At 44.6% G+C, this 576716-nt stretch overlaps 1 protein-coding gene across 1 annotated transcript; it reads right to left on the bottom strand.

Annotated features, from left to right (window-relative positions):
- Window positions 1-197574: 197574 nt before the first annotated feature.
- On the bottom strand, window positions 197575-572516 carry SLC35D2 (solute carrier family 35 member D2). The gene is made up of 12 exons (XM_086961173.1): window positions 572231-572516; window positions 495160-495193; window positions 419025-419111; window positions 370565-370632; window positions 300896-300967; window positions 299894-299962; window positions 269936-270038; window positions 233727-233819; window positions 227800-227867; window positions 225635-225713; window positions 210781-210863; window positions 197575-198252 (listed from the first exon to the last, which is right to left on the bottom strand). Exons 1-12 carry the CDS (start codon window positions 572353-572355, stop codon window positions 198141-198143), a joined length of 993 nt encoding a protein of 330 aa, XP_086817299.1. The 5' UTR covers window positions 572356-572516; the 3' UTR covers window positions 197575-198140.
- Window positions 572517-576716: the final 4200 nt, after the last annotated feature.

Below are 576716 nucleotides of genomic sequence, written 5' to 3'. Positions count from 1 at the left end.
CTGTTTTGTGTATACAAACTTTTTTAGCATGTAACTATATCGTTTCTTGGCCCCATCTTTAGTTCAATTAGAGTTTGCTCTAATTTTGTTTACGGTAAAATATTTTTATATACTCAGATGCAGATTCACACACAGGAACGCACATTTGGACACTACCACTGATTCAGACAAACATTCACATGCTCATAGACGCACACTCAGTGACACCCATTATCACTCCACCACTGGCTCATAAACACACACTTGCGTACTCATAGATGGAGACTCACACACAGAGGCACATATAAGGAAACACATTCCCACACCCTTAACAAATGATACACACACTCATGTGCACATTGATGCAGACTCACATGCAGATGCACATATAAGGACACACTTTTGCACACAGGAGTGAGACACACACTCAGGTACTCTTCAATGCAGACATACACACATAAGAACTCACATTTGCACACCACCACTGAGACACACACTCAATTACTCATAAATGCAAAATCACACACAGAGGCTTGCCCAGGGACAAGCATTTCTATACTGCTTTTGACCCAGACACACACTCATATACTCATAGACACAGACTCACCACATACGCACATACCTTTGCATACAACCATTAATTCAGACATATACTCAAGTACGCATTGTTGCACAAAAACACACATAGGGAGCATATTTGCTAGAAAAACACATGAACAGGCATCTATCTAATTTTCTCGAAAACAACCAGTGTCTGCACCCCACCCAGATGGGCTTCCGAGCACAACAAAGTACGGAATCAGCACTTCCGGTGGTGGTTCAAGAACTTAGGCAAACTCTAGACATGGGGAAATCAGCGGTGCTTCTCCTTCTGGATTTGAGTGTCGCCTTCGAAACGGTGGATCACTGTATACTGGGTAAAAGGCTAGCCAATATTGGGATACAGGGTAATGCTCTCAAATGGTTGTAATCTTTCCTGAACAAAAAAACCTTCCAAGTTAAAAAAAACTCCACCCACTCGGAAATCATGAACCTAGAGTGTGGGGTGCCCCACCGATCGGCCTTGAGTCCGACTCTTTTTAATGTTTATATGGAACCCTTTGCAGAAATTGTACAAGAGTTTAACATATCTATGACCTCCTACGCCGATGATACCCAATTAGTGATATCATTAGGCCTAAAAAACAACTCAGACGGAGAGAAGCTGTCACCTTGCTTGTTAAAAGTCAAAGAGTGGATGACAAAAAGCTGCATAAAGCTAAATGGTGAAAAAACTGAGATTTTATATCTAGGGAACAAACTAACACCCAGCCCAAGGTTAGGATGGCCTGAGAGCTTAGGTAAATTACCTTTGGCAGAAGATACTATTAAAAGCCTAGGCTTCTGGTTAGAATCCGATCTATCTATGAGGACTCAAGCCACTAAGGTAGCGGCTTTATGCTTTGGCCTATTAAGAAGCATCAGGAAAATCCTGGACAGAGTGCCAATTTACTTAAGGAAGACAGTGATCCATTCTCTAGTCACCTCCCGCCTGGATTATGGAAATTCACTGTTCCTTGGTGCACCAAAAGAGGTCACGCGAAAGCTGCAGACAGTACAACACTCAGCGGCTAGACTACTTTGTAACATCCCCAATCGGGAGCCGGTAAAAAAATACCTAGTTAAGTTACATTGGCTCCCAATAGAGGCAAGAATAAAATTTAAAACGCTTATCATCACACACATAGCACGTCATGACAAAGGTCTAGGTAAAATCAAGAAGCTTATTCTGCCATACATACCACCCAGACAGCTGCGGTCCAGCACAGCAGATCGCCGGATACAAACAAAGGTCAAAAGAGAAAGAAGGGGGTAGAGCTTTTTCACATCTAGCTCCCAAACTTGGAACTCCATTCCATCAGAATATAGAAAGATCGACAATGAATTGCAATTTCGGAAGCAAATTAAAACTTAGCTGTTCGAGCAATGTCTGTGAACTCCCCACTCTAAGCTTGTAACTGATCATTAGCCCTGGGAAGCCCGGGGGCAGCCATGCGCTCTGTAAATCCGCCATAATAATAATAATAATATTAATAATAATAATTTGCACATCGCCACTGACTGAGACACACACACTCCTGTCATCCCAGATGCCGACTCATTTAAAGAGGCACATATAAGAACATGGATTGGCCCATCACTACTTACTCAGACACATACTCATGAACTCATAACAACCGAGTCACACTCATAGTCTATCACAGGGACACTCTTTTTCACAGTGCTACGTGCTCACACACAAACTCATAATCAATGCACTCACTGCTTCATGATTCCATACCCTGCAGATGTTGAGGAAGATTTTCAAATGGTTCCCAATCAGCACCTGGAAAACCATCACGTACACACTGGTCATGAGCAAAATTACAGGAACAACCTCTATGCCAGGATCAATAAAAAATCAACAGAAGGCTGCAGACCATTCAGAACTAGGCAGCCAGAATCACTCTCAGCCTCTCACACCGCAGGCACATCACACCACACCTGAAGGAGCTCTACTGGCTCTCCATTCACAAACAGCCCAATTCAACCTCCTCACCCACACTTTCAAGGCACTACATAACACTGGCCCAGCATACCTCAACAATCGCAACTGCTTTCACTAACCTTCCAGAAGCATCCACTCGTCCAGACTCTTACTTGCACAAATTCCACGCATATGGAAAACCAGCTCCAGTGGTCGAGACTTCTCTTGCAGTGCTCATAAATCATGGAATAATCTGCCACTACACATAAGAGCCTCCTCCTCCCTTCTTTAATTTTTGCAAGAAACTGAAGACCTGGCTTTTTGAGTAGTCCCACCATGCCCTAGATGTGCTAGACTCACACCTGCTCAGGTCCCGGATGCCCTCCAGGGTGATAGTGCGCTCTACAATTCAGTCACATGCTCACACACACATAGACATAAACTCACACAAAGGCCATAATCAGGGACACATATCTGTGTACCGCCACCACTAAGACATACCCATGTACCTTTGGAGGCACACTCACATACAGAGGCTTACACAGGAACATGCATTCACACACACTGGTGTACTCCTAGATGCAGATTCACAGACAAAGGCACACAGAGTGACACACATTTGCGCACTGCCAGTGACTCAAACACACACACATCCATACTCATAGATACAGTCTAACATGCAAAGACACATTCACCCACTCAGACGGACTCAGACACCCACTCATGTACTCCTAGACGCAGACTCACACACAGATGCACACGTAAGAACACTCATTCAAATGTCACTATTGAGTGAGACATGCACTCACCTACATATAGATGCAGAATCACACAAAGACGTTTGCATGGGGACCTGCATTCACACTTACATACTCAAAGTCACAGACTCACACACAATGAGACACATTTGCACACAACCACTTACTCAGACACACACTCAGGAACTCATAGGCATAGACTCACACACATTAGTGGGCAGAGGGGAATACATTTGCACACTGGCACTGAAGAAGACGCACACTCGCGTGCTCATAGACATGGATCCACACACAGGGATACACACAAGGATACATATTTACACACTGCTATTGAGTCAGACATTCCTAGGTCCTATTAGGTGCTCACTCATGCACAGAGGCTTACACAAGGACATGCATTCACACACCGCCACTGACTCAAACACACACTTGTGTATTGTTGCCAGGTGGAATATTAGGTAGTATGGCTAGGTGGCCTTACCAAACAATATTCTCACAATGCACAGAGATGGACCAGAGATTTAACAACAATAACCCTTATCTCAGTCCTAGTAGAGTGCCAAAGAGCTGTCAGGCATTACTGGAGAAACATGTGTTAAGCATTTAACGGTACCATGATGGTGCATAAGTAATTGAGACAAGTTGAAAGAAATCTGACACCAACTCATGAAAATAAAGCTTATTGTTACATAAATATACACATCAAAATGAGCTTTGCATCATACATACAGCTGGAGGTGTAGATTTTCAAAGTGTTAAAAAATAAATGAAGTAAATCTTTCCCACTGGTCCCATTTAAGTCATTTTGGGGACACTCGGTCACTTGCAGGGTGAATGCAAGTTAACCCTCTTGTGGATTAGGTCATTTGGGTCCCTACACCAAGTTGCGAAAGTGGTTACTTTGTTACTTTGCCCAGGAAGTCCGGGTGCAGAGGTGACTTGACTGTCCTTGGTACTAATCGAGACCTGCGGGAGCTGTCAAACTTGCAGCACTTGACAAAAGCACACTTGGAGAGGGAATTCCACTCTACCCATGGAGAGTAGAGCCTTTGTGATCCTAGGACTTGGGATCAGCAGCTGCCTTTCTTCTACCTTGCTTGGCGGCTCCGGATGAGAGGTAGCTGGTAGCTGTCAATCACCAGGGCAGGTCGCACTAAGATGCTTTACCACACACTCAATGACTCCAACTTTAGGACGCAGGAACACAGCAGAGAGGTCATTGCTGATGTTGGTTGCTGTCGCTGTGAGTTGCTCTCGGGCTGGAGATGTCACTTAAGGGGTCGATCAACTAACTGGCTATCACCATGCCTTGGCTATGGCAAATGTAGTCAATGGTTACTTTGGTAGCTGGAGGTCGATAGGATTTGAGTAGCAGCTTGAAACTTGGTGAAAGCTTAGCTACTACTCCGGGCTTTCCGACACCAATTCTCTTTAGGCTCAGTCTTGACAGGCCCAGCAGGTTTCAATTCTTCTCATGCAGCACATTGATTTTCTTGAAGCTTGCTGGGGACTGGTTCCACCAAGTCAAGGGAGTTTGCTTCGGTTTCTGGTGAAATTAAATGAAATGCAGTATTTAATAAAGCGCAGAGCTACTCAAGCGAGAGTGTCCAGGTGCATAGACAACAGAGAGAAACGGAGTGGAAGGAGCACAATTATTGGTTAAAAAGCCATGTTCTTAGATTTGTTCTAAAAGAAAGTATATCTGTGTAAAGTCTCAGGAAATCTGGCATGCTGTTCCAAAGTTCGGCATTCAAATAGTTTGAGTTTTGGGCACAATTACCAGATTAGCATTAGAGCCTAGAGGAACGCAAAGGTCTTGAGGTAAGGTAGTGGTTTACTCGTTTGTTTAAGTACCCCGCTCCTACCCTATGAAAGGCTTTAAAGAAGATGGTCATGGCTTTAAAGTTGATTAGCTCTTTAATACAAAGCCAGTGAAGGGATTTCAGAATCGGGGTCATCCTAGCTCTAGGTCTTGATCTCACAATGACTCTGGCTGCCGCATTTTGAACCACTTGCAGGCGCTGTGTTAAGGATTTAGGAAGACCAAGGTACAGGCAGTTGACATAGTTGAGTTTCGATGTCACAAGAGCATGCACAACAGTTCTTCTGCTCTCCAATGGCAAGAGCGGTAAAAAAAAAATTGTATACGAAGTATGGCGAAGCATGCACCTGAAAGATGTTGGATCTGAGAGCGCATCAACAGTGTTTTGTCTATAATTATACACAGATTTTTTTTCTTTCTCTTTATCAGCGGCGGGGGCAGAAGATCCTTTGGCCACCAGGCCCTCCATTCAGGTGTTTCTAGTTTCTCGAAGAAAACCACTTCCGTCTTATCCAGATTACACTTAAGTTGATTGACCCTCAGCCAATTGAAAACCTTCATGAGACAGGAGTTGATCATTACCCCTTTAAAATCAGAGCCTCTGTCACACGAGAAAATAAGCTGAGTGTCATCAGCGTAAGAGATGATCTTAGCGCCTGCTTCCTCAACCAAAAGGCCAATGGAGAAAGACAAATATTAAAGAGAGTAGGGCTGGGAATTGAGCCCCGGAGGACACCAACAGTGATGGCAGGGACTGGGGAGGAAAACCAAATGTCCTGGGACCTGCTTTCCAGATAGGAGGACATCCAAGAGAGGGCAGTCCCACCCAGGCCAATATTTTTAAGTCTGTTTAAGAGCCTCTCGTGTGGAACCGTATCAAAGGCTGCTGATTAATCTAGTAATATCTTTGTTGTTGTTGTAAAGCTTTATTCAAGATATATACTCATAAAAGCACAAGCATACATTTAAAAAATACATATTAGTTAAAATCAGTATTTCATACATGTAGGTACATTTAAAACAGTTGTGCAAGCTTTAACAATAAAAAGGTTGTTTAAACTTTAAAACAAATATCAGATTGTATTAACAGATATTGCCCTCCGCCTAATGGACCATGCCCACCCCAAATACTTTGCTGTTCCCAGAACAATAGGGATGTCAGTAGAAGTACAGATGATTCTTAGCCCCTCAACGCCATTAGATGCCCCAAGGTTTCGACAAACTGGGGCCAGCCATACTCTCCTCAGGATAGCATAGGCCTCGCACAAGAATAAAAAGTGGCCTATGCTTTCATTAGTTGCACCACACACCGGGCAGCATGAGGTATTCGAGCTCCGCCATCTACCCGTCAAGGATCTCAGGGGAAGGGAACCAGACCTTAACTGGAAAAATAATAACTTCCTGTCCATTGGGACGGTGATACTGTCCCAATATTGTTCTAATACAGGTCTCATTTTAATTTCCAGAAATCTCCCCCCCATTGTATCAAATTTTGTACTTCTCCAGAGTCTTCCGTCTATGTAATCCCAATACAGGGTCTTAATGGTGTTTTTACTTGGGAATACTTCCCCAGATGGATTATTCCAGAGATTAGGGAGGCCGAGCTCACCCAAAACAACCCTGAGTTTCTTCAACCACGGTATTTTGTGAAAGGTGTCAGCTTTAATTAGGGCTAGAAATCCGTCGGCATAATGCCGAATCTCTGGGGTGGTCCAAAGGTGTCTCCAATAGAGAATAGGCCTTAGTCGAGCTCAGTCGCTAACAGATCTCCTCCCTAGATCCAGACCGAGCGGCAGTAATGGCGCACTCTGGGGAAGACCCGTGATACCTCTTAGAAACCTATTCTCTGATGTTTGCAAGGGAAGAAGCCTCTCAAAACCCCACACTTCTGCCCCATATAGGGCTGACCCTATAGCTTTGGCATCGTACACGAGAAGAACCGGTTTTATAGGCTTGGTTTTTGATTTTGTTTGCTCCACCCGAAGTGCCCCTGAGATCTGCTGATGCCTCAGGACCGCCTTTTCTATATGGTGAGACCAACCTGGCTTACTAGATATCTCAACCCCAAGATAGGTAAAAGCACTAACTACCTCGAGCTCACTGTTGTTCAGAAATATCCTTGGTCGAAGTCTACGCCTTTGGGAAAAAGCCATCAGCTTGGTCTTGCCAACATTAACTTCAAGGCCATGCTCCCCACAGAAAACATCAAATATATTTAGAGCACGCTGCAGTCCAGCCGGAGTTTTGGACACAATTAAAGTATCGTCAGCGAACATCAGGATCGGGAACCTGAGGCCCGCTAGCGAAGGTGCATCTACACTTGCGTCCAGCATCCTATCCACAATTCCATTAATAAATAGGGAAAAGAGCAAGGGTGCCATTGCACATCCCTGTCGTACCCCCCGTTCGACCGGGAAGTCGACAGAGGATTCCCCATTCAGCCCCCACTGGACTTTGGCAAAGTTGCACTCGTGCAACCTCATGATCAAGTGAGCAACTCGGGTGGGACCCCCATTCTGTTCAGAACTGTCCAGAGCTTGCTCTTTGGGACCAGGTCGAAGGCAGCCCGCAAGTCGACAAAGGCGACATATAGCCTGCCTTCGCCAAGCAACACCGTCCCCCACCGCAACATTGTGAAACGGAATACTTGGTCTATCGTGCTTGTCGCCCGCCGGAAACCTGCCTGGTAGGGGGACAGAGCATTGTTCTCCTCTACCCAGGCCATCAGTTTGTTTACCACCATCTTCCCTACCACTTTTTGGACAATGGCAATTGGCCGGGAGTGACCGATTACCTTTCTTATAGATGGGTATGATTATTGCTCCCTTCCATGTTTCTGGGATTGCAGCCCCTTTTGCAATGGCATTTCCCAATAGGGTCACATACCTGGCCCACCGTACTTTATTGTTTTTAAATACATCGGAGGGTATCCCATCTAAACCCGGTGCCCTACCCCCTTGTAAGGAACAAATTACTAATTCTACTTCTTTAGGGGAAAACAAACTTTCGGTACAAAATACAACTGGAATTGCTTCTGCAGCCAGGACCTCCTTAATCTCTGCGTACTGGGGTTTAAAGTACTCCACCCAGGCCGCCTCATCAACATTATTATCTGGTTTATTTGGGGTGCCACCTCTACCCCACTTCACAATTTTCCAGAATAGCCTGGAATCCTTGGCTCCTGAGGCCTCCAGCAATTCTTCCCAATACTCCTCATCCCATTTTTTCTTAGCCAGACGAACACTAACATTGTAGTGCTTCCTGGCTGCACCAATTGCAACCCTATCCCTACTTCTAATTGCTCTACCTAAAGCTAATCTGGCTGCCCTACACTGCTTATTGAACCACCTAGCCGGTTTGGGTAGGGCTTTCCTATTTGTCTTAGTAGGTCTCATGAAATGTGGCTTTAAAAGGGAAAAAAACTTGTTGTGTATGTCTGTGGTTACACTGGACCCAGGAATTATGAGGCTTGCTGTCTCCATAGCGGCGATTGCAGTATCCACCTCTGAACTTATATAGTCCATAGATTCTGCATTCGCCAGCACACTTGGCCATTTAAGTCTACGCATATCAATAGCCATAACAGGTAGTACTCCATCACGAGGTTGCGGATTGCCTGACATGGGCGTCCACCAATTGTGGGTGACACAGAGGGGATTGTGATCACTTTCCAATCTACTCTCTATTTCCATATCGCATACCCCCTGCCATAAATTAAGGCTACAAATAACATAGTCTATTCTACTTTTGTTAAGGCCGTTATCAAATGTACAAACACCTTTCTGGTCACCCTTATTCCTTCCATTTAGGGCCCTCAGCCCATATTCCAGGCACATTGCATTTAATCGCAATATATCCTTTGTCCACCGTTTAACCGGAACCAGGTTTAGAGTCGGAACACCCCATTGGATGTCTTCCTCTTGCCCTAATGGATTTTCCGTGTTATCCAACGGTTCGAAGGTCCTATTGAGATCACCAGCCACTACCACTCTGTTTCCCAGGGACTGTGATTCGAGGAAAGTGGACAGGGCCTCTAGGGTGGGGGAACTCCCAGTGTTGGTACCCCTAGCATAAATGTTATATATGTCTACCTCGCCCCACTTATCCGATGCCATTCTTAGCAATTGGATATCCTTGCAACCCAGGTCCAACACTTTCACTTTAATTTGTAGACCTTGCTTTACCCAAACTGTTAAGCCTCCCATAGGTCGACCCCTGGCACTTCTGTTCTCTGGAATGAAAAATTTAAGTAGCCTGGGAAAAAAATAGGATCGCAAGCCCATGTCTTCTGGAATAGACACACTTCAAACCCATTGACAAAATCTATCCAGTTTTGGGACAATAGCCTACTACTTAGCCCCGCAATATTCCACGAGAAAAACTTCCCTGGGCTAGGGCCATCTCTAATTCCCATCTCAAGAGCTAACGTGGAGGAAAGATTAATTGGGCTCTCAGTATTCCCTTCCTGATCTACAACAATGTCCACAAAATTAGCGTCCGTTTCCTGGGTATCCGTAGTACTTGTTATGAACGATTCTTCACCCCCCAAACTTTGCATACACGTCCCACAATTTCCCCTCAAATTCACAATCTTCCCACCAGTGATCACTTCTTTTGGGTACACTGTTGTATCCAAGATAGACACAACAGAGTTCCCACATATGTCCCCCCTTGTCACACCTCCTTTCGTCAACAACCCCACCCCAAATTTTTCATCCCATCATGGGAATTGTGGGTTTGACTATTGTAGAAGTTTGGTCGTAACAGAGGCACAGTGAAGGGGGCGATCCCTGTCAGTGGTAAGTAACTAGAACTGCCTAGATCACTAATTACACCAAATTGGGCACCAATTGGTCTTGGGTAGAAAAAAGTAAGATCCACAATACCAATCCCACCACTGCTAGTGCCCCTGCCCAGCCTCGTGATCCAACCTACCACCCTTGGATCTTGAAAGTTAATTATAATACACTCCCCCCCAAAATTTTTGGAAGTACAACCTATCCAATTAGCCCTTCTCACCCCGATAATCAAACCATCAACTTCACCGGGCAATGGTCTATTAGCCCTTAACCAGTGCATGACCTTGTTTTTTAACATCTGGAAGGTTTCTCTTTGGCCTACCAATAAAGGTGGAACATTGGTAAGGACAGCCACATAAGGGTAAGAATCTGGGGTAAGATTTATGAGGGGTATCCTAGGGGGAGGCTTTGTCACAAGGAGTGTGGGGCGGCTTTTGTCTGGAACAGCAGGGCGGGATATTGGGACATTTTGTGGAGCCTGGGAAGCCTGGGAGTTATTCAATACAGCATTGCTTTGTCTGGAGCTGTTGTTACCACCAGCTACAAGACCAACATTTTTTGGAGCCAAGGAAGCCTGGGAGTTATTTGATACAGCATTACTTTTTCTGGAGCTGTTACTACCATCAGCTACAAGACTTGGACAGGGTTTCAGGGTGCTTGATGAATGTTGGGTACTATTACTTAGAGAGGTGACATTTTTGGGACACTCTTTACTACCTTTAACCACAGTGTCAGGGAGCTTAGTTTTCCCACCATTATTACTACCTAAGATGACTGGCAGTTCAGTGTTAGTCTTACAGCTTTGTCCCTTTCCCTGGGGCCCGATTACGGTGCTAACCACAGGAGAGTGGATTTCAACCGTGGGAACACATTCATCCTGCCCAACAGGTTGCTGGAGGTTGCTACTCTCTCCCGTCCTAAAATGGGACTTAATTAATGATTTTGTGGAGAAAAAGTTATCCAGACTGGCCTGTTCAAAATGATCTAACCGATCTGCTAGTTTTTTAACTCGTTCCTCTATAGGAGTCAGAAGGGACCGCATTAGTCTCTCCAACTCGAGGAACGGTGGCAGGATGGACGGTAGTGTCTCGGGCGACACTATCACTATGGGTCTGTACTTAATGGAACAACTTCCCCCTCTCCCGTCAGTGGCCCACTAGGACTACTCCCAGTAGGATCCTGGGGGCGTGTACATCTTCCCACTTTTCTAATTTTTTTCGGGGGTTTTGGGACATAACATTTCTTTGGAACTGCGCTTCTCTTCCTTTTAGGACAAGGTTTGGATTGTACTACGTGGGTTAAGACACTAGGTTGAGCCATACGTCGTTGATCAATAGGTGGATCAATAGGGGTACTAGGAGGGACTGCAGGCAGAGTAGAAATTTCGGATTCCAAAGACGAGACAACCGGTGGCTCTATAATTGGAGGAAAGGGGTAAGGGGTTTCCAATACAACTGGCAGTGTTATAGATGATAAAGGGGTAACCAATGCCGGAAAACTTTGTGAAGGACGTTTATCAACAGGGTTTTTCAGGAGTTCAATGGATAACCTACGTTCCGCACGTCTTTCCGCCAGGGCAATTTCCTTATCAATGTCTTGAGATATTCGTTTGAAGTATGTGTCCAGGGGACCCATGATGGCTGTCCCTGCCTCATTCAAGGGAGGCAACAAAGTGGGGGTGCTAGAAGAAGAGGACATAGTGTAAAACCTCCTACGCTTTTCAAGAAAACGAAGGAACACTTTAAATAACAAAACGACTTACAAAACACACTATTAATAAAGCGGAATACCAGTGCAGTAAATGTCAGCGGGGGGGCCCAGCCCGGCCTCCTTCGGCCCCTGACGGCCACAGACGGTCCCGCCCTTGTCCCGGGCTTCTCCCAGGCGCGCTACCGCGCAGCGGTAATGGCGTTCAGTGTTTTATAGAAGGGCTGCTAAAAGGGGCGTGTCCAACAGGGAGAGCGGCACCAGGTGATTGTGGTCAGGTCAGCAGCAGGGACTCTTGGGAACTGGAGTCCTGCAGCTGACGCGCTCGCAGCCCTGCTTTTAAGTGCCCACAACAGACTTTAGCAAAACCTGTTCCCCAGCGTCCTTTAAGAAGCAAAGCACTGCGCAGCGGAACCCGCAAAGCGGGTCCGGCAAGAGGTAGCGCTTTGTAAACAGAAAAGCGCTCAGGAGTTCATAGGCGCTAACAAGCTCCAACGACGGCGAGGGTCCAATCCCAGCATTCAATCGCAAAGGAAGTAAAATCCCACGAAGGTCTGAATCCAAGTTCTTTTTACACTGGAAGGGGGGCGTGTCCAACAGGGAGAGCGGCACCAGGTGATTGTGGTCAGGTCAGCAGCAGGGACTCTTGGGAACTGGAGTCCTGCAGCTGACGCGCTCGCAGCCCTGCTTTTAAGTGCCCACAAAAGACTTTAGCAAAACTTGTTCCCCAGCGTCCTTTAAGAAGCAAAGCACTGCGCAGCGGGACCCGCGCAGCGGGACCCGCGAAGCGGGTCCGGCAAGAGGTAGTGCTTTGTAAACACAAAAGCGCTCAGGAGTTCATAGGCGCTAACAAGCTCCAACGACGGCGAGGGTCCAATCCCAGCATTCAATCGCAAAGGAAGTAATATCAAAAAAGCCCTACCTCCCAAGTCTAATTTGCCTTTGATGAATTCTGTCACATCTAGCAGCGCAGACTCAATGCTCAAATTAGCCCTAAAGCCAGACTGGGAATCATGGAGGAGCTTCCTATCTTCAATATGAATTTGAATAGCTTTATTGACATGCTTCTCTAAGGCTTTTGAGAGAGCCGAAAGCAAAGAGATCGGCCTGTGTCCACTGGAGTCCCTGTTTCTGGAAGCAATGAGCTTCTGCCACGGACACACGTCGAACACATGGTTCCAGTATAAGGTCTCATCAGGACACTAAAGTGTCCTCTCTTTGAGCTGCAGCAGAGTCCAAAGTCCTGTTCCGGTGATGGCATCTTCTTTATACCTCTTCTCGGATTCAAAGTCAGAACTGAGTTTCTGAGTTAAGTGGAGCCCCTTAAATCCTAGTTTAGGGGGCGTTAAGGGTGTGAAGGACAGTCGCCAATGGGCTACAGGTCTCTGAGGCTAACCTGCTCCTTGGGTGACGGCATCCTGCGGGTGTATGTCACCTTTCTACCCAAAGTTCTCAAATGTAGGGTTTTCCAGCGTGACAGAACCCTTCCTTGTCTGTACAGACCTCCTATCCCATGCTAAAGGTGTGGCTATCCTTTTAGAGGTGTACACCTTCTGAATATCTTGTTTTACCACCTGTCGAGCTGGGTAATGCGGAAAGGGATTTGTCCTCAAGTGGGGGGGGACAAGAAATTACGTATCAAGAGCAGTGAAACCCTTTAAGTTTCACCGCTTTGATGACTGTAAAAACTAGCCATCTTGGCGGAAGGAGGTGTGCCCACCTTCCTGCCCAGGCCTTTGTCTCCATCCTGGGGAAGTATTAGCACATCCCACAAGGAGAGCAGACTTTTATTTTGGTGGCAAACGGCTGGGGGAAGCCCGCCAATAGATTGGGTCATTGTATCCTAGGGTGACACCAACTCAGTGTAGCACCCTAGTGCATGTCAGATCACCCTCTCTATACAAGTATTGTGTCTGGTGTTAAAAAGCACAGTGTATGACACCAAACATGACACAATTTGGTCGTTCCATAATGGAGCTGGCTATCTCAAGTTTCCTTGATAGCCAGGCCATATTACTCCATGAACCGCTGGTCACTTACAGTAAAACCTTGCTTTACAGGGTTACTGTTGAGATATATAGTATAAACATATATATCACGCCTTTAATATAGTACACTCTACCTCCTCTTAGGAAGACAATCTTAATAGTGACTTACTTACTGTAATTCTGTGGTGTGGTTCTGCAGCAAATGGTGTGTGCAGAGTCACTATCGAGCAGACAGGCTGCTTGTGCAGGGTTGCAATGGCAGACCTGCAGACACACTTTTATTTGGGTCACAGAGGGTGGCACAATATAGTGCTTCAGCCCTCGAAATCCCCTTGCCATGGGCACCACTGGTGCCCTATATTAGGGACTCATAAGGGGGAAATGATTTGCCATTTGGGTGTACCAATTCACATTACTTTTAGGGAAATGAGCACAGGCACTGGTTAGCAGGTCCCAGTGCACTATCAGACTCAGAAATCAGCATCTAGCAGTTCCAATGGGAGCAAAAAGTGGTGGGTCATCTGCGATGAAGCCCAGTTTCTAACATGTACTCATAGAAACAGACTCACACACAGAGCTGCAATACAGTGGCACACATTTACACACTGCCACTGACTCAGACACACACATACTTATAGACACAGGCTCACACACTGAGGAACACACCAAGAGACATTTGCCTTCGACCATTGACTTAGACACACAATTATGTATTTATAGGTGGAGACTCACACAAAGATACACATATTATCACACTTACTCTGAGAGAGGCACACACTAATGTACTCAGGCGCAGCCTCACCCATGAATATACACATAAGGACACATTCAAATCACCACTGAGTGAAACACGCACTCACCTACTTATAGACACAGACACACAAAGAAGCTTGCAAAGGAATGTGCATTCATACACTAACCTGGACACATACTCATAGACACAGACTCACCCACAGAGGCACACAAAAAGATATACATTCAGTCACTATCACTGACTCATACTCTCATGTCCTAACAGATGCAGACTCACACAAAAAGGCTCCCATAAAAATACACTTTTACACACCACCACTGACTCATGAATAGGTGTTCACGCATCTCTACAGTCTCAGATGCACAATCACATACTCATAAAACCAGACACACACAGAAATGCACACTTAACAACACACATTTGCATGCTGCCACACAGACTCGCACCTATGCATTTGAAGAAAATACCATGGTGTTGGAAGTTATCATCTTTTTAAGTGGTGTACCCCAGATATTTGCCTGAACTGTTTTTGCTGGCTCTAGAACTCTGTGCACTCTAACCCTGCTAACCAGTGGTAAAGTGCATGTTCTTCCCCTTTCAACAGGATGAACATGGCATAGGCCTATTGGCGTATTAACTTACCTACTAGTAAGGGGTAATCTTTATTGGGCCAATACATAGTATAGATATACAACTCCCATTATTACACAGCAAGAGTTAGAAATTAGAATGAATATACACATAAGGACACATTCAAATCACCACTGAATGAAACACGCACTCACCTACTTATAGACACAGACACACAAAGAAGCTTGCAAAGGAATGTGCATTCATACACTAACCTGGACACATACTCATAGACACAGACTCACCCACAGAGGCACACAAAATGATATACATTCAGTCACTATCACTGACTCATACTCTCATGTCCTAACAGATGCAGACTCACACAAAAAGGCTCCAAGAAAAATACACTTTTACACACCACCACTGACTCATGAATAGGTGTTCACGCATCTCTACAGTCTCAGATGCACATACACATACTCATAAAAGCAGACACACACTGAAATGCACACTTAGCAACACACATTTGCATGCTGCCACACAGACTCGCACCTATGCATTTGAAGAAAATACCATGGTGTTGGAAGTTATCATCTTTTTAAGTGGTGTACCCCAGATATTTGCCTGAACTGTTTTTGCTGGCTCTAGAACTCTGTGTACTCTAACCCTGCTAACCAGTGGTAAAGTGCATGTTCTTCCCCTTTCAACAGGATGAACATGGCAGGCCTATTGGCGTATTTAACTTACCTACTAGTAAGGGGTAATCTTTATTGGGCCAATACATAGTATAGATATACAACTCCAGTGTGTCCATTTTTAAACCTATTATTACACAGCAAGAGTTAGAAATTAGAATGCTAGAGAAGTCTTTAAGTGAAGGGTCAAATAAAGTTACCAAGTTGCCCTTTACTGAGGCTAAGAGGAGGCATAAATAACTAAGTTGCCTAAAAACTGAAAAGGTGGCTTAATCTTGGTAAGCTACCTAGTTTCTTGGAGGCCGGCAATGCTAGGTTGCAAACATGCAAGTTCATATTTAACTTTATATTGTTTTCTTTACCCGTTTAGCCCTTGAAGGTAGCAGTCCTTAAAACCGTAAACTTGAACATATATTTCATCAGATATAATCTCATCAGGCATTTGGTTGGCCTTTTTGCTTCTTTTTTATCCCTGACCCTCCTCTTGCCCACCTCCCCTCCCATTCTCATCCATCAAAATGCTTCCCTCTCCTTCCCTTCCCTTCCTTCATTTGTAATCAGAGAATAACCCCTTCCTTGTGGTGTAATACAAAAAAGCATCTAGAAGATGGGAATTGAAAAAATCTATTATGGCTTGAACGACCCCTATTGTAAACACTCAGTGGCAGATTTTTTTAACCCCATGGCTGCTAAGGCAATTCCCCTCCTGTGCTGGGAATCGCTGTATTCCTTTATTTCATGACGAGCTGGGCTCGTCATCAGTGTTTGAGGAGGCTACACCATGACGAGCCCAGCTCGTCATGAGTGTGGAAGGGGTTAAAAAGGTACGCAATGCAGCGCAGCCTCCAAAGAGGCTGCATTGCGTTGCGTGACGGGGGAGCAGGAGAGCGCCATATCTAGAGAGATATGGCACTTTCATCCCGTTTCCCTCGAGCTGGTGCTGATTTCAGCTGCCGTGCGCCACGCTCACACCGTAGTACCATAGAGCTAGGGTGTCTGCCTTAGTTTAGCATAGCTTTTGTACAGGATGGGTACCCTTCCTGTAACTATGCCTAGACAAGTTTCAACACTTTTCCCATTTTGTATGTGTGGAGCACAGTGAAGCATGCATGCAAAGTCGGAAAAGAAAGCAAAACATTTCTCCTGTTAGCACCTCTTTTGAAGTGGCGTTAACTTTTGGAGCTAAACCCTGTCTACAATTATTTGCAAATAGGGTTTAGCATCAAAAGGCATGGGTGGTAGCATGGGAACGCCCATGTACTACCCATGTAGCGCCCCCTTGGCGCTAAGTAATGCAAAGCAGTGCTTTGCGCTACTTTGTGTTACTTTCGGGAACAAGTTTTGCGCTGGAAAGTAAATTGGTAAAATCATTTTGTGCTGGTTAACGTCACTTTTGTAATGCTGTCCCAGTGTAAAACGTTTGAAAATCTACCCCTCTGTTTTCTTTGTTTTTTTTACATACAAGGACCTTTTATTTTGATATGAATGTGCGTTAGTCAAATAATTGAGAAATGCACAACCCTGATTTAATTAAATGCACATTTATAAGATATTGTTTGGTTCTTTAGTTGTTTCATGCATATATGATGATCAAGTGTATGTGAATACACTTGTTTTATTTAGTCATTTCTGTTGAAGCATATCATTGTTATCCATTATAAACAAACAAGAGCTTCTAACAGGTTAGTGCTTGCATGGCAGGTATTGTGTAATGAACACTGTTTAATAATTTGAAAAAGCTAGAAGACTTTGTCGCTACTTCTTATTGTTTCTTTTAACCCCTTCCACGCAGGGCTAATTCCCCCGTGGTGCAGGGGGGATGGGCCTCGCGCGCTGCCGTGGTGCTCATGACAAGTCCAGCTCATCATGCTGCACAGTGGAGCTTAGCTCATGATGAGCTGGACTCATCACGACTCCGCTCACTCCTTTAGAACGCCCGCACAGGCGGGGAATTAGCCGCACATGGGAGGTCCGCGGCAGTTATGATGAGATCAGCTCGTCATGAGCTCAGCTCCACTGTGCCTCATGATGAGCAGCTCATCATAAGCATGGAAGGGGTTGGTAAACGTGCCTCTGAGTGGTATAAGTATGCACACAGAGCTAGATGTTGGAAAAGCTATCTGCACACCAGCACTATGAAGACAAGACAGCCCCTTCAGCGCCCACTTTAGTCGAAGGTTGCAGCTGAGTGGCATGTGGCCTTCACTGGTGACCCGAGTGGCTGTAATTCTTCTGATACACACAGCTGTTTGGTGACGGAAATAGCAGGCTTGCTATTTCGACAGAACAATCACCCTGTTGTTCTGAACTAGGTATGAGAGTGTGCACCATCTTTGAAACTCAAGGTAGGTTGGTTCCTTACTAATCTACTAGAACAGTTGATAAGCCATAATAACCCGAAGTAGCAAATTAGGGTATTACTGCTGAAAATATAATAACCATGTTAGAATATTTCTTGCTGGTCACGTTTTTATTTACTGCTTTGTTGTATATATTACATGCGGTTACAATTTATATTGTATGTGATGGAGCGAGGTGGAAAAACACAAAACTGTGTGTACCCCTCGTGAAATTAATGTCCCATAACGTAACATTTACTAATAGTGTGATGTGTTTGATTAATCAACTTTAGAGTAATATGCATTCACAAACATATGTAGAGTATTAATCTTGTTGGCATGGAGTGAAATAATTAATTAATATATATGTTGTCATTGTGATGTGAATTAATGCGCAGCTTAATTTTAAATAAAACGCAATTTAATGTGCTTATTGTAAACGATTTGTGCTAAAAGGGTCGATTATGTAAGTATAAAAACGCATTTATGTGGCTTATTTGCTAGGTAACAACTAATGGGGAATATTAGAATGGTGGGAGGTAAACAGAATGGGTTTCATTACTATAATTAACATGGATTTTTGTTTGTTTCTATGATAATTCCAAATGTGGCCTGTGAGGCCTAGTGAGAAAATGGCCGCTCTGAGCCACTGCGAGTAGGTACTGGTCTGCGCAGGCGCGTCAAAGATTTCTGCCAGCACGAGTGAGCTGACTATGCTTGAGGGAGAGTTCAAGGCCACCTTACCCGGAACCTATGATGGGTGCCAAGCATGAACAATCTAATCCCCAAACCCTGGGAAAGAAGAGTGATGTTGCTAAAGTAGGATGCGCCTAGGCCACGAACTGTCTTAAACAAAGAACTTTTATATTTTCGCTGAATCATGTGAAAAACAAATGCTGTAATGGTGAGGAAGCACTCATCTACCCCAATGTGTCCAATCAGAGTTCGAATTGGAGATGTTAGTTACTTTTTAGATAGATTAAGTTAGGGATTTAGTGTATAAAAACCCCTGATTTTGGCTAGAAGGGGTCGCTTTTTCGATTTTCTCTGGTGATGCTGCCGGACTAAATATCGATTGCTTGGAACGTAAGAACTTTAACTTCTGACTGTTTGTTTTCCTTTGCAGGTCCGTTAGGATAAGATGAGGGTGTTAGCTAGGATGTTAGGAGAGAATGAACTTGGAACTATCTGTTCTTTGCTAAACTCAAGCTAAACTTTTAAATAAATGTCTATTTTCTGAGCTTTAAAATAAATGATCATTTTGAAAATAAAGTTAAAGAATTCTTCTTGAATAAATAAATAAATAAATGCGAAATGTGAGACATACTAAAGTTTGCCTTGAATAAAAATGAGATAAATGAAGAAATAAAAGCTGGTCTTTGATTCTTCCTACGCCTAATTTTCGTTCTAGCAGATCCATTGCCATTATGGTGGTGTGTCTGAATAAAATGGTGTTTAAAATAAAACCATGGTAAAATGCTTTACATTGTTGGTGTAAATTAAAATTAGTTTAATAGGTTTAGACATTCCGCCAATGTTATAGTAGGACTCCTGGGTTGTTGGCCAGATCTTTGAAGCTGAATTATATGAACAGAGTAAGTATGCAGTGTAATTGGCCCCACTGTTGAATGTTATGTGTGTTTCGGAAGTTTTAGAGAAATGGCCATGGCAATTTTAGAGTTTATTTCTGGAGTCCCGCTATAGCATATGCACTAGATTAGGCTTTTAAAATTAACGTTTTAAAATGCACATTATGTTTCTGGTGTTCCCTGAGTGTGTGATTTATTTATGAAACAGGATTTGTGTTTCTGCTAATTGTCAATGTCATATTTTATGGGATTGGCTGTTACCAGAAACAGATTTTACCAAAACATTGCTCAGTGGGTCCTGCATTGGCTGCAGTGAGACTGGTATTGTGAATCGGTTTGGTACATTAACTGAGTCCTTTGGTGTAAGAGGTTCAGAACATCGATTCCGGTGCTGTTGAAAGCTTTTGAAACTTACTGCTGTTCCCAAAAACAAAAAGTTCCTTCATTTCCTCTCACAAGCCATGTTACATTATGTATCACAGCCTTTTTAAAGGCTGCCTTATTGAGGAAAAAAACATTGAAGCTGGGCAGGGAGTAATGTACGTTTAGTTAAGAATGATATTCCTTTTCAGTCTATCCAGATCTAGCCTAGAAAACTGCCTTGCAGATGATGGAAATACTAAATTGGATTTCTGAATTATTTGTTCTTCCCATCCTTGCCATGTTGGTGGGTTGCTCGTCCTTTAAAATAATTTGGCAAAAACTCTTTCCCACATATTCGGAATATCAATAACTGAGACTTTATAGCTCAACGTCAATCAAAAATGAGTTTTTTTTACCCCACACAAATATTTCATTTTAACTATTATTTTCACAAAAAACTTGTAAAACAGTGTTATTTTGAGGACATGTATTCAAACAGACTCTTGTGCTGCTACAGAACACCATACATTTTGCAGGTAAGATAGGACTTTAGAGACAGGCTTGTCATTCAAAGATAGGACATAAGGAGATGGACACAGGGTCAGTAACACAGTGAGGAGCATGGGTTAGAAATGCCAACTGCATCCTTGGAGTACATTGCATCAAAGAGAGTGCCTCTTGCTGGGGCATCCGCCTTTGCTTCCATTTCCTGAATGCACCCTCTTCACAACCAGGTAAACAGATAAGAATCTGCCAGCCTTATTTCACGATTAATCTTCTGGAGTGTGTGGGGTAGAAGGATGAGAAAGGTAAGAGCTAGTCTAACACTTAAAATGCTAAAAAAGGGTCTGGCCATCAGGCTTCCCAGACGACTCCAAGTCCCAAAGACATCTGACATCTGTCACAGGGTGTGCTAAGGAGAAGTGTTACATTCTGGATATAGGACAGATGGCACAGATCCTATTATGGGCAGGTGAGAGAGACTCTGTATTAAGGACAGCTGGCAAAGTGTTTCTATAAGGGACAAGTGGCATTGTTTTTGGAATAAGACAGGTAATAAAGTATGTTTTAGGAACAGCTGGTGTAGTATGGGTATTAAACAGACCCCACATTTCTTACACTAAGGCCACGTGCCATAGGGTTTCTTATGGACAGAGATCACTGGGCAGATTTACAAAAAACTGACACATCTGTAGAGATGCGTCCCTGCCACAGCCTGCAATACCCTTGCAATACAGAAAACCCTGGCGCAAGGATTGGCAGATGCGTCAGAAATTCTGCTGCATCTGTTGGACCAAAAGTCACACATTGCTGGTGTTGTGTCGCAAGCACGATGCAACTCCAGCAATGCATGTTGAGGCCTATACTTATTGTACTGCATCACTCCTTACGCCTGCTTCAAGCAGGCATAAGGTTTTGACTCAGTGGCGTCCTAGAAGTGGCACAGTGAAATCTTGTAGATTTCACTGCATCACTTTTACGAGGCTTTCCTGCGTAGGATTGCCCACCCTGCATACGTTAAACCTGACACAGGTATAATGTGGTGCAGGGCTTTACACTGTGACGCATCTCCCTAGATGCATCACATTGTAAACTGGCCGTATTGTTTGTGCTGCCATTGCATCAAAAGAAGTGACACAATGGCGACACAAGGAGATACAAGGGGCTTGTAAATCTGCCCTCCATCTGTAATAAGCACTAATGATTCTCTCTGCGCTACAGAGAGGGGGGACAATCTAGGCATTAGATACCTGGGGGGTAATGTGGGTATTAAGGACAGGTGGCATCCTTCTGTATACAGGAAAGGAGGCACATTCTCTGTATTATGTTCAAGTGGTACAGTCTATTTTAAGAACCGGAGATGGAGCTTCGTATAAGTGACATGTGGCAATCTTTCTCTGTTAATAGACAAATTGTACAGTCTATCATATGACAAGTGGCCTGGTCTCTGTATTAAGACAGATGGCACAGAATGCATTTTAGATATGGCAGAACCTCTACATTAAGGACAGGTGCAGCCTGTGTAATAGGACTATACTATACTATACTATACTATACTATACTATACTATACTATACTATACTATACTATACCATATGTCATGTCCGTCGCATAGACCCCCTTAAAAGAAGAATACTACTCAAATAGATAATTCTTGAGATGTTTCCTAAAACTAAGTTCTTCCTTCATCTTTTTTAGTGGTGGTGGCAGAGTGTTCCAAAGTTTGGATGCCAGGTCTGTGAACGAACGTCCGTCACTCCTTGCTTTCTTGACCATGGACACTGTGAAAAGCCTCTAATCAGCAGCTCCTAGAGCACTTTTGGTGCTGTATGGGGCTTAGCAGGTGCTGTAATAGATATGGGCTTTTGTTGTGCATCACCCGATGGGCTATGCAGAGAGATTTGAATTGGATTCTCTTTGATACTGGCAGCCAGGGAAGGGATGCCAGGAGAGAGGTGACAGAATAGTGTTTTTGAGCTTTTAGCAGAATGCTTGCTGCAGCACTCTGTCTCACTTGGAGCACTTAACAACAAAAAGAGGACTGCCGAAGTATAGTGAGTTACCGTAGTCCAGGCGGGACAGCACAAGTCCCTGGACTACCGCTCTGCGGGAGGCAGAGGGAAGCCCACTAACAACCTTCCTAAGAGTCCTGACCAAAACGAAGTTTCCTCCTCTGAACCTCCATAGTGAGTTTACCATCGCTCCAGAAGCCAAGACTTTTTTTTCTGTGTTTTAAGGGGGAAGGTCTCCTTTCAATCAATCAATCATGACACTTGTATAGCGCGCTACTCACCCGGAAGGGTCACAAGGCGCTTGGAGAAGGGGTCCGCTACTGTTCGAACAGACAGGTTTTGAGTTGTCTCCTGAAGGCGAGGTGGTCCTGGGTCAGCCGAAGGTGGATGGGGAGGGAGTTCCATGTCTTGGCCGCCAGGTAGGAGAAGGATCTGCCTCCAGCGGTGGCTCTTGGGATGCGTGGTACTGTGGCAAGGGTGAGGCTGCCAGACCGTAGCTGGCGGGTGGGCGTGTGGAAGGTCAGGCGGTCGTTGAGGTATTTGGGGCCCAGGTCGTGGAGAGACTTGTGTGCGTGGGTGAGAAGCCTGAACGTGATCATCTTGTTGGCGGGGAGCCAATGCAGGTCCCTCAGGTGGCCGGAGATGTGGTTGCATCAGGGGATGTCCAGGATGAGTCGGGCGGAGGCATTCTGGATGCGTTGGAGTCTTTTCTGTAGTTTGGCTGTGGTTCCGGCATAGAGGGTGTTTCCGTAGTCCAGTCGGCTGGTGACGAGGGCCTGGGTGACCGTCTTCCTGATTTTGGTCGGGATCCATCGGAAGATCTTGCGGAGCATGCGGAGGGTGTGAAAGCATGAAGAGGAGTCCAGGATGAAGCCCAGGTTGCCTGCGTGGTCTGTAGGCTTGGGGGCGGTGCCCAGGGCTGGGGGCCACCAGGAGTCATCCCAGGCGGAGGGTGATGGTCCCATGATGAGGACTCCCATCTTGTCTGAGTTCAGTTTCAGGTGGCTGCTCTTCATCCACTCGGCGACGTCTTTCATCCCTTCGTGGAGGCTGGTTCCGGCGGTGTCGGGGTCTCTGGTGAGGGAGAGGATCAGCTGGGTGTCCTCGGCGTAGGAGATGATATTGAGGTTGTGTTGGCGTGCGATGGTGGCGAGAGGTCTCATGTAGACGTTGAAGAGGGTGGGGCTAAGTGATGATCCTTGCGGGACGCCGCAGATTACTTCGGTGGCCTCGGATCGAAACGGGGGAGGCGGACTCTCTGCGTTCTCCCGGTGAGGAACGAGATGATCCACTTCAGTGCCTTCTCTTGGATGCCGGTGTTGCTGAGGCGTTGGACTAGGGTGCGGTGGCAGACAGTGTCGAACGCTGCGGAGAGGTCCGGAGGATGAGTGCCGCTGTTTCCCCGTTGTTGAGAAGGGCTCGGATGTCGTCGGTGGCTTCGATGAGGGCGGTCTCGGTGCTGTGGTTGGCTCTGAAACTGGACTGCGAGGGGTCGAGGGATCCATTCATCTTGAGGAAGGCGGCAAGTTGTCTGTTGGCGATCTTCTCGATGACTTTGGCAGGAAAAGGGAGGACCGAGATGGGGCGGAAGTTTTTAAGGTCGGTGGGGTCCGCTGTTGGTTTCTTCAGTAGGGGGCTGAGCTCGGCGTGCTTCCAGCTCTCCGGGAACGTGGCGGTGTCGAAGGAGGTGTTGATGACGTCTCAGAGTTGGGGTGCGATGGTGGAGTCGGCCTTGTTGAAGACGTGGTGGGGGCAGTGGTCAGTCGGAGATCCGGAGTGGATGGTGTTCATCGCGCGGGCTGTGTCTTCGGTGGTCACCGTGGTCCAGGTGCGGAGGGTGGCGGTGGGGTGCGTTGGTTTGACGGTTGGGTGCATGGATGGTGCGCCGAAGCTGTTGTGGATGTCGGAAATCTTGCGTTGGAAGAATGAGGCGAGGGAGTCGCAGAGATCTTGTGAAGGGGTGATGTCGTTGTTGCCGGTGCTGGGGTTGGAGAACTCCTTGACGATGCTGAAGAGTTCCTTGCTGTTGTGGGCGTTGTTGTCCAGTGGATCCTTCAGTGATTTCTTCTTTGTGTAGCGGATGAGTTGGTGGTGCTTGCGGGTCGTGTGTTTGAGGGCGGTCATGTTGTCAGTGGTCCGGTCGAGGAGCCAGGCTTTCTCGAGGGTGCGGCAGGTCTTCTTGGAGTCCTTGAGTTCGTCGGTGAACCAGGGGGCCTTCTTGCTTCTGGGTTTGCTGGGAGGGTTCTTCAGTGGTGCAAGGTCGTCGGCGCAGGCGGTCAGCCACTGCATGAAGTTGCGGGCTGCTTCGTTGGGGTCCGGTGTGCTGGCAGGTGGGTTCTGGCTGAGGGAGGTGGTGAGCTGGTCGGTGATCTTGCTCCAGCTTCCAGACAGTTGTGCCAGCATAGTTCTGTCTAGCGATAAAGGTTATTGCCAACTACCAGTACCTTTTTTGTCTCCATTTAGTTTCAGACTGCTGTTTGACATCCAATGCACAACTTCCCTTTAACAGACAATTAGTTGATTAGAGAGTGCTGCATTGTCAAGAGTTGATGAGATGGTGATTTGTATGTCATCGGCATATGACATCATTGAGAATCTGTGCCCAGTTATTGTCCACCATAAGCGTGGAAGGGTATACTCAGACGTGAGTCCCTTGCTCATTGCACCATCAGGATTCAAGCAAGCCGGGCCGAAGACGGCTGAAATGCCAGAAACCGGTCCCCGGTAGCTTGTTTCCTTCCCAGTGAAAGAATTGGCTTGGTAGTTTGGTTTGCCCTGTTCCCATGATGCACTGGGCCAGGGACAGACTAATTTGCATATAGCCAGGTTCTGTAGCTGGGATGGTGCAGTGAGCTAAAAAACGGTGTTGGATTAAGCCCTGATCTCTTGACTGGGTGAGAGTATTCTGTTTAATTCAGAAACTCTGTCCATCACCACCCCCTGTTGTTTAATCAGTTATAATATCTGCCAGCTGGTGAACATGGACATTTCTATGAAGAGCCCTGTGGCACTCCAAAAAGTTTCCTCACAGACCTGGAAGCTACTATTGCTTAAAAATGAGGCAAACCATTTGAGAGCTGTACCCTTGATTCCTTCTTCTTCCAGCCAAGTGTTGAGTGGGACACAGTGTTGAAAGCAGCGCTTAAGTCCAAGAGTATAGGACCAGTAATAGCTGGCTTTAAAGAGGGCACCACAATCTTTGTGGTTAAGTCAGATGGAAGTGTTTTTACATTCAAGGCCTAGCATAGTCCACATGTTGAGCACAGGGGTGAATAGTATCTATTAGGCACCCGGTGTAACAGTCTTTGTATTAAGGACAGATGGAAGTCTGTGCCAAAGGCAGGTGGCACAGTCTTTGCATTAAGGACAAGTAGCTCACTCTGTGTAGCAAAGACTAATCTGCCACCAGTCGGTGTTAGGAACAGCAGCACAATGTTTGTTTTGTAATTGTGTGCAGTAAGGACAGTTGACTGTGTCTCTGCATTAGAGAAAGGTGGGTGGCCTCTGTGTTAGGGGCAGGTTGCACATGCCACTCTCCTGGGGCACCTCTTATAACCCTTAGTGTCCCAAGATGTCTCCCACTCCATAGTAGGGTGAACAACTGTCCGTAATTTTCACGGACCGTCCGTAATTTGGACCTCACGTGCGTTGTCCGTGAGGATCCCTTTTATGGATGCCTTTCGTCCATAATTTTGGGCATTTCAGGGAACAGCACTGTTCCTCTGCATGAAGCCACAACTCTTTGATGGAGCCGCCTCGCACTCCTCCTGGGAGAGTAAGAGCTGCTCCACTCTGCCCTTTGTCATTCTGTATGCGGCTGATTGCCGCATACAAAATGACAATGGACCAGTCTGGGCTGCAAAGTATGTGGTAGGCCTCCCTCAGCCTCTGTCTAGGGCAGTGTTTGTACACGCAACACTGGTCCCATGCATACAAGAAATTTGAAAGGAATAAAATATAGACAGAGTCAATCTATATTAGGAGTGACATGTCCAGCCGGACAGTGGTCTTCAAAATTTACTCAATTTACACTTCGTTATACCACAAGAAGTACCTTCCACAAGTCAGCCAGTGTGGAACACAAGCCTGTGCCCAGCACTTACAGAACGGGTACAGAAGGTGAGTATAGGGAGCAAGAAGGGCTTTTTAAGGCAAAGCATGTTTTTCTGTCATTAATGCAATTGTACAGAATACTTGAGCAAAGCACCATTAAAACACATAGTAATCACGTTTTTGGCATTTGGTGCTCAAAAAGTCGACGGCGTTTCGGACCCCCTAGTAAATCACGGGGACCATCATCAGGACATTTTAATGAAAGCCTTAACAATAATTTAGCCTCTAAATGCCGGTAATCCTCAATCGGAAACGGCGGTAGATTAATGTGGATTATGAGCGCCCACAATCAAGCGCATAGTCCCGCGGTACACAATGGTATCCGTCAGAGCCAGGGGAACCGGGTGAGTCGGTAGGCAGTAGTGCTCCCTGGCGTGCCTTGGGCAGGGCTTTCTGTCAGACGGAAGACATTTTTAAAAACGCCAATGCTGCTATATGAGAATCCAGTTAAAGAAATGAAGCTGGTGAAGGAAGTTAAAAAGGGGCTAGAGTTCTTTCACTGTCTTGTCATTTTAGAACTGATTGATTTTCAATAGTATATTCAAGAAAGCCATGATTGCTGCTTTTTTATTTTATGCAACTAACAACCATTGACAAAGCCAATAGTTCTGGCTTGTTGCAGGTGTAACGTTACTTGTTGTGTTATATATCGGGATACAATGACAGAAGAGGCAAAATACCAGTTGGGTGGTACACTATACTAAGCACAGATTTTTAGCTTAGGTGTTTTAAGCCAAGCCCTTAAATACATCGAACACCCCCTTTGGAGAGACCCCCCCCCCCCGTTTTTTCATCCCCCTTAAAGCCCTGGAAACAGCAACATGTCACAGTCACCTCATGGCCTGGCACTGTATGACTCATGAATTCCACTTTTTCAGGTTGCATATGTGCAAGGGCATAGTGAACCCTACCCCCACCCCACCCCTTGCTTTAGGAACTACATCAAGGGTGAAATTCTCGATCGGTCTCTTCTGTCTGCAACTCTGCAGACAAATGTTCAGCTCATAATTAATATGAAAAGGTGGGTGAGTGAGTACGTGAAGGAATGGGTGGATGGCTGGATAGATTAGTGAAAGGGTGGATGGATAATGAGAGAAAGGGCGGACGGATGAGTGAGTGGAAGGATGGATGAGAGAAAATGTAAATAGGTCGATGTAAGGGTAGAAGGGTAGATGGATGGGTAAAAGGGTGGATGTATGAGTGAAAGGATGGATGGATGAGTGAAACGGTGGATGATGGGTGAGGGAATGGGTGGATAGATGAGTGAAATGATGGATGGATTGATGAATTGATAAATGAAAGGGTGAATGGATGGACAGATGAGTAAAAGGGTGGATGTAAGGATGGATGAGTGAGTGAAAAGGAGGGTATATGGACAAAAGGATAGATAGATGAGTGAAGGAGTGAAAGGGTGGATGGATGAGAGAAAGGATGAAAGAGTGATAAGATCAATGGATGGATTCATGAGTAGATGGTTGTGTGGAAGGAAGGAAGGATGGATGGCTAAGTGAAAGGGTTAATGGAGAGAGAAATGCAGGATGGATGGATGACTGAAAGGGCGAATGGGTGGAAGTATGAGTGACTGGGTGGATGGATAAATCAGTGAAAGAAAGGATGGATGGGTGAAAGGCTAAAAGGCTGGATGGATGAGTGAATAGATGGATGGGTAGAAAAGTGGATGGATGAGTGTACCGATGGAAAGGGTGAAAGGGTGGATGGATGGATAATGGATGGATGAGTGAAATGATGGATGGAAGGATACATGATGGATAGGTTTCCAAATGGTTAAATATGTTTGGATATGGGTGGGCTTAATTATATACTATTGCGCGATCTCCTCTGATGTGTCTGTAAAACTTACCTTTTGTCCCAAAGTTTTGTTCTGAATTTTAACCTTCCATCCTGAATTTTTGTCCTGAATTTTTAGACTCACCATCTTGAATTTGCACCCATGCCAGTTGGTCACCCTACTCCATAGTCCTCTGTAAACAGAAGGTCCTCGGCCGCCCTGGTCGTCCATAGACCCGTATTCCCTCTAATAACTGCCTCAGCAACCCTCCACCTCCGAAACGTTCTTCCAGAGACCCTGTTACTTATATTTGCCCCTTTACAGCCGGCTTCCGTGTCCCCCATATCGACTGCGGCTGGGGCCCAGTAAGCTTTCAATATTCACAGCCACATTGAAAACTTCATGAGTGGCGCATAGTCACATCAATTGACACTGCTATTCAGATATTATTTACTTATCTCGTGAATCTCACAACAATCTGCCGACCCATCCTGAGAGGACTGTACTTTGAACCACCTGCCGCCTCGCCAGCAGAGGTTTGCAAGTAAGAGGGCCACTGTAGGTCCAGATCCGTGCAGTGCGGGCCTCTAGGGATGTAAATCCAAACTGCTGGTGGAATATAAATACAGAATGCGCAGGTTTGAATAAATTGTGTGCAAACCCATTGATGAGCTCACTGGGAGGTGGGAAAAGTGCCTCATGGGCTAATATTATTCCGGGCAAACCCCTGGGGTATACATTTTAAAAGCCACTTTTTGATTGGTTGTTGGGGCAATGCCCTCTATTTCTGGAAGTACTTTGAAAACGGGAAGGACGCGTGCTGGACACTTGGCAGGACCCTCTGTACACATTCCGGCAGTAAAGTTCACCATCCTGGCATACGCTCCTGCTGTCTTTGAAAACAGATGTAACAAGGAGAATGGCCTCGTCGCACGATGTAAAATCAATAAAACAGAACGTGCGGACATTCTGCCTCCGCATTGGTTAACTGACACCTGGCTGGCGGCAGCCGCCCCGCGCCCGTGGCATAGCAAGCCTGCTGAAGTGGAAAGGCGGCACAGCAATTCTTCCCTGCCAAGTCAACATGATTCTGTTTAAACTGCACAGACGTGTTATCCGGCTGTCCGTGCAATCTTATGACATGATCTGGCAGGATCACGGTATAATAATATCATTAAAACATAACACCTATTTGAAAAGTACTCCCATCCCAAAAGAGTATTTAATTAGGAAAGTACTCGAAAACCTGAAAGACTTTATTGTTTGGACAAAAAGGTACCGTATGAGGAGACCAGTGCTTTCATGACTCGTGTGTTTCAACGAGTCGGAGACTTGGCGACCATCTTCTGTACCTGTTCAACGACTCCTGCTAATGGCGCATCACTACTCTTGCTAATGGCACTTCACTGCATGTAACATTTGCTAGGCACGCAAGGTCGCAAAGTCTCATAGCAGGGCACATTTTTACAAAACCCTATAAAAACCGGAACATATTGCGATTGACAAAACTTCAAACCAAAGCTTCGAAAAAGATTATTTTTGTATTTAAACACTAGTTTAAAAAATACACCATTCAAAAGTATGAAAACGTGCATTTAGAAAGCCGACGTTTTCATTTTAACCACAAGAAAATGCGCATGTCTAGTACATCGTAATCGTGATAAAATGGTAACAACAAAGTCGGAGTAAAAAAAAAAAGGTTTGCTTTGCGCCTGTCATGTTGTTTCTAAGGTATCGGCCCTGAGCACAGGTCGGTATGGGTAAACAGAAGGTAGATAACACGGACAGAAAACGTGACAGCATGCAGCCAAACATAATTGGTCATGACCAGGGCTTTAAGTGGGATGAAAAAACTGGGGGGGGGTCTCTCAAAGGGGCGTGGGAGTGTATTTATGGGCGTGGCTTTAAAACACGCTAAAAATCTGTGTTTAGCATATTGCACCGCACGACATGTATTTTGCTGTTTTTGTCATTGTATCTAACAAGTAACATCATACCTACAACAAGGAAGGACTATTGGCTTTGTCAGCGATTATTAGTTGCATAAGATAAATGAGCTGCAACTATGGCATGTTACATATAATATTGAAAAAGCCTCCAATTGAAGCCCTGGTGACCCTACCACAAGGTTGCTGCTCTTGCGTTTCAGAAAGAGAAGGGAAATTCAGAAAGAAAATGACTCTTTAAAGGATTTCCCTTTCCCCACAACGCTCACCTGGCATGACGCCATGCCGTAACTTCTCCAATAGTGAGAAGTGAGCAGTGAGCAGTGTGAGCAACGCACATCGATGTGCCTGCTCTCTCGTAACGGGTCTCTATCGGGCTATTTTGCACTCCGGCACTTTTTTCCGGACTGCAGTCACAGCAGTCCAGAAAAAAAACGGACTGCCTGTGCCAGGGCTCAAAACAGAGCCCGATAGAGACCCGTTTCGAGGCCCCTTTTAAACAAGCACTGGCGTTGCCAATAGGTCTCGCAGTAGGAAAGTTTGAGCTATTGGTTGTGTAAATGACAAAGCCCTTTATGTATTCTAAATGATAACAACAGTGAAAGGCATTGTTATTTGCCATTGTAATAGTTCCACCTGTCGTACTGCACGATCAATTGGCAACGTGAGTGTTGTTCGTGTGTGAGTGGCGTTGCGTGTGTGAGTGGCGTTGCGTGTGTGAGTGGCGTTGCGTGTGTGGCGTTGCGTGTGTGAGTGGCGTTGCGTGTGTGAGTGGCATTGCGTGTGTGAGTGGCGTTGCGTGTGTGAGTGGCGTTGCGTGTGTGAGTGGCGTTGCGTGTGTGAGTGGCGTTGCGTGTGTGAGAGGTGTTGCCTGTGTGTGAGGCGTTGGCTGTGTGATTTGTGTTGCCTGTGTGAGTGGCGTTGCCTGTGTGAGTGGCGCCTGTGTGAGTGGCGTTGCATGTGTGAGTGGCGTTGCATGTGTGAGTGGCGTTGCATGTGGCAGTGGCGTTGCATGTGTGCGTAGTTGAGTGGTGTTGCGTTGTTTAGTGGCGTTGCATGTGTGAGTGGTGTTGCATGTGTGAGTGGCGTTGCATGTGTGAGTGTTGTTGCGTAGTTGAGTGTCGTTGCGTAGTTGAGTGTCGTTGCGTAGTTGAGTGGTGTTGCGTTGTTTAGTGGCGTTGCATGTGTGAGTGGTGTTGCATGTGTGAGTGTCGTTGCGTAGTTGAGTGGCGTTGCATAGTTGAGTGGCGTTGCATAGTTGAGTGGCATTGCGTAGTTGAGTGGCGTTGCGTAGTTGAGTGTCTTTTAGTAGATGAGTGGCGTTGCGTAGATGAGGGTGAGGTGTTGAGGGTGAGTAAGGATGAGTGAGAGTGAGGGTGAGTGAGGTGTTGAGGGTGAGTGAGGAGTTGAGGGTGAGTGAGGTGTTGAGGGTGAGTGATGGTGAGGTGTTGAGGGTGAGGTGTTGAGGGTGATTGAGGTGTTGAGGGTGAGTGCGGGTGAGGAGTTGAGGTGGAGGCGTTGAGGGTGAGTGAGGGTGAGTGTGAGGTATTGTCATTGATTGTGAGTGTGAGTGAGGGGGTGTGAGGGTGATGGGGTGTGATGGTGAGGGTGTGTGAGCGTGAGGGTGTGTGAGTCTGAGTGTGAGTTATTGTCATTGAGTGTGTGTGAGTGTGAGTGAGGGGGTGTGAGTGTGTGAGTGTGAGGGTGAGGAGTTGAGGGTGAGTGCGTGTGAGGGTGACTGTGGAGTTGAGGGTGAGTGAGGTGTTTGAGGGTGAGTGAGGTGTTGAGGGTGAGTGAGGTGTTGAGGGTGAGTGAGGTGTTGAGGGTGATTGAGGGGTTGAGGGTGAGTGAGAGTGAGTGAGCGTGAGGGTGAGTGAGTGTGAGTTTGGGTGAGGTGTTGAGGGTGGGTGAGGGTGAGGCGTTGAGGGTGAGTGAGGATGAGTGAGGAGTGAGTGTGAGTTAGGGTGAGGGGTTGAGGGTGGGTGAGGGTGAGGGGTTGAGGGTGAGTGAGGATGAGTGAGGATGAGTGAGGGTGAGTGAGGGTGAGTGAGGATGAGTGAGGATGAGTGAGGGTGAGTGAGGGTGAGTGAGGGGTTGAGGGTGCATGCTATTTAGAAAACAAAAATATGCTATTCCCTCAAAGTTATTACTAGCAAAATACTGGTAGTACGTGTGAGTGAAAACCGCAAGTGTAGTTTGCACAAAGCTCTAAAATAGCACTGGAAACAAAGAAAACAAGTGAAAGCAAGTTACGGTACCATAAAGTGGGTTTGAACTTTCATTTAATGTTCTTCCCGAAATGTGCTCCAGGCAACACGTTAATCTCTTTGTACGCCGTGTTTGTGCTGCACATTTGGAGGCTTAACAAAAACATGCTAGTTGGGGCAGAGCAACTCCATCGCTGCCGTACCAAAATGGTTAAAGGGACTGTAAGAAGGGGCGGTGCAAGGAAAACAAACTGCGACGTGCTGAAGGAAGGAGACTGTAAATAAAAAAAATTCTAATGAAAAGAAGCGGGACAGGTATAAATTACAACAAACTGTTGTCCAGCACCACAGCATTTATATTGGAAATACTGTGCTTCTGTCAGACGGTGGTCAGAGGGCGGAAACAGCAGGGGTCCCGGACAAAAAAACAAGCGTTAAGAGCGGCCGGGAAACTGAAAGCACGGCCGGCCAGCCATGATTAATTAGGGGAGGAGAAGCCGCTGAGCGCACGCTGGGCGAAGCCCTTTGATGTGCTGGTGGCAAGAAAGTGCATCATTTTCGAAGAACTGCCGCTTTAAATATGTGACTACATAAAGGATGAAGGCGGAAAAGAAAGTTCTCTCTTTCTGACTTCGGCTCCAGGTGGCGTTAGAGTCTTACACTTGTATATGCAACTGTTAAAGTAAATGGCAGAAATAAAACAATTACCTCGCAAGCGTTTTACGCTCTGTGAACTCCAGGTTATATAAAAGTTACCAGCATACACTGCGGTTTCTCAGGATAAACAAACACCAAAACTGTTGTCTGAACATCCAGACACTGTAGAACTCATGAATAAACCTCCCCTCGAAAGCCGCATATCTCAGACATACAACTATTCCAGACCTTTCCGTTAAAATGGAGGGGATTTGTTGAGACAAATATATCAGTAAACAACCTGGGAAGCCAAAACGAGCACTCGGACAGGAGAAACGCGACGTGCACCAGAAACAAACAAAAACAAGTTACGGTACCATAAAGTGGGTTTGAACTTTCATTTAATGTTCTTCCCGAAATGTGCTCCAGGCAACACGTTAATCTCTTTGTACGCCGTGTTTGTGCTGCACATTTGGAGGCTTAACAAAAACATGCTAGTTGGGGCAGAGCAACTCCATCGCTGCCGTACCAAAATGGTTAAAGGGACTGTAAGAAGGGGCGGTGCAAGGAAAACAAACTGCGACGTGCTGAAGGAAGGAGACTGTAAATAAAAAAAATTCTAATGAAAAGAAGCGGGACAGGTATAAATTACAACAAACTGTTGTCCAGCACCACAGCATTTATATTGGAAATACTGTGCTTCTGTCAGACGGTGGTCAGAGGGCGGAAACAGCAGGGGTCCCGGACAAAAAAACAAGCGTTAAGAGCGGCCGGGAAACTGAAAGCACGGCCGGCCAGCCATGATTAATTAGGGGAGGAGAAGCCGCTGAGCGCACGCTGGGCGAAGCCCTTTGATGTGCTGGTGGCAAGAAAGTGCATCATTTTCGAAGAACTGCCGCTTTAAATATGTGACTACATAAAGGATGAAGGCGGAAAAGAAAGTTCTCTCTTTCTGACTTCGGCTCCAGGTGGTGTTAGAGTCTTACACTTGTATATGCAACTGTTAAAGTAAATGGCAGAAATAAAACAATTACCTCGCAAGCGTTTTACGCTCTGTGAACTTCAGGTTATATAAAAGTTACCAGCATACACTGCGGTTTCTCAGGATAAACAAACACCAAAACTGTTGTCTGAACATCCAGACACTGTAGAACTCATGAATAAACCTCCCCTCGAAAGCCGCATATCTCAGACATACAACTATTCCAGACCTTTCCGTTAAAATGGAGGGGATTTGTTGAGACAAATATATCAGTAAACAACCTGGGAAGCCAAAACGAGCACTCGGACAGGAGAAACGCGACGTGCACCAGAAACAAACAAAAAAAAAATGAAACGCCGGATGGGGGCGGGAAAGCCTGGTGGGAGGCGTGAATGCGCGAGGGGAGCCAGGCGGATTGGGAGAGAAGCCTGATGGGGCGGGAGAGCCTGGTGGGTGGGCGTGAATGAGGGGAAGACTGGGCTGGGCTTGCATGCGGATTGGGAGAGAAGCCTGATGGGGGCGGGAGAGCCTGGTGGGTGGGCGTGAATGAGGGGAGGACTGGGCTGGGCTTGCATGCGGATTGGGAGAGAAGCCTGATGGGGGCGGGAGAGCCTGGTGGGTGGGCGTGAATGAGGGGAGGACTGGGCTGGGCTTGCATGCGATGCGCGTGCATGTTGACGGGCACTGCATGAAAACCGCGGGCTGAAAGCCCTTTGGTTTGACGAGAAAATAGCCGACTTGAATTCTCCCCATTTCCCATTCCTGCGGAATGGTAAAGGCTCGACCTAAAAACTGCCGGTGCTCAGACCCCTTGAAACCCGGCCTAGTTTAAGCCCTGGTCATGACCACCCAGAGCCCAGACCTATATATACTTTAAATTGGACAAGTAGATTGTGCTCTCATTTTTAAGACATCAGTCCACTTGAATTTTACTAACTTTGTAATCAAGATGTTTTGTTTATGTTTTTCGCACATGCAATATTTTACTACGCATGTTAAATACATAATTAAATCATTCACATAAAATCATAAAAGGAAACGATACAGAAAATGCATCTTTTGAGAGCTCTCAATCAAGCATTAAGCATAATGCAATGTATCTTCTACTTTTTCATTGGTATTTTCCGCCTTTAGGTTGCATTTCCATTGCAATTTCTATATCCCATATAAGACACACATGCTTTAAAAAGACTGGCTTTAGTGGGTAGCTTTGCCTACGACTTGGAGGCAATATCAGTGTATTCTCGGTGCTAGTGAAGGCACAGACTAACGAGGCGTGCCTGTGGTGAGATAGGTGTCACTTTATATCTGTGAAATGTGGTTATAACCATGAGCTACTCTCCCTTACAAAACATTACAACCAACTGCTGGTGATGTCCCTATCAATAAAGCCATAGTGTTCCAAAAAGGCAGACTTTGAGGGTGAACATGCCAAGGAAACATGTGAACTCTATATCTTCCACTGGTCATGTTAGTAATTAAGATCTTCGATGGCTGCTCTGGGGAGTTCTTTCTTTATTAGAATAAGTGAAATAGCTGGACCGGCTCGCATCTATCGCGAAAAATCATGACCTCACGTGGTGTCAAACAAGGATGCGTACTGGCCCCCGTTCTCTTTAACCTATTTATAGCCGACCTGTCAAGTACCCTAGATAAGGTAAACAGCCATCCACCTAAAATAGGAGGTGCGGCATTATGCAACCTTTTATATGCCGATGACCTGGCCCTGTTTAGCCTTACTAGAGTAGGGTTACAAAGGCTTCTTGATGCACTGTCGCAATACACGTTTGATAACCATCTAGAAATTAATATGGAGAAAACCCTGATAGTACCATTTGGTAAGAAACGCTACAGTGGCGGTGGCTGGTCAATCAATAAAACAAGTCTTACGATTGACCAATCATACAAATATTTAGGCGTTCACTTGGACTCCAGGGGCAACTTCACAAAGCAAAGCAGTGCGATCTCAGCCAAAACTACGGCTCTAGGGGTATCCCTGGCCAAACTATCAAAGAAACTCTCAGGCCCAACCCTTGCACCCTTACTAGAAGTCCTTAGAGCAAAGATTGGGCCAACACTCTCATACGGCATAGAGATCTTTAAAGGTAAAATGAATACTGCCCTAAACAAACACACCACTAAAATCTACAGAAAGGCACTTCACTTGCCGAGCACCGCCTCCCCGGCCCAGATTAGATTAGAGCTAGGACTAACTAACTATGAAGCCTCCAATGTCGGCACCTATCTTAAGCTGTGTCACAAACTAAGACAGGCCGATCAAGGTACACTAGAATCTTTAACCTGGAAAGAAATCAATGAGACCGACCCAGGGGGAACATTTGGCCGCCTCTTGAATGACTATATTCTCCAAATGTCAGTTGCCGAACTCTGGGCCCTTAACCCCAGTCAGACTGTTTTTAAAAATATAATCAAAAAATGCGTAAGAATGAAATCTCTGGCTGCAGACAAAGCTCTAGTCACAAAACGTAGTCACTCGTGGGCAGTAGTCAATTCCTACAAACGACTAACCCCTGCTGCCTACCTCTCCACGACATTTTCACTTCATCTAAAGCGCTCTCTGATTGCTCTAAGAATGGGAGATTGGCGCTTTCTTCAAAATCTACCCACTTGGCGCCGCACGAAGAAGGCCACAACATGCAGAGGATGCGGGTTAGCAAATGAAACAATTTTGCACGTGGTCTGCCTCTGCCCTACATTTAATTCTCAACGCAGGCGTCTTCTTAAGCCAGAATGGAACAGGCTGGGGGTTCGGTCCTGCAGGCATGCCATTACTGCTGCTCTGTCTTTAGATAATATTATTTTAAGCATAAATTTGGCCAAATTTAAGCATAAATTTGGCCAAATTTATTCAGCAAGTATACCGTAACCTAGATAAAATGGACACTGCTGAGGTCTCTGCTCATCGCTAAATCTGAATATGCATTCTAATAGAACTTGCAAAGACCGGAAGGGCTAATCTTCAATTTGTAACGTTTTAACTGGCCACATTTTATTGTTTGCTTCTCTTTTAATCATTCTTTTACTTCATAAAATTGTATATAATGTGATTTGTGCGACCTTTTAAAGATATGTTTTATATCTAAATAAAGGAATTATTATTATTAGCTGGACAGAAAATGGTTTGGTCGGTTGAGAAGTTCACTTTCCTCACAGGTTCTTGCGAGACCTCTCTTACAATTGGTGAGTTGGTTGGCTTTGTGAGGGTTTTATTTTTGGTGGCTACACATTGTCTCCTCGTCCATCTTCCTCTCCACAGTAATTACTAATGAGCATCCTGCTCCCACAGAAACTCCAAGCAAAAGTTAACTTACTAGTCTAACTATCCCTCCAATATGGCCCCCAGTGGCAACCGCCAATCACATAAAAGGATACAAGATCCACACCACAACCTGTTTTTTTGTTTCTGCACTACTCCGAGTGCTGTTCATGTTCCTGTTCTACACGTGAGCTGGGGGCGGCGGTCCGCTTTAGCAGACTCTTGGGCCCCATTCTGATGGGGAGGGTGGGGAGTTGGTTTTCACGCTTGTATTGCCTGTTTCACTCCCCCCTTGGTTGGCGCTTAGGGCGTTTCCCCCTGTCCTGCTCTAGCGGAGGCTGTGGATTGCTGTGCCGGTCTCTTTTGTTTGTGCTACCGGGTCCTGCTTTTGCGGACTCGGCGTATCTTCCCTGTTTTCGTGCCTCGGTGGGGGGGAGGGGTGGGGTGCTGGTGTGTCTCATGCGGGTTCCCTTCCTCCCACATACTTGTTTCTTTTTACTGTATTACCGAGTCCTGCTTTAGCGGACTCTGTGTTTTTTCACTGTTTTCATACCTATGCAAGAGGGGTGAGGGCTGGTGGTTCGCTCACCGGTTCCCTCCCTCCCACATGCATGTTTGGTTAGGCTGTACTGCTGTGTCCTGCTTTGGCGGACTCGGCGTGCCTTGCTTCTTTTCTTACTGTTGCAAGGGGGCTACCTCCTTCCTCTTGGTTGTCCGCTTCCATGTCTCCAGCGGCTGGCTCGGTGGGCTTGTTTGCCGGGCAGGGAGGGGGCGTGGCTTCATACTATCTTGCTGTGGTTTAGCGCGATGTATGCTGCGCGCCTTCTAGCAGTTAGTGGAGGTGTTGTGCTTGATAAGGTCACTTCTTGGCTTGCTTGTTCGTATGTGGGTATTTCCCCTCTAACGATTCGGAGGGTTGTCATCCTGCCTCTGGCTTCTGTCATGATTTTCATGGGCGTGCCGATGGCCGGCCTGGGACGTTTTCCTTATGGTACGTGCCTTGATGTAGGGGGGCGGCGGTCCTGCTTTAGCGGACTCTTGAGCTCCGTTTTGGGGGGATGCAGTGTCATTTGTTCTGTTTTAATCCCCCCTTGTTGGGCACTTTATGCATATTCCTAAGCATGGGCGAATTTTGCGAATTCGCGGTTCGCGAATTTGAGTATTCACGAATTCGCAATCTGCAAAATCCGCAAACTCTCGCAAATTTGCAGATTTAAAAATGTTTTTGTGTTCACAAGGGTTTCTGCTAGTTCACAAGGGTTTTGTACCAGTTCGCAAACGCAAACTTACTTGTCGGGTCGCAACGGTCGCGACTATGTTGTTTCTACGTCTGGTTCATCACAGCACCCTCTGTTTCACCACTACCACCCTCTGGTTCACCCATGCCACCCTCTGGTTCACCCATGCCACCCTCTGGTACATCACTGCCACCCTCTGGTTCATCACTGTAGATTATGGGGGGGAAAAGGCAGCACACCTGCCCTGCTTCAACTGACATGAATTAATTTGAGGTTGATTAATGTGTCACTGAGTCTGGCACCTGCTTCCTTATCTGTAATTGCTTTCTGTTGCAGTGCATTTTTTTTCACAGGACCTTTGTGGCCTACTTGTAGGTATTCTATGAGCCTGCTGTGAAGGTCAGAGCAGGGTCATAGAATAGTTGCAAGTAGGCAACTGAACTCAGGAAGCACTACAGGGAATGGTCACTAATGATGAGGTTGAACTTTTGCACCTGCTGAGTGCTTTCAGTTTTGCAAAAATAGTTTTTCTGCAATTTCGCGTAATTCGCAGGGCGCAAATTTGCGCGAGATCGAATTCGGAAGGTGCGAATTCGTGCGAATATGCGTTTTTTTTTGCGGCGTGTTAGTTCGCAAGGATTTGTGCATTTTGGCGAGCCGCTTGTAGCGCAACGGAGCGAAGTTGCCCTCACGGTCGTTCAAGGGCGCGGCCATTTTGTTTGCGTGACGTATTTCCGTTTCCGGGCGCTATGTGTAATCTGGCAAAGTGTGTGGCTCGCTAGTACAAGTTCGCGTGTGATCGCGAGGAAAATCTTGCGCGAACTTACCCACGCGGTCGTGGACGGGCGGGCCATCTTGTTTTTCATTCATTGCTATGGTTCTGGGCATGCTTTCTATATCCTCTGTCAATCTCTGCCATTCTTTGCTTGTTTGAAGTTTTTTTGGATCTATTTTACTTATTATCTATCCCTCTATTTTTCTAGCTCTATATTTTTGTGTTTTCTGCTACTTTTGGTTTATTTTTTAACTACTTTTTTTAACTCTTTTCTTTTCTTCTTCCCTATTCTATTTCTTCTTTAATATTTACCTTCCTTTCTGCCCAGACCATGGTAAAGGGAGCCGGGAAGCAGCCTGAGAAGGGGAAGGGTCCCGCACCCCGTGCCCGGCTCCCGTGCGGGCGTTTGAGGGGGGAGACAGTCACAGCCCGGGAGATCTTTAGCGCGGAGAAGGTGGCCGCACTAGTTTTTTATGTCCAGCGCCGCCTCCCCAGGACCATCATGGCAGGCGGCAAGATCGCTACCGGCTACGGGATCCCGGAGCGCCGGAAGCGGTGGGAGAAGGTGTGCCGGGCCATGTACCAACACTCTCAGGTCCGGCGCACCTACAACCAGGCCACCCACCGTTGGACGGATCTCCTGGACCGGGAACGCGACTTGAGCGACCTGCTCGGCCTCGAGATCCCCGGGCTTGGTGAGTAGTAGTAGCTAATTCTTCACTACTCTGTTTTCTCCTGCTCTGTGTGTTATTATATTGCAAATTTTTGTTATTTACCAAGAGCAATAATGCTGCTGCTTACATTGTAGGTAAATTATATTTCAAAATCTTCTGTGCATTTCAGGTGCACTGCTCTCCTTCTCAGTAGCGTTGCTACTATGCTTATTTGTTTTCGATTTTGTGTTAATTTCATTGGCCTGAGAAATTATGTATGAGTGTAGTTTAAAGAACTGCGTAATGCTAGACACTAAGGGTCAGATTTTTAATTACCGGTAAAGTAAAGTAGCAGGGATGCGCCGTAATTGTGCGCCACGCCACCACCATCTGTGGTGCGCCGTATTTACATTGCGCAACACCATGGGCCCAAAACGTCACCGAAGCGTTACGAATCTGTGCAGTAAAGGCGGCGCATTGCTGGAGTTGCGTCGCAACAATGGCGCAGCTCCAGCAATGCTCTGGGGTGCCCTATCTCCCCAATGCTGTGTCAAGCTGTACGTCTGCTTCAAGCAGGCGAAGGGTTTGAGTCACGCATCATTGTCCTAAAAGTGACTGATTGAAATCTTGTAGATTTCCCTCAGCCACTTTTAGGATGCGTTCCTGTGCAGGAACGCCCTCCCTTGCGCCGGAACACCCCCTGATGGCACAGGGCTTTACAACGTGATGCATCTCCCATATGCGTCACGTTGTTAATATATGCTGCACCATGGCGCCTCTTTTGTTCTGCCGCTGCGTCACAAAAGTCACGCAACAACGGAGCAAAAGAGCCGCAGGGGATTGTAAATCTCCCCCTACAGACTCAAGTCCAGTCCTTCCTTTGTACGCCTGGCAATAAGAAGAAATAGTGGTGGTGGATTGATAGTTTGAGTATTTAAATGACTGGTTAATGTAGTAGGAAACTTTTTAGTTTGTCTGTCACTTCGCGTGCTGCGGACTGCTGCCTGCCAGTCCTAGGCGAACCTTTTTAGTAGTTTGTTTAGTGAGTTACATAACTTTCCAATTCGACTGTCCACAAATCAAGCAATACTAATATCGTAGTAGACCACATGAGATAGGTCAATATATCCCGTGGAATAGTTGTCTATTTGCTATTTCACCAAAATATTTTGTTATTGTTCTTTTGTAATGTTTGATTTGGTTATCAACAATCATCCATGTTTTCGGGTCTTTCTTCCTTTCATGTTGTACATCAGCTCCCCCCAGGGGCAAGAGGACATTGGAGGAGGCTGCTGCTGCTGAACAAGGCCAGGATCGGTCAGGCGAGGGCTCCTTTGCTGGCCCCGGTAAGTTTTAATTTTAATATAGAGTACCTATTTTTTCCTAGCTTTCCTCATTCAATTTTTTCTAAATCGTCTTTGATCTTCTTGTAGACTGTATCTAAATTCTTATCCTGCCTCGACTATGACTCCCTGTGGTATTACTAGATTATTCTTATTAGTCTGTCTGTGTAGCTAACTAAGATTGCACATTTGGCAAAAGGTGTTAAACGAAAATTCCCATTCTAGTCAGCAATAGCTCTATGCACTGAGTGCAGTTTATTTATTTATTTATTTTACAGATTTGTAGAGCGCATGGCTGCCCGTGAGCGTCCCAGCGCTAATGACAAGAACCTAGTGGGGGCGAACCTCATGGGAATAGCCATGTTTTGAGTGCTCTGCGAAAAGAGAGAAGGCTGGGTTGGGCTCTGAGGTCTGTAGGAAGCGAGTTCCATTGTTTGGACGCTTTGTATGAGAACAGTCGGCCGCCAGAGCGGGCTTTCCTAATCCTAGGTACAGAGGCTAGATTGCAGTTAGAGGATCGGAGCGTTCTTGAGGTGGTGTGAGGTGAGATAAGGTTTTGGAGTATAGGGGGAGCCTTGCCGTGCAGAATTTTGTAGGTCGTGCAGAGAGCCTTAAATTGTATTCTCTCCTGAATGGGGAGCCAGTGTAGGGCCTTCAAGGAGGGTTTGGCTGAGCAGCGACGATGGGTTCCTGTAAGAATGCGGGCTGCGGCATTTTGAGCTGTTTGAAGTTTTGCCAGAACTTTTTTGGGGGCCGCCAGGTACAGGGCATTGCCATAGTCCAGGCGGGACAGTACAAGGCCGTGGATAAGAAGTTTGCGGGACTGTGCCGGAAGCAGGGGTAAGATTTTCCTTGCTGATCTAAGGAGGCCGTGACATGTTCCAGCCGTTTTCCGCGCCTGGGCTGAGAAGTTGAGCTCTTCGTCTAACCAAATGCCCAGGCTCTTAATTTCTTGTTTAGGAACAGGGGGAGGACCCATGGCTGAAGGCCATATGGATGAGGAGTGATATAGAGATTTGTTGCCCAAAATCATTATCTCTGTTTTATCGTTGTTTAGCTTGAGGTGGGAACTGTTCATCCACTTCGTTATTTCGATAAGACAGGTTTGGAGGTTGGGAAGGGAGTGGTCTTGCTGGCTTAAGGAGACCACCAGTTGAGTGTCGTCAGCATAGGTCAGTAGTTTAATTCCGAAAGGGGCGACGACTTTCTCGAGGGGGGACATATAAACATTAAAAAGGGTTGGGCTCAAAGATGAGCCCTGGGGTACCCCGCAGCTAATGGCTGTGGGTCTGGACGTAAAGGTGCCCTCGGCCACCTGGAAGGATCTGTTTTTGAGGAAGGATTTTAACCAAGCCAAAGCCGTTCCTGCAATTCCAAGATAGCTGAGTCTTTGGATCAGAATTGAGTGGTTGACGGTGTCGAAGGCAGCGCTGAGATCCAGGAGGATCACTGCCACTGATCCTCCTGAGTCCATGATTTTCCTTGCTTCTTCGACTACCGCCAATATTGCAGTCTTTGTGCTCTGGCCCAGCCTGAATCCCGTTTGAGAGGGTTACGGTAGTCTATTGGATTCGAGGTATTGGGAAAGATTGTGGTTGACGTGCTTCTCGGCTATTTTACTGATGCCTGGGAGTAGGGAGATTGGTCTGTAGTTGCCCAGTTCCAGCGGGTCAAGGTGAGGTTTTTTGAGCAATGCTTTCACCATTGCTCTTTTCCAGCTGGGAGGGACGATGCCTAGGGTAAGTGAGTTGTTGATTAGTTTGGTCAGATAGGGTAGAATAGTAGGTCCGACTAGTTTCAGAATGTTAAGTGGAGCAGAGTCAGTGGGGCTACCACTTTTGATGGAGTTGAGTATGAGAAGGGTAGTGTCAGTTGTAAGCGGCGTTGGAGGGGTGGGCGTGGCCAGCAGGGGTGGGCGTGTCCCGTGGCTCCTCGAGGCCGGTGATGGCGGCGTGAGAGCGATTCCTGCCCCTAACAGCGTTTAGATCGGCTGTTTAGGGAATGCAAAGTAAGTGCTGGGGGGTCGGTGCTAAGTGATTAAACACAATTTAACACAAGTTTTAAAAGCAATTTCCAATTTCTATAAGCAGCGTGACTCCCGGCTTTTCGCCTCAGGAGGTTCAAGTACAATGCGGCGCTAGTGGTCAGTGTACGCAGTTATACCTGGCGAGGGGTGGGCGTGGCCAGCAGGGGTGGGCGTGTCCCGTGGCTCCTCGAGGCCGGTGATGGCGGCGTGAGAGCGATTCCTGCCCCTAACAGCGTTTAGATCGGCTGTTTGCGGAATGCAAAGTAAGTGCTGGGGGGTCGGTGCTAAGTGATTAAAAACAATTTAACACAAGTTTTAAAAGTCCTCTGGGATTGTCCATAATGTATTTTCAAGTCTTCTAAATGTTTATGCTTTGACAATTACCAACAATAAAAAGGGGAATGACCACCAAGAAAGAATAAGATACTACTTTACTTTTGGTTTGGATAGGAGGAGAATCCATACTACTACTGTTGCAGGGACAAATCTGCACAAACAGAACCATGGACACTAAATAGTGCATTGTTTATCAATTATAATAGGCCCAGGTAGACTTTCCACATACCTCAGTGATATCAGTCTTTGAAGAACCCCCAATCTCCTTACTGACTAGATAGTGTGGCAGAGTCATTTAGCTCCCGAATTTATCGATGATTGATCCCCAATGATGATTATCCAACGCAGGACGGAGTCAGAGTCCAGAAGTGTCAGAGGCACGGACTCATGCTTGCAAATTGAAAAACCTTTTGCTCATTCACTCTTGACCAAAAACCACAGTCTATTTAAGTTTTAAAGCTTTATTAAAAGTAAAAATATTTATTAAAATCAAGCTTTTCATAAAACATAAACGGTTGATTAAAAATGGAAAAGTGCTTATAGTGATTTATTTCACACATTTATTGTGGGCGAGCCGAGCCCTCACCTGGTTTAAACTTTAATTTTTCTTTTTGGTGCTGAATCGTTGGTCCCTCTGTCCTAGTGGGGATGATGATTTGTTCTTAGAAGAGAAGCTTCTGTCTGTTATGATAAAAATGGTGCGTGTTAAAAAGCAAGCATTTGTCAGTTGTGCCAAAAAGTGCAGCAAGACAACACCCTTCCCTGGAAAAAGGGACATTTTTACTTTAGAGTAGGCAGTCACAAATTATTAGATTGGTTTATGTATTCACATTTCTTCATTCCTAGACAAAATACTAGTGAGTGGTGTATGTCTATGACATCTAACATTCTTAAATGTACTTTGTAGGTGGAACATCTGGTACTGGGCCCAGCTCGGAGGTGGGGGAGGAAAGCTCTAGGGAGGAGGCGGTGCAAGTGCCGGACCACACTGCTGTGTGGGTTGCCACGGTAGTGGAGGGCAGTGGTAAGCTCTTATATTCCTTACTTATTGAGATTGCAGACTGCATAGTGTGCTCCCCATGACAAAACGTAAGGTTTGTCCAGATGAGAGACATGAAGAAGAATGATTGACATATAGTTTGAATGGATGGATGCCTGGATCTTGGTACTATCTGACTCTTAGAGAGCATATCTATATCTAGTGAGAGTAGACGGTCACTGGATGAACTAAGTGTTACTTTGAAGAGCATGTAACACCGCACCCGCACGTCCGTTTCAGTGTAGGAAAGGCAAGGAAAAGAAGTTGTAATTTTGTCCGAATACGACCATGAATAGTAGCAGTATCTTGTATTGCAAGCACAGCATATATCCGGCTATTACGATGGCCACTCACTACCTCTGTTAATAAGTATAGTAGAACTCGGTCATTCATGTATGGATGTATCACTGTTCACTCAATAAAAAGCAAAGCACCTAAAGTCATCCCATATGTAAGCAAATACATACCATGTGCAGTGATAGATAATCAGATTATTTATCTTCTTCATTTTCCTTTTCTAGTATTCATTGGCACTGTAGAGTGAAAGTTAAATTAATTAAGCAGTAGCCCTTGTAACAGAGTATTCTCAGTGCCACCCATAATAGAAAAGTAAGAGCATCACCACCTGCATGTACTGGACTGGTACAGTAACGCAAGTCTGTCTCACTCATCATGGCGGGCGTCTGTTTTTCTCGGGTGCAAGTTGACTGCGCTGGCATTATGCCGGCTTGCAGAAGTTAACGTACCAATTTTGCTAAACAAGAGAGAAGAAGAAGAATAAGACTGGTGTACTGTCGTAGTCGACTCTAATGGAGTGAATCCATAGTGCTTGTAGTTACGGTAAGCATGGGCAAATTTTGCGAATCTGGCGTTCGAGAATTTGCATATTTGCGAACTCGCAATCCGCAAAATCCGCGAATTCTCCCGAATTTGCAAATTTTTTTTCTGTTCGCAATGGTTTCTGCCAGTTCGCGAGGGTTTTGTACCAGTTTGCAATTGCGAACTTACTTGTCGGCTCGCAACGGTCGCGACTATGTTGTTTCTACATCTGGTTCATCATCACAGGTTCCCAGCATCCTCTGTTTCACCACTGCCACCCTCTGTTTCACCCATGCCACCCTCTGGTACATCAATGCCACCCTCGGGTTTATCATCACTGTAGATTAAAGGGGGGGAGCAAGCACACCTGCCCTGCTTCAACTGACATGAATTAATTTGGGGTTGGTTTATTAATGTGTCACTGTTTTAAAATTCCAGTCTGGCACCTGCTTCCTGATCTGTAATTTGCTTTCTGTTGCAGTGCAATTTTTTTTCCAAGACCTTTGTGGCCTACTTGTAGCTATTCTATGAGCCTGCTGTGAGGGTCAGAGCAGGGTCATACAATTGTTGCAACTAGCAACTGAACTCTGGAGGGGCCCCAGTCAGGAAGCACTACAGGGAATGGTTACTAATGATGAGTTTGAACTTTTGTACCTGCTGATTGCTTTCAGTTTTGCAACACTTGTTTTTCTGCAATTTCGCGGCATTCGCGGGGCACGAACGTGCACGAGATCGAATTTGGAAGCCGCGAATTTGTGCGAATATGCGATTTGTTTTTTTGCAGCGTGTTAGTTCGCAAGGTTTTGTGCGTTTTAGCGAGCCGCTTGTAGCGCAATGGCGCGAAGTTACCCTCACGGTCGTTCACGGGCGTGGCCATCTTGTTTGCATGACGTATTCCCGTTTCCGGGCGCAATGTGTAATCTCGCAAAGTGTGCGGCTCGCTAGTCCAATTTTGTGTGTGTTCGCTAGGAAAATCTCGCGCGAACTTGCCCACGCGGTCGTAAATGGGCGTGGCCATCTTGTTTCTCATTCATTGCTATGGTTCTGGGCATGCTTTTCTATACTCTCTGAATCTCTGCCATCCTTTGCTTGTTTGAAGTTTTTTTTAATCTATTTTACTTATTATCTATCCCTCTATTTTTCTAGCTCTATATTTTTGTGTTTTCTGCTACTTTTGGTTAATTTTAAACTACTTTTTTAAACTCCTTTCTTTTCTTCTCTTCCCTATTCTATTTTCTTTATTATTTAGCTTCCTTTCTGCCCAGACCATGGTAAAGGGAGCCGGGAAGCATCGCGAGAAGGGGAAGGGTCCTGCACCCAGTGCCCGGCTCCCGTGCGGGCGTTTGAGGGGGGAGCAGGTCGCACCCCGGGAGATCATCAGCCCGGAGGAGGTGGCCGCACTAGTTTATTATGTTCAGCGCTGCCTCCCCAGGACCATCATGGCTGGCGGCAGGATCGCTAGCGGGTACGGGATCCAGGAGCGCCGGAAGCGGTGGGAGAAGGTGTGCTGGGCCATGTACCAACACTCTCGGGTCCGGCGCACCTACAACCAGGCCACCCACCGTTGGACGGATCTCCTGGACCGGGAACGCGATCTGCTCGACCTGCTCGGCCTTGAGATCCCCGGGCTTGGTGAGTAGTAGTAGCTATTTCTTTACTATGTTTTCTCCAGCTCTGTGTGTTAATATCTTGCAAATTTTTGTTTTTTACCAAGAGCAATAATGCTGCTGATTACATTGTAGGTAAATTATATTTCAAAATCTTCTGTGCATTTCAGGTGCACTGCTCTCCTTCTCAGTAGCGCTGCTACTATGCTTATTTGTTTTCGATTTGTGTTCATTTCATTGGCCTGTGAAATTATGCATGAGTGTAGTTTAAAGAACTGCCTAATGCTAGACACTAAGGGTCAGATTTTTAATTACCGGCGCATCCCTGCAAAGTAGCAGGGATGCGCCAGTAATTGTGCGCCACGCCACCACCACCCATGGTGTGCCGTATTTACAATGCGGCGCACCATGGGCCCAAAACGTCACCAAAGATTTACGCATCTGTGCCGTAAAGGCGGCGCATTGCTGGAGTTGCGTCGCAACGATGGCACAGCTCCAGCAATGCTCTGGGGTGCCCTATCTCCCCAATGCTGCATTAAGCCGTACGTCTGCTTCAAGCAGGCGCAGGGTTTGAGTCACGCATCATTGTCCTCAAAGTGACTGATTGAAATCTTGTAGATTTCCCTCAGCCACTTTTAGGATGCGTTCCTGCGCAGGAACGCCCTCCCTTGCGCCGGAACGCCCCCTGATGGCGCAGGGCTTTACAACGTGATGCATCTCCCATATGCGTCACGTTGTTAATGTACGCCGCACCATGGCGCCTCTTTTGTTCTGACGCTGCGTCACAAAAGTCACGCAACAATGGAGCAAAAGAGCCGCAAGGGGCTTCTAAATCAGTGCCTACAGACTCAAGTCCAGTCCTTCCTTTGTACACATGGCGATAAGAAGAAATAGTGGTGGTGGATTGATAGTTTGAGTATTTTAATGACTGGTTAATGTAGTAGGAAACTTTATTGTTGTCGCTGATCTGCAATCACGATGGACTTTGTCTGTCCCTTCGTGTGCTGCGGACTGCTGCCTGCCAGTCCTAGGCAAACCTTTTTAGTACTTTGTTTAGTGAGTTACATAAGAACTTTACAAGTCGACGGTCCGCAAATCAAGCAATACTAATAACGTAGTAGACCACATGAGATCGGTCAATATATCCAGTGGTATAGTTGTCTATTTGCTATTTCGCCAAAATATTTTGTTATTGTTCTTTTGAAATGTTTGATTTGGTTGACAAATATCATCCATGTTTTCTGGTCTTTCTTTCTTTCATGTTGTACATCAGCTCCCCCCAGGGGCAAGAGGACACAGGAGGAGGAGGCTGCTGTTCGCCAGGATGCAGGATAGGATCGGGCAGGCGAGGGCTCCTTTGCTGGCCCCGGTAAGTTTTATTTTTAATATAGAGTACCTATTTTTTCCTAGTGTTCCGCCTCATTCGATTTTTTCTAAATCGTCTGTGATCTTCTTGTAGACTGGATCTAAATTCTTATCCTGCCTCGAATATGACTCCCTGTGGTATTACTAGATTATTCTTATTAGTCTGTCTGTGTAGGTAACTAAGATTGCACATTTGGCAATTCCATTGGACTCCCATTCTAGTCAGCAATAGCTCTATGCACTGAGTGCAGTTCTCTGGGATTGTCCATACTGTCTTTTCAAGTCTTCTAACTGTTTATGCTTTGACAATTGCCAACAATAAAAAGGTGAATGACCACCAAGAAAGAATAAGATACTACTTTACTTTTGGTTTGGATAGGAGGACAATCCATTCTACTACTGTTGCAGGGACAAATCTGCACAAACAGAACTATGGACACTAAATAATGCATTGCTTAGCTTATCAATTATGATAGGCGCTGTTAGACTTTCCACATACCTCAGTGATAATAGACTTTGTAGTTGAACCCCCAATCTCCTTACTGACTAGATAGTGTGGCAGAGTCATTTAGCCCCCAAAGTCACCGATGATTGATCCCCAATGATGATTAGATTATCCAATGCAGGACAAGAGTACGGAGTCAGAGTCAAGAAGTGTCAGAGGCACGGACTCATGCTTGCAAAAATTCCAAAACCTTTAGCTCAGCCACTCTATTCTGGAGGACCAAAAACCACAGAGTCTATTTAAGTTTAAAGCTTTATTAAAAGTAAACACATTTATTAAAATCAAGTTTGTCATAAAAGTAAACGTTTAACTGAAAATGTAAAAGTGCTTAGTGCTGACGATTAATTGGACACATTTCTTGTGGTCGAGCCGAGCTCTCACCTGGTTTGAACTTGATCTTGCTCGTGTTCTTAGAAGTCAAGCTTCTGTCTGTTAGGAGAAAAAGTGGTGCATGTTAAAAATAAAAAGCAAGCATTCATCAGTTGTGCCAAAAAGTGCAGCAAGGCAACAGCCTTCCCTGGAAAAAGGGACATTTTTACTTTAGAGTAGACATCCACAAATTATTACATTGTTTGCTGTTTTTTTAACATTTCTTTATTCCTAGACCAAATACTATATAGTAGCGAGTGGTGTATTCTAACATTCATAAATGTTCTTTGTAGGTGGAACATCTGGTGGCGGGGCCAGCGCAGAGGTGGTGGTGGTGGATGAGGGGAACACTTCTGGGGAGGATGCGGTGCAAGTGCTGGACGACACCAGTGTGCCTGTGAGGGTTCACACAGTGGTGGCGGGCAGAGGTAAGCTATATATTCCTTACTTATTGAGATTGAAGACTGCAGAGTGTGCTATCTGGGGCTCTGGGAGGGGGAGGGGGTGCACCAGCAAGTGCAAGGAGCCTGCGCCCGCTATCTGCACGGGTGTGTTATAAATCAACCAGGTAGTAGCCTCCTGTAAATGTACTTCGAGTTAGCTGTGTAGTTTTTGGCGAGAAGAATACCAATCAGATCTGAGATGAACTTGATGGATGGGATGAACGAAAAGCGAAAGAAGGGTGTAAGTAAGTGTGGAAGGAGGAGAAATTTATTGATGACTGGCAAAGAAGAATGATATGTGTTTGCTTGGTCCCCGAGGTGGCTGGGAAGGAAAGAATATGGTATGGTGCATGGCTGGGTGAATGATGAAGCAAGGATGGGTGGAAGGAGAACAGCCTGGGTGGGTGAAACAGAAACTGTATGTGTGCATATACTTTGAATGGATGGATGCTTGGATCATGGTACTATCTGACTTTTAGATAGCATATACTCTTAGATAGCATATGTGTATCTAGAGAGAGTAGACGGTCACTGGATGAACTAAGTGTTACTTTGAAGAGCATGTAACACTGCACCCGCACGTCCGTTCCAGTGTATGAAAGGCAAGGAAAAGAAGTTGTAATTTTGTCCAAATACTACCATGAATAGTAGCAGTAGTTTGTATTGCAACTGCAAGCACAGCATATATCTGGTTCTTACGGTGGACACTCCCTACCTCTCTTAATAACTTTAGTTTAGTAGTAGTAAGTCATTCATGTGTGGGTGTATCACTGTTCACTCAATAATAAGCAAAGCACCTAAAGTCATCCCATATGTAATCAAATACATCCCATGTGAAGTGATAGATAATCAGATTATTTAGCTTCTTCATTTTCCTTTTCTAGTACTCATTTGCACTGTAGGGTGAAAGCTAAATTAATTAAGCAGTAGCCCTTTTAACAGAGTATTCTCAGTGCCACCCGTAATAGAAAAGTAAGAGCTTCACCACATGCATGTACTGGACCGGTACAGTAACGCAAGTCTGCCTCACTGATCATGGTGTGCGTCTGTTTTTCTCGGGTGCAAGTTCACTGCGCTGGCATTATGCCGGCTTGCATAAGATAACGTATAAATTTTCCTAAACAAGAGAGAAGAAGATGAATAAGACTGGTGTACTGTCATAGTGGACTGTAATGGAAGTCCATAGTACTCTTAGAATTTGTTCCTTAAACTCCCACTAATGTTAGAGCAAGGATGAAGAAGTGGGAGGTTAGATAGATACTGTCCTCAATAGTTATGTACTGTGCTTTCAATTTGCTACTTGTACTGTGACACAACTTTCTGCTCAATCATTTTGTGTTAATCTTAAGGAGCATTGGTTACAGACTATGTCTTTCTTTATTCATATAGTTGCTCCTTCCAAATCAAACAGACCATCAAGGAAGGAGCTGGCTCGAATGGCCTGGCAACGGAGGCTGGATGCCACTGTCGCCGAATATCGGCGGCTGGTGGCCCTGGAGGAGGAGGAAACGCAGTCTACCGGTACAATATCCACTGGGACAGCTGCATCCTCCTCCGTGCCCCCACGGGCTGCCAGCCAGCGCAGTGCTCCAGCGGTACGGAGCCGGGCTACCAAAGCCAACCGCCACCGCCGAGCAGCAAAGACAGCAGCTGCCCCCCACAGGAGTTGCAAGGCACGCCAGCACCGCTTATGCCTCAGAGTGTCCTACCTGGAGCCGGAGGTCCTAACGTATAAGACCTTGGTGGAGGGCCTCCGCTCCGACCATGCCACCCTCCGCAAGGAGTATGATGCCCTGGCAGCAAAAGTGAACAGCAGCCTGCCGTAGTGTCCCTTGCCCCTTTTTTAGAGACTTTTGGGGGTGGAAATTGGGAGTTGGGTTGTTTTTGGGACTTTTGAAGGACAGTCGTTGGGGTTAGGGAGGGTCTTGCGGGAGATTATTTTGTTAGGGCTACAAAAATATACTTTTTGAAACTTTATCTGAGCATACCTGATTTTACTGCTTTTGAGTCTGGTGGGTGGGGGTTTAACAGAAAGTTTGTGTTTCTGAAACTTAAGTCTGTGTCATTTTCTTCCTTTAAGTGTAAATGGCTAAATGTTTTCAACACTAAGTGCCTCTCACAGAGTAAGTGAATTCAAGAGTCCTAGGACTTTAGTAGTACTACCGTCAATCTCTCGTCTCTCCTAATACTCCATTATACTACCTCCCACCAAACGCTTATCTTACCTGTAATTTGTGTGCGAAAGTAGGGCTAGGCCCATGGCTGGCTCCACGGGAAATGGCGATTAAGGTTGGCAATCCTGGGCGGATGAAATGTCCTCCTCATTGCGGTGGTACTAGTGGTGTGACACAGTGGCAGTTGCATGCCTATGGAAAAAAAGAAAATGAAACCTGGTTTGTCCTTACTGTAGCATTATAACGATACGATAGGGAATATAGCAGGTGACAGTACACTAGAACAGTGCCACAATGTAGCCTAACAAATGGTAAAGTATTGAAAGTATAACTAGTACTTGCGTTGAATTTCTTTGACATTGGCTACTACTACAAGAAATAGTACTGAAGCTGAGTAAGTCTAGAATATATCCTCGGATTCCTTCACCAGCCTGTTGCTATGACCTTATCCTCCCCAGCAAGTGTGTGGAATTATTGATGTCATTTAGTCACACATCAATCAAAACCACACAGCCCGGGGGAAGAGGGTTAGGGTTTGGAAAATGGATGGGAATGGGGGTTTCTTTTTGGGTAGGTTTTGTTGAGAGAAGAAAAAAAAAGCACAGCATGAACAAACAATAATTGAAGATAAAGAAATCTTTGGGTACAAAGCTAACCATAAATCTTTTAAGTGAAATAAAGGAACTGCATGCATTGTTACTGAAAAGTAAGTAGTACTTTCGACAACCGTGAATGACAGAACGTGACAGTACAGGGCTACAGCGTTTTCACTTGCCTATCTCTGCACTCAGAGAAACACTTCTTACATTAAATTAGGTTTAAAAAATAGCCAAAGTAAAACCTATAGAATGGCTGTAATGATCAATTTAGAAGCAGAGAGAGATCCAAGAAATGCAGTCACACTCACAGAAGAAAACAATGGATACTGTATCTGTATGTTGTGTTGTAGTTGTCCTGTTGAATTGGATAAGTAAGTTGCATGCAACAAACAATTCCTCTTATTAGCGGCACTCCTCCATTCCAGCTGACGCTTCGTCCATCAATGTTGGTGACAAGAAGACACCCTTTCCACTGCCTGCCTGGCGGATGCTGAATTGCGGCTCGCTAATGTGAAGCCTGACTCCATCCTTTTTTCCCCATTGCACAGACTGAAACGCGGCCTGTAATTATTGAACGAAAAAAAAACAGGAAGTGATATTACAACACCACTAATAAATAAATATAAGGTATGTACGCTGTGTAGTGCAAAAAGTCACACTTTGAGTTTCCTAATAGACAGTACAATATTTTTGAAAGTGCGTACTCTGTCTGAGTCTCCTTTTGAAGGATAAATAAGTATGGGTAAATTAATTTAGAGGATCTTTCCCCTCAAGCTAGGTGTACTGTAAACTGTGTTTTAGAACAAAATTAGACCTTCCCAGCAGTGCTCCCACCGAGACCCTTACTAAAGCCAGTCGCAAAAATGTAGAAGACCCCCAATCAGATCTCAAAAAACGAGGCCTAGCAGAAAACTGGTGACAAAACGTACTTTGAAAGTAAAAGTAGGCCCAAATACCCCCTTACCCACCATGGATTATATTCAAACCACTAGCAAGCAAGCAAAAGTATCCATAGCCAGCATCGCTCCAAGACTCGAAAACCCCCCAACCCAAACACATGCAATAGAAATACTGCTAACCCTAACGAGCCCTAAGTTAAGAATAGTGGCAAAGGCTTTCTTTAACTATGCCAAATCCCCCCTTTCCCACCATGGATTTTCTTCAAATGACTTGCAACCAAAATAACACATTCCCACAAGTGCTCTAAGACCCCAGAACTCAGTTGCAAAAATCTAGAACACCCCGAAACACATGCAAACCTGCTGCTAGGGCTAACCCTAACAAACCCTAAGTTACAAAAAGTGCCAAAAGGCTTTTTCTTATGGATTTTGTCCAAACCACTTCTATCCGGTATTAGACCTTCCCAGCAATGCCCTAAGACCCGTCAACCCACCCGCAAAAAAGCACAACACCCCCAAACAGCCAAAAAGGAAAATCTCATATGTACAATATTTCTCGGCCTTCGGTCCAAACGCGCTGTGCAGCTAGGTCATAACTCCCGTTTTGCACCACGGATTTCCTGAAAAGCAAATGCAATCAAAATTAGACTGTCCCAGCAGTGCTCCCAGACCCCAAAACTCACCCACAAACACCCGGAACCCCCCCAAAGAGTACCTCAAAGGCAAGCAAGTCAGCAAAAACGCAAAAAAGATTTCGCCTCCGATTTGGTCCAAACCACTTGTATCCGGTATTAGAGCTTCCCAGCAATGCCCCAAGACCCGCCAACCCACCCGCAAAAAAGCACAACACCCCCAAACAGCCAAAGAGGAAAATCTCATACTTACAATATTTATCGGCCTTCGGTCCAAACGCGCTGTGCAGCTAGCTCATAACTCCCGTTTTCCACCACGGATTTCCTGAAAAGCAAATGCAATCAAAATTAGAGTGTCCCAGCAGTGCTCCCAGATCCCAAAACTCACCCACAAACACCCGGAACCCCACCAAAGATCACCTCAAAGGCAAGCAAGTCAGCAAAAACGCAAAACATTTTTCGCCTCCGATTTGGTCCAAGCCACTTGTATCCGGTATTAGAGCTTCCCAGCAATGGCCCCAGAGCCGTCAACCCAGGCAAAAACTAGTAGAAGACCCCCAAACAGCCAAAAAGCAAAAGTACAAAAATGGGGACTTAGTCATTTGATTGGCAATTTCCAAAATCACTCCGCGCGAGCTCTGCAGCTAGTCCCTAACTCCCCTCTGCCACCATGGATTTTCTTCAAACCTCTTGCAATCTAAAGTATCCGTAGCCAGCAGTGCTCCCAGACCCCGAAACCCACCCACAAACACCAGGAAGCCCCCAAACAGGCCCCCAAAAATGCTACATTGAGCAAAATGTCAGAAATAGCAAAATAAAATTCTGCATGGATTTTGTCCAAACCACTTCTATCCGGTATTAGACCTTCCCCGCAATGCCCCAAGACCCGCCAACCCACCCGCAAAAAAGCACACACCCCCAAACAGCCAAAAAGGAAAATCTCATACTTACAATATTTCTCGGCCTTCGGTCCAAACGCGCTGTGCAGCTAGCTCATAACTCCCGTTTTCCACCACAGATTTCCTGAAAAGCAAATGCAATCAAAATTAGAGTGTCCCAGCAGTGCTTCCAGACCCCCAAACTCACCCACAAACACCCGGAACCCCCCAAAAGATCACCTCGAAGGCAAGCAAGTCAGCAAAAATGCAAAAAACTGTTTGCCCCCGATTTGGTCCAAACCACTTGTATCTGGTATTAGAGCTTCCCAGCAATGGCCCCAGAGCCGTCAACCCAGGCGAAAACTAGTAGAAGACCCCCAAACAGCCAAAAAGCAAAAGTACAAAAATGGGGACTTAGTCATTTGATTGGCAATTTCCAAAATCACTCCGCGCGCGCTCTGCAGCTAGGCCCTAACTCCCCTTTGCCACCATGGATTTGCTTCAAACCTCTTGCAATCTAAAGTATCCATAGCCAGCAGTGCTCCCAGACCCCAAAACCCACCCACAAACACCAGGAAGCCCCCCAAACAAGCCCCCGAAAACACTACATTGAGCAAAATGTAAGAAATAGCAAAAATAAATTCTGCATGGATTTTGTCCAAACCACTTCTATCCGGTATTAGACCTTCCCAGCAATGGCCCAGAGCCGTCAACTCACCCGCAAAGAAGTAGAACACCCCCACAAGTGCAGAGTCTTTCTTCATTGGCGTAATCCAGCCCTCTGCTTTGAGGGAAATAGGAGTCTGGAGGAGGAGGATAGAGGAGCATGTTCTTGTAAACTTGTGAACCTGAGGAATGCAGACTGCGGCACCTTCAAAACAATAAACAAACAAGTGAAAGCAGTTCTGCTGATGGCCTTGTTTTTGTGATTAGGTGATTAAAGTTTGAATTATATTAACTGTGCACAACAAAGAAAGACAGACACACAAGAATAAAAGTGAATAAGGATGAAAAAGAAAGTTATTGATTCATTGTCTCATTTTCAGGGCTCGATGTCAGTGAATAAGAATAAGGCTTCGTCATCATACTCTGCGAATTCAGGCAGGGTGAAGTCAGTGTCACTTAACAGAGAAGAAATTCCCTCATCTACGTTGCTGTCCACCTCGTCTTCATCCGGCGTGCTTTCTCGTACTTTGTAATCTGGTGGTATGAGGTGCTGATTCATCTTGATCGTTGTTAACCTCTCCATATTTTTGGGCGAGAGGCGGCTCCGTTTGGAAGTTACAATGCCACCAGCAGCACTGAAAACACGTTCAGAAGACACACTTGCGAGTGGGCAAGACAAGTAGTTTATAGCCAGGTTGGAGAGCTGTGCCCACAATTCTTTTTTCCCATGCCAATACACCAATGGGTCAGCATTAACATAGACCTCTGTTGAGTCATTCAGATAGTCCTGCACCATCGACTCAAGGTCCTCCAAGGTTCCTCCACTTTGCTTACTTTTTGCTGTGACCTTTTGAGAACCAAACCCAAGCCAAGTTAGCCAATCCTCTTCTGCATCCAATGTTACTGTTGTGTCTGGTGCAGATGATCCGGTTGCCGGTGTCTTTAACGGCTGAGAGGTCACTTGTGCCACAGCCACAGGTGCAGAAGTGGATTCTTTTGACTTGGGATGGCCTTCTGATGCTGATGTACTGCCTTTTCCTTCAATTTGCTGCCGTTCTCTTTCAAACCTCTTGGCTGAGAGGGCTAGCCAACGTTTGTACTTTGTAACATCTTGATCACCAAAAGGAAAGAATGCTTGGCCTGCCAGCGCCTTTTTGTAGCGTGGATCCAGCATAGTAGCACAAATGTAATGCTGTTCTGAGTGGATCATTTTAAGACGTTCATCTCCAAGTAGGCGCTCTAATAATTTCTCCGCCAAAAGAAAAGCGTCTTTCTTTTCTTCATCTTTTTGAAACATAGAAGACACCGCCTTCAGTTGATGCTCCAGCATGTGCAACAATGGGATAGCTTTTCCCAAATTACAGTCCTCCTTGCTGACTGCACGCGTGAAGACCTCAAAAGGACGAAGCATGACTGTCAGGCTTTTAACTAGGTTCCATTGCGCCGCATCTAGCCTCAGGTCCTTCTGAGCTGTGCCCAGTGTTAAGAAATAGTGATCGAGTACCGTATACTGCTCATACAGACGCTCAAGCATGTAGAAGGTTGAGTTCCAACGTGTTGCCACCTCCTGGATGAGTCCTTTCACTGGCATTCGACGTTCATGTAGCAGGCTCCTCAGATGCTTCCGGGCCTTAAAAGAATGGCTGAAATGGTTGCACATTCTTCGGCAAGTGGCCACTAACTTGCACGCTGGACTGTCTTCATCACTCAAGAATTTTTTAACAACCAGGTTTATACAGTGCGCCAAACACAGCACTCTGAAATACTGACCCAGCTCCATGGCCTTAACTACATTGGCGCCATTATCTGTGGAAACATAACCAATCTGGCATTTTTTTGGGGACAGCCAGCGAAAGACCTTTGTGTTAAACTCATTCAAAAAAATTTCTGCTGTGTGACGTTTCTCCAAGCCAAACATGGCTAGTGTTGCATGTTTCCGAGCAGCTTTAAAAACTTGGTCCGGGTCAACAACTGCGTTTAGCTGTGCTTTAACCCCTGAAAAAGAGACCCAGTGTGCAGTGATGCACATGTAATCAGCGCCTGCGCCACTGGTCCACATGTCTGTTGTCAGATGGATAGTGTGAGCAGCACTCTTCTGCAAAGCTGCCCCAATCACCTCCAGCACATCTTCATGTAGTGCTGGAACCACAACTCTGGCAAAATAGAACCGGCTAGGAACCTTCCATTTAGGGCAGAGCGCTGCCACTAATTCTAGAAAATCAATCCCTTCTCCAAAAGAAAAAGGGAGAAGTTCCAGAGCTAGCATTTTAGCCAGCTTAGTGTTATACAGACGCGTCAGTGGGTGATTGCGTTCATATGGCGCTTCTGTAAACAACATGGTTCTAATGTTGCCCTGGACCAAGCATTTACGAGATGATGATGATGATGACTTCTTCGACCCAGTTATGCTCGCTGATGAACTTTTTCGCATTGGTGTCTCACTCTCTCCCACACTCTTACTGTGGCTCAAATGGGGTGTGCTGCTGACAGGGGTACTGGGTGTAAGTGAAGTGTTTGACACGTCCTCTTCCTCCTCGTCATCATCAGATGAAACATCAACATTTTCTTGACTTGCAATTTGGGCTTCCTTGATCTCCTTTAGGTGCGCAAACCATTGGACAGCGTGCTGTCTCTCAAGATGACCTCTCTGGCCTCCGGTACCATAGTTGGTACCAAACTTACCACGACTAACTGCATGCTTACAAATGCTACAAATGGCGAGGTTTTCCTTTTTTGGGCAAACACTAAAGAAGTCCCAAACTGTGGACTTGAAATGTCTTTGGGGGCCGGAGGAGGCGGCGATACTGGTGGTGGTGGTCCTGCTGCTAATGCCAGATGAAGTGGAGGATGTGGATTGCCGAACTTTAGTACGTTTTGCACTTTCACCACTACTAATTGAGGTCGAGGTGGATGGAGGACCCTTCTGGCGAGGAGGAAATATGGAAGCGGTACGTGTTGGTGTACTAGTTAACTCCAATGATTGTGGTGTTTCTTCCATTGCCTCCTCGTCGACAACATCATCACACTCAGCAGCTTCTCGGGCTAGGGTCAAAATGTCTGTTTGATGCATGCCCGCTGGGGCTGCAGTGACCTTTATGATGACTGGGTCGTCGTTGTGAGAGTCTTCATCAGCAGCAGTATCCGCCACTTCTTGTTGAGCCTCATCACACTCCATAACTATGAGACGTTGGACGAGCTTCCTTTTACGCTTAACTACCTTTGTCAGATAATGGTGTGCCTCACTCTCAGACGGCAGTGGTGCTGGTTCCCAATTTTGATCCATATCATCAGAAGGAGGTGTGCTTGAAGAAGATGTAGACACCACCTTTGATCTTTTCCTTGCTAGGGATGAGGAAGACAATGAATGATCAGGAGGAGTGGCTTCCTCAAATGATACCTCGGCTTGATTGTGATTTCCTGATGTGCCCCTACTTCTGGAGGAATAACTATTGTGGGTACTTGTGACCCTCCATGCACCTCTGCTTGCGCATCTCCTTGCGCTGCCTCTCCTTCCACAAGTACTTGGGCTTGTACTTGCACATGTGGTTGTTGTTGCGGCTGTGGTTGTTCAACACTCGTCAGATGAGTTACAACAACCTGTGTTGATTGAGGGACATTGCTGCTACTTTCTTGCGATGAGCCAACATCACTGGTCGATGGTGATTGAACAACTAGACTAAGTGCCTCTGCAGCACTCAAGGGCTTGGACTTAAGTTGGCGTGGTGGTGGTGGTGGCACTGAGCCCAATGGAGCGGGGGTGCTGCTCCCAGCTTGGTCCCCAGCAGATCCCACTGCTGCTGCAGGCGTACTTTTTTTTTACTCCCAAAAAATGTGGCGGGCGGCACACCAGTCTCCTTGGTAACTTGCTTCTTCTGCTCCTTACTGGCAACTTTCTTGCTAGAGGAGCTACAGGGAATTTTTTTGGGGGCCATCTTTTTCAGAGGTCAGAACAGCAGGCCGCAGTTGCACGAATTGCAGAGTTGTCTGTGGCCAGACGTGACGTCGCGTGACGTTATGCTGCACACACACACCGCTGCAGGACTTCTTCCTGGCACTGGTGGTTCTCTTGAGTCTTGTGCACCTAAAAGCAATGGAAGACAGAGGAACATCAGTTCAGTTATACACCCCAAAAAATCGAAAAACACAGAAAAATCAGCACAATCCCATGCCCTCCATGATGTTTAAATTCAAGACACCCCACAGAAAGACTAGGCCCATGCACCACTCACTACCCCTGGGCATAAAGGTTGAAAGCTAGGCAAAATGGTTGCAGACCTAAGAACACTGCCTGGATTCAAAATGGCCCCCTTCCTCCCAGCACATGGCCAGGGCCTGCCTGTAGCAGCACTCAAAATGGCTCCCACTCACATGGCCTGTCCCCATGAACACCCCAAAAAATCGAAAAACACACAAAAATCAGCACAATCCCAATCCATCCATGCCCTCCATGATGTTTAAATTCAAGACACCCCACAGAAAGACTAGGCCCATGCACCATTTACTACCCCTGGTGAAAAGGCCACAACAACAGCCCAAAAAATTCGAAAATCACAGAAAAATCAGCGCAATCCCAAGCCCTCCATGATGTTTAAATTCAAGACACCCCACAGAAAGACTAGGCCCATGCACCACTCACTACCCCTGGGCATAAAGGTTGAAAGCTAGGCAAAATCACAGAAAAATCAGCACAATCCCAAGCCATCCAGGCCCTCCTTGATGTTTTTATTAAAGAGACCCCATAGAAAGACTCAGTCCACCCACCACTGAGTACCCCTGGGCAAAAGGCCCCAACAACAGCCCAACAATCGAAAATTCCAAAATTGTAGTTGCAGCAACTGTAATGCCTCAAACAAACTTACTTGTGAAATTTCTAATCCAAAAGTGATCCAAAGAAAGTCAAAAAGGCCTCAAATCCAAATATCCAGCAGCATCCACAAAAAGTAATCCTTCCAGGTGAAGAATCCGAATGAAAGTGACCAGCACATGAAGAAAGCACTGGGAGGAGCCTCCTGGACAGAAACAGGAAGTTGGAGACTGTGGGGCACTTCCTTCCTCCCCCACCTTCCCCCCCCCCCCAAAATGGACTCCTTGCAAAAAAAAGTGCAGGCAAATGTCAACCTGAGGAGTTATTCTGATAAAAATCATCATTTCCAGAAGGTTTATGCTGCTTGCTGGTGGATTTCTTGTGCAGAATTGCAAATTTTGTATTTTCGCGAGTGCGAGATTGTTGCTGCCCGCCGCATCTACGTGTTCGCAATTGCGAACTCCCGCGATACGTGATCACGGCATACTCGCATTGACAAACTCTCGCTGTGCATGGTGGCAAGCCGCGATGACGTAATCGCGGTCGTCAAACTCCGGCGGGATCCCGCAGCAAGATCCAAAATGGCGCAGCACTCGCAAAATATCGAGAAAAACAACTCGGCAAATTCTGAATGACGGTAAGTGAATGCCGCGCGCCGCAAAATTGTATCACCAAGAAGAAAAAATCCGCTGCGTGCGAATTTGCGTATTTTCGGTAAATTTGCGATTGTTCGCGGATTGCGAATTTACCGAAAATCCGCAAAATCCGCAAGCGGAACGGATTTTCGCCCATGCTTACTCGTAGTATTGATTCCTTAAACTCCCACTAATGTTAGAGCAAGATTGAAGAAGTGGGAGGTTAGATAGATACTGGCCACAATAGTTATGTACTGCGCTTGCAAGTTGCTAGTTCTACTGTGACACAACTTTCTGCTGAATCATTTTGTGTTAATCTTAAAGAGCATATAGACTATGTCTTTCTTTCTTCATATAGCTGCTCCTTCCAAACCAACACGGAAGGAGTTGGCTAAAAGGGCCTGGCAACGGAGGCTGGAGGCCACTGTCGCCGAATATCGGCGGGTGGTGGCCCAGGAGGAGGAGGACACGCAGACTAGTACGTCAACAACATCCACGGCGACACCTGCATCCTCCTCTGCGCTCCCTGGGTCCGCCAGTCAGCGCAGCAGGTCTCCAGCGGTATGGAGCCGAGGTACCGCAGCCACCCGCCACCGCCGAGCAGCAAAGAAATCAGCTGGCCCCCACAGCAGTTGCAAAAAAAGGATGCACCGCCTTTCCCTGAGGGTTTCCTACCTCCTTCAGGAGCTCCTCAACACCCAAACCCTGCTCGAGACGCTCTGCAAGGAGCATGCCGACCTGGCCCAAAAACTCAACAGCAGCCAGCAGTAGGAGGAGACTGTCCCTTGCCCCTTTTTTAAAGACTTCTGGGAATTGGGAGTTGGGTTTTCTACTTTTTTTTGGACTTAGTTTTCAGGGACATTTGTTGGGGTTCGGGAGGGGGGGTGGGTTGGGTCTTGCGGGAGATTATTTATGTTAGGGATATATAAATATACTTTAAACTTTATCTTAGCATACATGTTTTTTACTGCTTTTGAGGCTGGTGGGTGGGGGTTTAACAGTCCAGAAACTTAAGTGGCATCTTGATTCAAGTTGTGTAAGTACTAATGGCCCAAATGTTTTCAAAACCAAGTGCTTCTCACAGAGTAAGTGAATTCAATAGTCCTAGGACCGTCAGTCTCTTGTCTCTCCTAATACTCCATTATACTACCTCCCCCCAAACCCTTATCTTACCTGTAATTTGTGTTTGGAAATAGGGCTAGGCACCGGGCTGGCTGCACGCAAAATGGCCATTAAGGTTGGCAATCCTGGGCGGATTAAATGTCATCATTGCGTTGGTACTTGTGGTGTTACACAGTGGCAGTTGCAGCATCTAAAAAAAAAGAAAATGAAACCTTGTTTGTCCTTATTGTAGCATTAGAACTGTACGATAGAGAATATAGCAGGTGACAGTACACTAGAACAGTGCCACAATGTAGCCTAACAAATGGTAAAGTATTGAAAGTATAACTAGTACTTGCGTTGAATTTCTTTGACATTGGCTACTACTACAAGAAATAGTACTGAAGGTGAAGGACACAGCAGCGTAATAATTTGCCACGTCTAGGAGGAGGATGTTCTTGATGACCAATCAAGTTGATGGCGCACATAAAAATCTGCTTTCATTTGCCAATAGTGACTGAGTGTCAAGCTGAGTAAGAATAGAATATATCCTCGGATTCCTTCACCAGCCTGTTGCTATGACCTTATCCTCCCCAGCAAGTGTGTGGAATTATTGCTGTCATTTAGTCACACATCAATCAAAACCACACAGCCCAGGGGAAGAGGGTTAGGGTTTGGAAAATGGATGGGAATGGGGGATTTTGGGAAAGTTTTGTTGAGAGAAGAAAAAAAAGCACAGCAATAATTGAAGATAAAGAAATCTTTGAGTACAAAGCTGACCATAAATCTTTTAAGTGACATAAAGGAAGTGCATGCACTACTGCATGCATGGTTACTGAAAAGTAAGTAGTACTTTCGACAACCATGAATGAAAGAATGCGACGAGAGTACAGGGCTGCAGTAATAATTATGCGTTTTCACTTGCCTATCTCTGCACTCAGAGAAACACTTCTTACATTAAATTAGGTTTAAAAAATAGCAGAAGTAAAACCTATAGAATGGCTGTAGGGATGAATTTAGAAGCAGAGATCAAAGAAATGCAGAGTCACACTCATAGAAGTTCACAGCAATAACATTACTTAAAAGATAATTAGAAAAGAACGGATACTGTATCTGTAGGTTGTTGTAGTTGTCCTGTTGAATTTGGTAAGTTGCATGCATCAAACCATTCCTCTTATTAGCGGGACTCCTCCATTCCAGCTGACGCACGGTCCATCAATGTTGGTGACCAGAAGACACCCTGTCCACTGCCTGCCTGGCGGATGCTGAATTGCGGCTCGCTAATGTGAAGCCTGACTTCATCCTTTTTTTCCCATTGCACAGACTGAAACCCGGCCTGTAATTATTGATGGAAAATCAGGAAGTGATATTAGAATACCACTGACAAACAAATATAAGGTATGTATGCTGTGTAGTGCAAAAAGTCACACTTTGAGTTTCCTAATAGACAGTACTATATTTTTGAAAGTGCGTACTCTGTCTGAGTCTCCTTTTGAAGGATAAATAAGTATGGGCGAATTAATTTAGCGGATCTTTCCCCTCAAGCTAGGTGTATTGTAAACTGTGTTTTAGAACAAAATTAGGCCTTCCAAGCAGTGCCCCCACACCCTTACTAAACCCAGTCGCAAAAATGTAGAAGACCCCCAATCAGATCTCAAAAAACGAGGCCTAGTATAAAAATGGTGACAAAACGTACTTTGAAAGTAAAGTAGGCCCAAATCCCCCCTTACCCACCGTGGATTGTATTCAAATCACTTGCAAGCAAGCAAAAGTATCCATACCCAGCATCACCCCAAGACTCACAAACCCCCCCACAAACAGCCCCCCGCCCAAACACATGCAATACAATACTGCTAATCCTAACGAGCCCTAAGTTAAGAATAGTGGCAAACGCTTTCTTTAACTAGGCAAAATCCCCCCTTTCCCACCATGTATTTTCTTCAAACCACTTGCAATCAAAAGTATCCATACCCAGCGTTGCTCCGAAACCCCAAAACCCACCCACAAACACCAGGAAGCCGCTCAAACAGGCCCCCAAAAACGCTAAAGTGAGCGAAATGTCAGAAAATGCAAAAACTTTTTCCCCATGGATCTCCAAACCACTTTTATCCGGTATTAGACCTTCCCAGCAATGGCCCCAGAGCCGTCAACCCTGGCGAAAACAAGTAGAAGACCCCCAAACAGCCAAAAAGCAAAACTTCAAAAAGGGGCACTTAGAAAGTTTCCCGCAAATTTCCAAAATCACTCCGCGTGCGCTCTGCAGCTAGGCTCTAACTCCCCTTTGCCACCATGGATTTGCTTCAAACCTCTTGCAATCAAAAGTATCCATACCCAGCAGTGCTCCCAGACCCCGAAACCCACCCACAAACACCAGGAAGCCCCCCAAACAGGCCCCTGAAAACATGATAGTGAGCAAAAAGGCAAACACTTTTTCAACTCTGATTTTCGCAAAACAACTTTTATCTGGTATTAGACATTCCAAGCAATGCCCCAAGACCCGCCAACCCACCCGCAAAAAAGCACCCCCAAACAGGCAAAGAGCAAAAATGGAAAATCTCATACTTACAATATTTTTCGGCCTTCTGTCCAAACGCGCTGTGCAGCTAGGTCATAACTCCACTTTTCCACCATGGATGTCCTGGAAAACAAATGCAATTAACATTAGACTGTGCCAGCAGTGCTCCCAGACCCCAAACACCAGGAACCCACCCAAACAGGCCCCCAAAAACGATAGTGAGCAAAAAGGCAAAAACTTTTTCAACTCTGATTTACTCCAAAACACTTTTATCCGGTATTAGACATTCTTAGCAAAGGCCCCAGAGTCGTCAACTCACCCGCAAAGAAGTAGAACACCCCCACAAGTGCAGAGTCTTTCTTCATTGGACGTAATCCAGCCATCTGCTTTGAGGGAAATAGGAGTCGGGAGGAGGAGGTTAGAGGAGCATGTTCTTGTGAACTTGTGAACCTGAGGAATGCAGACTGCGGCACCTTCAAATCAATAAGCAAATAAGTGAAGACAGTTCTGCTGATGGGCTTGTTTTTGTGATTAGGTGATTAAAGTTTTTTTTTATATAGATTTTGCAAAACAAAGAAAGACAGACACACAGGAATAAAAGTGAATAGGGTCGAAAAAGAAAGTTATTGATTCATTGGCTCATTTTCAGGGCTCGGTGTCAGGGAAGAAGAGTTTGTCCTCATACTCTGCGAATTCAGGCGGGAGTAGGTCACCTAACAGAGAAGAACTTCCCTCATCTAAGTTGGTGTCCTCCTCGTCTTCTGCCTGCGTGTATTCTCGTATTTTGTAATCTGGTGGTATTAGGTACTGATTCATCTTGATCATTGTTAACCTCTCCACATTTTTGGGCGAGAGGTGGGTCCTTTTGCAAGTTACAATGCCACCAGCAGCACTGAAAACACGTTCCCAAGACACGCTTGCGAGTGGGCAAGACAAGTAATTTAAAGCCAGGTTGGAGATCTCTGGCCACAATTCTTTTTTCCCATGCCAATACGCCAAAGGGTCATCATGAACATAGACCTCTGTTGAGTCATTCAGATAGTCCTGCACCATCGACTCAAGGTTCCCCACGGTTCCTCCACTTTGCTTACTTTTTGCTGGGACCTTTTGAGAAGCAAACCCAAGCTGAGTTAGCCAATCCTCTTCTTCACACAATATTACTGTTGTGTCTGGTGCAGATGATCCGGTTGCTGGTGTCTTTAAAGGCTGAGAGGGAAAATCACTCACTTCTGCCACAGCCACAGGTGCAGAAGTGGATTCTTTTGACTCCGGATGGCCTGCTGATGCTGATGTACTGCCTTTTCCTTCAATTTCCTGCCGTTCTCTTTCAAACCTCATGGCTGACACAGCTAGCCAACGTTTGTACTTTGAAACTTCTGCGTCATCAAAGGGAAAGAATACTCTGCCTGCCAGTGCCTTTTTGTTGTGTGGATCCAGAATAGTAGCACAGATGTAATGCTGTTCTTTGTGGATCTTTTGACGACGTTCATCGCAAAGTAGGCGTTCTAATAATTTCTCCGCCAAATCAAAAGCTTCTTGCTTTTTTTCATCTTTTTGAAACGTAGAAGACACTGCCTTCAGTTGGTGATCTAGCATGCGCAACAATGGGATAGCTTTTCCCAAATTACAGTCCTCCCTGCTGACTGCACGTGTGAAGACCTCAAAAGGACGAAGCATGTCTGTCAGACTTTGAACTAGCTTCCATTGCTCCGCATGTATCCTCAGGTCCTTCATAGCTGCACCTTGTGTACAGAAATACTGATCGACTTCCGCACACTGCTCAAACAGACGCTCAAGCATGTAGAAGGTTAAGCTCCAAATTGTTGCCACCTCCTGGATGAGTGCTTTCACTAGCAGTTTACGTTGATGTAGCAGGCCCTTCAGATGCTTCTGGGCCTTAAAAGAATGGCTGAAATGTGTGCACACTCTTCAGCAGGTGGTCAGTAACTCGCACACTGGACTTTCTTCACTCAAGAATTTTTTAACAACCAGGTTTATACAGTGCGCCAAACACGGCACTCTGAAATAGTTACCCATGTCCATGGCCTTAACTACATTGGCGCCATTATCCGTGGAAACATAACCAATCTTGCATTGTGTTGCATGTTTCCGAGCAGCTTTAAAAACGTTGTCCGGGTCAACACCTGCCCTTAGCTTTGCTGTAACCCCTGAAAAAGAGACCCAGTGTGCAGTGATGCACATGTAATCAGTGGCTGCGCAACTGGTCCACATGTCTGTTGTCAGATGTATAGTGTGAACAGCACTCTTCTGCAAAGCTGCCCCCAATCACCTCCAGCACATCTTCATGTAGTGCTGGAACCGCAACTCTGGCAAAATCGAACCGGCTAGGAACCTTCCATTTAGGGCAGAGCGGTGCCACTAATTCAAGAAAACCAACCCCTTCCACAAAAGAAATAGGGAGAAGGTCCAGAGCTAGCATTTTAGCCAGCTTAGTGTTATACAGACGCGTCATTGGGTGGTTGCATTCAAATGGCGCATCTGAAAACAACATGCTTCTAATGGTGGGCTGGACCGTGATTTTACGGGATGATGATGACTTCTTCGACCCAGTTACGCTCGGTGATGATGAACTTTTTCGCATTGGTGTCTCACTCTCTCCCACACTCTTAGTGTGGCTCACAGGGGGTGTGCTGCTGACAGGGGTACTGGGTGTAAGTGAAGTGTTTGACGCTTCTTCTTCCTCCTCGTCATCATCAGATGAAACATCAACGGATACAGTTTGTTGACTTGCAATTCGGGCTTCCTTGATCTCCTTTAGGTGCGCATGCCATTTGACAGTGTGCTGTCTCACAAGATAACCTCTCTGGCCTCCGGTACCATAGTTGGTACCAAGCTTACCACGACTAACTGCACGCTTACAAATGGTACAAATGGCTATGTTTTCCCTTGTTGTGCTAACACTAAAGAAGTCCCAAACTGCGGACTTCAAATGTCTGTGGGGGGCGGAGTAGGCAATACTGGTCATGCTAATGCCAGAAGAAGTGGAGGATGTGTGTTGCCGAACTTTACTACGTTGTGCACTCTCAGCACCACTAATTGAGGAAATGGAGGTCGAGGTGGATGGAGGTCCCTTCTGGCGAGAAAATATGGAAGTGGTAGGTGGTGGTGTACTAGTTAACTGCATTGGTGGTGGTCCCATTGCCTCATTGCCAACATCACGCTCAGCAGCTTTTCGGGCTAGGGTAAAATTGTCTGTTTGCTGCATGCCTGCTGGGGCTGCAGTGAAGTTTATGATGACTGCATCGTCGTCGTGAGAGTCTTCATCAGCAGGAGTATACGCCACTTTTTCTTCAGAGTCATCATCACACTCCATAAGTACGAGAGTTTCGAGGACCTTCCTTTTACGCTTAGCTACCTTTGTCAGATCATGGTGTGCCTCACTCTCAGACGACCGTGGTGGTTCCCAATTGTCATCCATATCATCAGAAGGAAGGGGGCTTGATGAAGATGTAGACACCATCCTTGATCTTCTTTTCCTTGCTAGGGATCTGGAAGACAATGAATGATCAGGAGGAGTGGCTTCCTCAAATGATACCTCGGCTTGAATGTTGATTTCCTGATGTGCCCCTACTTCGGGAGGAACAACTACTGTGGGCACTTGTGACGCTCCATGCAGCTCTGCTTGCGCATCTCCTTGCGCTGCCTCTCCTTCCACATGTGCTTGGGCTTGTACTTGCACATGTGGTTGTTGTTGCGGCAGTGGTTGTTGAACACTCGTCAGATGAGTTACAACAACCTGTGTTGATTGAGGGATGCTGCTACTTTCTTGCGATGAGTCAACATCACTGGTCGATGGTGGCTGAACAACTAGACTGGCTGCCTCTAAAGCACTCAAGGGCTTGGACTTAAGTTGGCGTGGTGGTGGTGGCACTGAGCTCAATGGAGCGGGGGTGCTGCTCTCAGCTTGGTCCCCAACAGATCCTGCTGCTGCTGCAGGCGTACTTTTTTTTTTATTCCCAAAAAATGTGGCGGGCGGCACAGCAGCCTCCTAAGTGGCGCCACTTGCTTCTTCTGCTCCTTACTGGCAACTTTCTTGCTAGAGGAGCTACGGGGAACATTTTTTGGGGCCATCTTCTTCAGATGTCAGAACAGCAGGCCGCAGTTGCACGAGTTGCAGAGTTGTCTTGTCTGTGGCCAAATGTCAGTTGACATTATGCTGCACACACCGCTGCAGGACATCTTCCTGGCACTGGTGGTTCTCTTGTGCACCTAAAAGCAATGGAAGACAGAGGAACATCAGTTATACACCCCAAAAAATCGAACAACACGCATAAATCACCACAATCCTATGCCACCCATGCCCTCCATGATCTTTAAATTCAAGACACCCCACAGAAAGACTAGGCCCATGCACCACTCACTAGTCACTACCCCTGGGCATAATGGATGAAAGCTAGGCAAAATGGGTGCAGGCCTGAGAACACTGCCTGCCTTCAAAATGGCCCCTTGCCCCCCAGCACATGGCCAGGGCCTGCCTGTACCAGCACTAAAAATGGCCCCCACCCACATGGCCAGTCCCCATCAACACCCCAAAAAATCGAACAACAAACAAAAATCACTATAATCCAATGCCATCCATGCCCTCCATGATGTTTACATTAAAGGGACCCCACAGAAAGACTCAGTCCATGCACCACTCACTACCCCTGGGCAAAAGGCCTCAACAGCAGCCAAAAAAATCGAAAAACACACAAAAATCAGAACAATCCCATGCCATCCATGCCCTCCATGATGTTTAAATTCAAGACACCCCACAGAAAGACTAGGCCCATGCACCACTCACTAGTCACTACCCCTGGGCATAATGGATGAAAGCTAGGCAAAATGGGTGCAGGCCTGAGAACACTGCCTGCCTTCAAAATGGCCCCTTGCCCCCAGCACATGGCCAGGGCCTGCCTGTACCAGCACTCAAAATGGCCCCCACCCACATGGCCAGTCCCCATCAACACCCCAAAAAATCGAAAAACACACAAAAATCACCACAATCCAATGCCATCCATGCCCTCAATGTTGTTTACATTAAAGAGACCCCACAGAAAGACTCAGTCCATGCACCACTCACTACCCCTGGGCAAAAAGCCCCAACAGCAGCCAAAAAAATCAAAAAACACACAAAAATCAGCACAATCCCATGCCATCCACGCCCTCCATGATGTTTAAAGTCAAGACACCCCACAGAAAGACTAGGCCCATGCACCACTCACTAGTGACTACCCCTGGGCATAATGGATGAAAGCTAGGCAAAATGGGTGCAGGCCTGAGAACACTGCCTGCCTTCAAAATGGCCCCTTGCTCCCCAGCACATGGCCAGGGCCTGCCTGTACCAGCACTCAAAATGGCCCCCACCCACATGGCCAGTCCCCATCAACACCCCAAAAAATCAAAAAACACTCAAAAATCACCACAATCCAATGCCATCCATTCCCTCCATGATGTTTACATTAAAGAGACCCCACAGAAAGACTCAGTCCATGCACCACTCACTACCCCTGGGCAAAAGGCCCCAACAGCAGCAACAAAAAAAAACATACAAAAATGAGCACAATCCCATGCCATCCATGCCCTCCATGATGTTTAAATTCAAGACACCCCACAGAAAGACTATGCCCATGCACCACTCACCACTCACTAGTCACTACCCCTGGGCATAATGGATGAAAGCTAGACAAAATGGGTGCAGGCCTGAGAACACTGCCTGCCTTCAAAATGGCCCTTTGCCCCCCAGCACATGGCCAGGGCCTGCCTGTACCAGCACTTAAAATGGCCCCCACCCACATGGCCAGTCCCTATCAACGCCCCAAAAAATCGAAAAACACACAAAAATCACCACAATCCAATGCCATCCATGCCCTCCATGATGTTTACATTAAAGAGACCCCACAGAAAGACTCAGTCCATGCACCACTCACTACCCCTGGGCAAAAGGCCCCAACAGCAGCCAAAAAAATCGAATAACACACAAAAATCAGCACAATCCCATGCCATCCATGCCCTCCATGATTTTTAAATTCAAGACACCCCACAGAAAGACTAGGCCCATGCACCACTCACTAGTCACTACTCCTGGGCATAATGGATGAAAGCTAGGCAAAATTAGTGCAGGCCTGAGAACACTGCCTGCCTTCAAAATGGCCCCTTGCCCCCCAGCACATGGCCAGGGCCTGCCTGTACCAGCACTGAAAATGGCCCCCACCCACATGGCCAGTCCCCATCAACACCCCAAAAAATCAAAAAATACCCAAAAATCACCACAATCCAATGCCATCCATGCCCTCCATGATGTTTACATTGGAGAGACCCCACAGAAAGACTCAGTCCATGCACCACTCACTACCCCTGGGCAAAAGGCCCCAACAGCAGCCAAAAAAATCGAAAAACACACAACAATCAGCACAATCCCATGCCATCCATGCCCTCCATGATGTTTAAATTCAATACACCCAACAGAAAGACTAGGCCCCTGCACCACTCACTAGTCACTACCCCTGGGCATAATGGAAGAAAGCTAGGCAAAATGGGTGCAGGCCTGAGAACACTGCCTGCCTTCAAAATGGTCCCTTGCCCCCAGCACATGGCCAGGGCCTGCCTGTACCAGCACTCAAAATGGCCCCCACCCACATGGCCAATCCCCACAAACACCCCAAAAATAAAAAAAACACACAACAATCACCACAATCCAATGCCATTCATGCCCTCCATGATGTTTACATGAAAGAGATCCCACAGAAAGACTCAGTCCATGCACCACTCACTACCCCTGGGCAAAAGGCCCCAACAGCAGCCAAAAAAATCAAAAAACACACAAAAATCAGCACAATCCCATGCCATCCATGCCCTCCATGATGTTTACATTAAAGAGACCCCACAGAAAGACTCAGTCCATCCACCACCGAGTACCCCTGGGCAAAGGCCCCAACAACAGCCCAAAAATCGAAAAATCCAAAATTGTAGTTGCAGCAACTGTAATGCCCCAAACAAACTTACTTGTGACATTTCTAATCCAAAAGTGATCCAAAGAAAGTCAAAAAGGACTCAAATCCAAATATCCAGCAGCATCCACAAAAAGTAATCCTTCCAGGTCAAGATCTAAATGAAAGTGCCCAGCACATGAAGAAAGCACTGGGAGGAGCCTGCTGGACAGGAACAGGAAGTTGGAGACTGTGGGGCACTTCCTTCCTCCCACCCCCCCCCCAAAATGGACTCCTTGCAAAAAAAGTGCAGGCAAATGTCAACCTGAGGAGTTACTCTGATAAAAATCATCATTTTCAGAAGGTTTAGGCTGCTTGCTGGTGGATTTCTTGTGCAGAATTACAAATTTTGCAATTTCGCGAGTGCGAGATTGTTGCTGCCCGCCACATCTACGTGTTTCCAATTGCGAGCTCTCGCAATTCATGCTGTGCAAGGTGGCAAGCCGCAATGACGTAATCGTGGTCGCCAAACTCCCACGGGATCCCGCAGCAAGATCCAAAATGGCGCAGCACACGCAAAATATGGAGAAAACCACTCGGCAAACGCTGAAAGACAGTAAGTGAACGCCGCGCACCGCAATATTGTATCACCAAGCAAAAAAATCCGCTGCGTGCGAATTTGCGAATTTTCGGCAAATTCGCGATAGTTCGCGGATTGCGAATTTGCCAAAAATCTGCAAATTCCGCGAGCGGAACGGATTTTACGCCCATGCTTACATATTCCCCCGTACTGCTTTAGCGGACTAGCGGGGTCTTGCTTTCAGTGCCGGTTCTGTTTCTGCTACTGACACCGAGTCTTACCTTTGCAGACTCGGCGTCTTATCTGGGGGCCTTATATTGTTTACTCATGTTGCCGAGTCCTGCTCTAGCGAACTCGGCATGTTTATTGGTGCCTCCTGATGCCGCCATTGTGCTTGTAGCAGTCCAGGCGTGTTTTCCGAGGTGCCTGCCCTCACGGACCAGGGTTTGACTCCTGCCTAATCTGTGAAGGTATCCCCAGGTGGTACTTTTTCGTAAGTCCCGTGTGCGTGTCCCTGCACGCCTTCCTGTTTGTGGCCACAGCATTTGGCTTCCTGCTGTTGGCCATTTTTTAAGGCGGGCAAGTGAGGGGGGCTGCTTTCGCTCGCAGTTTGTGTCCGCTTCTGATACTGCATGTATTTATGTAGCGCTTGCCTCGCGGGTGCTTGTAGGGTTTGGTGTTTCCCTCCACTTGTGCTTCTGCATACTCAGTATGTTATTGGCTTCCCTCTGGGTCACGCTGCTGGGTCACGTCCGTGTTCTCTTCTCCTGACTGCCCCTCTCATTTTGCATGTTACTGTGTCCTTCTTTAGCGGACTTGATGTTCCCTGCTTTCGGGCCTCCCTGTTTTGCTCGCAAGGGAGGGGGTTTGACTGTGGGTTTGTAGGTCCCTGGTTCTATCCCGGGTTTCCTCACAGTTTGGACTTCTGCTCTGTATGTCGCAGAGCTGTTTGATGTCGATCGTTTTGACGCTCTTGTTATCATATCCTTTAATTGCTGTGCTTCTTGGGATCATACGGTGACATGCCTGCAGCGTGCTGCTCCAGGATTGGGGCTCTTTTCCCTGGTTTCCATGGTGATGGTACGCTTTTGGGGTGCTCCTACTTGCCATGGTGATGCTGCTGTTCATTCTTTTTCTGCGGCCTCGGAGGGTTCTTCTGGTTCTCTGGACTCAGTCCCTTGCCTTGCGTTGTTTCAGCAGCTGTTGGGTCCTGCGGTGGCGGCTGCCTTGCATGTTCGGGAATCGCTTCCCCCTCCCTTGAGGGCCAGCTGTGTTCCAGGTCCTTCCCGTTTCACAGTGAGGGAGGAGGTTGTGGACCTGCATGGCCTTTTTATGCTTGGGTCGGATCTTGGGGTTATTCTTCGATGCATCCGTTCCTTCCTGTTGTTTCCCGAGTCCATGTTGGATTTCCCTGGTTTCTGATGTGGATGGTGGGATGTCTCACGGAGGCCTATGTCCGGTGATGGCTCTGGCTTGGTTGTATTGATGTTTTGGTTCCGTTACATGCCAGTTGGTGTCCTTGCAGGTGTTCCTGCCTCTGCTCATTCATTGGGCTTCTGCATTCCTTCGGTTTGCGGGATGCTTCTCTCCATGCCCCTGTCCTTTTGACCTCTCGTATTGGTTTGCCTTTTGGCCTGTGTTCCTCCTCTCGTGTCTTTGCTGCGGTTCTGGCACCTCTGGTTGGGCTTTTTCATGGGAGGGGGATTGTGTTCTTCCTTACCTGGTTGTTTGGTTGAATCTGCTTCTTTTTTCTCTGAGGCAATGCTCCATGTCTGTGATGGTTGCCTGGTCCTCGTGGGTCATGGTTTCTATTGCTTCCTGATTCCTTCTCTGGATCGGATGTACATTGGGGCTCACTTGGGACGCTGTTGGGTTTGGTGTTCGGGCATCATACACTGACTTTGCCTCTGGAGTCTGTTTTTGGTCCCTGGTGTCGGGGATTTGCCCTCCAGTGTGACTTTGGTTGGGGGTCCGGGTATTCTGTCTGCCTGCTTGCTGGTGAACGTGCCTTGGGCTCCTCTCCCTTTGTCTCGTGTGATGAGTTATCTTGTTTTTCTCATTGACGCCCCTATCGTCTGGATTTCGATCTGGGGGTTCCTGTGCCTGCCCTGGTGATTGTGGTTCTGTGTTGGTGGCTGGATGTCGGTCGTCTGTTCCAATGTCGTCCGTTTTCTGTTTTTTCCCTCTCGGATGGTCACTGCGCGTGTCTGTCTGTGGTCTTGGGGGCTTTTCTGGATGACTCTTTGATGCGGACTGGGGGTCGGTGGCTCTGCTTTCTTGTTCTCTGTTGCAGGGGGCTGAAGGCTGTTCATTTTGGTCGCTGGACGTTTACCAGCCTTGCTGGCGGTTCTCCATGTTGGTGTCCAGGCGGACTCTCATGTTGTCATATTTCTGCTTTTCTCTGTAGGGAGGGTTACGTTGTTCGTTCCCTCAGTTTCCTCTGTCGACTCCATTGCTCCAGGCCGGGGTCATGGTTGGCCTCACTGTCTGCGGTTTCTCTTCTGAACTGGGGGAGTGTGTTGACGGGCTGTCTGTGTGGGATATTCCCTCAGTGGGGTCTTTTTATCTGCTACAGATGATATTAGTGCCGTTGTTGTGGTGTTTTGAATATCGGATGGTGGACTTGTTTGCTTGTTCGGTCCTTGGCACGTTCCGCTGTTTCTCCTCTTTTATGCCTTTTCCATGGGCTTGGAGGTGGATGCGATATCCTTCCAGTGGCCGAGGGGCCTGTTGTCCGCCTTCCTCTGGTTCCCCTACTTCCGGTACTTGTGCTGGGGTTTGGGTGTGTTGGGGCTTTGGTGCCTCTGGTGGTTCCGGGTTGGCTTCGCCCCCGTGGTTTCCTCTGTTGTTGGTGGCGGCGTTGAGTCCGGGTTGGGCGTTTCCGTTCCTTTCATTTCCATTTGTTGGACCTTCCGGTTCATCTTTCAGTGTTCTGGTCCGTGTTCCTTCTGGGTTGGCTCTTGTGCAGTGTTCCTTGTTCCTGAATGATTGTTCATTTGGAGTTGTGGGGCTTGTTCCGCTGTGGGGGGCCCCTCTGCTTTGTTGTCTTTCGCTACGCTTTAGGTCTCCTTCGCTATTAGGGTCTGCACTATGATTTGGCTCCTGGTCGGGTCCTGGATATTTTTTGGGGGGGACGGTGTTGGTTGGGCTTGGCCCTTTCTACCCTCCATGTTTGGGGGGTGCTACCTTTAGAGCTTTTTCTTGGTCTCACTTTTGTGTCTGTGGGGCCTTTTGGAGGCTCGTCTTTCTTGTCTATGGCCCTTCTACCCCCTTGTCATAGGGTTATCTCCTCCCTGTGGGATTTTCCGTTGGTGTTGGTGCATTGCACGGGGTTCCATTGTCAGTTGGAGTACGGGGACTTGCTGTTTTTAACGTGTGGAAGGTTTTGGTGCTCTTGCATACTCTTCCTTCTTTTGTGCCTGCTTGTGCTCTTCTTAGTCTGTCGGCAGGGGTATTGCTTCCTGTTGACTCCTTTGCACATTTTTGGTTGTGTAGCGTGCCTTGATGTTTTCTTGCTATCGCACGGCTGCTTTTTCTGTGGTGGGCTCTTGTTTATCATTTTACCTGCTCCGTAGGGGTCTGGTGCCTGTTTCAGTCGGTGGTTCCCTCTTGTTCGTTTCGGGGGCATTCTTCTGGTTTGTTGCGGTTTCTTGGTCCGCCTTTCCAGTTGTTTCCATGGGTGTTTGGCTGGTCGACCACTTGGTCTTCCCCTCATGCCTTCTTTTCTCGTTTCCGGCTTGAGGTTGGTGCTTCTGTTGCCATTGCCTCTTTAGTTCTTTACTCAGTGGTTTCTTGAGGTGTATCTCTCTCCTTTGTTGTCGCTGACGTTGTTTGTTGTGCTGCCTTTTGTGTGTGGGCTGTATTTCCTATCCATGAAGCAGATAGTGCTTTGGTATCTGCTCATTAGTAGTTACTGTGGCGAGGAAGACAGACAAGGAGGTAATGCCCCGGTTACTTACCGGTAATCTTCATTACTCCGAGTCCTAGTCTTCCTTGCCACAGTATTGTTTCCCTTCCCTTTGTTGTGGCTTCATGTATACGGCTTTGGTTTACAGGTCGTGGTGTGGATCTTATATCCTTTTATGTGATTGGTGGTTGCCGCTGGGGGCCATATTGGAGGGATAGGGAGACTAGTAAATTAACTTTTGCTTGGAGTTTCTGTAGGGAGCAGGACGCTCATTAGTAATTACCGTGGCGAGGAAGACTAGGACTCGGAGTAATGTACATTACCGGTAAGTAACCGGGGCATGAGTGTAGATGGGCCCCATATGCCATAAAAGGGCTTAGGGATTTGGCTCTTGGTGGCAGGTGAGGTCTAGTCTTCCATTTTACCGATGCAAGGGCCAACAGACCTACAAAAAAAAGTAGCAGAAATATTGGAGTAATGGTTGGAGGGAGTTTCCTAAGCGCTTTTTCTAGAGGTCGTAGTAGGCCCACCATTGAGGAAAACATGTTCGCCACATTGAGCCATACAAAATAAATTTTTAGGTCGAAGCCTAACAGACAGCACACCTGACTGGTTGCAAAGCCATATTGGGGACATCCTGAAGGCTTATCTATGAATGGATTCCATGCATTGCTTATCATGAGGTTTTGGTTTTCTCACTAACAGTTGCTTTCTTTCTACTCACTGGCTTTATTGTTTTAACCCCTCCAGAACATCTTTGTTCCTCCCATGGAGTGTAGCTCCTTTACCATCTCTCTAATTGGCTTCCTAATTTCTTCCAGGAGTGCTTGCTTTTCAGGAACTCTTTTTCTGACATGGTAGTGCATATTTTGTCTAGCTGTCTCCCTGGATTGCTTTTCGCTATGCTTTGAGGCTTGCAAGACGATCACTCAGGATGCAAAAATGTCATTTTGCTAAATCTATTCAGGGTTTTTAACAGTGTGTGGCTATGAATGTTATCTGGGTTTAATGTAAACGTTGTGAGATACAGCTGTAAAACTATAATTTTTTAACCAAAAAGGGCATTATTCTTGAATAAAGTTCAAGCATGTGCTTCGCTTTATGTTTCAGTTTTGATGGTTTTCAAAGGAATGCTTTCACAGAATGACATTTGTTCAAATACATATCCTATGGTATGTTATAGAAATTATAAAAAAGTGAACTTGTATGGTAAAATGAATGTCTTTTTGGCTAATACAGCAAATGTATTTGTCAGATTGGACTTTTCAACATGAAGCAGAATAATATGTTCCTCCATATAGCACTTCGGCTGTGTCGATCAGTGGCATCTGCACAAGTTAATTTAAGGGCTTCCACATTGGACCAAAGAGAAAACTGATGGGGCCCTCTACAAAGGTTAATCGATAAGTCTGTGCGTGTGTGTGTGTATACAGATATGTGTGTATGTTTGCTTAAACTATTTAAATCTGACTTTGTACGCATCCTTAAATATATACAAACGAGGCTGGTCACAGTGAAATGCGTTCGATGTAGAACGACTAAATATATATATATATATATATATATATATATATATATATATATATATATATATCGACAGCCATAAGTCACAAAGGTAACTTACGAACGACCACTCCAATCAAGCTGTTTTTAGTTTCTTTTAATGGAGACAACATAGCATGCATGACGCGTTTCGCCTTCCATCAGGCTTATTCATATGCAGCATTTACAAGGGATGGGTTCGTTTGCTTCTAATATAACGTAGCTCTAAACATTGAAGAGGGACTAGTGCCCAACAGTTCAAATTTAAGGTGACAGCAAGGTTTTCATAGTTCTTTCTTTGGGGCACAGTGTCAGTGAGTACTCAAAGTTTACTTTTTGAATGGTTCACTTTTAGGATAGTTCCATTGGAATTAATAGTATTCCATCATACCTGTGTCCCGACACTGTTCAGATTTTCCACTGTGTCAATCGAACCACAGTGCCCAGAATGCACCATTGCTGCTTCTCTTCGTGAGTACTGGCCTCCAATGTTGTCCTTGGCCGAATTACTTCTCTGAATCAGCCTGCAGCCTTATACCAAATGCCTTTGTAAGGAAAAGTTCCATGTGTGGCTAGTATTTCCCGGCAGCGGCATACTTCAAAGGTAATCCCGCTACCATCCGCATTTCGTTTGTTTTCACAGTTCGTCTTCCAAGAGAACACACTCCTCAGCATGACGGGCTCGGAGATAATCTCCTTCGCCAATTCTGGCTGTGTCCGTATTCATTCCTCCAGTCGAGGCGAGCCCCTCATTGAGGCCACTTCCATTCTTCTGCAGTAGAATTTACTTCCACACTTGCCAACAGCTTAGGAAGCACTCCTCATCGTACCAAATTCAGGCAGCAACACCCTCACAACTCCCTGGAAATATCAGGATGCCAACGCGTTTCAGACATAGTGCGTCCTTCTTTACAGGCAGAGCGACCCCAAGTGAAAAGCAGAGACTGCTGCTCGGTATTTCAAACTAAATTTAATTGCCCAAAGGTGAAGGCTCATGCAGATAGAAAACATAGCATTCTGGGAGCAGCAGTTCGTAATGAGCCTTGTAGTTCTGATAAACAACCAAGTCACTCTCAAATAATATCTTTGTACAATACCGCCATTAGTGGGCTTCACCAGAGAGTGCAGGAAGTGTTGCCAATGCTATTATGCCAGCACGATGACCAAACAGGCTCCAACAACCAGAGCCGCCGGCCCGCAGTCCCGCGGTGGTGCATTCCCCGCGGCTTGGCTGCCGCGCATCCATTAAGTTCCACACTTGCCAACAGCTTAGGAAGCACTCCTCATCGTACCAAATTCAGGCAGCAACACCCTCACAACTCCCTGGAAATATCAGGGTGCCAACGCGTTTCAGACATAGTGCGTCCTTCTTCACAGGCAGAGCGACCTCAAGTGAAAGGCAGAGACTGCTGCTCGGTATTTCAAACCAAATTTAATTCCCCACAGGTGAAGGCTCATGCAGATAGAAAACATAGCATTCTGGGAGCATCAGTTCGTAATGAGCCTTGTAGTTCTGATAAACAGCCAGGTCACTCCCCAATAATGTCTTTCTACAATACCGCCATTAGTGGTCTTCACCAGAGAGTGCAGGAAGTGTTGCCAATGTTATTATGCCAGCACGATGACCAAACAGGCTCCAACAACCAGAGTCGCCGGCCCACAGTCCCCGCGGTGGTGCATTCCCTGCCGCTTGGCTGCTGCACATCCATTAAGTTCCACACTTGCGAACAGCTTAGGAAGCACTCTTCATCGTACCAAATTCAGGCAGCAACACCCTCACAACTCCCTGGAAATATCAGGGTGCCAACGCGTTTCAGACATAGTGCGTCCTTCTTCAAAGGCAGAGCGACCCCAAGTGAAAGGTAGAGACTGCTGCTCGGTATTTCAAACCAAATTTAATTGCCCACAGGTGAAGGCTCATGCAGATAGAAAACATAGCATTCTGGGAGCAGCAGTTCGTAATAAGCCTTGTAGTTCTGATAAACAACCAAGTCACTCTCAAATCATGTCTTTGTACAAAACCGCCATTAGTGGGCTTCACCAGAGAGTGCAGGAAGTGTTGCCAATGTTATTATGCCGATTTACAAAAGGGGGTGGTGATGAACAGAGTGTCTGAATTGAGCAGACCACTCTTACCCAGTCCAAAGATCAGGGCTTGATCCATCACCGTTATTTATCTCACTGCCCCATCCCAGCTCAGAACCTGGCTATATGCAAATCAGTCTGTCCCTGGCCCAGTGCATCATGGGAACAGGGCAGACTAAACTACCAAGCCAATTCTTTACCAGAAAGGAGACAAGCTACCGGGGACCGGTTTCTGGCATTTCAGCCTCTTCGGCCCGGCTTGCTTGAATCCTGATGGAGCAGTGAGAAAGGGACTCATGTCTGAGTATACCCTGCCACACCTATAGTGGCCAAAATCGATTTACAAAAGGGGGTGGTGATGAACAGAGTGAAACTGGGATGGTGCAGTGAGCTAAAAAACGGTGTTGGATCTAGCCCTGATCTCTTGACTGGGTGAGAGCTTTCTGCTTAATTCAGAGACTCTGTCCCTCACCACCCCTTGTTGTAAATATTTTGTCCACCCTAAGCGTGGAAGGGTATTCTCAGATGTGAGACCCTTGCTCATTGCACCATCAGGATTCAAGCAAACCGGGCCGAAGACGGCTGTAATGCCAGAAACCGGTCCCCGGGAGCTTGTTTCCTTCCCAGTGTAAGAATTGGCTTTTGTAGTTTGGTCTGCCCTGTTCCCATCATGCACTGGGACAGGAACAGACTAATTTGCATACAGCCAGGTTCTGAAACTGGGATGGTGCAGTGTGCTAAAAAACGGTGTTGGATCTAGCCCTGATCTCTTGACTGGGTGAGAGCTTTCTGCTTAATTCAGAGACTCTGTCCCTCACCACCCCTTGTTGTAAATATTATTGTCCACCCTAAGCGTGGAAGGGTATTCTCAGATGTGAGACCCTTGCTCATTGCACCATCAGGATTCAAGCAAACCGGGCCGAAGACGGCTGTAATGCCAGAAACCGGTCCCCGGGAGCTTGTTTCCTTCCCAGTGTAAGAATTGGCTTTTGTAGTTTGGTCTGCCCTGTTCCCATCATGCACTGGGACAGGAACAGACTAATTTGCATACAGCCAGGTTCTGAAACTGGGATGGTGCAGTGTGCTAAAAAACGGTGTTGGATCTAGCCCTGATCTCTTGACTGGGTGAGAGCTTTCTGCTTAATTCAGAGACTCTGTCCCTCACCACCCCTTGTTGTAAATGTTATTATGCCAGCACGATGACCAAACAGGCTCCAACAACCAGAGCCGCCGGCCCGCAGTCCCCGCGGTGGTGCATTTCTACGCGGCTTGGCTGCCGCACATCCATTAAGTTCCACATTTGCCAACAGCTTAGGAAGCACTCCTCATCGTACCAAATTCAGGCAGCAACACCCTCACAACTCCCTGGAAATATCAGGATGCCAACGCGTTTCAGACATAGTGCGTCCGTCTTCACAGGCAGAGCGACCTCAAGTGAAAGGCAGAGACTGCTGCTCGGTATTTCAAACCAAATTTAATTCCCCACAGGTGAAGGCTCATGCAGATGGAAAACATAGCATTCTGGGAGCATCAGTTCGTAATGAGCCTTGTAGTTCTGATAAACAGCCAAGTCACTCTCCAATAATGTCTTTCTACAATACCGCCATTAGTGGGCTTCACCAGAGAGTGCAGGAAGTGTTGCCAATGTTATTATGCCAGCACGATGACCAAACAAGCTCCAACAACCAGAGTCACCGGCCCGCAGTCCCCGCGGTGGTGTATTCCCCGCCGCTTGGCTGCCGCGCATCCATTAAGTTCCACACTTGCGAACAGCTTAGGAAGCACTCTTCATCATACCAAATTCATGCAGCAACACCCTCACAACTCCCTGGAAATATCAGGGTGCCAACGTATTTCAGACATAGTGCGTCCTTCTTCACAGGCAGAGCGACCCCAAGTGAAAGGCAGAGACTGCTGCACGGTATTTCAAACCAAATATAATTGCCCACAGGTGAAGGCTCATGCAGATAGAAAACATAGCATTCTGGGAGCAGCAGTTCGTAATGAGCCTTGTAGTTCTGATAAACAACCAAGTCACTCTCAAATAATGTATTTGTAAAATACCGCCATTAGTGGGCTTCACCAGAGAGTGCAGGAAGTGTTGCCAATGTTATTATGCCAGCACGATGACCAAACAGGCTCCAACAACCAGAGCCGCCGGCCCGCAGTCCCCGCGGTGGTGCATTCCCCGCGGCTTGGCTGCCGTGCATCCATTAAGTTCCACACTTGCCAACAGCTTAGGAAGCACTCCTCATCGTACCAAATTCAGGCAGCAACACCCTTACAACTCCCTGGAAATATCAGGGTGCCAACGTGTTTCAGACATAGTGCGTCCTTCTTCACAGACAGAGCGACCCCAAGTGAAAGGCAGAGACTGCTGCTCGGTATTTCAAACCAAATTTAATTGCCCACAGGTAAACGCTCATGCAGATAGAAAACATAGCATTCTGGTAGCAGCAGTTTGTTTAGATGACGGACAGTAAACAATTTGTTACGAGTTGGCCATTAGTTAGGACAACTCGTAACAAATTGTTTACTGTCCGTCATCTAAAACTGTTTCCTACATATTATATGGAGTAACAGATCAGTATTGGTATAAACTTCACCAATATTTACCCTAATTGAATTGCATAGACTAACTTTGCTAACTCAAAGCATATTGATAACTGTTGAAAATCAACGGAACACTGCAATTGCCTACGACACCCACAATGCATCGTAACTGGCCATGTGGGCGTTTTTGTATAAATTTGCAAAACAAACAAGAGACTACTGTTTGTATACCGTGATCAGGGACTGGTAAAGTCCGAAACGCGTAGGTGGGAGAAACCTACAAAAAATAAAGCATGTAAACCAACTTGAAGTAGTGTGCGGCGTCTTCTTTGATGAGGATCTTGATTCGAAAAGTATAGCGAGGCTGTCCCACTCCTCGCCGCCAGTGCCAGCTAGAGAACGCTCCCCCGCTTGTGGCATTTGCTTGTGGATCTTTATAAACACGGGGGAGAGCCCAGCATTTTTCCTTTGGATTGAACGTGGATGTGGTCCTTCGAACTTGGATTCTGCATCGTTAAAGCCCCTGACTACGCGGCGGATTCAAGCCAACCTCGGAATCAACGCCGCCGTCTTCTTGATTCTGCAGGTCTTTGCACGTATCGAGGATTTGAAACAGAAAACCAGGAGGCCAAACGGACCCGAGTGCAACCGGTCGAGCGCCGATTGAGAGTGTCGGAGGACACAAACAGTGACGGGAGTCTCCCGGTAAGTGAAAGCAACTTTGAATATTGGTGTCTAAAATAACCCCTGAACTGCATAATGCTGTAGCGAGTGCCTTTTGAACTCCGTGACATTGACAAACAATCGGGAGCTCTATTAATGCTTTAAATAGAAGCTCATGAAGCACTCACTTCATTTATGCGCAAATCTGAAATAAAGTGAAGATCTAAACCTTTATTTAAATAAACATTCAGACGCTCTCCCACAGAGTTCACGAACTAGTCAATTCGATTGAACCACACGCATACTGTGCAAGAGCTACCGACTGACATCAAATATAACCACGCTGCCTTTGTAATATCACCATTACGACTATGGAAAAATGAGCTGCTGATCGTTTGCAAAAAGCTGAAAACATGTTTACCAAACAAAAGACTATTCCGAATGGCACAAACAAAACAACCACAGGCAAAGCCAAAGATGCCACGATAAAACTATTATTTCAGCAATTGGAAAAACTTCTACGAAAAGAAATCTCACTTGGGTGGGAAATAATTACGTTGGAAAAGTACTCTGAACTAGGACTAGTGCCAAGAGGTTTGAGGATTTTCACCCTGCCCAACTATCCGGATACGAGCCCAGAAATGCTTGAGGAATGGGGACAAAACAATATGGAATGCTCAAGAAGGATGATTCACATCATAATTAAATATGCTAAAAAAAATGTGGATGAACTATTGATCAAAATAAGTGATTTGGAACAACAAATACAAGTTTCAGGAGAAAATGACTACACAATCAAAAATCTAAGAACAACAATGGGCAAAAACCTTGATAGGCACAATACCGAAATACAAGAGAGAAAGCAACGTAAATTCAGGCGTGACGAAGCTGATTTTGAAAATGGGACCATTTGGGGTTTTAAAAAACCAGAAACAAACAGCACCACAAACCTCAGATAGCACAACTTCACAAAGTGAGCCTGAATCGGAAGTGAGTGATGGTGAGCAAATGGCAGCAGGTTTCAGGAAGTTTTCTTTTTTAGAGGAGATGGAGATCCTCTACAAGGACCAGCAAACACCAAAAACAGCAGGAAGAGGCAGAGGAAATCAACCGACACGAGGAGGGGGAAGAGGACAAATGACGAGCACAAACCAAGGAGGAAAACCAGGAGAAGCAGGAAATCGAAGATATCCGCTGCGCAACAGGACAGCTTCCAAGAAATATTGAAAACAACAAGTAAAGCTGCAAAAATGAACCCCAAAGTAATTGTCAATCTATTGGATCATAAGTTGACTCAATTTGAAACAGCTGTCTTGAGTAAAGGATTATCTTTTTGTCCTGACAAACATCACGACGAAGTAGAAACTAGAATTGATGTATATAAATATATACGTAAACTCAAGTTGAAAAATTCTTCTTCAAGAAAAATAAAGAGGTAATTGAACCAAGCACACTACAGCCTGAAACATTCATGGTGGCTGATGCCACAAGCCTGGAGACAGCATACCAGCTAACACATCAAATAGATGATACAGATATGAGCAACACCCAAATGATAACTGACATGGGAATCCATATAGCATCACGTTCAAAAACCAACTTTAAAAGAAAATCCAAATTCTGCCCCATAATACATCCTGGAAATCGTATTGATGTATACCATGATTTAGTGATTGCAGAATTAGAAACAATGACGAATGTGAAAAATAAGAAAGAAAATGTAAGCAAAAAAGAACGAATAGCCCTGAAGGCGCTGAAATTAAACCCCCTCATTGAAATCAAATCAGCGGACAAGGGGGGAAACATAGTAATTCAGAAAAAAGTAGACTATGTAAAAGAAGCCGATCGACAACTAAGTGACCGAAACAACTACGAATTACTGCTGATAAATCAAGTTTCAATATGATGCTAACATTGCACAAGAAAATCAATGAATGGCATGATAAGGGCTTCCTAAGTAAGGAAGAAAAAGACTTCCTGACAGTTGTACACCCTACGACACCGACAATGTATTTCTTACCAAAGATCCATAAGACATTGCACATTCCGCCGGCTAGACCGATAATTTTAAGCTGTGGATCTTTATGTGAAAACGTTGCATCGTATGTTGATTATTTCTTGGCCCCTATTGTCCCCTCTTTAAGTTCATTTATTAAAGACACTGGTGATTTCCTCCGAAACATCATGAACACCCTTTGGCACAAGGAATACTGGCTGGCAACAATAGATGTTGTATCTTTGTATACGTCGATCCAACATGATATCGGACTACAAGCGATAAAATACTTTTTACAGCAGCGTCCAATCTCAGAAATAAGACACACAAATATGTTAATAGAGATGATAAAATTTTGCCTCACCAACAACATTTTCCTTTTCAACAAAAATCTCTACACCCAAGTGTGTGGATGTGCAATGGGTGTGTCATTTTCCCCCGGCTATACCAATATCACTATGGGATGGTGGGAGAAAAACATAGCTTGGGAAGAAATACATGAACAATATACCACGGACATTCACTGGATGGTGTCATCAGTGATGTCATGAGTGATGTCACTGACCATGTCATGAGTGATGTAATATGTGACGTCATCAGCAGTGCATTGCAGGCACGCAAGTTATAGTGAGTCCAACTAACTATAACGTGGGAATTTCAATGGTTTTATGTCAGTAAAATTTCACGGTAACTATAACTGGTGTAAAACCTATGGTTTTTTCAGTGAATTTAATAGGTTTTTAAAATGCTAATCCCTAACTATAACTGGTGTGAAACCTATGGTTTTTTCAGTGAATTTCAAATGTTTTTTAAATGCTAATTCCTTTCTATATCGAGTTTCTAACCTTTTTTTTTACAATTTGCTGTTTTGTGTAAATATTCATTTTTTTTTTTTTTTTATATAATTTTTTTCTTTTGCGCTCTGGGTGCGCGCTCCGGTAAGCTCTCCGGTAAGCTCTCCGGTAAGCTCACCGGAAAGCGCACCCAGAGCGCTACTTTCGTTCGTGAAAAAAAATATGAATGAAAAGTTAAGAATAATGCAAAACATTTCGTACCATACAAATAAAATCAGTTTTTTTATAAGGAAAATGATTATGCATTTCCGTAAAAGTTTGATGACGTCACTTCGGCGCGCAACGTAAGCGCCCTCGGAAGCGCCTACGTTCGCGCTGCATAAACGCACCCGGAAGCGCCTACGTTCGCGCCACGTATGCGCCCCAGAAGCGCCTACTTTCGCGCCGCGTTTGCGCACCCGGAAGCGCGCAGCGTAAGCGCGTCGGGTCATGTGACCTTAAAATAACACTTTTCATTGGTTGATAACAGTTTTTTTTACAAAGAATGAAATCCCCACCCATTTCCTTCACTTCTTTCACTTTTGTGACTGCAAGACCTGCCTTTTTGCTCCTGGATATTTGTTGGTTTTACAATGGCTACCAGACAATCCAGCAGTGAGGATGAACCAGAATTCATCAATGAAGAGGCTCCTCAACGAAATGTTAAGGAACATTTCATTTGGAAATTTTTTATAATCCCACCTGGACTAAAAAAGGTAAATGCTCCAAAAGTGCAGTGCAGGATCTGCAAAGAAGAGCTGTCACGAGGAAACCCTTTGAAAAAGTACTCTTTTGGGAACTTCACAATGATCCGGCATGTGGAGAGGAAGCGCCCCCAGAATTTTGCCCGGGAAAGTGTCAGGGCTCTGGCACAAGAGGTTCCCAGTGATGGGGCCTCTACATCAACCGGAGGAGCAACTTCTTCTGGGAGGGGGAGATCACAAGAGCTGGTTTCGAACATTCAACCTGCTTTTAACCATGGTGCCCTCAGATGCAGATACTGCAATCAACTGCTTACCTTTGGAGAACAAAGTGTACAGCTCATGGTTCGAGCATTAGAAAATCATCGCTGATCTTCCCACCCCTAATTTTTTTTGGTTTTTTTGCTCCTTTTGAGCAGTTTCCATTCCCTGTTTTTGTTCCTGTTTAGAAAAAAGAAGAAAACCAAAAGTTCTTTTCAGAACTACCTCCAATTCTCATCAAAGAGCTATATTCTTAAAAAAATGAAAAAGAGTAAGTGAAATAGAGTGCATTAATAATGGAAAGGAGAATGAGTAAGAAAGAACAGAAAGGTATGAGAGGAAAAAGGAAGTGAAGTAGGAGGACTGAAAGAAGGTGAGTGTTAGGAAAGAAAGTTATGAGAATAAGGGTGAATATGGGGAATTTTGATATTCAATGAAAATGTTGAAAAGGAACAGGGGTGTGGAAGGATAAGAAAAGATGCATTGCTGAACTTGAAAGCAGAAGGCCTCATTTATGAAGCCATGCGTCACTTTAACGCCACCAAAGCATCACTTTTTGTGACACAACAGTCCAATAAAAAATGCACCTTATTTATTCATATTTACAAAGTGGCGTTTCTAGGTAAATACGTCACTTTGTAAACCCCTGTGCCACATTATTCCTACGTCAGGTGTAATGTATGCAAAAGGGACGTAATGAACCAAGAAAGGGTCGTAGAGGTGACACAGTGAATAAACTAGAGGCCTCATTTCTGAAAAGTGACGCATCGCTACGTGAAAACAGCGATGCGTCACTTTTCTGGGCGCACTCCTTATGACATTCCAGATGTGTCATATTTAATTTATGACTAATCAATTCGCAAGGAGTTACAGATACGTCAGTATTTCTGACGTATCTGTAAACACAAAATTGACGCATTACTGGAGTGCGTCACAAAAGTGATGCAACTCCAGTAATGCGTCCTTTCATATGGGGAAAGCACCATGTGAAAGGTCTTGCGTCAGTCTTACACCTGCTGTGAGGCAGGCGCAAGATTTTGACGCAACAGCATCCTAAAAGTGAAGCAGTGAAATCTCATAGATTTCACTGCGTCACTATTACAAAGCTTTTTGCGGGTGAACGCCCCCCTCTGCATACATTATACCTGACGCAGGTATAATGTGGCGCAGGGTTTTAAAAAGTGACCCATCTACCTAGATGCGTCACTTTTTAAATATAGCGCAACGAGGCGCAAGTTTTTACACCGCTGGTGCGATGTGTCACTTTTCTGTGCGCACTCCTTACGACATTCCAGATGTGTCATATTTAATGTATGACGAATCATGTCGCAAGGAGTTACAGATACGTCAGTATTTCTGACGTATCTGTAAACACAAAAGTGACGCATTGCTGGAGTGCGTCACAAAAGTGACTCAACTCCAGTAAGGCGTCCTTTCACATGGGGAAAGCACCATGTGACAGGTCTTGCGTCAATCTTACACCTGCTGTGAGGCAGGCGCAAGATTTTGATGCAACAGCATCCTAAAAGTGACGCAGTGAAATCCCATAGATTTCACTGCGTCGCTATTACCAAGCTTTTTGCTGGGGAACGCCCCCTCTGCATACATTATACCTGACGCAGGTATAATGTGGCACAGGGTTTTAAAAAGTGACCCATCTACCTAGATGGGTCACTTTTTAAATATAGCGCAACGAGGCGCATTTTTTTACACCGCTGGTGCGATGCGTCACTTTTCTGTGCGCACTCCTTACGACATTCCAGATGTGTCATATTTAATATATGATGAATCATGTCGCAAGGAGTTACATATACGTCAGTATTTCTGAAGTATCTGTAAACACAAAAGTGACGCATTGCTGGAGTGCGTCACAAAAGTGACGCAACTCCAGTAATGCGTCCTTTCACATGGGGAAAGTACCATGTGAAAGGTCTTGCGTCAGTCTTACACCTGCTGTGAGGCAGGCGCAAGATTTTGACGCAACAGCATCCTAAAAGTGACGCAGTGAAATCTCATAGATTTCACTGCGTCGCCATTAACAAGCTTTTTGCGAGGGAACGCCCCCTCTGCATACATTATACCTGACGCAGGTATAATGTGGCGCAGGGTTTTAAAAAGTGACCCATCTACCTAGATGCGTCACTTTTTAAATATAGCGTAACAATGCGCATTTTTTTACACCGCTGGTGCGTCACAAAAAGTGACGCACAGGCGGCGCAAAACTGGCAGCGCAAGGCCTTCATAAATATGGTCCTGGATTTTCCCCTTACTTCGCTCACCGGTGCGCTTCCCGGTGTGCGTACCGGGCGCTCCCCCCGCGCAAATCGAAAAAAATATTTTTTTTTCAAATGCCCGGCGGGACCCTATTTTAGCCCCCACATTAAACCTAGGTTGTCAGGAGGGGGTCTACCCTGCCCCCTTATGGTAAATTCCCCCTTTGTTTTTGCCACCTCTTGTGTCTTGATTTTACCGAGACACAAGCTGGCGGCCGCTCCAGACTGTTTAGAATGTTTACAGACACCCCAGAGCCAATCAGCTGTCTGTGCGCAAGTTGCGTGGCGCGCCCGGTGCGTGTACCGCCTATAGATATATATATTTTTTTTAACCTAAATTACTCAAAATCCACTGGAGCACATATCTTGAGACATAGCAAAGGCATATCGGGCTACCAGTCCCTACAATTTTGCCAAGTTTGTGTAAATCCATTCAGCCGTTCGAGCTAAAAGTGAAATCGACCGCCCTATGGAAATTTACATGGGGAAAACGCGTTTTGGGACCCCCCTTTTATCTCGGCCCCCGCTTGACGAACCCCCCCTAAACTTTCAGGGAAAGACCGGAACTCGACGAGGCCATTTTGAGGAAATTTTCAAGCAGATTTGTCAACCGGTGCAAAAGTTATTCAAAATAGAATTTTGAGATTTAACATTGAAAAAAATCCTAACTATAACTACCTACTGGTGACCGCCAGTAGGTATATATATATATATATATATATATATATATATATATATATATATATATATATATATATATATATATATATATATATATATATATATATATATATATATATATATATATTACCTACTGGCGGTCGTCAGTAGGTAGTTATAGTTAGGATTTTTTTCAATGTTAAATCTCAAACTTCTATTTGGAATAACTTTGGCGCCGGTTGACGAATCTGCCTGAAAATTTTCTCAAAATTGCCTCGTCGAGCTCCGGTCCTTCCCTGAAAGTTTGGGGGGTATGCGTCAAGCGGAGGCCGAGATAAAAGGGGGGTCCCAAAACACATTTTCCCCATGTTAATTTCCATAGGGCAGTCGACCTCACTTTTAGCCCGAACGGCTGAATGGATTTCCACCAAATTTGGCAAAATTGTAGGGACTGGTAGCTCGATGTGCCTTTGCTATGTCTCAAGATATGTGCTCCAGTGGATTTTGAGTAATTTAGGTTAAAAAATATATATATTTATAAGCGCGCCCCGGTACGCGCACCGGGGTGCGCTACTCGAGTTTGCGAGCGGAAAGCTGATTGGCTCTCGGGTATCTGTCAACATTCCAAACAGTCTGGAGCAGCCGCCATCTTGTGTCTCGGTAAGATCGAGACACAAGAGGTGGCAAAAAGAAAAAGGGGGAAATGACCAAAGGGGGGCAGGGTAGACCCCCCTGACCCCCTAGGTTTGATGTGGGGGCCATAAAAGGGCCCGGCAGGTCAAAAAAGAAAAATTGGGGGGATTAGCGCGGGGGTAGCGCCCGGTACGCGCACCGCGGAGCGTACCGGGGAGCGTGCCATGGGGAAAAAAGAATCACAGAGTTTTTTAAAAATGTAGTATTTTTTTATAAATTGGAGGTAGTTCTAAAAAGAACTGTTTTTTTATTCTTTTTGTTGTTTTATATTTTTTAATTTTTTTCGAATTTTTTTACTTTTTTTGGCTTTTATGAACAATTTTATATATTTTTTGTAATTTTTATGGGGACAAATTGTAAACGGCTCAACTGGAGCAAAAAAAAACAGAAAAAAATTAAGGTTTCTTTTTACAGTTGTGGTTGTCTCCAGCACGGTTGATGAGTTTAATACGTTGCTCTCCATAGCAAATTGTAGTCCCGCAAAATTTACAAACTATTTTAAAATCTCCAAACTGGGGTTGGATGTTTGGGACCATCTCCCTTGTCTCTGGACCCGATGGAGTGGGTTGTTTACTTTGGGAGGTGCTGGGAGAAGATTGGGGAGGGTTTCTGGTCAGTTCTCTGACCTGTGCCACAGCATAGTTGTTTGGGTGCCGGCGTTGCATGTGGCGAATCATAGTGTTATTGCCAAAAGAATACTTTTTGGCTGGGTTCCCCCTGGAAAGTACAGTGCCACAGATCAGACAAGTAAACTTTGCGCATTAACTTTCTTGAGGCCCCTTGGGATTAAAAAAAACTCCCAGACAATGTGCTCCTTTGGCTTATGGGGGTAGTATCTTCAGGCAGGAACCGCCTCTCCTCCTCCTCCTCCTCCTCCTCCTCTTCTTCTTCTCCACCACTGTGGTGTTGTGGTGGTCCTTGTGGTGGTGGTGGTGGTGTTGAGATGCTAATAACATGAATGTGTGGAGGGTCAAGGGAATATTTAATGACCTGTCTGCTCGCACCCCTACTCTCAATATGTAACACATCAAGAGCAGACCAGGTCTATGAAGGCGTGTAGCTATGCTGGAGACCACGAAACAGTCTGGTGTATGTCTGTATACATGTTACTGAGTGTCAGATACTAGGACAATGGCTGGGACACGTCCCATCAGACCACCCTCATGGTGGAATGTCATCATGTGGGAGGTGGTAGTCACTCACAACCTCGTCCGACCATATAGTGCCGGGAATCAAAGCCGAAACTCTAGCCATGATGTTCATCAAAACAGTGAAAATGAAAAATGAAAATACAAATAAAAGTGCAGGGCAGAAGTAATCGTGATGGATAAAATTAACTACTAAGACTCAGGAAACGTTCAAATTGAAGTCTCGGTGTCAAAGATTAAAAACACGCGGAGTAGTTGAAGACTGAAACTACTCAATGGCGCTGTGCAAAAAAGGGTCGACATGTTTCAGCCTTTAGGGGAATTACCCCGGCTTTCTTCAGGACCTATAGTGTGGAATTGCTACTGCAACTAACCATGAATTGTGAACTCACAAGTAACATAACATGTACATATCTACCAGGAACTTGACACTCCAATGTTCACTGGAGAAAGAGACGTAACTTGTTCCCAGCTTTGTGTGGGTGAAGACCTCACCTCACCCGGCAACCGCTCGGGAGAATGAGGCCCGCTCTGTCCGTCGGTGCCCCTCGTTGTGACCAAGCGGAAGTGGAGGTGGTTGAGATGCTCCTGCTGCTGCTGCTACTGTAGCCATTTCTCATGGACTCACTTTTAGCTCGAACGGCAGAATGGATTTCTATGAAACTTGGCAAAATTGTAGAGACTGGTAGTCCGATGTGCCTTTGCTAGGTCTCAAGATATGTGCTCTAGTGGATTTGAGTAATTTAGGATCAAAAAATATATATATCTATAAGCGCGCCCCGGTACGCACACCGGAGAGCGCTCCGGGCGCGCTACGCGACTTGGCCTTTGGGTGTCTGTAAACATTCTAAACAGTCCGGAGCGGCCGCCATCTTGTGTCTCGGTAGGATCGAGACACAAGAGGTGGCCAAAACAAAGGGGAAATGACCATAAGGGGGCAGAGTATATCCTCCCTGACTCCCTAGGTTTGATGTGGGGGCTTTAAAAGGGCTCCGCGGGGCAAACATTTTTTTTTTTAAATTTGGTTTTTTTTGCGGGTGGAGCGCCCGGTACACGCACCGGGAAGCGGTCGGGGGAGCGTACTATGGGGAAAAAAGAATGATAGACTTATATTGTATGTTTATTGATTGTTCTTATTGTTGTTTTTTTTTTTTTTTTTTATTTAAGTAGCAACATGTAGGTACCAATGCATAGTCTAAAATTTAATATACACCGTCTCCTTTGTAGATATCTTGCATGTTGTTTCAGAAGTTATTGTGGTATTTGGAATTCATACCATAGTCTGTCAGGAGAGCAGAAACAATATGGAGGCAGGAGATGATAAAGAGATGTTAAATACACATTGCAGATAATATAGTTGGAGAAAGGAAGTAACTATGAGCAAACTTACTATGTCACACAAAAAAGTTGCACAGTATATTTGAAGTCTCACTTTATATTATATCTTTTTGGGTACTATTTCATAATTTTCATATAAAAAGAATAATGTCTCAAACAATTTTAACTTTTAAAATTTAAATTTATTGTTCTGATTTTTCAAAATCTAAAAGAATTTGTAACATTAATTCATCTGGTATGTCCTCCTTTTCATTCCATGATTCACATTCTTCAACACATTTAATTAATTCTTGGTCTACAGTGTCATCCAAAAAGTCTATTTCTTCTTTTTCTTCCGTAGGATTGTTTTCAATCTTAATTTGAATTGAAATAATATTTTCTTTTTGTTGTGCTTCCATTTTCTTGCTGTAAATTGCATAAAAAATAAATATATCAGTAGAGATAGGGCACTGTTGGGTTTAAGTTCAGACAGGTACTTGTGAGTTTTTAACAGTGAAGATATCTTTGGGCACTGTATGGTTTCAGGCAGGAAGTAGAACTATTAAAAAGTGCCTGTGATGAAGCCTAAGTAAATTCATAATTATACCACAGAGGCCTAACTCAATCAATAATTTAAATAATTAAGCCTTTCTCAATAACTAACTCTTATAGAGGAACAGTATATAACTATCTGAAAACGTTTTCCAAAATTAATTTAAAGTGCACACATACTTCAGTTTTAAAAATGACATCTTACCTTTCAAAAAGAAGTTTAAGTAGTCAGTGAAAATGCTCTTGAAACGTACTTCAGGAAGTAGTAGTCAAAATGGCTGTGTTTCTCTTTCTTTCTTTATATATATTCAGGTACATAACCAATCAAATGTCATGAAATAATAGTAGAAAATGAAAGTAACATTTTAATTGGTTGTCAATTCTAACACTTCATACTCTCTCATACAGTTAGTTATGCACCTACTAAATCCTTCATCCAGACACTTATACATCCACTCATTCTTCAATATGTAAAACATATTTAAACTTTACAGAAACACACAGTCACTGGATGATGTCATCAGTGATGTCATCAGTGATGTCAAATGAGATGTCATCAGTGATGTCATCAGTGATGTCATCGGTGATGTCACTGACCATGTCATGAATGATGTAATATGTGACATCATCAGCAGTGGATTGCGGGTGCGCGATATATAGGTAGTGCAACTAACTATATATGCGAATTTCAATGGTTTTGTGTAAGTAAAATAAGGTTTTGTAAATGCTAATCCCTAACTATATATAACCTATGGTTTTTTCAGTGAATATATATATATATATATATATAAATATATATATATATATATATATACATATATATATATATATATATATATATGTATGTATATATATATATATATATATATATATATATATATATATATATATATATATATATATATATATATATATATATATATATATATATATATATATTCATGAGGCTTGTCTCACCATCGACAGCAAGGAACTGCCTAGTTCTTAGTGACAAAGTCAGTCGACCCATAAAGTGCTGGTGCAAGGTGGTTTATTTTAGTGAAGTCAGCGCTGCTATATGTGTGTGTGTGTCACATCAGGATCCCAGCGATGCAACCTTCACAGGGAGTGGTGCAGTACCGGGAAACAGACTCCGCGGGCAAGATTTGTTAGTTAATGATGTTTATTTATTGCATCAAATGTCCAAACGGCGCGTTTCGGACGCCAGACATATGTCAAGGTTTGCTCTGCTTCTCGTTCCCAAATTGTTGGGACACCGCGAACACGGGCCACAATTTCGTGCAATTTTGTTTTATTTGGAACAGTCCACCATTACGTATTTTGGCCAAAAACATCCTTGATCACATACATATTGCCTACTGGTGGTCGCCAATAGGTAGTCATAGTTCAGACCTAGTTTCCGAGGAATAGTGTTATTTGTTTTGCCAAGAACTTTCGGGCTGCTTGATAAATCTTCACAAACTTTTCCAACTTGTTACAATGCTCATTTTAACTGCTACTTGAAAGTTGCGAGGTAATCCGTCAAGCGGGGGCCGAGAACCAGGGGGTGCTTAAAAGCACATTTTCCCCATGTTATTCCGATAGGACTTGTAGACAGGGCTACAGCCCGATCTGCTAGACGGAATTACACCAAATTTTGCAGGAAGGTAGATGTTAGTTCAAGGAAGTGCCATTTGTGATGTGGTGTAAATCTGTTCAGTAGTTGCGGAGAAATTTAAACATTTTAAAGCTAGACAACTGAGGCTGTGGTGGATTCGCTACCACTCCCCATCTCATGCCGCACATCTGTATGGCTGCCAAAACTTCAAACTAAGAAGTGTTTGCAGCCATCTTGTGACTCGATAGAACTGAGTCACAGAAAAAAGATTTAAAAAAAAGAAAAGGGGGCAGGGTAGAAACACTCTGACCCCCTAGGCCTCTTGAGTTTATACCACAGGGACACCTGAGGGCCAAAAAAGCGTTAAAAAAAATATTTGTGGGAGTCGCCCTGGAATCGCGACTCCTGCTGAAATATTAAAATAAAAGTGCAGGCCCCCACGTTTTGTTTGAAATTGGACCCCGGGTAGGCCAGGTCCTGGAGGCATGTGTATAGGATGAGGGTGCACTGGTCCCACAGGCATGCAGCCTCCCACACAGCCCCGGGGACAACCACCTCCCCAGGGCAACTCTATAAAATTGCTCACGGGAGCTGAGTGGCCCCCAAAGCCCTGGGGACCACCACGTCCCCGGGACTTAAATACATTGGAGGCTAGGTGCATGCTGCCCCTCTTGAAGCCGTGCATGGCCCAGGGGACCGCCACACCCCGGGACGGCTACAGCAATGTCCCAGGGTGACCGCCTCCCAGGAGAGAAGCAGCTTGGGGCAGCTCTATGGTGTGTACAGGATTGTACCATCCATTCCACAGCCCCTGAGGCAAAGTGCATGGCTGACCTCCCAGTTCTATGTAGTAATGTTCTCATGCAATATGTTCTATGGACAATTTTTTGTTGGATCAGGTGGTAACTTGCCTTTTTTGCGACCAATGCTGGAAAGCTTACCGCTGTCTGCCAGTACTCTTCGTCTAACTCTCCCATGTCTTGTTCCCATCTACTCTGCAGTCGAGTGAGAGGGGCCTGCGTGTTCCTCCTTATAGTGTCATGCGTCACAGAAACAAGTTTATTGCTGATACAGCCATCCAACAGTCTCTCCTCCAGAGGGGAGTCTTCCTGAGTTTTCTCATCCTTGGGCACGTACTCATGGAGTGCATGACACAGCTGGCCACAGCGGAACTATTGTGACTCCAACATCTGATATTTTTTCCTCAAGAAGTCAAACGGGAACACTAAGTTGGTGCCCTACTTGTCTTCCAAGGCGAAAAGACCAATGCTGTCCTAGTCCTGGAATCCCTTAATTGTCACCACTGGTTTCACTCTGGTCCCTTTCATTTTTGGGGTCTGTCTCCTGTCCCACTCCATCTCTCTGATCAGTTTCCTCAATGTGCCTACAACAGTCTTAGTTGCTGGGCTTACCCGAGGGTCCAGCAACCCCCATACAGTACATGCATATAGCTATGGGCACCCTTACCTAGCCTGTCCTGGTGAAAGGCAAGGTCCCTCCAGTCCACATGCACCCATATATTGGACTTCTTAAAACACAGCAGAGCCATACCCCAATTAAATTTGGACCTTTGGAAGACCTTCATTGCTATGATGGGTTGTCCCTCTGCCCATAGTAGCATCCTCACAAGTTCGTCCATCTTGGAAAACAGAGCATCAGGGACAATGTACAGGCTGTTCGGAACAATATATAGAAGTCAGGGAAGATCCATCAATTTAAACATTGCTGCCTTCCCCAGTAATGGGAGCAGCAATGTGTGCCAATGTTTCACATCCTGCTCTAGCCCCTGTATCATGGGCAGCAGGTTTGCCTCACATTGTGAGTGAGCCTTTCTAGATACCTAAACCTCCAGATATTTAAACCTGTGGGTCTCCACCCACAGAGGCATAGGCAGTGCACCCTCACGCACCTAGTCCCCCCCACTGGAAACAATATGGACTTTTCCCACTTTAAGGCAAAGCCAGTATACCTGCCGAATATATATGGAAGATATCCCACAACCGGGCTAACGTCTGGTCCCATTTTGTCAACTATAACAGAATGTCATCTGCATGTAATGATATATGCGCTTCCCATCCAGTAACACCTGGCCAACCCCAGATCTGGGCATAAATACGTATCCACTAGGCCTGGGTGCTGCACTCCGCTCCATTCGTGAAGTTTATGAAAACTTCCACACCCTGTGGAGCACGCAGAGTTTTTTCCTTACTCGCGCTCATCAATGTTATGTTGGCCCACGAGGAAAGTCCAACTCTAGACCACCTCCCAGTGAGATTTCTCAATGGGGATGGTCACGATGGTGACGACCGCTCACATTGATTAAATATAAATATATATATATATATATATATATATTACCTACTGGCGGTCGTCAGTAGGTAGTTATAGTTAGGATTTTTTTTAATGTTAAATCTCAAAATTCTATTTGGAATAAGTTTGGCGCCGGTTGTCGAATCTGCCTGAAAATTTTCTCAAAATTGCCTCGTCGAGCTCCGGTCCTTCCTTGAAAGTTTGGGGGGTATGCGTCAAGCGGAGGCCGAGATGAAAGGGGGGTCTTAAAACACATTTTCCCCATGTTAATTTCCATAGGGCGGTCGACCTCACTTTTAGCCCGAACGGCTGAATGGATTTCCACCAAATTTGGCAAAATTTTAGGGACTGGTAGCCCGATGTGCCTTTGCTATGTCTCAAGATATGTGCTCCAGTGGATTTTGAGTAATTTAGGTTAAAAAATATATATATTTATAAGCGCGCCCCAGTACGCGCACCGGGGTGCGCTACTCGAGTTTGCGAGCGGAAAGCTGATTGGCTCTCGGGTATCTGTCAACATTCCAAACAGTCTGGAGCAGCCGCCATCTTGTGTCTCGGTAGGATCGAGACACAAGAGGTGGCAAAAAGAAAAAGGGGGAAATGACCAAAGGGGGGCAGGGTAGACCCCCCTGACCCCCTAGGTTTGATGTGGGGGCCATAAAAGGGCCCGGCAGGTCAAAAAAGAAAAATTGGGGGGATTAGCGCGGGGGTAGCGCCCGGTACGCACACCGCGGAGCGTACCGGGGAGCGTGCCATGGGGAAAAAAGAAAATTACAAAAAACAATTTGATGGACAGAATGTAGATCAATGTCTTACATTCACCCCAGTACAAGGATCTGGGCCTAAATCCATCGTTTTTTGCACTCCACACCACCCTGGGTTAGATAATGGCTTTATGCAAATCAGCTCTGATCCTGTGCCCCATGGGAACAGTCCAGTCCGAACTACACAGCCATATCTTTCCCAGACCGGAATCAAGCATCCGAGGACCGGACCGGTTTCGAGGTAACACCTCTCATCAGCCCGGCTAGCTTGGCTCCAGTGGTGTGGAGGCTCTGGGACCCACGTCTGGGCTACCCCAGTACACTCAGGGAGAAAATTACAAAAAACAATTTGATGGACAGAATGTAGATCAATGTCTTACATTCACCCCAGTACAAGGATCTGGGCCTAAATCCATCGTGTTTTGCACTCCACACCACCCTGGGTTAGATAATGGCTTTATGCAAATCAGCTCTGATCCTGTACCCCATGGGAACAGTCCAGTCCGAACTACACAGCCATATCTTTCCCAGACCGGAATCAAGCATCCGAGGACCGGACCGGTTTCGAGGTAACACCTCTCATCAGCCCGGCTAGCTTGGCTCCAGTGGTGTGGAGGCTCTGGGACCCACGTCTGGGCTACCCCAGTACACTCAGGGAGAAAATTGCAAAAAACAATTTGATGGACAGAATGTAGATCAATGTCTTACATTCACCCCAGTACAAGGATCTGGGCCTAAATCCATCGTTTTTTGCACTCCACACCACCCTGGGTTAGATAATGGCTTTATGCAAATCAGCTCTGATCCTGTGCCCCATGGGAACAGTCCAGTCCGAACTACACAGCCATATCTTTCCCAGACCGGAATCAAGCATCCGAGGACCGGACCGGTTTCGAGGTAACACCTCTCATCAGCCCGGCTAGCTTGGCTCCAGTGGTGTGGAGGCTCTGGGACCCACGTCTGGGCTACCCCAGTACACTCAGGGAGAAAATTACAAAAAACAATTTGATGGACAGAATGTAGATCAATGTCTTACATTCACCCCAGTACAAGGATCTGGGCCTAAATCCATCGTGTTTTGCACTCCACACCACCCTGGGTTAGATAATGGCTTTATGCAAATCAGCTCTGATCCTGTACCCCATGGGAACAGTCCAGTCCGAACTACACAGCCATATCTTTCCCAGACCGGAATCAAGCATCCGAGGACCGGACCGGTTTCGAGGTAACACCTCTCATCAGCCCGGCTAGCTTGGCTCCAGTGGTGTGGAGGCTCTGGGACCCACGTCTGGGCTACCCCAGTACACTCAGGGAGAAAATTGCGAAAAACAATTTGATGGACAGAATGTAGATCAATGTCTTACATTCACCCCAGTACAAGGATCTGGGCCTAAATCCATCGTTTTTTGCACTCCACACCACCCTGGGTTAGATAATGGCTTTATGCAAATCAGCTCTGATCCTGTGCCCCATGGGAACAGTCCAGTCCGAACTACACAGCCATATCTTTCCCAGACCGGAATCAAGCATCCGAGGACCGGACCGGTTTCGAGGTAACACCTCTCATCAGCCCGGCTAGCTTGGCTCCAGTGGTGTGGAGGCTCTGGGACCCACGTCTGGGCTACCCCAGTACACTCAGGGAGAAAATTACAAAAAACAATTTGATGGACAGAATGTAGATCAATGTCTTACATTCACCCCAGTACGAGGATCTGGGCCTAAATCCATCGTTTTTTGCACTCCACACCACCCTGGGTTAGATAATGGCTTTATGCAAATCAGCTCTGATCCTGTGCCCCATGGGAACAGTCCAGTCCGAACTACACAGCCATATCTTTCCCAGACCGGAATCAAGCATCCGAGGACCGGACCGGTTTCGAGGTAACACCTCTCATCAGCCCGGCTAGCTTGGCTCCAGTGGTGTGGAGGCTCTGGGACCCACGTCTGGGCTACCCCAGTACACTCAGGGAGAAAATTACAAAAAACAATTTGATGGACAGAATGTAGATCAATGTCTTACATTCACCCCAGTACAAGGATCTGGGCCTAAATCCATCGTTTTTTGCACTCCACACCACCCTGGGTTAGATAATGGCTTTATGCAAATCAGCTCTTATCCTGTGCCCCATGGGAACAGTCCAGTCCGAACTACACAGCCATATCTTTCCCAGACCGGAATCAAGCATCCGAGGACCGGACCGGTTTCGAGGTAACACCTCTCATCAGCCCGGCTAGCTTGGCTCCAGTGGTGTGGAGGCTCTGGGACCCACGTCTGGACAACTCCAGTACACTCAGGGAGAAAATTACAAAAAACAATTTGATGGACAGAATGTAGATCAATGTCTTACATTCACCCCAGTACAAGGATCTGGGCCTAAATCCATCGTTTTTTGCACTCCACACCACCCTGGGTTAGATAATGGCTTTATGCAAATCAGCTCTGATCCTGTGCCCCATGGGAACAGTCCAGTCCGAACTACACAGCCATATCTTTCCCAGACCGGAATCAAGCATCCGAGGACCGGACCGGTTTCGAGGTAACACCTCTCATCAGCCCGGCTAGCTTGGCTCCAGTGGTGTGGAGGCTCTGGGACCCACGTCTGGGCTACCCCAGTACACTTATAGCGAGTTTGCTTTGTTGAAATGACCATAAGGGGGCAGAGTATATCCTCCCTGACTCCCTAGGTTTGATGTGGGGGCTTTAAAAGGGCTCCGCGGGGCAAAACATTTTTTTTTAAATTTGGTTTTTTTTTGCGGGTGGAGCGCCCGGTACGCGCACCGGGAAGCGGTCGGGGGAGCGTACTATGGGGAAAAAAGAATGATAGACTTATATTGTATGTTTATTGATTGTTCTTTTTGTTGTTTTTTTGTTGTTTTTTTTAATTTAAGTAGCAACATGTAGGTAAGAATGCATAGTCTAAAATTTAATATACACCGTCTCCTTTGTAGATATCTTGCATGTTGTTTCAGAAGTTATTGTGGTATTTGGAATTCATACCATAGTCTGTCAGGAGAGCAGAAACAATATGGAGGCAGGAGATGATAAATACACATTGGAGATAATATAGTTGGAGAAAGGAAGTAACTATGAGCAAACTTACTATGTCACACAAAAAAGTTGCACAGTATATTTGAAGTCTCGCTTTATATTATATCTTTTTGGGTACTATTTCATAATTTTCATATAAAAAGAATAATGTCTCAAACAATTTTAACTTTTAAAATTTAAATTTATTGTTCTGATTTTTCAAAATCTAAAAGAATTTGTAACATTAATTCATCTGGTATGTCCTCCTTTTCATTCCATGATTCACATTCTTCAACACATTTAATTAATTCTTGGTCTATAGTGTCATCCAAAAAGTCTATTTCTTCTTTTTCTTCCTTAGGATTGTTTTCAATCTTAATTTGAAATGAAATAATATTTTCTTTTTGTTGTGCTTCCATTTTCTTGCTGTAAATTGCATAAAAAATAAATATATCAGTAGAGATAGGGCACTGTTGGGTTTAAGTTCAGACAGGTACTTGTGAGTTTTTAACAGTGAAGATATCTTTGGGCACTGTATGGTTTCAGGCAGGAAGTAGAACTATTAAAAAGTGCGTGTAATGAAGCCTAAGTAAATTCATAATTATACCACAGAGGCCTAACTCAATCAATAATTTAAATAATTAAGCCTTTCTCAATGACTAACTCTTATAGAGGAACAGTATATAACTATCTGAAAACGTTTTCCAAAATTAATTTAAAGTGCACACATACTTCAGTTTTAAAAATGACATCTTACCTTTCAAAAAGAAGTTTAAGTAGTCAGTGAAAATGCTCTTGAAACGTACTTCAGGAAGTAGTAGTCAAAATGGCTGTGTTTCTCTCTCTTTCTTTATATATATTCAGGTACATAACCAATCAAATGTCATGAAATAATAGTAGAAAATGAAAGTAACATTTTAATTGGTTGTCAATTCTAACACTTCATACTCTCTCATACAGTTAGTTATGCACCTACTAAATCCTTCATCCAGACACTTATACATCCACTCATTCTTCAATATGTAAAACATATTTAAACTTTACAGAAACACACAGTCACTGGATGATGTCATCAGTGATGTCATCAGTGATGTCAAATGAGATGTCATCAGTGATGTCATCAGTGATGTCATCGGTGATGTCACTGACCATGTCATGAATGATGTAATATGTGACATCATCAGCAGTGGATTGCGGGTGCGCGATATATAGTTAGTGCAACTAACTATATATGCGAATTTCAATGGTTTTGTGTAAGTAAAATAAGGTTTTGTAAATGCTAATCCCTAACTATATATAACCTATGGTTTTTTCAGTGAATATATATATATATATATATAATATATATATATATATATATATATATATATATATATATATATATATATATATATATATATATATATATATATATATATATATTCATGAGGCTTGTCTCACCATCGACAGCAAGGAACTGCCTAGTTCTTAGTGACAAAGAGTCGACCCATAAAGTGCTGGTGCAAGGTGGTTTATTTTAGTGAAGCCAGCGCAGCCGCCATCATATATATATATATGTGTGTGTGTGTCACATCAGGATCCCAGCGATGCAACCTTCACAGGGAGTGGTGCAGTACCGGGAAACAGACTCCGCGGGCAAGATTTGTTAGTTAATGATGTTTATTTATTGCATCAAATGTCCAAACGGCGCGTTTCGGACGCCAGACATATGTCAAGGTTTGCTCTGCTTCTCGTTCCCAAATTGTTGGGACACCGCGAACACGGGCCACAATTGCGTGCAATTTTGTTTTATTTGGAACAGTCCACCATTACGTATTTTGGCCAAAAACATCCTTGATCACATACATATTGCCTACTGGTGGTCGCCAATAGGTAGTCATAGTTCAGACCTAGTTTCCGAGGAATAGTGTTATTTGTTTTGCCAAGAACTTTCGGGCTGCTTGATAAATCTTCACAAACTTTTCCAACTTGTTACAATGCTCATTTCAACTGCTACCTGAAAGTTGCGAGGTAATCCGTCAAGCGGGGGCCGAGAACCAGGGGGTGCTTAAAAGCACATTTTCCCCATGTTATTCCGATAGGACCTGTAGACAGGGCTACAGCCCGATCTGCTAGACGGAATTACACCAAATTTTGCAGGAAGGTAGATGTTAGTTCAAGGAAGTGCCATTTGTGATGTGGTGTAAATCTGTTCAGTAGTTGCGGAGAAATTTAAACATTTTAAAGCTAGACAACTGAGGCTGTGGTGGATTCGCTACCACTCCCCATCTCATGCCGCACATCTGTATGGCTGCCAAAACTTCAAACTAAGAAGTGTTTGCAGCCATCTTGTGACTCGATAGAACTGAGTCACAGAAAAAAGATTTTAAAAAAAGAAAAGGGGGCAGGGTAGAAACACTCTGACCCCCTAGGCCTCTTGAGTTTATACCAGAGGGACACCTGAGGGCCAAAAAAGCGTTAAAAAAAAATATTTGTGGGAGTCGCCCTGGAATCACGACTCCTGCTGAAATATTAAAATAAAAGTGCAGGCCCCCACGTTTTGTTTGAAATTTGACCCCGGGTAGGCCAGGTCCTGGAGGCATGTGTATAGGATGAGGGTGCACTGGTCCCACCTCTTCAGGCTATTAAAAGCCCTAGGGACCACCACCAGCCTGGTGCTAAATGACACAAAAGAGGGGGGCACGCAGCCTCCCACACAGCCCCGGGGACAACCACCTCCCCAGGGCAACTCTATAAAATTGCTCACGGGAGCCGAGTGGCCCCCAAAGACCTGGGGACCACCACGTCCCCGGGACTTAAATACATTGGAGGCTAGGTGCATGCTGCCCCTCTTGAAGCCGTGCATGGCCCAGGGGACCGCCACACCCCGGGATGGCTACAGCAATGTCCCAGGGTGACCGCCTCCCAGGAGAGAAGCAGCATGGGGCAGCTCTATGGTGTGTACAGGATTGTACCATCCATTCCACAGCCCCTGAGGCAAAGTGCATGGCTGACCTCCCAGTTCTATGTAGTAATGTTCTCATGCAATATGTTCTTTGGACAATTTTTTGTTGGATCAGGTGGTAACTTGCCTTTTTTGCGACCAATGCTGGAAAGCTTACCGCTGTCTGCCAGTACTCTTCGTCTAACTCTCCCATGTCTTGTTCCCATCTACTCTGCAGTCGAGTGAGAGGGGCCTGCGTGTTCCTCCTTATAGTGTCATGCGTCACAGAAACAAGTTTATTGCTGATACAGCCATCCAACAGTCTCTCCTCCAGAGGGGAGTCTTCCTGAGTTTTCTCATCCTTGGGCACGTACTCATGGAGTGCATGACACAGCTGGCCACAGCGGAACTATTGTGACTCCAACATCTGATATTTTTTCCTCAAGAAGTCAAACGGGAACACTAAGTTGGTGCCCTACATGTCTTCCAAGGCGAAAAGACCAATGCTGTCCTAGTCCTGGAATCCCTTTATTGTCACCACTGGTTTCACTCTGGTCCCTTTCATTTTTGGGGTCTGTCTCCTGTCCCACTCCATCTCTCTGATCAGTTTCCTCAATGTGCCTACAACAGTCTTAGTTGCTGGGCTTACCCGAGGTTCCAGCATTCCCCATACAGTACATGCATATAGCTATGGGCACCCTTACCTAGCCTGTCCTGGTGAAAGGCAAGGTCCCCCCAGTCCACATGCACCCATCCATTGGACTTCTTAAAACACAGCAGAGCCATACCCCAATTAAATTTGGACCTTTGGAAGACCTTCATTGCTATGATGGGTTGTCCCTCTGCCCATAGTAGCATCCTCACAAGTTGGTCCATCTTGGAAAACAGAGCATCAGGGACAATGTACAGGCTGTTCGGAACAATATATAGAAGTCAGGGAAGATCCATCAATTTAAACATTGCTGCCTTCCCCAGTAATGGGAGCAGCAATGTGTGCCAATGTTTCACATCCTGCTCTAGCCCCTGTATCATGGGCAGCAGGTTTGCCTCACATTGTGAGTGAGCCTTTCTAGATACCTAAACCTCCAGATATTTAAACCTGTGGGTCTCCACCCACAGAGGCATAGGCAGTGCACCCTCACACACCTAGTCCCCCCCACTGGAAACAATATGGACTTTTCCCACTTTAAGGCAAACCCAATATACCTGCCGAATATATATGGAAGATATCCCACAACCGGGCTAACGTCTGGTCCCATTTTGTCAACTATAACAGAATGTCATCTGCATGTAATGATATATGCGCTTCCCATCCAGTAACACCTGGCCAACCCCAGATCTGGGCATAAATACGTATCCACTAGGCCTGGGTGCTTCACTCCGCTCCATTCGTGAAGTTTATGAAAACTTCCACACCCCGTGGAGCACGCAGAGTTTTTTCCTTACTCGCGCTCATCAATGTTATGTTGGCCCACGAGGAAAATCCAACTCTAGACCACCTCCCAGTGAAATTTCTCAATGGGGATGGTCACGATGGTGACGACCGCTCACATTGATTAAATATAAATATATATATATATATATATATGTATATATATTACTTACTGGCGGTCGTCAGTAGGTAGTTATAGTTAGGATTTTTTTCAATGTTAAATCTCAAAATTCTATTTGGAATAACTTTGGCGCCGGTTGTCGAATCTGCCTGAAAATTTTCTCAAAATTGCCTCGTCGAGCTCCGGTCCTTCCCTGAAAGTTTGGGGGGTATGCGTCAAGCGGAGGCCGAGATAAAAGGGGGGTCCTAAAACACATTTTCCCCATGTTAATTTCCATAGGGCGGTCGACCTCACTTTTAGCCCGAACGGCTGAATGGATTTCCACCAAATTTGGCAAAATTGTAGGGACTGGTAGCCCGATGTGCCTTTGCTATGTCTCAAGATATGTGCTCCAGTGGATTTTGAGTAATTTAGGTTAAAAAATATATATATTTATAAGCGCGCCCCAGTACGCGCACCGGGGTGCGCTACTCGAGTTTGCGAGCGGAAAGCTGATTGGCTCTCGGGTATCTGTCAACATTCCAAACAGTCTGGAGCAGCCGCTATCTTGTGTCTCGGTAGGATCGAGACACAAGAGGTGGCAAAAAGAAAAAGGGGGAAATGACCAAAGGGGGGCAGGGTAGACCCCCCTGACCCCCTAGGTTTGATGTGGGGGCCATAAAAGGGCCCGGCAGGTCAAAAAAGAAAAATTGGGGGGATTAGCGCGGGGGTAGCGCCCGGTACGCGCACCGCGGAGTGTACCGGGGAGCGTGCCATGGGGAAAAAAGAATCACAGAGTTTTTTAAAAATGTAGTATTTTTTTATAAATTGGAGGTAGTTCTAAAAATAACTGTTTTTTTATTCTTTTTGTTGTTTTATATTTTTTAATTTTTTTTCGAATTTTTTTACTTTTTTTGGCTTTAATGAACAATTTTATATATTTTTTGTAATTTTTATGGGGACAAACAAAAAACAGGGAATTGTAAACGGCTCAACTGGAGCAAAAAAAAACAGAAAAAAATTAAGGTTTCTTTTTACAGTTGTGGTTGTCTCCAGCACGGTTGATGAGTTTAATACTTTGCTCTCCATAGCAAATTGTAGTCCCGCAAAATTTACAAACTATTTTAAAATCTCCAAACTGGGGTTGGATGTTTGGGACCATCTCCCTTGTCTCTGGACCCGATGGAGTGGGTTGTTTACTTTGGGAGGTGCTGGGAGAAGATTGGGGAGGGTTTCTGGTCAGTTCTCTGACCTCTGCCACAGCATAGTTGTTTGGGTGCCGGCGTTGCATGTGGCGAATCATAGTGTTATTGCCAAAAGAATACTTTTTGGCTGGGTTCCCCCTGGAAAGTACAGTGCCACAGATCAGACAAGTAATCTTTGGCGCATTAACTTTCTTGAGGCCCCTTGGGATTAAAAAAAAGCTCCCAGACAATGTGCTCCTTTGGCTTATGGGGGTAGTATCTTCAGGCAGGAACGGCCTCTCCTCCTCCTCCTCCTCCTCCTCCTCTTCTTCTTCTCCACCACTGTGGTGTTGTGGTGGTCCTTGTGGTGGTGGTGGTTGAGATGCTAATAACATGAATGTGTGGAGGGTCAAGGGGAATATTTAACAACCTGTCTGCTCGCACCCCTACTCTCAATATGTAACACATCAAGAGCAGACCAGGTCTATGAAGGCGTGTAGCTGTGCTGGAGACCACGAAACAGTCTGGTGTATGTCTGTACACATGTTACTGAGTGTCAGATACTAGGACAATGGCTGGGACACGTCCCATCAGACCACCCTCATGGTGGAATGTCATCATGTGGGAGGTGGTAGTCACTCACAACCTCGTCCGACCATATAGTGCCGGGAATCAAAGCCGAAACTCTAGCCATGATGTTCATCAAAACAGTGAAAATGAAAAATGAAAATACAAATAAAAGTGCAGTGCTGAAGTAATCGTGATGGATAAAATTAACTACTAAGACTCAGGAAACGTTCAAACTGAAGTCTCGGTGTCAAAGATTAAAAACACGCGGAGTAGTTGAAGACTGAAACTACTCAATGGCGCTGTGCAAAAAAGGGTCGACATGTTTCAGCCTTTAGGGGAATTACCCCGGCTTTCTTCAGGACCTATAGTGTGGAATTGCTACTGCAACTAACCATGAATTGTGAACTCACAAGTAACATAACATGTACATATCTACCAGGCACTTGACACCCCAATGTTCACTGGAGAAAGAGACGTAACTTGTTCCCAGCTTTGTGTGGGTGAAGACCTCACCTCGCCCGGCAACCGCTCGGGAGAATGAGGCCCCGCTCTGTCCGTCGGTGCCCCTCGTTGTGACCAAGCGGAAGTGGAGGTGGTTGAGATGCTCCTGCTGCTGCTGCTACTGTAGCCATTTCTCATGGACTCACTTTTAGCTCGAACGGCAGAATGGATTTCTATGAAACTTGGCAAAATTGTAGAGACTGGTAGTCCGATGTGCCTTTGCTAGGTCTCAAGATATGTGCTCTAGTGGATTTGAGTAATTTAGGATCAAAAAATATATATATCTATAAGCGCGCCCCGGTACGCACACCGGAGAGCGCTCCGGGCGCGCTACGCGACTTGGCCCTCGGGTGCCTGTAAACATTCTAAACAGTCCGGAGCGGCCGCCATCTTGTGTCTCGGTAGGATCGATACACAAGAGGTGGCCAAAATAAAGGGGGAAATGACCATAAGGGGGCAGAGTATATCCTCCCTGACTCCCTAGGTTTGATGTGGGGGCTTTAAAAGGGCTCCGCGGGGCAAAACATTTTTTTTTTAAATTTGGTTTTTTTTTGCGGGTGGAGCGCCCGGTACGCGCACCGGGAAGCGGTCGGGGGAGCGTACTATGGGGAAAAAAGAATGATAGACTTATATTGTATGTTTATTGATTGTTCTTTTTGTTGTTTTTTTGTTGTTTTTTTTATTTAAGTAGCAACATGTAGGTACCAATGCATAGTCTAAAATTTAATATACACCGTCTCCTTTGTAGATATCTTGCATGTTGTTTCAGAAGTTATTGTGGTATTTGGAATTCATACCATAGTCTGTCAGGAGAGCAGAAACAATATGGAGGCAGGAGATGATAAATACACATTGGAGATAATATAGTTGGAGAAAGGAAGTAACTATGAGCAAACTTACTATGTCACACAAAAAAGTTGCACAGTATATTTGAAGTCTCGCTTTATATTATATCTTTTTGGGTACTATTTCATAATTTTCATATAAAAAGAATAATGTCTCAAACAATTTTAACTTTTAAAATTTAAATTTATTGTTCTGATTTTTCAAAATCTAAAAGAATTTGTAACATTAATTCATCTGGTATGTCCTCCTTTTCATTCCATGATTCACATTCTTCAACACATTTAATTAATTCTTGGTCTACAGTGTCATCCAAAAAGTCTATTTCTTCTTTTTCTTCCTTAGGGTTGTTTTCAATCTTAATTTGAAATGAAATAATATTTTCTTTTTGTTGTGCTTCCATTTTCTTGCTGTAAATTGCATAAACAATAAATATATCAGTAGAGATAGGGCACTGTTGGGTTTAAGTTCAGACAGGTACTTGTGAGTTTTTAACAGTGAAGATATCTTTGGGCACTGTATGGTTTCAGGCAGGAAGTAGAACTATTAAAAAGTGCCTGTGATGAAGCCTAAGTAAATTCATAATTATACCACAGAGGCCTAACTCAATCAATAATTTAAATAATTAAGCCTTTCTCAATGACTAACTCTTATAGAGGAACAGTATATAACTATCTGAAAACGTTTTCCAAAATTAATTTAAAGTGCACACATACTTCAGTTTTAAAAATGACATCTTACCTTTCAAAAAGAAGTTGAAGTAGTCAGTGAAAATGCTCTTGAAACGTACTTCAGGAAGTAGTAGTCAAAATGGCTGTGTTTCTCTCTCTTTCTTTATATATATTCAGGTACATAACCAATCAAATGTCATGAAATAATAGTAGAAAATGAAAGTAACATTTTAATTGGTTGTCAATTCTAACACTTCATACTCTCTCATACAGTTAGTTATGCACCTACTAAATCCTTCATCCAGACACTTATACATCCACTCATTCTTCAATATGTAAAACATATTTAAACTTTACAGAAACACACAGTCACTGGATGATGTCATCAGTGATGTCATCAGTGATGTCAAATGAGATGTCATCAGTGATGTCATCAGTGATGTCATCGGTGATGTCACTGACCATGTCATGAATGATGTAATATGTGACATCATCAGCAGTGGATTGCGGGTGCGCGATATATAGTTAGTGCAACTAACTATATATGCGAATTTCAATGGTTTTGTGTAAGTAAAATAAGGTTTTGTAAATGCTAATCCCTAACTATATATAACCTATGGTTTTTTCAGTGAATATATATATATATATATAAATATATATATATATATATAAGGCAAGAAACGCCGAAATGCATTCGCCTGACAAAATCCCACATTAAAGTGTTTCCTTGAACTCTCCTTCGGGTCACTGCTCTTTTCTTTTTGGAGGAGGTTACCTGCATGTTTATGCGCCAGCCAGAGCGCATTCCAGTGTACCCCCGCCGCACAAGAGGTCTGGACCTTCCTGGTATGCTCTACGGAGCGCTGAACTTCGTCAATGTGGTAACATTGGTGTCCAGTACCCACCACGACGCTGGGAGGAGAACGCGGTTGTGAGGTATTCATACCTCCTACCTGGGCGACATGGTTCCCATTGCCGGCCCCCGTGATGGACTCCTGGCAGAATGGTGGCGGCGGTTGTGAAGGGGACTCGAGGACAACGCTGATTGAGGGGCTCTGTTACCTCCGTGATTTCATCTGGTGCTGTGCCTGTCTCTACATCCAGTTCCTACAGTGTATCTTTCCCCCGGCATCATCGGAACCAAATGCACCATACAGAGGCATTGTGGGTTGTGTAGTTCACTACAGAAGGACTGCACAGGTGAGCCTCGTTATTATTAGGGGGCGGAACAATGGATATGAAAAGGAGGCGGGACTGCATTTGCCACAACAGCAGAGGAAGCATTTTCGAGAGGGGCGCTGAGGAAGGCAAGAAACGCCGAAATGCATTCGCCTGACAAAATCCCACATTAAAGTGTTTCCTTGAACTCTCCTTCGGGTCACTGCTCTTTTCTTTTTGGAGGAGGTTACCTGCATGTTTATGCGCCAGCCAGAGCGCATTCCAGTGTACCCCCGCCGCACAAGAGGTCTGGACCTTCCTGGTATGCTCTACGGAGCGCTGAACTTCGTCAATGTGGTAACATTGGTGTCCAGTACCCACCACGACGCTGGGAGGAGAACGCGGTTGTGAGGTATTCATACCTCCTACCTGGGCGACATGGTTCCCATTGCCGGCCCCCGTGATGGACTCCTGGCAGAATGGTGGCGGCGGTTGTGAAGGGGACTCGAGGACAACGCTGATTGAGGGGCTCTGTTACCTCCGTGATTTCATCTGGTGCTGTGCCTGTCTCTACATCCAGTTCCTACAGTGTATCTTTCCCCCGGCATCATCGGAACCAAATGCACCATACAGAGGCATTGTGGGTTGTGTAGTTCACTACAGAAGGACTGCACAGGTGAGCCTCGTTATTATTAGGGGGCGGAACAATGGATATGAAAAGGAGGCGGGACTGCATTTGCCACAACAGCAGAGGAAGCATTTTCGAGAGGGGCGCTGAGGAAGGCAAGAAACGCCGAAATGCATTCGCCTGACAAAATCCCACATTAAAGTGTTTCCTTGAACTCTCCTTCGGGTCACTGCTCTTTTCTTTTTGGAGGAGGTTACCTGCATATATATATATATATATATATATATATATATATATATATATATATTCATGAGGCTTGTCTCACCATCGACAGCAAGGAACTGCCTAGTTCTTAGTGACAAAAAGTCGACCCATAAAGTGCTGGTGCAAGGTGGTTTATTTTAGTGAAGCCAGCGCAGCCGCCATCATATATATATATATGTGTGTGTGTGTCACATCAGGATCCCAGCGATGCAACCTTCACAGGGAGTGGTGCAGTACCGGGAAACAGACTCCGCGGGCAAGATTTGTTAGTTAATGATGTTTATTTATTGCATCAAATGTCCAAACGGCGCGTTTCGGACGCCAGACATATGTCAAGGTTTGCTCTGCTTCTCGTTCCCAAATTGTTGGGACACCGCGAACACGGGCCACAATTTCGTGCAATTTTGTTTTATTTGGAACAGTCCACCATTACGTATTTTGGCCAAAAACATCCTTGATCACATACATATTGCCTACTGGTGGTCGCCAATAGGTAGTCATAGTTCAGACCTAGTTTCCGAGGAATAGTGTTATTTGTTTTGCCAAGAACTTTCGGGCTGCTTGATAAATCTTCACAAACTTTTCCAACTTGTTACAATGCTCATTTCAACTGCTACCTGAAAGTTGCGAGGTAATCCGTCAAGCGGGGGCCGAGAACCAGGGGGTGCTTAAAAGCACATTTTCCCCATGCGATTCCGATAGGACCTGTAGACAGGGCTACAGCCCGATCTGCTAGACGGAATTACACCAAATTTTGCAGGAAGGTAGATGTTAGTTCAAGGAAGTGCCATTTGTGATGTGGTGTAAATCTGTTCAGTAGTTGCGGAGAAATTTAAACATTTTAAAGCTAGACAACTGAGGCTGTGGTGGATTCGCTACTACTCCCCATCTCATGCCGCACATCTGTATGGCTGCCAAAACTTCAAACTAAGAAGTGTTTGCAGCCATCTTGTGACTCGATAGAACTGAGTCACAGAAAAAAGATTTTAAAAAAAGAAAAGGGGGCAGGGTAGAAACACTCTGACCCCCTAGGCCTCTTGAGTTTATACCACAGAGACACCTGAGGGCCAAAAAAGCGTTAAAAAAAATATTTGTGGGAGTCGCCCTGGAATCGCGACTCCTGCTGAAATATTAAAATAAAAGTGCAGGCCCCCACGTTTTGTTTGAAATTTGACCCCGGGTAGGCCAGGTCCTGGAGGCATGTGTATAGGATGAGGGTGCACTGGTCCCACCTCTTCAGGCTATTAAAAGCCCTAGGGACCACCACCAGCCTGGTGCTAAATGACACAAAAGAGGGGGGGCACGCAGCCTCCCACACAGCCCCGGGGACAACCACCTCCCCAGGGCAACTCTATAAAATTGCTCACGGGAGCCGAGTGGCCCCCAAAGCCCTGGGGACCACCACGTCCCGGGACTTAAATACATTGGAGGCTAGGTGCATGCTGCCCCTCTTGAAGCCGTGCATGGCCCAGGGGACCGCCACACCCCGGGACGGCTACAGCAATGTCCCAGGGTGACCGCCTCCCAGGAGAGAAGCAGCATGGGGCAGCTCTATGGTGTGTACAGGATTGTACCATCCATTCCACAGCCCCTGAGGCAAAGTGCATGGCTGACCTCCCAGTTCTATGTAGTAATGTTCTCATGCAATATGTTCTATGGACAATTTTTTGTTGGATCAGGTGGTAACTTGCCTTTTTTGCGACCAATGCTGGAAAGCTTACCGCTGTCTGCCAGTACTCTTCGTCTAACTCTCCCATGTCTTGTTCCCATCTACTCTGCAGTCGAGTGAGAGGGGCCTGCGTGTTCCTCCTTATAGTGTCATGCGTCACAGAAACAAGTTTATTGCTGATACAGCCATCCAACAGTCTCTCCTCCAGAGGGGAGTCTTCCTGAGTTTTCTCATCCTTGGGCACGTACTCATGGAGTGCATGACACAGCTGGCCACAGCGGAACTATTGTGACTCCAACATCTGATATTTTTTCCTCAAGAAGTCAAACGGGAACACTAAGTTGGTGCCCTACATGTCTTCCAAGGCGAAAAGACCAATGCTGTCCTAGTCCTGGAATCCCTTAATTGTCACCACTGGTTTCACTCTGGTCCCTTTCATTTTTGGGGTCTGTCTCCTGTCTCACTCCATCTCTCTGATCAGTTTTCTCAATGTGCCTACAACAGTCTTAGTTGCTGGGCTTACCCGAGGGTCCAGCATTCCCCATTCAGTACATGCATATAGCTATGGGCACCCTTACCTAGCCTGTCCTGGTGAAAGGCAAGGTCCCCCCAGTCCACATGCACCCATCCATTGGACTTCTTAAAACACAGCAGAGCCATACCCCAATTAAATTTGGACCTTTGGAAGACCTTCATTGCTATGATGGGTTGTCCCTCTGCCCATAGTAGCATCCTCACAAGTTCGTCCATCTTGGAAAACAGAGCATCAGGGACAATGTACAGGCTGTTCGGAACAATATATAGAAGTCAGGGAAGATCCATCAATTTAAACATTGCTGCCTTCCCCAGTAATGGGAGCAGCAATGTGTGCCAATGTTTCACATCCTGCTCTAGCCCCTGTATCATGGGCAGCAGGTTTGCCTCACATTGTGAGTGAGCCTTTCTAGATACCTAAACCTCCAGATATTTAAAACTGTGGGTCTCCACCCACAGAGGCATAGGCAGTGCACCCTCACGCACCTAGTCCCCCCCACTGGAAACAATATGGACTTTTCCCACTTTAAGGCAAAGCCAGTATACCTGCCGAATATATATGGAAGATATCCCACAACCGGGCTAACGTCTGGTCCCATTTTGTCAACTATAACAGAATGTCATCTGCATGTAATGATATATGCGCTTCCCATCCAGTAACACCTGGCCAACCCCAGATCTGGGCATAAATACGTATCCACTAGGCCTGGGTGCTGCACTCCGCTCCATTCATGAAGTTTATGAAAACTTCCACACCCCGTGGAGCACGCAGAGTTTTTTCCTTACTCGCGCTCATCAATGTTATGTTGGCCCACGAGGAAAATCCAACTCTAGACCACCTCCCAGTGAAATTTCTCAATGGGGATGGTCACGATGGTGACGACCGCTCACATTGATTAAATATAATATATATATATATATATATATATATATATATATATATATATTACCTACTGGCGGTCGTCAGTAGGTAGTTATAGTTAGGATTTTTTTCAATGTTAAATCTCAAAATTCTATTTGGAATAACTTTGGCGCCGGTTGTCGAATCTGCCTGAAAATTTTCTCAAAATTGCCTCGTCGAGCTCCGGTCCTTCCCTGAAAGTTTGGGGGGTATGCGTCAAGCGGAGGCTGGGATAAAAGGGGGGTCCTAAAACACATTTTCCCCATGTTAATTTCCATAGGGCGGTCGACCTCACTTTTAGCCCGAACGGCTGAATGGATTTCCACCAAATTTGGCAAAATTGTAGGGACTGGTAGCCCGATGTGCCTTTGCTATGTCTCAAGATATGTGCTCCAGTGGATTTTGAGTAATTTAGGTTAAAAAATATATATATTTATAAGCGCGCCCCAGTACGCGCACCGGGGTGCGCTACTCGAGTTTGCGAGCGGAAAGCTGATTGGCTCTCGGGTATCTGTCAACATTCCAAACAGTCTGGAGCAGCCGCCATCTTGTGTCTCGGTAGGATCGAGACACAAGAGGTGGCAAAAAGAAAAAGGGGGAAATGACCAAAGGGGGGCAGGGTAGACCCCCCTGACCCCCTAGGTTTGATGTGGGGGCCATAAAAGGGCCCGGCAGGTCAAAAAAGAAAAATTGGGGGGATAAGCGCGGGGGTAGCGCCCGGTACGCGCACCGCGGAGTGTACCGGGGAGCGTGCCATGGGGAAAAAAGAATCACAGAGTTTTTTTAAAAATGTAGTATTTTTTTATAAATTGGAGGTAGTTCTAAAAATAACTGTTTTTTTATTCTTTTTGTTGTTTTATATTTTTTAATTTTTTTCGAATTTTTTTACTTTTTTTGGCTTTTATGAACAATTTTATATATTTTTTGTAATTTTTATGGGGACAAACAAAAAACAGGGAATTGTAAACGGCTCAACTGGAGCAAAAAAAAACAGAAAAAAATTAAGGTTTCTTTTTACAGTTGTGGTTGTCTCCAGCACGGTTGATGAGTTTAATACTTTGCTCTCCATAGCAAATTGTAGTCCCGCAAAATTTACAAACTATTTTAAAATCTCCAAACTGGGGTTGGATGTTTGGGACCATCTCCCTTGTCTCTGGACCCGATGGAGTGGGTTGTTTACTTTGGGAGGTGCTGGGAGAAGATTGGGGAGGGTTTCTGGTCAGTTCTCTGACCTCTGCCACAGCATAGTTGTTTGGGTGCCGGCGTTGCATGTGGCGAATCATAGTGTTATTGCCAAAAGAATACTTTTTGGCTGGGTTCCCCCTGGAAAGTACAGTGCCACAGATCAGACAAGTAATCTTTGGCGCATTAACTTTCTTGAGGCCCCTTGGGATTAAAAAAAACTCCCAGACAATGTGCTCCTTTGGCTTATGGGGGTAGTATCTTCAGGCAGGAACCGCCTCTCCTCCTCCTCCTCCTCCTCCTCTTCTTCTTCTCCACCACTGTGGTGTTGTGGTGGTCCTTGTGGTGGTGGTGGTTGAGATGCTAATAACATGAATGTGTGGAGGGTCAAGGGGAATATTTAACGACCTGTCTGCTCACACCCCTACTCTCAATATGTAACACATCAAGAGCAGACCAGGTCTATGAAGGCGTGTAGCTGTGCTGGAGACCACGAAACAGTCTGGTGTATGTCTGTACACATGTTACTGAGTGTCAGATACTAGGACAATGGCTGGGACACGTCCCATCAGACCACCCTCATGGTGGAATGTCATCATGTGGGAGGTGGTAGTCACTCACAACCTCGTCCGACCATATAGTGCCGGGAATCAAAGCCGAAACTCTAGCCATGATGTTCATCAAAACAGTGAAAATGAAAAATTAAAATACAAATAAAAGTGCAGTGCTGAAGTAATCGTGATGGATAAAATTAACTACTAAGACTCAGGAAACGTTCAAACTGAAGTCTCGGTGTCAAAGATTAAAAACACGCGGAGTAGTTGAAGACTGAAACTACTCAATGGCGCTGTGCAAAAAAGGGTTGACATGTTTCAGCCTTTAGGGGAATTACCCCGGCTTTCTTCAGGACCTATAGTGTGGAATTGCTACTGCAACTAACCATGAATTGTGAACTCACAAGTAACATAACATGTACATATCTACCAGGCACTTGACACCCCAATGTTCACTGGAGAAAGAGACGTAACTTGTTCCCAGCTTTGTGTGGGTGAAGACCTCACCTCGCCCGGCAACCGCTCGGGAGAATGAGGCCCCGCTCTGTCCGTCGGTGCCCCTCGTTGTGACCAAGCGGAAGTGGAGGTGGTTGAGATGCTCCTGCTGCTGCTGCTACTGTAGCCATTTCTCATGGACTCACTTTTAGCTCGAACGGCAGAATGGATTTCTATGAAACTTGGCAAAATTGTAGAGACTGGTAGTCCGATGTGCCTTTGCTAGGTCTCAAGATATGTGCTCTAGTGGATTTGAGTAATTTAGGATCAAAAAATATATATATCTATAAGCGCGCCCCGGTACGCACACCGGAGAGCGCTCCGGGCGCGCTACGCGACTTGGCCCTCGGGTGTCAGTAAACATTCTAAACAGTCCGGAGCGGCCGCCATCTTGTGTCTCGGTAGGATCGATACACAAGAGGTGGCCAAAACAAAGGGGGAAATGACCATAAGGGGGCAGAGTATATCCTCCCTGACTCCCTAGGATTGATGTGGGGGCTTTAAAAGGGCTCCGCGGGGCAAAACATTTTTCTTTAAATTTGGTTTTTTTTTGCGGGTGGAGCGCCCGGTACGCGCACCGGGAAGCGGTCGGGGGAGCGTACTATGGGGAAAAAAGAATGATAGACTTATATTGTATGTTTATTGATTGTTCTTTTTGTTGTTTTTTTGTTGTTTTTTTTATTTAAGTAGCAACATGTAGGTACCAATGCATAGTCTAAAATTTAATATACACCGTCTCCTTTGTAGATATCTTGCATGTTGTTTCAGAAGTTATTGTGGTATTTGGAATTCATACCATAGTCTGTCAGGAGAGCAGAAACAATATGGAGGCAGGAGATGATAAATACACATTGGAGATAATATAGTTGGAGAAAGGAAGTAACTATGAGCAAACTTACTATGTCACACAAAAAAGTTGCACAGTATATTTGAAGTCTCGCTTTATATTATATCTTTTTGGGTACTATTTCATAATTTTCATATAAAAAGAATAATGTCTCAAACAATTTTAACTTTTAAAATTTAAATTTATTGTTCTGATTTTTCAAAATCTAAAAGAATTTGTAACATTAATTCATCTGGTATGTCCTCCTTTTCATTCCATGATTCACATTCTTCAACACATTTAATTAATTCTTGGTCTACAGTGTCATCCAAAAAGTCTATTTCTTCTTTTTCTTCCTTAGGATTGTTTTCAATCTTAATTTGAAATGAAATAATATTTTCTTTTTGTTGTGCTTCCATTTTCTTGCTGTAAATTGCATAAACAATAAATATATCAGTAGAGATAGGGCACTGTTGGGTTTAAGTTCAGACAGGTACTTGTGAGTTTTTAACAGTGAAGATATCTTTGGGCACTGTATGGTTTCAGGCAGGAAGTAGAACTATTAAAAAGTGCCTGTGATGAAGCCTAAGTAAATTCATAATTATACCACAGAGGCCTAACTTAATCAATAATTTAAATAATTAAGCCTTTCTCAATGACTAACTCCTATAGAGGAACAGTATATAACTATCTGAAAACGTTTTCCAAAATTAATTTAAAGTGCACACATACTTCAGTTTTAAAAATGACATCTTACCTTTCAAAAAGAAGTTTAAGTAGTCAGTGAAAATGCTCTTGACACGTACTTCAGGAAGTAGTAGTCAAAATGGCTGTGTTTCTCTCTCTTTCTTTATATATATTCAGGTACATAACCAATCAAATGTCATGAAATAATAGTAGAAAATGAAAGTAACATTTTAATTGGTTGTCAATTCTAACACTTCATACTCTCTCATACAGTTAGTTATGCACCTACTAAATCCTTCATCCAGACACTTATACATCCACTCATTCTTCAATATGTAAAACATATTTAAACTTTACAGAAACACACAGTCACTGGATGATGTCATCAGTGATGTCATCAGTGATGTCAAATGAGATGTCATCAGTGATGTCATCAGTGATGTCATCGGTGATGTCACTGACCATGTCATGAATGATGTAATATGTGACATCATCAGCAGTGGATTGCGGGTGCGCGATATATAGTTAGTGCAACTAACTATATATGCGAATTTCAATGGTTTTGTGTAAGTAAAATGAGGTTTTGTAAATGCTAATCCCTAACTATATATAACCTATGGTTTTTTCAGTGAATATATATATATATATATATATAAATATATATATATATAATATATATATATATATATATATATATATATATATATATATATATATATATATATATATATATATTCATGAGGCTTGTCTCACCATCGACAGCAAGGAACTGCCTAGTTCTTAGTGACAAAGAGTCGACCCATAAAGTGCTGGTGCAAGGTGGTTTATTTTAGTGAAGCCAGCGCTGCCGCAATCATATATATATATATGTGTGTGTGTGTCACATCAGGATCCCAGCGATGCAACCTTCACAGGGAGCGGTGCAGTACCGGGAAACAGACTCCGCGGGCAAGATTTGTTAGTTAATGATGTTTATTTATTGCATCAAATGTCCAAACGGCGCGTTTCGGACGCCAGACATATGTCAAGGTTTGCTCTGCTTCTCGTTCCCAAATTGTTGGGACACCGCGAACACGGGCCACAATTTCGTGCAATTTTGTTTTATTTGGAACAGTCCACCATTACGTATTTTGGCCAAAAACATCCTTGATCACATACATATTGCCTACTGGTGGTCGCCAATAAGTAGTCATAGTTCAGACCTAGTTTCCGAGGAATAGTGTTATTTGTTTTGCCAAGAACTTTCGGGCTGCTTGATAAATCTTCACAAACTTTTCCAACTTGTTACAATGCTCATTTCAACTGCTACCTGAAAGTTGCGGGGTAATCCGTCAAGCAGGGGCCGAGAACCAGGGAGTGCTTAAAAGCACATTTTCCCCATGTTATTCCGATAGGACCTGTAGACAGGGCTACAGCCCGATCTGCTAGACGGAATTACACCAAATTTTGCAGGAAGGTAGATGTTAGTTCAAGGAAGTGCCATTTGTGATGTGGTGTAAATCTGTTCAGTAGTTGCGGAGAAATTTAAACATTTTAAAGCTAGACAACTGAGGCTGTGGTGGATTCGCTACCACTCCCCATCTCATGCCGCACATCTGTATGGCTGCCAAAACTTCAAACTAAGAAGTGTTTGCAGCCATCTTGTGACTCGATAGAACTGAGTCACAGAAAAAAGATTTTAAAAAAAGAAAAGGGGGCAGGGTAGAAACACTCTGACCCCCTAGGCCTCTTGAGTTTATACCACAGGGACACCTGAGGGCCAAAAAAGCGTTAAAAAAAAATATTTGTGGGAGTCGCCCTGGAATCGCAACTCCTGCTGAAATATTAAAATAAAAGTGCAGGCCCCCACGTTTTGTTTGAAATTGGACCCCAGGTAGGCCAGGTCCTGGAGGCATGTGTATAGGATGAGGGTGCACTGGTCCCACCTCTTCAGGCTATTAAAATCCCTAGGGACCACCACCAGCCTGGTGCTAAATGACACAAAAGAGGGGGGGCACGCAGCCTCCCACACAGCCCCGGGGACAACCACCTCCCCAGGGCAACTCTATAAAATTGCTCACGGGAGCCGAGTGGCCCCCAAAGCCCTGGGGACCACCACGTCCCCGGGACTTAAATACATTGGAGGCTAGGTGCATGCTGCCCCTCTTGAAGCCGTGCATGGCCCAGGGGACCGCCACACCCCGGGACGGCTACAGGAATGTCCCAGGGTGACCGCCTCCCTGGAGAGAAGCAGCTTGGGGCAGCTCTATGGTGTGTACAGGATTGTACCATCCATTCCACAGCCCCTGAGGCAAAGTGCATGGCTGACCTCCCAGTAATGTTCTCATGCAATATGTTCTATGGACAATTTTTTGTTGGATCAGGTGGTAACTTGCCTTTTTTGCGACCAATGCTGGAAAGCTTACCGCTGTCTGCCAGTACTCTTCGTCTAACTCTCCCATGTCTTGTTCCCATCTACTCTGCAGTCGAGTGAGAGGGGCCTGCGTGTTCCTCCTTATAGTGTCATGCATCACAGAAACAAGTTTATTGCTGATACAACCATCCAATAGTCTCCCCTCCAGAGGGGAGTCTTCCTGAGTTTTCTCATCCTTGGGCACGTACTCATGGAGTGCATGACACAGCTGGCAACAGCGGAACTATTGTGACTCCAACATCTGATATTTTTTCCTCAAGAAGTCAAACGGGAACACTAAGTTGGTGCCCTACATGTCTTCCAAGGCGAAAAGACCAATGCTGTCCTAGTCCTGGAATCCCTTAATTGTCACCACTGGTTTTACTCTGGTCCCTTTCATTTTTGGGGTCTGTCTCCTGTCCCACTCCATCTCTCTGATCAGTTTCCTCAATGTGCCTACAACAGTCTTAGTTGCTGGGCTTACCCGAGGGTCCAGCATTCCCCATACAGTACATGCATATAGCTATGGGCACCCTTACCTAGCCTGTCCTGGTGAAAGGCAAGGTCCCCCCAGTCCACATGCACCCATCCATTGGACTTCTTAAAACACAGCAGAGCCATACCCCAATTAAATTTGGACCTTTGGAAGACCTTCATTGCTATGATGGGTTGTCCCTCTGCCCATAGTAGCATCCTCACAAGTTCGTCCATCTTGGAAAACAGAGCATCAGGGACAATGTACAGGCTGTTCGGAACAATATATAAAGTCAGGGAAGATCCATCAATTTAAACATTGCTGCCTTCCCCAGTAATGGGAGCAGCAATGTGTGCCAATGTTTCACATCCTGCTCTAGCCCCTGTATCATGGGCAGCAGGTTTGCCTCACATTGTGAGTGAGCCTTTCTAGATACCTAAACCTCCAGATATTTAAACCTGTGGGTCTCCACCCACAGAGGCATAGGCAGTGCACCCTCACGCACCTAGTCCCCCCCACTGGAAACAATATGGACTTTTCCCACTTTAAGGCAAAGCCAGTATACCTGCCGAATATATATGGAAGATATCCCACAACCGGGCTAACGCCTGGTCCCATTTTGTCAACTATAACAGAATGTCATCTGCATGTAATGATATACGCGCTTCCCATCCAGTAACACCTGGCCAACCCCAGATCTGGGCATAAATACGTATCCACTAGGCCTGGGTGCTGAACTCCGCTCCATTCGTGAAGTTTATGAAAACTTCCACACCCCGTGGAGCACGCAGAGTTTTTTCCTTACTCGCGCTCATCAATGTTATGTTGGCCCACGAGGAAAATCCAACTCTAGACCACCTCCCAGTGAGATTTCTCAATGGGGATGGTCACGATGGTGACGACCGCTCACATTGATTAACCATCCATTCGTGTTGAGGAAGCTGCCACTCAAGTAGAATATCTACTCATGTGGCAGAAAGAAGGAGCGCCCTCTTGCCCTCAGTATGCCGTTTGTGCAGATTTTCCAGTGCGGGACAAACACCCAGCACTAAAAATAAACGTGAACGGCATGACCTAATGCACTTGGAGTTTTTTGGTCCCTTCGTGGAGTTCCGCATAGCTGGACTCCGCGAACTCCGCCCATGCCTTGTATCCACACCGCCAATGCCTCTATAACCAACGCACACAGCATCGTCGACAGTGGGCACCCCTGCCTGGTACCCCGCTGCACCCTGAAATCAGGAGACATGATCATTGAGTTCACTCTGGCTCTCGGCCAATCATAAAGCAGCTTGATCCATCTAATGTATTTAGGCCCAAAGCCCATCTTTTCCAGGATCCCAAATCTAGTCACACAGTAACTTTTTGTTCAGACGTAACCTCTGCCGCTGCTATGTTATTGTGCAATTGCCTTAGGTTCATCTGGGTCCAGGTGCATCAAATCATTCACCACCTTTCACAGTCTAGCTGTTAAGATCTTTGCCAGGATTTTAGTACCCCCGTTAAACAGGGATATCGGCCTATATGATTTGCACCTCAGTGCTTTCAGAATGAGTACAGCGTTTGCCATCCTCATATCTGCCAGTAGTTCCACAGATTTAAATGCTGCAATGTACGCCACGTCCTCTTATTCATTCTATGGAAGAAAATAGGGAAAACCCCATTCAGCCCAGACCCTTCCCAGTCTGCATCTGCCCCACTCCCATTGTCACCTCTTCTACCAAGACATCAGCCTCCAGTTCCCTTGCCTGCTCTGAGTGGATCCACTGTACCAGGAAGTCGTTTACAGATGCCAGTACGTCCGCCCCTGTGGCCTGCGGCTGTGCACTATAAAAAGTTGCCATGTATCGTGCGAGTTTCTCAGTTATCTGCTCACTGTCTCTCACTTTCTCCCCAGACTCCATTGTTATAGCTCGTATATGCATCCCTTCCTGTTCCTTACTGCCTATCCACAGAAGCAGTTTACCTGCCCTGTCCCCAGCTTGATAAATGAGTTTCTGTTTGGTTAACTATGCCATTTACACTTCATGTCTAGCCACCAGTTGGTGCTCCTCCCTCCTCAAATCCATATGAGCCTTTTTGAAGGGTGTAGGGGCAGCAGCATAATCTCTATGTGCACTAATTCACGCTCCAAGTTGGTGAATTTGAGGAGCCTCTCTCCCCTGTCCCCCATCTCCCAAGTGATTATCCCACCTTGGATCGTTGCCTTATGCACTTCCCAACAGCATGACCGAACTCCGCAATGTGCCCTCATTCTCCTCAAAGTAGAGTTTAGTGGCCTTATCTGGTATTTGGACCTCCTGCTTGTACCAGAGACACCAGGTCTCCATCCTTCAGTCCTTTTGTGCCCTCCAGTGGTCATAGTAATTAGTAACACCCAGGTGGGATTGCTGATCCACCAAGCCAGATATCGGGCTTCAGTAAATCTGTTCAATGTGCTTCGAGGAAAGAAGAAATGGTCAAGCCTGGACTGCATGCCATGGGCGTTTGAGTGGAAAGAATATCCCTTCTTGTGAGGCTCTCAAGATATTGCTCAACCCCAGATCTTGCATAAAATCCTCCAAATTCCCCATTCAACTCACCCTCCCTCCTCTTGCGCATCCTATCCAGCTGTGTGTCCCTCACCTGATTAAAAGCCCCGTAATTATCAGGACATTCTCCAATTTGTGAAGTGTTGTAGATTGAAGTCCAGTGGGGCATACACATTTAACAACAGCATGGTCTCACCCTCACATTCACCTAGCATTGCCACATAGCTGCCATAGACATCCGGCCACGACACTTGGGGCCTCATTTATGAGAAATGACGCATCGCTGCGTGAAAGCAGCGATGCGTCACTTCTCAGTGCGCACTCCTTGCGACATTCCTGATGCGTCATATTTAATGTATGACGCATCATGTCGCAAGGAGTTACAGATACGTCAGTATTTCTGATGTATCTGTAAGCGCAAAAGTGACGCATTGCTGGAGTGTGTCACAAAAGTAAAGCAACTCCAGCAATGCGTCCTTTCACATGGGGCAAGCCCCATGTGAAAGGGCCTGCGTCAGTCTTACGCCTGCTGTGGGGCAGGTGCAAGATTTTGATGCAACAGCGTCCTAAATGTGACGCAGTGAAATCTCATAGATTTCACTGCGTCACTTCTACGACCCTTTCTTGCGTCAATACGCCCCCCTTGCATACATTATACCTGGCGCAGGTATAATGAGGCTCAGGGGTTTACAAAGTGACACATCTACCTAGATGCGTCACTTTGTAAATATGGTGCAACAAGGCGCATTTTTTACGCCACTGGTGCGTCACGAAAAGTGACACACCGGCGGTGTAAAAGTGACGCACAGCGTCATAAATGAGGCCCTTGGAACAGTAGTGTTCGCTTAAGGAAAAACGTCACTTCCCGTGATCCTAAGGTGTAATTTGCATAGCATGCCGGCCTGTATTTGCCTTTCCCAAGCTGTAGTGTTGAACACCTGTTTGATGGGTTTCCTGGAGAAATACTATGTCAGTTTTGTACCTACTAAGAGCTTTAGTGACCAAACCCTTTTTTACCTCGTTCCTTGGCCCATTGACATTCCACAATAACGACATCAAAGATCGATGCTGTGTCATGGTGGCTAAATACCTTCATCCTCATTCACACGCCCTGCCTTTTAATGTGCATGTCTATCTACTCCTTTGGTGTCTTGGTGTCCTATGGTGCTGCAAAATAACCCTGAAAATATCCCCACATTACCATACCGTGCCGTGATCCTAAAACTGACCACCTGCCAATTCATGGAATGTCTGGACACCAACAATAACAATATAAAAACTGTCTACACTCCCTTAGCTGGGGCGCAACCTGAAGCTGCTCAGTAACAACAGTCAATGGTGCTACGCCGCGGCCTCCTCAGTCTTTGTGGTCTGTGTTGACTCCATAGCCTTCCAAAGCCACGGAGGCCCCAGAGTATGTCCCAAATCTTATGGCCTCAAGCAGTTGCCTTCAATGGATAGGAGAAGTTTGTGCCCTGGCCACCCAAAGGATGATCCCGAGGACTAACATTGCACTGCCCACTGTGGTCCCCTCACCCAAGGTCTCTTGAATCATTGGTATAACCATTGGCATCAGTTCTCCTTCTCTATCCAGTTCTGTCTCCACCCGTTCTGATCCACTGCCCTTCTCCCCAGAGACCAATGTTCTCCATCTATTGCCGTGCAGAATGTATCTACAGTTCTTGACCTCCAGCACCATTTTCACTTGTTCCGCTTTCATTTACTCTTTTGTTGGGGAAGTCATGGAGAACCTGTTGTTCCTTTGCCAGGAGGGCATCTTCTGCCAGCTAGAGTCACTCTGCAGGCGGGGAAGGGAGCCTCTCCACAGGCCTTGGTTCTTCAACCAAGACCAGCCATCTTGTGCTGTTGTCATGAAGAGGGCCTTGTCTCAGAGCACATTCCGGAGCTTTGTCGGGAATATAAGCGAATACTTCAATCCTAGTTGGAGGAGCACCTTTTTGACTGACTCACATGCCCCTCTCTTTCTTTACTAGGTTAGTATAATCCAGATACAAATTGACCTCCTCTCTTTTGATTGCCCAGGGGCCTTGGTTCTATGCATCCTGTAGTATTACATCGCCGTTGGAACCACCAGTATTCTGTAGGTCTCTTTCACTGAAATGAACAGTGAGGGGTGGCCCTCAAGACAGTCTTCACCAGCTACGCTTTCACAAACAGTTCTGTGCTGGGTCCCTCCACTTTTTTTGGGACCCCCCACTACTCTTACATAGTGGTGGCGAGACTGCCCTCTGCATCCTCCAGATGGTTTGCCAGTAGCTTCATCTCCCTTTCCATAGTGGAACTCTTCAGTCTAAGCTCCCTAACACTTGACAATCCACAACTGTTCCTCTGTTTTCTTCACTCGGTCCGCTGACTTTCTGTAAACCTCTCACATCAGGCCACCACTGCAATCTGGGTCTCCAGCGTCACCTTTGTGACCCTTATGGCTTCCAGGATTGTTACTACATGCGTGGCGAAAGAGGAGTCTCCATCTTCGTTGTCTGGTAATCTCCCTCTGCAGAGGCCAGCAGGTCCAGAGTCCTGTCCCCAAACCACAGACCCTTCCCATACTATTGTGGATCCGTCCGCCTGTAGCTATGACTGGCAGGGGGAAAGTATGATGATGGGAAATAGAGGCAGGTCTGGTCGCTCAGTCCCGTGGATGTCCAGCCTACTTCACCACAGTTGGCCACCTTCAGCGCCTGTCGTTCCATGGAAAGCACTGCACCAGGTCCCCACATACACTGTTGTCACTTCATTCCCATCTCCAACCTCACTCTGTTAGTGCAGGCCATCCACTGGTGTTCCCCTCAGAGCCAGGAAGGGGTCCTCCCTGCACCCCGTAGTTCCACACAGGCCGTATAGCTGACCAAGTCACCATGCCTCTGTTAGACCTGGTATCTTTGGTGTGGTTTCCCCCTATCTTTTTGCCTCTACCTCCTGTAGTTTTTGATGCTGTGCTGGATTTCGTTTTTGCTGGTTTAGATGCTGTGGGCACTTTGCCACTGCTGTTCAGTGTCAAAGTGCAAGAGCACACTTTGTAAATTGTTATTATGATTGGTTATCCATGATTGGCATATTTGTGTCACCAAGAAGACCCTTAGTGAAATCCACTGAGTGTAGCCAGGGCTGGTGATAACAGATGCTACTAGTGGGCCTGCAGCACTGATTGTGCCACCCACATGAGTAGCCCTAAAATGGTGTCTCAGGCCTGCCACCGCAGTGCCTGTGTGCAGTCTGTGAACTGTCATGTCCTCCTGGTCAGTGTTCCCACTGGCCAGGCCCAACCCTTCCCTTTCTGTACACATTGGTCACCCCTATGGAAGGCCCAAGGTAACCCCTTGGGCAAGGTGCAGTGTATGTGAAAGGTAGAGCATATACTTGTGCAGGTGACATTCTCTGGTAGTGAATTACAGCCATTTTCATTTTTCACTATTGTAAGGCTATCTTGCCCCATAGGCTATCATGAGGGATGCTGGCTACAGTGGCTACCAGCACATCTTCCCACAGGACCAAGATAGGACATAAAATTCAGGTATCCCTGAACTCAGAATTTCATAACACATCTTTTAGGAAAGGTTGTTTTTAAATCCTGTGTTTGAGAACAGCACTTTTAGAAAGTTGCTGTTCTCTTGTCTGACCTTTCTGTGTGCCTTGGCCTGTTTGTGAATTGACTGTCTGGTTTGTGAGTGACAGGGGCTGTAGCAAGACGTGTCAGTGGATGGTGTGGTCCTCTCGTCCACCCTGACCCCAGAGCAGCAGAGGCACTGTCGCCAGGAGTTGGGTCAGTTTTCCTCCCTGTTCTCCCTCACCCCAGGTGTCACCAATTGGTGCGTCCATGATATGGACACTGGAGATAGTCTGCCTGTGAAACAGAAATTTTACAGAGTAGCTGACAAGGTCAGGGTCAGCATCAAGGAAGAGGTTTCTAAGATGTTAGCGCTAGGGGTAATTGAGCCCTCCAGCAGCCCCGGGGCTAGCCCAGTGGTCTTAGTCCCAAAAGCTGCTGCGCCCAGTGCCACTCCAGAACTCTGGTTCTGTGTGGGCTACCGTTGGCTCAATGCGGTCACCAAGACTGACACATACCCCATCCCCAGAGCTGATGAGCTCGTGGATAGGTTGGGAGCCGCCCAGTACCTCAGTACATTTGATTTAACTTCTGGGTACTGGGAGATTGGGTTGAAGAATGCCCCTGCCACCTTCCAGAGACTAGTCAACCAGGTACTGACCAGGCTGGAGCAATTCAGCGACGCATACCTGGATGACATTGTTGTGTTCAGCTCCACGTGGGAGGAACACTTGCAACACCTCTGTGAAGTGTTGTAGGCTCTGCAAAGGGCAGGCCTCACTATCAAGGCCAGCAAGTGCCAGATAGGGCAGGGATCTGTGGTGTACTTCGGACACCAGGTTGGGAGCGGCCAGGTGGCGCCCCTACAGGCAAAGGTCAATATCATTCAGGCTTGGGAACCCCCCAAGACCCAGACAGAGGTGAGAGCCTTCTTAGGACTCACCGGGTATTACCGACGGTTTGTCAAGGGATATGGCACCATCATAACCCCCTTGACAGCGCTAACTTCTAGAAATCAGCCCAGAAAAGTGAATTGGACTGAAGCCTGCCAAACTGCTTTTGATGCCCTGAAGACTGCCATGTGCACAGCACCGGTGCTCAAGGCACCCGACTTCTCCAGTGAGTTCATAGTGCAGACCGATGCTTCAGATCATGGTTTGGGAGCAGTACTCTCACAGATGACTGGCGAGGGCTGGCACCAACCTGTAGCTTTCATTAGCCGGAGGCTACTCCCCAGGGAACAGAGGTGGAGTGCAATTTAAAGGGAAGCTTTTGCTGTGGTTTGGGCTCTGAAGAAGCTGAGGCCCTACCTGTTTGAGACTCACTTCAGTGTTCAGACAGATCACAGGCCCCTCAGATGATTGATGCAGATGAGGGGTGAGAACCTAAAAGTGTTGAGGTGGTCCATCTCCCTGCAGGGAATGGACTTCACAGTGGAACACAGCCCTGGCAGAGAACACGCCAATGCTGATGGTCTGTCCAGGTTTTTCTGCCTTAGTGAAGAGAACTCCCAAGAGGGTGGGTAGTTCTCCCCACTTTCAGCTGGAGGGGAAATGTGTTAGACCTGGCATATTTGGTGTGGTTTCCCCCTATCTTTTTGCTCCTACCTCATGTATTTTTTATGCTGTGCTGGATTTCGTTTTTGCTGGTTTAGATGCTTTGAGCACTTTGTCACTGCTGTTCAGTGTCAAAGTGCAAGTGCTCCCTGTGTAAATTGTTATTATGAATGGTTATCCATGATTGGCATATTTGTGTCACCAAGAAGTCCCTAGTAAAGTGAACTGAGTGTACCAGGGCTGGCGATAACAGATGCTACTAGTGGGCCTGCAGCACTGATTGTGCCACCCACATGAGTAGCCCTAAAATGGTGTCTCAGGCCTGCCACCGCAGTGCCTATGTGCAGTCTGTGAACTGCCATGTCCTCCTGGTCAGTGTCCTCACTGGCCAGGCCTAACCCTTACCTTTCTGTACACATTGGTCACCCCTATGGAAGGCCCAAGGTAACCCCTTGGGCAGGGTACAGTGTATGTGAAAGGTAGAGCATGTACTGGTGTAGGTGACATGCTCTGGTAGTGAATTACAGCAATTTTCGTTTTTCACTATTGTTAGGCTATCTTGTCCCATATGCTATCATGGGAGATGCTGGCTTCAGTGGCTACCAGCATATCTTCCCATAGGAGCAAGACAGGACATAAAAGTCTGGTATCCCTGAACTCAGAATTTAATAATACATCTTTTAGGAAAGGTTGTTTTTAAATCCTGTGTTTGAGAACAGCACTTTTAGAAAGTTGAAGTTCTCTTGTCTGACCTTTCTGTGTGCCTTGGCCTGTTTGTGAATTGACTGTCTGGTTTGTGAGTGACAGGGGCTGGGTGGCTCCCAGAGTGTGAGTTGGCCGTCCCTGGGCTGAATAGCTCCATCTGCATCTAGAGTAGTGGGAGGGGGGAGCACCTGAGACTGAATCGGGCTATGCCTGCTTTCCACAATGCTGGCTCCACCTCCTGCTGGGCTGCTGACGACCCTGCCCCTCTCTCTGAAAGAAAAGGAGAGGCCAGGAAAACAAAGTGCTCAAGGAACACCCCGAAGTGGTTTAGACCGGGCTCAGAGCCCTCCTGCACAAAGGGATCAAAGACTTTTAGGGGTATAAGTACAGGACCCCTGACTAAAGAAAATTAGATCATCCTTGAATCAAGAAGGAACCTCTGCCACGGAGAAAGCTGAAACTGAAGAAGGAAGACTGTCCTGCTGTTGCTCTGCTGGACTGACCTGCTGTTGCTTTGCTGCCAAGGAGAGGGGAAGGACTTTGCTTTGTGCTGTGTCCCCTTGCTTGAAGGAATCTCCAAGGGCCTGAGAAAAACTGGCTCCCTGTTAAGAAGTCCCAGTAACAAAAGGACTTCACCCCCAGCTTCCCTGAACTCTGCTGAGAGAGTTCTGTCGTTCCTAGAGTGTGTGGGCCAGTTGTGGTGCCTCTGGAAGTTATACCTGTCTTTGGGAAGCTGGAAACCAAGCTTTTAAAGACTTTCTTTAAGTTTTGTCGCATCCCTCGCTTGTGGAGCGCATCCCCGACAGTGCGAGGAAATTCCAGCCGCTACGAAGGTCGAGATCGTCGCAGCGCCTGTTGCCGCTGCCAGAGCCGTTGCATCTTTCATTTGCGGGATGCACCAGACTGGTGCGGGAAGATTACCATCGCTGCGAGTGTCGTCGCAGAGCATGTCGTCGCTGGGTGAGATTGTCGCACCGCTTGCTTGCGGACCGCATCACGTCGCTGTGAGTGTCTTCGCAGAGCCATCCCATCGAGGAGCTGCGAGAAGGAAGATCAACGCTGGTCCGCGCATCGTCGCCCCGGAGATCGTCGCAGCACCTACAGATCATCGCATCGTGCCTTAGCGAGAGAAAACTTCCTACGGAACCTACGCACCGGAATCCATACAAGTCATCGCCTTCCCCCATACAGACCTGATTCATCGCAACACGCCCGCTGCTGCAGCGGGGTTGTCGCATCGCCTGCCCAGGGTCTCAGGAGCAACGGATCACTTGTTTTCCACCACACCAGCTTCTGCTTTGGAACTTTGTCGCATTTAAAAGGTACTGTTGGCTAAACGTGACGCAATTGTGAACTTTTCACGCAACTGTGGATTTTTTTATCGCAACCTTAAGAACTCCTTTGCAACCATACTCTTGAACTGTGTATGTTGGATTTTTGTCGTTTTGGTCTTGTGTAGTTTGGATTAAATACCTTTATTTTTCTAAACTGTTGTGGAGTCAGTTTGTGGTGTGTTCACTGTGTTACTGTGAGTGTTGGTACAAATACTTTACACATTGCTTTTGGATAAGCCTGACTGCTTGTGTCAAGCTACCAAGGGGGTGAGCAGAGGTTATCTAAAGAGTGTTTCCTCCTTACCCTGACTAGAAGCAAGGGTCCCTATTTGGACAGTGGTACCTACCCCTGCCAACTAGAGACCCCCAGTTCTAACAGCCACACTCCTTCGGGTACACATATTGCCTTGGGGAGATCAGCCCCAACGTATACATACATCCAGGTCCCAGGCTCAGGGCCCAACATAAACACCAGTGTCTCGCCAGATCCAACAGGCGGTTGGGTGCAGTATGATGAGAGGGGGAATCAGGTCTTCACTTTCTCATCCTTCACATTGCTGTGCTACATTTCAGGGGAGGGGGGGCTCAGTGCCCAATCCACAGCACCCCGCTCGTCTTCGCAGATGGATACCAGTCCAGAACAGGCCTCAGTGGTAAAACATCCCCTGGGCACCGGTCCACACAGTCGCTCAGCAACATGGTCAAGTCCTCTCCTGCCTGTTTTTCATGCATCACTTGGGCTCCAATGGGGCACGCCCACCTATGCTCGCCTGCCTTTGCCTCAGGCCAGTCTGCACCACTTACTGCTGTGCTGCAGCCTTCAGCCTAGTTTTGGCAAGCTGGTCTTCCTTGTGGTTTGCGGCTCCAGCACTGCCTTACTTGTTCAAGGTCTCCATCTTGGACTATCAGCAGCTGCGCCTCCACTGTTTGGTGGACTCTGCTCACGATGCAGCCGGACGGGCACAACTAACGCAGTTGTCTACCCCAACTCAGCAGGTCTTCCCCTTCACCATTTGAGGACCAGAGTTTAGCAAAAAATCAGGATTATCGACCCCAGGGCCTTAGCAAGACTCAGGGGCTCCACATGAAGTGCCTTACTCCATGGCCCCTCAGGCCACGGCCATTGTTGTTTCATTTTTTATGTCTTCCAAATGAACACTTTCGCAGATTGCCATTTGTTCAAATTGTTAACCTAGGGAATGTTTTTTAGAAATACTAAGGGATGAACTTATTTGGTAAGATGAATGTCTTTTTGGCTCTTATAGTAAATATATTTGACAGGGAGGATTTTTTTCATATGTCGCAAAGTTATCTGTTCCTCCATATGGCACTTTGGCTGTGTCTATCAGTGAAGTCTGTAGAAATAAAATTTAGGGTGTACACATTGTGTTTGTGTATGTTTGCTCAACATATTTAAATCTGACTTTGTATGCATGTTTGTGTAGATCTACACACACACGTGCATGCAGAGTCAAATGTAAACATCTTAAGCAAATAACGCTGCTTTGCTGTAAAAGGTAGTGGAGAAATATGTCTGTGTGCCAAGGTGCAGTGTCTGGTTTTTAGGGCTCGGGCCTACGTCACACTGCGTGCCAGTGTAGGCGGAGACTAAGAGTCCTTTTCTGATGGTCTCCGAAAATCTACTTAACAAATTCCTGCTGCTCGTAATTTTTCGTCCTTCTTTTTGCAAGCTGCATGGCAATTGGGCCTCGCATGCGTGTGTTTTTAGAAGAGAGCACGCAATAGGCCATAGGCGGTAGAGTAGCTCCGCCTATGGTATATTGCGTGCGGTCACGTGCACCAGAAGGCCATATATCTTCAATTATCGCGGCGTCACTATTGAGATAATTGAAAACATATGCCTGCAGTGGCACACGCAGGCGAGGCCAATGTTTTTTTTTTATTTCGTGCGTTCAGTGTTTTACATAGGCCACTTGTGTAAAAGCTGTAGCTATTCAGAGGTGAAGCGCGGGTACAGCTGGGGAAATCAAGAATCCCAGCATGTATTTCCTCATGCAGGGTAATTGTTCAGGCCTTTGTAATAGAGTGAGCAGTCCAATGCATCAGAGAGTTTCCGAAACATGCTGTTACAGCCTACAGGGCTAGGAATTCATTAGAAGCGCGGGCACATTTATGGGTGTAGATAATATGTTTTCATGCATTGCTTAAGCACGTAAAGTATTCTCGTAAGGGCTATTATTCAACTGCATTCAGGACTTTTTTTCTTTTGAAAAAAGACAACTGTAATCATCGGGAAAACATGCACGGGTAGCAGTCGGTAAGGCCAAGCTGCCTAAATCCTGACCGTACATTTCTAATAAAGACATGTCATCCTTTACGAATCCCAATAAAATCCTCTCTCGTCTCCTATCTTTCTCCTTCTCCTAGGCACCGGAAGCGCAGGAGTCTTTATTTCTCCTTAAGCTAGACTTTGGGTGTCTCCTTTCTCACTCTCACTCTCGCGCCATTTGTCCACTGTCACTCAGATACATAAACAGATGGTCTCCACTGATAATGATTTCTTTACATCGAGAAAGGTATATGATTTTGTATAGGAATATGTGAAGCAAACACACAAGGTTTTTTCCCTTTCTTTGAAAATGATCATTAAAAACAGCAGGAAGTTGGTTTCTCTCTGCTACTTTACCTACGCTGCGCTGTACATTGTGAGCAAATGAATGTCTCATTCTGTCGGTATAGTAAATAGCTGTAATTTTTAAATAGATTTAATGTAAAATAGGACAATTATGTAATTATTAGCCTCCTTCCCCCCATTTCCCGTTACATCTTTCTTCTTAATTTGGTTAGAACAATGACCCCCCCCCCATTACTGTTCTACAGTGAGTGCAGAGTGAGTGCGAGAGTGACTGCGAGTGCAGAGTGAGTGCAGCGTGAGTGCGAGAGTGACTGAGTGCAGAGTGAGTGCGAGAGTGACTGTGAGTGCAGAGTGAGTGCAGAGTGAGTGAAAGAGTGACTGTGAGTGCAGAGTGAGTGCGAGAGTGACAGTGAGTGCAGAGTGAGTGTGAGAGTGACTGTGAGTGCAGAGTGATTGCCAGAGTGACTGTGAGTGCAGAGTGACTGAAGAGTGACTGCAGAGTGATAGTGACTGCGGAGTGATATTGACTGCAATGTATGAGTGTGCAGGGTGAACACATGGATAAAACACATTGCCATTTACAATGCCATTACCTCTAACTCAAAAAAATCCGAGACCTATTGCATTTCTAATGCTTGTTTTTTTTTAGGTCGAAGGCAAAGACATATTGGGGGCATTCTGAAAGCTTACCTAAGAACGTATTCTGCCCATTGCTTACCATTTGCTTTTTGTTTTGTCACTTACACTTGTTTCTTTTCTGATCACTGGCTCTATTTGTTTCTCCTACGGATAATAGCCTCTTTACAGCCTCTCAGGCTGGCATGCCTTTTTCATTCATGACTGCTGGCTTTTTGAGAACCTGTTTGCTTTTTGGAAATATGTTTTTTTCTTTTTCCTGAAGCACTCCATGAGAGTGCATGTTTTATCCAGCTATCTCCCCATATCCACTTTAGGGTTGGTTTTCATTAGCAAAGCCAATACGTCATTTAGCTGAGTCCTGTTGACCAATGCTTGTTCAGTGAAGACATTGCTTAGCCATCTTGGATCCGCAATGGGACACAACCAACTTGTCGCAAGCAAATAAGCAGTGGCCTTTTCAACAAATTGACAACATTGAAGGAGTGCACAACAGCGGCTCATTGTACCACTCTTGATAGCGGGCAAGGTTTCTTTTGCAGGATAAAAACAAAATTGGAAATTTTCAGAGCAGAGAATATTACCACTTTTGCCTCCATTTTTGGGGGTAGCAGAACTACCGTTGGTTTCAACAGTGGTAAAGTCTGGTGGTGCTACAGCAGGTAGTCCTTTGCATGCCTTATTACTACCAACTAATGCATATGTCAATGTCACACATCAGTATCATAGGAATCATATTAGTCATAATAATGGTGACCAGTTTTTTAGTGCACACTACAAACGTTCTTATTTCTTGACACCTAATAACACATATTCATACCACACAATTCAACAGTACTTGGGGATATATGTAGCTCCATTTCCCACATTTGCAAGGTTAACGTCACAATGAAATTATGACCCTTTCCGCCTCAGTCCTCTGCGGCAAAGGGGTGAGCAATGGGTGTTGCTATCGGCATTCCACCGCAACACCCATTACTTTTTTAAGCTGCCCTAGATTTACAAGCTGAGGCAGCGCCAAAAACAGCGCTATTCTAATGCCATAAATTACCAGGCGTTAGAATGGCGATACAAGGAGAAATTATTAATTTCTCTTTGTTTTTTGCTCTTTCCATTTGTGTTCCATTCCGCGGCACACATGGAAAGTGTCCCTTCCTGCACATAAACAATCGTTCCTGCAGTGCAGACACTCTTGCAACATGGTAGCAGGGTGCCAGCATTGGTGCTAGACAGCTTTTTTAGCGCCAACACTAGGGGAAATGCTGGGGTGCGCCGTATTCTTCTGAATACGGCGCATCCCTGTGTTTTAAAAATGTCGGAGCAGGCGCTACTGAATTTGGTGCAGCTCTGTGCTAAAACTTTCTTTTGTAAATAAGCCCCTTGGTTTTACTGACCTTGGAAGCATAGACCAACTCGTTACAGATAGATCTCTACAATAAATCAAACCAAATATAACAAAGGCACTGGCACCACTACCGATTTGCTAAACTAACCCCTCTCTGTAGGTCTGCTTTGTAGATTTTAAATCTGCGTTCAACAGAGTACAGAGGAACAGATTATGGAAAAAACTGAACAACTGGGGAAATCCTGGAACCATGCCTAAAGGGATTCAACTTTTTTATCATAGTACTTGGATGCAAGTTAAGATTGGAGATGGCTAAAGGGTCTCTTTTTCAATTTCCTACATCCATTGGGTTGAAGCAGGGGTATGTTCTTGTTTCTCTGTTGTTTAACTTATTTATGTATGATCCATTCAGCAATATGGCGATTGTATACCCACATTCTCCAAAGTTGGGTGGGAAGCCACTCTGCATGTATGTGTACGAGGACGTGGTGGTTCTTCTCCGTAAGACACAAGTAGGTCTGCAGTGCTTGCTTGACAAGCTATGTGTGTATACATGTCGCAAACAAACTGGAAGTGAATGTCAATAAGATAAAAACAATGGTAATCAATAAAAAATAAATCAATAAGCAGAGGATGTGCTTCCACAAAAACAAGAGAATACAACTATTTAGGAATAATTAGCACCTGCAAAGAATAGTTTTCGCCACATAAACCGTATATTCAAGCAAAGGCCCATGCACTATTATCAGCATTTACTTTATATAAAGCCCTCATGGGCCCATTATCGGATCCCATAGTGAAAGATGTCAATGCAAAATGTTAATCAACCATCAAGTGTGGTAGTGAAGCCTAGCGAGGAAGAGAAGCACTTATACAATACAAGATAGTTAAAAAATCGTAAAAATTGCTATTTCGTTTGCCAAGGTCTGCCAGTGCCTACTCTACGCAGGTCTGATTGGAGTTTGGCGTGCTTAATCGAGCATTTGTAATGCAAGATGCCCTTTTCATTAACTGCTATAATCTTAAATCAACAAAAGTCGACTTATTAAATCTATCCATCTGGGCCGAACTGACGCAGGGGCGACGCCTCGACTCGTTTGTACTTGGAAAAAGCGCTGACTAACTTGGGAGTGCAAGAGCCCTGGAATGTACTGGTTGCTTTATTAATAAGAATATGAGAATACTGCCACACTCGCAGCACCAACTGATATTAACTGAACAATCCCACGCATGAATGGTGGTAAAGAGTTATACTGCATTGGTTGGCCAACTGTACTTTTCAGCAGGATATTCAAGTAAAATGAAAACATAAATTCATGAAATGTCGCCTTTGTTATGTGCAGACTCCTGCCCATTCTGTAAGAGGGCAAAATAGACACAATTGATGGACGGAATGCAGAACAAATCAAAACATTCACCCCCAATCAAGAGATCTGGGTTAAATTCATCATTCTTTTGCTCACCATGCCCCCCCAGTTTGGACCCAGCCATATGCAAATCAGCCTTGACCCTGTGCCTCATGGGAACAGTCCAACCCGAACTGCCAAGCCAGGTTCTCCCTGGACCGGAAACAAGCTTCCTAGGACCGGTTTTGGGGTTTCATCCCTCTTCAGCCAGGATAGCTTGATTCCAGTGGCACAGTGAGCCCAGGACCCACGTCTGGGCATAGCTAGCGCACTTAGGGTGAGAAAGCAAAAGACACACAATTGATGGACTGAATGCAGAACAAATCAAAACATTCATCCCCAGTCAAGAGACCTGGGTTAAATCCATCATTCTTTTGCTCACCATGCCACCCCAGTTTAGAGCTGGCCATATGCAAATCAGTCTTGACCCTGTGCCTCATAGGAACAGTCCAGCCCGAACTGCCAAGCCAGGTCTTCCCTGGACCAGAAACAAGCATCCTAGGACCGGTTTCGGGGTTTAAGAGGGTTCAAGGAAAAAGATAATAAATTATGTAGATTATGTAATAAGGCAGATAGCTTGTTAACTCATCTTCTTAGCATTTGCCCAGGCCTCTTGAGGGAAAGCTGGAGACTTTTAAGACATCTGTCTGTTATGTTATGTTGATTTGTATAGCACACTAATCACCAAGAAGGTATCCAGGTGCTTGGACAGTTATGTAGGTGTGTATTCCCTAAGGTGCTAATACAAAGAGCCAGGCCTTCAGCTACTTGCAGAACTCAAGAAATGAGGAGGAGTCTCTGATGTGTCGATGGAAGTAATTCCATGTCTTGGGTGTGACGTAGGAGAATGAGTAACCTCCAGTTTTGCCTTGGCGGATGTGCGGAGTGTGTGCTAACGAGAGTAAGGGAAAGAGTAGGTATCTGGTGGGTTGGCAAAAGTGTATGCGACTGTTCGGGTATTATGGTCTTGTGTATGGCTTAGTGTGTGTGCAGGAAACGTTTGAATTGGCTGCGTTTGTGAATAGGGAGCCAGTGAAGCTTCGTGAGGTGGGTTGTAATGTGGGTGCGGCATGCAAAGTCAAGTTCGAGTCTTGCGACAGTGTACTGGATGGTCTGGAGTCTATGTCAGAGTTGTTTGGAGATTACAGCATAGATAGTGTTGCCATAATCAAGGCTTCTGGTGATGAGTACTTGTGTGACAGTCCGTCTGGCATGCTGATGCAACCATTTGAAGATCATTTGCAGCATGAATAGAATGTGGGAGCAGGAGATGCACACTGCTTTGACTTGAGCTGCCATGTTGAGCTTGTCATCTAGGATGATCACCTACATTTCTTGCATGGTCTGTGAGTGTTGGTCCTAGCTCCGACCGCCACCAGATGGTGTCCCATGGGGAGGTCTTGTTGCCAAAGACTAGTAGCTGGGTTTTGTCGGAATTTGGCTTCAGGCAGTTGGTTCGCATCCAGTTTGCTACCATGGTCATGCAGTTAGTGAAGTTGGTTCTTGCAGTGGTTGTCTTGTCCATCATGAAGAGGATGAGTTGAGTATCATCAGCATAGGAGATGACGTTGATGTCTTGTGATCGGATGATGTTGGCGAGTAGTGTCATGTATATGTTGAATAGGGAGGGGCTGAGGGATGATCCCTGTGGGACTCCTCATATCAGTTTCTTGGTCTCTGATGTGAAGGGTGACAGCCTGACTCTTTGGGATCTTCCCGTGAGTAACGATCCACCAAAGATGTATTCAAACATCCTGGCAAGTTGCTATGCAAGCATTAAATCCAGACAATTCCATTTTAAATACATATATGGTGACACCGCAGAAAAGAAATTAATGGTACAGCCATCCAAGTATGGGATACTCGTTGCATTGCAACTAAAAGTCATTTGGGTTGTGTAGACATTCAATGTGTCACTTTAATTTGCAAGACTTTTTTAGGCTATGTCATTTTATTGTTCTTATTATTTTAGCCATTATGCACTGTATCACTTTGCGAGCTATAATATCTGTATTTTAAATATGCAATGACTTAAGCAACTAAGCAGAAATAAAAGATTTGGAATTAGAATTAGATAGATCTGTACAGTGTTTCCTAAGCACACATAGTTATCTGTCAGCCAGTCTTACAAGAAATCCGAGTTGGATTGTCCTGCTCGGTCAGTCATTGAATACAGAAAATGATTTACAAACATAGCTTCTTTACATCAAAAAACCTGCATTTAATACACTGACTATAAAGTTCTATTTGCATACTTTGGACAGGTTGCACACATTCACGTTTCTATGGCTTACGTGGCCTCATATTTCCACATAACTTTATGTCTTTTGCACACTAGGACACACTGCACCATCACACAAACACATATGTTGCACTTTCCCTGGCATGTACATTTTGCAAAATGGCAAACTTTTGCTTATTCAGACATTTTTCTATAGTACCTGTTTTAGAAGTTTGCACATTTGCCCCATTTCTTTGCATGCTAAGCTTACAGCCATTGACCCTTCTCCCCCTTGGGCTCAGCCCCCATGGAGGCAGCTGGACTCTTCTGCAAGCAGCCCTAGGATACTCCACAGCATGTTCTTGGCTGCCCTTCATGAATGCCAGGCCTGCGGACCACTGTGGGAGAAAACTGAAGGCTGCAGGAGCATTAGGAGTTGGAACACCTGTTGTTTCACTTATCCAGTACACTTCTCTTTTGCAGAGTTGAATTTGAAAGATGTTTTTTGTGTGGAATTAACCTGGCAAATCTTGGCTGGTGGTTCTATGTCCTCTTGTTGTTGCAGTATTATGTCCCGCCCCTAGCGAATTATGTTATTGCGGTTATGTCTCAGTGTGTTTGCTCTTAGGCAAGCCATTTGAGCCCTTGAGTGTTTCAGATACAGTTCATATAGGGCATTCAGATGTCGAATTACATTTGGTTTAAATATGTTATGTTATGTTATGTTTGGGTCTCTTTTATAGCGCACGGCTACCCCGAGGGGTGTCCCGGCGCTTTGGCAGAGAGAAATGTACTAAAGAGAACACAACACAGCAGCTACACAGAAGGCCAACAATGGAATCATGCAGAGTAGAGCCAAGTTGTAAGCTCCTTTCTGAAAGCAAGAAGACTGTTTGACTTTCTTAAGGAGACAGGAAGCTCATTCCAGCAACGCTAGGCCCAGTAACGGAATGAGCGTCCTCTGATCCGAACCAATTTAACCGGGGGAACGACAGCTTTGGCCAACAGGGCCAACCGAAGCGTCCTCCTCGGGACATAGAAAGCCAGGCGCTTCTCCACTTTAGCCCTGCGAGGGAGACCAAAAATGGCTCTTGCAGCCGAATTCTGCACAATCTGCAAACGGGCCAGTAGGTATTTAGGCAACCCAATATACAGGGCATTTGCGTAATCCAAACGCGAGCTGACAGCAGTGGAGGTGTCTAGATTACGATGTGCTAAACGAGTGACTTATCATGGTCATCTCTTGAATTCAAGAAAGACGATTCCACCTCCACGCAGCAAGACTTGTGAATTTATTAAGTCCATCATCTCTTACATTGAACGATTACTCCGGATATCGCTCTATGCTCCTAATGAATAGAAACTAGTGAACATAATTATAAGTATTGCGTCCCTTTGATATATTCTTTTCGGACTCATATTACCGGTGTGACCTTCGAACTCGTTTTCATCTGCATTAGATAACAAGATCCGTGGTGCTTAACATCAGTGCACAATCTCCGTCTTCTTGGCCTTGAAAAAGTCTCCATGAGACGAAACACGTGTCGGCAGGACAAGCTGGAAATATTTTTAATGTTCATGAAATAAAGATTTGAAGTCTAACGCTTGGTCTGGATCCCTAATTTGGAAGTCCATTTCCTGTCAATGAACTTTAATCCTAAAACTTGTGATTGAGAACAATAATCATTTGGATCACCATATAATCTGTGAGAGTGCTTGACAATGCCTGTTTTCTCCATGGTACTTAATATTAGCAAAAGCTCTTTTTGCTAATTCAACACTCCTGGTGGTGGGTGTTTGACAGGACAATATAGCACCTCATATAAAGAATTGTATATAATTTACATTACACGTATACGTGCTTAGAGAATTGTATTGCTTATATGTGCGGACGTTTTCTCATTTTGAGAAACACTACCACCACAACCATGTATCGCGAGCCAATTAGAGACTGCACTATGATTTTTTTGTGCTGCAAAGACAGCAGGGGAAGGAACTTCCGAAGCATTTTCAAAATGCCAAAGCATTTTCCAGATAGGCCGATGATTTGGGGTCCGAAAGAAAGGCTGTCGTCACATTGCACACCAAGGTTTTTGGCCTTTGTAGAGACCACCTCAGGAGGAAACATATCCTGGGGCCACCAGGTCTTCCATCTGGGATCCAGCGGGCAGCCGAAAAAAAGCAGCTCCGACTTGTCGGAGTTGCACTTCAGACTGTGACGCTGAAACCAGTCGAAGACTGGACCCAGGCATTCCCTGATCCGACCACCGTTGAAAGCCTCTCCCTTTTTAAAAGTAAAAAGGAGCTGGGTGTCATCAGCATAGCATATGATCCGGGCACCAAAGGACTCCGCTACCGCCGCCAGAGGGGTCATGTAGATATTAAAAAGGGTAGGGCTCAAGATAGAACCCGTGGAACCCCCACCTCTAGCGGCAGCATTTCCGCGGAGAACGGCGGTGCCCAGATCACCTGTCGACGGCCAGTCAGAAAGGATTTAAACCAGTTCCACACCGTCCCACGGAAACCGATCTCCCAGAGTCTAGAATGGAGACCGCCATGGGGGACGGTGTCGAACGCCGCCGACAAGTCCAGCATCACCAGAATGGCCTTCCCCCCCAGATCGAGCACCTCTCTGATGGCATCGGTGATCTCGAGCAAAGCTGTCTCCGTGCTATAGTTAGCACGGAAGCCCGATTGAGAATCATGCAAGATGTTGTTGGTCTCTATAAAGTTGGAAATAGAGAGCTGTACATGTTTCTCGACCACCTTTGCCAGAGCAGGGAGAAGGGAGATCGGCCTGTAGTTAGCATGGACAAGGGGATCCAGAGTAGGCTTTTTGAGTGGCAGGATCAGGGCATGTTTCCAGGCTGAGGGAACTTCACCCGTGGTCAAGGAAAGATTGAGCAGCGGATTAAGCAAGCTGTGGATAGCAGGCGCCTTTTTTCCTAGACATTTCGCTGGGCAGGGATCCAACGGCGAGCCAGACTGCAGAAAGAAGGTCAAGGGAGGAAGTTACGGATAAAGAAGGAAACTCCGAAAGGACAATGCTCCCCTCATCCGGGAGCAAAGGGGGGATGACCGGTTGGCTTACAGATGAACCAATTCCGGCACCTGGGAAAGTGTCCTGAATGGACTTGATTTTATTTATGAAAAAGTCCCCCATCTGGCTAATCCAGAGCTCGGAGTGCGAGTGGGTGGCCGAAATCGAGGGAGGAGAGATAAACTCCTTAACAATCCTAAAGAGTTCTTTACTCCTGTTTTCTGCCTCGTCAATTCTGTGCTCCAGGTAGACTTTTTTCCCCTCCGAGATTTGTTTATGATAACTCCTAATTACTTCCTGGTAGTTAGATTTATCAACCGGGTCATTCTTGCGTTGCCAAATTCTCTCTGCTTTCTTGCAGTCCTGACGCATCTTTCGCAGAGAGGGAGTAAACCACGATTGTGATAGAGCGCTTACAGCACTCTAAATTGTTTGGGTACACTATTCTCATGGTTCAAATGCACTCACATATATTTGTATCATTTGTAGTATATTATGTTTATTAAATACATTTATTCAACATCTTAAGCATAGAAATGCAATGTGCACCTTTTAATAGAATTTACATGTATTAGAGACACTACCATTCCTGTATGTATAAAGCAGGATGACATTATATTCATATCAATGTAACTGTGTGGTGTTTAAGTTTTCTGCATTTTAGGCCCATAGCTGCAAGTTGTTGACAGATAAAAAATCCTTGGCTCCCAAATAAATAATTAAATGAATCTCTTGTGTGCTCTCATCCCACTGCAGGTACAAGAATTTGACCTTGTTATTCTTAGTTTAAGGAGATAACCGGAATGTCTTTGAAGAGTCTGAGAAGTCGGAAGGGAGGATACCTTTGGTGCCTGGCCTACCTGAATCTCAAGGCCACTGGAAGACAAGAAGAACTTAATTAAAGAAGCAATGGAAAGCTACTAGGGAACCTTGCAAGTGAAACAGTTTGGCATGTGATACATTTAGGGGGGGCTGAGTTTTGTCTTTTTGTATGATGCGCAGAGACAGAAAATCAGACTTCTACATTTTCGGAGGAGATGGAGCATCTTAAGAGCGAGCTCCATAGCCTTAAGCTATTTTGACCCATTTGACCTGAGTACTTCTTAGGAAGTCTACACATGCTGACACCTTTGGGAAAGAAGTTAGGGGATATAGCCAGGAACCTCAATGAGAGTAGCATAGGGAAAGATAACTTATGCGTTCCTTCCTAATGAATAAGGATTTAGACTCAGCCTCAATTCTATGTTGTATTTTAATTCTGGAGTTTTTCACATTATGCCTTTTATGCTGAATTAATTCTATTATTCGGTTTGGCTCTGTATTGATTTTTATGTACCAATATTCGCTGATTCTTAGATGTGTTTACGTCCAATTATTTTTGGCCCTATAATAAAATCCAGAAACCGGAATTTGGAGTCTGTGGTCTTTTAAACATGATTAATTTGTAAGTATAATCTTGAAGTGTTTACTCTCCTCAACCACTTTCAGCAGGCAAATAAAATACCATCTGAGCTGAGTTTAGTAGGGAAGGCTAGGACTAGATTTAGCATAATCAAATAGTAGCAGAGGATGGTTTGCCTCTAAAGTGAGGGAAAAATAAGGGATTTCGAGAAAAAGCGGAGGAAAATTTGGCTCTGGACATGGAGTAGACGACGGCGAGAAACGAACATTGATGGTGGTCGGCGGAAGCTGATGGTGCGGCGGAAGCGGGGGTAGCGTGAGTATGAAACTGTGTGGTGTGCTAGATTGCGGTGATAAATTAATTGTTGTCTTGCGAAGTGAGAATGCAAGTCAAGTGATTGTGGGTTAATCAGTTTACTGGTCTGAACACGTGTGGATCAGGAAGCTTTGATGATCGGACTCAAGAGAAGTCCAAGATCCTAGGATAGTTTTGTACATGTGATTGTCCGATCAAAATCGGGGGTGTCGTGAAGCGCTATCGGAGATCCACTTGTGATAGGGAACTTTGTGTGAATAATGGAGTAACGTCGCAGTGGAAAGCCTCAGATACCCATGGTAAACTACAGCGATTGGGTGACCAACGCAGGTCGGGGTCACAGCGGATGTTCTTGTAAAAGTGTTCTATCGATCTTTGAGAGGACGGACAATTACTTGTTTATGTGACAGTAAGTTATTGTGGCTGTAGTAGGAAGCAGTTACTCATTTATAAACTTTTGGTGATACAGTCACTTGTGTATGAATGTGTGAGCAAGTGTACGAAGTGAAATTGTAAAGGAGGGTGAGCCGCTGCAAGGAGGGAGTTGTGACGCCAGTACGAGCCGCGCTGGGATTGGTCGGTTGGCGTAATACCACGCTGGGATTGGTGGAAGTTCGTTCGAAGTTCACTATTGAATTCTGGATTGCAAATAATTGATTTTCACAATGAGATGTTATAAGGTGTTGCGTGGTTCGTGTAGAGGCGACACAGGGGTGGTAACTCGGGTGGGAGAAGGAGCTCCACCCGAGGATACCTGGCACATTATATGGCAACCAATGTAGGACTCAATACTATAGTGTGGCTGCAAAATTGGCATTCCCTCGTTATGGGTTATTTCGGATGGAGGTGCTATACCAGCTGAGAGGAGTGATGTCTTCTCTGAAGCCTCTGCATAGACCAATGCAATTTGAGGCATTAGATGGGTGGATGAGAGCAGCAATGGCAAAGAGAAGAGAAGCTTCACAGGGCAGAATGAAGAAAGCAATGAAGGCATATCAGAATGCTAAGTGGGATACACAATTGAAGAGGTGGAGAATAGACACCATAGTGGGAGAACGCTTATATCCCTTCAGGTTGCTAACAGGAGCGTCTGAAGGACAGAGTAAGACAGAAGAGGACAGTGATACAGATGATAGCTTTCTAGAGAGATTGTTAACAGAATGTCCTCCACCTTATGATTCCAGGTTGGAGCTGGAGAGAACGCAGCAACCTGGGAAGCTTTAGGGGTAGGTTGAACAGGTTCAGAAGAGCAAACAACAGGAGTAAGGGGGAGAATGGCAGTTGGAATAAGAATTTCAGGGGGGTCTGAAGGGCCAGGATATGCAGACCCTGAGCACAATGGAAGTGCATGTGCCATGCAATTACCAGAATCTCTTACTCTACCAATTGGACCTGTGGTTTCAAACTACAACCCAAATGAAAGAGCAAATGAAAATCAACAGCAGACCAGAGGAGAGGAAGAGACTGTGTCAGGAGGGAGTCTTACAATGAGTAGAACAGGGATGGCTCAGATGCCAGTGGAAGCTAGTACTCCATTGCCAGCCACTGCTGATCCATCAAGGATGGACAGTGGGTCAAAACAAAGATGAACAGGAGCTTTGGTGAATTCTAGGTCAGACATCAGAATGTGTATTGCACCTGTGAGGAAGTCAATGCTACCAAGAGAAGAGCAGGATATGAGACAAGAAGCCCTTAGAGTAATGTTTCAACCACAGGGTTTGTGTGAGGGTAACGATTGGAGAAGTCGAAGTTGTGAGAGAGAAAGTTGGCTGGTGTTGAGAATGCAGGTCCAAGGAGGGCACAAAGTTGTGGCAGGGAAGAAACAGGAAGTGAGAAGGGTCAGAGAATCATACAAGTGGCAATGAAGGTATTATTATTAGATGTGTTCAGATTGAAAGTTTAAATAGATGAAGTAATAGAAGGGAATCTGCCATTAGACAGGATTGAAACATATGACCCAAGCGAGTTGCTATTTGTAGCTAAGGATGTTACTAAAAAGGCAAAGTGAGCTCATGAAGCATTGGTACAGTTGGCCAGACGGTATGAGGTGGATTTCACCAAAGCGAAATTGATGCAGGGAAGCTGCAGATTGAATTATACTGATCAAGATTGAGAGGAAAAGCGAACAACAGGATTAAAGGCACAAATTTGAGATTTGATTATAGCAATGCGACCGTGGAGAGAATTGGATAAATGGGAATAAAATGGTCTAAAAAGAAAAGTGACAAGAAAGTGATAGGAGATACTGTGGCATGGAGCTGGGGTGATTTAGCAGCATTCACTAATAATTTTCCTCGGCTGAGGGAGAAACCTTCTGATTGGTATAAACAAATTCATAGTTTTTTAAAGATTTCGAAGGTGTTATGGATCGATTTGAATACCTTGTTTGATATAGTGGTTCCGGGTGATCTATGGACGGCATGCAAGGTTGCAGTCGATTGGCCTGCTGCAGAACCGGCTAGAGATGCGGTGCCTAATGGTCCTTCAGCTGAGGTGATGAAGAAATATGAACAAGTGATCTCATGGTTGCAGTCTAAAGTGGCCCATCAGACTGTCAATTGGCCTGAATGAATGAATGAAGGGTGTCTTATACCGCGCAACTTAGCCCAAGGGCATCAAGGCGCCAGACAGGTCATCCAATCTGTAACTCTCCAATGTGTAACATTACGGATATGCCTCAATGAAAAGGCCTCAATGAGAGGCCTAAAATTGATCGTACTACTAAAGATCTTAAATAATTGGTACATGATTATTATGAGAGACTATTAGTGGCATTTAAATAACATAGTGGATTGGATACTGTTAACCCAAAAGATATGGGACAGTTTGTTTCTAAATTTGTGGTAGGATTGAGATCTGATATCAGTTTGATGATACAGCACCACTTGATATGTTGGCAGAATAAATCTGTCGACGATATTTTGCGATATGCAAAATATTGCACTGAACAGGTAGAGGCAGCCCAAAAGAAAACAAAGGAAAAATGTATGTTGATACAGTTGAGACATGCCGAAAGGTCTGACTGGGTGCAAGGGGTTGGAGGAGCAATGGGTCAAGGAAGAGGAAGTGGTAGAGGAATAAACCAACAGACGGTGTCTCAACCTGGACAGGGTAGAGGAAGGGGTGAAGATGCCGGTATGGGAGCTGAGTGGGTGGCAAATCAAAAACGTGTCACAGCCTGCCACGATTGTCACAAAATTGGGCATTGGAAGCATGAGTGTAGATTGAATCCAGCTAATCAATTGCAATATGAGGGAGAGGGACAAATGTCATAAGATGTGAATACTGTGACAAGACCCAGATCCATGTATGGGGGAGGTTGTGAGTCCCAAATGCAGATACCACAACCCCCAAGAATACCCATGAGTAATCAGACATATCATCAGATCCTTTACTTCGAGATACAATACAGATTAGATCAAATACAAGGCCCTCATGAGTGTCAGAGGTGGGTGCAGGGAGAGTGCACTTTGGGGGCTGCTCTAGAAGTAGATCAGAGTGGACCGTTTGTAGATGCAGAGATGAATAGACATCCTGTTACCTTTTTGTTAGACACTGGAGCTGCGTGCTCCACAGTACGGACAGAAGTGGTCCCAGATTTATCCCTGTCAGGAACATCGATCCAAGTGGTGGGAGGAACCAATCTGAAAATGACTAATCCATTAACAAATGAATTACCTGTGAGAATAGGACCCTTTTAGAACAGACAGCAATTTGTGGTGTGTGATTCCAGCCCAGTCTGTCTATTGGGATGAGATTTTTTGTGCAAGCTAAAGTGTACCATATCATGCACTCCGAGGGGTGTGGAGTTGCAAACCTATGATGATGATGCCAATTTTAAAATAGCCAATATGAGTTTGTGTGCAGAGCTGTTCGTGGGTCTCACAATAGAAGACCTACCATATGACTTGAGAGATTCAGGGCCATATTATCAAGAAAGGGTGATACATTATCACCGCTTTTATCGGCAGGAAACTGCTGCTAAAGCGACGATAATGGGCTTGATAATATGCCCTTGTGAATTCCCATAGAAGCCCAGGTTCTGGTGTTAACCTGGGCTTCTATGGGAATTAACAAGGGCATATTATCAAGCCCATTATTGCCGCTTTAGCGGCAGTTTCCTGCTGATAAAAGCGGCGATAATGTATTGCCCTTTCTTGATAATGTGGCCCTCAGTTTCTCTGAAGGTGTGGGATTTCACGGGTGAAGAGATAGGATTGATCCGAGGGGTTGAACCTGTTAAGATACAGGTCAAACCAAATGCTGAATTCCTACGAATCCCGCAGTATAAATTGACTCCAGAAACTGTGGCTAGAATACGACCTGTAATGGAGTCCATGATTGCACAAGGCATTCTGAAGGAGATAAGAGGAAGTCCCTGTAATTCACCTATATTGGAACTACAGAAGCCTAGTGGCAAGTACAGAATAGTGCAGGATTTGCGCAGGGTCAATGAAATCGTGATCCCATGTTGTCCTGTATTACCAAATCCAGCTGTCATACTATTTCAGATACCATGTGAGGCCAAAAGGTTTACAGTCATCAATTTGTGCCAGGCGTTTTTCTCCATACCATTGCATGAAGATAGCCAATATATTTTTGTGTTTAGGATGAACGACTGTGTGTTAACATGGTGTAGGATCCCTCAAGGGTATACAGAAAGTCCCTCTATCTTTAGCCAGTGTTTGAAAAAGAATCTTGAAGGGTTGGTGATGCCCCAAAACTCAGTCCTGGTACAGTACATTGACGACCTTTTGGTCACGTCAGGATGCTTGCAGGATCGATACAGTGTCTTTGCTCAATCATTCGGCAGAGAATGGACACATGGTGTCCCCAAACAAGCTTCAGTATTGTCAAACAGAAGTGCAGTATCTAGGTCACCAAATTGAAAATGGAAAATGAAGGGTGTCACCAGATCACATAGAGACGATTCTGCAAATGGGAACTCAGAAAACACAGAAAGAAGTATGCATGTTTTTGGGAATGGTCAGCTATTGTCGACAGTGGATCCCACATTTTTCCTTGCAAGCAAAGCCACTTTTAAGGTTGACTCAAAATGATATTGGTGATCCGGTACCATGGGATGATGACTGCTTGAGAGCCTTCCATGAGCTGAGAGAGAGACTATTCGTGCTCCAGCTTTAGGAATGCCTGATTACAACGAAGCGTTTTTGCTCTTCTGCTGTGAGAAAGAAGGATGTGCATTAGCAGTCCTTGTACAGACACATGGAGGTGCACGTAGACCAGTGGCTTATTTTTCTGCTGCATTAGATCCTGTAGCTTCTGCGTTGCCCGGTTGTCTCAAATCCGTTGCTGCAACACGTGTCAGCATTGAGAGATGTGAAAGCATAGTAATGGGTCACCCGCTTATTGTTTATGTGCCACATTCCGTAGAACTGTTAATGACAAGAACAAAGACACAGCATTTAACGAATACCAGAATTACAAAGTATGAGCAAGTCATATTGGCTTCCCAAAATGTTATCCTAAAACGCTGTACTACCTTGAATCCTGTTACATTGTTGCTGCTACCACAAGAGGAAGATTGTGAAGAGCATGACTGTCTGAATGCTACTGAACAATCTAACAAACCCGGACCTGACATTGTCGATGAACCGTTGCCCGATTCTGATTTGATCCTTTTTGTTGACGGTTCATGCCTAAGGGACAATGAAGGGTGTTTGAGAGCAACTTTTCCTGTGTGTACCATTTTGGGGGTGGTCGAAGCTGCCTGTTTGAACAGAGTATATTTTGCTCAGGTGGCTGAAATTATCGCTCTGATACGTGCCTGTACCATCGCAGATGGAGTTCGAGTGACTATCTATACGGACAGCCAATATGGGTTTGGACTGGTTCACGATTTTGGACAGTTATGGTCTCAAAAGGGATTTTTAACGTCATCAGGATCCCCAATGCGTAAAGGAGAATATGTACGTCAATTATTGGAAGCCTTACAGAGACCCAAAGCAACAGCTGTAGTTAAATGTGCAGCCCATGGGAGTGGAGAATATTCTGTCACCAAGGGTAATAACTATGCTGACGAAGTAGCTCGTTTTTGTGCACTACATGTTTCTGTTTTTACTGGAGAGTATGTAGGAGAAAGCACAGACGAGACTGAGATCAGCATGTTGTTAGCTGTGGCCGATACATGGGATGGGGTTAAGCGGCTGCAGGATGAGGTCTCAGAGGAGGAAGCTGCATCATGGGTCAGAGCAGGATGTGAAAGGAGAGAAGATGGTATTTGGATATCAACAGATGAAAGGGCAGTGTTACCTAACTGTTTATTGAGCCCAATGGCAAGACAGATTCACGGAGCAGTTCATCTTGGAAGAGATGCCATGGTGCAACTCTTTAGGCAAACGTGGTTTAACCCCCGATTTCAGGTGCATGCTGAAGCAGTCTGTCACAGCTGTGTTACATGTCAACAAATGAATGTTGGAAAGAGAACTGTGGTTGCGATGAGTCACATTGGAAGATCAGGAGGTTCTTTCAGTAGGATACAATTGGACTTTATTGAGATGCCGAGATGCAATAGGCTGAGATATGTTTTGGTGGTGGTGTGTATCTTTTCACGTTGGGTTGAGGCGTATCCAACGACACAATGTGACAGTCTCACAGTGGCAAAACTGCTCTTAAGGGAAGTGATAAAGCAGTTTGGATTTCCGACCTCAGTGGAGAGAGATAGAGGAACACACTTCCATAGTGAAATCATGAAATTATTGTGTACAGCTTTGAAAATTGATCAGAGACTGTATGTAGCTACAGGCCTGAGGCTTCGGGTCTTGTGGAACAGATAAACCGCACAATCAAGATGAGGGTTGTCAAAGGTGTGTTCGTCAACTTCATTGAAATGGCCAGATGTGTTGTCATTAGTGTTAATGAGTCTGCGTAGCACTCCTGATAGGAGGACAGGACTCTCTCCCATGAAATATTGATGGGAAGAGCTATACATTGCCTATGGTGCCAGCTACAGCATTGATAAACATCACAGATGATTTGGTTATGGATTATTGTAAGGGACTGACTGATGTGGTTAATTCTGTGTCCCACCAAGTCGAGGCTGCAACTGCATCTACCTCAAGAGACCTGCTGCATGATCTTAACCCTGGTGGTTGGGTGCTTGTCGGAAAGCACGTGAGCAAGAGCTGCCATAATGCTCGCTGGCGAGGACCATATCAGGTGCTTCTGATCACAAGTACAGCGGTGAAGTGTGGAGGATTGCCAAACTGGATCCACGCTTCACATACTCACAGAGTCACAGAACCTGTTCAGGACACAACTCCTCTAGTTCCAAGAAATGCAATCGAGAGTTCAACAGAAACAGAATGAACAGGTCAGATTGTGGGAACTCTTTGTGAGGCAGAACAATCAACTGAGCAAGAAAGAATAAACCAAACAGCTCCTGAATAGAATGCAGACTCAGAGATAGACGACATTGTGGAGGTGAACTTTGAACCAGAGCAGAGTAATTAGCCTGGTGCAGAAAGATCAGATCAAGAGGAAGAGAGGAGAGCAGATGCTGCAGCAGCAGGGTGGCCAACAAAGAAGGAAAGACTGAACATAAGCCTTGCATCTGAGAACAATCTCGCTCCGATTCCTGAAACATCTGAATGCGATCAAAGTGAAACAGAAGAAAGACCGAATGGTCTAAGATGATCCTAAAGGGAGAGAGTACCGTCTCGAAAGTACGCATCTCCTGGGCGGACATATCTGGCTGCAGAGGCAGAGACCGGAAAGATCTGGGAGGTTAGGGACCGACACAGCAAGTCACGGAGAGAGCACTCTGGCAATTGACATTCAGTTAATAGTTATGGTGTTGATGCCTTTGGAATCTTGACTCTGACAGTTCCCGGTCCACCAAGGCTGAGTGGGTTATGCTTTTTGATACTCAACCAGGTTGGTTTCCCTACTTCTGGTCAACAGCCAACCGCACAAGAAATGGGAGAAATTTGTGCTGAAATACTACAGCTTGTTCTTGCTATGCTTGGATCTAATATAAAAAATAATGAAGATTGAACTGTAAAAGAAATCTTATTAGCCTTAGAAAGAATATAACCTAGCCCCAAGACGAAGAAGATTCAAAATTAGGGACTTTCAATAGAAAGAAGAATTGAGGGTTAGGGCTGACTACGTCCCTTCAATAGGTTTAGTATCGTTGAACTGACCGTTGCAAAATGAAATGGAAAAGGGAAAATAAAAAGACATTGTAATAACCAAAATAAGCAAAGTAAGAGCAGAGACTTTGTTGAATTCAGTTACATTTCAAATCAAAACAGTGATTCAAAATGAAGTCCGAGAAGTCAGAACGCAAGCAGAAATGCATAATTGGTACCCGTATCGTTGTGGTGCTTATTGTCATAGCTGTAGTGATTGTTACATCTTTGATTGGGTCTCACAATGCTAAAAAGAATGAAGTGACATCTACCCCCAACTACAGTAGACGTAGGAGACGGTGCATCTGCCAAGGATAGAGATATGATTAGGGAAACTAGTCGGATGCTGCACGTAGATTTGTCAAAAGGAGATTTTCGCTGAATGCATATGCTCGTTTGTTGTATGACTACGTGGATACAATGGAAGCGAAAGATTGTTATGTGTGAATGCAATTACCAGCATCAATAGAAAAGGGCATCCAATATCATCACTTACCTTTGACTTATGGCATCACATGTAGTGTGTTGCTGAGCATGTTTTGTAGTAAGGCCCATTTTGAGTACTTTTTCTCAAATTATGATGTGGTACTCGCAGAAGTTCCAATCCTGAAGTACATGAATAAGTATGATTATCATAAGAAGGTAGAGAGGATGTCTACGTATTTCGTGTCTACTATAACTTTAGATATGTCATATGCTCATAAACACAATTTAACTTGAATGTTAACGCACATCGAAAAGAAATTTGTGGATCAGATAGAAGATCGACATAGACAGAACTTATGTAAACCGGACCCAAAGCATAAAGTTATCCCATGGACACAGGAAGAATTAGATCATAAGGCGAAGGGAAGTTCTGGTCCGATAGCTTTGACTTTCAGCAAAAAGGAAAGTTATGCATTAGACACCCGTCAACTTATTATGAAAAAATATTTGTCGGTGGGAGTGATTGTGAACACATTTTCTTAAATGAAGAGGCAATAAGAAAAGCGTTATTGAATAAATTAACCATAGTATTAAATGTGTATTTTGTGTGTGGAAAAAGTGCTTATGTGAAAGTGCCCAATATTTGGTATGGTACTTGGTATGGTACTTGTTATTAGCAGTGGTATTTCCTAAAATCTTCGATGTAGATGATCTATGGCCCTTGGAGGTAAAAAGGCGTTCACAGAGGAAAATGTGGTGCAAGTGCTGGAGAAATTGTTGGAGATGTTTTTGGAGCTATGATACCAAGGGGCTCATTTGTATAACGGACGGATCGCCACTGCACGTATGGTGGTGGCGATCCGCCCACTAAAGATCACTTCCCGCTCCCAAATTCCCCCCGCCACATTACCATGGCAGGGGAGACCGTCCATGGGTTTTCCGCCCAGTCACAGAGTCGACCGGGCGGAAAAGCAGCTAACATGGTGGCGTGTCTGGGAGACACCGCTATCCATATTAGCATGAGTGCGGGGATGTGGGCAGGCAGTATCTGCCATTGGGGGCCCATTGTAGGCCCCCAGGGACTGTAGGGGTGCACATGGGGGTACCTATGGTAGCGCCCTGCAGTTCCATGCACAACATGGCAGGCAATGCGCTGTGCCTGCCATGTTGTGCATGGAAGTGCACAACATGCCTTCCTGGCATTGTGGCTGGCGGTGTTGAGTGCACCACCCGCCACAATGTCAGAAATGCAAAATGCGCCCGCCAGTGTGGCAGGCGCATCCTAATGTCTGCAATGGGACCCCCGCACCGATGGCGGGCGGTCCCATTCTCCGACTTGTCCGCCCGCCATCCTAATGTGGCCCCAAGTGTGGGTGTGATCTTGAATGATGTGAAAATTATAAAGTTGGCAACAATAGTGGATAAACTCTATGTGAATACGGCCCAAATTTTATTACTCATTGATGAGGAAATGGTCTTGATAAGGGCTATGGTTCTTCAAAAACGAGGAGTCTGTAAATGATTGAAAGTTCAACATTGCTGCACGTACATTCCTGACAATAGTCGGGATATACGAAAATATATCAGTAATATTTCAGAGATACACCAAGATTTGGCTGCTGATGGGATTTGGGAACAAATTTTCAAGGAATTTGGGAACATTGGATGCTGGTTTGGAAGCCTGGGACAAGGGATAATGGGATACATCTTGAAACCCATCATAATAACAGTCATTTGTATCATTGTGTTATTGGGAGCTATCAAAGCTTACAAATGGCAAAAGGCACGCTATAATGAAAACTCCTTGGAGAAACGAGAGCAGCAGTTAGAACGACTACAGGACAGTCATTATCTGCACCTTAAGAGGTTAGAAAGATTTAGACAGGGACAGCAAGCTACAACTTCTGTTTAGGTTGATCTCTTCTGCAAGGAGAAAACTGTAAGAGAGTAAGACGTTGGTGTTATGACACTAGTCATGAGAGGGGAGACTGATAGAGCGCTTACAGCACTCTAAATTGTATGGGTGCTTTATACTCATGGTTCAAATGCACTCACATATATTTGTATCATTTGCAGTGTATTATGTTTATTAAGTGCATTTATTCAACATCTTAAGCATAGAAATGCAATGTGCGCCTTTAAATAGAATTTACTTGTATTAGAGACACTACCATTCCTGTATGTATAAGGGGTAGGATGACATATTCATATCAATGTAACTGTGTGTATATAGCGGCATGGATTCGCAAATTTAGCGGCACAAATATGGAAATTTAGCTGCACAAATATGGACATTTAGCGGCATTTTAGCGGCACTTTATTTTACTCATAAGCATTTATTTTCAGCCTTAAATCAATGGAAACTGTTTTAGCAGAGTATTCCACGTTGATTAGGCAATCTGGAATATGGAATAGAGGAAGCAGCCTTCATCTGCCAGTTGGGCTAAACAGAAGTGTGAGGTCTAAAATTTTGTGTCACATTTTGTGATGTCAATTCCTGTGAGGTCATGGGTCTTGATGCCATGTCGCGCTCAATGATGTCACTCAATGTGATGTCACACGCTATGCTGCCTAACTTGGTTAGACCCCCCCCCACTTCTGTTTTTTAGGACCTGTGCCCTCCTAAGAAGTGAAATAAAGACAAAACAAGACAACAGGCCTCCTCCATCCGTGTACCCAAAATCGGGGAGAACATCCCTGTCTCCATTAGGGCCGCCCCAGCGTGGATGCAATGCAGGATTGAGTGACAGGCACTCACCCACACCTGCCCCCCCCGCATGTCTGGTTTCTGCCCCCAAAGCTCTCCTTCCTCTGAAGTCATGGCTCCTGCCTGGGATCCGAGGGGCAGGGGCAGAGTACAAATGATGCGGAAATGAGTCCTGTTCCTAGGGAGGGCCGTGCCAGGGCTTAGAAGCCCCGCTGCGAGTCTAGACTGCGGACGGGGCCCCCCGTGCAACTCACAACGAGGCGCTTCACAGGTCGTAACCAGGGGGCCCGGCCTGGAAAGGAGAAAAAGAATGCGGCCCCCCCTTCCAGCCATAAAAGAAAAATATGCCCCTAATGGGAGGACCCAGGGGGTTGGCTTCTCGTGCAATTACACACACTTAATGTTTCATATTCACCTTCAAGGTATTACTCAAAGGTCAGTCCTTGCCTAAAGGGTTTAAGGTCACATACAGTCACTTTCTGTCATGTTAACTGTTCATAATACTCTTCATGATTCTCCACTTCTGGTGATGCAATCTGTTCTACCCTCTTTGTCGGGAGTCAAAGGCCATGTGATATTCCTACTGGTGGCCCTAAGTAGATGTTTCTCAAATAACTCTGCTACTTAGAGTCCGTTTCAGCTATGACTATGCATGAATGTAATTGACATTGACAAGCACCCTTTTAGTTAAAGCTTCTTTATACGATTGTATCTCAGACGTTTTTGTAAATTGACATTTAAAGTGCTTGATCTACTGTCTCTGTTATTGTTTTAAATATTTCCTCTTGTTTTTCAGTTTTGATTAAATGTGCCTGAATGCTATAATTGTACTTTGAGCCTCACTGCTGTACCACGAACTGGCATGAAATTAGTAATTTCCTGTAATAAGCAGATATTCTGGAGAGTAGTTCAGCGTGTATACGAGTTTTAACCACATCGCTGCTACAGCAATTCCCCTGCTGTGCTGAAGGGTCTTCATTCCCATTATACATGACGAGCTCAGCTCTCATCAGCACAGCTCCACTGTGCCTCATGACGAGCTGAGCTCGTCATGAGCATGGAAGGGGTTAAGCATCCTTTTCCTTCTTTTCAGTCAGACTTTTTTAAGAGTCTGATTTGGCGTATAATACATATTGTCCTGTTTATCGTCAGGTCTGTTGGATTTCAAAATAGAAGTCCTGCATCGTGGAGTGGTATGGATCACTGGTTAGAGGCGGCAGACCCAGAAGCAAGGTCGGCCCGGGATCAGGGTTCAATTCCCGATGCGGCAGGGTGTTGGGCCAATGTCAGCGGGCTCGATAAATCTCGCCTTCGGTGTCACTCTAACCATGGGTCCCACTCAGCAACTCTGGGCAATAGCTTGCTTAATCTCCACAAATGGCCCTATCAACGCCAGGAATGCCTGGCTTCACCTTGGGGGTGCCCAGTAGGGACCATCTCACAGGGAAAGCCAGGACGGGTTCCCCAGCGTTATACAGCGCAAGGAAACCTACGGGTAGCAGTGCGCTTTTCAAGCTCAAATACATACATACATACATAATTGAATTTTTAATCGGAGCTATTGAGGGAAGGGACATGTCTACCTTTTTCAGCCATATCCAGTTGAGGTTGGAAACTGAGAAGTAAGCTGTAGCTGTAAAAGAGTGTGGCTGTCGTTGTGAATTATTTACCGCTCTGAGTCTGACCCACTTCCTCTTCTTGTGCCGCGCTTACATTGCCCCAAGGAAGCAGTGCCCCCAAAACCACGGCAAGCCCCTGACACCTGCCAGAGCTGAGGATAACAGGCGGGGGCGAAAAACAAAGCCTCATTAACAAGTGAAAGGTCTTTTAATGACCTGTGAAGTACTCGGGTGCGGCGAGGCTGGCAGCTCAAAAACTGACTGTCTGTGTGTGTCCCGGGAAGCTGCTGACACAAACGAGTGGGGGGGGGGGGGGGGGGGGGGGGACGGCGCGCAAAGCCAATAAAAGGCATTGTTTGTTTTGCTGTCTCCTAGTAGAGACACTTTTTTGTAAATATCGCGGCCAATATGGCTATTATCGCGGCCATCGCGGTAATCTGCCGATTTCGCAAATGAATCGCGAAATCGCGATAAACTGGAGGGTCTGTTTAAGTTGCCTGCATTGTAGGCCCAGATCTGCAAGTTGTTGACAGTTTAAAAATCCTTGGTTGCTAAAGAAATAATTAAATGAATCTCTTGTGTGTGCCAGAACAGTATGCTCTCATCCCACTGCAGGTACAAAAATTTTACCTCATTATTCTTAGTTTAAGGAGATAACCAGAATGTCTTTAAAGAGTCTGAGAAGCGGGAAGGGAGGATACCTTTCATGCCTGGCATACCTGAACCTCAAGGCCACTGGAAGACAAGAATAACTTAATTGAAGAAGCAATGGAAAGCTACTAGGGAACCTTGCAAGTGAAACAGTTTGTCATGTGATACATTTAGGGGAGGCTGAGTTTTGTCTTTTTCTATGATGCAAAGGGACAGAAAATCAGACTTCTACATTTTTGAAGGAGACGGAGCATCTTAAGAGCGAGCTCCATAGCCTTAAGCTATTTTGACCCATTTGACGTGAGTACTTCTTAGGAAGTCTACACGTACTGACACCTATGGGAAAAGGTTAGGGGATATAGCCAGTAACCTCAATGAGAGGAGTATAGGGAAAGATAACTTATGCTTTTCTTTCTAATGAATAAAGATTTAGACTCAGCCTCAATTCTATGTTGTATTTCAATTCTGGAGTTCGTCACATTATACCTTTTATGCCAAATTAATTATATTAGTCGGTTTGACTCTGTATTGATTTTTATGTACCTATATTCACTGATTCTCAGATGTGTTTACATCCAATTATTTTTGGCCTTCTAATAAAATTCAGAAACTGGAATTCGGAGTCTGTGGTCTTTTAAGCATGACTCATCTGTAAGTATAATTTTGAAGTGTTTACTCCCCTCAACCACTTTCAGCAGGCAAATAAAAGGCCATCTCTGCTGAATTTAGTAGGGAAGGCAAGGACTACATTTAGTGTAATCAAAAGCAATCTCTGCTGCTCTATTTGGTGGTCACTGTTGTATTTCAGGCTGTATGTTCGACAAGGATCGAGTCATTCTGATTTCTGCACCTTTGGATCCAGGTGGGTAATTTGTGACAGTTCGCGTTCCAATTTATGGACTGTGTTTTCAGGTTACTACACCAGTTGTATGTGGGGACTATTGCTGTGTGTATGCTGAAGATCTCTTTCAGTTGTCTTTGTTATCTCTGTGGCTGAGCCCCTAAAGTCACCATGGTCATCTACCTTTAGATGTGTGTTTGTTTTCCTGTATCTTATGTGCCACTACTAATTTGATGTTGTCTAAATGGTTGTGTTCCTTTTTAGGTAGAGAGAGCCTACAAGCAACACAAACTGTCTGATTTAAAGATCTAGTGTGAGATACAGTGGACTTATGGGTCGCCCATTGCTTACCATTTGTTGTCTTTACTGTCACTTCACTCTCATTCTCATTTGCTTGCTACTTATTCACTAGATTGCCTTCCTCCTATTGCATTTTCCCTCCCCTGAAGCATGCCTTTTTGCGATCCATTTGAGTGGCTGTTTAAAGGTTGTTAATCAGTCAGGAGCGTTGATAACTAAAGAGCAGTATATATGTGAAATTTCACTTTTCCAAATTTGTCCCATCAGGATTTTGTCTTTTAATGGACAATATTCTGCGATTTCCAAGAATTCAGCATTGTGGCTAGCAAGGGAATGATGACGCTGTAGGAATTTATGAAACTGGGTTTCAGATGGGGAAAAATTGTCTTGTATTTCCAGAAATTACCTTACATATGACCCATGCTATACATGTACATAGTGATCCATTTATGCGCTCCCTCTTCCAAACATGTATACACGTAATGACTCATTCTCACATCACCCATCTGCAGTCAAGTTTGCAAATAACTTAAGAAAAACGAAAATGGCCTTGAGAACATTTTTACTGTGTAGGCTGCAAATAACCGGGGCTTCTGTGCCATTACATTAGGCTGTATAATTTAACTCAACATACTACGTTTGGGGCAAAACTGCATGCACCATACTCTCAGCTGAGACCAACTACTGTATAGGCACAATGAAAGAGCTCTGGGATTCAAAACAGCTTATGATTACTTACGCAGCTTATATTTGAATTGAACAAACATAAATCTGTGAGAACAATTTACTACCATGTCCATAAACAATTAAAAAATATATTGAATGCTTGGTCAAATAGACCCAATCAAGGTAAGCAATCGTAATCAGGTTAAAAGAAATCGAATTGGACTCTTAGGTCTGTGCAAAAAACAAAAGTCTAATGGGCATGGAGCTACCCTATAAAGAAATTGCATTCAGCTGTTTAATAATATTTGTAATTTTTCTATTGAAAATGAGTCATTGAAAAAATCTGATAGTTGTTTTTGATGTATATATGTTATAGTCTTTCAAAGAGTGTAAACTGACATTAATGTATACTTTTAGTTTTAATAGAATCCCAGCATTGAGTACGCCTCTTACTTTTATCACTGAATTTGTTTTTTTGTTTTTTTAGATTGATTAATTACCTTGATTAAATCTATTTGACCAAATATCTAATGTATTTTCGACATATTTTCTAAAGTAATTCCTTCAGGTGTTTTTGTGTTATTTGTGTTGTTTGCATTACCTACCCATCTCCTGAGGGAAGTCTGGGTCGACCTATTGTGTATTACAATAGCTGAAATGCATGAATGGATGGTGTTTATGTTTTATTTGTGTTATTTGCTTTACATACCCATCTCCCGAGGGAAGACTGGGTCGCCCTATTGTGTATTACAATATTTGAAATGCATGGATGGTCACTAGACAAACACAGGCACCTAATTTATGTTTAACGTTACATTAGTATGCATAAGTGACGAAGTTAGTGGAATAATACTTGAACAACTGACATTCTGTCAATAAAAATAGAATATGTACCAAGGCAGGAGATACAACTAGATGCGGGTGAAACATAAGGAAATGCATATTTTTGATCTCATAGCTTGTTCCCTTAAGTCAAAAACAGAAAAGCAACCAGAGAACACTCGTGGTTGTTTAGTTAGTATGAAGTCCCCTCTCTCTTTTAATGCACATGCATTTTTAGACAAAGGATGTTTAGTAGCTCAACTCTTAAAAACTTTGAATTAAAAAGCGTATCTAAAAAAGATTGAACTGTGGTGGATCTGTAAAACATGGACATACGTAACTCTCCAATTGTGTAAGTAATCATTTTTTTTGGAACTTCCTTCCATAACATAAGAAGGAAGAATTGCTCCAATCAGTGCTATTTTAGGATTCTGTTTACATTATAGAGACTTTAAATCTGGAAACATCAAAGCACATGTTCAAATACTTATGGAACACACCTGTAAAATATTGTTGAGCTCTAGAGGCTTGATTCCACCATGCCCTTAGTCCTCAGATAACTTTAGCAGATTGAAATGTGCAGTTATTTAATCATGTGTGTCTATATTTTACAGATCCACCGTCATCTAAAAATGCTTATCATAGTATTCCAAGAGCCAACAGCTGTTGGATTACTAAAAAAAGGCATGGTTTAGAAAAAAGATGCATTATATCAACAGTGCAAATTTCCAATAAAGAAGAACAAAAGAACGGACTACAATGGGTCTGTAAAATATGGACATATATAACTCTGCTTTTTTGTTATTAAACTCTTTGAAGGACATCCTTCCGGTGTTAACATAAGAAGGAAGAAATGCTCCAGTCACTGCTATTGTAGGGTTTGGTTTCAACTACAGAAACTCTGTATCTGGAAGCTTCGAAGCATATCATCAAATAAATGTAGAAACCTGTAAAAGGGTGTTGGCTCCACCATGCACCTTGGTCCGCTGGTAACCTTAGCAGATCACAGTGTATCTATACTTATAAATGTTATATTGGTTCCCAGGAAATTGGAGAAAGCAGCATGTGGTATGCAACACACTATCAATCTGCAAACATCAGAGGAAATAGAAGCAGCAAGGGTTAGTGAAAAGAGGTGAAAGCATAGCACATCAGTGGAAAAAAGGAAATAAAATGTGAATAAAAAATACTAATCAATCCAATATCAATCCATGGAAAACTGATTGTATTTGTGCTAAGAGAGTTCTAGTTAGATTTTGAGAATGTTAAGAAGGTGAATTATTAGTTTGGGCGGATGGAAACTCACCACAATTAATAAAGTCACTAATTTCTTGGGTCCAGTCAAAGGATTATTATTATTATTATTATTAATCGGGTTTTATAGAGTGCAAACAACCCGGAGGCCTCGTAGCGCTAAGTACCGTCATACTAAAAGGGAAAAAAGTTAAATGAATAGGTAAGTTTTCAGATCCTTCCGAAATTTTAAAAGGCTAGGTTCACTGCGAAGGGAGGTGGGCAGAGAGTTCCATTCCTTTGCGGCATTCCAGGAGAAGGAACGTCCGCCCCATCTGGTACGTCTGATTTTGTTGACAGTAACCAGGAAGGCAGTGCTGGATCTTAGGGGTCTGTGAGGAAGATAGGGTTTTGCCAGGGAGCAGATCATAGTGGGGGCATTCTTCCACATGGCTTTGTGCATAAAACAAAGAGATTTAAACAACACTCTGGCCTTAACAGGAAGCCAGTGCAATTTCCTCAGGGCCATGGTAGCTGATTCTCGTTTGTTGAGGCCTAACAGGAGGCGAGCTGCGGCGTTTTGAGTCACCTGTAGCTTTTTGATTGTAAATGCGGGGGCGCCTAAGTATAAAGAGTTCCCATAGTCCAGGCGGGACAAAATAATGGCTTGAACCATTATTCTGCGAGCTTCAAAAGGGAGAAGAGGCAGCACCTTTCTCAGCATACGCATTAGCCCAAAGCATATGGCAGAGAGAGTAGTAGCTTGCTGCATGAAGCTGAGGTTGGAGTCCAACCAAATGCCTAAGCTCTTTATATGGGACTTTGGTTGGGGCGTGGGGCCCATACACGGTGGCCAGTCTGACAAAGGACTGGGAATGGTTGAATTGCCTAACACCATGAGCTCAGTTTTCTCGCCATTTAATTTTAAATGCGAGGTAGCCATCCACTGAGCCACCGCTACCAGACAGTTACTTAGATTGGAAGGGGGAGAATCTGCCTGATTCATAGATACGACTAATTGCGTATCATCGGCGTAGGTTATTATATCAAGGCCGAAAGAGTGCACTATATCAGCTAACGGCTGCATATAAATATTAAAAAGAGTAGGGCTCAATGAAGAGCCCTGGGGTACACCTTGATCCAAGGGCCAGACTTTTGAGTAGGTAGTGCCCTCAACAACCCTAAAGGAATGACTGGAGCCAGTGCATGGCCTTCCCAGAAATTCCCATCTGGTGGAGGCGGTGAAGAAGAATGCTGGTGTTAACGGTATCGAAGGCGGCACTAAGGTCGAGCAACATGATTGCTGTAGTGCCGCCTTGATCCATTTGCTTCCTGGCCTGCTCAGTTACCGCCAGGAGGGCCACCTCAGTTCCCAATTTGGGACGAAAACCAGCTTGGGAATCGTGGAGGAGATGATGATTCTCTAAAAATTGAGTGATAGACGAGTTGACGTGTTTTTCTAGGAGTTTGCTGATCCACGGAAGGAGGGAGATAGGCCGATAATTGGCCATATTTTCCGGGTCCAGAGTGGGTTTCTTCAGCAAAGCCTTAACCTGTGCACATTTCCACGCGGTGGGTACTGAGCCTGTGGTAATAGAAGTATTTAATATGTTGAGAATAACAGGTTTGACAGTGTTCTCAATTTTTACTATCTGGCAGGGAGGAGCAGGGTCTGTAGGAGATCCTGATTTTATTTTCATCATGATAGCCCCAAGTGAGTTCTCATCCAACAATGGAAGCTCATTTAATTTTGGAGCCATGACGTTAGGTGAGATGGTTCCCATATCCTGGGATAGATTAGGTGATTTAAAAGCAGAGGCAATTTTTTGTATTTTGCTATGAAAGTACTCAGCTTGACTCTCACAGCGAGCCTGAGCTTTACTCGGATCAGCAGGAACCAGGGGGATATCAATCAGGAATTTTGCTATCTGAAAGATTTCTCTGGAAGAGTTGGAGGCAGTTAAAAAATTTTCCTCGAAGTATAAAGTTTTAGTTCGTCTAATTTCTATTTTATATTTTTTGATAGCTTCAAGATGAGTAGTTTTATCTATCTTACTACGAGAAGTCCTCCAATTTCTTTCAAGTCTTCTGCACACCCTTTTTAGTTCTTTAAGTTGGGGAGTGTACCAGGGTGAGTCCTTGGATTTAGTTTTTTCTTTAAGGGCTTTAATAGGTGCAATGGAGTCCAAGGCTGTACACAGCCATTTGATGTAATTCTCGTATTGCAGTGCTGGGTCTGTTGCCTTTTGGAGAGGGGCAGCAGAAAGCAAATTAGCCCATTGGTCTGGGGAGACTTTGGACCAGTCCCTCCCAAATAGGGTAGTACGAGGGAGGGGCTGTGGTGGCATGGCTGGAGTCCACTGAATGGGTATTAAATAGTGGTCTGTCCAGGTAAGAGGCAGTGGGTCCCTACTTCCAGTCTGTTGTCATTACTGAAAACCCCATCAAGAAGATGGCCCTTTTCATGCGTAGGCTCAAAGCCTTTCTGTATGATCTGGAGAGCTGCCATACTATCCAAAAATGCATTAGCCATAGAGTTGTTGGGGTCATCTAAGTGGATATTTATATCTCCTAGTATTGAGAAATAGGATCTACTAACCACTAAGTCAGCTATTTTAGATTGGAGTGACTCAATGAAATCTCCTATTTGATTGGGGGGGCGGTAGATAAGTACACCAGAAAATGAGTCTGTAGGTGAGAATTCAAGAGTAAATAGCATACTCTCACAGTTAAAGATAGCAGCCGATGAGGTTCTACAGAGGTAGTGATTTTTAAGAAGGATGCCTAGTAATTTAAACCTGAGCTCAACTCCTAGTAACTATATCATAGAGTAGACAGCATTTAGAAGTACCAAATAGGTAAAAAGTCAAAGTCAGAACAAAATGCAAATACCTCTCCAATTCATAAAGGAGAGGGAAATGTAATAAACAAATGATATCAAAACAGCCAAAATCCAAAAAGGGGAAACCTAAGATATGAATTTTTAAAGATTTAATTGGAAACAGTACCAAAAAACATAAAGGTCCATTATCAGTTAATGGACCTGGTAGACCGGAACTGAGGTACAATTTCAGTCTGACCACGATGGAGCCTGGTTTGGATAAACCAATTGGACTGGTTCCTGTGAAAATCTAAAAGTGAAAAGGTTTCTAAGCCCCGTTTCAGAAAGGGATTTTTTTCAAGGACAATGTTGACATATTTTCCAAATCCAAACTCAGAATGGGACTTTGTTAGGAAGAAAAATCGTCTCTACTTGGGTAGCTGCTGAAACTGTACCTGCCGCAGTGGAACTGAGGGTGGAAATCTGAAGTAGAAGGGTCCCACTGAAACTTGGGAATACTGAATATTTTTCACTGAAAATATTCTAAATCCGAACACAGAATGGGACTTGCTCGGTATTTTCAGACATGGAAGGATCTTTGAGTGGGATGAAGCTGAAATCCAATTCAATGCTGTGGAACTGCTGGTAGAATACTTTTTCCAGTGGGTCCCACTAAACCTCTTGCGCACTGGTGGAGAAGTTTTCAAAAGTTTCCAAACTTTCTTCTGTTGCCCAAACACCTACATGAGTACACTTCTAAGACCCTCAGGGCATCAGAGGAGGCACTTACAGACCCTCAGGGTATTAGGCAGAGGCAATCAGAAGGGTACAGTCCAGGTCTAGTTGCTAATGGCTAGCTGTGGTGTTAGAACTGAGGTTTTTGGTTAGCAAAGGTATGCACCCTGTCCAAGCAGGAACCACCACTCTAGTCAGGGTAAGCTAGATACACACCAAAAGATAACCTGTGCTCACTCTCTGTTAGCTTGGCCCAGAGCAGGCACTGCCGTAGTGATTACAATGGGCCTCTCTGCCTGTCTTTTTGCGGCAGATTTCCCACTGCAAAAAGGCAGGTACAGACTGGCTTTGTGGGCCCGTTGCGGGCCCCCAGTGGGGGTTAGCTGTGCACTGGAGGTGGCAGGTACCGCACGGTGCGTGCCACGTTGTGCAGGGAAATTCACAATATGGCCATTTCACATTGTGGCGGGTGCTGCAGCCAGCAGCACCTGCCGCAATGTTAAATCGCACAGTGGTGGTCACATCATAATTAGGGTGGCGGGACCGCCGCATGGCAGGCGGGCGGTCCAGTTACCGCTTGGGTGACGGGCGGATTTTCCGTAGGTTCTATTGTTTATTTCACTGGGACACAAGTTACACTTGTTTATTTTTGAATTATTTTTGAATATTTTGTATGTATACTGTAATATTTATTTCAAATGTTTACATAAACATTGTAACAAAATATGAAACAAAAAACGTGTATGGAGAGTTTCTTTGCTTGACACCCAGCCCACCACCCCACATCGGCATTGTGCGTAATTTCTATTAGGAGTCTCTCTGTATTATTCTGCAGGAGCTGTTGTTTTCCTTTTTAAATCCTTACACCCAGGTTCCGAGTGAGTAGGGTTCCCCTGTTCCCTTCTGAGCACTTTCTAAAAGTGGAATTTCTAAAAGAGTAATGTCAAATCTAATTTTACCACTAAAGAGGATTTATCATTATGTAGTAATTGAGTCCACGCTTGTAGGAAGTTCTCAAGTAGATTTATTGAGCAGAAGGGTAAAGTCAATTACAAGCTCAATAGAAGACCCCACCAGGAGCATCCATCTAGGTGCTCAGCCCATCCAGCTGTAACTACTAAGGAAGAACACCAATATTCTGATAGCTGCATCAATGAACATTCCATTGGTGGTAGAGAGGCATTACATTGATAATAGCAGGATACTACATATCCCCTTTTCATATACAGAAAACAAAAGCTAGAAACAGCAAAAAAGAACCAGGGAAATAAAAGCAAGCAAAATTAGCAAAAGCAGGAAAGAAACAGCGAAAAGAGAACACCTGTCACAAGCAAAGCAACAAGAGAAATAAAGAAACTTGCATCAGCAAGAGAAATCAAGAAATAGAAATTGAACAGTGGAACCAAAGAGAAATCCAGAAATAGGAATAGAAGAATGGAACCAAACATATAAACCATCCTCCCTTCTTACACAACAGCAGAAAAGAAAAGAATAGAAGAAAGTACGAAAAACAACTCCAACGCACACCTACTGGCCAGAACAAGAATGAATGGAGATTGAAAAGAAAATATAGATTTCAACAGAAAAGCAGATTAGGAAGAAGAAAACGGAAAAGAAGATGAGGAACAATTAAGGTGAAACCTCATCAAAACACTGTTAACACTAAGCAAAATACAAATATGTAATGCAAAGGTAACAGTGCGAGAAATAGTAATCAAGATACAATAAAACAGAACATATTTAGCTATAAATGCATGAAAGCACTTAAAAAAATATAACGTAAGCTAAATAAGATAGTAAGACCAAATCTCATTTGCATTGTGCACCAGACTAGGAACAGAACTTACAAGCGTTGCAAGTATCAAGACACAAAAACTGTGAAAACACACTGTGCACATTAGGAAAAAAAACTGGGTAACCAGCAGATATGAGTAAAACTTAAGACAAGAAAAGTAAAAGACTTTAAACTTTTCAATACAATCCCTGTACAGGATAGAAAAGACACAGTATGGGTGAGAACCCATGTTAAATACGCAAAGGGAATTACACCCTAACACAACTCCTAAGTAGGATATAAAATACAAAATAAAGTATGAGAAGGAACTCATAATGACAATGCTGAGGGACTGTAACCCAAGCATGACTCCTCGGAAGGAAAAAAAATTGCACACACAAAACTAATATGTGGGGTCCATGTGTGGACAACTAATGTGGTGCTGTTAGAAACCAAAAGGACTATAATCTTTAGTAACACACAGAGAAACAAAAATTGAAGAGATCTGTGTATAGACACTAGATGTGCACAGTTATAACCTGAAGGGAGTATAACCCTATACGAAATACAGACAAACTAAAACCAGTGAGGTCTGTGTATGGACAACTGACATGCACCACAGTAAACTAAAGGGACTAAAACCCTACGCAACACAGAAACAAAAATTTACGAGGTCTGTGTGTGCAAACCGAAACGAAAGGGACAGACAGGGACCCTTAGCAAATAAAAGAACTTGCCCTCTCAAAATGACATGCTGTGTAAAGGCAATAGACGTGCACTAAAACAATATGAATGTAGATTCTTTTGATAGGTACTCACAATAAATGGCAAGAAACATTAACTCATCTCTTAGGAAAGAAAACAGGAACCTATGCATACACAGAAATAAAAACTCATTAGAAACACCTCATGAAAATAAGAAATATCGTGCACTGAAAGAAAATAAACACATAGTTCAAAAGAAGGTAATAAGCAACCTATATATTGTGCACAGATTCGCAAAACATCAAAACTAAGAGATGTTTGTAAGTAAATAAAATCGTAGGTGTGCCTGTCACCGCGATATTGAGACAGGCGTAAAACAAGTTCAGACGACTTGCCACCAGAAAGTACTGTCCCTTGATGCCAGATTTGGAAGTGATACACACAGTCCCAAAATAAAAAACTTACTTCAGAAGCTTGGTGACAGTATATGTAGAGGGCAACACGCCGAGACAGTGGGGATACGAAGTTCGTGCTGTATTTAATTATTACATTTAGCGTGCGCATCTCTGAAGTTACATGCGCTATATTTAATTAATTAGAAATTAGCGTGCGCATCGCTGAAATGAGGCGCTCCATGCTTCATAACAAGTAGACATCCGACGTCATCAACTTAAGATGGCAGCACGTTAGCCACGTAAATCCGGGTGGCTGAAAGAGCGTAGAAGCGCTCAAACGCACACACTCTCTTCAAAGAGAAGACGTCATAGACTCTGAAGTAGTCTCAAAACACCGACGTCAAAGACAATGGTATGAAGGAGATGCTGCGTGTACACGGTGAGTGTGAGCAGCTCGTGCAGTGCTTACTATTAAAAATGAAAGCGGCGGTTCAACTGCCAACATGCAGAAATGTCAATGTCAAAGGCGATCACAAAAAAAAGGTATAAATGGGGAGACGTGCCAAATAAAATCACTCACCGCATAAGCACAGGTTTATTGAGATTACTCCTTCCGCCTCCAAACAGACGTCCATGCGTTGACAGATGCGTGCAATAGCCCCAAGTTTACAAACAAAATACTCACACCGGTGTTATGCAGTTAAAATAATTATCGTGTGACGGTGACTTCTACAACCACGTGATGTTAATAAAATAACAACCAGTAGATGGCACAAACAGCCAAATGTTCTGCTAGATTTCCTCTTTTTGCCTCGACTCCACGGTGCAAACATGTAAGAAATCCTTGACGCTCTTCTGCAGACGGTGTCCTCCATGGTGCCTTGATTACATTTCAGTAAATCTTGTGCCATTAACTTGCTTGTAATCCTTGTAGAGGTGACAGAAGTAGGTTCTTTCAGTGGATCGTCGCCAAAATAATGTAGTAATTGAGTCCACGCTTGTAGGAAGTTCTCAAGTAGATTTATTGAGCAGAAGAGAAAGTCAATTACAAGCTCAATAGAAGACCCCACCAGGAGCATCCATCTAGGTTCTCAGCCCATCCAACTGTAACTACTAAGGCAGAACACCAACATTCTGATAGCTGCATCAATGAACATTCCATTGGTGGTAGAAAGGCATTACATTGAAAATAGCAGGATACTACACATTACTATTCCAATGATATGAAACATGATTTAGCTATTCCTTTCTAACCATGAATTACAGCTTTAAAGTTTTTTAAGGAATTCCCAATGCTAGCCTATGAGAGGATTATGCCGCACAGTATTGAAACTCTAATTTAGCTGTTTGTCAGTGCCAGGACATGTAAAAATTAAAAGTATATGGCTTTCCTTTTACTTACACAGCTGCCTAGGGCCTAGCCTAGTAGTGACCTATGTGCAATAAAAGGGGAGTGTAGGGTTGGCAAGTGGTTTTAAATGCCAAGCCGAAGTGGCAGTAAACTGCACACACAGGCCTTGCACTGGCAGGCCTGAGACAGGTTTAAAAGGCTACTTGTGTGGATGGTACAATCAGTATTGCAGGCCCAATAGTAGCATTTAGATGGCAGGCCCTGGGTATATGGTATACCACTTTACAAGGGACTTATAGGTAACGTGAATATGTCAATCAGGCATACACCAATGTCACCAAGTTTCAGTGGGAAGCACATGCACTTTAGCACTGGTTAGCAGTGGTAAAGTGCTCAGAGTTCTAATGCCAACAAAAAGATACAGCAAAAATCAGAGGTAAGCAGGCAAAGAGTTGGCGGAAGACCATCCGAAGGATGACAGGTCTTACATGGGCATATTAGGAAAAGAGTCTCTTTAGCTTGTTATACCCCTGTAGCCACACAGGACATCAGTCAACTGACCCTCGGAGTCCACTTCTTTGTTTGGAGAACAAGTGGGAGCAGGTCCAGCCCTTCAAGATCCCTCATATTACATAGCAGAATCAGTCCTTCTTCTGTTCTCCCACAGGTTCAGAGACTGTGCCTTGATATGCCACAATTACGCCTAGCCCCACTGATGGCAACCCTATTCAGCTTTTCAGTAGTCCCTCTTTGTTTTACCACAAACAGGCCCAAAATACCATGTGTCGGGACAATGCCAAGATAGCCAAAGTCATTAGCCCATCTACCGAGGCACAAGATGGCTGCCAACACTTCCTGATTTTGACAGTTGTCAGCCAATTAGCATTCAGCTTGTGCACGGCAGGATGCTTGTAGGCTGCGCTTAGGGTACGCGGATAGGTACGCGGATCCACCGCGCCAATAGATATATAAATGAATTTAACTGTCATTTTCTCAGGAACTACTGAACGGATTTACACCAAATAAGCAAAAGGCATGAGTCTAAACCAAGGACTATATCTTTGCCAAATTTGGTGTAATTCCTTTCAGCCGTTGGGGCGGTAGCCATGGCTAAAGGTCCTATGGGAAATTGCATGAGGAAAACATGTTTTGGGACCCCCCTTTTTTCTCAGCCCTCGCTTGACGAATCACCCCCAACCTTTCAGGGAAGGAGCGGACTTGAGCTGGCCAGAAGTTTGGAAAATTGCACGCACATTCATCAACCGGTGCCGGATTTATTCCGAATGGAATGTTGTGGATTTCCTATGCGTAATAGGTCCTAACTTTATCTACCTACTGGGGAAAGATCTCCTTTTCCGATATTTTTGTACTTACCATTATAAGTATAGGATGTAGATATTTTTGACATTCATATTTTGGTTACAATATTTTTGTATGGGGATATTTTGGATGTCGAAATTATGCCACTGTACCAGACCTGAAGCCATGTTTTCTTTAACCCATAGTGGATAGCATAATAAGTGCTGAAGTCCACATGTTGTAAAATACTACAGGAGTATGACCCATAAACCACGTTGGGATCAGGGTAGGTCATCAGAATAACAAACAATATCCCAACTGGCATTAATGTAGAGACAATTAGACATGTATGCGAAGAGCATTACGTGGACAGAAACAAGAAGACTCAATTCGTTTTGGAACGTTCTCATGGCATCGTATAATTAGAGACAAGTAAGAAACACAGTTGTAGCAGCACTGTACATAAATGAATAGCAAAACAACCCGAATTGGACTTGGCGCTCGGTATGTGCAAGTGATACAAAGGTGGTGTCGCAAGTGACAATTGTGATCATCAGCATAAACGGCGCATGGTGTGAAAGTGTTTGAATATATACAGTGAATCAAGAGAACAATGTGGCTCAAATTAAATAGCAATGCGAAAGTTTGTCTGATTTGAAGGAATGATTCAGATGAGCCAAACTGGGAGAAGCACCAATTTAATTTGAGCCACATTGTTCCACATGTTCAATTGTCTCTAAATTAATACCAGTTGGGATATTGTTTGTTTATTCTGAAGTCCAGGTGACAAATCTTTCTATGCCATAGGTGTTTTCCCTGCACCATATACTATGGCCTTATAAGAAAGTTATTCTGAATCATGTGATGCAATTCTGGTTATATTATCATAAACTATTATAATAAAGAGTGTTTGAGAACTTCTTGGAAAGCAATAGGGACATTTATGAGTGTCGTCTCTGTATTTCAGCAACATTAAATTTAAGAATTTCTAGACTTTATAATATAAAGTTTTGAAGTGGTCAGGCCAATAATACTGAGTATGACTGAACATTTCAAGTTTTGTGAGCAGAAAATGAAAAAAGAATTGTTAATGTTTGTACAACGCATTAATCTATTTCAGTGGCATAGGTTTAAAGTTTTAGCCTTGGTATCTGTATGAAGTAATTCTTTTGCTTGGCAAGTGGTACGAATAACTTAAAAAAGGGCTCATGCATTGATAACACCTAAATAATCAGACAAATATTAGAACAGAGCGGTAGCAAAGTATTTTTTTCAACAAGCCATGGATTATGTTACATGGTTTATCATGAAACCTGAACAGAACACTCCCAAGAATGTATGTTTTGGCAAAGGCATAGCAAGATATTGCAGAAACCAAGAACTTTGATAATGAATGTGATGTATCAGCTTTATTCTTTTTAATAAGCGAGTAAACTTGAAAAATGTTCCTGATTCTGGAAACCAAATGTGAATTGGGAGGAAGAGAGCTTTGACATGGAATAATAACTGAAACAGACTGAAAAGCTTACTATGCGGGTAATTCTGATTTATGGTTTGTTGAAGGGTGGACGGAACTAGAGAGAACAACAAAGTAGGCACTCTCTCCTCACCCTGGGTGCAGCTGGCTGTACCAGGTGCGCAACGTCCATAGGGCTAAATGGACTTTAGCCCCCCCACGCCCCTTTGTGTTTCAGCCCGAGCTGTTACAGCATTAACTGCTGTGGGCTCGACAGGGAAGTGTCTGGAATTATATCTCCACCACACCTGAGTTTTTTCACTGGTCTTTAAAAGACCATTTATAAATGCACATGTCTTTGTGACATAGTTAATAAGGCTTTGTGCTTTTTTCACTGGTTCCTGTACCCCTGGGTCCGCACTCTGCCTTTTTTTACTGCCACAGTGGGAGAATGCATTTCGTGAAAAGGCATCTCAGGAGTAGGGATGACACCTTTCCAAGAGAAAAATACTGGCTATATTTTGTTTGCTTAAAGAGTCTGCAAAGGCCTCGCCTTGACACTAAATAGGGCTGTAAATAAAATATAATGCATTCATTTGGAACATTACTTTTCTGTCTTTGTTTCCTTAAATTATTATCCATGGATAATTAATGCAGCCCAAGCACACATTTAAAAGTGCTATTTATATTTGCCATTCGACATATGCACAAATATGTGCTAAAAATACAGGCTTTGGGTGATTTTGGTTATTTTTGTACTGGCTCGTACATCATAATACTGGTGGTGCCAGTATAAACCCGATCAGCTGGCAACCCTAATTAGAAGACTGAAAGTCTATTACAGGATCATCACATTATTTATTTCCTCCACCATTCATCCCTGATTGATGCCATAATAGCAATAATTTAACTTTTATCTGAAACCCTACGCCAGCCGTCAATACAGTGCTGAGTTACTCCAGGTGTCTGAGAATACATCCTGCTTTCAGACAACCCCTCCTCATTCTCGCAGCTCACCTTCCACTTTCATGTTCACCCTGCACTCACAGCGATCACACTACACTCATACTGTTCATCAAGCACTCACACCATTCACCCTCCTCCTACCCTGCACTTACACAAGCATACGCGCTCACCGTGCATGCACATGACACTTTCACTGCTTACCCCACACTTACAGCAATTAAACTACACTTACAGCGATCACACTGCACTCACACTGTTACCCTGCACTCAAACCGTTCATCCTCCTCTCACCCTGCACTCACAGTGACCAAACTACACTTATGTCTCTTGCCTTGAACTCACGCTGTTCTCCTTCCATATACCCTGTATGGACATGGGCACACCGCTCACCCTGCACACACAGTGATCACACTTCTTTCACACCACTCACCCTCACCATGCAGTCAGGCTTTTCACCCTGCTCTTACATGAGCACACTTCTCACCCTGTAACCATGCATTAATTTCACCCACTCTGCACTTTAACACACACCCAAAGTCACTGTCATATCACTTACCCTGCAGTCACTCCTCTCCCCCATCTCTATTACTGTCTCACTGCTCACTGCGCACTCACATAGGCATGCATGTCACTCACACAGCTCACCCTTCACTCACATGGGCACAGCACTTACCCTGCACTTCCTCCTCTCACACTGCAGTCACACGAACTAACTTCTCAGACTGTATTTATACAGGCACTCTGCTCATCCTGCCTGCACACAGGGACAATAGTCGGCCATAACTCATGGGGCACACCGCTGATTCTCCACTAACTCCTCTCACCATGCACTCACCAGTCGAGCTCACAGATCACCCTTCACTCTCGCCCTTCACCCTGCACCACACACAGGCACGACTCTCACCCTGCATTTACACCAATCATACCACCCTGCACTCTTTCTTCTCACTCTGAACACACTCCTATCACCTGACACTCACCTGGGCCCTCCTCTCACATTGCATTCATGCAGCTCACCTGAACACTCACATCGCCACATTTTGCACTCAACACTTGCACCACTCACACTGCACTCACTCACACTATTCACCATCACCCAGCACTTACATAAGCACACCTCTTACTCTGCACATAAAAAAATGACACAACTCTCAAGAATATACACATAATTCGACAAAGGCGCCCACAGAATATCTGCTCTTTCTGTAGTACTAGATGCTACTTCATTCCATCTGCAACAATGGGGCAGGTGCAAGAGGGGAGAGTGGACTGAGAAAGTGGGATGGCATGAGGAGGGAGACTAGGGCTGAGGCATTGGAGTATGGTGATGGATTGAGGAATTTGCAACACCTTCAGCAATTCCTGGCTTTCCATTTAGTTACCACAATACTTTTTTGTACATTGTAAGTTGGGTATCAAAAACCCCAAAATGCAAAGTGTCACTGAATAAAATCCATGGTTGCAGAAGAAGTCCGGCATTTCATAAGATCAGCTGGATGCTGTGATATTACATGTTAGAACGTGGATTAGTTTATTTCCTATACTGTAACTGCTTGATCCACATGTGAAACCAAATATAAGCCTCATACAGCTATTTTAAGGAAGTGTACTTTCACATCATACTTGTAACATACATTGGCAAGTCAATATATTAATATCCTTGAATAGCGTATAGGAATAGGTTTTATTAAGCTTCACTAAAAGACAAGGCAGGCATAGCAGAAACAGCAGGGCAAGCTTTTCTGAGACAAAAAAAGCAGATTGATGAATGGACCTGTGAATGGCAGTGTGTGAGAGAATGTGTGTGTCCCAGTGTATGTGTGCTATGCGTGCAAGTGTGCAGCTGGCCTGGCATACTGGAGGTTATTCATGCCTTAAGGACAAGGGCACTAATAAAATATGGATGGGAGGTGTTACCTATGGCAAATTGCAGGCCCTGAGATGCTTCTATTAAGACACCATCACTGGGTTTGGGGACTCAAACGTTCGAACTGCAAAAGCTGCTAGCCCAGACATACCTAGTGGCAGGAACACAGAACACGCGCCTGCACACCTGACTGAAGGCCTTGACATGATGCATGTAATAACATAACATAACATCTTAGACCAAAAACGCTAGGAAAGCTTTGCACTTACTGCTACCCTGCTGTTGGCTGCAGAATTTTATCCGTTTTAAACATCCCCGTTTTTGCCCATTTCTTTTTTCTTCATTTACTGTTTTCACTCGTTTTTAATTAGGGCCACTCGCAGACCCGCATTGCTGCCACCTTACCCCCACTCTAATTGGTGAAATCACCGCGTTTTAGCGGGTCCCTGCCCACTGTCTCGTTTGGTGGCCATCTTGGGAGGGGGGACATTGCAGGCGGCGCGGTTAGCGCTCTAGTGTGCACGCGCTCGGCGAGCATAAAGGCAGGCAACCCACAGGTGAGCACCCTTAACATCTTAGACCAAAAACGCTAGGAAAGCTTTGCACTTACTGCTACCCTGCTGTTGGCTGCAGAATTTAATCCGTTTTAAACATCCCCGTTTTTGCCCATTTCTTTTTTCTTTATTTACTGTTTTCCCTCGTTTTTAATTAGGGCCACTCGCAGACCCGCATTGCTGCCACCTTACCCCCACTCTAATTGGTGAAATCACCGCGTTTTAGCGGGTCCCTGCCCACTGTCTCGTTTGGTGGCCATCTTGGGAGGGGGGACATTGCAGGTGGCGCGGTTAGCGCTCTAGTGTGCACGCGCTCGGCGAACATAAAGCCAGCCATGCTGACGCGCAGCGTCATCACGCAGCGTCATCGCCGGACTGTCGCCGGAGTTTCGCCAGAGTCAAGCCCGTCTGTGCCCGTCCGGGCCCAGACGGGCCCAGGGCACGCCACTCTGCTCAATCCTTGTAGACCTCTGGCCCCCTCCTACAGGTATTCACGGGACTCTCTGCTCGCGCTACGCGCGCCTAAACATCCCAGTTGCTGCTACTATTGGGCTGAGGGTACCGCATTCAAACATTGTCTTGGGTGTCGCCCGTATAATATCTGTATGAACCATGATTCACTCACTATGGCTCTGCTTAATTGCAGATCACTGCCCCGTCACACTTTGGAAATTCACTCCCTCCTTATGGACCACAGTTTGGATGCCTTGTTCCTGACGGAAACGTGGTTGACCACGTGTTCTGGTCCCGACATTGTCAACGCTCTCCCTCCGGGATACCTCATTTTTCATCTGGATAGGCCGGATGGGAGAGGGGGTGGAGTGGCCATCGTGTATAGAGACACATTCGTATGCAAAGCAGTAGACTGCGGCATTAACAACTCTGAAAGTTGTCAATTTTCCCTTTGCATATCCTCTACTGTCTCCATCTCCGGCCTCCTTGTGTATCGGCCTCCCGCTACGCTGGGGAATTTCGTAGACTCTCTCATTGAGGCTGTTATTCCACTGGCTGCTGCCTCATCCAACTTTGTTATTCTTGGGGACTTTAACCTTCATTTTGATGACCCCAATGATGTAGTAGCAAGAGATTTACTAAGCTCGCTTGGTGCACTGGACTTACATCTTGCTAATGTGGGAGCTACTCATAATAGAGGTCATCAGCTTGATGCGGTTCTTGCCAATTCTGCGAACCTGCAAGCTCTCCAGATGTTGGCTCTCCCCTGGACGGATCACCATCTCATTCCGTTTAGCTGGCTGCTGGGGAACCGGAGAGACCCCGCACCTAGACAACATACTGTAGAACGACTTTGGTCGAAGCTGCCGGTGGACAGTTGGGCGGAAGAGCTAGCTAGAACTTGTCCTTACCCTGTAGATGACCCCAATATCGCTGATCAGCATTTGGGCGAATGGCTAACTAACTCGCTGGACTTACTGATTCCTAATAAAAGGAGGCTTGTCAGGGAGAGAAGAATCGGTTCTGCCCCCTGGTATACCCCCGAGCGTAGGAGTTTCAGAACCTCTTGTAAAAGGCTTGAACGTGCTTGGAGGAGAGAGCAGACGGAAGAAAGCCGGGCCAACTATAAAAGAGAGATGAGGAAATATAAACGTGCTCTGAAGGAGGCTAAAAAGAACTTCTTTAGCGATAGGATTGAGAGGGCAAGTAATTCGTCAGGAGAATCGTTCAAAATTTTTAAGGAACATCTGAAAGCCCCGATCCCGCCAGTTGTGCATGATAATCCTAAAGAAAAATGTGAGGAACTGGCTAGTTTCTTCCATTCTAAAATAGAGAAAATATTATCCTCCTTGCCCGCTATCCCTCAAATCCCTGAGCCGGCTGCCAGTCCAATAAGATGCCCGACTGAGCTAGCCTCCTTTGGCCCCTTCTCGGAAGACGAGGTTATAAAAGTCCTGTTAGAGATGAAGAGTGGATCTCCGAGTGACCCAGTGCCCATAAAATACCTTAAGCTTGTGGCTAACACTTTATCAACCCGGCTGACCGACCTCATGAATCTTTCACTCTCTCATGGCACAGTCCCTCAGAGATGGAAAAAGGCAGTGGTAAAAGCCTTATTGAAAAAACCAGGATTGGATCCATCCAACTTGACCAACTTCAGGCCAATTTCACTTCTGCCTGGGTTCTCAAAAGTTGCAGAGAAGCTGGTTAACCGTCAGCTCTCTTACCATCTAGAGTCCAACCACCTGTTGGGAGACTCCCAGACTGGTTTCCGCCCCGGCCAGGGAACGGACACAGCCTTGCTGGCAGTAGTGGAGGAAGCAAGGAGCACTCTAGATACAGGAGGGTCAGTGGCAGTGATCCTCCTGGACTTGAGTGCTGCCTTTGACACCGTGAGTCATCAGGTGCTCCTCCAACGTCTGTCAGAGGTAGGTGTCTCAGGGACGGCCTTGAAATGGTTGGGATCTTTTCTCTCCAACCGTTTCTACCAAGTCTGGGAAGGAGCAGAGCAGTCGGCCCTATTCCCTCTGTAATGTGGAGTCCCGCAGGGCTCATCGCTGAGCCCTACCTTATTTAATATATACATGACTCCACTTGAAAGAGTGGTTGCCCCTTCAGGGGTGAAGATCATCAGCTACGCTGATGATACTCAGCTGGTGGTGGGCCTCACTCAGTTGGCGGAACAACCTGAGGTGTTACACGACTGCCTTGCCAATGTCTATCGTTGGATGTCTAACTCTGCCCTAAAGCTTAATGGAGGAAAAACCGAGCTGATGCCCCTGGGTAATTCCAGTCCCTCCATTATTGCTAGCTGTTGGCCCCGGTCTCTTGGTGATCCACCATCTCCCAAGAAGGAGATCAAGTCCTTGGGAGTATGGTTGGAGGAAGATCTGTCCTTCAGGACCCACGCCAGGAAGACCGCGGGGGTTTGCTTTGGTCTGCTGAGGTCAGCCCGAAAGGTGTTACCACTGCTTCCTGATCCAGCAAAGAAGCTTTTGATACGTGGTTTAATCCTATCGAGGCTCAACTATGGGAATGCGCTATTTCTCGGTGCTCCCGAAGCGACCTTTAAAACCCTCCAACAGGTGAGAGTCCTTATGGAAGTTCCCAGAAGGCAGTCGGCTGCCCCGGCCCTCAAAACGCTTCACTGGCTCCCCGTGAAGGAGCGGGTGAAATTTAAAGCGCTATGCACGGCCAACAAAATCCTGCATGGCAAAGGCCCCCCCATCCTTTCGAACATGGTTCGTCCTTATAAGCCCCCACGCCTTTTGCGCTCGGACCAAAAATATCTTCTGCAGTCAGCGAGAGTAAGGAAAGCTCGTTCTGGGGGCAGGCGTTTCTCTGTGCAGGTGGCGACTCTTTGGAACTCTTTGCCCCTCATGATTCGCTCAGAGCCCAAGATCCTACTATTTAGGAAACTTCTTAAGACCTATCTGTTTCCACAGTGGTGATTAGTTGAGTCTCTCCTTCTGGTCTGTCTGCGCCGGGATGCCCCCGGGTAAGCTGAGCGCGTTACAAATTTCATATAATAATAATAATAATTCTTAGCATATTGGGTGGATCCACAGCACAATTTGGGTACTGATATTTGAGGTAACTCTTGACATAAGATTTCCTTTACTCATTTTACAGGGGGTGTCAAATGGCCACATTTTGACCCATGTAGAGGTACCCTAGGATGTGGCTGAAATATCTGTGGTAAATTTCTGGCACTGTCATATTGAATGTACTCCTTGGCATAAGGGACTCACCGGTGAAAAAATTATGACGTTGGTTAGTGGAAGTAATTTCTGACTTAAGACATTTGAAAAACAAGAGATCTACTCCTAGGAAATGCCAGGCTTCCCTGGTGCACTATGAAAGTACTGAAATATTTCACGAATACTCATAAGGCTATGCAGCATTTTAGCAAGTTTTATCCTAAAAGTTAAAACTAATTCTCGGGGAAGAAGTGTACTCTCCCTTAACTTATCTACAACAAATCTGGTGACTTGTTTTGCTTGCTGAAATTTGGGGAACGTATCACACCCCATCACATACATAGTTATTTGCCACACATTATGGGTATGAGGTTAGCTCTCACTCCATTTCTGAAAGGCTTGGCAGGCCTCATTGCTGGGTGCAGGACTGGCTTTAGGGCGGAGTGACCGGTGCTGCCGCACCTGGGATTGACTTTGGTGGAGGGTGCTGTGGTTAAAATATTAAATGGTTTAAAAGCACTTGAACTTCCCTGTGCATCAGGTAGTTGTCATGCAACAATAAAATATAAAGATAACTCTGGTGATTAATGTTCCTACTAGTGAGAGTAGCACAGAGGGTTAATGTGCCTGCTGTAAAGAACATGTACCATGCAGATATCAGAACTAACTGTGAGTGAACTATGAGTAGCACAATAAAAAACTGAAATGTACATTAGAGAGAGGCTATGGAGGGATTAGGTATAATGTTTGTTAGTGGTAGTGAGGGAATTCATGAAGAAGAAGGATATTGGGGAGGAGAGCTTCAAAAACGATTGTTGTAAAAGCTGCCCCCAGCGCTCGAGCCGGCCCTGGCTGGGAGTCTTAGCCCCCCAACCCCGTAGTTCAGGTCTAGTTGCGCGCCTGGGCTGTACTACAACTTGGAGCTGATCGTGGGCCACATATTGGCTAAGCATGGGCAAATTTTGCGAATTCGCAATCCGCGAATTTGCAGATTTGTGGATTTGCGAATTCGCAAAATTTGCGAATTTGCTGATTTTTTTTTTTGCATGTTCGCGGGGAACTTTGCATATTCGCGGGGCGCTTTGAGTGTTCGCAGTTTTTTTTTTTGCCTGGTTCATCACTGCCACCCTCTCGTTTTTTTATGCCCTTCTGCCCTCTGTACCACTTGTTTTTGTGCCTTTCTGCCCTCTGACCCACTCTTGTTTGTGCCCTTTTGCCCTCTGCCCCACTGGTTTCTGTGCCCTTCTGCCCTCTGCCTAACTCATGCCCTCTGTCCCACTTTGTGCCCTTCTGCCCTCAGCCGTAAGTCAGCTTCAACAGGAAGCACTAATAGATAAAGTATAGCAGGTGCTTGAGTTGAAGGTCAAATTAAGTTACACAGTCATTAATCACCCCAGGTTTGGGGTGATTAATGATTGTGTAACTGAATTTGAGATTCAACTCTAGCACCTGCTTTACTTTATCTATTAGTGCTTCCTGTTGAAGCTGACTTTTGTAACTATTTTAGAGGCTCTGGCAGTTTGCCGGCACCATTCTAAAATAGTTACAAAAAGTCAGCTTGAACTTTTGACCCAATCCGTTCCGCTCGCAGATTTTGCGGGAAATTCGCAAATCTCGCGGATTGCGAATTTACCGAAAATCCGCAAAATCCGCGAGCGGAACGGATTTTCCGCCCATGCTTAATATTGGCAGGGTTCCATCAGGACACTTGTTTACCGGTCAGACCAATATTTTAATGTTACAACCAGGTACAAAAATTAAGAAAAGCAGAAATTTTTTTCCTCTTACCAGTGTATTTTTAAAACAGCAAACATAAGAATAAACCACTTTCAAATATGCTCTAGAGCTTCCTTAATGACCTGTGAGTGATAGTTAAAGTAAACAAAGGCAGAAAGACAGTGTTTAAAACGAATACGGACAATTCAGGTCTAGTTGCGCGCCTGGGCTGTACTACAACTCGGAGATGATCGTGGGCCACATATTGGCTAAGCATGGGTGAATTTTGCGAATTCGCAATCCGTGAATTTGCGGATTTGCGGATTTTTTATTTTTGCGTGTTCGCGGGTGTTCACGGGGAACTTTGCATATTCGCGGGGCGCTTTGCGTGTTCGCAGGTTTTTTTTTGCCTGGTTCATCACTGCCACCCTCTCGTTTTTTATGCCCTTCTGCCCTCTGTACCACTTGTTTTTGTGCCTTTCTGCCCTCTGCCCCACTCTTGTTCATGCCCTGTTGCCCTCTGCCCCACTGGTTTCTGTGCCCTCTGCTCTCTGCCTAACTCATGCCCTCTGTCCCACTTTGTGCCCTTCTGCCCTCAGCCATAAGTCAGCTTCAACAGGAAGCACTAATAGATAAAGTATAGCAGGTGCTTGAGTTGAAGGTCAAATTAAGTTACACAGTCATTAATCACCCCAAGTTTGGGGTGATTAATGATTGTGTAACTGAATTTGAGATTCAACTCTAGCACCTGCTTTACTTTATCTATTAGTGCTTCCTGTTGAAGCTGACTTTTGTAACTATTTTAGAGGCTCTGGCAGTTTGGCAGCGCCATTCTAAAATAGTTACAAAAAGTCAGCTTGAACTTTTGACCCAATCCGTTCCGCTCGTGGATTTTGCAGGAAATTCGCGAATCTCGCGGATTGCGAATTTACCGAAAATCCGCAAAATCCGCGAGCGGAACGGATTTTCCGCCCATGCTTAATATTGGCAGGGTTCCATCGGGACACTTGTTTACCGGTCAGACCAATATTTTAATGTTACAACCAGGTACAAAAATTAAGAAAAGCAGGGATTTTTTTCCTCTTACCACTGTATTTTTAAAACAGCAAACATAAGAATAAAACACTTTAAAATGTGCTCTAGCGCTTCCTTAATGACCTGTGAGTGATAGTTAAAGTAAACAAAGGCAGAAAGACAGTGTTTAAAACGAATACGGACAATTTTGTATAAAGTCCTGTCTAGGTGTCATGTCCGGGCCTTTGCTGAATCTTAAAACAAGAACAAATGGCCGGTATTTTTCACTGGGAAAGGTGGCAACCTTACACATCGACAGCGCAGCCAACAATAGCTGCGACAGTCTAAGGACCACAGTTGAAATAGATGAGAAACTACAGTGCATTGTCACTGCAGTAAGCCACGAACACCGCTGTCACCTTGGAGTGAAGTATCTCTCCTTAAAAATGTTTAAGGGACCACATTTGCATAATGCCAACAGGACCATTTGCACAAAACATGTTAAGGCTTAAAAAAGTGTCACACTTTTTTAAAATAGGTTAAACTGTTCATCGTTTAGCAAATGCTGTCTGCAACTACAAGCCTAGGTCTGATGGCACAAGCAGTGCTTTAAATGGGACTAAATAACTGCAGGTACCCTTGGACATCGGATGGAGCTAGAGGTGGGCTTAACTTGCAAACAGTTCATAGACTCAAGGTCAAAGGTCAGTAAATTAAGTACCATCAAAATTGGGTACTATTAACATCTGATTCTTACAGCGCCTGGAAGTGAGAATCCAAGGTGTATATGTAAAAAAGTAAAGAAAATAATGTGCATTTTACAAGAAATGATTACACTCAAAATTGCATCGGATTATACGTGCTAGTACATGTACCATTAAATGTTTTATTGTTGCAGAATTCTTGCACAGCATCATTTGTTTAGAAGACTATGGCCATTACATAAGGTAAAAGTATTCAGGATAATGTGTCCCATTATAAACTGACTTTTACAAAAAATTACAAAAATATATTGGGCTCTTCGCTGATGCTTTCCTCTTCTGCAGTCTCTCTCGTTTTCATTGTCAACCCTGTGCTTAAATTGTGTCTCTTTCAATTTTCTCTCTCTCCTCTCATCCTCTAGTTTGTCCACTATATTTCGCTTGCCCTGTTCCCTCCCATGTCTTATTATCTTACCATGCTCTCATTTTCTTTGCACTCTTTTTTCTCTCCCATGTGTTGTGACCTCTTTCCCCTCAGCTTTCACTTTCTCCGTTTGATACCTCTGTAGCCTGTATGCCTCTCCCCTGCCTCGTACTAACTAATGTGCATATTACTCTCTCCTGAAGTCTCTTTGTCCCTATCCTTTTCCCCTCCACCTTTGCCTCAGTATCTGATCAGGGCCTCCTGGAAAAAAATGGTGGTGGAGTGTTAGGGGGTGGGGAAGCTACACAATCCTACTCTCCCTACCTATTCTGTTCTGGGTAATGCAACTCACCTGTTGCATAATGCACTGGTCTGAATTACATCACTGGAATAATAAGGTGGGATTTCTTCAGAGACATCGTAGCAGGACACAGTTTACACACACAGACACACCCATACACACACTGAGCACAACTAGGGTAATATCATTAAGCATTTGAGTATGTGCCTGCCATGTCCAGTGCATTGTGTGCACCTTTGCTTTTAACAGCACAACGTCAGCTGGTTTCTACAGGTAAACAGGTGCCGGTACAACGCTGGCCTACTCTGGCTCTAATTACAAAAGTATTGCCTTCTATGCAAGCTGTACAAAAAAATGCACCCCTCACTTTTGCACCAATCAGCATGTGCTGCATGGATAGCATGTAGGGCCTGTGGTCTAGCATGGATGGGCTTGTGCAGGATAGGCACAGAGGGGCACATGCATCATTGTTACATTTTGCACTTCCTAATTTGCGATTTTTAGGGAATCGCAAATTAGGAAATGCAAAATGGGATGCATGTACATTTTCTCAAAATATTTGAGAATCGGTAAAAATCGCAATTTTTACCGATTCTCAAATATTATGCGATTAGCAAAGTGCGAATTCGCAATTCCCATTCATTCCTATGGGCTAAAATGCCCATAGGAATGAATGGGAATTGCGAATTCGCACTTTGCTAATCGCAAATCCTGATTGCATTTCAAGGGTGGAGAGGGGGGTTCAAATGACCCCCCCCTGCACCCATGAAATGTTGTTTTTGCATCATGTTGCACACACACATGTCCTAAGGACATGTGTGTCCGTAACATGAATGTGTAAAAAATGCTTTTGCAGCGTTTTTAACACTTTTTGCAAATTTACCGAGTGGTTCAACCACTCGGTAAATTTGACAACCTAATTGCGAATTCGCAATTATAAAAGTAATCATGCATTGCTTTTAAGAAATCGCAAATTTGCGATTTCTTAAAAGCAATCGCATTTTTAGAAATCGCAAAAATGTGCGATTTCTAAAAATGCTTGATGCATTCCAAAAAGCATTTTTGGAATCGCAAACGGCCGATTTTAAGGAATCGCACCGTTTGCGACTCCAAAAATGCTTGATGCATGTGCCCCAGAGAGGCTTGGGGCAATAAAGGGCCAAATGGCAAGTTTTATTCCACTGGCAACACTCACCAGACCACAAGGCTAAATGCACATGTACCCTACCTAGCTAAACTGTTTTCCTTCTAGGTTCTTTTTTCTCTTTCCTCCAACGAACCCTCCACTGTGTCATCTCTACAGGTAGGGCTGCAAAAAATAGCTAGCTGGATGCATACAAACTGCTTGAGGTAAATGGTGAAAAGACTGAGGCTCTGATCCTGGGGAAAAATAAAGATCTCTAGGGCCCACTTCATTGGCCGCCAGAAATGGGCAAACTACCCCAACCGGTGCAAGCTGCACGAAGTTTAGGCATGATGCTCGACAATCTGCACCAACTTGCTTTACCCTATGCTATATGCATAAAATCAAACAAGGCAGAGCACCCCTGTATCTATGTTCCCACAGTCCAGTTTTATCTTCCGACACGTGTGCTTTGCTCTTCATCGCAAACCAAATTTCGAGTTCCCAGGTTCAAACGGTCACATATGGGCGGACGTTCCTTCTCCTATTTGGCCCCTGTATTGTGGAACCCGCTACCTTCATCTCTTTGGCATGAAACCAGCCATAAGATCTTTCGTAAAGGCCTTAAAACCTAGCTATTAAACGAGTAGACGTGGTTCTTTCTGTTGCGTGTGGTCCTATGGTGCCGGGAAACCTCCGGGTAGCTGAGCGCCTTAAAAAATTTAATTTTATAATAATAATAGAAATAGGTCAGGGGTCTCCAGCCCTTTCTGTAACAAGAGCTACTAATGGTCAATGAACATTATTTCGAGTTACTAATATTATTAGTGTTGTAATAGTGACAAAATCAAACAAGATTATATTAGTGGACATCCTATGCAGGATTACCAGCAGTGATCACCTAAGGTCTCGCATTACTGAAAGTTTGAGTTATTGGTGTTGCATTATTATTTGCAACGTCAATAGCTCTAACTTTTAGCAATGTGAAACCTATTGCATTGCAAATGCTTGTTAAAACTCACATCAATTTAAAACACTGTTTCCCCAGCCCCTCATGACTTCAGCGGTGAGGACAAGCTGAATAAGCCTAGACATTTTTTAACAGCAATCTTGTATTACAACACCAAAGGGATTTGCCTTGTATTGGGGGCTTTATGAAACCATAAGGGCATGCTTAAAGAATTAAATCCCACTGAGAAAGGAATATTGATTATGACAGTAAGGTGAAAGTCAGACATTTTCAGTGTGGACGCTAGCACTGCAGACGATGTATGCAAAACCTGTATTTGACTCACGATAAAAAAAGAATCGGTGATGTTGACTGACACATGCGGAGTGTCTAGCCAGAGGCCAGGCCATGCAGTCAACCTCCACTGGGCATAGCTAGGGTTGGAGGATGGGCCTAAACTGACAGTGTCATTTAATAAGTCATGATGAGGTAATATGTGAAGTCGTAAGCAGTATTGCTAGCTCAGTAAATTATAACTTGTGAAATTCTGTGCTTTTGGATGCCACCAATATTGAAATCCACTTTCTTAACCACATATCTAAAGTGGTAAGAAGAACAAACAGAAAAAAAACATTTTGGATTAGCTCTGCACCAAAGAAAAATGCAGCCTGCCTTACTATCCATAAGAAAGAATCTGTATCCTAGGTTATTGCTTCTGTGCATTAAATAGAGATGAACCCAAGATATTTACATCCTCTCTCTGACTGCACTGGATAATGAGCACCTCTAGACACTTGTATCACTCCATCACTGCATGGCAGAATGAAGGTTCTCTAGGCACCTTTGTTCAATTTCAGTCTACTCAATAAAGAAAGCCTTTAGCCATTTCTAACCTCTCACTGCTCAGATTAAAGACTGTATGTAGACATTTGCATTCCCTCTCTGTGTCACTGTGTACAGAATAAGGAGTGACTGGAAGCAATACCTGTATTTTTTCTCACTGCATCAAGGTGTTTGTATCCTCACACTGTACTGAATAAAGGCAAACTCTAGGTATTTATGTTCCGCCACTGTATTGCTAAATAGAATAAATAATGCCTTAGAGGCATTCATGTCCTCTATGCAAGTATGTATGGATTGCATCCTGACTTCACTGTATTAGTGCACACATTAACCCCTCCCCTGCTGATGACGGAACCGCTCCGTCATCAGCTACGGTTGGGCTGTGCTGATGACGGAGCGGTTCCGTCATGGCCCGGCCGCCGCGCCTGCGCGACGCTGATTTCGCGCCTGCGCGGCAGTTGTATTGAGCGGGGCGGGTCATGACTGAACCGCTCCGTCACCAGCAGAGCTCAACCACGGCTGCTGACGGAGCGGTTCTGTCACCAGCATGCGGCCGCGCGCGGCCGCCGCGCCCCGTTAGCGCTGTGGCAGAATAGCCGCCGCAGCGAAAGGGTTAAAGAAAACCACTAGGTTGTTGTATCTGCTCTGACTGCCCAGAATAAATATTACCTCAAGATATTCATATCCTCTCACTGCACCGCCAAAGAATACATAAAGGCAGTTCTATCAAATCACACTGCAGGTAATAAAAGGCCAAACCACACATTTTCATTTCCTCTGACTGCTACAGTGGAGTGGTTACAAAACATATCCAGACAATACCTTCCTTCTAACCCAAAGTGCAACAGGTGCAACCTTCTTACGGCAGCCCAACTGTCGAGCTCGGAACACAAATCTCATGCCAGTGCACATTGTGGTGAGCCTTGTCCATGTCCTGTTGATGGGATGAGAGAAGCAAGCATCGAATACATGATTGGATGTGGACATCTGTACTGTGCGCTACTGAGACAGACAGTTGCGATTTGTCAGAATATTGCCTCATTAGCATGAAGACAAAATCAAAAACTGGGCAAGTGAACTAGTAATTAATGAGACTTGATTAACACAGCACCACATGCCAAGGCATCTATGGGAACTCCATTGTGTTTTCGGACCACTTAGTTGTCACAGGATCATGACATGTTAACTCCGGGGTGGAGGCAGGCTTTCTGACGTAATTTGAAAATTAATGAGCACATTGTATTTCATTGTGCTGCAAATTGACTGGAAGTGTATTACTTTTGTAGTGCTTGTATGCTGCAATTTCCATGTGAGGACAATTTGTGCATGTTCTTATCTCACGATGGAGCAAATAAAAAATGTAGCACTATAGTCTTTCTCACTGTAGTCGCCAACACATGCACCACATGAGTCAACGTCAGCGCGAAAGGGAACGATTCTAACCTGATATAAAATTGCGCTCTTCATATGACACATGGGGAATCGAGACTAGGGGCAAGGAACCTTGCCTCCTGCTTTCTTAGTTCTGTTTCTATAGGCCACAACCTCATGATTCTCGTGATTTTAAAGGGTTTTCCAGTTTTGTTTGTGGAAATATCACTCCTTCCTTCTCTCCTCAGCTTTGAGGGTATAGCCTTGAAAGATAGGACTGCATCCCATATAACACGCCCGGTGCATTCAAGCACTGATTAATACACATACTTTGAAAAATATGCCATTGTCAAGTGCTCATCTATACATCTCCAGCTCTCCCTAAAAAATGTTCATTGTGTTTTTAACTGTAAGTGCACAAGTTTTTACAGTTTGTGTTGTTTCTTAAGTGCTCCCAGCTTTAATGAAACGGTAAGATGGCGTCAAAGAGATAACCTTACTCGCCTGCTGAGGATCACACGTCGGGGTCACGTGGGGAAGTATGCTTTAGAAATAAAGTTAGAATACATGTTTCTATTGGTGGGGAGTGGCTGTTGGACTTGGCCTTGTTCGCTAAAGTTCACTTAAACTTTTTTCTTTTCCCGTAGACCGTTTTCCTGACAGAGAGCTGTGAGGTTAGATGCTGTAGGTACTTGCCACTGCTAATCAATGTGTAATACAGATGTTCCCTGTATACATTGTGGTGGTGTTTGGTTGTCTCTGATTGGTATGTTTGCCTTACTAGCAAGACCCCTAAGTGATGTGCACTGTGTGTGCAGGAGCTAGTACTAAAGAACTGACCAGTTAGGGAACACAGGTCCCTCTCTGGTCACTGGGTTGAAATATGCAAGACTGATTTAGGGAGGGGTCGGCGACCCCTGAGCACAAGGATACTTCAAAGACAATGAGGGGTATAACTGGAAGAACTGTAACCCCAAGACTTTGGTTATGTTGATGATGTCATCAAGGGACGGTCTCGGTATCGTTCAGAGAAGTGCTGCGAGCGATTTGAAGACGCCGTGGACGGTTCGTGTCTCTGGCGGCTTTGGCCTGTCCGCGATCAGGAAAAAAACCTCTTCCTCAGGAAGAGTTGCTGAATAGGCTGTGGGAGACACTTGACCCTTGCTTTGTGATCTGGGGCTTGTGGGCAGTTTGTAGCTCTTGACCGAGGAGAGACTGAAGGGGCACTGCAGTGGGTGGTGTCCCCCCTTCTTCCTGAGCAGGACTTTGCTGTGTGCTGCGTCCTGTACCCCAAGGGCCCGGGGTGAGCTGGCTCCCTGTTTGAAAACACAGGAGCATAAAAGTTTCCAGGAAGTCTCAAGTGGCGTGGTGGTGGGACAGTGTCTTGGCAGCCTGAGACCTCTGAATGGGTGCCTATGGTGATCATGGGCACCCGGAGAATATTAAGACTCTGACACCCAGGGTGCGTCTCTTGGTGCGGCTACAGGTGTTGGAGCACCTGTGGATTTTGGGCATCGTGGAAGAGAGCAGAGATTCGGGACGCGCAGGGAGTGCGTGTCGCAGTGCAGTCCAGGCACTAGTGAACAGTGCCGGGACATCGTGGGCACCCAGAAGGAGTGAGTCTCCGATATGCAGGTTGGCATGTGGTGGTTCAGCCAGGGGGTTAGTGGAGAGCGCCTGGTACCTTGTGTGCACCAGGAGGAGAGGTGAGACTCAGACGTGCAGTGTGCGTGTCGTGGTGCGACCCGGGGAGCAGTGACCACCAGGGAGCCAGGAAGTCCTAAGAGTGTTGGAGAGGAGGGCCAACTGATCCGGCCCTCGAAGGCAACGTGAGGTAGCACCAGGGTCGTGTGGAAGGCTTCGAGGAAGGAGTTTGTGCAGAACATTGGGGGCTCAAACCGGCAGCCCCGCAGGAGCTGAACTACCGGCCCAAGCGCGCTTTGTCGTGGTGCCAAAGTTCTGGAGTGAGGCCAAGCCGCTACGGCAGGAGAGGAGAGTGGGGTCATGCCCCCCCAGGTAAAGTAGATCATCGCCTGGGCCGGGGTATGTACCTGGAGGGACACTCTCGGCCTCTCGCTGCTGGCAGCTCTGTGCACCTGTTGCTTCGGCCCAGATCTTGGTCTGTGCTGGTCCCGGATTGGGCAGTACGGGGGCCAGGGCCCGAGTGGAACTTGGGTGTCATCGTTGATCTGTGTTGGTGGCAACTGGTCGCACAACTTCTAAAAACAGTTGAATAACCCTTTGCATATTTGCTGCTAACGAACTTTTGAACTATTGGACAACATCTGACACTAGAGGTGCTTAACGAACTCAGGGGTTAGTGCGCTATGCACTACGTTATGTTTCTCTTGCAGGACACAGGATCCTAGTGTAGCGCACTACATTGGTTGCTTACTGCACTGTACTAAATTGCACTGTGATGCATTACCTTATTCCTTCCTTGCACAGAGCATACTCGTAGCGAACCGAGTTGCATTATCTTGTGTTATCAGTACATGATCTTGACGCTACGCATTGCATTGCGTCACTGTGGCACTGTACAGGAACCCATCGTTAAGTAGTACAGTATTCCTTGTATTTTGCAACATGTGTGAATCTAGTGATACAACGTACCTAACCTGTTGAGAATGGTTAAAAGTCAGCGTAACTGTTGGTTAGAAGCAGTGGTTGGAGATAAGGACTGCCCACTGGAAACAATATTACCCAGTGTATATATGTGGGAGTTGTATTGTGTGATCATTTCGTATATCTTTTTATATAAATTATACTCGTTTTATACAAACTTGTGTGGAGTTCATTTGTGGTGACATCAGTGGAATTGCTGTGGGCGTGGTTGCACATACTGAACACTCATGCCTTGGAGATAAGCCTGGCTGTTTGTGTCAAGCTACTAAGGGGGTGAGCAGGGCTGTCTCGGGCGGTCTCCTTTCTTGGCCTAACGTGGGAGCGGGGGGGGGGGGTCAGGGTTGCGCACTGGACAACAATGGTGCGTGCGGGAACACCAGCTTCCAATATCGCTTGCTACAAAATGACTGCATACATGCCAAGCCAACATTTCAAATAAAAATTGGTACAACTGCACAGTGATAGAAGCGCGACAGTCCCAGCAGCGCTCCTCCAGTCAGGATGAGGGCAGAGGAGATACACTTGTACAGTGGTTACCTGTCTTCTTTCTTTCCTCTGTTCCTTCTCCATGGGGGCAGCGCTGGTTTTACTTTGTGCCTTAGGTTACAAACAAATGGAAATGTGCAGTGACGTATACCGTGACAGGGTACAGGGCAGGCGGCTCAATTCCTGTGAAAGCACCACTTGTAAATTAAACGGGCGGCCAGGTTCAAGTCTCTGCATCGGCTCAAAAACAAAATGAATTGGGCAAATCACCTAATCGCCCTGAAAGCAATCATGTTAAACTCTCTAATACCTTCATGTCAAGTTCACAATAAAGGGGAAATAATTTCACACACTTAATTTAATTTATTAATCACTGCCTCTTTGTGACAGGAATCCATGTTACCTGACGCTGCAGCTAACTGTTCAAAAAGCAGCCAACAAAACGAGTATCCCCAAAAGAAAAAGACAAAGGGACGCTAGCAGCATGCATGTCCCTGCTCGCTCCGGAGGCGATACTCCATGGGAGTGAACTTGACAGAAAAGGTGGGACATGAACCCACCTTTAGCCATTTGCAGGCTGCGATTTTCAAACGACATAGACAAAAGCCAATCCAAAGCATGGGAGGAGTCAGACGCCACATAGTACAGACAACAGATCACCTAACAGTGCATGCGCTGTATAGGCTCGACCTAAAAATGTGCTGCTAATTTGGAATGTCTTTAAACAGTTAATACTCAACAGCCATAGCTGCAATGCTCATGAACCAAGGTAATATTACTAATAAATCTCCCCAACACCATATGATTTATCACTCAAATATCAGCTTTAAAATAATGTTGTAAATTCAACAATTTTTCATCCACCATCATCCTTTGAGTGCTGAAAATAAACACATTTTCATCTTGAATACATACTTTTCAATGTTGGTATAAATATATTATTTCTATCAAGCAAAACCTTTTAATTTAGTAGACTGGGCCACACACAGGAGAGCAAGTTAAAGGCAGCTAGCTGGAGAGCTACCAGTAGCTCAAGAGCTACTCATTGGAGAAGCCTGTTCTAGATACTTCACTTCTTCTTTAAAAATGTAATGGTCATTAAACCAGCCCTAATGGCAAAATCCATACCACTGAACCATGGTCTGTATTGTGACTACTCTTCCTCTTGATCATGTTGCCAGGACCTCCAGTTGCCATCAACTAGCTCCACCTTACACTGACTTACCCCTCTGCTTCCTTACCTTTGTATTGTAGGCTAATGTCTGTAGAATTATGATAAAGGGTTTGCAGAGCTGGGCTTGCGGGATGTGTGAGGGCGTGGCAGCATTTTGACAGCGACGTGCACTGGAGACAAACACACAAACGTCATGCTGGCAAGCACACAGTACATGTGCTTACACACTCGGCCACCCACACACAGCATTTAATATGTTTAATACATTCAAATTTTACAAACTATTTCAATTTGGCTGGCAGATTATATATTTCTATTTTCCTAAAATTATTTCCTGCAGGTGTATAAGACTGAAGATCCCTGGTGTCCCTTTGACTCAAACCTGAACAACTGACTTAGGGGCTTATCTACCAGCCCCTTGTGTCACCGGTGCATTACTGTTTTTAACATAAATAATGATGCACCGGCAGGCGCATGGGGTTTATACATAAGCCCCGTAGTTCACAGCCTTCCCAACTTGACCTGACCTTCAGGACACACTGCCCAGCACATGACTGATTGTGAAGGGTCTATTTAGACTTTGCACTTAAATTCACAATGGTGGAGTCTTCTGCAACATCTACTCCTATATAGGGGCTGGGTGTGCTTACAATCACCTCAGTAGAAGAGCAGCACCTGTCCTGCACTATCACATTAACCTACCCTGAGCCTGCCATGATGTCAATCAGAGTACCGGTACTCTCCCAGGCTGAAGAGAAGTTCCGGTACTGGGTAGTACAGGCCCATTTAAATCACTGGACCAAGTATGGCAGCCATTTCCGATTTGGAACCTTTAAGTTTGAGAGAATATGAGTTATGGCACGCCTCCTCTTTACTCCACTAGTTATGCTCTGTATGGGGCCCGTGTTGCTGTGAACCTACCGCTTGTACAGCTAGGAGCTCCTTACAAGCCTGTTGTACAGTGTTGGCTGGAGAGGGTTTTTTCTGATTGTCAGAACTGCCTGTCTGTAGCTTCAGGTTGTGGAAGCAGAAGTAAAGCAGCAAAATACCATCACTCACAGAGAGAGGAGCCAGTAACTGAAGTGGGTTGAGCCTTAGCCCCATGCTGTATGCTGTGGTGGGCGGAAGCAAAATGTGAATTACACTACAAAAGTTCAGTGGATGAAGAGGGCTGGCTGAAAGCCCTCATAAGTATGTATATATGTATTTGTATATTTTTCAAGAAAACAAAAGGTCGAGGCTAATGCCAGACCTAACAATGAGGTTCTTTACTTTTAAAGGAAACTTATCAATTCACCAGGACTCAGTAGGACTTGAAGCGAATGCTCAAACAGTCAGCACACGCAGGAAGCAGCTATATGTTAGCAGGTATCTGTAAGCACGTATATATTGATATGTGGTGGACTAGCACATTTTCCAGAAAGTGGAGTTCCAAACCAGTTTCAATATTTTTAGTAAAATTGTAAGAAATGCCAAAACTGCACAAAACACCTAAAATGGAGTAGTTCAGAACATTTGCAAAATGTGTCTACAATTACTATGGTAAAAGAGGAAACAAATAAGTGGAAAATGTTGTTTGCCAAACTCTAATATGATTTGGAAGACGTCAATCACAATAATTGAAGACTGTCCCAAAATCGGGCCTCTAGCCTACTTGTTGCGGACCATTGATTGTATAGTAGACAGGGCAACAGATGCTCCTTTTCCCTGTGGCACCTGATCAATGAAGCTTTAGCTTACGGAAGATAGTTCTTTGAATACCTTAATTATAACTTGACTTGACCTTCCACCAACATGCTATCTCTTTCTATTGTCACACAGGAAGGTATGGACTCCTTTTACTTCCACAAGAAACCAATTTTTAGGAATGCAGATCTTTGAAAATATTGGCCCTATTAACAAAGGTAAATTTGGTTGCATAAATAAGTTTACCCCATTGCTTGCTGTGATATACAAGAAGGGCCTTCCCCTTAGCAAAAATGTCTGTATGCTGAGTCCTCTTCAATGGAGAACACCACACATGGTTAATTATACCAAATGGGGGTGCGTAGCTCACAAAGTCCAGTAGACCAGAGTAGACGAAAAAAAGTCACTTCTTTATTAGAAATTAAATCACTTTAAGAACATTCCATTCAAGTCATCAGCTAACGCGTTTCGCTCTCACACGAGGAGCTTCCTCAGGGCTGGAAACAGAGACAATAATTGAAGGACAAATAACTAACAAATACGAAGATAAAACATGTGAGGCAAAAGGAAAAAGCCGGCACAAGAGCATACAACACAACACAAAATTAATACAAATTCACAAAATCACAAACACCAGATTTTACCACATATATAGGAAATTATATTACATGTACTATAAAAACAACACACAACATTGGTAATACTAAACCCAAACAACACAACCTATACATATAGCCTCCTCACTTTCACCCCCATCACCCACTGATGCCCTTTTCAATGCTATGCATGTGAGCATTCTTGTGTGCCATCGCTCACTGCACTGACCTGATCGCTCTCCCTTGCAGGCGCTGGACCTTCAGCATTTTGTCTTCAAGCCCTTCGATGAGGACCTCCAGCTCCCTCTTGCTAAATTTCTGCTTTCTTTTTCTTTCTGCTCCCTCCTTCTCCCTCTCCTGGTTTGCCATTTTGCTTGGTTTTGGATGCAAAAATAGGCTGCGTGGCTCCTGGCTCCTCTCTGCTCTGGTCCCTGCCTCACAGTCAGCTCCAGGTTCAGTCCAGCTGCCTGGGTGTGGCCACTTCCTGTTTGGGAGGTAATTGGGATGCAAAGGATTGGCTGATTCCACAATTAACGAATTTTTAAATTACTGATTCAGTATTTACCAATTCGGTATTGGGATTTGGTATTTACGAATCGGTATTGGTGTTTCGGTAATTTATTTTTACTGATCCATTCGGAATCAATATTTTTTACCGATTAATACCGATTCTGCATTTTTTAACGAATCTTTACGCACATCGGATATACTGATTCCTTAATACCGAATTGGTTAAATTCGGTATTAAGGAATCAGTATTTCACGATTACTAACATCTAGCCCTTAGTTACTACTGCCTAAAAATGTGTATTGCCCTACAGAAACCCTTGAGTGCAAGCTCCTACTTAAACTATCTTGGCTTCTACAGCCCTTCTCTGCTTCAATCATTAGGCAGCCTGTGATGGACTTTGAGCTCTGCAAGTTCCAAATCTGAAGAATGGAACAGAAGTAACTTCCAGGATCAAATGAAACTGTGACATCTGTGGTTTGCTCAGAGCACCTTCTCCCATTTGGAGAATGTAGCAGATCTTTAGGATGCTTCTCTACGATCTTCTAAGCGGGCTATCTAATGTTGATGGGCTCCACTTGGCTAGTGCCTGCAAAATCATACCTGACAGCTGTTTGCCCCAGAAAACCAACTTACACTGAATTTAACTTTTCTAAACAGGCCCACTTTATCATCTCAGGCAGACCATATAACTCAAGGCAGCTGCTTATATTTTCCACATACTTTAATAGTGTCTCCTATGCACTTCCTATTTCCACCATTTGGTCAGTGCTCCTGAGCTTCTGTAAGATAGCAACAACGTCTTGATAAATTGAATTGCAAGTTCTATAAGTTAGAATTAAATTGGAGCACTGAGGCTAATTTTAGGTCTGGCCTCAGACAAAATCTTTTGATTTTATTAAACTATGTAAAATATGCTTACATATAGAGGCTTTAAGCCACCTCTCGTCATCCATTGGTCTGTTGTTGTGTCATTCGAATTTTGCTTCCACCCACTACAGCATGTAGAATGGGACAGTGGCAAGCCTACTTAAGCCACTTGTAACTTCACTTTGAGCGACTTTAATTTGGTCTCTCACAAGGAGCACATCTAAACACAAGCTAGTACCTTATGATGCCAGTGCTTTTGATGTTACTTTATAATTACATTAGTGGTGCCATTGTGTGTAGAGGCTGATGTAATAGCAGGATGATTCTGAAGCACATTGCCTCTTTATCAAATCTCATCTCCTGCCAATACTGTTGTAAATTCCTTTTGGGAGTTTTGCTTTCCTGACTGTTGCTATTTCACATTGTGCATTTGAAACGACGCTGTATTAATTATCCTCTTTTTACTTGTTTTTTCTCTCCTTGTTTCTTTCTTTCCTTTCTTTCTCTTTCTTTCTTCTTTCTTTCTTTCTTTCTTTCTTTCTTTCTTTCTTTCATTCTTTCTCTTTCTTTCCTTCATTCTTTTCTTTGTTTGTTTCTCTTGTCTTCTGTCACTGTTGCCTTCCTTATTTCTTTCTGTCACTCTTTCTTTCTTTGTTTTTCGTTCTTTCTTACTTTTTACTTTTCTTTTTGCTTTCTTTCTTTCTCTTTCATTCTTGCCGTCTTTCTTTCCTTCTTTCTCTTGCCTTCTTTCATTATTTCATTCCTTCTTTCCTTATCTTTCATCTTTCTTTCCTTCTTCCTTTCCTTCTCTCATTTCTTTCTTTTTCTTTCTTTCTTACTTTCTTTCTTTTTCTTTTCTTATTTCTTTCTTCCTTTTTCCTTCCTATTTCTTTCTTTCTATTTCCTGCCCTCCTTTTCTCTTCCTTTCTCTTTCCCTCTAACACACCCTATTTCTTGCCTTTCTTTCCTTTACTATCTTCCTTCTCACTTTCCATCTCCCTTTCTTTTCATTTAATTTTCCTTCTCTTTCTTTCTCTCCTTCTCTTTCTCTGTTTCCTTCTTTCTTTCTGACTCCTTATTTTCATTCTTTTCCATTTGTTTGCTGCTTTGTTTTTTTTTCTTTCTCTATTCTTCCTTCCTTCTTTATTGCCCTTTTTCCTACCTTCTTTATTTCAAGATTTCTTTCTTGCCTGCTTTCTTTCTCAAAGGCAGGAGGCCTGCAGTTATTGTCAGACTGACTAACTTTTTAAGTAGTTCCCTTCAGAGCCTGGGAGTAATATCGTTTTTTAAAATTAATGAGACTCCCAAAAAGTAGTTTTTGTATGTAGCAAATTAATTCTTTTAGATTGACGAGGGCCTGGCATTTTCCAAATAATAACGTTTTGCAAAAACCATCACAAAACAAAAAAGAATCGCCAGGAGGCTGGCGGCCAACACCAAAGCTATTGACTTTACTGATGCTTGTGCTTGAGCATGGTGCCTGGTGTCTGCTCACATTTACATCGGGATTTGGATCTATTCAAAATTTCAGAGAAACTAGCCATCAGGAGGAAAATATTCTCATGGAAGACAGGATTGGGTTTCACATTGGATGGAAGAGTACAAGAGTTAAAGGGTTAATATGATATAAGGAATTTTATTAAAATAGATTTCTTGCTGCAAGATGTAGTTGGGGTGATGGAGTATCATAAAATAATAATTGAAGGAATGGGAACTTTTAGGTTGCAGTCTTTAACCCTGAGGCTACATGGAGCTAGAATACACAAGTTACAGTAGCAAAAGCACTCTGCAGAATAGGCAGGTCTTGAGTGTCATTCTAAACAAGGTCAAAATCAGCCTCTAGAGCAGACAAAAAGGAAGACCGTTCCAAAGCTGGGGCACAGCATTGAAAAAGGAACTAATCCCTGACTTGGATTTTAAAAATTGTGGCACAGCCAGCAGAGACAGAGATTGTGACTAGAATGAGTCCTTACTGGTGTGCCTGCCTAAACAACAGATTTTGCAATTAGGTAAGGCTAGTCTCAATAAAAAGCTGAGTGACAAAAATAGAAAAGAGGAATGACAGGTGGACGTTCAATTTAAGCCTTAATAGATTGAAATAGGCTTTGCATGGATGAGCCTTCAGCCTAAGTACTTTTTTAGGCTATCCGTTCCCACTTTCTGTGACGAAGGCTGGGTCATTAGGAGGCAGCATGTGGGCCATTTCACAATACACACCACAAGGTAGGAGAACAATCTAGACACGTAACAATGTATGCAGCTCACATTCACTAACACTAATTACAGGTTATTTGCATTGATACCGTTTTATCATCAGGGAATTAAAAAAATACAACAAAACTTACTTTTTCAGAATAAGAAGCTATCACTTTTTAAATAATGAATATTATAATCTGACTTCAAAACATGTTCCTTCATTTTTTATTTTGGTTGCATTTAAGTGTAGACTTCACAATATATGTTTTTCCTGATGGCATATAAGAGACATGGCACATAAGAGAAACTAATTAAAAAACGACATAAATAAAAGAATTATAACAAAAATAACTGCAATACAATGCACCCCCCCACAAAGACTGTATGACCGTTTTAGGCTTTGCAAAGTTAGCTGGGTGAAAGGTATTCTTCAAAGCCGCCCGGGACATTCTATAAACAAACCTTCATTCAGTACAATTTATAATACCAGAAAATCAACTTTAAACGGTGTAATGGAAAGTGCATCTGTATAATGTATCAAGAAAATGGATATTGGACAAATTTGCCCACATAATAAGAAGGTCTAGGGCTGGGTTTCAGGAATGGCTTCCAGGGATTTCCTTGTTCAGATGCAAATGCCTGTGAACCCCTTCCTTCTGTTGATAATGCTCCCAAGGGATGAGGGCAGCTTGAATATTTGAGAAGATGTAAGGGGTCATTCTGTAGCAGCTCAGCTTCACAAACTTGTGTGTTCAAATGATATCCAGATGTTTACACCTTCATAGATGGCGGTACGTTTATATAGTCAGGAGAATTTTTTTCGCTCTTTTGCTGTGCATATCCTCGTAGAGTAATATAGGAATATGAAAGTCCCCCAGCCATGCTGAAAGAACAGATACATAAAAAACAATGAAGTCAGTCATTAACAGCTTACCAAAAGAATTTCAAATTCTTTGCAGTTAACTTGCGAAAACTCTTCATAACACTCTTCCTATCAAATTTTTAAAGATCAATACAGTGATGTGTGATGTCCTCGTTTCAAATGTTTATAAGGATGTTCAGTGTAATAAAGCATTACAGAATGATCAGTTGCACCCACCTATCTTACATCTGTTATTATCCTACCACAGCACTTGAGGCACTACGTCGGAAATATAATTAGAAGTTCAGTTTTATTCATTGATTTAGAGCTCTGCTGTGATCAACAATACAGAATATAAAACCTCAATAAATATGAAGCTGAAAATGTAATAAAAGTATAGACCTTTTCAAGGCAAGTTGTAGTTGGCCAAGAGACTGAAGATTGTTGTTTGTCAGTAGAACATCAAACAATTTCAGAACATGGTAAAAAAGTATCCTAAAAGTACATTGTTTAACTATACTGCTTAAGTCTTTTTGTTCCAAAAATTGCTTCGGAGTTCCATCTGGGGCATGAATAAGGGGACAGCTGAATCATGTACCTGCTGCTGCTTGCCAGGACATAGGAACTCATTTAACGAAATTCAAGTCACCATCTTTCCACTGGAACAGAAGCTCCTAATGCGCAATTGTTTTTAGATCTTACATTTATTTTAGTCGAAAAATGACCATGTAGAAAATAGGATACATTCAAAGACATAAGTTATTGTAGGACGAATTTTAGTTTTATAAACTTCGACTAAGTAATTAAAATGTCTTACCCTAAATACCTGTAAACTTGGCTTAAGGACCCCCCCCCCAAACATGGATAATTGCCTTAGCTTCTACATACATGCATGCATGCTGAAGTGGTTTTTGCTTTGCAAGTCAGAATAATATATCCTACCTAAATAGCTATTTGTAGTTTATTTTGTCCTAATGTCCAACTAAAAATATCTAATTTTTAGCTCTGAACATTACAATCCTACTTTTTGTGGCATTAATCTTCAAAAAATGATTTGCTGCATATCGATTTAACTTAGGCTTTTTTGAAGACCTATTGTAGTCAGATCAAAAAGAAACAACAGCATGAACATACATCAATTTGTGCAATGTATGGGAGCCCAATTTTGTTGGGAAATATTTAAGATGCGCAATTTGTTTTGGCAAGTCGCTTAAGTACAATACGGGGGCTAAAAGACATGTCTATTTCAACCCATTTTGCCTACTTATCTTTTGTATTAAACCTTTGTGGCTCATCATTAATACCTTACACCATGTAGAGAAAGGTAAAGCAATTATAATAATTAGAAGATTAGGAGGGTAAGCAAGTGCTGCAAGTTGCCTCCAAACACGATTGGATACTGTGGAGAAATCAATAAATGCAGCACAAATTATTTGCTGTCTAACATTGACATATTTCTTAATGATTAACTGAACAGCAGTTATTTTATCATTTACAGAACAATTTGGCTTAAAACTGGATTGTTCATGGGGTAATTCCATTCTCATAGACCCATGTCTCAAAGGGCTCTACTATGCCCCTGAATAAAATTCTCTCTACTACATCCAGAAGCGTTATCTCTCCATAATTATTAGAAACTTTGCGACAACTCTTCTTATGGTGTAGTTCTAGCACTAGTGTTGTAGCAATGAAGGAATAAAAAGGCCAGATAATCGCGCAAGAGTTCTATGTTTTTATTTTACATAACTATCACAGGTATCTGGTCTTGTACGATTGCGCCAGAATAACTAGCTCTATTTATATGATTCACAATTAGTAAATCAGAAACAGATGCTCAGTCCAGCACGCAATGGGATGTGGTGTTGAAATTATCATTATTATCAGTTTTATTTGATGCATACAATTTTGACATATGGAAAATCAAGTCCTGTTGTGGAACTGGAATTGCTGAGGAGTTGATTTTTTCCCACATGCCACACTACACTTTGTTAAGAGATTTTGTCCATGGCTACTTGTTTCAAATTGTACCTATTCAAATATGCTTGTTTTCTTTATAGGTCCTGTCTGTAACAAAACATGCTGGTTTGGACACAGTCTGGTGCAGTGACCTTGAGCTTTATTTGAACATTTAGAACGACTAGTGAGAAAGAATAAAATCGAGTTTCAAAATAAGATCTGAAATAAAGGTATTTTTTCAAGTAATTTCAGAAGGGAGTATAAATCTGTGTAATAGCTGTAATGTGCCTGAGAATTGGACATCATCTCTGGGAGAATGTAAAGAAGCATTAAGAGAACATTTTGGATTATTTGAAAGATCAGGTCAGGGGTGGATCCTCCACGTGGGCGGAGAAGCGTCGCCACAATGCGTTCTCACAGTGCAAGAGGAAGAAACATAAAATGGTATTATGAATACCATTTTATGTTTCTGCTTCTCGCACTGCGAAAAAGCAGAAGGGTTTGGTTGGGGCGGACGGGTGGTCCTGCTCCAGGCAGAGGAGGAGTGGCTTGCCCACTGTTGTGGGTGCTGACATGTTTGGTTGGTCCCAGGGCCGACCAAACCACACCAGTCATAGGCACTCTCCCGTTTTCTCCATGTAGGCTGCAGGCAGCCTGCATGGAGAAAACAGCCTCCCCATAGACGCCTGTGCGGTGGGCGTCCCAGCCAATCACAATGCTGCCATTGCAGCATTGTGATTGGCTTAGGGGAGGAGAGGGAGGCTGCCTGCTTCCTGTGAGGAGAGAGAAGACGCAACGCCGGACCGGAGGCGAAGGTAAGTTTTAACTCTTTATTTTTTAAATTAACCCCCTCCCTGTGCAAACCCTCCCACGTGACCCCCTGCCCCCACCCACCCTCAAGTCATGCCGGCTGTGACTGAATCAGGTTACCAAAACCATGGTATCACTAGAGCTCCATTGTCCCTTTAAAGTTTTTTATTTGTGAAAGAGGATTCAAATGGGTCAATGGCAGTATCTGGTAATGTATATTCCTATTATTATTATATATATAAGTTTGATTTTGCGAACGTGGATATCAGAGTCCCAATCTAACTTTTCAGTCCGTCTATTAATTATTATATTTGAAGTATTTGTTTTTTGTGCTATTGAATTGCACACTTTCCAGTGTTTGAGGACCGCTCCTAGAGTGGTTAATCAGTTTTGTACTGATGTAGTGGTACTCTTATATTGTGGCTCCTGAGTAGTGGTAGAATTACCTTAATGCAGCAACAATGCACTATAAAGCTAGTAGGGCTATCATTCATCCCTTTTAGGTCTGGCCTGCCCGCAGCTATGGGCTTCTTTTTATCAATAGAGTACCAGATGCATATACACATACAGTAAAGAAAGTGGGCCTTTGGCCAGCTCACTTCAGCCATTGGTTGTTGATCTCTGTTAATGAGTTGCTATTTGCTGAGTTGGTTGTCATTATAGCCATGGGATTTCGTGGAAGCTTCCAGGGAACTTTTATTAGTCACATGTAGTGACTTTTCCACTCTTGCCCAGATCAGCCAACCTCCCCTCACCCCAGGGCAGGATGTGCACGCTAACATCCACTATTACCCGGTGTTACCTGTTACTGGTTGACATCACTGCTCATGCTTTTGGCTTTCCCAAAGCTTCTTGTATGGCATCACAGGCACTGATGAAGCGAATAGTATCATCGTTCTATCGCAAATAATGAAAAAACATTTCAAGATGGCTGCTATGCATGTACGGGGTGGTGCTGGGGGAAAAAGCATTCAAAAAGCCAATAAGTAGGCGCCAGATATCAAAGGCAAGCCCTAACGATTTTGTAAATGCTTGTTAATACATGAATTGTTACAAGGACTTGCCCAACGTCATCAAAATAGTTTACTTCGTATCCTTTCCCACTTGGAATATCATTCCCTTTTATGGCCTGCAGAAAACATGTGTTCTTTGGTTTTGTAGTTAATTCTTAATAACGCAGATTTATATTGAGACATTTTGCTTACTGGCTCTCTTTTATTTTATTTAGACATTAAAATATCATTGGTATTGTGAACTTGTTTAGTGCATGGCTTTTAGTCAAGTCAAGTCAAGTCATAAAATTTATATAGCGCACTACATACCCAGAGGGTTTCAAGGCGCTTGGGGAGGGGAGGGGGATTATTTGTCAAATATCCACGTTTTAAGTTGTTTTCTGAACGCTAGGTGATTCTGGGTGAGGCGAAGGTAATCGGGGAGTGAGTTCCATGTTTTGGCAGCCAGGTATGAGAAGGATCTGCCTCCCATGGTGGTTTTGTTGATGCGAGGGACAGTGGCGAATGCTTGGCTGGAAGAGCGAAGTTGGCGGGAGGGGGTGTAGAAGGTCAGTCGAGGGTTGAGGCAATCTGGTCCGATGTCGTAGAGTGATTTGTGTGCGTGGGTAAGCAGTCGGAAAGTAATCCTCTTATTGACGGGTAGCCAGTGGAGGTCTTTAAGGTGGCCAGAGATGTGTTCATTGCGTGGGATGTCTAATATGAGCCTGGCTGAGGCGTTTTGGATTCGTTGTAGTTTCTTCTGGAGTTTGGCGGTGGTACCTGCGTAGAGGGTGTTTCCGTAGTCCAGTCGGCTCGTGACCAGAGCATGGGTGACTGTTTTCCTTGTTTCGGTGGGGATCCAGCGAAATGTTTTTCTGAGCATGCGAAGGATGTTGAAGCAGGATGAGGATACGGCGCTGACTTGTCTGTTCATTGAAAGTGAGGAGTCCAGGATGACGCCAAGGTTCCGTGCGTGGTCTGTCGGGATGGGTGCTTTTCCGAGGGCTTCCGGCCACCAGGAGTCATCCCATGCAGAGGGGGATTTACCTAAGATGAGGACTTCTGTTTTGTCTGAGTTCAGTTTCAGACGGCTTTGTTTCATCCATTCGGCGACTTCTTTCATTCCTTCGTGTAGGTTAGTTTTGGCGGTGCTGGGGTCCTTGGTGAGAGAAAGGATCAGTTGAGTGTCGTCCGCGTAAGAGATGATGTTGAGGTTGTGTTGGCGGGCGATGGTCGCGAGGGGGCTCATGTATACGTTGAAGAGGGTGGGGCTGAGTGAGGATCCTTGTGGTACGCCGCAGATGATTTCAGAGGCCTCGGACTTGAATGGTGGGAGGCGGACTCTCTGGGTTCTTCCGGAGAGGAACGAGGTGATCCATTCCAGTGCCTTTCCTTGGATTCCGATGTTTCTGAGGCGCTGTAAAAGGGTGCTGTGGCAGACTGTGTCGAAGGCTGCAGAGAGGTCGAGGAGGATGAGGGCGACTGTGTCTCCATTGTCCAGTAGAGTTCGAATGTCGTCTGTTGCTGCGATGAGGGCGGTCTCAGTGCTGTGTTTTGCTCGGAAGCCAGATTGTGAGGAGTCGAGGGATTTGTTGGCTTCGAGGAAGGCGGCGAGCTGGTTGTTGACAGCTTTCTCGATGACTTTGGCCGGGAATGGAAGAAGTGAGATGGGGCGGTAGTTTTTGAGTTCGGTGGGGTCTGCTGTTGGTTTTTTCAGAAGGGCAGTGAGTTCAGCGTGTTTCCAGTCTTCTGGGAAGGTAGCGGAGTTGAAGGAGCAGTTGATGACGTCTCGGAGGTGCGGAGCTATGACGGAGTCTGCTTTGTTGAAGATGTGGTGAGGGCATGGGTCTGTGGGGGATCCAGAGTGGATGGAATTCATCAGGCGGATGGTGTCTTCAGTGGTGATTGGGTTCCAGGCGTTAAGGGTGTTAATGGGGGGAAGATAGTCAGCTGATGGTAGGGTGGGTTGGCTTCCGGGTTGGTTGTCAAAGCTGTTGTGGATGTCAGCAATCTTGTTGTGGAAAAAAGAGGCTAGGGAGTCGCAGAGGGTTTGAGAGGGGGTGATGTCGTTGGAGTTGGCCGAGGGGTTGGAAAATTCCTTGACGATGTTGAAAAGTTCCTTGCTGTTGTGGGCGTTGTTGTCGAGTCGATCCTTGAATGCTGTTTTTTTGGCTTTTCGGATCAGTTGGTGGTGAGTACGGATGGCGTTTTTGAGGCCGTCCTTGTTGCTGGTGGATGACTCTTTTTTCCAGGCCTTTTCAAGGGAGCGGCATAGTTTCTTGGATTTCTTGAGGTCCTCGTTGAACCATGAGGCCTTCTTGATTTTGTGTTGGCGTTTTTTCAGTGGTGCTAAGGTGTCTGCGGTGTTGGATAACCAAAGGGTGAGGTTGGAGGCGGCTTCGTTGGCGTTAGAAGAGAGGGCTGGGGAGGTTTGAAGGAGCGATGAGGAGATCTGTTCCGTGGTGATTTTGTTCCAGTTTCTTTGTAGAGTTGGTTGGAGGTGGATGATGGGTTTCGGCTTGTTGTAGGTGAAGTGGACGCAGCTGTGGTCAGTCCAGAGGAGCTCCGTAGTGTGGTTGAAAGAGACATGGTTGCTAGAGGTGAAGATGGGGTCGAGTGTGTGACCTGCGACGTGGGTGGGGGAAGTGACCAGTTGTTTAAGTCCGAGGTTGGCGAGGTTGTCTAAGAGGGTGGCGGTGTTGCGGTCGTTGATCTTCTCAAGGTGGAAGTTGAGGTCTCCCAGGAGGATGTAGTCTTTGGAGGGGAGCGCGTGTGGGGTGATGAAGTCCGTGATGTCTTCACTGAATTTTGCGCGGGGTCCTGGTGGTCTGTAGAGGAGGGTGCCTCTGAGTGTGGTCTTGGGGTCGATGTGGATCTGGAAGTGGAGGTGTTCGGAGTTGGCGAGGTTGGCGTCAGAGCTGGTTGAGATGCGGATTGATTTCTTGTGGACGATAGCGATTCCTCCTCCTGTTTGGTCGGTGCGGTCTTTGCGTGTAATCTTATAGTCGTCAGGGATAGCGATGGCGATGTCGGGGGCGGAGGAGGCGTTCATCCATGTTTCCGTTAGGAAGGCGACGTCTGGAGAGATGGTGTCTAGTAGGTTCCAAAGGTCAATGGCGTGCCTGTGGACCGACCGGGTGTTGAGAAGGATGCATTCTAGGTGGTTGGGGTCGGGAATCTGTGGTGTGGTCGGAGCGGAGACGTTGACGGTGCCGCTGAATTTGCAGGAGAGGCAGGAGAACGGTCCATGGGTGCGTCCTGGAGCGGCTTGGATGCAGTTGGGGGCGCGACCGGGGTTAAGGGCTAGGAGGGTGGCGGCATCGTAGGTAACGCGGGGGGGCTGGGCAGTGCGAGGGGCAGGGGGTCTGGCGCTGGGCGCGGTCCAGGCGCGGACGGGCGTAGACGGGCTTACCTTTGGCGCACCTTCGGCGCGAATGGGGCGCGTGGACGCTGCGCGTGGGGGCATTGGCCATAAATGGATGGTGGGGGGGAGGGGCGAGGGCGCTTCAGCTGGGAGGCGGGGCGGGCAAAGGACGACGACAACAACAACAAAATGCGACAAAATGGAGGTGGAGGGGTCAGGGCGGCAGGAGCGCTAGGGGGGAAACGAATGCTAATCAGAAAAAGCGGCGAGATCAAAACACAGTGAGCAACAGAGTCACGCTAGCAGAAACGCACTTTAAAAGGGCAGGTCAGTAAATTCAGTTATTAAATGGGCAAAGCGGCGGTTCTAGCAAGCAGCGGTAATGAGTGCACACAGCAGGCAGTACTTGTTAAATGCAGACCAATTTAGATTGTAAGCGCTGCAGAAACGATACCTCAGCAGCAGGGAGCAGGGAGCGACCACTCAGCTTGGAAGCAGAGAGTGAGTCACGGCGCTTCCTGGTGTGGGCGCGCTGTTTGTTGTCTGTGGGAGGGCGCTTCAGCTGGGAGGCGGGGCGGGCAAAGGACGACGACAACAACAACAAAATGCGACAAAATGGAGGTGGAGGGGTCAGGGCGGCAGGAGCGCTAGGGGGGGAAACGAATGCTAATCAGAAAAAGCGGCGAGATCAAAACACAGTGAGCAACAGAGTCACGCTAGCAGAAACGCACTTTAAAAGGGCAGGTCGGTAAATTCAGTTATTAAATGGGCAAAGCGGCGGTTCTAGCAAGCAGCGGTAATGAGTGCACACAGCAGGCAGTACTTGTTAAATGCAGACCAATTTAGATTGTAAGCGCTGCAGAAACGATACCTCAGCAGCAGGGAGCAGGGAGCAACCACTCAGCTTGGAAGCAGAGAGTGAGTGAGTTTTATACTGGTCAAAATGTCTCTCTATTGCTTCTTTAGTAAACTGGAAGACCATCATCCTAATAAGGTCACAAGAGACTTGGGGGATCATTTACAAGCCCTTTGCACCACTGGAACATCACTTTTTGTGACGTTCTGGTGGAGCATATGGCTTAGCATTATCTACAAGGCCACCTAAAGCCACCCTGCATGACTTTTCAGGGCCTTGTATTATGTAGCGTGACAACACAGTGCAAGTCGCTGCGTTGCCTCACACTACGATGGGGAGACGTGCCATGGGCATTACAGTGGGTATTCCCAAGTAACACCCATGCCATCTGACACATTCCATATTTACAACAAGTTGTAAACCTGGGAATGCTCCAAAAGGCTACACCTTCCCATGGGAGGTGTAAGGGTGGCACAACGAGGAGAAATAACATTATTTCTCTATGTTTTTTCCTCTTTCTATGTATGCTGGATTCTACAGCACACATAGAAAGATGAAATCACCTCAGTTGATCAATCAATCAATCAATTACGGCATTTGTAAAGCGCGCTACTCACCCAGGAGGGTCTCAAGGCGCTGGGGGAGAGGGGTATGTTACTGCTCGAACAGCCAGGTCTTGAGCTGCTTCCTGAAGGAGAGATGGTCTTGGGTTCGCCGAAGGTGGGTGGGGAGGGAGTTCCAAGTCTTGGCTGCCAGGTAGGAGAAGGATCTTCCTCCGGCGGTAGCTCTGCAGATGCGTGGTACGGTGGCGAGTGCATGGCTGGTCGATCGTAGCTGGCGGGGGGGGCATGTAGAAGGTCATGCGGTCGTTGAGGTACTTGGGGCCCAGGTCGTGGAGAGCCTTGTGTGCGTGGGTGAGGAGCCTGAACATGATCCTCTTGCTGACTGGGAGCCACTGCAGGTCCCTCAGGTGTCCGGTGATGTGGCTGTGTCGGGGGATGCCCAGGATGAGTCGTGCGGAGGCGTTCTGGATGCGTTAGAGTCTTTTTTGAAGTTTGGCTGTGGTTCCGGCGTAGAGGGTGTTCCCGTAGTCCAGTCGGCTGGTGATGAGCACCTGGGTGGCGGTCTTCCTGGTTTCATTTGGGATCCATCTGAAGATCTTGCGGAGCATGCGGAGGGTGTTGAAGCACGAGGATGACACGGCGTTGACTTGTCTGGTCATTGACAGGGAGGAGTCCAGGATGAAGCCCAGGTTGCGTGCGTGGTCCGTTGGTTTGGGAGCGGTGCCCAGGGCCGGGGGCCACCAGGAGTCGTCCCAGGCGGAGGTTGATGATCCCAGGATGAGGACTTCCGTCTTGTCTGAGTTCAGCTTAAGGCGGCTGTTCCTCATCCAGTCGGCGACGTCTTTCATCCCTTCGTGTAGGTTGGCTCTGCCGGTGGTGGGGTCGTTGGTGAGGGAGAGGATGAGCTGGGTGTCGTCGACGTAGGAGATGATGTTGAGGTTGTGTTGGCGTGCGATGGCTGCGAGGGGGCTCATGTAGACGTTGAAGAGGGTTGGACTGAGTGAAGATCCTTGTGGTACGCCGCAGATGACTTCGGTGACCTCGGATCTGAACGGAGGGAGGCGGACTCTCTGGGTTCTTCCGGTGAGGAACGAGATGATCCACTCCAGCGATTTCTCTCGGATTCCGATGTTGCTGAGGCGCTTCACTAGGGTGCGGTGGATGACAGTGTCGAATGCCGCAGAGAGGTCCAGGAGGATGAGTGCCGCTGTTTCCCCGTTGTCGATCAGCGTTCTGATGTCGTCGGTGGCTGTGTTTAGGGCGGTCTCGGTGCTGTGGTTGGCCCTAAACCCGGACTGCGAGGGGTCGAGGGATCCGTTCGTCTCAAGGAAGGAGGCAAGCTGTTTGTTGACGGTCTTCTTGATGACTTTGGCTGGAAAAGGAAGGAGCGAGATGGGACGGTAGTTCTTGAGGTCGGTGGGGTCCGCCGTTAGTTTCTTCAGGAGGGCGGTCAGCTCGGCGTGCTCCCAGCTCTCCGGGAAGGTGGCGGTGTTGAAGGAGGAGTTGATGGTGTCTCGGAGATGGGGTGCGATGATGGCATCGGCTTTGTTGAAGACGTGGTGTGGGCACGGGTCGGTTGGTGATCCGGAGTGGATGGAGTTCATCGTGTGGGTGGTGTCTTCGGTGCTGATTGGGGTCCAATTGCAGAGGGTGGTGGTGGCGGGCGTTGGTTCGGTGGTAGGGTGCGTGGTCTGTGCGTCGAAGCTGTTGTGTATGTTGGCGATCTTGCGGTGGAAGAACGAGGCGAGTGAGTTGCAGAGGTCTTGCGAGGGAGTGATGTCGTTGTTTCCGGCGCTGGGATTGGAGAACTCTTTGACGATGCTGAAGAGTTCCTTGCTGTCGTGGGCGTTGTTGTCCAGTCATTCTTTGATTCCCGTCTTCTTGGTGGCACGGATCAGCTGATGGTGTTTGCGGGTGGCATGCTTGAGGGCGGTCCTGTTGTCTGTGGTCTGGTCGTGCCGCCAGGCTTTCTCGAGGGTGCGGCAGTTCTTCTTGGATTCCTTGAGTTCGTTGGTGAACCAGGGGGTTTTCTTGCTGCCCGGTCTGCTGGGAGGGTTCTTTAGTGGCGCGAGGTCATCGGCGCAGGCGGTCAGCCACTTGGTGAGGTTGCTGGCTTCTTCGTTGGGGTCCGTTGTGCTGGTGGGAGTGTTCTGGCTGAGGGAGGCTGTGAGCTGCTCGGCGGTGATCTTGCTCCAGCTTCGGCGGGGGACCTGTTGCGGGTCGTGGTGGGTCGTTGTTCTTCTGAAGCTGAAGTGGACGCAGCTGTGGTCGGTCCAGTGGAGTCCGGTGGCGTGGCTGAAGGAGATGTGCTTGCTGGATGAGAATACGGGGTTAAGCGTGTGGCCGGCGTAGTGGGTGGGGGTGTTCACCAGTTGCTTGAGTCCGAGGTTGGCGAGGTTGTCCAGCAGGGTGATGGTGTTTCTGTCATTGTTGTTCTCCAGGTGGAAGTTGAGGTCCCCGAGGAGGATGTAGTCAGCGGAGGGGAGGGTGTGCGGGCTGATGAAGTCGGCGATGTCTTCGCTGAATTGTGTGCGTGGTCCCGGTGGTCTGTAGATGAGGGTGCCTCAGAGGGTGGTCTTGGGGTCAGTGTGTATCTGGAAGTGCAGGTGTTCGGCGATGGTGAAGGTTTCGTCGGAGTTAGTCAAGAAGCGGATGGTGTTCTTGTGTACGATGGCGATGCCTCCTCCCGTCTGGTTGACGCGGTCCTTCCGGGTGATCTTGTATCCATCCGGGATGGCTATGGCGATGTCGGGCACCGAGGAGGCGCTCATCCAGGTTTCGGTGAGGAAGGCGACGTCCGGTGCTGTCGCGTCGAGCAGGTCCCAGAGTTCCATGGCGTGCCTGTGGATGGAGCGGGTGTTGAGCAGGATGCACTTCAGGTGGTTGCTGCTGGTGCTGGATTTGGCGGGGGTGGTGCAGGTCCGGTAGCAGGTGAATCGGCAGGCTTGGCAAGCAAAGGGTCCGTGGGTGCGTCTCGGGGTGGCTCGGTAGCAGTCAGGGTTCCGGCCGGCATTGAGTGCGTTGAGGGTGGCGGCGTCGTAGGTCTGTCGTGTAGTCTTGCAACGGCGGTGGGGACCAGGGGTCCTGGCGCTGGGCGCGGTCCAGGCGCGGACTGGCGCAGACGGGCTGGCCTTTGGAGCGCCTTCGGCGCACAATCGGCGCGCCCGCTGCACGTCACCGCTGCGCATGCGTGAGGGCAGCATAAGTAGGGAGCCGGGTGGGCAGATCAGCTGGTTGGCGGGAGCGGGGCGGAGAATGGGCTGGCGGGGGGCGGTGCCGCAGGTAGGCAGCGGCGGGAAGAAGCTGGTGCTGGCGGGCGGCCGATCGCGAAAAAACTGGATGTGGCAGCAGGCAAAGGCAGGAGCAGCACAGGAGCGTGGGGGCGACCAGGCCTGAACACAGGCTCTGCAGTCGCTCCCGATCAGGTGGCACGGTCCCCTTAAGTAGGGAGCCGGGTGGGCGGATCAGCTAGTTGGCGGGAGCGGGAGGCGAATGGGCTGGCGGGGGCGGGGCCACAGGTAGGCAGCGGCGGGAAGAAGCTGGTGCTGGCGGGCGGCTCAGCGGCGGCTGGGTGGCCCGATCGCGATAAAACTGGACTTGATGGCATTTGTGCAGGAAGATGTCCCGTTCTGCACAAAAACAATCATTCCTACAATGCAGCCACCCTTGCACCATGGTGCAGTGATGCCTATGATGGCGCATGACAGCCAATTGAGCACCAGAGCATTGAAAGAGGACAGGAATGTGATTGATTGATACGGCACATTCCTTCCGTTTTCTTTTGTCGTATAGCAGCGCAGGAGAAAGGCTTGTAGAGCTGCCCTTTGGCAAGTATTGTAAATGAGGCCCTCGACCTGCAAGCAAATGACCATACTAAACTATATTGCAGTCTTGCTTTTGCATTCACTTATTGCTATTAAAGGAATCATTTCTCTTCAATCTAATCTTCTTTACAGGACAATGAATGCAAAGTATTCAAAACACAATTCAAATGTAAACAGCACTTACCAAATATTCAAGCCAAGGAAATTTAACCACGAGAAATGGTAATCTCCACCAACGAATATTCCAATGTAAGCAATAGACACGTTCTACAGCAAAACAAATAAAGAGCGTTAAAGTGTAGCCTCATATTGTATTTCATTCGGTTCTCATGTACTATTTTATCATTTTTGTATTGTATTTTGTTCAAACAAAATAGAAACTTTCTTAAACTGAAAAAAAGTGTATCTTCATCTACAAAAAGGTAAAAAAACAATGCTTAGAACCAAGAACATATGCTGTCAACAATGAAGTAGATGCATATAAAAAGTGCAGAAACATCATAGGCCTGTTTCACAAAAGTTACTTACACTTTTGAATAATTTTAACATTTGAGGAAGCTTACTACTTTTTTCTTATTGAAAACATCTGATTGTAAGTTACTACAAAAACTAAAAAAACTGTAGTAAGGCCAGAGACAAACCTCACCAACCACTGGTACTGCAACATCCTCCCATTGAAAATAATGGAGTTACAGAATTAAAATAATGTATATTATTTAAAATAGTAAAACATATAAATACATATATTGTAATATTAAAAAATATATAAAACTAGTACATATTTAATACTTAATTATAAAATATTTTAATACCCTATTTTGAATTTAAAAATGAATGTAACAATTTGTATTAATATACAATGAATGTAATGTTAATTCATTCTATACATCACTTTTAATAATTAATAATACATTCTAGAAATATGCAGTGGCTAATGGTTAACTGTCTCTGGGAGGGTAGCCATGTATGTCTGGCGTTCATCCATGCTCCTAAAATGGGCTAGAAAAGGTTCCTATGAGATACTGCTCAATTAATATTGGCATTTGCAGACGGCCCTCTCATACTTGGAGGCGATTTTAATATGGTCCCTTGTGCCTTCCCAGATAAATTGCACCAGCAGCACAGTACAGGGGTGTACCACAGGCCCCCGCAGCCCCCATTTTGCGGGGGGCCCCCACGGTCCAGGGGCCCAATCACTTACTTCATCATGATGATGAATTGAATCGTGCGCACTGTACTGTTATAAATTAAATGGTGCGGTGAACACAGCATGCATGCCTTGGCCCCCGCCGGTCCTCAGAAGCTAATCGTTCATGGTGCGTGCCCAGAGGCTTGCCCTGGCCTGCATGAATTAAACAACTGTTGCTGCACACGCGCAGGCCCCGGCCGGGGGGGGTTGGCCGCTGATTCTCTTCATAAATGGTGCCTGGCCCCGGCAGGGGCCCCCTGTAGCCTTGCTGCACAGCATTTACAATGTGCAGCATAGCATTAAAAAAATTTAAAAGAAAAGAAAATCTATGACCTGACCCACCATCATTTTGTAGGTGCACAGAGGCAAAAAGCACAAGCTGGCCTACAAAAAGATGCCAGCGCTTTAATATTTTCATTTTGATTGCTTATATGGGATAAACAAAACGAAAAAATAAACTGGCCTGAGGCTAATTAATAAATGATGCGCGCTGCGGCCCCGGTCGGGCCCATGAGGCTCTTAATGGTGCGGGGCCAGCCCCGGCTGGGGCCTCTGAGGCTCTTTAGATTAAATGGTGGATCATGACAGATCATGACATGCGCATTAAGCGCACACAATTAAAAGTGCGCGTGAGACTGACTGAGGTGTGGCATCCCAAGAAGACCAGTCACCCAGCCAAGCTCCTACGTGGACTGTCCGACGCCCGTCACCGGCCATAATTTAAATTAAGTTATCACAATACATTGACCAAGCCAAAAGGTTGGGTTATAATTGAAATTGAATGGATACTTAAGTCAATGCAGTCCCTAATCCATCCATCCACAGTGGCATAGGAAGGTGGGTGCGGTGGTTGCGGGCCGCCCCGGGTGTCATCACTGTGGGGGGTGAAAAAATGGGAAAATCATGTGTTTTAAACACATATTTTTGCCATTTTGTCAAGCTGAGGGTGACAAGAAATGTTCCCCATCGGGTACCACCTGACCTTGCTGTCCATAGACTCATTCACTCATCTCCATGCTCATGCATCAAGTTGTCCACTAATGGACTCTTTCTTGTGATCTTGGTTCATATGCATAATAACTTTTTTTGACTCTCACCTGATCACCTTCATTGAAGATCTTGGGAGGGATTTAGCGAGCCTTTCTGACAGTTCTAATAAGGAGACATTGGTAGTTTGGCCGGGGGATTTCAACACAAGGTTGTGTGGGAACAGGGGTCCCTCTGCCTGCGGTATGGAGACAACAGATTGGGAGGACTTCCAGCACATCCCCTTAGGAGAGGCTCTGAATAGAGCGATGACCACCAGCTCTTTAGAAAGTGGGAGACCCCTACGTATAAGGGGGTAAAGGTGCTCGAAAGGTGAGATGGATTTTATTATGGTACCCCTTGATCTAACTAATTTGATATTTGACTGCAATGTACCTGCCTTCTCTATCAGCCATCACAACTCCTTATTTGTATTACTGGACCTTCATTTGTTGGGGGCATTAGGGAAGCAGGAGAGTTTGGCCCCCTTTCACTCACGCAATAAGGGTGTGAGGGTAAAATGGGAAATGGTGGATAGGGATGCTTTCTTTGCGAAAACTAATGATGGCGAATAGGGAAGCTATATCAGCACTCACCCTGAAGGAGGAGCCCTTCAGAGATTATCTCTAATGCTTTTAGGACCTTATGTATCTCCATAGATAAGGGGTTAAGACAGAATAAAGCTCCTAAAAGATGGCCACCTATTGGCTGATTTAATCATGTCTGAACTTCGGACCATAGGAGACTGAAACTAGCCCTCTCCTCCAATCCACACACTAAAGGTGGTGTGCTGTGCACTAGGAGAAGCTATACATCGATGTTAGAGTAGTTAAGAGCAGATGCATGGGGGAAATAGGAAAAAGCGTCTCACACAAAGGATTCTGCATTCATCTGTAAGGTCGTTAATGGGCATTTTTCTCATTGTTTGAAAAGTCCTCATTGGACCTGCTCAGTGGCGTAACATAAGCCCCCGCAGCCCGGGCAGCGTGGTGGGGAGGGTTGCCATTGAGCTCCAGGGGGCCCCCCGCAGCAACATTGCTAGATACTGGGCCACCGTCGGTGGCCTCCTCCATGTACTTTGCAGGGGGGCCCCCTCAAGTTTCGTTACACCACTGGCACTGTAGTACACAGAAACTATCTGCAGAGGGGTGAGCCTGGTGTACAGGCCACCCCATAAAATATACTACTCTTACTAGTCAGCAGCACATCACACATACGCTCATAACAACCTCCTTCTCATAGCTAAGCCCTGGAGCACACCTTGCTGTAGGCACACCAATACACTCAACAATCGTCGGCACATGCACGCTCATACATATATCCTTTGGTCCTGCCTCCATTTGGAGGACTTTTGGGTGGTATTTTCTGAGCGATCTCTTGGATCCAGGGCCGAGATTCAGACAAACTCCCTCAATTTGAGATCCTAGGAAGAGATGCAGATGAATTTTACCCACCCCACTCCACAGCGGGTAAACAAATATCCCACCTTTTCTTAGCTCCCAAACACATAATTTCTGGACCAGGGTCAGCGGACTCGATAATTCTCTCGCCTCGGTGCCCACTCTGATCAGCGATCACACTCGGCAACTCTGGGCATTAGCTTGCCTCATCTTCACTAACGGCCCCACCAGACCGCCGGGGATGCCTGGTCTCACCCTGGAGATACCCATTAAGGGACCATCTCTCAGGGAAGCCAGGAAGGGTTTCGCAGCGGTCGAAGCGCCTTGGGACCCTACGGGTAAGTAGTGCGCTATATAAATGCCTATACATACATAACTCTTTCACTCTAAGGAAAACCCACCATTACTACTTACGAACATTGGCTTCATAAATTTTGACTACTGCTCAGCCATGAAAATATAATTTATGATCTGGTGGACAAATCACATCCCTTCCACAAACTTTGGGACCTAGTTCTTGCCTACTTGAACTCAGACTTTCGGGGCAGGACGTGTCCTCAGAGACTCCATGCCTTGGGCCTATTCACCACAACTTTACAGCCTCTTTACGGTGCAACTCACACTGTTGATTTCAATGTGCAGGCTACTATGTTCTATTATGTGCTCAACCTCTTGTGATGGTGAGGGGTGGTGGGGAGGTATCATTTGCAATATTGGGAAGTTGTTTTGAAGGTACTATATGTGTGCCATTATGTGTAAAAACGTAATACAAGTGAATGAAACATAAAAAAATGTTTTTAGGTGGGTATTTATTTTTTGATTTAGAGTACAGAAAAATATTTTTAATGTATTATATTTCCATTTAATAAAGTTTCATTAAAAATTAAGTCAATAGTGCTGCTGTGTCTTTCTATTTTGCTCTCTATTTGAAATAAAGTTATCAAATTAATTCACAACAATATTTAACATAAAGCTATGTTTAATATTGAAATGTTGCCCTATAGTTTACCATGCAGTGATCTCCACCCAAACTTCAGCTTCTTCCTATAGTAAAGTATGTGGATATTTATTTTACAAATCTGACTTGAAAATAAATATTAAAAATATGGATGGCCATGAGCGTACATCTGCATACATGTGTTGCAAGAATTTTGCCATTCATTTTCTTAATCTTTACAACAATCCAGTCAAAGATGGGTGCCACCGAAGAGGGTGTATTTACAGTGACCAAATTTTGGTGCATTTTCGTGAAGTATAAAACAGTACATTCATATGCCAAAAGTAGATGCATGTACATCTGCGGTGGTCACCCTTGTATGGATTGTCCTAAAGTATAAAGGAATTCATTCAGATACTCTACTGTGCGTCTACACATATGGTGGCATTCTTCCAAAAAAGCACTGACAAAGCCAATGGGCTTTACAGGGAGATCTGTTGGCTTTGTCAATGCATGGTACTTAAGGTGTTAAAAAAGGAAGCAACAACTCAATTACAAATTTGCCTGAAACACCATCACAGGTCAGGGGAATGGCAATCCAGCTTCATACCAAACTGAGGGATGGAGACAGAACTACTTGAGTTGTAAACAAAGATCCTGAGGGCAAGATTTACTTAGACCTTGGTTGCCCTTGTATGACGCAAGTCGTCACAAGGCAACCCAAGTCCTTTAGTGGGGTTTACTAAGCCACACAAAGCCACCTTGGGTGGCTCTTCATCTTTACTAAATTCAGAGTAACACAGTGCAGTGCATATTGATGCCTTGTATTACCTGGTGACAGAGAGGCATTCCATGGGTGGAGTATGGGCGCTCCCACGCACCCAACCGTGGATTTGGTTGCGTTCCCAGATTTCAAACAGTTGTAAACCTGGGAAGGCGTCCCAGACCCAGGTGTAACAAGGAGAAATATCTTTATATCTCCTCGATGCTTCCTTTTTTATGTATATGCATTCGGACCACACATAGAAAACGGAAATGCCTTTAAGAATTGTTTTTGTGCAGGAAGGTCTTCCTTCCTGCAAAACAGTAATCCTACCTGTAACGCAGGCACCCCTGGAACATGTTGCAAGGGTGCCTGCGTCGAGGCTAGGCAGCGCACAGTGCCCCAGCGTACGGAGGCAACAGAAATGCAACATATCTTTATAAATATGTTGCATTACTGGTCTCTCTTTCACGTATTCCAGCACAGAAACAGCACAGCAAGTTATCTTGCTGTGCTGTGTTGTGTGAAAAGTTAGTACATCTGGCCCTGCGTATCTAAGCCTCCTGATGCTGCAAGATTCACTGAGTACTACTGTCACTTGCTGTGCAGGGTATATGAGGTGAATTTGTTGCTGGCGGGGTTTTCTTGCACATTCTCAGCATTTTTCGTGTCTGATAGGCATGTCTATGATAACACCAGAGGTGCTGAGTCCTTAGCTCGTCCCTTGGAGCTTGAGGGCTGCTGCAGAGCTCATGCCTCTCCTGCTTGGTTTTCAATGAGTACATTCAGCTGCCGCATGAACTCCTGCAGGAATCGAACATGGCTTTCCACAACTATGTGGATTATATGCAGATTATGTTTCTCTCTATCTAAAGATCCAGTTGTCAAACAAGCATTGGTAATGAAACTCGGTATCAGTCGGCAGTGGGTGTTGAATAACAGGCTTACTCTTAATAAGGATGAAACAGAGTACATGTTCAGACTATATGTTCAAAATTTTATTGTGCTCTTAGATACTGCACCTAATGCTTTATTTAGCTTGTCCCAAGTCTGCCACGCCAATACATTGGTTGCAGTTTCTAATTAATATTTTAGGTTGTTACTGAGAGTCAACCATTTCTGGATGAGGCAAATCCACCTACGGAGGCAAGAACAACTGTGGGAGCAAAACAGGATTGCTGCAACGCCCTTGGGGTTGGTAGGTTACAAGAATATATCAACATTACATGTCTTACCGTAAGAGCAGTTTATAATATACTTCACAGTGAGAAAATTACGCCTACTCGAAAAGCATTGCATTAATTGCTCATGGAGGCAAGGTCATTGACGTCGAGTCACTAAAATGCCAGGGGCAGTGGAAGTGACATCACTTGCCATTTGACCTTTACTTTGACTCACACACTCATGCTTACACATACTAACACATTCACACACTCTTACACATATGAACACACTCTCACCAACAAGCATGCATACAACATACATTTAACGGCATTGTTTACTTAACTTAGCTTCCAGATAGCTTCATATTCCAGCTAATGTGCTCCATATCCACAGCTCTAATTAATTTCATATTTCACTATACTAATTTCCCACTAATCATTTTGGGTTCCAGAGTAGCGTGCTACTCGCTGAAAAAGAGCTTTGACGCCTCATCAAGGGTAGTAAGGGCTATATAAATGCAATTACTATTACAATACAATACAATATTAAAGAGCAGCTCGTGCCCTCTAAAATGCATTCAGGATGCATCTGTTTCCCTTGACTGCCTAGGAGTTTTTTACCTTCCCTTTGGCACAAATCACTTGGATGGCCTTGGGCTTTAAGCACAATATGTTAACGTCATGATGATAATGATGATGAAGAAGGCAGTGTGGTGTGTTCTAATGTTTTCTTATGTATTCTATGACACGCGACCCCGCGTGTATCTCTTGTTTATTTGCAAACTTTGCTTCCATTCTACCTACTCTTAGTTAGGGTTCTGGAGCTCTTGTCCAGTTGAGCTGTAGCAGTTGGAGTGGAAGGAAGGTCAGCATTGCTGTGGTCTGTAAAGGTCTTCCAACTTGTGAATAAAGAAGCTTTTCATGAACAAAACAACTCTACAATTTTGGCGACAAGTTGTTAGAGCACCTGAACGCTGTGGAGCCATTTCCTTTTTGGATTATTCTTTATTTTCAGCCCCTTACGTTCATTCACATTGGCATTACAGTGGAGTTAGGAGCCTCCTTTTGGATTATTCCATCACCACAGAAGATCTTGCCTTCTTTAAAACACTCGGTAAGCAAATTAATTACTTTAAAATCGTGTACATTTATCGAAGATTTTCTGTGCATGCTTGACAACGCATCTTTTGAAAAAGAATACCGCTTACCGATGAATGCGCCAACAAGAACTTCCAAGCTCCAGGATTCAGAAGAAAGAGCATTAATTTGCTGAACGCACGGTGTACCACTGTTCTGACCCTGCCTTGTGTCTTCCAAGCTTTCCCTGGAAATTACGTGTTGACGTTAACACGTCATTATGCGCTGTACGGGCGCCATCTTGAATTATCAGCAATTTGTTTTACAACGCTAGGAGGATGAGAAACACCGGATCTTCTCATCTAATTACCCCCTTTACTCTACGATGAGGGTGAAGAGTATTCCGGTACATTTCAAGTAACTTTGACATTTATTTGCATATTTGTGGATTTACTAGTATTTGTGGAACTCGTTCACTTGTGGATTTACTAGTATTTATGGGAACTCGTTTACTTTAAAGAAGCATTCTTTACATTCAGGGAAAGCTATTTCTTCTAGTAATAACCTTCTCCAGCAGTGAATTAGTCCCTTTTCCTGGGTGAAGAGTGGACACTGTTTGGTTATCAAGTATGGCTACCCAAAGTTTTGCACTCCAGTCGCCACAAACATTTTGGCCAGCTGGAGCAAATCCATGTATGGCATTTAGTGAATGGAAATCATATTTTCTAATTTCCTTGACACCTTTGATGAAGATAGAAAAATCAAACTGGAGGACAAACTAGAACATGACAAGGCTTTAGAAGATGTTTTTGATGTGTTGGAAAAGAATGGGCTTATAGTAGAACACTCAAAGTGTAGATTTGCAGTTAAGTCTGTGACCTATTTAGGGCATGTTTTGTGTGGTGAAGGTGTAGCTACTAAACCCAAATTGGTTGAGGCAATACTTAATGCGACTCATCCTTCAAATAAGGATTAGCTCAGATCCTTTTTAGGTCCCGTGGAGTTTTACAATACTTTTGTGAAAGGGTTTTCGAGCAGAGTGTACAACATCAGACAATCACTCAAAAACAAAGTCAAGTTTATTTGGTCTGATAAATGCAGAACTGAATTTCTTGATGTTAAGAAAGCCATTTCTGAAGCTCCTGTATTTAAAAGGTTTAACCCAGATCTTATAAAATGTCATCACATTGGATGCGAGTAATAAGGGGCTTGGTAGTGTGTAATCTCAGATTGATTGCAGTGGAAATGAAAGTATATTTGCGTATGCATCACATGCCTTATCTCCTACAGAAGAGAAATTTTCTCTTATAGAGAAAGATACATTAGCTTGTGTGTGGGGTCTGGAACATGTTCGCTGTTTTGTGTGGGACAAACATTGTACAGTTCGAACAGATCATTATCCCTTGTGAAACTTTTAACCACTGAGGGACTTTTCAATGCCTCTGCAAGAATTGCGAGAATGTCCATGCACCTCCAAGATTTCATGTGCAGCAAGGTGTATGTTCCTGGAAAGAGTAAGGTATTAGCAGACTTCCTTTCTCACTTGTCCACTGCAATGCAAGAGTGTGAAAAAAATGAGTGGGACGATTTAAGTGTGGCACTCGTACATGATCAAGGAGCCCCAGGTTGTCAGAAGATGTTTGGAGAAAAGAAAATCTTCAGGATAGAGTTGTGCAACAAATCATTGAGTGGATTAGAACTGTTTGGCCCAAAAAATCTGTGTTGAAGGATCAGATGAGACGTTTTGGAAGATTAAGGAGGAGTATGCGTTAACAATGAGAAGATAAAATACTTTGTATGGAAGGTGCACCAGAATTGGAGTTGAAATTGCAAGTTCAGTCCATATAGTATTCTTTATTTGTAATTGAATTAAATTCAGCCATCAGCCAACACGTTTCAATCTTATCACATTAAGAATTTCATCAGGGCTTTGTACATCAAGTAGAGTCTTCACACGTAAAAGAAAGCATTCATAGTATTTCGCAGGGAAAATCACACGTCAGGGTTTCAGATTAAATCAATTGGTAATCTCCTATTTCAAGGTTCCCAGCCTAGGCATGGTAGCCAACAAAAGTGTTGTTGTTGTACTCATAACTGAGAATTATCGTGAGGTATTGAACCGGGACTTCTGACTTCGTTGCTTGAAAATCAACATTTTGTCTATCTGCTCTGAAGAACTTTTTGCTGTATCCGATGAGATTTTTTCAATGATACTAAAGTATAATTATGAAAGCCTTGAGAAAGCCCTGATCACACTGACCGGAGTAGGTGAAACACATGTCGGCTGTTGCAGCTCCAGAGCACAATAAGAAAAAAATTACGTATGAAGAATATAACATGTAATCATTAAAGACTCTCTTCAAGACAATATATGGGAACTGTCTTCTTCGAATACAACATACCAACATAAATAATAGCTTCTGTGTGGTTAAAATTACCTACATTAATGCAATGAGGAGCATACGCTCAAACCCTTACTAAGCCCTTTAGAAATAAGTCCATCTGCCTCACAACAAACAATGAGGCCGAAGTATGCAGCCAGACATAAGTGACACATCACATCCTCAGCACAGAGCCATTGCTGGAAAGCCTGCGTCCATACCACAAAGAGGCAGCGCTTCAGAGAGGCCTGTGCATGAACCACAGGTGGCATTATTTGTGTCACTAAATAACCAGCCAGGGCAGTGCAGGAAGGCACCGGTGCCAACCAACATACACTTCCACCAGCAGATGACCCCTGCCTGCCTGTACTGAGTGAGCCACAATAGGTCTTCATAGTGTACATAGCCTGCAATAACAATGGGAGAAATCCACTCCAGGTGAGCAATGTTAGTTCTATTTTCAAATGACATTCATCACACCAGGCAGATATTGGTAGGCAAGTTTATCAGAAAGCTTAGTTTGTTTATTTGCTGCTCAAAGAAATATTAGGTCTTCTTGGCACAACAAAGAGTATTGAGTCAATTATGACTGTTAATCATAAGTATAAGCAGCATGGTTGCAACTGATATTAAGAAACATCAATCTGCGTGGTTTGTGCACCTCGGAAATGCATGAACTATACCTGAATTGGTTCCACTGAAACACCCTAAATGGCATTTCTTTACTGTGCCGGCAAAAGCAGAATTAATAGGACTGCTATGAACAGTAGGACCGGACTGGCCGTGGTGGGCATCGGGCGTTTTCCAGGGAGGCTGGATGGGTGGGAGACAGATTTGTAGTGGTGCTGCAATATCGGCCCTCAGTAACAAAAGCAGTCCAACAAAATTGCCAAGGCTGCTTTGGGCTCTCAGTCCGGCCCTCCTGCACAGAGTTTAAACTAGAGCACTGTTGACCAAGCTATGGGTTCTGAGTAGCAACACCAAAAAGTGCAAGACACAATTTTCTAGCTACACACTGGAGCCGCTGTCTTGAATTATGAAAGAGGGACAGTTCAAGCACTTGTAGGCAGTACAATGTTTGCCCTCCTAGATATCTGTGCTCTCTCTCACTCTCTCTTTCTCTCTCTATCTCGCTCTCTCTCTCTCTCTCTCTCTAAATGTATATCACAGAAGTGTTCAAGTGACTCCTACTGTTAGTTTGCTAGTACATAAAACAAGTATTGGCAACGTCAATAGGTCTCACTAACGAGACGAGAACCTTTGTCAAAATGTAGTCATTGTGTACAGCAGCATGGATTTTAAAAAAGCATAGGCAAAGCCAAAGCTCTCTTCTACGAGAACTATTTGCTCTATCAATGCTGTTAGCCTAGCTGTACAGAAGTGAGGCTGTTGTGCAGCAAGGCTGAAAGTTTTTAAAAGCACTATGACATAGCTTGCGCTGGCGGCATCATAGCGCTTCTTTTTTTTTCTTGGATCAATGTGAATCAGTACAACAATGATACACTACGCTCAATACCATTCTAAGACTGACACTCAGTGCCATGTTTACTGAGAGGAAAAGTACAATGATCCTGTGGTTACACAACAAGAAATCAATAATAAATAAAGATATTCCGTTAATTCAAACAATAATCAAATTATATGATTTATCAAACTTAGTTCCGAACAGCAAATGAATCAGTGACAATTGCCAAAAAGTTAGCTCAAGAGTACATTAAATACATTTTTCATAATCATGCTCGGTTGATCACATGGTGCATAAGAAAGTAAAAGAAATAGGTAAATGTGTATAGCATAAAAGAAGTAATGGACAAACAGATCATTCATTGCTGATTGTACAAAATCTTGGTATCTAAACAAAGCGATTTTTAATCAGTAAAAAATGTCCAATTGCCCACTACACTGCTGTCGTTTCAACCTGCATTTAGTTAAGGGTCTTCATCCCGACCGGAACATTTTGAGCATAAGCAAGGGCAGAGAAAGAAAGTCACAAGGGTCAAAAGACAGTTATGGGCTATCTAAAATCTCAAGGATATAGGGCAAAATCAGCACCCCGATATAGTCTGAAAGGAAGAGCCTCTGTCAATGGTAAAAGCGATCTTAGTCGTAGTCAACTCTGACCTCGATGGATAGAAACAATATGGCCAAAACCCCCCACTTCTATAAGATGGTGTGCAAAGTCCAATTTGGATCAGGAGATTACACATATCCCATGGGATAGTCAGCCCCCATGGTGTTGGCTGTCCATCGGGGGAGGGGTGGTGTGGCTACCCCCACGCCAGGCATGGCCAATAGCCATGTGCAGCAGGAAGTTTGCTGTGGCGGGGAGATTTGGCGCAGGACCTGGCCGCAGGTGAGAAAGTAATTCATCAGTTGGGGAGGATAGTAGTCCACTACAAGTAATAAAGCCACTAACTGGTCACAGATTTCAGTCATGTATACCTGGGTTCAATCCCTGGTAACTATAGCAGAGAGGAAACTACCTTAACTTCAGAAAATCTGTAAAGCATTTAGAAGTACCAAACAGTTAAAGATATAAAAACACATCACAATAAAAATCTCACTCTTGTTTAGAAACATAGAGTAAAGTTTTATAGACAAAATTACATTAAAACAACAAAAGTTCGTAAAGGAGAACCAGAGATATTAATTTTTTAAGATTTAAGAAAAAATAGCACAAAAAACTGCAAAAAAACAAATGTGGGAAATGGTCACGGTAGACTGGAACCTAAATACGATTTAAGGTCGACCGCAATGGGGGTGGGATATACCAACAAGGTTTGATCCAGCCGGAGGTTTTACTTTGGGACTTGTTCTCTATATTGGAAGTCAAAATCCTTCAGCATGGAGAAGCAGCAGGCTGTATCCAAGGTAATCCTTACAAAGTGCGAAAGGAGTTGAAGGAGGTCCAGCTGAAGCTGTTGGTTTTGGCTGGAAAAGCTCAAAGCGGAAGAAGTTAAACTTTTACATCCAAGGAAGTCCTTTCGCCGGTTAGATACTTTTGGCACTTTCGCCCGGTTAAGATTTGTCACCCTCCGAATTAGTCTCTTTTTTGGAGCTCAGAACAGTTCAGCTGGACAAGGCTGCCGCGGCTGTACCCAACATTAAATTCCACAAGGCTGAATACCTTTTTGCTGAGGGTCCGCTGAATTGGATTTGCTGCTGAAGAGAAGTTCTTAGCCCAGAGAGGTTGTGTCTTGGGTGTATCAGCTAGAGTGGTTTATCACAGTCCGCTGGAGGTTTGGAAGAGCAAAACATTTTAAGTCCCAGCTTTTGAGAGGGGATAGGAAAAATCCAGTTAGACATAGCCAAGGGATCGTGGACCTCAGGGACAACACTTGGAGGTCAAGCCTCACTCCAGCAGAGGCCACTAGCAGGGTCCAGGTAAGGTGCAGTTGGTACTGGTCAGCTGAGCACTTCAGTAAAAATACTCTTGCAGGTTGTAGTGGCCCTGTAGCTAGACAGGAGGTCAACCAAGTGACCTTTGAAGTCCATTTCTTTGTCCTGGGTACGAGCTGTAGCAGATCCAGTCCCTCAGGTTTCCTCCTAGGTCACACACAGCAAGTTCTGTCCAATTCTGTTCTTCCATAGGTCCAGAAAGTTTTCTGAAGAGGGTGCCTTGTTGTGCCACATTTATGCCTGGCACTGCTAGTGGGTGGAGGTAACCCTAACCCAAAATCCAAGTTCCGGAATCTCTTCACCCCTCTGTGCCCTTCCAGAGGTGTGGCCAGGGTAATGAGCTGTCCCCATCTCTGTGGTCCCTTCAAAACAACACTACGGGTAGCTTTTCCTCTTTGGTTCTGGTGCCAGTCTGAATGGGAGGGTAAAAGTTCAGCCCTATCGAGGTGTTACCTAACATTTGCTTGTGACAGGGAAAGCCTCTTTAAAGTAAATTAGGTTCCTGTGCACACTTCGAACTGGTCTTCTTGCCACAGGAAAAGAAAACACCACCCCAAACCAAAGCCATTTACTCTGCTCTGTGAGCAGTTTTCACACCCCATCTGGGCTTGTAAATCACTAGACTATTTCTGGAGAGTTAATGCAAATTGTAGTAAGTGCCTTTCATCAGCAGTAACCCCTAATAGCACTTGCTCACCTCTCTAGAGATGGCCGCTTCCTCACTCTGTCAGCTACCTGGAGCTGTTAGGCAGTGTTCATAATATTTTCAGCGGGCCCATCTCCTCTCTTCCAAGGCCATCACTTTGTGCTTCCTCTGCTCGCTGCTTGGGCTGCAGAGCCTGACAAGTGGGGATGGGTGGGGAGGTGCTCCAACCCCTTTTTCCCCTCCTTCATCAACACTTTAATTCCTTGTCAGGGGTACGCCACTGAGAGAATTGGAAGTCCTTTCGCCTTTGGGACTTGTTCTCTATATTGGAAGTCAAAATCCTTCAGCATGGAGAAGCAGCAGGCTGTATCCAAGGTAATCCTTGTGCTTACGCATCTTGGCAGAAGATTACTGCTGCTCAGATGCTCTCCTGTCCTACCTGTCCCGCGGGGTCGGTGGTCCCACTACTGACCAGGGCTCTGGCACACACTGACAAGCTTCCACAGTGCCAGGTGAGAGCAAAACACCCTTTTTCTGACCCCACCTGACAGATCTACATGAAAATAGCTCCATAAAACCCAGATTAGATCAAAAAAGTAATGTTTTGTGTGGATTCTTTGAGCAGCGCCAAAGTTATTAAGAAATTAAAAAATGCCTTTTAATGGAAACTCTTAGCTAACCATTACCACACAAGAGCTAGTACTGGATAGATAGATGGATGGATGGATGGATGGATGGATGGATGGATGGATGGATGGATGGATTGAGAGGGGGTGGATAGATAGATAGATAGATAGATAGATAGATAGATAGATAGATAGATAGATAGATAGATAGATAGATAGATAGATAGATAGATAGATAGATAGATAGATAGATAGATAGATATACCTGACCGCCACATGTGTAAGGTAAAGTAAGGCAAAAACACTCGGGCAGGAAGTGCTGTGAAGAACTGTTGAACAAAGAACTTTGAAATTCCAAGGAAGACTGAGGACTCGCACAGTGCAAAGCTACTATATAACACATAATGTTTATTGAAAAAATGCTCACTTACCTTTATAGCACCAACCACAGTTGTTGTGAGAGCAGAATTGTGGAAACTGCATAAAACTATTGTGTAGAGTAAGAGGAACCTAAAAGATAAACAAACAAACTCGCTGTAAATTCCCATACTATGGTAATTCAAGTCCTTGTGAGACTGCAGGCCACTTAGACTACAGAACTGTTAACTCTTGAGAAAAGAGGAATCTGTTGCCATAGTATTCCAATATAAACAGCTAGTTTGGCAAACTCTGATTAAATGGTATGATAATATCACACAGCAAATAACCAATACATTGAGGTTCAGCAAATGACTTATTTCTGAAACTTTTTGCGTTCCACTGGTTGTAATGGGTGAAAAAAGCAGTGAGGTAGCAGGCTTGGCCATTTCCAAGCTGCAAAATGCAAAATATTGTTTTTATGCCCACACAAATTTTGCCAAGTTCTACCTGGTGAAAATTGTATGGGACAATCTTCTTGGCAGTAGAGTAATTTTTCACAAGTGCTAATCTCATTTCAGGGGTAAACTCCCATTTGCGCCCGAATCCCAGTTGGAACAAGGCCAGTTATTTTAAAATGTAAAAATAATGAGGCAAACTGTTACAATGCTTTATGTCAAAGTCTCGCAGTTTTCTTCTTTGGATGACAGTGTCACTACGATTTGCAGAAATGAGAACCAGCCTTGGGTAGTATTATTTTATACACAGCACAAAGCATGCAATATATGTAAATGCAACAGTAGCAGAAACAGAAGTTCTGCCTTAATTCATCTTGCTATTTCTGAAACGTATGTTTGCTGGGGCCACATTTAGACCTAGCGGATACTGTGCTCCAGTCACTAAACCCATAGATTATTGCAGCTGCGGCCCGTGCAGGTAAGAGCGGTGGGGCCAGGTGAGGGGGATTTGGACGGACGATGGAGGGAAAATTAATTATTTATTTCATTTTCCTTCATCATCGTCTGTCGAAATCCCCCTTCTCCCAGCCCCACCGCTCTTAAACGCACAGGCCGCGGCTGGATTATTGTATGTCTCTTCACAAATTTGACATCTCATCATTGCAGCTATTGTGCAGTGTTTCTAAAAATAGCTGACTGCAAGTTATTGTATAACATCTTTGCAAAATGTAAGAGTGAAAAACAAATAAAGTACACTATGCAGATCTTAGCCAAGGACCTCCTTTCCTGAGATGGCTTCTTAATCTGAGCTGCTTGATACCTCGCCTTACTCATCAATTTATTTGTGATTTTCACCTGACGCATCCACTTAGCTACTCCATAAGCATGGGCTAGACTCAGGGACACCACTTGTCTGGTTTGTAGGCCTCTATCCACACTCTGCGAATAGCCACCATTTCAGTGTTCTCCCCAGCACATTAACATCCAGCTCGTTTACCCCAGGGCAGCCTCTATCCATGCTGCTGGGAGGTGGACATGCTGGAGGGCGCCATCAGCCACTGCACTGCCTCAGTCATTCAGCCAAGTCAGTGCAAACATGGAAGCAGCACCTCGAGGCAACCCAACCCTCTGTGCAGCTGAGCTCACCTACAAATTGGGCTTTATCTAGGCTGCTCATCAATGTGGGTATACCACCAGTGCCCCTCTCACCACAATGATGTCTCTTTCCATCTCAGCCCTTCTTCCAAGCACGTATAGTAGCATTATTTCAGGAGTTTCAGGGGTGTTCCTGATCCGAGAAGGAGATTAACTGCCAAAGACAACAGCCATGAAACTCAGAATTCTTCCTCAGCCCACCGCTGTGGCCTGCCTAGCACCGATCTCAAGATAGAGTTGGGGGAAATTATGAGCAAGTATACATTTCAAATATGATGTCTATGTATATCATATTGTTTCTGGGCAACAAGCTGTTTCCAGATGAGCTCCTCAACCTTAAAAGATGCACTACAAAGATGATGGTCCCTACTACTGATTGTTCCTGATAATGTTTCTGTAGCAGCAGTACTGAAAGGATTGCTGTGATCTAATTGTAAAACCAATTCTGCCCTCTGAGTTCCTTCTGAAAATGTTTGTCAAACAAAATGTACTGAAAATATCCCAGTGTAACAAGTAACGTGTTGCCGCATGAAATAGGGTGCAAATGAAGAAATGTAATTTAAACAAAATGTAAAATAGAATCATTACTTCCTAAGCAGGTTTTGCATATCTACATAGGAACTTACCCCATGAAACAAGAGAGAAGAAACTGTGCAGCAAACATAACATTGGTCCACTCACTGAAAGTGATAGCCTAAGAGAGAGAGAACAATGAGGTAAATGAAGACATGATGTAGGGTTGGCATGATGTTAAATGCAGTGATACATTGTAAATGAATATGCTTAAATTAATAGCGTTCAATTCATAATACAGTTTCAAATAGCTGCCTAGCTCCCAGTAACCTGGCAATGACATCGACCCGGCACCCCCAGCCACTAAGCTTCCAATTCATAGAAAACAGAGTAAATCTGCACGACTGGGCTTATGACCATCGGGTCAGTTGACAAAGAAAGTCTACTTTGCAGTAAGGCAAATATAAGGATTTCTGAAATTCGCAAAATGTTTCAGAAGTAGACCTGGAACAGCTGAAGGTGTTCATATGTGTGGTTGAAAGTCCCTGTTCATGCGACAATCTGTTCCTTGCTTTTACTATTTGGAAGACCGTGTATATTTGGCACACAAATCTTTCATTGAAGCAGTATTGATAACCTGAAGAGGCATGGCACCTTGCAACCTGCATTGACATATTTCCACTTTTCAAATGGCATGAGGTACCTTTCCGCTGGATGAGTGCTCACAGTCTGCATCATCACTGCAACTTTCCCACCTTTATCAATGGCTACTCGAGTGTCCTGGTTGCACATCTTTACCACTGCCTACTGACTCTAGCTACATCCTAAGATACCTGTTCCTTCTGCAAAGCAACAGCTGGTCCCAAACTGTGCAGCCACTTCCAGTCAGGAATGTCTAGTAGCTCAGTCCCTGTACCCAGCTTCCCATTTAGCGTGACGCAGAGGAGTGCCCCATAAGTCTGTTGGCAGGAGTTGAAATTTACATATCTTTTGTTGTGGTACCCCGAGTAGGGCTGTGGCATCAAACGTTTAGTGAGTGTTTGGGGTGCTACTAGAAGTGCAGCAGCTCTCTAGATAGAAATGTGTACCCATAAAAGTCACCATAAGTCACCCATGGGATTACCTTAAGGACCCCAGGAGAGGTTTTTAATGTTTGTAAAGCTCCCTTGAGTTTCTGCCTTTACTGATCAGCTCTGGAGTTTGAGGATCTAAGTTGTTTGGCCCTAAGGCTGTGGTAGCAGCATGTTCAAAGTTGAAAAAAGACTTGCTATATGTGTTACGGAATTTTATTAAAAGATGGTACTATCAATTTTGATTTCGGTGGTATTGCATTTGTTTGAAATGATATATTTCTGCTTTTTAATAATGGGGTGACACCCTGATAAAGACAGTATGCCTGTCTTTTTGATAATGACCCCCTGTATATTGTGACCAATATAGGTGGGGGATTGTGATTATAGAGTTTAGCACTTACTGGGGTGAGAACAGTCCGCAGTGTATCACCACAGGTATTTACATCTATTTAATTACGCATATTTGTAAATCAATGCATAGTATTCAGTTGTGTATGCGTAATAACAGACTCAAAACCTGAAAAAACTTCAACGTCTGCAGAATGCAGCAGCCATATTGATCTTAGACATTCCCAAATATGAATCGGTATCTCAACAACTAGGAGTACTGCACTGGCTGCCTGTAAGGAAAAGAATAATTTTCAAGTCACTGTGTATCGCATTTAAAGCGCTCCAAGGCAGGGGCCCTTTATACTTGATGTCACGTATGAAATACTATGTGCCTTCCAGGAACCTGAGATCCGCTCTGTTAAAACTGCTGCAAATCCCCAGGTACAGACAGCCACGTTGGGGAGGTAGGATTTTTTTGCTAGGAACTGCAAAAACATGGAACCTCCTCCCACTAACGATCAAAAACAGCCTGAATCTCAGACTTTTCAGGAAATCATTAAAAACATGGTTGTTTCTAACAGATCTATAAACAGGTTTTCAGCACATCCTTCTTACACACGTCCTTCCGTGTCCCTAGCGCCAAGACGCCGCCGGGCATTCAATGCGCTTTATAAATTTAAAAATCAAATCAAATTAATAAAGTACTTCTAATTTTTATAAGAAAATGCACTGGGCAATAATTTACTGAGTGTTGTTGCATATCAGTGAGCTGAGTTACTTGAACACACCACCTCCCTTAAGTAGGCCTTGACCTGCTTTGCTTTGCTACCCTGACAGAGTCAAGTGCTACAATGGGGCTTGGTTCTCAGTACAGGGAAGAGCACTGACATAATGAGGTTGGCTTGGGCACAATCCCACACTACTTGCCTATTTACACCAACATTAATTGGGACTAAAGTTAGCATATAATTGGGATGAGAACCATCATTGGGAATGATTGGTAATATCAAAAAATTACTAGTACTTGGGAGTAGGCAGCACTGTCACCTACATGATCCTCCCCAGACATTTTCCCTTTTACTTTAATTATTAGTGCTACCTGTGACTGCAAATTTTCACAATTTCTCATTCATGTAACCAGGATCTGTCAAGAGAATACAGAGATGACCCATTTTGACAAAACGTTTAATTTAACTGCGCAAGAAGATTTGTAAATGAAGTCCTAAATGCCTTAATTCATGCCATTCACACACCTGAACTTCTTTCTTGCGCCCTGTCCACTCATCTCATTCCCTTGATACGTTCTTTGTTGAAAACACGTGCAAACTTAGACTGCAATGGGAAATTATTTACTGGTCTATGGTTAAAATATCAACGTTATTATCACCCTTTAAATACATCAATTTTATCGAAAATATCCTGAACATCTAATCAGAGCTATAAAGTATTTTCAGTGCTTTAGGTTAACACATCCTGGCACGTATTATTCATTTGATAAATATGTCAGTGAATAAACTAACTTTCTAATCTGTCTGCCTTCTACTTCTACCCACCCTCTGCTGTCTTCCTTCTCTGCCTCCTCCTGTCATGGTTTTGCATAACTCTCTTTCTCAATTACTGGCTCATCTCCAGGATGATGACCCTTTGATTGTTCACTTCTTGTCTGGATTCTGCCTATGCATTGTGTCCACCATTATGCAGAAATAACTGCGTTGTCTGGGATTGATCACGTAAATAGTACCAATTTATGTTGCTTTAAGGTATTCTATTTGTGCTTATCAGGATTCACTATACTTTTAATCAAGGTTTTTACACTGCAATACCATCACAATGCGGTCGTTACATCGACCGTATTGTTACCACGCAGTGCCTTTACAACGCAAGTCGTTACAACGACTTGCGCTAGATGGCGCGCTGAACTTAGGAATAGTATGATTTACTATTCCAACTCCAGTGTGTGCAACACTAGGGAAGGTGTTGTAATAGTAAATCATACTATTCCTTAGTCTAGAGTGCCATCTAGTGCAAGTCGTAACAACTTGCGTTTTAAAGGCACTGTGTGGTAACAACTGGTCGATGTAATAACCGCGTTATGATAGTATTGCAGCGTAAAAACCACATAGTAAAGGTTGTTTCCCATCTAAAACTAGTTTTTATCGCTTTTCTTTGCCCCGCACAAAAAAATGTAATTCATTTGCTCTGCTCCATGACTGACATCTGTCACATACGTTTCCTTTGCGATTACCACAAGTGCTTCTAACATGTTTCAAAATACCACCTATATTTCCAAATACTATTTTGCTTAAAGATTTCTACTGTTACTTAGCCTAAAAATAAGTTTCTTGTCCAACACATGCACTATACAGTTGAGCCAAAAACCCAATATGTAATCTCTGCCAAGATTAATAAAAAGACAGCAACCTTTTAATGGATCACAATACTACAGTCAATCTGGACCTCTGATGATTACTCATTTTTCAACTTTCCTGTGCAACTGGACATGCAAATCAGTGTTGGTCCTGTACATAGGGGAACGTTTAGCCACAAGGTACTGACCACATCCTTTCTGTAAGGTAACTCAAACAAACCCCATGAGTTCCTAAATTTCAATCAATAGTCTATTCAAATTTCTTTAAAATCCAATTTCAGGAAAAAAAGTAAAGAAACTGAAGACATCCAAGAAATGCATAACACAAATTAAAAAGTATGTTGGCAATACACATAATTTTAAATCCAGACACCTATAAAAGCAACCTCCTTAAATATCTTAATTGTGTGCCTAGGCAGTTGATACCACTAATATTCCACAGATAGAAAGTAAAAATAGGCAACGTGAACATATTCAATGGAAATCATAGGATCTAACCCTATGAGGCAGGACACCTAATTTTGAAAGGTAGAATTAATCTGGGTGTTTCATCAAAGCAAATACAAATTTAGCTCTGCTTCTGGTGCTTGGGAAACCAGTAATGGGCAGAGGGTATGTTCACCTGTAATATTTCAGATACTGAGAAGAAATGTATTTTAACTGCCGTATATTAAAATAAATATAATGGTATGGATATAAACTCAAGGTATCTGGCAATTCCACCCCCTCAGTAAATCTCACCCAAATGTGTCTTATATATAATGGAAAACATTACTTAATGTCACAACATGTGATCAATATCTGTAGATAAAAACCTGATTAAAGTGTGATATGTTGGAGAAAAAGGTCAGAAAGACAAACAAAAGAGAAAAAACGATTCAGAAAACCTTTTATTATGTGAAGACAGATGACCATTAGCTATGGTCTCAAGCACCACACGCAAACCTTCCAGTAATAATTGTGGGTTCTGTCTGACCCTAGACTGCGCAAGTAAAAGCCCAGTTACATCGTCATTTCAGGGAAGACAGCCTTAACACTAGAAGACAAAGTTCAGACTGCTTCTTCTTGGGAGAAGGGGAACATCTTCCCTGGATGTTCCTTTTTAAGTTGTCTTGGTTAGCTGAGTGTTGCTATGTTGAGAGTATTCATTCAATTATTTTTTAACTGACATTAAAGTTTTATTCCTGCCCATCATATCGGGAGTGAGTTTTGGAAGCAAGAGCATTCAATGTTCGTCAAAAGGCATCTACTTTGGTAGGATTCAATCATATAAAATCAAAATGTTCACTTCTACTCATCTATGCACTGTCATAACAATTCCTCAAGCTTCATCACTAATTTTAGCATCTGTTTGTAAAAGCGTGTATACACATCAAAACTCATCTATTTTGAACAAGCATACATAAGGTTGCATGGGGTTACGGTTCATTGACTCTAATTATTTGTTTGCGCACCTTAGAAATAAATACAAAAACTGAATTGAAAGGGTTATATATGTTAGATAATGACCGTGAACAGCTGGGATACACAGAGGGATATATTTAGCAAATTCACAGCATAGCAAAAGGGCTGCATTGATGTTTTGTTGAGAGCATAATGAATTGAGAGGAGCAACACGTTAGATCTACTCTTTTGTACTTCATAATGTTATTGTACACTTCAGAAAGGTTTACATTGCTGAATTTCATGAGTCCTATAATTCTTCATGCAGTGGTTACACAATTTGCTTGGAAAATCGAACTACCTAATCATGGCTTTGAAATTCTGAGGATCATATCTTAAATAATGGTATTTACCAAAGACATGCCAAAATCATTATACAAATGTTTTTATGGTCTAGATGAGGAAAACACTACCTTATGCTAAACTTAATCTAAGGTAACATCTGAGCAAAACACAAGATGTGCATTTGTATTCATTACAAAGCCACAAAGTGTATTTACTAGTGCGAGTAATGTTTTAGTGTTGTGATCACTATGATAAAATTGTGAGGGGCACTTTGTTGAGCAGTCTAGACTTGTGATGGTGGGTCGACAGGACTTACATGTTAGATAGTAGCTTTGCTTTTTGAAGTACATTTTTTCTGTGGCTGAAACACTTCTCATCTTCATCCTTTAATGTTTATTTCTGGATTACAGAAGAAAAAATCTCTCCAGATGGTCATTCATATATAAGGTTACAATCGGTTTCCATAAAGTGACCAAAGAGATAGGACAACTGTCTGCATTCCTGCACATTAAGGAATTGTTTTGAAAATTGTGAGACTTACCTTGTACAAGTCTCCAGTAATGTAACTGTACATGGCTGTGGGTACAATCATGAAGCATGCATTGTAGAAAAGGACTCCATATTGACCAAGCTCCTAGCAAATGTTAAAGTAGCTGTTAGACAACTCAAAATATCACAATGCTAAAATGTATAACTTTTAGTTAATAAATATTCTATTACCAATCAGTAGTTTCAACAGTAACAACAAATAGAAACAAATCCATCTTCAGGTACTAGTACACATAAACATATTCTAGCTAACTTTCTAAAAAAAATATATTGATGAAAATACAAAGCTCAATCAACAACGATTGAGCAAAAATGTAACAAATGACACTGTGATGTTCTCATGCTGCTACCATTACCACACACACCCTTTGACTCCCTACTCTATTAAAAAAATGAACCATATATAGCGGATGTATCGCACAATCACACATGCTTTTACAATGCATGCAATTACGTGGGTAATACAACAAACAGGTTGTTACAACACGTTCCATTACAACGCAATTCATTAGAACGACTTTCCTTAGGGAAACGCTGGACTTTGGAGTAGTATATATTACTATTCCAACTCCAGTCTGTGCAAAAGTAGGGAGGGTTTTGGATTTAAAATCTAACAACACGTTCCCTAATGCAAGTCATTGTAACAATATAACACATGGAAACAACGCCTTTGTTGTATTGCCCGCACTGTAATGGTACTGCGTAGTTCTGGCTGCATTGTAAAGGCTGTTTCTCATATAAAGAACAACCTTTGGCTCATTTGTTTTCCAAAATAGTGTCATTCTCTTCAATATTGTATGCTTATCCCATCCATTTAAGTTAGGCTGGAGGCTAACTTAAATTAAGGGCAAATATGGAGTAGATGTGTCAGTAATTCCTCTGTGGACTACAGAGGGACATATAGTACGCTACCACTGGCTATCCAGGGAGCGCATACACAAAGCATTCTCGTGGCGTGTGACTTTACTAGATACCATTCTGACTTGTAACCAGGTCTCATAACAAAATATAATTAGGAGTTGTAGCAAAACGGGGAGTCTCCCCCACTCGCCGCAATTTGTCACTCAAATTATCTCTATCCAATGTGTCAAATGCAGTGGCAAAGACTGGGAAGGCTATGTAGGGATCAGGTTTCATTTCTCTCTGCTTATTGCTATATTAGACTTTGAAGTATCAGTACACTATTTAGATTGTTGTATATGTACATATATTCTTCTGAGTAAACATTCATAATGTAGGGACTTCAAAAGATGTTTAGCAAGTATTTGTCCATTTGCATCCAGCAACACAATCAGATGATAACTGGCATGTTATAAATGGGATCCTTTTTTAGGTCTCGCTGGCGTTGCAGCGCGAAGCGCTGCCGCTAACGAGACTTATAGTCGCCGTGTTTGCCTCCAAGGGAGACAGACCTGGAGACAGACCTGTGCACGAGCCGATTCTAGTATGGGCACGAGCCGATTCAGGTCTGTGAACGCGCTTCACAGTGGAACAGCTTGTGCACGTTAATTAATGCGCAGCACGTCAGATGCCGCAAGTAACAACTATCACAGCATGAGACCCCACTTATCACAGCATGTCGACAGGTGCCCCAGGCTGCTGGAGCACTCAACTATAATTAATGCACAGTTGAGTGCTCCAGCGGCGTGAGGCGCCTCTCGGCATGCTGTGATAATTATTACTTTGGGGCCTCATGCTGTGATAATTCTCACTTTCTGATCGGGAGCAGGCGCTGCTAATCCTCGACTGTCACTCTTGCTGTTAGTCTCACAGTTTCTCTTGCTGTCACCAATGAGTCCAAGGAACTCGAGTCGGGGCGTCTCTATTCCTCCTTGGCAGTCCCTCTCTCTTCCTAGCTCGCTGCCATGCCTGCACGTATTCCCACTGCCAGTGCTTCCACCGTTAAATTTCTACCGTTAGTCTTCAGAGTGTTCGTATTATCCTGTCAATCACTTTTCAATTATTACGCTTGCCCGTATTGCTCCTTTAACCTCTGCCACTCTTTTCTAGTCTACCTTCTCTTCGCCCTCCCTCCCCAGCACTTCCACGCCCTTCTCCTGTGTCTTTCATCTAATTCTATCCCCCTTGCCCTCTCTTCTCTCAGCCCTTCCTCTCGCTGTCAGTCTCTCCCCCGACTCACTCCCCTCTAGGTCACTGCCTCTCAATGCCCTGTCTATCTCTAACCCTCCTTTCTTAGTTCCTCTTTCCTTAGTTCCTCCTAGGGATTATAGTTAGGAAGCTATTTCCATAAACAGGTCAATTTCAAAGACCGCCTCTTCCGCATTCACCGGCGCAACCCAGCACTCCATTCTGGGTATTGAAGTTTGGTTGCGCAGTCTGCAAGGCTCCATAACGGTAGGAATGATTTAACACTGGGACGCATTCAGCAGCACCAGCACGTTGTCTGCTTTCCAGTCCAAGCAGCAACCAAAGGCTTTAGAATCGCATCGTAAATGGGAGCTATTTCTAGTTAATCACCTAGCTGCCAGAGTAATAGATGGAGAACGGGGAGACACCGCTTGTTACATGTGCAGCCATGAAATCTGCCGGACCAAATGGGGCTTTCTACCCACATAGGTGTGGTTCTCTTAACTAGAGGGCAGGGTGGGGCACTTTGAAAAGCTGACACTCGAGTCAAAAATGACTCTGCATCACCCAAACTGTCCATTGGGCTGGCCGTTGGTAATCTAGATGGGAAGCAAATTCTGCAATGGTGAAAACGTCTTGTACCCGTTGTTGCAGTGGACAGCCACACAGTCAGCAAGCATTGGAGTGTTGAGGGGCCGTTTAGGTGGGCGCAGCAGCAGGAAATACAGTTTGCTGCCAGACAGTGCTAATCAACAATACAGGCCCTGAAAACAATAGAAGGCACCTCATCCATGAGAGTCAGAGTTTGCAGCCTGCCTGTTGTGTTATTTTGTTTTGTGGTGCTCCAATATCCTCGTGGCCTGCTGAGCTGGCCTGGTTTCAGCTTTGTTAATGAATGCCCGTGAAAACAACCACCACTAAGAGTTGCCCACACCGAGAGCTCATTATTGCATTTAGCAGGCCAACGTGGCTACGTGCTCTTGTGAGCCCCAAGGGTCCATCCGGAAGTTTCATCATAATCTTATGACCTCATGTTTCAGCAGCCTGATGGAGATGGGCTCGTGCTGGAACGTAAGACAGCTTCGGAGCCTCTCTTGTCTGCTGCACCATTACTGATACCCTGCCGCTCTTTGCTGTGCTCCAGTGAAAGTAATGCGATGTCCACTTTCACCCTTTTGCTGCTCAACCATGCCTGTTGCAGTTCCTTTTCTCTTGCCCAAGCTGCTTTACTCCAGTTTTGCCTTTGCTTAATTGCCCCTTCACAAACCTTCCTGTCCTAAATTCTGCTTACTCTTTCTTAATTCCTTCCCTTAGTTAGCATCGCCTTTTTAGCCCCAACGTAGCTCCTTCCATGATTTATCCCATGGCAATCCAATGCAGTGCCTTGAGCCAGCCAGCATCTATCTATCTATCGCTATCTATCTATCTATCTATCTATCTATCTATCTATCTATCTATCTATCTATCTATCGCCCTCACTCCTATCTATCTATCTATCTATCTATCTATCTATCTATCTATCTATCTATCTATCTATCTATCTATCGCCCTCTCTATCTATCGCCCTCTATCTATCTATCTATCTATCTATCTATCTATCTATCTATCTATCTATCTATCGTCCTCTATCTATCTATCTATCGCCATCTATCTATCGCTATCTATCTATCTATCTATCTATCTATCGCGCTCTATCTATCTATCACCCTCTATCTATCTATCGCCATCTATCTATCTATCGCCATCTATCTATCTATCTATCTATCTATCTATCGCCATCTATCTATCTATCTATCTATCTATCTATCTATCTATCTATCGCTATCTATCTATCGCTATCTATCTATTGCTATCTATCTATTGCTATCTATCTATCTATCTATCGCTATCTAGCTATCTATCGCTAGCTATCTATCTATCGAGATCTGTCTATCTATCTCTATCTCTCTATCTCTCTATCTATCTATCGCCCTCACTCTATTTATCTATCTATCGCCCTCACTCTATCTACTTTTCGTCCTCCCTCTAGCTATCTATCGCCCTCACTCTATCTATCGCACCACCACCGCATCACTCAGGGGCACCACAACATCACTATGCGCTACCACAGCATCACTGAACGCTACAGCATCACTTGTCGCCACCACAACATCACTCAGCGTCAATCTGTGCAACCATTCAACAACAACTGGTTCAAATATGTTCTCTCAATGTTTCAAGCTTTATCACAAATGTCACAAAAAAATGTTAATATTTCACTTCTGTTCTTGGAATTTTGTCACAATAAAATACACTGAACATAATCTTCACAAAAGTTATTTCCAAAAGTTTAAGCTATTGCCATTATAAATTACAATAACTTTTATTTAAGTATTAATTATTTAAAAAAATTAAAAGCCATTGTTATTTTTAATATCAATACATCTAAGTCAATACAAAACAGGTTGTATTACAAATGCTATAGGTGTCACATTTGCAAAAGTTAAAAGTATTGGCATTGGAAATGACAAAGCTATTACTTTCGCTATTTTCAAAACCAACACATAAATAAAAAAATTGTCATTTACAAGACCAACAGCTAAAACTTTCCTAATGCGAGACCTATTGCATTGCAAATTCTTGTTGTGAATGTGTCTGACCAAGCTACAGAAGCACAATGGAATTTATGTGCTGCAAATGGTGGCACCAGGATAGTTGGCAGTTGTGCTGCATTTTGCTATATCATAGATAATGACAAACCATTCCATCTCTGAGCTCAAGTAATACTTTGTTTTCATTATTAATTGATGTACAGCCCAATGAGGAAGAGAGCTCTACATCCTTAACTGGATTTCTTTTGCCAACTAAGAGAAAGTCAGACCGAAGAAATATAAATGGTCCACAATTGTTTATAATATGAGCCAAATGGGTAACACATTTCCAGAAATGTCCGTTGCTTTGCTCAGCAACCATCCCTAAATTAAATCATTTTTTTTCTCTTCTATTGCCCCGGCTCATTCGTTGATATAATTTCTTCAAGTCCCGAATTTCTTTTTTGAATTGGTTTTGTTTTTACAAAGACCGCTGCATGCTAACTGCCTTAACTTGCTCTAAACTGGCAAAATCACATACTGATAACATCCTACTGGCCCTTCTCATTCTCAGCTGGTGGTCTCTGCTTTACACATGACCCAGTAGTTATTTCCTTCATTGTGGTCATACATTGTGCAAAGTTAGAAACAAGAGCGAGTGACTGAACTACTTCTCATCGGATACAGATAATGGTTGACCTGCTGACGTAACAATATACTGCTATTTTAGTTGGTTGTATACCTAGGATGTTATTATTGGCAAGCAATAAAATATAATTTACTATATCAACCCACCACTATTTTATAATATACGTATATATATTTTCAATTCTTAACTCACAACAAACTTACCTTGGGAGGTAAGTATACGAAAAATTAAGAGTTGTAAATATATACTTATCTTACAAGGTAGTGGTAATTAGATGTAGTGGATGATATTTTACCAATCCACAGAATGCATGCAGCATAGTGACCAGCAACCTCTGGGTTATTATGAGGGGTCCTGTCAGTTATTGTAGAGTGATCAGATTTTTGGGAAGAAAGTTCAATTCTAGCACTTTGAAATACAATGGATCACCATTAACGTTAGTATTTTTTTTATAAAGTTCATAACATAGCAATGTCCTAAATTGTTGATAGCAAGTGACTTCTAGGTCATGTAACTGTAAAAGGGTTTCCTCTCGGAGCATGGCCATTCAAAAGAGCTACATGTAATGGTACATCCCCCTACAGAATCTGTTCCCCTCATTTGTATAGAAATCTTTTGTCCGCATCAGAGGAGGAAAGCACCACTGATCTTCCAAATGAACAAAGTCTGAACAGGAATATGACAAAGACTAAATACATGCATTAAAGTTTCCCTTAATAATTAGCTTATGGCTCTGTTAAAATCCAAAAACCTTTAGAGTCAGTCAGAATTTAGAGATCGACAAATGACCACATGCTCTTTGGAAGTGTCTAGTAATAGTTTAAATTTAAGCACTAGAAAAAAACTGTACATGACAACGGTAATAACTGTCAAAACAAGTTTAGTCTTCAGGTTAACAATTTCACTAGGCCTCTTTTCTGATAACCCATTTTCCATTATTGTGGGTACTCAGAACACAAAATATTTGTATTACCTAAACGTATACAACATCCCAGGGCCGGCCTTAGGCATGTGCTAGCTGTGCTCCTGCACAGGGCCACCAAATCCCAGGGGCCACCACATCAATATATATCCTTAATATAATAATCCTCTGCGGATGGATACATATTTGTGTGGGGGCCCCTGGCAGGGATTTGGTGGCCTCTGGCTCTATACAACTTCCAAACACCATGACCCCCCCTCTTCACTGGCCTCCGCGCTCCGCCCACCCGGACCCCCTCTTCCGGGACCTCTTACCTAAGCTCCCTGCCCAGGGCCACCATGAACCTAGAGCCACCCCTGGTCATCCATGTCTCTCACGGGCATATGATATATGCAGTATGGAAGCTCTCATAGTTATTCTCTCCGAGGTTGTGAGCCACACCCACTAAGTTCCAGCTAATGAAGTGAATTACTGATGTTAAGTTGGATTCTTAATGCTTGAGCCTAACATGTTAGATTGTGTAACGGATGATAGCCAGCTCCAAATGCCAAGATACATTACACAAGCATTCTACAAACCAGATAATTTTAAGGATTGAAAACAAACCTGTGTGGACCTAGCTCATTCTTGCTATCTGGTTTCTGTTTTTTATGGCATATGATGCAGTTCATCAGCTGCAAAACGTATCTAGTTTCTGTGGTGAAGAAGACCACGTGTTGCTCAAATTGTTGACAAAGTCTCTGCAGATATTACTATGGTCATATCAATCTCTGAAATATGTCCAACTCCAGACAATTGTAAAATCAAATTACAAATGTAAGATGAACTCACATCAGCTCTACACGGGCCACATCCACTATTTCAGTCTCTCCAACAAATCATGTGTAGGAACTATCAGGATTAGGTAAAACTCATAACGAAGGATAAGTATGGAGTACTTCACATGCTGAATCATTTTAGAAATGCTGGTATTTTAGATTGTGGAAAGAAATCTTTAAATGTGTGAGATGTAGGGTCTTTTGTAGAATAGTTTGCAAGAGTTATGTCTTGGACAAATTTGATTCCACTTTTGCTTTTGTGTTTATGTATTATCTTCCACCTCTTTTTGCATACCTTTGGATCATTTATCCAGTTTTGTTCATTATAATTTTGGGGGGGAAAATAGAATGTCAAGCACTAGTCTCAACTATAATTATTCTTTTTGTCTCTGTTTACCACTATAGATGAGAGATAGCTGATAACAAAGAGCCATTCAGGCCCATACCTGGACATTTCACTATTGTGAAAATGTACTTAAAATTTGTTTGTATTATGTTCATATACATCCATTAAAATAAATGCTAATAACTATATGTATAATCACAAACGTATCAAATGTTAATCCGATATAATGTTGTTTTCTGTTGCTTGAAGCTTTCCATGGAAATGTAGTAATCACAAACATTTCATGGCCTTAGAATAATGCTGTATGATGTAAATTGCACATTTTCCAGTAGCGTAGCCTCGTTTTCAGACCTGGCAAAGAAAGCTGAATCATAGGGAAAGACTGTAGTCAGTATTTTATATATGAATTATATCTTACCTTGAAGGCCAACCCATGTTTCCTTGAAGGCAAGATCCTGACACCAGTGCTTAATTTGAGTAGTGGTTTCCAGTGCTCGGCACCAGCACTTAATTCTGCGCCGCAAGTTGGTGCGTTATGGTTAATTTAGAGATGACCACAACAGGTAATTATTAATTCAATATGCATTAAAAACAAATGACTATTACCTGCTGTCTAGCCATTCTTATAGCTTATGAGGCCTTCATTAGACCGAATTGCCACACTTGTAGGGGTGTGATGTTTAGTAGTTGTGTTGATACTATCATAGGCAGCATGGCAGGGGCAATGTGTGGAGCAAGCTGCAGTGACCTCACATGAGCCCCGGCACTTATTTTTCACAAACTAAGCACTGCTGACACCTACACATTAGATAAGTTTCTGCGGAGAACAACATGTTTCTCTCACATTCTCATATTACATTGACTTGTATTGAGAGAAATTGTATAAATGCACTAGGTTGATGCTGCATGTTATTTTAGCTCTTAGCTCTACCTGACCCTTTCCTAATGAGAGCCCTGACCAGTTGAAATGACAATTGTCTTTGATCTTTTGCTTTGATTCCAGCTATTTTTCAATAAATGCTTGCTGAACTTTAGAACGGGGCCGTGGCCAGTCGACCACGATAGCGGAAGCATCTCCGTAGTGCTCCGCTCGGCAGCCCGCGCTTTAATGAAGTTAAGGTTTCCCTAATGCCATAATCCAGTGAGGAAACCCTGTGCCAGACGGACGGTGCCCCGGGGGGGTGACTAGGCACGCTCGTGTGAGAGGCGGAGGCGGGGATAGCTGCTTCACAGGCGACATTAGCGGCACGGCTGACCTCTGCAAAATGGCGGGCCAGCTGTAATTCAGCACCCGGGCCGCATCGGAGAACGCTGGGGGGCACTGAAATGCGGGTGGATCAGCTGGAGCGGCGAAGAACTGCCTGAAGCTGAAGGTGAGAGCTGCGGGAGCGCTGGAGGGAGACTGGGCGGACGGTGACAGATCAGGCCCAGTCGGCGGCGGGGGGAGAATCTCCGCAGCACTCCCCAGCACGGCAGGCCAACTACCGGCTTACAGACTGCGACGGGGAGGGGAAAAAAAGGTCAGGCGAGTGCCTAGTGGCCCGGACACATCTCGCATGCAGGCTGAGCCACATGAGCAACACCAGGCAGAGGAAGCAATAAAAGTACCTGTGCGCCATTTTGGGGACCGCGCTCTCTTGGATGGCGGGCAGGCAGTGAGACACTGCGGTCAGCTGGCACCCAGAGTAGCCTCAGCAACATCGCCCCACTCACAGCACGGCACCGGGACCCGAGGTGCGCGAGGGATGGGGGGAAATTACCCTAGTGTGGCGAAAGCTGAGCCCCAGGGAGTTACATGGCAGCTGGGGGCAGTCGGGAACAGATCCCCCCTCACCAGGGAATGTATAACTGCAGGGAGTATTACATATAGGCCCCGGCATGCCACCCACATTGCTCCTTCACGACACCAGGACAATTCCGGAGACACAATAATAAGTCGGGGCAGAAAGGCGACAGAGAAAACGCAAACCTGCACCATACCAAGGTGGCCACGAGGCATCCAGTAGGAGGAGTGCCCCGACACCCTGCGCATGCCCCCCGCCTGGTTGATGTGAGCTCCCGAGTGGAAGGAAAAGGGCCCAGACTCAAATAACTGGAGGCGCAGCAGAGGACGCTCATGGACTCACTAACTTGCAGTACCAACACAAAAGGCAACACCGCGCTATTACGTGATAGTGCTCGCTGGCATCCCCCCACCGCGCTGGATCCCCCTGCACTGTATCGCCCCCGGATTCCCCATGGCATCCTGGTGGCTACCCCCCACTGAAAGCTTTTAGGGGCATTAGCAGACCCGTTGACCTAGTCTCAAAGCAGCGGGATTCGGCAGGTCAGAAATACTCCTACAGGATTTCCACCCAGGATGCCAGTCTGAGCGGGAGCGTATCGTTTTTCGAAGCCACCCTGACCGTTAATGGCAATGAACACCACCTTCAGACCCCCGGGGTGAGCTGGGGTGTCGCGGGGCAGTGAAAGTAAGAGAACGGCAGGGGACCGACAGGAGAAGGGCTGGAGGTGAGGCGATAGACCCCTGGGTAGAGGACAATCATCCAACAGCCGACTGTCCCTATCTACACCAGTGGATGCAGGTGAACAGCGACTCCGTCGGGCGCCTCCGTAACACGCAGCCCCTGCACCGCACAAAGAACCACGAACAGACGTGGAATATCACGATCGACTGAGACGATCTCTGCAGGAATCAGTCCGAACAAGATGGCAACGGCCCTACAAAAGGGGATGACTGCGGTGGTCTGACCAACCCACGGCAAGAAACAAAACAACACACCCATTGACCCTGCTCCCAGAGGGCACTAAGTGGCACAAGCACTATGGGTAGTCAATGCGCAATAGGAACAACACATTCCTCAAGACAGTAGAGAATAACCTCCTATGGCCCCAATGGCGCCTGGTCGGATGGAGAGCCAACCCAGTCGGTGTCCACGTCTGAAAAAGACCTAGCGGCCATAGAGCACTCCAGAATCACCATGGAAAACAGATTCGGCGACCTGGCTATGGACCTCAACCTACTTCGGGGCGACCATAGAATTCTGTCAGACAAGGTCCACCAAGGGGAAAAGACGCTGAACGAAATAGAACCACAAGTGCGGCAACAGCAATCCGTCTTGAAAGACCTACATGCTCGGATAAAGACCCTGGAGAGCAAAACCAATGACCTTGAAGGATGCTCCTGAAGGAGCAATATCCGTATCATGAATCTTCCAGAAGGCGTAGAGGGGTCAAACCCGATCTGCTATATCACGACGTGGATCAAAATGTTCACGCAGGCAACGGACTTGACCCCCTACTTCTCGGTGGAGAGAGCGCACCGGGTCCCGGCCGCAAACCGCGACCGGGTCTCCCACCTCGCCCCTTTCTGCTGAAGCTCCTCCACTACCAAGATAGGGACACATCCTTTGAGCAGCCAGACAGCAGGGGAAGCTTTGGGTGGAAGACAAACAGGTCATGCTGTTACCCGACTACTCCCGAGCCGTTCAGCAGCAAAGAGCCACCTTCCTTGAAGTTAAACGCGTCCTGCGTCAAAAGAACAAACAATATCCTCTATTCCCCACCCGCCCGCCTAAAAATAATCCACGAAGATGCAACACACTTCTTCACAGATCCTGCCGAAGCACGGGCCTGGGTAGCATATGGCGGTCCCGGGACACTCCAGAAGCTCGCAGGACCGCCGCCGAGTAACCGTCCATTTAAGGAAATCACACTCACGCAGCTTCACAGACAAACAAACCGCACTACAAACAACTCCCCAGACCTGGAGAAAATTATAACCGAATGCAGGAGAGCGCTACATGAAGCAACGAAAATGAAATCGACAGGATGGAGTTCAGATAGAGACAGAGGCCCACACCTATTCAGCTTGGAAGAGGAAGATGGAAGCGACGCTTGCACGTCATGTGAAAGCTCAATAACTCCCCCAATAGTAACTCCTGAAACGGCGGACACACTAATATAATGGACCTAATACCCCGAGAGGCACAGTCAACAGAAGCTTAAATCCACACAACAAAACCCACCGGCACAACACTGCCTTACTCAGAAGCACCAATGCTGCAAGCGCTCACTGCGGGGTGCCATAACTGGTGCCGAGAGGAGACAGCGGTGGGCGGCGATGGTCAGAAATGGCATCATTGAGTAAACTCTACTACACAATCTACAAGCAGGTGGCGGCAGTGGTAGCACCCAGCGGAGATGCACAACCACCCCCCCTAACAACGAACTAAAGTATGTATATGGACTATAGTTTAGACGTATCGCTTCGCACGATAGGTCCCCCGAGTTGGGAATGTATCTCGTTGTTTACTGTTGTCCCTTCTCTTTCCCTACTTCCCCAAACTTCCATAAAGGAGCGAAGACACGGACATGTTGGACATGGAGGGTATGTGAGGGACTAGCGATGTGCTGAGGGGAGGGAGTTGTGGGCGGGGAGGCTGCCCTCTAAAGGGAATTGTGGAATAAACAAAGGACAGGCTGGCACACAAGATCCCTAACACTGTTATAACATTTCTCACAGTGAACGTACGGGGTATGCACACAGCCAGCAAGCGCTACAACATTTTATGCATACATAAAAAGGCAGCACACGCAGATTGCCCTGCTGCAGGAGACACACCTGCATAATATGTGCCACAACCTATTCCGCGTTTGCCAGAGGCACACTAAACTGGATTAGACCAGGGGTAGTATTCCGGGAACAGTCGCGGTTGGTGGACAAAGAAGGACGATATTTGCTGCTAACAGGGCTGTTAGAGGGTCAACCACTATTAATAGGAAGCATGTATGCACCGAACATAGAGCATGAACAATATTGGGGGCACCTCTCGAGAATGCTGGCTAAACACACACCAGTCCCATGGCTCCGGGGAGGGGATTATAACTGCGTCCTGGATGTTAACCTGGACAGATTCCACCATCCACAAGCACATTCATCTGCGCACAGACAAACAGAACACTTCCGGCATTTGGTGGGTCATTGGGCATTGGAACCCAACCACACGGATGTACTTCTTTAATTCTATCCCTCACAACCTCCGAGTTAGACTAGACAGATTTCTGTGTTCCACAACGCTTCTCCCCAGAGTACAGTATACAGACTACCTGGGCAGAGTGGTCCCAGACCATGAAGCACACATACTCACTCTTAGATGGACACCGCCTCAACCCCTGGTACTGATATTTAAGCTGCCACAGGAGTACCTCACAGATCAGTAATTCCGCCAAACACATGGGGATCACATACAAGAATACTTTACGCTGAACACCGGCACATCATCCTCCACAAGTGGGATGCATTCAAAGTCGGAGCCCGGGGGCATTGCATCCAACAAATAGTGGGTGTACGGAAAACATTGGAGAGTGCATTACTGAAGGCAGAATCATGACTGGCAGACCTATCGAAAGATTGCGATAGAGGGGTAGCCGCCCCAGCCCAAGTTGCTCATGCTAAAACAGTACATGCTGAAACCCTGTGCGATCTCCGTAAATATAATTTTAGGACCAATGCAACCAAGGTACACAGGGAGGGTAACAGAACCGGTACGCTGTTAGCTTGGTTAGTAAAAAAAGACTCGGAAATGAAACCAATTACTGAAATTAAGGACAAAGAAGGGAATCCTAAACACTCTCAGGTAGACATACTGCAGGTGTTCCAGGGCTTTTACTCTGAAACTTATAAATCTCCGGCACAAACGCAACACCAGGTAGTGACTCTTTTCCTAGGCCCATCAACCATCAACCATGCCCAGCATCTCCTCAGCAGACCAAAAGGAACTAGATCCAAAAAACCATCAACCATGCCCAGCATCTCCTCAGCAGACCAAAAGGAACTAGATCCAAAAAAAACCCGGACATAACATGTGCAATTAGGACACTGGCTCGCAACAAAGCCCCGGGAATGGATGGGATTCCATTAGAGTACTATAGCACCTTTGCAACCCAGCTAATGCCCCGGCTGGTGGACGTGTTCTACGACACGCTGACCGGAGGAGAGCTCACGTGCTCGCTCCGCGAGTCGACTTTAGTAACGTTCTTGAAACCACATAGAGATCCAACATTACCTGAGTCCTATAGACCAATCGCTCTGCTAAATGCGGACTGTAAAATTTTAGGTAAGATACTGGCAGATCGCTATAGTCAAATCCTACCTGCGCTGGTACTCCCAGGTCAATGTGGGTTTGTCCCAAGGCGCAACACCACGCAGAACTTGCGTAGGCTGTTCCACATCCAGGACCAGGTAAAAGATTGTTTTCCACGGGCAGCATGCCTGATTTTGGACCTGGAAAAGGCCTTTCATACCTTATGATGGCCGCATCTGTTTGCAGTCCTCCAGAAGGTAAATGTAGGCCCTATCCTGCGGATGTACACACAACATCTCTATAGGGGTCTCACCTCCAGAGTCAGAATAGTCAGACTAATATCCGAGCCCTTTCCAGTAGAACGGGGGGCAAGGCAGGGATGCCCTCTGTCTCCTCTTCTGTTCGCCCTGGCAGTGGAACACTTAGCGATACGACTAAGGAGGGAGGGGGAGAATATGGAATCCCAATAGCCAATTCCGCACATTGTGTATCATTATACGCAGATGATCTCCTGATCTACGTCCGAGATATTACCAGTGACCTCACTCTAATATGGTCGACGCTGCAAGAATTTGAAGCGACCTCTGGTCTCAAAGTAAATTGGGACAAATCTACGATCTTCCTGCATAGCCCCCATCTGGCGCCTCTAGACATCACAGTGGGAACCCAGCCTATCGCCTGGAGCGCCATGGCCCCCTGTTATTTGGGAGTGCGCCTATATCACTCTCCGGCTGACCGGTATGAAGGGAACCACCGAAGGACATTGGCCGGGCTACGAACGGTGGTCAATTTTTGGAAAACCTTGCCCCTGGCTCCCATTGGGCGTGTAGCCCATGCAAAAATGATTACAGTCCCCAGATTGTTATATCATTTCACAAACCTCCCGGTTGTACCGCCGCCCTCCTTCTTTAGGGAACTGGATACGTTGCTAACAACACTGATTTGGGGAGATAGGTGACATAGGATAGCTCTAAACACGCTACAATTGCCCACAACCAGAGGGGGCTTGGGAGCTCCATCATTTGAGGCGTACTTCCTCGTGGCACAAATACAATGGCTATCTCATTGGGTGGCGGAGCGCCATATAGGAGAAACAATTGCTGATAAAGGCCAACTATTGTTGCCAGCGAACAAACCCTCCCGTACATATCCCCTGCAGATTTTTGTAGACCGCAGATGTATGATGCGAATACATCGCATGTTGAAGGACACGGCCCTATATTCCCCGTTGCTCCCGCTGGTGGGTTTCCCACGGAAGGATAGATATTATACTGCAGAGGCTCTCCAGATTTGCACAGACCACGATGTAACTGAGGTGGAGTCCCTGTTTGCCGAGGGGCAGTTAAGGACATACGCTCAACTGACGGAACAGTATGACCTCCCACCGGGGCAATTCCTTACACACAGGCAAATATTAGATAGTTGTCGACGCTACTGGGATGTCTAGGAGGGGGAACATCCAAACACCCGGTCTTACACACGATCCTTCGTACGGGTACAGGTAGACACCTAATCACTTGGCACTACAAAGCGATTCGAGAGCTGATCAACGCCCCCCCTAGACATGTGATGGTACACATGGGAGGATGAGATATGTCAAGCGTTGCATGATAAAGAATGGGAGAAAGCACTGGAATACCCAAAAAAGGTGTCAAGGAACGCGCTTTTCAAACACATACAGTATAATATCCTACACAGACCATATCTAACTCCCCACCGGCTACACAGATTTTACCTTGACACGCAATGTGCTTGCCCCCGCTGTCAAGCCCAGGAGGCAGATTTTAAGCATATGTTCTGGGACTGCCCGGTACTCCGGCAGTACTGGGACAAGGTACAACAGGCACTCCAAGTGACAACCGATCTCTCGAACACATCCACATGGGAGGCTTGCGCCTTGGGACTGGGAGTCTGTCATCAAAAGAAAACCGATAAGTCACAATGGGGTTTTGTGTCCCTGGCCCTGCTTCTCGCAAAGAGGGGAATAGCCAAGCATTGGCAAGCCCCGGCGGGGCCCCCAGCGGAGGCATGGGTGGGTGTTATGAAAAAATGGGGAGCAGCGGAAGAAGAGGCACTCAGAGATGAGGAAGTGAAAGGGACACACAAACATCCAGTCTCCGTGGAATGGGCACAGATGCTTTTTCAGTTTATACAGGAATCAACAGCGGTGGGGACTCCAGACGCCTCGCAACCCCAATCTTCACGGCCATACCAGCCCCTCATAGCACAGGAACCGCATCCTATATAACATTTATAATCAAAGCGATATCTAAGACAGTTTAGACACGCTCCTATGAGGTCCCGCAGACCGTCCCTCACTTCCCCCTTGAGCACCCATTGACACAATAGCAGACAATCACAGCCAGTCACGACACTTCACACCACGAAGCTTCCCCCGACAGCTCCTATTTTGCCCTCACACCTGATCTTCCCCCACAGTTCACAGGTTTGCTTTCCCACTTTGATTTGTTTCAAAACTAAATCACCCGTCACGGAATACATTCCTGAATCCTTTGATGATTTACATGGGTAAAGTCAAGGGGGAAACACCAACTCACACCCCCAGGATACTTGCCCAACGGGACACCGCATGACATATTACAACATGCCAGGCCAAGCGGGAGGATGACTCCCGGACAGATGTAAGTCAGCCTAACCAAGTTGTGTTGAAATAAGATAAAAGCAAAGTGTTAATCAAATACCTGTAATTAAATGTTATGGTATGTCAATGATGCAAAAACCACAGTTGATTGACAGAATGCAGAACAATGTCATACATTCACCCCAGTACAGAGATCTGGGCCTAAATCCAACGTTTTTTTGCACTCCACACCACCCCAGTTCAGACATGGCCATATGCAAAACAGTCTGACCCTGTGCCTCATGGGAACAGTCCAGCCCGAACTGCCAAGCCATGCCTTCCCGGGACCGGAAACAAGCTTCCGAGGACCGGTTTCTGGTATTCCAGCCGTCTTCAGCCCGGCTTGCTTGAATCCAGTGGTGTGGAGAGCATGGGACTCACGTCTGAGCATACCCATCCCACTCGGGGTGACAAATGCAAAAACCACAGTTGATGGACAGAATGCAGAACAATGTTATACATTCACCCCAGTACAGAGATCTGGGCCTAAATCCATCGTTTTTTTTCACTCCACACCACCCCAGTTCGGACATGGCCATATGCAAATCAGTCTGACCCTGTGCCTCATGGGAATAGTCCAGCCTGAACTGCCAAGCCATGCCTTCCCTGGACCGGAAACAAGCTTCCGAGGACCGGTTTCTGGCATTCCAGCCGTCTTCAGCCCGGTTTGCTTGAATCCAGTGGTGTGGAGAGCATGGGACTCACGTCTGAGCATACCCATCCCACTCGAGGTGACAAATGCAAAAACCACAGTTGATGGACAGAATGCAGAACAATGTCATACATTCACCTAAGTACAGAGATCTGGGCCTAAATCCATCGCTTTTTTCCACTCCACACCACCCCCAGTTCAGACATGGCCATATGCAAATCAGGCTGACCCTGTGCCTCATGGGATGTCAATGATGCAACAACAACCTGTACCAGGAAATGTGAAAATGTTAATAAACAAATTTAAACGAAAGAATTGCTTGCTGAACTTTAGGCTTACCGAGGTGTTGTATTTTTTATTTTAATACAGTGGAAATCAGATATTGGATATTATTAGGTAACTGTAAGGTGGCGTATTAGTTTGCATCTTGGATACTACCCAGAAGTTGTATTCACGTGTCATTTTATGTTGAGTACCTGAATAGTTAGCTGTTTTTGAGGAACTGTTACTTGTAAGTTCCTTGTAAAATCTGTGCTAAGGTTTTCTCTAAGTGGTCCTGGTTATGTGATTTACATAAAAGTTTAATTGTCAATAGGGGATTACTATTTATTAACTTCATCGTGGGTGAGAATGATTGATCTTATAAATGGGAAGCAGAGAAGTTCAGATTGTACATTTCAACAAGCAGATGGTGGTTATTTTATTTTATTATAGTGATGAAAAAGGTTCACCCATTTTTAATAGCGACCGATCATAATAGGTTTTCATATCACATGTGAATGTACTTGTGTGACTATCGTTTGAGCTGGGTACATATGAATCTTTAGAACTATTGAATGAACTGGATTCGCTTTACGACCAGCAAGGTATCTTTTTGACCAAATATGTATTTTATAAAACAATTAGTACAGAGTCCTTTTTCAGATTTCTGAAGTATGCAGTTGCTAATAATTGGTGGTCATAAGTTTCAATGCGTTTGACAATGGTGCAGATTATAAAACAATGCTCTCTGATCCAAGTTGTTTATTAGCCCTATGAGTAGACCAGTTTTCTCGAACAATGTAATTGTATTCAGTTTGTGTCAGCATCTTTAGGAAGCATTCATAGTTCCTGACCATCACTCTTGTGCTGTCACACTATAAACCCTGAAAAGCTATCAGAATGTATGATTCTTTGGTAAGCCGGGAAAAGGTATGCTCCTTCTGCCGCAGCCTTCTTACTGGGTCTAGAAAAGACCAAATGGGACGTGCAGATGTAGGTCAGGAGCCAGGAGTCTTTACTTTTATTGAACACCCTGTAAGCTTAATAAACTGTCAGAAGGGGTAGTTTTGTATCCAGTTACACGAGCATCATCAACCTGTGTTCCCAATCTATGCAGTCAATCAAGACAATAATGACAGCGAACATGGATGTTCTTCTCTTAAGCCAACTGGAAGAAACACCACTTGTCAGTGACCGCCCTCTACCTCTATGAGGCCATCTTGGATTCTAGTCATAACTCCCTTCTCCTCTACATTGACAACAAAGTGGCCAGTATGAATTACATGAATTAGGGTAAGATTTTCAGTAGTTCTTGTTACTATATATTCCTATAGATAATGGATATAACTAATTTTGGGTCTAGTTGTCCCCTTTACTACATTTGAAACAGTACTGTTAGCACATTTTCTGTGAATACTACTGGGATCCTCAGCCTTGGTTTGTTTAATTTCATAGCTGCAGTATCTGCATTTCCATTTCTTTTCATCTCTTAAGATCATTAGCAATTTTATTGTGGGCCACTAGTTACAGCAGAGGAGGTAATTACTGTATCTTAATGTAACTTCTTATTTTTCTAGGTTTCGATTAATTTTTATTGAGTCTAAGTTTACCTTTATGAATCGGGACCTAAATCTTTGGTGGAGGCACAGAGTATTATGGAAATCCCCAAGGACGAGCCTATGATTGTCAGTGATGTGGATTGACTTGGAAAGGAACCCACTAAACGAAAACGGGAATCCTTGAAAATGGTGTGACGCAGACACATCAAATTTCACCAAGAGACTACATAAAAAAGAAAAGGAAGCAGCCATTTAAAATCTGCAATGAGTCGGACATCGGGAGACAGGAGCTAGGTCATATGACCAGGACCAGTCTGCAGGTTAGCCTCTTGGTGCATTGGCACAATGAAAAATGAGGGAATAATTGGGGTCATGGATGGAGCATAGGGCTTCAGGTGGGATGATAAAACAAGCGCAACGACACAGGATGCTTTGAAAGGGGGAAGTTCCATTGTTGGTTTAAATTAGGGTCACAAAATGGTGCCAAAAAGTCTCAGGGCCCGAATCACAAAATTAACTTTAGACAAAATCCTAAACTTACTACTTTTGGTATTCACAGAATGCACTTACTACTTTTGGCTTGGAGGCGGAGCTTCCGGCTTGGAGGTGAAGCTTGTGGCCCAAAGGCGGAGCTTCCGGCTTGGAGGCGGTGTTTCCGGCTCGGAGATGGGGATTTAGCCATGGCGGAAATCTTCACATCTGGGCCGGAAGCTCCGCCTCCAGGCCGGAATTTCCGGCCCGAGTGCGGACGTAAAGTTAGCAGTCGTAAATCCATTCTGTGAATACCAAAAGTAGTAAGTGCAATCTGTGAATACCAAAAGTAGTACGTTTAGGATTTTGTCTTAAGTTAGTTCTGTGAATCGGGCCTACGTGTTTTGTGGTTAATTCTTAGTAGGGAGAAGTACTCACATAATGATGGAGACAATGTTTGCTTTGGTTTATAGATACTTCTACAGATGATCATTATAGCGCACATAGGCAGCAAGAAATATAAGAAGCCACCAGGTCATTGGCACAAGATCAAAAACCAATGGCCATGGGTAAGTGTGTTACACTAACATCTTTTAACATTGGGTATCAATGCCATAATAAAGCGTGGGTTCCACAGGCACTCACACCCACAAAGAGACATAAAGTTCATTCAAGGGACAAACAGTTTGATACTGGACAATTGGCAGGTGCCATCCTGTGCCTTTCCCCAACAATACTTCCATTTTGATGACATTAAAACCAAGCAATACAAAAGGGGACGATGGACGGAGCGTTTGAGCAAATCAAACACTCACCCCCAGTCAACTGATCTGGGTTTAATCCATCACCATTCTTTAGCTCACTCAGCCACCCCAGTTCAGACATGGCCATATGCAAATCAGTCTGACCCTGTGCCTCATGGGAACAGTCCAGCCCGAACTGCCAAGGCATGTCTTCCCTGGACCGGAAACAAGCATCCTGGGACCGGTTTCGGATTCATAATCCTCATCAGCCAGGCTATCTTGAATCCAGTGGCCAAGTGAGCAAGGGACTCACGTCTGAGCATACCCTGCCAACTTAGGGCGAACAAAGCAATACAAAAGGGGATGATGGACGGAGCAAATCAAACACTCACCCCCCAGTCAACTAATCTGGGTTTAATCCATCACAATTCTTTAGCTCACTCAGCCACCCTGGTAAACATCGTTTACCACGAAGTTTTTACAACGCGGTACCTTTAGCATGCATCCCTTACAACGCAAGTCATTACCACGACTTGCGCTGGAGGGCGCTAAAGGATTACAAATAGTAAATTTACTATCCCAACACCTTCACTAGGGTCCACGGGGACTGGTGTTAGAATAGTAAATTATACTATTCGAAATCTGCACCCCCAGCGCAAGTCGTGGTAACGACTTGCGTTGTAAGGGATGCGTGGTAAAGGGATGCGTTTAGACGGTACGCGTTGTACCGTCATACATCCAGCCACCCCAGTTCAGACATGGCCATATGCAAATCAGTCTGACCCTGTGCCTCATGGGAACAGTCCAGCCCGAACTGCCAAGCCATGTCTTCCCTGGACCGGAAACAAGCATCCTGGGACCGGTTTCGGATTCATAATCCTCATCAGCCAGGCTATCTTGAATCCAGGGGCCAAGTGAGCAAGGGACTCACGTCTGAGCATACCCTGCCAACTTAGGGCGAACAAAGCAATACAAAAGGAGATGATGGACGGAGCGTTTGAGCAAATCAAACACTCACCCCCAGTCAACTGATCTGGGTTTAATCCATCACCATTCTTTAGCTCCCTCAGCCACCCCAGTTCAGACATGGCCATATGCAAATCAGTCTGACCCTGTGCCTCATGGGAACAGTCCAGCCCGAACTGCCAAGCCATGTCTTCCCTGGACCGGAAACAAGCATCCTGGGACCGGTTTCGGATTCATAATCCTCATCAGCCAGGCTATCTTGAATCCAGTGGCCAAGTGAGCAAGGGACTCACGTCTGAGCATACCCTGCCAACTTAGGGCGAACAAAGCAATACAAAAGGGGATGATGGACGGAGCGTTTGCAGACAGCGCTTCGGGAAGATTGATCATCAGTATCAGCATAAGCCGGCTTATGCTGATACTGATGATCAATCTTCCCGAAGCGCTGTCTGCAAATATTGACTGATAAGCAACCAATTGGTGAATTTGGGGTTTTCATTTAGTGGACCAACCATTTACATTTCAGATGCTCTGGCAGAAGATACCCATTTCAGCAAACATAATTGCGGTTTCCAAGTCTTCTTATCGTTCCTCTGGCCCGATTATTCTTGGCCGCACTTCTAAGGGGCAACCTCTGTGCAAAAATATTAGTCCTGATGATGGTCTTATAGACAACAGCACTCAAGACCGAAACGTAGACCAAATCATCATCTCCAAAGCTAAACATCGCTTCAAGAGTATACCTTTGCTCATGAATGGACTCGGTTACACTATACCAAAGAAAGGAGTTGATGAACTGTTATGTACTAATTTGTTGATTTGCGCATACATCTGTGCATAACTTGCTTTGCTCACATTTATTTGCTTTTGATTCCCTTTGAAACGATTTCTTGATTAATTCAATATAAATACCTTTTCAGATATAATTATTTTTCTGTGTGCTTCTTTTATCTTTGTGATTTTGACATTGAATGTTTTCCTTATTGAAAAAAACGGTACCGTTATCCTATGGTTATATTTTTAGTTAGATTCTTGAGAACTAACTTTTTTGACTGATGCCACTAAATTAATCCAACTCAGTTAACTAATTAAATCCCTTGTAGTTATTCCCTTCCTAGAATTGTTTGTCTGTAATATGGCGCGGGCGCAGAGGCAAAGGGATTCCCTCATTGGCATGGGGGATGCCCCCATGCAAATGAGGGATCGCCCCATGCATATAGCAGGGGTGCTTCATGTGCGCCAGAGCTATACGTGTCTGCAGCACCCTCTGTAATACCAAATTGCCCCACGGGCGCACATAGCGGGTGCAAACACCCATTGCCCCCCAGGGGCTCATTCTGTAATACAGTCCCAGATGCAAAATGCTCATGCTGCCAATTGTAGGTACTTTGTGGCACATGGGAGAACAATCATTACCTCTGGGAGGTAGGCAACAACATCAAAGTGCTGGCCCTGACCTACCAGAGATATCTTTTACATAAAAGTCTTCCATGGTATTTGGAAGGCATAAATAGAATATTCTGGCACTAGCACATTACATGTGATTTTGACATGGGGGTACTCATGGAATGGCGGGGCACCCATGACTAAATGCCGTCCCTGGCACAATGGAGGACATTTTTGAAATGTTCATGAAAGTATGTTTTTGAAGAAAATGGGGTCAAATGCTTGGGACTGTCAAGGTTCATTGGTTTGGGCACATCGTGAAAGGACTTGAACATGTAATGACTTCTCTTTCAAAGTCTGTGGCTTTTGAGCAAACTTATTTGAAAATTGTGCTTTAAAATGCACTATTTGACCCCATTTTCTTTACAAAATGTTCTTGGGAGTGCCTCCTGTCTGGAATTGGAGCCAAGTAGTATGACCCACTACTTTCAAAGGTCCCCAGCTGCAGTTGGTTGGGCTGTGCAAAGACAAATATTTTGCACACTTTCACTCTGATATGCTTTTTATATCAAGTGAATTGTTAGATTTTGCTCAGTAATTGTGCCACGGAATAAGAAATTCCAATCAATGCTCAACAAAAAGACACATGTAAGGGTGTGCTAAATTGCAGCTGAGCATCACTCATAGTGCCTGGAAAAATTAAGCTGTGGCATTGCATAGGCAAATTTGGTATTTATATGCTCCAAGTAAGCCCCAGCATCACTGACAACTTGCCCAACCCAAACACATGTTCAGTCTGGTGTAGGCATAAAAGTGTAAAGTGCTGGGCTACCTGTCGCCCGACCTACAAATAACGCTGCATGGTGATAAGATGATGGATCTGTGACACCCAGTCATGTGACCTCGCTGTAAGTGGGCTGGCTCACTTGGCCAATGATATGCCCATACCAGTCAAAGTGCTTCCATGAGATAGTGCTTCAACTCGATTTTAATATGGAAAGCAAGTTACAATGCAAGCCCCTGTAGAATCACTTCCCAAATGTGTAAAATACATTGCATGTTTATTCACACCTAGGGCCCGATGTAGGTCACTGAGATGTAGGGGCCATTATTTTACAGAATCGGTAAATTTACCGATTCTGTATAATTTACCGATTCTGTAAAATACCGAATCGGTAATTTTACCGATTCGGTAAATCCCAGATGTAGGTAGCACTGTTTACAGTGCTACAGGCCTTCAGAATTCGGTATTTTATCACCAAATACAATTGGGTGGTAAAATACTGAATTCAGGTGTACATACACACCTGTGCATGTACACCTGTGCCATGTGACACACAGACATGCCCTTAGGGCATGTATGTGTGCCACATGGCACACAAGCCTGGAATTGGGGTGCTACAGGGTGTCAAAGTGACCCTTGCAGGATTCGGTATTTACTGATTCGGTAAATACCGAATCGGTATTTCCCATTGATTCCTATGGGCTTCAAGGCCCATAGGAATCAATAGGAAATATCGATTCGGTATTTACCGAATCGGTAAATACCGAATCTTACAGATTCGGTAATTCTAAAATAAGAATTACCTACATCTGCCCCCTTCCTATTTACCTACTCTTAAATACCGAATGGGTATGATTCGGTATTTAAGAGTAGGTAGTAGCAATTAGGATGCCACCGCCACTGTGGCGGTGGCATCCTAATTGCTGATGCGGGACCGCTGCACTACTGGGGGCCAGTCCCAGCACTGCTAGGGTGGCGGACGGACTTACATCCGCCTGCCATCCTAATAGGCCCCTCAGTCTCTTATCTGGAAGTCAAAAATCCTCAGTGGGACAAAGCTGCAGGCGTTAGCTGATGAGGGCTCCATGAGGCCAGATACCCCTTGTGAGAAGGAACACTGAACTTGATTTGCTGCTGCGGAGGAAACAGCAGCAAACAGGAAGGGCAGTAAAATTCTAAATTTCTGAAAGTGTTATTTTAAAATCTGACTTTACCATGTTGTGCAGGCAAATGCGAGACATGCATATATTGCATTGTGGCCGGTGCTGCTTCCAGCACCGCCCAGCACAATGCAATGTATGCGGGAGGCCACCGCCACTGTGGCGATGGCATCCTAATTGCTGGTGCGGGACCGCTGCACTACTGGCGGCCAGTCCCAGCACTGCTAGGGTGGCGGGCGGACATCCTAATAGGCCCCTCAGTCTCTTTTCTGGAAGTCGAAAATCCTCAGTAGGACAAAGCAGCAGGCGTTAGCTGATGAGGGTTCCATGAGGCCAGATACCCCTTGTGAGAAGGAACACTGAACTTGATTTGCTGCTGCGGAGGAAACAGCAGCAAACAGGAAGGGCAGTAAAATGCTAAATTTCTGAAAGTGTTATTTTAAAATCTGACTTTACCATTAAAGAGGATTTCAAATTACAATCTCTTAGACACCCACCGTTAATTTTCTACCTGCTCCTAATCCTTAATCAAAAGTTATCACTTATTAAATCTAATAATAAACCCAATGTTATACGATGGAAGGAGTAGGCCCCACAGTAGTGAAAGACAAATTTAGGAATCTATCACTACATGGACATGTAAAACTTGAAAGTACATGTCCACACTTTTAATTCCAATGCATCCTGTCCTATGGGCTGCCTAGGGCCTACCATAGGAATGATTTATAAGCAAATAAGAGGTGTTTAGGCTTGGAAAGTGGGCTTATTCCGTCAAGTCGAATTGGTAGATTTAAAACTGCCATCATGCTGAACGAATTCAGAAAAGTAGGCGGGTGAAGACAAAACATTTGGGGGTGGCCCTGCAGATAGGCCAGGCCCAACAGTGCTAGTTGTTATTGTGTATGGAGCTGGTAGTCTTGCATTAGAGCCTTATGTTTTATTGTGTTTTGGTATTGCCACTGAGCTGGTATGTGTTGCTCATTGTATGTTTCTAGATTCAGGTCATTCATCCAGTCCCCTATAACATGTTTGGAATTTTAAGATAAAACAAGGTCAATGATAGACAATGCTCTTTCCAGATTATAGGCCCAATTTAAATGTTAGAAGTGTGTATACTCTGTTGCAACAGCGACAGATTATACATACCATCAATATGAAGGTCCACCCCTGAAGTGACTAATCTGTCACCACCATAGCCAAACCTCCCTTTCAGCCTGACAGAGTAAGAGCTGTCAGAGAAATAGCTAGATGTCCTCCCATTCAATCAAGATGGGTGGACAACTAACCAGATTTTTACTGTTTGTCACTCAGCCGCGGTGCGTCCATTGGGCATAGGGGCGTAGCCCCACTAAGCCTGGACGCACCGTGACAAGAGAATAATTGCTGCCTGAAATTATAATGCACAACTAATAAAGCGCCGCAGTGCAGCGCTTCAATTCCGGGACACACCCGATGGAATGCGGAGTGCGCAGGGGGTGGGGCTGGCTGTCTACAGCAGGCCAGCAGCAGTACAGTACTGTCTGCGCATGAAGTTTTTTGGGCTGTATCTAACCCGAGCATGCGCATTAGTGGCTGACAGTGTGAAGTTCACATTAGAGAGGGACCGAAGGGGCCGGGGGTGCTGATTTAGCCGGGCCCGGGGTTTCAAAGGCGCCAGGGCGACCAGTCAGTGCGCCCCCCTAGCCAATCCTGGCGCTGCATGCAGCGCCAGGATTGGCTGGTCCACCGCGCCGAAGGACAGGCAATCCATTATTGGATGTCGCGCGTGGATGGTAAACCGTTTTTACCACAGGTAAAGTCATACTTAAGAGACACGATTGATTTTATCAATAAGCTACAAGAGATGACAGTTGACGTGGAAACTCAAGTGATAGCCACGATGGATGTCAACTCATTATACACACAGATCCCACAGGATGAAGCCCTACAAGTCATGGAATTTTATCTAGAACAACGGGAGAGACCCCATAGGGTCCCCACTGCTTTCATCATATCATTGGCAGAAATCTCCTTGAGGAGCAATTACTTTAAATTCGAAAATGAGTTTTTTATTCAGATCAAAGGCACGGCCATGGGTTGTCCTTACGCACCAGAGATGGCGGTGTTGTACATGGCCCAGTACGAGGAAAGATTCATCTATAGGAACAACCCATACAGTGACAGCATAAAACAGTGGCTACGTTACATCGATGACATCGGGCTCCTGTGGCAGGGGAGCCAGGTGGAACTCAATCATTTTTTGGGCTGGTTGAATGTAAGACATCCAGACATTAAATTCTCAATTGATTCAAGCATAAAGAAAATGACTTTCTTAGATGTGGAAGTTGGCATCGAAGGAGATAGGTTCACAACCTCTCTATTCAAAAAAGAGACGTATAAAAACACTATTTTACATTATAATAGTGCGCATCCCCAGTGTCTGAAACAAAATCTTCCTTACGGCCAGCTGCTGAGGATAAGAAGAAATTGTTCTGAAATAACAGATTTTGAAACACATGCAGCTTCATTTTGTGATGAAATGGATATGAGGGGTTGCCCCAAAAAACTGTTGAGGCACTCAAAAAAAAGAGCGAGATACACTCCTAGGGAGGAGCTTCTAAAAATCAAACCGAAAAGGGAACTAAACAAACTGGCCTGTGTAACCACTTATGGGGCTCACACTAACAAATTCAGGCAAATTATCTTGCGAAATTGGCACTTGCTAGAGGGACTTGAATACCCTTTGGAAAGACCAATCTTCGCTATGTGAAAAAATCCCAGTATTGGCCAGCAAATCATTCGGGCAGATAGTAATGTTCCAAAAACCAAGAGTGATCTTATATCAAAGTGGAATCTTAAACCCATCACTGGACACCACAAATGTGGTATGTGTGTCGCCTGCAGCAGTGCTATAGAAGGAAATGAATTCAGTCATAGTGGTATTAAATGGAGGCATGATATGCATACGAATTGCAAAAGCAAGAACGTCATTTAGGCAGTAATGTGTGCTTGCAATAAAATATATATCGGCAAAACATGCCAGCAGGTGAACATTCGAATTTCACAGCATCGATCGAGACTAAAGAAAAGAGTACCAAATGCACCAATGGTTGACCATTTTGTGGCTTTAAATCACAAAGAGACTGAATTTACTTGGACTGTTTTGTCGAGCATTGATCCAAAACATAGATCACCAAATGTGGAGCAGGCTCTGTTGCGCAAGGAAGCGTACCTAATAATGAGTAAAACAGCAATGCTCTCGCAACCACAAATAAAGTATAGCTCCAATATACTATGTGAGAAGACAAAGTATTATGACAATAAATAAGCAGATGCAGATCCTTGTGTATAGTCTTTGTAGGTAGGTTGTTTAATGAGTCCACAACCGTAGCAACGGTCCACAATCAGCCGACACGTGTTTCGTCGTGTTACATTGAGTCAACACAACACGACTCTTCAGGGCTGACAAAATAGAAAATAACGTGTGTATAGGTTTTTGTCATAAGTATCACATAATTCTTTACATCGGATATGTGACATGAGTAATTTCATGTGTGCATTATTAAGGTGTTGTTATATTTAAAACCATTTGTGTTCGTGATTCGTGTAGGTATTAGTGCTTATGAGCATGCTTCTCCAGATAGTTGATGTGTGCATATTGATCACATGGTGTGTTGGTGAGGAACACAAGGTTGTGACTCCAAATTCAGTGCTGTGACAGGTGACATGCTCACGACGGTCCTGCATTAGAAGAGCTCAAAGTGAACAAAGTGAAGCTACTAGTTTTTTACGCAAAACGTGTATAAGTCTGTGATAAATCCCTTTGTTAAAAGGTGCATTCATTTGTAGCTTAGTCTGTGAGTGTGTCTACCACCTTATTTAAAGAAACAGAAATGCATACCTTGTGGTAGGACCCACATGTTGGTAGGGCGAAATGAAAAATAGGGGATTGTTTTTCTGTGGGAAATTCTGTATAATAAAAAGGTAAGCATAAGAAAGGGGCAAGGCGTTTCAAATGACCATTTGCTTTGGGTGAAAGTTTTTCCGAGAAATTAGCCTACCGGTATTCTTAACTTGTCGATATCTAGTTCAATTATTGAAAATTAGCTCTGAGTCTAGAGCGAAGGAAAATTGTCTCCGTGTATAATCCCGCCGCCGGGTAAATTAGCCGGCAAGCAAGTAAGCACTGTGTGATAAGAGACAAATGTTCAAATTACATTGGTAAGCTAATGTGAATGAGTGATGTTACTCTATAAACGCGAGTTACTCATGGCCGGTTGCAAAATAAAAATTAATAGAAAACGTACCTCAATACGTGTGCGTATTAATCGGTACCGGGAGAGGTTTATCCTTTCGACTAGAATAAGACTTTTTGAAATATTATGAAGTGTGGGTTTCTCTTTTTGTAAAGCGCGTGGATGGTGGCACACTGCCTCAGCCTCAGCACTGCATATCATGGCCAATCACCATGCAGTGATTGGCCATTCAGTAGTTTAGTTTTCTACTGTACTTGTACTTTCTAGTGTGTAGGGGCTCTAGTCGACGGCTCGTCGCCACGTGCGCGCAGGCAGCAGCAGACATCCGTTGGAGTCTACAGCACTTCACTCGAGTCGACACGTTTGTCTATGCTGTCACCACCTGGGGTAAGAGGCATTTTCTGGAAAACAAAAGCGTCGCTAAATTTGTAAGGCCTGATAAGCCATTCAAAATATGTGTGGAGGCAGGGGAGGAAAACATCGGAAAATGGAGGGGACGTTTTAATTTTAGAAACACTGGTGTCATATTTTCGCCCATTGTGTGCATATGACAAAACTCTGACGAAGGGGTGGCCTCCAGAGCCAAAGTAACCGCTGGATTCTGAGAGTTCTCTTTTTTTATTTATAAAATTGCTTTCATTGCTTGACAGCAAAGTACACCATTTTAAGTTAAGCTGGAATTAAACATGTAAAAATGGTTGGAACTTTAGCTCTGTACTCTGCTGTCATCATTATGTAATTTTGCCTGTTGCTAAAGGCCCGAGGGGGCTATAAGCATTAGACAGGAGAAATAAATTATCTTTGCAGCAACTACAAGACACATTGCAATAGAGAGATGTTTGTTTCTTGACCATGAGCAGTTTATTATTATAAATTGAGCAAGAATCCTTCTGACTGGGAGGAAGGGGTGTGCTGGCTGAATGGTTGTGCATTCAGGATTGGGGACATTTCAGACTCGTCTCTTTACAGGACAGAAAGAGCGGAGACAGCGCTACAGTGAGCACTTCTTTGTTGACTGCCTGCTGTCTGGCATGCAGAATATAATCAACAGCACAGGGAGGAGAAACGGCCACTACAACGCGGCCGTTTCCACGAAAACCTTTACCACGCATGAATTACAACGCATGCGTGGTAACAACGAGAGGCTTTACCACGCATATCTTTACTACAAAATACGTAGTAAAGGTATGTGTGGTAAATGAAAAAAAGGGGGGGTTTGGTGGTTCTCCCCTCAAAAACTAAAAAACGAGGGATAAAAAAAGGTGGCTGGAATGCCAGAAACATGTCCTCGGAAGCTTGTTTCCGGTCCAGGGAAGACATGGCTTGGCAGTTCGGGCTGGACTGTTCCCATGAGGCACAGGGTCAGACTGATTTGCATATAGCCATGTCTGAACTGGGGTGGCAGAGTGGGCTAAAGAACGGTGACGGATTAAACCCAGATCTTTTGACTGGGTGTGAGTGTTTGATTGATTCACATGCTCCGTCCATCACCACCCCCTTTTGTACCGAGACCACAAGAAGGACACTGTGCAGTTTCAAAACAAAAGACGCCCTGGGCTGCTTGCCACCCCAGGTGTGACATAGCACCAGGACAAATGAAAATGCAATGAATGGATTGTCGTAGCCAATCAAAAACAATCTGTTGCATATGTCACTCTTGGCACTCCTCAAGATGCAGCTCGAAATTATTATCATTACTGCCGAGGACAGCGGCCAGCTTCACCTGGTTTCGAATCACCCTTTTACACTGACTTGAAACTTGATTTCTTCTTAACCGTAAGAGCAGAAGGCTAGTTTACCTTCACTACTTTGCATAGTCATGGCACTCTCTGTTTCTGTTTCGTGCTTCAAAAAACATGTAACACTGTCAAATATTATTCTTTTACTCCAGCGTGATTTACGAGCTCATTGCTTTTGGGATCCTACTTAGCTAATATGAATATTTGCACATTGAATGCATGGGAGAATCGCGCTCATAATTAGGAACTTCCTGATTCGCTTGAAAGCAGAGACATTTATAAAATACATAAAGCATGAACGTAGATAGCATTTATACCCCTGAAGTACAATTACACACAACTCGTTTTGCTGAAGCCTTTTTACAAATAATATCCTATTTGGCGGCTTTGTCAAGCATCCCCCGTTTGAAGGATCTTTGAAAAATGCCCTCTGTTCCCAGTTTGCAGTGCATATTATTTTCATGCTGTCATTAATAACCAAATGTGTCGCTGATTCGCCTTGGTTTTTCTGCTCAAAATGCTAAAAGCTTGTTTGCAGTATCCCTTTTTTCAAGCTGCTTACAATGCCTTGCTTGTTGAGAATGTTACATCAAAAAGTCTAACATATTTTTTAATTCAAAGTTGACAATGTGGCAGTGGTTCAATGACATTTGTTGCTGCAGCATGGACGGCAGGGTGGAAGGAAGGGCAAGGCATGTAGGGTTCCAAGGGGTTCAGATGAATAAGCAAGTTGACGCTTATGTGTTGTGCTCATTCACCTATTTATCCAAGACTCTTTATAAGACACATTCATGTAAAGTGAGGTTTATTTAGGCATTAATGGTAATGTAATGAAACTGGTGCTCATGTAAAGCGCTCTGATACCCAATGTCTCGGGTCTAGTTCGCTATATAAAACAAAAAATAGAAAAATCAGTTGTTTGCCTATATATGGAGGTGCGTTGGCAGTCTGGCAGAGGTAGCCTATGTTTGTGGTCCCAGTAGTGAATAGGGCAGCAGGCGGCAGCTCAGAAGGTTAATGTGCCTGCTGCAAAGAACATGTCCCTGATGCAGATCACAACATGCATATGATGTAAATAGGTCAGTGAGTCACTGCTTTTGTCAGAGAAATCCTTTTGTTACTTGCAGTTTGTAAGTTAAAATCCTAACATACAACTGCGTGCTAATAATGGTCATCTAAGAGCTGCATGCAAACTGCAAGGAAAAAATTGGAGTGTTATGTTTTTTTCCCCACAGTCTTTGTTTGATTACCCTAGTGTTTCAAAAATAAATTGTTATCTTTTCATTTTCAGCACCTGGTAAAGCCTGACAACCTGAAACATTACCCTATTTTATTACCACATTTACTACCTATGTTATGGCATCTATTAATGTAATAACTGCACTTTCACATTTGCTTTAATAACCTTCCTGCTTTCTCAAATTTGCTTGAAAGTGCACGATTTTTCTTCTCTTTTTTCAAAATGTTCCCCCCTTATGGGTTTCAGGATCGATCGCTGCGCTCGCTCGCTACGGTGCAGTATGAAAAGCAGTTTACACCCCACCACTTTCAAATGTCACCAGCCGCCCCTGTTGTCACTGCCAGCAAACCCTGGCGGTGAGGGACTGTAAAAACGTAAAAGTACCTTGGGAGATGACTGGCAAAGGGAGCATTATGTTTTTTTTTTTATTTCACAAAAGAAAATCTTGTTTTGGGATTTACTTTTGAAAAGAAAAGAAAACTGTTTGGTGCAGGTCTCCATCATGCTGATGCAGCCTTTTACCAAACAGTGATATGCATTAACAGGAACCCCTTGATGCAGTTCCTGCCAATGCATTATAAATGGCCAGCTGCTTGGCGATCAGTTATAAATTTGGCTGGCGGCCCTTCCATCATGCGGATGGAGTAATTTACTCCATCTACATGGCTGTCAGTCAAAATATGTCTCGGACCCTATGTCCTTTGGGGTCTGGGTTAACTTTGGGGTCTGGGTTAACTTTGGGGTCTGGGTTAACTGCAGGCCACACACACGGCCCATTGGTGGTATTTCTCCTCATGCCCCTAATCCTGACCACTGCTTTAATTTTGTAGTGGCATTCTAATTTATGCTGTATGATCAGTGTTTCTGGTATCGTGGCTTTTTTGTCTATATTAGCTAGTCCGCAATGGCATATAAGTGTATATTGGACTTTTACTGTTGTAGAGTTCGCAGATTTGCAGTTTGACATTTCTATCCCAGTATACTGTAATTGTGTGCACAGTCTACACACTTGCCTCACCTCTGGTTCAGTGAAATGATGCACAGCTGCATCTGGTGCTAATTTGTACAAAAATGTAAGCAGTATATTTAGCTTTTAGCAATCTATCTAAAAACGGCAGTAAAATCGATTGTCATTGTGACATAAATAAAAAAATTAATGTATCACATATTTTGCTATCGAAATATATGCACAATAAAATACAAAAAAGATAGTGCAAGAGGGGCGGTTAAATAGCAATAGAGAGTGCTGGATATTCAAATGCATGAGATGAGTACACTTGGTTGCTTATGCCCACATACAATTTGAATATATATGCATGATTTAGACATTTTCAGAGCAAGTGTTCACATGTGGTACAAATCTCGTTAAGCATGTATTGAAAAAAAAGCTTTCTGAATCGAGTGCAATTTTTCCATGTGCAAGTTGTACTTTAATCCTGTGGAAAATGCACGGAGGTACTCGTTATCCTACTCTCAGTTTGAATGTTTGTATATGTGTTGCGGCCATAATAATAATAATAATATGAAATTTGTAATGCGCTCAGCTTACCCGGGGGCATCCCGGCGCAACAGACCAGAAGGAGAGACTCAGCTAATCACTACTATGGAAACAAATAGGTCTTAAGAAGTTTCCATGAGTCACTCCCCTCAGTTGCTACCATTCCTTTTCCACTTTGCTGCTTGCTCTGAGTCCCTGCTTCTACCTAGTAAAGGAGAGGGAGGACAGCAGTGGTCAATGATGACCCTAACTAGCAACCCATGGTTTATAGCATGCCCATTCATCTGCATGGATGGTAGCATTCACTAATACTTATTAACAGTTGCTTGTGGAAGGGGGTAGAGTGTCATCAAGAAACGCAAGGATATTTTACACACCATCGATAAGTAGAAAGTTCTCTATCATTCTTAACATCTTGCAACGATGTATCCCACTTAACACATTCCCTTCCACTCATTACATGCCTTGCTGACGGCTCACGTTAGCGTCAGTGGAGAGGACAATGGATAAGAAGTAAAGATCATGGCTGCCGTCTATAAAGCTGTGTACTCATTATCAGCCAAAGTGCAATGTGGCTTTATCAGTGCGTTATTTATATTTTAAAATCATTTTTATTGCCATTTCTTGTATATTACAGTACATAGTTAGCAATTGCCTCAAATACAAACATCGTACCAATTGTACATCGGGCCATTGTTTAGAGCTATGCCTCAATATATGACCCATATAACATTTCTGTAAGTGGCAGTGCCGAGGTGGGAAGATGCCTGGGTACGAAGCATGTGTCCATGAGAAGTGTCCTATGGTCTGTACTGAGAGCCAGGTGCTTGCTCTCAATGCCAGCCCTGTCGTTTATTTGTTGCCATGTTGAAGCTCATGATCCGAACTCTACAAACTAGGGGAATATAACTGGGGTACACTGTGTCTGATGGTATGTTGCATGATAGGGACCAGCAAGCTAATGCATCCTGTCTGAGTTATGGACTGTGTGTGGGCCGGGGAGGGGAGGTGAGGCCGCACTGGGAGTGGTATAAGGACTGTATATCCTTGGTTTCTAGCCCGATCCATCTTGTGCCTATTCCGCAGGGGGACTGCAGCGGACAGCCTTGGGGTGTGCGTCTGCTGTGGGGGAGCGAATACTCTGGGGCAATGGCCCCTCCGGCGTTTCCTGATTATAGGAATGTAGTAGGATAGCCCATGGCATGGATATGGGGTATGGATATGGGGTGTTCGGGAATTCCCTTAACTTCTTCAGATCTACGCACCTCCTCCTCCGCAGTGCCCCATTTGTTAACCGCCCCTACCCAGGCCGCTAATGGATTGTTATTCACCGCTTAGCTAAAAGAAGCACCAGGGATGCAAAACGTGTCTCAACTTTTTGATTCTTACGGCGTTTGTTTATGCCCAGCGCACAGGCCTCCCATGTGTGAATGTCAGTAAGCCCCGTGACTGCGAGGAGGGCAGCATGGATTGCGGCCCAGTAAGCGCGGAGCGTTGAGCAATCCCAAAACATGTGCAGAAAGGATGCAACAGTAAAACACAAAACCAAAGAGGGGTCCTAGCAAAATGCTTAAGCGGCGTTTCAATCTGTTTTATATTCAGATTGTCTACAAAAAGCACCACATCAGTCAAGGACAGAAGCCCACTCAATGCTGAATGGCACAAAAGTAAGTGAAAATACATTCCGAGCCAACCTAATTATCCAGATCTCAAGAAAAAACTTCAGAGTCAAACAAATAAAAATACTGATTTAAAATTACATTTCTCTAGGACCTTGGTTTGAAATCTTCAGGTTTCTGGCACAATGAAAGAAGGAGTTGAGAGTAAACTGATTTTCTCTTTTGTTCTAGTAGGTCTACTCCTAAAAGCGTCCCCAATTATTACCTGCTCATCTACAGTTATCCTTTGCAGCAGCGTCATTTTGATACCATCTTAAGATACTGTAGGAGTGCATTTTAATCGTGTGTAAAGATGGGGTATTGTATATTTAAGTACTCCACATTAAACTAATGGGACTTTTAAATTTGTGTGCATAGAAATGTCACTAATATAGGCCTTTGCAATATTTACATATTAATATTTTAGAAGAAATTAAAGTTTAGATGTGTCTCATTGTGAAGTTAATGAAATATGGTGTACATGTAGACTAATATTTTTGCGTTTATATGTGTAACAAGAAATTATATTCATATTGGTGTACTTTGATATAACATCATTTTAATAATTGTTTGCAATTTATTCATGAACTAAGAAACTTCATTTGCTGCGTGTGTAGAAATGTGCACGTATTTGTAATCCTGTTTACTATTAAGTTGACATGATTTTTGGGCCTCAAGAGAGGTTTCAGTACAAGTTCACGCTTAAAGTCTAACATGTAATTCGTATTGAAACTTCAATGTAGAATGTGTTTGTTTGCATTTTTGTTTCTACTGCAGGTGTAGATAAAGCCTTACTAGTTAGAAAAGAAGGGTTTTTCGTTTAGTTAGATAGGAAGATATGAGAAGATGGGTCTAGGCAAGAAGTAACGTGGTAACGAGCAAGGAGGCGAGTTCCCATGGAGGAGAAGAATGGCCTAAGACAAATGGAGTAGCAACTTGTCGATGTGAGAAAGGTGGTGCTAGTAACCAATTTCTGTTGGAATCGTGGAAAGTTACTGAAGATGAGCATGTGACTTAGATTGAGTGCAACTATTGTCTTATACTGTAACGTAGTGAGGGTCAGAGAGACATCTTAGGACTTCATGAGGTACAGACCTCTGCTTCTGATTTATCTGGCTTCATGATACTTGACCATTGGTTGCAGTTTCTTCTACCGAAGACTCTAACAGCTGACAACTTTCAATTATTCATACTTACTCAATGCTTCTTAGTTTAGGGCTGTCCCTTTTAAGGCAGTGTAGGGAAGACAACGTGCTCATGCTTACCTTTGAGAATCATTAGATGCAATGAAATGTGCAATTCTGTTACCTGATTACTTGTATCGTCATAAATTAATTAATCGTATGCTACTTGTTATATAGGGTAAATCTCTTCAGGAGATTTGGATTTATTCTGTTTGTTATGTATTTCTATACTGTGATGCTGAGATTGAGTTATATCAATCTATTATTGAATTTATTTAACCTTACTAATCTCAGATTTAGTTGTCGAGTGGATTATTGTGTGACTAAATTGGTTACACTGTATTGAAATTTTCACTGTGATTGTTTCCACCCTCTTACCTCTCAAGCAGCTAAAAAAGACCATCTGGTAGAGTATGAATGTTTAAGTGGGCCCCAGCTATCTCACTTTCAGGGTTGCCATATTATTGTTCCAAGCGCATAAATGCCAGGGCGGGACCTTTCCTTTGCTTGATATACAAAAATATATTTAAAATGTATTTCATTACCTTGGGATCAATCTTCTCCTTGGTATAAACTCCATTAGCAGCAGTGAAGAGGTCATTCAGAAGTACAATAACATATCCTTCCAAACTAAAAGAAAGATCATGACTGAAAAATAAAAGAGAGATAAAAAGATAAAGCGGGAACAGCAATGAGTTCAAAGCCACTTCATCGACGTGCAGTTTAAAGAAAGAAGCGCATAGTGCTACTGGCTTGATGAACTGTGCATAAGAGACTGTAATAAAAGCAAAAAGCTACAAGCTGTTTCTTTGGAGTTCTATCCAGAAAGCATTTACCAAGAACTCCATAAAAGAGTTTATAGTTGGCCACTGATTTTAGGGGCCTGATTCCGAGCTGATTGAAACTCGGTGGTATTTACTGCACCCAGTAAGCACCATTAGCCCAGGATGAGGTATTTACAGGTTGCGGTAAATACCTCCTATTACAACTATCTGCCCTGGGAATACCGTGTAACATATGGATGTGGCATTTATCACACCAAATAAAGCATGTTTTGCTTTTTTCCTGCAGCAGTAGTTAACGGAAAAATCTTAGGGAGTGATTCATCATGCTATGCACTTTTATAGCCTAATATCAAGATATCATCCTGAAAGAACTGTACGCCAATGATCTTTGTCAACAAATGATTTATGATACACTGAATAACATAATCGCTTAAAGTAATCCAAAAGTCATTTGTACAAGCCTGATTACGCCAAACAATATTACAAAATCTGTCAAATTCTAAGAATCCTCAGGCACATTAATTTGACACTAAGAGAAAATATCACATTCACTGTGGAAAACACCCAGGCTCACGCTATCCTGCTGACTATTGCTGTTATGTGTGGGAGAGGATACTTAGCCATTACTACGTACGATTCAGCTCTCTCAAATCAGTTCAGAATCCTGCCTCCCCACTGGGCTTGTGTGCCACCAATAGGATCCACCCACTTTTTGCCTGAACAACTTTTATAATGCCTCCCTTATACATAATCTCTCCATTCCACCAGAACTGCATCTGTCACATTCATTGGCCCATTCATCATCTTACCTACATCAGGCCTTGAATCCTCTTCAGTTTTATTCTGTGAATACCCACTTAAACATTGAATTCTGTCTACAAAACACCTCTGACAATAACAGTTAGGGTCATCACCTACACTATTTATCTACATACGTGTTTTGACATATGAATTGTGAACACTTGCAAGGAGTTTATTATGAAGCCAGCTTAGGATAGCATCACCCTTTACAGGAACTTATACTTTACCACCAGAACACATCCTGTAAAACTAATTTTCCGAAAACAAATATAATATAGGTCGATCGACTTACCCTCGTACTCACTCAGCCTGGTATCAGGTGTCATAAGTGGAGAGCGAGATCTCTAAAAGAGCCATTAATCTCTTCTCTGAAGTTTCCACCTCCTCCCCCTCTTCCAATCTTTACCCTCTAACCCTTCAGTGGCATTCAAGTCTCTCCTGATGGGGGTTAGGCATGAGAAAGTATGGGGGGTTTCATTCCTTTGTCAAATAAGCAAGAGTCAGTCCAGTGCTGGAGAAAGATGGCTGCAACAGAGCAGGAGCTCTTGTCCCAAACATGCACCCTGTTGATAGCTAGTTCAAGGACTTTTTCTACCCAACCTCTTTCAGTGCCTTCTGCTTCAATAGGAGACTTCAGGTAGGGAGAGTAACATTACTGTTAAACACTGTGACTCCTATACCTGTGATGAAGCGAGCTTCAGAAAATATTTTATTCTGACTCGTGGATTTAACTTCCTATATCATGAACTAATTTATTAATGAGCTGTTGCATGATTTGTTTGATTAATCAACTTAGATTAAGTTTGCATCACACATGAACACGCGGGAACTAATAACATGTGCTCGTGTTGCATTTGTGAGTCTGTTTTGTAACACGTGATTAATATTGTTTTGTTTGTCATGTTTGTCCTTTTGTCTTTGTCACTATTAATATGCGGCTGATTATTCATGGCATGGCATGTGCTTTTTATATGTGCTTACATGTTTGTCCTATGTTGTGTTTGTCTGTCTGTGTATCATTTAATCATCTTTTTATTCTTTCAGAAAATTAAAGCTGGACTACATGAAGAATGGTAGATATTTTATGTGCTGCTTTATTTGTTTGCTTTTGCTAGATGTCTGTTATTAATGGGTTAATTAATAATTAGCAATGGTCGGGTGGGTACAGAAGGGTTTGTTTTACCTGAATTAATCACTCCTTTTGTGTTTGTTTAAATACTAGCCGGAGAGTGGTTCGAGGCCTAGTTCTGGTTCTAAAGAAAAGTTGGTCGGCCTGTACGTGAGCAGAGTTGGAGCCAAGTGCAGTCATCTTGGAAACTTTCCATGGAAAATTATGTTTTTGTGCTCCACCTTTGAAAAGACTGTGGCTCTGACAATGAAGACTTATTCATGAACTGCTCTGGATGTTCTTTTTACAAGGCCAAGGAAGTAACAGGGATGATTTTGCCGAGCTCTGGTGGAAGTCGAGAAGCAACTTTTAAAATGTTGCAAAGACGCTCGGAAGTCGTTGTCACTCTATGTCAATGAACAATAGTATGGTGACGCTCATACTCTGGAAGAGGTGGTTTTGGTGGTCTGACAGTCATCAACCAATCAGAGTGCTGAACCTTTTCAAAGAAATACATTTAGTTAAATTAGTGAGCAAAAATTGTATAAAAATTGGGCCTCTTGAAGGGAATGGGAGTGACTGTTTTCTGAGGGCGAAGTGCTGTCCGATTTCCTATGGATCGTAAGCATTCAACTGTTTATTAATTTTGTTTCCCTTTCAGGTCAGAAAGCTAATTTGGGAATAGGGTTTATGTTTTCTTTGATTCATTATTTTAAGCAATGCTGAATTGACAGTTATCTTTGAGCCAATGATTAATGCATTAAACTGAATTAATAAAATTAAATGTGCGACTTTAATAAAGAGCTAATAAAGTTTATGCAATTATGAATTTTAAATAAACTTTTAAAAAGACAAGCTGGTCTTGTTTATTGTAGAAGGTTTAATAACAACATATTAGATTCATTCGCCTCATGATTCAGCTGCTCTGTTGTTTCTTATGGGCCTGGTATTAATTGGTAAGTCTGGTAGTAGATAGTGACGTCATTTATGAAGAATTTTAGTAGGAGCGCTGGATCAGTTTTTGGTAACATTCGTACGGTTATATGTTGTTTTTGACATGCATGTTACATATATGTTGGTATAGTCATAGGATTGATATTTAACAAATGTTAAGTTTCTGATTTGTCAGATTGTTATATGTAGTCGTAAGGATTTTTTCCAGCAGTGTGAAAAATTCCTGGTTATTTGCCTGCAAGGTAGTGTGACTAGAAGAGTTACACAGTGCATTTGTCTGTTTCAAAATTGTGGTATAGAATATATCACGTGTTGTGGACGTACAACACAAGTTTAGGGACCTTAGATTGTCTGGTTAACTGTTATAGTGAGGATTGCCTATGAAATCGTAGCATTAAGCATAGGGACTTGTTGCCCGTTTTAAAACTTTCTGTGAAAAGAGTAGTAGGATTTATCTAAGCTTGAGAGAAGGGTGAGATAGCGTTGTCTTTTCTTATCAATGTTTGACGATTTCTGTGGTTGGTTCAAGTCCTGCCAAGACTTCGTGTATGAATGATTAGGGTTTTTGTATGAATGTGTGAATAAATGATCGTATAGAAATAGCGTTGTCTATTTTATGCGAAGAGTGAAATCTGAATGATTGTAAAACTATCACTTTGTTAGCGAAACAGACAGGTGGTTTGTTTATTTGTAGTTACTAATTAAAATTCATTGGAAAGTTTTGCTTAAAATGGCGCGTGAAAAAGTTTTGTGAAGGAGGGGTGAGTTTACGGAGTAACACACAGAGGAGCTGCAGCGGTAGCATACGTCATTTCGGTTCCCGCTGTGATTGGCTAACATACGTCACAGAAAGCGCACTGATTGGCTCACGTGACTGTGACGAGCTAGTACTAGATTGGTCAGTTCTGAATACTGTATTTCTTTTGGAAGAGCAAGGTGGTGACGTAGCTTAACCTGATTGGCTTGTTGGTGTCTTTCGCGCACGGATTGGTTGGAATAGGGGAACACCAGAAAACATTTTCGAAGCTTACGGAACAGCAATTTTGACTTAAAATCATGAGTTATTGGAGTGATAATGTAAATAAAAAGCCTTCCTGGTTTCAGAAAGCGAAAAATTATTTTAAACCTGACAAGAAAATTGAAACACGTGGTGGTAAATTACTTCATAAGTACAAAACACCCGCAGCCTATATGGAAGGCGAATATGGCTATCATACTGTAATTTGTTTGATAATTGGATGCATTATACCAGAAATGATGGCGTATTAGCCAGGCCAGAAGATGGGTCATTTAATTTGAAAGTTTTACGAAATTTGAGAGGAAAAATGATGGATCTTGTGCCGAAGCCAAGGCCTACACAATTTGAGGCACTGGTTGAATGGGAGGTTGAGATGATGGAACTTGAGCGTGAAAGCAAATGCCCGACACCTAGACATTCAAAATTCATTTTAAATAGAGAAACACATGAGGATAAAGTGAGACGCTGGAGAAAGGCAGACATGTATGATGGTATTTATCCATTAAGAATAATGATTACTGAAGATTTGGAACAAAAGACAGCTGGAAGGAGAATTGATGAGGAATTAGATGATGCAGTTTTAGAAGACATTTATGCTACTAAACGCAAACCGCCACCTTATCAAGCAGGTTCTCAACCTACTCCTCCGAGAGTTTCTACAGAAACTTCTCCAAGTGCACCTCCTAGAGAAACTGAGGAAGGTTCTCCCAGATTTTTAAAATTACCTGAAAGGGTAGGGTCAGTAAATAATTGTAGCACACCTAGAGAAAATAGATTCCAGCAACAGGAAAAGAGAATACCTGTTGATATTCCAGAAATTTCTAGTTACAATAAAGCAAAGGAAGATTTAATTCAACAATTGACAAAAGGAATGGAAGCAGTAACAGTACCAGTAACTATTGGTCATGTTGGACCGGTTTTTGATCAAGGAGACAATAGACAAACAGCTTTGACAGTTCCATTAAATGCAGAAATTCAAAAGGTTGCTGAAAGATTTTATTCAGAACTTTCAGAGATTCATAGAGAAAAATCTATGATGCCAAATTTAACATTAAATAGAAGTTTGTCGAGTTCGCAAACACCAACTGTGGCAGATTCAGATTCAGGTTTGTCAGAGAAAAGTTTAAACAGAACAGAATTATCTCAAAATGGATTGTCCCCTGAAGCTCCTGATTATAAGAATCTTGATGTTGCTAAATTAAAGGCGGATTTGGAAGAATTAATCATTGGCACAATTGGTACTGACAATTTGAAATTGTATCAGGACGATGAATTGTTGTTTATTTGCAAAAGTATTCAGTGGAAAACTAAAAACAGGTATGAACAACTGGAAGAAATGGCTGCTGAGTTAGAAATTGATTTGAGTAAACAGAAACATTTGCAGAAACATTACAGGGTGGATTTCTCTGAGAGGGACATGGACAATCTGAATGCTGCTGGAAGAATGACGCACATAAAAGAATTAATACGTTTTCTCAGAAAATTAGGCGAATTAGGTAAATGGAGAATAAAATGGTCAAAGAAAGAACAGGATAAAAGATTAAGAAATGAGGTGGTTGCAGAATTTCCAATGAGATAAATAGCAGGAGGAGGGTATGTTCATGTCCCTTGGTCCAGGCAGGATATTCTCCTGTTTACTAATGACTTTCCACGTTTGCGAGAAAAGCCAGTTGAATGGTATCGTCAGGTAGACAGATTTATAAAAGTGTCAAAAGTTCTGTGGATTGATCTTGATGGATTCTTTGACATTGTTGTTCCGTCAGATCTTTGGACATAATGTAAAATTTCTGTGGATTGGCCAAAAGAAGAACCTCCTCGAGACCCGGTTACACGTGCCCCAGCAAAAGATGTCATGGACATTTATAATAAAGTAATTTATTGGTTGAAAGGGAAAATTCCCCCGAAAGAAGTGGACTGGGTTAAAATAGACAGAACAAACCAGGAACTAGGCATGGGCGGAAAATCCGTTCCGCTCGCGGATTTTGCGGATTTTCGGGAAATCCGCAATCCGCGAGATTTGCGAATTTCCTGCAAAATCCGCAAATCCGCGAGCAGCGGATTTTGCTCGCACTGCTCGCACTGTTCGCGTGAGTTCGCGCCCCGCGAATAAGTGCGAAATTGCAGAAATACGATCTAAGCAAAACTGAAAGTAACTACTTACCAGGTTCAAAAGTTCAGGCACATCATTAGTAGCCATTTCCTGTAGTGCTTCCTGAGGGGCCCCTCCAGAGTTCAGTTGCCAGTTGAAACTATTATGTGACCCTGCTCTGAACCTCAGAATAGTTACACATATGCCACAAAGGTCATGAATTACAGCTAAGGGAGACAAGCAGGAGCCAGGCTGGAAGTTAAAATCCATTAATCAGCCCCTAATTCATTATTGTCAGTTGGGGCAGGGCAGGTGTTGTAACTAATTTTGCAACAATGAAAGCACTTAGCAAGTGCAAAAGATCACTAATCAGGGCGCACTAAGGAAGCAGGTGCCAGCTAAAAAAATATTCTGTGACACATTAATCAGCCCCAAATTAATTCAGGTCACTTGAGGCAGGGAAGGTGTGCTTTGCTTTGCCGAAAATAATGTACACTGGACAACCAGAGGGTGTGGTGATGAAACAGAGGGTGGCATGTGTGGGCCAGAGGGTGGCATGAGTAGTCAGAGAGTGGCAGTGGTGACAGAGAGTGGCAGTGATGAAGAAGAGTGTCCCAAACAGGTTGGACACGTAGAAACAACAAGTTCGCAAAACTTGCGACCCGACAGGTAAGTTCGCAAATTGCGAAATTGTAAAAACCCTCGCGAACTGGCAAAAACACGGGCGAACACAAAAAAAAAAAAAATCCGCAAATTCGCGGGAATTCGCGGATTTTGCGGATTGCGAGTTCGCAAATCCGCAAATTCGCGGATTGCCAATCCGCAAAATCCGCTCATGCCTACCAGGAACCAAAGGAGTCAGTTCATTCGTTTTATGAAAGGTTACTGTTAGTGTTTAAACAGTATAGTGGTTATCAAAAATTAAGTGAAAAAGACATGAACCACTTCATATACAGATTTGTATATGGCCTGAGACCTGAAATTGGTGACATGATTAGAAATGGAATTGTCTGTTGGCAAGCACTTTCAGTCGATGACATCCTGAGAAGAGCAAAATATTGCAGTGATGAGATAGATGTAAAACAGAAAAATCTTAAGGAAAAGGCGATGTGGGCACAAGTGAAGTTAGCAGAGCAGCAACAACAACAGTTAGCTTCTATGCAGCAGCAGCAAAATCAAGGAAAGTACAAGAATAATTTTAATAATAATAAGCCAAAATTTAATATAAATGTTGAAGAGCTGAAAAAAAAGCTTCCATGTTTTAATTGCGGCGAAATTGGACACTGGAAACGAGAGTGTAAAAACCCATCCAGAAATTTTAAAAACAATTCGTTGAATCCACAGGTGCAGTGTGAGTTAAATCCGAAGCAACAGCAACAGCTACAGCAACAATTAAATGAATTAAGTCAGCAGCGACGACAGATAGCGAATCAGCAGAGCCAGAATCAGCAAAGCCAGTTTCAACAGAACCAGGTACAGCAGAGTCAAATTCAGCAGAGTCAGGTACCTCAAGCACCATTCCCTGGTAGTGCTAACACACAGAGATTTTCTCCTGAAACAGGTTTCTGTGGAGGTAATTCGGTTAAAAATGTGTCAAAAGTTAACATGTCAAAGTCTTCTCAATTTTGGTTCAAAGACAAAGAAGAGAGTGATTCATCAGAGGATTACTCATGACGGTGCCTGAGAGAGGAAGAAGAGTGTGTGCTTGGACCCACTCTTGAGGTAGATCAGTCTGGTCCATTTGTGAAAGGGAAAGTAAACGATGTAGATGTTACCTTCCTTGTGGATACAGGTGCTACCCGTTCTACTGTTAGATCAGCAGAAATAGAAAATCTTCCTCTCTCTGGGGAGTCCATCCAAGTTGTAGGTGTAGCTAATCAGTAAATTAAAACAAGTTTAACAGAACCAGTAAAAGTGGAAATTGGCAATTTCAAAGATAAGCACAGATTTCTAGTTTGTGACAGCAGTCCTGTGAATCTGTTGGGTCGTGATATATTGTGCAAAATGAATTGCAAGATATATTGCTCACCAGATGGCATCGAAATGCAAACTGCAGAAGAAGATGGGCTTTATAAATTGACTATGCTAATGGTTGATGAGGAGAAAACATTACTGTTTCCGGTGTTTGATAAAAATGATTTGCCAGAAGAGCTCAAAAAGCCAGTTAATCCAGCAATTTGGGACCTAACAGGTAATGATATGGGTCTCATGAAAAATATAGATCCAGTAAAAATCACTGTTAAGCAGGGAATAGATTTTCCAAATGTTCCTCAATACAAAATGAAAGCTGAGACAATTGAAGGTGTCATTCCAGTCATTGAAAAATTCATTAGTCAAGGTGTGCTAAAAGAAATTGAGAGCAGCCCATGTAATTCACCGATAATGGGTATCAAAAAGCCAAACGGAACATACAGAATTTTTCAGGACCTGAGAAAAATTACCCAGATTGTTGTTCCATGTTGTCCCATTGTTCCAAACCCTGCAGTAATTCTTTACCAGATTCCACATGATGCAGAATGGTACACGGTCATAGACCTGTGTAATGCCTTCTTTACAGTCCCATTACATCCAGAAAGCCAGCAAATATTCGCTTTTAGGTTCCAAAATAGGATCCTAGCATGGTGTCGTATCCCTCAAGGGTATACAGAGAGTCCATCTATCTTTAATCAGTTGTTTAAGAAGTCCCTGGAAGATGGCCCGGCGAGCAGGGGAGGCAAGATGGCCGCTGTAGCGCTGTAGGTGCAAGTCGCATCTAGACCCCTCTCCGACCTATGGAGAATCCAGGAACCTGATCGGCTTCTAAGGTAGCATGCAACGGAGGTTATGCTGGCTGAAGCTGGAGGAGAAAAGCGGTGTTTATCACAGCCTAAAAGAAAGTATACTGCAACTGAAATCGTTGTTTTGGAAGCTTCGTAAGGCTATTCTTCCCAAGATGGCAAACCGGGCAAAGGACAAACAGACAGCAGTCTCAAGCTTCGGTCCAGCTAAAGAGATAGGCCAAAAGGATCCAGGAAGGACTGGAACAATCCCGAAAACCAAGATGCCCCCACCCAACAAACGCTCTACACCCACGATCTCGACGGCTTCCAAGGCTCAACAACGCAAAATCGAGAAAAGTGAAAGAGCCGCCGAGAAAGATAGAGACAAGGCGCTTAACCCGAGTGTTGACACTCGCAGCGGCGGTCACAGCATTCAAGCAAGTCAATCCAGCCAAGCGGGAATACCCACCACGGAGAAAAAGAAGGGCGATCTCACCCTTCGGCAGCCCTCAGTGATCGAGATATTCAACAGCAAGGCACCCCCGGCGGCTCCAACTGAGGACACAGCGGCAGTCCTGGGCACAGAGAACTCTTCGGCAATCGGCTCTGGAGGCAGCGTCCTCGCGGATGCAAGCAAAGGCGTTACCAGGCAACCAACACAAACGGAACGTGCAGAGCTCATGCTTTCAGCGGAGCAAGCTGCAATTGAGCCAGTTACCGCCGGAGGGAAGGCTGAGCACACGATTGCGGAGAATAAGGTGAGAGCGGTAAATGAGGAGAAAGTAACTGAACCCTTAAACACAGACCCTTTGCTAGAAGCGCTACAGGAGGTGGAGGCAGGATTATTAATAAATCAAGCGAAAAGCTGGAATAGCGTACAAAGAAACTCTGAGACCAATAACAGTACACTGCAAGGGCAAAAGGATCAGCTTGTCACCAGCTACACAGAGGGCGCAGAGAGTGCAGAGGGAGCTGAGGGGGACAGGGAATTCTTTTCAGTCCCTGAAGAGTCAGATTCCACTATAACCAGCAGCGAAGATGAAAGAGAAACAGGAGACTCGTGCTCTAGTACTGAAGATACAGGGGGCTCCAAAGAGAAAGGCACACAAATAAAACGCAGGCTGACTAGCAGGAGAACAGGCTCCCCTACAAGCTTGCATAAAAGCTCTCATAAAAAACTGATTTGGGACTACTCCGCTACCTCGAACCTCTACAAGGAAGATGGGCAAGACCCCCAGAATGAGGATGGGAAACTAGACTTAATATTTGCAACTCTAAAACAAATTCAAATGGAAGCTAGAGCAGAGAGTAGAAGAGCCAGGCATGATACTAAAAAAATTCAAGCCTCTATCAGGAGAATAAACAAAAAATGTGAGGAAGTGGGTGAAAGAGTTACCGAAGTGGAAGAAAGGACTGGCAGGATTGAGGAGGAAGTGACGGACTGGCAGGCAAGCAGAGAAGAGCACTCGAAGTTGATGGAGGATCTACAATGGAAGGTGGAGGATTTGGAGAATCGCCAGAGGCGAAATAATGCACGACTTCTTGGAATAGAGGAAGGGGCAGAGGGGCAAGACCCCAGAGGCTTCGTCATTAAGCTGTTAAAAGGTGCCTTTCCGGAGACCCCGTGGCAATGGGAACGAGAGGTGCAAAGAGCACACAGGTTTCCGCTCACGACAAAGGGGAAAAAAAGAGATGATGGTACACTTCCAAGAGCGATGTTAGTATTCTTTGGAAATTTTCTGGCGAGACAAGAGCTGATGGACAAAGCCAGACCTGACTCTAAAAAGACGGTGGATGGAACAACATTTTTTGCAAGACCTGACTTTTGCCACGTCACAGTGGAAAGGAGGTGGAGACTCAGGCAAATGATTGCGGCATTTCAGAGTCAGGGCGCTGAAGCTTACTTGATGTTCCCGGCAAAACTAAAAGTTATCGTTGGGGGTAGAGTCAGAATGTTCTTCTCAGAGATTAAAGCTGGAGAATATCTAGAAGAGTTAAAAGAGCTGAAGGAAAAAGGTGGAGCTAGAAGATAGCATCAAGTAGATATATGAGAATAGGGTGGGGCAGAGGGGTAAAAAGTCAAAAAGGAAAAAAAGAGGAGATAAAATTGTAAAGAACAGTAATGAGCAGTAAAAAGGGAAATATGGAAAAGCCATATAAAGACTAGGGGGAATAGGAGCTCTCAGGAGTAGGATTTCCCTTTTTTCGTTTGGGATGGGGAGGAGAGGGGGGCGACGCTACAACGCACAGTGGACATGCATAGGTCAGTATTGACCTATTTGCCTGTCACAGGGGGGGGAGGCAGCAGCTGGGGAGGGGGGGTACAGAAGGGGAGGGTGGTGGGGGGGCACGTTTAGTGGTTGGCGTAAAAATACAGTACAGATTGGTAAAAGTCACTATGATCACTATGTCGGGAGGAAAAGTTGGAAGTAATGGGCGTGGGTATGAGCACGTGGAAAGTTGGAAAAAGGGAAAAAATGTTAGATGGAAACTAGGCTAATTACGTTGAATATATGTGGTCTAAATAACAGAGAAAAAAGACAAAAACTGGGGGCACTACTGAGATTCTGGAAAATTGATATAGTTTGTTTACAAGAAACGCACGTAGCCGTTAATGAGATGTATTTGTTGGAGCAAATGGGGTTTGATGTTCTCGCCTATACAGGCCAGGTAGAAAGGTGTAGGGGTGTTGCAGTGTTGGCAAGGAAAGGCTGCACAAAAGTCAAAAAGAAAAAGGAAGATAGTGAGGGGAGATGGGTGATGATTGAGTTGGAAACAAATGCATTTCGATTTACAATTGTTTCAGTGTATGGCTCAAACGATGATGATCCGGATGTTTTTGAATTTTTGGACAGAGAACTAGCATTATGGCCAGAACCTGTGATATGCTGTGGAGATTTTAATATTAACGGCTTAAATGGTTTATTCGAGGAGTACGGGGGGAGATATATGGGAAGGAAGAAAAAGGTATGTAGATCAGTACAAAATCTTGCTAGTCATAATGCATTAAGCGATATGTGGGCGGAAAAAAATCCAATGGGTTCAGGCAGCACCTTTTACTCTGCACCACACAAGTCAATAGCAAGACTGGACTATTTTCTCAAATCTAGCTCCCTTGTAGGTATCTCCAGTATAGAGCGATTTCCCAGGATAGTGTCAGATCATAACCCCCTGGTTTTAAGTATTCAAACCACTCAAGTCAAAAAGAGAATAAATTCTACCTGGACGTTTGAAAGAGGGTTGCTAAAGGATGAGGATTACATTATAAGTATGAAAGCATGGATAATGCAATTCTGGGACATTAATAGATACTCTACGTCGGCAGATGTGGTATGGGATAGCTTCAAGGCAGGTATAAGGGGGGAGACACTAAGCTATACAATCGCAAGAAACAGAAGGGAGAAGGAGAAAACGGAAGAAGAGATTAGAATCCTATGGACAATAGAAGAGGCTCTGGTGGAGGCAATAAGCAAGAGGGAACCATTTGAATCGATTTTACTCGAGTTGGAAACTCAAAAAGCAGAAACAGGTGTCTCGTTAGCGCAGAAGCTAGCTAGGAATTACCTAGCAAAAAAAGAACAGTGCTACGAATTCAATGAAAGGGTCGGACATCTCCTGGCAATTAGAACAAGACAAACGCTGGCAGCAGGGGAGATAAAAGAGGTTAGGGATAGCACTGGGTCAATTGTGAACAAGGTAGAGGAGGTACAGGAGGTATTCAGGAGGTATTATGAGGTTTTATACGAGAAAGATGTAACTACGAGTGAGACTGAGGAAGAAAGTATGGGCTATTTAACACCAAGACCACAGACAGAATTCAGTATAGAAGAGAGGGACAAATTAGATGAGGTGTTAACCTTCCAGGAGATAGGGGATGCAGTTTCTGATCTTCCAGCAGGCAAAGCAGCAGGACAGGATCAGATACCTGTAGAGTTTTATAAAACTTTCTGGGACGTCATAGGCATAGATTTGTGGGCGATATGTGGTTTGGCACAAGGAGGTAGGATTGTCCCAAAGTCATGGTCTGGTGCAGACATCATTGTGATTTTAAAAAAGGACAAACCATCAACAGAACCAGGGTCATATAGACCAATTACTCTACTCAATGCCGATGTGAAGATCTACGCCAAGGCACTTGCTAATAGGTTGAGCAAGGTCATTGAGAAAATGGTGTCCCCGGAACAACATGGGTTCATACCTGGTAAAGGGACTACCCAACACACCAGGCAAATGATCACTGTCCTAGATGCATCAGAGGCCGTGGGAGACCCTGTTGCAGCAATCTTTTTAGACGCCGAGAAGGCTTTCGACAGGGTTTCCTGGGCCTACCTATGGAAAGCGATGGAATGGGCAGGAATAGGTAAAGGATTTATGGCTGCAATTCAGGCTCTATACAGACAACCTACAGCTAGGATAAGAATAAACAAATCCTATTCAAAAACGGTACAGATCGGGAGGGGGACAAGACAGGGGTGCCCAGCTTCCCCGTTGTTGTTTGCCATCTATTTGGACCCTTATCTGAGAAGGTTAACAGCGAACTGTAGGATCAGACCTGTCACATTGCATGAGAAAGATTATAAATTATTTGCCTATGCAGATGATGTAGCGATTGTCACTCCAGAGCCAGCGCAAGCACTGACTGAAATTGAATACGAGGCAAGGAAATTTGGCATGTTCTCAGGATATTCAATAAATAGAGGGAAAACACAGATAGTGCAGAATAATTACTCCACCTTTAGAGATACAAGAGTAGTTCAGGAAGCAACATACTTGGGTGTTAAGGTGACGGCTGACTTAGGGAAACTGGTTGAGATAAATATGGGACCATTATTAGGGAAGGTTAGGAGAAATTTGGAGAGGGTTAATAATTTACATTTGACTTTAATGGGGCGTATTAATTTTCTTAAAATGGTCACTTTCCCCAAATTCTTATACTTCTTTAGGGCAATCCCTTTACTGTTTGATGTGACATGGTTTAATAAAATAGAAGCAACACTGAATGGGTTAATATGGACACAAGGGAAGACACGCAGAGCATACAGATTTCTGACACTACCACGGGAAAAGGGAGGTTGGGGGGCACCAGACTTCAGATTTTATTATTGGGCAGCAGTACTGCAGTACTCTAAAGCGCTATTAGGTGGCAGTGCTTTTCATGAGGAAGGGACAGGTATAGAGAATGTTTATAAAGCGCTACTGGGGGAAAGGGCTGAGAATGCCCTGGTTAATACAGTAGAGTTTACCTACTTCAAACATACTAGATTTAAGACCTTGGAGGCAGTATACAAAATTTGGAGGGTTATTATGAAGAAAGTAGGGTTAGGAAGATTTAATAGATACCTGAGGCTATACCTAAATGTCGATTTGCCAACAGAAATTTTTTGGGATAACACAATGAAAGTGTGGAATGATAAAGGGGTTAAGAAATTAGGAGATTTGATGGATGGGGAAGGGGGGTTTCTATTATTCCAAGATATCCAACACAGATTTAAAATACCCGGAAACAATTTCTTCAAATATTTGCAAATAAGAAGTTACTTCCACCTAAAACAGGGGGGACCAGTAGGCATGTCAAGTTGTAGGATTATGGAATATTTAGGGAGTGGCTTAAGGGGTTCAATCAGACAATTGTATATAGAACTACAGGAGTATAAAATCGACGACAGGGAGAAATTTAGTAATAAATGGGTTGAGCAAGTTGGGGCCCACCCGGAATCTCTGCAAGCCTCATTAGACTTAGGAAGAACCATACTTTGTTCTGCTACATTGCAAACACAACACTACAAGACCATCTTCTCGCTATACCATACACCAGCTAGAATAGCACAATGGGGGGGTAACACTGGTATAACTTGTCCACGCTGCGATTCATCAAATGCTAATCTTACGCATATGTTCTCGCAGTGCCCACAGTTATGCACCGTAAAAGTGGCAATAGAGGAGTTTCTTGAGAAATCTTTAAGACTAAAGGTGAAACTTACAGATGAGCTGTTAATACTAGGTATTAGTATAGGTGATAATAATAACTATCCCGAATTTGTATTTGTGGCCACAGCAGTTTTCAGACTAATTATTGCGAAAGCCTGGAAAGATAAATCTGCCCCAACATTTCAAATTTGGATGGCAAGGTTATTACATATATATAATTTGGAGAAAGCCATTTATGATAAGAAAGGCAGAAGGGCAAGAATATTGGGGGGGAAGATATGGCGCCCTATAGAAGAGTGGAAGAATAGTAAGGCATAAAAATTACTCTTTTTCCAGGATTATTTTAGGCTATGATTTACTCTGTTTTGTTTCTTTAAATTTCTTTTTTTTTTTGTTTTCCTGGCTCTGACTGTATGATAATACATATGACTGTATAATTGTGAGAAAATTCTGTACTGTATTTTTTGCAATGTAACTTACGGAAAAAATGGAAGAAAATAAAAAATAAAAAAATAAATAAAAAGAAGTCCCTGGAAGATCTGGTATTGCCTGGTAATTCCACTCTGGTGCAGTACATTGACGATTTACTTGTGGCAGCTAAAACACGAGAGAATTGTGTTACTGATACCATTACCTTGTTAAATCGTTTAGCAGATGAAGGACATAAAGTATCACCAGCAAAATTGCAGTTTTGTAAACAAGAAGTAAAATACCTTGGTCACAGAATTGCAAAGGGAACGAGAAAAGTGACAGTTGAGAGAATTAAAATGATTCGAGCAATACAACCACCGACAACACAAAGACAGGTGAGAATGTTTCTGGGAATGGTTGGTTACTGTCGACAATGGATTAGTGGGTTTTCAGTAATTGCAAAACCACTTCAGAGATTAACAAAAGCAGACATAAAAGATCCAATTAGTCTGTCAAAAATTGAACTGGAAGCTTTTGAGCAGTTAAAAAAGAGCTTATGTGAAGCTCCTGCTCTGGGTATGCCAGATTATGAAAAAGAATTTGAACTCTACTGCAGTGAAAGAGAAGGTTGTGCATTGTCTGTGTTGATTCAAAGGCATGGTAAGTTGAGAATGCCAATTGCATATTTCTCAGCTGTTTTGGATCCTGTTGCAAAACCTTTGCCAGGTTGCTTAAAAGCAGTGGCTGCAACAAGTGTAAGTCTTGAGCAGAGTGCGGGTATCATTATGGGATTTCCTGTAAAAGTATATGTACCTCATTCAGTTGAGATTCTTCTTACCAGAAGCAGGACTCAACACCTGACAAGTAGCAGATTGACAAAATACGAAAAAACAATTCTGGGATCAGACAATGTGTCAATTGTGAGGTGTGTGAATTTAAACCCTTCCACACTATTACCAGATGGAGTTATTACTGAGGTAAGTAATGAAAATGACATTGATCATGAGTGCCTGGATGTTGTAGATTACTGCACAAAACCAAGACAGGACATAAAAGATGTTCCTTTACCTGAATCAGACATAATCTATTTTGTGGATGGATCTTGTCTGAGGAATGATGAAGGGATTCTGCGGGCAGCATACTCAGTGTGCACAGTTTCAGATGTTGTTGAAGGTTCACCTTTGGATGGAATTCGTTCTGCTCAAATTGCAGAACTGATTGGCTTAATTCGAGCATGTGAAAGAGCAGCTGGCAAAAGAGTAACCATAGTGACTGATAGTCAATATGGTTAAGGTGTTGTTCATGATTATGGACAACTGTGGTCCCAAAGAGGTTATTTAACTTCTGCAGGAACACCAATCAGAAATGCGAAATTGATCAAGAGATTGATTGATGGCATTCAGTTACCAGAACAAATTGCTGTAGTAAAATGTGCAGCTCATAAAAAAGGTGATGATTACATCACCAAAGGAAACGCATATGCAGATGAGATTGCGAAATACTGCGCAAAGAACAATTACTCAATCAATCGGGAAAAAGACGAAAGTCACACAATGAATTCTCTCATGCTAATTTCTGTAGTTGAAACATGGCAGGAAGTAAAAGACTTACAAGATGAGGCAAGTGAGGAAGAGACAAACACATGGTTAAAAAATGATTGTAGACAAAGAGAGGAAGATGGAATTTGGGTTCACAAAGATGGAAGGCCTGTAATGCCAGATTGCATGATTGCTGATATGTCACAGATGTGCCATGGTCCAGGACATTTAGGAAGAGATTCCATGATTAGATTATTCAGAGAAACATGGTTTAACACGAAATTTAGAATAATTGCGGAGTCACTTTGCCAAAGATGTTTGACCTGCCAACAGATGAATCCCAATAGAAAAACTGTTGTAAGTTTGGGAACCATAGGATGGGAGGGTGGTCCTTTTACCAGATTACAAATGGATTTCATTGAGATGCCGATGCACAACAGACTAAGATATGTTTTGGTATTTGTTTGTCTGTTTTCAAGATGGGTGGAAGCTTTCCCAACTCGTCACAATGACTCAGTTACTGTGGCAAAATTGCTTCTTAGGGAGATCATACCTAGGTACGGATTTCCAGTCACCATTGAAAGTGATCGTGGAACTCATTTTGAAAACAGATTGATGAAATTGGTTTGTGAAGCTTTGAATATTCAACAGAAGCTGCATTGTGCTTACAGACCAGAAGCATCAGGTGTTGTTGAACAAATAAATGGAACTATTAAGAATAGAATTTCGAAAATGTGTGATGCCACAGGAGTAAAGTGGACGGATGCACTTCCACTTGTTCTAATGTCAATGAGAAGTATTCCAGACAAAAAGACAGGTCTTAGCCCACATGACATAGTGATGGGTAGAGTTATGAGACAAGCATTTGTTCCAGTTGGCAAATTAATGAGTATTAATGATAGTGCAATCATTGAATATTTCCAGAACCTGTCTGATGTGGTGAATTCTATATTTCATCAGGTGGGGACAGATGTAATTTCAAAGGAGAAAGTGCAAGCCCATGATTTGTTACCCGGAGACTGGGTAAGTACCAAAGTTCATCGAAGAAGAAACTGTTTAGTCCCAAGGTGGCAGAAAGCAAGACAAGTTATTTTAGTTACAACAAATGCAATCAAGTGCAAAGGGCTAAAAATGTGGATTCATCCGAGCCATATAATTCGTGTGCCACCTCCGGAAAATCCTGATGAAGACAGTGACACAACAGCTGATTCAGATTCAGAAGGAGACCCAGAAGATCCTGAGTCTGATGATCAACAAGAAAATCAACATCAAGAAAATGTAGATGAGAATCAGAACTTAAATGAAGAAGATCTGAATATCGAAACTGGAGATCGAGGTGTTGATGATGATGAGCTGCTTGAAAAAGAGTCTCTGAAAGAAAAGGGAGATTCAGAAGAAGCAGAAGATTCTGAGCGAGACGAAAATCTGAGCCAGAGTATTGAAAGGCGAAAGAGTAACTCTGTGATCAAGAGCAAAAAGCCTGAGACTGGGAAGCTGAAGGTGATTCCTGAAGAAGAAGAAGAATTACCAAGTACCAGTCAAGGTATTGTTTCAAATGGAGTGAAGCTACCGAGTACAGAAGTTCCTAGGTACAGATTTGAAGTTTCAGATACAGATACTGATGAAAGTGATGAAGAATCTGAAATAAGAAAATTCAGAAAAAGAGCTTGGAAAGCTGAATGTAACGAATGTGTGCCAAAGAACAAAGTCTTGAGAAAAGGAGACATTTGGCCTGAAGACAATTTGAAATTCAAACTGGTGAAGAAATCAAAAGATCAAATCAACGAGGTATCTAGTCAGGGAGATGAACTTGAAAAGAAAAACGAAAACAAGAAAATAGAGGTAATCTCTCGAAAGACAAAAAGAGTAATAAGGCCAAATCAGAAATATAAGTCCCCAGAGTGGACCTATATAATCATTCCACCAATTGTTGAGGTGGAAAGTAGCAGTCAGGAGGATTTAGAACTCAGTGATAAGGATTGAAATTGTTAGAAATGTAGATAAGGGTTTTGTTTCCTAGCATAAGGCTGAAGAAAGTTTGTTAGATGACTCTGGGTTGAATTTCCTGGCATAAGGCTGAAGAAAATTTGTTAGGTGACTTTAGGTCGAAGAAATTGTGTTTAGTTGGAGAGCACATATTTATGTGACACAAGGTCGAAGAAAAGCTGAATAGGGTTTTATTCTAAAAAAAAAAAATTTTTAAAGGGGGGATATAGTTTGTAGTTACTCACATTTTAAATTTTTGTTTTTGAATTTTAGAATGCCTAGATCAGATACTTCTAGGTGTTCGATTTTTAAGAGATGCTGTAAAATGACTTCTATTTGTGTGATATTATTAATCTTACTTTGGTTAATTTTAGCTTTGGTCTATCCTTTTGATGTTAATAAGCAAAAATCCAAGACTAATATAACAAGTAAAGTAGAGCCTAAACATGAGAAACAAGCTGGCAAGTCTAGCAGAGTTATTAATCATGATCCTGAGTTTCATCAAGATAGATCTATTGGAGATTTCTCAAGCAATTCATTTTTAAGGCTTCTCTCTGAATATGTCAAAGTAATGAATGTCAAAGACTGCTATGTCTGCGTGAAATTGCCTGCTTCTGTTTCAGAGGGAGTTACATATAATATGTTACCTCTCACTTATGGTATTACTTGTAGTTTAATTGCTAGTCTGTTTTACCAAACTGGTCATCTGGAATACTATTGTTCAGACTTTGATGAGGTTTTTGCAAATCTCAAAGTTGTAAATAGCTTGAACAAAGTGAGACCTGTAAAGCAGATGAGGGAATTCTTTTTAGTTACTAACAAACTCAATTATGAATATGCCTATAGAAATAATTTAACATGCAAAATGAGAGCTGAAGAAAAGACTTTCCTGAATATGGTTGAGGAGAGAAGGGCTGTTTTTAAAAGAAATGAAATGCTTAAACATGCTAAATCTAAGTACTGGCAGATGGAGGATGCAAAACTAAATGGTGTTAATACAAATGCTGCAATTCATATGACAAGCGTGGAGAATCACGACGCGCACTTAGGACCTGGCCTCTCCGGACCCCGCCCGCTCCTGGTCTCTGGTGGTTGGTCAGGCGGACGGCCCAATCGGCGTCCGGCCGACCCATTTCCGCTCTGGCGATATCGCGTGACCCGAGGGTCAGGGGTGGAGACTCTGGGCCTATTTAGGGTCAACTCCCTGTGACTGGGGTCTCTGTTCCAGCTATCACTCCTGGATACCTGACTGCTCACGCCGGCTCCTGGCCATTCTCGAGATCCAGGCCGGCTTTCCGAAATTCTCGAAGCAGAAGGACTGAGCATCGTTCGTGTAGTCAGGTAAGGGGTCCAGTGCCTCGGGGGCCTCGTTGGCAGCCGTGAGTCACGGTGGGTGGAGGGTAGGGATTGGAGTGTCGCTGCCTTATGGGGCTTACGGCTGTGTGCGGGGTTCTTCGTGGTGCGGGCTCCTGCTGGGCGGCGTGAACGGTGCTTAGGGGTGTGGGAACAGGGAACTCAGGGCGTGTTGGGTGCTATAGCGAGGTAGTACGAGGCACGGGAGAGTTAGCATGGCGCCAAAAAAGGGTGGACAAAAGCGAAAGGACTCTGAACCTGAATTAGCGCAGATTATGAAATTGCTGCTGAAAAAGTTGAGCATGGAGACCCCCGATAGCGGGGACGAGAGTGAATCTTCCCAGGGGGAGCAGCCCAAAGTAGCAGAGCGGCCGCGCAGGGGGGGGCGACCGAAGGCTGCTTGTCCACCATTGAAGAAAAAGGCCAAGGCGCAGCCAAAAGGGAAAGGGACGAAGAATAGGCCTAGCCCTGCCGGGGGGAATCAGGACGAGGGATCAGTAGGTCCCGTCCCCACTCCTCGTCTAGATGCAGAACGGGTCTTTCCTTCGGATCCTGAGCCGGGTGTGGTCACACCAGCAGACCCAGTGAGGTCAGTTTTGTCTGAAATTAGGGAGGCGCTTAGGACGTTGGCGCCAGGAGGCGCGGTACCATTAGTCACGGTCCCTCCGGCACCACTCCCACCGCAGCCGGTGGCCGCAGTGGTAGCCGCTAGCGATCCGTTGGACAGCTTGCTGGCATCAGTTTCCACCCTATGGGCCAATTATCAGCCCCAGATAGGGTATTAGAGAGAGGGAGCGCTGGGGCGGCAGCACCGTGGGTGCCCCCGCAGGTCACAGAACAGGACGCATTGCAGGATATTCAGATGCAGTTGGCGCTTTTAGTCGAGTCGCGCAAATCATTGCCCAGCGTAGCGATTGGAGCACAGCCCCCTGCGACAGCGATAGCGATGCCACCTACAGGAGGTAAGCCTGGTGACACTACGCTAAGGAGTAGCGAGGTGGGAACTAGTCAGGGGAACGTGTTGTCCCAGTCAGGGATGTTAGCTACGCATGTGAGTACGGAAATGCGAGAGAAGATTTGGAGAGGTGCCTACGTAGATATATTCTCCCTTATCAGGCGGAAGAGGCGAGAGGAGGATTACAAGGACAGGGAGGGGAAAGATCACTCCTTCCGAGATCGGAGACCTAGGATAGAGGAGACTATAACCAATTGGTTGTTCGGCTTTCACGTCTATGTTACGGTGTTGTTGGAAAAAAGGCCAGAGTTGGCGATTCCGCTGGTGTTTTATACTAATACGATTGTAAAGGCGCACGCCACTCATGGCGGTTCTGCCTGCCTGACATACGATAGGGAGTTTCGCTGGGCGAAGGAAGAAAACCCCTCCATTTGTTGGGACCAGGTTGAGGTCAATGCTTGGTTAGAGAGCGTAAGCAATAGGGAACACCCGGCTAGGCAGCCCTTTCGGACTTCCCAGGGAGGGCCGGGCGCGAAGAAAGGTACTTGCTGGGCATTCAATGGTAAAGGGTGCACATGGCCCCCTGGGCAGTGCAAGTTCAGGCACACATGCGCTTACTGCGGTCACCAGTCCCATCCTGAGTCAAAGTGCAATAAGAAATCCAAAGAACGGGGGGGGGGGCAATGCCCCTAAGGATATCAAGCCTCCCCAGGTCTGATCTGCCTACTCCTGTTGACATTGAGAAACTGATCTTTTGGTTGGGCAGGTATCCGGATAGGGCAGCTGCCAGGATGTTGTTTGAAGGTTTTTCCAGCGGTTTTCGTATACCAGCATCGCATGTCCCCCCTATTACTCAGTGTAGGAACCAAGTTTCAGCAAGAACTCATCCCTCAGTAGTGGCCACAAAGGTGGAGAAAGAGCGGGCCTTAGGCCGAGTAGCAGGCCCGTTCCCGGCTCCCCCCTGGGAGAACTTTGTCTGCTCCCCTTTAGGAGTGGTGCCCAAAAAGGAGCCGGGACAGTTCAGAATGATCCATAACTTATCAGCACTGAAAGGTGCATCTGCAAACGATGCCATCGACCCGGCGGTGTGCTCAGTGACGTACTCGTCCTTTGATGCCGCGGTTCAGAAAGTGAGGGAGCTAGGCCGAGGGGCGTTACTGGCAAAAACCGACATTGAGTCAGTATTCCGCTTGTTACCGGTACACCCGCAGGATTACCATTTGTTAGGCTTTCAGGTCCAACAGCAATTTTATTACGACAGATGTATGCCTATGGGTTGTGCGTTCTCATGCAAGTATTTTGAGACCTTTAGCTCCATGCTGCAATGGGTGTTTTCGCAAAAAGTCAGGATGTACGGATGTGGTGCATTACTTAGATGATTTCATGGTAATGGGTCCCGCATCGTCGGATGCTTGCGCAAGGGCCCTAAGCCAGCTGGTGGCGATGTTAAAGGAATTCGGGGTGCCGCTGGCACCGAGCAAGACAGTCGGCCCTGACACATGCATGTCCTTCCTGAGCATTGAAATTGACACAGTAGCGGGGGAATGTAGATTGCCAATGGATAAAGTAAAGGCCTTTTCCCTAGCCATTGAGGTAGCATTGGCGTGTCCAAAGATGACGTTGCACCAGTTACAAGTGCTTGTGGGGCAGCTAAACTTTGCTTTGCGGATCATTCACATGGGACGCCCTTTCTCGAGGTCTATAGCCAGAGCGATGATGGGTCTTACCCAGAAGCATCACCGGGTGAGGTTAAAAGCAGGGGTGAAGGAGGACCTCAAGGTGTGGCGGGACTTCCTGGCAGATATCAACGGGCGGGTAGTGTGGCCCGCGCCACCGGTGTCCAGTAAAGAACTAGGGTTATACACCGATTCAGCTGGTAGTGTTGGTTTTGGGGCAATCTTGAGTCCTGCCTGGTGTGGGGCGGTCTGGCCAGCGGAGTGGCACTTAGCAGGCTTGACTAAGAATTTAGCCTTTTTGGAGCTCTTTCCCATCTGGGTTGCAGTTACGGTGTGGGCAGAGCGCTTCAGGGACAGGGTCGTGACCTTCTGGTCAGATAACATGGCAGTGGTTCAGGTTATCAATCGGCAAGGGGCGACTTGCCCACACGTGCTGAGGTTGCTGAAGTTGTTGGTGTTGGCATGCTTGAAATTGAATTTGACTTTTAAAGCTGCGCATATACCTGGTGTTGATAACCATGCTGCTGACGCTTTGTCTCGTTCCAAGTTGCAGGACTTCCAGAGGTTCCACCCGTCGGCGGAAGAACGCATGACGACGTTCCCTACGTCACTGTGGAAAATTGGAGCCCCGCTTTCGCGGGGCTGGTAGGTGCCGCTCTGAGTTATCGCACCAAACGCGCCTATCAGTTGCAGTTTAATGTTTACAAATCATTTGTTGAACAGTTGGGTGGGGGGAGGGTCTTCTCAACTGAAACGATGTACGCCTTTTTACAGGTTCTGCGGGATCAGGGAAAAACAGTGTCCTATGCTAGGGCTTCCCTGGCGGCGATAGGCTTCTTTGCTAAACTGGCGGGGGAGCGGGATCCTGGGGCTTCATTCTTGATCAGGAAGGCCTTAGCGGGATGGGCCCGATTAGACGGGACACGGCGGGACTGTCGTAGGCCTTTGGATCTCCCGACCTTGATTGATATTTTGGGGGTACTGCCTGTTATTTGCCAGTCACCATTCGAGGGAATCATGCTGGGGCAGCCTTCTGCCTGGCCTTTTACGAGGCCCTTTCGCCTGGGTGAGATTGTGGGGGCCTCCAGAGGAGACCACGGGGGGGCCTGCAGCTAAAGGATATCTCCATTTCCCCGGGGGGCCTAGTGGTGCGGTTGAGACGGTCCAAAACAGACCAAACAGGAAAGGGGGTCAACATTCAGTTGCGGCCTGCCCCAGGGATAGCTGCCTGCCCTGTATCCCGTATGCAGGCGTACCTAGCCCGACGCCCAGCAGGGGGGGGTCAGCTCTTTTCGTCCATGAAAACGGGGATTGCTTGTCTCAATACCAGTTTAAGGCAGTCTTTGGGTTGGCCCTGGGGAACCTGGGACTGGGAGCAGCGGGCTATTCTTCTCATTCCTTTAGGATTGGTGCCGCAACTTTAGCGGCAGGGGTGGGTCTGCCCCCCATCATGGTGAAAGGTGTAGGTCGCTGGACCTCTGATTGCTACAAACGATATGTAAGGCCTGAATTATTGTAAATCATATGTGTGCAGTGTCTAACGGTTCCATCTCTCTCCTTTTTGATTAGTATGCCCGCTTCCGTGGTATGGGTAATCGGGCACTCTTTCGTGCGTCGCGCGGCGGTGCGCTTGCAGCGAAGAGAGGTGGTGAAACCGGCCGCATTGGGCGAGACCGAATTCGTATGGCATGGCGTTGGAGGAATGCGGATCCGACACTTGAGGCGGATTGTCGAGGAGCTCAGGGCACGATAGCACAAATCACCGGATTGGATTATTTTGCATTTGGGAGGCAACGACATGGTCGACAGGGGGCGCTTGGCTGTCAAGGAAGCCCTACTAGCGGAGTTCGCCTGGCTGGGACACGTGTTCCAATCAACGAAACTTGTCTGGTCTGGCATGATATCGCGCAGGGCATGGGGCCCAGGAGTGCGTCCTAGATCTTTGAACGTCTCGGTGAGGCAGTTGAACGAGGAACTAGCAAGGTTGTGCTCAGTGAAGGGCCGCTTGCGCTACCTCCAGCACCGGATGATTTCCAGAGAAGCAATGTACCACCAGGATGGGGTGCATTTGTCGGACTATGGAACTGATACGTTTATCCAGGAACTCTGGTCATTTATTCTGAACGCAGGTGGGGAGGGTGTCAGACCTGTGGGCCTTGGCCACCCTTGTGGCGGAGAAGAGACCTGCGACTACCCTAGACATGCAAGATCCCCACATTTGAAATCACCAGAGATTCAGGTGGGGTTAAAAAGGCCATGTTTATTCACACATTGTATAAACATGACAAGCAATAACATGCATATCAAAATCACAAGTTATAACATAACTACATTTATGAGCATATCAGCTCCATGAGCATATCAGCTCCATCACCTTCCCAACCCTAAGGGAGGAACACCATCTGGTTCGCATCTCGCAACAGGGTATCCTACGCCAAGTGTCGTGCACCTGCCCCTTAGAGTGGTGGGTCCCGCCCTTCTATCCTTGTCCGCCATTACCAGGGCCCACCTCCCGACCACCAGGCTGCCCAGGGTCGCCCGGGAGGCTCAAAATCTGTCGCCCTAGCCTCCCCAGCCGGTGGTCACTTCCTCCCAGTGGAGAGCTTGCCATATCCCCCCTCAGAGCTGGCCTATGGAGCCCGGCAAGCGGGCTCCCATCCATCTTGTTTAGCCACTATTTACTGATCGCAGGTCTCTTCTCCGCAGAACGCCCCTCAAACCATAAATCTAAGGGACGGGTGGGTGGGAATTTTGGAAAGCCGGCCTGGATCTCGAGAATGGCCAGGAGCCGGCGTGAGCAGTCAGGTATCCAGGAGTGATAGCGGGAACAGAGACCCCAGTCACAGGGAGTTGACCCTAAATAGGCCCAGAATCTCCACCCCCTGACCCTCGGGTCACGCGATATCGCCAGAGCGGAAATGGGTCGGCCGGACGCCGATTGGGCCGTCCGCCCAACCAACCACCAGAGACCAGGAGCGGGCGGGGTCCGGAGAGGCCGGGTCCTAAGTGCGCGCGAACCAGTTAGTGTTAGTGGTAAATTTTGTATCAGAAAAGATAACACATTATATGATAATTATTTTGTGGGTGCTAGTCAATGTGAAGATACATATCGTATCATTGGTGGATGGGGATTTAAAGGTGGCAAGGATCCAATTTTTCCTGGGATTTCCTTTATCTGTGGTAATACAGCATATTTTAGCCTCCCAGACCACTGGTATGGGACATGTTACCTTGGTTTGGTTTTTCCAAAAAAATTCATGTTGACAGAAATGAAAAGGGTACTTTTGAATTTGGTGAACATCTAAATCTGAATAGATACAAAAGAGAAAGTTTCTCAGAAATTTTGGGAGACATCTTTGGTGCTGTCATTCCTATGGTAGGAATTACCATGAATTCAATCAAAATCAGAAAGGTTTCTACAATTGTAGATAGGTTGTCAACAGATACTGCAAGTGGTTTTCAATTAGTTAATACTGGTCTTGTTGCTACCAGAAGCATGGTTATGCAGAATCGTCTTGCCCTAGACATTCTGCTTGCAAAAGAGGGAGGAGTCTGCGGGGTCTTACATGTCCAACATTGCTGTACTTACATTCCTGATAAAAATCATGATATAGAGTTACTTGTTAAAAACATTACACTGTTTCATGAAGAAATGGAACCTATGGAGGAAGAAAGTTTTACTCAGAAAATTGGAAAAAGAATGGAGGCTATCAAAGAATGGTTTTCTGAACTTGGTAGCTCAATCATTGGCAAAGTGCTCTATCCAGTAATTGTCATTATTATAGTGATAATGCTGCTAAAAATTAGTTGCTTGATTCACAAGAGGAGGAAGCATCAGAAAGAAAAGAGAAGAATTTATAAACTCAGAAAGGAACAAGAGAAGGAATATGAGTTGGAGGAAATGCAAAGGGTTCAATTTGAAAGAGATGATCAGACAGCTGAAACAGGGGTTTAGGGAGACTAATATCAAGAGAATTCAGTGTGTGTTGTCTCCAAAATGGGTGAAAAATGTCCTGAAATTTTTGGGTGTTATTTGGTGATTTTAAAATCACCAGATGAGGGAGTTGATGAAGCGAGCTTCAAAAAATATTTTATTCTGACTCGTCCTATAACATGAACTAATTTATTAATGAGCTGTTGCATGATTTGTTTGATTAATCAACTTAGATTAAGTTTGCATCACACATGAACACGCGGGAACTAATAACATGTGCTCTTGTTGCATTTGCGAGTCTGTTTTGTAACACGTGATTAATATTGTTTTGTTTGTCATGTTTGTCCTTTTGTCTTTGTCACTATTTTTATGCGGCTGATTATTCATGGCATGGCATGATATATATATGATATGTGCTTTTTATATGTGCTTACATGTTTGTCCTATGTTGTGTTTGTCTGTCTGTGTATCATTTAATCATCTTTTTATTCTTTCAGAAAATTAAAGCTGGACTACATGAAGAATGGTAGATATTTTATGTGCTGCTTTATTTGTTTGCTTTTGCTAGATGTCTGTTATTAATGGGTTAATTAATAATTAGCAATGGTCGGGTGGGTACAGAAGGGTTTGTTTTACCTGAATTAATCACTCCTTTTGTGTTTGTTTAAATACTAGCCGGAGAGTGGTTCGAGGCCTAGTTCTGGTTCTAAAGAAAAGTTGGTCGGCCTGTACGTGAGCAGAGTTGGAGCCAAGTGCAGTCATCTTGGAAACTTTCCATGGAAAATTATGTTTTTGTGCTTCACCTTTGAAAAGACTGTGGCTCTGACGATGAAGACTTATTCATGAACTGCTCTGGATGTTCTTTTTACAAGGCCGAGGAAGTAACAGGGATGATTTTGCCGAGCTCTGGTGGAAGTCGAGAAGCAACTTTTAAAATGTTGCAAAGACGCTCGGAAGTCGTTGTCACTCTATGTCAATGAACAATAGTATGGTGACGCTCATACTCTGGAAGAGGTGGTTTTGGTGGTCTGACAGTCATCAACCAATCAGAGTGCTGAACCTTTTCAAAGAAATACATTTAGTTAAATTAGTGAGCAAACATTGTATAAAAATTGGGCCTCTTGAAGGGAAAGGGGCTGACTGTTTTCTGAGGGCGAAGTGCTGTCCGATTTCCTATGGATCGTAAGCATTCAACTGTTTATTAATTTTGTTTCCCTTTCAGGTCAGAAAGCTAATTTGGGAATAGGGTTTATGTTTTCTTTGATTCATTATTTTAAGCAATGCTGAATTGACAGTTATCTTTGAGCCAATGATTAATGCATTAAACTGAATTAATAAAATTAAATGTTTGACTTTAATAAAGAGCTAATAAAGTGTATGCAATCATGAATTTTAAATAAACTTTTAAAATGACAAGCTGGTCTTGTTTATTGTAGAAGGTTTAATAACAACATATTAGATTAATTCGCCTCATGATTCAACTGCTCTGTTGTTTCTTATGGGCCTGGTATTAATTGGTAAGTCTGGTAGTAGATAGTGACGTCATTTATGAAGAATTTTAGTAGGAGCGCTGGATCACCTGGCACCCTAATTTACATCCTGCACCATTAGCCAGCAAGAAGATTGGGGCTACATGGGGAAAGCTCTGCTCCAGCGTCTACGGTGCCAAATACATTAGGCAGAAAAAACAGGGCTCCTCCTCTATACAGTCCTGGTCATAGCCATAACTGAAGAACATCAAGGGGAGGTGTCCTTTACTGTAAAAAGATACCAAAGGAGGAAGAAAAAGGATGGGGGAGTGGGACAGTGCCCCTCGTTTTATGGCAATACCTGGACATGAGAGGCAGCATTTGGGCATGGCATGTTGTGTCAGTAGACTATACCTGGCATGTGAGGCTGTACTTCGACATACTTCTATACCTGCGCTCATGACAGCAGTAATGATGCATACTAGGTTCCAGGTTGCACTTGGAAATATGAGGCTATGCATGGGTGTGTGACTATGTACCTACACATGTGAATCTGCACCAGGACATGTGAGACTGGATCTGCACTTACAATGGCATACATGAGCTTGTGAGGCTCTGTCCGGCTTACATCCTTAGTCAAGCTGGTCATGGCAGGGTGATTTTTGCAAATATGCATACAAGACTATAAGAGGGGACATGAGGCTATCTGTGGGCGTAAGGCAGTTGTTCAAGCTTAATGCAGTTGCACCTTGGCACAGAAGGCATCATTTAGGCTCATAGAGCTTCACCTGAGCATATGACTTCTCATCTGGAGCATGGGACAGCAACATCTAAGCACACGACAGGTGCATTTTACTATAAGATGGCTGTATATGGGCATGTGATGCCAAGATCCCTGGCCTATCACAGCTGCTACCCTGGCCTTCTGCACCTGCACTTATGACACATCGCTGCTGTTCCTTATTTATTGATTCATAATTAAATTGTTTCAACAGACTTATTAAGACCTGCAAGTTGCTGTATTCAGTTCACAGTTAGGCCTTCATTATTAGAGGCCTCCTAAATCAGATGGGGCATGTAACAGCAGTAATCAGCCCCTTCAGAATTATGAGATCCGCTGCATTTCCTCTGATAGCAGTCAAATTTCCATGCGAAAATCCAAAGGAAATGGGATATTACAGAGGAATTGGACCCTGGATTACTGCTTCCCATTGTAATTCCATATTTCTGCAGGGACCCTTAGAATTCCAACTGTTAGTGGCCTGGATGTTTCCCACCCCCGCCGTTACCTATACCTTGATATAACTCCAGGAGTGGGGAATATCCAGACCAGTTTCCCGGCCACTCGTTATGAGGGACATAGTGTGGGCTTTCAATTCAGTTTGGTGAGATCATGAACTGTGATGTCTTCGGTTGTGCTTCATGTGATTTTCCTATAAATGATGCCCTTTGGTGGGAAAAGACTAAAGGTGGGTGATGTCACTTTCTGTAGCCCTGGGTATTGAACTGCTGCAACTGTCATAAGGATATGATAGTGGCTTTGGTTTATTTCAACTGGTGATTTTGCTCTCTACTCTAGATGAAAAAGCAATATCTTAGCGTACTAGAGTCCCCATTCATGCCTGCCAGGTGATGTGGAAATTGTGCAGTGAAGAATTCCAACATGTTGATATGACCCTCTGCGACCAATCCCACAAATTGAAAACTGCAACATTAAATAAATAAATATGTGTACTTACATAGCAGCTATTATTGCTCCAGCAATTATTGCAACAACCGTCCATATGATGGACATTGAATATCGTTTCCTATAAACAAAAAATTGAGTTTCATGAATAAAATACAAAATCTATTTGAAAATAAATTTTACGTACAGTTTCCCACGTGCCGTATTCTCTCATAGATTAAATGTGAACCTGCGGTTGCTATGGATTTGCAACATTATGTAATATTGTTAAAGATGCAACAATATACTAAGGATGGCCAGCATTATGTCAAAGTGGGGAATTTCCATGCAAAAGATGCCCAAAATAAGGCAAGAATTAGCATCATTATGCCAGGGTCAGTAGTTTGCTAGCAGTGGGACTCATGAAGCCCTATATTCCCAGAGTACACAAAACAATGTCCAAAATTGTGCCTGATGTGAGCTCACTTAGCCTAGAAATTGCCGTATATCCTGGGGGGGGGGACTGATGATATGAGTGGTCCAGGGTGACGGGTGATCTCCAGGGAGAACCACACAGACACACACCGGGTATGCCTCAATGCCAAGACCCCACAACATACAGTCTGATTGTTAGCCCGGCGCCTGAAGCATTGTGACTGACTGAGACCAGCATGTGCTGCCACTCGCACTGTGGAAGTGATAGACACTGCCACTGTATGACTGGCATTGGAGACATCACCCGGAGTTTGCACCAACCTGCACCTCAAAATCCAGCCATTCCCCCTCCTTGGCAGTGCCCAATCCAGCCCTGGTTTCTATATCTGTGTTTGCTACTGTTGCATATTCTCAAATCCACTAATCACTAATCATCGTCCAGAAGCAATACAAATTGACACCTGCATGATAAAAATCTGCACTGGTTCAATCTACACTAGTCCAAATGTTAGAGCAATGTAGATAACGAAAGCATGTTTGCCTTTTGTAACCTGATGTCAAAGAACCACAATAACAGAATGGCATCCACGTGCACTTGACAGTAACTAAGAATAAAACCAACATTGATCATGACATTCACCTGATAATGATAGCTTCCAGAATTAACGTCATGGGAATGCTAAACTTCCTGAGCACGGTAAACATCGGGAGGCTGTCGAGAGAAAGCATTACTTATTAGATGAAGTGCAGAACATTACAATTCAGAATGATTTTACATTAACAACAGACAGTACCATAGTTGCCACTGCCCTTGTGTGTCTCGACGGCTTGCCAATGTGATTTTAATATATATATATATATTTTTTCAGGATAAGACTGTCTCTCTTTATGAATTCCTACCTTTAATCTGCTCTTATCCTGATTAAAAGTAAACTGGTTGCATTTCAGAAGTGTACCGTCCTGGATTGAGAGGCTTAAACTGCACAATTGGTAAACTATTTATTTAGGGCGTAGTCCTCGCCTGTGCCTGTTTCCTTACAGAGCTAAGCTCTAAATTGCAGATGCCACTGCCATCGCGTGACTGAAGCACTCAAGGACGCAGGGAACACTCTTCCAACACACACTTTGCTACTTGGGGAGTACATGCACTTTACTTTTTGTTAATGTTGTTTGACAATTATTTTTTTATCTATGAATTTAATTGTATTGTTTATAAAAAACCAATGAAACATAACAGAAATTGTAATCCTACAGTATACGTGGAATTTCATATAGTATAACGGTGAGTGAAAGGTAAAATGATATGGTACAATGTGGCACTTGGTTTTGTAACATTTACGTCAATGTACTGAATGAGCCACGCCTAAGTGAATCTAACGGCTATACAGCAAATTATTACATCTATTCAGGTTGGCACCCGATGCACACTGCTTCTTAAATAATTTTCTGCCAATCTCCCTCCTCCTCACACGTACTCTTGAGTTTAGGATTTTTGTACCTTTTCTTCTGGCTCTCGAGTTTAGCTGTTAAGAACATTTAATTCTGCAAATTCCAACACTCAGGGGCCGATTCCGATCTCGGTTGGAAGGGCACCGAATCGGGTTCGGCATTAGCGGATCCGATTCGGAGGCTGAATTTCTGTCAGAGTCGTACACGGGTCCGGACGTCGAAGTACGATGCGAACAATCGCAGAATCTCCGTCCGAATCGTTTCCTGGTCCGAAGCGCTTCGTACGACTCGGTCACAAGCAAACCGTGACGCGCAATGGAAATGTTTCACTAACAAGCTAGTACGATGTTCGATTCGGACAGCCGGATCGAGTCGGAGCGTCCGGCTCGCAATAGCTCCAGGTGTTGGACTTTGGGGGTCCGCGTCGGACCCCCTTTTACCCGCAGCCTTATGACTCGGACACAGGGGGAGACCCATGGGTCTCCCCAACACAGGCATGTATGGTGCGGATGGCACCGATGCGTACCCAGTGTAAGGAGCGCACTTGTCCGCGACATACCCATTCAGTCAATGGGAGCCCATGTACGCGTCGTACGACCGGCTCCCATTGACTTCTATGGGAGTCCGACCGAACCGAGTCCGATAGCATACGGCCGCATCATACTCGCTGGGTCGGACTGCAGGAGTACAGATCGGTCAGAAAACACCCCGGATCCGTCTCGGTCAGAGTGCTTTCCGACCCAGATCGGAATTGGCCCCTTAGTCTCCACCTAACATTTCTGCTTCCCGACTCGGTCTATTAGGAAGGATTGCACTGATCCAGCAGCTTAAATCTTTCTCAGGGGCATAACATAAACCCCTGCAGTCCCTGCGATGCAGAGTGCCCCCAACACTTGAGGGGTGTAGAGGGGTGTTTTTGGGGGTACTTAGGGCTGGGCCTATGCCACGTAAAGGGAAAAGATACACTGACACTGTCACTATCTTTGGTGGCGACAACAACCACGAGCGATTGCCGACCCGTTTATTTATAGCCTCTGGTCCGCGCCCGGGCCGGCAGGCTGGGATGTGAATACATTGAATTGCAGTGGCCGGATGGCTCACTACATCCCTCATAACCTTTAATAAAGAGAAACTAACAAAAATATAAAACAGTAAAACATGAGTCAATTTGCAGTCTTTGTTATCATCACGTATTTTAGCAAACATAGTCTCTGTTGTTGGAGGCTTTCTCTCAGCCAATAAGGGTGGCCACGCTGAGATGTATCCTCACTCTTCTCATTATCTCTCGCTTCCATACCCTACTCTCTCCCTTCTTCATTTTCTGTATGCCTCATCTCCATCTCTTACCTTGTTGGTGGATGTCTTTCCACTTCCTCATTTTCTGTCAGGGGCTCTGACGATGAGGTCTCTGGCAGTTCACTCCCAGTCACCTCCTCCACCAACAAGACTTTCTTAAACCGTGACACATTCCTCGACAGTTGTCGATCTCCCCTCCGGGCAGTGACCATGGGCCCTCCTACACCAACGACCACCAAAATGTCATGCTCAAACGGTGTCCTGTACTTTGAGCCGGGATATCTGTTTCTTACAACCACCTGGTCTTCCATGTTCAGTTCCACCCTCCGTGCTCTTCGACGTCGGCTGGCTCGCTCATTATTTGTCTTACTCTTAGTTTGAGCCAGTCTTGATTCATTGTCCCTGGCTGCCACTGCTCACTCACTGGCACAATATCCTTCACCGCTCTCCTCATCATAAGTTCACTCGGTGAGCACCCTTTCGTGCAGTGGGCTATCTGCCCGTATGCCTCAGGGATTGATGCAAACATCCTTCCATCTCGACCTGCTGGTCAACACCAATCCTCAGCATCCTATTAAGGGTCTGCAGGAATCTTTCGGCCTCCCCATTAGCTTATGGCCACTGGGGGGGGGGGGATACTTTTCAATGCTTGATGTTGCGATGGTGCATAACTCCTGAAATTCTGCTCCTGGGAATGGTGACCCATTGTCCGTTTGGATTTCTTCTGGCAACCCTAGCATGGCAAAGGTATTTTCCTTAACCGGCTGAATGCACTCAAAAGCTGTGGAGGATACAACGTCCACTACTGGGAACTTTGAATAGCTATCCATCATTACCAGTGCGGCACGCCCATCAGGAAACTTTCCAAAGTCCATGCTGACAATGGCCCACGGTTGGGTGCTGGCCTCTTCCATTATAGCTGGATGCACAAGAGGTTCGCCTCCCGTTATCAGGCAGGAGTGGCACCCTCTCACGATTTCTTCGATCATCTTGTTGACCCCAAGGAACCACACTTTGACTCACAGTCTCGCCTTGGTTTTAGCTATCCCCTGGTGCCCATGGTGCGCCTGTTCCACTATCCTTCTCCACAGTTTCTGGGGTACCATGATCTGTGTTCCTCTTAATAGTAGACCTTCTTCAATTTCACTGAGCTCCTCCTGGTATCTCTATAAATATGTTCTTGTCTCTCTCTCTCTTCATCCGTCAGTCTCTTCAAGCTATCCAGGAAGTTATTCCAGTTATGTCCTAGCAATGCCTCCTTGACATCTGTCAGACAACTGTCCTCTCTGGTGGCCTCCACTAGATCCTCCAACGATAGTGCCTTTGGTCACACCAGCTCCATTATTTGCTTCGCAAAGCTCTCTGTGCCTCCATCGACCTTCCGCTGACATTGAGGGTCAGCCTCCGTGAGTTGTCATGACAAATAGTCAGCTGGATTGTTATCTCCAAGCCAACAGACCCCCTCGAAATCATATTGCTGGAGCTGGACAGCCCATCTTTCAATCTTTGGGGGCTCATGCCTTGCTGTTCCTCCAAATAGCTAAACCAACAGCTTGTGGTCAGTGATCACTCGAAACTTGTGCCCACATAGATTGATGTCAAAATTTTGGCAAGCCCACCTGATTGCTAGTGCTTCTCTTTCGACGTGCGCGTATCTTGTCTCCACGGCCGTCAGTGCCTTGCTGGCATATGCAATGTGTACCCATTCTTGGCGGTCCATTTGTTGTAGGGGTACAGCTTCCAGTCCTACGGGGCTGGTGGCCATAATAAGCTCTGTGGGGCTCCTGGGCTTGAAGTAGGCTACCGTTGTTCTTTTCAGGAGTGCACCCTTTACCTCATGAAAGACCTGTGATGCTGCACTTGTCCACACCCATTTGGTGTCTTTTTTTGTAAGTGCCCTCAGCGGTTCTGCAATGGTCGTCAGGTACGTAATGAATCTTCCGCAATAGTTAGCCATCCCCAGAAAACTCCTAATTTCCATCGAGTTTTGGGAATGGTGGCTGCACGGATGGCCTCAGCCTTGGCGGGGTCTACCTGAAGACCATCTTTGGAGAATCTATAGCCAAAGAATTTCACTTCCGCCGAGTAGAACTTCCACTTGACCCTATGCAGAGTCAGGCCTTGTTCCACCATTCGCTTTAGCGTCACTCCCAGCCTCTCATGGTGTTCCTCCAATGTCTATGAGTATATTAACACATTTACCACTCACATTGATAACCCCTGTCAGTCCGGAAAAAGCATTACGAGTGGCGTCTTGGAATACTTATGCTACTGAAGATACTCCAAAGCTAAAACAATTGAACCTGTGTAGTCCTACATGGGTTGAAAAGGTTGTGATATAGAAGCTGGCTTCATCCAACACCAATTGGTGGTAACCGGTGTTGAGGTCCACCTTCGAAAACCACCTCGCCACATTGATGTCATCGATGGTAGGTGTGATGTGCCTCTCCCTCTTGATGGCCTTGCTGGGAAGCTGCATATCCACACACAACCTGATTGTTCCCGGTTGTTTGGGTTTGGGAGCGATGACCAACAGGGATACCCAACACGTCGGCCTCAACACTTTCTCAATGACGCTGGCCTTCTCGAGCTTCTCCAACTCCACTTTTACCAGCGGGCACAGGTAGAATGACACTCTCCTGTGGCACAACGCCACCAGTTTGACCGCTTTGTTGATGTGTAGTTTAACCTTCACACCTTTAAGGCACCACAGACCCTCAGAGAGTTCTGAAAACTCCACCATGATGTCCGCTGCGTGTGACTTGTGAAGCTGTTGCACAAACATGACTAATCCAAGGTCTTCCACTGAATTGCATTCCAGTAATGTCCGAGCACTATCCTCGGTAATGTGGAACTTTGTGCTTGCTGAGATTTCGTCGGGTCGGACAACCACCTCAATCACTCCTTGCAAAGGAATGAGGGTGTCACCCCATACATGAATATTCTCGCCTTTGTGGGCGTCAACTGTTTTCGAGGACAGAGGTGATTGTAATGACTGGCATCCAGGACGTTCACAGATGCTCCTGTGTCAATGAGGGCGGTCACTTGGCTGTCCCCGATTATAATCTGACACATTGGTGGGGGCCTCTTCTTCTTGTTGCACCGCCCCGTGAATGATATCACAAATATGTCAACATCATCATCGCCATCCATGACCTAAAACCTCTGGCACAGGGCGTCCAAGTCTACTGCCCCTTCTGCTCCCCTTGTCACCAGTTTGACTGTCTCCAAACTTTTCTCACATCTCCCTGTTCCTGGCGCTTTCGCCGTACTCATGCACACTTTGGCAAAATGGCCCATCTTGCCACACTTCAGGCACAATTTTCCAGATGCAGGAGAGACCCTTGGTGGGTGGTTCTCCATTCCGCAGTTGTGGCAACCATGTCTACCCTGGCGGGCATTAGGATACCCTTTGCTTCGTCCAACTCCTTTATGGACAGAGTCCAGCATCTCCTCCTTGATCATCACAAGGTGCGACGGAGGTGTCTCTGAAGATCGCAGTGCCAGCGCCGACACCATTTCTCCTGCTCTGACATCCACCAGCTCGTGCGATCTTCCCAAGATCAGTATCTCATCCAATGAGATGCTGGGTTGCTGTAGGATTAATTTCCTCAGATCAGATGACCTGCATCCTTGTATGAACTGGGCCCTTATTCCCAGCTGTTTATCTTTCCCTGTGCACGAGCTCGCCAATCACCGGAGTCGGGCAAAGAACATGTCCACCATCTCTCCCTCCTGTTGTTTCACCTGATGCAACTCGAAGTGTTCGAAATCAGGGTTTAGCTGCAGATCGAAATGCCAGTTGAGCGCAGCCACAGTTGCCTCATAGTCATTCTGGTGTCCAGTGTTGGGCAGGTCTTGAAATAGTTTGTATAACTCATCTCCACCCATGTGGAGCATCACAGAGCGCTTGACCACCCCATTTGTTTCTCACACCGCCAGAAAATAGTTTTCAGGCGTCTGATCCATTTCCTCTAACGAGGGGCAGCCGGGTCTGTCAGCTCAATAAATAGGGGCAGCCCCGCTAACGTGGAGTGCACATGATATTCCACCAATCCTCTGACACTGCCACTGGCACCATCTCCTTCCTGCACAGACATGACCTCCTGACTTTTGTTTTATCGTTGGGAATTGGACAGGTCCTCCTTTCTCGCCAAACCACCTTAATCCCTACTCTATTGGGGTCCTTCTTCAACTTCCGGCGCTTGATCTGCCCTTTTTTCCACTGCACTTATTGTTTGTCCCCTGTGATATGCTTTGTTACACTCTAGACTTCTTCTTTGGGGATTTGGCTTTGCCTGTGCGTATTGTTGCCTTTTCCTGTGCTTACTGTTGCTTATTTTCTTTTGCTGTTGTATATCTTCATTTTTCTCTCAGTTCTATTATTGTTCCCCCTGGGTGTGTAGGAAAACTGGTCTCCTTTCCCTCTGTTGGGAGCAGCGAGGAAGCCCTCTTTGGTGCACAAGCACTTATGGATCCCTCCTTCCAAGGCCTCTTGTGTTCACGTGGCCTTCTGCATGGGCCGCTCTTCGCACTGCAGATGGTTCCGAGCCTCCTCACCCACCTTTCCTTCTCGTCGCCCCTCCTACACGCGGTTGCCTGCTCGCGCGTACCACAGGATGGGAGGAGACATCTCCCCTTGACAGCCAGAGCACACCCGCACTCCGACATGGTGCCGCACCGCACCTCACACGGCTCTTCATGAGCAACGACAAAAACGAGAGATTTTTGACTCGTTTATTTATAGCTTCCAGGCCACACCCAGGCCCGAAGGCTGTGTGGTGAATACATTGTATTGCAGTAGCTAGATGGCTCACTACAGAGGGGGACCCCACTGAACTCAAGACCACTGAATATCTGTGATATAGGGCAGACTCAAGGGCCCCTCATCACATTCTGTGGTGGGGCAGGACACCATTTTGCATTCTGCCACTTGTCTTGCTGCCTGTGGAAGTAGTTTTACATAGACATCCATTTTGTCATTGCGCACTCTATAGCCAGACTTGTGCTGATTGGCTCAGGCCTTGCCCCTGGAACATCCCCAAGGCTGTTTTGCTAACAGTAGAGAAATTGTGTTAGGTTCTCGAGCCCCAGTTGGAACATCCCTCATGTACCACAGCAGGGCCATCAAGCGGTTGGGCAGGAGTGTCTGACTAATCATGTGAGAAATGTCTTTAAAGACTGTCTGGGACTATAAAGCCAGGCAAAATGCAAGTGCAGGAATCCCACTTTGGGGGCATGACCACACCTCCACCTGATGTCACCCCTCAGGACACAGGCTCACATGCCCTTGGGGAATAACAGGCACTATGAGTATATTTATACTACATCAGCCTGTACTTCCTAGTTTTTTCTAAATAGCTCTTTATTGAGTTTTTATTATATATAATGACCATATCACCTATAAACAGTATGGTGCATAGGGAATCAATCCCCACTTCGCCCCAACAAAAATGTAATATGGAATGTCATATAACATTTTCATGGCATAAGTCCAGGGCAAGGCCAGACTGGTAAGTCCGGGCACCCGGCAATCCCCCGATAGGCTGGATGGGGCGGGGCGGTTTTGTGCCAGGGGGGGGGGGGGGGGGCGGTTTTGTGCCAGGGGGCCGGTTTGGAATTGGACCTATCCCTGGCCCTGGTGACGGTCCGCGACCCGAGTCAGTAGCAGCTAAATCTGCTGCATAATTAATGCTATGTGCTGCTGTGCGCATAACGCTGACAGAATTCCATGTATAATGTATTAAATAAATGCGCCACCTGCTGCTGCTCACGCAGATCCATGGCGCCGCAGATGTCTCCTCCTCCGCCTGGCCCCCGCGTCTGTGCGCGGCCGTCAAGCCGAGGTGTGGTTCACACCTTAGGGCAGTAGTTCCCAAACTTTTTGGACCTGTGGCTCCCTTGACCTAATCGGCAGTTGGCCGTGGCTCCCACCATTTTTTTTACCACGCCCCTTTAACAGACTCCACCCACAGCCCCCCTCTGGATCCCACTTAAAACACTGGTTAAACCCCTCCATTCGTATGAAGAGACCTCTGGTGTCCGTGGTAACCCCAGCCCCCGCGCGCTTTATAATGTGCCGCCACTATGGAAGGATAGCACTGCAGTAATGTGAGGGTGATAGAAGCAGTGAGGGAAGAACCGCTAAGACTGGGGTGGGGCGACAGTAATAGAAGCAGGCATGGAAGGATAGCACTGCAGTAATGTGAGCGTGATAGAAGCAGTCAGGGATGAACCGCCAAGAGTGGGGTGGGGTGTGGCCAGGGTCAGGGCCGGCGCTAGGCATGGGCAGTGTGGGCAGCCGCCCAGGGCCTCGCGCTCGGCACAATAACATGGGGCCCCCGTTTCGTGGGAAATACCACACTTTCACAGGCAGCCCTCCTCCTCCCCGAGGCCCCCTCCCCAACCCGATCACCTTGCTAATGTATTCATAAGCGAGGTGCCTTGACCTCGCTGTTCAGGGCATGGTGGCATTCCTGGGTATGAAAGGTGGGGGGAGGATCAACAAGGGGTAGAGGACGTGAAAGCAGCAAGGCCAGTAGTTACCTCAGCATTCCGGAACAAGTGCGGGGCAGCACCTCTGTTAAAAACCTGTTGTGAAGTACTTGTCTGCCCTTTGGCCCTTTTGTATTTCGTCTCCAGGCGACAGAAGGCCCTTTTGTTTCCACAATGAGCCAGACATTAGCAAGTAAGGAGATGTTGATGAGGGGAGGGGGGAGCATCTAACTCAGACTGCCACAGTAAGACAGTGCTCAGCAAAGTGTCTCACTACTGCTTTGATGTACAGAGGAGGTGGTCCTTATCCCCTGGGCCTCAAAGCACTGAATCAGGCTGCAAGGTTAGGCGTGGGGCCCCTTTAACTGGGACTTGGGCCATTCTCTATTGCTGCGAAGTTCAGGGCAGGGGGGCCTCGCAGCTCTCCACCAGGCTGCAAGGTCCAGATGTGGCCCCCCCCCCATGGCAGGACTTTGTAGCCATTATTTTGTGCTTGGAGACCCAGGACAGGGGGGCCCTGTCCTTGGCCTCGCAGCACTATTGTTAAATCATTCATTTTTATTTCCTAGAGAGACTAGCATGTTTGCTTCCCAGTCTAGGCCACCAGTCATAAACCTAGAGGGTTGTCTAGTAAATGCAGCTAAGTGCGTGCAAATGGATTACCACCCAATTTCCCCAGCAGGAAGCTCCGTGGCCACTCTTATCGTGAATAAAGCAGATTTACTGCTTTGTGACACACTTTGAGCCCCTCACTTATGTCAGAGTGGCAGTGAATTTCTTGTTCATTTAATTACTTGTAGGGGATTTCATAGATACTATTTTGACAGCCCATGTTTGTGCTGCACCTGGATCTTGTTTAGCAGGGAAGGTGGGGTGGGGTGTTGTGGGGTAGAAGGCAGAAGGGAAGTACTGTAGCTGGACAAGGTTTCTCGTTGTGAAAGAGTGTGACACGCTGTCAGCTAATAACCATGAAAACATCTTGTCTGCCTATTCAGATGTAGAAATGACAAGCAACTTCATTGATATTATAAGTTCAAAGACATTGAAAAACCTATTCAGTGTAATGTGCAAAGGAATAAATGCATTCCGATTAATTACTCCCGGCAGAGCACCCTTTATCCGTAGGCCCTTGTCCCCAATCAGTTCCTCAGAAAAGCAGCAAGGTCCTTAAACATCCCTCTTTTTTAGCTCTACCTTTTGATCTCTGACGATTGCAAAATGCGGCTGCGCACGTGATTGTTGAAAATCTTTTAGTGCTACTTTGACCCTTTTGTAGGGTTATGCCTGCAAGAGCATGCGCTACTGCATGCGTCTTGCTTGCAAGACACTGTTGTATGCATAAAAGGGCTTGGAACCTGCCCGTTGCTTACCACATGTTGATTTGCGTGATACTCTTCTTTACAGCCTCATAATTGGTCAAGGCAGATCTAACATCACTTCCTTTACTCTCTGTAGAGCAGTACCAGGCACTGAGTGATTCAACTTAATCAGTGCATGTTCGCTGCTCCCAATGTGATTGAGGTACTTTTTTATTCTGTTGAATTTTTAGTGTCCTGCAAACAGATGACGTGAGACTGGTAAAAACGTGCCCAGCAGGACAAACAAAGTTGCAAATATTTATTTTCTATAGTTAAGTTTCTTTTATTTTTCCTAATCTTCTTTTCTTACTTTTCACGAATGTTTTTTTTTGTTTTTGCTTGTGTACGCTGTTCTCAAATATTATTGCAAATTGACAAGGTTTCTTTCTTATGTGTTTTTTTCTGAAAAATGCATTAACACATAATAGTTCAGTACACCTCCAATCGGTCCCACTCTAATCCACGCCAATCCATCCCACATCACCCGACACCAATCCACCCTACTTAATCCAATCCACCCTAGACCATTCCAAACCACACCACTCCACCACACTCCAATCCTCTCACCCCACACACCAATCTGCCCCACTTCAATCCAAAACAATCTGCCCCAATTCAATCCAAAACAATCTGCCCCACTCCAATCACCGCACTCCAATCTGCCCCACTCCAATCTCCGGACTCCAATCTGCCACCCTTCAATCTCCACATTCCAATCTGGCCACTCCAATCCAAAACAATCTGCCACACTCCAATGCAAAACAATCTAGCCCGCTCCAACCCAAAACAGTCTGCCCCACTCCAATCTCCGCACTCCAATCTGCCCCACTCCAATCTCCGCATGCCAATCTGCCCCAATTCAATCCAAAACAATCTGCCCCACTCCAATCCAAAACAATCTGCCACACTCCAATCCAAAACAATCTGACCTACTTCAACCTAAAACAATCTGCCCCACTCCAATCCAAAACCATGTGCTCCAATCCAATCAGCGCCACTCCAATCCAAAACAATCTGCCACACTCCAATCAGCACCAATGCAAAACTATCTGCCCCACTCCAATCTGCACCACTCCTGTCTGCCCCACTCATGTCTGCTCCTCTCCAATCCAAAACAATCTGCCCCACTCAGTTCCATCCCTCTCCAATCCAATCCACCTCACCCCTATCCAATCGAACCCACTCCAATCCAATCCACCCAACTTAAATCCAATCCACCCAACTTCAATCCAATCCACCCAACTTCAATCCAATCCACCCAACTTCAATCCAATCCACCCAAATCCAATCTACCCCACTCCAATCCAAACCACCCCAATTCAATCCGATCCACCTCACCCGACCACAATCCAATTCACCTCAATCCAAGCCACCTCACTCAATAAAAATCCACCCCACTGCAATTCAATCTACTCCACTCAAATCCACCCCACCCCACCCCAATCCAATTCAACACAACCCATTCCACCCCACCTCACTACATTATACCCCACTCTAGTCCACCCCACCCCACTCATGTTCACTCTTCTCCACTCCAATCCACCCCACCCCAATCCAGTCCTCCCTTCCCATTTTAATCCACCCCACTTCAGTATAATCTACCACATTCAGTCCACCCTCTCCACTGCAGTTCAATCCACCCCACTTTACTCCCATCCACCCAACTCTACCCAAATCCAATCCACCCGCCCCAGTTCAGACCACCCCACTCAGTTACCCCGGCCCCCCACACTCCAATCTGCCCCACTCCAATCTCCGCATGCCAATCTGCCCCAATTCAATCCAAAACAATCTGCCCCACTCCAATCCAAAACAATCTGCCACACTCCAATCCAAAACAATCTGACCTACTTCAACCTAAAACAATCTGCCCCACTCCAATCCAAAACCATGTGCTCCAATCCAATCAGCGCCACTCCAATCCAAAACAATCTGCCACACTCCAATGCAAAACTATCTGCCCCACTCCAATCTGCACCACTCCTGTCTGCCCCACTCATGTCTGCTCCTCTCCAATCCAAAACAATCTGCCCCACTCAGTTCCATCCCTCTCCAATCCAATCCACCTCACCCCTATCCAATCGAACCCACTCCAATCCAATCCACCCAACTTAAATCCAATCCACCCAACTTCAATCCAATCCACCCAACTTCAATCCAATCCACCCAACTTCAATCCAATCCACCCAAATCCAATCTACCCCACTCCAATCCAAACCACCCCAATTCAATCCGATCCACCTCACCCGACCACAATCCAATTCACCTCAATCCAAGCCACCTCACTCAATAAAAATCCACCCCACTGCAATTCAATCTACTCCACTCAAATCCACCCCACCCCACCCCAATCCAATTCAACACAACCCATTCCACCCCACCTCACTACATTATACCCCACTCTAGTCCACCCCACCCCACTCATGTTCACTCTTCTCCACTCCAATCCACCCCACCCCAATCCAGTCCTCCCTTCCCATTTTAATCCACCCCACTTCAGTATAATCTACCACATTCAGTCCACCCTCTCCACTGCAGTTCAATCCACCCCACTTTACTCCCATCCACCCAACTCTACCCAAATCCAATCCACCCGCCCCAGTTCAGACCACCCCACTCAGTTACCCCGGCCCCCCACACTCCAATCCACCCCACCCCACCCCAAACCAATCTAACAGAACCTACTCCAATCCACCTCACCCCATTTCAATCCATACCACTCCAATCCAATCCACCCCACCTACCCAGTCCCAGTCACTCTACTCGCTCCAACTCGCTCTATCCCAATTCAACCCAATCCACCCCAATCTACTTCAATCCACTCACTACCTCAGTCCACACAACCCACTCCACCCATTCCACCCTACTCCAATATACAGCACTCCACTCTATGACTCTGAACTTGATGACACTGCACTCTACGACACTCTGACACTGAACGACTAAACTCTACTCCGCTCTACTCAACTTATGACACTGTACTCCCCCTATTACACTCTACAACTACTACTCTAAAAAATACAGTCAATTACACTCTATTCCTATCATTTCACTCAAGGACACTCCATGCCACTAACTTTTAACCATGCTGAAAAACAGCCACACTGGTGTACAACACGGCAACTCAAGATTGCCAAAGCCAATATTTGTTCTAGGCAAGACCGATTGGCTTTGCCAATGCTTGTTAATGGTGATGTTATTCTGAGCCTTTGCCTAAAATATTTAGCATGAAAAGAGGGACACAACACATTGGATATTAACTTAGTGGTGAAACGCACAATACCTATGTGGTGGTGTGGCAAAGGTATTTTTAGCTGTCATTTGAATTATCACGTACATATAAAGGTGTTTCATTCCACTTTTTCTACGGATTTACTATTATATTATTTAATGACGCTCAGATAATGGACCCTGGAAGAACGATTGTGTCTTGCATAGATTAAAACTACTGATCTGCAGTTATACAGCCAGGGTGCAACCCACAAAACTATTATGCTATCAACTGTGAACAAACTGAGATCTTTACTTAACTCCTCTCCAGGCTTTGTTTGTCAACAGATTTACTATCTAATCCTAGGCCCCAATTATTAGCGACAACACACAATGATAAAGGCCAGGCAAGTATTTAGCCATGTTTGTTGAACGTACTGAGTACAAATCCACTTTACGGAGAGATCAGAAAGAAGATAGACATTGTGCAAGGGGTTCCTATTGTCCTCGCATGTAAAGGTGCAGCCATAGTATGGGAATGAAGCTCACTAACTCATTTCTTAATCCCCATCTTCAGAGTTTGGTTTTGGTACATAAGCAAGATGGCAGCAATTTGGAGCTTTCCTTTTCAAAGGTTTATCCTTGAGAAACGTAATTTGTAGAGTTGCGAAAAGCATACATTACTGTTACCAAGATTAAGGATACGTTAATCGTAGGCTAGACAGCCAGTTAAGTGAGTAATTAAATAGGTACACTTCTGAAATTCTACAAGAAAGATGAGAGGTCTGAACTTCCATGACAACCTTATGTCAGCTAGCCTGCTCCAGGTTGCACACTGATTACAAAAGACATTACGTTACCCCACCAAGCAGCCTTTTAGATTAACATTCAATGCTGTGTAATCCACAGCAGCAGTTTGGAAGCATTTCTAATTCATTTGAATGGGATTTTAGCTTTTCAAGTGTCTTACTTCGATGTGTCCAATTAACATATTGTATGGTATTGTAGCATTTGTTTAGTGCTTACTATCCATGTGTGAGGCGCTGAAGCACTTACCAACATAGATACCAAGCTACAACATGTGTGTGGTTGGAAGGGTGTTGTGGTGTTTTGAGCTTATGTGTAATGTTTTTTATGTCCTGCTTGGCCAATGAGGTACAGCTTACTTTATGGGATGCAGCACCAGAGGGTGAGATGGGTGAGGGTATGTGAGAGGGAGACTCACAAACTGTAATTATAATAAGGTAATCCCAGCTTAGCCACAGTGATAGGGAATGATGTGTGCCTGTTCCCCAAAAAGGGTGATAATCATAGAAGGCCCAGTAATCCACATGGCGACATGTGCCTGGAAGTAAAGGCTTTCAATGAGTAAAAAGATGCCCAAATTGCTAGAAAATATTAATTGGTGACATAAGCTGTAGTTATGCACTATTTTATATATTTATTTATTTAGAGGCAGAGATACGGCCTAATGCTAAAAAAGTACACCTAATTAAGGAGGAAGGAAGCCGAAGAGAAATCAAGGCTGACAACCTCAGCAAAAACAACACAAACTTTAAAACATCCAAATTCCATCGACTTCTAAGGGCCGAAGGAAGCAAACATTTTTAGCAGGACTTCACACAAGCCTCTCTCAAGCTGCAGAAGGCTGTCAAATGCAGATAATCACCAGTTGGACGGGTCTAATTTGGATTGTGGTTCAGACCCCAGATACACTGGTACCCTGCGGGGATATGCTGCAATAGGATCAAGTGCCCTCACAAACCTGTAAGCGTGTCATGCTTCATCATCGGGCAAGCTCCATTTCAGGTCAGCACTGCATTGCCCAATGGGCACCCACAAGGGGGCGCTTTACCGGAGATCTTTTCATAGAACTTTTGGATCATGATATATAGTAAGGAGCATGTATGCTGGTCCTAACCACACCTAACGGATGTATGACGGTACAACGCGTACTGTCACAACGCATCCCTTTACCACGCATCCCTTACAACGCAAGTCGTTACCACGACTTGCGTTGGGGGTGCGGATTTCGAATAGTTTAATTTACTATTCTAACACCAGTCCCCGTGGACCCTAGGGAAGGTGTTGGGATAGTAAATTTAATATTTGTAATCCTTTAGCGCCCTCCAGCGCAAGTCGTGGTAACGACTTGCGTTGTAAGGGATGCGTGGTAAAGGTACCGCGTTGTAAAAACTTTGTGGTAAACAATGTTTACCCACCTAACACCTTGTGATGTCACAAGCAAATTAGAGGGGCCTCACATCTTCCCTTTCGCCCAGGGCCCCACAAGTCCTAGGACCGGCCCTGGCCAGGGTAATAGAAGCAGGCATGGAAGGAGAGCAGTGCAACGAGGTGAGAGGGATAGAAACAGTCAGGGATGAACCGCCAAGAGTGGGTCGGGCCACGGTAATAGAAGCAGGCTTGGAAGGATAGCACTGCAGTAATGTGGGGGTGATAGAAGCAGTGAGCGATGAATAGTTAATACTGGGGTGGAGCCACGGTAATAGAAGCAGGCATGGAAGGATAGAACTGCAAGGAGGTGATAGAAGCAGGCACGAAAGGGCAGCACTGCAAAGAGGTGATAGAAAAGGCACAGAAGGATAGCACTGCAAGGAGGTGATACAAAGCAGGCACGGAAGGACAGCACTGTAGTAATGTGAGGGTGATAGAAGCAGTGAGGGATGATCCGCCAAGAATGAGGTGGGGCCACGGTATTAGAAGCAGGCAATGTTGACAGAAACAGGAAGGGTGTGACAGCACTTCAGTAATGTGAGAGTGATAGTAGCAGTCAGGGTCAGACAGCCAAAAGTTGGAGGAGGCCAAGGTCCTTGAAGCAGGCACTAAAGTACAGTATTGCAGTGAAGTGAGGGTGACAGAAGTAGCCAGAGATGGACAGCAGAGAGTGGGGTGAGGCCATGGTGATAGAAGCAGGAATGGAATGATGACTGCAGTAATGTGAAGGCGATAGCAGACATGGTTTTTGCAGTTTTATATAGCGCCAACCCGCCCGAGGAGTTTAGAGCACTTTACACAGGCACAAAAATAAGTTTCACAAAGGGGTTGACAGTACAGTGTTTGGAGAGCGTACGATGATAACTGGGCAAGCAGGGACCGTTCTAAATCAGGCCATTGTGATTTTAGCAGGCAGGAAAGGACAAGTGTGTTCAAATCAGTCACGGATGAACATCAGAAAGTGGAATGAGTCCACAGTGATACCAGCAGGCATCTAAGGACAGCCAACAGTGAGGATGGGGTGGTGGAAGCAGTTGGAGATGGACAGCACAAAGGGGGTGAGGCCGCAGGGAGGATAAAAGCAGGCAGGGAATTACAGCACTCTAGTAATGTTAGGGTGATGGAGGCAATCAGGGATGGCCAGCAAAGAGCGAGATAAGGTTACTCTGATAGAAGCAGGCAGGAAGGATTTGACAGCACTGCAGTAATGTGAGGGTGATAGAAGCAGTCACGGGTGAACAGCAGGTTTAGGGAAACGCCACTATAATAGTAACAGGCAGAGAAGTACAGTAATAAAGTGAAAAGAGGGCGACAGAACCAGTCAGTGATGGACAGCCATGCGGGGTGAGTCCACGCTGACAGAAGCAGGCACAGGGGCAGTACTACAGTTATGTGCTGGGGACTGAAGTTCGAATGGTGCGGGGTAGAGTACAATATTTAAGTTCAAATGGCGACGAGGGAGCTGAAGGCGCTGACAAGCAGCAGGGGTGAGGAAGGTTCGGCGCCAACCCCAAAATAACCTTGCAGGAGTCAGGGGCGTCACTAGGGTTGGTGTCACCCAGTGCAGAAAACTCATAGTGTCACCCCCTCATGACTTACCCCATGAATCCATGATCGACCTCCTCCGAGTCCGCAACAGTGTTCACTCTATATACTAGCCCTGGCACAGATCGGACTAGTCCAACCCTCACGCAAGGGCACGAGGATTCCCTTCACCAGCCCCTTGCACGCATAAATATCTTTGCTAACCTCTGGCATCGTCGTTAGACATTTTTCAGTCACCCTCTGGCACATACAGGGCCCTCCCTTACTTATCATTTGCCAGCCTCAGACACATGAGAACCCCTTGCACAGATAGAATATTCCTCAAGAACCCCTGCACCAGGTAGGACCCTCATCTGCAAACTCTGGCATAAGGGGGGCCACCTACATTGAACACTGGAGCTTCTGGAACTACTTCCGACACTCCTTATAGAGGCACACCCCTCCACACCAACGTTTGGCTCAGGCAGGGACCCCTCAACGACCCAGGCACAGATCCTCCTCGCAAGTCAAAGATACTAGAAGTAACTATTCCCACACCTTGACTAGTGTTGTGTGAGTGCTTAAAATAAAGTGATTTGTTATTACGAAAGTCAATGAAATCCGTGTTATCGACTTCGGAAGGATGACAGATTGAGTTAACGTCTCTGCTCTGTGAACCCGGTAACCCCGGACAACCCACAGATCTATTCATCAAAAAGATATATACACTTGCAGGTTTTGTCTGGTTTTGGTGAAATTCTTGCCTCTTGTTCATGTCTGTGCGCTCCCCACCCCTCCTTCCAGGAAACAGTGGCGAAAGCTGGGTTGAGCTGCAATGTATTTTACAGTTGTATATCGTCCACTGTTGCATTGTCATTTTATTTGCTTCATAGTCGAGCTGACAGATGGTTTGCATCAATTCCACCACTGAACTAAAGCGCCTGGCGATCATGGTTTATAAAGCGAGCAGGTTCCATATACATGCAACGATCTGGACTGGTAAACCTGTTTGTGCAGCGCCTCAGTGCCCTGGGAACGGTTAGCGCTTTCACAAAATGTAAAAACTGAAAGAGAAACAGACGCATTCCATCAGCCAGTTGTTGTTTTCATCTGTGGCGTTATCAAAATGATGGGCCCAGGTTACTGCAATGCCATCAATCAAGGCATGTGGGTTCATCCAGGGTGACGTGATATCTGGTATAGACTCCCCCTCCTGCTGCCCGAGACCCTTGATAGTGAATAAGTCCACCTCATGCACACGCACTTCAAGCGGCCGAGGGTCCGTCCCAAGGGAGTATACAAGCTGTAACCTGCCCCTGAATGACCCCCGTCAAATTCTCCCACAAGCTTTCATTACCCCAATATACTTTACATTAATTACCCATACATTTACAAGTCACAGCTTTTCCCCACACCTGTGTAGACATCACCACATACATACAAACTAACATTTCACTTCGGCCCTGCATCACTACTTCTTTATTGGTACATTAGCACTATACCAGAGATCACGTCACCCTGGATGAACCCACATGCCTTGATTGATGGCATTGCTGTAACCTGGGCCCATCATTTTGATAACGCCACAGATCAAAACAACAACTGGCTGATGGAATGTGTCTGTTTCTCTTTCAGTTTTTACATTTTGTGAAAGCGCTAACCATTCCCAGGGCACTGAGGCGCTGCACAAACAGGTATACCAGTCCAGATCGTTGCATGTCGCTTTACAAACCATGATCGCCAGGCGCTTTAGTTCAAGTGGTGCAATTGATGCAAACCATCTGTCAGCTCGACTATGAAGCAATTAAAATGACAATGCAACAGTAGACAATATACAACTGTAAAATACATTGCAGCTCAACCCAGCTTTAACCACTGTTTCCTGGAAGGAGGGGTGGGGAGCGCACAGACATGACCAAGAGGCGAGAATTTCACCAAAACCAGACAAAACCTGCAAGTGTATATATCTTTTTGATGAATAGATCTGTGGGTTGTCCGGGGTTACCGGGTTCACAGAGCAGAGACGTTAACTCAATCTGTCATCCTTCCGAAGTCGATAACACGGATTTCATTGACTTTCGTAATAACAAATCACTTTATTTTAAGCACTCACACAACACTAGTCAAGGTGTGGGAATAGTTACTTCTAGTATCTTTGACTTGCGAGGAGGATCTGTGCCTGGGTCATTGAGGGGTCCCTGCCTGAGCCAAAGGTTGGTGTGGAGGGGTGTGCCTCTATAAGGAGTGTCGGAAGTAGTTCCAGAAGCTCCAGTGTTCAATGTAGGTGGCCCCCCCTTATGCCAGAGTTTGGAGATGAGGGTCCTACCTGGTGCAGGGGTTCTTGAAGAATATTCTATCTGTGCAAGGGGTTCTGATGTGTCTGAGGCTGGCAAATGATAAGTAAGGGAGGGCCCTGTATGTGCCAGAGGGTGACTGAAAAATGTCTGATGACGATGCCAGAGGTTAGCAAAGACATTTATGCGTGCCAGGGGCTGGTGAAGAGAATGCTCGTGCCCTTGCGTGAGGGTTGGACTAGTCCAATCTGTGCCAGGGCTAGTAAATAGAGTGAACACTGTTGCGGACTCGGAGGAGGTCCGTCATGGATTCATGGGGTAAGTCATGAGGGGGTGACACCATGAGTTTTCTGCACTGGGTGACACCAACCCTAGTGACGCCCCTGATCAAATGCCCGGCAATGTCTTCTGACAAACTGCAGTTACTGAACATGAGTTTGATGTTTACTTTTTCTTTTCCTTGATTTTGTATTTGGAATTTTGTAATGTGAATGACCTGAGAATGTTGCTAGGGTGAAAGAAACGGCTGCAGAATGTCACATGTTTTCCACCACAAAATGTAAATACTTGGGAGGGAGGGCGAGGGGTGAGAGAAAAGTAGTCCAAAAATTGTTTGTGTGTGTGTAAAAGGCCGCTTTATTAGGAAACAGGTGCACATTACAAAATACAACCTCGGCAAACGCCTTACAAAACTAAACCTCACTAAATAAATAAATAACTAACCAAACGGGCCCCCAACCCCCAACCCCTACATATTTGGGCCCTCCCCACAATACATCAATAACATTATAACATCAATATACATTACGTCATGATAAAACATTACATCATCAATAAACATTACGTCATGAATATAAAACATACGTCATCAATAAACTTTATTCATCAAACCAAAATTGAATTAACATTTGTCATGGCCTCCGTAATCATCGATCCTGCCTGACCCTGCACTCCTGCAGAATACCCCTTTTCAAACTGAACGGTCAAACCATGACCAACCTGCCCCGGCCCCAGTCCAAGAAAATTCTAACGAACTTATAACCAACAATCAACCTAAAACCGAACTGATACACCACGACCCCGCACTGCACCTGCTCCTAGCGACAAACAAATACAAGAAACAACCCCTGCACACCGGTAACCCATAAAACAGCCTTTTGAAAAAGAAAATTATCAAAAAGATGAGAAAAAACGAGGGAGCGAGGGGAAAAATACTACAGAAAACAGGGAGGGCGGGTGGGACAAAAAGTTAAAGCACCTAGCCACCAGGTCACCAAACCTAAAATGGTGGCGGATAGCGGGAAAGGTGGAATTTATACTTGGGCTGGCTGGTCCTACTAGACCAGCCCAAAACTAGAACATTCTGGCAACTTCTGGAAATAACCCCTCGCAGCCCTCCCAAACCGCCCGGGGGAGGAGACCTCCCTTCGGTCGGCTCCCTCCCCCAAGCCCCCCTTGGGAGGGAGGGCGAGGGGTGAGAGAAAAGTAGTCCAAAAATTGTTTGTGTGTGTGTAAAAGGCCGCTTTATTAGGAAACAGGTGCACATTACAAAATACAACCTCGGCAAACGCCTTACAAAACTAAACCTCACTAAATAAATAAATAACTAACCAAACGGGCCCCCAACCCCCAACCCCTACATATTTGGGCCCTCCCCACAATACATCAATAACATTATAACATCAATATACATTACGTCATGATAAAACATTACATCATCAATAAACATTACGTCATGAATATAAAACATACGTCATCAATAAACTTTATTCATCAAACCAAAATTGAATTAACATTTGTCATGGCCTCCGTAATCATCGATCCTGCCTGACCCTGCACTCCTGCAGAATACCCCTTTTCAAACTGAACGGTCAAACCATGACCAACCTGCCCCGGCCCCAGTCCAAGAAAATTCTAACGAACTTATAACCAACAATCAACCTAAAACCGAACTGATACACCACGACCCCGCCACCCAGAAAGGTAGGCAAGTGGGGGGGGTGAACACACGGAGCCTTCCTTTCTGCCCCCCAACCGCGTAGCGAACGGAAAGATAATGGGAATCAACGCTGCATGGCCAAAGCCCTTGCTAACACCTCACGAAGCTCTAAAAGATAAAGGTCCATACCCACACGTGACAAATGTACTCCGTCATCCCGGAAAAACTCTACCGATTCAAATTTTATTTCCCTGTGCGATATCCTACTGAAACCGAGGCCCCTGCAGCAACGAGACACCTCCGAATTCACCTTCTTCCTTGCCCGATCCACAGCCCTGGGGTTCACAGCCCCTCTCCATGACCTACGCGGTATCAACTCTGTCCAAAACACATGACACCCAGACCAGAGTTCCTTAATGAGGCTTAAATCCCTTTTCATAGCCCGCAGTAATACAACCCCTTTCGTGGCACAAAGATCATTTTCACCCAAATGAATGACTAAAATATCCGGGCATAAACCGCCCACCATGTGATTGTTTAAACAAGGGATTAACTCTCTCCAGAGCATCCCACCTTTACCCTTCCATACAATATTAAACATCCGATCATTAAAGCCGAGTTGTTCTCCAAAGTAGCTCCGTGCCGCCTGGACTCTGGCCCATTTAACGAAGGAATGCCCCACTATCCAGACCGTGACCACTGGCGATCGAGGTCCAGCAACGGATCCTGAAAGAGAAAACACAATTAGAACACATGTCTAGGCTGAGAACGCCTGCGCGTCTTCTGCCGGGCTCCGCACATAGCGCCTGAAACAATTAGAAGACCAGCGCCCCAACCTCATAATATCCGTCTCCGTCCAACCTCTGTGAAAGGCCTCCGTGGCTGCACCTATACGAAAAGAATGAGTACCATATAAACTACTATCCAGCCCAATGTGTTGCAGGGCTTTACGGAGAACCATCCGTAACTGATAAGATGTGACAGGTAAACCATTAATGTGTTGAAATACGAGGGCCTCATCCCCACCCCCGCACAATGAACGCCAGCGCCGCGCCAGCACTAAAGGGCAAGTGAGCTTTGGGACGCGCGCTTGTAACCAAACCCCTTTACCTTTACCCGTTTGATCAGTTTTGGAGCTGGATAGCCAAACATGAACACCTTCGTCATAACAAAAAACATCCCTCCAGTGTAAACCACCCTTCTGCTTGGTCCCCAACAACTCAGAGACCCTAAAAGCTCCAAAAAACATAAACGCCATGAGCATGGAAAAAACACACGCCTCAAAATCATCTGAACATACCAAAGGTAAGACTGTAATTAACCTAGCCAGTATTTGCCAGGATAGTGGAGCCCGAGATCGAACGACATGACCCTGTTCCCTGGCCCATCCCTCAAGCATTCTCCTGCCTATTTCCCCGGCTGACGGGGTGTAACCCCATAATAACTGTCCCATAAAAGCAATACCCGCTAGTTTCCCCGCTATAGTCACTTTAGTGAGGCCCTTATCCATGAGGTCTAGTATAAAATTAACAACATCCTCTGACCGCTGCGACAGATCCTCCCGTCTGACAGCTCCAGAAGCCAAGAAGTCCCTCCAGGCCAAGGAATAGGCCGTACGTGTGGACACCGATAAAGAACCTACCACCAATTGTACGACCCTACTTCTCCTACACGCCACAGATGAGTCGGCATCCGAGTCGGGGATCTGTCTGCCTCCCTCGCCAGTCCACGGAATCTCCCCCACTGTGAACGAGACAAAGCATCCGCAATGTCATTGTCCACGCCAGGAATGTGTAAAGCACGAAAATGAATGTCGTGTTTCAAACAACCCAGAATGAAAACTCTCATTAATTTCAAAACCTGTTCGTCTCTGGCAGACTGTCGGTTCACAATCTCCACAACAGCCATGTTATCCACACGAAACAAAACCTTCTTGTGTGCCAATTCCTCCCCCCACAGTGTCAAGGCCACCAAAAGAGGGAACAATTCCAAGAAGGTGATGCTGCGACCACCATTCAACCATTCATCCGGCCAACGTTCCGCACACCATCTGCCGTTCCAGAAAAGGCCAAAACCATCACTACCAGCCGCGTCAGAGAACATCTGTACGTCCCACTGGAAATCCACATCCCTGACCAAGGGAACACCATTGAAAGAGGTCAAAAAGAACTTCCACATTCTCAAATCTTCCTTTACACCGGCAGACAGGCGCACACGATGATGAGGCAAGTGGTGTCCTGCTAAAGCCCTACCTAACCTCCTACAAAAAGTCCTACCTGCTCTCACCACCCTACAAGCGAAATTCAAATGACCCAATAGCACTTGGATTTCTTTTACCAAAACTTTCCTTTTGGCCAACATTGTCTCTAGTAGTTGCACCATGTTGCTCCTTTTATCCTCAGGCAAGCGAGCAGACATGAGTACAGAATCAATTTCTATACCCAAGAAGGAAAGGACCGTACTGGGGCCCACTGTCTTTTCCGGAGCTAAAGGAACTCCTAGATCCTCCATGAGCCCATGGAATGTGTCCAGAGCTGCCTGGCACTCCGCGGAGCCCGGGGATCCAACAAAGAAAAAGTCGTCAAGGTAATGTGTCACCAGGGAATGACCAGTCTGATTCGAAAAATACCACTGTAAGAAAGTGCTAAAACATTCAAACAGCGCACATGAGATTGAACAGCCCATAGGTAGAGCCTTGTCCACATACCATTGACCACCGAATTGTATACCAAGGAGGCACCAATCGTCAGGGTGTACCGGCAACAGTCGGAAAGCAGATTTTATGTCACACTTGGCCATTTCAGCGGCTGCCCCCGCTGTCACAACTAGTGACATGGCCACATCCACAGAAGAGTATGACACCGACACATCCTCCGGGGCAATAAAATCGTTAACTGAGGATCCCTCCGGCCATGAGAGATGTTGAATGAGTCTGAACTGACCTGCCTCTTTCTTAGGAACGACTCCGACTGGAGAGACAATCAAATTGAGTAATGGCCACTCTGTGAACGGGCCAGCCATCCTACCCTCCTGAACTTCCTTAGTAAGTTTGTTCTGTACAACTGCGGGATGTTCCAAAGCCGATTTTAAATTGGCAGACCACCTCCGCTCCCTGGACCCTAGGTAACCCAGTCGGAAACCAAACTGAAAACCATCTAATAACTTGATTTTCGCAGACTCGTCGTCATAACCCTGTAAGGCAATCCGTAGCTTGTCCAGTTTAACCGGAGTACGAGCCTTTGGCCCCAGAACCCTTATTACCTCTGGATCCCCGACCCCTTGAATTGGAAGGACCTGAACCTGACTGTTTCCCCTGGTGGCTGCCCGAAGGCTCGTTGTCCCAACATTTAGATAACGGGTGTTTCCTCCCGCAGCCTGAACACTCATGCCTGAATTTACAGTATTCCCTAATACAGGAACCCCTATTGAATTCCCAACAGAAACCTGACTCTGAGTGGGTGTTAGAGCTGGACCCCACCCCTCCCCGGGTGGGCTTCCCCTGAAAGGGCCGGTACACTAGAGGTAAACCACTGGCCGTGAACACAGTCTTCCCCCCAGCTGATGACCCCATTGTGTGTTGCCATAAATCATTATCAAGTTCACCCCATTTTGCCTCAGGGTCCCACGCCATCCTGGCCCTAAATTCCTCGTCATATTGAGACCAGGCAAAACCACCCCCGGTAATCTGAGCTTTACGAATCACATCCATGTACTTAAACATGGAAACGCTGCGCTCAGGGAACTTTTCCCAGTACACACTGGCATAAATCAAAAACGCAGCCGTCCAATTTTCAATATTTAAAGGGACCTTCGGGCGTTTAGCCAACTCAAATTCTTCCTCTTTAGAGCCCTCCTTAGACCGGACTTCTCGATGGAGAAGCTTCAGGAGCTCCACATACTCACCATTCCAAATTCTTTCTTTAGTACTAAGCATCAAGTGGGCACCCAGAGGCTTCGTCACCCCCATATATGGTAATTTTTTGATTTTTAGCTCTTTACTAGCCACAGGCTCTTTAACAGTGCTGGAAGCACCAGCTATAACACCACTGTCCGATTTGTCTGAAATCTTGCTGGAAGCACCAGCCATAACACCACTGTCCATCGTTACTGTAACTTTGCTGGAAGCACCAGCCATAACTCCACTGTCTACTTTGTCTGTAACGTTGCTGGAAGCACCAGCTATGACACCACTGTCCCCTTGATAAGGAACTTTGCTGGAAGCACCAGCTATAACGCCACTGTCCCCTTGATGAGTAACTTTGCTGGAAGCACCAGCTATAACACCACTGTCCCCTTGTTGTGTAACTTTGCTGGAAGCACCAGCTATACCACAGTCCCCTTTACTTTGTAAAAACATATCGTCAGTACCCACTGCAGTGTCTTTGACATAACGACCTTTAACCAACCGGCCATCCGTAATGACCACATCAAGATCACCACCGGTACCCACTGACACCATCATAGGTTTGGCCTGTGGGACCGTTTTCTCACCTTGTAACAGAGAGACAGCTCTCGATGGCTCCGCCCGTGGCGCCGAAGTCAATGCATCCGGTCTCCGAGGTGCCCTACCCGATGGGCCGCGCTCTCTTCTCCCTTGCAGTTGCCTCTGGACCACTGGAGCCTGTAAAACACTATGAGAGGAATGAGAGGGCACCCCCCCCTCAAGATCCCGCAGTTCACCTTCTTCGGGACTCTCTTCGTCATAGTCCAACACCACTGAGTCCGCACTAGTATGTATCATATCACCACGGGTCTTACCTAACCCGGTATCAACCACAGTACATTTTAAAGATTTCGAAACTCCAGGAGGGGGAGCAGACTGTACACGCCTGTACCTCCCTGGGCGCTGACTCTGTTGCTCCATAGCCGCCGGCAAGGCCTGCCACCTATACCTGCTACTCGTTGGGGCCAGCGGGATCACGCCAGACCCTCGTGTGCTGGCCGCGTCGGGTTCCCTCGGTGGAACAGAGAGGGCCGCGCTAGGCACTCTCCTCACTTCCCCTTGGCGAAAATGGACTGGACTGCGCCCTGCCAAGTCTGGAACGCCGCGCCTAACCTCATCCTGAAAAGAAAAAGTTTGGACTGGTGTGCTAGGGTTCCTACCAGCCACAGACCAACCATACACCATCTCCCCACGAGTCGAATCGACAACCCCCTTCTGACCTCTCTCCAAAGAACGGCCTCGCGCGTCATGCCTCAATGGAACCACCGGAATCGGAGAACCGCCTACCACCTCGTCGTCGTCACTATGATCCAAATTATCAAGTGCCGAAAAGGAAGCGCGACTAACAGCTCTAGGGGCTGAGTCCTGGCCTGCTAAATCCCTCTGAAAAGTACGATGTGCCAGGCCCGCCGCGCCAAAATGTTCCCAGCCTGGAGAACCACACATGAAAAACGGACCCCCAGAGGCCCCAGATAAGTGCGGAGCTGTACTCCTGGGTCCTTGTATAGGCCCGCCACTCACCTGACCAAAACCTCTATCGGGGCCCAACAAAGTGCCCTGGAAACTAAACCCCGCCGCATTCATGGCCCCAGGAGCCGGAAAACCACCCATACCCATTCCGGACGTACCAACAACCGCAGGACCCCCACCAAAAGCCATCTGACGATTCTGGAATCCCGATTGAAATGGGCCACCCCTCAAACATGGAACACACCTACCTTCAGCTCTTAAACCTTCACCCTGGTCCAAACCATACCTCGCACCACTAAAGGAAACATTGACGCCCATTTGGGCCCATTCACCCTCACCTCGAGAGCCACCGCCCCCAGAAACCACCTCACCAACCGTCGATCCCGGGGTAGAAAACAATAACGGACTCCCCACATTGCCTCCAAAATCAACCGCTCCCGCGTCAGCCTCTGGAGCCACCACCTGTACACCAGACGATAAAACAGTACTGGATCCCACCAAACCCCCCTCATGGCCCTCCCCAACTCGAACATTGAGCGGAAAACGACCTAAAGGAGTTAACAATCGCTGACCATCGTCAGGGGCGAACTGAGTTTCACCAACAACCAAACTGTCCTCCTGGGCCCCAAGGGCAACCTGGTCCCGGGCGGAGTCCTGCAACACAAATTGCACCGAGCTCCTACGACCTCCGCGCACGGGAACACCGTCCGCAGACTGTCCCCGCCGCTCAAAAAGCGGATCCGAGGCGGAGCGTTTCTTGCTACCTCCCCGTCCACTCTTGCCCCCTTTCTTCGACCCCTGACCCCGTCCCGCCTTTAACGGAAAGTCTCCAGTACCAGAAGGAACACCCGTCCCCCCACTTAACATGCCCGGGGCCACCGGAGCCTCCGAAACACCCGGCTCCCCCCGGGACGACCTTTGCGGGACCGGCTTCCGGGACCGGGAGCGGCCCCTCTCGCTTACCTGACTCGGCCGTCTCCTCTTCGGCGACGAACACGCCATTACTGCGGCCACTACGCCGGCAGAGGCCTGGCGGTGCGGCCTATCCTGACCACCTCCCGCGAGCAAGTCCAATCGACCGGCATCAGCCAATAAGCGCATCGCCTCCAGAACTCATGCGTCTTCCATTACTAAGCTCAAAGTATATCTCTGCAGGCAAAGAATGAAAAAGAAAGGCACACACACAAGATACTCTCACAAAAAGTTAAAGCACCTAGCCACCAGGTCACCAAACCTAAAATGGTGGCGGATAGCGGGAAAGGTGGAATTTATACTTGGGCTGGCTGGTCCTACTAGACCAGCCCAAAACTAGAACATTCTGGCAACTTCTGGAAATAACCCCTCGCAGCCCTCCCAAACCGCCCGGGGGAGGAGACCTCCCTTCGGTCGGCTCCCTCCCCCAAGCCCCCCTTGTACATGAACTGAAAAATATATCAAAAAACGTGCTTTAAACAAAGTACAAATAAGGTACATTGTTTTTTGTGATTCTGAAAAGTGATGGAAACAAAGATTTGAATAGGGTGAAAGCAAACGAAAGCAGTGTACTTGTATGATGCCCAAGTTATAAATATGCCCAAAAAATTATTTTCACACGTTGTGGTTGATGCTAATTTAGTGGATATTTCAAGTGATAATTTCAATGCAAGTATTTGCGCTCTGTAAATGGCAGTGCCATACATGCAAACTCTCCCGATTTAGGCGGTAGGGCGGGAGACAACCGATTTCAAGGCTAGTCTCCCGCCTCCTGTATGCGGAAACCCAACTGAGAGCTTTGTAAAACTGCCCAAAAAAATGTTGATGCCTCTCACAAACGCTCCAACCTCTCCCTCCAAGAACTACTTCCAACATCAAAGGTTGACGCTCCCTCCGTTCTTAATTCTTGGAGGGGGGGAAATACAGCGTGTGACAGGTCGGCATTTTATTTTTGGCTGTTTTACATAGTGCAAACAAACAGATTCTTGTTTGCACTTTCCTATTAAACTGCCAAAATTGCAATGTTGATTAACACCATACACACCATTAGACCCGATTCAAGCAGACTGCCTCTACTTCAATATGTCTCTGGGGAAAAGACTTTCTCGAGACTAGTTTTTCAAAATATCCCACTTGCCTGCCTTAAAATGTTGATAATGTATGCAGTACCCAGGCCTTAGTAATATGTTTGGCACCAGGTTTTCCAAATTGAACATGTGGGCAACACACTGGTCCCACACCTAGACTCATGTACTGCACTTTTTGTGTGTAATGCCTGGATTTCTCATCATTCTGGACTTGAATCATCATAACACTGATGGCATCACCCCAAACCAATCTTAAATCTCTGCCATCGCCACTGGAGGAAGCAGATAAGAAAAGGCAGCAGGGTAGGGAGGGTGCGGTGACAGCAGAAGCCTGTACTTTAGACTGTCAGCGCCCCTGCCATATGTGATTAGCCCTCCCCCGAGATTTGGCTCTAGTTGCACCTCTGATACCCACTCACTCCCTGCCCATTACTCGCTAGCATGCAATTTCCCACATCGTGCGAGCGGTGCCCCTGGCACCTCATTACGGTGCACCAGGGTGCCGCAGCGCACAGTTTGGGAACCACTGCCTTAGGGGGACGTCTGGATTTTAAGACCATGCGCATTGGGGCCGGGCTCGTGCAAAGTGCGCGTGTGAGGTCAATGAGGCAGAGACGAGTCACGAGTCAACGCCTGAAAAAGAACGAGGCACATAATGTAACTATGTCTAACTAGCCCGCCTCCCCCCCTCGCCCCCCCCCCACTCTCTCCCCGCCCCCTGTCTGCAGGTGAGTCTAGTCAGGACCGTCAAGGTCCAGTCATTTAAGTTGTGAATGCAATGCATCAAACATGGTTCATGCTCAGTGGCATCACTAGGGGGGTGCGGGGGTGCGGACCGCACCGGGTGACACCATCATATGGGGTGACACCGTGTTCCATAGTGCTCAGCAGCCGCCGCTGCTCCTCAGCTCTCTCCGCCTCCTGCTCTCCGCCAGGCTTCCTCTGTCCTCCTTGCCGAGCGAGGTTCCCCCGCCTGCTGTTGGAGGCTCCCCCTCCTGCTGCTGTAGACTCCCCCTCCTGCTGCTGGAGACTCCCCTTCCTGCTGCCCGAGACCCTTGATAGTGAATAAGTCCACCTCATGCACGCGCACTTCAAGCGGCCGAGGGTCCGTCCCAAGGGAGTATACAAGCTGTAACCTGCCCCTGAGTGACCCCCGTCAAATTCACCCACAAGCTTTCATTACCCCAATATACTTTACATTAATTACCCATACATTTACAAGTCACAGCTTTTCCCCACACCTGTGTAGACATCACCACATACATACAAACTAACATTTCACCTCGGCCCTGCATCACTACTTCCACTGTACCAGAGATCACGTCACCCTGGATGAACCCACATGCCTTGATTGATGGCATTGCAGTAACCTGGGCCCATCCTTTTGATAACACCACAGATCAAAACAACAACTGGCTGATGGAATGTGTCTGTTTCTCTTTCGGTTTTTACATTTTGTGAAAGCGCTAACCGTTCCCAGGGCACTGAGGCGCTGCACAAACAGGTTTACCAGTCCAGATCGTTGCATGTATATGGAACCTGCTCGCTTTACAAACCATAATCGCCAGGCGCTTTAGTTCAAGTGGTGCAATTGATGCAAACCATCTGTCAGCTCGACTATGAAGCAATTAGAATGACAATGCAGCAGTAGACGATATACAACTGTAAAATACATTCCAGCTCAACCCAGCTTTAGCCACTGTTTCCTGGAAGGAGAGGTGGGGAGCGCACAGACATGAGCAAAAGGCGAGAATTCCACCAAAACCAGACAAAACCTGCAAGTGTATATATCTTTTTGATGAATAGATCTGTGGGTTGTCCGAGGTTACCGGGTTCACAGAGCAGAGGCGTTAACTCCATCTGTCATCCTTCCGAGGTCGATAACACGGATTTCATTCACTTTCGTAATAACAAATCACTTTATTTTAAGCACTCACACAACACTAGTCAAGGTGTGGGAATAGTTACTTCTAGTATCTTTGACTTGCGAGGAGGATCTGTGCCTGGGTCGTTGAGGGGTCCCTGCCTGAGCCAAAGGTTGGTGTGGAGGGGTGTGCCTCTATAAGGAGTGTCGGAAGTAGTTCCAGAAGCTCCAGTGTTCAATGTAGGTGGCCCCCCTACTGCCAGAGTTTGGAGATGAGGGTCCTACCTGGTGCAGGGGTTCTTGAGGAATATTCTATCCGTGCAAGGGGTTCTCATGTGTCTGAGGCTGGCAAATGATAGGTAAGGGAGGGCCCTGTATGCGCCAGAGGGTGACTGAAAAATGCCTAACGACGATGCCAGAGGTTAGCAAAGACATTTATGCGTGCCAGGGGCTGGTGAAGAGAATCCTCGTGCCCTTGCGTGAGGGTTGGACTAGTCCGATCTGTGGCAGGGCTAGTATATAGAGTGAACACTGTTGCGGACTCGAAGAGGTCCATCATGGATTCATGGGGTAAGTCATGAGGGGGTGACACCATGAGTTTGCTGCTCTGGGTGACACCAACCCTAGTGACGCCCCTGTTCATGCTAAATTGTATAAGCACTTCGCTTTCCACGTTTCCAACATAAAGGGGGGAGCGAAGCGGGCTGCAATGGGAGAATATGGGAACTAACTTAACAAATTCAATGAATAACGGGTCTAGAGCGTTTGCGGGAGGCACAGGGTGGTGGGGTTTAAAGGAACCGAACAGCTGGCAGCCCAGAGGGGCGTCGTGGAGTTTTTTGCGCGCTGAAACAGTAACGTGATTGCGTTCATCTTCTTGAAGACTAATTGTTTGCAGTTGAATTAGTTAAATTGCACTGTATAGAAGTATGTCTTCTAACAAATTAGTCTCACAACGCTTCAGTTAACAGCTAGCAGTTTGTTATACGAGTTGCACCGTAGGCCTGTGCGTAGAAGAGTGACATGATTTACTACTTTTATAAGCGCTTCAGCAGACGGTGTTTGAAGTTGTTACATACGAGTCTGTGTGTAACAAATGCTACGCCTTACTACGATTGAACATTAACGTTCTATTTTGCTGGGGGTTGTGGTGAATTCGACTATCTACCACCCAATGCCTGTTTTACTCGGTTAGCCAGCAAGCTTAGTTTCGTGTTCCTTTGGTGCTTGGTATCTTTTTGAGTTGCACCGCGGATTATCTAACTCATTTACACTCGTGTCAGCAGCTACGATGCGTCGTATTCGATTAGCTTTTCCTGGCGCGAGGGCTTGCCTCGACAATATTGGCTCTACACCAAGGTTTGACATTAAGGTCACAACTGCCGACTTTGGGCCTGAGGAACCAGGTTTGAATCTCGGAGTCAGCTTATGCCTATACCAAATGAATGTGACCTTGTCCAACCTAATTGGTGCTCTTGTAAAGCGCTCCAAAACCTCTGGGTAGAGTTTGCGCGGTATAAAAACTGCGTACAAATAAACAGCAATAAAAACAAAGCATCAACATAAAAGAGGAAAGACAGTTATCCATTTGGTGACTCATGTGATCAAAGTAAAACTAGAGAACCTGGATAAATCGCGGCTCCCCTACTGAAAATGATTGATCTAAGGCAAATATTTTATTTCACCAATACTCCCTTTTCATCATTAACGCATATGTAAGCCCTTTCAAATATGTGAGCTCAGAATACCAGCTGTACAAATACCTATTGTGTCTGATTAAATAGACAATATTGTTGGTCTACAATGAGCTGGGCCACGCACAGGGTTTACATGATAACTGCATTGCCTTCTTAGTTCACTAATATTTTATGTTTAAAAACTACCACTTTTAATAAGTACTTCTCCATGCGGTGCTATAATGTGCCAATGCACTTTGTAAACATTTTGGAGACTTTATCTTATTTTATGTGATGTTTGTTGTCTGATTTTTAGAACATAGATTTGCAGAACTTGTCCCGTGCATGAAACCTTAGAGCTAATCCAGACAACTCGCTCGGCTCTCTCTGTTCATTTTTTGCTCACCCACCTCTAGGTGGCAGGCAGCTTAGTGTGATGTATGTGCACTCTAGTGTAGTGGGGGGGGAGGTTTGCTGATTAGCCTTATTTCTTAAGGGTTTCATGGTTTAACCCCCTTGCATTTCTCTGTCCATCTACAATCAATGCCGGTGCTCACTTTCTCATATACAATATTTGTATGTGGGTGACGGGGACTCCGCACTGCAGTATCTAGGAGCATGCTTTCCTTCCTCTTTTGCAGCTTGTCAAGAGGATGTGAAGCATGTTGGTTGGAAGAGGGCTTAACTTGTCCTGCTTCATTTTAGACAGTACTCTGTGTGCTTTTTAGGTTTTGACTGGCGATGCGCATGTAGTGCGCATGCGCCAAAAAACCTTATGATTTGTGTGTGGGTCGGGTATACGCCCCCTCCTCCCATTGGCTAGCTCCATAAATGTAGGCTAGCCATTGGGAGAGGGCTCTGTCCATCAATCTCGGACCAGATTCGGGGGCGTTCCCGAGAATTTTTGGCTTTTGGCGACGTCAGTCTCGGGACTGCCCCCAAATCTGGTCCGGCATTGAAGGCACACGCCTTCCTGCACAGGCCGTGCTTTGAACGGGTGCGCAACGTTTTGCTGTGTCCCTGAGGCTGAGCTGCCCCTTTAACTGTGAAGTGGTGTACAGCATCGGAAGACACGGGTGAAAGTATGATGCTTTTCAGGATCGGCTCTTACTCCCGGGTGGGGCTTCTACTGATTAACAGGCAGGAGGCTTGTCAAAAACAAAAACGGACTCTCTGGTCACCGTCCATGGTGGGCCCCGGGGATTAGGGGCCCGATGTAGGTAAATCCCATTTACCGATTTTGAAATACCGAATCCTACCGATTCGGTATTTCAAAATCGGTAAATGGTATGTAGGTCCCAACATCTGGATTCGTTACCGAATCCTTAGCAATTCTTTAATTACCGATTCGGTAAATACCGAATCGGTAATGCCCATTCATTCCTATGGGCTTTGAAGCCCATAGGAATGATTAGGCATTACCGATTCGGTATTTACCGAATCGGTAATTAAAGAATTCACAAGGGTGCAGGTGGTGTCACTTTGACACCCTCTGGCACCCCCAAAACAGGCACAGGTGCCATGTGGCAGGCAGACCTGCCCTAAGGGCAGGTCTGCCTGTCACATGACATAGGTGGGCATGCACACATGTGCATGCACACCGGAATCGGTATTTTACCATGGATTTGTATTCCATGGTAAAATACCAATTCTGTAAGCCATGTGCACAAGGTACATTGCCTACCTACATTGCATTTTCGGTAATTTTACCGAATCGGTAAATATTACCGAATCGGTAATTATTTTACCGATTCGGTACATATTACCGAATCGGTAAATTTACCGATTCGGTAATGATACCGATTCGGTAAAATTACCGAAAATGTGCCCCTACATCTCAATAGCCCTTTACCGATCGGAAACGGCCGAAAATCGGTATTTTCGGCCGATTCCGATCGGTAAAGGGCTACCTACATCTGGCCCTAGATGTGCAAAGTACCTGTTTTCTTGAAGAATAGCTGCAGGGTAAAAGAAGACGTTCCTCGGCGGGCTGTCCGTGGAGATCCGGCCGTAGAGAGGCGCCGCGGTGCCGGGCGTCTAGGCGGGACCTCGAGGGGGCGCAGCGGAGGGTCCGGGCACAGGCGATCCTTTGGGGGCTCAGTGGCTCCAGAGCAGAGAGGCGGCACGGAGCGGCCTGTACGGGGTCAAAGGTACAGGACGGCTCTCAATGCAGCACGGCTCCGGGGAGAGCAGTTCGTGCAGTACGTCTACCAGGTACGCACCGTAATGGGCTGGGCCAAAAGGAAAGGCTGGCAATGGCGGCGTACGAGCCATGTCTTCTTGGGGGACGCTTGTTTCCACGAGGCGTGCAAGCCCAGAGCACAGGCGTACGCTTCAGGAGTACCGTCAGAACGTACTGCGACACCTTGCCAAAGTGTACGCTTCAAGCGTACGGAGCGTACTGCGACACCTTGCCAAAGTGTACGCTTCAAGCGTACGGGGCGTACTGCGGCACCTTGCCAAAGTGTACGCTTCAAGCGGAATGAGCGTACGGCGGTACAGGGCAACTTCGGGGTCTGGAGAGTGCAGGTCACAGGCTGGCGGGTCCGGGCGGCTTGAAGTCAGTGGCAAGGCGGCTCGTGGGGGAAAAAATGGGTAGCACAGTGCAAGGCGGCCCAAATTAGGCTACGGTGCGGACTCCGGCTCGAGGAGGAGCGGGCCACACGGAGTCAGGCGGCACAGCACGGGCTAGATTCACAGGGCAGGTCTTTGAGGCGCATTCAGCAATGGCTCCAGCGGCGGGGACAGAGGCAGGTCAGCACTCTTCAGCGAAGGCAGGGGAGAAGAGCCCAATGGTCCTGGGGCTCAGGTCAGGGGGCCAGCTCACTTCCAGGCCCTTGGAGGTCAGCGAGTAAGCACAAGAGTTTGTTGAAAGTAAAATAAAAGTAAAGTCTTTCAAAAAGGGGTCTTCCTCTCCTTTGGTAGCAAGGTTCCCACTGCAGGTTTAGTCCCCCAGGATAGGGACAGGCTCTCTCCTTCAGCTTCCTTGGGTCCTTCTCCTCAGGCAGAGGGGCGTCTTGGTTCACAAACAAGATCTAATTTACAAGGAGCAGGGCTCCTACTTTTATACCACATGTGCCCCTGTTGCCTGCGTGTGCCCCCGTGTGCCCCTGTTGTCTGCTTGTGCCTCCGTGTGCCCCTGTTGCCTGCTTGTAGCTCCGTGTGCCCCTGTTGCCTGCTTGTGCTGTGTGGGTGTGTGTGGAGGGCTCTGTGTGGCTGTGTGTGTGGGAAGCTTTGTGTGTCTGTGTGTGTAGGAAGCTTTGTGTGGCTGTGTGTGGGGGGGGCTTTGTGTGGCTGTGTGTGTGGGGGGCTATGTGTGGCTGTGTGTGTGGGGGGCTCTGTATGGGTGTGTGTGTGGGGGGGCTCTGTGTGTGTTTGTGTGTGTCATTTGCGAGAGATAAAGCTAGTGGCATTGTAAATGACAATGCCATTTATTTATGTTAAAAAAAACATAAATAAAAATAATGTCAAGAGCAATGCCAATAGCTCTAACTTTAACAAAGGCAAAACCATTGCATTGTAAATGCTTGTTTTCTGTTTAGCTTGGGCTGCTTGGTGTTCTGGTACCTGCAGTTCTGCATTTGCAATTGGAAACAAACCAGACGTAGTAAAATGGTGGAAGCACAGAGTCAGTGTGAGGGAAAGTCTTACACTAGATACAGGAGAACTGGACATCTCTGGGACCATGTTTGGTGTAGCGATGAGAGCTCTGCTATCCCTGTCTTTACGGAAGGTTTTGTAAACTAAGTAATGCAACTGCTTGCTGTCCGGCATTGGGGCCTGCCGGCGCACAGTGCACTGCGGAGTGGAGAGCCTGGCGGGATAAGTCGGTCAAGTTCCATTGTAAGGCCAGGCTCAGGCGCTGGTGAAATGTTGTGCCTAATGTTCGTACTACACTTGACATGTTGTTGCCGCTAAAGTGTACGGCCAAAACTGATGTTCAAGTAATATTGTGCCTAATTTACTTAATGGCTTTGACAGGTTGATGCTGCTAAAGCATGATGCTGTTAATAATGTTTATATCCAAATAGGATGTTTTTCTCTTATTGGTCTGTGATGAATTACCTGGTTTATGTGAATAAAAAAAGGCTACGCCCTAAAAAACATACTCCGACTCTGAGAGTTATTGGGCATAGCGGGGCAAAAATGTTGGAAAGGGTGAAGGTCATGATGTGCGCACATACTAAGGGCTAGGCCAGCCTTCCTACCAGAGAATGATATAGCCCATGGAATATCTCTGATTTCTCATGGGTTAGTATGTGCGGTGTAATATGAGAGATAGCTCTGCTGTCTCAAAAGTTAATGAGAGCTCTGTAATCTAAAAAGTAAGAGGAAGAGATCGACCATAACTAACCATTCACATACCAGCTCCCTTGCACTTATTAGCTTTCCTTCCTCTGTTTCCTCACTTCATGCCCATTTCCCTCCTTCAGTCTGTCTCATTCCTGGCTCTCCTGCACACGCGCTATCTCAGTGCCCTGCTCCCCCGCACCTTCACTCGTTCAGTCACACACCACCTCCGTGCACCGCACCGTTCTTGATGGACATTCACGCGACATAGCCACAGTTAATGGTTAACTATCCAGAGACCGTGCGGTACAAAAGGGGGTGGTGATGGACGGAGCATCTGAACCAATCAAACACTCACACCCAGTCAACAGATCTGGGTTTAATCCATCACCATTCTTTAGCGCACTCTACCACCCCAGTTCAGACATGGCCATATGCAAATCAGTCGGACAATGTGCCTCATGGGAACAGTCAAGCCCGAACTGCCAAGCCATGCCTTCCCTGGACCGGATTCAAGCTTCCTAGGACCGGTTTTTGGCATTACAACCGTCTTCAGGCAGGCTTGCTTGAATCCAGTGGCAAAGTGAGCAAGAGACTCGCGTCTGAGCATACCCTGCCAACTTATGGCGAACAAAGCGGTACAAAAGGGGGTGGTGATGGACGGAGCATCTGAACCAATCAAACACTCACACCCAGCACCTTCACTCCTTCAGTCACACACCACCTCTGTGCACCGTACCATTCTTGATGGACATTCACGCGACATAGCCAAAGTTAATGATTGACTATCCAGAGCTTACAGTAAGAGCCTGCAGTGCGATGGACTGATGTGGCTAACCCAGATCTGGTTGCTTTTTTCCTGGACTGGGTGATGGTAGTGGCTCTATTTGGAAGAGCAGAAAGTAAGGAGATGTATTGGAATAGCTGCTGTAGATTAAACATTATGTAAGGCTGCTTTAAGAAGTCTGATTCTGACTGCCAAAAGACTGAAATGCAACTGAGGCTGAACGTGTTTGAAGAAGAAGGTGCCTCCCTGAAGAGTGGAGTGCTGAACAGTGGAGTGTCTGTTATCGCCTGTGGAAATGATACATTTTTTGCAAGTCCTCTCGTAAATAAGGCTCAGTAGGTTCTCCTTGACTCTTAGGCAAGTGAGGGTTTGAATCAATTTACTGCTTGAGCTGGAGAGACAGAAAGCCCATGCATTCCCCACAAAAGTAGGTTTGGTGTGTGTTCAGGTATGGCTTGCTTGTCGAAAAAAAAGTCTTATTTTGTTCACTATTCAAAGCAAGAGAAGCAATGGATTGATCTTCCATTCACACAGCCTGTCCTTAGTTCATATTGTGATGAGTCCATAGCATGCCGAATTTTTATTGACACATTTTCTCGGCCTAAGAAACGTCAGGTATTGTCTCAGTCATATTGTCTAGGCCTGGGCGGAATTTCAATTATGCCGGAATATTCTGAGCAATTTCGGGAATTCCGGCTTCTCACGCTTGTTAAATGGGATCGGCTGCATTTAGCAATGTTTCCATTGTGGACCCGAGACCGAGAGTGCATTTTGCGCTAAGAAAATAGCGCTGAATGTAGAGAGAAAGTTGGGGGAAAATTCTACCCTAAGAGCACATCTAGTGAGCCACTCGTTTTTTGTGTTCTGTTGCATTTTAGCGCTGTTTCTTAACACAAAACACATCCTCGCATCCATTTTGGACACGAGGGCATTTTTGCGTTAAGAAACAGCAATAACTGCAATATTACTACTCTCCACTGGGTTACAGTGGAATTACATGAGTTCAGGCCTGGCCCGTGCAGGGCGTTATACCGGGGCGGTGACTTCAGGCGAGGGAGGGGCAGGGTGGGGGGTTTTAAAATGCGGAATATGGACCATTACAGGTAAGTAACGAATAAAATGAATAAAACGAATTACGTTGCTCGCGCTGCATCACCAAATGTGATGCAGCGTAGGCAACGAAATTCGTTTTTTTTTCGTTACTTACCTGTAATAGTCCATATTCCGCATTTTACAACCCCCCGCCCTGCCCCTCCCCCGCCTGACGTCACCGCACCGGTAGAACACCCTGCACGGGCCGGGCCTGCATGAGTTACACCCTCCCCATATATTTTCCCATGCATTCACTGCCTCAGTGGCGTCACTGGGGTTGGTGTCACCCGGTGCGGGTAACTCATGGCGTCACCCCCTCACGACTTACCGCATGGACTACCTCTGTCGGAAATGTACGGTGCTAGGTACTGTCTTACTCCCTCTAGCTCCCTCTTTCTGTATAGCTCCCTCTCTCTGTCTTACTCCCTCTAGCTCCCTCTCTCTCTGTCTTACTCCCTCTAGCTCCCTCCCTCTCTGCCTTACGCCCTCTAGCTCCCTCTCTCTCTGTCTTACTCCCTCTAGCTCCCTCTCTCTGTCTTGCTCCCTCTAGCTCCCTCTCTCCCTCTCTTACTCCTTCTAGCTCCCTCTCTCTCTGTCTTACTCCCTCTTGCTCCCTCTCTCTCTGTCTTACTCCCTCTAGCTCCCTCTCTCTGTCTTACTCTCTCTAGCTCCCACTCTCTCTCTCTTACTCCCTCTAGCTCCCGCTCTCTCTCTTACTCCCTCTAGCTCCCTCTCTCTCTCTTACTCCCTCTAGCTCCCTCTCTCTCTGTCTTGCTCCCTCTAGCTCCCTCTCTCTGCCTTACTCCCTCTAGCTTCCTCTCTCTCTGTCTTACTCCCTCTAGCCCCCTCTTTCTTACTCCCTCTAGCTCCCTCTCTCTCTCTCTTACTCCCTCTAGCCCCCCCTCTCTCTGTCTTGCTCCCTATAGCTCCCTCTCTCTCTGTCTTATTCCCTCTAGCTCCCTCTCTCTTACTCCCTCTAGCTCCTTCTCTGTCTTGCTCCCTCTAGCTCCCTCTATCTGTCTTGCTCCGCCTAGCTCCCTCTCTCTCTGTCTTACTCCCTCTAGCTCCCTCTCTCTCCGGTTTGGTCCATCTAGCTCCCTCTCTCTGTCTTGCTCCCTCTAGCTCCCTCTCTCTCTCTCTTACTCCCTCTAGCTCCCTCTCTCTCTGTCTTGCTCGCTCTAGCTCCCTGTAGCTCCCTCTCTCTCTATCTTACTCCCTCTAGCTCCCTCTCTCTGTCTAGCTCCCTCTCTCGCTGTCTTATTCTCTCTCGCTCCCTCTCTCTCTCTGTCTTACTCCCTCTAGCTCCCTCTCTCTGTCTAGCTCCCTCTCTCTTGCTCCCTCTAGCTCCCTCTGTCTCCCTCTCTCTCGGTCTTACTCCCTCTAGCTCCCTCTCTCTCTGTCTTACTCCCTCTAGCTCCCTCTCTCTCTGTCGCACACCCTCTAGCTCCTCGCTCTGTCTTCCACCCTCTAGCTCCCTCTCTCTCTGTCTTACTCCCTTTCGCTCCCTCTCTCTCTCTCTTACTCCCTCTAGCTCCCTCTCTCTGTCTAGCTCCCTCTAGCTCCCTCTCTCTCTGCCTGTTTTGAGGCCTTGTTAAAAAAACAGCTGGTGCTCCGCACAGGTGAGATATCGCAAAAGGAAGGGGACCCCTGAGACTAGTAGGAAGTACGCCTAGACAGGGAAAATACAATCATGTAAATATTCTAGGGCTACTTCAAGCATAGCAAAACCCTTCTGACATAATTAAGGGAAGCACAATAGTGGCACTCAAAAGAAAATAAGGAAAATACAAAATATTTATTTATTCAATAATATTATCTGATTCTTGGATGCATTATAAAAACATATATTCACATTAGAGAAAAATGACAAGCATTCGCTACAAAGACTTTCACACACAGGCGCACAACATTCTTACCGCTTTTCATTCAATACCATATACACTGTACACACACAAACCTAAATGGTGGAAATAACTTTTACAGATTATATGATGCGGATTATACACGATATATAGTGACCAAAACAATAATAATTTTTTGATAAATTGTTAGGTCTTTTTTTGTTGAAACGGGTGCAAAGCTGACAACGCGTGTTTCGACAGAAACACTGTCTTCATCAGGAGTTTTATCTCTAAAAGTTGTGCTCCGAAAAAAGGATAATAATACATATATAATATTCAAATATATTAACAATGAAGGTATCACTATTGCATTATATTTACATTTGGTACAAAGAATGTCACAGGCCTATGGATACAAAAAATAAGACAGTTTAGTTTCTCCCTCTCTCTGTCTAGCTCCCTCGAGCTCCCTCTCTCTTTGTCTTACTCCCTCTAGCTCCCTCTGTCTCTGTCTAGCTCCCTCTCTCTCTCTCTGTCTTACTTCCTCTAGCTCCCTCTGTCTCCCTCTCTCTCTGTCTTACTCCCTCTAGCTCCCTCTCTCTCTGTTTTACTCCCTCTAGCGCCCTCTCTCTCTGTCTTGCTCCCTCTACCTCCATCTCTCTTATTCCCTCTAGCTCCCTCTCTCTCTGTCTTGCTCCCTCTCTCTCTATCTTGCTCCCTCTAGCTCCCTCTCTCTCTATCATACTCCCTCTAGCTCCCTCTCTCTTTCTAGCTCCCTCTCTCTCTCTCTCTGTCTTACTTCCTCTAGCTACCTCTGTCTCCCTCTCTCTGTCTTACTCCCTCTAGCTCCCTCTCTCTCTGTCTTTCTCACTCTAACTCTCTCTCTCTCTCTGTCTTCTTACCCCCTCTAGCTCCCTCTCTCTCGCACATTAAACCCACTCTCTGCCGCTTTCATGTGGTTTCTCTTTTAAAGCTTTTCAAGATGCAAAAAGAAATCTGTGTACAAGGCACTAGCGAGTTTGTAGACGTGAGAATGTTACAATATGTAACAGCTAAAGTAAAAGCTAATTTCCAAGCGGTTAATACCCACCCCCTCCCCGCCCCCCCCCTCTTTAGCACTGTGTCTTTTTCCATATAAATGGCGGGGGCCCCTCATTACTACACTTTTCAAACTTTATCTAATGAGAACATTTTAATTCGAATAGGTGAGAAAATATCTCGGTTCGCTTTTGTTTTTAAAGCGGATCGAGTCTCTCCGAGGCCTTCGGGTGCGGTGCAGGGGGTGCCATGTACAGAGGCCTGCTGGGGGGGCGGGGGGCGCAACCAGATGGTGTCACCCCCATGTGAGGGTGTCACCCGGTGCGGTCCGCACCCCCCGCACCCCCCTAGTGACGCCACTGCACTGCCTGGTTTGTGACAAATTCTTTCAAAGTTTCTCCTGAACCTCACCAATGCCATTCCCATATTGTGATCATGATTGCAGCAGTATTCCACTGAACATTTTTGCCACTCTATAAAATGTATTCCTTTTAGGCAGTGTTTAATTTGAGACAGTGGTTTACGGTGCTGAGAGTAGTACTTAATTGCCAACACCGGCTCTCGTGACAGTCTACTACAGGGTGGAGCTGTCTTTTTAAATATGCACCCACGCTACTCTTCACAAGGCCTCGCATGGACAGCAATACTTTTCGATAGTGTTTGTTAAACAATCTATTAAAAAATTAATTAAATCAAAACTTAAGTGCATGAACTTCACTAACCTTTTTATGCCTACATTACAAATGGAGCAACTTTTGTAAATTCCTACTTGCTAGTTCTCTCTTCTGATGCCGAGCGCCTTATCTCTGGCAGCCCAGCTATCTGCCAGTAGTCAACACGTTTGCCTTGTAGCCTCCGAAATATTAGGTGTCCCTGAGCAAGAGTAACATTTTTCCCTCGTCCTTCCTATTCATTTGCAATACTGTGTATGATTTTGTTGTATAGTCAGGGCTTTAATTTGGTGAAAAAACTGAGGGGGGGGGTCTCTCAAAGAGGCGTGACCAATGTAATTACGGGCGTGGCTTAAAAACACATAAGCAAAAATCTGTGCTTAGCATAGTGTGCTGCCCGACTTATATTTTGCTGTTTCTGTCATTGCATCCAGATATATGATACAACAAGTAACATCATACCTACAACAAGTCAAGGCTATTGGCTTTGTCAATGGTTGTCAGTTGCATAAGATAAATAAGCAGCAACTATGGCTTGTATAAAATATTGAAAAAGCTTCCACTTAAAGCCCTGGTGACACCACAACAATGTTGCTGCTCCTGAGTTTCAAAAACAAGAAGGAAATCCATGGAGAAAATGACTCTTTAAAGAGTTTCCCTCCCCCTACAACGCTCACCTGGCATGACGTCATGCCGTAACTTCTCCACTAGTGAGAAGAGAGCAGTGTGAGCATGCACACATCGAGGGGTCTGCTGTCACTGCAATCCGGGAAAAAAATGGACAGCATGTGCCAGGGCACAAACAGAGCCCGATAAAGACCTGTTTTGAGGCCTTGTTAAAAAAACAGCTGGTGCTCCGCACAGGTGAGATATCGCAATAGCAAGGGGACCCCTGAGACTAGTAGGAAGTACGCCTAGACAGGGAAAATACAATCATGTAAATATTCTAGGGCTACTTCAAGCATAGCAAAACCCTTATGACATAATTAAGGGAAGCACAATAGTGGCACTCAAAAGAAAATAAGGAAAATACAAAATATTTATTTATTCAATAATATTATCTGATTCTTGGATGCATTATAAAAACATATATTCACATTAGAGAAAAATGACAAGCATTCGCTACAAAGACTTTCACACACAGGCGCACAACATTCTTACCGCTTTTCATTCAATACCATATACACTGTACACACACAAACCTAAATGGTGGAAATAACTTTTACAGATTATATGATGCGGATTATACACGATATATAGTGAGCAAAACAATAATAATTTTTTGATAAATTGTTAGGTCTTTTTTTGTTGAAACGGGTGCAAAGCTGACAACGCGTGTTTCGACAGAAACACTGTCTTCATCAGGAGTTTTATCTCTAAAAGTTGTGCTCCGGAAAAAGGATAATAATACATATATAATATTCAAATATATTAACAATGAAGGTATCACTATTGCATTATATTTACATTTGGTACAAAGAATGTCACAGGCCTATGGATACAAAAATTAAGACAGTTTAGTTTCTCACATTCACTTGATAATGGAAGGGACGAGCCAGGAAACCTATGAGAAGTTGCCTAAACATATCTGTTTGTACTTAGAGTAATAAACGATACATATGCCCATGAAAACAACAAATACACATAATATACATAACTATAACAAATTTGGGTAATAACAATGTAAAAATAGAAAACCCCCTTACCATAAAACAAAAGCTTGACCTCTCTGAAGGTAAAGAGAAATTGCCAAATGATCTTCAGCAATGGAGAAAAAAAATGGACAACCTGTGCCAGGGCACAAACAGAGCCCGATAAAGACCTGTTTTGAGGCCTTGCTAAAAGAAACAGCTGGTGCTCCGCACCGGTGAGACCCGGCCCCCTTAAGCCCTGCCATACTGGACATTTGCGAATGAACAGGGTCAAGTCCAGTTGGCTTAGGGGCATTTTTTTCTTCTTCAGTAACGTTCATAGTGGGAGAGTTTGGCTTCCCGCCATGACAAGCCGGCTCCTCACTCTGGGGTGATTAATCAGATGTGACTGTGCATAGGCGTCAGGTAGGCCAGACTGACCCTCTGGTTGAAAGGTGTCTAGAGCAGTTGAAACAGTGAGCAGGCCTCTTGGTGACAGCCTGGCATCCTGCTAAACATGGTCACACCAGATACCTAATAGCACGGTTTGAGAGTGGCCACCAACGGTCTACATCCTATTTATTTATGCCCTCCGGAGTGCAGGCAGTGGCCGTACGCCATGTAGAGGTCGAGTGGCACTCTACAGCAGTAAGTCTCATTTTATGTTGATGTTTGCTGAATTGTGTGTTTTTTCACAACCATGTTATTTTTTCGTTGCACTGTGGCTTGCGGGAACGCTTGCAGTCCATGCCCAGTACTTGCCCTTCCACGTGTAGTACGTTGTGTTCTTCATCCTGTTCTTCTTCTTCTTCCTGCTGATCCTGCGCCACATACTTCACTATGGGTCTTCTCATCTTGCTGCGGCATACCTTCTCGTAGAGACCCCATATGCCACAGAACATGCATTTCGCCCTGAACGCCGAACAACGTTTGCCTTGGGACACATGGGACTGGCTTCTGCACCTTTAGCATGTGGACTTGCTTTCTTTGTTCTGCTTCCACTGTTTTCCAGGTTTCCCCGTCCACTTGTTTGGCCCTTTACCTTCTGCCGTCGTGTCTTTGCTCCTTCCTGGTGGTTCTGCATTGTCTACCTTGTTCACCATGGGCCTCTGGGCAGATTCTCTCTTTGCTGCGTCAGCGCACCGTTTCGACAGTTCCGCTTTTTTCACCATGGCTATTACGTCCTTAAGCGGGGCATCTCCATTCACCCACAATTTGTCTTGTACTGTCTTGTTGGTGGTGTGCATGACTATCTGATCTTTTATGAATTCGTCGTGCAGAACGCTGCACTTGCACGTTATCGCCAACTTCCTCAACCCGGCAACATAGTCATATATGCCCGCTTCTTGTTTCCTCTGCTGGAAATTATAACGGTCGATGGAAGTGCACACTGCTGGACGATAGTGGTTATTCAGATCTTCTATAGCGAGTCTAAATACGTCGTCGTCTGTATTTGGTCTGGGCGTGGTCACAAGATTCTGAAAGACCCTTATCCCTTCCAGGCCTAGGTTGTGCAGGAGTATCCTCTTCCTTGCACTGGGGAAGGCCTCCCCGTTCTCGTCTTCTAGGGCTTCTGTGTAGTTCATAAAGTACTCTCTCCTGTCCTCCCACTTCATTTGCGGCTCTCCAGGCTTGGGTAAAAATGGGATAGGCGTCATGAGTGAAGACGCCTGCGCACTCATTTCGGCGCGTCTTTCTGGTTCCACCCCTGGACCTCTTGGGCTGCCCGGTGCGTTTGCGCCCTCACCTTGCGCTTGGTTCGGTCGGCGTCCTTCTGCGCCCCCTTCTCTGTGTCTTGCTGGCTTCGCCAGGGCCTCTGTGGGGTGCGGGTACTTCCCTGCATTCACCATCCTCGGTGTCCTTCCACAGCCTCTGTTCGTTCGTCCTTTGGTTTCCCCGCTGGTTAGATTCCTTGCTGCACCTTCTTGCTGTATGGTGCCACTGCCTCTAGTACCTTGATGTCTTAGTGCTGCTCTCCCCCTTTCCTCGTGCCTCTGCTACCCTCCCCCGCTGTGTTGTCTTCTCTGGTCTCTGCTTGCACTTCCTGTAGCTCCTCGTGGTGGGCCTCTGGCTTGTGCCTGTGCCTCTCTGTGCCCTTGTCGGGTCTTAATTGTCTTTCCTGGTGATTGTTTTGTATTTCTTGGGCATCCCGCCCTCGTCGCCACTGTAATGATGCTGGGTGTGTCTTATAATGATCACCAAGGAGGCAGGAGGTAACTGCTTATGTATTTATTAAATTGACAGCAATCGCGGGAGAGCGCCGGGCGTCCGGCGTTCTCTGATAACTCTTCTTCCTCGCGCATGCACAGTCACCCTTAAAATGGCGGCCTCGCACGCTACGTCATGACGTACCGCGCGTTAACTAGAGCGCGACTCGACACTGCCTCTGGCGCCATGGTGTAGTTGCTTTTCCTGCAACCACGTGCCTTTCTTCTATTTTTTTTGCACAGTGCAGCACTCCTGCACAAGCTATGCTGTTTCACTGCCAGCCGCTCCACTCCATACTTTTTAATTACTTGCTTTATGCCACTGGAATCCCAATATGGATGCTTCACTTTGTGTCTGAAATATGCTCCCTCCACGCATCACGGGCAGCCGCAGTGCATTCATCGGAGTAGATCGGATCCACAAGAGCGGTGTGCGGTGCCAGCAGCGGCTCTCCCATGGCCTGGGAAGGACAGCTCCCTGCTGTGTGTGCAGAAGTTGCAGAGACTGCTACAGTGACGAGTACGGCAAGGTATTGAGCTGCTGTGAGAACATGCAAACGTTTGCTCCTTAGGGTATTGCTGCCTCTCTCTCCCTCCTGCTTGTTTCAGATACGGTGTCGACTGCTTTTTTTTAACTCATGCTTTCAGTTTCATGATGACCGCAAGCATTTCTTTATATGCGGCTCGTTGTATTTACCTTAATAAAGTACTTTTTTTTTAATAAAATGCCCCATACCACGCTTTCACTTTAATGGCTTTAATACATGTTTTGGAACAGCTGCTCTTCATGCGAATGCTAACTCCCTGGGCTGTAGCTGCTGCCTCCTCCCTTCTGGCTGTTTCAGTTACGGCCCAGCTTCCTGCATCAGGCCAGCTCCCTGAACGACAGGCAGCCTTAGACAAGAGAGTTAATTGCAACTCTTTGTCTAACCCTTCTTTTCCCCCCACTCCCCCCCCCTTCCTGCACATAGGCTTAGTGGGCAAGGCAGTGGAATTATTAAATAGATAGTTCTTTTGGTTCTGACCGAAACATCTCAGTCTTCCCTCTTGTTCATCTGTGGACCTCGACAACTCATGTGCTCTTCCTGAGCTGAGTTCTGCCCTGTAACAAAAAACTTGTAACCCTTAAACTGATTGCATTTTAAGGACTGGGGGGAAAAGCGTCCTAGTCTCCTGCTTTGTGCCACACTTCAACAATTAGCAGTTTCTAAAACACAGTAGTATACATTCTTCCAGTAATGTCTATTTTTGCATTTTTAATAATACCCTGCCATTGTTTGTCAAATTCTCGCCATCTGGCTGTAGCTACCTCCTCCACCCTCCTGCTGATTTCAGTTATGGCGCTCTGGTCCATTTTCTCGTGTCAGCCCAGCTCCTGGAATGACCTGCAGCCTTCACAAGTGATTGAATTAATTACTGCTCTTTTTCTAACCCTTTGCTCCTCCCACACCTAGGCTGACTGGGCTGGGCAAACACATTGTCATTTTCAACACCAATAGTTTCAACTCTCGCAAATGCGAGACCTATTGCATTGCAGATGTTTTTTATATCTGCTGGTGATTATGCTGTTCAACCAGGAGGGTGGACAAACCACCAGACTGAGATCTCAGTCAAGATTGCAGCCAGAATGTTCATCCACTGCTCTGGTTGGTGTTTGAAAACCTTAGATTTGGTCCCAGGGTTGCCCCTTTGGTTATTCCTTCAACTGACTTATTTACTTTCTCGTCCTAAAAAAATAGTCTTCATACTGTATTCTCACTTCATACTTTTATCTTTTTGCCTTTCTTTGGGCTGGAAGTGGGGTGGCCTTATGTGATGGACTGCTGTAAGATGGGATTGCTTCGCTGAAAACTTTAGAGACGTGAGTTATCCAGATCTCCACTGTGACGTTTACCAGAAGAGGCATGGAGAACTTAGTGCTCTTCTTCCATCATAGGATGAAAGGATGAATGAATGAGATTTCATACAGCGCAGCAAATGACTAAATAAGGGCATCCTGCCTCTAGGAAGGATTAAGATCTGAAAAAGAGAATGGCCTTAATAGGCTAAAGGGAAACCTACCCAGTTTTGAAGCACCATGTTTTTACCTGCTTTCTAAAACGGTTTCAGAGCTAATTTGGATGATTTTAAGATGTCAAATGCAAACGTATAAAATGAGCACAGCTCACGCTACAATAATTTCTCTCTGCATAGCTGTTATCAGTGACATTTTCATCAATATCAAAGTATGAGTAATTCTTCATTGGTGTTTTTCAGAGAAAGTAAGATCATCACAAAGTATGTATGCTACTGCCACTGACTATCCTCGACTCCCGTTCATAAAAGGGGCTCTTCCCAGTCACACTGGTTGAAGGCAATGTCTCAGGATACTCATTTGAAATATATATATATAAATATGTGTATTTAAATATTTTTTATTTATTTCCTTTGAAGAGTTAACATACGCATCATATTATTATCAATGCTGCAGAATGGCAGTGACAAGCAAATTACAAAAAGACAGACCAGGTATAGCAATTCCTGAAAAGGGACTATTACCCTTACCAATTCACTGTTTTCCAGATGGTAATGTGGAATTCAAACAGCCTCCATAGACTTAGAGTGAGTCCCTACATGGGCCAGGGCACACTCCCATGGTAATCGGACATTCATGATTAAATTAAAGCCCTGGTATCCACCCCACGAACCACTAACCTTATCAAATTTGTGTAAGCATCTATGTTCTTCGTAAACATATATCTCTGTAGCCATACACTAACCCATATCTGACACGTGCACCGGTAGAGCTGATCAACAGACCTCTATTGATGATAAATATTACATCTTGCAACCGTCAAGCATAGGTCACATAGCAATTTTGTGTTTCCTGAAGGAGCATCATCACTCCAATTGACCAGTAACAGGAGAAGTTTCACCTGATCTGTAATATATTCAGTTTAGCAGTAATGTTTTGTTCTAGAAGTAGCTTTAAGAATCCATCCATCCATTCAGGAGAAGAGGAGAGTGGGGTCTGCCCCCAGCTAACGTGGAATACTACCTGGGCGGGGTACAGGCTCGGAGGGACACTCGCTCTGCCTCTCAGTCCTTCTGACGATGTGAGCCTTTGCTTCAGCTCAGAGTCGAGCCCGTACTGACAAAAGGAGGGGCTGCAGACACTCACTTTCTTCTGGTGCACACGATGATGAGCGGATCACTTCCACAATCCCAGGTTGCACCAAAGCATGCATACTGCTCTAATGAGACTTACTCCAACTCTGGTGCCCCGATATCCAGGCGCTCTTCACCAACGCCTTCGGCCACACCATGAGACACTCACCATGTCCGAGCCTCACTTCTCTTCCGGTGCACTCGATGACCAGGCGCTCCTCACCAATGCCTTCGTTTCACCCCGAAACACACCCTGTGTGTCCGAGACTCACTCCACTTCCATTACACATGTTGGTTAGGGGCTCCTCACCAATGCTTTCCATGCATCGCGACACGCACCTTGCGCAACCGAGACTCACTCTACCTCCGGTGCAAACGCCGACCAGGTGCTCCTCACCCGAGCCTGTGGTGCACCACAACACGCACCCTGCGCATCTGAGTCTCACTCAAGCTTCAGTGCACACACTGACCAGGCGCTCTTCACTAATGCCCTAGATGCACCATGACACCCACCCAGCGCATCCAAGACTCACTCTACCTGCAATACCCAGGGTGGCCAGGCGCTCTTCACCTGTGCTTCCTTTGCACCACAACACGCACCCAGAGCGTCCGAGTCTCACTCCTCCTTCCGGTGTCCAAAATCACAGGACATACCTTCCAAGGGTCTCAAGCTACCACAACACGCGCCCACCGCATTGCTTGAAACTTCCCCGGAAACTTTTATGTTCCTGTGTTTCCAAACAGGGAGCCAGCTCTCCTCGGGCCCGTGGGGTTACAAAACACAACACAAAGCACTGTATCCGTCTAGCAGTGGGACCCAACGCCTCCAAGCACAGTCCCAAAGCCACTTCCTTGGTTAGAATAGTAAACTGCAGACCAGCCCCAGATCACAAAGCAAGGATTGGTCTTTCCCCAGCAGTCTCATCAGTTGCTCCTTCCTTAGCAGAGGTTCCTCTTGACCACAAAATGGGTCCAAGCCTTTTCAGTCTCAATCAATTTCTGTTTCATTCCAACGTTCAGGGGTTTCAGCTCTCATAGTTTTACCCCTTAATGTCTTTGAAGTTTGTTGTGCTCAGGGGTCCCTGAACCCTCCCTAAATCAGTTATGGGTATCTCCCTCCCACTGTCACATTTCTCCCTTTGATACTGGGGGTCTAGATCCTTAATCACTCAGCAGGAGATGGGTCAATTGGTTTATAACACTAGCCCAGGCCTTTTCACCTCCCGGGCTTCTCCTCCCCCTACTCTCCAGATGCAGGGCAGCCTGGTGCCATCTCAACCCCTCCCTGGGTCAAGACCTCTCCCAGCTCCTCTCACCTCTCAGATCCAGACAGGCAACCCACATTAAGCAGAAACCCACAGAAATGTGTAAAGCACAAAACTCAGTCACTTTCTAAAAGAGTGGTTTCTGAGCACAAAGTGGCAAAACCACTTTCCTAGAAAGATGTGTTATGACACTGTGAGTTCATACACATTAAACTTCACCTCTCCATCATAAACTTACAGGAAACTAGGCTACCAAAACACAATACCCAGCCTCCCTCATTCTGTCCTATGTGCAGAATGGTCTTTCAGCAGTGAAAAACGAAATGGAGTGCTTTTCACTGTCAGAACATAACACACACATGTAGTATATGTCCTGCCTTTTACTTACACTGCACCCTGCCCCGGAGGTACCCAATGTGTATGAAAAATGGGAAGTAAGACCTGACAAGTGGTTACACTTGTCAGGACAACATGCTAACTTAGCAATCTGCGCACAGGTCCTACACTGCAGGCCTGAGTTTCCTTCTCTGCGCGCCTTTGCATTACTAGCCCTGGCACACATAGTGCACATCACTAGGGACTTTACTAGTAAGGCAAACATACCAATCATGGCCAACCAATTACCATTACACTTTACATAGGGAACGCTTATACTTTGACATTGATCAGCAGTGGCAAAGTACCCAAAGCATCTAAATTGGCAACTCTATGTCAGAAAATGGTCTGGGAGGAAAGCAAAAAGTTTAGGGAACTTTAGCCAAAAAGGCCAAGTCCTACAGGGGATGTGAAGTTAAGAAGCCATTTAAGTTGGCTTATGAAAACAGCAAGCTTTTCAGAACTGTGGAAGAGGATTATTGAAAACCCACTAGTGCAGGGTCACCCTTAGTCCACGGGTTCTTAACCAGTAAGGAGGAATCGACACTGGAGTGAAGTACAAACCAAGAGTCATTTATTAGCATTCATGAATGGGGGCTCATCCGACAAGATACTCTAGGAGGAAGCACACTGAACGATGGTTACATGGATTTCTATAGCAAAAGATCACAAACAAGGGATGCCCAGAGGTAAATAGAGCTTTGGGAAGAACACACAAATGAGGCAACGGTAAGAATTGACAGCCTTGGTGTCTTGTGCAATTGTCGTGTCCTAAGGCTGCACAACAAGATATGCTATCTGAGTAAACTTTACTAGAGGCTTTACCATTGTCTGAAAAACCCAGAGCAGACGCCAGCTGTTCTTTTGCGCTGACTCTACATGTATACACAGTCTACAATGCTTCAATCTAGATTCTTTACTCATGTTTATACAGATGTGGTGTCAAGGATAGAGCCGGGCTGAAAGTAGGGCAGGGGGGAAAAATGGATGAGGCATAGCTTCATCAAAAAAAACGAGAATCAGATTTTATATTTTAACACAACCTTCAGTTTATTTGAATGACCAATGTAACATTAAGATATTGACCTAAATTCAAGGTTAAAATTGACATGCAAATTTCTAGGAAATATTTGAAGTGATTAATGAAGCCAAAAAGATCACATAGAAGGGTTTATGTGTTGGGGTTTGAGTATCTTATTTGAAGGAGAACCTCAAGCTTAACCAATTGAGGTGAACTCGACTTTTGGTATTCCATACTATCCATCTAGGTAGGGATCAATCCGGGGGGTATTCATAAGAATAGAGAAGAGTGGATGATGCCTAATCAATGTATTACAAATTGTGCGCCTTGATGCCTTTGGGCTTAGTAGCGCATTTATAAATTTCATTTCATTCATTCATTCATTTCATTCATTCGTGCAAGACATAGCATGATGCGTAGGTTTGATGGCAAGAGTGTCTTTTAATCCATGAGGTCAAAGAAACCTGAGGGAACCAAGGTTAACCGATTGAAAGGTAGGATAGTGGAAGAAAAAAAGATGCAGAACCACTGTAAGGTTTATGAAGGAACACGTGCTATTGCATGGGGCAAGTGAGGAGGTCTGCAAGGTCACAAGTTTCACACATCATTGAAGCATCCAGAATGCCAGGTAGGGTGAGAGGACCATTGGCAGCAACTCAGAAAAGCACTGCATACAATTGTGAATGTTCATCTGTGAAAATTCAGAGTGTATGAACACATACAATGTAATTACTGATCAGAAGTAATTTGAATACTCTGAAAACAAGTATATTTAAAAAGGTAGTCTGTGTCATGTGAATGCTGGCACAAATAAAACCTAAAGTCTGTGAATCCACAGGCAAAGGATCAATCTTGCCCTTAATGTGATATCTGAAAAAGATTACGAGAGGGGCACAGTAGGGGCCAGTCCTTGGTTGTGCGTAGTTCAAGCTGACACAGACTTTTACTGTGCTCTGCTGCCAACAACTGTTCTCTATAAATATTTAAAACAATAGTACAAGCACGGTCAGGGAACAGAACGTCCTCTATAGTATTTGTTTCTCCCCTAGTTTCAAGCTTCTCTGATGTACATGTGTGACAAATAAATAAACACAGGAAGAGGAACATCATGGATGAACTTTTGAGGAACATCACTCAGACCCCTCCTATAGACATTGAACGTAATGGAGAACTCAGTCTCTAGAGTTCCTTGAGATGTGCCTCACACATCCATACTATAGCTTCATCACCCTTTGTCATCCTAAAAACCTGCTGTTGCAAATGGGTTTCACCCATTTGTCTTTAGTTGTGAGTAAGTCTCACAACCTGAGTCTCACTCATGGTAAATTCACGGTAATTGAACTGAGCATGTTAGCCGTCAGTGTCCATATTTCAGGAAAAGGCCTCTGCTACGCCGCTAAGGTAAGAGGTACTAGGCTAGTTGCACATGAGCAAACACATGCGCAGGCTGCATGTGTGACACTACTGTAGTGCGCATCCCAGTATCTGCACACAGGTAGCCTGCAGCAGAAGAGGCTATTCAGCGATTGGCACTGACCTGTGGTAGGCTTTACAATAAGAATGCCAGTACTGATACCTATTCAAACACTATTTTCTCAAAATGTATAAATCATACACATTTGAAAGCTCATAGTAGCTTTTTATTCCCGTTTTTTTCTATATATCTCATGAAAGAATTATCTCATGAGATATTCTTTCTTTTGTTGTAGGTTGTATAGGGCTCAGCTTTACTGATTAGAGCCATACCCATTTTTGGTTTCAGTTACGATAAAAATTAGTATTCATAGAGTGGATCTGTAGTGCCTACAGAAAGTCTATGGTGTTTTCATTGTAGAACATGTTATAGGCAAAATCTGCCCTCAAGTACATTTTGCTCCATTTGGCCAATAAGGTCCAATGAAGTCTCAGTCTGGGGAAAATTATGCATCCCATTTTGAATCTGCACTCCTCAATAACCCACCTGCTCATCTTATAGGGCTAATCAGATTCCAGGTCTTTGTCTCCCCTACTGGGCTTAGCTAATCCCAATACGCAATAGGGCAATTAACAGAGATTGACCCAGTTCCTGTGAAAAGAAGGGGTGGGGAGTAAATCGTAATCTTATAATCAGCTTGCCATACTACACCATGCCCCCTGGAACAAAGGAGGATGCCCAGACCTCTGGAGCCATCACAGGAGGGGTTTGCATTTGAAGTTTTGGTGGGAAGGGATCAGGCAGGTGTCAGTTATTGGCAGAGTTGAAGCTGTCAAGGGGGCTCTTACCAGAGACAACTTGAAGTCGCCATTTTGGATTGTCCCAGAAAGCTGTGCAGTGGGCTGGGGCAGTGGTGGAGAGATGATGTGGCATCCACAGATAGTGCTGCCCGGCCTATAAACCTTTCCGCTCACACTTAAAAATGCTGCACAAGGGAGAGAGTGATTAGAAGACCCCGGACGTGGGAGCAACAACATCAAAATGATGCCCAGCTGGAAGGAAAAGCATACTTTATGATCTGCAAGGATAGATTTTGGAACTTTGACTGCAGCTGACCCCCAGCACTAGGATGAGTCTCTCCAGGGCCAGTAGCACTGGTCCTCCTTATACCCATGAGGGCCAGTTGGGGTAAAGGACATGCTTGGGGATCCTAGATGGTTTCCCTAGAGCTTTTGGGGACTGGCCTTGGGCTCTACTGCTACCCAAGGCTCTTGGGCAACGAGGTTGTTTTGCTGACTGGTTGCACTTTAGCTACTCAAGATGCCCTCACCAGGAGGATATTGTCACCAGAAGCCAAAGACATATCTGACACAAGGAGCAGTAGAAATGCACCTCCTGTGCAATGCACCCTTAAAAAAGGTTCCAGGTGGCTAGGGCTGGCCATCATGACCAAGGGTATATCAAGGATGAAAGAAATCGGCACTATGGAGCCAGAGATATATATGCTGCTTTAAATATTTGCTCTTTTAGAAATCCTACCCAAGTGAATCTGAGCATGTCGGATCTCCACCCAATCTCCCCCAAATTCCTTCTGGAGTGTCAAGCCATGTGGAGCTGATGCAAACACATATAAGTGAATTAACTGGGGAGGGAGTGTGCATGGGGCCCCCTCCCCAAAGGCTCTTTTGGCCATGGGGACCGATTCCCCGGGACTGATAGTCTCCTTGGGTCCCCATTCCCTGGGACAGAGAGCAAGACAGGAGAAGCCCACCAAGGGCAGAGTTTGTTGCCCACCCCGTGCCAGCCTGTGGGGGGGGGCTGGTCACTGGGCACAGGACTGCGTTGCTCAGGTACATGGGCAGGAGCAGAAGAGAAACTGCTGCGGCTCACAGCACAGGAGGTGCACAACCTCATGCGTGAAGCTGGCTGGTGCATAAGTAACTTGAGGATCCTCCAGTGACCTCCACTCTGGAAAACCTGCTTGGGAGGCCCTGGTTGGCACTGGGCACCTCTAAATCCCAAAAACAAATGTGTCTCAATGGCCGGCTTACCCCTCTTCCAGACCCCTTATCAATTAAACAGGTGAGGAGCACCCTGTTATGTCCAGCGAGGGGTTTCATGTGTATATCCTGTTGGTTATGGTGCCCCAAGGAGAGGCAACAGCACCATCAACATGAATAGAAGTGTATTTGGAGGCTGCAGGTCGGCATAGTAGCCCCTCAGGATATGCCCACGTAAAACCGGTGCTGAGTCTCCTAAAGACTAAAAATTATGACCCCAGAGAGGTTTCCCATTTATTTAAGTACTTCCAGAGCTGTAACATTTGCTCTTTGGTGTGTGGGAATTCATTGTGGTTGGTCACTTAGCTGCATTGTGTGGCCTGTAGGTTGCAGAAAAACTCTAACAGACGTTTTTAGAAACCAACATGCTTTATTGGCTATGGATTATGAATGCTGCGCTTATTGATTTTAATGGTATAATAGGGGTGAAACATCACGTGATTGCTTCTTCAAATGTGGTAACAGCCTGCTTAAGTACTTTTTGGAAATGTCTCCCTTAATTCATAGGAGGGGCTTACATTACCCTCAAAGTCTACAAAATGGCAACTTAAAAATAAAAAGCATTTTTTGGGTGTGGCTTACGCGCCAAGGAGGATGGTGGCGTAGTCCCGGAGCTCCGGAGCCGACCTCTGCGTCTGAATGATTTCCAGCGTCCCCTGAGGCCGTACCTGTCAACAAGCTGCATGATGCATCGTCTTAGTGGGAGGTCGCCCTAATCTCTTGCTTTTTTCAGAGCCCGGACGCTAAGGGGAGAAGTTACTCGTACCGGCCGTCTCTGAGGCGGCCGCCATTTCAAGTGCGACATGCACTTCCCTCTTGAGGAGCCGGCAGCGCTCTTTCTCGCCCCTGGACAACGACGCTCCTAATTTACTTATCGGCGAGCGGTGAGTGCTGCCAACATGTAACTTTCCGAAATTTGCTCCATTTTTACCATTTTTCTGACGCCTCTGGACCTGGTTTTTCATGCGTCATCACTAAACTGCCATACTGTTCAGTCATGCATCCAGTGTTTTCTCTGGACACCCTTGACAATAACTTTTTGTGGGCGCTCTTTTGCAAATGAGGACTGCAGTTTCCTGTATTATTTTTTCTGCTCCCCACGCTTCTTGAATGCTCCATCTTTATGTCATATACCTCTGCCTCACTGCTTTATCTGCCTGCCTGCATATGTCATTGCACCTCCCAGTTTACTTATGCCATTTTTTGGAGCTTTCACCTACGCCTTGAGCTGTATTCCTCACCTCTTCCTCTAAATGGACTGGTCTGGTGCTGAGAGCGACGCTTCTATGGTTTCTGGACCGTCATGAGCCTTTCTATGAATTGCACTGTTTTTTCTTCATTGTCCTGCGACTTTGTGAGGTATCTTTTCATCACTTGCTGAGACTTTCCCTGGCTTCTTTCATACTCCCATTGCTCCCTGCATCCAGTGTAGTCGAGCACGCTTCTTTGTTGGTTGTCCTTCCTGGATTTCTATCTCAGGTCCCCCCTGTTCATACTACTCGCTGTGCTGTGGTATTCTATGGGGAAACTCCGCAATTTGAAGCTTGCCACAACCACTAAACTACCCCCTGGTTCAGATTCGGATTCACCCCTTCAGGACTCGGACGCATCCACCATGTCAAGGCCGGACGCCACACCTGGGGCAATCCCTATGTCTCAGAATGGAGGGAAAGCCTCCTCAGCTTTTCCTACCATCAAGCACCTTAAAAAGGATCCGCCTTCACCTGATAATAGCACTTCGTCTTCATCTCTGGACACTATTCTAGAGGAGATCCGAGCTCTAAAACCATTTATAGAGGCCACCACGACTAACATGCAGGCTATGCAAGACAAGTGGTCATCTCTAGACTCTCGTGTACTTCTCCTGGAGCAATCTTTGGAAGCCCTTCATTTTACATGTTCGCGTTTTCCTTCACTGGAGGCTGAGGTTCTTCTGCTCAAGAAACAAACTGAGGATTTGGAAAATAGGAACCGTAGGAACAACCTTCGCCTGTACTGACTTCCGGATCTAACAGAAGGGTCCAATCCGACAGCTTTCTTTCCAACTTTTCTCTCAAAGATCCTGGACGCTCCAGCCCTGGCCTCTGTCAACATACAAAGAGCCCACCGCCTTGGCCCTAGAGTTTCTTTTAAACCTAGGGGTGTCATCATGCTGTTCCTTCAATTTACTGATCTTTTGCAAGTTCTCTCGGCCGCCAAGGCTAAGAAACAAATTATATGGGAAGGATACCGCCTTTACTTGTCGCAGGATGTCTCCATGGTCACCGCAGACAGAAGAAAGCAATTCCTGGACTTACGTCCCCAGCTCAGACTTCTCAATGCACGATATGGTCTTCTTCATCCTTGCCTTTTCAAGGTCACCTACAAGGACAAAACCACCACGTATGAGGATCCTGCTGTTCTTCGGGAGTTCCTGCGTCGACAAGGCTCTGATATTATGGACGTCTCCAGACCACCTTGAAGGATTTTGTGCTCTTTTTTGCTTTGTTTGCTAATGTCTTTTGTTCGTCATTACTCATGATGGCGTTCCATTGGTTCTTTTCTATGGCTGTTTTTGTTTTTATTGCTACTGTGTGTTGTCTCCCTCATACTCCTAACATGTATTTATCCCGTCTTTCTCCTTTATATTTACAGATGTTACTATGCCTCACCCTTTCCTGATGTACTCCTTTTGTTTGTACGCTGCCCCTTGGACTCATGATTCCTGAGGTTTGACTCCTGCTCTGGTTGGTGTCGTCGTCTTCCCTTCGGTTCTTCCACCCCCACCCCCGTTTGTGCTTTTCGTTTTCGTAAGTATGTTACTCAGTCGTCCATTTTGGATGAGTACTGTCTTTTTGATCTTATCTGTCTCTGTTTTCTTTCCCTCCTCTCTTACTCTCTTCCTCTCTGTCTCCCCCTCTTTCGTTCTGTTTCATCCTTTCCTTTTTCTCTATTCCATCTCTTTGTTTCTTCTTCTAAATATCATATTCTCATTTTCTTCTTTCTCTCTTATTCTTGATTTGGTAAGCAGAATTAGGTATTACTGTATATTTTTCTTGTTGTTTTCCATTCCGTGTCGTTACCTGGAATGTTAAGGGGTTAAACAACCCTATCAAGAGACAGCGAGTACTTTAGCATCTAGCTAGACTTAAGGCTGATGTAGCTTTTATTCAAGAGTCACATTTATCTGAAGCGGAAGCCTTAAAAGTTAAGCGTTGTTGGGTGGGTCATATTTTCTTTTCTCCCACTGATTCTAAGAAGGGTGGGACTTTGATTTTGTTACATAAAAAGTTAAATGTTTCTGTAGTTTCACAGGAATGTGATGACCAGGGTCGTTGGGTTTTAGTTCACTTACTTATAGATAAGATAGCGATTGTTTTATTCAATGTTTATGCCCCCACTGGTACTGATAAATTATTTTGGCCCTCGATCTCTGCCAAACTCTCCACCCTCACTAAAAATTACATTATTTTTGGTGGTGACTGTAACTTGGTGTCCGATCCCATCCTTGATCGTCATTCTAAAGTTAGATTCTCTCCTACTAAGATGCACTCTCAATTTACTAACACTATTTGTAACAATGCTTTGGTAGATATTTGGAGATTGTGTAACCCTGATCTCCGAGAATATAGTTTCTACTCCCCCGCACATAGTTCACAATCACGCATTGATTACCTCTTTCTCAGTAAACCCCTCACACAACATGCTATTCACTCTGACATTGGTTCTATTCTGATCTCAGATCACGCCCCGGTACTCGTAGATATTGACCTCCTTCCTTTCTCTCCCCATTCTGGTAGATGGAGGTTCAATAACTCCCTTCTCCTTGACCCTATTTTTTGTAAAGATTTCTCTGATTTTACCACTGAGTTTTTCTTGATCAACAATATACCCACTTCCTCTTATGTTACGGTTTGGGATTCTTACAAGGCAGCCTCTAGAGGTTTTATTATTAATTTTGTTTCCTGTAAGAAACGTGCCAATGAGGCCAAGTCCTCTTCCCTACTTGCCAATATCAAGAAGTTGGAGCTTGCCTTTCATTCCACAAACACTGAATCCTCTCTTAAAGAACTTATCGCGGCCAAAGTCTCGTTTAACAAATTCACCACTGAAGCTGCATCTAACCAACTATTAAAATGTAATGCTCGATATTATGGCGGACAAAATAAGATGGGGAAATTACTCGCCAATTATCTAAAGATTCGGAAGGAACGCACGAAAATTGAACACATTAAATCTTCTTCTGGCAGTACTTTATTTATGGATAAAGAAATTCTCAACAAATTTTCGCTTTTTTATAAATCTCTTTACACACCTGAATCTGTCCCTTCCTCTGATGATCTTCTTTCCTACTTTCAGTCTCTCTCTCCCCCCCCCCTTCGTCTCATGTACATTTCGAACCTTTAAATGCTGATATCACTCTCTCAGAGGTCTCCCATGCTGTTTCTAAACTCCGGCATGGTAAAGCCCCGGGCCCTGATGGCTTCACCATCAAATTTTATAGTCACTTTACCTCCCTTCTCCTACCAAAACTGCTTTCTCTTTACCATACTTTTATAGCTTCTGGTCTCTCTAGTGGTTCTTTTCAACAAGCTCTAATTTGCCTGATTCCTAAGGATGGTAAGGATCATTCACAATGTAAAAACTATAGACCTGTATCATTGGTTAACACTGACTATAAGATCTTAGCCAAAATCCTGGCTCTTCGACTGGATACTATCCTGCCAGATCTGATTGGCCCTGAACAGTCCGGCTTTGTGAAGGGTCGTCTTGCTTCAGATAACTCCAGAGTGTTCTTTAACATCATTAGCAAAGCTTCTTTGTTAGATCTTCCCCTTGCCGCCATTTCTCTGGATGCGGAGAAGGCCTTTGACAGGATTGGATGGGACTTCATGTTGCGCGCTCTCTCTTGGTCTGGTATCCCACCTAAGTTCATCTCTCTTATTTCTCTACTGTATTCCAGCCCCCAGGTGTCAATTTTTGTTAATGGCACAGTTTCTGATTACTTCACACTAGGTAGGGGGGTTCGTCAGGGATGTCCCCTTTCCCCTTTATCCAGCTGTTTGGCAGAGGGGACGGCGTATCCCCGGTAAAATAAGTGGGGGGACACCGTCCACCCGTGTGGTACCCCAACTCGAGCCCTGCTCCTACCGATACAAGTCTGGATGAATCATATAAATGCACTCAGTTCCAAATTAGTTGTCATTAACACCACTAAATCCCTAGGGAACCCACTAGGCAAAACCTGAACATGCAATCACAGTCACTAGAAATGCTTGAGGTCAACTGAGGCTGCTCAAGATGGCAAAACAATGTATCCCTCCCTCCACCGGATTTCAAGAATGTAGTGAAGGACTGATGCTAACTAGAACTGACCGCGGCATTGCCACCCTAATCACACCCTCTTAGCATCATTACAATGGCTTCCTATTGAAGCCAGAAGATGACTCAGTTCAATTCAGAAAACTGTATTCGACCTAACTGAAAATACAACATAAAAGTACAATAAAATACAGTAAGATACAATGACATCAAAACAATGGAAAACAATACACGTAGTTAAAATCGGTATCAATAAAAAACTATCATACTTTAACGACCCCTGATGATAGTTAGAAGTGTATTTCATATTCAGATTCAGAACCCTCCTGCACAGCCAGGGACATTGATCAAACAGCCAAGGCTGGGAAAAAGGAAAACAAGCGGACTCAAAATCTAGTCATGACCCACAAGGCGGTATACTTTGTAACACCTAAATATTGAACAAACTCCTTCACCACTGTGGGAAACAGACACACTCTACGCAGCACAAGATGTTTGCTACTAAAACCCAAGAGATTCAAAAATAGCAAGACCTAGGCACAAAGTTTCTTTGGAAAAACACCAAGAATCTAGACAGGCTCTCCCATCAGAAACGTGCGCCAATCCATCCACAGCTACTTTCATAAAGAAAATGAAAACAAGACTGATGATAGCCCCCTCCCCACCCCCAAGAAAAAATACTTAACGAAAATATCTAATATAAACTGTGGGTATAATGAAAATTATCCCAAGGAAAGACCCAAACACACCAAAGACTCCGGTAATCAGGAAAAGAGTATCTGTAAATAGGTACATTTATTCGCTTCCGTATTTACGGAATGGGTATAATGTACAGCACTCTGATACCCTCGGGTCAAGTTCGTGCTAAAGAAAACACTCTTAATAAAAAAAAAATTTTTTTTAATGTAAATCCTTGAGACCACAGCCTTATAGTAAATCTTTCACCAGGCTCTGGAATAACGCTGGTCATTTTTGGCATATGGAGGGCCTGCATGATGTGATGGAACTGAGGTGGTGACATAGCATCAATTGGTCTCCTTCTTGGAGGTCTTGGTCTAGGGCACAGGAGTTCAGTTCAGTTCATAACATGTATTGCAAACATTCTAATATGAATGTGTGAAAAAATTGCCGAAAAGCAAACCAAATGGAATCAGCTTAAATTTTTAGTTTGATCGCAGAGCACAACTGAGTGAAAAAGCCTATCAAAATCTGCTGTTGTTACTGATTAAAGAAAGTGGTTGTTCTTCCCTCATTGGACTGCAAAGACAATCTAGGCAAGTGTGGGAACCACCCACAGCAATTATGATGACCTTAAATCCGGGTACTTTGTCTGATTACCTGATAGTGTGCACCATCAGGCTTCTATTGTTTTAGCAATCTAACTGGCTGCTCCTTCAACCAATCAGAATAGGGCCACGTGTTAAGCCCATTCCTAATAGCTTATGGAATCCAATCAGAACAACCTTTACGCGAACAATCAGCTATTCACACACAAAGCCCATAATTTCATAGTGGTCCTTGGGCTGTTGCATAATTGGTGCCTGAAGTTCACCTTCTTATTTAACCCATTGTCGGTAGTCTTGGATCCAACTGTGCAATTTTACAGCGATTCTCATCCTCATACAATAATTCTAGCATCGGGCTTACTCATCTGCTAATGAAAAGAAAACCTGGCTTGCAGAAACCCTACTATCATAGCACTTTAAACAAAACCCAGCACTTTGACATTACCTGTCTAAACCAGCAGTATCTCTGCCATACTGTGTAAGATACCCAGCTGATGCTAGCTAGGGGAATGGCTGCAGAGTACCACGCCGTGTAGCCACAGGTGATCTCGACCCGCCCCCAGCAAAGGTGGATTGTTCCTGCCATGCGGCAGGCTGGCGTTCTCGCTCTTCTGGCCCTGCTGAGTGATTGCGGTTTTGCGTCTGAGCCTGGGGCCAAGCAGTGAAAAAGAGCATTTCCTTTTCGGTGGCGGTGTCTTTTCCCCTGTTTAAATTCCGGAGCGCTTTTTCTGACGGAAGCGTTTACGTTCCCCTGCCAGGGTTGGACGGAGCCCACTGAAGGTAGGGAGAGAGGGGCGAGTGAGGCCACGGTGGCGGCCGCCGCTTTGATGTGCGAGCACTGTCCCTCATTAGAGCTACATAATGCCGAGGTCTGGGCATAAGCTGTGAGCCCCCGCTGACACATATCGTGACTGTTTACCTGAAAGCTAAATTAATAAGGGGGCTGTAAACATTAATAACGACCTTTGCATCCTGCATGCCCCGCTATAACCGGAAACAGGATAGATTCTGGCTCCACTTTGTTTCTACCTCACAAGGTGTGTCCTCGCTCCTTTGCAGTTTGCAATATGTCTGTCTCAACTCCACGCTGCACCCTGGGAGAAGTTGTGTGTGAATTTTATGAACTTCATGCCCCATTTTGGGAAAATCTGTATGAATAAAAGAGGCAAAATCTATAAGCGCCTTCATTACTGTCTCGGGGTGTTGTAAGGAATGACAAGGTGTGGTAAGGTGGAGCTCTGGAAGAACTGCGGCCAGAATGGGAAAACTGCTCAATGCCCACTTCAAGGTTAAAACTCGCAGAGTCCAGGCTAAGGAGGCAAAAGAGGCAGCCCGATTGGCCTGTAAGGAGAATGCCCCCAATCTGCTTGACCTTGACTCTACACTTGAGAGTTCAGAGGAAGAGGATCCATCCTCTGTCGCATCTTCGGATCAGGCGGGCTCGGTGGGTGTGGCTGATAAGAACGCAGATACAGCTATGCCTGGAATATTTCCACAGGATATTTCAGGGTCCAAAGGTCTTAAAAAGGCGAAAGTGACAAAAGAAGCAAAACCATTTGCATTATTTTTGCAAAAAGCAACACTACAGTCCCCCTCTCTCGGCTCTAGCTCAGCCCTCAAGCTCTCTAAGGAACCTTCTGGCGTCATATCTCCATCAGTTCTAGCACCAGCTGTAGACTTGACCCCTACGAGTCAGGTAAAATCGCAAGCAAATTTGAAAACTGGTCTTATTGCAATCACGGAGACATCCCTGGGCCAAATACCCAATCAGGATAAGACAACATCTTTAACTCTGCTGACCACTCAGAATGGGAGACAAGTGGGGCATCCAGGAACCTCGGAAATACCTGAAGTACCTGGACAGGCCCTCATCACCTCCAGTGCCCCCGGTACATCACTGACTCCCCAAGCCAAGTCACCGACTCAGCTTCAGTCTCCCTTACAAGAGCTTGTACCCTCGACTGGTCTGATGTCTCCTGATGGGATTATCGGAGGGCGCTCGTCTTTTGCTGCGGACCCTCCCCATGTTAATTCTAGCTCAAATATGGAACCAGTTGGTGAATTTTAGATGAGTGTCAAAGATATGCTAAACTTAATTCTAAAGAAAGTCCGTGAGTTGAAAAGAACTCAGAAAGCTGAACTTGCCTCTCTTCATCAACTTCTAGAGAAAATCGAAGGCACAATGTCAACCCTTCCAGTTAAACTTCAGGAGACAGAAGCCAGGATTTCAGCCTTAGAGGACCAGATGACCATTGTAATGGGAGAAGCCAAAACGGCGGTTAAAAGCAAGCATGCCGTTGAGAACAAACTGGATGAGCTAGAAAATCACTCTCAGAGGGCCAATCTCTGGATAGTGGGAATTCCGGAAGGAATTAAGGGTTCTCAAACCTTGCAGTGGGTAAACTCATTTATCAAACAAAGGGTCATCCCAGAGTTCGAAGGCGATCTCACCATCACCAGGGCTCATCGTGTACCTGCCCGCCCGTTTCCGAATTCTACGTTGCCACGTACAATACTGTTAAACTTTGCAGACTATCGCATAAAGGAAAGGATACTGTCTAAAGCAATCCAAAAGTGAAGATTTGCAGTGAATGAGACTGTAAAATGTCCCATTTTTTCCGATATGACTGCTGTGGCAGCGCGTAGGAGAAAAGAATTTGTGAAGATCCTCCATCTATTTAAAGCTAATGGGGCACAAACATCCATCACCCAGCAGTCTAAATTGAGTGTCTTGGTTAAGGGCACATTTTTTATGTTTTCCGATCTGGATGAAGCCCAGGAATTATTAAAAGAGCTCTAGCAGGGCTCTGGGATTTAGATGGAGATGTTGTTCATTATATCCCCACTGGTAAGGAAACTGGGGGGTTAGGTGGGTTAAGCCAAGCTTACCTATTGCTTCTTTCATTGGAAGGCCCAGTCAAGGTTATGTTGTTTGTGAAGCTGCTATTTGATCATAGTAGGGGCTGTATCCTTACAGTGCATGCTCGCTCATATGTGTAATTAATTGATAGTAATTTTCAGCATTGCTGGGGGTCAGGGGTGAGATCACTCAAATGTAATCACATGACACCCAGGTTAGATGGGGGGGGGGTGAAATGTGGTTGGTGTGGTTGGGGGGTCCACATTTCAGGGAAGGAGTCGCAAGGGATGGGTTAGGAGCATAAGGGGGAAACAAATGAAGCCCTTTTTTTTATTGAAACCTATCAGGTCGTATGCATCTGTTTGTTAGTTTGACTCTGGGTAAGGGTTAAAGCCTTGCTTAGGTCTTAACTATGGCTAGTAAAGAACTGCTGAAAGTGGTTTCTTTTAATATTAAGGGTCTCAATAATAAAAAGAAAATGTAGAAAATTGAATCATGGATCAAAACAGAAAACCCAGCAGTGATATTTTTACAAGAAACCCATATACCAGCTGCAAAGCTGCCCGATTTTTCTATGTTCAGGTCCTGGGCAGCCTATAGGGGATTCTCGTGGTCTTCCGCTTCCCATAGAGGGACAGCAATATTTTTAAGTAAAAGACTTCAGGCGGAGGTTGTTAATTTTGATAAAGATCTGCATGATAGTTGGTGTTGGGTTACCTGCTCTCTCAGACAAAGACAGAGACCGATAACCTTTGTCAGCATATATGCCCCAGTTGAGGATAACTTTAAGGTCTATGAGGATCTGTTTCTGTCCCTAATTCAGGTACCCGGGGAGCTGATTTTGGGGGTAATTTTTAATGTTCTAATGAATCCTAAATTAGACTTGTTAGTGCGGGCTAAAAAGCAGTTGAAACCTAAATCCTTAAGAACCTTGCTACACTATGTTGTAACCTTGGACCTACAGGATCCATGGCGTGTGGCCTTTCCAACGAAAATAGCGTATACTTGCTGGTCAGGTAGATTTCATTCTTCATCACGCATTGATTTTTTTCTGGTTTCACAGCCAGCAAAGATTCCGGATTCTCTGATCATGCCATGTTGGTGCTTTACCTATACTTAGGAAACTGTGCTACGTCCCCTAAACGGTGGGCGCTGAACAGACAATATTTTAATGAAGAGGACTGGGTGGGTTTTATTGAGACAGAGATCAAGGAGTTTCTATCACAAAATAATGAGTCTGCACCTCTGAGTGTGGTCTGGGACACACTTCAGGCCTTCATCCGGGGGTTAATTATTGGAAAAGACGCAGAAATTGTTAAAAAAGTCAGGGAGGATAAGAGAATCTTGGAGCAGAAGATCCAAGTGTCTTACTCTGCTTTTCTTAACAACACCTCTGTGTTTAACCAGCATCATCTGGAGCAAGCAAATCGTCACTAAATTTTTATCATTTCAGTTTAATCATCACGCAGCGCAATTGATCCATTCGGACCAGAACAGGTAGGCAGCTAGCCTCCAACACACATTATTTAACTGAGGCTTTGGACTATTTCGATACCCAGAGGATACCTGGTATTAGTCTTTCTACAAGACGCTGAGAAGGCTTTTGACCTTGTTGTGTGGGAGACATTGTTTATGATTCTAGGTTACTTTGGTATTTCCTCAAAGATCACGGCCCTGATTCATAATTTATACAATAATGCTGAAGCCAATGTAACTATCAACACCTCGGTGGCCGGGCAGGTCAAAGTAAAACGGGGCACAAGGCTAGGGTGCCCTTTATCGCCGTCTTGTTTGCTTTCTTTATCGAACCATTGGCGATAGCAATAAGGAACTGTGCTGATATCCGTCCCCCAATTCCATCTATGGCGAAATTGAAATTATACGCTGATGATATCATGCTTATTATCAAACCTGAGATAAAGGTTCAGGCTAAAGTCTTCCAGGTCTTTGAAGACTTTGAGGCTCTAGGTGATTATCGCATTAATAAAAGGAAAACCAAAATTTTACAATGCAGTGGTGCAATCTTGGATCTGCACCCCGATTTCCTTGCTTGCGCCAACACCAAACCTAAAAGATATCTTGGGGTATATTCCTCTGAAAGAGTTTCTGATTAATATCATCTGAATTTTGCACCGCTCCTTCGAAAAATTCAGGCCTTGTTTTTACGCTAGAACTCTCTTACTCTATCCATTTTGTGTTGGGTTGCCTTGATTAAAATGTCTGTTCTTCCTCTGTTTAATTTTCTGTTTTCAACCATCCCTTGTATTTTATTAGGTACCTTTTTTTACCCAAGTAGAGTCTATGTTTACAGCTTTTCTTTGGGCAAAAAAATCATCACGTATTGCACTTAGCACTTTATATGAAGAATTGGAACAAGGAGGTCTAGCTCTTCTGAATCTCAGGGATTATTGCTATGCTTATGTTGCACAGTATTTATCTAGATTCAAACCTTAACCACAGTCAAATCTTTTTATTATTGGTGTCATGGATTTAATGTGTAAGGAAAGTCAAATCCACCCCCCCTTGTCAATTTTCCCGATCCCCTAAGCGGGTCCGTTATAAGTGTCTTCACTGGCTTTTTAAAAAAGTCAGGCGCTTTATAAAAGATATTCCATTCCTGTAATCAACTCAGCCACTTTACTAGCTGACATTTTACCACTAGCAGGGATTACACAATCCTCCGAACTCACTTTAAAGTGGGTTTTGGTAGGATTTCGCAAGTTCTCAGATTTTCTGAGGAATGGAAGGTGGTTGACTATGACCGAAATGGCGCATTTGATTGTCAATGATTTTATTCTTCTGAGGTCATATAACATCTTCCATAAATTTCTTGCTGAGCTAGATGTTTCCCAAATTAGCGAACAACATCAGCTAGCCAGAAGAAAACCTGGGGCATGGAAAACGCGGTTAGCTTCAGTTAGGGGCCTGGATCTTGGGCAGAAGGCTATTAAAAAATGGATGGATTATGAAAACAAAGATATCTCTGCAAATTTGTGGTCAGCTATCAATAAACTTAACTTCTGTACGCTTAGAGGTGCGAATTGGCGAAGGATGCTGTTTTTTAGTAAATGGTAGCTTTACCGAACCCCTCTTTCCTTACATTGCAATGGCAGTAGCTAGATCACTTTTATTGCAATGGTGGAGTACCGACTCGATTCCTTCTGTCCTAGAGTGGGCTCATGAAATGAAAGCAGTTAGAAGGAGTGAACACACTTATGCACTACGTGTGGGCGGGTCTAAGGAAGTTCGAAAAACTTTGGGCTACGTATTTTGATTAAGATTAGGAGGGGTCATTACCTTCTGTATGTGGTTAAAAAACAATTTTTTGTCTGTTTTGTTTGTATCTGTCCCTGACTTCTTAGTGCTTTATGGATTATCTATGAACTTTTGGAAATGTTATGTTTGCCTAAAGGTAATCTCTTTTTATGGATTTATTGGTTTTAATGGATTTAATGTATTGAAATTTTTGGACTTCAATAAAAAAATTAAATAAAATCAAAAATAGATACCCAGCCCTCGCCATTATGCCAGAGCACTTTAATTCAGTCAAGCAGCACAGGACATTTTTCTAATACCTGAATCTACATACGCAATTCAAAATTCATCCTAATATATAGAAATAGATGTATGCTAGCAACTCCACACCTGAATTTGCATTTCCATTACTAGAACGTACAAACAGCTGTCTCAAAGTACCCAAGTCATACCCCGCAGCACCCCATCCAGCTTCAGTAGTGGACATAGACACTAGAAACTGGCTTATGCACCTCAATCTTGCCCTTCTGCAATAGCCAATGCCCTCACATTGCTCCATCCTTGCACCACACCTCAGATCTGTAGCACTCCCTCACATTCAAGAACTGGAACCCACGTAAAGCTTTCCCAATCTATGGACTACGGATAAAGGTTTTAGCAGAGTTCTTGACTTGAGTAATATTTTCATATTGTGAACTAATAAAATGCATGGTGCCTTAACTATAATATCTGCCCCTTTCCATACCTTTCACTCCAGCTCTGGAGCTTCTGAGAAATTTTGTTTAATGTTGTCAGCACACACTACTGATTCATTAAAATGTCCACCCAGGCCGTAGAATATCTCTGATTTTATTCAAACCGGAGGAGAAAGTGGTCTATTAAAATGTAGCAAGATACATAATTGCTGCAAAACAAATATGCTCCCAATATGACCCGGCTGGAGCCTCAAAAATACATCTCCTATTCCTCTCCACTACCATCCAAAAATGGAAATGATAAAGTCATGGATACGCCTTGGTATCCTCTATCTTTATTTGTCCATTCAACTTATGTTCTTGAACTGTTGTGAGATGGAGAGTGAGGACCTGCAAAGCAAGGGTTCTAGCTAAATTAACTACAGCTGCTCCTTGCATACGAGTAGCTTCTAAAGGACATTCCTACTATGAACAAGATAATTGATGGTACGTAACCATATTTAAGGCAGCAATGGTGTAATTCAGTGCTTAGTAATTCTGCTTCCCCTCCTTTATCACTACACTTTGAAAGATTTGAGTTTAAGTCCATGGCCCATCTTGAACAATGGATTATAAATAGGGCTCCCGGTTTTATGGTATTTATCTTTTGGCAATTTCTGTCTGTATTTTGCCATATTTTTTTCCCATTTTATCTGTATTTATCCATATTGATTTTGTGTTTTGCGTATAAATGAAGTTGTAAAACTGTGCATTTCCATATGTATTTAACTGATAGATGCACACTCATACTTTGATTTCTGTTGGGTTTATCTATTTAAGCTGCCAAATATTACACAATACATCCTCTGGAAAATACTAGCATTATGCTATAAATGTATGTTGACATATACTGTTATTTAAAGAAATGTTATCCTGTTTTTTTAATTTCCCATTGCTGTCCATCTGCTTTGCTGCTGGCCTATACTTCATGAAAGACAGCACTGAGAGTCACTTAAAAGAAGCACAATTTTCTGTATTTATCCACTTTAAAAAATAAATGCAGACAGAAAACACATAGTTTTCTCTCTGTATTTATCTGTAAAAATCCATAAAAATGGAAACCAAGGAACCTTAATTATAAATAAGTATGTGAAGTAGATCCTGCTCAGAACTTGCACCTAATAGTAGCCATTCATGGACAACAATTGCAACAAGGACATCTTCTTTGCAGGCATGCAGTCAAAGCTAAATAAACACAATACCAAGTCAAAGTGGCTCTACCTTAATTTCTTGGTACTTGCTAGTCCAGTTAAATGGTTTGCAATGTACAGTAGTGGCAAAGGAAACATCTGCAAAAAAAGAGCACAGTGACATGAAGGTAACAGACAGAAAATTACACTCATTGCATGATTGAGCATTACAAAATGCCTATTGTGAATAGAGAAAAGTAATTTGTATCATTTTCTGCAAAGTGGCTTGGTAAAGCATCATCATATAATTGGTGTGGGTAGCAGTAGTTTTATTACCTTTCAGGATTTACAGGTGTCAGTTGGAACACATTTTAAATGATAAAACACCACCAAAAGAAATATTAACTTTTCAGTAGAAACCTGGAAACTCTGTATTTTGCTAAATATTACTGCTTTGGTGCCCTCCATTGTCAAAGCAGTATACGTGCAGCCTCTATCTTTAAAAAGAACAACTGATGGACGGAATGCAGAACAATGTCATACATTCATCCCAGTACAGAAATCTGGGCCTAAATCCATCTTTTTGTTGCTCACCATGGCATTCCAGTTTGGATGCAGCCATATGCAAATCAGTCTTTATCCTGCGCCCAATGGGAACTTTCCAGCCCAAATGGCCAGGTTAGGTCTTCCTTGGACTGGAAACAAGCATTCTAGGACCGGTTTTGGGGTTTCACCCCTCATCAGCCAGGATACCTTGACTCCAGTGGCATGGAGAGCACGGGGCCCACATCTGGGCATACCCGTCCCACTCAGGGCGACAAATGCAAAAAGAACAAATGATGGACAGAATGCAGAACAATGTCATACATTCCCCCCAGTACAGAGCTCTTCAAGCTAGCCTGGCTGATGAAGGATAATACCCAGAAACCGGTCCCAGGATGCTTGTTTGTGGTCCAGGGAGGACCTGGCTTGGCAGTTTGGTCTGGACTGTTCCCATGAGGCACAGGGTCAAGACTGATTTGCACATAGCTGGGTCTAAACTAGGGTGGCATGCTGAGCAAAAGAACAATGGATTTAACCCAGATCTCTTGACTGGGCGTGAATGTATGATTTATTCAGCATTCTGTCCATCATTTGTTTGCGTAGCCTCTATCTTTAGGTATTTTTCTGTGTTAGATACTCCCGCTATGACCCAATCAGGATATAGTGAGAAACTTAATGTATCCCTTTAACCATCACTAAGCCCATAGACCTCCTGGATTCCATGGACCCACATCTACTCCTATTTTGGGAGCATGGCTCATCTCATATGGCTTCAGCTCACTTTTCACCACACGTTGTTGTGTAGTGGTTAGCAGGGTCTCTGTCCAGGGCACAAGTCATCACTGTGATTCTATACTCCTTTACTGAGAGCGGGATGGAGCATTGCTTTCTAAAAGTTCAGCTATCAAGATAGTGAAAACAAACATGACTGTGCATATGGACACCCCTTAAACCAATGTCCTACCACAAAGCACTGTCATCAACACTCCTTCTATGGTCTAAAACGTAAGCCCATAAGAGCCACTGACCATCATACAGAAAGATAAGGCCATGTCATGAACATCTTCCACAACCATCTACAGACAAGGAAGGGATACCTATGCTGGTTTTGCTGAAACTACACTTCCTACAGCGCATACAAAAACTCAAAAGATATACAAGCTAGTGTATGAGCTGTACAAAGTACAACTCAGAAGCAAAAAGAGGCCTCCACTACTCTATGTTTACAGTATGTGCTGCAAACAGCTCCATTTGAGCCAAAACAGGTCCATGACATCTTCTGAGCCTGCACACCAAAGAAGAACTTGTTCATGATGCATTCCAGGATCACCAAGTTTAACTTTAATTCTTACTACCTGCAGGTCAAAATGAATCTTGGACATTATGGTGGCAAATCAAGACCTCATATAAAAAGTCATTAAAACAATGGAATATACTACAAATACATAATATCAAACACAATAAATTAAAAATGACAAGAGACAAAGTTAGTGAATCATTGGAGTAACATCAAAAGTTATTAATCCGATTAGAATCAGAAAAGTGTGTCTAAATATTTTCAAAACATGGCACCTTGAGAGTTCCTCGGATTTAATTCAGATTTATCAGCGGCGACGCGTTTCAGTGTATAGATTTATATGCACCACGTTTTTCAAGACTGTGCAATATGTTGTCTCTGTCTCATAATTGCAATTAAAATTGTCACGTTCAGGCTTCTTGGGCACTTCGCGGATTTATATCTGTGTTTAGAAGTGCAAATTAAATGGTCGGTATCAACTTGTGGTTCAAAGACCCACAAAGTGATGTATTCTTATTAATACAAGCTCTTAACGTGAGGTACTTGACGGGCTATTTATATGTTTAACGAAGGAGCCGCGTTCCAGCAGTCCTACAATCATAAACTTTTTAAAGCTTGATGGTGGAGCTTCCAATAAGAAGAGAAAGGTTTTAAAAGCGTGTGTGTTCTCAATAAGGTGCTCATAAGTGGCACTCCTATTAAAATGTAAAACGGGGCAAATAGTCACCACGTCGGTCCCGTCGTGTCCGCCCTTGTTTTCAGTACAAATCTATCGGTTCCCAATTACGGCGAGCCTGAAGCTTTCTCGGACAGCGTGTGGACCCAACGTGGTTCCTAGTTCGGTAGATTGTTTTAATGACTTTTTATATGAATGAACTTCTTGAATAAAGAAATAGATAATACTGTACTGTTCATTGCAATATTTGTTTATACACTGTGGGTTTTCAGATCTTTGACATTGGTATGAATGTATTTCTATGTAAGTAGTTTTGTATTAGTTAAATCCAAGGGTCTTTTCCTTTGTTGACCATATCGGTACCCGGTCCCTTGGTTGGTGGGCCACTCCCATTACTTTTTTGAAGCCAAATCAAGACCTCACACTTGTCAAAAATCACGGTACCAACCACAGTTACCATATTTGATTAAACATATTGAGCTGTGCTAGTTCATTCCCACCAGTTTAGAAAATGAACTACAACAGTGACCGCTGCACAGAACACAAAGGTAAAATGGCTCGAGCAACTCTCACACATGTCCAGTATGACCACAGTCCTCACACTGCTTTTCAATAAACAAAGGGCCACGTGCTTAGTAAAAACATTGCTTGCCGATACTCCACTGGCTTCCAGATAAACAGAAAATGATCTCGGCATAAACCAACAATGCAAAAGGAACTTCATTCATGGTGTGACCTGCTCAGGTCAAAGACACATGGTATCCTGGAGGTCAAAATATGTCTTTACTACTTCAGCTGCATGTTATTCAGCAGCACAGTTTGGTCTCACCCAAGACTACTTAGCCAACAGTATGCATATTAATTCAATTAGCGGACTTCTTTCCAGTGATCTTGTGCAACAGGAATAGGCCGAGATCATACAGCATCCCTCATTTATTATCCCATGCTTTGTATCTCATGACAATGAACAGGGTAGCGTGATCCTGGTTTTCAATAATACAGCACAGATCCTGTGCCCAAAGTAGAAAATCTTCATTCAGTCTAACTTAGTCATCTGTCTGAAGAATAGAGCAGCAGGAAGGTGTGTTAAATGCTTATTTTCCATTATCTTATCTAGAAACATTATGATGTTAGGTGGATATAAATCGCTGATTCCCTCAGTTCAGCTAGAGCAGGGTCTCCCTCCACCCATATGCCCTAGAGAGGGATACTTCCATCTTCCCCATTTCCTTCGGGTTCTGCCAATGTGGCAATCGTTGTTTCAATGAAGGATGCAGAAATTGTCTTCCTTTTATGTCTCTCAAAGATTGCCATGTTGAAGAAAGATCACATTTGTGAAAGTCAATTTTGCCACTTTGTCTATGAGGGCTTCGTAAATGTATTGAGACCAGCAGCCTCCTCACAAACGAGGTTAGGTCAACTGTGGTTTAATTATCTGGATCACCTGCTTCAGCTCACAACAGAGGACCCATAAAAAGAAGAACTGTCAAAGGCAATAGGTCTAACCTGCATTTTCAGTTATAATGTCATTTGGCTTTGCCACTGATTGTCAGCAGTGCCTCGAACAGCAGAATGAGAGACTGACCTGACCTGTTGAACGGTAGAAATGTCCCCTCAGCAGGATGACAGGGTGCCACTGGATGCGCTGAAAGGTAGCATCACTGTTGCAGCAGGATTACAGGGAGCCACTGGGGCACTGAATGGGTACCCACAGCAGCCATGGCGAACATTATATAAGGGGCAGCCTAAGCTGCATTGCGAACAGCTGTTTCCAGCCCACGCCATCATTCTCCGCAGGGTATGTGTTTGGCGTGCATCCTTTAAGGGCAAGGGGACTGGAGGGAGGAGAGACTGTTTAGCGGGCCGGACTTTAAAAAGTAGGCAGGGTCATGGGGCCATGTAAGAAAAGTGTGTCACCGAATGTTTGATGCTGGGAAGTGACTTTTGGACAGCAGGCCTAGATGCCATGTTGTGGTTCACCTCAGACAAGCCGCATGCCAACCATGAATAGAGGTCCGGTACACACTGTACTCCATGTGCTAATTACCCAGTGGCTGTGTGCTGCTGCCATCTTCCCCTCCCTCCCTAACTGCTTTCATGCAACAAATAAACAGGGGTGTGTGTGTGTATTTGTGTAAACATGTTTAACTACTTCAGTACTGCTCTCCAATTCAAAGTCAAAATGTACATATCCATGAAATTCAATGAACTGGTTTCAAAACACGATGTGCATTCCAGTAACCAAATGCCTGAATCTGACTTGTCAAACAAGCCCATGGCTGAAGAATACAATGACACTTTCTTTGTCATATGTGTATGTTGTCTGTTTTGGTTGTTGATATGACATTTTACCACAGTGCTAGAGCTGTGTGTGTGGTCCTGCATAGGCAGCAGGACAGGTGAGCATTGGCCTTTGGAGGCAACGCAAACAGGGCTCAATTTGTTAAAAAAAATATATACAGTAATTATGTGCAGTTTATATATTTATTTTGAACAGTCCGTCATTACGCATTTCGGCCTCTGCAGGCTTTGATCACATGACACCACTGCATTGTAGGACAGCCATATTGAAAGTGACAGGTGCTCAAATTCAGCATGAATACTGAAAACAGACTGTATGATTGGCTCGAGATGACTGTATAGCATATAAGTTACTTTTTTCATACATGTCCAGTTTGAATAAAATGCTTAAATGCATAATATAAAAAAACCATTTTGAAATTAAAATTTTCTTTTTATGTTGTAGCACATGAGTAATTGTTGGAACATCCTTTCCTGTTAAAACTCAGTGAGTGATTATCACAGGAACAGATCAAATCAGTACGGTTCAAATACAATACATTTCAAATAAAACCTTAAAACAACTTATAAAATAAGTTACGATTTCTCATTGTTCGATCATTGGAAAATTGAATCGATTCTTGTAAAGCTGAAACATTGTGCATTAGTGCTGCTATTCTTCAGTAAATCTCGCTTTGTCATACTACATTTTTGTCTGTTAAAGTGCTGTTGTGCGAAGTGCTAAAGTTAATGCGCTTTGTGTCAATATCTCACAGTTTGTAAGTTTTCTAAGGTGCTGTAGTGCTAATGTTAAAACCAACGGAAGTATAGCAGCTGGTGTTGTTAATGGCTACTTAAATGTGTTTATTTGTCCAATATAATGTTCAACTCTTCTTATATAAAAGCCTTGCTGCTGATTACACTTTAAAAAATGTGTCATATATATTTGATATATGTTTATCAGTGCAAAGGCACAACGTTTTTCTATCAGAGTTTGCCTTCACCAGCTCTGTTCTGCACAAAACGTGCACTCTGTGGCATGTACAGGGAATCTACCAACTCGTGGATCTCTGCAACATCAACATGCCATAAAGTGAGACCTCTCTGTGGCCGGTTGCATTGTTTGAGCTCTTGGTGGTAGTAGACGTTTGCATATGTGCCGGGTAAAGGACTTACACGTCCGAGAGCTACTCATGTGATGGGAACTATTTTCAATGCAGAAGGTATAAAGGTGGCTTCGCCATTTGTGTGATAGGTTCAGTATTCTTTGTTTAGAACAGTTGTGTTAAAATTATTGCCGCTTTAGCGGCAGGAAACTTCCGCAAAAGCAGCGATAACCGGATTGATAATATGCCCTTGTGAATTTCCATAGAAGCCCAGGTTCACACCAGAACCTGGGGTTCTATAGGAATTCACAAGAGCCTATTATCAAGCTCATTACCGCCTCTTTATCGACAGTTTCCTACCGCTAAAGTAGCAATAATTTTAATGCCAATCTTGATAATATGCCTCCATGAATTTTGAACTTTAGAAATAAGTACATCTTTATTTGCTTTTCAATTACGATGTCACCATGCCCTTATTCATGTACCCAGCATGGGGGGATATACATCACTGAACAGTGTTGCCATCCCACATTTCAATGTTATACATCTCAGAATGCTAAAGTTTTCTACTTGTTTGATCAGACAATAACTAACTTTCAAATATTGTTCAAACTACCCCAAATCTCCTCCTCCCCCATCAGTCACATAGACATTATGAGTCCTAATCTTCCAGTATGCTTGTGAATGGCAAAGTATACAAACCAGCCATGGTGTCCTGCTTGGTAGCCCCCAAAGACTCCTCCTGACACATAAGCTAGTTATATTTTGAGCATTTAGTACCAGGTCGGCTACTCAAGGCAGCCGCTCACCAGTCTTACCAGCTAGGGCTAGTAGAATAGTATGTCAGTCACTCATCATTGGACTCTTGCTGTTGCATCTGCACAAGGCTATGAGAGAGGCTACCTCCGCCGCCAAAACCAACCTCATCGAAGGAATGAAAGCCATAGCTGAATGGATGAAGAGCAGCCGCCTGAAACTTAACTCGGACAAGGCGGAGGTCCTCATCCTCTGCTCCACCCCCTCCGCCTGGGACGACTCCTGGTGGCCGGCTACACTGGGAGCTGCACCGATACCCACCGACCATGCACGCAACCTGGGGTTCATCCTAGACTCATCACTATCAATGACCCAGTAAGTCAACTCTGTCTAATCCTCTTGCTTCAACCCCCCTGCATGCTCCGCAAGATCTACAGATGGATCCCCACCCGAACCAGAAGGACGGTCACCCAGGCCCTCGCTAGCAGCAGACTGGGCTACGGCAAAGCCCTCTATGCGGGAACCACAGGCAAACTCCGAGAATGACTACAACGCATACAGAGTGCCTCTGCACGCCTTGTCCTCGACCTCGACCTCCCCCGCCGTAGCCACATCACAGCCCACCTGAGAGACCTGCACTGGCTCCCCGTCAACAAGAGGATCACCTTCAAGCTCCTCAACCACGCTCACAAGGCACTCCACAACACCGGAGCAGCATACCTCAACAAACAACTCACCTTCTACACCCAGAACTGGCAGCTTCGCTTCGTAGCACTTGCCCTCACCACCGTTCCACGCATTCACAGAACGACCACCGGCAGCAGATCATTCTCCAACCTCGCCTCCAAGACATGGAACACCCTCCCCATCCACCTGCGGCAGACCCAGGACCTGCTGACCTTCAGGAAACTTCTCAAGACCTGGCTGTTCTGTAGTGTAGTTCCTATTTTCCCTATAGGCCCTGCGCATTGGAATAACATAAACAGCAGTGTAGACGTAGAAGTGCAGTCTTCCAGGTCTCTACTGACTATGTTAGACTTAATTGGGTTTGTACCAACTAGCTCAGAGGTCACTGGAAACTTTATTGACTGAATAGGAAGTGATCAGCTTCCCTGGCTCAGACAAGAAGGGATTCAGTTTTCCAACAACCGCATAAACATGACAACTTTGCTCCTCTAGAGTCGTGTGAAACAATAGACAGCTATTTCACTCAGTCAGTTGTGCAAGAATTACTTTCACCAGGATGCAGAGAATAGAGAGACGGGCGTTTTCAATAAAAGGTATTATTTATTGAACAGTCTTTCTTCTCATGCAAGAGAAATGAATTGCCACAATTGCAAGACTTGTTATTATAAAAAGTGTGTACAGTAAAAGGAGTATTGCTAAATAATACTGTAAAAGCATTGATATGGTTTTTTAGCCATACGATAGTTAAAATTAATAAAATACATAAATTCATACATACATTTGGCTAACGTCCTCAACTGGTGCTTCTAACTACGCCTACCCCGGTGTACCTGACCTAAGCCTAATACTTGGGAGGGAGTAAGTAGCAGTTTAAGTTGAGTTGGTTTTGCCAAGAGTTTGCTTCAAGAATTCTCTCTAAGGGTTTAGTCAACACTGTACCTCGGGAATAGAATGTTGGAGGACTGTTATCTCCCCTCAGGACTCGATATTCCAGTTACCCGCAAGGGTAGGCTGGAAACGCTGGAGCTGGATTTTCTCGGCAGGAGGAAAGACAGCGTCTTTCTCAGCACGTCAAGGAGGAGGAGGGGCAGCGTCCGTGGGCTTCTCGCATCTGCTGGGCTCTGCAAGGGACAGCTGTTCTGCTCCTGTATTCACCACCACCATCGCACTTGCTTAAGGCACCGTTGGTATTATTTATACCTGAAAGGTGCCTTGTTTGACGTAAGTTTTTGGGCATAAGACGTCAATAAAGATGTCACTAAGAACTGGTCGTTCTTACAGTGCTCATTAGAGTTCTATTACTAATAAAAACAAAGCAAGCGGGGCTTTCCCAGGTTGCTGGGGGTTTTATCTGTTGAAAGAACTCGGTGTGTAATCTAGGAATCTAGGATAGTGGCTTCTGCTGTGTCATGTACTGTAATGAGCTGCAGAGACGAGTTTCTGAAATATGGCTCTGATCGTTTATGCCATTATAGGGGTATGAATTGATTATAGCCGTATAGGGGCATAAGGTCACAATATTGATCGGGGTCCTAGATAGAACACGACACCCACTCCACGAATTTATGTCCATCAAATTACTAAAAACTAAAGCAATAAGATGCGCGTGTAATACTTCCCACCCCAAAATACATATTGCATTTGAAATGGTGTATATGAAATACATGAGAGTATAGGTACTGTACGTTATTAAGCATAGAAATCATTCAAAAATTATAGCACATGTAATCAGTTGAACGATTTTGCAAAAAATTTACACATGAAATGTCTCTTAATACAGAAAAGAAGTGCGAGACTATTTCATCACATATAAATACAATTGCTGTAAAATGTGCTAGAGGCTGAGGTAAAGGTTTTTTACTCTAGATCTACTAAAAATAGAAGTTCTGTTCTTTATGAATAGTTCTACTTTAAGCAAAAGTATTTGTGCCAGGAAAAAGGAAATATTTAGAAAAATGTTCAATTAAAAAAAAAAAATTCTCATGGTGAACGGGGGAATAGAGTTCCAACGCTTTTCAGTAGTTTTTGTTGATCAAAACTGAAGCCGAATTCAGAGTTCATGGGAACGCTGCGCACCGGAATGTTTTCCAAATATCATTGTTTCTGTTCAGGGGAGAACATCATATCAGACAAGCTCTCAAAGAATAGGTCCACATATTCAGGTGGCAGTTCGACCAAGTTCGATAATGCTGTAACTTGGCAGGTGTGAGAATGATTGCTATCATCGATTTCTGGATCAGCAATGCTCACAGAAGGCCGTACCTGGGTGATGTTGCTTTTATGTATCGCTTCACTGCCGCCACCTAGTCATAGCGCAGGAGTCTCAACGAATGCCGTCATCAGGATTGGTAGCCGCTGGGGACAACACGATGCATGAGCCGTTACAGGACTTTGCAAAGTATCAATATCCATTGGTACTGCTGATGGTAGTGCAAGACAGGTGTCTAACACGCATTCTTCTCCGCATAGCATACATCGGAGCACAGGTAAGATGCAGGTCTGCCATATAGGTCTGAATGAAAGAAACCAGGTCATGTTTAGATCTCTCAGCCTGGCCAATCCAAGGGCTCTAGTTATGCGGTCCCGGTAGCGTACTGCTAGGATCGTTTCTTCCATCCTTGCCGGAGTCATGTCTGTGTTTTGGCTTGCCATATCGGAGCAGGAGGGTCAAAAATAAAATGCCTGCTACAAGTCCCAAAATCAGGGGTATGCCGCCAAAGACTGAATGGACAAAATTAGGAATAATTCCCAGGATTGCTTTGAATGGTGTTAACAGTCCCGAAAAAATCGTCTTAAATACGTTTGAGATACCTACGGCATCCAACATATTTCGAATTTGGCTAAGCATTTCTGTGAAATGCACGGGGCAATTTGTTGATAAAAGGTCATGTATCTCCGAAGCTGTCCTTGCAACTTGGAGATCATACGTCTCTTTTGATGACGTGATGGGCACTGTTATCTGTAAAAGCACAGACTTCATTCTGCTTAAAGTATCAATTCGTATAGAAGAGACATTCAAAGGAGGCCAAATCAGCGTCTCAGAATCTCCAGGGCCATTTGGAAACAATGCTTGCATACAGCAAGTGACCATGGAAGTTACGCTTACGAGATATGCTTTCCCTGGCACCAAGCCACAACAGCTGTGATCCGTTATTAGAATGTAACTCCTGTTAGAAAGCTGCCTAAAGAAGGGCTCTATCTGCGTTGCAGGTGTGACGTGTTGGTGGCATGAAAGGTTGTTTGAAGTTCCTTCACAGGCCCCATGTAAATTAATACCCTGGCACAAAAGTATACCGCTTAGTGAATGTTTGCAATTTTAACCACTAAGAAATACATTTTTGTTGTTGTCACTGTAGCATGTGTGTGTATATGGCAATTTCCATGATGACTTAATGTACCCTTTACCCAATCGTTCATACTGGTCAGTCGGTATATACTCAAGGCAATTTTTAAATCGGAAAGTTGTTATTGGAATTGTGATAATCCCGTGCATTCAATGACAGGTCTTTCTGACTTTGTCAATGGTAATCTCTCAATTTTTTCGATGCTCAGGATTGTATAGTCTGCTCCTTTTCTGTGCCAAGCTGATTTGTTTATCAGTAAGGTTAAAGATGGAAAACAATGACGTTGTGTTGATTAAACGCCATGGCACGTATCCTGAATGAAGATTTTGCAGCGTCCAGCCTAGCTGTACCATAGAACGTAATTGGGACTGGCCATGTTGTATCATTAGCAAGTCTTTATCTATTATATCGAGGGCAAATGATACAATAATGTCCAGTGAATATATTCTGGAGGAGTCATTGACCCATTGTCCAGAACAGAAAGTAATTTTTCCAAATTAATACGATCAATTTCTTGTATTTTTTCAGCTGTTTCAATTTGCATTACTTTCCATGCCTCGTTGTAAGCCGCATATACACTTGCCGCTATGAAAAGTTTTTGACGCTGTTTGCGTGGTCCCATAATGAAATCGCGCAAGTCAGCACCATCTTTAAGTAAAGATAAGTTTTGCTTAATTTCTGCCAGCGTGGATGATTCTAGCCATTCAAGGCATAGTTTCCCTACACTGTATGTTGTTACTATCCCTGGATGTTGTCTCTGGGAGTATCTAGGGTCTGGTCTTGTCATTTTTAACACCTGTGTTTTGTTCCGGAATCTATTTTAACAGTTATTCGTGTCAGTAGGCCAGATAAACCACTTTTTCCAATCAGGATGTGTTCTGTTTAGATGTAAAATTTTTGATACGTCTATTTCAATCTCTGTGGTTGCATTATCAGGTATTGGCTTTGGAATAGACAGTTTGTTAAGGTCTTTAATCTTAGCTAGGCCAAGACAGGTTGTTTAGTGAATTGTGTCATTTAAGAACATTATTTGTTCTGGGATCATGCAGGCTCGAAATAATGCTTCCAGACCTTGTACCTGCCAATCTTTTGTACCCCAGATGGTTTTCGTTTCAATGTTGTTTTTCCAGAAATCAAAACCAAATGTCATCATTTTTTCATAAAATGCTTCTGAATATATCAATTTAGTATTTGTCAGCATTGTTTTCAACCCTGTTTTATCCAACAGTTTATAATAAAACTTTTCTGCATCACTTGTGTTAAACCCTGAGAAGTACTGGAATTTCTCATAGAATGTTTTAGAACTACTTTTAGGTGGAGTAGCACAATGTTCCCATTGGTTATATTTAAAAACATTTCTAGGTTGTGCAGATTTATGCAAGTAGTGGTCTCCGTAATGTGAGAAACAGTACATCTGTTCATAATTAGATGAACCTTGTAAATAATCATGTTCTTGAAATCTTGCTGCCAACACTAAATCCGACATCATATTATTTATACTTTCAAAATCCCAATCATCAGAGAATGTACTTGGTTTTACAAAGTCACCTAATGAAACCTTGAACTGGTGAGGATATTTCAAGATCTTGACCGGGCCATATACTTCATAGTCAGTCTTGTTCCATACTACCCCGCCGGGTATTGGAATGGCTGTGACATTTACTGATGATAGTCCTCTTTTCTTGACGTGAGATGATTTGTGTGGTTTCAGGACTAAGTTGATGTTCTGACTTGCTGTGTCCATTGAACTGTAATACATTTTCGTAAAATTAAAACCAAAATTAGGCATAGTAGGAGTATAAGTACCCCTGATACAATCCAATGCTCAAACAGTGGTGCATTCAGAAATGCTTCCTTAAGTTGATGAAAGAGTTCTGTTGTTTTTTCTTTAAAAGTCTTTGTTTCTGGCGTCACTTCAGGGTCGTTTTGATCTTCAGAAAAGTTATCGAAGTTGATGAAGTAGCCAGAGGCAGTTCTGTCAATTGTTGGAATTGTTTTCTCAACTTGTCTTTCATTAGCACATTCTGATGCCACATCATTGTAGACTGGTGTTTCATGACGAACTGTTTCAATCTGTGTTTCAAGAGGCACGAGTTCCATGGCATTATTGCATAGTCCCTCTCTGTGCATTGCAGGTTTATCAAATGTGATTAGTCTTTCAGTTTGAACCTCTTGGTTTGTTGCAAATTTGTGTATTCTGTTATTTCTTGGGAGTCCACTTGGCCTACTGTTGATTATAGGCCACATGATTGTTGTTTTACCAGGTCAATTGATACAACTCTGTTCTCCTTTTTACGTGCAAGGGGCGGTAGTACTACTGATCTTGTTCCGTTGATTGCTAAGACAGGTACTGCTTTTCTGTAAGAAGGCCCAAATTCCTTCTTCACCGCTATTTTCTCTCTGACCAGATCCACAATCTTTGGAATCCGGACAGGTCTTGCTGGGGCTGGTGGTGTGTCTTCAGTGGTAGTTGGCTGTTGCTTTATTTTTATGTTGCTTAAGGATTTTCTTGTTTCATTCAAGTCCTGTAAAACAGCCAAACAATCTTTGATGTCAAATTCTTTATTATTATCTTTTACCACTGAAGCCTGACTATCAAGATCCTGAATATGCATTCTAGTTCCGAACAATAGTTTGTACGGGCTGTAACCTTTTAGAGAATTTCTTGGCAAATTATTTAGACAACGTTGGACACTTATTAAATGTTTGACCCACCCATCACCCGAACCTAATACCTTCGCGGTTATAGATTGCTTTATGTCTCGGTTTTTTCTTTCCACTACACACTTCCCCTCAGGGTGGAATGGACAAGAGAATTGCAACCCAACGCCCATACTGGCCATGGCCTCCTTATAAGCTCGAGAGCTGAAAGCAGGACCCTGGTCAGAATGAAACATGGCAATTGCGTATGTGCCGATAAAGACTCGCAGATCTTTTATAACAGTTTTGGCGTCAGCCGAGCGCTGGGGTCACATTTTGTAAGTGAATGTAGTCTTTAGACAATTAATAGGACGCTGGATTACATATAGACAGCATTACCCTGTTCACAAACGGTAGCTGGGCAACAGACTGGACCGGTTCATTACTGCGATCTCTGCTGCAGTCTTGACAGTTTTTTGCAAATATTTGATGTTGCACGCTCATCCCCAGCCACCAGTACTCTGATTGTAATTCAGTCAGGATTCCTTCATGTGTTTGTGCCTTGGACCTTCACCCATGTGTGCGTCTGCTATTAATAACTTTCTCCGGTTCGTGTTTGGAATTACCCTATCCCCCACTCCAGGGATTCGAGCAAAAGGAACGGAGTTTGCATCAATTACGTATGCATAATTGAGTGGATAGTTCACAGGTAGTGCTGCACAGTCGCCATTTAAGGATGTTTTTACTGCCAGCATGGTTTCCCCATCTACATATTTTTCTGAACGCTTATTTGTGGCTACGGAAGCCGGGTTAGTTGCTTCCGCTGTGGCTGTAATAGCCAATGAATTCCCTGCAACGTGAACGCCATCACGTTGATGACTCAGAGTGTGTATCACGTGAGTCTTTTGTAGTTCTTTCTGTAAAAGAACTACTTGCTTCCAAAGCATTTTATGCTTGATTGTGGCACCTGTGTCATCTTTGTAATTATTTTGAACCCAGCTCTGCAACTCATTATTGTAAGAGTTGACGCAAAAATGCGAATCGCACACGATTAGTGTCGGGAATTCACGTTCTGCATTTTCAAGCGCCATCTTTAAAGATCTAATTTCAGCTCGCTGAGCCGAACATTTTCTCAGTGATTCAGTTTTTGTTATTTTCGGTCTGAATTCACCGCATAGCCAGCGACCTTTAACAATCGGGCAGGCTGCATCGTAGGATTTGTTTTCTACATTGTAATGCTGTACAAATCTGTCTGTATAGATTATACAGGAGTATTGTTGTAGAGGAAGAATTTCGATTGGCAAAGGATATTCTTTTTCATAAGTTAAATCATTCAGTTTATTCATGTGTGGGGCGAAATAGTATTTCACGTCTTCTGCAGCAAGAGAATTTTCCAACTGTATCCATTTCCGATCAAGTGACACTGTAGGCAGGTTTACTGGGTTGAATAGTGCCTCGAAGGCAGATTCCGCTGTGAGAACAGTGATCCTTTTGCCATGTGCTAGTTCTCGTTCCTTCGCTATTGCAGTTTGCACTGCTTTCACAGTATTTTCTGTGAGACTGAATGTTCTTTCTGCTTGTGTGTACAAGTGAGATTTGTAAGCTATTGGTACCGTTTCTCCCTCATTAGAGGTCAGGTACGTGAATCCGCATCTTCCTGGGATGACTTGGATTACAAGGTTGATCGTATTGTCACGTGTATCTAATTTTGTTTCAGCTAACATGTCTGTTTGCAGTGATCTCAAAATTTCTGTGTGTTTCTGAGTCCAGTTTATTGGTTTAAAATCAGGTTTAATTAATTCGTAGAGAGGTTTCACCCTCTCCGCATAATTTAGAATGTAAGTTCTTCCGAAATTCAGGAAGCCTAGAATCGATTGTAAGTTCTTCAGCGTTTTTGGTGCTTGGAGTACAGCGCACTTCTCTAAGAAGTTGTCCGCTAGGCTTTTTCCTTCACTTGATAATTCGTATCCTAAAAATAATACTGTCAGATGGGCAATTCTTGACTTTTTAAAGTTGAATTTGTAACCCTCTGCAGCGAACCCAAGTATTATGGTGTTCACCCTTTTCAAGTGAGTCTCCAAGTCGTCGTCTGTTAGATAGATGTCATTGACGTAAGATAATGCCTCATCATCATATATTTGTAGTAACTCTGTTACTCTGGCTGAGAATAGTCCTGGGCTGTTCTTGAATCCCTGTGCGAGCCCACAAAAATTTTTCTGTGACCCCATTACTGAGAAAGCGGTCAAGTACCTGCTTTCTGGTGCAATATTTTGACAAAAGAACCCATTAGATATGTCTAATGTTGTTTTATATTTTTTGCGAACTATGTTATTCATTAGTGCAGCACTATGCAAATTTTGTACTGCAAATGTTTTGCAACATGAGTTAAGGTGTCTGTAGTCCAAGACTAGACGATACGAATCGTCCGGTTTGGAGACAGGAAACAAAGGATTGTTCATTTGAGAGGTGCATGTTTCAATCACCCCCTGGTATTCAAGTTGATCTAACATCTCCCTGACCTGTTTTTTAGCTTCTTGCTTAATTGGATACTGCCTTTGTGCAGTCGGTTGACTTTTTAACTGGATTTTGTGAGGAGGAGAGTCCTCATCCCATCCAACATGATTTTTATATAATGCTGGTGCCTGGGCTACTGCCCATTTCCTCGCATATATATATATTTAGTGTGAATTGTAATGTGATTTGAGAAGGCAGGCATAATCATTTCTTCGCCATGAGGGAACTCCCTGACAAACTCTGGGGCCAATCTTTTTCAGCTAACAGGATGTCATAGCCTTTTGAGAGGTTATCCCAAAATAGACCCCTTATTTTCCTAGTCTTATAACCCTCTATACACAGTGTTGTTTCGTATATTTTATGAGGTTCGCTAACTCTGGTGTCGTCAGTTTCTACTTGAATGTATTCATTCGTGTCCACTGTCTCCAGATGACTCATCAGGATCTTGCGAGCTATGGTGATTTCTGCTGCACTGTCTAGCATTGTCTGTGCCCACTCCCCGTTTTTCAGCTGTGTCCTCAGTATTCTTGGCATGTTCGATTACTCTAATACTGGCTACCTTCTTTCTTGGAAATTGTGTTTTATTACTTTGAGCAGGTTCCTTGTCTTTGGACTTGGTGTGCTCTCCTGGGTCTGACCATCCTCTTTCCGATTTCTGCAAAAAAGATCGAGAGGGACGTGTATCAATACTTTGATATTTATCAGGCTTCTTCAAGTTATCCCTATTTCTAAGGTTATATCTTTTCTCAGAGTGCTCCCTCTGGGGAGACTGGTGTTCTCGAGTCAGAGTTCTTTCCCTCCGTCGAGGAGAACTTCCTCTGGACTGGAAAACTTTTTCTTTGGGAGTGGATTGTTTATTTCCATCCCAGTTCTTTTTAGGAGTGTTTGAATTATTTTTAATAAATAATTTTTCAGGATTTTCGAGTAGTTGGGGTTTTACTGGTTTCCCACTCAAGCTATCTCTACCTAATTCTTCATAACATTTTTCTATAATTCTGGCAAGCTCAATTGGTTGATCTGTTATATCTGTTTCCTTCAATTTCTGGCGGATCGCCACAGATGCTGCTTCTCCTTTTATATTGGCTAGTAATATAGCCGAGACCTGCTTGAAGTCTTTCAGTAATTTCATACCAAGAGTTAAAGCAGGTTCTGGACCGTATTCATTCTGAATCTGTTTTAGCACATCTGGTATTACCGCCAGTGATGGAACACCATGTGTTTTTGTGTAAATGGAAGCAAAAACTGTACCCCAAGTGTCACAGTCCTCCACATGTGGTGCGACCCCCATTGGAAGGCAGATGGTCAGAATTCTGTGTTTCTCAATAGGGGTAGTATTCAGAAACACTGCCTCTATTTGAGTAATTTTCTGCGCTAACCAGAAAGGAATTTGTTCCCGTTTTATGGGTGTTTTTCCAAGACATGATTGTATGTTCTGTGGTGTAATTTTATTTGTGTTCCCCTGATGAGGGGTCAGCTGTGGAACATTAACAGTTGTTTGGACTGTTGTAGTCCGCATTACATATTGGACTAATTGTCTATGTATTTTAATTAATGTTTTTAGCTGTGCTAAAAGTTCTTCTTTTGACATTTTTGCAATGTCCGGATGTGGTGTGTAGCTGGCTAGAACCGGCCACATTGCTCCTGGTCTACCTAGTGGACCGAGCCTGGTAATATGATCATTGTGTTTTAGGGCGCCTTTAAACCAGAGCAGATGCTCTTGGTATTTTAATGGGATTTCAATCTCCTCGAAAGGAGTGTACTCATCCGTTGGATCCTCTATTTTGTAATAGTGGAACTTGTGTGTAGCAGCGTTTGCCGCTGGAAATTTTATCCAAGAATAGAATACCTCTGCCTGCCGATATTCGTGTGCCTCTATCACGAAGACGACTGTGCCACCTTGTGTGGTCAGTCCATTTTCTATAAGTTTTAACGTTTTAGTTTTTCTTATGTTGACCGGAATGATTATTGCACCCGGTTCATTAATTCCTGTTTCATCGGGACCCTGCTGAGTCACATTTACTGCGGCTCCAGCGGTTCCATTTTCTTCTTCTGACATTGTATAAATGAAAGTTTTGCAGAGCAGGTCTCCAAGGAGGCAAAGATTAGGTGCACAATATTTTGGAACACTGTATCCTTCAACGTTGAATAAACCAGAGCTTTGCATAGGAATCTCTTCCTACTAAGTTTGGGCGGATTTTAGCCTTTCACCCACTCCCGACGTCTATTGGAGTATTTACGGGAGAAAGGGTCTGTGTGAAGAAGCACGACTGAGTTACTCTAACGTCTTGCGTTAGTTTTATCGCCTTACCAAACGTTGGGCGCCATGTAGTGTAGTTCCTATTTTCCCTATGGGCCCTGCGCATTGGAATAACATAAACAGCAGTGTAGACGTAGACGTGCGGTCTTCCAGGTCTCTACTGACTATGTTAGACTTAATTGGGTTTGTACCAACTAGCTCAGATGTCACTGGAAACTTTCTTGACTGAATAGGAAGTGATCAGCTTCCCTGGCTCAGACAAGAAGGGATTCAGTTTTCCAACAACCGCATAAACATGACAACTTTGCTCCTCAGAATAAGAGTCAATCTCTAGAGTCGTGTGAAACAATAGACAGCTATTTCACTCAGTCAGTTGTGCAAGAATTACTTTCACCAGGATGCAGAGAATAGAGAGACGGGCGTTTTCAATAAAAGGTATTATTTATTGAATAGTCTTTCTTCTCATGCAAGAGAAATGAATTGCCACAATTGCAAGACTGTTATTATAAAAAGTGCGTACAGTAAAAGGAGTATTGCTAAATAATACTGTAAAAACATTGATATGGTTTCTTAGCCATACGATAGTTAAAATGAATAAAATATATACATTCATATATACATTTGGCTAACGTCCTCAACTGGTGCTTCTTACTACGCCTACCCCGGTGTACCTGACCTAAGCCTAATACTTGGGGGGGGAGTAAGTAGCAGTTTAAGTTAAGTTGGTTTTGCCAAGAGTTTGCTTCAAGAATTCTCTCTAAGGGTTAAGTCAACACTGTACCTCGGGAATAGAATGTTGGAGGGCTGGTATCTCCCCTCAGGACTCGATATTCCAGTTACCCGCAAAGGTAGGCTGGAAACGCCGGAGCTGGATTTTCTCGGCAGGAGGAAAGACAGTGTCTTTCTCAGCGCGTCAAGGAGGAGGAGGGGCAGCGTCCGTGGGCTTCTCGCATCTGCTGGGCTCTGCAAGGGACAGCTGTTCTGCTCCTGTATTCACCACCACCATCGCACTTGCTTAAGGCAACGTTGGTATTATTTATACCTGAAAGGTGCCTTGTTTGACGTAAGTTTTTGGACATAAGACCTCAATAAAGATGTCACTAAGAACTGGTCATTCTTACAGTGCTCATTAGAGTTCTATTACTAATAAAAACAAAGCAAGCGGGGCTTTCCCAGGTTGCTGAGGGTTTTATCTGTTGAAAGAACTCGGTGTGTAATCTAGGAATCTAAGATAGTGGCTTCTGCTGTGTCATGTACTGTAATGAGCTGCAGAGACGAGTTTCTGAAATATGGCTCTGATCGTTTATGCCATTATAGGGGTATGAATTGATTATAGCTGTATAGGGGCATAAGGTCACAATATTGATCGGGGTCCTAGATAGAACACAACAGTTCGAGCAGTAGCAGTACACCCCCAGCACCATGAGACACTCAAGGGTGAGTAGTGCGCTCTACAAATGATTGATTGATTGTTTGACTCACCTCTGCTCATGATCATCTGACCACATCGAACAGTCATTTGTGAAGGCCCAGAGCCACGTTAGCCTTCCAACACATAGCGATGTTCCTTTTGGCAACTTTTAGAACCAGGTTAATGAACCTACAAATCTGCTGAAGCAGTTGGGCTTCTAGAACTGGCCCAAAAGACATTGAAGCGGATCCAGTTACATACCTCTCCCTGTCATCTTCTTCAACACCCCTTCCACCCTCTGGGGCACGCATCACTGGCCCCTTGGTAAATCATGGCTACCCTATACAGGACAGGCAAGTCTGGTGTATATAGTTTAACTATGTATATTTGAACCAGACATTCCTAGTAACTTTCTGGGAGTACTCAAGCACCTTGCCCCAAATATCATCCAGTAACTCAGTCTGTAGTGAGGCCTCACATGTCAGTTCAGATCGGTTAGTGTCTGCGTGAAAGGCAGGTGATAGTACATTGTGCAAAAGGGACCCTGCATGTTGGCAACTCCCTAAGGGGAATAAGAGTGTGAGTAAATTAGATGGTGATGGTTTGTTTGGGTAAGGCAGGCCAAGTTTGTCTTGCGGCGTCTACCACAAGTGTGCGGGCCAAGAACAGGCCAACGCCCAAGCTTATATGCTCTTTTAGACTTTCAAGTATTATGTTCATCACTAATAATCCCACGGTGCAGATCCCCGCTTCTGTCCATAGCTTTGTATCAACACGTTCTACCAAAGTTTTAATCCTTAATGGGCTCCAGAGTCAGAGCTCAGGACACTACAGGACACCCCCCCCCCCTCTGTTACACAATGGTATTGTCGCCAACATGGCTGATGGAGCATGAATATTTGAGAAGGATTTTGCTTGATAAAAATCTGCTCTTCAAGTGAGAACTAATATTTATTCAATAAGACATAACAGTGGGATCTTGTTTAAAACACATGAGAGCTTAGGACTGCATCATAAAAGCATGCAGGAGTGAGACAACACGTGAAAGTTTAAGAACTGCATTGTAAAAGCTTGCAGGAGAGTTGCTTGTGAAATAGAGTCATTTATCTCGTGAAAGAGAAACTTATTAATGTACTAATAAATATTAATGTTAAAAATAAATTGCAAATCGTAATATAGAAAATGATTATTTCATTATTTTTCCTGAATATGAAAATCTTGATAAAATGTTTGTTTATATTCTTAGAAATCGTAACTAGACTATTCTTATAGGATTAATGAAATTATGCTTACTTGTAGCGTTATCCCTTATGTTTTTCCCTACTATTTCTTAAAACGTCTTTTTAATAGCATGTTTATTATTTGAAAAATGATGATTTCGTGCTTTCTTCATGTAGGCCTCAAGCCTGTTAGTGTATTTTTCTAATGTAGACCTAAGAAAAATGTATTTTGTTCATCATCATTTTTAAAATGCTGAACTATTTACTTTTGTTATGAGTGTTTAATAGAGTTTTCTTTCTACAGTTAGAGTATTCTTTCTATGAATAATTGTGTTAACTCTGTTGCAAGCTAATATGGAAGTGAGCATGTGGATATGAAAAGTTTCAATGTGCTTCCTATTTCCAATGTGATATGATATTGTACAAATGAACAAAAGTATTACGTTAGAGTTCCGGATGATTTTTAGACTTGAGAATGATCATACCACAATCACACGATGGATCCTAACCAATGGAATTGTGTAAAACTGTGCTGAAACTACATTTGGGGGCTGGAATTGTGAACATTTTGAGGTAAAACTACCCCGTGGGAAAAGACTGGCTGCTGTTTATTTTTCCTTCCAATTCTTTGGCGTGACATGCTGTCTGTCTGAACTCTGACCTTTCCTGAACTGAACTTTCCTGAATTATTTCTGCATTTCATTGGCTGGTGAAGTTGCACAGGATAATACGCTTACGACTGAAAGGTTAGCAAATTTCTGAGTATTGCACGCGGTGCTATAGCTCATAGGCCTTAGGTTCATATGGATCTTGAATTGCATACTTTAATTGCAATGTGCATGTTTTCTTTCTCCCTCACTCTCTCCCCTCACGCCACTTATTGATTTATGATGTATTTCTGCTTTGAACTGTGATTTGTTGTGATTTTACCTGTATTCATATAATCTAACCGAAATACTGATAAATCTAATGTGTTCTTGTGCATTGACCATTCATTTGGAAGGTTAGATTTAGATACCTTGATAAATATACTGAGTTTGTCTTTTCTCGTTGATGGGAATTATTTGATATATTATGATTTTGACTATTGTATAGAGATAGGCATTTCTTCCTTACAGGTCCTCATGAAGGAATGTCATCCATCTCTAATTATTTGTGTTCCTATTAGCTCCTACAAAGATCTATCGGAATACCCTATGATTTGTAAATGGTTGTAGAGTTTCTATGGGCCCAAACTCTTGGTAATAGTAAATGATTTATATGATTTGTGGATGGTATTCATTTTTACACCACTTCTGCTAGATCAATTCCAATGACACTCATGGTTCCCCAGCTGGAATCCAACCAGGGAGTCTTTTCACAAGCATGCTTTAAGCTCCGAGGCATCACTGTCCTCGGCCCCCCCTATCAATTTCATTGACCAAAGCAGCTAAGTAGCCTTTGCCCCCATGATGATAAGATTGTGACCTTGGCCATGGAGATCCATTTTTCTTTGCCCACCCAAATCAGATCCTAAAGCAGACTGCTCAAATCTTTAAAGATTAACCACCACATATGCATTGGCAGGACTAAGAAATAGAATAACAGCCGAGGCAGGGTCAACATCTTCACAATAGCCACTCTGTCAATCGGAGGAAATGGAAGGCCCCTTCAGAATTAAGTGGAAGATCTGGCACTGGTCACTGCCCCATATAAGATGACCATCTGAATGCTATATCCCTTCTTCCAAGTATTCTTCAATGCGTTTTTGGGTGTCTGTTGTGAAAGTTCAGGGTGTCATTCCAATGCTCAATAGAAAAGTACTCTTGGTGTGTTTTTCTTTCCAGATTCTAGATCAAAAACAGTGTAGGTAGGTAATATGTTCTGGTCATAAGGTCCTTCATTGAAACATAAGATACCCCTTTATGTATCACACTGAAGAATATAAAGTATCAGTTTGCTCAGTTAGCGAACACATGACGTGGGGTTCAGTGCACTCTGGAAACTTTCAGCCTTCTCTACTGAATTCTTATAATCTTCGAGAAATTTGGACTAGCTACTCATGAAAACTTGACCTTTGCTTTGGATCATGTAATCCTGATAAGAGGAGGATCTCATTGATTGCCTTATTCAAGACACTTAACCTTAATTCAGTAGAATTTCTGTCATGTTTAACACGAACACTGAAGAAAAGTTTAAGAAATCTTGAAAAATCAGCTGCCTATTTTTAATTTTAATTTAAATACCTGGTACAATCAACAATAAATACATTTTATGCTGCAATCTGTTAAAATCCAATATACACAGATATAGAAAATGTAAAATCATTCAAAATACAAAATGGGATATGGCTTTCTACAATGAGTTAAAAAGTAATTAATTAATACACAGTAGCATCACACTGACATCGCGATGAGAGACCATAAAATAAATATCACATAACCTTTAAGGGCCATTAAAAATAATGCCCTCCTGGACCAGAGGGGTGGTCCTCCTCCACTTGCTTCCATACATGATGTTCAAACACAATCCAATTTATAAGCGGGAATCTCTCCACCCCTTGATAGGGCCCCAGATATTCAGCCCCAGCTCCCTCATCTTCCTACCGCTCTGGGTATATAAGGAGGATTCGATATTATGAATCCCCAGGAGTCTGGCCAACCACATCTGGAAGGAAGGTGCTGCAGTATCTTTCCAGCCTGCCGCTAACAATATCCGGAGGACCGCTACACATATAAAAACAAAGGCTTCCTGCTCCTTGTTGAGGCCCAGATTACTATCAGTTCCTATTATCATTAGGGTTCCCAGGTAATTGCAATGCTTTATCCATATCAACATCCGGATTGCCTAATTTCATCATCCAGGAGGCTTCAAACTATTCCAAATCATCTTGTATCCTTGATAATAAAGAACTATATACCATTTTAATTTTAGTTCCACCACCTAATAAATACTCGATCATATTATTTCTGCCCCCTAGAGAGATCCGTGGTCTAATACCCATCAGAGTTTTATAGATTTGAAAAAATTTGAAGCCTTGATTAGCCGGGATGCCGAATTTCTGCTGACTGATATCGAAGCTCATCAAATTGTCCCCTTCATAAATATCTCCTATTCTTCTAACTCCTTGCTGCTCCCACAATATCCGCATTCTGTCATCGCTAAATTGCGGCAATATGCTGGAATTGCCATTGTTCTTTGTGTTAGCTTCCATACCGCCCAGACACTATCTAATACTTTATATTGCATTTTCTTATAGTATTGTCTATCAGTTTTCCGCAACAGAAGCCCTAGGGCTTCTCTACCCAACAACAATTCAAAGATGGATGGAGGATTCTGATTGCCAAATGAGGTGTCAGACGGGTTTGTAGCAGAGTCAAATAATATTGCCATCTGGCTCATCAGAACAGGCCAATGATAAAATCTAATATTATGAATTGCCAACCCTCCCTTTTCCTGTGGAAGAGACAAATATTTCATGGAGCGCCTGATTTTACCATACTGCCAAATAAAGTTCATAAATACTGCCTCTATTGATCTCCTCCAGCCCTCATCGATCAAATACGGGATAGAGCAAAAAAGATACAATATTTTAGGGAGCATGGTCATTTTAAGTACATTGGCTCGCCCTATTATAGACAGATGCAAAGCATCTGTTCTTTTTAGATCTGCTGAAATTGATGTTAACAGTGGGGTAAAATTATCTTTTATAATTGTACCTGTCACTGAGCTTATCCTGACCCCTAAATAGACTGCTGATTCAGAATATCTTACATCATATCTCATAATATTATTAGTACATATTATCTGGGTCTTACTTTCGTTCAAGAGGTACCTGAGCATTGTCCAAATTCACTCACAATCTCTGTAATAGCTGTCATAGCCCTGTCTGGTTCCAAGGTGATTATGGCCAGGTCATCAGCGTAGGCCAAGAGCTTGGTCTCAAACCCATTACTAACCATTGGCTTAATATCATTGCATCCTAGTATTCTCCGTACAAGCTGATCTATATACAGGGCAAAAAGAATTGGTGAACAGGGACATCCCTGTCGCGTCCCTATAGAGAAAAATAAAATTCTGAACTACCTCCCATTAGCTGAATTCTAGCCTTAGGGTCAGAGTACATGGCCTTAATAGCTCTCATTATTTTGAGGCTGAAGCTCCTTCGTTCCAGTATCCCCCACAAATACTTCCATGGGACGTGATCAAAGGCCTTTTTTTGCACCTAGAAGGATCATGGTCATCTGCCCCCCCCACCCCGTGGCAGCCTGCACATCAAAAAGCGTAATGGTCCGCCTAATATGATCTGTTGTCCCTCGACCTGGGATAAACCCATGCTGTCACGGGGAAACCAGACCGCCTATGACCCTTCCCAGCCTTTTAGCCAGAACCTTTGTGTAGATCTTAGTGTCCGTATTGATGAGGGATATTGGACAATAAGATCCGAGGTGCTCTTTACTCTTCCTTTTTTTGTGAAACACAATAATATCAGTTTCCTTTCCGGATTCTGGAATTTTACCAGACCACATTATGCCATTAAATAAATCCAGCAATATAGGGGCAATCTCATTCTGAATACATTTATAGACTTCGAGCGGGATACTATCGGGGCCCGCAGCCTTCCCTGCTGATAAATCCTGCAGGGCTTCCACCACTTCCCCTATTACCATATCATTCTCAAGCACTGCTCTGTCCTGATTACCCAGCTGTGGGCCTATATCTTCAAACTCCGAGCTAGAAGCATCTGACCCGATCTCTTCTTTATATAATTTTTTATTAAAATTCTTAAAAACTTTTAGTATATCGTATGGCTCTGTATAATTCTGACCCCCCTCTCATATATTTGTTATTGTATTCTTAATGCTTCCCTGCCTAATACGGAGTGCTAAAAGTTTACCCGCCTGCTCTCCTGTCCCATAAACCTTGCCCCTAGGAGTCTGGTATTCATCGGCAGATTTCTGGGCTATTCGTTTATGTAACTCTGCTTTACTGGTAAGGATCTTCTGCTGGCTCCCGGAGACCTCATTCCCCTGACCAATATCCCTCATATGTTGTTCTTCTGCCACTGCTAGCTGACCAACTAATCTCTCATTTTCTTCCAGCGCCTCCTTCTTTAGCCTAGCGCAGAATCTAATTGTTTCCCCTCTCAGGCTTGCTTTGAATGTATCCAAGACAATATTCCGGGATGCACTATAACTATTCATACCATAGTAGTCTTGGGCCCACTTCCGTATATGTTCTACAAATTTGTGGTCAGCTAATAGCATCCTCTCAAAAGTCCATCTTGAGTGGCTCTTATTTAGGGTGTCTATATCAAACTGCAGAATTAATGGGCTGTGATCCGAAATTACTTTCAGTAATTTCTTGATACTAACTTTCTTCAATTCTGTCAAAGAGATCAAAATATAATCCAGCTTAGTATATTTCTTAAAGGGGCACAAGAAATACGTAAACCCCGGATTATTAGGTTCTTTGTTCCCCCAGACATCTACCAGCCCATGCGATTTAATTAATGAGTTCAGTGCTCGAAATACCCTAGGCTTACGGCCTATGTAAGCAGTATTATTTGTAAAGTCAGCAGAGATATTAAGATCTCCCCACGCTATCATAGGTCACGGCCAGTTCGTTAGCTCTACTTCCAGCTGATCAGATAGCTCGGGATCGTCCTGGTTTGAGCCATTGATTGTGCAGAGTGTAAATCCTACGTCAAGTTCCACCAGTGCCCACCTCCCTAAGGCATCTGCCATTTGGCGTTTTGCCACTCCCATAGCAGATTTAGCCAATATTGCCACCCCTCCGATGGGGATGTCTGTGATGAACAGGCCAGCAAGTCAAAGCATCTAATACTTAATAAATGTTTTTTTGCCCACTGTAAATGGGTCTCCTGTAAACATATCAGATCTATCTGATTTGACCTGACGAATTGCCCCAGCCGTTGTCTCTTCCTCCAGTCATTTAGGACCCCATTATTGACTGTACAAATCTTAAACTTCCCCACTTTTAGGTCTCGCATAGAGCAGCGCATGCGCTGGCTCTGCGAGGCATCAACTAATCAGTATTACTACTGAAACTCCACCCATTGCATTTGTCTTTGTTTTGTCGCTTGCCATTGGTGGAATCTGGCATTGCTGTTCTTATCTTGCTCATTGTTGGCTTGTGGTCCGATACATCACTTCCTTGTTCTTCCGTTTCTGAAGGAAGCAGCATGGACGAACTACAGTTAACTTACGCTGCTGGCTGTTATCTTTTTAATTAGGGACTATTTTTTCTTTGCTGCTTGCATTTCCACATCTAGCAGCTTTCTGCACTTACCAAACGCTATTTGTTTATTTACGTTTAATTTATTCATAATTAAATTACACTTAAACGATGCAGCCCACAGCCCACACTGAGGGTGGAACCCTGCTTTCCTGCTTCAAAGTCAGCAGCATTATTTGTTGAGACACCTCCTCGCATCATTTGTTATACTTGGTTTCAGATGCTACATTTCTCCATCTCAACCGTGTTTTTTTTAATTGTACCTGTCTCCCCCTCCATGTATATTACTTTTTTAATTTGCCTCTCTCCACCCCCAGTCTGAGATCACTGTTTATTTTTAAATAATTAAATAATGCAGCCCACGCCAGGCTCGAACCCTGTTCTCCAGCTCCAAAGTGAGCAGCTTCAGCCGCCTGCCATCCGTTTTGGACCGGGTTGCAAAGGCTTTCACGTTCCTGGCTTCGCTGCCGCTACCCAGTGAGCACACACCACTCGTTCACTTGTTCCTCTTCTTTCCTCTCTGTCTAGCTCCTTCTCACTTACTGTAACCCCTGACTTCAACAAACAGGGTCCTCACCCTTTCTTTTCTCCTTTCATGTATTTGTTCCCTTTAGCTAACATTTTATGTCATTCTATTTGCTGGCTTTATTTGTTTCATGCTGGCCAGGGTGAGTTTGTCCAGCCAAGGGAGGAAAGGCTTTTCACGTTTTCCTCCACGAGCGCTCCTTCTGAAACAGGCCTTTGCATTTTGTCCTTATCTTGTTGATCTGGTCGCCCCCTCCCTCCCCCAGTCAGAGCCATGGCATCCCAGGAATGCCAGCCCCTGCTTTATGTGAGTAGGGTGAAGCAAAGGACCTCTTTCCAATATGTTTAAGATTTTGTTAAAACCACTACCCCGTACCATAGGAACCACCATAGGAACCGGACTGGCCTCATGTGTTCGAGAGCTTCCCGAGTTTGGAAGATCCTCTCGGTGTGAAGAGCCAGAATTTCTCCCTCCCTGACGGAATGAATGTCCTGTCTCTCTAGTGTTAGTTTGCATGGAGGAGGGGGCGCAGGGTCAGAAGTCAAGGCAAGAGTGCAGACTGTCCTCTAGTCCTAAACTCCCTATAGCTCAAACTCAGCTGCTGGGTTTCAGTGGTATTTTGAGAATTATCTTGAAGCGTGCAGAACGTGTTTTTTGAGTTTTATTTTCCATCCAGAGTGGGTCACAACTTAGACGGAAAGTGCTACTTGACTGTTTAACCTCTGCACATGAAACACAGAGGGAAATGCAACAAATTAATTTATATAGTCTTGCCTTTCTTCCACCACCCTCTATGGGTTCTTTTTGTACGAAACTAATCTGAAAGCAAAATATATTTAAAAAACGGCTGTTTCACTGTGTGAGTGTGTTTTTTTTGTTCTCCGTTCCTTTATAAGTGACACTGTTTATTGGCAGGGTGCTTATGGGAGGAAGCACAGGCAATCCCTTGCTAATGATGTCATGCCTCAAACTTAGTAACAAAACCCATGTGCTTATGCTATTGCTTGTGTGCTAGCCCTATAAACACGTGTCAAACTCTTCTGAACCCTCTCTTCCTTTCCCCAAGGTGAAGGTGTTTGTTCCAAAAAAGATTAAGTTTGCATCGAAAATAAGGAGCTTGAATTGTTTTAGGTAACTTCTAGGAGTTCTACTATTAGTGAAGTAGCAGTGTCAAGTTTGGAATATAGGGGCAGATTTATGTTAACTGGCGCATCCCGAGGGATGCGCCAGTTAACATGCGCCACAGTGCGCCACAGCTACGCCACCCATGGTGCGCCGCATTTATGATGCGGCGCACCATGGGGCAAAAACGGCACAGATGCGTGACGCATCTGTGCCGGAAATGTGGCGCATTGCTGGAGTTGCGTCGCAAGCGCGACGCAGCTCCAGCAATGCTCTGGGGGGCCTATTCTTTCAATGCTGCCTCAAGCCTTACGCCTGCTTCAAGCAGGCGCAGGGTTTTGACGCAGCATTTCCCTGAAAGTGACTAAGTTAAATCTCATAGATTTCACTCAGCCACTTTCAAGAGGCGTTCCTGCGCAGGAACGCCCCCCCCTGCACAGGAACGCCTCCTCATGGCGCAGTGCTGTACAACAACGACGCATCTCCTAGATGCGTCACGTTGTAAATAGGGCGCAGGGATGCGCCACGTTTCCGCGCCGTTGCGTCACGCAACGGCAGCGTAAACGTGGCGCAAGCCCTTCATAAATCTGCCCCATAGTCTTTTTATGTTTACATTTTTGTGCCTGTAATCTACAGAAGGCCAACTTGTGAATATGTTATGTCATGTTATGTACCAGCGTTTTTGTAGTGCTTTCCTGTCGTGTGTAAAGAAAGGGGGGCCACGCACGTATGGTGGGGCCAGGCTTCCCCCCTCCCCCATACCCTCGGTGGTGGGGCGGGACCCCTACCCTTCTCGTCGCGTCCTTATGACGTGGCTGGGGGGCGCCCCACCACCAATTGGTGCAGGCCCCCACCGTTGACTCGGAAGCAGTAAGAGTGCTTCCGGGTCGAGGGGGGGGGGGGGGGTGGCCTGATGGTTTGAAAGGGGTGGGGGGCCGTGGGATGCGCCCTCTTGCACCCGCGCTCCCCAGGCTCGCTCCGAGCCACCTCAGCAAGGGGCTGAATAATTTTCTCTCTTTGTATTTTAGGATCAAGTTCTGGCGGTCCTCTCGGCAGAGGTGGCATTTCGAAGCTCCGCACCGGGAAGCAGGGCATCGTAGAAGTGCGGCATATGGGGGGATAATCACCGTGTTTGGCAATAGCGACCCGGGCCGAGTGAGTCTGGACACTGCATTTGCGGCCTAGAGGGAGCGGGCATATTGGCAAAACGCTACGATAATCAGCAGGTATTTTAGGCACGCTGGGGGTTTATTTGCACTCCAGAAGACGGGCAAGACAATTACCGAGTCCTGCAGACAAGATTTAGAGATCGTGTAACAAAGCACACAGTAGGCGAAGCAGGGTCGGCCCTGGTTAGTAATTGGATGGGAGACCAGTGTTGAATGCTCCTGGTTGGCCCACATTTACACGAGTCCTGCAGACAAGATTTAGAGATCGTGTAACAAAGCACACAGTAGGCGAAGCAGGGTCGGCCCTGGTTAGTAATTGGATGGGAGACCAGTGTTGAACGCTCCTGGTTGGCCCACATTTACAGCTATAGAGAGGGAATTTTTCACGCAGCAACTGTTTTATGGCTGCAGATTGAAGTGTTGTGCGCTTGTGTGAAATTGCTGAGTGAAGCAGGGTCGGCCCTGGTTAGTACTTGGATGGGAGACCATAGCTGAATGCCTCCCAGTTGACGTTTTAAAATTTTAAGTCAAGTAGGTTTACAACAGGGGTTGTTCATTAAATTCTATATATATTTAAAAGGCTGTTTTGTTAAAAATGTAATGCCCAGGGCCTATTGGAATGGGCAGTGATAAGGGTGATTAAGATTATATTGATTTTGATTATTGATAAGGTGCTTTTTGACATAGGGTTCAAACCCCAGCTGGGGAAAATCAATGTAAAGGAGGTATTCTTTTTAACTTTTCTCTCATCATAGGCCTACATACAGAGGGCGCTGCGGACGGAGCTGCCGGAGAGTGTACGGTGGACGTTGGGATCCGAGGACACGGGCAGGTTTGCATTTCACTGCTTCTGTTGGGCCGCCGGGCTAGAGTGCGCTCACCCAAGCACCCAGGCTAGCTGGTGTGTTGCGGTCACAGTCACGTGGTGCTTACGGCCAGGCTGTGAGCCTCCAACTTTGGTACTGGTACAAGGCACATCGTGCCCATAAGTTTGCCTTTTTGTGCAGTGTAGGTTTGTGAATCACAGAGAAAGAATGTCTAGTAGGCGGAGTGCAAAAAGTTCCCGCATGGAGCTCATGTTTCAGACCATGATGCGCAGAATGTCAGCGATGGACAGGAGATTGGGGAAAGTAGATCAGTTGGGGAGAACCGTGGCGGAGATGAGTCAGAAGTTTGAGGCTCAAGCAGGGCCATCAGGGAGACCCAAGTGGGTGATAGTGCCCCCGCAACCAAGGGGGGAACTAGATGTGTTGCCTAAGCGGGGCAGAGCCAAGAAGAACTATGTTCGAGGCCCCAAGTCACGGGTAGTAGGGTTGTCACCCAGGACGGTCCCCGACGGAGGGCCCGCATTACCTCAAATGCCCCCACCTACTCCGCCCACCCAGATAAGTATACCGTGGCACCGGCTCCAGCCACGCCGCCGGCGCCCCCAAACTTAGTGCCACCTGTGATACCAGCAGTAATTCCTGGGGTTCCAGGGGTACACCCGGCGCCATCCACGGGGCACGAAATAGCATCACCCTCCCCGGTCAGTGAGCCCTCTGGGGTTGGTCAGGTGCCCCCGAACTGTTGGCACAGATAGCGGCAGTACTCCGCTGGTTGGGGTTTGGGGGGGCGTTGCCCTCCGTGGCTGATCCCTCGGCAGAGGCCCAAAGAATGGTAGCGAAGATCATGGTGGCTAGAGGTAGTTGTGGAGTGCCAAGCGCACCAATTTCTCCTCAAACAACAGGTTCAGCAAGCGATGCAGGGAAAGACAAAAGCTTAGAACCAACACGAGTCCCTGAAAATGTTGAGGAGGTTGCTTTGCCGGTGTTAGGTGAAGGTACAATACCCTCCAGGAGGGAGAGTCTGGCACAACATGTGTCACAAGGGGTGAAGGACCTGATTTGGGCGGGCAAATATGTAAACATATTTTCATTGCTAATTGATCACAGAGAGATGGAGTATGCCAAGTCACATAAAGATTGGATGTTTCCTAGCGAATGGCGGTCTCAATTGGCTAAGTTCAGGGTGGAGGAGAAACTGATTAATTGGATTAGAGCCTTTTCTGTATTTATGGCAATCACCGCAGAACGTTCACCCAACCTACAGGCAGAGATGGCTTGTTACCAGAGTAGAATTACAATGTTCAGTGACAAACATGGGAGGGATGGATCGAAAGAGTATGACATAGCTTTCAGGAAAGCTAGAGAATTTGACCAATCATTATCCTGGGATAAGGTAGATTCCAAGTCATGGTATGGCCAGTTTTCAGGCGGTCTGGCAGCGGGGGTGGGCGCAAGCGGGAACAAAAGCTATCCCATCAAATACCAGCAGCCCTTTCGGCCAGCGCAGGGGGGGGGGGGGATGCGACCGGTAAGACCAGAGGCAGTGGGGATCGTAAGGGCGTGTGTTGGGACTTCAATAGACGAAAATGCACCAGGGCTGCGGGCACTTGCAAATTCAGACATGCATGTTACATATGCGGCCACGCTTCCCACCCAGAAACAGCATGCCGTTCGAGAGGTAACACCTCGAGAAACAGGGGGAGAAGGAAACAGGAATAGGTGGGAAGAAGTAGAGATCGCTCACTCACCCATTGACGTACTGGCTATGATTCCTTGGCTGAACAGGTACCCAGACCATGCCTCCACAAGGATGCTGCAGGAAGGCTTCTCACATGGTTTTCGCATTCCAGCAAGTGGGTATACCGGGACGGCAGAATGTAGGATTCAGCTGTCAGTCAAACACAATCCAGTTGTAGTGGCCTCAACAATTGAGAAGGAGCTGCGCTGGGTAGGATTGCGGCCCCTTCACTGACATCCCTGTACCTCATTTTGTCTGCTCACCCCTCGGGGTTGTCCCAAAGAAAGAAAAGTGTGAATTCAGGCTCACTCATAACCTCTCGGCACCTAAGGGCGCATCTTTGTATGACGCAATTGACGAGGGCATTTGCAGCATCAAGTATGCGTCTTTTGACCAGGCAGTGGAGATAACTTGCCGCTTCCGCCTTGAGTGATCGCTCCCCTCGCTGTTCTTTGCATCGTGGTATCGTATTGTTGCATTGTGACCAAGTTCTGTAATTTGCATAGCGCCATTGTTAGTAAGCTTCGTAATTTCATAGCGCCATTATTCCACAGCGCTTACATTGCTTTGCTTGATTCAGCGCATTGTTGTGTGTGATATCCCCCGGCGCCCTGCTCTGCCCTCCCCTCCATTTTGATCCTGCTGTTGTTGTGTTCCCCTGAGCCCGCCACGCCTCCCAGCTGAGCCGCCCTCCCACAAGCATTCAAGAGCATTCCCCAACCTCGCAGCGCTGTGATTCACTCGCCGCTTCCGCCTTGAGTGATCGCTTCCCTCGCTGCTCTTTGCATCGTGGTATCGTATTGTTGCATTGTGACCAAGTTCTGTAATTTGCATAGCGCCATTGTTAGTAAGCTTCGTAATTTCATAGCGCCATTATTCCACAGCGCTTACATTGTTTTGCTTGATTCAGCGCATTGTTGTGTGTGATATCCCCCGGCGCCCTGCTCTGCCCTCCCCTCCATTTTGATCCTGCTGTTGTTGTGTTCCCCTGAGCCCGCCACGCCTCCCAGCTGAGCCGCCCTCGCCCCTCCCCCTCCACTATCCATATATGACAGTTCTTCCCGCGCGCAGCGTCCACGCGCAGCGACCGCGCCCAATCCGCGCCGAAGGTGCGCCAAAGGTAAGCCCGTCTACGCCCCTCCGCGCCTGGACCGCGCCCAGCGCCAGACCCCCTACCCCTCGCGCTGCCCAGCCCTCCCGCATTACCTACGATGCCGCCACCCTCCTAGCCCTTAACCCCGGTCGCGCCCCCAACTGCGTCCAAGCCGCTCCTGGACAAACCCATGGACCTTTCTCCTGCTACTCCTGCAAATTCAGCGGCACTGACAACATCTCCGCTACGACCACAACACAGATTCCCGACCCCAACCACCTACAATGCATCCTTCTCAACACCCGCTCGGTCCACAGGCACGCCATTGACCTATGGAATCTACTAGACACCATTTCTCCAGACGTCGCCTTCCTAACGGAAACATGGATGAACGCTTCCTCCGCACCAGACATCACCATTGCCATCCCTGAAAACTATAAGATCACTCGCAAAGACCGTACCAGCCACACAGGAGGAGGAATCGCTATTGTCCATAAGAAATCAATCCGCATCTCAACCACCTCTGACGCCAACCTCGCCAACTCCGAACACCTTCACTTCCAAATCCACATCGACCCCAAGACCACACTCAGAGGCACCCTCCTCTACAGACCACCAGGACCCCGCGCAAAATTCAGTGAAGACATCACGGACTTCATCACTCCACACGCGCTCCCCTCCAAAGAATACATCCTTCTGGGAGACCTCAACTTTCACCTTGAAAAGATCAAAGAGCGCAACACCACCACCCTCTTGGACAACCTCGCCAACCTCGGACTTAAACAACTGGTCACTTCCCCCACCCACATCGCAGGTCACACACTCGACCCCATCTTCACCTCCAGCAACCATGTCTCCTTCAGCCACACTACGGATCTCCTCTGGACTGACCACAGCTGCGTTCACTTCTCCTACAACAAGCCCAAACCCACCAACCACCTCCAACCAACTCTGCAAAGAAACTGGAACAAAATCACCACCGACCAGATCTCCTCATCGCTCCTTCTAAACACCCCAGCCCACTCCTCGGACCCAAACCTAGCCGCCGCCAACTTCACCCTATGGTTATCCAACACCGCCGACACCTTAGCACCACTGAAAAAACGTCAAAGCAAACCTGGCAACAAGAAGGCCTCATGGTTCAACGATGATCTCAAGAAGTCCAAGAAACTCTGCCGCACCCTTGAAAAAGCTTGGAAAAAAGACCCAACCACCAGCACCAAGGACGCCTTCAAAAACGCCACCCGCACTCACCACCAACTAATCCGAAAGGCCAAGAAAACAGCATTCAAGGATCGACTTGACAACAACGCCCACAACAGCAAGGAACTTTTCAACATCGTCAAGGAGTTTTCCAATCCCTCGGCCAACTCCAACGACATCACCCCCTCTCAAGCCCTCTGCGACTCCCTAGCCTCATTCTTCCACAACAAGATTGCAGACATCCACAACAGCTTCGACAACCAACCCGGAGTCCAACCCACCCAACCACATGCTGAACACTCTCCCCCCGCGAACACCCTTAACGACTGGAACCCAATCTCCACTGAGGACACCATCCGCCTGATGAACTCCATCCACTCAGGATCCCCCACAGACCCATGTCCTCACCACATCTTCAACAAAGCAGACTCCGTCATAGCACCGCAACTCCGAGACGTCATCAACTGCTCCTTCAACTCTGCCACCTTCCCGGAAAACTGGAAACACGCTGAACTCACCGCCCTTCTGAAAAAACCCACAGCGGACCCCACCGAACTCAAAAATTACCGACCCATTTCGCTCCTTCCATTCCCGGCCAAAGTAATCGAGAAAGCTGTCAACAACCAGCTCGCCGCTTTCCTCGAAGCCAACAAATCCCTCGACTCCTCACAATCTGGCTTCCGAGCAAAACACAGCACTGAGACCGCCCTCATCGCAGCAACAGACGACATTCGAACTCTACTGGACCACGGAGACACAGTCGCCCTCATCCTCCTCGACCTCTCTGCAGCATTCGACACAGTCTGCCACAGCACCCTTCTACAACGCCTCAGAAACATCGGAATACAAGGAAAAGCACTTGAATGGATCACATCGTTCCTCACCGGAAGAACCCAGAGAGTCCGCCTTCCACCATTTAAGTCCAAGGCCACCGAGGTCATCTGTGGCGTACCACAAGGATCCTCACTCAGCCCCACCCTCTTCAACGTATACATGAGCCCCCTCGCGACCATCGCCCGCCAACACAACCTCAACATCATCTCCTACGCGGATGACACTCAACTAATCCTTTCTCTCACCAAGGACCCCAGCACCGCCAAAACTAACCTACACGAAGGAATGAAAGAAGTTGCTGAATGGATGAAACACAGCCGTCTGAAACTGAACTCAGATAAAACAGAAGTCCTCATCCTAGGTACATCCCCCTCCGCATGGGACGACTCTTGGTGGCCGGAAGCCCTTGGAAAAGCTCCCATCCAGACAGACCACGCACGGAACCTAGGCGTTATCCTGGATTCTTCACTTTCAATGAACAGACAAGTCAGCGCCGTATCCTCATCCTGCTTCAACATTCTTCGCATGCTCAAAAAAACATTTTGCTGGATCCCCACCGAAACCAGGAAAACAGTCACCCATGCTCTGGTCACGAGCCGACTGGACTACGGGAACACCCTCTACGCAGGTACTACCGCTAAACTCCAGAAGAAACTCCAACGAATCCAAAACGCCTCAGCCAGAATCATATTAGACATCCCACGCAACGAACACATCTCTGGTCACCTGAAAGACCTCCACTGGCTACCCGTCAATAAGAGAATCACTTTCCGACTGCTAACCCACGCTCACAAATCACTCTACGACATCGGACCAGAATGCCTCAACTCACGACTGTCCTTCTACACCCCCTCCCGCCAACTACGTTCTTCCAGCCAAGCCCTCGCCACTGTTCCTCGCATCAACAAGACCACCATGGGAGGCAGATCCTTCTCATACCTGGCCGCTAAAACATGAAACTCACTCCCCACTTTCCTCCGCCTTACCCAGAACCACCTAGCATTCAGAAAGCAACTTAAAACGTGGATATTTGACAAGTAATCATCCTCCCCTCCTTAGCGCCTTGAGACCCTCTGGGTATGTAGTGCGCTATATAAATTATCTGACTTGACTTGACATGTTGAGAGTTCTGGGTCCCGGGGCACTGATGGCCAAATCAGACAGTGAATCAGCTTTCCGACTGCTCCCAGTACATCCCTTGGACAAACACCTGCTGGGTTTCTCCTTTGAGCATAAATACTACATGGATATGTGTGTGCCCATGGGTTGCTCTGTGTCATGCGCCTACTTTGAGACTTTCAGTTCTTTCCTAGAATGGGTTATGAGGCAAGCAACAGGGCACCGACATGTGATGCACTACCTGGATGACTTTCTTTTGCTGGGCGCAGCGGGCTCACAGGAGTGTGCGTGGGCATTGCTTTAATTTTGCGTGCTCATGCGGACTTTTGGGGTCCCGTTGGCACCAGGAAAAATGGTGGGACCATCAACATGTTTGGAATTCCTAGGCATTGAATTAGACTCAGTAGAAGGTTGTTTCAGGTTACCCAAAGAAAAGATCATGAAGTTCAGAGTAGCCCTACAGCAATGTTTGGTCAAAAAGAAAGTCACACTACAGCAACTGCAACAGACTGTGGGACAGCTGAATTTCGCACTGAGAGTGATACCTATGGCACGCCCCTTTTCCCGCTCAATCGTGCAGGCCATGAAGGGCTTGCGGGACAAACACCATCGCACTAGACTGTCAGCTGAGGTTCACCAGGACATGCGAATATGGATGGCATTCCTGGAGGATTTCAACGGCAGAGTAGTGTGGTGCAGCCCCCCCCACTATGTCGGCTGAGTTAGGTCTATGGACTGACGCGACTGGCAGTGTGGGTTTTGGTGCCATACATGGCAACAAGTGGATGGCACAACGGTGGCCTGAGTGGTGGGAGGAAGGCGGCTTGACAGCAAACATCAGGTTCTTGGAGCTATTTCCAATATGGGTTGCACTTACGGTTTGGCCTGAACAATTGTCTAACCAATCTGTGATCTTCTGGTCAGACAACATGACTGTAGTGGAATGTATCAATCAACAGGCGGCGCGGTATAAGTTTATACTTCACCTCATTAAGGAGATTGTGCTAAGATGCTTGAAATTGAATGTACAGTTTAGGGCCAAACATGTCCCAGGGGTCTTGAACAACGCAGCTGACGCACTCTCTCGCTTTAAGATGCAGGTATTCAGAGAACACCTTCCATCTGCAGAGGCTACACCAGCACACTTCCCAACAGCACTATGGCAAATTGGTGCCCCCAACTACAGAACCTTGTGGCAGCCAGCCTAGCACCCAGGACCAGGACAGCATACAAAGGGGCGTTTATGTCTTATTGTTGTTTCTTGGGACAGGACTGGGAGGCTAAGTGGGAGCTGGAGGGGAGTTTTACCTCATACATGGACACATTGCACAGAGAGGGGCGCTCAGCGGTCACAGCTAGCAGACACAAAGCGTCCATCTCTTTCTTTGCACAGCTAAAGGGTATCAAGGATCCCACTAACAGTTTTTTAGTGCGAAAGGCATTGAGGGGATGGCGGCGCCTACAGGCAAACAGCCCCAATTGCAGACAACCAATAGGTTTGGAACGGTAGGTATGGGTATTGGATGCCTTGTCTGACACATGTAGCTCCCCAGGTGAGGTACTCCTATTTAAAGCCGCATTTTCCCTGGCTTTTTATGGGGCATTGCGGGTAAGTGTACTGGTGGCTAACAACAAACTGGACATGTTAGGTGGTCTACAGCTGGCTGACACTAAGATAAGGGGTGAGTCAATGTGGGTAAACATACGGAAATCTAAAACTGACCAGGATGCCCCGGGGATAGCTTGGTATTAAATGTAAATGTAGTGTATTTTGTAAGGTGCACAGCTGCCCCAACGGGACGTCCCGGCGCTGTATAACGCTGTGGAACCCTTCCTGGCTCTCCCTGTGAGATGCCCCTCCTGGGGACCCCCAAGGTGAAGCCAGGCATCCCACTATTGTAGGGGCCGTTGTGTAGATTAAGCAAGCTATTGCCCAGAGTTGCAGCATGGGACCCATGATTAGAGTAGGCGCTGAGGCGAGAATTATCAAGTCCGCGGACATTGAGCCCAAGACCCTGCCGCGTCGGGACTTGAACCCTGGTCCCGGGCCTGATCTCTGCTTCAGAGTCTGCCACTCTAACCAGTGAGCCACACTTCTCCACGGGCGCTGACCAATCCGTGTTGCCCAGTGGCACATGTAGAGGCATTTATCAGACAGCGGGTGGGCACGGCAATTGGAGCAGTGTTAGTACATGCAGATGGTACCCCATTGACCGGGTTTCAGTTCAAATGAGTGTTGGCAATGGCAATCAGCAAGGCGGGTTTGAACCCCAATGATTTTGGAACACATTCATTCCGAATCGGGCGGCCACTGAAGCAACAGCGAGAGGGTTGCATGCCAACAGTGTAAAGAGGATCGTGAGATGGTCTTCCGATGCCTATAAGCGTTATGTGCGACTGCACATGTTGTAAGGTGCAGTTAAATCACCTGCCTTATTGTCTTTTTATCTTGTAGTTTCTAGAGCCTGTGACGCAGGGCGGAAACTGGTACCGGGTCATTAACGGCATCCATCATCAACACGACGGACGTAAAATGACAGAACGAGCACTCATGTAGTATGGGTTGTTGGTCATTCCTATGTAAAACGTGCTAAACCATTTTTTCTTTCAGGTGAATGTAGACGGAGGGCGGAGCATGGGGGTTTCAAGGTTTCCTTTCATGGTAAAGTGGGGCTCTGCCTTAATCAGCTTAGGGTTTTCTTTACAGAATTACTCAACAAACACGCCCCACCGCTCTCAGTTGTTATCTTACACCTGGTGGGAGACGATTTAGTAACACTGGGCAGAAGGGTCCTGTTAGAAGAGATTATCTCTGCAGCAGGTTGACTGGCGAATTTGCTCCCGGGTTGCACTATAGTATGGTCTCAGTTGATACCTAGACTGCAGTGGAGGGGGGGAGATTCAGTTAGGGCGTTGAATCACTCGGTAAAGAGGCTCAACAACAAGATAGAGAAACTGTTCCGAACACCTCAATTGCAGATTATTCCACTTGGGTGCATCTGGGGGGATCAATTCTACTTACAGGATGTGGTCCACCTGACTGATGCAGGCAATGACTTACTAACAAAGAACATATTGGCATGGTTAGAGGGTTTTGCGAGGTAGGTATGATCTTTCAGTGTAGGAATTTTGTGGGGGCCAGATAGTCGGTCAACTATGCTGGACTGTGGCGGTAAGGTTATGATCGGTGAGCAGCAATTTAAGGTCCTTAGGGGGCGGCACCATTCTCGAATGGGGTCGCCTAGGGGGAGGGGCCAATGGTCTCTCCTAGAACTTCAGGGGCAGGATATCCACTTGGTTGGAAGGGTGCGGGTGAGGGAGTCACACTTTCTTTTGGCTGTTAGCCAACCCGCACATACACTATGACGTCATCAAATGGCCGAGTGAAAGGGCCTTCCTTTTTGGTTTAATGGAGTACACGGACCGTATGGGGTAACCAGGAGAGGGACGTACTCTCCCGGTAACCGGGCCCTGTAGCGCATGCACACTCATACGTGAGGGTGTAGCTGGACAATAAGGATCTGACACCTGTTAACAACCTTGCATAGGCCCAAAATGTTAGGATGCAAAATTCATACGTAGGATGTTAGATTCGGTTAGGAACACGCTGTATAGACATTTGTTAAGGTTAGCCCTTCATACCTGTCTACATTGCTGTAAATCTAATGTCAGAATTTTGCATGCTAATGCTTGTGTAAATAATGTTTATATTAATACTTTTTAATTTGTTTTCATATTTTAATAAATACGGCCAGGAGGGTCTTGAGACCCCCTGCCTTCCAAAGAAAATCCTTACATGGCTAATTACTTTTTGGGGTGGATGTGGTGTTTTTTACATGACAGGGAGGGGGTGGTCGGTAGTCCCAGACCATAAGGCCTCGCAACACACGTACTCTAGAAAAAGGCCGGTGTGGAGTTGCTTGTTTCTGGTGTGCTGCCTAAATGCTACATGGCAACGGATCCCTTGCTCCCTATGGAAACCCATGAACCCATGCACAATACAACACTTGCTGCCTCTTCGCTGTTCTCATGTTGACTGCATGAATAAGGGCATCCATGTTGTCCATGGGAATGCTGTTCCCTGTGGCCTTTGCATCAATGTTCGGCATGGGAACGCTGTGTCCGGTGCAAGCTAAATACACATGCTTGAGATGGCATGGCACAGCCCATTAGTATATGTTTTTTAGGAGTGCCCAGAAATTCATCCAAACTTGATGGGTATATTTTGAGTACTTTTCTATTTGAGGAAAGTTTTTAACCATCATACATATTCTCAGCTGTAGAGTAGATATGTGCAACCACAAGGCCTCTGAATACTGTTGTGTGTATAAGGGAGTACACATTTATAATGTAGGGCTGTATCACCAGACGGCCAGGTCAAAAAAAGTTAGTTGAATACTTTAGTTTCTTTAGTTCTCGCTGTTGTCAGGTATATGCCCGTCTTCTGAGTTTGCATAACTGCTCCCTTCATTGTTTATCTTGTGCTGTCATCGGAGATAATGCAGCTGTGGAATATTCTTGGCGTAGCTGCAACTCATATGCACACTCATATAAACTGTGACAAGAACAAATACTAGTTTAGATTGTAGAACAGGAGCCCAATTCAGAAACTTTTTGTGCATGAAATCTTTATTTGAGTGGGCAAAAAAGGTCATTTTTTAGTTTGTCAACCGAGATCTCGATAGTCATATACTCAGTATTTTCTGAAGTTTATTACAATGCGAATGCTTCTCCACAGAGTTGTATATAGTGGCAGGTGCATGAACATGTGTATTCCTTGGGGATTTGGACCGAGACATGACTTAATAAATCAAGCCACCTCAGAGTTTGAGACTAAAGCTAGTGCTCACAAATGCTGGCTGTGCAAATTTAGGTGCCGGGACAGCAACACACTTCAGTGGTTTAAAGAGGTTTAGAGTAAGGGATTGTTTTTCCCAGGATTTTTTTTTATTCCTTGTGAAGAAACCTAGACTGAGAGGTGGGAAGGTAAAAATATAATAGTGCATTGTTACCTCTAACCTAAACCTAGTCCATCTAATTTTTACAAAACGCTTGCAGCTGCCCCCCTCAACTTGCTAAGCAATGAGCATGCTGTGCAAGTTTCTACATAATAAGACACACATTGGAAATCTTTTTTTCATTAAGGTGGTGAGGGCATATCTTTACCAAGTACATTAATGTTTCGAGGCTTACATGATGTATTATGTAATTTAAAAAATATTATTTATAGGCGTTTTGTGCCATGGAAGGCATTAAACTCAAACACCTACCACTCCACAACACAAAATACCATTCCACATGATTACACTTTAAAACACACAATCTTACTCCACATAATTCCAGTGCACTCAATACCACATAATTATTATCCACATAATTCCACAGCACACCATGCCACATCATTCCAATGCACAAATCCAATCCACACAATTCTACACCACACAGTTACACCACTAATCCAGTCCAACCCACATAATTCCACAACACCACATAAATACACTCCATAACACATACGTAAAAAACATTGCCATTTACAATGCCAATAGATCCAACACGAACAAATGCGAGACCTATTGCATTTCCAATGCTTGCTCTTTACTGGATTGTCACATCTCCTTTAAATCGGCCCATTCAACTGTTTTGTACAGAAAGCCTGAAAACCCCAAAAATAGGGTAGTACTAGGTATTTTTCCCCTTTTTTCTTTTCCTACCTTCCCTGCGCCATGCAGCCGCCCACTAACCCCATCCCCCCCACCCACCACCCCCTCTCTACCCCTACCCCCTACCTCGTGCTCTTCCACCACCCTATTGAAGCGCTCAGACCATAGTCTGTGCATGTGATGAATGCAGCGCTAGTGGCCAGGGTCCTTCAATACCCAGCCCAAAAAAATTTACATTACCCCCTTACTCCTCTCAAAATAGCTCTTGAACCACTCTTTTGTACAGTAACAACCTTTCTCCACAGCACCCCCATGGTCCCCCCTACCTTCCCCTACTCCTAAATCCCTTTATGTCCAGCCATAAATACATTATTTTCCATTTTCACTCTTAATTACACCAAATTAACTTTATTTGTCCACAGAGTCCAGGTATTCTCTTGCTTTTATCTCGGATGAGAAATACCGCTTGTGCCCCTGATGGATCACCTTGAGTTGTGCCGGGTTGATAAGATAGATCTGGATATTTTTCTCCTGAAATGGTTTTATAGGCTGTCTCAGCCTTCAGTTCCTTTCTACCATTGAATGGCAGAAGTTGGGTTGCACAAAGAACGAAACCCCTCTGCTTGATCTTTTTGCTTCCTGCCTAGCCTTGTCTGAAATTGCTTGCAGCAGGAGGAAATTACCAAGAAGCACTAATATAGCCCACGGTTTATCACCCTCATTTGCTTGTGCCCATAATTTAAAAGGGGTGCGATGTGCTCTTTGTACTTCTGCTGCCCAATTCCACTCTGACAGCTCGAGAAAAGCGGCCTTGAAGAGATCAACTATATATGCCATGGTGTCGGACCCTCCCAAACCCTCCAGGACCCCCAACACCCTGAGGTTATTCCTCCTTTGTCTGTTCTCAAATTCCTCCAGCTTCCACTGGATATCTTTGATTTGTCTCCCTTGAGCCTCCACCAGAGTTTAAGTGCTTACCGCTTCTGCTTCAGTTGACACAATTCTCTCCTCAAGATTCGTCACCCTCTCCCCTATATTTGTACAGGCCTTAGAGAGCTTCCGGACAACCCCCTGCATTTTCCTCATTACCGCCTGCGCTTTACGGCTATCTTGGCGCGTTTCTTCGCTGTGAGAGAGGATAGCCTGGTGAATTATATCCAATGTAGGGGAAGACACATTAGTTTCCACCAGGGATTTACCCGAAAGTGGCCATGATAGCGGGGTAGCAGATGAATAGACCCATTTCACGTCCTTCCTCCCCCGGCCTAGAGTAGAAGTACTGGCAGTAGATTTTTTTGCTGTTATGGGGTGGTCTAGGTCGCTATCCTCAGGATCCAAATCTAAACTGCTGTCCCCTGTTGATGCACTCAGAAGCATCATCCGACCACTCTGCCCCCAATGAAACAGAAAAGAAACAGTCGCTGGGTTCTTTATCCAGTTCAGCTCTATTCTTATCAGTTAGCAGGTCTGTAGCCATAGTCACTTCATCTCCGGCACAGAGGTTGAAGGCTGCCCTCCATTTACATTCTACCCTTCTCGTGGCGATCCTCCCTTGTCCTATTTGCCATCAATGCCCTCATTGCCATCATTGCCATTTTTACTTATGCCCACTGCCTCTACAGCATCCAAACACAGTTGGGGGGGGGGGGGGAATGGGGGGTGGCAATGGAACATTTACCACTTCTGATACAATGTTTTTCTCAGTTATTACCGCTGAAGCATTCCCTTTTCCTCCAATATCCACTAGAGGGTGGTGGGGAACCTCACCCTCCACCACCTTTCCTTGTCCTTGAGTCGGAGTAATGCCCTCTACGATCCCTGCGTCTGGGCTACCCTGAGTCTCCTCCCGGGTCTCGACCAAACTCACCTCCTTGTTTTGCCCGCGCTTCTCACCGCCTTTCTCGCTGCCATTCTCGCCGCTTGCTACTGCTGCTCCAGCCTGCAGTTTCTTCGTTCGTAAGAGTTGTTCAGCCACCAATGGGACGGCCGGACAATTCTTTCCAGTTGCTCAGCCTCTTCCCCTCCTCACCGCTGGCGTTTCGGGCGAGAGAATCTGCTGAAGGCACCCCGGGGACTGCTCCGGTGCACTCGGGTCTGCCAAAGTCTCTCCACGTAGCTTTCGGGAAGCCGCTGCTTTAGAGACGGCGGGATTTACTGCCACCTTCGGGGCCATTCACAATCCGATTCCTAGATTCTGATACACCAGTCGATCCAGGTATTTCTCTACAATACGCCTGATTACTTGTAGTTCAACTTTGTACCACATTATCCAGACTTTGTTCCAGGGGTATTGTAATCTCAGCATGGGGGAGGGGGGGTTCCCTAAGCGATTTGAGTGGTTCTTTTGAGCTCAAAATGCTTTACAGGGGTTTCAGATCACGGAGACAACCCTCCATAGCTCGTTGCCTATTTTCTCATGAAGATGCCATTCAGGTTGAACTATGATTGTTTAGATATCAAACAATTTCTTCGGAGATAATTGACATCATTATATCAAAAGATTTTAGATTAACTCTTTATAATCAAATATTTTTTCAAATAATATGTACGAATAAAGGGACTATTTATTTTATCAAAGTGCTGTGCTGTGTTTCAACACTGTGGTTGACAAATGAAATATATTGAGTTGGTGCTGCTGAAATTTATTTTATGTTATTTAGCTTCTAGAGATTCTATATATATGGTATTTTGCATTTTGGGTTTGAAAGCGTTGCTGGACGAAGTAAACTTAAACATGACTGCTTTTGTCTTTTTAAAATTAATCTAAGTGAACATTACCAGAACGTTTGTTTTACTTCTTTTGGCCTTGGGATAAAGAGAAATAATAAACTAATTCCTAATTGTATTATTGTTAATGCAGTACGTATACTGTCATCAAATCAGAGAAGCAAAGAGCTTGCAGTAAGTCCGGAACCAGAGCTGAAAACACATGGATTTATTTATAATGAAGCTTAGACTTTCGCTTCAGAGTTGTTTACCCTTCATTTGTAGGTCTCAGATACAAACAGTTTTAACTGTCTCTTGACCAGATCTTTTGTTTCCAATATACATAAACTAGGCTTGGGTCAACTCTTTTTTCATGATTGGATGGCTTTGTCGACTGTCTCAGCTGTCTCCACTAGATCCAGTGTCTTTCCTCCCTATGTGTTCATTTATCTCAGAAATAAGCATTTCAGGCTGACAGAGCTCTGATTGAGTGACTTATATCCTTCCACAGCCTGACGTTGCTTGCATGCATGGAACTCCTTTTTTCTTTTACTTTAAGCACTCTATGGAAGTGCATGTTTTTTCTTGCTCTCTCCACGGAGTGCTGAATCCCCTTTCAGTTTTCTCCAACATGTATGTCCATCATTTCCTTTGCCTTGCCCCCTTTCTGCGGATTTTAATATTTTCCCTACCCCGTTTCTCAATTACTTCCAAGCCTCTCTCCAACGTTTTTAAAAAAAACTTTTAGTGCTTTTGCTGGGTGCCCATCTTAAAATGTTTTTGACCATTTCAAGATGGTCACCCGTGATGTGCATGTGCAGCGGACACCTAAGAATGATCGGTATTATTTTAATAAACCTATTCAAAGATGGCCACCTGGATGTGTGTGGATTCATAGTGGTCTTTTTGACTGGATTCATAGAAACATTATAAATGCATTCAAAGATGGCCACTGTGGATGTTTGCACAGCCACATCAGCCATCTGTGAACGACATTTGTTAAAATAATATGAATGCAGTCACAGATGGCCACTGTTGATGCACATGTTACTCTGTTCTTTGAAATGTGCTCTGTTGCTCTTGAATAAAATAAATACATACAATAACAGAAACCCTGCAAGAATAGGGTGCAGTCCTCATGCTACACAAAGAGTTACCACAAGGATACCATATCTTAATATGAAACCACCCTGCCATGACGACTGGCATAAATGTAGCATTTGTTGTCAAGAACTCTCTACATGCTACCACCTTTCTAGACCTTTTAGCAGCCAAATGTGAATTGTTACTTCTCTGATGCTCTGTTTCTCCTACTCTGTCTTTCCTTTTCCACTGATCTAAAGACTCTTGCCAAATAATCTAGTCTTCTCATAATCTAGTCCACCTATTCTTGAAAAACAACGCACGCTGAAGTAAGGACTGATGTACAATTGAATAGCTGTGCTTACTCAAATTAAGGAATATCAGTGGGTGTTTAAAGGTGGCAATGAGATTCATTGGCATGGCTGTTGCCATCAGTACTCAAATACCAGCGGATGCTCCACGTTAAGATTATCAGAGACTGAAGAAAATATACATATGTCTCAGTCAAGAAATAGCAAAAGTGTGCTGTTGGGCAAGGTTGGGGGGTATACAATTAAATTGATGTCTAATGTTACAGCTCTTTGTAGATCCTAGTACTGGAAAAACAAAGTGGGATTAAGGATAGAAATGAGATACAGTTTGTAGTGGGTATCAGTATTAGGATACTGTGTATATGTGGTGCTGTAGGTTAGGATGCAGGTGCAGTTGTATAGCTATGTTCAATATTAAAATATAACACTTTAAACAGTACCACCAATATAGTTGTCTAATGTTTGCAGGTTTGACCATGTTCTCAGGCAGTGTGTTTCAGTGGCTCTATTCTGATAATAAGGGCCTAGGTATATGTTGATCAAGATAGCGGGCACAATTTCTCTGATTGCAATCTAAGCAGGGAAAACGAGGTAAGGAGACATGGGGGACAATATTAATTTGGAGACTAAAGGATTCCAGCTAAACCATGGCATATTTAGATTCACAGCACAACTAAATAAGTATATTGTAATAATAGCTTGTCAGCAAAAAAGAAGAAAGTAGCCTGGAGCAAAACAAACAGATATGAATCTAAAATAATGGTATAAGTATGTGATCGGCAGACCACAATTAGTAAATGGGTCCAATTCTCGATTTTCAGTAACAAGGTCTAGACCGTTGCAAGTCCCGGCTCGGTGTCAGTAAATACGTACAAGGAACTGAGTCCCCTCAGCCCCAGTAAGAAAGAGTGAGGGAGAAGATGAGGAAGAGAAAGGGAGGACAGAATAAAGAAGACGGGAGAGGGGAGGGGAAATATATGATCTCAAAGGAGAGAAACAGAAGGAGAAGGAGAAAGCTTTCGAAGGAATGGAGCAATGGGAACACTTCTCACTATATGCATTACAGTATCTACTATGTAGATTTATGGAATATGAATTATGAACCGAAAAAACTATACACAGTCCCTTCAAGATAGTTGAACCAGGTAGGGGAAATAAAGAAACAAGAGCAAGAGACTAAAATGGAGATGGAAGACAGGAGAAGATAGGACAGGAGAGGATGGACAAAAATAGAGGTTCTGCATGTGTTGCATAACACAAAACTAAAGGCCACACAACTGCATATCCCAACACTACACAGACATTGAGCATTGGCTTGTATTTTGTAATGAACACTTATCAAGTGGTCCAGTTCAATGTATGTCCATGGAGATTTTAATACACCCATCAATATTGTATCCTGAAATGTAAATATTCAAATGTCGCCAAGGTTGAATGGAGAGCTCACTTTTGGAAATCTTACAAATAAACACATTTCATAATTTTGTGAAATAAATATACTACGGTTAAACTCCATTGGTGAAATTTGGTCATAATTTGTCCAATAGTATTTGAGCAATTGGGTCTAGAGGAGTCTTAATTTAAAGCACAGGACTCACACTTCCCCTAATATAGTCTTTTTGAGAAGAAACTCTCACAAATATTCTGTTCTTATTGGACCCTTGAATAATTGTTTGGGACGAGTCAAAGGAATTGATTTGTTGATTATAAGTAAGTCAAAATGGAGTTCCTATACAGGTAAGACGACACGCTTGGTTTTGTACTTGGAAGCAACGACCTGTATAGTATATACACACAATAAAATACATAGTTTCACTCAAATGATGTTGTACCTAAAGCAGAGGCATTATACACTTGCCCTGCAGAGATAAACATCTAACGAGAATAAATCTAAGACATAAAGCAATGTTTCATACATTTTGTTATATCATGGACTAGCAGTCCGGGCAATGTAACTTTTTTTGGTTTACAAATAATCTGTATCAGCTTTAAACTTTTTACATTTCCCAAAGATTGCTGGGCTAACTGCTTAATACGGAATTTAAACGTTTTGATATTTCATAAATTAGAATATTTATATCTGGCTGATTCCCTAAAGCAGACTGATAATGTTTTTTTCAGCAAACCTGTTCCAATTAGTTAACAGTGAAGGCCGAAATATTTCATCCAACAAATTAACCACTGGTACATACCTTTTTGGGGATTCCCCTATCAAAATCAGGAAAGCTGATTATCCGTTTCAGTTTCCCCAAATACAGTATCATTATTGTGACTCCCATCTAAAATGTAATCAAAAAGCACAAATTCAAAAAACGCAATAAATATAATGCAATAGATAACAAGCATGAAATACAACAGCCCTTCAGAGATATCTTGCATGTTGAAAAAACAGATTTAGGGGAACCAGGGGAACTAATTACTTAGACTGGTTAAATGAGAAAAGCTAAAAACCTGCTTTATAGTTCAAGCAAAAGACATCCATTCAAGTTTTAATACTCATGCAAAATATAATTGTGAATGGTGTGCTGACACAGAAACTGATCACACTTCAAGAAATCAAAACAATCACTGCTTGCTGGCAGAGGAGGCTTTAGGGTATTGAGACCTATATATTTTTCAGAAAAACGCTGCAAAGATATGAAAGTTAGGACCCGTTGAATGAACATTTTGCAAATCTCAAATCAATCCCACACTGGTTTGCAACAGCAAAAACACCATAATGGTGTGTACAGAGGGGCGAAAGTGACAAACGTTGCATATTGAACCAACCAAATTGCAATTTTGTGACATGTTATAAAAGTAATGACCAAATAGAGACTCACAAATGTGATGTATCAAACATTTGCAATTCACAAATGGTTGCAAAAACTACTTTTAACACTCACAAATTACCATGAATTGGTAAGCAGGTGGTAACTAGATGGAAGGTTGTAACTGGCATTGAGGCCAAAAGTACTTGCCTGTAAAACCCATTCCCTTTATCAATTTTTGTTTGCCTTTTATGGTTGCTGTAAATGAGTACTCATCTGCAGTGGCCATCTTTTAATTAGGTGTCTTAAAATGTAACCAAATACATTCTAACTTCTGTTCAGTTCAGTTAGTTTTTATTGCGATATTTCTCAATCATTAAAGACACATTGCAATACATACAAAAGGTTAAAATTAGAATTCTAAAGACAATATCACGTTTAAAAAGATTTGGAGTACAAAATAAATATGCAAAAAATATTTCGAATAAAAAAAAAATGTTATCCTTTGATAGTGATATACAAGTAATCCCCGCAGTTTTCCATATTACACGTGGTTGTAAACACCAACATGATAGATAATTATTAATGCAGGATTGGTGGGCATCTGAGGCTCCCCAGATAAGATATATAGCACTTAATAAAATCCCAATATGCTTCGAACCTGGTTTCATACTTATGCTCCATGAATAAGCCGGTAAGGGAGTTATCTTGGACCATTAAAATAGAATTAAGGTTAGCCATATTCCAATATGCTACCTTATAATCATTTTTTGAAGGGAAGGAACTACCCTCTGGATCCTCCCACAAATGGCTAAGTCCCATGTCACCCAGTGAACACTTGATCTTCTGTAACCATTTAACTCTACATTACAAGTCTATTTCTCTTATATATTTTAGTGCATTTGTATATGGTAAAAGCTCTGGCGTAGTCCAGAGCCTTCTCCAATATGCTATGGGTCTGAAGTGAGCAATCTCCTCAAGTGCAGTGCATCCAAATCTAAAAGCAGTGGTTTGAGGGGGTAAATTGTGGAAGGCCAGTTAGAGATCTTAGGAACTTATTTCAAAGCCCCAGAGCTCTGCACCATATAGTATTGATGCCATGGTCTTAGCATTATAAATCGTTATTGTGGGGCCTACCAGTTTAGTGTGAGAGAGTCGATGCTCTTTCAATAGGACTGCCGGACATGCCTAAGGGCCAGTAGATCTATCTGAGGTTTCCAATTTAACCTCTTTCCCAGAATAACCACCAAATATGTGAAGGTGTCGGTTTGTTCCAAGAGTGCATTATTCATAGCTACTCTTCCTTTCACTATTTTGTGTCTGTGTAGAACCATAAACTTCGTTTTGTCTACATTTACTACTAGCTTGTGGTCATTGCAGAAGACCGTAAATCTGTCCAGGGCTCGTTGCAGACCTATTTTGGTTTTGGACAGTATTAGAGTGTTGTCTGCAAACATCAGTAGTGGAACCTTCGAGACGGATAGTATAGGTGCGTCTTTGGGGGTGTAGAAAAGTAGGTAACGCCCCTTTTAATAAACAATGAAAATAGAGTGGGGGCCAGTACGCACCCTTGTCGGACCCCCTTTCTTACAGTGAAACGATCGGTTAATTGTCCCAGTGAGACCGCTCGTCCCTGGGCATAGTTTGACTCGTGCAGTCTAACAATAAAGTGTAAGAGTTCTGGCGGTATCCCTAATTCCTTTAATGACTCACACAATTTATTTTGGGGGACCGAGTCAAATGCTGATTTTAAATCTACAAATGCTGCATATAGTGTTCCCCCAGAAATAATTACATTACTCCAGTAAATCATCATAAACCTGAAGACTTGGTCATTGGTACTAACATGGGGGCGAAAACCTGCTTGCAAGGTAGATAGACTATCATGTTCGCCTATCCATATGCTAATTCTGCTCAGCACGAGCCAGGCCATAATCTTTTGAGTTGTATCAAATAAACGTATTGGCCTATAATTATTTGGGCTGGTGCGGTCCCCTTTTTAGGTCGAGGGACCTATAAGCTGCGCAAAGCGCAGCTTCCGGACCGGAGATTTAATGTTACTTAGAAGGGCTTTAGAACCCGCCTCCCTGCCCTGTCTCTCCTCCATTGGCTGGCTTCCTAAACGGAGGCCAGCCATTGGAGAGATGCATCACTCCGATTTAGCCCCGTCTTTTTCGGATTTGGGGGCGTAAGTTTTGCTGTTCTTTAGACAGTGACGTTGTCTGTCACTCAAAACAGCAAAACCACGCCCCCGAATCCGAAAAATTCGGAAGCTGGCAGGCGCCATTTTTTTTTTCTCGTCTGCCGGTGAGGATCGTCTTGGTCTTGTTTTACTTGTTCTTGTTCATTCTGGAAACCGGGGTAGATTTATTTTTATCAAGAGTAAATTTAGTATATCAGTGGTAATGGGTAGAGTACACGCAAAAACAGATAATCTGTTGGAGTTACCATTGGATGAGAAAATGTTGCCGACTGCATCTGCGTTAGAACTGTAATTTTCGCCACCGCGCATGCGCTCCGGCCACCACTGCATTCGTGTACTCCCCCTTGTTGACCTGGCATTTTCTCTCTTTGAAGTACAACCATAAAAGCCCAGTTATACCCTACGAGGCCCACATCCATAATGGCAGAAATAGTATGAAGTATACTCTGGAAGCCATCTGACTTTGATGCTATAGTAGTGTTGCTATTGTTGTCGATAATGCTCTGACATCCCATTTAGTGTGACGAAGGAGGCTCCAACTAGTGCAGAATGCACTCGCCTCCGGCACTAAAAAGTTTGAACATATCTCCCGGGTGCCCGGCGATCTTGACTGAACCCGAGATCAGGGCACTAGAGCCCGCGGTCCTCCACTTCCGGCGAGTGGGGCAACAGCAACAGCCCAACGGAGAAGGATAACGGAGGTTGGCACCAACAACATGGCTCTCCTTCAAGAACACGTCTGTCCTTCGGCCACTAATGCACGCCGAGTCTCTTACCTGCTGCGAGTCGCTTTTAAGTCCAGCGTTTTTTTAAAGTATTCTGTTTGAGAAGGGGCCTCTTGCCTTAATTATAAAAAACACACAATGACGTTATTCAAGTTGAAAACATGAAATGCAGCTAGCATCTTTCAAGTTCATCATGTCTGCAGATGCTGGGACGACCGAGCGCGCGCACACGCACGTCGAGAGCTCGTGCAGTCGTCCCCTGGCTCGCAGCTGTGTGCTGTAGTGGAAGCTTGCGCTGTTTCACAACTCTTGGAGAGCTGGCGTGGTACCATAGGCAGCGGGTGCTCGCGCCATCTGGTTCCCAAGAGGCAGCAGAAGGAGAAGAGTCTTCGTATCAGGGGCCGGGTTCTGCTGAGAAAGCGGTAAGCATGTTCAAGAAACTTGTCTTGTTTTACGGATTATCCGAGTCCAGGCCTGAACTTGGCTCCAGCGGGCCTAACCCCGTCATGTGCCCGACTCGCATGTGAGACGATGAGGGGATGGGACGAGAGGCAAGCCTTTTAATCATGTCTGACAACCATATGGTCCTGTTTTGTTTTTTTCCAGCCTGGAGGCATAAACTCACCCTCTTTGTTTTATAAAGCCATAATTATCTGCTTGCGGTACTTGAAAACGACTCGGGTTGCTCTGACATCGAGGCACATCCCAGCAGCTAAATGAGGTATTCCATGCCAGCTGAGTCAGGTATCCTTCGGAAATGCTGGGGAATAGGCTTTTATTCTCGCTTGCTTGCCGTGGCTTATCTCGAGCTTGCAAACAGCCCGCCACACGCCCCTTATTGATTCACCTTTGTTGCGCTGCGAGCATGCTTTTGCCGTAAACGTCGGCTTCTCCGATGCTTGTTTTTGTTGGATTGTTTGCTGCAGGAAATCGCTGCGATTTGGCGCGATGCAGTCACTGTGCGTGGTGGAGCCAGCGGTCCTTGCCAAGTGTCGCTCTGCACAGCTACCTCCTGCCTTTCCGTTAGCAGGCACCCTCTGTGTTGTCTGTACTTGACTAAACACCAGAGAAGCTATGAATGAACACACGCTGTTCGTTCTCAATGAGGTAGTTTTACCTTTTCGTTGAAAATTACCTAGCGGGTTTACATGCACTAACCCAGGACACCTTACCCGTTGAAGGGTCATGTGCTCACAGATGCGTGTGCTCACCTTTCAGCGGGTTGGAGTACTCTTCAGTGCACACTCACCTTTGAATAGGCCGTCTCATTGTTTGAGAACCGAGATGGCAAGTTGTGGAAATGTAGGTGACTTTTTTTTACTTTTTTCAATTCAGTTCATTGCGTTTACAAATTGATATTGTAATCCTCAAGAGAGTACCAGTGTTCGTATTTCTTCTTCTTTAAAATGTATTACATTTTACCCACACTGGGTCGAATGTTGTGATCTCCTTAGAGTCCTCGGGCTATAACAGTTGTGAAAGCCGGTTATCATGGTTACACACCCTTGTCGATGGTTCAGGCCTGTAACTCTATCTCGGGCCCATCATTCATTATTGCCCACAGCAGCAATCTCTACTGCTTAATAACTCTTCTTTCTCTTTGGAAACTATTATACTGCCTAATAATGATTTGTCTATCTAAATATTTATTAACTTACAGTTGCGTAATGACCCATTTTTGCCTACTGAATATGTGTGCACATTTTGAAAAAATATAGTGCTTTGCTGGATATCTAGCCTTGTGTTGCAGAACCTAGGGTCAGTATTCGCAGGAAGGCGTGTAGTGTCATTGAAGCAGTGCTGCCTTTTGACTATTTAACAATATATTTGACTTGCACTGTTTATATCACTCATAGTTCCATCTCAGTCTCTCTGGGCTCCCCTCAACTCCATTTTCACTGTCTCCCTTTCTATCTATGTCATCCACTATTCTCTATCCCTTTTGTTCCCCTCTCATATCTACCTCATTCTCAACTCAATGTTTGCATCTCTCCACCCTTTCCATAGCTCCATCTTCAGTCTGTCATCCCCCCCCCCAACCTCTAGCACGCACTGGCATCTATCTTTTCCGTTGTATTTACCACCATTAGGCCTCTTCAGAACTTTCGGTCCAAGATTTTCAATACAACATATCATGGAGCAAATCCGCATCTTGAATGGGCATATAAACATGTTTTTGTAGAAAACAGTGGGCATATAAACATATGTGTTTTGTAGACATAGAATAGTTAACAGCACAACACATGAACTATTTATATGCTTAGAGTGAAACCACAAAAAAGCTGGTCTGCATATAGAAATTCAACATGGAAAATGCCTTCCATTTGTAAGGCACTGTGAAGGAAGCACATTACTGTTATCTGAAGAAATGATTTTGGGCACATAAGTGATGTGTGTCAAGACTAGGGGGCATATTATCAAGCCTGTGCGCTAAAATTATCGCCGCTTTATCGGCCGAAAACGGCCGATAAAGCGGCGATAATGGGCTTGATAATATGCTCTATGGAAATCCAATCGAAGCCCATGTTAGATGTGAAGACATCTAACATGGGCTTCGATTGGAATTCCACAGAGCATATTATCAAGCCCATTATCGCCGCTTTATCGGCCGTTTTCGGCCGATAAAGCGGCGATAATTTTAGCGCACAGGCTTGATAATATGCCCCTTAGTCTTAAGTTAACAGATTTCTTGGAGAAATGTTGCATGCATTTTGTATTCCCACTGCAGGTGGACAAGACTTTGTTAGTGAGAGAATCTTTGTTCTTAGTAGATGAGGAGGTATGTAAAGCTGCAACTGGTATGAAAAAATGCGATAAGATGGGAGGAGAATTATCATGGGACAAGGAGACGAGACAGAAGACGGCTGGAGTAACGATTTATGAGAACAGCAAGGCGGTTTATAGAAACCAGTGTGTTCTGATAGTATGGAAATTTACTGCTTACAGTTTGTGGAACGTCCTTTGGATACGACTGATGCTATGATGTAATGTGGTGAGGAATAGTTGATATTCTGACTTAGGACACCTTGAGGTACAGATCTCTGCTTTGGTTAGTGTGGCTTTATGCCACTTGACCCATGTTGGAGTTTCTTCTACGGAGGACTCTCACAGCTGACACCGTTCTAAATTTGCCTTAATTTAAATCTGTCTGTTTGTGTGGCTCTGTCTGTCTGTGTGGCTCTGTCTGTCTGTGTGTGCAGCTTTTTTGTAGGTGGCTCTATGTGTGGGTGGCTCTATGTGTGGGTGGCTCTGTGTGTGTGTGTGTGTGTGTGTGTGTGTGTGTGTGTGTGTGTGTGTGTGTGTGTGTGTGTGTGTGTGTGTGTGTAGGTGGCTGTGTGTGTGGGTGGCTCTGTGTATGGGTGTGGGTGGCTCTATGTGAATGACTGTGTGGGTGGCTCTGTATGTGTGTGTGCACGTGGCTCTGTCTGTGTGTGCACGTGGCTCTGTCTGTGTGTGCGCGTTGCTCTGTCTGTGTGTGCACGTGGCTCTGTCTGTGTGTGCGCGTGGGTCTGTCTGTGTGTGCGCGTGGCTCTGTCTGTGTGTGCGCGTGGCTCTGTCTGTGTGTGCGCATAGCTCTCTGTGTGTGCGCGTGGCTCTCTGTGTGTGCACGTGGCTCTCTGTGTGTGCGCGTGGTTCTCTGTGTGTGTGCGTGGCTCTCTTTGTGTGCGCGTGGCTCTCTGTGTGTGCGCGTGGCTCTCTGTGTGTGCGCGTGGCTCTCTGTGTGTGCGCGTGGCTCTCTGTGTGTGCGCGTGGCTCTGGCTGTGTGTGCGTGGCTGTGTGTGTGTGGCTCTGTCTTTGTGTGCGCATGGCTCTGTGTGTGTGCGCGCGCTCCGTGTGTGTGTGTGTGTGTGTGTGTGCGTGGCTCTGTTTGTGTGTGTGTGTGGCTCTGTGTGTGTGTGTGTGCGGCTCTGTGTGTGCGGCTCTGTCTGTGTGAGTGTGTGTGCACGGCTCTGTGTGTGTGTGTGTGTGTGTGTGTGTACGGCTCTGTCTGTGTGTGTGGCTCTGTGTCCGCAAATACTCTCTACTACTCTCTAATGCTCACCTATTGCCATTGTAAATGACAATACCATTTATTTATGTTTTTTGAAAAAAAAGAAAAAAAATGTCATGAACAATCCCAATAGCTCTACCTTTAATAATGCCAAGACCATTGCATTGTAAATGCTTGTTTATATATTGGTATTATTTCTGCTCCGCACCATCATTCCGGGATATGAGCTACTCTGGCTATGGCATTGACTAATATATGAAGGTATTTAAGCCAGTTTGTTTTGTCATTTCTAAATAAATCAGCCGGGATGCAATTCCAGGCCAGCGGCCCTTCCGATTGGGATTACATCCAGGACATTTTCAATCTGCCCTATCCCAAAAATCAATATAGTGTTGGGGACAATTTCAAGATGATTCATAGAGATTTCTGGGGTGGCAGCAAATTGAGCCTGGAAGTACTAAACCCAGTGTTCTAGAGCTACGTTATTAACTGCGGCTTGCCAAATTTCACCACTTCCCCATTTTACTGTCTGCCAAAATTTCTGCATGTCTTTTCCGTTGCATGCTTGCAGAAGTTCATTCCACCTTTGTTCCTCATAGGCCTTTTTGGCTACACATTGGGCTTTTTTATAAGCCGTCCGTGCAATTCTAACCTCCTCTATTGTTTTTTTTCTGATATCTTGGGTGAGATACTTATATGTGACTCTGCAATCCTTGTTATACCATTTAGCTGACTTATGAACTTAGAGGCTGTTAGATTGTTTGTTCTTAATAAAGAAGGTTTTAAGTTTAACAAATAGCTCCTCATGGACCTTTGAAATCACAGTGTTGATATTAACATGTATATCTGGGTTTGAGATGGCTGCTAGTGTGTTTTGCACAGCTATCTTCATCTGATCTAGGGTGTTGTCATTTACTAGTAATGTTGCCCATTTTACCCTGCGCATATCATTATTCAATATTACGTCTGCGGTCACTGTCTCTATCCGCTCCATCTGGAGGTCTAGCCCCCTTATCACTAAGATTAACAATTGAGGATTGTGATCCCTCTCAATTCTTTGAAGGGTTATCATGTCCTTAAGTCGAGGCCATAGTTCTAAATCAATAAGCAGATAGTCAATTCAGGTACTTCTTACCCCATTATTGTAGCTTTGCTGGCCTATATTATCCGACAGTGATCTCCCATTTATGGCCCTTATACCCTTCTCTAGGCGTAAACTTTTAAACTGAAGTGCCGCCTCGGTCCATTTCTTTATAGGTGGCAGAGTTAGCAAGGGGATCCCCCAATTGGAATCCTCATCGCTACTGAGACCGCAGTCTTCATCGCCAAGGGGCTCAAGAGTACAGTTAAAATCACCTGCAATTACCATGTGATTCTTCCCCCTATGGGTCTCAATACATGTATCCAACTGGGAGACAGTAGTTAAAAGTTTCTCACCCACCATCCCTCTCGCATATACATTGATCACTAGTACATCTCGGTCAAATTTTGGAAGTATTATAATAGCCAAAATATCGTGGCTGTCCGTTGGAATCTCTTCTACCTCTTATCCAGATTGTTGCCTTACCCGGTGGTAAGCCCCCCAGAAGGTCTCCCTTTTTGTCCTACAATAGCTGGTTTATTAAACGTCAGGTAACCTGGGCGGAAAATCAAGTTCTGTGTCCATGTTTCTTGAAAAGCGCAGATATCATACCCCTCTATAAATGATGGCCAATTGTTGTGTTCCCGGGGTGATGTGCTCCTTGAACTATTCTAGATGGGGGCACCTCTATATGCTGCTAAGGCCTAGCACAAATCACTCGGAGACGCGTATTGCTTCTTGCTCGTTCACTCCACCGTCGCCAACTGGCGTACGTGCGGACGTGACGTCCTTTATTAACAGCGGCCACATGGGCAATGACGATGTACGCCTGTTACGCCACAGGCGGAAATACAACATTCCTCCCCAACCAATAAAAAAAACAAAATGTCATTAGAAAAACACTATCATCTTCAAGTGTCATTCACAGCCTGTCACGGCTCATAACAATGCAAGGACTCCCAAATCACGTAAAATAACCAGAACAGTCTTACGTGAAATAGTCTCTCGAATGACTGGAGAGCACAGGATTCTTCCGCAGTCCACGTTGAGTTGCGCCTCTGCTTAGACCTTCAGCTACCATAGGACTCGGGGGAATTTCTTCACCGGCCCCCTCATGCTCGTCCCCTTGATGGTCAGAACCTCCATCTCCTGTTCCTTGGCATGGGGATGGCACATCATCAGGGATTGTAGGTCCGCACATTTGACTGGATACCTCTATGCAGTCACGGGCGTTGTCCCTGACCCTGACGGGTGATCTGGCCGGGGAGACAGGTATCCTGGCGTTCCCAGATTGGTATTTCTTGAAATACGAAACATTTCTAGTCACAGTCTCGTTCCCTCTGGTGGCAACTATTCAGGTTCCCTTGACGTGGACCACCATCCACGGTTGTCGCTCATAGGGCAGTCGGAATTTGCCACTGGTGATCCTATTCTTGAGTAGCACGGCGTCTCCCACAGCAATTTGGGATGGCTTGGCCCTTCGTCGTCGGCTTACTTGAGCATGCGTCTTCTTGCGCCGGGCCCCCACTTGGTCTTCCTGGGGAGTTTCAGGCTGCCATTTAGGATGGTGAGGAATGGAGTCCATGATTACTCGACCCATGAGCAGGTGTGCTGGGGCAACGCCCGTGGTGGTGTGAGGCGTTTGGCGGTAGCTCCGGAGAAATGTGAATAGGACCAGTTTGAGGGACTGCCCCTTGTCGTGCGCGATTCTAATTACCTTGTTGAGAGTTTGCATGAATCTTTCTACCTCGCCATTGGCCTGTGGCCACCTTGGAGTGATTCGGCGATATTGGATTCCCAAGATCCTGAGATAGTTAGCTAGTTCTTGGCCTTGAAAGGGAGGGCCCTTGTCAGTCTTCAATTCCTTTATCAATCCGTGAGCAGCCATTATTTTCTCCAGCTTGGGGATCACCTCAGCAGCGCTGGGTGTGGAGATGATCTCGACCTCAGGATACTTAGAGTGGTCATCAATAGCTAACAGGGTGTGTCGACCATCGGGGAGGCTACCAAAGTCAAGACTGACACAATCCCACGGTCATTTTGGCCGGGGTTCTGTCATGATGGGGGCTGGTCGAGGTGCTTCTCCGGCTGTTTGACAGGCTGCACAAGATCGGACCATAGATTCAACCAGGTCGTCCATCAGGGGGAACCACACCTTGGTGCAAAGGTGTGACTTTGTTTTGACCATGCCTTGATGGCTGACATGGGCCAGTTGAACAACGTGTTCAGCCAGGGATGAGGGAATCACCAGCCCATGACCCCTCAGTAGACACCCAGTGCTGTCCTCATTCAGCTCTTCTCTTACATGATACAGGCTGTCTATGATTCTTTGCGCCTCATTGGTCAGGACTTTCCACTCCTCCTTGGTTTTGTGCCAGTTGCTATGTCGCACCGCGCCAATTGCTCTCTGGAGACATTCATCCTTCTGGGTTGCTTCCTCTAGTTTCTCCATAGATATTGGTAGTGGACAGGATCGAGCAGCAATGCATCTCACATATTCCTCCGTATCAGCTGCATCTTCCATCTCTTCTCTGGTTGCCTCTCGAGGATGGCATGAGAGGTAGTCCGCTGGGTTTTTGGATCCGGCTGGTATTCTACCCGACAGTTATAGTTCTGGAGTTGCAGCATCCATTTCTCAATTCGTGGAGGGGGCTTCGAGGACGTTCCAGAGAATAAGGCTACCAACGGCTTGTGGTCCGTGGCAACTATAAACGGCTTCCCATAAACATAGAGATGAAAATGGCGACATCCCCAGTGTATCGCTATCGCTTCCTTCTCAATCTGAGAATATCTTTGCTTCGTTTCGGTGAGCGACCTGCTGGCATACGCCACCGGCATCCAGTCTTCTTCCACCCACTGTCTCTGCATCAACACGGCGCCTAGTCCTGTGGGGCCGGCGTCCACGGCCACTAAGGTTAACTTTCTCGGGTCAAGGAAGGCTAAGGTAGTTGCTTCGGACAGTGTTTCCTTGATGTCTCGAAAAAGCCTTGTCTTGTTCCGGGCCCCATCTCCACGGAGTGGCCTCCTTTGTGAGTTCTCTCAGCGGTAGTGTCAGGTTGGCCAAGTCGCGAATGAATCTGCCGCAGTAGTTTACCATTCCAAGGAAGCTTCAGACTTCGGTGACCGTTGTGGGGGGAGCGGCTTCTTTGATGTCCTTCACTTTCTCGGGATCCGGGTTGACTCCATCAATTGAGAAAGTATATCCGAAGAATTGTAGTTTCCTCTTTAGGAATTCGCACTTTTCACGGTGCAATGTGAGCCCAGCATCTCTCAATCTTCGTAGTACTTGGGTAAATCTATGGTTTTGGCGTGGATCATGATGTCATCACTGACATTTATCACACCCGGGGTGTCCGCAATGAGTTCCTGGATCACATTTTGGAATACCTCTGCCGCACTGGAAATCCCGAAGCTGAGGCGAGTGTACCTCCGTAGCTCTAGGTGGGTCGAGAAGGTGGTGATGTTTCGCGACTCTTCGTCTAAGACTAGCTGGTGATAGCCTGATCTCAAGTCCAGCTTGGAGAACCAACTCGCCCCTGCCATTTCACCTATCAAATCGTCTATCGTGGGTGTGATGTGTCGTTCAGACGTGATTGCGACGTTAGGAAGTCGCATGTATACGCATATCCTTACCGCTCCCGGCTGTTTGGGTTTTCGGGTGACCACTATCGGTGAAACCCAGGGGGTGGGACTTGTGACTCTTTCTATTATTCCCGCCATTTCCAGTTTCTTAAGTTCTTCTTCCACCAACGGACGTAAATGAAACGCTATCCGGCGGTGTCGCAAGGCGACTGGCTGGACCGTACGATCAATGTGTAGGTGCACCTCCTTTCCCTTAAACCTTCCAATTCCTTGGAATACTTCTTCGAATTCCGTCAGTAGTTGTTGGATTGATTCATGATGGACTCCAAAAGCGAAAGTCACTACACCCAGGTCTTCTGCCGCCCGGCATCCTAGCAGCATGCCTTGGCCATCTTCGGATACAAACACATTGGTGGTTACCGATCGGTCTCCATGTGATATGGTGGTCCAGAATTTTCCCCGAATCCGGAGTGGTGTGTCTTGTCCACACGCAAACACAGTTATGGCTGACGGGGTGAGCACTGGCGATGGAGATAGAGTTTGGTGTAGAGCAGAATCCATCAGATTGATAGTGGCACCCGTGTCTACCACGGCCATGACTTCATGAGACCCAATGTGGATCCAGCACTGGGGCAGGCGTCGCGCTGGTCGGGTCGCCGTGCCAATCATATGTACTTTGTGTACTGTACGCTCCTCTTCCTCATCATCATCCATATCACTCGGATCTCCTTCGTGTACTGCGTTCACCACCTGTCTGGGCTTGTGATACCGGTTGGATCGGCACACTTTTTCAAAATGGTTGTAACGTCCACATGCCGAGCACCGCTTTCCTTTTGCCGGACACTCCGCCGCCGAGTGCGGTAGTCCACCACAGTAACCACACATTTTTGGCGGCCCTGGCGAGGCTGTCCCCGTCCCTTTCTTAGTTCACTTTGTTGGTGACTTTACACTTACTTTGTTGACCGGTTCTGCTTTTACCGGAGCCTGGAGAGCGGCCTCCATGTGGGCGGCCTGCGCCTTCGATAACTCCTTTGTGCGCCCTAGTGTTAGTATGTCCGCTAACGACTTGCCCGACTCCTCGAGGATTCTTTCCCTCAGTTTGACTGACGCGCAGCCTTGGATGATTTGACCACGGATTTCCTCCGTGACATCGGCAAAACCGCATGTTGATGCCAGGTTTTTCAGGCGCGCGTGATAGGTGTCCAGTGATTCCTCTGGCAGCTGTCTGGCCTGTTTGAACACGAAACGGTCATAGTCCTGGTTAGCCATTGGCTCGAAGTGGGCATTCAGGGCGTTTATGAGTGTGTGGTGGTTCTTTGGGGTAACCTCCACTAAGGTTTTGGCAATGTGATGCACATCCTTGCCTCCGAGATGAAGGACCATGGCTCTCTTTTGGTCCTTATGTACTTTTGTGGCCTCAAAGAATATCATCAGGCGATCAACCCAATCCTTCCATTTGGGCGCGAGTGAAGAAGGGGAGCCTTCTATCACAAAGGGCTCTATCGGGGGTATCGTGGCCATCTCGTGCATTAATCGCGGGATTGTCAGTTGTGACTCCACTCCAAACAGTCTTCAGTGTCTTCGTAGATGAGGCGTTGTTGGAATGCCCCTTATTTGCAGTTGCCAATGCTTGCTGGCTCTACGATTCCCTCTTTGAGGCTGCAATGTCCACTGCCAAGGCTTGATGGCGCAGGGGCCCCTGCTCGTGTGGGGTAGCTTAACCCCTTTTCGGGCGAGACGAGACGGAGTGCAGGCCCCTCTTGAGTTGGCTGGTGTTCCCTGCCCACGTGGTGAGGAACGAAAGAACGTTCCAGAATCGTCCCACAGAGCGTGCATCAGGGCCCAGTTCTACGCAAGCGTCGCGTCATCCCCGCTCTGCGCTGTGCGACGAGTCAGGATCCACCCTGGGGACACGTGTGTTCGAGGCTCTGAGCTTGGGCGCGAGCGTCAGAGAGTGTTCTGGGCCTCACCGAGCCTAGCAATGCGTTGTGCGCCACTCGGGCGCCACACCCCACCGTGGGGGAAATGAACGGAGCGAAGTAGCAGCCATGCCGGAGGGGCCAGAGCGCCTGACCTGACGCGCTCCTCTGGTGTAGGAGCGCCTCCTCCAGGGTCGTCCACGGCCGTGGGAACCACCGCGGCTCCGGCCGCACAGCGTGAGCAGTGCCGGGCACGAGCACCGCCAGCCAGGAGTGTAGCTCACGGCCGCCACGCGGCACAACGTGTGATCAGAGAATCACACGCAGCGAGGGCACGCCCACCCTCATCGCCAGTTGTTGTGTTCCCGGGGTGATGTGCTCCCGGAACTATTCTAGATGGGGGCACCTCTATATGCTGCTAAGTCCTAGCACAAATCACTCGGAGACGCGTATTGCTTCTTGCTTGTTCACTCCACCGTCGCCAACTGGCGTACGTGCGGACGTGACGTCCTTTATTAACAGCGGTCACATGGGCAATGACGATGTACGCCTGTTACGCCAGAGGCGGAAACACAACAGCCAATCTACTGACACAATCTTAGATGGTAAGCCGGCAATATTCCAAGAAATAATAGATAATATGGAACTAACCGGTTCACCATTAATTTCCGCTGTAGGCTTGGTCCCGCTACTCTCTGATTGATTTAGATTTGCTAGCTGTGGTCTATCACCAGCGTCAGAGACTGATGTGATCTGAATGATGCTACTTTCTGTAAAATTAGTGTAAACTGGCTGCAGTCAATCGCATGCTTTTAGGTCAGTTAGGGGGGCAAATGTGTTCTCAAGACTTAGGTCAGAAAACCTGGTTTGACCTCTTGGGTTCACCCATGTCTGTCTTTAAACACGTAAACGACAGCTCCCGGTATGGGGCGGATGGTATGAGTGCTTGTGGCGTCAGCGTGACACCAAATTACTGCATGACATTCAGAATACCAAACTTTGTTTTCTTCTTTGTGGTATCTCATGGACATCATGAGTTCCTGATGGAAGGCAGGGAATGAGCATATAAAGTATCCAATCTAAGATATTGGTAACTCCATTGGGAATCACACGACCTTTCAAATCTAAGATGTGGCAAAGTTTCTTCCTCTAAAATCAGTTCCCGTTGTTGGCATTTAAAGAAAATTCTTGGAAAAGGTGAATGCATCACAATGCTTTTCGTTCTCTAATTTCTTGTTGAACCCAACTCACCCTTTTTAATACATGTTGTCCCTCATTTTTCTCAATAGGTTTAGAGCATTCCTTGTGAATTTTTACATTTCTGTTGCTAGGTGTACCTCTGAACCTATTATCACGCCTGACTCTATTCTCCCTTCTGATGACGGGGAGTTTGATGCCTTGCCTATTATCACCAATGTAATCCACATCATCATCCATGAGCTACATAGATGCTAAAGGAGGTTTTTCCCCTGGTGGTATTTTCATCCTAGCATTGACCCTCTAAAGGAGATCCCTGTCACCTTTCAGCTATATTATCATACCTGCCAATTTACTTTGAGGGGGCGCGGCCTGGTGCAGAGAGCTAACTAAGAGGCACTCTGCCCCTAACCAGGCCCCCCACCCCCTCTGAACAACCAGAAAACAAAGGGCCATATTATCAAGAACAGCGATAACATTATCACCGCTTTAGCAGCAGGAAATTGCAGCAAAAGCAGCGATAAGGGGCTTGACAATATGCCCTTGTGAATTCCCATTGAAGCCCAGGTTGACACTGAGCTTCTATGGGAATTCACAAGGGCATATTATCAAGCCCCTTATCGCCGCTTTAGCGGCAGTTTCCTGCTGTAAAGCGGCGATAATGTTATCGCTGTTCTTGATAATATGGCCCAAAGGGTCATGGAGGCTGTTACAGATATCCTGGGTTGTTTTTACACCTTTCATGAACTTCGGCTGCTAAGAGACTCTGAAAACAAACTGGAAATCATCTGTTTATAATGGCTTTCAGCTCGCTTTCTCTGCCACCATGTGATTTAGGCTCCTCAGTGAGTGACCATGTGAATGGAGCCCAAATCGTGTGACACACGGTGGCACCGTGTGAGTTGGCAGGTATGCATTATTCTGCGCATAGTGGCCCTGTGGCTGCTACTGGCAAAAGTCGCTCTTTACTCTGGCAAGCTTGAAATACCATCAGCACACCTACATCGCATCCAGTCTTTGAAGGTGGACCTTAGACATGGGCTGGCAGTTGTCATTGCAGTACTCATGGACACATGAATTGTACTTGATTGGCCTATATTGTGGATTATACTATCCGTTATCAGGGATGAATGTCTGCTAGGCCTTCGTTTAAAAAATACAATTAAAAAATCGTCAATGACTAAAGTTAGCCAGGTAAAAACAGGCCGACGAAACTTCATTTTGGAGAATACTCAAAATGCTTTAATGCCTTTTCTAACAAAAATATAATATTTTCATGGAAAAGAGAAATGTAAGTTAAAAACACAAAACAGACGAAGGAAGAAAGAGGACAAGTGGGACATTCATGAAGGAAATAACACGGTGTAAGTGCAGTTCAATATATTGCCACAAGATGGTAGTGTCACCCCATTTCAACAAAGGCATAAGTACAAAGAAAAGGCTGATGGAGGAAGACTAGATGAACGGTGGCGAAAGGAGCATTTATTTACCAATTACTTCAGGTTAGTTTTTCGTCAGAAACACATATACCGTTCAATTACCTGTGCCTTTTGGTGGTGGTGCAGAAGTAGCAATTGCCTGAAGTTGTAAAGTTGATTCAGGTTCTTACACATTACCCAAGCGTAGCACTGTCTGGATGCAATCAATCAATCAATCAGTGACACTTATAAAGCGCGCTACATACCCGTGGGGTCTCAAGGCGCTGGGGGGGGGGGGGGGGGGGGAGCCGCTACTGCTCGAACAGCCAGGTCTTCAGCTTCTTCCTGAAGGAGAGGTGGTCTTGGGTCTGGCGCAGGTCGGTCGGGAGGGAGTTCCAGGTCTTGGCGGCCAGGTGGGAGAAGGACCTTCCTCGCGGTAATCCCGCGCTCTGTCTGTTATGATAACCCCCAATGCCTATTATAATCAGGGACGTAAAACAAGATCCTGTAGCGCTTGGGGTCCAAAACCAGTGGCTGAAGTGCATTTAAAACAAGCACTGGCATAGCCAATAGGTCTCGCATTTGGTACCTTATAAGTATTTCGTTATGCAGTACAATATCCTTGGTGCAACAACATCAACTTTTGCCTGGCTGAACACTTATAAGGTCCCAAAGGCGAGACCTATTGGCTATGCTTGTTCTTTCCCCTTTATCGCGATAGTCAGTGCAAATCATGTCTGTTAGAAGTAGAAGCCCGTGGATCCTACACAATCATAACAATGTTTACTTTTTTTGCCCAATAAATTACTCTCACATAAATATAAACAATAAAAACACTTAATACATTAAAATGTATTAAAGGCTATAGTATAAAAGCAAATCCTTATTTTATTTGTGAGAGTTCAATAAAAAAGTTATACTTCAACGAGGAGGGATAAACTATTTTAAATTGTACAGTTAACGAGGAAAGATGTAAAATTTCAACATGGTTTGCGACAATTATTTCTCTTCCACTGGGTTCTGCCCAGTGACCTCTACAGATCTAAAAGCCCAGTCACAGCCTATTATTAGTGGATCTCAGGCGAATTCACAGACTTTTGGCTAGAGAATGCCTGCAGTCTTTTGTCTTAACTGGTGTGAGCTTGCAGCAAGAAACAGACCCCCGGCGAATTACAGCTGGAAATATGTGGCAAGAAATAGCCCATGGGGTCTTCCTGAGTTTCAGACTGGATGGGTTTAATTAAAGGTAAGTTAAAGGGTTTTAAGTTTTTTTTTCTATTTTCCCCTTTCAAACAACATAGAAAGCTCTTAGATAGATTGACATTATCTGTTCGGAATCAGCCATTTAAGTTGTGTCCACTTTTGACAGACTGGGACATTTGGCCTAAATGGCTTCTTTGCTAGATAATAGGGTGTGCACAAAAGGCAAAACATAATGTTGGTTGACCCTCTGAAAAGCCTTGCACTTGGAATCCTCATTTTGCTGTTTCCAACTAATTTGATGTTCCAGCATGGAGGAGGGGAAAACATTTGGGTGACATTGGACTTCTAGAGCATAGGTGAGTGGTGAGTGGTGAAGTAAAAAAGAAAGAGATATAGGTGGAAGTGGCAAGAGAGAGGAGGCGCAGGAAATGGTAAAGGACAGGTGTAGCGAGGGGGAGAGAGAGCTTGACATAAGGTATGCAGGAAAGAGACAGAGTTGCAGAGGAGAAAGGAATTCATGAAGAATTTTTGGGAGAAAGTAAAAATCTGAAGTTTAAAATGAATCATCATTTTAAACAATTAAGGATCCCTTTCCATAGCTTGCACAAAATTGGTTGTAGAAGGTCCTACCAAAGAGTTTTACTGTAGACCCCACAAAAGTCTCCGACAGGCCCACCTTTGATATGAGGCCCTACAAGCTGAATTGTCATCTTCTGCTTAAAAATTGATGCCAAAGTTAACTGAAACTTTGGATCTTTTTGTCTTGCAAATGTCACTTGTTCTCTGTTGGGTCAGAATATATTCGGAAGAGCACTTGCAGTTTTCTTTTGCATGAACATAATCATAGTAATCCACAGGTGGAACCCCTAGGCAAATTTGGACAGGGGTAATCGTAGGTGAAGACTTCAATGTCCAAAAATGTATAACTGTCACACCATAATTTAATACATTTATCGGATACCTAAAAGAATGTGTCTGTATGGGATTAAATATAGGAAGCAAAAAACAAACATAACATGAAACGTAACAACATGACCATATGTTCGAATTATGAGGATTCTGGTTTATATTCAGACATAGACATAGTATGTTAAACATTTGTATACATTGATGTAAATTACTCTGTGAAAAGAGTTCTGGTGACAGTGCTGAACTGCAATAATGAGCACACAATTGTACAAAATAAGTTGTGGTGATAGACTATCTAAAATTCGAAGTGTAGAGTGTTTAAAAGATAATTAAAGCACATAGAAATGTTGCTCTACTACGTCAACCCGAAAATAGTTCACAGACATGCTGCTCTACTAAGTGATTCAGCTAATATCCGTCTTTACTGCCCTAGAATGTTGACCCAAGTGAACACATGTGAGAATGTGCATTCAAAGGAGAATAAAACTCACACTGAGCAGCCTTGAAGTGCTAATATGTCTGTGCAGAAAGTTTACGGAAGGATTGGGCTTTAGGAATAAGTAAGGCTAAAAAAAATAGTAAAGAAAGGAGGCACAAAGGCCAGACAGAGTACTTATAGAGGTGGTGAAGTTGTAGGCGAGGAATCGTGCAAATTAAGGGTAATTTGAAGCGAATCTGAGAACGGATCTTGTACCATGGTTTCAAGTGTTTTTGGGCAGGGATAGCCTACCATTATTGAAAATGGTATACGGGGCAAATGACAGTAAAGGGTGCTAAATTACAAGGTATTAGGACCCAATAGCAAGCTGTAGGTACCATTTGCTGGTGTGGGTCTGTGAAGGTCGGGCAGCTCCTTCAAGACAAGCATTGGCCACACAGCCGTAAAAGTAACGGCCGTTTGGAAGTGAAAGCGAAAATGAAACCAGGGGAATCACGCCATATGGCGCCTCAGCTCCGCACACATGCACTGCAAGCTGTAGCCGTCGGTAGAATTTTTTGAAGCCCTTACTTAAAGTCGCGCCAGACCACCGCAAGCGCTGGGTCAGGCGAGACCTAAAAAGTATGGCAACTGTGATGGCGTGTGCTAGGTGGGGGCGGGTGGCTGAGCGTCACGGCGTTGTCAAATGTGTGGCTATAAAATTATTTCTATAAACTTTTTTCCGTCTACTCTTTCGCCTTCAGGTAATTACATATACAATAATGCACAGCTTAAATTAAATACAAGTTTTGCTAATCAGTGGGAAATGCACCATCCTCCATTATGAAGCCTCTATTGATTAATGCACCTCAGAACTGAATCCTGCTTGGTGCAGTGGAGATTAGTGATTTATGTATGTTTAGTGCTACGAGGTCCCAGTCTGTGACAGAAAGCACTGTGAACATGTAAGTCACTATTTTAAACTTGTATTACACACAGTATAAAATAGGGTGCTACAACATGCGCAAAAAGGTATCCGACAAAAAAGTGTTTTCAAAATGTAGATTTTTTCAGGGGGAGTACAGCCCCTTTGTTGTATGTTGCTTTGCTGTGTTGGCCTACAGTTGCTGTTTCTGTCTGTAAGCAGTGAAAGGAACTGGACTTTGCTTTCTGTGCTCCTGATTTCTAAGTTTCTCCTAGGGTTGTGAGTGTTTGCCACCTGCTGTAAGTCTCATGGTCCTCAAAGACTTCACCAACAGCACCTGGACTTCATTTCTGGGAGTCCTGAACCCGCCAAGTGTTGCTTATTCCACTTCTGGGCAATTTGAGGTGTTTGCTGAGCTGTAATTTCAAGAAAAGCATTCCCGACGCCATCACTGATGCTGCTGCCTGCACTGCAGCTGTAGTCTCCGCCCTTGATGACACTCCAGCCCATTGTCTCTGATATCATCACCCAACGTTGCTGTCTGCATCGAAGGCAAGTCACCGCCTCGTGAAGAGCACATAACACTGACCGCACCAATACCACAGCCCCAGAACTGCCGACATCAGCGCTTGTGATTTCAACCCAACGGAGTTACATCTGGACTTTAAGGACTCACCGACGTGCAGCACCGATGCCTCGTGACTTCATCTACGCTTCACCGCTACACTTCACTGCAAGGTCCTCAAGGCCTCTTCAATTCCAAGGTATTGTTTGCCGGTCATCCCAATGTCGCAGTGCGCCCTCGACTACATCGAGGTCAGACTGAACTGTATATTTGTTGGTCACGATGCTTTGATAGCCCCAGTTGGTGCTATCAACTTCAAGGTACTGTATTTTTTAGATATTCTTAAGAAATTAATTTCTTCCCTTGTGTATGTTGGATGTTTGTCGTTTTGGTCTTGTTTTGATTAGATAAATAATGCCTATTTTTCTAAACTGGTGTGGTGTCCATTTTGTAGTGTTTTCACTGTGTTACTTTGTGTGTTTATGTTCAAATGCTTTACATATTGCTTCTGGAATAAGCCCGACTGCTTGTGCCAAGCTACCAAGGGGTTAAACAGGGGTTATCTTGGGTGTGTAATCCCCCTACCCTAATTAGAAGGAAGGGTCCCGACTTGGACAAGGTGAAAGCCACTGCCAACTAGAGACCCCATTTCTAACAATCAGGAAGCACAACTGTTTTTACAACTGTATTTTAAAAGCCCACACTTAACAGCTTAACCAGTATCTCATTTACAATACCTCTCAAAAAGAATAATGTCATCAGGAACCTTCAACTGATTCCATCAATTATGGCCAATACCAGCTACCAGGCACCCTTTGCATTTGCAGATTGGAAGCTGACCTTCAGTTTCAGTTTCAGTCGAGGACTTTGAAGACGAGAGAGTATTCTAAGGCGAACAACAAGCCTTGATTGCCACAAGTTAGGCTTGTCTGGAGGCGGCCGGCCCGACAATCTTTTCTCTGAAGTTAAGGGTGATTAACCACTGCAGACCCCGAGCGCCCGACGCCGAAGATTTGCAGGCACGCTGTGCCACTGACTAAATCCACCAGCAGATATTGAGTGCTACTTTTTGATTCAGGTCAACCTTTTATAATTTTCCAAGCTGCCATGCTGTCCTAGCCATTAATTTGGTATCAGGGTGGAACCTTATTTGAGGACACACACAGACTCTATGTAGACCTGAAGAAGACCCCCCCACAGATGATAACATTAACGCACTATTGTCCAGGGGTCGAAACGTCGACGTATACTATTAAGTGTTAACGATCACCCACAATAATTAAGAATAACTATTTGCTAGTTGGGTTGAATCACATTTTTATATACCTCACACTGTGTCTAAATGTGTGTCTTGAATATATGTTCATTCGTCATGTATATAATGTGCTGTGATATGTAAATATTATTTGTGTTTGCTCATCACCAATTTAAGTGTAATTGTATAGTGTATATCTGTGTGTGCATATATTTGTTCTATTCTCATTTTTGAGCACACAATTTCCAGCAATTTGCTTTAAAATCATATACTGACTGAGAAGTACATGAGTTTCTTTTGTTTGGACGTAATTTGGATATTTCTCATTTAATGCTAGTTTCATAGAGGAACCAATTGTACAAATAAGTTACACCCTTTCGAAAGCTAGTAGGTGGCAGAACCACTGGTAACTTAATGTTCGAATCCCCAGGTTCTTCACTTAACTGGGCTACCGCAGTACTTTATACTGGTCCATCAGTTTCACAGCATGAAACTCCCTGCCACTCACTTCTGCTGAAGCTTTTCCACTCCTGGAATTAACCATCCCGGGACGCTTTCATTTCATAAAAAATAGGGGAACTGTTTTTCTAAAATTAAAAGAGTATGGGCACGTCATGCCCCTCTGATCCCCCCACTTCGACCACTGCCGAATACCTTCGTGGGGGGGGGGGCTCCATTTCACCCCAAGGTCAATAAATATGTGTAAGATATGGGAGACTCAAGGGGTCCCTCTTCACATTCTGCGGGGGCATCATTTTACTTTACACCACTGATCAGGGCTGCCAGGATTCCACCTGGGGGAGGATGTGGTATTTGGAAGCAAGAGAACATCTGTTTATGTCTATCAACCATTCAGAAACTTCAGCGCAGAGGACTGGAGTGAGCAGTACTTAAGAGCAGCTATCACAGACAACAGCAAGAAGGATGAGAGCTAATTATTAACATTGTAAAGAAAGCACTCTGCCAAAAGTGAAAATAAATTATGATTAAGCTCACACTTAAAAAATGGTGTGCATCGGTAACTACACCCCCAGCTATGTGGAATCAGCTGGAGAATCAAACAAGACAAAAGCAGACTTTAGGGCACATGCATCAAGACTGCATTTTGCAATTCCCAAATACCGAATTTTACCAATTCGCTATTTGGGAATCGCAAAATGCTATGCAGGTAGGAATCGCAAAACAATTTTTGATTCCCTAACATTACCTAATAGCGATTCAGAAATTGCAAATCGCTATTAGGTAATGTGCCTCCATTCATTCCTATGGGCCTACAGTCCCATAGGAATGAATGGTATTGCATGCGCTATATGTGCCCGGGGGCCTAAGCACCCCTCAAAAAAAGGTAACTGTGCACATGTAAAGCACACACATGCCCTAAGTGCATGGCATGTGTGCGCTACATGGCACTTTGAACAATGCATTTTTTAGCATTTTTCAAAGCATGCACATATTACTATCAACTTGAAGTTGATGTTAATTAGTGTTTCCTAAATGCACAGTTCGCAGTTAGAAAAGGCTATATGCATCAGCATTAGGGAATCCCAAATTGTGAACTGTGCATTTAGGAAACACTAATTACCATCAACTTCAAGTTGATAGTAATATGTGCATGCTTTGAAAAATGCTCAAAAATGCATTGTTCAAAGTTCAAAGCAAAACTTCGGCCACTGCTGTTATGGGCCCGCCTGTGGCGAGTACAGGAACTTGGCAAATATGCACAAGGCCTTTCAGAAATTATGTCACTTTCAGGATGGCAAAAAATTAAATGGTTGAGAGATATGAAAATCTTGTTATCCAACGTGGGACTAAAAGAAGCATGGCTGAACAGATCCTCTCCACCGAAAGAAACTTTAAAAACTCTGTACTGGAACTGGATAGCGTCAAAAAGGGACACTAATGACTGCTTGGGCAGATTAACTGAAGATTTCCTGAATTTTAAGGACCTGCCAGTGCGAGAACTGTACTTGGACATAATCGAGAAACCTTTTGACAGGGCCCTCTATTTTAAATTTAGAGCAGGTACTCTTCCTTTGTACGCCTTTTCATCAAAGTGGAAACCATCTGTGCAAACCACAAAGTACTGCCCAATGTGCATAGGCAGACCAGAGACAGTGGCGCACTTCTTGTTTGAATGCGGAGAGTATACCTTGCCACGGAAGAAATGGCTTAAACATCTATGTCACCAGCTAGGTACTAGGCAACATGCGGAGGCAATACGCATCCTCAGGTCTGACTGTTGTACCTTATATGCTTGCATTCTTGCAAAATTTTTATCATGGGCTTGGTCCATTAGATCCAAGAGGCTTAAATCAATTGTTTAATCCGCTTTTTAAAATTATTTTATGAAATGTCTTTCTAATGAACTTCTGAAATCTTCTTAAATTAACTGCATGTTAAATTTCTTGTGTTTTGTCTATTTTACCATTTTGAATATGAAATTATGTATTTAAAAGCTTTTATGATAATTTTTATCGAAATAAAGCCTTCTTGACTTGACTTGACTTGATTCCCTAAATGCATTGGCAATTTAGGTAATCACGATTAATTGCAATTACCTAAATTGCGATTGCCAAAACCTGCAAGCATAGGAAAAGGCCTTTTTCCATTTGTGAATCGGCCTGTTTGCAAATGGTAAAAGGCTTGATGCATGTGCTCCTTAATTTGTTAACATCGTACTGGAATTCTGCTGCTGAAACCGCACTTGGATGGAGAGGTGCATCTGTAAAACTTAGAGTTGAAGTCTTAAGACCAGTATGGAAAGGTGAGAGGTACCGGACCCTAAATGCAGTAACTACCCCCGGAAAAATAAAACAAATGTGCAGGTATGCCTCGTGTAAACTTTATGAAGCACAAGGAGACCCGCCACCTGCTTCTGCCAGGCACTAAGGCTATGACAGTGGGACTTCTTATCCTGTCTCTGCTCTCCCCACCCTGTAAACTTTCCTCGTAGCATGGGGAAGTGAATAGCATCAGCTGCCAGTGACCCAGCTAAGTACTGTACGTTAGTACGACAAACTCCACTTTTTCACAACTGCCATGATGGAAACTGGTGTCTTCTCCAACTCCATGTGTGGCATGGTGCGTTTGACGTCTCTGTTTGAATTCAATCAATTGAAAATACCTGAACCCCTCTATGCTTAGAGTATGTACTTTGGATGTTGGTCCTGAAGAAGGTCGTTATATTTCTGGTAGAACCAGCCAAATGTATTGACCTTGCATTGATTTAAGGTTCATTGAAAACAGACCAACAGTCTTGAATGTGATCACGGAAAGAACAAAAGGCACTGCTCAGAGGATCAGGTTTGTTTTTTCAAGAACGGTGTCTTTTATTAGAGAGAGAAATACAACTTGTAAAGTTAGGGAGTTCAGGTTGTTCAGAAACGGCACCATGTATTTAAGGGATTTTTAAAAACAATATTGCCCCATATGCTTTATTCGATCAGCACATACACCGCTCCTCCTCCCCCCAAAATATGTATAAAAAAAGCATGAATTAGGTCTGCTGTGGGCACAAGTGCAGAATAAAACACGCTGTCTGAAGCTCTTAGATATACAAAGGAGCTTCAACTATTCAAAACAAGCTTTTGCAATGTAATCGGTCTCGCCTTTGGGACTTATCAGTGTTTAGCCATGCATTATATTATCCCACATTACTGCAATGGACTGTGTGACAGTGATTATAAGTGTGGCAGTAGATTTGGCATTGAACGTGGCATTTAAGCTCTTAGAAGTGGTCTGAAGATGAATTCATTAAATTATTACATTTATAAAAAAGTGGAGCCTACAAAGAGGTTTATGTACGTTTGTGTTAACATGCATGTATGCATGCATGTCCTGCAGTGTTTGAGGTGCACGGAGGAAGAGAAAGGCAGACATTGTTAGAGCAAATTGGGGCCACTGTCTGGGGGACAGGTGTGTATTAGGAGAGAGGAGGGGGTGAAAGACAGGACGAGAAAAACAAGAGAAAGAGAGTGGGGCAATTAAAGTGAGAGAAAAGACAGCACATGATTGGAGAGAAGTGATGGTTTTTATTGTAGCGAGGGCAGCGCCCACTGCAAGGTCATTTAGTGCAAGGAACTCTGTGCGAGTACAGTGCAGCAGGGCAGTTCTCACTAATGCAGCTGAAATCAAGACCGGTACCACCGCAGATCTCAGAGTCTTGGCAGAGTCCAATGTTGACCCCTGAGATAATATGGAGAGCAGATAGGTAGGAGGCAGCAGGGCCTAAAAACTTGTCTGACTATCGGTGTGATGACAATGAAATCTGAAATCAATGAGCTATGACATCTGCTGGATTTTTATGGGAGCACCATAGGTAAAAGATGGTAGGAAAGGAAAGGTGTAGGGGAAGACGACACGATGCGCAAGCTGCACCGGCACCTAAGCTGGCACCTCCGCTCACCGTGGTCCTCTACCTTTCTTTCAGTGACCTGGGACTCTAATGATTGCCATTATAGCATCTAAAGTGCAGTTTTGCCCAGTTTTGCCCATTTACAAGCGGTTTTCAGCTCCAATACTGCTATGGGCTGAACTAAGACGCAATTGACAATGTTTGACTGAATATTCATGAGTCAAAGAAGCCAATTACTGGAGGAAGATTTAACAAACCTGCTTTAAATATTTAATAAAATACTATGGGGTCCATTAGGATGTTGGGCGGTGGCACCAACGCGGTGCTGGCGGGGCGGAAAAACGCCTTTTTCCTCCCGCAAACAGCGGAACCCACGTTCGCCATATTAGTGTAGTAAAACATAGCTCATTTCCCGTCCACCACAGAGCGACGCGCACAGCCATCAAAGTTCGCCTGCCACCACGGCGGTGGAAGCCAATCGAGACTCACCGCCGTGCCAAATGACGTCCGTACCGCTCCACAAATTGGGATGGCCCAAACAGGCAGACGCACCGCAGCGGAGACACCCCATAACCAGACCCGGCGGAAAGACGATAGCGGAGCACTATAGCCGAGACCCGGCCATGAACACCATGGACCCAGCCGTCCACATGCATCCGGTCATGTACCTGCTACTGCACTACCATCAACAGGGCCGCCGCAGACGCCGCCGCAGGTATGCAAATACACCAATACCACACACAACACACGGCGCAACACAGGGTCCAACTCCACCACAGGCACCCTGCTGGGGGTCACAACACATCCACAAGGGCACCCCTATATTACCCACCTGCCAACAAGTCACCCCTCTGCATCCGGGACACACATCGACCGCAACAATGTAGCCATGTCCAGAGTGAAACAGCACACTTGGCCCAAAACCTCCACCACAAGGCACAGACTCACAAATGAAGAGATGGGGAGGCACATACACATGGAAACAAAGGGGACAGCTGACATCAAAATCAACTGTTTTGCATGTCAGTATCAGACATGTGAGGTGTGTCCAACACACAAATAGAGTCAATGCAGACCCACAATGTATACGCACAGGTGGCACACGTAGGGGATGACATCACACCACACACCATGCCTCACAGGAGGAGAAAATGCACCATGTGCCTGCAGTGCTAGAGAAAGTCACACACAATGCCAGTGATGACCAGCAGGGTCACACAGTCCACACAAACACACACAACACACATTGATAATCAAACAAACACAACACTGATGTGCAAGTCACACACTTTGCACACATATAAGTGACAAATACAACAAGGAGGAGTCACACAGAACTGCATGGACACACCAACACACTGCACAGTGCACAACAGACAACTCACACAAAAGCATCAAATCATTCACACAGGGCAGGACAATCAAACCCCCAGGCACACAACTCCTGGCTGACACATGTGTGACTATCCCAATCCAGGGGCACATACACAAAAAATTTAAAAATCACACCCTTCACACTGCACACTTCCTCACCACCCAAGAGCACACATCACATGTATGCCAGGGGACCAGGACTACGGGCCAACACAGGATGTCCATACACATACACAGCTGGCCATTTATACAGGAACAACAGATACACATCATGACAGTGCACTGCCATCATGCTAACCTGTGCACAGAATCACACCCTGTGCTGACAGTGTACCCCAAACTGACATGGCAACCACGTAGCCAACAACACAAAACCACTCAAAACATAACAGCATGACAGCTAAAAGAGCCAACACAGGTAACATAAGTATCAGTGTCCGAATGGACTGAAGCCCCTGTCACCCCTGTCCATAAATGTGATGCGGACAAAGAGCCTTACACTGTCAAATTGATACATTGAGCATGGAGCCCAGTCAACTAAATGCACACACAAAAAGAACTTTATTCAGCAAGGACACAGACAAAAGACACAACAGGAGTAACTGTATTTATTCACATATTGCACAGATGTCAAAGTATAACAACTGTACACAACATTAAGGAACAAAAAGCAGATCAAAAGCAAGACATCCTGCACAGGCAAAGTACAAACAGGAAGGCCAGTGTCCATGGCACAGGGGAGACTCCAACACAGCAGAGCAACAGGGTCAGTGTCCATGGCACAGGAGAGTGTACAACACAGCAGAGCAACAGGGTCAGTGTTCATGGCAGGTGGGCCAGCAAGTACATGAGAGGCTGCACAGGTGAGACTCCAACACAGGTGAGAGTACAACACATCAGACCGACAGGGTCAGTGTCCAGGGCACAGGTGAGAATCCAACACAGCAGAGCAACAGGGTCAGTGTTAATGGCACAGGTGAGAGTAAATTGTAAATTATAAATTGTTGTGTCTTATAAAGCGCACTGCTACCCGGAGGCCTCGTAGCGCTATAGACCGCTGGGGAACCCGTCCTGGCTTTCCCTGTGAGATAGTCCCTCCTGGGGGTCTCCAAGGTGAAACCAGGCATCCCCGGCGTTTGTGTGGGGCCGTTGTGGAGATGAGGCAAGCTAATGCCCAGAGTTGCCGAGTGTGCTCCCCGGTCGGAGTAGGCACCGATGCGAGAATTATCAGTCCGCTGATCCTGATCCAAGACCCTGCCGCGTCGGGAATCGAACCCTGGTCCCGGGCCGTTCTCTGCACTCGGGTCTGCCGCCTCTAACCAGTGAGCCACACCTCTCCACTGTACAACACAGCAGAGCAACAGGGTCAGTGTCCAGGGCACAGGTGAGAGTACAACACAGCAGAGCAACAGGGTCAGTGTCCATGGCACAGGTGAGAGTACAACACAGCAGAGCAACAGGGTCAGTGTCCAGGGCACAGGTGAGAATACAACACAGCAGAGCACCAGGGTCAGTGTCCATGGCACAGGTGAGAGTACAACACAGCAGAGTAACATGGTCAGTGTCCATGGCACAGTTGATAGTACAATACAGCAGAGAAACAGGGTCAGTGTCCATGGCACAGGTGAGAGTAAAGCTCAGCAGAGCAACAGGGTCAGTGTCCAGGGCACAGGTGAGACTCCAACACAGCAGAGCAACAGGGTCAGTGTCCATGGCAGGTGGGCCAGCAAGTACATGAGAGGCTGCACAGGCAAGGCTAGAACAGCAGTGAACGACAAGGCCAGTGAGCAGGGACAAGTGCAGAGTCAGGGCATGGGAGGCTGCACAGTGAGTGTGTATGTCTGTACCCTTTCATGGCCAGCAGCACAACCAGGTGGCAAATGATGGTAAGGACTAGCACACCTCTAAGAGAGACAGGTGTATGAGGGGACTAACACTCACCTCTGGCTGTCAGGTTGACTTGGAGCTGGCTGTGTTTTGGGCTCAGCAGGAACACCTGACTGGGGAGACAGGGAAACAGGTGATGTAGGGCAATCAGTTGTCTGGCAAGCTGGAGGGCTGTTTGGACCAGGTGGTATAGTGGCACGTGGAGGTGGAGTCATGCAGACCTGGGACACAGTGTGGGTAGGAGAGGTTGGAGGGGTGCCCTTCCACTTATGGGAATATAAAATGGCTTCCCTGTCTTGGGGTTAATGGGAACAGGTGATGACACAACATGTACACACACCGAATGGCCCGCATCTGGTTCAGACACTGGCACTCCCTCTGGTGATGTGCTGGATCCTGCAGGACGCTTTGTCTGGCTACGCCTCTGGCCTACCTGACCCTGCTTGCCAGGTGTTCCACTTACAGTGTTCTGATTTGCTTGTCTGCTAGGTGTCCCACTTACAGTGCCCTCCTTTGCCTCTTTGCCTGGGGTGGCACCCACAGTGCCCTCCTCCACCTGCTTCACTGGGCTTGGAATTGGAGTTGATTTTGTGGTGGTAAGTGGGCCTGTGCCCTTCCTAGGTGTACCCTTGCTATGCAACACCTCCTCAGTGGACACAAACAGTGCACGCCTAGCTCTACGTGAAGTTTTAGGGACAGGAGAGTCCTTTGCTGGAGATGCTTCAGAGGTTTGTGAGGCTGATGTCTGCCTCATTGCTTTTTCGGCCTTGCTCTTCCCTGACGGGCTCTTGTCTATGCATTCTGGGCTGGCTCTGCTCTTCTGGGGGGATGGTGTCTGTGGGCGAGACCGCTTGGCTTGCGTCTGCTTTGTGCTCCTTGTGCTGTATCAGCTCTGTGATGCATGTGAACCGTGGTCACTGTCCTCTGATGTTGCCACTGACTAGGGGGTGGACAAAGGCACCTGAACAGGAATGTGAGGATATGCCTGCTGAAGGGCAGACGTCACTGCGGCTGACAAACCCTGGACTGTATGGTGGAGCCCACCCACGTCAGAGTGTATGCCCTCCATGTAGGCAACCACCTGCGCCAATTTGTTATCATGGTCGCTGAAGGCATTGAGCAGGGCGGTCTGGCCCACACAAAGCTGGTGCAGGAGCTCTACACACTCAGCATTGATGGCAGCAGGGGGGACAGGTGCAGGCTCAGCGATGCCAGGTGTGAATGTAACATGCCCCCTCTTACGGACACGGGCAGCACCAGAGGAAGTGGATGGGAGGCTGGGCACTGGCCGTTGAGTGGAGGTTGATGTAGCAGACTCCCCATCCCATGTGCCTGACAATATGGATGCATCACCACTTGCATCAGATGATGAAGTACTCTGTTTCTCTGCCACTGATTCCTCGGGCATACTCCTGTCCCCTTCAGATGCGCTGGTGAGCTCTGTGTCACTGGCCTCCGGTGCAGATGTAGTGTTACTCTCCCCTCCACTGGTTTCCGGCTTCGGTTCCTCCGTGCACACTGGCAAATCTGCATGTGAGACAGATGCATGGTTGTATAAATTAAATCATGTCCAAGCTAAATAAAGTATGCATACAGGGGATGCACAAATCAGCATGCTGACCACCACACCCTGCATAAATATTGCAGCAACACACTACATACACTACAACAGTGCCTGCAACACTGACTACCTGCCATGACTATGCCATGTTGAGGCCATACAGCACAACACCTTGCTGGTGGATGAAGTGTGCCACACACAACTTCACATGCCCAAAACTATCATGCACCAAAACTCAGTGACATTGACATTGTCTCCAGGGAACCAGGTGGGGGAACACAAACCTATTAGGACATGACAGTCCACAATGCCAAGTCGGCCATACTAAGCAACATGTGCCACTCAGGGGCACCTTGTAGTCAGATTGGTGAGCCTCAACACTCATGGTGCATGAAAAGTAGGAATACATGAACTCACACTCCGATAGTGGACCCTTCTCTCCACCCCCTAATACATTTCCCACACCATCACAATGCAGAATGACCATGTGTATCCCAACACACCTGGCTATGATAAAGCACAGCATGGATGATCAACCTTTACATGAGCTGTTAGGCACAATGTCTGACACTAGCACACATCCCTGCAGCCACTCACATGACACATCACTGCACCACACTGCAAACATCCAATGGCACACCGCTGCAACTGGCTCTGTACACATGCATTGGCTCACAGGCAAAGTCACCCTCACCAAATACTCACCCCTGCCTTGCTGCCTATGCTCCTTCAGATGTGCATCCAACTCCGGATTAGTCACTGCCAATATGCGGTACATCAGTGGAGTTAAGTTTCGCAGTGCCAGACGCCCAGTGCGTGTTAGCAGCCCCAAGGTCATCTCGGCCACGTTTTTTGCCAGCCTGCTGATGTCATCCCACCTTTTGTGGCAGTGTGTGTGTCGTCTTTTGGATACCCCCAGGGCCCGTACCTTGGCAGCAATGGCCCTCCACACGGCCTTACGCTGGTGTACCTTGAGCTGCAGGTATGGGAGAAAAGTAGGGTAAGTTACCAGTTGCACAGTGTCTTGTTCCCACGTCTATTACTACAGTAGCATCATGCAGAGTCTTGACCGATTGGAATCCCACAAATACCCAAACTGGGGGACACTGCACAAGGGCAATCTGCATGGGCCAAATAGTCATCACAGCATGCAAACATGAGAGCGTACAAGCTACATGCCAAACACACACACATGCAGGATGAGTGCAATGAAAGCCCTCTGTGTGTCGCACATATCACCAGTCCCATGTATGTATGACCCCCAAGCCCAACAGCACACTCAATGATAACTTACCACTACATTGGGGCCACCATACAGCCTCGGGTACTGTGCCAGCACCTCGTCCACTAGCACCTCCAGCTCCTCGCTTGTGAGAGGGCTGGCACGGATCTTCTCTGTTCTTGCCATCCCTGTGGACATGTGACACCTGTGGTTGAAGTGAGTGTTGATGAGTCCCAGGTGGGAGGCACTTCAGGCAGCAGCAGGAGAGGGTCCCAGGCAGCAGCATGGGAGAGTCCCAGGCAGCAGGCACTTCAGGAAGCAGCAGGAGAGGGTCCCAGGCAGCAGCAAGAGAGAGTCCCAGGCAGCAGGCACTTCAGGCAGCAGCAGGAGAGGGTCCCAGGCAGCAGGCTCTGTGAGCAGTGGAAATGTTGGGATCACTCCCACAGATTTATAGCCCCATGGCCTCGTTTGTGAGGTACAAAGCTGCAATTATTGGTTGTCCAGGTCTGCCTTATTCAAACCCATCGAATGACCGGCTCCGCGGTGGCGGAGCACGCCTTCCGCGATTTTCAAACCACATCATGCCACCGCAATCGTCGCTCCCATTGGCTGTAGGCAATGCCCCATGGCGGTGATGCACCACAAGGGTCCGGAGTGCGCTACCGCGATGGTGCATCTTTCAAACCCATCCAATGACCGGCTCTGCGGTGGCGAAGCACGCCTTCCGTGATTTTAAAACCTGCATCATGCCACCGCAGTCGTCACTTCCATTGGCTGTAGGCAATGCCCTATGGCGGTGATGCACCGCAGGGGTGCTCTACCGCGATGGTGCACCTTTCAAACCCATCCAATGACCGGCTCTGCGGTGGCGGAGCACGCCTACCACGATTTTCAAACCTGCATCATGCCACCGCAATCGTCGCTCCCATTGGCTGTAGGCAATGCCCCATGGCGGTGATGCAACCCATGCCAATAGCCACCGCGCTTGTGGACAGGGGTGTTGCTGGTGTTTAGCTACCGCCCGTTCACGGCGGTGTGACACCAGCACCACCCCCGTCCACAAGTGCGGTGGCTATTGGCATGGGTTGCTGGCAGTGGGCATGCTGCGCCACACATATGGCGGTTCATACCGCCTGTCCACGGCGGTGTGACGCCAGCACCACCCCCGTCCACAAGTGCGGTGGCTATTGGCATGGGTTGCTGGCGGTGGGCATGCTGCGCCACACATATGGCGGTTCATACCGCCTGTCCACGGCAGTGTGACACCAGCACCACCCCCGTCCACAAGTGCAGTGGCTATTGGCATGGGTTGCTGGCGGTGGGCATCACATGTTAATCTGACAGTTCAAATAGAGTCAGCTTAATGGCAAGGACACGTTTGTGTCTGAATAAAGCAAGAATGGCCTTCATTCACCTACGTTATCATTTACTGCCACCACATAACAGCAACAACACAGAAACTGCACAGCTGTTTCATAATGTTGTTAGTATCAGGGTTGATGGATGAGCGAGTGCTAGGCAATACTTCTTTCCCTGACATGCATGGTTTCTCAGCTGGCCATACATTTATCTGAGTCAACAGTGATATTCAGTACAAATTCTAAAGCCCTTGATCAAGTAGGAAGCTACCTCTGAATTAAAAGTAGTAGTGGCCAGCTACAGGAAATGGTCAGATATGCAGTGCTGTTCTGGGGTGTTGTACTCAGTTATGAAGGACAGGCAGTGAGGAACTGGCCAGATCTGACTGGGTGTGATATGAGTTCCAAACATCCACGAAGCAAGGGAATTTCCTAGGGGATCAAGGTCTACTTCCTAAAGATGGGCACAGCCTCGGAGACTCGGAGCCTCGGAGACTTTTGAGGGAAATCACCTTTATGTACACTGGCATCTGACACTCAAACAGAAAGCTTCTAGAAAGCAGGTGTTGCATCTCTGAGTAGGCTCAGGATTCGAGTCCAGTGGATGGGAAAGAAAGCACGATGTCAAAAGAATGCACAAGAAGAAAGCAGAAGGAAATATTGCCACGAGGGTCTTGCAAACCAGCATCCACTAACTCCATGTTCAAAACTACAGCTCAGACCATAGTGCCTTCTTTCACACTTTCAGAAAGTCATGGACAAGGCATGGCTTCAGATTTTTATCCGACAAGATACATTACTTAAGACTTTATTGGAAGACAAAGTGATAAACATCTCTAGAAGTAGAATTCCTACATGAGGAAATGGATGGGTGTTTTAAATATGTTTGGCTATAGAGTACAAAAGGCAACTTTCCTGGTTAACACTCCTTCGTCATGTTTCTATGTAAGTTTTGTAGAAGATGTTAAAAAGGTGAGAGAATGTAGCATCATAAGTGCAAATAGACCTGATTTCTGGGTCAACTTCTTTGACTCACTGTTGACATTTCACAATAGGATGCGTATGAAATAAGAGTGAACCTGTCGAGCAAAGGAACAAACAGCCTTCAAAATTCAACTCGAGTACTTACAAAAACGCCCAGTGAGGTTTGTGACTCACTGACAGGGAATGGCCGCCTTCTCCCCCACGCGTCCCTGCAGCACAGTTCAGCTCAATTGCTTAATAAAAAATATTTGCAATACAATAGGTCTCGCATTTAAATGCAAGACCTATGGCATTGCAAATAAGCGGCCCCCATTGTCCCAACTGCTTGGAAAGTAAAAGTGCTATAATAGTGCTTACAAGACTAAATAACATGTACTGTGTCACAACCAAAGTAAAGGGGCCAGTAGCCATTGGAGGTTACAAATGAAGAAAAGGCGGTACTAAGGAGGGACTAACAAGCATATTAAAGAAGTAGAAGCCACTAAGAACACAAGCACAAGCCAATGAAAAATATGGGCAGAGAGTGGGCGGGGCTTCTCTTCCATGCTACTCTCCAGCAGTCTTGCAGCGCATCCGTGCTGACTCAGGTTCGACCAAAACATTAACTAGACTAAACATATTAGTTTTAGTGATTATCCTAATCTATTTAGTGCTTCAATGCCCCTTTATGCAGTCTTTGGTGCTATCAAATTTCTGGGACAGGATCTCGATGTACATGGATGAAAATCTGCTGCATTTGGCGGATGATGCCTCAATTGATAGAATTCTATACCTATTTGGCAGAATCCTAGGATTTAGAATTAACTGGCACAACTCAGTCTTACATCTATCAGCTTCGGATCAGATGACAGAATATACATCCACTTCAAAGTAGAGAGGTATTGGTATAAATATCTCAGTATTCACTGTTCACTTAAAAAGAGACGAGACAGACTTTCCCCAAACAACTATACAGAGTCCTGACATGGGAAACAGCCATTACATCGCATGCGTTACAACCCATGCAATGACAACGCGGTCGTTACAACGACTGCGTTGTTACGTCGCAGTACATTACAACGCAAGTCATTACATTGTTGTGCTGTAGGAGGCGGGCTAACATAAAGAATAGCATCATTTACTATTCTAACACCTTCCCTCCTGTTGCGCACACTGGAGTTGGAATAGTGAAATATACTATTCCTACGTCCAGCTCGCACCCCACAGCAAGTCGATGTAACAACTTGCGTTGTAATGTAATGCGATGTAACAAGGCGGTCGTTGTAATGACCGCGTTATAATTGCATGCGTTGTAAACACATGCGATGTAAAGTGTCCTATTCCCTGACAGCCTTTCCGGATATTGGAAGGCAATGGAGAGCGCTGCCATCTCATTGTAAGGCAGCCCAATGCTATAAAAAATGACTGTCTTACCTAGTTTCCTTTACATGCTCCAGAACATCCTGTCTGGGGTACTGGAGGGATTCTTCAGGAAAGTAGGCAGGACTGTGGAATTTTAGTGTACGATCTGAACATCATCTGCGCCAGCTTGTCACCTATGCGCTACGTGCATGGCAGCCATTTTAGATATCATGGTCTCCCTGCCCACGATCGATCGCCAGCGCGCCCCTGTGACCCAGCAAGCATCCTCCGCGCACCCTGGCTCCCCCTCCCTCCTCTTTATGAGCATGACCCTTCTGCATGACCCTGTCCTTGGGAGTCACGCCAGCGCCTGACCAACACCTCCTCTCCTCCCATGAATGCCCCTCTGTTGATAAACCTCCCCTCTGCGCTGGATTGTTCATGCGGCATGAATACCACTCCATTGATGACCCCTCACCCCGTGTCCGACTGTCCCCCCAGGTCCGAGGCCACTGCTTAAGCCGGGAGATATCATTTACTGCCCCTTATTGCACGAGGTCGCTCTCCTTCAAAGGACCCTCTATTGATCCAGGGCTCCCCACCCCCTGTGACATAATCAGGCGCACACATCCTAAGACTTGACGAAACACTCAGCTGCGTGATGACTCTCTCTCTCTTATCAGCAGGTTGAGGACCTCCATTGTGAATGTATATGGGGGTGGGATTAACACGAGGATTACGGGGATGTCTTTTTCCATGCCTTACAAAGTTGTGATTGTATTAAAGGAAGGTCACATGCCATAAACCAGTGTATAAGAGGCCAGGCCTCTGAGTGGCTGTTAGAGCACCTCGAGACGATACCTTGTTGTCTGATCTGATGTGTTCTGCTCCGTCGGAATAAACTTCTGTTTCCTGCCTTCTGGTCTCCGGCGCCTGCCTCATTGCTTGGTAAACTTGAATGGTACAAGGGCGGTTAGCGCCGGGCAAATCTTGAGAAAGGTCTTAGCCCTACCTTTTTCTACAAATTGGCGTCCCAAAGCGTGGGGCCCATCAGCGACACGTGGATCCAGTGGGAGAGGTCCCGATGACAGAGTGAACGACTGCAACGATCGGGAAGAGCTCATGTCCGATAGACCCTCGTCTGACAGCCGATCATCCGACCTTCACTAGTTCTGAACAGACCTCTCTCGAGTGATCTACGGTCCTGACTGGGAACCATCAGGAGTGCCGCGAACATCACGAAGGAGAGAGGACGATCGGGCGCTGGATCCAGAGGACAGGAAACCGTCCATGCGGTCCGGGTAAGGTCGTGTAAACACGACGAATTGAGGAAAATTGTTTTTGTTTGGATAATACTAGTATTACGCTTTGTTGAAACCTCTGGAGATTCGCTGTCTGCAAACGGGGAAAAACAAACAGGCTCTCTCTTTGCAAACAGTGAAGGATAGGTAACGCAGACTTTTGTCCCCATTGTAATACGTCGTGCCTATCTTCCTCCCCCACTGTTTCCCGAACTGTCGTTCGTGGATTATTGTCTGGAGATTCTTTGTCTGCAAACAGGGAAGAACAAGGTCTCTCTTTGCAGGTAGAGAAAGAGTGGGTAGCGATAACTTTTCGTGCCCACTTATTCTCCCCACTGAATTGTTTGATTGGCCGATTGCTCGGTATTGGTTCGTTTGAGGTATTCACCGCCGCCAAACAACGGAGAATAGAAATATTCTACCTAGTCTTTGCCCGCTGTGATAAGATAGGTAGTGCAGATTTTTGTCCCCGGTGTAAACCGTCATGCCTATCTTCTCCCCACTGGTTGGTAGCCTGTTTAGCCCGGACCGCTTATTAGAGATGAACCATCCAGCTCCACTGGAGGGAACCCCTAATAAGGACATGTTCACTAAGTATGGACTAGTCGCTATAGCTTACACTAGACTATGGCATAAATACACGAAAAAGAACCCTGAAAGTCAGTGGCCACTGATAGGTTCCTTTAGTGAAAATAAAATAAAAACATTAGAAATAGCGCTCCAGAAAAATAAGACCACGCCCACCATGCTCGACAGTATCGGCATGTGGCGCAAAGAAACGGAACAACGAAAGAAAAGAGAAGAAGCAAAAGTAGGGAAAGAATTACGAAAGGCAGCCCACCTAGCCGCAAAGCAACTAGAAGAGGAAATAAAAGAAAGAAACGAAGCTACACAAAACCAAGAATCGGGGTCAACAGGCCAATGTCCTGTTAGGACCCCCTCTGCGCTCTACCCTGAACCACCCTCCAAACAACGGGCAAACGATGAGTTATTGCTAGGTCCCCCAATCATCTACATGCCCCCTCCATATGCTCCCAGCCAACAAAACCTGCAAGCCCCGAGTGTGAGTGAAAGTGACCCTAGTGCTAGTGCACCGGCCCTCGCGGCCTCCGCACCAGCCGCATTAACAACTTCATTAGGCGACCCCGAGGCTAGCAAACAATCATCAGCCAGGTTAAATAGGTTAAGCAAAGATGAGCGGGATGGGATCGACAAAATAGCAAAGACATTGCTAGAACGAAGGGAGAGCGAAGAATACACAATGAGCGTGTATAATTCACATGCCGACAGCCACAGACGGCATTTCATTCTGCGATTCAGCTTCCACACCCTGAACGCGTATGAAGATAGATATCAGAGTAAGGGTCCCGCTAACCTAACAACATTGTATAGGAAGATTGATGTCGGAGATGGGACTGAACGTGAGGCGACGGAGCTCTTCATGCAAATGCTTGAGGTCTTCCGCCACCTCGCAGAACAGAAACCAGAAACCAAGGTTACGGCCCCTGAAACAACCTCGGCAGAGGTAGCCAATACTATGATGCCTATCAGAGAAGCGGCTCCTTACTGGATCCCGCCACGGGGCCAGGGAACGAGCGATGATATTAATAATGAACATGCAAAGGGAAGGGTTGTGTACAATTGGGTTTACCAACCATGGGACCGACAAGACATCCTAACCTTCAAGCAAACCTTGCCCGACTTAAGAAAGAACCCGACGGCATTTTATACTGAATTAGGCACAGCCTTGGGTTCGACAATAATGACTTTAGCAGATATTGACTTGTTCTTTGGGTTATGCCTGCCAGCTGATGTGTGGAAGCAAATCCGGAAAGTCGACCACACGGATCTGTTTGGACATACCTGGGACCAACTCGGTAAACTAGATAGACAGCGAGAGCCGGGGAGTAAACCAGTGAAGGACATACTGGAACTCCCAGACAAACTGGTCCAGAAGTTAAAAACCCTGGTCCCGGAAAGAAAAGTAGACTGGTCGATAGTCACGGCCTGTCGACAGAAACCCCAGGAGGATGTGTCAGAATACTTCTCCCGATTCGAGACAGTGTTCTCCGACTACAGTGGCCAAGACATGACCACCGCAACCGGACAACACCTGTTTGTGCAAAATTATGTAAAGGGACTAACGCAAGAAGTCTCCCAAAAACTGCAGACGAGTGAGAGTAGTTGGGGAGCCTCCAAACCCGCAGCCATCCTTCAGATGGCTCAGTATTACGAGCACCAAAAGAATGAGAATGATAGGGCGTCCGAGAAAAAGAAGAAAGATTTGAAGGAAAGGGTAATGATAGCCCAGATACAGGGTATAGCGCTAGGACGGGAACACCAAAGGGGGAACTACCAATCAACCACCCCCAGAGATCTACCTCCTAAAGATCACACCCCAACATCCCACACTGGACGGAGAGACATTAGCAATGACCAATGCGCCTTCTGCAAAGGGCTCGGCCATTGGAAATCCCAGAGTCCGGTTCTGCTAGAGATGAATAGAAATAGGGATTCCAGGGATGTGGCGGGTGGTCCGAGGAATAGAATACAGGGACGAGGGAGCCCCAACGACACCAATAATGACAGATCAGGAAGGCTGAACACATTTGACCGTCCCCGACAGAACCAATATCAGCTATCCGAAGGTGAACATGCCCCCGACTTTGCATAGGACTGCCAGGGGCAAGGGAGGGATCCAGTCGAGCTCTGTGTTGACCAGCAAGGTCCTTATGTCACCGCTAAGGTCTTGGGTACAGAGTCTCCATTCTTGGTAGACACTGGGGCGACACGTAGTGTGTTATCAAAACGACTGATTCCAAGGGCACCCTTGTCTGGCTCACACATAACGTCGATAGGTTTCGATGGGACGCCCTCCACTAACCCCCTGTCCGTACCTATTACCTTTGACCTAGAAAACAACACTACTGACGCGACATTTCTCCTCTCCTCCAACTCCCCTGACGCCATTATGGGCATTGACTTACTGAAGCATTTTCGAGCTACCATTAGGTGTTCCCCAGATGGAATACGAGTCATCCTGTACGACAACCCAGACATGCCCAGATCCCGTCCCCCACGACACATGTGCTCTATAACTGACGCTGACCTATCCCTGCTTGACACCCTACCTTCGTACCTGTGGGCCAAAAATGACTCTGATGTGGGGCGAATGATGATTGACCCTATTCACATAACTGTACGACAGGACGCTATGCTCCCGAAACTCCCGCAGTATCGGATATCGCCAGAGGGTGAGAAGGCACTGGTAGCGATCATTCAGTCTCTGGTAGACGCAGGAGTGGTTGAAGAAGTGGTTAGCAACGTCTGCAACAGCCCAATCCTACCTATTGTTAAGAAGCAAGGTGAAGGAGATGAGAAAGCGTACCGCTTCATCATCGACTTGCGAGAGATTAACAAAGTGGTTGTACCCCAATATCCTGTGGTCTCTGATATCACCACCATTCTGACCCTCATCCCGTCCACTGCCACCACCTTCACTGTTATCGACCTTAAGAACGCGTTTTTCTCTATCCCCATCCATCCAGACAGCCGTTATCTCTTCGGCTTCACTTTAAAATCCCGTTCGTATCGATTCTGTAGAGCTCCCCAGGGGTACACTGAAAGTCCCAGCATTTACAGCCAGGCCCTCAAAAGACAGCTGGATGCCTTCCAGCTACCAGAGGGAGTGGTGTTGATCCAATATGTCGATGATATCCTTTTGGCGGCTGACACCACCCCGCTTGCAACGACAGCCACCGTTCAACTCCTACACTTTCTTGCAGAAAATGGCCATAAAGTCTCCAAAAAGAAGTTACAGTTCTGCCAGCCACAGGTGACTTACCTAGGCCATCTTCTGTCCAAAGAAGGGAGAAAACTTACACCCGACCGAATCCAAACCATCCTAGATACCCCATCCCGAAAACACAAAAGCAGGTCCGCTCTTTGGTTGGCCTGACATCTTTTTGCAGACAGTGGTTGCCTAATTACAGCCTCATTGTGAAACCATTACTTGCCCTACTGACCAAGGATGCCCCCTCCCCGTTTCCTTGGACCGCTGAGTGTCAAGCCTCCTTTAAGGAACTACGGGATGCACTCTGCTCAGCGCCCGTCCTCGGAACGCCGGACTACTCCAAACCCTTCTCCCTCTTCACCCACGAAAGGGAGGGATGCGCATTGTCTGTCCTAACTCAATCAATTAGTCCTAAGCAGCGCCCTTGTGCCTACTTCTCCGCCACTCTTGATCCTGTAGCCAGAGCTTTGCCTGCCTGCCTTCGAGCAGTAGCCGCCGCTGCTGTCTCTATCCGTCAGAGCGAGGGAATTGTACTTTCCAACTCCCTCACAGTGCTAGTACCCCATGCAGTCGACACCCTCTTGAATCAGACAAAGACCCAGCACCTGACTAGCGCACGACTGACAGGGTATGAACTGACGCTACTTGCACCCCACATCACCCTAAAAAGATGCACGACTTTGAATCCTGCCACATTGTTACCCCTGCCTGAAAATGACCCTGACATTCCTCCCATCCACGACTGTGTGACCCTCACGGACGAACAAACTAGGAGTAGGATTGACCTTCGAGACACTGCTTTCCCTGACCCCGATGGAGAGCTATGGGTAGACGGCTCTTGCATCAAACTCCCAGATGGCACCACTTCAGCAGCCTATGCAGTAACGACAGCCCGAACAGTAGTTGAGACAGCCTGCATCACACAACGATCTGCCCAAGCCGCAGAGCTGATAGCCCTCACTCGAGCCTGCATCATAGCCGCAGGGACCACCACGAACGTATATACGGACAGCCAGTATGCCTTCGGAGTGGTCCACCATTTTGGGCTCCTGTGGAGGGAGAGGGGATTCCTGACGTCCCACGGCACCCCGATCCTCCACGGAGATTTAGTCTCCGCCCTGATTGAAGCAGTTCTCCTTCCCAAACGATTAGCGGTGATAAAATGTCAGGCACACAAGAGGGTGACAGACTTAGTTGGACAAGGGAATGCATTGGCCGACATTACAGCACGAACCACAGCCGAGAATAGGACGGTGACACGCATGTACGTGACCAGGTCACAAGCAGAAACATGGAGTGACACAAGGACAATGATCAGAGACATACAATCGGCCAGCACCCCTCACGAGCTGACTAAATGGGCAGGGGTGGGTTTGAAGGATGAGGAAGGCTGTTGGCGAACGAAGGATGCAAGCAAATGGATGCTGCCCGACTCATATCTGATTCCCATACTGACCATGGCCCACTCCCCCGCACACATAGGATCTGCACCCATGATCGAACTCATTTCCAAAGTCTGGCATAACGACAAAATCCCTGACTCAGCCAGACGCCTAGTTCAGCAGTGCCTTATCTGTCTGCAACACAACCCCGGGAAAGGGACTGTAGTGCCCCGGGGAGGGTTTGGGACCCCCAATCACCCCTTTGAGGTCCTTCAGATGGATTATATCCAACTAGAGAGATGCCAAAACCTGAAGTATGTACTAGTCATCGTATGTGCCTTCAGCAAATGGGTAGAAGCCTATCCAACCCGTGACAACACTGCCATGACTACTGCCAAAGTACTACTGAAGGAATTCTTCCCTCGCTATGGCCTTTGCCGAATTTTATGGAGCGACAATGGCCCCCACTTCATAGCTGAGGTTATCCAACTAATCCTGAAGGGGTTGGGGGTGAAGCAACGATTCCATGCGGTCTTCCACCCCCAATCCGCCGGTCTAGTGGAACGCCATAATGCCACACTGAAGCTGAAATTGTCAAAAATCGTGGCCACCACTGGACTTAACTGGCCGGATGCCCTCCCACTGGCTTTGTTATCAATGCGCTCCACTCCCACCAAGCACCATCTGACCCCCTACGAGGTCGTGTTCGGGCGGCCAATGAATCTCTGGACTGCTCCCAAACCGACCTCCATTCATGACGTCCCAGACGTCCTACTATCTGATTATTTGTGCAAGTTGACTAAAACGTTGTCTGTCATTCATCAACAGGTGCAGCAGGCCATCCCCGATGCTTCCAGGGGCCCCGGTCACGACATCCAACCGGGAAATTTCGTATTGATACGAAATTTCCAGCGAACCAAGAGTCTGGAACCTCGGTGGACGGGCCCCTGGCAAGTGCTGATCACCACCCGAACGGCACTCCGAGTGGAGGGGAAGAAGCACTGGCTGCACGCGCATCATTGTCGGAAGGTCCCTGCAAACCTGGCCACGACAGAAAACGTCAGCACCCAAGAAGAGCTCCTGAACAAAGACCGACCGATATTGGACTGTTATCCAGATACTGGGGCACTCGAACTTGCAAAATTCTCTGATCCTACTGTGCCATCCAGAGAAGGGTATTTCCTGCGTCGAAAGGAGGGAGCTTCGGCTAAGTAGGCCACGGACTAAGTTAAATCTCAGAACGGTGACCTACACACAATCAAGGGTCGCCGGGAGAGAAGCTAAACGAAGTCTGTGGTTCTGCCCACTACCGAGCCCCTTGAAGGTGATGGAAGCGCCAAATAAGAAGATGATGGAAGCGCCAGATAAGAAGATGATGGAAGCAACGGGAAATACCCAGTATAAAAATCCAAAGACTGACAACCTGCACAAATCGAAGACAATTGCACTCTTCATTGTCTTCCTCTTCTGCCTCCTTCTCATGACCTCCTTCTGGATTCTGGAAGAGAGCACGCCGGCTCATGAGACATTGCTACCTACTGCACAGCCAACACCTCTGAAAGAGCATCACCTAATCTCTCTGTCGCCTCAACTCCGGGAAAGGCGCAGGGAATTCTGGAACAATTCCTTCCTGCAACTGTTGCACCAACATAACCTTGCTGCAAATGCTACGAACTGTTGGATCTGTGGGTTGCTCCCGCATGCCACTGGACACTCCATCCCCTTCATCCCTTCACCCTTCTCAGTTCACGGCTCTTGCCTCGCCTGGTTGATCCTCATGCAAGAGAGCCACAGGGACAATGCCACCTCCAGCCGGACAGTGTCACACTTCTACTCTGGGTTCTGGCTGAACAAAACAGGAACGACTTCAGCTGCTCTATGCCCTGCGCTCGCAGGCACCACCTTCATCAAAAACATTCCAGCCAAAGAACGAGTCGAAGTACAGGTGCTCCACAATCCAGCCAGAACCACCTTCTCTCATTTGCAGAAACAAACTACCGCCACCCTGACTGTGGCTCTGTCCGTGATCAATGTCACTGGCCTTGTGTGCCTAGAAGGCCAGGGAACGCAACTGGTGGGTTACAGCGCCTGCCAAATCATCAGAACATTGGACTCAGCTGAACCCCCTTCTTTTGTTGCTTCTCCGAATATGTACTTTGTGTGTGGCACCAAGGCTTACACCTGGCTCCCGAAAGGCTGGAAGGGCACCTGTTATATTGCCTTCGTTCTTCCACCCACATATGTAGCCCCTGCCAACCACCACCGGCAGAGGCGTGCAGACGACCTTGGGCAAGCCGACTCCACTGGAGCACAGTTCCTGGATGCAGCAAAGGGACTTGTTCCTCTGTGGGGCCCAATGGCAAACAGCCGTGCCATCCGACACCTGACCCAGGCAGTAGAAACAACGATCAACATCACGGCTGGCATCCTCGCCAACAACACTGCGGAGCTTCAGGCGGTCCGCCTCGTGACCCTCCAAAATCGTCTTGTCTTAGACGTGGTCCTGGCCGACCGAGGAGGAGCCTGCCGCATCATCGGATCTAGCTGCTGCACCTACGTGCCTGACAACTCGCCTTCAGTCTACAAAGCCATTGAACACCTCCACAGACTGTCCTCAGAGGTTCACCAAGAACAGGAAGGATGGTCGCTTGGGAGCTGGTTTTGGGACACTTTGAAAAATTGGGGTTGGAAGTTGTTTTCCTTCGTGCTGATACCTATTGTAATATTATGTGGGTGTTGCTTAGGTATCCAATGTCTGCCACCCTTGTTCGGCCTTGTTTCTCACTGTATGTGCCCAAAGACTTTGGACTTCCGAAATGAGCACATGAGCCCCCTCTATGAAGTAGAGATACGTGGTCTTATGGGGATAAATTCGAACTGACAAGTTGGCGAGATATGTTAAAAGGGAGGACGGTGGAATTTTAGTGTACGATCTGAACATCATCTGCGCCAGCTTGTCACCTATGCGCTACGTGCATGGCAGCCATTTTAGATATCATGGTCTCCCTGCCCATGATCGATCGCCAGCGCGCCCCTGTGACCCAGCAAGCATCCTCCGCGCACCCTGGCTCCCCCTCCCTCCTCTTTATGAGCATGACCCTTCTGCATGACCCTGTCCTTGGGAGTCACGCCAGCGCCTGACCAACACCTCCTCTCCTCCCATGAATGCCCCTCTGTTGATAAACCTCCCCTCTGCGCTGGATTGTTCATGCGGCATGAATACCACTCCATTGATGACCCCTCACCCCGTGTCCGACTGTCCCCCCAGGTCCGAGGCCACTGCTTAAGCCGGGAGATATCATTTACTGCCCCTTATTGCACGAGGTCGCTCTCCTTCAAAGGACCCTCTATTGATCCAGGGCTCCCCACCCCCTGTGACATAATCAGGCGCACACATCCTAAGACTTGACGAAACACTCAGCTGCGTGATGACTCTCTCTCTCTTATCAGCAGGTTGAGGACCTCCATTGTGAATGTATATGGGGGTGGGATTAACACGAGGATTACGGGGATGTCTTTTTCCATGCCTTACAAAGTTGTGATTGTATTAAAGGAAGGTCACATGCCATAAACCAGTGTATAAGAGGCCAGGCCTCTGAGTGGCTGTTAGAGCACCTCGAGACGATACCTTGTTGTCTGATCTGATGTGTTCTGCTCCGTCGGAATAAACTTCTGTTTCCTGCCTTCTGGTCTCCGGCGCCTGCCTCATTGCTTGGTAAACTTGAATGGTACAAGGGCGGTTAGCGCCGGGCAAATCTTGAGAAAGGTCTTAGCCCTACCTTTTTCTACAGGACCATGCTTACAATGATGGGAAATCATTTAGGTGTGCCATGCATACTCTGAGCCAGGGGATTTACAATGGCTGCATTGCACTCCCGGACCAACAAAAACACTACTGGGCATGATGTCTGGTTGGAGTACATGAGTAGGCCTTAGCTTCCCAACAGGACGAATCACTTAGGGTTTACAGAAGTATCTTGAGGACCCCTTGGTATCTCCCTGCACAATACAGTACCATCAAGGTAAAGCAGCTAGCAAGGAATACGGGGACTGTGGCAAGGATGACAAGTGTGAAAGAAAAGCCTGAGAAACCCCACTTGCAAACATCACCCCCCCACCCCCGAGGACGAGCAAGAGCCTGAAGGATTTGGGATGATTGAAGGGCTTTGACTTACAGGGCTTGATAGGGATTGCCACAATAGGGGAGCATATAAGAGCAGAAACTGGTGGGGGAGCAATAGGAATACATGGAGCACTTCAAACACTCTTGAGAATGGGGAGGCCCTTAGTAAAATAAATCTGATCAAGGGAAAACTGTACAGAGAAGAAACGTGTGTTTAACCATATAGACGCCCCTCATAGAAGAGACTGACCAGGGATTGTTCTATTCTAGGATGTCCTCTGATATCCTCAGGTGATGTCCATACATTGTGCTCCACAATAAAGTAAAACAAGTTCAATAAAATGGATTTCTAGATCAGCTTAGAGCTCTCATTCTTCATGGGCATCAAACAAATGCACCAATTGGACAGTAAAATATGCCCCAAATAGACAGAGCTTGAACTTCTATAATGTCCATACAAGAGGGAAATATGCATTCCCGATCACTACCCAGCAGGGTTCTCCAAGCAACAGACAATGACTGATGAAGGGGACAGGATGCTTTCTGTCCGTCACTGTGAGTTAAGCCAGCAGGGCTCAACCTGCTTGGTAAAATATAGGGATGAGTAGATAGATGCTTTATACAGGGCGATTCTGGCCACCACAAACACCTCCTTGGTTTATGCCATCCAAATGAACTCCTCTGGCTGTTTTATAAAAGTAAAATAAATGTTCCTGTGTTAGGCAGAAAATGTCTCACCATTGTCTGGATGTGGACACCTTCCAGTCAACCACAGCATGACCTCTAGCATTGAAATGTTGTACATTTACTCTTCCCACCCAGAATCTAAAGTACACTGCAAAGTTTGGATCTGTGCAGCACATGGTTGCCTTGGTGGTTAGATTGCCTGTGAGACTGATCTAGGCACACAAGCCAACTGCAGCTGAAGGGAGCCATTTCTTCCAAGCAGATGACACAGTGGCAAAGGAGGTAAATCAGAAACCAGATCACCAGCTGATAGAAAGAGGCATTCTGAGGCACAGTGATCTCTTCTTCTTTGCCACTTCAGTAAGTGCAATCTACTAGTACCAAATGATTTAACCTGAATAAGCCCAAACACTGTGCAGCTCCCAACTCATCATAAACTTGTTAGCTCAAAAAAAAACATTCATATTAGCAAATGTTTTAAGGCAATTTAGGTCCACACATTTAGGGTTGTCCAACCCTCCACTTTTAAGATAATATGCATTGCAAGACATGTACTTTAGGAGCACTTAATCACTGAACTCTAGGATCAGCATCTTGGCCGCCTACACTCAGAGGCAGTGCTGAATCTTCCCTGTCATTCTATGTCTTGCTCTCAACAAAAAACCCTGTAAAAAGGTCAATATCCTGAGGGCAGACATGAGTCAATCCGGGGGTCAGTGAGAACAAGTGGGTATATCACATCAGCACTGTTGTACATGTGTGACAATGGAGGCATGGGCAACCCCCTTCAGTAAGTCATCCTTCTCCGATCCTCAGAGCTGGTCTGGAATGGGATTGTTGTTCTGTATATCTTCAACATGTGCCCCTCTCCCCACATCTTCAAAAATAATACTATTTTGTTACTGCTTCCACATCTGGACTGTAAGTTCCCCCTTTGCATTTAAGTGATTTGATCCCATTAATGATCTGTACAATGCAATAGGTAGTGAAAAAATATTTGTGATAGTACTACTACTATATGGCTTTCACTCATTTATATAACTGCCACTGACAGTGATGCTTTAATCAAGATATTTATTTTAGTTATATCTCCTTCAGCTATCTACCTCTTCAGTTCTATTATTTACTTTTTTTAAATACCTAACCTTCACATTGCTGGCAACAGGGTTGTGGCATTCACATCTTACTTTTTAAGTCTTCTGTGGATTCCCTGCTCCTACTGTTCACATATTTCCTGCATGAACATGTTATTTGCGGCTATAGAGTTGGACAAGTAATCACCACATTGTTTCAATTGATGACTATTAGGGTTCTCCTAGAATTCATTGTAATCGCTCTCTCCCATTCCCATATGTTTCTATATTTTCCCTCTTACTTCTCGTTCTTTTCCTAAGAAGTAGAAGATAGCTAAATAAAATATTTAAAATTTTAAAAAGGAGACATGAAAATTTTGATTGCAAAAATAAGAACCATAAATATCTATTACAAAAAAATTAACATGTACCTAATCCCACAATCAAGCATTTGATCATAAATAAGCTGGTGCTGAAGTTAGTAACTCAACCAAGTCCTGTAGGAGGTGGAAAGTGAGTTGAACGGGATGTAGGAATTTTAAAGAGATGAAAATATGAGTAGGTAAGCATGTATGGCCTTTATTTTTGGAGTTTACAAATTCAAGTCTTTATTTTTATTGTCTACATTTTTTAAGTCTATGGGTATAATGTACAAAGGCATCTTGCAGTCACCGAGCCTGTGATTCACAAAATGAAAGTCTTTGTGACCTTTTTTTACTATTTAAAAAAACTCTATTATAAGTCGGAAAGCCTTTACAACTTTAAAATGTGGTTTTAGATCGCAAAAAGGAAAGGGCATGAAAGTGGCATCCCCTCCTATCTGCGATTCTAAGCTGAATGTATGAATGGTTTGTGAACTGCAATTGGAATTGCAAATCACTGTTCAGGTACTGAGAGCTCAAAGGGGGTCGTATGTGATTCACAAAGAGGATGTTTTCCCATGGAACATGTGAATCATCATGGTGAATCAGGGAAAGCAGAAACTGAACCAGAGGACAATAGCCTGCTGTACCCTATGTATTCTTAAGTAGGAAATATTGTTTCCAGCAACACTGGTTGCATTAATGGAGAATGGCTGCTTTAAAAAAACAAGCCAATAGGTCTAGCCTTGGCAAGCTGTGCAATGGTTATTTTTTTTTAAAGCAAATGTTTTATTGCAATCTTACGCCACAAACATAAAAATACAAAATAAAACCTAGAAGCAGTTGCCACATAGTTGCATTAAAAAATTTAAATGTAATCATTCACTGATGTGGACTTTGACTAGTAATGTTTTTTAATAAAAAGACTTTCAGATTTGCTATGCACTTCATTATAGTTGTTATTTGGGAAGGGGCCAAACAAACTACCACATAACCAAGCTCTCAAATCTTAGGAAGCAACAGTATGTCTTAAAAGCTATTTACCTACACTGTTCCCTATTCATTACCAAACGGAGGATTCGGGGAGGTGGAGAGATCCCCGCATGGTACAGTATATTGAAAGTTTGAAAACATTATTTGACTTGAAATAAATATTAAAGATATTTGTATGTTAAATATTCATGGAAATTCATTTTATATATTTACTCTACATGTAGAACAAAATAGAAAAAATGATATAGCCCTAACAAATTAATTTTGAATTTAGACTTTAAATATTTGAAATATATTTAAATACATTTACATGATTTTGCTGATATTTTAATTAAAACATAGATTTGCACCTGAAGAAAAATGTTATATTTTGAATGTGTATTAACAAATAATAAAAGTGTTGTATAGAGTGAATATAATTAATGGAATTACTTTTAATTAAATGTAATGTTACAATGTGTTTTAAATTTAAAATAGGTTAAACATTTTATCATTAAATAATAAATATGTTCTACTTTTTATACTGTTATAACATAAATTTATAATTATTTTTAACTATATAACATACATTTATTTCATATAACATTATATCCTGTGGGGTTTTATTTTTAGTCTGTACCTCCATTTTTTTCTATGCAGTGTTCTAGGTTCAGTGGTTGGCCATTATTAGTGATGGACTTGCTACAAAGGTATAAGTTACACATGTAAGTTAATACGAAAGCGTACGTTACTGCAAAAATGTAACTTACAGTAACTAAAAATTTGTAAGCTGCATGTGTAAGTTACTGTAAAAGGGGAAGTTATTACAAAAATGCAGTCTGTGAATTTCACTTTGTAGTAAGTGCTGCAATACTACCTTATTACTACAATCATACTGAAGCAGGGTTAAAAAATGTATGTTATTTAACATAAACATATTTTTAATATACATTTTTGAGTTAAATAAACCATTGTATTTTTCCCTAAACTTTACTTTGAGGAGATCTCCGACCTGACTGTGGAGTTTCCCTACGGTAAAAAAATCTTTTTACAAAGTAATTCATTTTAGACCAGTTTTATCTGAAGACATATGGTGCTGGACAAGCTGTGTGGTTTAGGCAGTCACAGTTAAAAGGTTGTTACTTTGGGTAAATCCACAGCAGCTGTGATATGAAAGGGGATATTTTGTCCTCCCCTGTGCCGTGTGCAAATCAATTGTGTGCTTTATCTTATATTTCTGGATGGCCCAGCGCATATGGCATCTGCTGAACGTTTCTGTGCTTTATTAAGAGCGGGAATTATAGATCTTCTGCAGGCATGAGCAGTTCATTCTGCCCTTTTTACACACATTGAAAACATGTTTGAGAGGTGTGTATTGGTTTAGATACTAGAGTTCTAGGGCAGGACATTATTCAATTGTAATGTTATTCAACAGTTTTTAGACCAGGGCAAAATAAAGTGCCACACAAAAACAACTGGAATGCCTAATGCTCCCATTTCTGGTGCTACAAAAATTTGCTAATCCGTACTGCAAAAAAGTATGGAAAATGCTTTTCACATTGTAGCGGTGTGTAAGAAGCAATCACAGTGTGACACTGTAGGATGGTGTGAGTGTGTCCTGTAGATATGAAAACAAGTGCAACAAGGGCTGCATCACCAGCCTGATGCCCTCCTCATCGGGTTGAAGCACACGAGGACCCCCTCGCCCAGCGCCCTCTACCATCAGACCGGGAACTAAGCTGAATCCAGCACCGATCGCTGCGCGTGATCCCAGCAACCTACCATGGAACTCTTCACAGAGCTGATGTCCTCATCAGCGGGCTGAACCCCACAAGAACCCCATCTTCTCCGGAGGCCCCTCGCTTCATCAGTCTGACTTGAGGCCCTACACAGCAGCGGGCATCTGGGAGAGAATCAGACCCTGGACTCGCCGCGCCTTCCACAAGCGGTCCGAGGGCTACTAAACCGAAGAACTGGTGGGGTCCACCTTACAGCGGCGATGCCATCAACATAATTTTATTGGAGCTTCACGAGGACCCTCTTGTTTCAGAGGCCCACTGCCGGCCCAGTTTGGATTGCTGCCTCCAATGACAGTTATCCCCAGGAATGGGACTGAGTCTGGAGACACCCTCATTGACAGACGCCTTCTATGGTCGATCTGCAGGCTCTATGGTGGGGCCCCACTCCCACCTCGCCTCACCTCTGGAAATGTGACGACCCCTGCCTAGCCTCTGTAGACCGCCATACTGCATTGTAGGCCACATTGTGGAGGTACGTGGAGCCGCACAATATAGCTGATATCCCATGGCCAGGATCTCCCACTACCTAGGCAAAGCGGGTGACATTCCGGGTCCTCAGTCCTCTGCCCTCCACCCCCCTTAGCGGACTCTGACCCCGAGTCTGGGTCCTGATCTATGGAGGGTGTGGACTCATCACTTTGCCTGATGCTACCAACCCTTTCAAGTACAACACCTGATCCTCTCTAAGCTCCGTCCTGAGCTCTGCGTCTCCCGCGCAGCACCGGATCTGACTACACCTTCCACCAGAGCTAGGCCCACAAAGCTAGAGAGAACTCCAAGTGCCTTACATTGCTAAGCCCCTCCTAAGCTCCATCTCCTTGTTCTAGGGGCCAAAAGTCAACTGCACAGCTCAATAACCTGGGTGATTCATGCCACACTGGAGTTGGAATGCTCAGGAAAACAATGTAGGTGGGGGTGTGCAGCACGGAACTTCCTAAATATGCACGGCACATGCCATGACCTTGGAGATTGCCTTAGGAAAGACACCTCTGATATTTTCTGACAGGCCAATCCTCCTCCAACGGGGCAACATTCATAATGGTGAATCTATAAATAAAATCAAAAGTAAAAAAAGACTAACCAACCCAAACTAAAGACTACAGAAGACTCCTACAATATGGCAGCCATCTTATAATGGCTCCCTACTGTTTATATTGTGCTCCTCTTCTCTGTTTACAGACATTTTCAGAATTCTATTTCACCATTGAATACCTACTAGGCCCTCTAATGTTATTACTTCTACTACTATCTATGCCTGTGTATGCTTTTGTAATTTGAACTGACCTACTAGGCCCTATAATGTTATTTATATTATTATTCTATCTATGCCTGTAACTTCTACTACCATATATGCTTGTGAAAGCTTTTGTAATTTATTGCCCTATACTCACACTTATCGCTCCCTTTCTTAATATACTCCCTCCCTCTTCCCCCTTTACCACTGCCCCATCTCTCCTCCCCTAGCACCCACCCCGCTCTGCTCCTCTCCTCACACCGACTGCCTTCCTTTTATAAGGCCCATGATGATTGTTAAATTCTTCTCCTTCTCTTAACAAACTCACTGACCTGTCCCCTCTCTCCCTCCTCTAGCACTGACCCCACTCTTCCTGTGCCCACTGTCACTGCAAACTCCTGCCCTGTCCCGTACCTGACTGTCACCCCTCTAACACCGACCTTGCTCTCATCCTCCTACCCCCCAACTGCCCGCATTGCTCTCTTTAAACTCTCCCAATCCCATCACTGACCCAACAAGCCCCCCTCAACCATGCCCACATCCCTCATGACTCTAGTCTCTCCAAACATGGCCCCAACTCATGGTCCATCCTCTACCCTCCCGCCCCTCAATCTCTCAAAAGGCAAAGAAAATTTTTAAACACAAACTTCTCATCCGAAACCCTGAAACACTTATTGTTGAAAACGACATCAGCATCACTTCCCCCATTAAAACAAAATACATCTTCTATTCCAATTGCCCCTCCAAACGGAAAAGCTTTTCCTACAATATCTCCCAGTCACTAACTCAATTAAAATTCTCTATGGCTTTAAATTATCCACCACGCCCTCCCAGCTTTTCCAGGCGAAATTCACATCCCCATTTTCAAAAATTGTAACATCCTCATACACACCCCTGAATCCCACCTCGCCATCTTTGAACACCACTTCAGGACCTTGGCCTTCCAACAATACAAATCCACTCCTAACCTTTGGTCTTCCCGACCACACAATACCTCTCTGTTCTCTCCCTTACATCCAACCCCATTCTCCACCTCCCCTGTCATCCCTACAGACAATGCCATCCCCCAATCAACAACATCATTCTCCCCCTCCCCTGACATCTCTACTACCTTCCCACAATCACCGACATCCAAATATTCACTCCCCCAACGACCCTCCCTCTTCCTAACATCACTACTGCACACCCCCTCTCCCAATCACACACACACACACTCTAACATCCTGTCCCTCTCAACCCCTCATACGTCTATTTCTAAGCCCTATCCTTCCTATCTTCCACCAACCTGAATCTCTACCTTTCCACTCTGAATCCCCTTTCGTACCCACTCCAGCCCGATCATCTTCCTCTATGAAACCATTATCTCACTCCCTGAATTACATACCACCCCTAACCCTGATGCTGTCCTTCTCCACACTCTTCATACCCTTCTAACTTTTCATACCTCTTCCCCTGAGGTCTCAAATCTCTGGTCCCCCTTCATGCATCCCCTTACACCCTATAGCCTTACTTAGCACTCCTCTTACCCCCCCCCCCCGGCCTCTCACTCCCTCCACATTACGGACCTTTTTCTGCAGCAAACACAGAAAACTCCCTATCCCCCTCCTCCTCCCCAACAATGTCCCCCTCACTCTAATAACCTAGACTCAACACAACATAGAACGTGATCTCTTCACATTGGCAAGAGATCTCACTCGACTTAGAGAAGATTTTAATTCCCACAGCTCCAGAACCCTCCTCAACCAGGCAAACTCCCACTAGGCCGGCCACAAAAAACCCACTAGAGAACTACTCCTCTCCACTGCCGTAGGCATAGACCTCTCCGCACCTCTTGCCATCTCTCCCCGTCCGACCTTACTGACCTATGCAACTCTTACCATCCTAGTTCATCAATCAGTAATCCTCCACTCCCCTACTCTTACATCCATGTTATTCTGGGGGCTAACAGAATCCCCTCCTCTCCCATCTCCCCAGACCCCCTCCTAAACTCACCACCATCCACTCCTGACCACCTCCCAAAAGCAACCCCAACCCACGCACCTGCATGCTTGTGAACTGTCGATCTGATGTCTGACATGCCACTGAAATTTCTGAAACTATCCTTAGCGAATCCATTGACATTGCAATCCTCGCGGAAACCTGGCTCAATTATCATTCTACGAACATAATCAGCTCTCCCTTGTTAACAATTCCGACCACTCTACCTTCGAATACCTTGAAGCTGAACCAAAAGTATAAGGTTCCCACACAATTCAACTACATAATATCTACCACCCTCCTGGAGATCCTCATCCCTTCATTGATAAATTATCCGACCTTCTGACACAATCCTCAATATCCAACTCTAAAAATCTCTTCCTTGAGATCTAAACCTCCATTGGAATGATACTGATGATCCCAAAATCACCCTCCTCACCAATCTTCTCCAGATTAATGACCTCAATCAACTATGTCGGTCCCCAACCCACTCCAGAGGAGCCATCCTGGACGCTATTATTACAAATAAGGATCTGCCTTCTTGTCCAAAATCATCCCCATCAACTGGTCCGAACATCACCTTATACTGTTCACCATTGCTACTCAGGTACCACCACCCACACTAAAATCATTAAACCTAAGAAATGGACCAGAAATCTAAATCTCATCCACACTGCTGAACTCAAGTCTAAACTTCATGCTCAACTTCTCCTCATCTCTCCCTCACAAAACACAAATGAGCTTACTGTACACTTTAATAAAGCTGTCACCGATACCTTAGACCAAATGGCTCCGCCTAAACTAAAAAAATCAAAGAAATATCCCTTCCAAATCATGGTTTAACTCAGAGCTCAACAAAGAAAGATGCACACTTAGACTGATGGAAAGAACATGGAGACAGCATCCCTCTCCCTCACATCTGGCACTCCTCAAATTAGCTAGATCGACATACAAGAAACACATTTTTATTGAAAGGTATCCTTCTTCCGTACACAACTCTATCGGGCTAAAAATAGACCCAGACAACTATTCAACATCGTTCGTAATCAAACATCCTCCGCACCTCCAATTTGGTTGGCCTCGACTGCTAGATGTGAAGAAATTGCTCACTTCTTCTCAGGAAATATCGCAAAGATAGAGCAATCCTTCCTTTCAACTCTGATCCCAACCACCTCCCAACACACTCCTGACATCATCTTAAAAACTCACACCACATTCCCCACACTCCCTGATCCTACCTCAAACTTGCCTACTACTTCCCCTCACCCTAACTACTCCTCACACACACTCACTACGATACCTCCCCTAAACCACTCCCCACACTTACCCACAACAACATTTCTACCCTGTAACTAAGAGCAAAGTTTTTAACATCGTTGCTAAAACTAAAACTGTCCTCCCATACTAAAGACCCCCTCCCTTCTAACCTTGTCCAAGACCTAAAGCACATCATTGCCCCATCTTGGACCTCTATCATCAACACCTCCCATGCCACAGGTTGTGTCCCTATTTCCCTCCAACTTGGACAAATCACTTCCATTCTTAAAAACCCTCTGGCTGACCCCAATCACCTTAACAATCTCCGCCCCATCTCTAACCTCCCCCTTCTTTCCAAAGCCCTCGAAAACTTACTGCACCCCCTACAGTCAGGCTTCAGGAAAAGTTGCAGCACCAAAACGGCCATGCTTAACATTGTCAATGACATCCACCACTCCCTCAACAATGGCAGGATCTGCCTACTTATCCTCCTTGATCTCTGTGCTGCGTTCGTACAGTTAACCACTCAGCCTTACTTAATGTTCTCAGAGATCGCTTCGGCCTCAATGGTACTGCCCATAAATGGTTTGTCTCCTATCTCCAACACCGAACACAGCAAATCAAAATTCACGACTGCTTATCAAATCCCACTCTGGTCTCCCTAGGAGTCCCCCAGGGATCTATTCTCTCTCCTTCTCTCCTTAACCTCTTTATGGAACCCCTCACCCTCATTCTTAAACAAGCTGGAATCAACTATCACCTCTATGCCGATGATACCCAACTCTACTATAAGATCAAAACCCAAGCGGACATCATACACCTTAACAACACCCTCACTAAGATTCAATCCTGGTTCCAATTAAATCATCTCAAACTCAACCCCCAAAAAACTGAAATCATTCTCTTTTCCCCTAAAAACAAAACTCTCCCCATTTAAACCTGGATGTCTGACTTTAATGACCTCAACTGCTCACTCCTTGTCCAACTCAGTAAAATCCCCTGATATCTCCATCGATAATAGCCTAACTCTCAATGTGCACACCAAAAACTCGGCTAAAGGAGCCCTCTTCACTCTCCGTCATCTAAAGAAAATTAAGCTCTTGATTCGTACTGATGACTTTAAATTAGTAGTCCAATCTCTGGTCCTTTCGCGTATTGATTACAGCAATGCCATCCTCACTGGAATCCCAAAGGTCCACCTCGCTCCACTCAAATCTGTGCTCAACCTTGCAGCCAGGCTCATCACCGACTGCAAACGCTTCTACCACATCTCCCCAGCCCTCAAAACCCTTTATGGCCTATAAAACTGCTTGCATTACACACAAAGTCCTCCATCAAAATACACCGCCATACCTCACCAATAAACTCTGCAAAGTGGGCAGAACCCGTCCCATGAGAAGTACCAACACTCTCCTCCTAGTCCAACCCCTGCTAAAAATGAAATCCACACAATCACGCTCCTTCAATTCCCCAAACATCTGGAATGCCCTTCCCAAAGACCTGCAATGTTACCCTTCCTACATCAGCTTAAAAAATACCTCAAAATGCACCACCTCAATAAATATTGGGGGTCTTAACCAGCGCCCTGAATTTGCCCTCACCTCTTCCACTTTTCTGGTCCCCCCTACTTTCCTACTTTCTCTCTTCTCCCCCCTCCCCTCCCTCTACATTCCACTGGCTCGGCTTTCTACCTTCCCCCCCTCTCTGATCCGCTCCCTCTCATAGTCATCTGAAACAGCTAAGATGCACTGGGGCAGATGATGAGAGCTTCAGCGGCAGATGGCCTGGTAAAGATTAATACAATTCTAGTTGATACTCTGGGAATGAATGTTGATGGAGCTGTATGATTCTCTTTGGCTGTCATGGATCTCATGCTGAATTCTGGCTTGAAGACCCCTTTCCAAAACTTGTATGCTCTAGCTTTTCATTGTGATATTTGGAGATTCAATCACCTGTCCTGTGGAATTCTGGGAAAGACACGGCTTGATGTGCCATATTGCAAAAGTGATCTTTCCAATTACTTTGAGGAAGTCAAGTAAAGTTCCAATAATCCAGAAATTAACAGATTATGGTATCCATGGTGTGACTACACTTTACAAAGTCACAGTTGATCAAGACATAGTAAGGCCAATACATGTAACAGTGAAGATTTAGACAATTGAATAGAGAAGTTTTTTTAATGTGAAGCTTATGCGTGCTAGCGATGCAGCCCATAACCAGGTTGGCTGATAGAGGACTATTTCCTGCAAGCAAGAAATATGCCGCTAAGCAGCTGCCTTGAAGGCCATGAACAGGAGACATCCACTGGCCAAATTAAATCTCTCTTCATGCAGGGTTTGAGCAGATGCCAGCTGCCAATGATTTACAGTCAAATTCCCCCAGTACAAAAATGGCAGCTCCGTAACCGGAGCGCAAGTAATTAGTCAAATGTCGCTGATCCCAACCTACAATTTAGTGCACTGCTAACCTTCACCAGACATTACTCAAGCACCTGTAATATCATTGTACCTGGTTTTCCACCTGATGCGGTCCTTTGTCCCTGGCGGCTCACCCGTAATGCTGTATTACGGTAAACCTCCCGCACCCATAAACGTGATTTACAATTGACAATGTCAACGATCATACTACAAGTGGTAGCTTAAACATTCTGCTTAAAAGATCTGCTCAATAATCCAAGCAACAGTAAGATTTTAATTGTTAATACACAGCGCTGAGTTTACCCGATATCAAAATGTAGGCTTCCTTGGCCAGTGCACAAGCAATTATCCAAACGTTCTTGAGGCCACTCTACAAATTGGTGTACCCCTAACCAGCAGCATAATTCATAAAACACCATACAAGGGCTGATAGTAATGCTCTACATGGCATGGTACATGGCATCTGACAGCACGTAATTGCTACTATATGTGCATTGTTTATGCAACACCAAAATGGCGGCTCCAGGACCATAACCAGTAACCAGTGTGCATATAAGCAAGCAACTAAACACACTCCACTGAGTCCACCTTACAAATTAGTGCAGCCCTAACCACTACCAGACATCGCACAAATCCCTATCATTCCATTCTACCTGGTCTTGCACCTGAGGCAGTGCCTGGTCCCTGGCAGCTCACCAGTGTTGCAGTGTTGTGACACACCTCCCGCAACCGTAAACATGCTTTACAATTGGCAATGACAACTCTGAACCCTGCAGCTGGCCCAATGAATGCCCCAAACCTGACTATTGAGGGAAACTTCAAAACTGCATTGAAAAAGTGATGCCCGGCATCCATACTATGATGAAACTAGCATGAGCATGCTGTTGAGACCTTCAAGGTGAGCGCCAAAAAAGTAATAAATACCCGTGAAATGGCAGACGTCTAAGCACCACCCGCTGTCGCCCTGTAATGTGGCAAGCTCTTCACACTATGTTAGCGATCTGCTAGTGACCATAATACAACTCTACATGGGATATAAGAACAAAAGCGAATGTCTCAACTTATATACAAAAGATACTCTGGCACCCTGGGCTCTGTCTCTGTGGCAACTTAGGACCAGTTCCACCCTTCTAAACGCCAATAGCCCGCTATGGGCCGCCTTCCAGCCCGCACTGTGAGAGAATAAACCTGGCATCTGTTACCTTGCAGTCTGCTGCTGCTTGATATTTTGTGCACTACCTAGCACTACCTTGATATTGATTACTAGTGTCCTGCTGCTGACTACTACTGTCTGGCAACCCAATTTACAAATTAGAATCAACAACTTAGTAGCATTGACAACCTACTCAGCTGGTGACTATTCACTGGAATCCCTCTGTTGCCTGATCATACCAAACATACAACAGTGACAAATGTAGACAAACGCTCCCCGGAGTCAGTAATACAAGCAGGGTAATAAGAATACCGTAGCAATGAACACGAAACAACTCAAAGGATTCAAGAAATTCAGACAATAATGTCATGACTTTCTGTGCTTCTAAGCGAGGCTGAATACCTACACAAAAAGTGCACCAGTGACTTAAGGAGCATTGACTCAGCACCCACAACCTGAAAATTGGCTGTTCCTTACAACACTGCCCACGATAGTCCAGCGAAGTAAACCGCATCGCAGATCACTAGACCTACTTATACTACTATACAGGAAATAGTACAGTGAACAAGATAACAAGATGCACAAGGCAACAATATCCAGCCCTATCAGAAAACCCAAAACACAAAATATGGCAGAAAAGGAGAATAAAGCAAACCTGAAAAGGATCAAACTAACCCACCGAATCCAGACTCACCAATCAAGAGCAAGAATGACATAAACGCTGCAAAGGAGATGATCTTAAAGAAACTGACAGACATCCACGACTTGGCTAAGTTTACTAAAGAAAAAGATGGGCATTGTGCAGAATGAAATCTGCTCCTTTCACAAAGACATTAAAAAAATCAACACCAGGATCGCTGAGACCAAGAATAGAACTAGTAACCTTGAAGATTCAGAAAACAAACAAATCACACAAAACTATCTCAGCTCTAACTGGCACCACCAGATCACTTACTACAGACCTAATAGAACTTGAAGATAGAAATAGACAAGGCAATCTTTGCATTTTTGCTATTCCTGAATGACAAGAGGGAACAGAAGTCTCCTGTATTCCTTTCCTAGAGAAATGGTTCACGACAAACATGGATATAATCTTTGGAAAAGAAAATTGACAGGGCGCACAGAGTCCCTCCGAGGAAGATTCCTAACCCGTCTCACCCATGGCCCATTGTATGCAAACCACTCTGCTATCAACATGTTGAAAAAATCTTAGAATTCATGAGGAAACACAACCACACACAATGCAAAGGCAGCAAAATTTTGGTCTCACAGGACTATTCTAAATCTACAGTTGAGACCAGGAAGGGTTTTCTAGCCCTACAACCCAGACTGAAAGCAATGAATTTCCAGTTCTCAATCGCAGGACCGAACAGATATCGGGTGGCAATAAAGGGCACCTCACACATTTACAATGGCCATACTACACTCAGGAAATTCTTAGACGAAAAGATGAAGCTGAAATGGCTATGTCGGCACACAAGTCTAAAGCTTCAAGAACCAGTCGATAGCTCGCAAACTGAGAGCAATGCCTCATCCCCTACAGGTTCAACTTGCTATAAACTACTTACCGACTACAGCTCTTCTCAGATGCAAGACTTTGAACTGAAAAACGAGGCCTAACCTATATATGATTAATAAGTAATATGATGTGGCATATCACATTGGCTTACTTCAAATGAGCATCTGTCATCATACAAGGTATGGAAATGTAGTTGTTCGAATGGGTACCTATTTGGGAACGACATACAATACCATGTAGTTGGCCATGATTACCACTTTAATATATACATGTGAGGCTGCCACCATGTAGAAATTTGTTAGTGTCTTAAGATTATACCTAGCAGCATAGATTGATGAGTAAATACTCTGTGAATACATTGTTGAGCTTAATGAAATATCAATGTAGAATTTGCTTATCCTAGCTAGCAAACCTCCTTGACCATAATGCCAAATTGATAAATAGCATTCCGAACTTTGTGAATGGGAGGCTTTCTCATTGAAAAACAAAGTTTGTATTATCTGCTGTTGATGTTGAACATTTGTTTCCATGGAGGAGCAGTTTCTTCCTCTTATGGCCAAGCCTTTTGTGTATCTAAAGGGAGAGGCTGGATGGGGGAGGGATTAGTCAAAGGCAGGGATTGTTGGTTGATGCTACTTTATTTGATTGTTTTTTTGTGTGCTCTGCCTTTTATGCTTTTTTCTTTTACTCTTTATTTGTCATCACAAATGTTAATCCGAATTACCGCACTTAACAAACAGACACTAATCAAATTACTTACAAAGTACACAAATCACTTTTATATCTTAAGCAGTAAGTCCTGAGGTGACTATAACATGGCCTGTACTCCAGCTTATCAACCTACCCATTGTGACCTTAATCCCTCCATATCTAAGTTGTTACACAACTCAGTTACCTCGTAGTTAGGATCAACACACTCCTACAGATGTTAAAATGACAGGATCCACACATAATATTAAGATAGTGTCACTAAACATGAAAGGGATCAACCATCCAATTAAGAAAATGAAACTCACTGACTATGTATACAGGCTTAAAGTAGATTTTATCCTCCTTCAAGAAACAAAGTTTGACTCCACACAGGTGACATCTCTCAGAAACAGACAATTCTCAGATGTAACCTGCTCTGTAGCAGTGGTATAAGGAATGGTGTTTTGAGGATGATCAACGTGAAAGCAAAAATGGACCTGATATTAACTCTCTCAGACGATCAAGGAAGATGGATCATTTTCAAACTCTCTAAGAACAACATTGAATTCTTCGAGGCTAATGTTTATGCACCTACAAAAGACGATATGTCATTCTGGTGTGAACTCTATGCACAATTTAGAATGATACCAGACTCAGCCACACTCATACTAGCAGGTGACCTAAACTTACCATTAGACCCTACACCAGACAGAAATTCACAATGTTCATTCCACCCAAACAAATCAAATAAAGCTCTTAAAACTCTTTATAGCAAATTCAATCTGGTAGATGCATGGAAAATACAGAATCCAGACCAAAGGGTCTATACCTTTTACTCTTTTGCTCATAACTCACAACTCTTATACATGCATTGACTATGGGGTCGATTACGATGCCGTTCGGAAAGCATTCCAACCGAATCGGTCTCAGAATGGTTTCCAACCAAATTGGATTTAGGGAGTCCGACCGACCGATTACGATGGTTCCAAATACCATTTGGTTGGTCAATGGGAGCCTATATTCCGACCGAATACACAGGCTCCCATTGAAGAAAGGGGTGGTTGAGGGAAAAGGTGCTCCCTGTGGCGGGCACCCCTTGGTGCCTGCCACACCATGCATGGTTGGAAAGAGGAGACCCATGGGTACCCCCACAGGCCAGATTCGGAAGGCCCTGAGTGAAGGGGGGCCTGCTACTGGCCCCCAAAGTCAGGTTCTGACAGCCGATCTGAGTCAGAACAACCAATATGGAAAAGCTGTCCGAGTCCAACATCGTAATACATTGTTCGGAAAGCTTTTGAGTTGTTCAGACACGCAGCCCATAGACACATACGATTCGGCTCCAAATGACTCAGACTTTCCGAATGCCATCTGGTTCCAATTCGGAACCGAGTCGGGAATTCAAACGCTTTCTAAACATCGTAATCGGTCGTTCGGAATACTTTATGAATCGGTAAGGAAGACAGGTACCAAATACGATTCGGCAGACTGAATCCGATTCGAAGCCTTTCCGAATGGCATCGTAATCGATGCCTATATGTCAATCTCGGGCCACTCCACTAAGAAAGTGGATCATATGACAATTGAACCTATGGTCTAGGGTAATGTCAGACCATTCCAGCATAACAATGTGCATTACTGATCCCTCACCAAACCCAAAAGAAACTCAATGGCGATTTAACGATGAAACTCTAAGGCATTAAAATAACAAACAATGTATTGAAGACGCCATATTAAATTTCCTTCAAGACAATAAGGAAGATGAAACATCAGGCATCACCAGATGGGAAGCCCTAAAGGCAACTGTTAGAGGAGTGATTCTCAAAATTAGATCTAATATGAATAGGGAAGCCAAAAACAGGCTTTGAAAATTAGAGGAAGAAATAATAGCTCTAGAAAGCAAACATATTTTCACTAGCGACAACAAGACCTTAAATGAAATCGCTAAAATGAAACATGAATACAAGAAGATCATAAGTACTAGAGTGGGTACTTGGATCAATAAACAAAAAAGTATTAGGCTATACGACTCAAAAAAAGCAAGCAAAACATTAGCAACAAATCTAAAACACAAACTACAAAAGTTTAACCTTAATGCCATCAAAGATGAGAGGGATTGTGTACAAACTAACCCAAAGAAAACTGCAGAGGTTTTTAAAAAGTTTTACCAAACTCTCTATGAAGAAAATAAAACCCTACAGCATGAAAATTGTAAAACATATCTTGATATAGCCCAATTATCCAAATTAACGGACTGGGAAATGGAATCTATCACTGGCCCTATAATTAAAGAGGAAATTTCAGATGCCACTAAAAAACTGAAAACCAGCAAAGCCCCTGGCCAAGATGGGTATAATTCACAGTTCTTCAAATCCTTCTCAAAAGCTTTTATCCCACAATATTAAAGCTACATACATAGTTTGCCACCTCTGGTCAAGTAAATGGTACACCAACAAAAGGCAATAATTGTGATGATACCAAAAGAGTGCAAGGAGCCTTTACTCCCCAAAAAATACAGACCAAACCCACTAATCAATTTAGTCTGTAAAATATATGCCATGATACTCTCTGCCAGATTACAAAAATACATGTTTCAGCTAATCCACCCCTTCCAAGTAGGCTTCTAGAAATAGAGACTCTCTAGCGACAATCCAAAGATACTTTGTAATGTCCTAGAAAAAGCAAAAATAAAAAAATCGTCCACTGTAGCCATCACTCTCAATGCAGAAAAAGCATTCAATAAGGATGATTGGAAATACTTACACTTGATAAATGTAATATTGGAGAACCCCTAATTGGCATCATCATGGCATTTTACCATAAACTGGTCGATAAAGTCAGAGCAGGAAGTGCTTTCTCCTCCACATTTTCCCTGAAGCAAGGTACCAGGCTAGGCTGTACCCCTTCACCCTCCCCCGTTCCTACGTGCATTAGAATCATTCCTACTGCACCTAAGGGAGAACAAAGATATTGCTGGTGTCCCATTTGGCAAAACCACTGTGAAAATCGCTGCTTACAAAGACGATGTGCTGGTCACCACTGAGAATGCCCATACCTCCAAACCCCCATGACCTCTATTCAGAAGTTTTCAGAAGTATCTAGGTACACTTTCAATAAAGATAAGTCCAAAGTTAAACTCCTCAATAACTATGAAAACAAAAATATTCTGGCCAACTCCGGGTTGGCATGGCAGACCGAACGTATTACATTCTTAGGGATAGAATTCATTAATGACCTCATTACTACCATACACCATAACAAAAAGACACTACTCAAGTGGATGAATTACTCCCTTGACGGATGGTCACCTAAATGTCTCTCTTGGTTTGTGGGGCAGTTTAGAGTCACTCAAAATGATGATCACCCCCTTAGTTAATAATCTAATTAGTATGCTGCACCTGTCCTTAACTGAAGACTATCTGACAGGAATCAATGGCACAATTAACAAATGTTTTTAGCAGAATAAGAAGCTGATAATTTCACTTAAAAACTTAAACTCTCTAAAGACAATGGGGGAATAGGTCTTCCAAATTTTAGGAATTACCAAACAGCATACCTCTTTAAACAGGGCACTAACTGGTTCCTTGAAGAATTAGAGTACCAACCAATCTGGGTAAAGCTAGAGAAATTTCTCTTATAAGAGAGACCTATTAGTACTTTTCCGACAATGCACAATTTTTCTATGCCCCATTCCAAATACATAATGCAGAAAACCAAAAAGCTATTTTGAGAATCGACTACTGGTCCAACAAGCATTAAAAATGCAATAGGTCTCGCCTTTCATTAAGTTAAAGCCATTTGCTTTGCTATACAATACCATTAGCAAAGCAAATGGCTTTAACTTAATCAAAGGCGAGACCATTTGCATTTTCAATGCTTGTTCAAATAGTAGTGGATTTGAAGACACAAGCCTGTGCCAAAACCTGCCTCCCTGAATAAGAGACACCATTCTCTTAAATACAAGATTTTCAGAAAACTGGTAAAATATGTTTAATAGTTGTCATAAGGGCACAATAAAGTGTGGGGACATTTTCTGGTGACAGAAATGTTTACACCTGTAAAATAGTTTCTCATATCATCATGATGAAGGGAGTCAAAGTGCATTAGCCCCTGTTCCAAGATATAAGATATACAGACAGATAAACAGATTTTGAATGCATATGGTTTACAAAAGGCCTAGTGCATTGTGATGGATGGGTCATGTTTATTGAGAAAGGATCTCTACCTTACATCAAACTACCGGCGAGTCTCATAACCTCGACAATAGCTGGCTACAGATGTTCCAGGATCTATTTGCATCCTGGAGTCCCATGCCAGAGTTCTGTTTACTCAACAGCAGAGATTGCACTGGTAGCTTTCCTGAATATTGCAAACAAAGGTATAATGTGCTGTTCTGGCTGGAGAACCTACATATAACACTTGGGGTTATCTTGAACTTTTAAACTGGAAGCACAACTTGGACTACTCTCTCGTGTGGTTTAAATTTATTTTGAAAGACAATGAATTACTGTAATGAAGATGTTCCATAATGCCAAAGCTCGCCATTTAGGTATGGGTCCTATGTAACCTCCTTGTTTGTTTCATGTGCAAGTATTCACATATTTCCAGGTGACAACTGGTTCTGGGGTTAGTTGAAGACGCAGTCAGTTAGCCTTGTTCAACTTCACATGCAGGGGCATTTAAAACAAGGTCTGTTCAAACAGCCCTAAAACAAATGTACACTATAATTGCAAAATGGAAATGGTAGACCACAATGTCTCTCCTTGAGTTCAAGAGTCTGAGTTGTCCCTAATCAAATACTTAAAGTAAATAACATTATGCCACTTCAAAGGGTACAAGGTAAAAATCATAGCTGAACATAATCACTGCTTCTTCCCTTGAGCTTAGTAAACTTACGCTAGAGGCAAAATCACTCCAGGGAGCAGGTAGCTTGTTTTTCTTCGCATATTAACAAGGCACCAAATGGCCAAGGAGATCAACAGAATCGTTATTCGACATCAGCTCATCCAAGCTTCCCAAAAAAATTTAATTATTGGATTGATAATTAGAAGAAAAAAATATTTGAGCTAACATTGAATTATAGAACATCTCCAAAATGACTTTTCCGTAAACTGGTATCAGTCTTGATACTCCTGTAATTTTCTTTGACCATTTTGTTATTTCTCAAGAGACCCTTCTCAACACCCTAAATAACATTTGTTCATGTGGGACTTCTAAACAGATCTTCCCTGCTAGATGTATTAAAGATGTGTGTTTCAATTTGATGTAGAACTTCTTGCCATTTTTAACAGTTTGCTTAGCACCAGAATCATGTCTACCCAAAGAAGGTTTGCATTACATACAGACAGCTTGAACAATTACAGGTATCTCTCTTTGCTGTCTTATTTGCATAACATTTTGGAGAAACTGGTAATCAGTCAGCACCAGAGTTCTGTCGGACACAAGGGACTTCATGGATAATCATCAAGCTGACTTCTGCCTGGCAGATGTACGGACCTGGCAGTGGGGCACGGCTCTTTAACTTACTTGATCTTTCCACTGCCTTATACACCACACTTTCCACAATAAGAATACCTGGAATTGCTCACAGAAGGATAATGTTCTCTTGATTGATTGCTAACAATCTGTGGTTTTCCCTACATTCTGATTCAAACCCAAAGTACTCAGTTGTGGTACATCACAAGGCATTTCCTTGCTATTCAATATCTAAATGCACTCTTTGGCAGAGTTACTTTATATTGCTAGGGACACGTTTCTATGTGTATGCAGATGATATAATGGCAATCTTCAATGGCCGACTACATTTTGCTGGAGTGATGGTTGATGGCCACTAAGTTTATGAAGCTCAATCTATCTAAAAGAAATAACTTATTTTAACTCCAACCATTCCTTAATTTCTCCCTTGATTCACTTAATTTGCCCTCTTCTATGAGCCTTTCTCCAATGCCTGGGTCCTCTGTAAGTAACTGAAGTGTCGATTTAGATGCTAAGCTGTCACTCAACTTACACATCTATCTATACTAATATAATAAAGAGAGAGCCCAAACCTTTGAGGCGGGTAATCTCAGGAACCACAGCACCAATCACAACACCCAATACAGCGTTGGAAAGGGCAGTTGCAGCAAAAGGACATAGGCTATGCAGACGCCCACCATATACATTTAAAAGGTAAAAGAACCGTGCCAGCAAAGTAGTCCCTTGTGGGCGTGTCTGCGTTGTGCTGTGGGCGTGTGCTGGGGGCATGAAAAATGTGTGGTATCTTGGTATTCCCTATGCTGTACTTCTCTACCTCTATTGGAATGTTCATGTGATGCACCTTTCAGAATGTTGGTGTTCTGCCTGAGAGTTTACAGTTGGCTGGGCTGAGCACCATGCTGGATGCTCCTGGTGGGGTCTCTCTATATAACTTGGAATAAAGCATCTCTGAATTACATCATTACTTGTGGACATCTCATCATTTCATATTGGCGACGATCTTAAGAAAGAACCTACGCTTGTCAAGTCATGAAGTACTTCAAACTAGAAGATATTTAGAAAGAAAACTTCAAATTATGAAAGGACCTCCTGCAACAAGAAAAGCTACCCCAACTGCCAGCATGACCCCACCAGTGACCTACAACCGGTCGCCCACAGCAGTCTGGCAGTTGTCCTCTGTACCTATGAGTCTACAAATTTTAAGTTGGAGCTGTACCCTGACACTGGGTAAGCCTGTTTGTTTTGACTTTGGGACTCACGCTGTATCCTCACAGGAGGGTAAGCATTTTAATGGGCAACTCTGCATTTTGTCCTATTTACAAGGAGAGTCTTCTTTATGTTGTGTTGGAGCTGTGCCCTCTATTGAAGCTGTGCCTTTTAATGGGTAAAACCAGAATCGTTTTTGCTCCTGGCTCATCCTGTGTTATGCCTTCACATGAGAATAGGCAGTGAATTTCTTCATCTACGCTTTTTGGGGAAGTAATGTGTTAAAAAAAGAGGCATGTTTCTTTTCTTTCTATGGAGCACCTGATGGGGAGCCTACTACCAGTACATGTGTTGACTGCTAGCATTGTGTTTTGTTGGCCGGTTTCTAGTAACTATTTATCCACGAAATATCAAGAAATTAGCTCATGGCAGCCCCGCTGGTCTGTTGGCAGTTAAACAGCGTGTTTCGAATCCAAATGAGCATCCACGCGCTTACCTGCGCGAGCCTCTTCTCATGAACAGTCCTCCGGCATTCTCTGTTTCATTTTCATCATCTGACTCATCAATGCGTTTGGTGCATGGACGCGCCGTGAGCCACTCGGGAGGACGTGAGAAAACGTGCCTCCATTTTGAGATGTTCTGCCAACCACAGCGCTTTAGAGTTCTGACATGCTGTGAATAAGAGTGTCTGCATCGTTTTGCCAACCACGATGTTTGTGCCTTTGTCAATAAAGTTTTATTTAGTCAGCATGAGTTAAGCTACGACGTGATGTCCTCGATCTACTCGGCATCTGTTTTATAATTAAACCTACGTTTCTTCGATGCCAGCTGTAATGTACTTTCAGCATTTCTCATGTACTTTCAGCATTTCTCATGTACTTTCAGCATTTCTCAAACCTCCGTTTCTTCGATGCCAGCAGTAATGTCCTTTCAGTATTTCTCAAAGTTTAAACGGTTTAATGGATTCCGTTTGAGTTTTTTTCTCCGCTTCAAGAATGACTGAGTTCTACTGTGCTGTTCCATGTTGCCTCCACTTTTACATGGTGACAGGCACACCAATGACATTAAAGTAATAGCGTTTTGTGGTAAATGAAACTTGCTTGTCAACCTCTTTCCAGTGACAGGCACACCACTGTCATTCTGTTTTTACAAATTTTTACAAACAAATGGGGGTTAAGAGATTGTTTTTGCTTCATGGTCATATGGAATTCTTCATAGTAATATGTTTTATTTAACAGGTATAAGAAAATTATATGCTTTTTGTGTATTTTTTACAGTATGGCATCACCCCAGTATGCCAGTTGACATAATGTGATCCTCCAGGTTTTAAGTCCCATTGTCACTTTTTCACGTGCTACATTTGCTGTGGGTTTCAGTCCCACCTCTTTAATTTGTAATGGGTCCGTCCCATTTGCTTACAGTGGGTTTGAGTCCCACCTGTGTAATTAGAATGTTTTTGTTGCGATGGGTCATAGTCCCATTTGCTTGCAGTGGGTTTTAGTCCCATCTGCTGAATTTAATTGTTTTTGCAATGGGTCCCAATCCCATTTGCTTGCAGTGGGTTTTAGTCCTACTTGCGCAATTTCTATGTATTTGCGATGGGTTACAGTCCCTTTTGTTTGTAGTGGGTTTTAGTCCCATCTACGTTATTTAAATGTTTTTGCTATGGGGTTCAAGTCCCATTTTACTGTTTTAGTCCCACCTGGCACCACGTCAGTTGTCCACACGGATCTCATCTATTTTTGTTTTCTGCCCTGTTGGGTGGGCATATTTTTTGTCTCCTTCTGAGGAGCTATGCTAGGGTTACAGTCCTATAGCATTAGAGTTTTGAACATGTTATGTGTTTTTATTCACATATGCTAGTTTACCAGTTACTTTTAGAGTCTAGGTTTTACATCCACATATTTAGCTTATGTTTTCTCTATTTATGTGCTTTTATGCTTTCTATGCTAAATATGTTCAGATTTAAATATGTTCAGATTTGATGTATTTTTATTGCAACTTTTTGCACTGTTATCTCTTGCATTGCGTTATTGTATTTTGCTTAGTGGTCATCGTTTTTTGATGAGGTTTCACCTCTACTTTTCCTCATCTTCTTGAGACGAAGGTTTCTTTTGTTCTTTTTTTTCTATTGCCTTCCATTGTTTTCTTCGTTTTAAAGTTCAGTAAGAAGAGAGGATGGTTTATATGGTGTAAGAAGGGAGTATGGTTTATATGTTGTTTTCCATTCTTATTTCTTTGTTCTCTTTTTATGGATGTTTTCTCTTTGCTGTTCCTTTTTCCGCTTTTGCTCAATTCGCTAGCTTTCATTTCCTCCTGTTCTCCGTTGCTCTTTTTGGCTTTTTGTTTTCTGTTAGAGAGGAGAGGATAATGGATATCTTGGTATTCCCTATGCTGTACTTCTCTACCTCTATTGGAATGTTCATGTGATGCACCTTTCAGAATGTTGGTGTTCTGCCTGAGAGTTTACAGTTGGCTGGGCTGAGCACCATGCTGGATGCTCCTGGTGGGGTCTCTCTATATAACTTGGAATAAAGCATCTCTGAATTACATCATTTCTTGTGGACATCTCATCATTACAAAATGCTGGGGGCGTGTGGTACGTTCCGCCCTTCATACCGTGTCTCATATCGTGTGCTGGGGGTGTGGGTGTGTGCGGGCGCGGGATTACGGAAAAAAAAGCGAGCGTTGTGCCCAATATTTCATTGTTTTTTCTTCCCAGGTTCTGTACATTCCAGCTCCGGGTGTGCTTGCCCTGCGCTACCAGTGACATGCTCCTGCTTTACTGTATGGAGGTTAGGCATGGCGCTATTCCCAAGGACCGGAAGGAGCGCAAACAGTGGCCATTGTGCAGGAAATGTAATCTCGCCTTCAGTTGCGCACAGGCCTCGAGCCACGCACATCCGGACACAAGGCCCGCCTCCACGGAAATAGCAAGAAAGGGACTATCCCTCCCCCGGGAATATGTGATGATATTCCGCAAACCAACATCCCGCATACCATCACTCCACAATTTTTATAACTCTGGACTATTACTCTGCAAAGACATCATTTCTAAAACTTTTACAACGCATATGACTTTATCACGCATGCCATTATAACGCAAATGCATGTGTGGTAAAGTCATATACATTGTAAAAGTACATTATCAAATATATGTTTGTATATATGTGTATTTATAATATATATATATATATATATATATATATATATATATATATATATATATATATATATACACACATTTTTTAATTTAATTAAAACATTTATTCTTTTAAATTGCATTATTTATATTTTTTTATTATTTGATTGTATTACCCTTTACACACTAAAAACGAATCCCACCCTGCTCCCTTTAAATACGCCTCTACCCCATAATCATAACCCACCTTACTCCTTAAAATACCCCAACACCCTTAAACACTAACCCATCTTAACCCTATAAATATACCCTGTACCCCAAAACCCAAACCTATCCCTAAACCCTAAAATACCCCTGTACCCCAAAACCCAAACCTAGCCCTGAACCCTAAAAATACCCTGTACCCCAAACCCCAAACCTAGCCCTGAACCCTAAAAATACCCCTGTACCCCAAAACACAAACCTACCCCTGAACCCTAAAATACCCCTGTACCCCAAAACCCAAACCCAGCCCTGAACCCTAAAAATACCCCTGTACCCCAAAACCCAAACCTAGCCCTGAACCCTAAAAATAACCCTGTACCCCAAAACCCAAACCTACCCCTGAATCCTAAAATACCCCTGTACCCCAAAACCCAAACATAGCCCTGAACCCTAAAAATACCCCTGTACCACAAAACCCAAACCTAGCCCTGAACCCTTAAAATACCCCTGTACCCCAAAACCCAAACCTACCCCTGAACCATAAAAATACCCCTATACTCCAAAACCCAAACCTAGCCCTGAACCCTAAAAATACCCCTGTACCCCAAAACCCATACCTATCCCTAAACCCTAAAACTACCCCTGTACCCCATAACCCAAAACTATAACTTAAACCTTAAAATACCCAAACACCCCAAAACATATACCTCAGTACCCTAAAACATATACCCCTATACCCATACTTACCTTATCCAAACAATAAAAAAACATGCTTTTACCATTCATGCATTTACAATGAATTTAGTTGTAAATGTAGGCGTGGTAAAAGCATATAAAATGTAATGCCATGCGTTAATATGGCATTGCGGAGTCATGGTACTTTCCTAATGAAAGTATGCGGAGTGATGGTATGCGGAAAGAAAGTTGCGGAATAATGGGTGTTTACTCTCCCCCGGTAAGTACATTGGTGGCACGGCGGCCCACATCTCCAGCAACATACTCATATTTTTTCACCACCCATTTGAAAAATGCACAGGTCTCTCTCATTGATGGCCAGCACCGACATACACTTTAGACGCACCTCCCGCCACAAGTTCTAGAATTGCGAACTTTAGAGCTGGGGAGCTACGTTTGAATCTCGGCATCGGCTCAACATCCTGTGATTCCAGGCAAATCGCTTTGTCTCCCCGTGCCTACCACAAATGAATGTGTTATTCTATAATGTAAATTGTGCTCATGCCATGTTGTCGAGTTCGCTCTATATAATAATGCAAGGAAAAATAAAGTAGGGAAACTCGAGTTCACACACTACTGAACGCGCACTCTTAAGTGCATCAGCAGTGCACTGTGAATCAGAGCATTTCACATGCCTGTCACAGATAAGAAATGCTATCAAAACGAAATCCTACAAAACAATATACTACCGGTCGGCAGCAGTTCATACCCGGACAACGTCGGGACGGGCTGCTAGTCTGTTATATAGCCTGGTATAAAAATCCTTCTTAATAAGAAAAACATATGTGACTGTCCTGCATTCAAATTTCCAGACACTGCTGAATCTTTTCTACTACAAAGCCATGCTGAATCAGTCATTCCACATGTCCAACTAATAAGCCTACAAGTAGACAAAAGAATCAATCTTCATTAATCCATGAAAGCGGACTGCTGCATATGTAACATTTATTAAAAACCACTGTCTAATTTAGGGCAGCTTTCCTACAGTGCATGGTTGCTAGAACCAGAAGTCTCAAATCACTTTGTGAACATGAATGTATGTTGAGGTAAATGGTTTGGTACGTGTTTATTTCTCAAAAAGAACTTTGGCTTCCAGGGATATCTCAGTTACAATAGGTTACAGAAAGATGGAGCATTATTCATAGAAAAAAAGGTTTCTTTTGACTATTGTGTGAGATAGGTGTTTCTTTGTTTTTATTACATTTTTCTTTGGTGTTTGCCTTGAACCATCTACATTAACATGGTGCTTCACACTGAACATTGGGACTATAATGTTTTAAGAAGGCCACTCTTCCAAAAAGAAAAGAAACGCTTTGTATTTGCAAGAACACAAAACAGAGCTCTCAGAGGCCGTCCACGAAAGCTCTTGTTTAGTAGGCAACGTCGCAGAAATCAAACCCCTAAACCCGGTCTAGTCTGCACGCAGAGGCTCATACCTCACACAGACTTGTCAATCCTTTGAATACCACTGCCAGAGATTTATAACATCACATTATCTTGGGCTTCAATAATGCAAGAGCCGCGAGAAAGGCTTTCGCCTGCAAAGTATTATTTCTTTTTTAAATCAATAAAAATGTGTGTATTACCGCGCAGAATATTCAGCTCGAGTGTCTTGTCACTTGCTCCCTGCAAAGGATGCCGCATTTTACATTCACTAATGCCGATTTTCAGGGAGTGATGTATATCAACAAAAGGACCTTCAACACAACAACGGCCGCTACACCAAAAGAACAAGCCGTGAGCATGCACATCCCGAAACCGGAAGTTCGGGAGCGTCACGCCTGTCATGGGGCGGTACTTCCGTCTTCTGCGAGAAGCCCGCGCCCACGGAGTGGGTGGCCCAGGAGCAGTGGTGACGCGGGGCTCCCATGCCTGAGGGAGAGCTCCGCTGTGGCAGCAGAAGTCAGGAGTGGCGGCTGAGGCCGCAGATGCGGTAAGTGGGGGTTAGTTGTGGGGGGGAGGGCAGCAGGGGGGCGGCGGTGTGTGTGTGCATCTGTGTGTGTGTGTGTGCGTCGGGCGGCGGCAGTGTGTGTGTATGTGTGTGTGGGTGTGTGGTTGCATGTGTGTGTGTGCGTCTGTCTGTGTGCGTATGCGCATGTGTGCATGCCTTTCGCCGGCCTCAGTAACGCTGTGTGTGTGTGTGCGCGCACATGAAGCGCGTCCACAGACCCTAAGCGGCTCGTGCACCGGTTTGTTTCCCTTGTGAGGCAAAACAACAACAATAGTTCTCGCTGGCGACAGCGCTTTCGCGCTCCAACGCCAGGCGAGACATAAAAAGGAACTCAGCTACTCTAATGTGGCTCAACCCCGTCATTAAAATTGATGGCAACACAATTTGTCAGAAAAATGGGTATTGCTCCCAACCCCAGAATTCTCATATATAAATATTGGCTGACTAGACCCACAGCTACAGTCCGCAGCCGACGGCCTACTATTAGACCTAATTCTGACTGTGGCATGTAAACTGATTCTTAATAACTGGAAAACTTCAACATAGTCTCATTTTATATGTGGCAGGAATGGCTCTCATTCCTCAGAGGAGTAGAAATTGTCTTGCTGCAACATTCCCTGTGTCACCCACCACACAGACGTGTGCAACTAGCTAGATACCAACTCTGCACACTTCAAAACTCCTTAAAACACATATACATTGACAACAATAGCCGTCACCCCAAAGTATCTCTTGACTGTACTTCTCCTAACCGTACCAAGACTGATGAAGTAAATGCAGAGACAATCACTGGGACAGTATGAGCTCAAGTTAACATGTCATAAACATTTATTTTGGTGCGCACATAAGTCATAATGGAAACTACATAGAGATCATAAGTTATTTATGTATTACTCAATAATCGGAAGAACGCCAATAAGAAATAATATATGTATTGTTAAGAATGTGACACTTAATCACTGTATTACAGTATTACTTGTGTTGCTTTGCATTACTATTTTAGTAAGAATGCTAGTCACTAGATGACTATATGAATATACGGTTATGCTAAATGCCTATGATGACCTATTCCCAACCTTTACCCTTACCCCCCTTCTCTTCTATATATTCTCACACTTCTGATCCGAATGGGTTATGAAGATCTTTTGATTTATTTAAATTTTGATTCCCTCTTGCTATCCTTGTGTTATTGCTTTTTCTAGTAGATTCAATAAAGATTATATTAACAAACCAAAAACAAGAAAAAAGGAAAATGATCTATAAGAGGAGCATTTTGAGCAAGACGACATTTCAGTTTGGACTATTGTCTGTTGACAACTACTTTCTCGCCTAACAGACTCCTTGTGAAGTACAGTGATTGAGTCTACCTTTTGCTATCAATGACATCTTCAGCTTGATACGTATTTTATTCACAGTAACAAAGCAAATATATGAGTTAAGAGATGGAATTTATTTTGTTTGATTCATTTGACTGATCAATTTTGCTATGTGGTTTGTGTCCACAGCACAAAGGACTGTTTTCGGGAAGGCTACAAAGACATAGTAACATTCATTAAAAACTGCTCCGAATTCATCAACATCCAAAGTAGGATACACTGTCTGTACTTTGATTCTCACAGTTATGAAAACTAGAACAGGGTTCTATAGGTAACGTACCTGACCAATTCCAAGAAATGTTACAGATGGGAAACTAGAAATAAAAACAAACAAGAGAAATAAAATGTTAAAAGTTATTGTTATCTTGCAGATACAGTAATATACTAAACACAACTACACAACACTGCAGCTTCATAGCTCAATGACTGGGCTGGACATGTTTATGAAGATGTGGCAGGTTTGGTGGGCTGGCAGGCTTGTAGTATGTGCGGTGTCACTCTAGGATACTGTTAATAATGCAAAGTAAAAATTTGATTTCTACTTGTTCAAGCTCAGGCGGCCTTCAGTGGGGGCTCCTAAGGCCGTCCACGAAGATGAAAGTAGCACCCCTCTTGAAAATGAAGAGCTTACAAGTGGCCTCATCATGGCCTGCAAGAATTCTGCTTCTATTGCTACCGATGCATCGCGAGGATCCATTAAAAATGGGACATGCATGAAATCTTATCTAGGCTTAGATTCACTGCAAAATACTGTACAAAAAAACAGCTAAACTTTGTAGTTCGACGGCCTCAGATCTTAACAAAATAATGAACTGTTTTCTTTCCGGAAAGCTCTTAAAACATAGCTTTTCAACAGTTAGATCTCTATTCCTTTCTCATCTCTAAGTTGTCTGATTACTCCATGATCAGTTTCCCAGAGCTATAGCACCTAGATACCCCAGGGCAGTAGAGCGCTCTATAAATGTCATTTTCATGTCATTTCATTTCAAATGACTCCAGGTGTGACATTGGGGCATGGCAATTGCTGTTGTATTGCTTGAAATTGCATAGTCTCCTATGATTTGATATATTTAACTGAAAAAATTAAACGGTTTATAAGGAAAAATATATAGTATTGGTGCTCTAGCTAATGCTAGGAAATCTCTTAATTTAGTAAAATAGCTACTCCCTTTTTAAGGATCCATTTGAAAAGTGATAATTTTTCTTAGTAAGAACTACTTACATTACACATCAAAAACAAACAAACACAATTGGCTCTGATTGGTCAAATTATAAATGTTATTACCCAACATTATGTTTTTAATGTAATAATCCAAAAGTTTGAAAGCTGGGTCGGCACTGACAGAACTAAAACTTGTGACCTATGGGCTCTGGAGAAACATCCTGACTGCTAACTATCGAATTAGCTAACCGTGATCCTGATTCACAAGTCAGGGTAGGGCTGGCCGGTGAGCTTTTTTGTCTTGTCAGATACCTGATTTCCATCATACACATCCGTGGTCCAGTCATCTAAGGCCCGATGTAGGTAAAATTGATTTACCGATTTTAAATTACCGAATTTTTCCGATTCGGTAATTTAAAATCGGTAAATCAATGGGTCCGATATGTAGGTATTCCAGATGTGCTGGAATACCGAATCGGATGAATTCGGTATTTACCGATTCGGTAAATACCGAATCGGTAATGCCCATTCATTCCTATGGGCTTTGAAGCCCATAGGAATGAATGGGCATTACCGATTCGGTATTTACCGAATCGGTAAATACCGAATTTCTCAAGGGTGCAGGGGGTGTCACTTTGACACCCTCTGGCACCCCCAAAACAGGCACAGGTGCCATGTGGCAGGCATACCTGCCCTAAGGGCAGGTCTGCCTGTCACATGGCATAGGTGTGCATGCACACATGTGCATGCACACCGGAATCGGTATTTTACCATCAAATAGGATTTGATGGTAAAATACCGATTCGTTAAGGCTCCTTGGACTCTGAAGAGTCCCACCTACATATGGGTGGCTCCGAATCGGTAAAATTACCGAATCGGTATTTTACCGAATCGGTAAAGTTACCGAATCGGTAAAGTTACCGATTCTGTATTTTACAGAATCGGTAACTTTACCGATTCGGTAAAGTTACCGATTCGGTAAAATAGTGCACCTACATGTCAAATCATGTATACCGATCGGTAACGGCCGAAAATACCGATTTTCGGCCGTTACCGACCGACCTACATCGGGCCCCTAGCCTTTTTACTTTATGATAAAAGAGTTATTTAAGCCAAGTATGCTGACTCCACAATCTTAAGTAAAGGGACTTTTGTTTCATTTTCAGGGGTGCACTAAAGCCTGATTACATAGTGGCTTAGACAGGAACAGTATAGGAATGTATATGGTTATTGTCAATTGCATTAACCTACTGAATTAACGGTCTACACCACAAATCCCAAATAATCAAGTTTATTTAGGTATGCATAAAACAAAATGCATTATGTATTAGAAATAGTTTGATTGTAATTGTTGCTATTTTAGCACTTACAAAAACTCACAATACAAATGAGTGCGTAGCAATAACTTCTTTAGACTTAATCTCCAGTAATTTAGGGGTATTTGTTGTGTGTGTGTTGATTGTAATCATAAATATTTGTGGAGCTAACAGTTTCACAAATTTGTCTTACACAAAACATAGTAAATATTATGTAAATAAAAAGAACACGCCCAAGCAAATGTATGCTAACTCAGTCTCTGCATTTCATGTATTTAGTCCTTGTGAATGAGAAATGGAACAGGACTACCACAGACGTACTTAAATGTCGGGAGGGAGGAGACATTGCTGCATATCTTGAGGTCCAACCCTGGTTCCCACTAAATTATCCTCCCAGACTGGAAAGTCTTAGAAGTGAGTTCACTGCCTGTATTAACTATATTTTTTTAAAAAATAGAACATTTGAAATGAACACTAAATTTGATCTGCACCTAAGCACTTACCTCTGATGTCAAACAAAGTCGCATTGGATGACAGTAGAGGGCTAATTGTTTTACTTCCTCCAACTCAGATACCTCTCAACTTAGAAATCAAAAAGCACATTTTTGTGATCGTACTCCTTGTACTCCTCAGATTTACACACAAAACTACGAAAGGGTTCTATTCGGGTACAGTCTCAGTCCATCAGTGCCAGAAAATAGAAAGATTAGCCACAAGTCAAGTGACCAAGTATTTACCACAGATGCTGCAGTATCACCGCTAAAAAGCGTATTCAAAATATTTCAATTAAACATGGCATTTCTATAGTACATATTTTCATTCTTGTTGTTGATTACTAATCGCTTCAGTATAAAAATATAATAATTTTCCAATTGATTTTCCCAATTGAATATTCACTTCCTTCCCAGTGCCTTTCGAATCATTAGCCTTCATCAGGGGTCACTTGGCTTTTTGCAAACAAATCATAGCTTTATGCAGGCATGACCCATCTTGGAACAGTCCGTGTGTGCAGAGGGCGATGCTTGCTGCGCCAAACAACATTAGCCATAGGGGCATGTATAAAGTCACTTCTTTTGTTTCTGATCTCTTAACACAAATGGGCCTTATGCTGAGAATATAAGGCAGTCACTGAATTATCTTTGCGATGCTTGTAGATCATACAGTGTCCTAATTAGGCCTTTGAAGAGGTTTAACAAAATACAGGCTTGAGCTGTGTGTAAACATCTTGGGAAAGTGTATTTTTCTTTAGACTTCATCTATAGCTCTAATACTGATGGCAATATATATCTTAAAAATAGCCTCTTTACTCTTTCTGTATATAATTATTTGAGTGTAACCATGGTGGCTGTACTTCCCTTACACACCCTGCTTCTCTTTGTAGTTGTACCCTCGGCATAGCCTGAAGGATATATGGAAATGCTACATTTATATAATGTTAAAGTAGCTGGGGTGTATGGTGGATGCTCTGGCACTTAGAGTAGATGTAACCAGACAAAGCTGTGTTATGGCTGTCTACACCCATTCCATGTTTTATATGGCTCTAGGTGGTTGCTCACCATGGAGATGCAAATTATCATTATTGACTACTGCGTAATTTTTCCATATGTAATGCCATGTTTACTTACTAGGTGTAATCTTGGTAAAGACTCTTGAAGACAGTCTGATTTAAAATACCTTTTTTATGAAAAGATACAGTTAGTAACGCCGAAGGGTTCCAGGACCATGGCAGGATACACTGCCCTGAAGGCTACATCCAGGTAGGTCTCCTGTAAGATTCCTGCCTAAACCACAAGACAAATATGGTGTGCAAAACTAATAGAAGGTAGCGCAAGATTACCAGGGGGATGAGCCCAAAAAAGAACAGTTTACTGCCACAGTGAAGACCTGAGTAGTGAGCTGAGAAATATGGGCCTGAAGGGCACCACAATCAAGGTTCAGCAGACCCAGGAAACCACCTGTGTAAAGCCCTATATGGTGCTTGAAATAAAAGACTCTATCAGGCAAGGCTAGACCCTAAAGACCCAAGGAGAAAGATTCCAGAAAAAAGGCAAAAAGGATGTTCTTGTGGGTTGATTAAAAGACACAAAATGAGTCCCAGATTACAAATCCCTCAATCGCAGCATGCGTGGAAACAGGATTACTGGTCCAAGCGGCTCATCAGGACATGCCTAAAATAAGTCATCAAGGAGGTCTTAGGAGGGTAGTTGCCCAGAGTGTGGCATCTCAGGTGGAAATCTACAAGTGGCACCACGAGCAATATCTACTAGGCCACAAAGGGCACATGGGATAAAAGACTGAGAGAATGAGGACATACGCCCATTAGAGAGACATGGTTTTCACTGTTGGGAGACCCGTGAAGCAAGAATATTCAAATATTTATCACAGTACTCGCCTCTTAAAGGCAAGTAAGGAAACTTTGAAGTAAGAAGCTCAAGACAGGGCAAACTACAGCACAGGGCAAAAAGTATATAACCGTAGTGTACAATGTAAAGTCTGGTAGTTGGCAAAGAACTGTGAAGACAACTGCATGTAGAGACTAAAGGAGTATTTCAAAGCAAGTAGAAATGAAAGAGAGGAGACCTGTGTTACAGTGAACCTCAGATGCGCTCATGCTTCAATTATGAACTATTTTATGCTCGCCAAATATGATCTGGTTGAGGGCTCCTGGCCTAGACTTGCCATATGTCTAGATTAAAGTAGCGTGGAAATACCAGTACACTGTATAACCGTAATGGAGCTTACCGCAGGAGGTCTGTGCGGACAATGGTCCTTGTGCGTCCCTTTCTGTAATATGGATTGCACAGGTGTCTTCTTATTTTCATGGGGATGTGGACCCATGCAACCTGAGGTAAGGCCTAATATTACTGAGTATGTTGAAAAATCTTCCTCATTGTACAGCTTCACGAGTCCCAAATCTTAGGAATTGGCAAGACGGAATTTTTTCAAAAACGTCACAGGTCTAAGCCAGAGACCACTGCCAAGGATACTATCTTACCAGACATATTCCAATTTGTTCATAATCCAATCATACAAATCAAACACTAAAGGCAGTGACGACCAGGTACGAAAATAGAAATGTACTTACTGGCACAGGCGATTAAAGCGACACACAACCTCATATAGGACATGACGACCCAGGCTCAGCACTGAGGCCAATGTGTGCAGTATTTTCAGGTGGGATCCTGTGCAATGAACACTACCTGAACAGCATATACTCTCTATGAAAGTAGAAAGGAGCGCGAAATATACAGAGGTTACATTCCTGAAGCCACCACCACCATTTAACACAGTAAAGAAACAGAACATCTGTGCCAGGTGGACTGCCTGGATCGAAACATTCGATGGTTTCTTAGATCCGCTAGAAGAAGAAGATGATAAGGAAATCATTAAATATTTCAAAAACCTTGCCGGTAAAGGAGTGAAAGAAGTGCTAAAAGAAAAGTCTTACAAACTGATGCAATATCGTAATGAAAGTTAAAAGAAGCGTGGGAAGTCAAGTTCAATCTAATGCCGAATGTCGACAATGAAAGGTACATCTTCAATCAAGCACAACAACTGGCTGGTGAAACAGTGGATGAATTTGTTGACAGGCTTGATGCACTTATCAAACATTTTAAGTTCTGTGACTTTACCATGCACCTCAGAGTCACTGATGGCTGTCTTTCACATTCCTTCAGGAGACGTATTTTGAGAGTAACACTCAGTTTAGAGAAAATGCTAATGCTGCAAAGGCAGAAGAATGAACAGATTGACAAGCTGCTGATATGGAAGCAGGAACAATGTGTAATGAATCAGTGTTGATCATGAAAAGCAAGCATAAGCACTAAATATTTGAACACAAGTCAACGTCTCCGAAGAATAAAAAGTTATGCTTCTAAAGTGGGTTTTCATTTCCCCATGAAGGTAAATATCCAGCCATAAAACAGATATGCAACGGGTGCAAGAAAGAAAACTACTTCATAACAGTCTCCAAAGCTAATGTGACACCAAATGCGTCATAGCGAGAAAAGAAAAAGGATGCTAGAAGGTTCCAAAAGCATTCTTGCCACACCCAAAAGGCCAAAAGGCAACATCAGTTACAACAAGTAGAAACGAAGCACAGCTGATCATTGTCAAGTTTATCATATAAATGCTGGTATACACCTGTTACAACGCAACTTTTACAACTACCTACCATTACAACGCAACTTTTACAACGCATACCATTACAACGCATTGCGCTGGGGGGCGCTCTAGGATAGGGAATAAGTTTAATTTACTATCCAACACCTTCCCTAGTGTCCACGGGGACTGGAGTTGGAATAGTAAATTATACTTACCACTATCCAGCACCTCTAAGCGCTATGCGTTGTAATGGTATGCGTTGTAATGGTAGGTAGTTGTAATGGTATGCGTTGTAACGTCATACATCCATAAATGCTCTTCAGCATCATTATCAAGAGCTAGTGAAGAGGACGGATATGTGTTGATGATATCGACTAAGAAACAACATGGGTTAGCTGCTTGCAAAGAAGATCAAAAGTCAAAAAAGAATCACCAAACGAAGAGACAAAGTTCATTTGGACACTGTCCTAAAATGACATTAAGGGCAAGCGGTTGCTCCATATTCTTCATCATAGACAGTGGTGCATCGATTGACATCATGCCAGTGGAAAAGTTCAACAGCCTATCTCCTGTGCCATGTCAAGCATGAAGGAATACACCTGGGATGCTTCTAAATCGTCACAAAGTAAAGGGTCATTTACAGCAACCATGCCATATAAAATTATGTCAGTGCAAGCACTGATTCATGTCTTTTGAATAGCTTCATCTAGTGCATGCCTGCTTAGCTTTGCCACTGCTGCTGACATGGGACTGATATTTCTCAACTACAACCGCCGTGCTCAGTCTGAAATTGTGAATCAATTCCCATCTGTATTTCATGGGCTAGGAAGACTCAAGAAAATGAAAGTGCAACTTTATATTAATGAGAACATTTGCCCTGTTGCCCAACAGCACCACAGAGTTGCATTTCACTTACAAGAAACTGGTGAGAAAGAGCTAGGAACACTGTTGAAGCATAACATCATTGAACGCTCCACTGGTCCTACGCCATGGGTCTTGCCAGTAGTTGTGATGCCACAAAAGGACAGTGGAGGTGCAGTGCAAATTTGTGTTGATATGCGCCAGGCCAGCAAAGCAAGCGAGAGAGAATGATATCCCGGTCCCCACATAGTGGACATGATCTTGCAACTGAATAGAGCCAAAGTCTTCTCCTGTCATGACCTGAACAAAGCAAACCATCAACTCGAGGTGGAAGAAAATTGTAGGTACATTACTACTTTTTCAGCTTATGATGGTTTGTGTAGATACAAAAGACTGAGTTTTGGAGTATCTTTAGCTGTGGAGATATTTTGTGATGTTATTTGCCAATTAAAGAAACCTGTTACACATGCTTTCAATTACAGTGATGACATACTGGTATTCTGGACAACACAAAAGGAGCATGAAAAGGCTCCTACACAATTGTGCCGATCACTTGCTGATGCAGGTCTCACTTTGAATGTAGCAAAGTGTGAGTTTCACAAAACCAAACTTAAATTCTTTGGGCACATATTCTCTAATGGGGGAATGACTCCTGGCCCAGATAAGGTGCAAGCACTGTAATCTACTTGCCCCCCCCCCCTCCAAGATATAACCATGCTCCGATCCTTCTTAGTTAGGGACAGTTATTGCGCTAGGTACATCTGTTTCATACAGTGATTGCCCCATTGAGAGACTTAACAAAGCGGAATGTCCCATTCCAGTGTTCTCCTGAATGTGGCCAAAGTTTCAAAGAAATAAAACATGCGACTGAGAATGAAACTGAAATGGCCTATTTTGACCCCAAGGTACAAACTGAGATCACAGTAGATGCAAGCCCGGTGGGGATGGGGGCAATCATTGCTCAACACAATGGCCATCCGAATGCCAAGAGACACATTGTAGTCTATGCCAGTAGAAGCCTGTCTGAATCAGAACATGACTGTTCTCAGCCAGAATAGGAGAGTCTGGCTGTAGTCTGGGTCTGCAAACATTTTCATGTATTTTTATATGGGAGTAGTTTCATTATTGTCACAGACCACCAGGCATTGCTCACTATCTTTGGGAACCCGAAAGCAAGACGCCCTCTCGCATCGAGAGATGGGGGTTGTGACTGCAAGAGTAAAGCAGCTATGTGATTGTACACACAAAGGGGAAAGACCAAAACCCTGCAGATTACTTTTGACGAGTGCCGCTATATCAACACAGTTTGTCATCCAAAGCGGCCGAAGGGTATCTCAACTTTATTGTGAGGTCTAGCACACCGGAAGCTCTATCCATTGAAAAGATTATTGATGCTACCAATGTAGATTAAAACATACTTATCCTCAAAGACCGTATTATAACGCAATCTTGGAAGAAAAGTATTCAGCCCTTTGCTGATGATGTTGGAATCCAAAAGTTAGAATATGTACAGGATGAGCTATCCATCACTCAAGAGGGTATCATATTGAGAGGCTCGAGAGTCATCATACCTGAGAGCCTGAGACAGAAAGTCATTGAGCTAGCTCGTGAAGGACATAATGGCATTGTAGCCACCAAAAGAGCTCTAAGAGAGTGTGGTTCCCTCACCTAAATGAATGAGCTGAGAAAGAGCTGAAAGCATGCCACCTTTGTTTATCCCCCAGGGTGACACAGCATCCACTGAATATGTCTGATCTTCCTCCACATGCCTGGGAGAGTTGCAGTTGATTTCTTTAGGCCTCTTGGAAATGGACACCATATCATGATAGTCATTGATGAATATTCGCATTTTCCTGTGGTGGAAGACTTATCATCGACAATCCATGACAAAATAAGGGGCTTGATGAGCTATTTGCATCATGGGGTACACACACTATTCAAATCTGATAATGGCCAACCTTTCAAAACCAAAGAATTCAAGGATTTTCTTGATTGACTCAATGTCAAGCATCAAAAGTTATGACATAATGTGTACAGAATGTGATGTATGTTGAAGTATAAAGACGTCTGTTACAGAGCTCCATGTGTGGCATGCTTTTTTGCTACTCCTGGGCTGGGGAAGACGCTACACCCTTGAGCAGGAAAATGAACTTCTTGCATGACAAAGCCCTCTTGCCAATTTGGATAAGAGTTGATTATATTACTGGCTCAGGGAATACAAGACCAAGGAATGCCAAGGATGCCAGTATGCAATGTCAGTCAAATATGTCAGTGGGATAACATAGCGCCTTAAAGTTGAGGATGCAAGCTACTTGACATCTTGGACCACACTCAGTTCAAAAGAAGTAACTCTTGTTCTGAAATGCTTCTCTGTGCCCAACATCCAAGTGAGCCAAAGACCAGGAGGTGGTAAGAAGACAGACTTTGTGCTGTATTTTTCCTGAAACTTTAAAAGTAATTTTCCTCTATGCGTAACTGCCTCATTTTCACCTGTTTGTTTGTGGGCTTTGTAGTTTAAAATCTGATTTTTTTACCTGCCTGTGACTGCCTAAATTTCACTTGTTTGTTTGTGGGCTTTCTAGCCCAAAATCTGATATTTTCACCTGCCTGTGACTGCCTCAACTTCACATGTTTGTTTGTGGGCTTTCAAGTTCAAAATCTACTGTTTTAACTTGCCCGTGACCGTTTAATTTTCCCCTCCTAATTCCACCTCTAATTTGTGCTCAGATCTGTGTGTAAGCAATCCACCTCCAGCTCCCTTTTGTCTTAGCAAGTGAGTAGAACAAGATAAAAAAGGACAAATTATACTTCAGAGGCTAAACAGAGTGTGCTCTGAGACGGCAGTAATCTGCTCCTAATGTTTAGACTGTGCTTGGAAAGTGTATGTAGCACCCGTTTTTGGCTAGAAGAGCGAGTTGTTAAAGTGTGGGAAAAGCAGTATTGTTAGAGGCCTAGTTTAGGCCCTTACCTGCAGAACTCAAGAGTGTGGATTGAGTCTGTCTCTCGTCAAGGATATACTGAATTGAGGAGCAGCTCCCAGACCAGCAGTCTGATTTTGAGGTCACATTTCACTTATATAAGCTGCTATTATACATTAAATCTGTGCTCTGATTTGCTGCTGTATCTGGTGTTTCTATTGGGGTTAGGGTTAGTGTTCTGATTGGCTGATAGATCTATGGTTCTGACTGGTGCCTGGGTTAGTAATTCTATTGACGTAGGGCTTATGGTTAGTGTTCTGATTGGCTGATACATCTAGGGGTTTTGACTGGTTCCTGGAACTAGGATTTCTATTCAACACATGGCGTAGGGTTTTGTTTCTGATTGGCTGCTAGGACTAGGGCTATGATTGGTTAAATGGGCCCGGTCTCCTATTGGTCCTAGGGCTTAGAGCTAGTGGGGTGATTGGTTAGGGTTAGGGCTAGGGTTCCCATTGGCTGACCACTAGGGCTATTTAAGGTTAGGGTTAAGGGCGTCTCAGCCCGGGCGTCGAGGCTAGGGGCAGAGAGGACTAGGAGAGCTGTCTGTTTGGGTCTGATCAGGACTGGTCGGGTCTAGGGACGGAAATGCTAACATTTTCCCATTTAACAACCCCCAGCCTACCCCATCCACATCCACAACCAGATTAACATACTCACAGCAAATGTGCAATACCCATTGTCTACAAACAAACCCTAAACTAACTTCAATCTCTCAGTACCCACTATAAAATCCCACAAATCACACCCTTCTACCCCAACAACCACACATTTGCATGTTTACTCACACACAAAACACCACCCTATCCTATACCACTAACCAATTTACAAATCATTAAAACAACCCAAATCCTGGCTATACATAACTATATCCCATCCAGACACACATTGCCTGCTCTAATTACTCCTAACAGAACCCTTTCTGTCACCAACAAACCATACTCACCAATCCATCTTTTCATCCACCAACACCTTCCTCCTCTTTCTACCAAAAAAACACAATCATGCAGCTCTTACACCACACTCTACCACACATATTACCTCTATTAGCAATCAAATTTAATACAAACACTCTTAACTGTTGTTCATCCCTTCTTACACACCACATGCACTATTTTCCAAAACACACCACCCACTTTAACTTGCAGCCTTCACTCACCAACAATACTTTACATACACATACTTCTCAGAAAGCTAATACATCCTCGCCTCCGTTCACTACTCCTCAAGAACAAAACATAACACAAAATCACACGCAAACAAGACCTCATAGCACTTTCCATCTCAAACTAGAAACATACACCCACTCCCACCCTCCTGACTACACATAGAATACACACCCTAAACCAACTCCACTGCCAAGCTTTCTATCTTCTCCCACACCTAAAACATATAAAGCAACACAGCATCTCTATTTAAACCACCTCTCATTCATTGGACAATTTAGAACCTTTCAACATGACACAAACAAAATATGCAACATGTCACTCTTCACAACTTTCGAATCTCCATGTCTACTGCACAACAAGGCAAATCTACAAAAAAAACACAGCTCACCAACTCACTGTCAACCACCATCTCCACCACCTATACACACAGACCCATCAAAATGCCTTCTTAGCCTGCTAGACAAGGAATAGGATACAGAACAACTATGCTACTGCTATCCTCATATAGCTAATGCCAGCACCCACTAAGGACACACCTGCTACTAGGCCACTAAACACTGCAGACTCATGTACAAAACAAAGTCTCAACATCACCAAAGCATATTCTCTAAACTACCTACTAATAAATGCTTGATCACTCTAAAAAAACAAGCATCACATCAACAACCATCTCACTGACACACAACCTGACTTACTCTTCATAACTGAATCGTGGTTGGGAAATGACATGGCTCCAGTGTTGCATCAAGCCGTTCCTATAGACTATTAAAACTATTGCACAAAATCGTCTTGGCAAAGGAGGAGCTGGCCCAGCTGTTGTATTCAAACAAACATTAAATATCACTAAAGCTGAAGATGTCTCCATACAAGGTTGTGAGGCCTGCTTCACCAGATGTAACCCTACACCATCTTCCACCTATAACTTTGTGCTCCTTTACAGACCTCCACCTAGCAATGTAGCATTACCAGACACACTACTGGACACAGTTTCAAACCTTATAACAGTACCCTCCAATCTATGCATTGTTGGTGACCTAAGCATTTGGTTTGACAAATCCATTATGCCCCATACTAAAAACAATCATCACTCGCCTAGTTGCAATGAACCTACATCAGATCGTCCACACATACATCACTGGACACATCCTAGATGCCATTTTTGCAAATACAGAACTTTTTACCTTTCAAACAATTACTCCAGTCACATGGTCAGACCACCATTTGCTTGCTTTCCAATATAAACAACACAAAGCAACACACCTAAAACCACCTTACATGCATCCACCTATTGACGGTGGAACAAACACAATTTTGAACACTTAGAAACACAACTAACATCCAAAACAGATCTAGACATAATACATTCAGTTCAAAAACTACATGAGTGGTTACATGAAGCTTTTGGTCCCCTAATACCACTAAGAACAGTGCAATAGAACCTTGGAAAAATACAGAGCTAAAAGAGATAAAACTGAAAATTAGAAAGCTGCACCGTACTTGTCTCAAAACACCAATCAAGACAAACTTCATCTACAGAAACTTAACATATTATACAAGTCATCAATCAAAAAAGCCAAGAAAAAATACTATTCACACTGAATTCAAGATGCTAAATGTGCAAATAAAGATTTCTATAAAATTCTCACTGAATTTCATAAACCAAATTGCTTAGAAGGAGCTCATCCCATTACTCAAGATTTCACAGGCAAACTAGCTAATCATTACATGACCAAAGCAGACATGTTGGACTCCAATTTAAAACAAAGAAAAAACACCAGTTCCGACCCTTTTTCAAAATCACCCTCCAAGAGTAGGCTAACCCAGCCTCTGCATTCCTTCCAAAAAATATCACACAAAGAGTTTATGGACCTTGTCAGAGCAAGCAGGCCTTCTGGCAGTCCTTCTGACCCGTGTCCACCACAAACCTTCAAGAAACTTCTTCTGACTACCACTGCTGCCACATCAATAGGAAGCGAATATTTCCAGAAGTCCTAACAAAGTCATACATACACCCATTACTAAAGAAAACAAACCTGGACCCACTCAACCCTGACAACTACAGACCGATTACATATGGATCTTTCCTGGACAAACTGATAGAAAGAGCAGCATTCGCACAGATGTCACAATTCATTAAAGATAATTCCATACTTTCAGACTTCCAAAAAGGATTCTGTCCAGGAAGAGGTACAGAATCTGCCCTCATTGCCATCTGGGATGACCTTAAGAACACAGTTGACAGGAATGGGGTGCTGCTATTCTTCTCTTGGACCTGTCAGTTGCCCTTGACATGTTTAACCATGACACTCAAATATAAAGACTCTACGGAGCTGGCATAGAAAGGACTACTCTCGAGTAGATCATATCCTACCCTCAAAACAGCACTAATGTCATCCATACCCCCCTTTCTTGTCCAAACCGTACTTCACAAAAGCAGGGGTCCCTCAAGGCTCTATTATCTCACCCATGCTTTTGAACATCTACATGAAGTCATTACCGGCACTGATCAATCACTTTCACCTCACATGTTATAACTATGCAGATGACACACAAATACTTCTTAAACTGGAAAGCCCCAAAGACATTGGAAACTCACACATTTTCAGTTGCCTCAGAGCCGTGGATCAGTGGATGACCTGGAGCCATCTCAAATAGATTTTTTTCAAAACGAAAATACTCACATGTGGTGATTGGAAAAAGTATGAACCACTCGCCACACGGCCCGACGATCTAGGAACACTGCCTGAAGTATCAAAGGAAGTAAGAAACCTCAGAATTACCATGGACTTCAAGCTATCAATGAATGCCCAAGTGGACAAACTAGCAAGATCATTCTTTGTTACTATAAACACTCTGTGACGCATCTTCCCCCAACGTGGATTTCCACACAAAGTCCAGGCTACTATCTCTCTTGTTCTGTCTGAACTTGATAACGCCAATAGCCTCTATTGAGGATCATCTTTAACAACTATGAAAAAATGACAACAGATTCAGAACTCTGCTGCCAGACTACTCTTACATATAAAGCTACACACCCACACGTCCCCTACCTTGAAGGCCCTACATTGGTTACCGGTTGCCAGAAGATCCACATTCAAGCTGCTTTGCATCTCCCACATAGCGATACATGGAACAGGACCGCTTGTCATCAGGAATAAAATCACCAAATATATTCAACAAAGGAACCTCTGCTCTAGATTGGTACCGCACCTTAAAATCCCACAATACAACAATAAAAACATAGGTGGCACATCCTTCTTTGTTCAAGCAGCAAACTATGGAACTCTTTACCCCAAACATAAGATCCACAGATAACTACCTTATCTTTAGAAGACTACTCAAGAGTTGGCTCTTCCCCACATAACCACCATAGTCAAAGATAAATATATAGCTCATCCCTGTGTATATAAACATTTATTTGGACAATATATGTGTACCTAGATATGTGTATTGCTTTGTATAAATGTGTATATTAATCATGTTTAGAAATATATAGGTATTCATTAGTTCTGCTTAATAAATGTACATATTACTTATGGTTATATTATTCTGTGTCTAACATGTATATAGGTGACTGCATAAATAGGTAAATCGTCATCATAACTATTTATCTAGAATTACTTCACTATTGCATTACAAAAAAGATTATAAAACCAAATAAATGTACTTAAAGTACAGCAACACTTGAAAGTCTGAGTTTATTAAATAAAACTTATATCTACATATGTTACCTTCCTTATACATATATACCTTTCATGTACTTATGTATCTTTATATTTATTACTTTACTAATTCAGCATTTCCAATGTACTACTCTACATCTCACCCTATACCTCTCTCAATATATATTCGCCCTCCACTCTCTGACTCATCTCTAATCTCACTCTACTACTCTCTCCAATACACTGCCATATTTCTCACCCTACACCTCTCTCAATACATCCTCTACCTCCACTCTCTTACTCAACCCATACCCCCATTCTACTACTATAATCCACAAAATACCCCTTTCTAGACTCTTCCCTCCTCTACCCCTCCCTGCATCATCTCCTATTTCTTTTACTATTCAGATATCCCAAACAAGCCTATCTAAAGCCTTTCCTCTGACTATTCCCCCTCCACCTCCCCTTAACTCATCCCAAGCCACCTCCTAATGTTCTGAGCGCCAAAAAACACTGTCTAGATCCTTCCCTCTTCTCGCCTCTATCCCTCCACTGTCCTTTTCAATCCAACTAACAGACTAACATGTCCACCGATCAAATTGATTTCATATATTTACTATTCAAATTCCCCACTAATCCTGTTTGAGCTGAAAAGCACTTCAACACCTCATCAAGGATAGCAAGCACTGTATAAATGCCACCCCTTCCCTTCTCTATCACTCCGCTATACTTTTCGATCCAAATTACAAACTCACATTTCCACCGCTCAAATAAATGTCATATCTCCTAATACTAATTCACCACCAATAATCTTTGGGTTCAGGAGAAGGGGTGCTACTCGCCGAAAAAGCGCTTTGATGTCTCGTATGGGGTAGTAAGCGCTATATAAATGCAATTAAATTACAATAATGCAGACGATACTAAGCACACAAAATGAGAGATGCTGAATTCCTGCACTGTATGCACATTTTTAGGCATGCATACTTTCTTTACTCCGAAGGAAGGAGACACCCCAGCATGCCTTTCTGAAACCGACTACCCCTGACAACAATGCTTGGATTTTCTAGTTAACGAGCAAGGCCATTATACTATACAAAAAAATGTCACGTCTAATCCCTGATGCATTCTTCGCTTGTAATAAGGCCGCATTGAATTGCTTCCATTGTAATAACAACGTTCTCAGGAAAAGCCTGGGCGCACCTGTGTCGTGTTACAGGAGGTAAAGGGTTCGGAACTGGGCTGCTCCTTTTCAATACATGACGGCGTCGTACAAAAGCAGCCCCTCCCTCACTTACATATACTAATATTGAGGGAACAAACTAGACAATCTCTGCACTCGTTCAAGCAAGACAGTTCAATGTGGCTAGAAGAGGCGCGGGGGCATAGCTTGATCAGTGGGATTGGGGGATGTAAGCTTTAGATTTCCCAACAATCACGCTGGCATTAAAATATGTTGTGAGAAGCAGGACCGGAGGGGGTCTGAAGAGGGACTAGAAAGGGAGAGGAGTGCGGATTCTTAGGGGTGCTTAAAACATAATAGATTTCAAGCTAACCGAGTTTTAAGGCAGAGATGAGAGAGAGAGTGTGTTTGTGTGTTTTTGTCAGCGTGGGCATGTTAAAATCCGGCGTGAAATCCAACAGACACCTCACCATACCAGACCTAAAGCACCTGTACCCAACTATTTGCTACAGAATCTTTTTTTTTTAGGGGTGTGGAACACCCCAAACACCCCCCATGAAGCTACGTCCCTGTCACGAGGAGAGGAGATGAGTGTGAAGGGCAGAGATCGCAGGCTCCGGCTCTAAATGTAACTACTCTGCAGTGATAAAGCTGCTGCAAGTCCTTCAAACCTCTAGACATTTTTTCAATCCCACAATAAAAAAGTAAGTGTTTTACAAAGAGTTGTATTTAACATTTCTGATAGATCGGTATAGTTATATCACTGTATCATAATTACAGACTTGAAGCAGTTTCATTATTATTTACCACAAAGTCGTTGTTGTTACTCATGCATCTTCTGCAGCTAACAGCCATTGATAAAGCCAATAGTCTGGGGTTGTTTTAAAAGCATGCCAGTTTTTTCTACTATATATCTGGATGCAATAACAGAAAGTAGTCAGGCAGCCGAGATTTTTATCCACGCCCTTTACATTGGTTACGCCCTTTTGAGAGACTCCCTCCCCCCCCCACCCACAGTTTTTTCAACCCACTTAAAGGTCTCATACATATATAACCTTAATGACCAATACACAGAGGGAACTTAGAGTTACCAATACCACATGGCGAGGATGAAGTTTTACCAGTGTGAAGGTGATAATAAAGCACTGAGGCACCCTACTAAAGGTTATGATCACCAAAGTTTCTTCCACTGCTAATGTATAATGCAGTTGTATACATCGCGTGACTGATAACAATCATAAACCACAGCTTTATTGGGCCATATTAGGAGTGTGCAAAGTTTTTTTCCTCGAAGCGCAAGCGTGTTTGTTGCAAAAAGGTAATAAAAATATACCGACATTGCAAAGGTATACTTGATCGCATATTCGTGGAAAAGGGTGTCTTTTGCAATACTTTAATGTCGCATTTCCCCCAATTGCATGTTTGAGATTCAGCGTGGGGTAAAACTATGCTTCGCTATACAGAAAGTCAAACCAAGAAAATCTGCAAAGGTGAGGCCAGTAGTCAGGCACTATATATAAACTTGTGCTCACATAATAAAAACTACGTACATCCCTATACTCGTAAATCTTAACATTTCGACTCCTGCAACCCCCATTTAATCATTACTGGAATCCGAGGAACATCACTGAATAATTATTGGAAACTCGGTCATCCTAAGCAATTTCGATAATTTGAAATGCAAAAAAATGCACAAAATTACCGAAACAAAACATAAATGAAGATTGTTTTTATTTAATTCACAAATATAAAAAAAATCATTTAATGGGAAGGCTGGAGATTTTCTAAATTCAATTGAGGCCACCCATCGTCCATACTATATTCTATTTGAGGCAATTGCACTTCTCCCACATATTAATAAAAATGCTACACATATACAGAACATTTAAAAATTAAAATTTTCAATTTTACATCTTTATTAATATACACCTCATTGATCTGTGAACATTAATTGCATTTCTATGCAGTTGTGGAGCTGGTAAGTGGGCTTGGCAGACCCCCAGGGATCCCTGGACCACAGGTTAAGACCCACTGCCATTGACCATTTCTAAAGTGAGAGGTCCAAGTCAATTTGTTTCCTTTAAGTTTGAATAATTTCATTACAGTTATAGTCATTGCACTTTATATGAAGGCACATCTCTTAAAGTGCTTTTGCATTAGGATATTGGCCATCTCCCTCAATCACCCACCTCCTTCCATAAGCTTTACTACACCCCTTACCAACTCATATTACCTTAAAGTGCCCATTTATCTTCAGATTCAAAGTATTACTGGTGTCATGTCTTTTCATCTGACATTTCAAAGATTGTCAAATGAAGAGCCCTCAATATTGCTGGATGGGTGTTACAGTATCTTGCAAAAAAACACAGATCAAGGCACAATATTTTCTGGAACTAATTTTCCTTATCAATCATTTCATAGTTTCTTCACACCTAAAAAAGACCTTAGATTCAGCACCCACATATTGTACCCCGGAATGTCACTCTTGTAGGCCTGACCTACTATAGATCCTGCTCAACTGGGCTTCAGGAGGGGGGTGTATATACAGGTCAGTGAACACAACTCATAACTCAAAGTGAAAACAGTATGAACAATAAATCAATGTCCAGCCAAATATTTGCTTTTATGAGAAAAAGTAGTATTTTGTTTCTAACTCTACACATGCAAAGAGATGCAACGTTCAGATCAAACAACACAATCAACCATGAGGTCGGGGCTTTAGTAGTTGTTAGGCGAATCCTTGTTCCACCCTCCTTCGTGTGACATGTTCAGAGCTATTCCCCATTCGCTAGTGGTCTAATCAAGGAAGGCAAACTATTAGGCAGTACTCAAGAGTTCCCTTTGACTCTTTGGGATTTTAGTGAAAGTGTCTGTGTTGTCCCAGCACCTTCAGCAGCGAATCCCCCAGGGCCCCAAAGGCCCCAGTTCATATCTTACCCTCTCCTGCAGCATGGAACCGTTCAGTTTTACAGTTGCTCTCAGCGTAGACACTCGTGTGATCAAATCCTGCTTGGAGAAATCAGACTGCTCGCAGTGTCAGGAGGGCACAGGCTCACTCTCCGGAGTGCCATAGCTGTTCTTCCCAGCAATCAGTGTAGCTCACAGCAATGCCTAAGTCAAGTTCTCACCAGTGGGGGGAATTCAGTCCTTCGGTTTCCGACTGGTGTCCTGCAATGACGCAATGTCCTGGTTCACTGGGTCAGTCAGGGCAGATTCTTTGGTGCAAGTAGACCTGATGTACACAGCCTGACTCCAGTCCTGGGCAACCGTCTGAAGTTTTTGATGATTTAGTCCCGGCAGTCCCTCCTGGAACACAGGGTTGCTGCTGGACCTTCTGGACTCAACATAGACTCCTCATGTGCAATCATACACAACACCGCTACACCTACTGGCATTCCGGGGTCACCGCTCAGAGGCTCACGTGTCCTGGCACTCTGGTCACACAACTTCTTCTATGGTGGTCCCCTCTGGTATACGGGGTCACCGCAATGAGGCCGTTTGGACTCGGTTCACTCTGCACATCTGTCGATACTTGGCTCAGTCAATGTTGGCCCTCTCATGGCATATGGGATCCACCTAAAACATTCTTGCACAGGGGCTAAGGTCCAATTGGTGCACAGCCAAATATTCATTCCTCGCACAGGGAGTTATCATGGTAGGGCTCTTCATTGGACCTCGTTCCCTCCAATGCTCTCCTCTTTCTCACAGAGTTCACGGGTCTTGGCAAGCGGGCAGGCTCTAGTGCTCCAAGCTGCCCAGGGCAGATGGTCTTGGTTTCTCTGGGTGATGTCCCCTCACCCAGGAGGGAGATTAGCAGGTCTTGGCCTCTACTCATGGTCACAGTCAGACATTTGCAAAGCTTCCTTTTTACACAGCCCCTTGGGCTGCTTGCTAGATGACACATGCTGGGGGCTCAACATCCACTTCATAAGGTCCTTTTCCAGACACCAAACTTGATTTAGGGTCTGGGTCTTTAAAGTTTTATTTTGTGGTTCTACTTCTTTTGAAGTGGGTGCTTCTCCTTTTCAACCTCCTTCATGAAAGATGAAGTCACAGCAGGTACAACTCTGAAGCTGATTGTTCACAAAAGCAATTCATGGGAGTGACTGGAGTTCATACCTGGATGTCAGCCCCAGTGATAAGTGCATCAAAATGTTAATCCAATTCCGCCAGCCCTATTCTTTATGAATCCCTTTTCAGTCCCATTTCCCTTCCTGAGATGTGTCCAGGCCCCATCCTTGTGATCTATTACTGAATCAAAGAGCAGCCTTCTGAAGTCTTTTCCTTCTCCCTCCAGTGTGTCCCTACCCAGCTCACAGGAATGCAGCAATAATTCCTCTCCTCCTCATGGCCTCACCAGGCAGGCTTGGGCTTCCCAAAATGGAACCCAGGGTTCTTCATACAATTACGCATTGCATGCACACTCACTCAGTGTACATTCACAGCACACTTTGGGTCCAGCACTGTTGCGTCTATGCTTTGTGCCCTAACATGTACACAGGCATTTAGTATACACACTCAACCTGCACCGACTGTTCGACACGGAAGCCTTACTAGCTAATATCAAGCTCTCAGTCAATACAGTTATTATTTTACTAAGCGATTCTGGATTTGACAGTATTTGGCCCCTAACCACAGTGGTAGGTAAATTGATAACAGATTTCCTAGCTGTTTTCCATATGGCTAATGATAGCACACATATGACATGTTGAAACCCCTCCCCGATATCATTATGATGGACACAACTTTGGTACATCTATGCTATGGAACAACTCTCCTCTCGGATCAATGATAGATGAAAACAATTTAAAAATATTTGGTGTTCATTTAAAACATATATCAAGAGAGGTTGATTGAGGATGGGAGGGGTAGCACCCAGACACACCTTTTTGCTAAAAGCAGGGTTAGGAGAAATGTTATCTACACTAGAAAGCAAAAAATGAAAATTGCATTGGTTAAATTTGAATATTATTGAGAAATGTTGATCAATGGTTACTCTGGTAGATATTTAATAGTAGAAGTCTAAACAGTACAAACACTATGTGTCTCATATGCTTTGATTCATAGGAAACTTATCCTTCAGATTAAAAGTCTATAAAGTTTTTATAAAAAGGAAAAAAGGAATTTAGTCTCCACTGCCCCAAATCCCCTACTCCCCTGCCTGCCCAAAGGAGCCTGTAAGTGGGCATGACCTGATAGAGTGTGTGAACCCTACTTCACTTCCTCCAAAAGGTGCATTATGCTTTTGTCTAGAAGGTAATTTAATCTTGCGCAGATGTAGTAACGCTGTGAATAATGAGGAAATTCTACTTTAAGTCTATAGCAGTGTCTCCACAGATTCACCAATCCTAGGTCTTCCAACCACCTCTTACCTTCAATGGATAGTCTGCTGAGAGTTCATATCTCTCTTGTGTCTGTCCACTGCTGCACATTTCAACAGATTCAGATCCTCCCATGATGATGGGTCCAGTTGCCTTGTGTAAGATTTCTTCTACAGATTTCTGTCAAAAACACTCCTGATATGTGCTTAGAGCATAGATAGATGCATGTGCCCTTTAAGTGTGCCATTAAGTAGGATCCATCTGCCCTCCCTGTGTGTGACTCCTGCACTCTGTTTGCCACTCTCTTAGACAGCAGGATTACCACTCCTGCTGTCTTTTTGCCACATCAAGGCAAAACATTGTTCTGGCAACAATTTTGATCTCTTGCACCACTGATCCCTCAGCAGTAGGTCTGTCTCTTATATGAAGCAGATGTCTGATGATACATCTGTTAGTTCATTCGGCATATTACGTCGCTTGGCAGGATTGTTATACTCCTCCACACATTGTATGAGTTAATGTTCACCACATTATCATAATGTATGCCATCTCCCTCTGCTGTTTTGTATGTTTTGATAACATAGGGTCTGATTTAAAGTAAGGCAAACAGGTGCTCTATCACAAATATGATGCATACCCCATCACCTTATTACAAGAGCATTAGATTATAATATACTTCTGACAAGGCGTGTGGGGCATATGGAATCTTCATCACATTTGTGATGTAGTATCCATTCACAAAATTCTAAATCAGGTCCCTGGTGTCCAAAGCTACCGGTCTACTGATCTTGTGTGTACATGGGTGTAAGGTGCAAAGTGGTGAGCTAGATGTGTGAGCCTTCATGGCCTCCTCCTTCCCTCCCCCCCCCATATCAACCAGATTCTGCACAGTCAATCTACAGGAGAAATTATAGAACCCCAGTCCTGTAGGGCTATTTTGAATGTTCCAATCTTTGCTTCTCTTCTCCTGCATATGAATGATAAAACTTGTAACACTACATTCTGCACCCAGCCCTTACACATCTGTAGACTAGTTAATAAACCAAACATGTAAATCTAGTGCTATTATACCTTCGGAGTGCACGTTTTGAACCAACTTAATGTAGCCCTCTCTTCCCTAAACTGTGCGCCCCAGTTACCTAGACCCCTCCTCCCCTATGCTGTCCTGAGCAACACTTTTTTTCTGTTCTGTAGCTTCACCACCTGTCATAAGAATTCCAAAGAATGGCCCCACCTTGCATCAATCTTCTTGAGGTGATCATGGGTTTGTCTCATTTCACTGCACTGGTTTTCTACATTTGCACCATCACACCCTGCTAACCTTTCTATAGTTTTCTTCTTTGTTTCATGTTTTCCCTTGCTGAGTCCCGCTGGCCCTTGTCACTCGTGCTCCTCTGTGGCAAAGACAAGTCCATCATCTGTCATTCCACCACTCCCTCCCACAGTCCGAGTATCTCTTGGACCTTCTTAAGAGGCTTTGTGGTCTGTTATCTACCAGTCATTTCAAGGTGATTCAGAAGGCATGTCCTCATCTGTATTTTAATCTGTGTGCTCTTAGGAACATTGTCAGTGGTCAGAAGGTTTTTTGTTTCTGTAATGTGATCTTGCGCAACGTCTTCTATGATATGCATTGTTACAAAGCACAACAAGGCCCCTAGGGCTAAATAAAAAGGCAGAAAAGTAGAGTGCTGCAGTATCCCGTTTACAGGATGGTTCCCTCACCCCCATAGGTAGTATGCCTCATCATAGGGAAACCTCCTCACATTGCATACCTGGTCGCAATGCAGTGTATCAACAGAGGTCTCCAAGAACCAAACAGATGAGCAGGATGTGGTGAGAGAGAAAAAGAAAAAAGGGGTGTGTGAGATAAAAACACTAAGGTAAGCCAAAAGGTTTTATTGGGGCATCCGTAGATTAGAGCTGAAAACAAAACTATGATAGGAGGGAATTCAACTTATCATAGAGAAGTGGTGGTCGACATGTTTCTGCTTCATATCCCCCGTAGACATGTGGCGGCTTTCATCAGGACCAAAACGAAATGTAGGTCGTAAGCGTGGTCGCAATAGTTGATCAACCAAAAAAGTGATATACTAAACCAGTGGTTAGAGTAAATCGTCACTCTGACAGGTGTCCACTGGTAGTGATGTTACCCTTAGTGTCAAGTAATCTCAACCTCTCAACCTCGGTGCAAACTTGAGGGTGCATCTATGATCTCAGGACGTGCAGTGCAACAGGCACTGGTTCGCACCTAGGGAGGTTCAGGATAGTCGATCTCTGCAGGTCTCCAAACCTCCTCAGGCCCTCTCTTTTGTGTGATAATGGTATGTATTGTGGCCACAATGAAGGATATCCCACAACCATTGGGATCATCCATCATGATTTGTTCCTTCAGTTCACAGTGATGAATGTGCACCAAAATATCTGGGGACATTGGTGCTCTAGTTGGACCACCTGCCACTTGATGCACCCTTTCCAGTCGTATCAGAGAATCATGATCACGATCCAGTATGGTTTCGAACAGTTCCCTCACATATTTCTTAATGGCCTTGCCCTACACTCTTTTTAGAACTCTTCTAATTCAAACATTGCTTCACAGGATCGATTCTCTAAGTCTTCCTGCTTCTTGTGAAGGGCTTTATTCTGATTGTCTAGTAGTAAAATGTTGGATTTAAGTTCTTTGTCCAGCGTACGTCCATCCATTGTTCCTTCAGTGCATGGACCCACTCATCTAGCCAGTGACTTATTTGTTAAGGTCTTTTGCTTCAGATCCTCCCTCAGTGTACTGATTTCCACTTTGATTTCTGAGACGAGGTGTTCCATCAAGCTTTTTGCCACTGTCTTGTCCTGCGTAGGGGCCGGGTCCTGTAACAATGGTCTCCCCTCTATGCTGTGTTTCTGTTGCTTGTGTGTCTTTTCTACACTCTCACACCATCCACATTCAAGAAGCTCCTTGATATCCCTTTACATGAGCTTGCCATCTTTCCCTGCTGGTACCCTCACTGCCTCCCCGATACAGGAATCGACCAGCTCATCTCCTTGACTTCTTATTGCTCATTCAAACTGCTCCTGGATGGATTTTCCACAGCAGGAACAGGTGGTGTTGGATGCACAGGGTTGTGCTGTTGTTTCACACCTTCAGATGATTTCCCTCTCAGGCTGGCCAGCAGCTTCAGTAATAGCCGGTCATGCAAAGAGAGCCATTGGGGGCACTGGTCTTTCTAGCATCAATCAGGATATGTGCCCACTTACCCAACGTCAGACAGCTGAATTTGGAAGGTGGGTGGTTTATAGCACCCAGATCTGCCTGCTATTGCAGAATCTTCTGAAGTTTCTCTCCAGACATGGTTTAGATAATTCATTAAATCAGCTGTGAAAATAGTTTATGTTTGTCTCCTACACAAGCCCTCCAGAGAGGCACGGTATTTTGTACATCAATGAAAAAAGAACCAATAGATAATAACTTGAGATGTATTAATAATGTCTCACACCAGTATAACGACATCATCTCAGATTTAATCTTCCAACACTGATTCCTCATAGTAGCTCAGTGTAGCTTCATGGTAGCATACATTACATCCACAGCCATGTGCCTTAATTCTCCAAAGCAGCTGCCAGTTTTCCTACTCTCAAGCTCTGGAGGAACGAGATCTTAGTGCAACACTTCTCACCGTACAGTCAAACACTGCTACATAATTCCCATCCCCTTCTACTGCTTCAACAATAAGAGAGTAAGACCACACACCTGCATGTGTGTGGCCTACCCAGTAGGTTTTCAGACTGAGAAAACTAAATTGGGCATACCATTCTGAGATTCTTAAAATCTAGCATCAAGCCAGCATAAGGCTCTACTCATACACTGCATATCATAAAATAAAATGATAGACGGAGTGGTGAAACTTTTCAAACACTCACCCCAATCACAGATCTGGGTTTTTTACATTGTTATTTGCTCACAGCGCCACCTCCAGTTTGGACCCAGCCATATGCAAATTAGTCTTGACCCTGATCCCCATGGGAACAGCCTAGCCTGAACTGCCAAACCAGGTCCTCAATGGATCGGAGAAAAGGCATCCTGGGACCGGTTTCAGGGGTTCACCCCTCATCAGCCAGGCTAGCTTGAATTCAGTGACATAGCGAGCAAAGGACCTATGGTTGGGCATACCCTTAGCCACTTAGGGTTCACATGGCAACATCAAAAAATAAAATGATGGCTGGGGTGTTGAAACCTTTTAAACACTCACTCCAGGCACTGATCTGGGATGAATCTATCATTACTTTGCTCGAGACATCATCCCAGTTTGGACCCAGCCATAGCAAATCATCAATATTGACCCAGCTCCCCATGGAAACAGTCCAGCCTGAACTGCCAAGCCAGGTCCTCCCTGGACCGGATACAAGCATCCTGGGAACGCTTTTCGGGTATCACCCCGTATCAGCCAGGATAGATTGAATCCAGTGGCGCAGCGAGCAAGGGCCCACGTCTGGGCATACCCGTAGCCATTTAGGGTGCACATAGCACAACAAAAAAAATAATGAACGGAGTGTTGAAACTCATCCACTCCCACCCAGAGTACATAAACATGTGTCCACACTTACATGACTCACCTTGCCATTAACCAATTGCATTGCTTGTTCATCTTTTCTTTGTAACCTCTACTTATCTGGGCTATAAAATAGCTCAGGACCAACAATTAGTGCTTTTGTACTCAAAAACATATAAATCTAAAATAACTACATTTCTGCTACACTTTTGCTTATGTGGTTCCCTACATTACTGGGTGTTGTCAGTCATAACACTTCTCACTCAGTGCAGGAAAAACCACAGAAACGTTATGGAAGTGAGAGATTACTACTTTAATGATAGCTGTGACTAAGTTTCCCAGCTACCCAAAGAGAATACCTAACAGCGGTAAAAATGTTTGAATAAGACAAATCATGGCTTAACTCTAGTAGCAAAGCATTCCTAGTAGCAAATCATTAGCTGGGTTATATGTTTACAACATTGACAACAAAACAACGTAAGGGTCATTACCAAGTTTAAATTAAAAAGAGTGCATTTCAATATGAGAAAATAAACAGGAATAGAGAGAAATAGATAACAGGTTAAAATGTAGAAAGCAATTGATGAGTCGCTGTCCCAAGAAAGAAAAAATTGACTAGACCCCACAAAGGACACAGAGTGGTGTTCAAAGAAAAGAGGCTGGTATAGCTGTGGTGTAAGTGGAGACAAATGGCTGCTGAAGACTGCCATTCCGAGCTGAAGCTACTGTTGTTGGCTTATATAAACTGGCACTCTTGCAGTGCACTGTCATGGTTGCACTGAATAGGTGAGCTAGTTCTAACAGGAGCAACACTAGTATCTGCACTTTCCTGAACCTACTGACGACCATGCAAAGAATATCTATATCAGCAGTAGATTGGTGGAAAGGGGAATGGGACAAGCGAGAGACAAACACAGACAGTGGATATCTTCACCTTGCCTGTTCTTAATGCAACTTGGAGACACAGCTGCACTTCAGACGAGCTGATATTTAGAGCAAGAAATATTTCTTTTAATGTTTGTTCAATGACATTACAGTTCTGTGAGAAATTACATTGTTGAATAAGTGGGTGGGAGCCCTTCTCAAGCAACAACCACAATCCTTGCCCGGGTAAACCACAAACGTCCTCAATTAACTTGTGCTTAATCCTCTGGTGCCTTGGCACAAAAGCAGTCAGAGTTAACTAAAGGCAATGTGTAAAGTATTTATGCAGCACTTAAACAATCATAAAGTGAAAACACAGCACATGAAAAATTCCACTCCAATTTAGAAAAATAGAGTACAATTTAATAAATTATTTGACACCAAAACAACAGAAATCAAATACTTAGAGCTGGAGATGTGCAGTTTAAACTTGTTTGGTAAAAATCGTGCTTAAAAGCACAAAGTGGCAACTGTATTTATCTGGTCATGCCGGACTGGAACAAAGTCACAAGTTCAGGCTGACCGTCCTGGAGTGCAGACCAGATACAGGGAGCAGGTTTGGCCCACTGAGAATTGTATCTTATGTCCTTGGTGTGGGGAATTGTGCCACGCAGTGGGGATTCCGGAGTGCGACGCTGGTCCTGTGTTAAGTTGCATCATGTTTTGTAGGTTCCGATGAGGCGCTGTGAGAGGTGTGATGCAAAGTCCGCATTGAGTTGCGTTGCATCGGTTCCGATGATATCTGCGCTGTCTTCGTCATGTTGCATCGAACTGCATCAGTTCTGATGGGGACCATAGCTGGGCTGGCAGAACACCTATATCCCCACTTCCAAGGGTCCAGGACTGGGGAGGCACCATTTGGGGAGTTAGGACTCACAGCAGGCAGACTCAAAGTGCAGGTCCAATTCTTTCTTACTCAGGGAGCAGGGCAGCAGAGCAGTTCTTTTTGCAGCAGAGCAGTCTTTCTTCTGAGTCTTCCACAGATCCAGACGCGATCTGATGAATGGGTCTGAGGGCCCTACTTTTAAACCTGGTGCATCTTTGAAGTTGGAGAAGATTCTAGAAGTTCTCCTCTCAAAAGTGATTGAAATTTCCTGCCTCCATGCCCTCGTTCCAGTCTGTCTGCAGGCACAAAAGGCTAGTGTGAAGTTCTTTGTCTGAACCCAGGACATACCCTATTGACTAGCAAGTGGGCTGTGTCCAACTCCGCACCCCCATCCTGCCTGAGATGACCCATCCAGGCACACCTAACCCCACAATTGTGTGGCTGTCTAGGAGCCATATACAAAAGCCAACTACCAACTAAACTCAGTCATGTGAACAAATGAACAGGCTGCTGGCGCCAGATAGGACATGAAAAGGCCAATGTTCTAATAATTACATTTTCTAAATTGTGACTTAAAATCAGACTTTACCATTGAAGAGGATATTTAATTACAATTTCTCAGACACCAAACATGGTCTTCCTTCCTGCTCTCATTTAAAAGTTAGCGCTTATTAAATGTAATAAGGTAGCCCAATGTTATCTTATGGAAGAGGTAGGCCTCACAGTAGTGAAAAATTAATTTGTGAGTTTTTCACTACCAGGACATGTAAAATTTAAAGGATATGCCCGACCTTTTAATCACAATGCAAGCCTGGCAAAGGAGAAATTTTGCCAGGTCAAATTGGCAGCTTACTTCTGCATGCAGACTGCAATGGCAGATATGGAACATGTTATAGAGGGCTAGTTAGGTGGTTGGCACAATAGGTGCTGCAGTCCCACTAGTACAGAGTTCTTCAATCTGTGGGGCGCGACCCCCGGGGGGGGGCGCAACGCCATCTCAGGGGGGGGCGCGCAACCCACCCTAAGATCTTGCATTTAATTGTTTAACACTTAATGGGGCACGACATGCCCATACATTTCAGATTTTGAAAGAAATGTAATTCCGAGTCTCCGAGAGATGAAAGGCTTTCAGTTGCAGGCAGCGAGTCTCCTCTGCTATGAATCCGAAAGTGAACGAACAGAATCGGTGTCATGGCAGAGGAGACCCTGCCTCCCACTGCAGATGAAGCATTTCAGCTCTCTGAATTAACCCTCCCAGGACGGTTAGCTATTAACATAAAGAAGGCAAGATTTCTCGTTAAATTAAACATAGCTGTCAAAGTTTGAGTAATATATGTGACATTACCATAATTTTAGTGTAATTATGAGTCATGTTTCAAGGACTATGAGTGACATTTTCTTGTAAGTAAAATCAAGCAATGAAGATGAGAGAAACATTTCAGTAGTAGAGCATCGAGAAACAGTGTCATTTTAGAGTAGATGTTGTAATGTGATGCAGACTTTACGACCAGCACCCACTGACTGCTGGCAGTGGCCTAATTGTGTGTTGCCAATGAATTTAATTTAAACACACACTCGGCCGTGGGTGTCTTAGTGCACTGTACACTTTCTCACTACATGCTTCACCTTATGAAAATGGCATGTATCTCTATGCCTTGTGGTTGCACTATTTTTTATAAGGCTCACAGTGATATACTAGGGGCCAGCATTGTCTGATGAAAGTGTTGAAGTTACTGCAAGAGTGAGTTGGCCGGCATCAGCCCCTCTCATAGAACAGCACCTCCTCCAGACTCTCAGTGGCCTGATGGTGAGGGGAGCCATGATTGTTGCAGAGAGCTTCCCATCCCCATCAGTTGGCCAGTTCACTGGTAAAGGAGGGGAGACCTGCAGCTCTGAAGAAGCAAGGAGTTTCAATGAGGGGGGGGTTCATTTACCAAGAAATAAACAGACGAGAGCACAGACCATCACCAGCTCCCCTATGGCTTCACTGAGAAGAGAGACACCCGAGGCAGCAGAACAGCTGCACGTAGGGGCTCAGCACCTCAACTCGGTGCACATCACTTTCTCTCTCCCAGGGGCCACGAGGTGATAGAAATACAAATCTCACTGACCTGACTCAGAACACAGACAGCGAGGGGCAACAACTCCCCACTGGCCGGAAGCAGCGACTGTGCCTAGTACTAGTGTTGGCTGTCTCCCGCAGCAGTCTTAGACGGCCCTGATGGCACCGGTGGGGTCGGGTCCCAGTAGCAGCCGCCGGATACAAGCTCTCCCAAAGGAAAGCAATAATGGTGTGCCCCAGCCAACGTGGAGTCCGGTCCAACGTAGCATGCATGCAAGCTGCACTGCCTGCCATATATACAACAATGACTGCCAGCAGTCAACTTTAAACTGTGAGGCGGCCCACCAGCTCCTGCCACAGGAAGCAGGAGCCAGACCAGCCTAAACACAAATGTCAGTCAACTAACTCACACAGACACTAGGTAGTAATTCAGCTCTCACCCGTCCAGGCTCATCTGATGTCAGTGATATTGCAGCGCTGTCTGGTGTCCTTGTAACTTGTGCAGCTGAGGTGAGCTATAGCGGAGTAGTAGTGTACCTGATTCTAGAGGTTTTTGTCAGGTGGTGGGGGGGGGCCGACATAAAAAAAAATTCACCTGGGGGGGCTCAACCTAAAAAAGTTTGAAGACCTCTGCACTAGTAGCATTTAATATAGCCATCCTGGGTATACGGTATATAACTTTGCTAGGGACTTACAAGCAACTTATATATGCCAATACGATGTATGCCAATTTTACCATGTTTTAGGGAGAGAGCACAAGGACTTTAGCACTGGTTAGCAATAGCGAAGTGCATAGAGTCCTAAGTCCAACAAAAAGTAATTTAGAATAATAGGATGTGTTGAGACAAAAAGGTTTGGGAAGACCACTCGAAGGCTGACAGGTCTAGCAATGTCCCTATTTCTAGTCTGATATCTGATATACCTTTTGGCAACCTCTGTATAATCCACTTTTCGTGCTTCCTAATAACTCTATAACTTCCTAGAGTTGAAAGACAAAAACAGCCTTTTCAATAATGTGTGGAATAACCTGAACTATATATAGTAAGTGGATTTATGCGTTATACAGTAAACCACAGGCCAAACTACTCTATGCTAGCTTACAATCTACTCCTTTTTGGAAATATTGTGGTACACGTCAGGGATGCCCTTTTCTCCGTTACTATTTGCACTATACATTGAACCATTTTTACTTGCATTACACTCTAACACATACATATTACCTTGGAGGTTGGGCTCTCTGTGCTGAAGGTTACAGCTTACGCTGATAATATAGATGTTTTTACATCTGACCCGGCATCTGCAGTAGACTTTATTAAACGCGAAGCAGACACTTTTGACTTCTTTTCCGGATATAAGTTAAATCCCAACAAGATGCAAGTAAGCATGGGCGAATTTTGCGACTCTGGCGTTCGCGAATTTGAGTATTTGCGAACTCGCAATCCGCAAAATCCGCGAATTCTCGCGAATTTGCGATTTTTTTGTGTTCGCAAGGGTTTCTGCCAGTTCGCGAGGGTTTTGTACCAGTTCGCAATTGCGAACTTACTTGTCGGCTCGCAACGGTCACGACTATGTTGTTTCTACGTCTGGTTCATCATCACAGGTTCCCAGCACCCTCTGTTTCACCACTGCCACCCTCTGTTTCACCCATGCCACCCTCTGGTACATCAATGCCACCCTCTGGTTCATCATCACTGTAGATTATGGGGGGGGGGAAAGAGAGCACACCTGCCCTGCTTCAACTGACATGAATTAATTTGGGGTTGATTTATTAATGTGTCACTGTTTTAAAATTCCAGTCTGGCACCTGCTTCCTTATCTGTAATTTGCTTTCTGTTGCAGTGCAATTTTTTTTCCAGGACCTTTGTGGCCTACTTGTAGCTATTCTATGAGCCTGCTGTGAGGGTCAGAGCAGGGTCATACAATTGTTGCAACTAGCAACTGAACTCTGGAGGGGCCCCAGTCAGGAAGCACTACAGGGAATGGTTATTATTACTAATGATGAGTTTGAACTTTTGCACCTACTGAACAGCAACTGTAATGCCCCAAACAAACATAGGGAACTGAACTCTGGAGGGGGCCCTCAGGAAGTACTACAGGGAATGGTTACTAATGATGAGTGAACGTTTGCACCTGCTGAGTGCTTTCTGCAGAACAGCAACTGTAATGCCCAAACAAACTTACTTATGAAAGTTGATTTCTAATCCAAAAGTGATCCAAAGAGAGTCAAAAGGCCTCAAATCCCAAAAAGTGCAGGCAAATATCAACCTGAGGAGTTATTCTGATAAAAATCATGATTTTCAGAAGGTCTATGCTGCTTGCTAGTGGATTTCTTGTGCAGAATTGCAAATTTTGTAATTTCGCGAGTGCGAGATTGTTGCTGCCCGCCGCACCTACATGTTCGCAATTTCGAACTCTCGCGATGCGGCGCCAAACTCAAGCGGGATCCCGCAGCAAGATCCAAAATGGCGCAGCACTCGCAAAATATCAAGAAAAACAACTCGTCAAACGCTGAATGACGGTAAGTAAACGCCGCACGCCGCAAAATTGTATCACCAAGAAAAAAAAATCCGCTGCGTGCGAATTTGCGGATTTTCGGTAAATTCGCGAGCGTTCGCGGATTGTGAATTTACCGAAAATCCGCAAAATCCGCGAGCGGAACGGATTTTCCGCCCATGCTTAGATGCAAGTACTTCTTAATTTTAAAACTGATAGGCCAATACCGGGCGAGTGTTCAATTGTTACTTACCTGGGGATCTGTATTTTACATACTAAGAGTAAATTATGATCTACTGCTCCAATCTGTAATTAAAATCCTGAGTAGCTTAATCAGAAGATGTAACATCATCAAAGTGAAAATACTACAAAAATGTCCATACTTATTTTGTTATATTCCTTTGTGTATCCCTACCTCTTTCTTTAAGAAACTAAAAGGTGCGATAAGTAGCTTTATCTGGGGGTATAAGCAAGCATGTCATGCAATAAAATGTTTTAAGCTACCATATAATCAAGGGGGTTACATCTTCTGGGTTTTCAACTGTACTATTGGCTGTGTTCGCTGGTCTCCTTCGCAGCCTTCTTTTATTTGAGAACCAAGACTTCTGTTGCCATCTTACTCTTGGTCACAATAGCAGAATGTTTTTTTACAGAACCAATGACCCAAACTATTTTAAGAGAGCCCTCTTTAAGACTTTCAGGGACATTGTGTACATATGGTGAGAAATCTTAGCTAAATGGTCTTTGCCCCTAATTCATGATAATTTTCCCTTGTGTGATAACCCGATCCTTCCGGAGGTATTTCACAACTGCGCCACTTGTTTGTGGGCTAGTTATGGGGTAGACCGGTTGGAACGCTTATATGACTCAAATTACTTTTGAACATTCCAAAGTTTACAAGCTTCTTTTTCACTCCCGCATCAGCTATTTTTCAAATATTTGCAGCTCAGGGACTACTTCATGAGACAACAAAGGATAAAGACAGTGGAGATATATGAGATAATGGCATGCTTGCATGAGACATTTCGGAAATTAGCAATAAGTATGATGTATCAGCATTTCTGCCAGCCTAGTTGCTTAAGACTGGTGATAAAATGTAATGTTCTGGGGGAAGATATTCCTTCCACAGCAGTCAGTAATGCATTAGCAACATTAGAAGGGTCAATAAGCTCTATTAATCTAAAGTTGCAGCGATGTCTGATGATCTGCATGCTATACTATACCCCGGAAAACATCGCTAACTGGGGACAGAAAGATGGAAGATATGAGAGCAATAGGAGTAAATGCCCAAAGTGTGGGCTGACTGCTGCGAATATCATGCATATGTTTGCCACATGTCCAGAGCTGGAGACATTTTCAAATCAAACTAGGCATATTTCAAGGTTTCACCTTGGTTTAGACTATACCTTAATTGTCAAAGAGATCAAGCTGGGTTATAAAGCAGAAACCAGCTCTTCCCTGAGATCCCTTTTCTCTATAATTCTGGTTGCTGCGTGACTTTCTATAGCAAGGACATGTAGTTCCCCAAACCACACCGTGCTGTGGAATGGTGGGCACTCATGATGGAATTTTATGAAAGAGAGAAGACTCTCGCTAGAGCTAGAGTATTATGCTCTATGATGAAATTTGACTCTTTTTGGGGCAGTTTTGCACATAATTATTAAGATGATGCCGGATTGATTATTTACTTCTTACCGGCTTTTTACATGTTAATAATAGGTATCAACCTTTGTTAGTTCATATTATTATAACAATTGGTTAGATAATTTGCTTAGGAATGTTAATCTTTTGTTGGAATGTTACACTGCAAATGCTAAATGCTTTATGATTGTCCCCATTGACATCAATAAAAAAAAAGAATAACCTGAACTGTAATACACTTTGTTATTTCTATAACTACCTTTAGTAAGTTTGAAATCGAGTCTGGTAGGTGAATAATTCTCGATATACATAGTTCATCAGCTGTAACGTAATGAGTACTCATTAATATTGTTCTTGCACTCGCTGCAAATACCTTGACTTCCACAGCAGTGGCAATATTTTAATACCATATGCAATTCAAGTGCTATAAACAAACTCTGTACAGTATAGAAAATTCTCCTCCAATTAATAAGTGCAATATAGTTCAAAATTCTGAAAAAGAGGAGTCCACTATATACAGTTTATAATCCTTGAAATGATGGTCCAATATTACAGTGTAAATCCAAGTCTACAACCTTTGTTTCTAATGTTTATCCAAAATACTTCTCTGAGAACAAGATCCTTAACAACTCTCAATGAAAGCATGATGAATTACAATCTCCTGGTAACAAGATCAAAGCTGCCCGGTGTCGGGCAGACTTAAGTCCACCCAACACCATCTTGGTCCCAGGACCAACCGGCCTCCGGTCCGAGGTCCCGACCTCCTAAGTAGGATGAGAGTGAACACTGTTTGGTGACATTCCTACAGTTCCCTATGGCAAAGGCAAATGGGAGGTGCTGTTCATCCCACCTCAAGGTGCCTGCCACGGGGTGCAAAGATCAACAGCGGGGGTGCCCCTTCAGCCCCCAACTGGAGGCCGCACACAGAAGGGGGCCATGCTGGTGGCCCCCAAACAGTCTTTCCAACATGGTTTCTGTGTCGAACAGGCCGGCATGGAAACCATGCGAGAAACCATGCATTGTAATCACAGGGGTGGAAAGGCCCACCCTTTGATATTACGAGCCAGTTCCAACTGGCCAACTGGCTCCTTGAGTGCATCAAAAGCCAGCTGGAATGACCAGCCGGTTTAGTTTCTGACTGCGAACATTGTGATACAGCAGCCGGAAAGTAAACTGAGTGGGCGATTACGATGCAGCTCGGAAGGCTCCCCCTGTCGGTCAGAGACTTTACGGGCTGCATCGGGATTGGCCCCTAAGTGTCATGATTACCAAGCAAAGAATGCTATCAACCACTTGGAACTTATACTCATTGGATGTTAGATGGGGGCCAACAATGTATGTTTCAAGAGAGCCCCATGAAACTCTGGGAAATGGAGTTTGTTATGATTCTACTTGCATGCTTCGTGTACTAGAGTCATCGCAGCCGGGAAAACTCACACCAAGCAGTGCTTTCACTCTGGGTGTACTGCTGGCCTTGTCTAAACCAGAAAACTGAAACACCATTGAAGTTTGGAGGAGCATGTCACCAAGCCCGCCTGGAAAACACGGGTATGCGCAGGCCAATGGTCATGTAATGCACCTTAGAAATCTTCAAGCTAGTTCCACAAACGTTTTCTTCTTGGTTCTGTTTCAGGACTTTTCCATAGAATTTAGACATCTTTAAAAAGCTGGAGAGAGCTTATCACAACTTTACAGGTCTCATCTTTCTTCCAAGTAGCGCACCTGCAAATGATATTCCTTTAAGAGATTTAGAAGCATCCTTTGGCACAGAACTGTCTTAGTCCTCTAGTACTTCAGGCTCACAAGATGCATATTCCCCAATAGATAGGCAGCCGTGCCCAGTTGACTAAGGTTTAAATGTCTCAGAATACCAGTTCATGGACCCAGCTCTCTCAACTCTTTTAAGCAAGTCCTGGGGCCAGGGAGTCAGTCTGGAAAAAAGGACAACTTGTGCTTCCAGTAGGCAGCAGAAATATTTCTCAGAGACAGCTTGTAGGGAATTATTACCATCTTCTTAGATTTATGCTTGTTTTATTTTGATTGCCCATGGCCAAGACATTGGTTCTGAAAGGGAACATCCATGTTGTCAGAGAAGGGTGTCTCTGGGCCGATCCAAAGTCTTTTAACAGTCTTCACTCCCACTTTCTCTATTGCCTGATGCATTTTGTTCTCTGGAAGGCTTCCACATTGTAGATGGAATTTCCTAGACCTTGGCAGGGGAATAGAACATGAAACATTATATTTCTAGTTATGCAGAACTCTCTCTGGCACACAGCGGGATAGTACTGTGGGGGAAATATAGAAGGTGGATTGTACTCAATAATTAGATATTTCTCCAGAAATCGGAGGAATTTAAGTTTTCTCCAAATTCTAAAGAGGGCCTTAATGACTTGTTTCTGATTTGGTGTTTTAACACCAATTTACATATACCCTGTAGGATTGACAGCTACTGCTAGTACTAGACCCAGGATTGTAATACTGAGTCAAAACTTCCCTTTCCCTTTGAGACATGGCTGAAGGTTACAATATGCAGATGTTCACATGAAGCATGTTTGGGATTTGGAGTCAACCAACCTAGATACAGTCATAACATTCGATGTATGACTACCTCAATAGTATGGTTGTATACTTAATAGATTATAGTGTGCTGGTTACTATTTTATTACCCTCCATCCTATAGGCTGATTACTAATACAGGAGGAGCAGCATTGACAGGCACAAGAACATCATTTTAGTAGACAACATGTAAGGGAGGGCTTTTCAGCCCACTCGGAGTTTGAAAGATAACTGCTGGAGGTGAAGAATGGACACGTAGCTTTCACTGCACTGTAACTCCCCCCACTCTTGAATAAATTAGGCCATTGGTCTGATTAGGACCTCACTGTGAAAACTAGTGAGTCAGCAGGCCTCATACACTTAAATGGGATTCCGCGGATGCCCTCTGTTTTAGCAGCAGGAAATCTGCAGCTGTAATTTCACCAGCTGGATCACTTGGCTGCCTTTGCCCACTGCTACCATATATGTTCTTACTTAGGGCCAGATTTAGAGATTTGCAATGGGTACTCTGTCACAAATGTGACTAAAGACCTGTCTGCCTTATTATAAGTGCATTATATTCTAAAAGTATTCGCATAAGTGCATAATATTCTAATGCTCTTATAATAAGGCCAACAGGACATCCCTCATGTTTGTGGCGGAATACCTTCCAAAAATTATGAGGTCATTTAAAACACAGCAGCCATATTCACACTTCAACTGCCCCCTTCCTTCTACTTTCCCTCCAGAACTCACAGCTGCAATCACCTCAAAAAAAGTTCCCTAGCTTCCTATTTACACGCACAAACTCTTTAAACTGCTCACTCACACTTACAAGGCTCTTCACACCCTTCGCCACTCCCCACTTCGAGGGCTTCCACACACCGATCAGGACACTCTGATCCATCAGCATACTGTTAGGTCACAACCCCTCACATCCGCAGGGCTGGTGGGTGAGCTTTCTCGTACCTTGCTCCTAAAATCTGGAATACGTTTAAATGTTTTCAGTCAAATATATTGAACTCTGAAAGTACACTGTTAAATTACTTTGTTTGATTCCTTTCCTTATAAATCACCAAGAAGCAGGATGTAAAGATGTTCTACAGCCTGTTTTTCACTTGGTAAATCCCTCTTTGACACTTACCAATAAAAAAAACTCTGCTGCAGTTCATAGAATGGTGTGCCTTGAACTGGGCATTCAGATACGATACCCTTGAGGCTGGCACCAACCCTGGGGCGAGCATTAAAGGCTCCCTTAACAATAAGAAACAGGGCAGACTGCCCCAACATGAAGAACAGAGCATCTGGCATTATGCATCTTGGCAGTTTGCAGATTTTCTACGCTAGATTTTATGTAGCTTTTGGGCGTTGCCCAAGTCCTATGTAAATAATTGAGTCGAACCAACATTATCCTACCTGGCATTACCGAGGTGGCATGTGGGCCCTCTGGAAATGTTTTACATTTTCCCTTGGAAATGTGGGCTATTCATGCATATGGAAGGACTTGCCCTGTTCCTATATCACATTATTCCTGGGCTTCCCATGGGTTACAAATCTTCCAATGGATATACGTCTTTTACCATCTAACAGCTGGCCAGGCTACATCTATTCACATAAATCTCCTGTGCTGTCTTCCTAAATGGCTGTAGGGACTACACTGCCACATTTCAGAATACATGGGGTGTTTTAGAATTATATATCATTTCCATTACTTTTCCCACTTGTTTATCAGGGTAAGGACAACATTCCGATGGTATCCATCATGAATAATTGCGTAATGTACTCTTACCATGCATGCCCTTTTACAACTCTTTTTACCTGTTTACAGCCTGTTCAAACCAGCCTAGCTCATATTGTAGTATTGATGCTATATAATATAGTTCAATGTCGGAGGGTCCTGCTTTTCACTGGTAATTTCAGCAATTCAAGTTTAGCCCAGCTGCATTTGCTCACCCAGACCAGCAATGCCAGACATGTATCTACTTCTCAAAACAGCCTTGGCATCAGTTGGTACATTGATCCTGAAGCACATATAAACATTGCGAGGAAGGCACCTTCTTAGCTAAGGAGACTCTGACAATCATAGAAGGTAGGATCATATTTCAGAATACTTACCAAGCACCTAAATCCCTCCAACACTCTGCCTATCTCTTAATATTCTATTCCTGTTAGATGAGTATTCATTCTAATTAAAACCTTGTTCCATAAATCTTGGACATACGTTCTTCCCTCAGAATCTCTTTAAATGCTTCCCATACATTTGCCCCTGTCAGAGTTTTTGCCCAATTCCCAATAAATTATTTATCAAGCTTATCTCTAATTGTGTCAGCAAAGGCATGGTGAAGAAGTGCCTCTGCTTTGCAGTGCTATGTAAAGATTCTACTCTTACTCTTGGTGCCTTCATATTCTATTTAGACCTGGGAATGGCCTGTAAAAATCATACTTAAGTCTGTTGCAAAATGACCCCTTCTTGAAGTAGTCATTCCCAGTTTTTTATTTTTTGTGGGACTAATCTACTTGTTATTTTGAACTCTAACACTGGGACACTCTTATCCAGTGCCCATTGTATGTTCTCTGATCCCTAAAACAAGGTCAAAATTGGCTTAAAATACCCTTTGGAATCTTAATTTTACTATAAGGCTATTGTATATGTTGTTAAAACAGCACCTCCCCCATTGTAAAATTAAATATCACGTGAGCTGATGCACTATCATACACCATCCACTCAGGGACCCTAAAACATGTCACAGGCCACCATTGAGCCCTGGTCACATACAGCCTGCAAACTCTCATGGTTACAGATGGACCTGTACAAAAAAACTCTTTAAAAAGGCCTACAATTTTTTTTTCGAAATGCTAAAAATGTTACTTGTAAAATTACTTTATTGCCCATAAGGTAGGGGGCATAGCGCCAATAAGTGGTACATGCCTAAATGATTGCTAGTATGTACCTACAGTGACTACATTCTCAACAGTTATTTTCACTGTTGTGGGTATAGTTGTTCCAAGAGGAAATACTCGTAAAGCAGATTAAATTACTATTTCAGCATTATCCAGCAGGAAACACCTACTACAGTTCAAGAACGTTTCCTAACTGTTTAAAAAAATCAAATTCATTAGTAAAGTTGGATTTCTTCTAGCTAGTTAGAAATATAACTGTCAAAAAAGTATTATTATTAAATAATTAGCCTTAGCCTGCAGCCACTGCTGCCCCGTCTATAAAGAGGCATGACATTCCTTTCAGAACCCACAAAATAGACACTCTTTGATTGATAGGTCAACCTGAATGGGCAGACTAAACCCATCTGAGCTCATTAGAATAATCAAGGTGGTGGCTGTTGCCTGTCCTATTGGCACAACAGTGTCAAATCCTGTATGGCAGGCCTGTCTGGGGGACACGTAAAACGTTGGTGCCTTTTAAAGGGATCAAACAAGCCCAGATCACAATTCTTGTTTATCCCATGCCTGGTTACTAAAAGACCCTGCTTTGTCATATTAGACTTCTGTCTCGTTTTATGTTGTGCATCAGGGCCTGCTTCAAACTGGATTTTAGTGTTCGATGTGAAAGAACATAAGAAGTTTTGAAAGTGATAGTGTGGATTGAGGCCACATTTAAATAAATAAATAAAGTTGAGGGTATCTAAGCACTGTTCATAGGCAAGGGGTCTTTCACCGGATGATGAGCTGATGCTGAGACTCAAACCTGAATCCTCATTTCTAAAAGCGGGACCTGTGGCCTCTCCCTCATAATTAAATAATATAATTCACCATTTCCATTACGCCCTGTTCCAGCACTAGTCTCTTCTCCCCTAGGTGACGGATCTTTGCCACCATATTATGATTCAAAAACTATTTTGGCATCGCAAGCAAATTTTCAAATACAATTCCAAGTTCAGTCAATGATGAGAGTTTGAATACGTTTTATAAGGTTTAGTCTCATCAAGAGATTAGAAGGTATCTTTTAATTATTTTCTTTATTTGTATTAGTCAATAGATCTTTAGTAAGTTTGCAGAAATTCTCATAAAAAGGTTTGGTAGAATCAAATAGAGAAATAAGACATCAAGTGAGTTCAATAAAGGAGTAAAGCCCTATTCTAAAGGTTCAGACCAGAATTTCAGAGTTAATAGAACCCATGAAGAGTTCAATTTCAAAGGAAAACATGCATAAAGCTAAAAGCCAATTTTAAGCAGCAGAACATCTATAAAGAGTAGTTCATGAAATTCAGTTGAGTCTCAATAATATGAGTAAGTAATCGTACAGTTGTGGTAGTAATCTGCAAAAATAAAGCCTCAAGATTAAGTGAGAAGGAACAGAAGCATCAGTAGCCACAACCGTCAGTTTAAAACAAGAAAATAGGAAAAGAGTGGAAAAAAAACATTGGGGAAAAAAACAAAACCATTTCTTTCTAAATTTGTCTTCTTTATTCCAAACATTTTTGAAAACATCATTGCATTTATCTTTTCTACGTGCCAAGTCAGTATTTCTCTCCTCTAAGGTCATAAAGAAAAACTTTCTCTAGTGGTCACATTTATCAGGTTAAATTGTTATGATAAGCCTCAACACTATTTATAGGTATGTGTGCATAAAATAGCACTGAGCTGTGTCCATTTCTTTTGCTTGCACATGTAAATTCATATTTGCCACTAAAGCCCCTTTAGAAAGTATTAGGTCATAGCAAGAATAGAAATATTCAAAATGTTCACATCTATCTACAAGTGAAAACAGTATACTACATATAATCCCATAATATAATGGCGTGGAATAATATGTGATGCCGATGATAGTAAATGAACATAGACATAGTAGTCTTTTGCTCCCATGGCATGTGTGTATTCCTTTACTTATCTAGAACATACATTAGTTGGGTAATCCTCTCTATTGTATGCAACTAATGAAGCTTTCAATTGCTCTTCATTATTCAGGAAAGTATGTGTTCTTGCTGTGTTTGCATTTCCAAAGCCTTTCTCGGTTGTGAAATAAAACCGTACTGGCACTATTGTAATAATTATTACTGTTATTATGAAGACTGAACACATAATATAGTTGCACTTATTTCTAAGGGAACACATGTTTCTCCAAAAGCAGACTAGATGCAGCCAAGTCCAAAGTTCAATGCATAATTTTGTGAGTATTAAGAATAGTAACTTTCGGCAAAGTAATCTTCTTATAGACAATCCTTAACCCTACTCCATGTTCTTCTAAATTGTTATCCCTGCTCTTCTACAGCAGATTTGGGCCAAGGTAATCTTCTTTAAAATAAAACATGAACTAATCAGTGTCAGTCTCTTTATCTCTTTCAAACAATCTTTTTGATTTGCTTTTTTCAATGACTTTTTATGATTGCACAGTTCATCTTTGCCAATTAAATTGTATCCCAACAATGTGTGCTGTAATAAAATCATGGAGGTTCAACAGTTCAGATCTCACATCACACCTCATCTATTGTGACATTCAGTACTTGGTCCTCGTAGTAAGACCACTCAGGTGCTGAATACCTCCAACAAGGCACTCTTACTCTTTTTGATCTCCTCAGTTTTTGATGATCTCCCTCTCTATCACTTTCATCACTTGACTGTCTCCTCAGGAATAGTTGTTGGAATTCGTTCAGCTGACATGCTCTTTCTTAGTCTTCCTTGATTTCAGTTTTGTGGTCCTTCAACTCTATGGGTGACTCCTCTTATTTCAGTGCTTGTTCCTTCACCCGAATCTTCCTACTGTACTGATATTGTATCATTAAGATTTCCAAGTAGAGAGTCAGTATCTGCTTCTTCTTCATTGGAGCCTTCAATATCACTCCATGAAACAACAGATACTTGGATTTGTGTTGCAGTTTGTGAGTCTTCCCCCCTTTCTTCTCCTTGCTGCTGTTGTGTTCTCGTGCTAATGCTCTTTGTGGTGTCTCAGCTAGTGGTGGTGTGGTCACCAATGCACTTTCTTCAGGATGAAACAGCACAATTTCTTCTTCTGGATTTCTCACTTTTTTGGTGTGTGATGTATGCACCCAATTGGGAACTTTGGCCACATTTAACAGCAGTCTTTGCTACTAAAATAACCTGGAAGGGACTTTCAATCTCAGTTTCAAACAAGTCTTCTGAACATGTTTCTTGATAACAACCTAATCACCAGGTTTGAGGTCATGGCACTGTTCTTGATGCAAATCTGTAATGGCTGCTACAACCTGGTAAGAAACAGAATGGACCATATCAGCCAATCCTTTGCAGTAATTGAGTATTATATCATCTGTGAAATTCAAGAGTGCATTTGCAGGCACAGCAGGAAGCCTCATTGCATGGCCAATTAGGATCTCACAAGGCAACAAACCAGTCTTCCTATCAGGAATACTTCGAATACTCATCAGCACCAAAGATAAAGCATCTGACCATTTCAGTGATGTTGAAGCACAAACTTTTGCTAGTTGACATTTAATAGTCCCATTCATGTTTTCAACTATACCTGAAGCCTCAGGTCGATAGCTGCAATGTAGTCTTTGCTCAATCTTCAATGCTGTGCAAATAATCTTCAGGATCTTCATTGTTAGAGTGAGTCCCCCTATCACATTCCAGAGAAACCAGCATTCTGTACTTGGGAATCAGTTCTCGTAATAACATTTTTATGCTACTGTGAGACTGTCATTTCTTCTGGTTGGGTAGGCTTCCACCCATCGCGAAAGGACACATACTATGACAAGGACATGTTACAGCCCATTGCAAACAGGCATTTCGATGAAGTCCATTTGCATTTTGTTGAAAGGACTACCTGATCTCCCAATGTGACTCAGTGTAACGTGGGCTTTTTCCTGCATTGATTTGTTGACATGTCACACACCATTGACACAGTTCTTCTGTAAGCATGCTGTACCTCAGATTAGTCCAATATTCACCTGAAGAGTCTCACCATGACACCCATCCATAAATGTATTTAGGCATGAAGGTATTATGTCATTGGGAATAACAAACTATTGGGTAACATGGCTGACATTCATATTTAATTAACATTTTTCTCACAACCTGCTCTGACCCAACTGTTGTTCTACTTCTGAAACATTTTCCTGTACTCTTTTTATTTCATCCCAAGCATCGGTTACTTTCATCAACATTGAAAATGAAGGGTCCTCCTCAGATTCACATGTGACATTTCCATTCCATTTGCAGGCCAACAAAGCACAATATCATTCTACTGAATCTGTATACCTATTTCCAATGGCAATGTAGCAATTCCCATGGTGATGAGCTGCACATTTAACTACAGCAATTTCTGCAGGCAATTGTGAGGCTTCCAATAAATCTTTCATTTGCACCTCATTCCTAATTGGGGTACCTGAAGAGGTCATAAAAAATCTTTGGGACCATAATTGCCCAAAATCATGGCAACACCAAAGCCGTACTGATTATCTGTAAATATAGTCACTCTCATTTGAGCAGTTAAACTGCATGCTTTGTTAAGGGCAATCAATTCTGTAACTTGTTCTGAGGTAACCCAGTGTAGCTATATAGCTTTGACAACATAATTTATTGTACACATAATGTAAGTTGCTCTCCGAGTACCTTAATTATTTCTCAGACATGAGCTGTTGACAAAAATTAGATGGTCGGGCTCAATCAGGGGTTCATATTTAAAGTCAGGTCTAGGCTTAGTGCATAAATCCGTGACATCTAGGCAATCATGTTTGATTTCATCACTAACAGTATTATTTGTTGGCAGCAAAGTTGGTGGATTTACAATTTGACAGCGTTTCAAAACTACATGGCAGATGGCAAGATTCACAGGTCATATCTGGTGAGCTTATGGTCATGTGTTGGGTTTTTGTTTGTGTCAATAGAAGCTCCACAGAGTGTGGGACCATTACAGTTAAAGGATATCCCAACCACTATGCTCTTAATCTTTTCCAGACTAGTGCTCACCTTGGAACCACTTTAAGGCAGCCAGGCAAGGGTAGTCGAAAAAAATGCCACAGGCTTCTGAGCATAATCATGGAATTGAGTCAGCACTGAGAAGTGCAGCCCTCCGTCTCACTGCAAAATAAAGTCAAATATTTATTGTAATCTGTCATTTCTAGTGCTGGGGCATGACAATGTTTTTCTTTAAGCTCTAGGAAGGCTTTCAAGCACTCATTGTCAAAATAAATCGGATCAGACACATCTTTGTGTGTCAGTCTCAGTAAAGGCTTTGCCACAACTAACAGCTTCCATCCTGTATCACCTCAGCACTGAGATGCCCAATGGTAGTCATGCGTTTTACAAATCCCCTAAACCTAAACCTAAACCACTAGGGAAAAGTTCTGTATCTGCTGTCTACAGTAGCCAACTATTCCCAGAAACAAGCTGGCTTCTTTCTGTGCTTGAGGTGGATTAATCTGAAGAATTGATTCCACTCTCTCTGGTGACACCTTTCTAGCTCCTTTCTCAATTATGTGTCCCGGATATTGAATTTCTTTCTGACAGTACTGCAGTTTAAATGATGACACTGTATGTCTCTTTTTGGCCAGCTGAGTCAACAAAACAATGGAATCTTCTTTACAAGCTTCTTGTGTTTCTGATGCTACAAGTAGATAGTCTATGTACTGCACACAGACTGATCTGTAGGGCATTTGTAATAACTCCAGATTCTTTTTCAAGCTCTGGTTAAAGATTGCTGTACTCTCCATATTCCCTTATGGGACTCAGCACCATGCCAAAGCTCTCTGCAGAAAGAAAGAAAAAAAAGGAACTAGCTATCTTCATGCAATGGCACTGAGAAGAAAGCCTGACAAAGATCAATGACAGGAAACTACTCTGCAGTACAAGGAGTTTGCAATAATATTGTGGCTGGATTTCGAACCACTGGACAACATGGAACAACTATGCTGTTAATTTTCCTAAGGTCCTGCACTATTCTGTACTTCCTATTTGGTTTCTGTAAACCCATGATCGGAGAGGTACATGGACTCCCAATCAACTCCCTCAAAATCCATTTCTGTATCATGTTTTCCATTACTGGTGTTATTCCTAAAATGGTTTCTGGAGTCAGACAGTACAATGGTGTTCTTGGGTATACGGACGTTGCTTTTAAGGTAATTCGGACTGGTGGTTCTACTCCTTTAATCAGTCCAATGTCTCTCCCTGTGAAATCCCAAACTTCTTGATTCACAGTTTCCCTCAAACCTGCGGGAAAATCTTCAATTGTCATTAATGGAAACAATCCTGAAAATGTCTTTGCTGTACCATTTTAATCTCTCTACATCTTCATTATGTGTCTGGAACTCCACACCAACCAGTGTGCAGTAAACTGTACAAATTTACTTGACAACACACCTCTCCCTAATAGATTTACTGGGCTTGTGTCACAAACAACAAATTGGTGATTTTCTTCAAATGAGCCAATTTTTACTGGGACCTTCTCTGAAACGGATTGGTAATCTTTATTTGAAACTCCTATAACTTGGATCTTCTTTCCAGGGAGGGGTAGGTCTGGGACTTTTACATATCTAACAGTGAACCTGGTGGCGCCTGTACCTATAAAGAAAGATATAGGGGGTCCATTCCTCTCACCTTCTACGAATTGAACACTCTGGTCTACCTCTAAGACTGTGCCAAGCACACAATCTTTCTCCACCTCAGGCACTGTCATTGAGACGCATCAGAGCCTGGGCCATCATTATCAAAAACAGAAAATTGCTCAAATGCATTCGGATTTGAGTTAGGGAATTATTGAAATATATTTTGATTCATGTTTAGAAAAGGATTTTTATTAGCTTTTGGCATCGGGTTCTAATTAAATCTTGGAATACCCATATTCTGTGGGACCATTTGAGCTGGTGGGACCTGCATCATTGGAACACGTTTTTGCATCAGCACCTACATTTGTTGTACTGGTATATTTTGCATCTGTACTCCCTTCTGCATTTACACATTTCCATTTGCATTATCAGCATTAACTCTACACTCCCTCTTTCAATGCCCCACCCTGTTACAAACATGACAAGGAGTGATCTTCTTTTGCGTTGCAACGTCAAAACCTGAACCTGGATCCTTCGGAGCACCTCTACCTTGTGAGCCCCCAAAAACTCCTGGATTTCTCTGAAAACTCACATGTTGAACAAAAACACCTTGCATATCTCCCTGATTTCCTGCAATAGAAGGATTCCGCAAACCTTTCTGTGCAAATTTTGTTTGAGCCAACATGAATTTTATTAATTCACTTTCTCTTTCATTTCTTGTTCATCACTACAATATTTTGCGTATCTCAGGATCTCATCAAGTAATATGCTGTGCCAGCAGATTACTCTTTGGGTTATATGCGAACTGATCTATGGTCTCAACCCTAGAGGAAACTTGGATACAAATTCTCATGTCTTTCTCATCAGGGTATTCTCTTCCACTGTGCTGCTCAAACACCTGCAGCAATCGCTCATAGTACTCATGAACTGATTATTTTGCTTTTTGTGTCCTTCAATACAGTTTCAACCAATTAAGATCTTTTGGAGGCACTCGGCCTGCCAGGAAAGTAATCACTGCTTCATATTTTTCCATTACTACAGGAGATGGTGCATTAGTGCGTGCCATTTTTGCTGGTTCTTCACATGGCCATTGTACAGCAGTCTTAAACTCAGCCCACAAACCACTTGGTACCATAATACCAAAGAATGCATTCAAATCAATCCACAGCACTTTTGAATTTTTCACAGATCGATCAACCTGAGTGTACCACTGCACAGGTTTGTCTCTTAACTTTAAGAACTTTTTTGTAAAAGCTGAAAGATTCCCTCTACTCTAAGGTGCATGGACATAAACACTTCCTGCTAATTCTCTCAATATATAGGCCATAGCCACCTCCTCATTCTGTACATTCTTTTCTTTTCTCCTACTAACTCAGGTTCCTTCTTTTCCTTTTATGCTTCCATGACCATTTGTTTTTTAATTTTTCAGTTTCACTCCTTTTACAAATACATTCTATTAATTCTGTAATGTGCAACCGCATTCCTGAAGAATGCATTGTTTCAATTGCTTCATCATCCAATTGAACCCTGTAAATATTTTGTAAAGGAAAGCTTTTAGAAAGATCTACCTCATATTTCCAAGTCAATTCGGTAAATGTATCATGTGTAATTACTGCTCGTCTTGTAATTTCTTTACACAGGTCAATTTTTTCTCTTGATATTGAATCAAATGCTCTAATTCTAGACATCCCCTAATTATTACCTCCAGTTCAACTTTTCATTTGGAAATCTTTATTAGTATCTCTTTTTCAGGTTCTTATCTGGACTGTTGCACTATGCTTCTTCAACCATGGTAGAAAAATGCCATCTTCAAATAAATGTGTTTCCCCAGGGGTTACTGATGTTGTAAAAACAAGTCTTCCCCCACCTCCTAATGTTTGAACTATCTGAGGCAGTCTCTATACAACAATCTTTGAATTCTGAGAAGTCAGAATAAATCCTGCAGTCAGTAAACCTCCTGCTGCTCCTTGAGCCTCTGAAGTCAAGTTAACATTTACTGGGGCATTTGTAACTGGTCTAGGCACTATTTGTACAAGTACTGGTTGCAGCACTTGCACCGGACCATGCATTACAGGTGGATTTACCATAGGTGGAGAAACAGCCTGTGGCTGGGCAACTCGTTGTGGGGCAATCTGTAATACTTGAAGGAGTCTCTCAATTTTTACCACTCTAGTTTCTGCAGGGGCAGTAGTTATCATGCTGCTTGCTGTAGCACCACTCTCAATAGGTGTTACATAAGGCGGAGGTCATGCAACCAACATTTCTTCTAAAATATCACCCCCTGAATCACAATCTGTCTCATTTTTCTTTTACTCTTTATCTTTCCACTGGGTCTTTTTCTTCTTCCCTTTCTCCAGTTTTTCTATAGAAATAGCTGGATACAATCTAGTGCCTTAGATTATGGCTTTCCGCCATCTCTGCTGTCCTTCATTCCATTGAGCACCTGCATAATTACGCATTGCACTCTTTATTATTTTCTGATATTTTTCCCTTTCTTTCTCTCGACCAACCTTTTCCCACTTATTGAAGATTTCCTATTGTGTAGGTCCAGGGAGCAGTTTCATTTTGTACAATTTTCTTTTCAATCTCTCAATCGTTCTAGTCTCAAAGCTACAGTTTTTTGGAAATCTTAATGCACATTCCTTCTCAATGAACTTACGTCATTGACAAAGCCTTAACCATGTTTGTAATCCCAAATCAGTTGATATATAATGAGGATGCATACCCTCAGGAGGTGCCTCTTTACCCTCGTGTATGGGAATTATAACATCACTCTTCACAATACACTTCAATTCTTAAAAATATTTCATGATTCTGGCTAAATTGCAAACCCAACAATTTCAATTCAATATTTTTATTCTGGTCCGTAAATATCAGATTTCCTTTACTCCAATCTTTTCACATTTGTTATTTGATTGAAGCCTGTTAAAAAGTCCTATTGAAATATCCACACAAAGACTGACCTATTATAGTGCGGCACCATGACATCACCAACCAATCCCAGCTCATAAGCACACCACCCAACCAATCTTAGCGCAAAAAACTGTAATGTATAATCTCACTCCTCGCAGCAGCTCACCCTCCTTTACAATTTCTCTCATACTACACAAACCAACAAAACTATTCAAATGACAATAACAAAACATATATAAATTCTTGTTTGCTTTAAAATAGAAAACAATAGTAATTCATCCAGACAAAGAATCCCACAGTCCCAAGTGAAATCTCGACCAGCCTGAAATCACCCTAGTCAATGCAGCTTCACCCTTTTGCGCAATTAGGTTCTGCTAACATCAATCAAGGTTAAACAACTTCAACAGATTATTGGTATTTCTATCTCAATTGTATAGGTGATGGTACCTCACACTCTACACCACAAAATCTGCAAACAAGAAATAGCATTTGACGATTGCTTACTCAAGTGTCTTCTACACTTGTCTCAATGTATATATCAAGTGTCTCCTTCATTCATTTCAGTATCTTTCTTTCCTTTATTCTTTATCCCGAGATCTTAGAGTACGTCGCGTCAGAAACTCTTCAATCTCTTCACATAGAAACAGTAAACATGTTCATTCAACAAACCATTCACTCTTAACTCCATTATGCAACCACATAAACACAAATACAATAAACGTTGCATCATCCTATTAATACTCACACCTCCAAAACAGCAAACACCTTCAGAAATCATACCTTGTCAGCTCCTCAAACTCTGGGCATTGAATTTCAGGATTCAGGTATTTAATTCTAGCTTGGGTAATTATGTATATTTCTCTGATCAAGGTGCAACCATATCTCTGCCACTAGAAAACTGATAGTGTGGATTGGGGACAAATGTAAATAATATAATTCACTATTTCCATTACCATCATTCACGGGGTTAAGCCTCATTACCACAATGGTCTCTTCTCCTCTAGGTGATGGATCTTTGCCACTGTATTAAAATTCAAAGACCTATTTCAGCATTGCAAGCACACATTTTAAAAAACAATTCAAAATTCAGTCAATGATGAAAGTTTGAATACATTTTATAAGCTTTATTCTCATTAAAAGATTAGTAGTTATATTTCTATTAATTTCTTTATTCATATTAGTCAATAAGTATTTAGTAAGTTTACAGAAATTCTCATAAAAATGTTTGATTAGAATCTAATAGAAACTATAAGGCATCAAGAGCATTCCATAAAGGAATAAAACTCATTCTAAAAGTTCCGAATTTCAGAATTAGTAGAACCCATTAAGAGTTACATTTCAAAGGAAAAAGAGTGAGAACAAAGGAGCATAAAGCTCAAAGTCAATTTTAAGCAGCAGAACTTCCCATAAAGAGAAGTTCATGAAACTCAGGTGAGTCTCAATAATTCGAATAAGTGATTGTACAATTTCAGTAGCAATCTACAAATATAAACCCTCAAAATGAAGGTAAGGGCGAACAAAAGCAGCAGTAGCCACCACCATCAGTCTAGGATAAGAAGGTAGGAAAGGAGTGGAGATAAACATCGGGGCGACATTGAAACTAACTAGGAACACACACTAATAAAACAGACATGAATACATGTTGCAGACATTGTAGCAGACTTCTTCCTCTCTGGACCAATCAAATCGCAGTTCTCCTCATTGAGCAGGTTTGGCTCTTCCTTTCTCATGAAAATACATGCAGAATGCAAAGCTTTATCACAAGTTAGCTACAAATATTCTTACGCAGTTTAGTTCTGGAAACATAAGCCTCAGCTTCCATAGGCATTGAAAGCAGATCGACATTCTAAATATTGAACGTTTCACTGTGTACACAATGAACTATGTTAAAGAAAGGAAACATTAGCTTTGCAAAATACTGTTTAGTAATGCATTTCATTAATACGAACAAGAAATATTGTTTTGAATGTGCAACTATTCTATTCAAGCATTATGTGAAATAGGGTGAGAATCAGAAGTTAATCATTACAAACAATATGTTGGTAAATAAAATAATACATTGTATTAAAACCGGAACATTCTGCAGTTATGACAAACAAACTTCTAAGCATGTTACATTAAGGTCAGACTTCTAAATTATATTTGTGCACAGTTTAGCAATATTAGATTCACTTCTAGTTCAACGAAGCCTGCTCTTCTTAGTATTTCTATGGCATATACACATAGCTCTGACTGCCTATTGCTGTTTGTACATTTAATTTATGCGTGTCATTTCAGCTTTGAGTGTTATGTTAATCATTGCACATTTTTAACTGTTAATCTAAAAGATTTGCTTTTTAATTAGTCAACTTTATCAATAGCACACTTCCGCCATAGATCCCAAGTTAAGTGTGGCTGAAAACTTTGTCTATTTTGAATTCGCTGTGGCATATTGCATTTTGGACCCATTTGCAATCAGGCAAACATGAACTACAGAAAAGGTAGGTAGGCTAAGACCCTGGAACATTTACTCCATTGGTCAGAGAGGGACTAGGAACCTCTTAGGGTTTCCCATAGGCTGTTGAACCCTTCATATCTGGACCCTCATCCAACCTTCCTTAGAATGCTGCTGAGCTTGTAAAAGGATATCAGGCTGACTGACCCTGGTGCACTTGGCATCTGTGACCTGTGAGAAGGACCTGAGAAGGTTGAACTCCCCCTTCCACTTAAAATCCAAGGACACAAGGATCTCCAAAGATCATAAGGCTCAGAAGCGGTCCGTGCAGGTAACAGTGGTGGGGCAGTAGAGCCACGTGGGGAGGATTTCGATGGACGATGCAGAGGGAAAGTCAATGATTTATTTAATTTTCCCTCAGCACCGTCCCTCAAAATCCCCCCCACCAGGCCCCACCGCCCCATCACTGTTACCTGCATGAACTAAGGCTGATAAGGCTGATCCCCTGGGTGACTCCAGGGACATTAAAGAGGAGATTCCTATGAAGAATCCCAGTTGAACAGTGGCAACTGAAATGGGACTGCACTTTGTCATGGGCCTCTGCCTAAGCGCCTTCCTCCTATGCCTTGGGGAGCCTTGAAGGGTACACCTGTGGTTGTTTGGGGACAAGAGAAAAGTTTGGAAACTTTTGAAAACGTTGCCTTCAACACTTCAGAGCCTTAGCTGTACCTGCTGGAAAAAGTATCCAACCAGGTGTTCATAGTGTTGGATTGTATTTCAGCTTCGTCCTGTTCAGAGATATTTTCCTTCTTCAAAAGTGTCAAAGTCCCATTCTGCTTTGGGATGTAAATGGAATTTCAAAATTTTTCTTCAAAAAAGTGACAAAGTCTGTTTCTGAAGAGGGCTTTAGAATAGTTTTTTACCTTTTGACAGCCACACTTTTACTGGGATCAGTCCTCCTGGTATCTGACTCAGGCTCGAGAAACAGCCATTAAAACGCAACTAAAACAACGCACTACCATTACAACAAAACTTTTACAACACAGGGTCCATTACAACGCATGCCATTACAACACAGCTGCTATTACAACGCATGCCATTACAACATACGTATGGATAAGTATGTAATTACATTTTAACCCCTACACTATCCAACACTTACACTACTATTACATTTCCAATAATAAAAAAATATATATATACTTACCCATACTTATGTTGTAATGGCATGCGTTGTAATAGCAGCTGCATTGTAAAGACATGCGTTGTAATGGCATGCATTGTAATGGATCCTGCATTGTAAAAGTTTCGTTGTAATGGTATGCGTTGTGAATGTATGCGTTGTAATGTCATACATCCTCAGGCTCCATTGTGGTCAGCCTCAACTTTCACCTCGGTCCTGGCCTACAACAACCACTGCCTTACATTGAGCACTTTAGTTTTCTTGGTACCTTTTCACTCTCTTTAAAAATTCACATGCCAGGTTCTTCCTATTGAATTTTTGTTGGTTTGCCTTTATTTAACTCATAAAATGTTTCTCTTTATTTTAAAATTAGTTGTTGAGTTTTATAGTGTTTTGTGTGGCTTTTCTACTGTTTATCTACTGCCTAAATACTGTACACATTTCTTCTGATTTAAGCCTGTGTGGTTTGTGTCACATTACCAGGGATTGAGCATTGGTTTTATGTTATTTAATTTGCGTGACCTCTAGCCGGTGGTGGCCTTATTCTTATAGGTGGACACTTGGCCACCCCCAAGTAATAGTCCGCTTTCCTACAAGGTCAAGCAGGCAAACTTGTATTGTTACTCTCTTCATAGAAATACATATTCTAGCCTACTGCACGTATTATATGTCACTGAATAAGGAGTAAATAACCCTATCCCCATGGTGCTGGCTTTTCCAAAGACCCATGCAAAAACAACAATTGATTCACCCTAGTACATAGATCTGGGCCTAAATCCATCGTTTTTTTGCACCCCACACCACTCCACTTCAGACATGGCCATATGCAAATCAGCCTTGACCCAGTGCCTCATGGGAACAGTCCAGCCCGAACTGCCAAGCCATGTCTTTCCTGGACCGGAATCAAGCATCCTAGTACCGGTTTCTGCCTATCAGCCGTCTTCAGCCAGGATAGCTTGATTCCAGTGGTGTGGAGAGCATGGGACTCACGTCTGAGCATACCCATCCCACTCGGGGTGACAGATGCAAAAACAACAATTGATGGACAGAATACAGAACAAAGTCATACATTCACCCCAGTACAGAGATCTGGGCCTAAATCCATCGTTTTTTTGCACTCCACACCACCCCAGTTCAGACATGGCCATATGCAAATCAGCCTTGACCCTGTGCCTCATGGGAACAGTCCAGCCCGAACTGCCAAGCCATGTCTTTCCTGGACCGGAATCAGTCATCCTAGGACCGGTTTCTGGCTATCAGCCGTCTTCAGCCAGGATAGCTTGATTCCAGTGGTGTGGAGAGCATGGGACTCACATCTGAGCATACCCATCCCACTCCGGGTGACAAATGCAAAAACAACAATTGATGGACAGAATGCAGAACAATGTCATACATTCACCCCAGTACAGAGATCTTGGCCTAAATCCATCGTTTATGTGCACTCCACACCACCCCAGTTCAGACATGGCCATATGCAAATCAGCCTTGATCCTGTGCCTCATGGGAACAGTCCAGCCCGAACTGCCAAGCCATGTCTTTCCTGGACCGGAATCAAGCATCCTAGGATCGGTTTCTGGCTATCAGCCGTCCTCAGCCAGGATAGCTTGACTCCAGTGGTGTGGAGATCATGGGACTCACGTCTGAGCATACCCATCCCACTCGTAGTGACAAATGCAAAAACAACAATTGATGGACAGAATGCAGAACAATGTCATACATTCACCCCAGTACAGAGATCTTGGCCTAAATCCATCGTTTTTGTGCACTCCACACCACCCCAGTTCAGACATGGCCATATGCAAATCAGCCTTGATCCTGTGACTCATGGGAACAGTCCAGCCCGAACTGCCAAGCCGTGTCTTTCCTGGACCGGAATCAAGCATCCTAGGACCGGTTTCTGGCTATCAGCCGTCTTCAGCCAGGATAGCTTGACTCCAGTGGTGTGGAGAGCATGGGACTCACGTCTGAGCATACCCATCAACGCAAGTTGAGGACACATCTCCAACTCTCTTGCATTCACCAGAACTCTTCCCACATAGATCACTATATAAGAAACAAACTACCAAGTAAGCAAAATAAAAAAGCAACTTATTTGACCAGATGGAAAGCACTTGCAAAGTGTAGGAGAGCACTGTACTAATGCCAATGTAGTACCGTCAGTCCACAGAATAACTGATTGAATCCTACTAGCTCAGCACAGTAACATATATGCTTGTGGGTTCTTCCTCCACTACTCCTAGTTGGAAGACAAAGACCTACTACTGTGGTGTCTGTGGTATTCTTTGGGTTCCCAGCCAATGCTTCTTGGTGGATCCCAAATGCCTACTACTGTGGTATCTGGCTTTCCATGGGTTCTGTTTCTGCTGCACGTGGGTGGACTCCATAGACCCACTACTGTGGTATTTTACAAAGGTCCACCTTTACTACCCCTCGTTGATCACTACAGACCTACTGCTGTGGCATCTGTGATATTCCTTGGGTTCCACTTCCACTGCTTCCGGGTCAATCCGTAGATCCACTACTGTGGCATCTATGGTTTTCCTTGGATTCCAATTTCACTACTGTTGAGTCACCCCATAAACCCACTACTGTGATGCCTGTGGTATGCCTTGAGTTTCATCTTCACTGCCCCCCAAGTGGACATCATATACCTAGTTACTATGATATTATTTGGGTTCCACCCATTGGGTGGACCATATATGGCCACTACTGTGGTGTCTGTAGAATGCCTTGGGTTCAGCCTCCACTGCCTTCATTGATCGAATAGTCTCAGATACTTAAGGTGATGGAATAGAAAAGTGCCAGAGCAATACTTACCAAACAGAAAGACGTCTAAGGAAACAGTAAAAAATCCATGTAATGTAAAGTCTGTCAAAGAAAAATGGAAAACGAAAGGAGGGATAAGTAGGAAAAGAGGCTCTTTTCCTCCTTAACCCTCCTTTCGTTTCGCTCTGACACTTTTCTATCCCATGCAAAACTGTTTACTGTTCATCACAACCTAAGTTTATAATCACTTTAGACCACAATGTATCATTATTCTGTTACCTCCATGGCCTTAATTCTGATCCTCTTTTAACCATATCAAACATGCTTTCTTATACACTCTCCAACACCAGTGGTTTCTCCCATGTACACATTTCTCTCCTAACCTTGTTGACTACACACTCTTTTGATGAAATCAGTCTCTTACAGTTCAATTATGTATCGAAATTTTATATGTATACATTTTCAATATCAGTGCTTAATATTGTCACATTGTTGCAATTGACTGTGCCTCTAATTATATGTTTACTAACTCAGTAGCCTGTTTCTTTCCTCCCCCAAAGCTTCACTCCCTTTTCCCCGTCCATTAACTTTGTTCTCTCTGACCACTTTCCCTCCGCTATTGTATATAAAACTCAGCCTTTACCTTTGTGTTCTCAACCCCTACCTCAATTGCACCTGACTTCCCGTTTTCCTACTTGGACCACTCCTTTGTTTTGCCTTCCTTCCAACACAATGGGAAATGTCTACTTTTCCTCCCTCCTTACTTCATCCTTATCTTATCCTACATTTTCTTCGCCATACATTCACATTATTCTATTTACTTTGGGGTTCCTGCTGATCTTGGACTACATGCGACTATATGTTTGTCACTTATGTACCGGTTTACTCTGTATTGCTATTGTCATTTTTATTTATGTTCATATTTTTTCAAACAGCCCTTGGCCTGCTGGCCTTTTGGGCAAAACACGTGCCGGCTGTTCTTGTTTTCACTTGCACTTACGATACCTAATAAAACACTGAATACTATATCTAAAACGTAATATCGGATTTACTATATGTAAATCACAATATCGGATTTGGGGATTTCCTTGCCCAAGGACTCTAAATATTTACTTTTGGCATAAAGCTATCACAGTTCCAAAGTATTTACTTCACAATTGGTGGTCCTTGGGTGAAACCACCTGATAGGTACGTGCTACATCAAGAACTGGTTCCTGTCTCCTTGTGTGTGAACCACAGCAGCACCCACAGCCAAAATTATCTAAAAGTCCTCTCTTCGCTAGCCCAAGGAGCAGCAAGTGCAGTACAGCGGTTGGTGCAGCCTCTCTTGCCCAGTCCGGAGGTCAGCAGAGCAGTCCTTCTTTAGTCCTCTCTCCCGTCCAGATGTGATTTAGGGTTCTGGGTTCCAGGGCGGCTATATTTACCTCCAGAAACTGCCCTTTAGGAGGAAGTGGTCCCTAGCCAATTGGCTACCAGGTTCCCTCCTGCCTTGTGATGACTTCCAGCTATGTGTGGCATATTAGCTATCCCAGAGTGCACTATTCTACCCACTCCCAAGATGTCTGAACAGTTTTCTTGGTGTGGGAACCTTGGCAGCCCACCCTAGAGGTGTGGCTACCTGTGGACTACATGACCACGGAAAAACGGTTTGGCAACTGGTTTACCCTCTCTGTTACTGCTGCCAGCCCGTCTACCTGAACAAAAGAACATGCAGTCCCTCTCGAGCGTGGTTGCCATTTGCGCATCAAAGGCGGCTTCTCCTTTCAAGCTCACCTATTGGGCAACACCCTATGTGGCTTCCTGTGAGGGGGAGGTATAACCTCCCTCTGTGGCACACGTCTATTAGTCCTATATATGGGAGTTGTTTACAAATCTCCCCAGGAGGGCAGAAGGTTGTCTCAAGGTCAGCATCTGTGATTGACCACCAAATCTACTGGGCATAAGAGTGGCAAATTTCTAAAAAATAGCTTTTTCTTAAAAGTGACACTAAATCCGACTTGGACATCAAGTCAAGTTTGATGCCACGATTAATGTGATAACAAGAGGTACCAACTTTAGTAATCCCATTCAGAAGCTAGTAGGGCTGAGCTGTCAGCCTGTAACTCTGCATTTTCCAATGGCGCTACTAGCCTTTCCACAGTAAAAATTAAAATGTGGGTCTGTTACTGTTAGGGCACATGAAAGTAAATGTCCTACTTAATAATATACACACTGCATTAGAGCTCGATAGGCCTTTCTTAAGGGTGACTTATATACATTATACGGGGAGGTTTGTGGTTTTCCATAAGTTTAAATGGCAAAGTCGAACTTGCAGTTTTAACACTTCCCTTCTAGTCTAAAGTGGCAGGCTGGGGGCCATGATGTGCTTTGTTTCACCTGCGGTTACACAATCAGTGCTGCAGCCCTAGCTGAACACTTTTTCTTACAGGTCCATGGTATATCTGGTACCACATACTAAGGATGTATAAGTAAGTTAACTCAAGCCAATTGGGGTAGCCAGTTCAACATACATTTTGTAAAGGGTTAGAACACTAGCTCTGATATCTGGTTAGCTAGCCTAACTTCACTCCCAGGGTCGAAAAACCAGTAGCATCCGTCTACTGTAAACTTTTTGGGCGATCATGCAAAAAGAGGCATTTCCTTACACCAGGGAACTCAGACCTTCCAATTCCTGTGTTGACAGAAAATGGCATACATGATGTAACATGTAAGCCACTGTTACAGAACTACCAATGCAGTTGAGCAGGTTCAACACAATTGGTGGGTTCTTTCTTCACTGTCAATGGGCGGGACCTGTGCTTTGAGTTGCCCCACAGTTGTTGACACAAGCCTTGGTCTCTACCTCTTTCTAAAATGTTTTAGCGTAGTCAAGATAAAAGATATCTATAAAGCATGAATAGTTTTGGCGGCCTGTTCTGATCACTATCTTTGTGATCTATGTACTATGTTGCTAATAGGTCAGACTCAATTATATCCAGATAAATGTTGTTATTATTTATCGATTCCATCTTTATACAATGTTAATACCAGATTGTACCATATCTGTAGAACTGATAACTTCATTGCGTACCTTTACAAAGTGAAACTCTGAGACATAGCAAATATCTACACCAGGAGAAACACAACTCATTCATACAAAGTAGGAAATCAAAATGATCAATGAAATCTTAACTCAGGATCAATCCCCTTGGCTGACTCTTCAAAAGACAAATTAGCCAAGACAGGAACCAGCTCATACATGACAAATTACTCTCTCAATCTAACCAAAACTGAACCAGAACCATCACATGAAACAACTTAAACGCAGTTAATGATAGATATTTATCACAACTCCAACACTGAATCAAACAAAACTGATCTTATATTTCACTCTCCTGATATAGAGAACTGGCTATAGACGTTCAAGAAAACCTTTACAATTTACCACTCACTTTCTCAGGGTATACAAAGGAACTGAACTATTGGGACACTCAGTGACTGTCACCTCACAGTCTCAATATGTAATTAGACAATTATGACTCAAGGTGGATATACAAGCCTTCACAATCTATTCTTGCCCATAAATAATAGTGACCTACTCCCTAAATAAACCTCTTCCTTGTCATATTCTTTCACACCAGAAATAAATATAAGAACTCCAAATAATCCTGACGCAATCCAACCTTTCAGCCATCACAGACTGCAACATATGCTATACTCACTGTGCAAAATACTAATCCTTGTAATTTCCTTGGCACACAATTTGACACCCCCTCCATTCAGATCTGCACACAGTTCTTCGCTCCCTCCAACCAGATTCCTGGCCTGGAACAAAAAGAAATCTATAATTCAAGCACATGATGTGGAAGATCATCTTAATTACATACATGAGAAGGATGGGTTCTTGTACTCTCACACAAATCCTTCCCAATTAGCCATTATACACGATCCTGACAAAGAAGCACCTAAAAATATTACTAAAGTAGAAAGTAACCCTTCCTCATCTCTCCGTCTATCCCTCCAAAAGGATACAAGGTGGGAGAGCTCAGAAATACAATATACAAAGCAAGTCCACCCAGGCTCATAATTATTGGCCTAAAACTGCCAAACCTTAAATGCTATTATACCCATAAAGTATTTTACCCCAATTCATCACAACCACTTAACACACTTCAGAAACAATAACTGAGTTACATCAATAACAACATACAACACCCAATTATAACAACTCTCCAAACACTACATAATGATATTTCAACAATGGAGATACTCCTTCTTAAACTAAAAAAATCACAAGACAAAGTTTTTATAGGTCTGATGGAACTATTTCCTGCAACACAAGAACCATTAAATCACATAGCTGAAGACAACCTTATCCATAAACCTCCCAATATAATATGCTCACCACTAACAGCCAAAATCATCCACTCCACTAATTCTTGACACCAATGACAACAAAGACCTTTCATTACACAAAATATGTATAACAAACTAATTCAAATTACTACCAGCATATTATATCCCTACTATCGCTAGATGGAGAAAAAATAAACCAACTAGTAAGTCTCATAATCTATATAACCTTATAAAAATCAACACACTGCCCACCACAAATACAATAAAATGTCTATGCAAAGCATGCATGCTGCACAACTGCAGGCCAGCACCAGCTCATAATATTGAAACTATGGACACCCTCAAAGCCCTAAATATTGATACCCTGTCCCTCACTGCGAGCTGGCTAACAATAAACTCCAAACCGTTCATTGATCTTGTGCTCTTTCAAGGTTATTCTTTCCTGAAAATGGAGAGAGAAAATAAGACAGAAGGAGGAGTAGCTCTTATTCACAGAGACTTTGTGAATACAATGTGATCTACTGTGAGAAAATGCTTCTTTTGACTGGCCACTCACATTTTATACTGAATTCTATTTGTGTTTTAGATTATGCACACAGAGACACTGCTGCCCAGTGCCTAGTGTATGTGATCTGACCCCTAAAGCATGTAAACATTGGCTGCTCCCTGCTTGTCATTTTTTTAATGGTTTTATTTATTTTTTGCCAAACAAAAGAAACCACAACAAAGTAGGTTACAGTCGTGTTTTTTGATGCAGTTCCAGATAGTATGATAAAACTCTCCCCTCTGATAGCCACATCTCTGACAAATAGGTTATCTGGCTCGGCCCATTTGGTGAAGTCTGGCCCTGTTTTACTAGACTCCATGAAATATTTTATATAGGATGAGGCGAAGGCAGGATTTCATTGCCACCTCCCTATGGTGCATCAGGGCTGCTTCCCAATCTACGTTTTCGAGTGTACCTAAGTTCCCTTCCCAGGTCTCCCTCAACTTGCCCAACCTGTCTGGTGCATTGTTATTCAAGGTCCGATAAGTGAGTGATACCGCTTTGGTAAGCACGTGCTCTTGTTACTGGCGCCCCTCCATCGGTGCATATTCTGGCAGTGATGAGGAGAGTAAGGTCTCTGGCTGCCATGTATGTCTAAGTTGAGCGTACTTGAAGAACTGAGAGGTATGCAACGCAGTCTGTCTGTAGTGAGTGGAAGCTTTTGAGTGTAGCCATGGTAATGATGTTACCTATGGTAGAGATACCTAGGGCATCCCACCCTCGAAGCCCCCCAGTTTTTGGATTTCTTTTAGTCAGGGACAGTGCGAAAGAGGTGTCTGCTTGGTACGTTTACGATCCCATCCCATTGCCTTCGTTGCTCTCTCCCACACCACTATTGTGGCCTGTGTAGCCAGCAGAAGTCATCCCTTACCCCGTCCCCCACAGAGATAATGCATGCAAGAATGTCCCGCCATGGTTTCCCTCTCTAGTGTGTTTGTCGGGTGGTTTCTGTGGCATGTATCCAATCATTCACTGGGGTTAGCTGTTCCGCCCAGTAGTAGGCCTCAATGTCCGGCAATGAGACCCCCCATTATATTGATTGAGTTGCAACGTACTCAATGTAATCCTCGGTTGTTTCCCAAGCCATAGGAGGGAGCGTAATTCTGCCTCAATAATAGCTCAGAAAGTTAGTCACCAAAGGGGGAACTACGACTCTGCATGTCTTCTGCAAATTGTGTAAGTACATATTGAATGTTTCTCTGGTAGCAAAGGTTCTTATCGGTAGTGAGATAAATTCCCAAGTATGTGAACCCACTATGAGCTATCTGAAGGGCTCCAGAGAGGGTAGGCCAAGTGGACAGGGCACCCGGACTGTATATTACTGACTTGTGCTAGTTAATGGTGTACCCCGAGTGAACCTATAGGCGGCCATGGTAGAAAAACAAGGTGGGAATCGTAGTGTCCGGGTGCGTAATATATAGCAGGATATCGTCCGCATATAGCAAGATGTTTTCTTCCAATGTGTCTACCGGTTTAATGTGGAACCCCTGGTTCTCTGGGCATTGTCTAATTGCTCAAGCCAGTGTCTCAATCGTGAGTTCAAAGAGCAATGGGGAGAGAGGACTTCCCTGACATGTGCCTCTTCTGATAGGGAAGTCTCCGGATGACTGACCATTGACCCCTAATCTACGCCCGTGGATCTTTATACAGGAGCCCCACCCAGTTCTGGAAATTGGGACCTATACCAAATTCAATCAAGGTGGCCTTGAGGAAGGGCCAGTGGACCGCATCAAATGCTTTTTCTACGTCCAATGACAGGAGAAAATGCGAGGTTTCGCGGTCCTTAACCGCCATTAACCAGTTATGGGTCCGGTCTAAATTCAGTCGAGTCTCCCGGCCTGGTAAAAAACCTAACTGATCCTGATATACTAAAGTACTGATTACTTGGTGAAGTCTTGTGGCAAGGATAGTAGCCAATATTTTTACCTCAATATTGAGAAGGGATATTGGGCGATATGATGCTCATTTCGTAGAGGGCTTCCCCTGTTTATCAAAAGGGATGATTGTGGCCATGCGTAGATCCAGAGGGAGGATTCCCTCCTGAGACACATCCTGGAAGAGATTCAGGAGGTGGGGCTAAAGAGATCTGATTTGCATAGGTATCAAGGACCCCCTGAAAAATGATTCTAGTAATTCCTAGGTCAGGAAAAATACAGCATGTGAAAAATAACAACCTAGGCAATTAAATCTAACTTGTCATATATAATAACGGAGAGGAAAGAAACTAATCATAATACAAATTCTACTGGCCAGCGGGACCTGGGGTCTTCCGGGTACGTATTTGAATTATAGCCAGTTTAGTTTCATCCACAGTGATATCTGAGTCTAGCCCCTCCTTATCAGCCTCCTCTAATATTGGAGTATGAATCTCTGTTAAGCATTCTGTAATGGCCGAGGGCGTACTCAGGGTCCGAGCATCATGGAAGTTTTGATAATAAGACGCAAAAGTCGGCACTATCTGCTTATCTTGCGTCTGTGTGATCCCCTGAAATCTATAATACTCGTCACCCATCGGGCCTCTACTTCCCTACGACTAAGCCATGCCAGGAGCCTACCCGATTTGTCCCCTACGTCCTACAGCCTATGCAAGGTTGTCTGGGCCTATGCCTTAGCCACCTGAGTAGACAGGGCCCTATAGTGAAGGTGCATGTCTGTTAGCTGTTGCAGGGCCTGGGGTCTCTCTTTGTGAATTTCCTTCTTTCTAGGGTAAGAATCTGTGCCTCCAGTGTGGTTAGAACTTCGTTTTCCCTCCTCCTTTCCCATGCTACCCGATTTTGAGCCCTATCTCTTAGGACCGTTTTATACGCTTTCCACATCACCACCCCTGACTGCACCGAACCCGCATTTTCAGAAGAGAAAACTTTTGTATAAGTTCGGATGCACTGAAGCACCTTATTATTCTGTAGGTCCCATGCTGACAATCTCCAGCCCGCCTCACCCACTCGTACATATAGGGGTAAATGGTCGGACAAGCCCCTGGCCATGTATTCCGCCTTGTATATGTCTTGTATTGCACCACTCGGGAGGAACACATAGTCCAATCTCGAGTAGACCCTATGGGCACCAGAATAATATGAGTATTGTCGTTCCCCCAAAGGCAGGTGTCGCCATACATCTACCAGACCTAGTGTATCAGCAAGACGCACCAGTTGTGTAGCAGGGGACGATTGGACATGTTCCCCTGAACGGTCTATGGGGATATGCATCACGTTGTTAAAGTCACCCCCAATAATGTGTGTTGAGCCCAGTGTCTCCAATATTATGTCAGTCACTTTATTTAGCATCCTGGTTTGCAGTTTCAGCTAGGCATAGACCGAGAGAATGGTAACATTCCTCCTGCCCCATGACCTGTCACTCCCACAAAGGTGCCTTGGAGATCTATCCAAGTACGCTTCACACTGAAGGGAGGTGACTTCTTAATCAGGATGGCGACTCCTCTAGAACTGGAGGTGTACCCCGCATGCACCAGGATGGTGTATGCCCCTCGTGCTATGAACCCACACTTAGTGCCTCTAACCTGTCCACTTCCTTTGGTAACGTACAGCATTGTCCCCTGCAGACGTTCTCTCCGATTACCCCGGGATCTCAGCGTCCTCTGAAATCCAAAGAGTTTAGGGTATTTCCTCGCCGATGACTGACAGGTTTGCGGCGGAGCTTTCATCTATCTCAGGACAGGACGTTCTTCGATCCATTGCCAAGGTTCCTCTGGTTTTTGGAAGAAGTGGGTCTTTCCTATAAATAGTGCCCTCAATTTTGCGGGGAATGTATTGAATTTTATGTTCCCTAAGTTTCTCCTTCATGGAATCATAGGAGCACCTTTGTTTTTTAACCTCCCTGCTGTAGTCAGGGAAGATCATTATACGTGCCTTTTCATGACTAATGTGCCCACGTTTCCTGGCCTCTCTGATGATCACGCCCCTATCTAGGAAGTTCAGGAAGCTGGCTATGATGGGGCGTGGCTGCGCATTGGGGGAGGCCGCGCCATCAGCGTCCTGTGAGCCCTTTCTATGATGAAACATGTGGAGAATTTATCCGCCGGGAAGGTGCACTGGAGCCATGAGTAAAGGAAGTTCGATGTATTTGTTCCTTCAATGCCTTCTCTAAATCCAACAAAGTGCAGGTTGTTACGCCTCGCCCTATTTTCTGCATCATCCAAGTACCACTGGAGGTCTTTGTTCGAGGCCTGAAGGTCTGCCATTCCCTTGTGGAGATCCTGGAGCGAATCCTCTGCCTCAACTAGCTGGGTTTCCGATTCCGTTTCTCTGGCTGCTAGGTTGCGTAGATCCTGTCACAGGAGCGTCACCTCCGTGCCCACTTCTCCTATTTTCCCCTCCAGTGCCATCCTGGAGGATTGGATCGCCTGGAGAAAAGTATCTGTGTTGGTATGACTAGTCAGTCGATCCTCCGGGGGAGAGTGATTACTTTGGTGTAGCGGTTCATTTTCCCGTGGTGAGGCGGCTTCCGGTGTATTTCCTTGCCCATAGTCGGGAGCGCAGTGATGAGCCACAGGAAGAGCAGGGGACAGGCCTGGTTTGACCACCTATGTGGTAAGGGAGGTCTCCTCTCACTCCAGCAGTGGGCAACCTTCAATCACGGCCCCGGGCAACAAGGCTTCACGCCATTCGTACGCCGTCCAGCGCCAGTCCAGGAGAGGCAACAGAAGCGCCACCGGCACGTCCAGGGTTTCAGGGCCCCCAACCGGCGGCGAGGGAAGGGGGACGGTCCAACCTGACACAGAAGGCCCACTATGATGGGAAAAATCCCCCCCATCCTTCGACTCAGCCGCTACAGCGGGATTAAAAGGTTCAGGGCAATCAAAAACGCCCAGGCCCAGCGTGGCTCTCCGCACCGTCCGCCTCCAACAAAAGGGCAGCATGGAGGCTTTGTCCCCCCAGGACGCTGCAGCCACAACCAGACAGTTCCAGTCCTCAACCGCGTCACCAATGCAGGGGTGGTCATCCACAGGCACACACGGTCTCCAAGGCCTCACAGGGCCACTCCGGTGCAATATCTTAGCCTCAGTCCATCGCACCGTGGTCCGTCTAGTAGCAAAGGGGTAGGGCGTAACTCGCCAGAGGATCGACCTGGTCCAAGCCCAGCACCGTCCCGGGGGTGGGGGGGGGAGGGCACAGGCACGGGAGAACCTGCTGCAGCAGCTGGAGCGCCCGGGCCCCCAAAGAGGTCAATCACTTAGGGCCGGCCAGCAGACCTCCTTCGTCCTCCACAGCGGATTCCGATCAGGTCCCCCAAGTGGTGCGCCCCCGGGCCGCCGGCTCACCTGTGTCTCCGGAGTGGGGTGCCGTCAGCCCACGCAACCGTCTTCGGGCCACACAACAGCGAGGGCATCCTACTCACAGAGCCAGTGGCAGGGAGCCCCTCACCCCAAGGCTGCACCGCAGTCCCCAGGGTCTGTTGAGCCACCTTAGCTCCGAGCAGGTGCCATTTTGGTGAAGCATCTGCGGAGCCTTTAACTCCACTCATTGGATGGAAAGATAAATGTCACATGTGGACCATAGCACTTATTTTGCAATTCTCAAGTGTGACAAGGAAACATGACTTTAGGCCTACAACTGTAACTTGACTGCCGCAGTTTACACCTGCATCCTGACTTTTCAAAATATGCTTTTTGAGAAAAGCATTCCATTTAAATATTAATAAATAGGCTGCATTGTTTTTTTTTTATGTGACATGTAGAAATGTAATGTTATCATGCCCAAGCAGTGTCAAGCCCCCAAACAACTAGTTTCACTGTGGAATGCCCTGGCTGTCAGATTATGAAACTAGAATATAGATTAAAATATTTATTCTGCTATCTCTAGTTTGGGACCAGCTAGAAAAATAATAAGACTACTATTTGTAATATGTATTAAAAGCCCTAATCCAATGGGGAACTTGGAACTTCAATAAATATTTAGGAAACATATATTTTAAAACATTATCTTTGCCCTCTCTAAAGCTCCTTAAGGCTAAACTGTATTAACGCTCCATCAGCTGTCAATCAAGTGCTTGACCTTAATGAAGTGTGAAATTCCTCCCCGGAGCGACACAAAAGCCCACTTTAATTGACCAGGTGACCTGAATTGGGAGGGATAACTCCTCTCTGCAGGACCTTCAAGTTGAGGGCTATTGACCCTCCTGTTGGCACACCAGTGTCAAACCCTACCAAACAAGTCTGCCTGAGGCACATGTAAACCTTATGCACCCAGAAAGGGCTCATACAGGACCAGAACACAATTCTTGTATATTTCCTGTTGGGTTGCTGAATGACCCTGCTTTTGTATTACCATATTTATGTCTCTGGTTTTGTTGTAGGTCCAGGTACTGCTTCAAACTATATTTTAGTGTTAGAAGTGGGAGTATACTGGTGATTTCCAAAGTGCACTCCCATAAACACCCCCTGCACTTGGAGCCAAATTTTTGTGTATCTGAAGACTTCGGCTGTCTTGGCATTGCTCTGGCACATATCATTTTGGGCCTGTTTGCCATTGGGCAAACAGGAACTATTGAAAAACTGAGTAGTATCTGCCCTGGGAACTTTTGTTCCATTGGATAAGGAAGAGCAAGGAGTCACCCCACCCACTAACTGGTGCCAGGCATAAATATGGCACCCCAAGACACCTTCTTTAGAACACTTTCTGGTTCTGTAGAAAAAAACTGAAGAACTGCACTTGCTGTTTGAGACCTGTGTGGAATCCTGAAAGACTGGACCTGTTCCCACTTTTACCCAGGACAAAGAAGTGAGCTCCAGTGGTCAGTTGGCTGACTTCCTGTGTGGCAACAGGGACACAACAAGGTGCAAGAGGTATTTTTCCTGAGGAGTCAAGCTGACCAGCGGCAAATATATCTATTTTTGTGTTATGGTTTGATACCATGCCAAGGTTGGCAGGGATATTTATTACATTTATGACTAGGGTAAATTAACAAAAAATATTTTATTTTAATTTTAAATATATATGTTTTACTTGTTTGTGTTGTGTTATTATATCATGTTGATAATATGATTATTACTGAAGTATTATGTATGTTAAGAGCTTAAAATGTTTTTCTTTTATTTCGTTCGTTTGTCATTAGATGTTTCAAAATTTTAAAGAATATGTCTTTAAAATAAATATATATTAAATCTTTAGGACACACTCCAATGGCTGCCACTATAATGCATTGTTAATTACTCACAAAAACATTTGGGAAAAAAAATTGAAAAGTATAATTTGGGGGAGTATGTTATAAAGAGTGCTTTACTATTTAGAAGAAGAAATAAAGAATTAATCTGTCTATTTCTTAATGTGATGAAACCCATAACACTGTTTTCATTATACTCTGCATTCTTTTTTTTTAAATCATCGTCACTTAAAATTACATGTTCTGTCATCTATTTTTTCAGTTGTACAACAAAATGTATTCATTTTAAAATTCAAACATTATAATATGGTATCCAATCTAACAAAAATAGTATTATCTTTACATTTTGCTCTCAATTTCTATGTGGTTTAACTTCGTGGTAATTTGTGAATGTAGGTTTTGTTAATAGGGTATCTCTTTTTTTTAAAAAGTCGCTAAAATAGTCATTCGATGTTTCTTCAGTTGGCTAGCCTATTTCAGTGGATAATCCTAAAATTTACTTTAATACATTTCAAACACATTTTTGTGGTTGCAACCCAGTTTGTGACTAGTCTATTGTTCGCAAATCTTTCCTACATCTACATCTGGCCCTATACTGTCTAACCAATGTTGCAGACTCAGTTATTGATGAAATAGCATCCATGGTTCTCAAATGAAAGAAATTTTAAAATCCGCTCCATGGTTCTCTAATGAGCCAAATATGGACAAAATAAATGTGAGAAAATTGGCACGGATCTTAAGATAACGCAATTCTCTTCAAATTTAGATGCCTTGCGATCAGCAAAAAAGACATATAAGAAAGGCGAAAATTGGCTGTTACCAATAAATACTCAAAGCAGGAAAGAATAGACCAAAAGACTCTTTGATAAGGTTAATACAAATCTTAAAACCTCCCTAACCTACTATCCAGGAGACCTACAAAAACAACTCTGAACAATTTGCCAATTTGTGTGTTAAAAGATAACAAGGGACAGAAACAGCATTCCAGTTTCTAATGACCCTATATCAAACTAAGGCCTTCAAGGAAAATTCACAACTTACTGGAATTTATTTCAACCAATCTCAAATGAAACCTAGAACTATCCACAAAACATTTGGACCATCATCTCTGATATCCACCCTATCCCAGCATCACCAATCAAAACCATAAATAAACACAACTTATCTTTAAGGACGAAAATCATAAATTGCTCTAGAAGAGAGAACTTTCTAAAAGTGTCTAAAAATAAATCAAGTAAATCCCTATTAGAAAATCCTCCATTCGGATGCCAACTCTCTTCAAACTAGATATTGAACATCCAAATGAAAAAATCAGAGATTCAAGATTGAATATATATCCATTTGCTCATAATACTCAAATATACCGGAAAGTTAGTTATTATTAGTATTAATATATTTTATATAGTGCAAAGTGTTATCTAAAAATGCATCCTGCCGCTTAGCTATTAGAAACTAGTTCAGACATGAGCAAATAACTAAAGGTTGTAAAGCCAAGTTCTCAAGGCTTTCATGAAAGCATAGAAGTTGCGGATGGAGTGGAGCAAGCACCTTGGCATGCTGTTCCAAAAACTGGTCACTTTCACACAGAACACTCTGCCACCAACCTGCTCTTTATTAAATTTGGCAACCTTCAGAAAGTTGGCGTTAACTGAGAGTCGAGATCTAGGCGGAATGTAATGTTGTCATTTTCGTTGATGCGGAAAAGATCCAATATGATGAAAGATTCTGTGCACTATGCACAGTAATTTAAACTGGATTTGCTTAGCTGCAGAGAGCTGATGAAGGGAATCCAGAGTCACTGAGGTAGGAGAGTGACGTGGCACGGAAAGAGAGAGTTTTTCTGCTGCTGCCTGTTTGCAGTGCAGGCGCTGAACAACATAACCGGGAGTATTTAAAAATAGAGCATTACCATATTCAATCTGCTAATATTAATCCTTTGCTCCACAAGTGGGTGGAAGCAAGTTGGTTACAGAGGTAACATTTTGTGAATTGTCCTTATTAGATCAAAGGAAATTGAGTGGAGTCTATTAACATGACTAGAAAGAGATAAATCATTATCCATATTCGGACAATCAGTGCAGTAATAGGAGTTGAATTGTGCTCAGGCGGCCTAAAGACCCTTGCCGAAGGGCACAAAAGCAGCCATAGGAGAATGAGAAGTGCAATCCAGTTTTAACATTAATTGTGTACCATCAGCATAGTTCGCAAAATGTATGCCATGAGATCTAATAAATGTATATACACATTAAATAGAGTGGGGCTTAAGTAGGTGCCCTGAGGAACTATCTGCTCTACTGCTCTAAAGGAGGAGAAAAAAAGGAGTAGGTGGATTGCTTGCGTTCTTCCTTCCAGAAAAGAAATTAGCCACTGCAGAGCTCTTCCCTTAACCCCTATCTCAGGCAGCCTAGCAATCAAGATGGCAGGACTGACGGTGTCAAATGTAGTGGACAGGTCTAGTAGTCTAAGACCACCTGATGACCCTTATCTTGTGCCATACGCAGATCATCCAGTGCTGTGACCAAGGTGCCTTCCGTTCCATAAAGAGGACGGAACCCAAACTGGGCCTCGTTCAGTAAGGTATGCTACTCAAACAATCCAGAGAGTCTTCAATTCACAAATTCTCCAAAATTCTGCAAAGGAACGGCAAAAAAGAAATCGTCTATAGCAGGGGTCTTCAAAGTGTGGGGCGCGACCCCCAGGGGGGCCGAGGAGTGATGGAAAGGGGGTCACACATTACCGCTCACACTTCTGCCCAGGCCCATAGGACTACAAGCGATTCAGCCCACCTCCTCCACCAAAGTGTGTCTCAGCTCGAGCTGCTGCGGGCTCCGCCGGCTGTGTCTGCATTCTTATCTCCAGCACGGCATGTCAGAGTTGTTCACAGGTCATTAAAGATCCTTTGCATGTCGTATTCCAGGGCTGGCATCAGGCGGAGGGTTTGCTTTTAAAAATATGCTTCTCTGTACAGATTCATCCACTCCCAAGGATAGCATTGGGTTTGCGCGAGTCTGTGAAGGAAATGAACTCAACTCTAGCAGTCTGTGTCAACTCTTGTATAATGAGTTATGTGTATGGGGCAGCTGCGAGCACTGCAGAGAGCTGAAATGTGTCAACCTCTCATGAGTTCTCTGAGGGGGTAGGGGGTCAGCTGCAAGCCAGGGGCGTAAGGCAAAATGGTGCTCCCCTCCCCCCCATCTTCCATATTTTACAGATATTCCTTGGCCTTGGGCTCAATGGGGGCCTCGTGAAGGGTTGGGCCCCCCTGTACCACAGGGGCCTGTGTTACCCCCCTGCTGCAAGCACTGCACATTTAGCTGAACTCTCAACTTCCCATGAATACTCTTGGAGGTGTTTGGGCATGAGAAGCGCTTCTGCAAGCACTGCACACCGAGCTGAACTGTGACAACCTCTATCATGAGTTTTGTTGGGGGTCTGCTGTAAACAATGCAGAGCCAGCTGAACTTCTTCAGTTCCTGTCTTGAGTTCTTTGTGGCAGGGGATTGGGGGCTTGCTGTATGGTTCACACTGTGAGCTGAGTGGTCTCAACCTATGACTATCTGGGCAGTGGTTATGTGCAACCACTTGACAGCAAGCTGAACTGTGTCAAACTCTAGCAAGAGTTCTGTGGTGAGTCTGCTTCAGGCAACGCATAGCACAGTAATAACTTCATTTGGGTTCCGTGCTCAGAGCAGCCCTGGTGTTCGACCTAAAGACTGGAAGCCCCCTCACATTGTGTGCTCGCCCCACTGCTGTTTCCCTCTACAGTAGGTGTTTATCTAAAAAAAGATACATTTTACAAGACAACATCCTGGGGCCCATGAGCATCTATCACCGCCATTGCTCTGGCTTCCCACCTCTGATTCCGAATGCCCTCCCGTCTTATCATTTTCCACCAGAGTGACAACTACAAGATGCCCTTCACTTTAAGCATGCACAGGAAACCTTACTCACCCACACTAATGGTGAAGGTAGGGGACTAAGAATGAGGCTCAGCATGCCTGCCTCATTATTAACACAGCTGTCAGTATACAGTGAATGCTAAACCCTTTAAGCACAGATTTCTTACATACTTGATACAGCTTTCCTGTTCATTCCACCCCAATAACCTCAAGAATCATTGCACAACCTTTGGCCCGAGTTTACCCATCACCACATATCAGGTTAGCATAAGGAGGGTTCAGTAGTTAGCCTATAATGCACTTACTGTATGATTTTAATGTTTGGCAATATATATGGAGGGATCAAGCCAAATATCTAAATATGGTTTTCATTTGTACTGTGGCAGACATGCTAATAAATTCTCTTTGTGTGATGGCGGTCATAGGCGTATATAGTTCCTATATGGAACCTACGCAATGTGGATGGTCACCTACATCAATAAGGAGCTGTAGAAAAAGTCGTTGCTGTGAATCGATTGTAAGGGCCTGATCAGTACAGGAGTTGGGAGGATGTCTTCTGGCATCAAGGGATCTTCACCTGGCGGAACAGCTGAACTTGGCCTCTACACAGCTGGGAAGGCATGGGGGGTTTAGGTACTGGACGCAATGAACTACTTCCCTTCCCAGTGCTTCTATGAGAAGTGGCAGATGGAGGCTCTTAAAGTACTTGACCAATAGGAGGCTGCATACTCTCTTCAGGGACTAATAAAAGAAGAAAATCACACTGTACATCATTGGTTGCCACATTTTACCGCTGGATGGCAACACAACACTGACATGAAGAGAAAAACTCATGCTGTGAGATGTAACTATATTTCAGGCTACTTAAAGCGACCTGTGTCTTGTACATGGTTGAGTTCTTCTGATTAAATTATTTGATGAGTGTTTTTGCACTTTGGTGTGACAGAACGTTTACAATTCAGGGGCCAAGCAGTTGTATTCCATAGATCCTCAAAACATTCATCATATACAGGTGTACTGGCAATAGGTCTCACCTTTAATTAAGTTAAAGCCATTTGCTTTGCTATACAATACCATTAGAAAAGCAAATAGCGTTAACTTAATTAAAGCCATTGCGAGACCTATTGCATTTTCAATGCTTTTTTTCTAGTTCTAGTACCCCCTGAGCCCCAACTCTGCCTATTCCTTACATTTATATTTAACGTTTACTGCAGTACTGTGAGAATGCATTTCATGAAAATAAATATAAAGTAGGGTTGCCAAAAGAGAAATACCACCCATTTGATGTTTAAAGAGCCTGCAAAGGCCTACTCTTGACACTAAATCGGATTGTAAATAAAATCATATGCATTCATTCCTAATGTGACTTTTCTGTCTTTGTCCCCTAAAATTATCAGTCATGGATCATTGAGGCAGCCCTAGAACACAATTAAAAGTGCCTTCTATTTATATTTGCTGTTTGCAGTATGCACAGATGAGTGCTGAAATATACAGCTTTAGGTGAATGTTTATTTTTGTTCCGTCTGGGCCATCAAAATAATGAGCAGGCAACCCTAACCCTAGGACTGGAAGTGTGTTGCAGGATCAGCACATTATTTATTTCCTCCACCCTCGGTCTCAGATTAATGCCATCATAGCAATAGTTTAACTTATATCTGAAACCCTAAGCCCAGTCAATAACATACTGAGTTACTTCATGTGTCTGGGAATACACCCCGGATTCAGACTACTTGCCCTTCACTTTCACATTCACCCTGCACTCACAATGCACTCAAACTTATCACCATGCACTCACACCATTCACCTGCTCACCCTACACTCACAGCGATCAATCTGCACTCACAGTGCACTTATGCTGTTCACCCTGTACCTCACCCTGCAGTCACACAAGCACATTACTCACCCTGCACTCATGTGACAATTCACCCACCTGTCCCCCTCACTGCTCAATCTGCAATCTCACTCAAACAAGCCCATCATTAACCATGCATTCATTCTTTCCACTCTGCACTTACATCCGCACTCAAATTCATATGGTCACCTCACTCACTCCTCTTTCCCTACTCTTGCACTGTTGCATCTGTCACTGTGCACTCACATGGGCACTCTTGTCATCCACAGAGTGCAGAGGGTTAATGTGCCTGCTACAAAGAATATGTACCATGCAGATCACAGAAATGAGTGTGAGTAAACTATGAGTAGCGCTATAAAAAATGAAATGTTTGTCAGAAAGGTGCTATAGAGAGATGAAATGGATTGTTGGTGAGTGGTAGTGTGGGAATTTATGGAGAAGGAGAAAACTGGAAGGGGGCACCAAAAAAGACTGTTGCACCATGTGTGACCAGTGCTAGGGCCATCCCTGCCTGGGAGTGTTGGCCACCCACGAAGTTTGGGTTTCGTGGCTCCCCTGCTTCTGCCTATTACTATTATTATTTACATTTGTAGTGCGCTGCTGTTACCAAAATGTGTCCTGGGGCTAATAGCCATCTGCTGCCTGAAGGCAAATGAGAAACACACAGAAGGGGAAGGAGAATCAACCAAATGGAGTGACCTCCAGCGCATAGAGCCAGGTTTTGTGCAAAAAATGTCAAAATAATTAAGCAAGTCTATCTCAAAATAACGCAGCATCACATAACATCATTTAAATGTTATTCCCACACAAGTTAGTCAAGCCTGTCGTGTAATTTGGTCCTCACCTGCCTCATAATTCCAGTAACCCTGCCTACAGGTTTAGAAATGTTTGTCAGGAGGGGGTCCTCACGACTGAAAATTTTGACAGGGGGGTCTCGGCTCCCAAAAGTTTGAAGACCTCTGGTCTATAGTTACTAAGCACTAACAGATCTACAGCAGACTTTTTCAAAAGAAGGAGCACTTGTGCCTTTTTCCTCTAAAACGGCACAGTGGTTGTCTCTAGAGACTAATTGCATAAGGCTGACATAAAATCGGAAACAAATATTCCATATCCTAGGGGGAAGTAACTCCTGTGGCGGCACAGATATAATAGATGTGTCAATATTGAGAAACTCACTTATGGATAGCTGACCAAAGTCATCTAACAAAACTGATGTAGAACATGCATTTAGAGAATCAGATCCAATATCCCGTGTTAGATCAGACATATGTAATTGGGAAGTGAAAGTTGTAACAATATTTTTGATCTTAGTCTCATAATATACTGTCAAATCCTCACAGAGTGATTGAGTAGGAGTAACCTAATACAACACACAAGAAGGGTTCGTCAAAGTGTGGGTGATGAAAGAAATTACCAAATCATTACCATACCATGATTCTGAGAAAAGGTCTCAAACTAACTCAACCATGGCTATCCAAACACTTTCCAAAATTCAACCTGGATAAGATGTAAATCCTTCTTCTATCCCTTAACAACAACAATACTGTTGTCCACAATTTGATTCTGGACTCAAGCCTATTAGGAATAAAAACCAACAATTTTTAAAGGCAAATTACTGCGTGTTATTTTAGATAACTGTCACTCACTACAAGGACACCTAACTAACACCACCAAATGTGTTCATTGGCAATTGTGCACCATTTGCATCCTTAAATTAATCCAGAGCGGTGAACTCTGCTCCGCTCGTGGAGTTTTCCGCACTCCGCATTACGTGCAGCTTGCAGAGTTCCGAAAAACTCTGCTCTGAGTAGCGGAGCTTTTTTCGTCGCTTGCACTAGTCAACAGCAAGTTGGCGAGCGCAAGCGAGGGAAATCAACCTCCCAGAGCGATTTCTCAACACGAGTAGTAGTATTTCTCAATGCGAGTGGCTGTGTATGCTCTCGACCACTCGCGTTGAGAAACCGTCCGTTCGCATTGAGAATGCTAGTGCTGGAGTAGAAAATCTACTCGAGCAGCAGAAAGGAAGCAGCGCCCGCTTGCACTGTGCATGGTGCCGTTCACAATAATTTCACATCACGGACAAAACACCTGTCGCTGAAAATGACCGCAAGCAGCATTTTTTCTAACTCACTCCGCTGCTTGCAGAGCTCAACGTAGCGCGGCGGAGTTTTTAGTGCACTTTGCGGAGTTCTACGTATCAGAACTCTGCCCAGGCTTAACTTCAATACCTAGGGCTAGATTTACTAAGCCCTTGCATTGCTCTCGTGTCACAAGAACGACACCATGACTTAAGTGAGATTTACTAATCCATGCAACGCCACCTTCTCTGGCTCTGATTGGCTTAGTAAATCCAGAGCAACGCAAGGTTGCGTAAATTGCTGAGTTGCGTTACACTGCCTTAGGAAAGCATTCCATTGGTGGAGCATGATTGTTCACGTGCATCCACTCATGGATGATTGTACATTCCCAGATTTTCAAACACTTGTAAACCTTGGAATGCATCGAAATGGTGTGACATCCCAACAGCGGAGTAACAAGGAAAATTGTTAATGGATCGTGATCAGATACTAGGGCCCATGATTTATGAAAAATTCACGCAACACAGCAAGACAACTTGCTGCTCTGTGCTGCGCTGCCCTGCATGACAGGGAGGAAGCAGGAATGTGCTATATCTACTAAGATACGGCACAAACTGCTGCCATGCGTCAACGCAGGCACCCTTCCCCATGGTGCAAGGAAGCCTGCGTTACAGGCAGGATTGTTTTTGTGCAGAAAAGGAAATAACTTGGAGAAATAATTATATCAGTGCACCTCCTGCAATCTCCAGACTGGACTATGGACCAGCTTTACTCCGCAGATTACCAACATCCAGTCAGACTCCCATCAAAACCGTTCTAAACTCAGGTGTAAGACTTGTCACAAAGAGAACAGAACACATTGTACCTGTCTTGCGCTCTCTAAACTGGCTACCAGCAGAAAAGAACCGCATACTCAGGACAGCTTGCTTGAAATATTATACTGGGCACTGTGACTCCACGTCATACTTATCACCGAAACCTACGTTCTAGGGATGAACAGAACCTTAAAGTCTTAAATTCAACAAGAATAAAACAAGGCAGCACTGAGAATCCGGATTAAACTTCGCATGGAGCTAAAGATGCCCTCCCTCACCCCTTCATACTTCGCATTTAAGAGAGGTATGAAAACACTCAACGGTTTTCCAACTGACTCCGCGGTCACGTTTGCCATCATTCTATGAACTAAACGCAAAGAAGTCTGACTCTTACACTATACCTACCATCCGTGTAATTTTTTAAGGGACTCTTATGTACACGCAAGCCATGTAATCCTGTAACATCGAATCATACCTAGATGTGAGTGATTCTGTCAACTGTAAGGCGTCCCGGGGTCACCCGGATGTGGTCCACGCTGTATAAAACTTCAAATGAAGAAATGTCAGATAGCAGTTCGAGGCATAGCCCATTACAAGGCACATCCAGGTACATTTAGGAGGGGCTGGTAGCACTCGTGCTCTGTGTGATCCCTCGCCCTGTTGAAGGGACTACGAATGTTTAAGCCGATTAATGATTATTAATAATTGTTAAAACAAATACAAAGAGGGTTTTAATGATGAATAGAATGGAAATGATGATATTCTATTAATACATTAAAAAGTTGTCGCGTTCTCTAATTATACGATTCGGAAATTAACCGTTTTGTAAAGTTTATGTTGTGATAGCTATTTTGTATATCAATTAAAACAATAAAATCTTACATTGTTCACTTCTAGATTTTATGCAGAGTCAATATTGGTGGGCAGTTGTTTTGACATGCTTCTGTGTGCTTTAGACAGGTAAGTGAAGTTAAGCAACGAGACACGAGTTGCTTAGCTCACGGTCGCACGGCTTGTCAAGTGTGCAAGCCAGGATTAGAACTATTCAGACACGCAAAATGGTCACTAAATCACATGCCTATGTTGTCCAGGAAGCGCGTGTGGCGTCCCCTTGACCTACAGCCCACCCACTCATTAGATGGGCGCCGCCCCTTCTCCTCACCTGTACGAAGTTAGCACCACCTTGTTGACCAGCACGATGAGGAAGGAACAGAGTCCGTAGGACAGGGCAGAGAGGCACTGCGCCAGGCGGGTGTGCGCCGGAGGGGCCTCAGCTTCGGCGAACATGTTCCTCGCCCTCCGCGCTCTTCTGGGGTCGCTCAGCTGACGGCTGTTCGCCTTACCTGTCCCACCTCATGCCCGGCACTGGCCACGGCGGCTGTCCCGGGCACGGCATCTCGTGAGACACCTATTGGGCAATGCCCCGAGGGTGGAGGCGGATCTGGGCTGGGTCTGCCAGGACCTGGGCGGAGGCTTGCGGCTTCTCGTGCTGTGGGCCCGGGTCGGGCGCACCCGGCACGAGCATGCAAGCGCATTCACCTCAGAGACACGTCTAGTGGAGCCGCGGTAGTTAGTCTGAACTTGGAGGCAGGCCAGGACACATAGAAAATTGGCACCTGAACCTCGTCGTTTGTCAGGAACTTCGACCCGCTAAATGTAGTGATTATTTTACCACTAAATAGTTGAACTTTGGCTGGTAGAATGGTTTGCACCAGAGGGCCTCCTGGCTAATCTAAGTAAATCACTAGACACATTTGTCTCACTCGTTGGGAGTCTCACATTTTGGAGACATACCTGCTCATGGATAGTCTCGGGTCTTATTGTCTTCAACAGCTAACATTCCCCATTTTCTGGTAATACATTAACTTTTGGTCTCAAAAACGTGAAACCAAGCAATGCTGACTTTTGGACCTAGGGATCTGCCAGATCAGAAAAACCAGTTTGAACTTCTAGAGAGGAAATTGAATACAATTTAGGGATCCTTATGAGAGACCCAAATTTTACTCTTTGAGTCCCTTAAGACATCACTGTAATGGGATTCAATCTCCAATAGTTCCCACAAGTTGCGCTATAGTACCTTCATTTTTCCTTGGCACGCTTTGTCCAGGGACATTTTCGCTAAAACTAAGGTTAAAAGATGTTGCTTAAGTTTGCAACTTAGTTTGCCAGTGTCGTTGTGCATGGTCCCTCCTAGCCCACCTTAGAGTAAATGCTTATCACAGGGTAAGATGCAGTTCCCTATGGCTGTAGACAACTAGGGGCTCAATCCGGACCCGTAAAAAAGAGAAGCCCCCGGTGTCTGGGTGGTAGGAACTCAGTTTTGGTGCAGGTGCACTCCCCCCTGTGTCTCTTTGAGGCCTGAGAAGCATGCATTAGATACACTTTAAAGACAAAATACTAATCAGAGAGGCAATAGCTCCAGACTAGTTTCCACTGAGCACTCAGACATTTATTGTGAGAAAGATTCCACAGAGCAGAGGGTTAGACCTCACATTATTAAACAGTACCCCTTTCATGGAGAGGGGGTGAATAGCTCCTCTTAAACCTAGCAGACATGTTTCAAGTCAATCCATGTAGCCCATTCACCATAAGGAGGATTATTCGCTATTCTCATACAGATCCTGATGCTCTCCCACAGGTCACATCAGGTATTTCACTTACTAAAGATACCTATGGTTGCCTCTGCTGCCCCTCTGCCCTAGCTCCCCACCCCCTGGTCTTCTCATAGCCACTAAGGCAATATCCTATATTAAAACAGTGAAGGAAACTTGCAGACAACAACAGTCTGAACCTTGGGGTTGCCATGTTTTTTTGCCTCCCATATTCTTTCCCGACAGTGTCTAAACTAACTTGGGCACCCAGTGGATTCAGCTCTGATACTAGGAGTTAAGATGAACCTGCCGCTGCCCCAATCCATCCAAAGTGCTCGAGACCCTTTTGGGGGTCCAGACTTGGTGCCCACTTAATACCATCCTTCCAGATCTGTTGCCAGGTGTTGCTATCCGGATCCAGTGCAAAAACAACAGTTGATGGACAGAATGTACAACAATGTCATACATTCACCCCAGTACAGAGGTCTGGGCCTAAATCCATCGTTTTTGTGCACTCCACACCACCCCAGCTCAGACATGGCCATATGCAAATCAGCCTTGACCCTGTGCCTCATGGGAACAGTCCAGCCTGAACTGCCAAGCCATGTCTTCCCTGGACCGGAATGTCAAGTCAAGTCAAGTCATAAAATTTATATAGCGCACTACATACCCAGAGGGTTTCAAGGCGCTTAGGAAGGGGAGGAGGATTATTTGTCAAAAATCCACGTTTTAAGCTGTTTTCTGAACGCTAGGTGATTCTGGGTGAGGCGAAGGTAAGCGGGGAGTGAGTTCCAAGTTCTGGCAGCCAGGTATGAAAAGGATCTGCCTCCCATGGTGGTCTTGTTGATGCGAGGTACAGTGGCGAGGGCTTGGCTGGAAGAGCGAAGTTGGCGGGAGGGGGTGTAGAAGGACAGTCGAGAGTTGAGGCAATCTGGTCCGATGCCGTAGAGAGATTTGTGTGCGTGGGTAAGCAGACGGAAAGTAATCCTCTTATTGACGGGTAGCCAGTGGAGGTCTTTGAGGTGACCAGAGATGTGTTCGTTGCGTGGGATGTCTAATATGAGCCTGGTAGAGGCGTTTTGGATTCGTTGTAGTTTCTTCTGGAGTTTAGCGGTGGTACCTGCGTAGAGGGTGTTTCCGTAGTCCAGTCGGCTCGTGACCAGGGCATGGGTGACTGTTTTCCTTGTTTCGGTGGGGATCCAGCGAAAAGTTTTTCTGAGCATGCGAAGAATGTTAAAGCAGGAGGAGGATACGGCGCTGACTTGTCTGTTCATAGAGAGTGAAGAATCCAGGATGACGCCAAGGTTCCGTGCGTGGTCTGTCGGGATGGGTGCATTTCCGAGGGCTTCCGGCCACCAGGAGTCGTCCCATGCAGAGGGGGATTTACCTAAGATGAGGACTTCTGTTTTGTCTGAGTTCAGTTTCAGACGGCTTTGTTTCATCCATTCGGCGACTTCTTTCATTCCTTCGTGTAGGTTAGTTTTGGCGGTGCTGGGGTCCTTGGTGAGAGATAGGATCAGTTGAGTGTCATCCGCGTAAGAGATGATGTTGAGGTTGTGTTGGCGGGCGATGGCCGCGAGGGGGCTCATGTATACGTTGAAGAGGGTGGGACTGAGTGAGGATCCTTGTGGTACGCCGCAGATGATTTCAGAGGCTTCGGACTTGAATGGTGGGAGGCGGACTCTCTGGGTTCTTCCGGTGAGGAACGAGGTGATCCATTCCAGTGCCTTTCCTTGGATTCCGATGTTTCTGAGGCGTTGTAAAAGGGTGCTGTGGCAGACTGTGTCGAAGGCTGCAGAGAGGTCGAGGAGGATGAGGGCGACTGTGTCTCCATTGTCCAGTAGAGTTCGAATGTCGTCTGTTGCTGCGATGAGGGCGGTCTCAGTGCTGTGTTTGGCTCGGAAGCCAGATTGTGAGGGGTCGAGTGATTTGTTGGCTTCGAGGAAGGCGGCGAGCTGGTTGTTGACAGCTTTCTCGATGACTTTTGCCGGGAATGGAAGAAGCGAGATGGGGCGGTAGTTTTTGAGTTCGGTGGGGTCTGCTGTTGGTTTTTTCAGAAGGGCGGTGAGTTCAGCGTGTTTCCAGTCTTCTGGGAAGGTAGCGGAGTTGAAGGAGCAGTTGATGACGTCTCGGAGGTGCGGAGCTATGATGGAGTCTGCTTTGTTGAAGATGTGGTGAGGGCATGGGTCTGTGGGGGATCCAGAGTGGATGGAATTCATCAGGCGGATGGTGTCCTCAGTGGAGATTGGGTTCCAGGCGTTAAGGGTGTTAACGAGGGGAAGATGGTCGGCTGATGGTAGGGTGGGTTGGCTTCCGGGTTGGTTGTCAAAGCTGTTGTGGATGTCAGCAATCTTGTTGTGGAAGGAAGAGGCTAGGGAATCGCAGAGGGTTTGAGAGGGGGTGATGTCGTTGGAGTTGGCCGAGGGGTTGGAAAATTCCTTGACGATGTTGAAAAGTTCCTTGCTGTTGTGGGAGTTGTTGTCAAGTCGATCCTTGAATGCTGTTTTCTTGGCTTTTCGGATCAGTTGGTGGTGAGTACGGATGGCGCTTTTGAAGGCGTCTTTGGTGATGGTGCATGGGTCTTTTTTCCAGGCCTTTTCAAGGGAGCGGCACAGTTTCTTGGAATTCTTGAGGTCATCGTTGAACCATGAGGCCTTCTTGATGCCAGGTTTGTGTTGACGTTTTTTCAGTGGTGCTAAGGTGTCGGCGGTGTTGGATAGCCAGAGGGTGAGGTTGGAGGCGGCTTCGTTGGCGAAAGAAGAGAGGGCTGGGGAGGTTTGAAGGAGTGATGTGGAGATCTGGTCGGTGGTGATCTTGTTCCAGTTTCTTTGTAGAGTTGGTTGGATGTGGATGGTGGGTTTCGGCTTGTTGTAGGTGAAGTGAACGCAGCTGTGGTCAGTCCAGAGGAGATTCGTAGTGTGGCTGAAGGAGACATGGTTGCTGGAGGTGAAGATGGGGTCGAGTGTGTGACCTGCGATGTGGGTGGGGGAAGTGACCAGTTGTTTAAGTCCGAGGTTGGCGAGGTTGTCCAAGAGGGTGGCGGTGTTGCGGTCGTTG

The sequence above is a fragment of the Lissotriton vulgaris genome, chromosome 3_1 (genome assembly GCF_964263255.1).
Source record: "Lissotriton vulgaris chromosome 3_1, aLisVul1.2, whole genome shotgun sequence".
Classification (NCBI taxonomy): Eukaryota; Metazoa; Chordata; class Amphibia; order Caudata; family Salamandridae; genus Lissotriton; species Lissotriton vulgaris.
Note: the sequence above shows the minus strand (reverse complement) of the source record. Positions and strands in the feature narration are given on the sequence as shown.

Bases quoted from the DNA above. Each gene is read 5' to 3' on its own strand.
- SLC35D2 (XM_086961173.1), bottom strand. From the start codon at position 572,355: ATGTTCGCCGAAGCTGAGGCCCCTCCGGCGCACACCCGCCTGGCGCAG. The intron at 300,968-370,564 runs GTAGAGCCACTT...TTCTCTCGACAG, and splicing joins GCAAGTACCAAGAAATTAAG to CCTCCCGATGTTTACCGTGC. The intron at 227,868-233,726 runs GTAAGTCTCACA...TCTCTCTCTTAG, and splicing joins TTACTGGAGACTTGTACAAG to GCTATCACTTTCAGTGAGTG.